The 576,716-nt window shown below is 38.6% G+C and overlaps 5 protein-coding genes, 2 long non-coding RNA genes and 3 pseudogenes across 38 annotated transcripts; 6 read left to right on the forward strand and 4 right to left on the reverse strand.

Moving 5' to 3' along the window:
• The first annotated feature begins 20,954 nt into the window (after positions 1–20,954).
• On the forward strand, positions 20,955–27,048 carry LOC140709856 (uncharacterized). The gene is made up of 2 exons (XR_012090636.1): positions 20,955–22,164; positions 22,286–27,048. It is a non-coding gene; the product is annotated as an uncharacterized lncRNA (long non-coding RNA).
• Positions 27,049–51,008: 23,960 nt separating this feature from the next.
• On the reverse strand, positions 51,009–88,292 carry GABPA (GA binding protein transcription factor subunit alpha). Of its 5 annotated transcripts, XM_073010133.1 has the most exons (11): positions 87,685–87,784; positions 81,954–82,078; positions 81,554–81,656; positions 77,864–78,008; positions 73,919–74,003; positions 70,897–71,142; positions 65,042–65,236; positions 60,870–60,923; positions 58,943–59,083; positions 58,506–58,698; positions 51,009–54,388 (listed from the first exon to the last, which is right to left on the reverse strand). In XM_073010133.1, the coding sequence occupies exons 3-11, from the start codon at positions 81,628–81,630 to the stop codon at positions 54,160–54,162; spliced, it is 1,365 nt and encodes a 454-aa protein (XP_072866234.1). In that variant the 5' UTR covers positions 81,631–81,656; positions 81,954–82,078; positions 87,685–87,784; the 3' UTR covers positions 51,009–54,159. The 5 variants fall into 5 exon arrangements, with proteins under 5 accessions (XP_072866234.1, XP_007964378.1, XP_007964367.1 ...); XM_007966187.3 differs by lacking the exons at positions 81,954–82,078; positions 87,685–87,784 and adding an exon at positions 88,192–88,292; XM_007966176.3 differs by lacking the exon at positions 81,954–82,078 and having other exon boundaries at positions 87,685–87,794.
• On the forward strand, positions 59,911–60,300 carry LOC140709858 (protein LLP homolog pseudogene; annotated as a pseudogene).
• On the forward strand, positions 87,667–98,971 carry ATP5PF (ATP synthase peripheral stalk subunit F6). 3 transcript variants are annotated; one of them, XM_007966160.3, is made up of 4 exons: positions 87,667–87,776; positions 93,689–93,865; positions 98,117–98,241; positions 98,794–98,971. In XM_007966160.3, exons 2-4 carry the CDS (start codon positions 93,702–93,704, stop codon positions 98,829–98,831), a joined length of 327 nt encoding a protein of 108 aa, XP_007964351.1. In that variant the 5' UTR covers positions 87,667–87,776; positions 93,689–93,701; the 3' UTR covers positions 98,832–98,971. The 3 variants fall into 3 exon arrangements, with proteins under 3 accessions (XP_007964351.1, XP_007964341.1, XP_007964332.1); XM_007966150.3 differs by lacking the exon at positions 87,667–87,776 and adding an exon at positions 88,150–88,273; XM_007966141.2 differs by lacking the exon at positions 87,667–87,776 and adding an exon at positions 88,305–88,409.
• A 6,161-nt stretch (positions 98,972–105,132) lies between these two features.
• JAM2 (junctional adhesion molecule 2) lies at positions 105,133–185,103 on the reverse strand. Of its 3 annotated transcripts, none has more exons than XM_073010146.1 (10): positions 184,476–185,103; positions 137,677–137,742; positions 131,389–131,496; positions 126,837–126,989; positions 123,319–123,521; positions 121,005–121,104; positions 117,177–117,284; positions 113,837–113,852; positions 110,909–110,951; positions 105,133–105,207 (listed from the first exon to the last, which is right to left on the reverse strand). In XM_073010146.1, exons 1-10 carry the CDS (start codon positions 184,540–184,542, stop codon positions 105,148–105,150), a joined length of 924 nt encoding a protein of 307 aa, XP_072866247.1. In that variant the 5' UTR covers positions 184,543–185,103; the 3' UTR covers positions 105,133–105,147. The 3 variants fall into 3 exon arrangements, with proteins under 3 accessions (XP_072866247.1, XP_007964407.1, XP_072866250.1); XM_007966216.3 differs by lacking the exon at positions 105,133–105,207 and adding an exon at positions 108,528–108,627; XM_073010149.1 differs by lacking the exon at positions 105,133–105,207 and adding an exon at positions 108,868–109,042.
• On the reverse strand, positions 143,062–144,196 carry LOC103217810 (thioredoxin domain-containing protein 9 pseudogene; annotated as a pseudogene).
• A 30,468-nt stretch (positions 185,104–215,571) lies between the features above and the next one.
• On the forward strand, positions 215,572–454,530 carry MRPL39 (mitochondrial ribosomal protein L39). 24 transcript variants are annotated; one of them, XM_007966234.3, is made up of 14 exons: positions 215,572–215,674; positions 216,674–216,880; positions 219,375–219,514; positions 221,864–221,963; positions 223,489–223,556; positions 226,255–226,367; positions 229,427–229,492; positions 230,423–230,576; positions 234,528–234,575; positions 252,678–252,837; positions 323,161–323,270; positions 366,725–366,820; positions 403,876–403,968; positions 452,806–454,530. In XM_007966234.3, the coding sequence occupies exons 2-13, from the start codon at positions 216,727–216,729 to the stop codon at positions 403,918–403,920; spliced, it is 1,254 nt and encodes a 417-aa protein (XP_007964425.3). In that variant the 5' UTR covers positions 215,572–215,674; positions 216,674–216,726; the 3' UTR covers positions 403,921–403,968; positions 452,806–454,530. The 24 variants fall into 24 exon arrangements, 23 of the variants coding, with proteins under 23 accessions (XP_007964425.3, XP_007964492.1, XP_072866272.1 ...); XM_073010171.1 differs by lacking the exon at positions 215,572–215,674 and adding an exon at positions 215,815–215,941; XM_037982822.2 differs by lacking the exon at positions 215,572–215,674 and adding an exon at positions 216,005–216,103.
• On the reverse strand, positions 247,270–261,115 carry LOC103217839 (uncharacterized). Its single transcript, XR_491289.3, has 3 exons — positions 260,372–261,115; positions 252,796–252,879; positions 247,270–248,543 (listed from the first exon to the last, which is right to left on the reverse strand). It is a non-coding gene; the product is annotated as an uncharacterized lncRNA (long non-coding RNA).
• On the forward strand, positions 351,706–351,798 carry LOC119618704 (small nucleolar RNA U13; annotated as a pseudogene).
• Positions 393,196–395,692, forward strand: LOC119618583 (putative uncharacterized protein encoded by LINC00158). Its single transcript, XM_037982829.2, has 2 exons — positions 393,196–393,543; positions 394,690–395,692. Exons 1-2 carry the CDS (start codon positions 393,406–393,408, stop codon positions 394,807–394,809), a joined length of 258 nt encoding a protein of 85 aa, XP_037838757.1. The 5' UTR covers positions 393,196–393,405; the 3' UTR covers positions 394,810–395,692.
• Positions 454,531–576,716: the final 122,186 nt, after the last annotated feature.

The following is a 576,716-nucleotide window of genomic DNA, read 5'->3' on the forward strand; positions in this document are numbered from 1 at the left end:
CACTTTTGTGAATGAACACAGAATCTGTGTCTATTTATTTCACAGATTCTAGGTTAACTTGTACAGAAAGGCCACTATACTATTCTTTGAAATGTACTATTTTAGGTTAATTTACAAACTATTTGAAAAGTTAGGCATTTTCTTTATCTTTTATTTAAAATATACTATAAAACTGTAGAAATATTTAGATTTGATATAGTATGTACATCAAAAATTGAGATAAAATTATCTTGGTCCTGCCATTGGATTTTAAAAACAGTTTCACTGATATAATTCATATATCAGACGGTTCAACCATTTAAAATGTGCAACTCAGTATTATTAGTATATTCACAGCATTTTCATCACCCTGAAAAGCAACCCCACATCTCCCAAGCATGACTGCAACCTTCCTCCATGTCTCTTCACCTACCCCTGTTATAGGCAACCACCATCTACTTTTGTCTCCACAGGTTGGCCTGTTCTGTGTATTTCATATATATAGAGTTATACAATCTGTAGTCCTTTGTGACTGGCTTTTTCACTTAGCATAATATTTTCAGAAGTCATGCACGTTTTGGCACACATTGGTAGTTTATTTCTTCTTATAGTTAAATGATATTCTATTGCATGACTATACTGGTTTTCCATTCATTCGTCAGTTGATGGATCTTTAGGTTAGTTTCCACTTTTTAGCGATTATGAAAAATGCTGCTGCGAACATTCACTTACAGGTTATTATGTGGACATGTGTTTTTATTTTCCTGCCATTGAACTTTATCCTCAGAGTTAATTGGGCAGATTTCAGCACTTGTCTTGCTCATGCTATCCTTTCTGCCTTTTCAGTTTCTGTTCATCTAGCCTCATTCATCAGACCTGGCAGACGATTTTTTGTTTCATGAAGCTTTCTATGACTGTTCTGACTCTCATTGACCTTATGTGTTAGCAATTGTTGTCTAGTCTGTGCAGAAAAACTTAGTCCTTAATTTTACATGGCTTTTTTATGGTAGATAATTTTGTCTCATTATAAATGTGCTTAATGGGGGAATAATATATAATATGTATGCCACCTATCCTTGCATAAATTGAAAACATTTTAGCTTAGAAGATTTTAGCATACAATGAAGTACTTTATACCATACCAATTATTTCTTCTTTGAGACTTTGACACAGTAAGGTTTATATTCTAAATGTATTTTTAGCAATTAAATATCAAATCTAAACCAATGAGTCTAATAGAGGAGAATCGTTGAAATCCATGTTTATGTTTTTCTCACTATGAAAGGGAATCTAAATTGGCCTTTTTTCACTCCGCAGCCAGAACTGTATTTCTGGACTGCTACCAGTTTGTCAGCTGACCAGTTCTGGCTGCAGCTTGTCTGAGGAACGATAGCACAGCCCCTCAATCTGAGTGCTCAGCAGACGGCTTGTGAAGGCAGCACCACAGCAACAGTTGCTCAGAGGGAACTGATTCAGGAACCTCGATTTAGCAATAGAGCCTAGGGTTTTCCAGCTCAGTGTCTTTAGCCTGTCTCTGCTGGTCATGTCAGTTACGTACTATTCATTCCAGGAGGCGCTATTTACATGGTAGTACATACATAGTCATTGCCTACTGAGTCATACAGATAGAAAAGTCAGTTATAAATTTTATGCCCCCCATTTGCTACAGCTCTCAGTGGTGAGAAGAATGATTGAGTGCAGCTATTGGAGACTACTTCCATTGGCATGCCGCCTGCCTAACATACACAATTTTGTTAAGATATACAGATAGAATTATTATACTAATAGCAAATATTTTATGTAGCTCACTATGTTCCACGTACTCTTCTAAGGGCTTCATGTTAGTCCCCACTTAAACACGTGGTTGAGGGAGGTGACTCATGCCAATAATCCTAGCATTTTAGAAGGCTGAGGCAGGAGGATCGCTTGAGCCCAGGAGTTTGAGACCAGCCAGAGCAATATAGTGAGACCCTGACTCAAAAAAAAAAAAAAAAATTTAAACACTTACTGAGGCATGGTGGTGCACGCCTGTAGTCCCAGCTACAATGGGAGGTTGTGGTAGGAGGGTCACTTGAACTTGGAATATTGGGACTGCAGTGAGTGGTGATCAAGCCTCTGCACTCCAGCCTGGGTAACAGAGCGAGACTCTGTCTCATAAGTAAAACGTTCTGTATAGATTCCCATAGAATTGAGTTAGACATCAGGCATAGAATTATTAGCCACTTGATGTCTGCCTTGAGTGTAAAACATGTAATAAGGGGCAGCTTTAAACCATCTCCATCAATAGCCTCTAACTTCTCAAGAAGGTTCTTATTTCATGAATTTCTAAGCGAGAGGCTACCTGGATTAAGACATTTGGTGGATACCATTTTGAGATGAGGAATCTCAATTGGGAAGCAGGAAGACCTCTACTTGACTGGAGCTGCCAATGATATAGTTGAGTGTCCCCCTGAAAGAAACTTTAGAACAAGACTTTCATCATGCCACATCTCTATGGAAAAGGAAATTCTTTAAAAGAAAACAAAGGCAAACAATTGATAATCTGATTCTCATGGGAAAGTTTTCGTTATAAAAGAAAACGAGGACTGGGTGCCATGGTTCATGTCTGTAATCCCAACACTTTGGGAGGCTAAGGTGGGTGGGTTACCTGAGGTCAAGAGTTCAAAAACAGCCTGGCCAACATGGTGAAACCCTGTCTCTACTGAAAATACAAAAATCAGCCAGGTGTGGTGGTGTGCACCTGTAGTCCCAGCTGCTTGGGAGGCTGAGGCAGGAGAATCACTTGGACTCAGGAGGTGGAAGTTGCAGAAAGCCAAGATGGCACCACTGCACTCCAGCCTGGATGACACAGTGTGACTTCATGTCAACAAAAAATGAAAAACAAAGAAAAACAGTGTATAGTGGTCCAAAAAAGAAGAAAGAAAGAAAAAAAGGACAAAGTATACTGGTCAGTATCGTAACAGTGAGATAGTCCATCTTTCAGATTAGAAAATAACAGTATACTCAAAGTAGCATCAATAAGAACCAATGTAAAATAGACAAGATTCACTATCTACAAAAGTCATCTGCACCAAGAAGCAACATATGAGTGTGTGGTTGAGAATATGGTCTATAATATGTGTACTAGAAGGAAGAAGTCTCAAGAGAAAGGTCAGAGCTGGAAATGTAGATTAGGGAATCTAGGTCAAAGTTTTGAGGTTTTTCAGAGTCCCAAGAGAATTTAAAAAGTGAAATAGCCTCCGGGTGTGGTGTCTCATGCCTTTAATCGCAGCACTTTGGGAGGCCAAGGCAGGCAGATAATGAGGTCGGGAGTTCAAGACCAGTCTAGCCAACATAGTGAAATCTCGTCTCTACTAAAAATACAAAAAATTAGCCAGGTATGGTAGCACATGCCTGTAATCCTAGCTACTAGGGAGGCTGAGGCAGGAGAATCACTTGAACCCAGGAGGTGGAGGCTGCAGTGAGCCGAGATCATGCCACTGCACTCCAGCCTGGGTGACAGTGGGAGAGTCCATCTCAAAACAAAAAACAAAAACTAAACAAAACAAAAACCAGAAAGGAGTAGAGCTGAACAACACAGGTTGCTGCATTTAGAAATGAATTGGGGTCAGAGGAGCACAGGGAGCATTTGGTCACCGCTCACAGTTGCTGCTGAGTAAAGCGGAGTAAAGTCCTTGACGACCCTTGGAGTTTTTTATTGGAATTATTAAAAATCAGATTTCAGTATTAAAAAATACAATAAGTGATGAAAAATAGATTTCTGGATGAAACCATGTGTCATAGAGTCCAATGGAAGGGGAGAAACAGGGTAATAGAAAAGCCACAAAAAGTAGACAAAGGTTGTGCTTTTGTTCATTATAGAAAAAATAAACTTTATTTAAAGAGAAGTGGTTAAGAGAAAAACTGAAATCTATGGGTGAATACTTAGAATGACAGTATTTAGCTCAGCCTGAAGACAGATGAGGATCAAAAATGTAACAGGAACTAGATAAGAGTTTTCTAAAAATCGTGTTAGTAAGACGTAATTTAAGAAAACTTGGAATATCTTAAATATTAATGACAATGTTTCTAGAGTATCTTTAAAAACTAAATGTAAATATATAACTACTTTTTTTTTTTTTTTTTTTTTTTTTTACTAACCCTTAGTATTTTATGTGTAAAAACCCTCATTTGTAACAAAGATTGTTGGCAGTTTAAATTTCGGAAAAGATAACGATGAAAGTATGAATCATTTTTAGCAGTATTAAGAAAAGTGACTATTTTTGAAATCTGCCCTTCCTGGCATCAGGTTTATAAAATGCACTTTATACACCTGCCTAAATAAGTATTACTCATCCACTTATGAGAAATATAGTTGAGATAAAAGAGGGTCTCTAGATTTTACAAAAATAATTTTAAACACTTTTTTTTAAGACTGAAGAAGAAAATGAAGAATTAAGAAAACTTTATGAGTTAATATCATCACTGAAATGTCATGCGAATCGAGTAAGAGAGAAAAATCATGAATTAGAACAAGAGGCAACTGGGTAAGTTTTTCATATTGTAGAACATGTTAACCATTTATTAATTGATTTAACTCTAATTTTACTTGACTAAAACCTAGATACAAATTCACGTTATGTCTGTATTTTCATAATTAAATGAATTCTATTTTGAAATCTATTTTACAAGTTCACAACACAACTTTATAGGCATCTGCGTCGTGGGGGCAGGAGTCAGCTGAGCTGCTGGGGCAAGGTGAAAGTTTTTTGGATGCCAAAATATTATACTTATTTTATTTTATTATTATTATTTTTTTTTTGATGGGGGACAGAGTCTGGCTCTGTCTCCCAGGTTGGAGTGCAAAGGCCCGATCTCGGCTCACTGTAACCTATGCCTCCAAGCAATTCTCCTGCCTCAGTCTCCTGAGTTGCTGGGATTACAGGTGTGTGCCACCATGCCTGGCTGATTTTTGTATTTTTAGTAGAGACAAGGTTTTTCCAAGTTGGACAGGCTGGTCTCGAACTCCTGACCTCGTGATCTGCCCACCGCAGCCTCCCAAAGTGACGTGAGCCACCGCGCCTGGCCACTTACTCTTTAATGATTTTGAAAACAATGACAAAGCCTTGGACATATAATGTCAAGTACACTCTTCATTATCTAGCTTGAATTTTGATTTCTGAAGATATTTTTGCTGTCTGTGGTCATTTTTTCTTCCCTTTGTAGTATCCTCTGCTGCATTCAAATTCTTTAAAGACCTATTTGTGTCATTCTTTAACATCAAAATTTATCTTGATATGTAGCTTATATTTTGTTTCTGCTTCTTTCTTTTTCTTTTAGATATAAAACATATCGTGGAAGTTTACTTAATTTACACGGTACCTCCGTTGTATATATGAAGTATACATGTTATAAAACTTCTATTTTACATAAATAAATTTCATATATATATAAAAATATATGTAAAACTTAAAGAAAAAGTAAAATGAGCATTCACGTTTTGATCACTTGTTTTTTTTTTTTTTAATGGAATATGTCTTTGAAGCCCTGAACACAGCTACTTCTCTATTTATTTACTGAGCACTTAAGTTTGTTTTTGAATCTAATCGACATTTTTCTGACATTGCCTTTCTCTACATGGTTTTGTATCTCTTTCATTTTGTTGACATTATGTCAGCAAAGATCTCTAGATCTCTTCTTCAAAGTCTTTAAATCATCCCACATCTCTCTGCCCCTTTCCCTTTTTCTAAAACTGCCTGTTTCCTTTTTCTCCTCAACACAGATACTAAAGATATTTTCTTCTCTTTTTCTACATTGAATGATCTCCTTGATGCTTTTTGTGTGTACTTTTTTTTCTTCTTATAGACTGCAGTCAATGGGTATCAAAATGTATTTTTGTGTCTTTTTCAAACATATGTGTTTTACTTTTTTATCTTGGTTACTCACCTCTGGGTTATGGCTTATATTTAGTAATAGGTTATTTTACTTAGCATACCAACATGGATAGTTTATTTACAAGAATGGATATGAATATGAATAGTTTATTTACAAGAAGTGTAGTTAGGCCAGGTGTGGTGGCTCACACTTGTAATCCCAGCACTTTGGGAGGCCAAGGTGGGTAGATCATTAGAGGTCAGGAGTTCAAGACCAGTCTGACCAGTGAAACCCCATCTCTGCTAAAAATACAAAATGAATCAGGTGTGGTAGTACACGGCTGTGATCCCAGTTACTTGGGAGGCTGAGACAGGTGAATCACTTGAATCTAGGAGGCAGAGGTTGCAGTGAGCCGAGATCACACCATTGCACGTCGCCCTGGGTGACAAGAGTGAAATTCCATCTCAAAACAAAACAAAACAAAATGTATGGTTATAATATCACTTTACCTGCCATGTATGCCATACATTGTTCTTCATATTATTTATCTAAGATTGTAATTTCATATAGAATGCTTTCAAACTATGTTCAGTTGAAACTGAAAGGATCATAGTTTATAGATTTGTTTCTCTGATATGCCATAACATAACATCTTTTCAAACAATTATTAAATAATTACTCTTAAAAATACTTGACTTTCTAACTATGTACATTTTTGCAGATATAAGAAACTCCTGGAAAGGACAATAAATATGTTACATGTATTTGGAAATGAAGACTTTGGTTTCCATGGAGACTTAAAAACAGACAAACTGAAAATGGATATTCTGATTAAGAAGCTAAACCATAAGGTAATTTTTTTTAAAAAAATTATTTTATCTTAAGGTCTAGATTACCTGAGCAAGGCATGCAGGTTTGTTACATACGTAAACGTGTACCGTGCCATGGTGGTTTGCTGCACCTATCAATCCATCACCTAGATATTAAGCCCCGCAGGCATTAGCTATTGATCTTGATGCTCTCCATCCTGACCCCAACAGGCCCCAGTGTTTGTTGTTTCCCTCCCCAAGTCCGTGTGTTCTCATTGTTCAGCTCCTACTTAAAAGTGAGAAGATGCAGTGTTTGGTTTTTTGTTCCTGCATTAGTTTGCAGACGATAACAGCTTCAAGTTCATCCATGTCCCTGCAAAGAGCATGACCTCATTCGTTTGTATGGCTCCATAGTATTCCATGGTGTATATATACCACATTTTCTTTATCCCGTCTATCACTGATGGACATCTGGGTTGATTCCATGTCTTTACTGTTGTGAATGGTGCTGCAGTGAACATACAAATGCATGTATCTTTATAATAGAGTAATTTATATTCCAACATATGGTAATTTTAAATCGGTTTTGGGATTAAAAATCACATAATTTGGGAAAATATTAATAATGGAAAAACCCAAATTCTGCCAAAATATGTTGAGGAAATAGAGAATAAATATATCTTTTCAGATTTTAAATGCATCAGGTTCTTAGTTAATCTTCCCCAGAACTGGGAAGACCTAGAAGGGTAGAGATTGGGCTACATTGATGAAGGCCATTTCAATCTCTTGGCCCTGCAGCAGCCATTTCAAAATATGTCAAAAAATATATTTAGGGGTTAAATATTTTGATTTCCTTCAGCTTCTTCTCTCTGTGATGCTGGACCAGAATCGGGTTAGAAAGTGAGCCACATTATAAGAGTTAATAAAACCCATCTGATGAGATTTTATAGTTTGAAGCGTGTGATTCCCAGCCCCTTTGGATAGAAATTGGGGCCAAAGAAAACAAGGTCTTATTCCTCAATATAAATCTCTCAGTGCTTTAAGCAGTAAAAGAAAGATTTTTCATTTAATTTTACTGACTTGATACTAATGAAAAGAATAGTTTTTAAAACAATCTTGGCCGGGCGCGGTGGCTCACGCCTGTAATCCCAGCACTTTGGGAGGCCGAGGCGGGCGGACCACAAGGTCAGGAGATCGAGACCATGGTGAAACACCGTCTCTACTAAAACATAGAAAAAAAATAGCCGGGCGCAGTGGTGGGCGCCTGTAGTCCCAGCTACTCGGGAGGCTGAGGCAGGAGAATGGCGTGAACCTGGGAGACGGAGCTTGCAGTGAGCCGAGATTGCGCCACTGCACTCCAGCCTGGGCGACAGAGCGAGACTCCGTCTCAAAAAAAAAACAAAAACAAAAACAAAAACAAAAACAATCTTTTTTTCTATAAAAAGGACATGCGGTTGATTCTCTTAGGCCTTGACCTCTGGCCAGTGATCTGAAACCAAGCAACATCTGTCTCCAGATCACTAGTACCAAAATCACTAGTACTAAATTAATTTGAGGTGGAGGATAACAGGTTTATTGAGAAATAATGAGCACACCATGCAATTCACTAATTATAATATACAATTCGTTGACTTTCATCTTTTGAGAGAGTTATGCAGTCCTCGTTACAATCAATTTTAGAAGATTTTCATCACCCTAAAAACAAACCCCACATTATTTAGCCATCTTCACTAGTTTCCCCTTCCTCCCTCAGCCCTAGGGAACCACCCACCTTCTTTGTATAGATTTGCCTATAAGCCTCTGAAATAAAAAGCAAGTCGTCTACAGTGACTGGCTTATTTCACTTAGCATAATTTTTCGTGCTGCATCTGTGCTGTAGCAGGTATTGATGCAGGGTTTTTGCTCCTTAGTTCAGCTAAATCTGGGTTCTTCCGTCATGACCAGGAAAAATTAAGCATGAAGACACATTGAAGGGTGAGGAGGACAGAATTTATTAAGTGAAAGGAAAGTGCTCAGCAAAGAGAGGGGTCCTGCAAACAGGTTTCCACCTCACAATTGAATACCAGGAGCACATGAGCTGCAGTGGTCAGGCTCCTCCCCTGTATAAGGCGGGAATTCCTGGTGACTCTTCCCCATCCCCCCTGTGCTTGTAGGCCTCCAGTCCTCTGCCGGCATGTCCAGGCAAGACAAGTCCAGGTTCCCTTATCTGCACATAACATCTGGTGTAAACACTTGTGGGACTGCTTGAAGATTCTCCGGGGACCCTTCCGTAACTGCCTAGGCATTCTGCTGTCTCCTCCTAATACAGTATCAGTACTTAATTTCTTCTTATTGCTGAGTAATACTCCACTGTATGGATACATCAAACATTTTATTTATCCATTCGCCAGGTGATGAACCTTTGGGTTCTTTCCCACCCAAACGTGATGGACGCTTTGGTTGTTTCCACTTTTTGACTCCTACTAATAATGCTGCTGTAAACATTTATGTATGAGTTTTTGTGCTTGCATATGTTTTTATTTTTCTGGAGTATATACTTATGACTGGAATTTCTGGGTCATATGGTGACTTCATGCTTAACCTTTTGAGGAGCTGCCAGTTTGTTTTCCAAAGTGGTTGCACCACTTTACATTCCCAGCAGCATTGGAAAAGGGTTTAAATTTCTTTGCATTTTTTTCCTAACACTTACTTCCTCTTTTTTATTGAACAAAGATTTCATCCTGTCGTGTGAAGTGATACCACATGTGGTTTTGATTTACATTTTCCTAATGACTAATTACATTAAGCATCTATTAATGTGCTTGTTATCCATCTTTATATCTTCTTTGCAGAAATATCTATTCAAAATCTTTGCCCATTTTTTAAATTGGGTTATCTTGTTATTTATAAATTGCAGACATTCTTTATATGTCCTATATATGTAAGTCCCTTATCAGATATATGCTTCTCAAATACTTTCTTCTACGCAGTGTCTTACCTTTTCACTTCTTGATATTGTCTTCTCAGGCACAGCAGTTTTCAATTTTGAAGTCCATTGAATCCATTTTTCCTTAGGAGTCATAGCTAAGAAAACACTGCGAAATGCAGTCACAAAGATTTATGCCAGGGTTTTCTTCTGAGGGTTTTATAGTTTTAGCTGTTACAGTTGACTGTTTTGAGTTAATTTTTAAATAAGATATTTGATCCAGCTTTATTTATTTTTTGCATATGGATGCCCAGTTTTCCCAGCACCATTTGTTGAAAAGACTATTCTTTTCCCATTCTGTTCTTTTGTTAACCTTGTATAAAATCAATTGACTGTAAATGTGCGGGTTTATTTTTAGATTATCAACTCTTAGCTTGTTTATTTCTATTCTTATGCCAAGGTAAAATCGAATTTAATGAGGAGTTTTTTTCCATCATATTGCATATTACCAGATGTCTTATGTCATAATAAAAATTAAATTTAGTGGAATATCTTTAACTTCACTTTTTGTGTCTCAAAGACATCTCTGGCCAGCTTATACCTTACTTACTCTAAGACATGATGGGAAGTCAGGCTTACAAGACACACTCGATTTCTTTTTTTCTCCCTTCCAACCTTTAGTCTCTTTTCCATTGCCTCACTCTATAGTTATATTTGCGGAAAGTTTTGATCACAGGATCGGCTGACATAGTCTAATATTTGGTGCATTATGTTTTGCTAATTCATTGTACTTCATAGAATCTTCCATAGATGTCTACCATCCAGGAAGGAGAAGTTTAAGTCTGAGCCGCCAGCTTTCCTCAGTGGAAATCAAGTGAAGTCATCATCTTTCAGTTCGCAGATCCTCCTTCCACCTAGTAGCTGGTTCTCTTGGGTAGCACTGTGGCTAATACTTTTCTTGGTGCCAATCTTGCATTCTCAGAAACCACAGTTCCCTGTATTGACCTCCTTTTGCTGAAACAGAGATGCACAGCTCTGCTTTCTAGCTCAGTAGATGATTCTTGGAATATAAAGTTTAATTCATTCCAAGAAAAAGTCTTAGGAGTGCAGCACTTCAAAATCAGGTAATGTTCAGGCAATTTATCAGAGACACATAGTAGATTAGTATTTTGACTTTCAGAAATTTCAGAGCCAGGTTTTGTGCTATAGAGACACATTGTGGCATAACAGAGAGATGGGATGGTCTTAACTTCTCCATACAGACAAGCTTGAAGTAAGGTGAAGGAGAAATTACATTTGATGTCTTAGCACTCAAAGCACGCTGTTTATTTTACTTCTTTGAAGACTAAAAATCATTCCATAATGTTCTCCTTATTTCCTCACTGAGAAAAGGAAAATGAAAATTGAACACTAGATCCATTAATAAATACTCAAAGCTTCTTCTTTTAGAATTTTAGTTCATTGAAATCAGGTAAATGTCTGATTTTGGTTATGTAACCAAGTATTTCTAGTTGTTGCTCAAATCATATGTCTCCTTGCTTCCCAGTCTGGTCTCCTAACTTGAGGGGAAATTGTAAGGAGACACCCTGGCCTTGTTATCAGAGCTCATAATTGAAGGGGGTTTTAGGAAAACTTCCTCCTCAGCAGCTTATGTCTCTCTCCTGGTTATCTGCTGCTTCTCAGGAATGTTTGCCATCAGTGAATAAATCTCAACATTTCTTAGATCCTACTTTAAAGGAGACTCTTTTCTGCTACACAAGTTATGTTTCCTGTTTTCTCTTTTAACCTTTATTTTTCTAACAATTACCCAGAGTTTTGTGACTTACAAGAAAAACATTTCGTTTGTTCATGAACCTGTGGTTTGGAAAAAACTTGGCCAGGAGAGCTTGTCTCTGCTCCCCTCAGCTTCTCTAGGAACAGCTGATCATTTGGGGAAACGGAATCATCTGAAGCTTTGCTCACCCACGTGTTTGATGGTTGATACTGGCTATTGGCTGGAACCTTGGTTGGGGCAGGCTGCATGAACACTGACACTGGCACTGCCAGGCTGTCTTTGTGGCCTGATCTCTCTCACAATCTGGGGGCTGCGTTCGAAGGGAAAGCAGTCTGAGATAGGGAAGCCACATGGCATCCTTTTTACTGCATTCTATTCATTAGAAGGAAGTCAATAAGGTTGGCCCATATTCTGTTTTTAAATGGGATGAATATAGCCTCGCTTTTGTTTTAATTGACATGTGTGTGTATATATATATATACACACATAATTATGGGCCATAGAGTGACATTTTGATACATGTACATAGTGTGTAATGATCAAGCTAACTAGCACATTTACTACTTCAGTCATTTTTCATTTCTTTGATTTATGAACATTCAAAATCTTCTGACTTTTAAAAAACATACTATAAATCATAGCCATATTCACCCCACAATACCACAAAACACCGGAACTCATTCCTCTTATCTAACTGTAATTCTCTATCCATTAACCAGCCTCCCCTCTCCTACTTCTGTGAGCTTTTTTGTTGTTGTTAAGAGACAGGACCTTGCTAGTGTAGTCTGGGCTCTGGGCAACTGTAGTCATCCAGATTGGAGACAGTGGTTTGATCATAGTTCACTCTAGCCTCAAACTCTTGGGCTCACATGATCCTCACACCTCAGCCTCCTGAGCAGCTGGGATTATGGGCATGCAGCACTGCACCTGTCTGATTTTTGACTTTGTAGAGATGTCTTCCTGTGTTGTCCAGGGTGCTCTGGAACTTTTGGCCTCAAGTGATTCTCCTGTCTTGGTCTTTTAAAGTGCTAAGAAATAACAGGCATCAGCCATGTTACCCAGCCCTCAGGTTTTCTTCAGCTCCCACACATGAGTGAGAATGTGCAGTATTTATCTGCACTTAGCATAACATCCCTCAGACTGATCCACATGTCCACAAATAACAGGGTTTAATTCCTTTATATGGTGAATAGTATTCCAATGTGTATGTGTACCACAGTATTTTGTCCATTCATTTGGTGATGGACATATAGGTTGATTTGATACATTAGCTGTTGTGAATAGTGCTACAATAAACATGTGAGGACAGGTATCCTTGTGATCTATTGTTTTCTTTTCTGTTTCCTGAATACCCAGTAGTGGGGTTGCTGGGTCCCTGGGCAGTCCCGTTATTAGATTTTTGAGAAAAACTCGTGTTGTTTTCTGTAGTGGCTGCACTAATTTACCTTCCCACCAACAGCATGTAAGAGTTTCCTGTTCTCTGGAGCCTCACCAGCACTGGTTATTTTTATATCTTTTAAATGATAGCAATGTATTCAAATTGAAGCAAGATTATATCACATTGTAGATTTGATTTATATTTCCCTGAGGATTAGTGATACTGAACATTTTAAAATCTATTTATTGGCTATTTGTATTTCTTTTTTCTAAAAACAAGTATAGTTAGATATTTTGTTCAATTTTGAACTCAGATTTTTTTTTTAACGGTCAAGTTGTTTGAGTTTCTTGCACATTTTACATATTAGTCCCTTATCAGATGAATAGTTGACAATATTTTCTCCCACTCTACAGGTTTTCTCTTCACTCAGTTGTTTGCTGGCCAGAAGCTCTTTAGCTCAATGTAGTACCATTGGCCTATCATTTGTTTTTTCCTATGCTTCTGATGTCTTACCCGTAAAAATCTTTGTGCAGACTAATGTCCTCAAGCATTTTCCCTATATTTACTTACAGTAGTTTGATAATTTGGGGCCTTACATTTCAGTCTTCAATTGATTATGAGTTTCTTTTTTATATGGTGTTACAGAGGAAGCTAGAATCATTCTTCCCCATATGGATATTTAGTTTTCCCAGTGCCATTCATTTGACGAGACTGTCCTTTCCCCAATGTATGTTCTTGGCACCTTAGTCTAAAATCAGTTGGATTTAAATATGTGGATTTATTTCTGGGTGCTGCATTCTATGGCCTTTACCCCAAGAATCATGACTTCTTAAAATGCAATTCAAATTGTCATGAAACATTTGCAGTCTAAGGAAAGGCTTATGGCATCAGAATCCTTATTTACAGGATTCATTATTTTGTGTCTTTTTGAAATATGGTCTTTGTCTGTCATCCAGGCAGAAGTGCAGTGGTGTGGTCATAATTCACTGCAGCCCTGAACTCTGGGTACAAGCCATCCTTTTGCCTCAGTCTCCCAAGTAGCTGGCTCTACATGCATGAGCCACCATACCCAGATAATTTTAAAAATATATATTTTATATATATATCTCTCTAAACACACACAAACACATACACACACGCACAGACACACACACATATATATATGTATAGAGACACGGGAGTATCACTATGTTGCTCTTGCTGATCTCAAATTCCTGGCCTCCAGTGATCTTTCTACCACAGCCTCCTAAAGTGCTGGGATTACCGGCATGAGGCACCATCCCTAGTATAGCGTATTAAATTATTTTCAAAGTCTTATTCCCAGAGCCATTTATTGACTTTGGCCTAAATCACCCACTATGATATGTCTGACACTGTTTTGACATATTATGGGGAGTGAGGATGAGGGAGGGGGTTAGACACTTTTCACTGAGAGATCACTTAGTGCCATTGAAGGAGGAACAGAAATGTATTATCAGGAAAATAAAAGTCAGATGAAGTGCAAAAGTTCTCTGGAAAGATGATGACAGTAAAGCATATATTTTTGTGACTCATGGTAGCTTTAACTTTGCTCTTAAAATTCAGAGTAATTTAAGGCTTTACATTTGAAGAATCTACTGTGTTACAGATAACATTTTATTGCAAGTAAATACTTTTCAAAATTTGCTATTGGTTTTGTATTAGATTATTCTTAGCCTATATCAAACTATATTATTTTATTCCTGCAGTTTGATGATCTTATGGCAGAGAAGGAAGCTGTATCATCAAAATGTGTCAATTTGGTGAAAGACAATCAAGTGCTTCAACAGGAGTTATTATCTATGAGAAAAGTACAACAGGAATGTGAAAAACTTGAGGAGGATAAAAAGATGTTAAAAGAACAAATATTAAATCTTAAGACCCATATGGAAAACAATATGGTAGAACTTGGCAAAGTACAAGAATATAAATCAGAGCTAGATAAAAAGGCAATGCAGGCAATAGAAAAATTAGAAGAAATCCATTTACAGGTTAGTTTTGTAAATCAGGTAAGTTTATCTGTAATATGCTTTCATTTATTTCACTGCAAACTGTATTAAGGATATGTATATAATGTGTGTCTTCTGCCTCTCTTGTAGCAATTTGCTTTGTAGAGTTCTAGAAAAAAATGGCATCTATTTTTTCTTTTAAATATTTAAATTTCCATTATTATTATAATAAGATCAATCTTTCAGAGTAATGATTCTCACTATGGAGTCATTTGATGATTAAGACCAGTTGGCATAAGAAAAAATTGTGATTCAGAAATTATGTGATACTTTTGAATTGGTCTTAAGCTACATTGTTCTTTGATCACTTTTTAAAATTATGAATGGATTCTATTACTTCTTGTATGACCAGATTACATTAACAGTAACATAATTATGATTTCAAATTTGTATAAATCAGACTTAATTCTGAATTCAGTTATTAGTTTTTTTGATATTGCTGATAAATATGTTAAGTTCCAGCCTCTTTTTTTTTAACATATTCAAAATTGCTCTTTGAATCACTGACTCAAAATGAAAGGCAAAAAACATATGGTAATTAGGTTATAATTGTTTTAAAAATCTATTCTTTTCATTCGTTTTAGACACAAGCACAACATGAAAAACAATTGGAGCAGTTAAGCAAGGATAACATGGCTTCACTAAATAAGAAGGAACTCACACTTCAAGATGTGGAACGTAAATTCTCCGAAATGAAAACTGCTTATGAAGAGGTTACAACCGAATTGGAAGAATATAAGGAAGCCTTTGCAGCAGCATTGAAAGCTAACAATTCCATGTCAAAAAAACTAACGAAGTAAGTCAAAACATACACTCGTAGGAAATGAATTAAGCTCATTAATTTGTTTTGAAAACATAATTTTTAGTGAGATGGCTTCAGGAGATTAGTATGAAGTGAATGCTAGTTTGATAATGTAATTATAGAAAATAATGTTAGTAAATAATCTTACCTTTAAAATATTAGTCAAGGATAATGTCTGTCCCATTTCTTTTTTTCTTTTTTTTTTTTTGGTTTTGTATGACTTTTTTCCTCTGAAAAATCTCATGTAGTTAATCTGATCTGTTAGTTTTTGTCACTAAGTATTTTTGAAGCTTTATAATTCATAAAACGATCTTGTTATAAAATTACTTGTCAGAGTTTCCCTAAATAGAAAGATTAATGAGTTTAATTTATTTTTCAGTAGATCACAACCTACACCCAAAGCGTCGAGTGGTACTGCTACTCTGGGCACAATCGTTTTTAATTGTGATTTTTAGTATTATCAATAGAGGGTGTCTCAAGAAAGACTATTTGTGTAACATTTTCAAGGTGTTACAGAAAGGCATCCTTGTGAAATAGGGAATAATTATCAAGGAATTTAAAGAAGTGTAATTCACAAAGTGGTTAAAAAATAACACCTTGTTCAGCCTGAAGATTGGTGTGGAAGGCAGAAAGAACAAGCCCCCCACTCCAGTGCCTTGGTCACAGTGCTGGGGGCTAATTGCCTTCAGCGCTGCTTTAGCTCTTTTTATCCCCAACCACACCATCTAGTTCTCCCCGAGGAGCTGTTGCTCTGAGTTCTTCCTCAGTGCCAAATGTTTAATTGTTCCCAGATAATGGGTGAAATGTGCAAGGGTGAAACCTAAAATTTCTTTACTAAACACAACTATTCCTAGGTTTTTTTTTTTTGTTCATTTTAGTTTTCTTAACCTACATCAAGGAGTACAACATGATGTTTTTATATAATTATTTCCTGTGAAGTGGTTCTTATACTCAAGCAAATCAACATATTCATTTTCCCACATAGTTACCCTTTAAATACAAGTATTTCTAATGGAATCTTTAGAATCTCACAAGTGGAGCCATTTTAGAAAGCAGCAAGTTTCACCTGGTGAACCGTGCATCACTGACAGCCATTTCTCTCCCCTGTCTACTTTGTTTGAACTGCTTGTTCAGTATAAATTACCTTAGAAACACAGGTTCTTCTTTAGAATGGTTTTAAAATTACAATTACTTACAACAGGTATGCTCTCACACATCTTTGGTGTGAAAACACCGTTTAGTGGGTACTTTGGATTACTCTCAGGGCAACGTTTTAAAAACTGCAAGTCATTAAGAATTATTTAAGGAAAAACGAAATACTAAGCATTTGTCTTTGCTGTCTTTACAGATCGAATAAGAAAATAGCAATGATCAGCACCAAGCTCGTTATGGAGAAAGAGCGGATGCAACATTTTCTCAGCACTCTTCCTACAAGGCGAGACCCAGAGTCACCTTGTGTTGGAAATCTTACTAGTGGAGGACTCAACAGAAAATATATTCCCCAAATGCCCATCAGAATTCCTACTTCAAACCCACAGACTTCAAATAACTGCAAGAACTACTTGACTGAGGTTAGTTATATGATCCTTTCTCTTTTGGCTTTCATTTCTCTAATATAATTCTTCTTTGTAATTTGGCGAAATACTGAGTTGTTCTGTTGACTTATGCATGTTAAGTGAAGATCATAATTAGCTATGTTAACACAAAAAGGAAATGGGAACTTCACATTTTTTAATTCCCTGGAGCTCTCATTTTCAAGAGATACTCATTTGCTAACTTTATTCAATACATGTGACTAAACTGACACATTTAAAATGTCTTTAAAAGCTGCATTTAAGTTAGGTTTTAGAAATTGCTTGTTATTGCCTGATAACTGATGATATACTTTGAGATGCTTTGGCTTACTCTCTAATTAATTCTAGTTTAGTTGTGGTGCATACTACCACCTTTTTTTTTTTTTTCTTTTTTTTAATACAGTGTCTCACTCTGTTGTCCAGGCTGGAGTGTCGTGGCACCATCTTGGCTCACTGCAACCTCCACCTCCCAGGTTCAAGCCATTTTCCTGCCTCAGCCTCCCAAGTAGCTGAGACTACAGGCGCCCACCATTACACCCAGCTAATGGTCGTATTTTTAGTAGAGAAAGGGTTTCACCCTATTGGCCAGGCTGTTCTCAAACTCCTGACCTTGTCATCTACCTGCCTCAGCCTCCCAAAATGCTGGGATTACAGGCATGAGCTACTGCACCCAGCCCATGTCACTTTTAAAGTTTGTTTGCAGCAGACACCACGGTGACTCATGTCTGTAATCCCAGCACTTTTGGAGGCTGAGGCAGGTGTATCACGAGGTCAGGAGTTCAAGACCAGCCTGGCCAAGATGATGAAATCCCATCTCTATTAAAGTACAAAAAAAAATTAGCCGGGTGAGGGGTGGGCACCTGTATTCCCAGCTACTAGGGAGTCTGAGGCAGAGACTTGCTTAAACCCAGGAGGCAGAGGTTGCAGTGAGTCGAGATCACACCACTGCACTCCAGCCTGGGTGACAGGGCAAGACTCCATTTTGAAAATGAAAACTTTTAGGTCCGGGCGCGGTGGCTCAAGCCTGTAATCCCAGCACTTTGGGAGGCTGAGACGGGTGGATCACGAGGTCAGGAGATCGAGAGCATCCTGGCTAACACGGTGAAACCCCGTCTCTACTAAAAATACAAAAAAAAAAAAAAAACTAGCCGGGCGAAGTGGTGGGCGCCTGTAGTCCCAGCTACTCGGGAGGCTGAGGCAGGACAATGGTGTAAACCCAGAAGGCGGAGCTTGCAGTGAGCCGACATCCGGCCACTGCACTCCAGCCTGGGCAACAGAGCGAGACTCTGTCTCAAAAAAAAAAAAAAAAAAAACAAAAAGAAAAGAAAAACTTTTAAAAAAAGTTTATTTGCACCATCTCAACTCTTCCCACCCATAATGACAACTGAATGATTGGCATCCAAACACTTTACCACATATGGATGTTTATTATTTAGTAGAATCCAATTTAATTGCATTTTATGAATTAAACAAAATCCTAAAATGTTAATTTCCTTTTCCATGTTTAAAGGCACGGTGGCTCAGACTTGTAGTCCCAAGGTCTACAAGTTTGGGAGGCTGAGACAGGTGGAACATCTGAGGTCAGGTGATTGAGACCAGCCTGGCCAACATGATGAAACCCGTCTCTACTAAAAATACAAAAATTAGCAAGGCATGTTGGCAGGCATGTGTAATCTCAGATACTCGGGAGACTGAGGCAGGAGAATCACTTGAACCCAGGAGACAGAGGTTGCAGTAAGCCAAGATCATACCACTGCACTATAGTCTGGGTGATGGAGACTATCTCAAAAAACAAAACAAAACAAAACAAAAAAAGTTTGTGCCTTTCTTACATAAAAGTACATCCTCTGACTATAAAAATCCTGGAAGAAACCCTAGGAAATGCTCTCCTGGATATCATGCTTGTCAATTAATTTATGGCTAACTCCTCAAAAGCAACTGAAAGAATAACAAAATTGACAAGTGGGATCTAATTAAGCTAAAGGGCTTCTGCACAGCATGAGAAACTATCACTGGATTAAACAGACAGCCTAAATAATGGAAGAAAATATTCACAAACTATGGATACAGCAAATGCTTATTATCCAGAATCCATGAGACCTAAGCAAATCAACAAATGAAAAATAAGTAACACTGTTGAAACTGGGCAAAGGACATGAACAGACACTTCTCAAAATAGCACATGTAAGTGGCCAACAAGCACATTAACAAATGCTTACCATTGATAATCATCAGAGAAATGCCAAACAAAACATCAGTGAGATACCATCTCACACCAGTCAGAATGACTTTTGTTAAAAAGTAAAAGCATACACACACACACACACACACACACATATATATATGTTGGGGAGGCTGTGGAGGAAAGGAAACACACACTGTTGGTGGCAATATAAATTAGTTCAGCTGCTATGGAGAGCAGTTTGGAAATTAAGTACTAAGAATGACCGTTGGATGAAGCAACCCCATTACTACACTAGGGGTATACCTAAAGGACAATAAATCATTGTAACATAAAGATGCATGAACATGTGTGTTCATTGCAGCACTATTCAAAATAGCAAAGACATGGAGTCAATCCAGGTGCATCCAAGGTAGATTGAAAATCCAAGCTAGATTGGAGAATTCCATCTACATATACAATGGATATACAATGGAATACTCTGCAGCCATGAAAAGAACAAAATCAGGTCCTTTGCAGCAACGTGGATATGGCTGGAATCTACTACCCTAATCAAACTAACACAGAAACAGAAACCAGATATCTCCTGCTTTCACTCATGTGGGAGCTACACATTGGGTGCACATTTATCATAAACATGGGAATAATAGACACTGAGAAATAAGAACGGGGAGAGACAGAGTGGCCCAGGGTTGAAAAACTACTTATTGGGTTGTATGCTCATATGACCTGTGTGATGGGTTCAATTGTACTCCAAATCTTGGCATGCCTCAATATACCTTTGGAAAAAACCTCCACAGGTACCACCTTAATTGAGAATACAAACTAGAAAAAAAAAAAGAAAAAGAAAAAGAAAAATTTATCATAAAAAAGTTTAGTATAAGTAGAGAATAGAAATTTCTTTTTAAGATAAAATTTATTGAAGTAAAAAAATGGATTAAACTTTTATAAAGGGGAGAGTTCTGCTAAAAATTTCAAAGTAATGCATTCATTGTAAAAGATGACTTTAATTTTTTTTTTTTTTCTTTTTTGAGACAGGGTCTCACTCTGTTGCCAGTCTGGAGTGCAGTGGTGCAATATTGGCTCACTGCAACCTCCAACCCCTGGCTTTAAGCAATTTTCCTGTCTTAGCCTCCCAAGTAGCTGGGACTACATGTGTGTGCCACCACACCCAGCTAATTTTTGTATTTTTAGTAGAGACCAGGTTTCCTTATGTTGGCCAGGATGGTCTCGATCACCTGACCTCGTGATCTTCCCGCCTTGGCCTCTCCAAGTGCTGGGATTCTAGGCATGAGCCACCACACCTGGCCATTGTTTAACCTTTGTACTAATAAACACCACCTTTCTAAAATTATGTCTATGCAATAGACCAGTATTAACTGTATTTTTGTCTGATTACTCTAAGCAGCATTACACAGATACATCCTCTGTTATCTAAATTAAAATAAGTAGAAAATTTACTTTATGTATGTGATTATTTTTCTTTTGAAGCAAACTTCAAGTTATGTCTAGTCACTAAAAATACTAAAGGCCACAATTTGTAAGTGATATATTATTTTCATGATAATGTTTCTTGTTTAACTTAAACATTATTATTATTTTCACTTATTTTAGATGGAGCCAGAACGTGTAGAACAAATAATTAGAGAAACAAAGAGAAGTATGTTGCCAAAATTTATTCCTTAAATTTAGGTTTATTTTAGAAATAAAATTTAATAAAAAATGGTATTCCTTCTCATTGCTGGGTTAGTAGATACCACGTTAAGTATTTTTCTCTTCTTACACACATCCAATGAAAGATGTGAAAACAAAAACTTCCACAGAGAAGACTGTCCTTGTGCACCATAAATTCATCACATCCCATAACTTAAAAAATTCCCAAGAAGTCTATGCATCTCTTTTCCACTGGCTCTACACTTTCTTAAGTTTTGCCATCCTCATGGAACTGTCAGCCAGCACCCTGAAACGATTCTCAGAAAACAAAGGCATCATCAAGTTCTCAGGGTTTTGGTAGGGATTGAAGGCCAACGGACCTCAGTCTCATTCAGAAATACTTAGCTGAGCAATAACCCTTCATAGGCAGTCACTTGACAGGTGACATTTTAAATCTCCTGTCATTTACTCTGTCATTGGCTTACGTCTGTTCTCAGGAAAAGTTCCAACTTTTTCACCATGAAATAAAAACACCCACGTCAATGTGATTCCTGTCAAGTTACTCAGCCTTGTCTCTCACCACTTACTGCGCTCTGCCCTTTGCTCTAGTGCGAAACTGGAGGGAGCGGAACTCTGCAGGGCTCTTCCTCACCTCAGGCTCTTTGCCTGCACCTCTTCCCTCTCTCTGATGAGCTTTTCCTTGTCCTTCAGGTATCAACCTATGGTATCTCCTCCACCAGAAAGCCCATGATTTTGGCATAAAAGTGTGATAGATGACCCTTCTGTGTGCTCCAGTAGTGCCCTGCTGTATACCTCTCATGTATCCATGACTCTATATGGACATTGTCTTGTCTGTTTTTTTAGGGTATAGCATATGACTGTTGGGAGGTGGACCATACCATCTTCATCTTGAAATTCTAGTGCTGGTTCTAGAATCTTAGCACATGTCTGTTGAGTAGATGAATAAAGAATAAAAAAGCTCTGATATTTAAACACAATTAGAGTTAATGCCATGTGTAAATTATTTAATAGTGATTTTGTATTGTAAATGTACATACATATTTCTCATTCTTATTAACTCTGATAAAGTTCTCAACTCTTTAGTTTTTAAAATCACACTGAGTTAACTGAAGTGTTTTAGGTAAAGAACATAATTATTTGTTTTTCTTTCCAGCTGTTGCTATGTTGGACACTTTCACCCGTCTACTTTCTTGTACAGAATCCACTGGTAAGCCACATCTAATCAAGAGAATATTTAACCATAAAATCTTAAGGACAAATTTTATGATTTAAAAGATTATAAAACTTTATTACTGGGCTATTTACACAACATTTTAATTGTTTTGTAGGAACCTAGTTTTTAGATTCCTTCCTGGGCAGGGGTCGTCGCGAGAGACCACTCGACACCCCCAGGACCACCAGGATAACTCCATCGGGGCCCTATCACCAGGCCCAGTCTGGCTCCATGATAACCAAGACGCAGGTCCAGAGACAAGCGCCCTGCATGGTGCCTGCCTGTGACTCCCCTTGGTGGGTAGTGACCAGCACACCGTGGAAGAAGCCAGGACAGCATGCGGCCAGCTGTTCTGCAGCCCCAGATGACTCCTGGGCCTTGAGAAGTCATTCTTAAAGGCGAGACTGGTCACTTTGAGGTCCCTGGAAGGAAGGGTGAATGTGTCATCCTAACAGCCCTGGCAGCCAGCAGCATGCCATACATCTTCTCACTCGACCTTTGTGACAGAGGCCACCTTCTGGGGCACAAGTCCCATGCGTAAAGGGTCCTATCTCAGTCGGGCCTCATCCTGAGCCCTGGGATGGGAGAGGCACCATGCACGGCCCTGCAGCAGCCAGGATTACCACCCAGGGGACACATCCTTCTGTGGCCCTGGCCAGACTTAGAATTTGGCCCAAGACAGGACAAGCTCAGTCAGAGCAGCTTGTCAGTACCCAGGGCCTATGTATGCCAGGCATGGCCAAGCTGGCTCAAAGAGCAACCAGCCACCTCTGCAAGGGTGTGCCAGGAGCAGGTGGACCAGCCACCAACCTCACCCACTCAAGAAAACAGGGATGGCCAGGTTCCCACACCCTGAGTGACCACCACCTGACAGCTGGTGAAGTGGAGGCCTGAGGAAAAGCAGATGGCACTGGGGGCCTGCTTCCAGGGCAGAGTAACTGATTGACCCTGACTGGCAGTGAGTTGGGGACTGGTCCACCTGCTCCTGGCACACCCTTGCAGAGGTGGCTGGTTGCTCTTTGAGCCAGCTTGGCCTTGCCTGGCATGCACAGGCCTCAGTGCAACAACTGTGCTGCAAATGGAGCCACATAGAGGATATGAGCAGCAGGCTCAGGAGCAGGCTGTGCACTGCCTTTGGGGCTCCAGCCCATGCATCAGGGCTCCTACAGCACTGTGGGCTTCTTGGGTGCCATGAGGCAGACCACAGGCCATCCTGAGGAGGACTCTGGTAAGAGCTTCCTTGTGTATGTGGATGATGTCCAGGATGTTGGCCTGGTGTCCCTGAGGCAGCACTAACAGGTCCATGACTGGGTCCAGGTCCTGCCTGGGCTGATTGGCGAAGATCTCCCTGGCAGCATTGAAGGCATCAGTGGTGAAGTGGCATCTATGTTCAAGTGCAGAAAGGGCCCAGTCTGGTGGATGAACCACATGGCCAGCTTCTGGGTGTGGGCACGGTGCCACATCCTTTGTCACTTCCTGATGTGCCCCACCAGCACTGAAGAGACAGCCTGGAGACAGGGCAAGAGGAAGGCTGAGAAGGATGAGATGGTGAGTCCCAGATTCTTCCTGTCCCTGAGCCCACCCCGAGTGACCCTCAACATTTAGGAATGGAAGAGCAAGACTGACAGCTTCAAGTACTTCACCAAGAAGATAGACAACAGGGCACTCAGCTCAACTTCACAGCCAGTGAGTTGACATGCAAGCAGATGATGGTAACAGGCTTTAAGAAAGAGCATCAGATGGCAGACAGCCAGTACTTCAGGCTCAGCCAGGCATTGGAGTTGGACCAGGCCATCCACTTCACCATAGAGGCCTTCCACACTATCAGTGAGCTCTTTGCCAGTCAACCCAGGCAGGACCTGGACCCAGTCATGGACCTGTTAGTGCTGTCTCAGGGACACCAGACCAACATCCTGGACATCATCCACATGCACAAGGACGCTCTTACCAAAGTCACGGAGAGCCGGCAATCTGTGACAGAAGTGAAGACAGAGGTGCAGAGGCTGTTGATGTCAGAATCACAGGAACAGAATTTCTTTGGCTACTTTGGCTGAAATTCACCACTTTCATCCAATTCGAGTGAGAGACATGGACTCACAGATGCTGCATTTCTTGCAGCGAAAGATACTGTTTTTTCAAAAAGTCACCCAGGAATTGATAGTGTTGAATGACTAGATATTCGATCGTGGACTGTTTCCATTTCAAGGATTCATTCTACAGAGAAGAATAACACTAGAGGGAAGAGCTAGTGCCCGCTATTGGTGGTAGCACAAGGATGGTTTTGTGATCAACTGAAATCCAGCTGAATACAGAATTGTGTAGGAAACAGTTAATATGATGATACAATAGAAACAGTAGCAAACATGAATTAAATCATGCTATGAATGCCTAAACTACCATTGTAACTTTTGGAAGAATGATAATACCACTTTACTGCTTTTTGAAGTATGAATATTTTAGTGTATGTGCTATAGGCCTCAAATCCTATAAAGATTTTCCAAGAAGCTGACTGGATAAAGCCTGCTGTGGATGTCTTTATACTCAAAGATTGATGATGTAATTTGCATGTTTGTTCCCACCAAATCTCCTGTTGAATTATATTTCCTATTGTGGAAGGTGGATCCTGGTATAAGGTGATTGAATTATGAAGGCAAATTTCTCATGAATGGTTCAGCACCATCCCCTTGTAGCATCCTCACAATCATGAGCGACTTCTCATGAGATCTAGTCACTGAAAACTCTACGTCGCCTCCCTACTCTCCGTGTTTTCCTCTTGCCATGTGAGACAACTTACTCACTCTTTCTTTGCCTTCCACAATGATTCATAGATGTCTGAGGCCTCCCAGAAGCAGAAGCCACTGTGCTTCCTGTCCACCCTGCAGAACCAGGAGTCAATTAAACCTCTTTTTCAAAACAAATCATATAGAAAATGGCAAATGAGGATTGCAGCATTGCTATAAAGATACCCAAGAACGTGGAAGCAGCTTTGGAACCATGTAATGGGCAGAGGTTGGAAGAGTTTGGAGGGCTCAAAAGAAGACAGATAGATGAGAAAACTTTTGGACCATCATAGAGACTGGTTAAATGGTTGTGACAGAAATCCTGACGGAAACATGGACAGTGAAGGCCAGGCTGAGGAGGTCTCAGAAATAAGAAGATTTCTGGAAAATGTCTTCCTTTTGGATATGGAAAGCTTATACAATGCCTGTGCCATCATTGTGCCTTAGAAGCAGTGAATTCCCTTTCTATTTCCGAGGCTCATAGGCAAAAGTGACTGTTGCCTTGACTCAGATGAGACTTTGGACTTTGTAACTTTGAGTTAATGCTGAAATGAATTAATGCTGAAATGAGTTATGCCTCATGCTGGAAAGCCATGATTGTATTTTGCAATGTGAGAAGGACATGAGATTCGTGGGGTCAGGGGCTATTCTGTCCATGTGTCCCTACCAAAACTCATGCAGAATTCTATTCCCTAATGTTAGAGGTGGGGCCTAGGTGGCAAAAGATTTAGTCATAAAAGTGTGGGGGTGGATCATTCATGAATGATGAAGCACCATCCCCTTGATGCTGTCCTGAGAGTGAGTGAGTGCTCATGTGATCTGGTTGTTTACCAGGCTGTGGAACCTCTGTCCTCATTCTGTGTTCCTCCTACTCCTGCCTTAGGAGACATCTCATCTTCCCTTGGCTTTATGATATAATTAGGAGGCTTCCTGATTCCTTCCAGAAACAGAAGACACTAAGCTTCCTTCACAGCCTGCAGAATCATAAGTCAATTAATCCTCTTTTATTTACAATAATACAGAAAAGTAAAACTGCCAAGAGGAGCTGTGAGATGTCTTCAAGGCCTTTTTCCCTTTGTCTTGGCTATTAGCACAGGGCTTTTTAATATGCAAATTTCTGAAGTCTTCTTCAATTTTTCCCCTTAAATTGGGTTTTGCGTTATTACTACATAGCCAACCTGCTATACAGATACCTGAAAAAGTAGAAGCAGGCTCAGTAGTGGCTAGCAAACAAAGATTGGAAGGGTTTGGAGGGATTGGAGCATGACAGAAAGATGAGGGACTGGGAGGGAGTGATTGAATTATGGATGGGCGGGGGGTGTGGAAGGAAATAGGGGTGGATAGGGTGGGAAGGAATAGGCTGGCTGTAGGGTGGTTTCGAGGGTGGTGGGTAGTAGGCAGGGGTAGTAGCCTGCTGCAGAGGCAGAGCCTCATGGAAAACCCCTACTAGGGCAGTGCACCTGTGGCTTTGCAGGTTTGATCCCCCATTGCCACTGTCAAGGACTCGACTAGTGTTCAGTGCCTGTCGCTTTTCCACACTGAGGGTACAAGCTGTTGGTGGGACTATGATTCTGGGGGTTGGAGGGTGGTAGCCACCTGCGTGGGGGCTCCAAGTCCATATTTTCCTTCAGCCCTGCCCTAGTAGAAGTTTACCAAGAACCATGCCTTTGCAGCAGGCTTCTGCCTGGAAACAGCAGGGGGTGGGGGTGGCAGGCATATCCTTCACCAATGGTTAAGCACCATCTTCTTGATGCTGTCCTCGTGTTAGTGTGTTCCCATCAGATCTGGTTATATAACAGGGTATGGCACCTCTTTCCTCTCTCAGTCTTGCTTCTACTCCTGCCATATGTAGCATCTCCTTGCCCCTAGGCCTTCTGGTATGATTGGGAAGTTTCCTGAGTCCCCCCAGAAGCAGAAGCCACTATGCTTCCTTTACAGCCTGCTGAACCATGAGCCAGTTAAACCTCTTTTCTTTATGATCATATGGAAAATTAGTGCTGTAAAGTGGAGCCATGAAATGCCTTCAAGACCCTTTCCTCTTTGTCTTGGCAACCAGCACTCAGCTTCTTTTCATGCAAATATTTGAAGCCTTTGTGAATATTCCCCCCGAAAATGGACTTTTCTTCTTTTATTACATTGCCAGGCTGTGACAAAAAGAGCTGACAATGTAGAAACAGGTTCAGAAGTAGGTAAAAGACAGAGGTCGGGGGAGTTGGGAAAGCTAAGAAGACAGCAAGATGAGGAAAAGTTTGGACAACTGTAGAGAATTGTTAAATACTTGTGATCAGAAGGCTGACAAAAGGATAAACACTGAAGTCCAGACTTAAAAGGTCTCAGAGGAAAATGAGGAATTTCCTGTTAACAGGAGTCAAGGTTACATTTGACTGGCCTTAGCAAAGAACGTGGCTGCGCGGTGACCCTGCCCTGGAGATCTGTGAACTATGAACTTGGGGGTGGGGGGGTGGTGATTCAGGATGTAGCTGGTGGAATGAACATCTAGGGAGCATAGCATAAGAGGTGTCCTGTCTGCATTGAACAGCCTGTGTTCTTATGTGTTACCTAAGAAATGACTTCAAGATGGAACTTCTATTTAAATGAGAAGTGGAGACCTAAAGTTTGGAAAATTTTCAGCCTGGCCAAGTGTTCAAAAAGAAAAGTTGATTTTGAGTGGGAAAATTCAAGAAGCCTCAGTGTATGTGCATAAAAAGGAGCCCAGTGCAAATAGCCAAGACAATGGGAAAAAGGCCTTGAAGGCATCTCAGAGACCTCTGCAGCAGCCCTTGCCGTCACAGGCCCTGGGGCCTAGGAGAGAAGAATGGTTTCCTGGAAAAGCTCCATGGTCTTGCTGCTGTGTACACCCTCAGGACACTGCTGGCTGCATCCCTGCAGCCCCAGCTCCAGCCATGGCTGAAAGATGCACAGGTACAGCTTGGGTCACTGCTTCAGAGGTGGCTTCAAGCCTTGATGGTTTCCATATAATGTGAAGCCAGCAGGTGCTTACAGCAAGAATAGAGGCTTGGGAGCCCCCATCTAGACTCTAGAAGATGTACAGAAAATCCTGGATGTCCAGGAAGAAGCTTTTCCATGAGGCAGAGCCTCATGGGAAACCTCTACTAGGGGAGCCAAGAAGGGACATATAAGGTTGAAGACCCCACACAGGGAAGCATCATTCTCCCAACCCCAGATTCATAGACCCACAAACAGCTTGCACCCTCAGTGTGGAAAAGCTACAGGCACTCAACACCAGCCCTATCCATGAGAGCAGCCACAGAGGCTGAACACTGCAAAGCCACAGGTGCAGATCTGCCCAAGGCCTTGGGAGCACAGCCCTCACACTCCTGTGCAATGGATGTGGGACAGGGATTCTAAATGGATGATTTAGGAGCTGTAGGATTGAGTGACTGGCCTGCTGGATTTTGGACATTTATTTATCCTATGAGTCCCATCTGTGTTTTATGCTTCTTTCAAGAAATTTTGTTTTCTATCGGCTGGGAATGCTTACCCATTGCCTGTGTAATCATTGTACCTTGGAAGTAGTTAACTTGCTTTATAATTCAGTGGCTCATGGGCAGAAGGTACTGCAGACTTGTCTCAGATAAGACTTTGGGCTTTGGACATTTGAGTAAATGCTGGAATGAGTTAAGATTTGGGGGACTATACGGAAGGCATCATTGTATTTTGCAATGTGAGAAAGACATGAGATTCGGGGAACCAGGTGCAGAAAAATATGATTCATCTCTTTGTCTCTCCCAAAACTCACGTGGAATTATAATGGAAAATATTAAAGGTGGGGACTGGTGGAAGGTGATATAATCGTGGTGGAGAGTGGAGTTTGGATGGGGAAGGGTGGGGAGAATTGGGGGGTATTGGGGTGGGGAGTGTTGAGGGGAAGGTGGTGGGGTTAAGGGTGAAAGGCAGGGGTGGGGTGGATCCTTCACAAATGGTTAAACACCATGTCCTTGATGCTGTCCTTCTGATAGTGAGTCCTCTTCACGATTTTGGGGCTGTGAGATTGAATGAACACTGGCCTGCTGGGTTTTGGGTGTCCATTGTGCCTGTGGTCCCATTTGTGTTATTTTTCTTGGAAATGTCTTCCCTTTGGATTGAGGAAACTTACCCAATACCTGTACCGTCATTGTACCTTGAAAGAAACGAATGCACTTTTAACTTCAGTGACTCATAGGCAGAAGAGATTGTAGCCTTGTCTCAGATGAGACTTTGAACTTTTTACATTTGAGTTAATGTGGGAATGAGTTAAGGCTTTTGGAAACTTTTGAAAAGGCATGATTGTGTTTTACTCTGTGAGAAGGACATGAGATTTGGGGGGCTCAAGTTCAGCATAATATGATTTGGCTGTGTGCCCCTAGAAATACTCATGTGGAATTGTAATCCCAAATGTTGGAAGTGGGGCCTGGTGGGAGATTATATAATCATGGATGGGAGGGGTGGGGTGGAAGGAAAAAGGGGTGGGTAAGGTGGGGAAAAGTAGCCTGGCTATAGGGTGGTGCAAGGGTGGTGGGTGGTAGGAAGGGGAAGTAGCCTGCTGCGGAGGCAGAGGCTGATGGGAAAGCTCTACCAGGGCAGTGCACCTGTGGTTTTTCAGCGTTAGCCCCCATGGCTGCTCTCATGGGCTGGGCTGGTATTGAGTGCCTGTAGCTTCTCCATATTGAGGGTGGGAATTGTTGGTAGGTCTATGGATCTGGGGTCTAGAGGATGGTGGCCTCCTGCATGGCAACTGAAAGCCCTTATTTTCCTTCTGCACTGCCATATTACAGGATTTCCGAGAGGCTCTGCCTCTGCAGCCAGTTTCTGTCTGGAAGCAGTAGGGGATGGAGGTGTGTTGCAGGGCAGATCCTTCACCATCTTATGGTGCCAAACAGCACCATCTTCTTGATGCAAATGTCCTGATAGTGCGTTCTCATGAGATCTGGTTTTATAACAGGGTGTGGCACCTGTATCCTCTCTCAGGCTTGCTCCTACTCCTGCTGTATGAAACATTTAACTGCTGCTTTCCTTCTGGTATGATTGGGAGGCTTCCTGAGTCCTCCCAGAAGCAGAAGCCACTATGCTTTCTTTACAGCCTGCAGAACCATGAGCCAATTGAACCCCTTTTCATTACGATCACACAGTAAACAAGTACTGCCAAGTGGATCTATGAAATATCTTCAATGACTTTTCCCCATCGTTTTGGCTATTAGCACTGGAATTCTTTTTAACGCAAACATCTGCAGCCTTCTTGAAGTTTCCCCTGAAATGGAACTTCTTTTCTTCTACATTGCCACGCTGCAACAAAGAAAGCTGAACATGTATAGCAGGTTAAGAAGTGGGTAACAGCCAGAGGTTGGAGAGTTTGGAGAGCTTGAAAGAAGAAAGGAAGATGAGGGAAAATTTGGACCATTGTGGATACTTGTTTATCTGCATAATACCACACCTATTGGTGGGTATATGACTCTGGTGTCTGGGGGATGGTGGTGTCCTGTGTGGAGGCCCCAAGACCATGTTTTCCTTCTGTATTGCACTAGTAGAGGTTTTCCAAGAGGCTCTGCCTCTGCCTCAGGCTTCTGCTTGCAAACAGTGGGGGGTGGATATGGGGTGGTGGGTGGATCCTTCACCAGTAGTTAAGTGCCATCTTCTTGAGGCTGATCTCCTGATAGTGGGTTCTCGTGAGATCTAGTGGTATAACAGGATATAACACCTCTTTCTTCTCTCTATCTTGCTTCTACTCCTGCCATATGAAACATTTCATTGCTCCTTGGTCTTCTGATATGATTGGGAGGCTTCCTGAGTCCTCCTAGTAGCAGAAACCATTATGCTTTCTTTACAGCCTGAAGAACTGTGAGTCAATTAAAATTCTTTTCCTTATGTACATACAGAAAATTAATGCTGAGAAGTGAAGCTATGAAATGGCCTCTAGACCTTTCCCCCAATCTCTTGGTTATTTGCACTGGGCCTCATTTAATGCAAATATTGGAGACCTTCTAGATGTTCCTCCCTGATAATGGACATTTCTTCTTTTACCACATTGCCAGCCTGTGACAAAGATAGCTGACAATGTAGAAGCAGGTTCCGAATTGGGTAATATCCAGAGCTTAGAGAGTTTGGAGCGCTTGGCAGAAGACAGGAAGATGAGGGAAAGTTTGGATCATTGCAGAGACTTGTTCAATAGTTGTGATTAAAAGACTGAGAGAAGCATACACAGTGAAGGCCAGGCTTAGAAGATCTCAGATGAAAAGGAAGAACTTACTGGGAACAGGAGCCAAGATTTTTTATGTTTTGCCTTAGCAAAGTAATTGGCCACACAGTGACCCTGCCTGGGAGATCTGTGAAACTTTGAACTTGAGGGTGATGTATCTGGTGGAATGATCTTCTAAGCAGCAAAGCTCAAGAGTTGTCCTGCCTACGTTGAACAGCCCATGCTCTTATGTGTGATCAAAGAAATGACCATAAGTTGGAAATTATATTTAAATGAGAAACAGAGCTTAAACTTTTGGAAAATTTGCCAACTGGACAAGTGGTTCAAAAGTAAAGCTGATTTTCAGGGGGAAAATCAAGAGGGCTTCACATATTTGCATAAAAAGGGACCCAGTGCTAATAATTCAAGACAATGGGGAAAAGGCCTTGAAGGCATTTCAAAGACCTTTGAAGCAGCCCTTGCTGTCACTGGCCCTGGGGCTTAGGTGAAAAGAATGGGTTCCTGGGCCAGCCCCATGGCCCCACTGCTGTGTACGGCCTCAGGACACTGCTGCCTGCATCCCTGCAGCTCCAGCTCCAGCCATGGCTGAAAGATGCACAGGTACAGCCTGGTTCACTGCTTCAGGGGTGCAAGCTCCAAGCCTTGGTGGCTTCCACATAGTGTTAAGCCAGAAGGTGCACAGAGCACAAGACTAGAGGCTTCAGAGTCTTCATCTACACTACAGAGGATGTATCAGAAAGCCTGGGTGTCCAGCGAGAAGCTTTTCCAAGAGGCAGAGCCTCATGGTAAACCTCTACTTGGGCAGAATGGAAAGAGAGTATAGGGTTGGAGTCAATGCAGAGGGAGGCACCATTTTCCAGACCCCAGTTGCATAGACCCACCAACTGCTTGCACCCTTAGTGTTGAAAATCTACAGGAATTCAACACCACCCCAGCCCATGAGGGCAGCTATAGGGAAAAGATTCTGCGGTGGCACCGCTGCAGAGCTGCCCAAGACCTTGGGATCCCAGCCATCACACCACCATGTGCTCTGGATGTGGACATAGATTCTGAAAAGATGATTTGGAACTGTAGGATGGAATGACTGGCCTTCTGGGTTTCTGACTTGCATCATGGGATCTGTAAATTCCATCTGTGTTTTGTCCTTCTTTCTGGCCAATTTCTTCTTTCTGACTTGGAATGCTTACCCAATCCCTGTACAATCATTGTACCTTGGAAGTAATTAACTTGCTTTGTATTTCAGAGGCTGAGGTGCAGAAGGGACTGCAGCCTTGTCTCAGAAGAGACTTTGGGCTTTGGACATTTGAGTAAATGCTGGAATGAGTTAAGACATTGGGGAACTGTAGAGAAGGCATCATTGTATTTTGCAGTATGAGAAGAACATAAGACTGGGGCCAAGGGAAGAATAATATGATTTGGCTCTGTGTCCCTACCAAAACTCATGTGGAATTGTAACGGGGAATGTTAAATGTGGGGCTCAGTAGAAGGTGATTTAATCATGATGGACACTGTGGGTGGCAGATCCTTCACAAATGGTTAAATTCTATCTCCTTAATGCAGTCTGTGTGATATTCATGATAAATGAATGCAGTCCTGCTGGGTTTTGGACTCGCATTGGGCCCGTGTCCCAGTTGTGTCATTTTTCTGGGAAAATCTTCCCTTTGGGTTGCGAAAGCTTACCCAGTTCCTGCACTGTCATTGTAACCTGAAAGAAGAGACTTCTCTTTCACATTCCGGGACTTATAGGCAGGAGGGCTTGCAGCCTTGTCTTGGATGAGACTTGAACTTATTACATTTAAGTTACTGCTGGATTGATTTAAGACTTTGGGAAACTTTTGAAAATGCATGTTTGTATTTTTCTCTGTGAGGTCATGAGATTTGGGGGTGTCAGGGTCAGAATTACATAGTTTGGCTGAGTTTCCCTAAAAAATTCATGAGGAAGTGTATTCCTGAATGTTGGAGTTGGGGCCTGGTGGGAGGTGATTTAATCATAAACAGGTTAGTAGGGGTGGAAGGAAAAACCAGTGGGTAGGGTGGGGAGGAGCAGGCTGGCAGTAGGGTGGTGAGAGGGTGGTGGGTAGCAGAAAGAGGGAGGAGCCTGCTGCAGAGGCAGGGTCACATGGGAAACCTCTACTAGGGCGGTGCACCTGCGGCTTTGCAGGCTTTAGCCCCATGGCTGCTTTCATGGGCTTTGCTGCTGTTGAGTGTCTGTAGCTCTTCCATACTGAGAGTGCAAGGTTTTGATGGGTCTGTGAATCTGTGGTCTGGAGGATAGTAACCTCCTGCGTGGAGCATCCAAGCACAAATATATATATATATTTGTATTATATACATATATATTTGTATTATATACATATATATATATATTTTTCTTTTCCACTGCCCTAGTAGAGGCTTTCCAAGAGACTCTGCCTCTGCCTCAGGCTTCTGCTTGGAATCAGTGAGGGGTGGGGGTGGTAGGGGCAGATCTTTCACCAATGGTTAAGCCACATCTTCTTGATGCTGACCTTATGATAAGGAGTTCTCGGGAAATCTGGTTGTATAACAGGGTGTGGCACCTTTTTCCTCTCTGTCTTGTTCCCACTTCTGCCATATACAACATCCCATTGCAGCTTGGTCTTCTGGTATGACTGGGAGGCTTCCTGAGTCCTCCTAGAAGTGGGAGCCTCTATGATTTATTTAAAGCTTGCAGAACCATGAGCCAGTTCAACCTCTTTTTCTTCCTGATTATACAGAAAATTATTCCTGGAAAGTGGAGCTATGAAATGCCTTCAAGTCCTTTTCCCTGTTGTCTTAGCAATCAGCACTCAGCATCTTTTCAGGCAAATATCTGAAGCCTGCATTACTTTTTCTCTTGAAATGGACTTTTCTTGTTTTACCACATTGCCAGGCTGCAACAAACATAGCTGAAAATGCAGAAGCAGGTTGAGAAGTGTGTAATGGCCAGAGGTTGGAGAATTTGGAGGTCTTCGAAGAAGACAGGAAGATGTGGAAAAGTTTGGACCAGTGTAGAGACTGCACGATGCCCGTAACCTGGAGACCTGTGAAACTTTGAACTTGAGGGTGATAATTTAGAGTGTATCTGGTGGAGTGAACTTTTAGGCAGCAAAGCTCAAGAGGTTTCCTGTCTGTGTCGACCAGCCTGTGGTCTTATATGTGACCCAAGAAATGACCTAAAAGTAAAACATATCTAAATGAGAATGAGGGCTTAAAAGTTTGGAAAATTTGCAGGCTGGCCAAGTGGTCAAAAAGAAAAGCTGATTATCAGTGGGAAAGTTCAAGAAGGCTTCAGAAGTTTGCGTAAAATGGAGTTCAGTGCTAGTAGCCAATACAGTGTTAAAAAGGCCTTGAAGGCATTTCAGAGACTTTTGCAGCAACCCTTGCTCTCAGGTCACAGGCCATGAGGCCTGGGAGAAAAGAATGGTTTCCTTCTCCAGCTCCATGGCCCTGCTGCTGTGTCCATCCTCAGGACACTGCTGCCTGCATCCCTGCAGCTCCAGCTCCAGCTCCAGCCATGACTGAAAGATGCACAGGTACAGATTGGGTCACTGCTTCAGAGGGTACAAGCTGCAAGCCTTGGTGGCTTCCACATTGTGTTAAGCCAGCAGGTGCACAGATCACAAGACTGGAGGCTGGAGATCCTTCATCTAGACTCCAGAGTATGTATGGAAAAACCTGGGTGTCCAGGTTGAAACTTTTCCAAGAGGAAGAGCCTCATGGGAATCCTTTACTAGGGCAATACAGAAGGAATATACAGGGTTGTTACCCCCACACAGGGAGGCACCATTCTACAAACACCAGATTCATAGACTCACTAACAGCATGCACCCTCAGTGTGGAAAAGCTACAGGTACTCAACACCAGCCCAGCCCATGAGGGCAACTGTGGGGGTTAGACCCTGCAAAGCCACAGGTGCAGACCCGCCCAAGTACTTGGGAGCCCAGGCCTCACACCCTTGTGCTCTGGATGTGGGATCTGGATTCACAAAAGATGATTTGGAGCTGTTGGGTTCTATGACTGGTCTGCTGAGTTTTTGACTTGCATGCGGTCTGTAAGTCCTATCTGTGTTTTGTGCTTCTTTCTGGCAAATTTCTTCCTTTTGGCTGGGAATGCTTACCCAATACCTGTACAATCATTGTACCTTGGAAGTAGTTAGCTTGCTTTGTATTTCCGAGGCTCAGGGCCAGAAGAGACAGCAGCCTTGTCTCAGAATAGACTTTGGGCTTTGGACATTTTGGTAAATTCTGGAATGAGTTAAGATATTGGGCAACTGTAGAGAAGTCATCATTGTATTTTGCAGTGTGGGAAGTACATGAGATATGGGGCTTAGGGTCAGAATAATATGATTTGTCTCTGCATCCCTGCCAAACTCATATGCAATTGTAATTGTGAATGTTAAAGTTGGAGCCTAATGGGAGGTGATTGAATCCTGGAGAAGAGTGTGGGTTGGAGGCAGGGGTGTGGGGGGAAGGAGGTAATTTATTTTGTGGGTGGGGGTGAAAGATGAGGGTGGGGGTTGGATCCTTCACAAATGGTTAAACATTATCTCCTTAATGCTATCCACATGATACTGAGTTCTGTTGATGATTTTGGAGCTGTGAGATACAGTGAATACTGTCCTGCTGGGTTTTGGATGTACATTGGGCCTATGGGCCCATTTGTGTTATTTTTCTGGGAAATTCCTTCCCTTTGGAATGAGAAAGCTTACCCAGTTCCCGTACCATCATTGTACCATGAAAGAAAAGAACTCCATTTTAAATTCAGGGACTCATTGACAGAAGGGACTGTAGCCTCGTCTCAGGTGAGACTGAGTTTTTTACATTTAGAATGACTTGAGACTTTTGGAAACTTTTGAAAAGTCATGATTGCATTTTGCTCTGTGATAAGGACTTGAGATTCTGGGATGTCAGTGTCAGAATGATATGGTTTGGCTGTGTGTCCCTATGAATCTCATGTGGAATTGTAATCCCTAATGTTGTAGCAGGTGACTTCATTATGGGTAGGAGGTTGGGGGTGGTGGAAAGTGAAAGGGATGGGTAGAATTGGGAGGAGTGGGTTGGCAGTATGGTAGTGGGAAGGTGGGGAGTAGTAGGAAGGGGGAATAGACTGCTGCAGAGGCAAAGCCTCATGGAAAACCTCTAGTAGGGCAGTGTACCTGTGGCTTTCCAGTGTTTAGCCCCGGCAGCTGCTCTCATGGGCTGGGCTGATGTTGAGTGCCTATAGCTTTTCCACACTGAGGATGTGAGCTGTTGGTGCGTCTGTGACTCTGGGGTCTGGAGGCTGGTGGCCATCTGCATGGGGGCTCCAAGCCCATATTTTCCTTCCACACTTCCCTAGTAGAGGTTTTCCAAGAGGCTATGTCTCTGCAGCAGGCTTCTGTCTGGAAACAGTGGGAGTTGGGGGTGGGGGTGAATCCTTCACCAATGGTTAAGCACCATCTTCTTGATGCTGTCCTTGTGATAGTGAGTTCTCATGAGATCTGCTTGCATAATGGGGCATGGCAGGTTTTTCTTCTCTCTATCTTGCTCCTACTGTAGGAACCTAGTTTTTAGATTCCTTCCTGGGCAGGGGTCGTCGCGAGAGACCACTCGACATGGAAGTCACAGCGGAGAGATTTATTGCTAGCGCGCTAGGGTCCTATGTCTGAAGTTGGCCACAGGACCCCGAATGCCTAGTACAGACAGTTTATAAAGGCAAAAACCACAAAAATTCACAAAGCTTGAGGCGCAAGATGATTGGAGCAGGTTATGGCCTGAGCAAGGTGTCTTACTCTGATTAGTTGGTTTGAACCCGCGCGGGGTATTTCTCAGACTCGTTTTTCTGTTTGAGTTCCGGGAATTTTGGGTGGGTGTTTTGGATAGCCACATGGACGTTGGGCGGGTGCTTTAGATGGCCACCTGGTCATTGGGCGTGTGCTTTAGAGCCTGGTGTGGCTTTTCTAAGCTTTCTAAGTTTCTAAGTCTCTAAGTCTCTAAGTTTCTAAGTCTCTAAGTTTCTAAGTCTCTAAGTTTCTAAGTCTCTAAGTTTCTAAGTTTCTATGGCCTATTTTCATTCCCTCCTCTTTTTGTGCCTTAGAGGCTCAATCTTGAGCCTCCTCTTCTGTCCTGAGGGCCTGGTATTGTTGGGTCAGGACCATAGCGTGTACAATGTTTAATTTATCTTTAATAAAGGCGAGCAAGCGGTTAAGTATACACGGCCCGAAAGTCAGGATGAGCATGAGTAGGATAAGGGGGCCTAAGATAGTGGAGACTAAGGTGCTGAACCAAGGGGACTGGTTGTACCAGCTTTCAAACCAATTTTGTTGAGACTCTCTTTCCTTTCTTCGTTTGTCTAATCTTTCTCTTAGTTTTGCCATAGAATCTTTAACCACTCCTGAATGGTCTGCGTAAAAGCAACATTGTTCTTTGAGGGCTGCACAGAGCCCGCCTTCCTTTAAGAAGACAATTTCTAGTCCTCGCCGGTTTTGCAATACAACTTCAGACAGAGAGGTTAGAGATTCTTCAAGTTTTGAAATAGAGTGTTCTATGGCTCTAAGGTCCTCAGCCATGGCTGCCCTAAGTTGTTGCAGATGGTAGCTACCACGTACTAAAGCTGCTGTTCCGGTACCAACCCCGGCTGCTACCCCCACTCCTAGCATTACAGCAAGGGTGAGTGAGACAGGTTCCCTTTTGGGTCTACTATAAGCTTTCTGTTCATACCGGAGGTCAAAGGAGTCTCCAGAGTGATAGTATACCCAGGGAACAACCTGTACTAACACGCAGTAGTCTGTGCTGCGGTTAAACGCTGCTGTGGATACACAGGGAGTGAGTCTAGTGTTGCAAGCCCACCAGTCTGTCCCGGAAGGGACCAAATAGTGATTGGAGCTAGGCACTGTCAGAGTCTTGTCACAGAGATGCTGATGGCTAGTGGACACTTTTCCTATACAGATTCCTGACCCGGAAACTTCAGCCAGGGTCAGCTTTTTATGCTGATCCCATGCACATCCAGTAGGATTAGTGGAGTTGGTGAAATTATTAGTGGAGGCAATGCCCTCATAATAAGGGGGGGCTGTCGCTAGGCACAGCCAACAAGAGAAGGTGGATTCTGGCCTGGTCTGGTTCAAGGCAAAGTAAGAGCCCTTTATGAGATTAAGGAGCCTGTCACCTAAGCCCGGAGAACTCAAGGGCAGGGTAGTGCCTTGAGGGGCCTTTGGCTGAGGGCCCTGAGGGGCCTCCGGCTGAGGAGGCCTTGCTTCTGGTAAAACTGGGTTTTGCCCTATTGAAACAGGAGCTGAGGCAGGGCTGACTGCTAGCCTAATTTGGATGGGGATCCCAAACAGTGGCTTTTGGTGTAAATATAGGCCCCATATTAACCCTGACATCCAGCGGCCATCAGATTTCGCCGCTTTTTTGAATTTGATGCGGACCAGATTACAATCGGCCGAATACCGGGTTCTGGTGCAGGGCTTAACAAAGGACATGGTTATGTACCATGGTGTTGTGGCCCATTACCATTCTCCATCATTAGTAGTTACACAAGTCCAGCTAGCGCAATACAGGGAAGTTATATCCCCGCAAGTTTGTTTCATTTCTCCTGTCCGGAATCCGGGGCAGGCATAGAACCCGTTCCGGGTTATGGACACCCTTCTAGCCTGTTTTCTCCATGCTCCCCCTTCCATGTTATCTACCCCTGCTACTTTATCTAGGTTGAGATAGAGGTCAGGGAACCAAGTCCCCACAGGGGCAATTTGTGAGGTCTCATATAGGACTTCATGGGTATTAAAATTAGTTACTCTCCAGGTTAGGTTAAAAGGTTGGTGGGGGTTTCTGGTGTCAGCGACGCAGGGAAGGAGGGCTAGTAGTAAGCAAAGGGTTAGGTACGAGTGAGTCTTATCTTGAGGGGGTCCTCAGAGCGACGGAGTCTCCATGTCCCAGGTGGTCCGGGCGTCTCTAGAGCAGCCTTGGCGTGGGATGCGTGGATCCAAGTGGCGATTCCGTCAACCTTTATGGCTGTGGGTGTGGTCAGGAAAACAATGTAGGGTCCTTTCCACCGAGGCTCCAGTCCTTGAGAACGGTGTCGTCTAACGTAGACAGAGTCCCCCACCTGGAAAGGGTGGCTGGTCTGCGAATGTCCTGGCTGGTACAGTTCTGCCAAGGGGGCCCAGATTTGGGCCTGTACTGCTTGTAGTCCTTTTAGCCGGGCCTGCAGGTCAGTCTTAGAGTTGGAGGGAGAAAAGGAGTCAAGCAGGGTCGACAAAGGGGGAGGTCCTCCATAGAGGATTTCATATGGAGTGAGCCCAAAGCGGTTAGGCGTATTTTGGGCTCTTAATAGAGCTAGAGATAGGAGGCGTCTCCAATCTTTTAAGCCAGTCTCTAAGGTCAATTTAGTAAGGGTCTCTTTTATTGTTCTATTCATTCTTTCTACCTGTCCTGAGCTCTGGGGTCTATAAGCACAATGCAATTTCCAATTAATCCCCAGTATCCTGGCTAGCCCTTGACTTACCTGGGAAACGAAGGCCGGCCCGTTGTCTGACCCAATTACCTTGGGAAGTCCAAATCTAGGAAAGATTTCTGCCAGAATCTTCTTGGCTACTATGTGTGCCGTTTCTTGCCGGGTGGGGTAGGCTTCTACCCATCCTGAAAAGGTATCTACAAACACTAGTAAGTACTTATACCCAGCATAGTGAGGTTTTACTTCAGTGAAGTCTACCTCCCAATAAGCCCCCGGGCGGCTGCCACGGGTTCGTATTCCTGCTGGCACTCGAGTAGCCCCAGCGTTCACCTGCTGACAGACCTTGCAGGCAGAAGTCACCTGTTCTATTAGAGTACTTGCCTTAGGAATTAGAAAGTCAGTTTTTCAATCAACATTTTTAACTTCCGGCTACCTAAGTGTGTCCAGGCGTGCATCTGCTGGATCATAGCCACGGCTTCTTTTTGTGGGAGGACTGTCTTCCCTTCTTTTTGCCAGTTCTTGGTGTCCTTGTTTTCTATAGCTCCTATGGCTCTTGCCTCTTCCTGGTCTTCTGGGGTATAGGTGTGTCCATCCTGGTCGGTTTTGTCGGGTTCTGAGGCTAAGGTTAGTACTTCTGCCATGGCTGCCTGCTTGGCCACGTGGTCCGCCTGTCTGTTTCCCACTGCAACTGGATCCCGTCCTTTCTGATGTCCGGGACAGTGGATTATGGCTACTTCTCGTGGGAGGAAGAGGGCTTTCAATAAGGCAATTATTTCAGCTTTGTTCTTGATTTCTTTCCCCTCTGATGTTAGGAGACCTCTTCTTTCATAAATACTTCCATGGGTATGAGCCATTGAAAAAGCATATCGGCTATCTGTATAAATATTAGCCTTTTTCCCCTTGGACAGCTCTAGGGCCTTTGTTAGTGCTATTAGCTCAGCCTTTTGTGCAGACGTGCCAGGGGGCAGTGACTGTGCCCAAATGATGGTGTGGCCATCTACCACTGCCGCTCCCGCCCTCCGGGTACCTGAGTCAAAATAGCTGCTGCCATCTGTATACCATGTGTGGTCCGCGTCTGGGAGTTCTGTGTCCTTGAGGTCCTCCTGCGTTCCGTGGGTTTCTGCCAACACCTGCCGACAGTCGTGAGGGTTCAGTTGGTCTTCTGGTAGCGGCAGCAGCGTTGCAGGGTTCAGGGTGACCGGAGGGCCAAACCGGATGCGGTCTGTGTCCAATAGGAGGGCCTGGTAGTGGGTCAAGCGTGCGTTGGTAATCCACCGGTCCGGGGGCTGTTGCACTACGGCCTCTAGAGCAAGTGGAGTAATAACAGTCAATGGTTGCCCAAGGGTTAACTTAGCAGAGTCTTTGACTAACATGGCGGTGGCTGCCATGATGCGGAGACACGGGGGCCAACCGGCTGCTACAGGATCTAGCTTTTTAGACAGATACGCTACCGGTCTCTTCCAGGGCCCCAATTTCTGGGTTAAGACTCCTTTTGCAATTCCTTGCCTCTCATCTAAGAAGAGGGTGAAAGGTTTTGAGGTATCTAGTAACCCAAGGGCTGGGGCAGAGACGAGTGCTTTCTTTAGAGTCTCAAAAGCCAATTGATGTTCCTCCTGCCAGGTAAAAGGGGTGCTTCCCTTGGTGAGGGTATAAAGGGGGGCGGCCAGTTCAGCGAAACCGGATATCCACAAGCGACAGAACCCAGCAGTTCCCAGGAATTCACGCACCTCTCTGGGATTCCGGGGCAGTGGAATGCGAGCCACAGTCTCTATGCGCCCAGGGGTGAGCCACCTTTTCCCCTCACTCAGTATGTACCCCAGGTAGGTTACCTTGGTCTGAAAAATTTGTGCCTTCTTGGCGGATGCCCGGTATCCTTTCTCACCCAGTTCCTGGAGTAGATGCCTAGTACCTTGCATGCAGGCTTCCTTTGTGGGGGCCACCAGGAGGAGGTCATCTACATACTGGAGCAAGGTCACTTCTGGATGCTGGGTCTGGAAGTCGGTTAGGTCCCGGTGGAGAGCCTCATCGAAGAGAGTGGGAGAGTTCTTGAACCCTTGGGGAAGTCGGGTCCAGGTCAATTGGCCTGAGATTCCTCTCTCAGGGTCTTTCCACTCAAAGGCAAAGAGTTCTTGGCTTTGGGGGGCCAGGGGTAAACAAAAGAAGGCATCTTTTAAGTCCAGTACTGTATACCAGCTGTAGTCTGGTTTTAAGGTACTGAGCAAGTTGTAAGGATTGGGGACCGTGGGATGGATATCCACAGTTCTTTTGTTAATTTCTCTCAAATCTTGGACGGGCCTGTAATCCTGGGTACCAGGCTTTTTTACTGGCAGAAGAGGAGTATTCCAGGGTGAGCGACAAGGTCACAAAACTCCAAGTTCTAGAAATTTGATAATGTGCTGCCGAATACCCATATGAGCCTCTCGGTTCATGGGATATTGTTTGATAGACACAGGCACCGCCGTGGGCTTTAGATCAATTATAATTGGGGCTTGACACTTGGCCCGCCCAAGTCCTCCCGTTTCCGCCCAAGCTTGGGGAAAATCTTGTAACCAAACATCAGGGAGGCTGGTGGTGACCGGGGTGTCAAAAAGCCGGTGTTCATCTTGCAGAGACACAGTCAAAATTTGGATGGGCTGGCCATCCCGGTTTAACACTTGGGCCCCTTCCTCGGAGAAGTGAATTTGAGCTCCGAGCTTGGTCAAAAGATCTCACCCTAGAAGGGGGTATGGGCATTCAGGCACCATCAAGAAGGAATGTGTTACCATCCCTTGTCCAAGATTAACTGTCCAGTGGTTGGTCCACTTGTGCAGCTTTCCCCCTGTTGCCCCTTGAACCCAAGAAGTACGAGAAGACAGGGGCCCATTTGCCTTTGTCAACACTGAATGCTGGGCCCCTGTGTCCACCAGGAAGGTGGTGGGGTGCCCCCCTACAGAGAGAGTTAGCCGGGGCTCGGGGGGGGCTCCAGAGCCTTGACACCCCTATTCGCTGTCCTCACCTAAGGTGAGGACAGGGGCAGGTTTCTTCTGGTCTCTAGGACGCTTGGGGCAGTCCTTGATCCAATGCCCTCGTTCTTTGCAGTAGGCGCACTGGTCCTTGTCTACTTTTGGCCACCTCCGCTTCTCCCCCTGTCTCCCTGGCCCTTTCTCTGTTACTACTGCCGCCAGGATTTTTGTCAAGTGCTTATCTCTCTTTCGGTCTCTTCGATCCTCCCGTTCCTCTTGTTCTTTCGCTAGCCTGGCCTCCCTTTCCTTGGGGGTTTCTCTCTTATTATATACTTTTTCTGCCTCTCTGACTAATCCCTGTAATCCATAGGTCTGGATCCCATCTAATCTTTGGAGTTTCTCTTTAATATCTGGTGCTGCTTGGTCTATGAACGACATGGCCATGGTAGCCTTATGTTCTAGAGCCTCTGGATCAAATGGGGTAAACATTCGGAACCCTTCCAGAAGTCTTTCCATAAAGGCTGCCAGGTTTTCGTCCTTTCCCTGAATTATGGTCCTTACCTTGGCCAAATTGGTGGGGTGTTTCCCTGCCCCCTTGAGACCCGCCAACAGAGCCTGGCGATAGATTCGGAGACTTTCCCTACCTGGTGCTGTCTCATAATCCCAGTCCGGGCGGGTGAGGGGAAATCCCTCGTCTATTTCATTGGGGAGCTGGGTTGGAAGGCCTTCTGGCCCCGGCACATTTTTCCGGGCCTCCAGGAGGACTCGTTGCCTTTCTTCGGTGGTCAGAAGGACCTGCAAAAGCTGTTGACAATCATCCCAGGTAGGCTGGTGGGTGAGGAGAATGGATTCTATCAATGAGGTTAAGGCCTGAGGGTCTTAGGAAAAGGGGGGGTTGTGAGTTTTCCAATTGTAGAGGTCGGAGGCAGAAAAGGGCCAATACTGGATCGCGCGGTTGACTGTGCGAAGGGGGAAAAGGGAGGACTGCCAGGTGGGAGTGCCATCCGGGTCTTCAGTCTGCCGCAAGCGGAGACGAGGTGTTGGTGGCGGTGTTCTAGGGGTTAATTCGGGTGGGGTTGGAGAGGGAGGCGAGGTCGAGGAAGGGACCGATGAGGGGGCTGGAGAAAGAGTAGGGGCCAAGGGAGTAGTGGGAAGGATTGGGGATAGGGTAAGGGACGAGGGTGAAGCGTAAGGTGGAGGCCTCAGGAGGGGGTTGTGAGGAGGAGGAGGAGGCGGAGGGTCGAAGAGGAGGTCTTGCTGAGTTCCATCAGGGAGGACTGGCTTAGGAGGATCCGGAGTCTGATTCTTTGGGGCTTCCACGGCAAGGAGGGTAGATTGGGACGGGGAGGGGGAATGGAAGAAGGGTTTCACCCAGGAAGGGGGGTTTCGGACCAAATCTTCCCAGGTGATTATGTAGGCTACTTGGTCCTGGTGTCCTTGTGGCCCAGGATTCATCACTTTTGCTTTAACCTGTAAGATAATGGAGAGGTCAAATGTTCCGTCTTGGGGCCACCCAACATGGTGGGTTGGCCATTCAGACGAACAGAAAGTTTGCCACCGTCCTTTACGGACTTCCACGGAGAGATCGCGGGCTCGCGCCCGGACGTCAGGGAAGTGGGTCAAAGTCAAGGCTAAAGGAGTTGTTAGTGTCTGTCCCATAGTTTCGTCCAGAAAGTCACGCACACACAAGGACGAAATGACAACAATATACACAGTGACCAAACAAACACAGAGGAGCCGCACGGCCAGAGAGTGGCGCCACAAGTTTACAAAAGATTCAGACGGCAGGGGCGACCTGCCTACCAATTTGAGGAGGCCAACAGAGTCGTCAGCTTTCCTCCTGACAACCGCCAGGGCGTCCCCCGGGGCGCAAGGGGGAAGGTACCGGACACGTCTGTCCCCCTTCCCCACTTGATTATTCAGACGGAGTACTCCTCAGAGCTAGCCGGCAAGACAAACAGAGCACAGAGCGAAACGAAAGTACCTGACAGAGTCCGTTCGTCCGGTCAGCAGTTGGTGGCCCGGGCCAATTGGGTCTCCGCCGGAGGGGTCGAGGGTCCTCGGACGACCCCAATTCCCGGCCAATGCACCAAATGTAGGAACCTAGTTTTTAGATTCCTTCCTGGGCAGGGGTCGTCACGAGAGACCACTCGACACGGAAGTCACAGCGGAGAGATTTATTGCTAGCGCGCTAGGGTCCTATGTCCGAAGTTGGCCACAGGACCCCGAATGCCTAGTACAGACAGTTTATAAAGGCAAAAACCACAGAAACTCACAAAGCTTGAGGCGCAAGATGATTGGAGCAGGTTATGGCCTGAGCAGGGTGTCTTACTCTGATTAGTTGGTTTGAACCCATGCAGGGTATTTCTCGGACTTGTTTTTCTGTTTGAGTTCCGGGAATTTTGGGTGGGTGTTTTGGATAGCCACATGGACGTTGGGCGGGTGCTTTAGAGCCTGGTGTGGCTTTTCTAAGCTTTCTAAGTTTCTAAGTCTCTAAGTCTCTAAGTTTCTAAGTCGATAAGTTTTTAAGTCTCTAAGTTTCTAAGTCTATAAGTTTCTAAGTCTCTAAGTTTCTAAGTCTATAAGTTTCTAAGTTTTTGTGGCCTATTTTCAATACCTTTATTCCAGGTATTCTTTATTTGTTTAATCAACTAGCTAATGCATTTTGGGCCAACAGAGCAGATTCTCACACTTACTTTTATTTAAAATATCCTCTATTTTTAGGCTGGGCGTGGTGGCTCACGCCTGTAATTCCAGCACTTTGGGAGGCCGAGGCGGCCAGATCACTTGAGGTCAGGAGTTCGAGACCAGCCTGGCCAACATGGTGAAACCTCGTCTCTACTAAAAATACAAAAATTAGCCAGATGTGGTGGCTCACACCTGTAGTCCCAGCTACTTGGGAGACTGAGGCAGGAAAATTGCTTGAACCCGGAAGGTATGGGTTGCAGTGAGCTGAGATCATGCCACTGCACTCCAGCCTGGGCAACACAGTGACTCTGTCTCAAAAACAAAAATCCTCTATTTTTAGGATCTGAAAGCTGGAGCAAGAATCCTAGCATGGAGTTCTTAATGCATAGCTTTTTCCTTTAACCATTAAGTCAAATGAACATTCTAGTTCAACTATTCAGTGATGTTTATCAGTGTATTAATATGCAACATGCCATCTCATTCACAAAGTAAAACCAACATTAGCGATAGGAAGCTTACTTTCTCTATTCCTACGATGAGTATTAGAGCAAACCTTTTTGCATAGTTTTCTAAGGAAGTGAATTAAAGAGTTGCTCATAGATTTGATAAATAACATTTTCTTCAATGTTCTATTTCATTCCTATCTAGTTACTGTGGTGTTACCTATAAAAATAGCATAAGTGTTAACTGGGTGTTACTAGTATCATGGAATGAAGATTCCCAAATCAACTACCTTGTTAGCGGACATGAGAAAACGCTTTTCTCAGATTACAGCCAGGCGTGGTGGCTCACACCTGTAATCCCAGCACTTTGGGAGGCCGAGGTGGGCAGATCACTTGAACTCAGGAGTTCGAGACCAGCCTGGTCAACATGGTGAAACCCCGTCTCTACTAAAAATACAAAAATTAGCTGGGCGTGGTGATGCAGGCCTGTAATCAATCCCAGCTACTGGGGAGGCTGAGGCAGGAGAATTGCTTAAACTCAGGAGGCAGAGGTTGCAGTGAGCCAAGATCAAGCCACTGCACTCCAGCCTGGGCAACAGAGTGAGACTGTCGGTCTCAAAAAAAAAAAAAAAAAAAAGTTTATGGAGAAATTTTCAAGTCCCATGAACATTGCCATAATCATTTAGTTAAAACGATGCTCATCAGTTGATGATGAAATGTTGTAAGTCAGTGTGGTCAGTCTGTGAAGTGTTTGTTGTCAGTCCACAGGGAGATAAGTGCAAGCATTAAAACAATTTTGGTAATTTGATAGAGAAATCTTATGCCTGTGGAACCTAAAATAATTTTTAAAAAATACTTATGTATTTTTGTCTTTTAAATTTCATTTCTCTAGTAATTCAGTTTTTAAACGTATTGTGTAATTTACATAACCCCTTGCACCTATTTTAAGTATACATTTAGATGAGTTTTGGCAAATCTGTTCATCCAGATAATCGTCAACAAAGCATAATATAGGCTATGCTCATCATCCTCCCAAATTTCTTTATGCCTAATCCAGGAAATCAACCACTATCCCTAGCCCTAGGCAACCAATGAACTGCTTTCTATCCTTACAATGAGATTTGCCTTTTCCAGAGTTGTTGATGAGGCAGTTGTTCACTCCCTTTATTGCTGAGTCATACTTCTATTCTATGGGTATTCATAATTTGTTTATTCAGTCACCTGTTGATGGATAGTTGTGTTGTTAACGGTTTGGGGACGTTATGAATAAAGCTCTTATAAACATTCGTGTACAAGTCTTTCAGTGAACGTGTTTTATTTCTCTTAAATAAATGTCTAGGATTGGGCCGGGCATGATGGCTCATACCTGTAATGTCAGCACTTTGGGAGGCCTAGGCGGGCAGATCACCTGAGGTCAGGAGTTCGAGACTAGCCCCAGCCAACATGGCAAAACCCTGTCTCTACTAAAAATACAAAAATTACCTGGACGTGGTTGCTGGTGCCTGTAATCCCAGGTACTTGGGAAGCTGAGGCAGGATAATCACTTGAACCTGGGAGGTGGAGGTTGCAGTGAGTCGAGATTGCACCACTGCACTCTAGCCTGGGTGACAAGAGTGAAACTCTGTCTCAAAAAAATAAATAAATAAATGCCTAGGATTAGAATTGCTGTGTCGTGACAGAAGTGTTTAAATTTTCCAAAGTAGTGTGCCATTTTACATTTCCACTAGCAATGTGCGTGACTTCATTTGGTCCTTGTCATTGAGAACAATTGGTATTGTGAGTCTTTTAACTTTGAGCAGTTGTAATGTGTATTTTAGTGGTACTGGATTGTGACTTCATGTTTCCTGATAACTAATAATGCCAAATAGCTTTTCATATGCTTACTGGCCATACATATATCTTTTTTTATGAAACGTCTATACGAATCCTTTGACCATAAATTATTTGTCTTAGTGAGTTAAAAGAGTTTCTCATATATTTTTGATATTAAATATCTTACTTTTGTAAGATAGTAACACTGCCATAATCAGTTAAAACTGATGCTCATCACTTAATGACAAAATATTGCAAATTAATATGGTCAAATACACTTATCTTACAAAGGTCAAATATACTTATCTTACCTTTGTAAGATAAGTGTATTGCAAATATTTTCTCCCAATCTGTACCTTGCCTTTTATTTAACTTAATAACCTTTTTTTTTTTTTTTTTTTTTTTTGAGCCAGGGTCTTGCTCTGTCACTCAGACTAGAGTGCACTGGTGTGATCATAGCTCATCATAACCTCAGGCTCCTAGACTCAATGTTCCTGCCTCAGGCTTCTGAGTAGCCAGAACTACAGGTGCGTGCTACCATACTTGGCTAATTAAAAAAATTATTTTTTTCATAGAGAGGGGGTCTCATGAGGTTGCCCAGGCTGGTCTCAAACTCCTGGGTTCAAGCAATCCTCCCCAGTCAGCCTCCCAAAGCACTGAAATTACAGACGTGTGTCACTACACCCAGCCTTGCCTTTTATTTTCATAGTGTCTTTCAAAGAACAGGTGTTTTAAAATTTTTTGATGAAGTCCAATTTACTGTCTTGTTTATCAGAGACAGCGCCCCACTCTGTCACCCCCAGACTGGAGTGCTGTAGTGGCAGAATCACACCTGTTACCTCAAGCTCGATCTGCACTTGAACTTCGAATTTGAACCTGGGCTCAAGCAATCCTCCCCCCTCAGCCTTCTGAATAGCTAGAACTACAGCTGTACACAACCATGCCCAGCGAATTTTATTTTCATTTTTATATTTTTGTAAAGATGGGGTCTTGCTATGTTGCCCAGGCTGGTCTCAAAACTCATGGCCTCAAGTAACCTTCCTGCCTCAGCCTTCCAAAGCACTGTATTTACAGGCAGGAGCCACCGCATCCAGCCTAGTTTTGCTTCTTTAATATCTTGAGAAATCTTTGTCTACTCCAAGGTTATGAAAATGTTTTATAAGTTTTAGATTTTATATTTAGGTCTAGAATCCATTGTGTTAATTTTTATGTGTGGTATGAGGCAAGGGTTAACATTAATTTTTCTCCATGAATATATGTAGTTGTTCTAACATTTGTTGAAATAACTACCCTTTCCCTATTGAATTACCTTGGCAACTTTGTCAAAAATCAATGAGGTGGGTCCATTTCTGGATCCTAGTCTGTTCATTGACCTATATGTTTATCCTTACCTAAATACCACTTCTTGATTGCTGTAGCTTTATATAGCAAAGTTTTATATAGCACAGTGCAAGTTCTCTAATTCTTTTTCCAAAATATTGTGGCTATTCTGTCATTTGTATTTACATATAAATTTTATAATTAGCTTGTCTACAAAAAGACGGGCAGAATTTTTATTGTAATTTAATTTATAGATCAATTTAGGAATAACTAACATTTACAAGATTTATATTACACAATTGGGTCTTAGGCCAGGCATGGTGGCTCACGCCTGTAATCCCAGCACTTCAGGAGGCCGAGCCAGGCAGATCACTTGAGGTCAGGAGTTCGAGACCAGCCTGGCCAACATAGCGAAGCCCCCATCTCTACTAAAAATACAAAAAGTTAGTCAGGTATCATGGCACGCGCCTGTAATCCCAGCTCTTCGGGAGGCTGAAGCATGATAATCGCTTGAACTCAGGAGGCGGAGGTTGCAGTGGGCTGAGATAGCACTACTGTACTCCAGCTTGGGTGACAGAGTGAGACTGTCTCAAAAAGAAAAAAGTAAGAAAACCCAAAATTGAGTCTTCCAATCCAGAATTATGGTGTTATATCTCCACCTACTTAGACATTCTTTCATTTCTTTGCAAGTTCTATAGTTTTCATTGATAGGTCTTGCACAAATTTTGCTCTATTTGTCCCTATTTCATGTCAGTATTATTGTAAATGGTGGTTTTTAAATGTTAATTTCCTTTTATTAGTTTCTAGCATGTAGAAATAAAATTGAACTTTGCATATTGACCTTGTACCTTACCTTGTTATTCTCACAACTTTTTTTATTCCTGGGGGCGTTTAACATGTCTGATGTCTTCTGCAGTTTTATTTTTTGCAGTACGTATGCTTTTTACTTTTCTTACCTTATTTCACAGGCTAGGACACAATTCTGAATAAAAATGATAAAAGCAGATTTGTGTTTCCCAAATCTTGTGGGAAGGGGGGCGGAGTGGTGAGGGGCAACAAACATGTGATGTTCGTTACAGGTTTTTCCATAGATACCTTTTTATCAGGTTAAGGAAGTTCTCTTCTAGTTTGCTGAGAGTTTTAATCATGAATGGATGTTAAATTGTATATTTTTTGGCATCTATTGAGTTGAACATGTTCCTCCCCCATTGTATTGTTAATATGGTAAATACTGATTTTTAAAATTCTTGTAATTGATTCTTTAAAAAAAACTCAACTGTGGTAAAATACACATAATATGAAATTTACCATCTTAACCATCTTTAATATGGTTTGGTATTGTTAAGCATATTCATAGCTGTGTAACCATCTCCAGTTCTTCCATCTTGCGAAACTGAAACTCTATGCCCATTAAACAGTAACTTCCCATTTCCCCCTCCCTGCTACTAATTCAGTTTTTATTTTACAAATGTTTGTCTGTGACAAATTGGAAATAAGAAAGTGGTCCTTTACTACAGAAAGTTTTAAAAGCAATGTTCTAAAGCTGTCAGTTTATTATTAGTAAAAAGCATTGTAAACACACATTTGGCTTGCAAATTAAACTCTAAAGCTGTACACACACACAACTGCAGTCCTGGGAGAACAAATACACCTCACTAGCGTCCTGGCTGATGGTTTTTCATCGCTTCAAACTAGATACAATTACACTGTATTTTTAAAGCAATTTATTTCTAACCATAAGTTTCTATTTAAGCATGTCAATCAAAGTTTCATCATTGCTTCACCATAAAGGCAGGCATGAATCACTCTTTCCCAACCCCTTCCATTCTTCTATATTCTGATTCTGGCTGAAGCAACCTGCTGATAGCCAACATGAACAGGTGATTTTTTCTTTGTTTTTTTTAAAAAAAAAAACTTTACAAAAGGTTTACAATTTAGCAATCATCAGCTTGCCTTCCGACAGCTACTCAGTCTTACCACTTCATCTGTTACTATTCTAAAACAATTTGGCTTTGTAGATGGAATTTCATTTTCTTAAAGAGATTAACCTACTAAATTTAGTTCAGTGAAATATGTTCTTCGCAAATTGACAGCTTTTAAGTTAAAAAGTGCATGGGAATCATATGTACAATGTATCATGAGTGGACGGTCAGATTATTATCCAACAAAATATCCTGGGGATTTAAGATTTTGTTTTCAGGAAAAAAAAACTTTAAGCAACACAGAAACATACTGTATAATAGTTTTATTTTTCTCATTTTACTATTTTTACATTTTATGCACAAATATTTTTTATCTGCGTAAAAATAGAAAATAACTGTTTTATGTAAAATTACAAAAAAAATTAAAACCACAAAGAAATACATAATTGTTATTATGACAGTATAAGTGTCGTTGTCGTTATTTAAAGAGTAAAAATGTATGCAAAAGTCCTCCTCCCATTTACAAAAGATTGAGAATTTTTTTTTTTCCTGGTAGCAAGTGAAATATTGAAGTATCAATATTTTTACACCCTTTAGATCTGAAGACATTAAGTTAGTCACAGGTTTGTTTTGCAATTATGAATTTTAAAACATTTTTGTGCTATTTCAAGGATACTAGTTCTTTCTTAAAGGCAGTAGCATAAAAGGAATATGGAAAACAGCAGACCTTGCAAAAATATTTGGTGGTACAATTCTTTTTGTATCATACTTGAGTATCACCATTAATCAGGGGAGAAAACACCTAAACAATTTTTCCTAATTAAATGACATAGACTGATACAAAAATAAATGTGATCAGTCAATTTATCTGAAGATCGACCATGCAAAACAATTCTGCCTAACTGGTTTTTCTGATGCCAACACAAATATTTAGACTTTAGGCTGGCGAGATATGTATGAAAGTTGGCTCAATAAAAACTTCACATGGAAAACAAGTTTTAAAACAAAAAGGAACATTTACTTAAATTCTTGTACTTCTAAGGTACAAATGATGACCAGTAATTTTATCTTTCTTCCTTTGAATATACTGTAAATTGTATGAAAAATTCATTTATAAAAAAGAATGAATAGCATGAATTTTATTTTCTTTCACAATATGTTATCTTTTAACAGAAGAGAAAAAACTACCTGGCTTTCTGATAACTGTAAGTAAAACAAATATTTTACATATAATTTAAGGCAAAGTAATGAGTTTCTTGAATCAACTGGAGAAATTAGTCATATTACTTTACCTATGTCACGCATAAATGATGGTAAGAAGAAAAAAAAAGCATCTGATCATGTATGAGAACTGTCTCTGTTCAAATTATGAGAAATAAGATGAAAATTGCTAAAAGGAGAAAATGAATAAAATATGATTTAAAAAAAACCATATGGGAATCGCATAGATGAGAAAAGAATTTTCATTCTAGGGATCTAAAACTAATGTTTCTAGCTTTAAAAACATATACACACATATGTAATTGAGACATGTCTGTCATCCTGGCTAACATTTTAATATATGTCTCCCCAAAAGCATTTTAAATATGAAAGCCAAGATTCTTAAGCTCTTGATGATATACCAGAATGGTATATTTTATTATTTTTTTAAAAACTACAAGCAACTTGTCAACTCCCTAGGCCGTAAGAGGATGGTGCAAAACCTTTCTAGCTATTTGCTATCTGACGCTACAGCTTCTGTATATTATTTCATATTGTTATTTTACTCAGACATTCTTAGTAATAATGGACATACAAATTTTACTCTGCTCAGATATCAGCTGCAGAAAGGACTTAATATAAATGAATTAAGAGAACATGTTGTAGTAAAATTATGCGTTAAGATTACCAGAGAAAGAGATCAAAGATCCCTCCTCTCTCTCCTCTCTTCCTTGTCCTTAAGATCCCTGCCTCTTATGATTCATTCTAAACCATTACCAGAATTGCTAACAATGCCATCTTGCCTGTATTAACATGCCTTTTTCTCCTAGTTAAAAGCATTAACTGAGCTCTTAAGAAGCTTTTTAAGGGGACAGATTTAAAGAAAACAATGAAGGAGAAGGTGCGTGCATAAATATTTGAGAATCAACCTTCTCAAATCTGTAAGAGCATTAATAGCTATCTGCCAGTCTCATATAATAATTTGTGCTTAATACCTTAAACAACAAAAACAGAAAAGAAAAATATTTCTAGCCATTTTTGTTTAGTGTTAGCTTATGTAAGGAATGTCATATATGCAGGAATTAATTTGAATCTTATGAGTAATTTTTCTTCTGTATATCTTTATGCCTTCATATATGTTTATAAAATGATCAACTGAATATATAGATATATGTATACACATATATAATATGGAAAAGGAAAAAAATAAGTGGAAAAGTATTATCTTAAAGAGAAGACTGCCTATAACAGAGGTCGAATTTTCTTTTTAAAACTATTTGCAAGTAATTTACTAATGCCTTGAAAGGTAAAGTACTGCTGACTAATTTAAAGTCTTCATTTTATCAGAAACACAGGAATATAAGCTGCTTTGCATAATAAACTGGCACTACAGGGTAACTTTAAAAAAAAGCCATAACAAACCAAACCAAACCTTTACTTTTGGGTTGAGGTATACCTTTTCAGTTTTTTAAATCTCTGACAGGAAAAACAGAGATCATTTTATAATTTTTGTAACAGCTGGTTTATTAGAATTAAATGCCTCTCTCAAAATAATTTAAATTCTTGGTCTGACATGAATAATCTATACAGAAAATCCTTACAATTGGCTTGAGTTAATAAGCCAGATTTAAACCTGGATCTCCTCCTTCAGCACTGCTCTTTTTGCCAGTCAACTTCTTACTGTCCTTTGCTTGCAAATATATAAATAACCTGATACTCTTAGTTTAGTAATTTATTAATATAAATTTATTTGATATGAACATTTTAAGCTCTGCTTGATTAGATGAAACAGGCACACATGCTTTAGCTGAGAAATTCCATTTTCTGGTTCTATGTAAAGCAACATCTAAAGCAGCAGAGAGGGGAAACAGTTATATTTTCAAAAATAGTTAAGCCAGACTGTTTCCTGGAGATACTTCATTTATTTTTCATTTTCAGATACTACTGGCTATTTTTGGTAGGGCTACACATTAATACTGACCAGTTTAGCTTTCCTGACTGTTAACGAACTATTCCACAATGAACCTGCCTTCACGCTGCAGACATTGTGGAGATCCTTTAACATACACATATTCTAAAATATATGCTCAAAGTAAAAAGATCCAAATTCACAAGAGTATGAAATATTTATAAAAAAATCATGCATCAGACTGTACAGTCTAGAAATAAAAGAAGATTCAAATTCGGTAATAAAGGTAAGAGCTATACTTGCTCTAAACATTTTAAGAAAGACTTTGGAGTCCCAGAATGTCCTGGAGCTCAATTATCCTTTTCCGTTTGCAGAGAAGCAGTGGCCAGAGCTACTGCTGTGACTGGCTGGGCAATTCCATGGAGCTGCATCTTTGCAAGTTTCTTCTGTTCACATTCTGTGACCAAACGGTTCAACTCTGCTGCACTGTATCCAATAAGAGTCTTCAAGTCACAGACAAACTTGTACACAAATCTCTTGCCTTGAACTTTACAAATCATGTCCCCATCATAATAATACCTTTAAAAAGAGAAAAAAAATTAGAGACTTCATAAAAAATAAATGAGACTTCTTAGAATAATTTACAGACTATTCCGTAAGCAGAAGCCTAGTAGAGTGCTGCATCCACCACAATAGCAGTTAATATTGAAGTTATATAGAATATTTAATGCTACTATCAAATGAAACACATCCAAACATCATTTACTACAATTTCAACGCTCAGTACTCCAAAACTCTATAAACTTTCAAAACGTATTTTCAACAATTAGGATAAAACATTGATTTAAAAGTAATTATTAAACAAAACAAAAAACCTTTAGAGCAGTAGAAGAGCCTAAGAACAAGAGCTTTGGAGTCAGAGCCGAGATTCAAAACCTAACATTTCTGAGACCACAGGAGTCATATTTTCTCAAAGCTTTTATTCCTCATTTATAAAGTGAGGTGAACAGTGCTTACAACCCTCATATCACTGTTGAGGATTAGAGGGATAATCTTTGTAAAGTGCTTAGTATACAATGACTGGCACACAGCCCTCTACAAAATATAAGCTATGTTAATAAAAATCGATAATATGAAAAGACTAATATATTCCACTTCTTTTCTGTCTTGTAAAGAATCCTATATGATGAAGTCATGTCTTCATCTTTATTTTTTCACTATGTAAATACTTTCCAAATTTCAGATAAATTATCCAAGCCCAATAGGGAGCTTTAAGTCTAAGGAAAAGGTCTAAACGAAATAGAGGATACAGAAAAACAAGAAAAGGGCATTGTAAAGAGAGAATATTTCTAAACGTACACAAGCAGAGTTCCAGGAGTCATTCTAGAAATCTGGTTTACTGCTGCATTCTATAGAGATGCAAACAGAGTTGGATTTATGTTTCCTTTGGAAAACAGACTTTATTTAAACAAACACTATGTACTGCTAATTCCAACAACAGGAAAAAGAGGCAAGTCAAGCTCTTTCCAGGACTGGCAGAATGCAAAGCTCTTATTTTAAAATTGCACTGCCCACTGACAAAGGGCTACTACAAAAGAAACAACTATTTGCAAAAGTACCACTGATATAAACTATCACATTTAGCAGGATAAAAGTCACTTGGCTTAATCAAGAGTCTATTAATGAAAGGACTGACCTATATACAGGAAACTCTCATCTTTCCCTAATTTCAGAATAGTTAAAGGAAAATAGTTATGTTTGATTTCCCAGTAAGAGATGTAACACATTGTGCAGTCTTGTAGTTTCCATTTATGTCAGTTACATTAGTATAGAATTTGGATCTCAGTTCACAAACCAACAATTCCTTGCCATCCAGTTAAAAATGCTGTAGGCGTTTCAATTGCTTTAAAAAATTTCTACATTAATATGTAAGACTATACGTGGGGAAAAAAGGAAAATGGAAAAGAGGTTTTATAATTCTAGGAGGAAAATATATTCTATGATTATGCCAGTTCTAGGAGTTGGCATTATATTTCTTGGTAAGAGGTGATAAAAAAAGAATATACACACACAAATTTGAATTTTACTGAATACTTCCTTTGATCTAGCACATGCATCACACAACTGTATACAGTAGCACTTATTCCACTTGTCCCCTCCCTAAAATGAAGAAAGTAGAAAGATACACAATACCTGTATTTCATGGATATGATTTCTTTTCTTCCCTTTTTTTGAACTTGTATTTTTTAAAAACTTTTTAATTGCAAATATATCACACAAAAGGACACAGAAGTGAACAGTTCAGTGATTTATTACAAAGTGAACATTCATTCCCCTGTTAAGTATCACTCAAGAAACAGAACACTGTCAGCATCCAGAATCCCCTTTATGTCCCCTCCCAATCATTCCCCAAATCCTGGCTCTAAGAGGTAAACACAAGCCTGGATCATGATAGTAATTTCACTGCTTTCTATTTTTATCTCCCAAACATGCAACCCTAAATACTGCAATTTAATTTTCCTGTTTTTTGAACTTTACTGAATAAATGTAATCATACAGAATTTGGTCTTTTGGGTCTGGATTCTGTCACTGAACATGATGTTTGTGAGGTTCACTAGTCTTCCTTTGTAGCAGGAGTTCAGTTTTCGAGAATGCAAGGTATTCTTGTATGAATATACCATAAATGATTTCTTCTCTACTGTTGATAGATATCTGGTTGTTTCTGGGGTTTGGATGTTACAAATAATCTGCTATGAACATGTGTATGGGCATACAAGTACACTTCTGTTTGATATATATCGAACATTTGCTTAGGGGAGCAACTGTTACAATCTGCATTCCTATCAAAAGGGTAGAAGCATTCCCATTGCTCCATATCCTCAACAGCACTTAGTTCTGGCAATCTTTTAAATTGCAGCCACTCTAGGGGGTGTGTTGTACCATTTAATTATGGTTTTCAATTGCATTACTCTGAATACTAATGAGGCTGTACACCTTTGCATATATTCATTGGCCATTTGGATAATCTCTAGCCTGAGGTGTCTATTCAAGTCTCTTGCCCATTAAAAAACTGATTCGTAAGAATTGGTTAGATATTCTACATATTTCTGTAAGACATGTGTGGCTCTCTTAATAAGGCTTTCAATGACCAAAAGTTCCTAATTTAAATATAGTCCAATTTATTGATCTTTCCCTTTATAATCAGTCCTTTTGATTCTGCTTAAATGTCTCCCTACCACCAGAAGTTATGAAAATATTTCTAGATCCTTTTCTGTTTCACTTTTTACAGGTAGCTACAAGCTAAATGGAATTGATTTTTGGTACGGCGTAAGGAAGAGGTCAACTTTTACTTGTCTCCCAAGACTGATAGTAAATTATTCCAGCACTGATGATTGAAAAGCAGATCGTTTCCTCATACGTTTTCTCCCCACTGCCATTTCTTTAAATCAAATGCTTACGTATTCCTGGTTCTATTTTGGCTCCCTATTCTACTGTATGGCCTATTTGTCTTGAGCAAACAGCCTAACTGTCTTATTACTATAACTTTAGAGTCAGTCTCAATATCCTGTGGGACAAGTCTTTTCACTTTGCTAATCTTCAGGTGTCCTGACTACTGACTACCATGGTACTTTATAGTCCCATGTAAATTTTACAATTATCTTTTCAAGTTCTATGAAAAAACTTAGTTTGATTTGAAAAATCAAAATTACCGCTGTAATTTTGAGGGGTCTTGTATGTATACAATCTGCATCAACTCTCAAAAATGGCAGCTTTAGTTCTGATTATACACAAAGAATCTTTAGACAGTCGGCAATGTGTTTGAGACTGAATGATAAATGATAAGCATATTGAAAACTAAACATTTTAGTTACTTATGAACTCTGAGAAACAACAGGTCATTCAGGAAAAGAGGAATAATAACGGTCAACTATGTAGTAATAGTTACATGGCCATAATACTCTAACAATGATACTCACTGAACCAAAATTTCTATATAATCATATTGGGATATTGAGATGAGGGGATGGAAAAGGGGAAGGGAGAGTGTGTGTGTGAGCTAAATAATAATCTTTCAGTGTGAAAATGGCCAAGTGAAACAAGAAGCAGTAAAAGCATGCTATTTAGAAAAACTCATAAATTGCAGAACTACTTTACTATATTCAATCCCCCCAAAAGTCAGACATAATTCTGTGAGATTCTTATATATCCTTCTTCTCAGATACTTAAATGTACCTGCTGAATTTCCATCACTGTAGTAGGCATAATTTCTGATAGTAATTTCTGTCGAAAAACCTTATACTACTTATGGAGTTTGTATCAATGTAAAGATTGGATATCCAGATTTAGGCAGATTGTATAGAAAATGGGTCAATATTTTGCATGTAATTGTAAAAACAGAGGACAGTTTCTGCTTACTCATTAAAAATTAACACTCAATTCACCTATGCAAAAAAAAATCTCAAAAATTAAACATTTTGACAGTATTATATGCTTTCAAATCAGATAAAAACAATCTTAGAGTAATTTTGTAAAAAAACCCGTACCTCAAAATTAAGATCTTTTTAAAAAGGTTTTTTAATTTGTAAAGAAAACATGAACAAATTTTTAATATCATTAGTAACAATGCTTACATCTAGAAGCAGCAGCTATTTTTCAGAAAGGCTTGGTAACAGAAAAAACAGTAATAAAGGCTTACCTTAATGCACGACTGAGTTTCTCATAGTTCATTGTAGGCTTATTTTTACGCTGTCCCCATTTTTGTGCAACCAGTTCAGGCTGATTTAGCTTAAATTCACCTTCATCACCAACCCAAGAAATACAGTCTCGAGCATCCTTATCAGTAAGAAGTTCTAGCAAAAACTGCCATAGTTGGATTTGGCCATTGTTTCCTAAATTGATAAGAGGAACAAAGCATTGGCTATAGTGTTATAGATTAGCCCAAGGCAAAGGCAACAAACTGGTTCTTTGGTTCAAATCTCAGCCATGGCAAAAACAATTTTTGTTTTTCTAGAAATGCTGTCTAAATACTACCAGAGCAATAGTCCAAATTCACATTTTTCATACAGTGAAATAAAACAAAATATACCTAATTAGATAGATATATTTTACAAATACAAGAAAATACAAAAATACCTGTTCTGTTCCCAGGTGAGCTTCTATCTTCTCCTGAAATCCTCGGTGCTCTTTGCACTTTGGCTGCCTTCGCACTACTATTTATAACTTTAATGGTAGTAGGTGTAGCAGATTGCACTGATGCTGGAATAATTTGCACAGCTGCAAAGACAAGGGGAAAAAAAAAATTAAAGACATTATCAGTTTAACTAATGCCCTATGAATTACCCCAAGAAAGTACTTCACTACAAAAAGCCTCAAGCCACAATTTCAAACAAAATAACAAAAAAGGTCAGATGGTACAGTATAATGCTTACATTACAGTTTGTGCATCTTAGTAAGAGCTAGTATTCGTGTTTGGAAATAACTTAGTGATGCATACACATTAGAGTATTTTAACATGTTTGTTTTTAAAACATTTGTTCATAAAAAGTTTGTCAAATATTCTAGAAAATGTGGATAAATGAGAATTCATACCACCACTTTGAGACTCTGGCAGTATCTGGAGTAAAGTTGAAAGGATTTTAGAAACCCTATGACATGAACATCTCACACATGTTCTTACAAATATTCACTCAATGATGTTCATAGCATTTAAAAAATACTATACAGCAGTGAAAATGAATGAAACAGCTACAAGTATCAACATGGGTAATTCTCAAATGATAAAGTTATAAAAGAATATGTACAATGTATTATTTTACAGAAAATGTTTAAACATGTGCAAAACAATGCTATACAGTGTTTATGGTTATATAGTTGGTAAAAATATAAAATATACAGACAGTAATAAACATAAAATTCAAGATAGTCAATTCTCTGGTAAGAGAGGAAAATGAAATCTACAACAGGTAAACTTGGTATATAAAATTTTATTTCTTATATGTACACAGGTGTTACACTTTCTTTGTGTATCTCAAATTCCTCATTAAAAATTTTACCTGGTTGGGATGATCTTGTGACGTGTGTGTTCGTATCTCAGGTAAAACATGGCTAAAAGCTTATGGTGTAAGGGGAAAAGAAAGATGTCTGCTGAAAAGGGGAAAAAAAAATGCCCCCAAAGAGATCAGCAGGCTTAAAAGGACTCTCAAACTAGACAGTAATGTTTTAATGAAAAATGTTTAAGAGATAGCAACTGTGGTGGTACCCAAACCCAAACATGCTAAGAGAAAATGCAATGTGAGGTAAAAGTTGGAAAATATGACATGAAAATGGAGGCTGATACTAAGAGAAACAAAAAGACTCTTCTAGACCAGCATGCACAGTACCCAATATGGATGAACCAAAGGTAAAGAATAAAGCTGAATGCAAAGTGAGAGAAAAGAAAGGGGAAAAGCCAAACAAAAGTAGTGAAGGCAGCGAAGGGTTTGGCCTGGTAGACTCTTAAAACCTTGGAAAATGCCACATGGGACTGATGATCAATTAGAATGTATACAAATGTATACTTTTGATTGCAACTCCCACCAAATGAAAACTATTTGTTTTCCTATTTTAACTTGCCTTTTTTCTTCATTTCAAACCCAGTGTAACTCCTCAAGTTTGTTTTGGACACTTGAATATTTTCTTTGCTGTATCCAAGCTATACTGATACTTTAATTGGATGCCACCCAATATCCAGTTATTATCAGGCATGAAAGTTCTGTCAGGTATGAATGTGATTAGAATTGTTCTTACAACTTGGTAATTAACAGTCAGTAAAGATGAAACAAATGATGTCCTAACAAATTTTAGTGAACTCAGATACAAAGCAAGCTGTTATGTTAATCCTATCATTTAAAAACACGACATGAGTGGATCTTTTGAAGTACTTGTGTTGAGCTCTCAATTCCACAGAACAAAAGCTATTTTGTGTGTGGGAAAAAATTTTTTTAAATAATTTTCCTTTTTACTATCTTGTAGTATCAAACATTTCTTCAATAAAAGGGCAAATATAGATACGAATACTCACGTTGATCAATTGTAACTATTTCATTCATCTGTTGTTCTTGACTTGCCAATACATCTGAAAAAAACACAATTTTTAAAAATTTAAAACCAAAAACCCCAATCCAATAAAACACAACTTAATAAACATTCTTTTAAAAAAGAACTCCACAATTAAAACCAAAACACTGAACTGAAACTTACTGGCATAAAAACCTTAAAAATATTTGATAGTCACTTTAAAAGGAAAAGATACCTTTAAGAGAAGTAACACAGGGAAAAGTTCCAATGTCTTTTAGTGTTCAGTAAAGTTCTGCAGAGAACTATGGTTTTCTAAATGTAAATATTTGTATCGAAATCTGTATAAAACCATGTTAAAATATGGAAATCTTCAAGATCATATCAAAGATAAAATATACACCAAAATGAAATTATTTAGACCTGGATCTCCACCAAAAAGGCCTCCTTCCCATTATCTGTTGTAACATCCACTTTTGACTAAAGCTGCTTAAGCTTTATAATGCTTCTACTTAAAGATAGCAAATTTTCAATACAATTGTAGCGGTCCTAAATGTCTCAATTAAACTAAATAATTTCACATCTAAAAATATAGCTCCCCAAATAAAAATATTACAAAAGGTCCTAAGATAAGCCTTTACAGAACCATTCGTTACTTATCTGTTGCTATTACCCACTTAAATGTTATTCTTTACCTCTCAAGGAACGGCACATCCCAGTCTCTTATTACTTCAGCCTACTTGGTGCCCATCATAAATTGCATGCCTCTCTCTTAAAATTGAAACTCTACCCTCCAGCAATCATTCTGGGTACTGAGGCCTGGGCTCCCAAGACGACTGGCTAAGGGTGCCTTGCCAGGATCCAGTTCCAGATGCACAGAGCTGGAAAAGGTTGGGGAAGTAAAAACAGGTCTGAATCCTATCAGATGGGAGCTTTGAGGGTCTGAAGACTGAGGACTTAAAACAATTACATGGGACTGGCTTCAGACAGATCTGGATTCAGTTCTCAGCTTTTACTGACTATATGACTTTGGTAAAATTACCAACCTCTTACAACATTAACTTCCTCATGTTTAAATTAGACACCTATACTTATCGCCTCGTGAGGTTATTGTGAGGATTAAAGAAACATGTTTTTAAGAAGCACAGTGCCAAAACAGTTACTTTTCAGTCAACTGACAACCTCACTGTTTTATCCAGACTCCTAGTTCTGAGCATTCTCCTCCAGAACTGTGGTCTCTCTTGAAAAAACAAAAAACAAAACAAAACAAAAAAACGTACCTTATATTTGTAGTAAATTTTCCTCAGAATTTTATAAAAGTTCCTCAAAGAGGAACCGTTTCATTTGAAGACTAAAGGAACTTAGCCTCAAAAGAGGCAAACGAAAGCGTCACCATCCCACAGCACCAGCGTAATCAACTTGTAAAATCACCTTCTACGTCCTAATTCTCAGATTGGAGTTTGCTTTGTTTCCTGGAAGCTCTCAAGATAGAAGGCAGACCACAGGGGGAAAAAAAAAGCTTTTGAAAGACTGGTCCAAGACCAATCTCTTCAGAGCACAAGCACCCTGAATATCATATTTCTCCCCTGAAACTCCCAAATCCTTGATAGGCACAAAAGGAAGCAGTCTTGAGAGGCAAAGCCCTGGGGGATACGGAGCCATTTTATGAAGAAACATTAGACACTACAGAAATAAAACAATTATTTTTTCTAAAGAAAACCCTTAGCAAACTGAGAACTTCCTTTGCCTTTGGTGACAGAAGACAGAGATTCACACCGAGAAGGACATCATGGAACTGGTAATACTGGAACATTTCCTAATTATCTCCCATGTATAGTAGGACTTGGATGAAGTTTCAGCAGAGGGAGGACTGCAGGCAGGTGGCCGCTCAGGTGAATAATCTAATACAAATATCTGAAGAAGGAGCTCTACCTCTTCAGTACTGCCACTTCTTGAGAGATCACTGAGGATGGATAATAGAGGCTGGGTTCTGTCCCAGAATCAGTGCCTTTCACAGAGAGGCTGCAGACTTCTCTCTACAGGAGGGACCAGATCACTGCATTGCGCTCAAAAAACCCTGTTCTGAGAAGTGAGACTTGTGAATTCTAGAAAGTCTGTTAGAAATACCCTTACACATCATCCTGCCCATCTCTCAACTCTGAACTGAGCACTACATTTCCAAGCCAGACAGGAATTCCCTGCCCAGGCTGAGTGAAGAACCATGGCTGGATCACCAAGAAATTCTGTGAGATACTTATCTAGGCTGTGGGACTCTGTCGCTTTAAAAGACAAAGCAACGGTTCCAGAGCAGTTTTTCTGAGGAAGACTCATTCAACTGCATGGAAATGGAAAGATATACAAGACACCTTTGACTTCTGTTCTAGGAAAAACCTGTGAATGAACTTTAAAGTTTGAGATGCAATAAGAGAAGCAGAAAGAGACAGCCACAACGAAGAGCTGACCTGGGAGAGACTGGAAAAAACGTGGATTTGGAAAAAATGAAACTATCATCTATGCACTATCCTTGTTGTGTTCTTGAGATATCTTACAAGGAAGTGTTTCAATAAACACGACTCGCATGTTTCACAATTCAGAATTTACCTTATTCATTTCAAAACCTCTACAGGGAAGAAAATCTGTGAAACCAAGGACAAAGCTTCAACCAAGCCATTCGACTTATTTATCTAGTAAGAACAGACACTGGAAATAAATGCTGCAAATACAATGAATGTACTAAGTCTTTTAGTATCATAGATACTTAAAAAAAAATCCAAGCGAATCCTTACAAGAATAAAATTATAAACAATGAGGAAATGCCTCTCTCCAGAGCTCACTTCTTATTCACCAGCAGAGAAAGCACTTTCAACTCCTGACCTCAAGGGATCCACCCGCCCCAGACTCCCAAAGTGCTGGAGTGACAGGAGTGAGCCACTGCACCCGGCCAGAGAAAGCACCTTGAGTGAAAACTGCAAGCATTGAATTAAGGTGGAAAATGCCTCCACCAGAGCTCTCCGTTATTGGGTATGTAATAGAACAAAATGCTATCAGTAACATTTTCATCCATAACTGATACAGAAGCAAAGTCAGAGTTTGTTGTATTCATGTGTTCTGAAAAATATGTGGGTCCGGCTAGCATTTCTGATATGCAAAACTGTCAAGGAATGGGTTGCTTGATTCAGTGTCTTAACAGTCACTGAAATATAAGATGGATTAATATTCAAGCAAAAATAATTTATATTTGTGCCTTGTTTTCTTGGACAGCCAAGTAGTTTCCAAATTTCTCTCTCTGTTTTTTTTCCAATTGAGACTCTTGCACTGTCACCCATGCTGGAGCGTAGTGGCGTGCTCTCAGCTCACTGCAACCTCCGCCTTTCAGGTTCAGGCTATCCTCTCGCCTCAACCTCCCAAGTAGGTGGGACTATAGGCACACAGCAACTTGCCCAGCTATTTTTTTGTAATTTTAGTGGAGACGGGGTTTCACCATGTTGGCCAGGCTGGTATCGAACTTCTAACCTCAAGTGATCTGCCTGTCTCATTCTTCCAAAGTGCTGGTCCAATTTATTTATATGGTCACTGAATCATATTAATGTCTGAAGCCTTGTAAGTTGTAAGTGGAAAAACTTATAACGGTATCTTCCAATTCAAAAAGGTGGTTGCATACACTTCCTTCCCTCTTAAGACCCTATTCAGTTAATTGTAAAGACTTGAACAAAGATTTAATCTCATCAATAATGAAGAGAATGGGAAGTAAGCCACCTGCAAACAAATGATCTCTTCAGTTTCTAGATGAGCAGTAAATGTAAGAGCTGATCAAACAGAAGGCAACAAATAGAATATATGAAGAGGGCTAAGTGTAGGGCACAGCACCTGATTTAAGAACTTGGATTCTAATGTTAGCCTGGGCTTGTATCCTGGCTCTGCCACTTCCAAGCTGTGACTTTGTGGGGCTCTCAAAGCCTCACTTTCCTATCTAAAAAATAAGCAAAGTAATGATTTGTGGTATTACTATAGGAATTAAATGAGATAACATATAGAGCTTTCAGCATAGCATTATACAGTAAATAAATGTTAATTATTACTTATTACTTATTATCAATAAACAATTAAGATGAAAACAAAGTTATAAGGAAATAAAATTCAGATAAATTACAATGTAAAGAAATAACTGTAATTTCATACATTTTCGGAGAAGCTCCAGATGACTCCAGAGAATTTCTCCCCGAGGAACCCGCTGAAAAAAATCTTCTTGGTTGAGACTACATAATTCTCTCCCCGAAATGTTGAGTGTGGTGAGGTCTATATCGGTCATGCTGAATTCCTTCATTACCCAAACCACCCAATGCAGGACTTGGTCTGTGGACCACTGTATGGGATCTAGAAAGAAAAATATTAACTTTAGCCTAGTTCCATTTTAGATACTGTGTAAATTCGCAGTTAACTTGTTAATACACACACATACACACAGATGTTTTCTTTCCCTAAGTATGTGAGGTAAACTTATTAGATGAGGCAAAAAACAAAAACAAAAATTTATGCTGTAATTTTCTCCTCAGCTCCTTTTCAATTTCGTAATCTAAATTTCTGATGGAGTCACTTGGTTCAACCTCAGTTGGAACTGTATCAAGAAACAAAATGCAAAACTGCTCTCCAGTGGGTCAAATGAAAGAATAAAATATGAGATTATTCTGTAGAGAATAAAGTAAATTATCCAAGTTTAAAAAAATTTGCAATTGCATTGAAAAAAAATCAAAAGGGGATTCTTTATTCTCCAAAATATGAACCATATCCTTTTTCCTCCCTTTTCCTTCCTGTAAAAAGCTGGCTGCTCCTGCATTTACCCTTATGATGCATTTCCAATAAACAAACAAACATGGTAATTGCCTGTTTTACTCAGCTGTCCCCTCACAACACACTAATAAACACAATAAATGTGTCCTGTAAACCATTATATCTTTAGAACCTAACAGTGCCTTGCTCATACACTTGTTTAATCTTAAAGAGTATATCCAAATAATTTCCTTTTCCCTCTGATTTTTTACTAATTCATAAATAAAAAAATATGGCCAATATCTATAACTATTACATTGCTGTTATCACCTGCACCTAACAGAACATTCTATCTGTGTAAGTTTAATACATATTAGCTAAATTAGTTTTGGTTCTGGTACTCCCGCTTCAAGAAGATGATTTATTCAAATAATATTGCTTATATACCCAATAAATAAATGCTATTCAATAAGAAAAGTAGGAAAAAAAATAACATTTAGGTACCAAGGGCAAATTATAGTGAAAATAAATCAAACATAAGAATTTTATAAAAGTTATTCAAAGAGGCAAAGTGCTATTGAAACTGAAACTATTCCACTTGAGACTAAAGGAACAGAGGTGCCCTAGCTTCAAAGAATACAGGATTAATAGCCATAGAATATATATTTTTAAATTTTTCCACAAAGAAGTTAAGGGAGGATTCTAGGAAGATGATGGCAAAGTTTTTTAATTTTTCTGAATGTACATGTAAACATAAAAAAAGTGACTGGAGGACAAAACCAAAAACCCACAAACATTTACATAAAACCAGGTGACAAGATATTTTCATGGACTTCAAGATACAAGAGAGTAAAGACAAAGCAGTAACAGTTAGAATACCTCCATGGCCTTAGCTTGTGTGCAGGAGAAAGCAAAGGGAAGCAAGAGAAATGTGACCCACTCTGATCTCAGGAAAGCCCGAGCACAGCCAAGAAGCATGCATTGAAAATACAACAGGACAAGCTGAAAGCAACGCTAAAAAGCAGTTTTGCCCAATCCAATAGCCGCAGTCTGTTAAGATTTAAAGTGCTGAAGCAATGTAGCACCTGGGTGTTTTTCAAACTGAGCCAAGAATCACTTCCAGGAGAATGGCCCACAATAAGGAGAAACTGGCAGAATGGAATTAGAAGTGAGCGGCAGAGGGACGCCAAGGAAAAGGAAAGAGAAGGAGAAGGCCCAGGTAAAAGTCGACAAGAACCGAAAAAGAAAGTTGCCTTATCTGTGAATACTATCCTAACGGAAAACAACAGAAGCAGAGTTAAATTAGAAAAGCTATCCTGAATCACACCTCTTTTAAAAGACAATGAAAGATAATTTTACATAAAAATTTAAGAATAAAAAAAAACTCAGGGAAAAATATAATTTGTCTGGTTTGTTTTCTCAAGTATCAGGACTTCTAGTTTAACATAACTAATTGGCCACCCATGTTCTGCCTCTTTTCTCTCAGACTCTAGTGAAACAACAGTAAAGGAATTTTTTAAGGATGTAAAATCTAGGAACATGAGTACAAAGCGACAGGCATGGATGAGAGATTTAATCTAATGTTTTGAAGACAATAAACAGAGTGGTAATCGATTTGGCAGAGGGGGGGAAACTATGACCTAAAATGTTTGCCAAGGAGGATACCAGTAAGAAGTGAGAGAATTCCTGCTCGCAGAACCTTGTTCACCGGTTCAAGTCATGGTGGTTCTGAGTAGCAACAGAGGCTTAAAGCTGAAAATGAGGAGACTGATTTAAAGTAGATGGTGTGGTTAGAACCTTCAGGGTCTTTCATTTGGGGTGCCAGTTAAATGGGTGTACCCCACACATGTGGTCACCGGGAAAACATTTATTAATATATATGGGGAGAGACATGAAATGAACAGACACCGAGAGAACAATTCTCAGTAATAAAACCCTATAAACTGAAGAGTGAGACCGTCTCTACGTCTTCTCTGCTCCACGTCCTTTTCCAGGTCCAGAACGCAGTATTCACATACACACCGATCCCAAATGCTCACCCCTATCTTCTGCTGACAGGTATCTGCATAAAGATCTAGAAATACTGATACATTTGAAAAGAATTCCTTTGCCTTTTTTTTTGAGACCGTCTTGCTTTGCCACGCAGGCTGGCGTACAGTGGTGCCGTCACAGCTCTCTATAGCCTCAGGCTCCAGCGCTCAAGCAATTCTCCCAACTGAGCCTCCCAGGATATTGGTGTATGCCACTATGCCCAGCTCTTTTTTTTTTTTTTTTTTTTTTTGTGGAGACAGTCTAGCTACATAGCCCAGGCTGGTCTCAAACTCTTGGCCTCAAGAAACCCTCCTACCTCAGCCTCTCAACGTGCTGGGATTACAGGCATGAGCCACCACACCTGGCCTGAAATTCTTTTAATGAAAGAGTCAATGCCTCATTTTATCAGCGTATAGTTATCAAATCCTTCAGAACTTCACATTAACTAGCTTTAAAGTTATTTATTCTTATTTTTTTTTGAGACGGAGTCTCACTGTGTTGCCCAGGCTAGAGTGCAGTGGTGCAATTTCAGCTCACTGCAACCTCCGCCTCCCAGGTTCAAGGGATTCTCATGCCTCAGCCTCCCAAGTAGCTGGGATTACAGGCATGCGCCACCACACCCAGCTAATTTTTATATTTTTAGTAGAAACAGGGTTTCACCATGTTGGCCAGGCTGGTCTCAAACTCCTGGCCTCAAGTGACCCATCTGCCTCAGCCTTCCAAAGTGCTGGGATTACAGGCATGAGCCACCGCAGCCGGCCTAAAGTGATTAATTCTTAAATGTGAAAAGATGGGCAAAAATAATTAGATATTTGAGAGAGGTTAAAAACAACACAAAAACCACAAGAAAAGCAGAATCCACAAGAAACAAATACTGCAGTAAAGCTTTTTAAAAGTTAAAACTATAATCAATATACTCAAAGAAGTAGGAGAAAACATGATATTGGCAATATAAGATCAGAACGCTATAGAAAGGAACAAACAAAAACGAAGAGCCGTTGTAAATTAAACATCAGATAGGTTGTATTATAAAGACAAGAAAATCTGGCAGAAAGTAGTATAGATAGGAAAGATGAAAAATAAACACGAAAAAAGATGGAACAGATCAACTCAAGAGATTCAACAGGAGTTCCAGAAAAAAGAACACAGAGGTATTTATCAAAAGAAAGCAGTAAGAACATCCAGAACTAAAGGCTACAATTATCAAGATCAGGGATGTCCAACAGAAATATAATGCAGACCATTATGTAATTTTAAATTTTCTAATAGTTACATTTAAAAAGTTGGTAAAATACATCTTAATAATGAATTTATTTTAACTTAATGTTCCAAATGTTATTTCAACTGGTAATCAATATAAAAAATTAAAAAATATTTTTACATTCTTTCTTTTAATGGATATTTCACATTTACAACACATCTTAGTTTTGACCAGGGACACTTCAAGTGCTCACACGTGACGAGTGGCTACAGTCCTGGGCAGTAGAGGGACAGACTGAAATTCTACACTAGCGTCTGGTTCCGTAGCTCTCTTTCAGTTCCATGGGTAAGCTCTATCATTTACTGCGTATCTTTTAAGGTTTGGTTTAAAGAAAGAAAAAAATGTCTTAGGGAAAACAGCAGTTCTATAACACAGCCTTTCTGTCATCAGCACTGCTCCCCAGGTACAACCTTGTCTCTAAAAACACAAAATAAAAAAAGGACAAAAAACCCGACAATACTGTTTCATTTACAAATACACTGAGGTCCCCACCAACTCTTGGATGATCAATCGTATTTATTTGTTACCCCAGCATTCTTCCTCATCCGCCCCCACTTCTAAGATGTCTATTTCTTATAATTCTGTTTTGTCTTGCCAACTCTAGTTACTTTCGTCTAAATTTAAGAATGATCCTCTGATCATCACATTTAAGAGATATCAGTGAGCATTCTTTGACTTTCTCGGCAGCATCTGAGAGTCTTGACCATCCAAACTCTCCCCTCAATTTCAGTGACACTATACATATAAGTTATTTCTTGTATCCCTTTTCTCCAACCCTAAATGTTTATAGGATCTAGGGTATATGCTTTAGTTGTGTGTTCTTTTCCATTCCTTGCTCTCCATCAGGGACTACCATAGACTTTTATAGCTTCATATACAAATTCAATGTGAATGAATCTCATATAACATCTTTGTCTCCAGCCCAAATCTTATATAACTGAAACCATTTTCTGGCTACCTCCAGCCGAATATAAACTTTCACCTCAAAATCAAGTGCTATCCACCTTCTCTTGAAAAAAGCATTTCCTATACCAGACTTCTCTACTTCCCCAACTGGGCTATTGGAGGCATGCTCTTTCTAGTGCACCATCTTAATTAAGCCTAGCATTTAACATGGTGCCTGGCATATGGTAGTGTTCACTAAACATGTAATGATGATGGAACCAATTTTTATCAAGATTATTACCGTTTCAGTCACCAAGATGAAGCTTGAGAAGTTAGATCAATACTTGTATCTTCCCTCTCTACTCTCATAAAATCTGTCAATCTGCTCAGTCCTATCACTGTTTTCATCTACTTTTTCCTTTCTACTCCCAAAGAAATCACCTATCATCTAGCCACAATTATAATAATATGCTCCTGTTTTCCCTTCACTCAGTCTCTACCTGTTCCAACTTATGCCATATACCACCACCATATTCATTTTTCAATTATTTTCATCAATCAAAACAGTTCTGTAATGCTAGAGTAACTCCTTAACCACTCAATTTTCTCACTACTCACGCATACCCCGAGGTCTAAGCTTTGCACATAACACTTCCTGTCTTTAAATGTCTTTCTCTGCCCAATAGTATCTTATTTATAATAAACTCTTTTCAACTTTCCCTCAGGGCAACTATGATCCCTTTAAGATTCCAATAGCATGCTTCTTCTATAAGAGTTACTAACAGTTTAAAAACATGTTACCTTTTACAGCAATTATCTCTTTTCATCTATCTTCTCTCTCTTCAACTACACTCTCAACACCCTAAGAGCAGAAATTTTTTAGACTTCTTTGTACTTCCGGCACGCGGGACTGAATTTGTCCACCATATGAGCTTAAATGTGCGTTACAATTAAAAAAGAGAGAGATAAGAAAATCAATATTCATTCTAATAACTCTACATGAAAAATAGATGATAACTTACCCTAGTGTCTTCTATGTCAACCTTAATTCCTACTGTTCTACCCAACATAGAATTATGTATTTCATTACCATAGGGTATCCCAAGGCGTTCTTGTTCTTTCCTATAGCCTTCCAGTGCAGCAGCCCATCTTGTCACTTGTTCTGAAGTTTCATCTGAAATGGTTGTGATGTGTTTTGTGCCATCAAGAGTTATCACTTGAGCTTCTTCAACAAGATGTGCTTCTGATTCAGCATGGTGGGCATCTGGATCAATAACCACCTCAACAGTGTCCGCAGGTTTAACAATTTCAAGGATGTTTAACTTTGGTTCAATTCCTTAACAGTGGATAAAAAAAATTATGAATCTAAATGAAAACACAGAAGTCACCAAAACATAATTTAGTTTATATGTTCCCAAATGGTAGAGAAAAACTGCATCGAATAAAGCAAATGTAGTAAAAGTCAACATTTGGGGAATCTGGGTGAAGAATATTCAAGAATTATTTTACTAGTCTTGCAACTTTTCTACAAGTTTAAAATAATTTTAGAAAATATAAGACACACACAAACCCTACCTATAAACATCATTAGAAAAAAAGTACCCATTCATACCACAATAAAATAAAAATAAAAATTACCAATATGAAACAAAATAAAAATTAGACTATGCAGAGTATAAACAAGCAGCTACCTATCCTTGGAATTTTAAAAAATCCTTCTAAACAAATTAAAATTATTATTTACTAACTCAGTTTTTCTTTTTAAAGGACAAAGTAGATGTGTTAAAAACGATGCCAAATTTGCTAAATTAAATTTGCCATCAAATTCTAATTTTCATTTTAAATTAGATGAAGAAAAACCCAAATCCTGAATATTTTAAGCTCCTAGTATAAAAGTGTTAAGAATTGTAATTCCTATGGAAAAGACAAAGATAAATAATTTATTAATACAAAGGCTCCTCAACTATCCAGAATCAAAACATTGAAACCTGTTTCAGAAATTATAATTAAGAAATTATGCCATAAAAGCAGTTATTTCAGTATGTGTGCAGTACTCTCTCTAAGACATACTATTATTTATTCAAAATGGAATTAGCCCTTTATGAAATAAACTTAGACTAAAATGACAGCTCTAAGACACTATCTTATATAACTGCTTCTGTTCCTTACTGAATCTATTATAATCTATATCAAAATTCAATCAAAGTACAGTTTAAAGAAAAAGTACAACTCAACTTTGATCTTCTGTGAAAACCGGTATTGCAAGAAACTACTACTATCATTCTCAGGTGGTATAAAGAGAATCACTTCTCAAATATACATGATAAAAATAATCAGAATCAAAAGTATTTTCTCTTAAAATCTATTTCTTAATCCTTCATCTAAATTTCACACGTTTATGGCTTTAAGTAAACTCTTCTTAAACACATTTGCATCAATAAGTCACTAGGCTTTTAAAGATAAAAACTACTAATTTATTTCCTGTTCCCAATAATCAGTCCTGAGGGAATTAAGGATCAGAAGTACATAACTACCATTTTCAGAGTCTGAAGAAAAACATGGTTTGTGAAACGTAATTGTGAACAATATATGTTCAGAGATGACATTATTCTAAATTTTAAAAAAAGCTAAAATTCAACCTACCAAAAATAGTTTCCCAATTTTCTTTTCTAACTTGGGTATTTATACAAGTTTACTAAAATACTGTAATGAATAAGGCTGACTGGATGATTCTATGTCTATTACAAATTCTTCTCTCTATGCTAAACTGTACAGACTGGATTTCTATGCAGCTAGGGTTCCAGGTGTGATTTAGGCTTTAGAATCACTGGTATAAGCTTTCTATTTGGAAATGAGCTAAGAGGGGGCAAGCAGGCAGATCAGGGGTCCCCAAAACCCAGGCCACAGACCACACAACAGGAGGTGACTGGCAGGCAAGTGGATGAAGCTTCATCTGTATTTACAGCTGCTCCCTATCGCTCACATTACCGCTTGAGTTCTACTTCTTGTCAGATCACTGGCAGCATTAGATTCTCACAGGAGCGCAAACCCTATTGTGAGCTGCACATGTGAAGTATCTAGGTTGCATGCTCCTTATGAGAATTTAATGCCTGATACTCTTGTCACTGTCTCCCATCACCTCCAGATGAAACTGTCTAGTTGCAGGGAAACAAGCTCAAGGCTCCCACTGATTCTACATTATGGTGAGTTGTATAATTGTATCATTATACACTATAATGTAGTAATAATAGATACAAAGCACACGATAAATGTAATGTGCTTGAATTCCCCTGCCCCAATCCATGGAAAAATTGTCTTCTGTGAAACTGGTCCCTGGTGCCAAAAAAGGTTGGGGACCATTGAGGCCTATGCCATCTATTTTTTTTATTGATTGACTGACTGACTGAGACAGAGTTTTGCTCTTGTTGCCCAGGAGGGAGTGTAGTGACACAATCTCTGCTCACTGCAACCTCCACTTCCTGGGTTCAAGTGATTTTCCTGTCTTAGCCTCCCAAGTAGCTGGGATTACAGGCATGTGCCACCATGCCCATCTTATTTTGTTTTTTTGGTAGAGATGGGGTTTCACCATGTTGGCCAGGCTGTTCTCAAACTCCTGACCTCAAATGATCCACCCACCTTGTCCTCCCAAAGTGGTAGGATTACAGGCGTGCACCCCCGCAGCCAGCACACATCCTGTTTTTTTGACTAGTGTAGATCACTGTAAAGGCAACATGGTTTAAGTGACAGCCACCATGGCAGCTTCCAGGTGTTGTATTTTCCAGATCATGGCAAGGCAGCAGCTTCCTTAGCAGTCCAGCTCTGCAGTGTGGCTGAGGTACTCTTAGGAAGTCAGCTGGAACCTGCTGACTTCCAACACTCTCTGTGATTCTGCTATTTACTACCATATAAGATATCCTTTTATGATTAAACTAGGTAGAATAGGTTACACTATCTGTTTCACCCTGTCAAATACAACTATGAAACCCAAAGCAGGAATATTTGGCTGTTATATCAAGTAATTTAGACAACCATCTAAAACACTTAAGACTTATAAATTATATCAGAAAAACATGAGCTAAAATTTTAAATAACTATCATGAAAAGTAACTTACCTTGGTAAGAAATTACCTGTACACTAAGCTGTACAGTTCCATCTGTTTTTACTCCTTGGTCAAATAAACTTCGTTCTGGATCCAGCTAACCATGGATGATAAAATGAGTAAGATTATTTTAGTGCAATCATTAGATTAAGTCCCTTGTCTTTGGTTTAGAATAAATGGATGTATCAAAAAGAACTTAATTGCTGAACACACTAATTAAATTATAAGAACACATTATCTAGCTTGTCATATTTAATTCTCTGCCAAAATTTAAAATATTTTCACTACTGAGGAAGTAATTCAGGACCGCATACCACCAAATTTGTCATGTCAGTTTTTTCTATCTCTGGAGTCTAGTTTGGGATTTAAAATAATTCCAAAAGTCAATTATTCATTCTGAAATGTATTTAAAGTACGCCATACCTGTCATGAATAAGAGTGTTTAATTAGTGGTGATAATTTATCTAAATATATTAACATATTCTTGCCATATCTGCCTTGTAACCAGTGCTACATATTGAAGGGTTTACTCTAAATCTCTCATCATAAAGTTAATAAAATTAAAGCACTTATGACCTTACTACCTAACCTAGCTATATCTTGAATCCTAATTCTATATCATTTCAGTATTAGTGTTTTTTCCTTCATATATCCTTATAATGAATGCATTTCACATGATGGTAAATTGATGTTAATTCTGACTTCCAGACACTTTCTGTAATCAGCTTATAGACAGGCTTCCGTTATAATCATCTTGCATAATTTATAACTGTGTCTGCAAGTCATATAGCTGCAGGTCCTACTCTCAATCCCAATAATTAACCTGATGGTGTCGTCATGGCACAAACACATGACAAATGACTACGAATCTAACTTGAACAGGGGATAAGACAAACTGTGTAGGGCTGGGCGTGGTGGCTCACACTTGTAATCCCAGCACTTTGGGAGTCCAAGGCAGGTGGATCACCTGAGGTCTGAAGTTCAAGACCAGCCTGGGCAACATGGTAAAACCCTGTCTATACACAAATACAAAAATTAGCCAGGAGTGGTGGCGCACGCCTGTAATCCCAGCTACTTGGGAGGCTGAAGCATGAGAATCGCTTGGACCCGGGAGGTGGAAGTTGCAGTGAGTGCCACTGCACTCTGCCTGGGTGATAGAGTGACACTCCATCTCAAAAAAAAAAAAAAAAAAAGACTGTGTAATCTTGTAGACAGATAGATTAAATATGACAGTTTCATCCATTAATATACATTTCATTAAAAATTGTCTTAAGGTCAAGTTTTTTCTCCTTGTCTGGTGGACGCTGGTATTATCCACTAGAAGCTATGGCAAATGTAACTCTAAAAGTATAAGTGCTCAGGTACTGAACATATTAGCAAGTTCACTAAAAGCCAGAACAAGGACAAAACTCAAGCCTGGTATTTGATCTTATGTTAACATTCTTCAAAAAAGTGCAACTTAGCCGTTGTTCCCTCAGCTTTCAAGTCAGCCCACATCTGAAAATATAAGAGCATTACCATAAGCAGCAAGACTTCTGATTCAAATGTATGTTTGCATTGACATGAAGAACAGAAGTGGTGGTCCTCATATCCTTTTTAAGGAGGAAAGGGGGACAAGGAGTAACACAAAATGCCCATAGATCCAAAGCTAGCCCTGAATTCTATGACAATATGAATTATAAATATTACCATTTATCCAACTAATATTTACTGAGAATCTGGAAGAGGTTGGGTAATCTGCAGGCCATACTTTCACTTTGGATAGGTCAAGTATTAAAAAGAAAGCAATAAATGTTACAGCTGAAAGACAACTAAGAGATTAAGTCCAGATTCCCCTTTATTTTACATATGAGCAAACCAGGCAAAGTCCAGTGACACTGAGTTATATTCATTATAAACCTTTAAAAAAGTTTTTTGTTTTTTTGCCTTAAACAAGAGAGTTCTGGAGCCACAGAGGTCTGGGTTCAAATTCCAGTATACCCCTTTGTAGCCACACACTGGGCACATTATTTAACCTCTTTAAATCTGTTTCTACATCTGCAGAATGTGACTACTAATATGCTGATTTCAAAGACTGATGTGAAGACTACATGAGAGAATTAGAGTGTTTTGGAAGTATTTTTTTCACTCAACGTACCTTGCCCACATAGCTCAAGTTCACCAGTTTTTAATAGCTACCTCAGATTCTATTCTATGGAACTAACATATCAAATCTCATTTTTGGAACATTTGAGGTGTTTTCAGTTTTTGCAAAGCCATGAACATCTTCATGCATATACCTTTACCCACCCAGGTGAGCATTTCTGTAGGAATAATTTGCTGAAGTGGAACCGTTAGCTATTTCACATTTAACATTAACAGATATTAAATGGGAGGTAGTCTTCCAAAACGACTAAGTTAATTCATCCTGTCATTAAGAGAAAAAACTTTAAATCCTAAAATTGTAACATTACTAGACCTTCCCACATTCCCTAGTTTTAGAGCACTCTATCATCCCTACCCACCATCAATTACTAGATTTATATTGAAATGAAAAGATTAAAGTATGGTTAAAAGGCAAATAAAATGCACAAATTTTGTTAAAACATTTCAACTTACTGTACAACAGTATTTTATTAAAAATAGTAGCAGCATATGATGATTTGAATTTTTAAAAAACTAACACAAAAGTTCTGTAATATAAGGAATACCTATATCACAAGGCAGGCAGGGTAAAGAGTAAAGAACGATCCAAAAGATGACACAATATACATTAATCTAAGTTAATAATAAATATATAAATAATATATATTTATTATTAATATATAATACTTGTATTATATATTTATATATAATATATACTACTTATATTATATATTTATATATAATATATAAAATTATATAATTAATATATAATATAAAATTTTATATGTAAAAAATATAAAAATATTTATATATATAAAAATTTATATACATATAATATATAAATAAATACATAAATAAAAATAGTATAAAACTCAGCCAGGTGCGCTGGCTCACACCTATAATCCCAGCACTTTGGGAGGCCAAGGCGGACTATTACTTTGAGGTCAGGAGTTCGAGACTAGCCTGGCCAACATGGCAAAACCCCCTGTCTACTAAAAATACAAAAATTAGCCAGGTGTGGAGGCATTGGCCTATAGTCCCAGCTACTCAGGAGGCGGAGGCAGGAGAATGGTATGAACCTGGGAGGTGGAGGTTGCAGTGACCTGAAATCGCACCAGTGCACTAAAGCCTGGGTGACAGAATGAGGCTCCATTTCAAAAAAAAGAAAAAAGAAAAAGTAAAAAACTGTAGTATGTATTTAATCATATGTTTAAGAAAGGTCATGGAAAACTGTATGGGCAATTCTATTTAAGCTGCTACTTTTATACATAAAAGTACTACCTATCTTGAAAACATACTGCAAAATATGACTCGGAATATGATTCAGACATAACATATTAGAATACTACCATAAGTAAATCCTTTTACAATAAATTCCAGGACCTATCAGTTACCATTTAAATTCTTATCCAAAACCTACTGTCAGAGAAAATAAAGGTAAAAGGGAAATGTGGAAATCATTTAGTTAAATGATACATTTGAGAAGTTAGAAGCTGGCAAGAAATACACTTCAGTTTCAAAAGTCAATGTGCTCCCTACTATTACTACTTATATCTAAGCTTTGATTCTTATTTATTTAAACTTCTCATTTTATATTTGTGAAAAGTAAAAAACAAATGTTTCATTTGTTTTAGTACTAAATTTTTAAAATATAATTTTAAATGGAGAAAATTTTGCTTGAAAACCTTATTTCTAAACACTTAAATTTTATAGTAATACCAATCAAATCATCTTACAGAGATAAAGTCTATAGCTATAAAGAAAAGGCTAACAAAAAAATATTCCTATGCAGACTAAAATGTTGCAATACAAATTTACAAAAATAAAAATTACCTGGATATCTTGCAGGCAAATTTCATGAGCATCCAAAGAACACTGTAGTCTTGGTTCTAGCAGTTTCTTTAAATTGCCTATTGGTTCATTGATGTCTATGGCCTGGCTTACACATTCAGCTGGCGCGTAGGTTTGTTCTACAATGCTAAATGTTAAAGATGTAAGTGCTAACAGTTACATTTTTTAGCCTGGATTTCAAAGTAACAATATGCTAAAAACATAATCCCAAACTAAAACACATTTCTGGTCTTTGAAAAGTCATTTCTACATAGATACTGTGGTAGGCTCATCCCCAACTAGTATTGCCAAAATGAACACTGAATTTCATAGAGAAATGCTAGCTTGAAATTTAAAGCATCCCTGTAAATATGCCTGATTATGTATGTACATACATATGTGTGTATGTGTACACATATAAATATTGCACATACATTATGTTTGCATTTGCATTATATTTTCAAGTTATTTTGAAGAATTTTAGACCCAGAAAGGAAGACACATTGTCTCCTCAAAATCTGTATGCCATCTCTACTAGTCAATTTCCCTTCCCCACATAAATAAAAATATAAGGATATAAAAATAGAATAAGTTAAATAAAAGACTTTCCCTTTAATTTAATATGAACACAACTGGTTGTAATCAGGACAGCTCCATGTTCAAAAAAGTTTATATTCTTCCTAAAAACTGTCTTAGTGCTCTTTCATATGATTTCACACTTTGAATTCAAAAGGGTTAAAATCTTTGGTAAGTAATCCTACATATCTCTTACAAATCCTTATATAGGGCCAAATAGAAGACAAACACTAAGTAATATTTGCTGAATTGGTGAATGTGGAATTCAATTAAGTATTCCAACATGTTTAATTTAAACATGATTTAAATCTCATTTGTGATTGTCAAAAACAGTATGCATTAAAAATCTGTTGAGTTTTCACATAAATTATAAGTAAACTGAGATATATACATGATAGTCAATGAATGTATATAACTTAAAATTTTTTCTAAAACATTTATTTATATTTTAATTTTAGAGACAGTCTCCCTATGTTCACACCAGGCCAGCCTCAAACTCCTGAGCTCAAGTGATCTTCCTGCCTCAGCCACCCAAGTCGCTGGGGCTACAAGGTGTGTGCCATTGCACCTGACTTAAAACATTTAAAATTTATAAAATAGACCCCTCATGATTAAAAACAAGCTTATTTAAAAATACTAGTATGCTATTGTTATTTTTTAAGGTTAAAAAAAAAAAATCTTAAGTAAGCCTTTTTACCAAAGTCTTCAGCTATAGCCACGGTAGGTTGCTGTTTTTTTTTTTTTTTTTTTTTTTTTTTGAGATGGAGTCTTGCTCTGTCGCCAGGCTGGGGTGCAGTGGCGCAATCTCAGCTCACTACAACCTCCACCTCCTGGATTCAAGCAATTCTCCTGCCTCAGCCTCCCGAGTAGCTGGGACTATAAGCGTGTGCCACCATGCTCAGCTAATTTTTGTATTTTTAGTAGAGATGGGGTTTCATCATGTTAGCCAGGATGGTCTCGATCTCTTGACCTTGTGATCCACCTGCCTTGGCGTCCCAAAGTGCTGGGATTACAAGTATGAGCCAGGCCAGCTTTTTCTTTTTTTGTAACAATTATTCTTAAAATTCAGATGTCACTTTAAAACAAATTTTTAAAGAACTATTTTATATTAGCTGAACATTAAACATTTTTTAAAAGTTTTTATTACTATCATTAAAACCTTGATATCATTAAAGACTTCATACAAACATCTAAAGTACCAATTTCTCTTAAAAAAAAAAAGTAGATGATCTCATAAAACTGGACCTAAATTCCTGTACAGCAAAAATCTACATTAGGTAAATGACAATCACTGCCTCCTTCACATAGGTCATACATATTAATTACCGATCTGTCGCCTAACCTAGACTACCCACAAAAGGTCGGATAGTACATACTTCAGACTTTGTGGACCATCTGTGTGCATGCATGTATAAACATAAATATATGCATGCTAGGCTCAAAGAGGGCACCTAACGATTCTTAAATGCATGCCGTTTCAAAGTTCCGTCCCACACTGTACCAGGGTTGGACCGTGTGACCAGAAGACTAAGATAAAGTGATATGTCACTTCTTAGGTTACTTAAAGACACTGGGGCTTTCCACCTTGCCATTCTATGTCTCTCAGACCATTTGCTTTAAGGGAAGCCAGCTGCCATCCCATGAGCAGCCCTAGAGAGAGTCATGTGATGAGGAACTGCGGCATCCTGCTAAGAGTCTCAAGCATGACTTTGGATGCAGACACCCTAGCCCTAGTCCAGTCTTTAGCAGACTGCAGCCCGGGCTGACAGCTTCATTGCAAACTCATGAAACACCCCCGAGGCAGATCCACCCAGGTAAGTTGCTCCCAGGTTCCTCCGAGAAACAATGTGCAATAAAAAATGTTGGGCTTTTTTTTTTTTTTTTTTTTGAGACAGCATCTTGTCCTGTCACTAAAGCTGGAATGTGGTGGCACAATCATGGCTCACTGCAGCCTTAAACTCCTGGGCTCAAGCAATCCTCCCACCTCAGCCTCCAGAGTAGCTGGGACTTAGGCACATGTCACCAGGCCAGGCTAATTTTTTTTTTGTATGTTTTATAGAGATAGGGTTTTGCCATGCTGCCCAGGCTGGTCTTGAACTCCTGGGCTCAAGTGATCTGTCCACCTCAGCCTCCCAAAGCGTTGGGATTATAGGCATGAGCCACTGCATCTGGCCGAATGTTGGGCATTCTTAGTTTCTGAATTTTGGGGTAATTTGTTACACAAATATCTATACACGAAATTCCACAGAAGCATGCATTCCCTCTTTCTTATGCTGGAAAAACTGGGATAAACAAGTTGAAAAGCTCTATTAAAAATTTAAGGTTTTAAATCTCAACTGTACTCTCAACACTCGGTATCCTCCTTAACCTTAATTATCTTGTCCAGTTGCACTGCAGAGATTTCTAAACCTGTTACTCCACGGAGATTCTCTATTACTTTTCAATTCCTTTTACTGTCAGTTTATTATCTCACCTCCTACTCCACAGAGTAAAATAGGGACCACTAACTACTACTTTCCTCAATCTTCTTGTTGACGCCCAAATGTCTGTTTCTACTCATGTTCTCTCCTTGGATTCTGAACTCACTACTACTGTCCTCCTTTAAAATAAGTATGATTCCATTATTATTCCAAGAATTAACGCTTTTCACTACACTTTATGCTTAGTACTGGTCACATAATTACTCATATACCTGTATGTCTCCTCAAATACAATGTGGCCTTTATAAGGGCAGATTAGTATCTTATTTATTCACATATTCTTGTCAATTAGTTGTTTACAACAGTTACTGATAAATATCTGTTAAATTAGTTCAGGTTGAATTAAACTATTTCTGAAATTAAAGCAACCAGTGCTGAGGAAAAGAGTAAAGAATTAAATGTCCCAAAGGAGAAAACTATTGAAATCAATTGCTTTTGATTTCGTCCACCCTTTTACCATCATTAGTTTAAAACTGTCTTTCCGTCTCAGCTACAAGCACACTAAGTCAGAGGAAATAAAACAATACATTATCCCCTAAAATGCTGAGAACAGTTTTTAAAAAAAGACTTGTTTCCTGGTTTTAATTAGGTATATTGGTATTTTGGAAAAAAAATGATAAAATTCAGAAACACCTACCTTTCTTCTGTGCACTCTGGTTTCTCTGTTCCATCAATCTCAATTTCTATCAGCTCCTCTGCTTCTCTTTTAGTCATGGCTGAAGTATTTCAAAAGATCGGTCCTGCAAGAGTGACTTTTTAAGATACTTTAAAATTATCTACATAAACAGAAACGACACACAAGAAGTAGAGACCCAATTCAAATAAAAGGCAAAGGGCAAGCAGAAGAGGGGGAAGTAGTCTTTACTTATAGAAGAAAATCAGCTGGGCGTGGTGGCTCATGTCTCTAACCCCAGCACTTTGGGAGGCCAAGGCAGGCAGATTGCTTGAGCCCAGGAGTTTGAAATCAGCCTGGGTAACTTGGCGAAATCCTGTCTCTACTAAAAATACAAAAATTAGCAGGGCGTGGTGGCACGCACCTGTAGTCCCAGCTGTTAATACTTGGGAGGCTGAGATGGGAGGATCACCTGAGCCCAGGAGGCTGCGGCTGCAGTGAGCCATGATCGCACCACTGCACTCCAGCATGGGCGATCAAAGTGAGACCCTGTTGGAAAAATAAAATAAAGAAAATCCACAAATAACATTTACAAATTAATTTTTTTAAAAACTGGTGTTTATTAACCTGACATGACAACTTCATCAATCTACTGTATTTACTGGGATATTTTTGGGACCAATTGCGATCAGTAAGTTACCTCAAAATTAAGTTAAGGGTCTGTTAACTATATTAAAGCAACTCAGTATCAATAAAAGATTCAAACCTGAAGCTTAACATGGAGATGAACTATTAAGTTTATTCAGCTAAAAGTTGTACCTTAGTAGCATAATTTACTGCAAAGTATCACACTGATACAATGACAAGCAAATTAATCAGCTAGGATTTGATACAAATGATGTCTCTTATAAATGCAATATTATAAAACAGCAAAACAAAGTAATAAAGTATAGATATGCATATTATTTCCCTGATTACACACAGTAGAAAATTTTTAATGATTTTTTTCAGATGTGGTTTTATTTTAAACAAACCACTACTTCAGTTTTTAATTATCCCATGTAAAATTTTTATCTATTGCTTAAAACCACTGATACAAAAACATTAGAATTTTAAAAATGGTAAGTAATGCACAAATAGCTATATATACATAGCTATTTCTTTGTGGACATTTCTGAGGTGTTACTACTGTTAAATACCAGGTTCTGTTATTAACTACCCCCTTGTAGGTCAATAAATTTGTCTTTGGACTCCATATGTAATTTCAGTCCACAGCACCTTCTGAGAGGTTAAAGTGTATGGCACATCTAAAAAGAGGCGTACCTTTATAATGAATGCTCTACTAAATTTGGTATTCCGACATTTACAAAACAGTTGTGTTCCCACTTACAAGATTTGACGAAATGAAGAATTTAAATATTCATTTGTATTAATAACTATTACTCACTGAGCATCAGGCACTGCATTCAAATGTTTTGCATAGAGCAACCTTATTTTGAGCCCTATCTCATACAAACACCATTCAGAAGTGACGCTAAACCACCTGTGACTCCATGTCACAGTTTTGGTGTATCAACCTAAGCAGGTATCATTCCAGATGCGGATGAACCATGGTTGTTCAAATATAGGTTCTGTATTGCGTATATCAGTACCACAGCCAACACCACCCCTTACCTGGAGTACTGCAACAATTTCCTAAAGGAGGTCCCTGTGTTCACTCTTGTCCCCCCACAGTCAATTCTTAGCCAATAAAACAGCCAGAGTGTGATCGTTTTTAAAATGCAGCTAGGGCCAGATATGGTGCCTCATACCTGTAATCCCAACACTTTGGGAGATCGAGGAGAGAGGATGTTTGAACCCATGAGTTCAAGACCAGCCTGGGCAACATAAAAAGAACCTGTCTCTTATATTTTAAAATTAGCCAGGCATGGTGGTGTGCACCTGCAGTCCTAGCTATTCGGGAGGCTGAATTGGGAAGATCGTTTGAGACCAAGAGTTGAGGCTGCAGTCAATGATGATCGCGCCACTGCACTCCCTCCTGGGCAACAGCGAGACCCTGGCTCTTAAAATAAATAAATACAAGTAGAAGGTCCATAAAAGTAGAAGAGGAAATTGGAAGAGAGGGTCAGAGTGATTCAATGTGAAGACTGGCTGGTTAGCTGCGACTGGCTTTGAAGATGGAGGAAAGGAGCTATGAGCCAAGGAATGCAGGTAGCTCCTGAAAGCTAGACGAGGAACAGATTCTCCTTGGAAGGCTTTAGAAAAACAGGACTGGCAATACCTCATTTTAGCCCAGAGATCTACTTCATATTTGACTCCAAAACTGTAAGATAATAAACTGGTGGTATTTTTAAGCCACTAAATTTACATACTTTGTCACACTCACATTAAGAAACTGTCTCCCTTTCCACTTTCGAAAGGGCTATAACTCTCCTCAGTTCTCAGTATCTCCAACTATGGGGTAGCTGGTTTTTTGACAAATAGCTAGCATCCAAATCTAGACTGCCTGATACAAAATGATCTAATTTTTCCCACATAATTAACGTTGCTCTCAGGCTTGCCCTTAAAGGACAAACAATAAAAGGGTAAGGTTCTCCACTGGGATGGATGCATGCACATGGGGCAGACTGCGCAGGCTCCGTTCACACGCCTATCTAACAGACTGCACAGGTTCCAGCAGGCTTCTTTTAGGGATGATGAAAAAATGAAGACCCTCTGGTTTTCTTTTTTCTTGCTGATGCTGGCCTAATAAGCCTTCCCTTTCTCCAATAAAGCCTATTCCTCAACTGGTGCTATGCGTAAAATTGTGGAATTCATCCTGAGTGCTAAAGAAAACAGGTGGAAACCCAGTAGGGATCCACCTTGAAGGACAACATAAGCTTCACAGGGCAGGAATATGTGTTCACAGATACATACAAACTACTCTGAAGAGTGGTACTGTGTGGTACACACAGGTGTAGATATTCAGCAGGCACTCCACCAATATGTGTTGAATAAATAAGAACTATTTCACACCATATAAAATGAACTACAGATACCTTAAAGGGTTAAACATAAAAGGCAAAACTATGAAACAGAAGAAAATGGTGGGGACATTTTTGTGGTCTCAGGACAGAAAAGGATTTCTTAAATAAAATTCCAAGAACATAACCATAACGAGAAAAATCTGATTACATAAAAATCAAGATTTACGTTCCACAGACAGGCTACAGAATGGGAAGATATTTCCAATACCCAAAAGTGACAATGGAATAGACAATGGCCTGGAATTTGATAACCAAAAAAAGGGACAAATTAGAAAAGTAGCCAAAGCCTAGGAAAAGGATTTTCACATAAAGGGACACCAAAATAACTCATGATACAAAAAAATGCCCAAATTCAAATCATTCAAAAGTTCAATTTAAAACAAGAAATTACCACTTTATACTGCGTGTGTGTGTGTTGGGGCACGGGGGAGGCGGCAAATGTCAGAAAGTTAAATAACGAGAGCAGTTAGCAGGAACATAAGATTCCCCTGTCTCTGTAGCTGTGGTACACACAGGTGTAGATATTCTGCAGAAAAGTATATCAAGCATACTTACACCTGCAACCCAGCAATTTCATCCCTAACTAAGCATTCCAGAAAAATTCTCCAATTGGTTAAGGATTAAGGATTGACTGATAATGTTCAGGGCAGCTTTGCTGGTGACAGCTGGTGCCAATACAAGTGTCTATGTTAAGAAAGTATTAATCAAAGAAAACACGGAGAAAGCATACACTATGGAATTTTAGTACTGATTAAAAGGAAATAACGTCCACACAAAATAAATAAATTATAAAAAACTGTTGTTTACAGAAAACAGTGAGAATCAGGTTTGCAGCAGAATAGCACTTTAAAAAATCACTTATTTTCAGGGCTTATAAAGAGGTCCACTCCCATCTCCACAACCAATTTTTTAATGATTAGAAAACATAATTTTCTGGAAACTTTGGCAAAATAGAAAAAAAAGCATATGATGTAGCCAGAGGCTGAGAAGCGGCCCTAATGACTTGTCAACAGGGACACCTGGGGCTCCCCTAATATAAACAATAAAATAGGAAGTTGCTACAAAGAAATTTATCCTATGATCTTTCAAAAAATTTATAGACCAATCCCTCGAAAGTGCCAGAGTAAAAAACAAACAAAAACTCATGCCCTTTTGGAGGAGAAAAAAAAAAATACATATATCTATATATATGTATATATATATAACTCAGTTTCTTAAATGATCTTTCAAAAAATATTACTCAGTCTCTTAAATGATCTTTCTTTCTCTCCAGGTTCTCTATCTATGCTTAGTCTAGAGAAGCAAAACAGAGATTTGAGAAATAGTCCAAATCTTACATATCAGTTTTTGAGTGAGTCTTATCTCTTTTTCTGAAACCAATTCCCCAGGCTTCTACGTCAACACTTAGGAAAACTGAGAGAAAATTACTAGCAATTTCTCCATCTAAGGGCTGCCCCTGCCAGAACTGCACAGAACAATTTCGTATACTTTCACTGACACTCTGGTTCTGCTGGATTAAATCCAACCTAGGGTTCGGAATGTTTCACAAGATGGGATACAAACTAAACTTGAATTTAACGAAAAATTCTGGGAACAGCTAGTGTCTTTTAAAATACAGATAGATGTAACATTCCCTTTTGAAACTACAGATAAATTTGAGAATTGTCCTTCATTGGAGTGCGTTATTAATTACAGAACCTAGGACATTTTTTCCCAATATATTATAAATATAAGTGGAGTGTAGGAGTACCTGCGAGATTTACTGCACATTTTCTTAAGTTATTAAATAAATGCTTTTCAGTGTCTGAGGAAATTAAAAGACATTTTTATTTCAAAAATAAAGGTAGCAGTTAAGAAAAAGCAAAGCATGCACATCTATGTAATATAAAGACAGAAAGCACATACAGTGAAAGATTAACAGTTGGGACCCCCAGGTGAAGGATATATGGGTGTTCACTGTATGATTTTTTTCCCCAATTTTTCCATAGGTTTGGAGTTTTATATATAAAGAGTTGAGGGAAGGCTAAAGTCAACAGTTTTAACTTACTACTCGGTCTGATGACTTACTTCAACCTAACATCTAGCTCATGATTTAATTACTTCATTACCATACATGCCTCATGACAGATGCTCTTGTATACACAATTCAGGTAAAACTGACTTAAGACCACCCAGCGTCACTGTCTGTCTAAAAATAAAGCAGGTTGCAAAGCCTGGAGGGAACCCTGAGAGACAGGCTGGTCCCTCAAGCAATTGCTGAAGAGTTGAGCGGTTTCTTCTGAAGTTCAAGATAACACTACCTGAGAACGTTATCACCGCCTTGTTCTACAATTCGCTCAAGTGAATCCTGCTAAATCTTTGCTCCTCTCACGAGTCAGCCCTACTGCTATTAGTGGAAACTACTTATGAAGCAAACTTTATGTCTAGATTTCTAATCATCTTGCAGTGCAATATTAGGCACTGACCTCTCGGTCGCTAACCTGATCAAACTGGGGTCCCTAAATCCAAACATGCACACACAGCGTGTCTTCCAGCACACAAAAAAACTTTAAAAGTAGACAACCCATTGTTATCTCCTTGGTTTAATTCCTCGCTTAAAAACAAACACAAAAAAAGCCAAACCCAGATGACTACCATATACGCTAATAAATGATTTTCGTGTAACTGTGTTGTTCTATAAAGACACTGGATTTGAAGTGACTGAATCGCTGAGTCCCGCGATGAGACAGGGTCTGCCTTTTGCTCTTAAAATCTGGGGGCATCAGGACCACATCCCAGCTGAGCAGGCTGAGACTGAGGCGGAGTGTGGACCGGCGAGGAGCGGACGCGGAAGGGAGGGAGCGGCGACAGGCGACCCGTCCGGCGCGGGCCCCGGCGGCGCCAGGTCCCCCCAGGCTCCAGGCCGCTCGCCCCCCGCCCCTCCCCTTCGCTCCCCGCACAGCCTCTCCCGCCCCTCCCCACCCGACTCCCTCAAGTCTCCACGAACGGAAATGGGAGTCACAGCGCCGGGGACCAGCGGAAACAAAACACAGAGGCGGCCGCGGGGGGGCCGCTGTGGGGGAAAAGGCCCCGGAACGACGCCGGCCCGCGCGGGCCCGCGTTCCCCTCCTCCCCGGCGGCCGCACTCACCCACTCCGGAATCGGCCCTGTTGCCCCCGCCCGCACTCCAGAGCCGGCTGAGAACGGCAGCGGCGCGGGCTCCACGTGCAGCGTCTCTCCGGGTAAGACCTGCAGCTCCCGCGACTAGAAGTGTGAGGCCCCAGGGCCCTTCCCGCGGAATCGGCGCTGAGAAGCCCCAACCCCCCTCCCGCCTCCCAGGCACCTCCGGGTCCAGGACTACAACTCCCAGCAGGGTGCGCAAAACGAACGCCCAAGGCAACGGAGGCTCACGAGGCACAAGGAAGCACAACGCCCCAATCCGCTTTGTTTTACAGTCTCACTTTCTCTGCACCATTATACACCTCGATAACCCTAACGAACAGGACGCTGACTGGGAGGGGAGCTTGAACTAGGGGAAAGACCAGTCAAAGGGCGCATGCGTACAGAGCAAGGTTTCAAGGAGGGGGAAAAAGAACGGGTCAAATTAGGGGAAGAAAAGATGGCGGAGGCTTTGCCAGGGGACCCGGAAGCACTTACCCTCCACTTCCTCCTCCTGTTTGGCTTCTGTCTCACCTAGACCCGTCCGGTCGCAGACTGTCTCCGAGACGCTTCCTGTCCGGTGAGCGTCGACCGACTGAAACGGCGGCCCATAATGCATTGCGATGGCGGGTGGGCGTGTGGGGGCGGAGCCAGGGCCGGAAGTAGAGCGGTGGCGGTGGCGGCGGAGGCTTTGGCAGCTCGGGACTGAGTGCAAGGTGACTGGGAGGGTAGCTAGATCAGCGTGGCCTCTTGGGACTCCAGTTCTGGGTTTCTTCACGAGGCCTGGGCTGCCTCTCACCTTTACTCTACTAGGAGGAGAGAGCAGCTCTGTGTCCTGGATACCTTCACGGCCTGGCCCGGGGTCACAGCTGACCTCTACGTTTCTACACCTGGGAGTTTGCCTAGACCCAGAAATAAGATCGATACCCTCTCTGAGGGCTAATGGGGCGGCGCGGGGGGCAGGGAGGCCTGGGGGTCTCGGGCCCGCATCCTGGCTGGGGCAACCCAAGGTCAGGCCTAGCCGCCCCGGGCGCACGGGACCGTCTAAGCTACTTAGGCAGAACGGGCACCATAAGAGGGAAAAGAATAGTTACAATCTTGAAAGTTTGCATCCAACCTAAAAACGATGATGGTGCTAACACTTCGTTAGGCGACTTTATGGATTGTTCTTAGGAATATGCACTGACGAGGCAGCGAACCTACCAACCTTTGGCCGGTCAGTCATCACTATAAATAGGAGAACCATGCCCCCGGGGGCCCACGACGAGGCCTCTGCTCAGACTAGTGTTTTCTTACTGTGGCCTTCCCCAGTCTTTCTGATCATGTCAGACGCTATCATATTCTCTTGTGGCACCCGATGGTACTGGAATGGAGAATTTATGGCAGGTGGTATTTCACAGCTATTTGTGTAATGACTATCTTCTGCGTGTCAGTGGACAATACGCATTCACTGATCAGTGAAAAAAATGAAAAGGATTAAAGGAGAAGGAACAAGTTTTGATATGAGATTATGTGTTCGTTCTTTGGATGAGTTCGTAGAACTTATAAGGGAGACGAGAACTGTTGAATACTGTGTATCGATTTGGGGTTCAGGATGAATACTAAAATTAGAAATGCGATTAGGGAATCATAGGCACTTAGATAATTGAAACAATGAAAGTGAAGTTTACCCATGTTGTAGCAGGAATAACATCTATGCAGTCAGACTTAGAGCAAATTAACTGTGTGACTGTGTGCAGCTTCACCTTTCTTAGATATAGTTTTATCATATGTAAAGCAGGGATAAGAACACTTTCTTCTAACTCTTTTAAGAGTATTGCTGTAAGGGTACAAGGAGAGGATATATATGGAAGTACTTTACACAGTATATAGGGCCGAGCAAATGTTGGGTGAACTGATTGCTGAATGTTAAGCATGTCCTTAGTTTGCTAGAAGGGAAAGTAGGCATTGAGTTGCACAATTTTTTTTTTTTTTTACATATTTGTGTTAAGTTAGATTTTGCTGTGTAACTTTGACCAGATAATTCTAATCCTCAGTTTCTGTATGTTTAAACATAGGAATGCTAATAAGTGGCACATGACCTTATGAAAGGTCATTTGTTGTTTGCTTATAGCCTTTTCTCAAGTGTTTTTCCCTAATGGGGTATAAAAGTGATATGTTATGAATTCTTTAATTTCTTCAAATACTTTGCTTTCATTCTGTCAGGTGAAGCATATTTTGATTGTATTGATTGTAGGATTTTTTTTTTTTTTTTTTTTTTTTTGAGACAGAGTTTCGCTGCTGTTGCCCAGGCTGGAGTGCAATGGCACGATCTTGGCTCACCGCAACCTCTGCCTCCTGGGTTCAAGCAATTCTCCTGCCTCAGCCTCCCCAGTAGCTGGGATTACAGGCATGTGCCACCACTCCCAGCTAATTTTGTATTTTTAGTAGAGAAAATTTAGTAATTTAGTAGAGAAAATTTAGTAATTTTGTATTTTTAGTAGAGTTTCTCCATGTTGGTCAGGCTGATCTCGAACTCCCTACCTCAGGTGATCCACCCACCTTGGCCTCCCAAAATGCTGGGATTACAGCAAAGTGCTGGGATTACAGGCGTGAGCCATCGTGCCCGGCCTGATTGTTGGATTTCCTTCCTTTTTCTTCCCTTCCCTTTCCTCCCTGTCCCTCTCCCTCCCCTCCCCCTTCCCCTCCCCCTCCCCCTTCCTCCCCTCCCCCTCCCCCTCCCCCTCCTCCTCCTCCTCCTCCTCCTTCTTCTTCTTCTTCTTCTTCTTCTTCTTCTTCTTCTTGACAGGGTTTCACTCTGTAACCTAGGCTGGAATGCAGTGGTACAATCACAGCACACTGCAGCCTCTACCTACCAAGCTCAAGTGATCCTCCTGCCTCAGTCTTCCAAGTACCTGGGACTACAGGCACCCACCACCACACCTGGCTGGTTTTTTTTTTTTTTTTTAGAGATGAGGTCACACTATGTTGCCTAGGCTAGTCTTGAATTTCTGGGCTCAAGTGATCCTCCTGCCTTGGCCTCCCAAAGTGCTGGGATTACAGGCATCAGCCACTGCACCTGGCTCATTGTAGGATTTCTTTTGATAATTTTTACATGCCATTCCAGAGTTTGTCAACCCTGGCATTACTGACATTTTGACCAGATAATTCTTGTGGGTGAGAGGGCTGTTACTGTCGTTATAGAGTGTTTGGCAGCATTCCTGGCTTTGTACTCATTATAGGCCAGTAGCACTCAGCTTGGTGAGAACAACCAAAAATGTCTAAAGACATTGCCAGATGTCTCCATGGAGGGAAAATCTCACCTCTTCCCCCACCCCCAACCACATTTTGAGAACTATTGTGCTACTCTACAGTTTTCTAGCTAGTGCTTCTCAAACTCTCAGTGGTAAAGGGCCATTCTCACACCTGCTCTTGTGGACACTTTTGAATACAGTGAAAATGAATTACAAAAGAAATGAAATTTAAAAAACAAAACAATGAAGTCACTTAAAATACAACGTCTAATTTTTTAGAGACAGGTTCTCTCCATGTTTCCCAGTCTGGTGTTGAACTCCTAAGTTCAAGCAATCCTCCCTCCTCAGCCTCCCAAAGTTCTGGGATTACAGGCATGAGCCACCACACCCAGTTCATAAGCTCTAATTTTTTTATTTTTAAATTCAGCAAACAAATTACCTCTTGAGTCCTTATAAGTTTCTAAATGCTTATTTGTAATTTCTTTGTTTGTTTTGAGACAGGCTCTTGCTCTGTAGGCCAGGCTGGAGTGCAGTGGTGTGATCCTGGCTCACTGCAACCTCTACCTCCCGGGTTCAAGTGATTCTCCTGCCTCAGCCTCACCACGAGTAGCTAGGATGATAGGTGTGCCCATGCCTGGCTAATTTTTTTTTTTTTTGGTAGAGACAGGGTTTCACCATGTTGGCAAGGCTGGTTTTGAACTCCTGGCCTCAAGTGATTCTCCCATCTCAGCCTCCCAAAGTGCTGGGATTACAGGCATGAGCCACCTCGCCTGACCTCTAAATACTTATATCTAATTTCTGTATTACTTTAGACCAATAACATAGTTTGTATACGTCCACTAGTCCTGTTATGACTTAGTAGAAGTCCAGTGTCAACGTGATGATGACTGGTATTGTCATTAGGAAATTTGGGGAGGGCATGGAAGCATGTTAGCATATCAGGTTTTCACTTGAAGATTCAGAAATTTTACCAGCTAGGGCAATATGGCAAGACCTCGTCTCTACAAAAAAATAAAAGTAAACATTAGCCTGGTGTGATGGCACACAAGTGTGCTCCCATCTGCTTGGGAGGCTAAGGTGGAAGGATTGCATGAGTCCAGGAGGTCGAGGCTGTAATGAGCTGTGTTCAGCCTGGGCAACAGAGTGAGACCCTGTCTCAAAGAAAAAAAAAGATTCAGAAATTTTACCAGGCTGTGGTGCATTGTGAGCGTTTTGTCACCATTCCAATATGGGGTTTGGCAAGCCCTGTCAATTTATAGAGTCGGCCTTGATCTGAGAAAAATGTATTCTTCTAATTATTTATGGTCTCTTACTCCTTTTTTTTTTTAACCTTTTGAAATGGAGTCTTGCTCTGTCATCCAGGCTGGAGTGTAGTGGTGTGATCTGGGCTCCCTGCAACCTCCACCTCCTGAGTTCAAGCGATTCTCCTGCCTGAGCCTCCCAGGTAGCTGGGATTATGGGCATGCGCTAGCACGCCCGACTTATTTTTGTGTTTTTAGTGGAGACGGGGGTTTCACCATGTTGGGCAGGCTGGTCTCAAACCTCTGACCTCAAGTGATCCGCCTGCCTTGGCCTCCCAAAGTGCTGGGATTACACACACAAGCCACCACGCTTGGCCCTCTTTATTCCTTTTCTTCTAGAATTCCTGTTTGCACCTATTGGTTGTAATTTGGAATATTTTTTGCATTTGATCTTTAAATTGCTAAAGTAAATCTCAACAGGGATTGTCCTCTACTGAAATGTTTTAGTTAGAAAAATAATATATTTTAGCTTAAGGAAGTCTTGGGATTCGAAAGTCTTTAAGTCCTTATTTTTTATTTTGTTTTTGTTTTTGTTTTTGTTTTGATAACAGAGTTTTGCTCTCGTTGCCCAGGCTGGAGTGTAATGGCATGATCTCGGCCCACTGTAACCTCTGCTTCCCGGGTTCGAGCGATTCTCCTGCCTCAGCCTCCCGAGTAGCTGGGATTACAGGCGTGCCCCACCACGCCCAGCTAATTTTTGTATTTTTAGTAGAGACGAGGTTTCTCTATGTTGGTCAGACTGGTCTCGAACTCCCGACCTCAGGTGATCTGCCCACCTCGGCCTCCCAAAGTGCTGGGATTATAGGCATGAGCCACAGCACCTGGCCATAAGTCCTTATTTATAAAGTTCAGGCTTCCATCTCCTTCACCAATTTATTTCACTGATAAAATTGGACTGCCAGACCCTCCCCTGTGTCATGCACAGCTCATTTGGTCTGGCTGCTGTTTTTCTTTGCTGGTTCTTCTGGACTTTGATTTACTTGTTACAGTATTCTTAAACGGCTGGACTCCTGTTGTAACGGACAGAGCAGTTTCTCCCTCTGTGGGCCTGAGAAGTCCACACTTTCAGGTTATCATGCCTGGGATAACCTTGTACATCGGTTTGGGGACCATTGTGCTTTTTCTGTTAGGAGTGGACAGTGTTGCAACAGTCTACCTCTACTGTTTTCTCTGATCCAAGACTAAGTTCAAGGGAGAAGAAATACCTCACCTCATATTTTGTGCTCTAACCCTGATGAAGCTTCAGGCCTGAGTTTCTAACTATTCCTATATTCCAGGGACTTTTGGTTAAGAGCTAAAAATCTTGCAATGGGGAATGAGGAGGAGAAGGGAACTGTGGTCAGGTATAGACTGAGATCTGATATGATGTAATTCGGTAGCAATTAGTAGAATTTGAATCTCATGATATATTTTGAGGTGATTTCTAATAAGTATATTAACATTTCTGATGCTTGTTTTCAGTAACAGAATCAGCATGATTCTTCAGAGGCTCTTCAGGTTCTCCTCTGTCATTCGGTCAGCAGTCTCAGTCCATTCGCGGAGGAACGTTGGTGTTACAGCAGTGGCATTTAATAAGGAACTTGATCCTGTACAGAAACTCTTTGTGGACAAGATTAGAGAATACAAATCTAAGCGACAGTAAGTGAATAAATAACTACAGTGTAAATATAAATATTCAAAGTATGTAAGCTCCAAGGTGGTAATAAAAAATGACGTGGTATTTGAAAGTGTCAGACCTTCACTGAGCTCATCTCTGACACAGAGGTTCATTAGGTGCTCTCAAAAGAGAAGGTAAGGATCTTGATTTTCTTAAGTCATAAACTGTATCTTCTTCGTACTAGTTATAAGGGAAAATCCTATTAAATCCATTGCCATTTAAAATATATCCTTACTGTAATGTCATATATTATAAACCACATGGATTCATAGAAATACAGAGGGTCTTGGAAATCATTTAGCAGCTAAGTTTGAAAGAAGTAACTCCCTTAGACATTGATTAGCCTAAGATCATAAAACTAATTGGGGAAAAATGTATTATCAAAGTATATTTTAGCCCTCAATTTAGTGGCCTTTCTGTGACCTCGTAATTTGGGAGAAATGGATAAGCACAGCTCTTTTTTTTAAAACGCTGTTTCCATAGTTATAGATCTCTAAGAATATACATTAAAGGACAAAAGACTCTGAAATGACATAATGTAAGTCCAAGAAAAACAATTGTAGAACCCTAGTTTTGGAAATGAATGACCACCTTAGCCGTCATCAGGTCCAAAGCCCAAATCTTAGGAAGAGTGATGTGCATCAATTCATAGTTCCATTTTCTTTCATATAGTTGTCTACTGTGTGTAAAGCACTTGGCTGTTAACTGTGATGGGCCACAGGGCATTTTTACAATATTCTTAAAGTCTGACAGGAGTAGAAAGCTAGTAAGCAAATAAATACAATATAAGGTAAAATGAGTTAGGTGCTAAGATAGGGAAATGTTGAGTGCTTGGGGAGTTCATAGGAAAGAATACTCCTTTCCAGCTAGAGGCATTTTAGAGGCTTTTTGGAAGGCATTGTTTGGATATTCATCCCTCTTGAGAATCTCATGGACAACTGTGGATCATCTTCCCAGTTTAAAGAAACAAACATGAGGAATTTACTTACATGATTTTGCTTATAGCGTGAAATGGTTCCCAAACCCACAGGAGGCCTTCAGTAGACACTAAACCCGGGGGTTTACGCTAGTTTCTAAAGATCAGTGTATGAAGGTTGGACAGATAAATGAGGGTAGGAGGAGAGTATCTTTTAGGAGGAAAGAATGGTGTGAACTAAGGTATGAAAACTAGAAAGCACAAAATACATTTGGTGAATGGTATAATTCTGTTTCCCTGAAGTATAGGGTATATGAAGAGTATAAGGATGGTATAGGGTTAGAAAGAGGGATTATGGAAGGCCTTGATTATAGACTGAGCAAGTAAGATATGTGGTAGGCATTCATGAGAAATTAAAGCTTTTTGAACATGACTGTGGGGATGGAAGATTACTCTGAATTAGGAGGATAACTTTAACCAGGGTATTGGAAGGTTTGAAATGGGAAGAGAGCAAAGATAGACATGTTAGCAAAATGTAACCTAAACATGAGTTGATGAGAACCTTGACTTTATAGCAGTGGTAATGTAAAAGTGACAGAGTCAAGACATTGAAACACTGATGACTGGTTTTGGTGAGCTGCTGGAGAGGAAGAGGAGAGGGAACAATAAAAGAAAACTGACTTTTGAGGCGAGGTAACTAACAAAGAAGGGTGTTACTGTTGCCAAAACTGAGGAGAAATAGTGAAGGGATTAAAAATGTAGTAAGTTACTATGTGCTTTGACAACCCTATAGATGTTACCCCAATTTTATATATGAGAAAACCAAGGCTGACAGTTAGAATTTGCCAAAAATCATACTATGAAGTGACCAGATGTACAGGACTCGTCAGGGAATTTTTGAGTGTCTTCTGTCCAAATGTGGTGTTATGTCACAGTATTGATGCTGTTCGCGTCATTTCAACTGTCCTTAAAAGCCTATCTAGTAAGAAGTGAATTCTTAGGTGTACCCAAAATCTAAGGAGTCTTGTTTGTGGGTCATTGATTCGTTTGTGCAAACACACATGGAGAGTTCTGAGGATAGACCCTGGGCTGGCATCCAGCACTGCCACTAATGAGCTCTATGACCTCGGGCAGGTTTACCTTCTGTAGGACAGTTTTCTCTTACTAAAATGGGGATGATGATAGTACTTACCCATTTCATAGGATGTTATAAAAATTAAATGATTCGGTACATTAGCGTGCCTAGTATTTGCTAGTGAAATGAACAAGTGTCTTCTGAGTAACTGCTTTGTCCCAGTCACCATGTGAGAGCCTAGGGATATAGTAATAAACAAGCTAAGCAGCAAGACTTACATTCAGTTGAGGAGGTAGATGATTTCTGGCCTCTTTTTATCACAAGAGTGCATATTAAAGTTAAAATAGCCATCATCCATCAGTAACCAGTATTAGAGTATCTAGTTGAAGGATCTATTTAGAACCACACTGTCCATTTTGGTTGCCATTATCCATGAGACTATTCAAATTCTAATTACAATTAAATGTATATATAAGTTCAGTTTCTCATTTTCTCATTCATGTTAGCTCTATTTCTAGCGCTCAATAGCCAGATATGGCTAGTGGCTACCATATTGGACAGCACAGACAGAGAATATTTCTAACATCACAAAACGTTCTATTGGACAGTGCTAATCTGAAAGAAAATTGGATCTCTAACAAGAAACATTGTTAACAAGTTCTTAAATTGGAGCCACCTATGTATTTTTTTGTGCACGTTCTTTAACTTAAATAAGATTCTATACTTTGAGCATAGGCATGTGTAAAAATATTATTACCCTTGAAGGAATTTTCACGTGTACATTTTTTTTACATTTAGAATATTGTTCATTGCTAGGTAGGCAGTGATATTTATGACAAAAACAGAAGAATTTCTTCAAATAATTAATTAGACCTAATTGGCCCTGCTGCTGGTCCATGATGCTATATTTATTTTCCCAAACCGCACACATCTAATTTTGTCATTTTATTGCTTAGCAAATAAAATAAAATACAAACTCCCAGGCCTAACATTCCAGGCCTCCCAAGATCTGGGGTTTGCTGATTTTTCCATCTAGACTCCTTAGCATTCCCCACATATAGCCAATCCTTTACCACCTCTATGTCTTTGCTTTTTCCATCTTAGAAGGTCTCAAAATAAACCCTGGCCCCAAATGCCTGATGTTTCTCAAATGCCACCTTTTTAAAATAAAATTTTCCCTGATTAGCTTAGCAAAAGTGATCTCTTCCTCAACTTGAATAGCGTTTTTGTTAAACTATGACTTTGAAGCTCACCACATCACTCCTTTACAGCATAAATATTTATAAACATGTAATTTTTTTCTTCTAAATTGCAAAATCTCTGAGGGTAGGAAATAATTTGCTTCTTTAATAGGACCCCTATTGTAGAAACTTAAAAGTTACTAAGTTCTTTAAAAGCCATTTAGTGATGGCTGACTTAAAGCAAATGATAATAGTAGATAATAATTGAGTACTCACTGTGTGCCAGGCACTGTGCTTAGAGGTATGTGTGCATTTACACCCTTGCTTGGTAGGAACTTCATATTTAGATGTGGAAACTAAAATATAGAGGCTCTGTGCCTTGCTCAGGTTTACACAGTTGCTGCACAGTTGAACTTACACTCAAATGGAGCCGGTCTTTGACTCCAGAGCCCGTAGACTTAACGATACACCGTATTGAAACTTAGACCCTGAGAAATTCTGACTTCGTGTCTGTGATACTAAGAAACCTTGAATGTTAGAGATTTGTTTGAGGTTACCTCATTTACGTGAAACCTCATCATAATAAAATAGTTTGAATTGAAATTGAAGTGGAAATACTTCTTTTCTTTCTGGAGTTTTTTCTTCGACTACATGGATGCTTTCAAAAGGTCTATTGGCCAGGTGTGGTGCCTCACGCCTGTAATCCCAGCACTTTGGGAGGCCGAGGTGGGCGAATCACAAGGTCAAGAGATCAAGACCATCCTGGTCAACATGGTGAAACCCCCTGTCTACTAAAAATACAAAAATTAGCTGGGTGTGGTGGCATGTGCCTGTAATCCCCGCTACTCAGGAGGCTGAGGCAGGAGAATCACTTGAACCAGGGAGTCGGAGTTTGCAGAGAGCCAAGATCATGCCACTGCACTCCAGCCTAGCGACCGAGCGAGACTCCGTCTTAAAAAAGAAAAAAAAAAAAAAGATCTATTGAAATATGGTGAAGAGTAATTTTGTTTTAGTAAACTAGTACATAAAATTAATTTTTGTTTGCTCATTTACTTAACAGGACATCTGGAGGACCTGTTGATACTGGTCCAGAGTATCAGCAAGAGCTGGAGAAGGAGCTTTTTAAGCTCAAGCAAATGTTTGGTAACGCAGACATGAATACATTTCCCACCTTCAAATTTGAAGGTACATCTTGTAAATCACAGACTCATTCTTGTGGGGGATAAGTGAAGAATATTTACCCTTACTTGGATTTTTAGAGAATCGAATGACAGTGTTAACATGTGAATTTATTAGGACCATGATGTGTGCCTGAGAAGCTGCCGGCTAAATGTTTGCCATTAGAATAAGAGCAGTATAGGAAATCACATAACATAGCGATTAAATGGTGGGGATCTGAAATTGAACTGCCTGATCCTGAATCCTGACAATCACTTTCAGCTGGGTAATCTTGAGTAATTAACTGGTGCATGTTTCCTCATCTGACAGTTGGGGAGAATTATAGTATCTTCCGCATACGTAGTTAAATGACATAATATATGCAAAGTCAATTAATGGAATGCGTGGCTCATAGAAAGTGTTGCATAAATGTTCAGCTATATTTCTATGTAAATGTTTACAAACAGTAGATGTTTACTAAAAAAATCAGAAGTTTGATGAGTTAAATCTTGAGCATTTTACATAATCCGTTTTCTTGCAGTATAGCTAAGATTTACCCTTTTTTTCCCTTCTTCTTAGATCCCAAATTTGAAGTCATCGAAAAACCCCAGGCCTGAAGAAATAAAGTAAAATTAATCTGGTAATTTGTCATGGGTTAGCTGTACAACTAGTTAGATGTTTCAGAATAAATATGCATTTCATAACTGTCAAATGTTCTTTTAATTCTGAGTCCAAATAAATTATTTGGTGATGTTGAGTGTGTTCTTGATGAGTTAAGTTCTGTGTGTTAGGGATGTTTTTAGATCCTTTCTTTTGGTTATAATTAAGCAGATGAAGACCTTGGATAAATTGGGCACACCTTGCCCGTAACCCTGCTTGTCATGGAGGGATGTTACCCTTCCTTTAGAACATGAAGAAATGGTTTATAAATTCTTTGTCATAACTTTCTCAGAAATCTGAGTGTAATTTTTTTATGTGTCCTGGAACATCTATTGTGTTTTAACTTTGATCTCCTCAAATGTTAAATAATTTTCTCCTAGTAACCCAGGTCCCTCATCTTTGCTTGCAGGTCACAGTGTACGTTACAATTCTGTTCAGATTGATGAGGGAAAGGTAGGGATGAATGGGGTTCTATAAAGGAACTTACTTTAAAAGAGTAAACTATATGGTGTTGTTTTGTCCTAATAAGAAGAGGTCCAACAGATACATTCTAGATAAGTGTCATATCAGACATGGTCAAAATTTTAGTGACTGTAACTGGCTCTCAAGGAAGTTATTTAAAAAAAAAAAATTAATGGTCAAAATCAGGCTTATAAAAAAGTAAATTTTAAAGGAAAAACAGCCATGTCTTATTAGTATTTGACAATATATCTGATATGTGTTAAATATAGGTCTTTAATAGATCTTTAAGATTTTCTGTAAAAGTGTGAAGCCAACAGTGTTTTTTTTTTTTTTTTCGGAGATGGAGTCTTGCTATGTTGCCCAGGTTCAAGCAGTTCTCCTGCCTCAGCCTCTCGGGTAGCTGGGATTACAGGTGTGTGCCACCATGCCTGGCTAATTTTTGTATTTTTAGTAAAGACAGGGTTTCACTATGTTGGCCAGGCTGGTCTCAAACTCTTGACCTTAGGTGATCCACCTGCCTCGGCCTCCCAAAGTACTGCGATTACAGGCTCGAGTCACTGTGCCTGGGCCAAAGGGAATAGATTTTTATTATGGCATACTGTAGCTGAAGGTAAAACCTGCTAGGGAATACCTTTTTGAAAGATCTACAGGTATTTCCTAATTATGTGGATATGATTAATATGCTATGTAGAGAAGGAATTGGGGAAGGTAGTACAGTAGGAAGAAACAGCCCACTTTTCTTCAAATGTGGCTAAGCAGTGACAGAGCAGTTGAACTACTTTTACTTAAATAATTGCAGGCGTTGGAACAGAGAATCGGGTATTTAATTATGGCACTATCTAAAGGTAATCACAGAAGTCTAGTTGACCCAGGGTCTTCCTCTAACCTACCCTGAAACAGCTCTCCTCCACCCACCTGTGGCTGCAAAGCCGTCTTGTGTCAGCTGGAACTGCCAGTCAGTAGAGAATAAACTGACCTTTTCTGCATATGCTTCCTCTCCCTGTCTCTACCTCCTTCTTCATTCAGAGTTTAGCTGAATTTTACCTTTTATCAGCTAACACATACTTATCTCATTAACACATTTTTTACTTGTCTCACAACTGTAGAATTGCTTGAATATCCCAGTCTCTTTGTTCATTATTGAAACAGGGTTCTGTTTGACTGTAGGAAGCATCCTATTCTCTTGCCCTATATTACAGGGCTGTGCATTTACATTTAAATTTTGGTCAGGCAAGCACTCCCTGTTTTCAAGCTGAACGTCTTGTGGTGCTGTGAGTCAGGGATCTTAACCAAGGCTTCATCTTCCTCAGAGTCCCTTCCTCTTTTTGGCTAGACTGCTCCAACCCTGCAAATGCTGGCCTTTGTGCAGCACTTCAGCCTGCCAGGTCACTCCTTGTCCTGCACTTAACCATTCAGAACCCCTTTATGTGATTATGACAAACGATCTCAGGCTTGTGGTTATATAAAATGGCTATTTTCCGCCTTGCCTGGTGTTATGAACTGAATTGTGTTTCCCCAAAATTCATACTTGATTGAATTGAAGCCCAACTTCCACTACCTCATAATGTGACTATTTGGAGATAGGGACTTTAAGTTAAAATGAGACCTTTAGGGTAGGTCTTAATCCTATCTGACTGGTGTCCTTATACGAAGCGGAAATTTGAGTTGAGGAGAGGTAAGGAGAACTAGAAAGGGACATGTGTCTGTTACTTAGATAGCACTACCTTTAATTGTAACCCAAGAAGGCTTGGCAATTTTTACTTATTTAACATTCAGTGTAGGCTTCGTTTGTTTGTTTTTGGCTGTTACTGTTTCTCTGATTGTTGCTGCTCCTGGGGTAGTAGCAGCCTTCCAAATGCTAGCTGTCTAGTAAGGTGCATATGTGAGTTCTTGTGGGGGGGCCCTGTGGCCGAGGAGGTCTTCCCAGTCATACAGATTCCATTCTCTTAAATGGCAGATTCACTCCTACTCCCTTCCAGACTCCCCTTAGCTCCCACTGGAATGGTAAGTACACACTGTTTCCGATGTTTGCTCTGGTGAGACACTGGCAAGAAGGCTCAAGGCCAGCTACTTCCAATGGTGCCTACTGGACCCACGGGACACTCATGTCCTCGACCTAAGAAATCTTGGGAAAACAGGTGTTTCACCATCCTCCCCTACTTTGCTCACCTTTTTTTTTTTTTTTTTTTTTTTTTTTTTTTAAAGAGATGGGCTTTTGTTCTGTTGCCCAGGCAGTGGCTTGATCATAGCTCACTGCAGCCTTGAATTCCTGGGCTTAAGCAATCCCCCCAATTCAGCCTCCAGAGTAGCTGGCGCTATAGGCACACACTACGACGCCTGGCCCTCCCCCTCTTCTTGATATTTTTTTCCAGCTCTCTTTCCATCAGCTCAAATAGCTCCTGTTTCCTTGGCAGGTGCCTTCAGTTTTTGCAAGTGATTCTCTTAAACATTCTCTTTACTTCCCTTGGGGGTGACTTGGGGAATAGTACTCCTTATGACTTTGGCAAACTCATTCTTTGTCTCTTTCTGTCCCCTCATTCCTTCCCATCCCAAATCCATCCATATACACCTCAGCTTATAAGGACTGTGTGATGAGGTGAAGGGTAAAGAGTAGTGGTGGACTGGAGTAATTATTTCAGGGTAGCTGTCTCTTCATGAACAGTGAAGGGGTATTTATACCCAATGTATTTTTCATTTTCTTTTTTTGAAACAAAGTGTCACTCTTTTGCCCAGGCTAAAGTTGCAGTGGTGTGATCATAGCTCACTGCAGCCTCAACCTCCTGGGCTCAAGTGATCCTCCTGTCTCAGCCTCCCGAGTAGCTGGGACTACAGGCGCATGTCACCACACCCAGCTAGTTCTTCAGTTTTTTGAGACAGTCTCACTGTGTTGTCCATGCTGTTCTCAAACTTCTAGATTCAAATGATCCTCCCACGTCAGCCTTCCAAAGTGCTGGGATTACAGGTGTGAGCCACTGCGTCCAGCCTTCATTTTCCCTCGAAAGTGGGATACTTGTTTTTAGTCTTGGAGCAACAGAGAAAGTCCCAATTAACATCCTGTTACATGAATATAGCATCTTTATAAAGAGATGCTTATTCATTCTCTTTGGTATATGTTATCCTAAAATTTAGAAATAAAATGTTTCTTAACCTACAGTAATTTCAATTTATCAGTAGTTAAATTCTATAGTAAATATTTGGAAAGAAAGTTTGAGAATGAAAAATTAAGAAGTTGGCTGGGCGCAGTGGCTCACGCCTGTAATCCCAACACTTTGGGAGACTGAGGTAGGCAGATCACTGAGGTCAGGAGTTCAAGACCAGCCTGGCCAACATGGCAAAACCCTGTCTCTACTAAAAATACAAAAATTAGCCAGGCATGATGGCCAGTGCGAGTAATCCTGGCTACTCAGGAGGCTGAGGCATGAGAATCGCGTGAACCCAGGAGGCTGCAGTGAACCAAGATTGCACCACTGCACTCCAACCTGGGTGACAGAGCGAGACTCTATCTCAAAAAAAAAGCATAAGCAACTTTAGGACTCCAACTATAGCTCTTGGTAAATCTCTATTTTTATACCATCTTTAAGAAACTTTATAAATAGCACACTTGAAGTTGAAAATAAAGGGATCATGAGATGGAGCTTTGAAACAGCCTACTTTCAGTTTCAGAGAAGTTAAACAGGTCCTTTGTTGACACACACTCTTCACTTGTTTTGAGAGCATTTTCTTGGTAGAAAGTAAAAAGACATTTTACACTCTAGTTTGTCTTATTACATTTTTTCAAACCTGGTCAAGTAAAAACTTGGCATATATTGAAAAGTAAACAAATATTGAAAGTATCACAAATGAAAGCTTTTAGTTTACCTTGGATTTCTTAACCAGTTGTTAACGCTAAAAGTGTTCCAAAAAGAGAAAACAAAAGATGGAAAATTAAATTTTAAAATTTTAAAGCTGGAAAAATATTTGAAGAGCTTCTTAAGAACTGTGTGGAAATTCATGTCTAATTGCTAAAAGACTGGTATGAGAAAAATAGTTTCCATCCAACCTTCATTCATGGAACAATTTTGTAACTTCACATATTAGATAACTATTGTAATTACATATTTCAGAATATAATCATTTATTAATATTCTAACAATTTATGGGGAAATTTTATAATTAAATGCTAAATTTGCTCTTTGACAAGTGTTCCTTTGATTTTTAAAAATTCATTTATCACTTATTAAATGCCAACCACGTGTTAGATGCTGTTAAATTATTTGGGTCTTATAAGGTTGTGTAAAACATGGTTCTTTTCTCAAAATGCTTCCAGATTGGTAGGGGTGTCAAACATGTTCATTCCTATCATGGGATAGAAACCAGTAAGTGAATTAAGGGTTACGGAAATTCAGAGAAGAAAGAAACCTTTTCCAGCAGGGGAAATGAGAGAAGGCTGTCCTAGAGGGGGTGGAATTTGACCTGTCTCTTAATGAGTAGATAGAATATACAAGTCTTGTGTTTACGAGAATTAGCATTCCAGGTGGATGGGGTATTATAAGTAAATGTATAGAGGAGGGGGAAAAACAGGTTAAGAGAAAATGACCATAGCTCAGTTTAATGGGTGCATAAGGCAACCAAAGAAGTTAGTAGAACATGTAGCTGAATACATAGGCTGTGGCAATATGATGGGATATGTCTGTGATGGGTGGGAAACCTTGAATTCCAGGCTGAGGAGTTTAGATTTTGTGATAGACCAGGTAAAGGAAGAGTGAAAGGGTTTTAGCCAGGGGAAGGAAGAAGGGAGTTGACATGGTTCAAGAGAAATGGGGCAAATTAATGGACGGGGTGGGGGGAAGAAGAGATTAGAGGGAAAAGGAGCCTTTGGAACTGGAGAGATTGATGTTGTGAGAGGGTACTTGAGGGTAGAAGTTCCCAGGAGACAAAAGTTGAGATAGTAGTGAAAGCCTGAGATAAAAGGGTGAAAGTAGTGACTGAAGAATGGAATAAGACAATGATGTAGTCAATGTAAATGGGAGGCTAAAGATGGAGAGATTTAGAGATAGGAGGGGGCAGTAGTGGTGATAGGATTTAAATGCATTCATCCTGGTTAGCCTCAATATTTTTCAAAATAATATTAGAGATTTGGGCATCTTCGGAGAATGACAGGAGAATGGAAAAGAATGAAATGGTCCACTGTGGTATTTAGACTGGTTTGGGGGGAAGGCATGACAAAAAGGCATTTTGTCTGGCAGTGAGACTGGACGGCCGTGGAGGGGCCAGAGATAACTGAAGATGAAGAGAAAGTGACAGAGAATAACACAAGAATTTAAAAGGACTGGGCTTGGCTGGGCATGGTGGCTCACGCCTGTAATCCCAGCACTTTGGGAGGCCGAGGTGGGCAGATCACGAGGTCAAGAGATCGAAACCATCCTGGCTAACATGGTGAAACACCGTCTCTACTAAAACCACAAAAATTAGCTAAGTGTGGTGGTGCACACCTATAGTCCCAGCTGCTCGGGAGACTGAGGCAGGAGAATTGCTTGAACCCTGGAGGTTGCAATGAGCCGAGATCACGCCACTGCACTCCATCCTGGTGACAGAGCGAGACTCCGTCTCAATCAATCAATCAATCAGTAAAAGGACCGGGCTCAGGCCTATAGTAATGCTGGCAGTTTTAGAGGCCGAAGAGGGAGGAGCGCTTGAGTCCAGGAGTTTGAGACCAGCCTGGCAACATGGCAAGACCTCACTTCTACAAAAATAAAATATAATAAATAAACAATTACCTGGGCATGACGCACACCTGTGGTTTCACCTATTTGGGAGGCTGAGCTGGGGGAATCACTTGAGCCTGGGAAGTCGAAGCTGTAGGAAGCCATGATTGCGGCACTGCACTCCAGCCTGGGTGACAGAGCAAAACCCCATCTCAACAATAACAACAAGGAATTTAAAAGGAAATCATGGGGTAGAGAATAACATGGTGTGTGAAACATCCTGGATCAGACTGATGTGCGTCCCCACAGACCCTGATTCCTCACTCCTCAGCTTCGTGAACTTGGCAAGTCAGTAACTGTTTCCTCATCTGCAAAATGATGACATTACCCACTTTATAGTATCGTTGAGATGAATGAGGTTTTATACATCCTCACCCCCATCCATCTCTACCTCTGACATATATGAAGTGTTCAATAAATAGTTTTTGCTTTTTATTTTCAGAGCATTTTTCTCAGCATTTGAGAAGTTGGCAGCCATCCAAACAGAGATGATGAGATTCTAATCTTAAACAGCTAACCAGCAGCTAGCCTTGTAGCTACAGAAGGTAAAAGGGTGTAGTTTCCTGGGTTTTATGAATAACAATAGGTGGATGACTCTTTCCCTGAACTGTTATATGGGGCTAAAAAGTTTAACAAGTTCAGCTATTTTTATTGGTGTAGACTGTAATCAAACAAAGCCACCTGTGGACGAAGGAAGTTCTTTGCAAAGTTGTATTGAAAAACAATTGGTCCAGATTTAGCTAGGTCAAACCTCCAACTAAAAATAAATTAAATCTAGTTACAACAGCAACAATAATGAAAACAAAACAAAGCTTGCTAATAAAGATTTTAAAGCCCTAATCTTTACACAACACAATTCACTGCAAGAAAGTAAAGTCAAAATGCTGTAAGAATTAGAATGGGATTTTACCAATTGTTAGTGTTCAAATTCCTCAAGTAAACACAAATGGAAATACAAGTCTGGACACCAGTGACCCACAGATACATATATGTACTTTTAATAATTAGGAAATTAGTGTTCAATACTGTGCCCTTTGTGTGGGAGAAATTCTTTATACAAGGATTGTTACCTAGCTATTACAATAGTTTAAGGTAATGTACAATATATATTTGACACAGAGAGTGTTAGATGTTCACACTGCATAAAATGAATCCTCTAGCCTTTGATGTCTTCAAAAGAAGTTTTACAACTATTAGTGAAGCTAAGGCACTACATATTTTCCCTCCACAATATGGATTTGTGTCATTTAAACTGAAGAAGTTGATCTCGTGTGATGACAGGTATGTCTGAAGAGGCGTCGTTCAGAGTCATCTATCCTCTTGGCATGCCAAGGCAAGAGGAAAGCATTCCTCAAACCAAAGAAATCTTCCAACCAAAACAGGTAATATTTAGCCTGATTTCTTACAAAAGCTTGTAAACAGGTGTTTTTTTCTGTCCTTCACCACCATGAGTTGGGAATCTATGCCTGTGGGCCAAATCTTGTCTGTGCCTGCTGTTTTTGTAAATAAAGTCTTATTGGAACACAGACATGACCGCTTGCTTATTTTGGCTGTGGCTGCCTTTGTGCTACAATGGCAGAGTCAAGTCGTTGTTAACAAGGACCTTATGACTTAAAATACCCACTTTCTGGCTTTTTACAAAAAATATTTGCTGATCCCTGATCATGTGGTGAAAATTTGATTTTGGGGGCAGAGCCATGTTACAGAAGCCCGACCTCCAGGAAGGGATCCGGTGGGAGACATAGAATGTCACAGCTAAGTCAAAGGGGGAGCATCTTCCAGTGGCCTGGTGTCCAGGCACATGCTAGGCACTCAGTGGGTGCTTAATCCGTTTGTTCAGTGAATCCTGAGGATTTGCTTTGCCAATTGGGTAGAAAGATAAGATTCTTTTGAAAGAAGATTAACCTGCCGGGTGCGGTGGCTCATGGTTGTAATCCCAGCACTTCGGGAGGCTGAGGCGGGTGGATCATTTGAGGTCAGAAGTTCGAGACCAGCCTGGCCAACATGGTGAAACCCGTCTCTACTAAAATTACAAAAATTAGCCAGGTGTGGTGGTACATGCCTGTAATCTCAGCTATTTGGGAGGCTGAGGCAGGAGAATTGCTTGAACCTGGCAGGCGGAGGGGAGGCGGATGTTGCAGTGAGCCAAGATTGTGCCACTGCACTCCTGCCTGGGCAACAGAGTGAGACTCTGTCTCAAAAAAAAAAAAGAAGATTAACCATGTTCATAGTTGTCAAAGGTAGCAAGTGACCTTTTCATCCAGATTTGCCCAGAAGAACAGGACATGCCTTAGCCATATTTTGTTTTTAATATCAATTCGGTAATTAAAAGAAGTTACAGATGATATGCTTTTTTAACATAGTCTAACTGCTCTGGTAAATGGATCATTGGAATTTTCACATTGTAATAATAGCTGGAGGCTTTTGTGGTTCATCAGTTGAGAAACCCACATTAGACCCACTTTTCATTTGAGCCATTTCTCCATATGCCCACTATGTATCAAGAGGGGTACCAGATGCAGTGAGTCAGTGAGCTTTCTCATCTCATCTTCCTTGTAGACAATTACTTCTTCCCTCCACATCCCTCCTTTTTCAAAAGCAGAATTGGCAACCCCTGACCAAGGAACTTGACCCGGAATGTCACTGCACAATTTTTAGAGACAGAAAGATGTGAAGTCACCACTCCTGCAGGGAAAGGTATCTGCAAACTTGTGTAGCCTCCAGTGGTGAGTTCTGATGCCAAGGTCACTGATCCTCTTCAAAGAAATCTTACAAGAAGGAAGCAGTGGCAAGCAGCAGTAGGGGTGAAATAAGCCACTTTGGTTTGTGTTTGACCGTCAAAATTACATTTAATGAAGAAATCAGTGACACACACGAGGCGAATCCTGTGGTGCACACCTGTGGGCTCCAGCCATTAGGTATTTCTTCTGATGTTGCTTTTAGTTCTCAGGAATGGAAGTAAACACTAAGTGCAAATCCTCAGGCCTAAGACCCATCCCGCTTCCTCCTTTCTGTGGATTTGTTAGTGATGAACGAGCATCGGAATAAGATGATATGAGGGGAGAAAAGAGGAGTCTGGCAGAAATGGGACCAGAGGTTCCTTTTGCATCTGTCAGAGTATTTGTTGGACGCCCTAAATCAGACTCTCGCTCAGAGTCTGATTTATATTTTCATGATCTGTGGATTAACTTCACAATCAGTATGTTACATTTTAGTAACGTTCTCTAGAAGTTAGGATGTGGTTAACAGTTCCCAAAGCCCAGAATATTACAAAGTATTTTGATTCTTTTAACTTAGTCCAGACACAAGAAGCCAGACTGTATTTTAGGTGTGGACAGAACTATTTGTTTAAAATAACAAGTTCAGGTGAGTTAGTAGTCATAAAAATTAAAATGAAATACCACTTTCATTTCCTTATGTACCGCTTTGCAAATGTCAGACAAAGCAGAGTTTTATAATAGTTTAATAATTTGTGTAACAACGGTGGTTTTGGTGTATCTGAAAAGTGGAGTCTTTAAATTATAAAGGATTTTGTGTGCTTGAAATCCTAGGAAAAGAAACAAAAAACAAGTTTAAATATATTAATTCATATTTAAAGAAACATAAATCTTATGAATATCAAGCTATATTTATTGTAAGAATTTTACAGGTAAAAACCAGTATTTATTTATTTATCTTATTTATTTTTTGAGACAGAGTCTTGCTCTGTTGCCCAGGCTGGAGTGCAGTGGCATGATCTCAGCTCACTGCAACCTCCGCCTCCCAGGTTCAAGTGATTCTCCTGCCTCAGCCTCCCAATCTGCTGGAACTACAGGCACACGCCACCATGCACAGCTTATTTTTGTATTTTAGTAGAGATGGGGTTTCACCATATTGGTCAGACTGGTCTAGAACTCCTGACCTCGTGATCCACCCGCCTCGGCCTTCCAAAGTGCTGGGATTACAGGCGTCAGCCACTGCACCTAGCCAAACCAGTATATATTTAATTAAACCCGTTTTATGAGGAATTAATTAACTAACTCCTAGCAGACAAGGTACTCTGAAGCTTTGCCCAGAGAGTAAAGAGGTAGGACTGGAAGGCAGAGGCAGATAAATCCTGTTAGGAGGATGCTCCCGGCATCTAGTGTTGGAGGACGGGCCTGTTGCTACGCATCTGCAATGTACAGGACAGTACCTTACACAAAGAATGATGTGGCCCAAAGTATCAGTAGTGTTGAGGTTGAGAAACCCTGTGGTGTAGGGCACAAGAGAACTGAAGGGAACTCTAGCTCTTAGCTGATGAGGGTGACAGAGGAAGGCAAAAAAAAAAAAAAAAATGGCTTTTGTTCATTCAGTTTAGCCACAATGTGCTTCATACTGTTTGGAGGGATGGGAGTATTCGATTCTACACTCCGAGAGTACTTTCTGTAACTTGTAGGAACAAAAATGGTAGGAACAAAGTTTCTTGTCCCCTAATTAAACATCAGTAGGTTTTCAGTGTAGTAAACCACAAAATAAGGTGAATTCTGTAATAGTTTCTGGAACAATTTTTAAAAATCAAATTTGTACAGAAAAGTGGGTGAATGTTAAACACTACTACCCATTAAAATCACTTATGCATTTAAAATACTGATGTCCAGGCTCCCCCCTCCCCCGACCCCCGCCCTGCCCCACCCTCCAGACTCTACTGAGAGGAAACCTGAGAGAATTCCTGCCATAGATGAGTAAAGTGTTTCTGAGAACCCATGCTTTGTTTCTCAAGAAGCGACTTAGGCCTCTAAAACCATAGGAACTCCCCCCACCACAACCCACTATATTTCTGAGAAAATCATCCAGAAGGCTGAATATCCATCCAAAGAGCTACAAAATCTGAGTAATAATGGTATTTGCTGCATCAATGTAGTGTTTACAAAGGGTCCAAATGTCTAAATTATGTTCCTTAAACCCTCTGAGTTAGGTAATTACTGCGTCTTTTCAAACGTTTCTGAAATGTTCCTTTCAATTATAACAGGATATTCTGTGCTCTGGTCTGAATGTTTGTGTTACCCAAAATTCATATGTTGAAACCTAATCCCTAATGCAATAATATTAAGAGGTGGGGCCTTTAGGAGGTGATCAGGTGATGAGGGCAGGACCTTCATGAATGGAATTGTGCCCTTATCAAAGAGGCCGGAGGGTGCTTGTTTTGCCCCTGCTACTGTGTGAGGACACAGCAGGAAGGCTCCATCTATGAGGAACAGGCTCTCACTAGACATTGAATCTACTGGCACCTTGACTGTGGACTTCCCGGCCTCCAAAACTGAAAATAAATTTGTTGTTTGTAAATTACCCAGTGTATGGTATTTTTGTTATAGCAGCCCAAATGACTAAGACATTGCCTAGCCCTAAAATGTTCCAAGTACTTCACATAACCAAAGGTGAGTCCTAGAACCACAGATCTGCTGGAACCACTCTGCTTGGTCAAGATACAGGGAAGAAAAGGGCCTGGGTCCCAGCTCCACCACTGTTATCCTGTAAGAACCTGTGTTTTAATTTACTCATCTGTGAAAGAGAGCCAATAATGCCAGACCTCGTGATACTAAGAAGGCAGACTAATTATAGAAAATACCGTGAAACAAATCGTGATATGATTAAAGATCACTTCTGCAATTGAAAATGTCAGGTATCTTTATCATGCCATCCTAGACAGGGTACAGAAGCTAACATCTACTTAGCTCCTTTTAAACACCAGTGATAGACACTGGTGCAAAGTGTATTAACAGTGAAAATTCACAAAGTCCATATAATTCATTTCCCTGCCCTATTCCCTAAACACATTCATTCTATAAATATGCTTTAAAAATACTCACATTTTCACTCATTGTCGTGGCTTTAGATGAAGAATTACTCTTCCTGTTTGTGGAATATAAAAGACAATATTTACTACATTATTACTTCCAATCTGGAACACATATGCTCTTTTAGTTAATTTTACTTCCATACATTTTCTCAGCAAGAACATGAACGTATATCTTAGGTAGAAAACAAGACAAGAATTCTTGCTGAATTCCTTATATTTACAGACAATATTCACAGAGAAACTCATGCAACAAAACATCAGTATGAAGCCTTGTGCACGTAAATGTAGCTTATGGCTAGTGTACTAAAGAAAGGTTTTTGTGGAATGCATAAAACCAGAGACTTACTAACTTTTAATTTAATATATTAACATTTAACATTTTGAAAGCTTGACTATTATAATCTCAAAATTTATTTTATTTTTCCATGGAAAAAGTTTTACATGGTGACTAGGGTTCCAGTCATCCATTTTGTCATTCAACATATTTTGAAGGCCCCAGATTTAATGAATGTGAGGGCATATGTCTAGGAATGAAGTTACTCCCCACCAGATTACTACTTGATTTGCTAGAGATATTGATGGAAGAATAACCTCCCTCACTGCAGCCATGTCACCCTTCCCACTTAACGTAAGATGATGTCTCCGCTCTGCTCAAAACCTTCCCATTACTTTCTGCGGCACTCAATAAAAGCAGAAGTCCTCACAATCACCTGGAAGTAGCAACACTTTCAGGCTACTGTGCCCTTCTGAACTCACTGGCTTTGTTACTGCTAGTTCTTGATAATTTGAACTTCAACCTAGACTTGTATTAGGATCTTACGAGACTGAGAGACCAGGATTGAGCCAGAAATCTGGGAACAGGAAGTCAACGGCAGCTGATTTTTCAAAGGAATTAGGAGATGACAAACTGTCTGAAGCCATGGCTTCAGTATCTCTTCTCCACTCCCAACTGCCATGGCCTCAGATAGTTTGTCATCCATCTTCTCTCTACGCCTATGGAGCCAAAGTTGGGTCTGCCACATCCATATATACAAGAAGGACAGTCATAAAACAAGCACAAACTACAGGGCTTTGGGGAGCTCATCCATATTTCATGTACCAATGACTCCTACAATTCCATTTCCAGTTATTTCCCCAAACTCTAGATTTTGAATATTCAGTTACTTACTGATTACCTCTACTTGGAATCAGATAAGCATATCAAATATTAAAATTCCAAACACTCCAACCTCTCCGCTTATCCCCATCACCACTCCCAAACTCTCTCTTAAAATCTTCCACACTTCCATAAATGGTAATTCCATCCTTCTCATAACCTTGAAGCCATCTTCGATTTCTCTGTTCCTCTCACAGCCCATATCCAACAGATCAGCAAGTTATTAAAACATTATATCCAAAACACTGTCACTTCTCAGCATCTCCAGCTTTACTGCTTTCGTACCAGCCGCCGTTTTCTCTTGCCTCACTTAGTGTGGTAGTTTGCTAACTGATCTCCCTGCTTCCACCTTTTGTCATCTCATAGTTTATTCTTAACAGAGATGCCAGTGTGAGTTTTGAAAAATTAAGATGATGCCACTCCTCTGCTTAATGCCCTCCAGTGACTTTCTATCTTACTCAGACCAAAGCCAGACTCCTCACAACCGCCTAAAAGGGACTCCATACAGTCTGCCCCCACCGCTACTTGTGTACACTCATCTCTGTTTCTCTCACTCTGTTCCAGCCACCCTGGTCCCGCTGACATCCCTCAGATACTCTAGGCTTGCCTGGCCTCAGGATCTTTTAGTTTGCTCTCTCCCCTCTGCCTGAACGCTCTTCTCATTCTTATTTGCACAACTTGCTTCCTCACCGGCTTCTGGCCTTTCCCAAAAATCCCTTATTAGTGAGATCCTTCCCGACCACCCTATTTGAAATTACAATCTCCACTCCTACTCTTTGTATTCTACATTCTCTTATTCGTTTTATTTTTCTCCATGATACCACCATCTGATACACTATATACTATTATCTGTTTATTTTCTGCCTTTCTCTACTAGAATGTAAGCTCCATAAGGCAGAGTTTTGTGGGGTTTTTGGCCTGGTTTGTTCACTGCTGTATCCCCAGTCCTTAGAACAGTGTTAGGCACAAAATTGGTATTCAATTAATATAAAAAATGACTGTTAACTAAAATTTTATGTGAAAAATTTCAATTTAGCAAAATACAGTGAATATGTTTTTTTAAATTAGTTTATAGATACGCTTATGAAATCAAATTAGTGACCGTTTTTCTTGTCTGGGTAATCATCATTCTCTCTGTACTGTCATTTACAAGTAGGTATGAAGTGTGAAGTGTGATGTTGATAGAGTCTGGATATTTGCCTCGCCCAAACCTTATGTTGAATTGTAATACCCAGCGTTGGAGGTGGGGCTTGTGGGAGCTGATGAGATCATGGCGGGGCGGATTTCTCATGAACGGTTTAGTACCACCCCCTTGACGCTGTCCTCAGAATAGTGACTGAGTTTTCTTGAGATCTGGTTGTTTAAAAGTATATGGCACCTCCCCAACCTTGCTCCTGCTTTTGCCATGTGACGTGCCTGCTCCTGCTTCACCTTCAGCCGTGAGTAAAAGCTTCCTGAGGCCTCCCCAAAAGCCAAGCAGTGTTGGTGCCAAGCTTGTACAACTTTCAGAACCGTGAGCCAATTAAACCTCTTTTTAAAATAAACTACCCCGTCTCGGGTATTTCTCTGCTTCTCTCACAACCCACATCCAACAGATCAGCAAGTTATCAAAGCTTGCTGAACAGCCTAATACAGATGTATTTCTTGATAAACTCGAGTAACTTCTTGGGAGAGTAAACCTACACAAATAACCCAACTTCCCTCTTTTGACTTTAAACAGATGATTAATAGAAAAGTAGTTGACATAGAGGAAAGACATGCATTGTAGAAAAGTATACTCACTGGAAGGAGGTTTCTTCTACAAAAGAAAAAATATATATCATTAATGCAAGGGCTATTATGGTATGATACAGATTCATATAAAAATGAGTTTGGGTATAATTTATTTTTATTAATTTTAATCTTGTTGACATTTATACCTTCTAAATTAAGAGTTGGCAACCTTTTTTGATAAAGAGCCATACAGCATCCATTTTAGGCTTTGGGGCCAAGAGGATACTACGTAGGTACTTAGATAACAAGAGAGCAAACAAATTTCCAAACATTTTTAAGGATAAAATAAAAAATATAATAATAATAAGAAGAAGAATAAAAGTCTTGAAAAGCAGGCCTACTAGTTAGAGAGATGGAATTCTTTGGGGGAAGATAACATTTCTCTTTAATTGGGGTTCAAAGTCAGTAGTCCCTATCATCAAATAGATTGTAAATGTTCATCTGTAAAGCCATTTTTGTTCATAGGCCACAGAAAAATAGGCGGGGAGGGCAGATTTGGTCCACAGGTATTAGTCTGCCAACTTCTGTCCTAAACATAAGTTCAAGAATATGATTCTCTTGGATAGATTTTTCTGCTAGATGAAAATGAGAGTAACATTCTTAGGTAACGAACCCCTAATATTCAAGTCAACTTTTAATTAATTCAGTACTTTAGGAAAATTTGTTTACTAACTCCTCGTTAAAAAACTCAGACCGGTATTCTTTTAGGGTATAAAGATGACAAGAATTTTGAGTCATCTTATTTGTCTGTACTTTCACTGATGACCAGCAGGGGGACACAGCTGGATTCAATTCATAAAGTTACATTGCAGTGGACTGCATTGAAGCACTAAACAAGTATTAATTGACAGAGCAGCTCTTTTTGTTTGTTTGTTTGGTCAGTGTCTTGCTCTGTTATCCAGCTTGGAGTGCAGTGGTGAGATTACAACTCACTGCAGCCTCGACCTTCTGGGCTAAGCGATCCTCCTACTTTAGCCTCTTGAGTAGCTGGGACTAAAGGCGTGTGCAACTATGCCTGGCTTATTTTTTATTTTTTGTAAAGAAAGGGTCTCCCTATGTTGTCCAGGCTGGTCTTGAAGTCCTGGACTCATGATCCTCCCGCCTCGGCCTTCCAAAGTGTTGGGAATGCAAGTGTGAGCCACCACACCCAGCCCAGTTATTCTTAATTATAGGGCATCTCTTGGAATCCATGTCCACAGAAACATTTTATGAGACATAATACCTAATTGTAGGTATTATTAGGAACACATTTTATATTTAAGTTTTATTTTGGCACAAAATATTTTTTTTAAGGCCAGGAGTGGTGGCTCACACCTGTAATCCTAGCATTTTGGGAGGCTGGGGTGGGAGGATTGCTTGATCTCAGGAGTTCGATACCAGCCTGAGCAACAGAGCAAGAACCTGTCTCCACAAAAAATACAAGAAAATTAGCCAGGCGTGGTGGTATGTGCCTGTAGTCCCAGCTACTTGAGAAGGCTGAGGTGGGAAGACCTCTTAAGCCTGGAAAGTCAAGGCTGCAGTGAGCCATGATCACACCACTGCACTCAGCATAGCATGGGTGACAGAGTGATACCCTGTCTCCAAAAAAAAAAAAAAAAAAAAAATTGTTTTAAAAATCTGAATTCCAAAATTAATGTTTGCTGTAAAACAGTGGGTCTAGAACTTGTGTATGCTATACATTTATAATTCAATTAAAAATTTTATTTTATACACTATTGCCAGTGGACCTGATAGAGTGCTGCAGCTTCTGAGCTCTCCAATAATATTAGAGAGTGAAGAAATGCATTAAGAGAATAAAACATTTTTAAATCTCACCCATTTACATCAAATCTATTGCATCACCAAATGGAGGTGTGAAGTTACAAAAGGTCTAAATTTGAAGGATTCAAAACTATGTACAGAAGTAATTCTCATAAATACAATAGGTTTCTAGTTTTGACTGAACAATTCTCTTTTTTTTTTTCTTTTGCAACGGAGTCTTGCTTTTTCGCCCAGGCTGGAGTGGAGTGGCACAATTTGGCTCACTACAACCTCCACCTCCCAGGTTCAAGTGATTCCTCTGCTTCAGCATCCCGAGTAGCTGGGACTACAGGTGTGTGCCACCAATCCTGGCTAATTTTTGTATTTTTAGTAGAGACAGGGTTTCACCATGTTGGCCAGGCTGGTCTTGAACTCCTGACCTCAAGTGATCTACCCGCCTCAGCCTCCCAAAGTGGTAGGATTACAGGTGTGAGCCACCACACCCAGCTGAACAATTCTCTTCTAAATACAGTTGTCCTAAATTTAACATTCAACACTTCACTCTTCTACACTGATGAAATATTTCACTTATTTATTTCAATGAAATTTCTTTATAAATTTGAAATCAACTTATATCTTGAGATATACAATTCCTAACTTAAAATCAAAAGATATTGGCCGGGCATGGTGGCTCACACCTGTACTCCCAGCACTTTGGGAGGCCGAGGCGGGTGGATCACGAGGTCAGGAGATCAACACCACCCTGGCTAACACGGTGAAACCCCATCTCTACTAAAAATACAAAAATTAGCCAGGCGTGGTGGCGGTGCCTGTAGTCCCAGCTACTCGGGAGGCTGAGGCAGGAGAATGGCGTGAACCCGGGAGACGGAGCTTGCAGTGAGCTGAGATTGCGCCACCGCACTCCAGCCTGGGCAACAGAGCGAGACTCTTTCAAAAAAAAAAAAAAATCTTAAAACCATACAAAGATACTATAAATATCTGTTCACATTGAATATCTCTGTCTCGCTGCACTGCACCACTCCAAGGATGCCTCTTGCATATTCTGTGGTACTCCCTGGAATTTGCAACTAGGCAGTTTTGCCTTTTCTCCCTAGGTTTGCCAAGGTGTTTCATAAGCCACCTGCATGTCATCCTGAACATTTTCTATAGCAGAAAATAAATGAACAATATTCTCCAGAGTTTGTTAGAACTTCCTAGGAGAGGGCCAGGCGCGACAGCTCACACCTGTAATCCCAGCACTTTGGAAGGCCAAGGCGGGCAGATCACTTGAGGCCAGGAGTTCGAGAGCAGCCTGGCCAACATAGCGAAACTCCATCTCTACTAAAAATACAAAAATGAGCTGGGTGTGTTGGTGCATGCTTATAATCCCAACTATTTGGGAGGCTGAGACATGAATCACCTGAACCTGGGAGGTGGAGGTTGCATTGAGTGGAGATTTTGCCACCACTGCACTCCAGCCTAGGCGACAGAGCAAGACTCTGTCTGGAAAAAAAAAAAAAAAAAAAACTTCCTAGGAGAAACAGTATCTCATAAATAAACTCCATAGCCTTAGAAAGTTATCTGCCAAAGAAGGGTGAAATTCACTTACTTGAAAAGTAGCCTTTCCTCTGAGCATAGCACACACCAAGGCCACAAACGGAGATCACTAAGGCCACAACTACTACGGCTGCTATGATGCCACTTATGTTGAGATCATCTGGAATGCAAAATAAACTATGCATAAATTTATGTGGATTACACGGACTGATGCAGTCATTAAATTAAAAAGGTTCAAAAAAAGGTCCCCTTTGCAGCTACATCATAAAGCATACTTTAACGATTTTGAAGCCTATTCAACTAACTCACTTCTAAGACATGGTTCAAAATTGATTAAACATATTAACAGAACTTAAGCTTTGAGAAAATACTAAATTTTAAAAACTTCTCAGATTAAAAAATAAAATGTGTGCTATTCTTTTGCATTCATTTGGAGATGTGTAATAATTCACAGGATTAAAAGACCCGAAACGATCTTTGAAGTTCAATGAGTTCAAGTATTCTACTGCCACTCCCTACCCCACATCTTACTTAAAATTCTTCTACATCATCATCTGTGTCAATTTCACAAATAATGAAAAAGTCAGCATCAAAGAAAGCACGTGGTGCTGGGCATGTTGGCTCATGCCTGTAATCCTAGCTACTCAGGAGGCTGAGGTGGGAGGACTGCTTGAGGCTAGGAATTTGAGACCAGCCTAGGCAACAGAGCAAGAATCCATCTCTAAAAAATAAAAAATAAAAAAAATTAGCCGGGTATGGTGGTGCATTCCTGGAGCCCCAGATACTCAGGAGGCTGAGGCTGGAGGGTCACTCGAGCCCAGGAGTTTGAGATTATAGTGAACTATGACTGCACTACTTCTCTCCAGTCTAGGTGACAGAGAGAGACTGTCTCAAAAAAAAGCACATGTCATTGTTATTCTGTCAAACTAAGTGTAAGAAATACCTTCCTTTTTGAATTATATGGGTGTGTATATATGTGTGCATACAGCCATATACATATATGCAACTAAACTGTCATCCCATTTATGAAAAATGAATTAAATTCTCTGAGGCTTTTCCTATGGCTGTTAAGGCATCCATCCTCTAATGTAATGCAACTGGATTTTTTGAACCCAAGTTTGGAAATAACTACTGTGATTCTTCCCAGACTGATTCTGTTGCCCAATAATACACTAGTTATAATGTATTATTATTAATAATATAATTAATAAAAATATTATTAATTACATTATTAACCTTCCAAGCTTAACATTTCTGCAAATTGAGAATTTTATTAAAAATACTCTCATTCAAGTCATTAATAACATGATGAACATGGATTTGTTTAGGAAAGAACTATGTAACAGTCTAGTAGACACCTCCCGTCATACAACACAATTTATTAACATTCTTTGAGCATGGGATTCAACTGCGTGTGGATCCACCAAAACATGGTTTGGACCATATTTCTCCATCTTGTCCATGAGGATTTTATGAGCCACACTCTTCTGCCATTTAGATACTTGCCATGTATTTATTAAAGGAGCAATTCTTCAAAGAGTTCCCATTTTAAAAAACAAGTTTTAATTAGCATATGATTAAATAACCTAGAGAAAATATTAGGTAGCATTTTCTCAAAAATAATTTAAATATTTTAAAGCAATGTACATTTTGGAAATGATCTTTTTAGAGATACTATTTAAGTGAATCTGCTTATTATAAAAACTTCTGGTCTCGAAATTCTTTCCTAATGCCAAGTATGTTATTAATTTTCTTAAATACCTCCAAAATATTAATTGATTTTTTTTTTAAAGAAAACTTGATAAATCTTTTGAAAGTTTAAGTAATTTGACCAGAGTAGAAAACATTAATCATTGCTTGGTATAAACTCAGTTTGCTTGGGTATTGAGAGGTCAGTAAGATTCGGCTTTTTATTTACTTGGATTAAAAAGAGCAGATAGAGAAAAAATCTACAGTAACCATAATCTTAGGCAAAGTCAAATCAATAAGTGAAATTCCTGAGAACTAAAGTGTGCCTTCTATTTACGTTGTAGTAGTCAATACATTTGACATCTATGAAGCATTCAAAGTAAGGGCTATTATCTGACCAGAAAAAACTGTCTTGTAGTTTGTCAATGAATTTAACATCTATGAAGGAAAGATTCACCCTAAAAGGAAATACTGACAAAAAATTGTCTTGTCCTGTAAGTGCTAAGTCGTGGTATGAATTTTATGTTATTTTTCTTCAATGAAATGGGAGATAGAGGAGTAATAGATTAGAAGTAAGTTAACTTCTTACATCCTGTTCACCATTTTCTGTGATGTTGAGCAAGTCATACAGCCATATTATGCCTCACTGTAGAGAAAATGTAACATTAAATATGAAAATATTTTGTGATTTTTTTGGGAAAAAAAGTCTCTATAAAAGGAAGGTACCATTCTTCTGACTGAAAGAAAAGGAACTAAACTGCTGAAAGGCTCAGTGTGAGTAGAGTCTGCTGGAGTTTTACAGTGAGTCAGTACAAAAAACAACCAAAAAACCCTGCACTTTGAAAAAATTTCTTTAGGAGAGTTAACATATTCTAATTTTGGTTACATGTGAAAATAGTTATAATTCACAAAGAAAACCAAAAAAATGAATTTATGAATGTGTACGTATTGCAAAAGATGTAAGTCCCAACCAAGGACACAAAACACCTCGGATCAATGGATGAGCATTAAACAAACTAATTTTAACTTCTAAGCTCCCTTGTACTTAGAAAGAGTACATATGTGAGGATCATGTCCAAATTAAAGTGGTCCTCGTGGAGAAACAAACATTTAAATTTTATTCATTACGTATTTATTGTGTGCTAAGAAAAAGTAAATAATACATCAAAACCATGACTTCCCGGATATGATTCCTTAAGAGAAGGCAAAGGTAGACGTTTAAATTAAACAGGACCATTTAAATGGAAGGAAAAATAAACAGAAATTGTGCTGGTAGTACAAGGTAATGGTAAAAACCATGAGGACAGGCCGGGCACGGTGGCTCACACTTGTAATCCCAGCACTTTGGGAGGCTGAGATGGGCGGATCACCTGTGGTCAGGAGTTTGAGACCAGCCTGACCAACATGGTGAAACCCTGTCTCTACTAAAAATACCAAAATTAGCTGGGTGTGGTGGGCACGCCTGTAATCCCAGCTACTTGGGAGGCTAAGGCAGGAGAATTGCTTGAACCTGGGAGGCAGAGCTTGCAGTGAGCCGAGATCGTGACACTGCACTCCAGCCTGGGCAACAGATAAAGACTCTGTCTCAAAAAAACAAAAACCAAAAACAACAACAACAACAGAAGAAAAACCCATGAGGACATATGTGAATAAATGAAACTAAGAAAACAATGCCTTAATTTTTAAACATGTTGTGATGAATTTTTTAAATGATAATTTCAAAGCAGCATTGAAAGGGATACTTTCTAATTACTTAAATAACTGCTATGTTGACTGTAAATGTCAACACCTGAATTAATTTGGTGGCTAATATCAATGATATGCATTCCTGAATTTTAAAAATATCAGAAATTCAAACTTCTGGACCTTCAACAATTTAGACTACAAGATACTTAGCTTTTAATCGAGAGAAAGATTACCTAGAAGAATGTATTTTAAAAACAATTATTTAAAAAACTAAAAACAGTGGTTAACTACAATACTAAGTATTTTTGGCTTATTTGGGAGATGGCTTAAAAACATCATCTTTGCTTCTTTGCAACACATCATATCAAGTTAATTTTAATCATTCTCTCCTGTTTATCCTTCAAGTCACTCAGACATGTCCTGCTCCTTGCTCCTTCTACCCCCAAATGCTGGAATTCACAGTCTAATTGAAAACCATTTGTTCCTCCAAATATTTCATGCTTACCTACTTGCATTCGTTTCCCAGGACACCTGCGATATCCAACAGAATTGCGGGCTTCACAGGAATATTCTCCAGTATCCAGTTTGGAAACAGTATTAAATTGCTATTTGTGGATGCAAAAATATGTATTTTTAAGCCATAGATCTATAAGTAGACTTTTTAAATAACCCTGTCCCACAAATTTTAGCTTTAAGTTTGTCTTTCCTTTTTAAAAATTTGAGACTTTCTATCTTTACTATGAATTTAAAAGTCTCCATGACTTCAAGGAGTTTAAGCTAGACTTTTGCTTAATTTGACAAAGAACAAAGATAAAATACATACAGGGAAGGTCTTTTTTTTTTTTTTTTTTTTTTTAACCATGAAAGCAGTACAGTTAGGAAGGCAGTGAGCATTTTTTAAAGTTCATAACACATGGGAGTATTAAGTAGTCTAGGTATTTCTAATTCCTAGGAAACATCATTTATAAATGAAGGGCAGGCCTCCCTGGTAAAAGGGTTAATGCACTTTCCTAAGTCACAAGCGAGTTCACTGCAGCAGCCAAGAAATACTCCCTTTAAAGAGCCAGTTACTACCAGGAAGTAGCTTAGGGCCTAGGAAAATCTTAATTGGTATGGGCTTATAGGATTGTCGATCCTATCAATTCTAGAATTTTTTAAAATTTAGAAAGAAAAGCCAGACCTTGCTCCTTCCCATCCCTGTCAAAGCAACCAAAACCTAAGACTGATATAATATACTTCATTATTTTTATCAGTAGTTTTGTCCCCTTGGAGGATATTTGGAAGGAATGAAGGCAGAAAAAAGGAAGAAGAGGAGAAAAGAAAGAAGATAGGGAGGGAGGGAGGGAGAAAAGAAAGAAGATAGGGAGGGAGGGAGGGAGAAATGAAGGAAGAGAGTGAGGGAGAGAGGGAGAAAGGAATGTAGAGAGGGAGGGAGAGAAGGAGAAAGGAAGGAAGGAAAGAAGAAAGGGCTGGAGGGAGGGAAAAAAGGGAGTGTAATCCTGGTCACCTTGAAGGGTCATTGTCTTAGATCCTCCTAAATGGTGGGAGAGGAAGTTTTCCTGTTTTTTTTTTTTCTTTTTTTTCACTCTATGGAATCATCTCTCACTCTCCTCAAAGCCAGAATGCTTTCAGAATATTCACCATGAACTCGGGGCCAAGATTACATATAAATAATATGTTAGACTAAAACCCAAAATGATCTTCCAGCATATGATAGCTGGTAATTAAAAGGAAGTCATTGGCTTCCATACACCAGAGCCTTTGTTGTTCATTTCTCACATAAGAACCCATCCTAGTTCAACCCAGGTGCATTCCTTTGACATCACAAGCTATTTCAAGGGTTGAAGTTAGCTGAGGAAAGTGAATCTATCCTTTCAGACCTGCCTTGGGGCTTTCACCAACTACCCTGAGAAAAAGCACATTTGAAAACTAAATATAGCAAAGTGTGACAGCAGGTTTTTCTGCCCAATTGCTCAGTGTAAAATCACTCAGACCTGCTGATTGTACCTGCTGACTGCTGAGAGGCCAGAGCGTGGCTGTGCTTAAGAAGTAGCTGCATCCAATAGGCTTCATTATTCAGCCACTTTAGCAATTTGCTTTCTTGTTTATCAGAAGATATAGTTTGTAAATGTTGTTGTGCACTTGTAGATGAAAGGAATGAAGCATTATATCCTCCTTTCAAAATTCATTAAAATTGACTGGGCATGGTGCCTCCCAATGTGCTGGGATTACAGGCATGAGCCACCGCGCCCGGCCACGCATTTTTTAAAGTTTATAGCACATGGTAGTATTCAGTAGTCTAGGTATTTCTAATTCCTAGGAAACACCATCTATATAAATGAAGGCCTCCACGGTAAAAGCGGTCATACACTTTCCTAAGTCACAAGTGAGTTCATTGCAGCAGCAAACAATAAACATTTCCTTTAAAGAGCCAGAGTTACTACCAGGAAGTAGCTTAGGGTGTAGGAAAATCTTAATTGGTATCATTTATAGGATTATCAATTCTAGAATCTTTTTAAATTCTGAAAAGATAAACACACAGCCTTTGCTCCTTTGCTGCAGGAACCTTTGCCCCTTTGCTGTTTTACTGGTCCTTGCACACTCAGCTCCCTCAGTCTCTGTTTTCTCTTCCCATCTCCTGTAGTAGCTCTTTCCATCACTACCTGGTACAAGTGCCGCCATCTTTCCTGCTGCTCCTGCTTCTCTCCACTTAGCAAGCAATGGTATCACTTCTCTATTCAACATCATCTTAAGTTCTAATAATTTTTTTTAATCCAAATGCAAGACAGTTATCAAGTCAATTCTTGAAATGACCTTACCAGAGTTCCAGTTTTTGTGTTCATTGTGTATGAGCTGTTGGTGCTTTGGGAGCCAAGTCTGGGATTTTCTAGCAAACGGATGCCATCCTTAAACCATGTGTATTCAGGGGCTGGATTCCCTTCTTTGTCTTGACATCGTAGCTCTACCACAGTTCCACTCAGAGCAGAAGAGGGTACTTCACATGATGGAACTGCTGGAGCCACTGAACAATGGAAGTCAGATGATACTGGTTATTTATAAGCTAATCAAGGTTGTTTGTTTTCTTTAAAGCTGTTGACTTTGTCTCTATAATCAAGGGTTTTAATAGCCAGGTAAAGATGTGTGCTTACTGGACCCTGTGATAGAGACTGGTTACTTGTCCAACAAACCCATCTTCTTTCTTCATGGACACACAGTAGACCACGTTTCCCAGCATTCTTGTTGCCAGATGGGGTCATATACATGAGTTCTGGCTAATGGAATGTGGGAAAAAAGTGATATATCCCAGTTCCAGGTCCGACTAATTAAAAACCTCCACATGTTTGTTCATATCCTCCACCCCCTCCCACTACCAAGTAGGTGTCAACAACAATAGTGACCTTGGAAAGTCATGTATTGAAGATGTCAGACCTATATTAGGTTGAGTCTCTAATGGTTTCATGAAATAAAATAATATAGCTCCTCCACCACTGTCCCAACTATTTAGGCTTTACTTCAGTGAGAAAGAAACTTATTATGTTAATCAACTCACTGAGAGTTAAAGGCCTATCTTTTATAATAATAAGCATTACTTTAGCTTGTACAACAGCTATTCTTTATTAGATAAACAATCTCTACTGTTTTCTTCAATTGGTTTATTACCAATTATATTTAAAAGAAGCCTAACAGAGAGAGAGAGAGAGAGAGTGCGTGTGCATGTGTGTGTGTGTAGATAGATTTTTTTTTTTTGAGACAGAATCTCATCCTATAACTCAGCCTAGAGTAAAGCGGCGTGATCACAGTTTACTGTAGCCTCAACCTCCCGAGCTCAAGCAATTGATCCTTCCACCTCAACCTCCCAAGTAGCTGGAATATAGGCTCGAGCCACCATGACCAGCTAATTTAGAATTTTTTTTTTTTTTATAGAAAGGGTCTCACTATGTTGCCCAGGCTGGTCTTGAACTCCTAGGCTCAAGCAATCCTCCTGCTTTGGCCTCCCACAGTGCTGGGATTATAGGCATGAGCCACCATGCCTGGCCAAACCTGAGTATTTTTTTCAGGCCCAGTACTCAACTATAAATCTCATTCTGTCTAGAACTGGCCAAGTTAGAAAATACCTGGTCCAGCTATTAGGGTTATTCTGATCTCAGGGATTGAAAAGTAAGCCAGACTTCATTAGGTGACCTATTTATTATTCAGGAAAACCCAGAACTGGCTGTATTCTAAGGTGGTCTCCCAAGATTACAGTATTTCTACTCCAAAACTCTAAGGTGGTCTCCCAAGATTGCAGTCCTTGGTAAAAATACACTTTTTTTTTTTCCAGTTATTCAATCAAACACTAATCTAGATACTGTAGTAGAAAGATTTTGGAAATGTAACTGAGGTCCCAAAACCATTGTCCCTAAGATAGGATGATTTCATGAATGGGTTTGACCTAATCACATGAACCTTTAAAAGCAGAGAGTTTTCTCTGGCTGGTTGCAGAAGGAAAAGTCAGACATGCAAGGCACAAGAAGAAGGCTAGGTGTGGTGGCTCATGCCTGTAATCACAGCATTTTGGGAGGCCAAGGCAAGAGGATCACTTGAGGCCCGGAGTTTGAGACCAGCCTGGGCAACATAGCAAGATTGTGTCTCTACAAAACACACACACATACACACACACACACACACAAAAGTGGTGTGTGCCTGTGGTCTCAACTGAGATGGGAGGCTGAGATGGGAGAATCACTTAAGCCAAGGAGGGTGAGGCTGTAGTAAGCCGTGATCTGGAAGACAGAGCAAAATCTTGTCTCAAAGCAACAACAAAAACGAAGTACAAGAATTTGACATGCTTTTCTTTCATTGAAGATGGAAGGGACCATGTAATAAGGAATGTGGTGGCCTCTAGGAGTTGAGCGTGGCCCACCAACTGATAGCCAGCATGGAACAGGGACTTTGGTCCTACAACCACAAGGAACAGAAATCTGCCAACACCAAGAATGAGTCTGGAAACAGATTTTTCCTCATAGCTTGTAGATGAGAACTCAGCCTTGTCAACACTTTGATTTCAGCCTTGGGATACTTTGGGCAGATACCCAGTCTTCTTCTTGGACTTTTGCTCTACAGACCTATTTAGTTGTTATACAACAATAGAAAATGAATAAACTGGCTGGATCTGCTGCAAGGTTTTCTGAATTAAATTTCTCCTGTGCTACTGCATCACTAGTATTTCAGAAAGAGCATGAACAACATGAAAAAGGAAGGGGAGCTGTTTTAGTCTCTTTGCTTAGTAGATTATACACCACCAATGAAAGAGAAGAGATCATGTTCCTCCACAAACTACCATCATGAACTGTTTTACTATCAGTGATTCTTTTTATTTATTTATTTATTTATTTATTTTTTTGAGAAAGTCTTGCTGTCTCCCAGGTTAGAGTGCAGTGGCACAATCATAGCTCATTGCAGCCTTGAACTCCTGGGCTCAAGTAATCCTCTGGCCTCAGCCTCCCAAGTAGCTGGGACTACAGGTGTATAACAACACCACAAATGGATTTTTCTTTTGTTTTCTTTTTATTTTTTTCTTTTAGAGAGAGAGAGATAGGGGACTCACTATGCTGCCCAGGCTGGTCTCAATCTCCTGACCTCAAGGGATCCTCCCACTTCAACCTCACAAAGTGGTGGGATTACAGGCATAAGCCCCTGTGCCTAGTCTATCCATGATTTTCACAGAAACCAAACATACTGGTTTTGGAGTTAACCCCATCTGGATTAAAATCTTAGTCCAGACACTTTCTAGCTGTATGGCCTTGTTAAATCATTTAAATTCCATTTACTCATCTATAAAAATCATATTAATGTTAATGAAGATGAAGTAAAATTACTTATGTGACAAGGGCTAACACATATCAGGTACATAATCGATGTCAATTTCCTTTATTTACCAAATGACTTCTAATCCTACCTTCGGTCTATTTTGTGTGTGTGTTATTGCTTCTCTACCATCTCATGTGATACTATTTTAAATGGTTGGAAAAATTGTGTTATATGCTGAAAACTACTGAAAAATAAACCCTCAGGAAAGATACTCCTATGTACATTGTAGGACTGCTAGGAATTGCCTCCATCTTTAACAAAGAGATACTTTGTGATAATGCGTTACTAAAATTTCAGCAGCCAATGAGGGGATGGGGAGAAATGGCCAAGAGCTTGCCGGGAAGGTGATGCTTATGGTCTCTGTAACTTCACTGGTTGAGGCTCCCAGTTGATGCTGGCATGTTCATGGACCAGTGCTTGGTTGCCCCCAGGGCTGGGTGGGGGAGAAGAAGTGAGAGATGTAGTCACGCATATACATGCACATCACCTAATACTTCCAGAGTGACTGTGTCCTCTTCCAGGTTTTGGCCTTGCTCAGATGGGGCACTAACTTCACAACGATATTTCCCCGCATCACTTCTTGTCACATTTTTGATCCGGATATTGAAATCTATCATCTCAGCTCGATTTTTAAAATCACCTTTTAGAAAAAAGAAGACACTGATGTTAGTAATAACCCAAGTAGTTTTCTGTGTAATACCTTCCTCTAGTCAGTTCATTTAGCAACCAAAGCGTTTATTTCCCTATTAATCAACTCAAGTTTAAAGCCTAAAAATTATATATGGATGCTGTTATTTAAATTTTTTCTTTTGGAAAGGACAGTTTTTAAAATGTTCAAAAGGCCAGGCATGGTGGCTCATGCCTGTAATCCCAGCACTTTGGGAGGCCAAGGCGGTTGGAGACAAGCCTGGCCAACATGGTGAAATCCCATCTTTACTAAAAATACAAAAAATTAGCTGGGCATGGTGGCATGCGCCTGTAATCCCTGCTACTTGGGAGGCTGAGGCAGGAGAATTGCTTGAACCCAGGAGGCGGAGGCTGCAGTGAGCTGAGATTGTGCCACTGCCCTCCAGCCTGGGCGACAGAGCAAGACTCAGTCTCAAAAAAAAAAAAAAGGTTCAAAAAAGCATATTTAGTTTTATATTCTCATATTTTATTTCATTTTGACATCTAACTTTAGTTTATTCTACCAGCTTAGTCAAAACAGAGATCAAACTTATTTGGCAGTATTGTAATGCCTATGTTCAACCTTATACTTCTCACCGAATCAAAATTTTGAAATCTTTATGTATAAGGTTAATAACTGTCAGTTAAGCAGTTCACCAAGCAATTAAATGTTTTTGTCCATACGCAGTCAGATTTAATTGCTGCTGTAAGATAGTCACAATTTCTCCAGTTTCAGTCTAACATATACCTTACAGTACACACCTATGCAGGTGTGTACAGATTTTCTAATTACTTGGATAGCCCTAAACAAGCCATTTTAGGTCTTTGCCTTCACTCACATAAAACAGGGATAATAATATCTTTTTTAAAAAATTTACTTTCTAGGTAAGCAGACAGAAGGCCATGTGAAAACATTTTGCTAAAAGTTGCTAAACAAACGTGAAGCAAAATTTGTAAGGTATTATCATATTAATTATTTTCTAATATTTAACTGACCTTTTTCTAATTTAACAAATATAAAAATCGCATGTTTTCAGAACTACAAAATTCAGTAGTTATACAAGGTGAATTAAAATAGTAAAGCTGGTCATAATAATGTTCATTCATGCATGTTTTTATTTGATTATATTAAGACATAATTATAAAATTAGGTAAAATTTAGTGAAAGCATTCCTATTTATTCTAGCTTAGGTGGTCTTGCCCATGTCAGTGGATTGTCTTGCACTGGCCACTCCATCAGGTACTCAGACAGTCATATGGCCCATAGATTTTGTCAACCAGATTTGGCAATACAACTCTGACCTGTCAGTCCATATGCCAGATCAAGCATATTGTCAGTGATTGTGTCTAACCTCTCAAATATGTGCTTTTCAAAAATGAGGTGACAGAGCAAGCCAAGGCTCCCTGCTAGGCAACAAACCCATCAATATCTACGTTATTTTCAACCACAACATCTAGCACAGAGTTATCAACGTTTCCTTTGTTTGTGAATGTTTCACTGTTGGTTTATAAAGTGGACTGTTATTTTATCTTCCGAGCTGCTCTGGGCCTTCACTGACATGTCTGATTTCTGGCTGACCCCAGTGCTCCCACCCCGTCTCCAAGTGCCCAGCTCCCTGGAAGGCTGTCACCTCCAGCGTGGGCCCTGTGAGGAACAGCTGCCAGCAGGCCTGGCCACGGAGGCCCTTCCATATATTATGTATATAAATTTTATTTTTTGAGACAGAGTCTTGCTCTGTTGCCCAGGCTGGAGTGCAGTGGCGTGATCTTGGCTCACTGCAAGCCATTTTCGTGTCTTGGCCTCCCAGGCATGTGGGATTACAGATGTGCACCACCACGCTGGCTAATTTTTGTATTTTTAGTAGAGATGGGGTTTCACCATGTTGGCCAGGCTGGTCTCGAACTCCTGGCCTCAAGTGATCCGCATGCCTCGGCCTCCCAAAGTGCTGGGATTACAGACATGAGCCACTGTGCCCAGTCCCATGTTATATTTTAAAGAATTCAGTTCAAATGCTTGCCTCATTCCCTTTCTAGTTCCCTTGTAAAAATATTCATGTCTTCAGAAAACCAGGGAGTCTGGTTTAATTGGCTGGAACAGTAACTTTACATATGGTGGCCCACGTAACACTGCGGCACAAGAAAAGGTGGTTAAAAACATTATTTTATTTTTTGATAGTAACATATTCAGAATTAAAATAGTGTTTTGCACCCGGTGTGGTGGCTTGTACTTGTAGTCCCAGCTGAGGTAGGAGCATCACTTGAGGACAGAAGTTTGAGGCCAGCCTTGGCAACATGGCCAGATCTCATCTCTTTAAAAAAATGTAAAAATTAGGCAGGTGCAGTGGCTCAAATAAATAGTTTTACATAACGTGCACATGCCAGAAATGGCAACTACAGAAAATTCAAGTGAAGACAGCTGTGCTATTAACACCTTACAGCTAGTAGTCTTATCTTGACATATAAGAACTCGAGGGGATATTTTAAATTTTCTACAAACTTCAAACATTTTCACTTAATTCTTTAACATTAAAGAAATACATAGTATTTTAAAATAATAACATGTTTATTACACTTGTAAAATTGTATTTCCAGCTTTAGAAATATTTATAATGGAAAGATTCAAGCATACACAACATTAGAAAGTAGAGTGAATTGTACCTCAATGTATCATTGACTAGCTATAATAGTCATCAATGCAGGGTTTATCTTGTTTCATCTGTATCATTAGCCACTGGTTTATTTTGAAGCAAATAGAAATTTGCTTCATCCATCATTATCAATGTCTTAAATTATAAGTTCATCACATATTCAATGGCAAGAGTAGGTAGTAGAAAGAAATGTATAACAAAAGAAAGAAAAGAAAAGAAAGTACTTGATAATGGTTGTTGTCATAACCCACTCTTTTTTTTTTGAGGCAGAGTCTGGCTCTGTCGCCCAGACTGGAGTGCAGTGGCTGGATCTCGGCTCACTGCAAGCTCCGCCTCCCAGGTTCACGCCATTCTCCTGCCTCAGCCTCCCGAGTAGCTGGGACTACAGGCGCCCGCCACCTCGCCCGGCTAGTTTTTTGTACTTTTTAGTAGAGACGGGGTTTCACTGTGTTAGCCAGGATGGTCTCGATCTGCTGACCTCGTGATCCGCCCGTCTCGGCCTCCCAAAGTGCTGGGATTACAGGCTTGAGCCACCGCGCCCAGCCTCCATAACCCACTCTTAAGTCTTAACTCCCTAAGCTTCTCAGTGGTGGCCTGCCTTTCAAGATGGACTTAAGGATATAGGGTGACAGCATTATGACTGAGAAGCAACCTTCCACTTCCAAAACACACAATTTTTAAATTCCTTTCTCTCAGGAGCCAGGCAAGTGGCTCATACCTGTGATTTCAGTATTTTTGGAGACTGAGGCAGGAGGATGGCTTGAGCCCAGGAGTTCAAGACCAGCCTGGGCAACATAGGGAGACCTCACCTCATCTCTACAAAAAAAAAAAAAAAAAAAAAAAAAAAAATTAAATTAGCTGAGCATACTGGTGTGCACCTGTAGTTCCAGCTTCTTGGGGACTGAGATGGGAGGATAACTTGAGCTCCAGAGGTGGAGACTGCAGTGAGCCATGATCATACCACTGTACTCTGGTCTGGGCAAGAGAACAAGAACTTGAAAAAAGAAAGGAAAGAAAGGAAAGAAAGGAAGGAAGGAAGAAAAAGAAGAAAGGAAAGAAAGGGAAGAAAATGAAGAAATAAATAAATAAATAAAAAGAGAGAAAGAAAGAAAGAGAGAAAGAAAAAAGAAAGAGAGAGAGAGAGAAGAAAGGAAGGGAAGAAAGAAAGAAAGACAGAAAAGAAATGAAAAAAGAAAAGAAGGAAGGAAGGAAAAGAAGAAGGGAAAGAAAGGAAAGGAAAGGAAGGGAAGAAAGAAAGGAAGAGAGAGAGAAAGAAAGAGAAAGAAAAGAAAGAAAGAAAGAAAGAAAGAAAGAAAGAAAGAAAGAAAGAAAGAAAGAAAGAAAGAAAGAAAGAAAAAGAAAGAAAGAAAGAAAGAAAGAAAGAAAGAAAGAAAGAAAGAAAGAAAGAAAGAAAGAAAGAAAGAAAGAAAGAAAGAAAGAAAGAGTGAGTTTAATCTACGGAGCTAATAAGAGCAATTGCATTTTGCATCCTTTATGCCTGAACTGAGAAAGAAGAATCCAGGGATTCAGTGGGCTTCACCTCCCTCTGTTCTCTGCTTTTGTGGCTATTGTGTTTTATGTCTCAGACATGGTTGCTTTCATTTCACACTTACAAAAACACATTTTCAGTAATCAGTCATGTCCTGATCTCATTTGTCAATTAAAGGATCCTGGTTGTACTTGGCATTCTCTTGCTCACACCTCTTCAAGCCTCCAGCTTCTTACCTTGAAGAGTCTGTTGATAGTAGACAAAGGAGACACTCCGACCCAGTTTCTTCCACTCTAGTCTGGAGGAAACAGTCTTCTTTGGGGTTTTACAGGCTAAAATAGCCTCTAGGAACAACAATAAAAATACTTGTTTTTCTAATTGTCTCCATGAATTTATATTTTACTTAATTGGGTAACAAAATTTTAAACATATTTAAATTACTCCTTTATAGTTTTATTCATTCATTCATTCATAAATTACTTCAACGGGTCCCATGTTGGTTCAATGCAGAGATGAATTGGAAGCCTTCTAGCTCTTCCACATAATAACTGTGTGACACTATGCTTATTTCCCTGGTTATCAAGTTTGAGTTTTCATCTGTAAAATGGGCTAGTATTTCACAAAGTTGTTATGAGTCTTCAAATTCAATAAGATATGCAAAGCACACAGACTTGGACATAGTAAGGACTTAACAAATGGCAGCTATGATTAATTATGTATCTTATTATTCTCAGTCTCAGTCTTGAAGGAGTCTACCATCTGGTTGAAGAGGAAACTAAGATAATGGCATTTCAGCTCAGTGTTGCTGAATACCAGCTATGCAAATGGTGATTCATGCTTAGTACCCAAGAAAGGCACTTAATCCAGCCCAGGACATGCTGGGAAACCAGAAAAGTTTCAGCAACATGCTATATTCTCACTCAGATCCTTTCTTTGTCGACCTGCTCTACAAATACATTAATACATATCCAATATGGTCTCCTAATAAATCATTGATTTTTACCCCCAAACAACTGCCTATATAACCTTGCCTCAGTCCAGATAATTATTAAAATTTAAATCTTGGCATCAACTGTGACTACCTCAATGTAGCTAAGTGCTTTTATTACAAGAAATTTACTGCAATTGTGTCATTAAATAATTCTTGGAGCCTCCAAAGGAACTCCCTTCTTTTCACTGTCCAAACGAGATGTCTGAGAGAGAAAAAAAAAAACCCAGTGCCAGTCTGGGAACCGCTTCAAGTTGCCAAATGGAAACCTCCAGTTATAAATATTTTTAAAAGTATTTTTTAACCAGGCTCTCTAGAATGTCAACTCCATACTTCTGAAATACTTTTTTCCCACAAGGCATATGGTTTGACCTAAAAAAGCACAGTATCTTTGACCAGAAATTATTTTAAAATCCTTTTCATACCTCTGATTTTAATGTTAAGCAAATGAATGTTAAAAAAGAATGCAGAATATTTAGTTTCTAATTTTTTTCATTCCACACATATTGCTGGACATACAAAAATGGAATAAAAGGTAATGGAAAATAGAAAGTAGGGCAGAGAAAAGAAAGGCAAGGAAGAAAAGAACCAAAAATTGTTTTCAAGGATATCTAAAGTTTTTAAAGCAGGTTTTATATTACAAAGAGACATCATTTTACAGACATGTTTACAATTATGCTACAAAGACAAATGTGTGCTAAGGAACCTGTCTGAGGAAATACAGTTCTGTTCTGTTGATTAAGGAGAATGGGTGGTGACCTTCCGGAGTCTTGAGTTGTAGATAAGTTTCCTTCCGGTATTTTGTGAGTTTCCAACAATTACACACACACCCACACTCATTTTTAGCCTATTCCTCATGTCTTCTGTGTCTTAAGTCTTATTTTACACTTAAATAATTGCATTGTGTTACATATTTAGATACTCACGCATGTGCGTGTGCTTGCGTGTGCACGCACACATACACACACCCCTCCTGGTGAGTTCTTCCTAATTTCTGTCCTTATTGCGCTGTGGAAAAACCTCTATGAAACTTATACTAGAAAATATAGAAATAATTTTCCTAAGTCCAGTGACTTCACTCCAGCCTGTCTCTCGCTGGCCATGTAAAATGTGGAGAAATGGTTTATCCAATTCATCCAAAATATGTTGAGTACTTACTATCTGCCATGCATTGTTCTTGAGCTGTATCAGTGAACAAAACAAAGATCCTTGCCCTTTGGAATCTTACAATCCAGCAGGGGAAGTCAGATAAACAAGAAACGTAATAAAGTGAATTACCTTGTATGTTAGTAGATGATGAGGGTTATGAAGACAAAAGAGAGCAGAGCAGAGTACAGGAGGTTTGGAAGTGCTAGGGACAGGGCTACAATTTTTGAAAAATGGTAGCCAGAGTTCACCTCGTTTAGAAGGTGACATTTGTCCAAAGGTTTAAAGGAGGGAGAGAATTCATTATATAGTTCTTTGAGAAAGAAGATCCCAAGCAAAGAAAGAGCCAGTGCCTAGGCCCTTGGGTACTAATGCTTGATTTTGAACTTCTAGCCTCCAGAACCATGAGAGAATAAATTTCTATTGTTTTAAGACACCTGGTTTGTAGTATTTTTTAATGGCAACCATAGGAAACAAATGCAGAGAATAAAAATACTGGAATCATGGGGTCAATATCTGAGGATAAGGAAGTAAATGAACTTACAACCTAACTCTCATGAACTCTCTTCTCTCTCTTCAGCCAAAATTCAATACTTATGCCAGCATAATTTTGTGTATCAGGCTTTAGGGTTACTGCGCCATAACATGGAGGTTATAGCAGAGGCTTTGGAGTTAGCCTCTACCGTATACTCCATATGTGATATTGGGAGAATTATTTTTATATCCACGTCTGTAAAATAATAAAAAGAACAGTACTCATCTTACAAAGTTGTCACTAAGATTAAATGAGACACTATATTTACATGCGTGATGCACATGGTACTACTTTGCATATGGTATGTACTCTGTAAATGATCATTATTGTTTTCACTCCCTGAGGAATTTCTCTGAGTTATAGTTGCAAGTTTGCCTTTACATAGAAATATATACTTTATACCATCACAAATTTACCTATACATCACTCCAATTTGAAATAAAATGTTATCTCTGTAGGAGATAGCAAAAAATATAGATATAAATCATATTTTCTCAACCTAAGGCATATTAAAAACAGGAAAATGTGCCAAGCTTTTCTACTAAGGTGATTATTTCACTGCCAAAATACCTATTTCATTTGGATCAAGAAAAGAGAATTCTTTGTTTATAAAAAGCATTAGCAGCGACATGTGGCAAAACAATCACATTTCGGAATTACACAGATAGAATCATTATGAATTTTAATTTTCCTGGATTCTGTACTGCTAATTATCCTTTGATTTCATTCTCAGGGCTCAAGTTAAAAATCATCAAAATCTTACATAACACAAAAAGGGAATTGATACTACCAAAATAGCTCTGACTTAGCAGAAATTACTTCTGTGAAGAAATGCTTGCTATTAAACTCTGATTTATAGCTTTCAGGTTTAGCCTCCCTTTGCAGAAGGCTGCACATGTAATTTACAAGCCTGGCAGAGCTGCCCTGATTTCAGTCTCCTTCTGCTCTTGGCACTATCATGCGAAGTGATACAGTGTAGCAGCACTGGAAAGAAGGAATTAATTCATAATTTCTTGACCTCAGAGAAACAAGACATAACAAATGAAAAAATTGGGTGAAACACACATACACATATATACAAATCATAAAATATTATAGACTTACAGCAAAATTAAGTTACTGCATTTAGTCCTAAGACTAAAATGTAGAAGACACAGAAATGTATTTATGCCTTATGAAGAGCCAAGCTGGAATGATGGGGACACATACACAATATAATTAAAATGAAATTCTTAATTAAAAAGAGGTGAGATGAAAGAAAATACTTATTTTGGAGTAAGATTAACATTTGATTGCAATACATTATGAAAGGATTTTCTATATTAAAAATAAAACATGCATTAAAAAGTAATGTAAATGGGCACAGGGTTTTGTTTTGGAGTGATGAAAATATTTTGGAACTAGGCAGAGGTGGTGGTTGCACAAAACTGAATCTATCAAATGCCACTGAATTGTTCACTTAAAGACTATGAATTTCAGGTTATGTAAAATTCACCTTGATACATTTTTAAAACATAATGTAAGGTTAAATAATATAATTTTGGTGTCCTAACTCAGATACGATGCGAGAGGATATACATTCACTGTTCCCAGTTGGACCTAGTATTAAGAACCTCCGTGAAAGTGAGAAGTAGAACTGAACTTCACTTCCTTTGTCCCTCGGGGACATCCTGGTCCATTTTCCCCTCCCTCACTCTGTGCTTACCCTTGTGGCCTTTCCAGCTTCTGTTCTGGCATCTCACCCAGCCCTGTTTATCCATCCTGGAGGTGCTCCATAGTCCCAAATTCCCTCAATCATTAATTTCCTCTTCCCACCTCTCTCCTTTAAAACTAACTCATACCGGAGTGTTCTATAGCTTAAGCATATAAAATGTTAGAACTTAAGAGAACCTAGTTAACCTAATAATTGTTGAAGTAATTTGTTAAGTTACTCACTTTTTTAATGATGAACTTTAAATTTATTTTTTATTTTATTTATTTATTTATTTATTTTTGAGATACAGTCTCGGTCTGTTGCCCAGACCTGGATTGCAGTAGTGTAATCTTGGCTCACTGCAACCTCTGCCTCCCAGGTTCAAGCGATCTCCTGCCTCAACCTCCCAAGTAGCTGGGATTATAGGTGCCCGCTACTAGGCCTGGCTAATTTTTTTAGTAGAGACGGGGTTTCACCATGGTGGCCAGGCTGGTCTCGAACTCCTGACCTCAGGTAATACACCTGCCTCAGCCTCCCAAAGTGCTGGGATTACAGGCGCGAGCCACCGTGCCTGGCCTTTTTTTTTTTTTTTTTTTTTTTTTTTGAGACAATCTCTCACTTTGTTGCCCAGGCTGGAGTGCACTGGCATGATCATGGCTCACTGCAGCCTCAAACTCCTGCACTCAAGTGATCCACCCACCTGCCTCAGACTGCTGAGTGCCTGGGACAACAGGCGTGTGCCACACGTCTGGCTAATTTGTTTGTTTTTTTATAGAAACAGTGACTTCATGTTTTCCAGGCTGATCTCAAACTCCTGACCTCAGGAGTTTGAGATTACAGGCATGAGCCACCACTCCCAGCCAGGACTGATTCTTACCACAGCATATTTTTACTTAACAAGCACATATAATTTGTATTATATGTTAGCACTGTTGAAAGCACTATGTGAATATTAACTCATTTACTTCCCCCAACTCCAGACCTTTACTTTCATCTTTGTCTCTTTCCTTCAAACCTATCTTTCTCCAGCTCCAGGAACCTAAGACATACCTGATGATGAGAGGTCAGACATTTAGGACCCGCTTCTTAATGGCCTAAACAAATATTAAATTTAAGAAATAGCAATTCTTCTGATTGCCCAATATTATTAATTATATAAAAGATAAAGGATCCTTTGGAAAAGTAGTAGGTGGTCAATATTTGAAATAAACTTATAGGGCAGGTATGGTGGTTCATGCTTGTAATCCTAGTACTCTGGGAGGCCCAGGTGGGCAGACTGCTTGAGCCCAGGCGTGCAAGACCAGCTTGGGCAACATGGTGAAACCCTGTTTCTACAAAACAATACAAAAAATTAACCAGACATGGCGGCCTGCACCTGTAATCCCAGCTACTTGGGTGGGTGAGGTGGGAGGATCACTTAACCCTGGAGGTGGAGGTTGCTGTGAGCCGAGATCATGCCACACTGCACTCCAGCGTGGGTGACAGACGGAGATCCTGTCTCAAACAAAATAAAGCAAAACACAACAACAATAACAAAAACTTATTAAAAAGCCCATATATAGGTTACTAGTTTCTTTTGACAAGTTTTTAAATGTGGCAAAATAAACATAAAATTCACCACCTTGACCATTTTTAACTGTATAGTTCACCAGTATTAAGTATATTGTTGCGCATATAACAATCTCCAGAACTATTTTATCTTGCAAAACAGAAACTTTATACTCTTAAATTAACTCCCCCTTATAAACACTTTATAGAAGCTAAAATAGATCAAATGGTGCCCCAAAGTAAGCTATATTAATATGATCTTAAATACACACAGAGGGGTTTGTGTTCATTTCTATTTCTCATATCTAGCTGGCTAGAAACTTTCCAAGCTCTCCATCTCCCAGTTTCACAAATCAGATTTGCTTTGTTGCAGATAATGTAAGTAATAGGAGACCTGCTTTGTACATCCAGTCTTTTATTGAATGTCCAAAACTTCCACTGAGGAGGTGGAGAAAATGTTCTTGAGGTGGAGTCAGCATGAAGCAGCATTTCAGGCAGAGGAATTAGTAGAAGGTAAGGCAGAGAATCCCAACAAATAGAAAATCACATCACATGAGTCACTGTCATGAGTTATTTCAACAATGCAGCCTGTGAAAATCAGTAAGATACTGTACCTTGGTACTCTACTGCTGTGACCACTTGCTGGTCTTTTGGGGCAGAAAACCCATAGGCCTTATGATCTGAAAGATTAAAACAGATAGGATAATTAAACATAAACAAAAATTCACTTTCAAATGTCTGAATGGAATGCAATATTCAAGAAAACTGTCCTAAAGTTTGGTGACAGTTTTGCCCAATTCATACCACATAGTTTTAAAGTATCAAAATAGGAAAAAGCAAACAAAACTATACATATTTATTTTCTAGATTGTAGTTTTGGCCTTTAAGCATTTCCCAAAGTAGAACCCTTGTATCTATTTGGACCCCACCACAGACAACACACTCTTGCCAGCCCAATCATTGAAAAATATCTTACATCCTTCATTCAGCTTAATATGCAGTCTAGTGTCACACAGTATTGCCTCACAAATAACAGCTAATTCTTCTTAGTGCTTATTTAAAAGTATAAATAGCTTTATGAATTTATCCCTGACAATACCTATGTCATATAGAAATGAGTCATTTTACATACTTTTGATGAAATTTGTATATGTATATAGTATAATAGATATAAGTTGTATATGAAATTATGATGAAAAATTCAATCAGAACATCTTTATTTTTTCCCTCCAAAACATTTCAATGATTTTTGAGAACTGGTCTATAGACTAAAGTAACTACTATGGTGGCTACCGCTACTGTGATCTAATAGTTACATGATGCTGCTGTTGCTTATTACCACTCCCTTAAACTAACACAGAAATTTTCATTTAAAAAGGTATCTTTGATACAGATAGGAGACAGAAAAGTGCTGGGTAGGAGAGGGCAGTTCCTTGGCAAAGGCCCTACCCTCAGGCCTGGAGACCCGCGACCCTAAAAGAGGACAGGCATTCCCGTTTTCATACCCCAAAAGTTGCCTTTTGTCCCACCATGCCCCCTATCCTGTACCTATATAAACCCCAAACCCCAGGTTCTAGAAGCAGATGAGCAGGCAAGGAGAGGAGGAGACAAGCAGACAAATGGCGGAACAACGGGGCAGAGAAAGATAGAAGAGGAGAGAAGCCTGAACACTGAGAGGAGTTCGACTGGGGGTGGTCGGAGAAGTGTTCAGCCTCTGGATGGCCAAACTCCAGGAAAAGATCATCTTCCCACTCCATCCCTTCTTCCAGCTCCGCATCCATCCTGCTGAAAGCTACCTCCACCACTCAGTAAAACCCTGCATTCATCCTTTAACCCCTTGTGTGACCCGATTTTTCTGGGATACTGGGCAAGAGCTCAGGATACAGAAAGCTGTCACACTGGCCCTCCGCCCATGCGAAAAGGCAGAGGGTCCGTTGAGCTGGTTAACACTCAGGCCATCTGTGGATGGCAAGGCTGAAAGGGCACAGGGTAACACACACCCACTTGGGCTCCTGCACCTGTTCATCTGCATGCTGCCCCCTCCCCTCAGGGATTCAAGCAGCGGCCATGAAAAGGTGAGCCACACCCCTGTCACACGTCCTGCGAGGGGGATCAGGGAACTCTCCCATTTCGCCTTCACATACTTGCTTTTATGCTGTAAAATTCAATATGCAAAGTAACCTGGTGTGGTAGGCATTATTAGTACTAAAGAAGAAAGTATCAGAAAGTGGCCGGGCGCGGTGGCTCAAGCCTGTAATCCCAGCACTTTGGGAGGCCGAGACGGGCGGATCACGAGGTCAGGAGATCGAGACCATCCTGGCTAACATGGTGAAACCCCGTCTCTACTAAAAACAGAAAAAATTAGCCGGGCGCAGTGGCGGGCGCCTGTAGTCCCAGCTACTCGGGAGGCTGAGGCAGGAGAATGGCGTGATCCCGGGAGGCGGAGCTTGCAGTGAGCCGAGATTGCGCCAAGGCACTCCAGCCTGGGTGACAGAGCGAGACTCCATCTCAAAAAAAAAAAAAAAAAAAAAAAAAAAAAAAAGAAAGTATCAATAAACCTTTCTAATTCCATCTTTGATCTAAATCACTTTCTTTATGGATGTCATTCTATACTCCAGTGTAATGACCAACGTTTAAAAATAATTTAAATATTTTCCTATAAGTATACATCTCTAAAATATAAATGCTACAAGCGCAAGACTGTTGCCTGTTATAGTCTCTGAAATTAACCCAAACACTCAGAACAGTGCCTGGCATAAAGCAAGACACAATAAATGTTTGTTGAATAAATGAGCTCATTCCTTATTGTATACTAATAAGAAAAGTCCAGTAAATGAGGTCGGATCAAACTGACACTGAGGAAGAGTTCCTGAAGGCAAGCAATTCTTTGGGGTAAGTGTTGTAAGTATACAATATTAGATTGGTATTAATTGTTTCAAAGTCAGAATAATGCAAAGCATTATTGTTGGTTGATCTGGTTTGACTGTGTCCCCACTCAAATCTTGTCTTGAACTGTAGTTCCCATAATCCCCATGTGTTGTGGGAGGAACCTGGTGGGTAGTAATTGAACCATGCTGTTCTCGTGATAGTGAGTGAGTTCTCATGAGACCTGATGGTTTTATAAGGGGCTTTTCCCCTGCCTTCACTCTGCACTTCTCCTTGCTGCCGCCATATGAAAAAAGATGTATTTGCTTCCCCTTCTGCCATGATTGTAAGTTTCCTGAGGCCTCCCCAGCCATGCTGAACTGTGAGTCAATTAAACCTCTTTCCTTTATAAATTACCTAGACTCAGGTATGTCTTTATTAGCAGAATGAGAACAGACTAATACAATGGTCATCTCAAGTAAACAATTTAGGCAAAACAATCCAACTGCTCTCCTTCATTATTCATCCAAAAAATTATACATGATATAAGGTAAGACTGAATTAAGCCTATCATGAAAAGCTAAAGAAGGTTATTTATTGACTATATATTTCCATAATTTATTTGAAATGCTATTTCTCCACTCATGCTACCATCTGTCCTCTGTCTTCCTGTGGTCTACTGACCCTGTTTTCATTAAGATGACAATGACCTATCTGTTGGCATATCTAACGCACACTTTTCAGTCTATATCTTACCTGACCTCTCTATGACATGTGACTCTGTTGACTCCCTTGTATTCTGTAACTTGACTCTCTCCTAGTCTTTGTCCTTCTGTTCTGATCCTGGTACTTCATTCTGTCTGCTTTGTGAGTTCTTCTTCCTCCTTGTTCTGTCCATCCATCCATCCATCCATCCATCCATCCATCCATCCATCCAGAAACTGCTTTTCTGACTAAACTAGCTCCTTTTTATAGAGTATTTTATACTCTGATTGAGCCAACTAGCATTTATTTGCTAAAAAGTTGTAACTCCACATCTCCAGCTCCAATCTGTCTTGAAATTAAATCTGTGAGCCCGGCTTTCTGCTGGACATCTGTATTTCCATTTCTCACAATTACCACAAACTCATGGGCAAAACTCATCAGCTTGCCCCCAAACTTTGTCCTATTTCTGCAAATCTCATCCCTGTGTAAAGCATCGCATTCCACATGGCCACTCACACCAGAAACTTAGGTACTGCCCATGATGCATCCATCTTCTCATCCCTTCATTCATCAGCTTCCATCTATAGACTAAGAATTGTGAGTCATCCATGAAAATGTTTTGAAGTATTTTTCCTTCCCTGTCTTTCCCATCTCCCACCTTTATGCCACAAAGTGTTCAGGGAAGGGATATGGACAGCCAAACTTGAGAGAGAAAAATAGGGTATTTCCTGCTTTTCCACGTCAAAAGTCCCAGCCATTAGAGTAATGGAAAACATTCAGAATTTAGGCAAACATTTAAGAGAAACCATCATGAGCAAATTACACCTGCTTTCTGGACTTGGAGTACAGAGAAGGAAGTAACTTAGAGGACAAAGACCTTGATGGACTCTTGAGAAAGGATAATAATAGCTAAAATTTATTAAGCACTTGGTGCTTCACAAGTATTAATTCATTTGACTCTTAAAATTCTCTGTGGCAGGGTACCATTTTTGCTCACGTTTTTGAGGGTGGGAAAACTGAGGCACAGAGAGAGTAAGAAACTTGGCCACGGTTATATAAGAAGTAAGTGGTGGAGTTTGGATTTGGACTCAGTCAGTACCTAAAGCCCACATAGTTAATTACTGTGGTATACTAGGCCCACACCGTGCCCCAAGATGAACACGAGCAAGGATTGCAGATTAACAAAGATGCCAGGAGGAAAGGTTCATTAGTCTAATGAAGACAGGAGAGTTTGAGAAATTGGTGGTTAGAATGAAGGCAAAAGACTGGCTCTGGAGCACAACAGAAAGGTGGAAGCTAAGAGGCTGAACTAGGAAAGTAGGACACCAGGGTAATCCCAGAGGGGAGGTCTAGGTAAGGGCTTCTTAATCTTGACACTATTGATGTCTGGCACCCAATCATTCTTTGTTGCAGGGGGCTGTCCTGTGCACTGTAGGATGTTTTGCAGTATCCCTGGCTTCTACCCTCTAGATGCCAGTATCACCACGCCCCAAGTGATGACAACTAAAAATGTACCTAAACATTAGCAAATGTCCCCTGAGACATGGGGGTAAAGAACTCACTCCTGGTTGAGAACCATTGCTCTAGACTTCCAGTTAGACCAGTCTGAACAACCAGGAACAGGAATAAACCAATAGACTATAAAGAATGCCAAAGAATCATGAATTCTAGGATTCTGAAAAGTTCCTATAAAATCAGAATTGTATAACTATGAAAGATAATTGATTATACTCCTGGAAAGGAGAAAGGAATCTTTCATATGACATGACATCTCTTCTTTGATTTATTCATCTCTATATACCAATATGTAAATTTGTCTTCCATTGTGCTAGATTTTATCACTCCTATGCTATTCTGGAGATTTTTTTTTTCTTCCTTAAAAGCCTGGACAGCAAATCTAATTGTGAAGTTAAAATTTGCAAAACTACTTTGAGAGGCCAAGGAAGGAGGATCACTTGAGGCCAGGAGTTTAAGACCAGCCTGTGCAATATAGTGATGTCCCCCATCTCTACAAAAAAGTTTTAAAAATTATCTGGGTATGGTAGCACTTACCTGTAGTCCCAGCTACTTGGCAGGCTGAGGCAGGAGGATCACTTGAGCGCAGAAATTTGTTTGTTTGTTTGTTTTCCAATTACAGGTGTTTTATTGAGCAGAGATAGTGAAGTTCCTTATGCTGTTATTTCAAAAGTGTTTCCTGATTTCTTTTTAACGAATGTCTTAAAATACAAGCAATCAGGACCCTTTAAATAAGGCAGTATGTTCACAAATCTGCCATCAGTTGATTCAACATCAACATGCAGTGTCCAGAATTAATAAGCGGTTCTTTAATGGTTATTTAAATATATTCCAGAAGAGTGTTTATAATTCATTTACAAGTGCAGTATTGCGCCAGCAAATGTTACTTGATCTCTTGTATAAATAATGCCAATTAAGAATTAGTCCTGGAATAGTTTTTGAATTTCTAGCTCTGTAGATCAAAACCACAATTGTAAATGGTATAAAGATGTAAGAATCATACTGTGATCAAGTCAATCTCAAAAATAGAGAATCCAGACCCTTCCCAGATAATTTAAGAACTGAGAAGTTTTCCTCAACGTAAACATGATGGCCTTTCAATGTGATACAACTATATCAAACTTGAGAATATGAGTATTTAGATGACCAATGTACAGACATTAATAGAATTTAAAAAACACATTTAAATCTGAAGTGGAAAAAAGGACAATTTACAAAGAATTACGGAGCTTTAATCATCATCAGAGTCTGAATCATATTTCTTTCCTCAGATAGTTTTCTTTTCCAGCTTTGTGAAGTTTGTTCCAAATTTCTTTTGGTTCTGAAATGGTGTCTCCATTAAATTTCCACTGTAAATAAGAATGTCAGAACAACCGAGCCTCCATTCTACACTTTCTGTGGTGAAGTCATCTGTATTTCCTAGGTCAGTAAACCCAACAACATAATCCTGTGTTTTCCCATCTTTTACCAGTGCTAGTGTGGGAATGACTTTGATACGCAGTCTCTCACAAAGGAAAGGTACTTTTTCCACATTCAGCTTCAAAAATTTGGTCTCGAGGTGTTTCTTGGACAATATGGCCAGATGTGTGTCTAGTATTTTACATTTGAATGCGGAGTCTCTGTAGAAATGGCAAATCACCTTTTTACTCTCCTTGACTTCTTGAAAAAAGTCTCTTTCACTAGGGATTTCTCTATATTCCCCATGTCCTTTAGAAAGCCATTCTTGTTTCTGCTGTTGAGCTTTCCTTAGTGCCTCAAGTCTCATTTCTTTAAGGCATTCCAATTCATCCTCATCCATCTGAACCAGTTTTTGAATTTCAGAATCCAAATGTTCTTCCAGTAGTTTGGTAGTCTGAAGCAGCTGATTCTTCAGGACTTTGGAAAACATGTCAACAGATGCATCAGCTTCCATTCTTCTGAACGGTGCAGAGCTCAGCCTGGGTGCTGAGCTCTCAGTGATGTCTGAGAAGTGAGAGAGCAGCAGTTTCAAAAGAGAGGTCCACTCAGGCTTTTGCCTTGCAGTAGCTGCTGGCGGCTGCCGAGCGCAGGAATTTGAAGCCGCAATGGGCTATGATCGCACCACTGCACTCCAGCCTGGGCAACACAGCGACTAACAAATTTTTTTTTTAATTTGCAAAAGTCTATGGGACACAAATTACTTGATTTCTAGTATAACAGGAAAACCAGTGATATGCAGGTTCGATATCTCTAAATGGCTAACATATTTAACAGGGAAACTGGCAAACATGGTGTCTATGTGAAGAGTAAAGGACTGAACTGATTTCTATTGACAGCTGTAAATGTGTCCATAGAAAATAGTGACCCATATGGCTCAATCCTTGAGAGGTGTCAGGTCCACCAAGGAGTAATTTCAAAAGGACTCTTCTGCTTGTATATTTCAAGAACCAAGAACCATGAAAGGGGTCCATGCCATCTTTTAAAATATCCTTTTCCATACACTTTGATCTCATAGCAGCTGTTCTTTCTTTTCTCTTCCCCCATATCCCTTTCTTCTCCTGCATTCCTTTCTTTCCTAGTTTCTCTTCTGCTTCTCACATGTTATTTTATAGACTCCAAAGATAGAGTCTGAATCTTCAGAGAGCAGAGGAAGGAATGAGACAGGAGACCAAGCCAGAATCCTCTTCAGTGAGCTGGAGAAAGGACAGGACCTTAAATGTTCTTGTTGCTTTACTCCTTCTTTTATTTATTTTTTATTTTTGAGACTAAGTCTCACTCTATTGCCCAGGCTGGAGTGCAGTGGTACAGTCTCGGCGCACTGCAACCTCCACCTCCTGGGTTCAAGTGATTCTCATGCCTCAGCCACCTGAGTAGCTGGGAGTACAGGCGCACATCACCACACCCAGCTAATTTTTGTATTTTTAGTAGAGGTGGGGTTTCACCATGTTAGCCAGTCTGGTCTCGAACTCCTGACCTCAAGTGATTCACCCGCCTTGGCCTCCCAAAGTGCTGGGATTACAGGCATGAGCCACCGCACCTGGCCTACTGCTACTTTTAATGACAAAATCTCTGAACATTTTTGCCAGTGATTCCAATGCCAAACCATTATTCTGTGAAACTTTCAAAGTATACTTTGAAGAAGTCTCTTTGTCCCTTTAGCAACGTGTGAATTAATGCCCTCAGAGAAACTCTACTTATGACTGACAATTCTTGGGATTTTTGAAGTATTTTAGTTCACTTTTTAGACAAAACAATGAAAACTCAAATTCCCTGGAAACCAGTTGAGGAAAACCTTGAGGCAAAATAGGAAAAGATAATCTTTATTCCCTCCGTATCATCATACCTTTGAACTTTTCAAACACCACACTGCCTACAGAGAATGTTTATTTTCTTCAGTAGGTTCTGGCCTTCCTTCATTTCAGGCAAACTTTAGTACAATCTGAGATTAGAAGATTTAGGAACTGGGTTTCAGGAATCATTGAGAAATAAAATCATTTTCTCTTTCTCAATTCCAGTTTTCTACTTGTTAAAATTTCCTTTAAGAAACATTTCTTAAATTGTCAAAAATTACTATAAAAGTTCTGTGAAAAATAACAGCTGTTAGCTTCAGGAATTTTGTTAATTCCCTTGTACATTTTTCATGTGTATAATAATATTTGAACAGAAAAATAATGCATCACAGATGTTAAAAAAGAGGATTATTGAATTGGCAAAAGTATGTAGGCAAAAAATTATAAAGGGCATTAGCTTTAATAAATTAATTATCAGTAGTATTTCTTAGTAGCTGAATATTTATTTCCATATATTTTTTTCTTTTTGTGTGTATAAATTTAAGGGGCAAAAGTACAGTTTTGTTACTTGGGTATATTGTGTAGTGGTGAAGTCTGGGCTTTTAGTGTAGCCGTCATCCAAATATACATTGTACCTATTTTTGTGATTTTTTTTTTTTGAGACGGAGTCTCGCTCTGTGGCCCAGGCTGGAGTGCAGTGGCGCTATCTCAGCTCACTGCAAGCTCCGCCTTCCGGGTTCATGCTATTCTCCTGTCTTAGCCTCCTGAGTAGCTGGGACTACAGGCGCCGCCACCACGCCTGGCTAATTTTTTGTATTTTTAGTAGAGACAGGGTTTCACCATGTTAGTCAGGATGGTCTCAATCTCCTGGCCTCATGATCTGCCTGCCTCGGCCCCCCAAAGTGCTGGTATTACAAGCATGAGCCACAGCGCCCGGCCTTTTGTGATTTCAAGTATCTTCTCCTTCTAGCTACCTTTCTTCATCTAATTCTATTTATTTCAGGGTTTACCAACAAATTAAGTAAAAATATTTAAAATGTGTGGTCACTTATGTGGAACTTATTTGAACAGAAAGCTCTGAATCTTTAAATTTAAAAAGTTTATTTATTATAAGATTTCTACCTTGTTTTAGCCTTTCTAGAGTTCCTTTTTTAAAAACTTGTACCTAATAACTCTCTTTATAAAAACAAAATGTTGGATTTTGTATCAACATATCACTAGCAGATGTTAGGTTTTGCCCCTGTTGGCTGCTTTCTTGAAGTGATTTTTATTTTTTCTTCACTTTTCCAGAATAAATTAAATAGGAAAATAAACAAAAGAAAATGGTCATGTAGGCCTGCTGGTTGAGGTCAACAATTGTCTTAAAGTTAGCCTCAGAACATCTTTAATAGTTATGAACATGTTCCAAAAGCACTGGCAGAAGTTCATAAAATAAGGTGAAGAGACGATTATTTTCATAACTGCTAACAACTCCAAGTCAAATAATTCCCAGTCAAATGAAACCTTTTGTGTTTCTTTTCCTCCCAACTTTAAGAACAAAAGTTTTTGTATTCTCTATTACTCATCAAAGATAGTCTGGTTTGACTAACAATATTTACTTTACATTGCTACAATTTTTAAATTACTAAAAAGGTGTTATTTAAATTAACACTTTTAATTGAAAACATGACAAGAAAAAACTGGAGAAGTGTTATACAAGTTTTTTTTTTGTTTTTTTTTTTTGACAGAGTCTCTCTCTGTCACCCAGGCTGGAGTACAGTGGTGTGATCTTGGCTCACTGCAACCTCTACCTCCTGGGTTCAAGTGAATCTCCTGCCTCAGCCTCCCAAGTAGCTGGGATTACAGGCACCCACCACCACACCTGGCTAATTTTTGTATTTTCGGTAGAGACGGGGTTTCACCATGTTGTCCAGGCTGGTCTGAAACTCCTGACCTCAAGTGAACTGCTCATCTCGGCCTCTCAAAGTGGTAGGATTACAGATGTGAGCCAGTGCACCCAGCCCAAAGATTTTGTTTGTTTGTTTGTTTGTTTTTGAGACAGAGTCTGGCTCTGTTGCCCAGGCTGGAGTGCAGTGGAGCGATCTCGCCTCACTACAAGCTCTGCCTCCTGGGTTCACGCCATTGTCCTGCCTCAGTCTCCCAAGTCACTGGGATTACAGGTGCCTGCCACCACGCCCGGCTAATTTTTTTGTATTTTTAGTAGAGACGGGGTTTCACTGTGTTAGCCAGATGGTCTCGATCTCCTGACCTCGTGATCCACCCGCCTCAGCCTCCCAAAGTGCTGGGATTACAGATGTGAGTCACCACACCCGGCCGCCTGCTTTAAAAGTATAGTACCACAGTATCATGTATAAAAGCAAGTTATACAAACTACAGGTATCAATTATATCATAAGTTTCATAAAAATAAAAATTTATGGCCATGTGGTTTTGATAGTTACTGAAAGACAATTATTATACTGATATGGTTTAGATCTGCGTCCCACCCAAATCTCATGTTCAGTTGTAATTCCTAATGCTGGAAGTAGGGCTGGTGGGGGGTGATGGGATCATGGGAGCAGTTTCTCATGAATGGCTTAACACAATCCCCTTGGTACTGTTGTCATGATAGTGAGTGAGTTCTCCTGAGATCTGGTTGTTTAAAAGTGTGTAGCCCGCCCGCCCTTCCTTCTTTCTTTCCTTCCTTCCTTCCTTCCTTCCTTCCTTCCTTCCTTCCTTCCTTCCTTCCTTCCTTCCCTCCTTCCTTTCTTTTCCTTTTTCCTCCTCCTCTTCCTTCTCTTTCTCCTTCCTTCCTTCCTTCCTTCCTTACTTCCTTCCTTCCTTCCCCTTTTCTCCCTCCCTCCCTCCCTCCCTCCCTCCCTCCCTTCCTTCCTTCTCAGACACAGTTTCCCTCTGTCACCAAGGCTGGAGTGCAATGGTGCCATCTTGGTTCACTGCAACCTTCCCGGGCTCAAGTGGTTTTTGTGCCTCAACCTCCCAAGTAGCTGGGACTACAGGAATGAGCCACCATGTCCTGCCATTTTTTGTACTAATAGTAGAGATGGGGTTTCGCCGTGTTGGCCAGAGTGGTCTCAAACTGCTGGTCTCAAGTGATCCGCCCACCTCAGCCTCTCAAAGTGCTAGGATTACAGGCATGAGCCACCGCACCTGGCCAACAAGTGTGTAGCACCTCCCCGCTTTCTCTTTTGCTCTTGCTCACACCATGTGAGACGCCTGTGCCTGCTTCACCTTCCTCCATAATTGGAAGCTTCCTGAGGCCTCCCCAGAAGCAGAAGCCACTATGCTTCCTGTACAGCCTGCAGAGCCGTGAGCCAATTCAACCTCTTTTCTTTATAAATTACACGGTTTCAGGTATTTATTTGTAGCAATGGGAGAACAGATCAGCACATATACTAATAAATATAAAAAGTTGCACAGGGTTGTCATTGACAAATAAAATAATTCCACCCAGTATTTATTAGGGATAAATATGTATATTAATAGAAAGTAACCCAATGAAGTAGCAACAAATTTAGAGCTAGACATTATGGTCATCTATCTCATTATTGTCCAACCATACTAGATTTAGAGAGTAGGCGAGAAAGAAAAAGAGAGAGAGGCAGACACATGTCTTTATAGTCTCTCGAACTAGATAATCTGGCTCTTCCTCTTAATGAGATATTGATATTCTATTTTCAGAGAAAGGGAAGCCACACCAAAATGCAAGGAGAAAGAAAAGACAGATTTGACTTTAGAGTTACTGGGGGCTGATGTCCCGGTCAGTTTATGATCATCTTAGCAATTTAAGGATAATTTTCACTATGAATAAATTCTCCCCTTAAGAACCTAACTTCTAAGTAAGATATGACTCCACTGCATTAAAATCCTCATTTGACAGATGTATTATTAGTCTGTTCTCACACTGCTAAGACTGGGTAATTTATTTATTTTTTATTTATTATTTTATTTTTTTGAGACAGAGTCTCACTCTGTCACCCAGGGTAGAGTGTAGTGGCACGATCTCAGCTCACTGCAACCTCCACCTCCCAGGTTCAAGTGATTCTCATGCCTCAGCCTCCCGAGTAGCTGGGATCACAGGCAAGTGTCATCATGCCTGGCTAATGTTTATATTTTTTAGTAGAGATATGGTTTCATGATGTTGGCCAGGCTGGTTTTGAACTCCCGACTTCAGGTGATCCACCTACCTGGGCCTCCCAAAATGCTGGGATTACAGGCGTGAGCCACCATGCCTGGCCAAGACTGGGTAATGGTAATTTATAAAGGAAAGAGATTTAATGGACTCACAGTTTCATGTGGCTGGGGAGGCCTCACAATTATGGTGGAAGGCAAAAGGCACGTCTTACATGGCAGCAGTAAAGAGAGAATGAGAGCCAAGCGAAAGGGGAAATCCCTTATAAAACCATCAGATCGCATGAAACTTATTTACTACCTTGAAAACATTATGGGGGAAACTGCCCTCATGATTCAATTACCTCCCACCAGGTCCCTCCCAGAACACGTGCGAATTATAGGAGCTACAATTCAAGATGAGATTTGGGTAGGGACAGAGCCAAACCACATCAACAGATATAACAATTAGGAGTAGTTAAATAAGTTGCTCGAGGTCACAATGCTTTAGAAAGCAGGGAAGCCAAGATGTCCATCCACTTAATCTGCTCCACAGTCCCCTTTCCTCTCTCCCTGCCCTCAATAGAACAAAGCATTATGAGAAACACAAGACCACCAGACACTCTGTAATGGCTTCATAGCCATTTTCAACCTTTAGGGTTGTAAAGATATTATTCAGAGAGTATATTACAAATTGCCATCTTAACAGAGACAGTGTTAATGAGTAAATGTTTGTGGTGAATGAACTAATTTGAAACCGTGTATATTTATGCACAAAAGTTTTATGTCCTCTGCCTTTTCTGGTTCTTCAACAACTTAAGCATAAGAGAGACTACTGAAGATTGAAAATTGAGGATAAAGTTATTTTCATATAAGTTACCTGCATTACTAAGTTCAGGAAAACTTCCAGGGCATTCCATTGCACAAACAACTAGATTAAAATTTTTCAGTGATATTAGAAAGAGATGAAGTAATTAAATTAACTTCTCAAAGTAAAATAAATTCTCAAAAATTAAAAAAAAATGTCCTGCACATGTTCAAGTGTGTAATGGTAGCCATTGGCAGAGGAAAACCATCAGTGGGTGACTTTCTCACCAGGTGCTTTTCATCAGACATGAAGAAGCCATTTTAGGATTCTGCAGTCTTTGATTTTCAGCCAAACACAATTCATTTACTTGTGACATTAGCTATAGATTTTAGGTAGATGACAACAGTCATTTCAAATCTAGTAGACTATCAAGACAAAATGAAGAAATACCCCTTCCAAAATGGATGCTAATAAGAACCACATACTCAGTGGAAGCCATGGTTATTGGCCATTCTGTGTTCTAATTGCTTCTCCTTAAGATTAAGTTACCAGAAAACAAAATGATGGCCCTAAAACTTCATTAGTGGAAAGTAGAAAAAGATGAAATATGTCAGACATCAAAACAGACACATGATGTAATGGCAAAGAGATGGAGAACAACAAGCCTGGGTGCTCTCCTTACTAATGAGACGTGGTCTGGGTTGTGTATAGGCGCATCTCTATAGCAGAGATGGTTCATCAGACTTTGAGAGCTCTATTAACTAGGATTATTCATTGCTCTTTAATCTGAAACTGTAGTTACCTAACTCCTATACCTAGATACGGCTTTTAAAGATTAAAAGTACAGAACCACTGCCAGCATTTGGCAGTTCTATTTCTCACTAGAAATATACTTACTAATTTAATTGTCAAATAAATCATTTTTAAGATTAGGTGTTGTAAATCATTTCTCCAGAGTTTGATCAGCTCTGGGCAAATGGTTAAAACTGAGTTTCTGAACCTGGATTTGAACTCTGGTTCTGAAATTCTGTGAGATTCTGTGCATCTCCGCACAAAACACCCTAACAGCTGATACACACACAGATTACTCAGTGGCTGTTTGGGTCAGGGGATAGAGAAATAATAATTCCACAGGTATTTGTTACTAAACCACCTGGATGTGGTGGCATGCACCTGTAATCCCAGCTACTTGGGAGGCTGATTTGGGAGTATTGCTTGAGCCCAGGAGTTTGAGACAAGCTTGGGCAACACAGCAAGACCCCACCTCAAAAAAAAAAAAAAAGAAAGAAAAAGAAAAATAGCTGCTTAAACAGCATGTGTGAGAGGATACATCACTTAACCATCTACTAAACTCTTTCGACCTCCCAGGCTACATAGATGTTTGGTATTGTTTCAAACTTTGTTTATATCTTCGTAGTTTTACTTCTCTGCCTTACTGAGTGAATTTCTAGAATCACTAACAGTTTAATGTGTTTTGCAGAGATTAGCATAAAAAAAGATCAAAAGGATTATCTAATATCACCAATCTGTTAAATGTATAATCTGCAAATGAGGTTATCTTTGCATTTCTCAAACAAAGATAATCCTTTTCTGCTGGGCGCAGTGGCTCATGCCTGTAATCCCAGCACTTTGAGAGGCCAAGGCCAGTGGATTGCTTGAGGTCAGGAGTTGGAGATCAGCTTGGCCAACATGGTGAAACCCCATCGCTACTAAAAAAAAATACAAAAAATAAGCCAGGTGTGGTGGTGCATGCCTGTAGTCCTAGCGACTCAGGAGGCTGAGGCAGGAGAATCACTTGAACCCGGGAGGCGGAGGTTGCAGAGAGCTGAGATTGTGCCACTGCCCTCCAGCCTGGGTGACAGAGCAAGGTTGTCTCAAAAAAAAAAAAAAAAGGTTGTATATAATAAATAAGCACATAAAGGGATACAGGTTGACCATGAGTTTAATAAGGCTTAAGTTTTTGGGACCAACCCTTACAAGGGTGCTTCACAAGGCCCAATTGAGGGTGGGTGTGGGGAGGGCTTAGCATTGCATGCACATTTTATAAAATTTGCAAGAATAAGGTTTTTTTTGGTATTATTTTTCTTACACAGGGAACTAATAACCCACTCCTACACATAATTTTGGACTTCTCCTTATTAATGAGTTTACTTAGCTTTCTCGATTTTACCACCCACAAAGCTGGGAGAAAGAAACGGTCTCCATGGACCATGATCTGAGATTCAGCCTTTAAATTACTAAACATTTTATATGTACAGTGATTTAGCATGCACACTCTCTATCAAACTTCATTTCTTAAAATATGAGAGTTGTGTGAATTTTATTTTTCAACTTTCCTGCTGGAAGATGACTCATAAAATCTTGGCCCTTACATTACATACAAGTGTTATTAATTAAATTCTATTACCACAAGTGCTTACAGAAGAAACTTGAAAACCAAGGGAAACTTCCCAGCCATTGTTGCTTCATGCTTCCTTTGATTAGTCCTCAGGAAGCCAAAAGAACAAGAACCATTTATTTTGAAGTGCAGAACACGGAAACAATGATTTGGCATCGCTTAACTATCATATTCACAATTGTCAGGCAAGATTCCTAAGAATTAGCTACCCTGATTTCTTGGGTCCTCTAAATCCAGGGACCATAATTTCCCTTTTCTTTTGGTAAAAACAGTTCTTTGACTTTTTTTTTTCCCAAACTAGTCCTACTCATCCAATTGTGAGCTAACACCAACACATACCTTTTTAGTGTCAGTGAACTAGACCAATAAAATAAATAATTTAGTGAATATTTGCGCACATTAAAATCAGTTGGACCTTTGGAGCTGCCTCCTAGAATGGTCAGGAAATGAGTTTTTGTGCTATTGGATAAAGGTCAATTTTTTTTTCTTTTTTTAATTTTGGCACAGGGTCTTGCTCTGCCACGCAGGCTGGAGTGCAGTGGCGTGATCATAGTTCACTGCAGCCTTCACCTCCCAGGGTTCCGGCAATCATTGCACCTCAGCAGTCCTGAGTAGCTGGGACTGTGGCACATACCACCATGCCTGGCTAATTTTTGTGTTTTTTGTAGAGACAGGGTCACTTTACGTTGCCCAGGCTGGTCTCAAACCTCTGGGCTCAACTGATCCACCTACCTCGGCCTCCCAAAATGCTGGGATTATAAGCATGAGCCGCCACGCTCAGCCAAGGTCAAATTTTTGAAACTCTTTCAAATTGAGTATTGAAAAGAGGAACAAAGGTATTTGTGTCCAGATATGGTATGCAAAAGTCGAATTGTCATAATATAACTCAAGTGAAATGGCTGTTTAATGTTTGTCATAGCATGAAGAGAACTAGATATATGGCAGAATCTACCAAAAGTTTTGAAATTATTTAGAGTCAGCCTTAGCACGTAATCTTAGCACTTAATAAGGTGGTATCGGAACTGACTTTACCCCCATTGGGATAAAGAACTAAATTGTATCCTACCACTATTATTTTCAACAGCTTGGCTTTTTGAATAAATATCATCTAAAATTAAATAAAAGACAACATTAGAATCTAGCAAGGTAAGAAAAGAGTAGTCTATAAGAGAAATGCAACTTCAGTCTTAGTCTTCATTATAGATGGAGACAGAATCATTCTGTCTTGAGGAAGTCATAACCCAGTATTTGAGACCCAGTGCTGTGAATTACTAGCCACGTCACCTTGGACAAGCTACAACCTCAGTTTCGTTTAGGTAAAATGAAGCTAGTAATGCCTTTCCTAGCTGGTTGTAAAGATTAAATAAAATCATGTACATAATTGCTTAGCCTACATCTTGGCACACAGTAGATTCTCTATAAATACTTGCTTCTCATCCCTCTCCCCTCACTTCACATTGCTTTTTTATCCAATGTGGTGATGCAGATAGATCATTTCACAAATGTTTCTGCAATAATCATATATGAGGATGTTCTGTGAAAAATGAATTGTTAGGGTTATACTTTTCCCCCATCTTTTTTTTTTTTTTTTGAGACAGGGTTTCACTCTGTTGCCCAGGCTGGAGTGCAGGTGCACAATCACGGGTCACTGCAGCCTTAACCTCCCTGGGCTCAGGTGATCCTCCCACTTCAGCCTTCTGAGTAGCTGGACCACAGCTGTTAGCCAACCCATCTGGCTAATTTTTCTATTTTTTGTAGAAATGGGGTTTCACTGTGTTGTCCAAGCTGTTCTCATACTTGTGGGCTCAAGCAATCTGCCTGCTTCAGCCTCCCAAAATGCTGGGATTATAGGTGTAAGCCACCACACCTGGCCTCCCCTACCTTTTTAAATGTAATGACTACTTCGTTACAGTGGAAAGCCCTGGGTTTAAATTCTTCCTCCTTTTTTGTCCTTACTATGATATGTTTTGGAGAGTTGAAACCTCTTTGGCTGTGTCTTGTCCTCTGTAAAACATAATTTATGATGATGCCTTCCATAACTACCTCAATTGACACAACCCATCACACCCTTCTTCTTAACATGCTTTCTACACTTAACATCCAGGACAACACATTCCTAGTTTTTCTTCTCATGGCTCCCATCCTTGGTCAACTCTACTCCTCTATCTATATTTCCTTCTTTAATGATGTGATCCAGATTCCTGGCATTAAACACTCTGACATGCTAAATACTCCCAAATATATATTCCCATTCTGGACATCTTTGCTGAACTTCAGATCCAAATGCCTATCACCTGAAAGTTTACGAGGCATTTCAAACTCTACATCCAAACATCATCCTTCTTTCTAAACCTGTTCCACCTTCTCCACGTCAGATGGTGGCAACCCAATTATTCCATTGCTCTGGTTGAAAAATATCTGGCATTTATTTTTAGTGATCCCACATATCACAGCCCATCTCCAATTCATCAGCAAGAACTATTGGCTTTACCTTCAAAATGTATTCAGAATCTGACCACTTCTCACTCCTCCCATAGCTACTACTGTGGTCTGAGCACTATTATCTCTTTCTTGGATTACTGCAGTAGCCTCCTGACTGTCCTGCTTCTGTCCTGCCTTTCTGGAATCTAATCTCAACACATCCACTAGAGTGACCCTTTAAAATGCTAAGTCAGATCATAGTACTCTTCTGCTCAAAACCTTGGACTAGTTCTTCATTTCTCCAGAGTAGAAGGAGAAGTCCTTTCATTGGCCTAGAAGTATGCAATGTGGCCCATTGCTTTCGAATCTCCTTTTCTCGACTCTCCCCTCCCTCTGCTCCAGGGACACTGGCTTCCAGTTCATCCTCAATCAGACCAGACTCTGGCTGTTTCCTTCATCTGAAAGACTCTTCCTTCAGATGCCTATTAACTCCCTCACTTCTTCAAGTCTTTGCTCAAAGGACACCTCCTTAATAAAATCTCCTCTGATCTATTAAATATTTCAGCCCACCTTCATCTCACCTTTCCCTTTCCACATTCCTGATTCCTTTGATCCTGCTTTTCTTTTTCTTTTTACATATTTTCAAATGATACATAATTGAAAATAGCATTATTATCTTCTAATGCATTACATATGTGTTTATGTACTGAAGATGGGGGCCTTTATTTTGGTTACTAAGTTTTGTTAATAATCAATCCCAAGGGCAAAGAACAATCCTTGCCATATGGTACTCTGTAAACATTTGCTGAATGAATGGAAGTGAAGTTAATTATGGAGAAGATGGAATGGAACACACTACTCCCCCTTAATTCATGAGAGATATGTTCCAAGACCCCCAGTGGATGTCTGAAACCACAGATAGTACCAAACCCTATATACACCATGTTTTTCCCTATACATACATATCTATGATAAAGTGTAATTTATAAGTTAGGCACAGTACAAAATTAACAGCGAGAACTAATAATAAAATAGAATTACAACAATATGCTGTAATAAAAATTATGTGGATGAGGTCTCTCTCAAAATATCTTATTGTACTGTATTCGCCCTTCTCATGATAATGTAAGAGATAAAATGCCGATGTGATGAGATAAAGAGAGGTGAGCAACAGGCATTGTGAGGTAGCATTAGGCTACTATTGACCTTCTGACAGTACATCAGAGGGAGAATCATCTGCTTCAAGTGATCCTGAATCATCCAACCACAACGATGTCACTGATTGGATGACAGGAACAGGCAATATCAGTGACTAACAGGTGGGTAGCTTCTATGGCATGAATACACTGGACAAAGGGATGATTCCCATCTGAGGCGAATTGTTAATTTCTGGAACTTTTCATTTAGTATTTTTGGACTGTGGTTGACTATGGGTAACTGAAACTGCAAAAAGCGAAACTGTGGATAAGGGGGGACTACGATAATGAGTATACCACTTTAATTTTTTTAATTAAGAGATGAACTGCCTGAGATTAAAGAACAAAAGATTTCGAAGTAGCGAGTTCTGACACAAAAGATATCACTGTGCAGAAATAATTTTCACATTATGCTGCAACAAAAAATTAAATGAATTTATTTGATGCTTAAAATGATACGGTCAATTCCTAAAATATCTTTCTAGGTAGTAACTTCAAATGTGATTTGAAAAGCCACAACTGCCAGGTGCAATGGTTCATGCCTGTAATCCCAGCATTTTGAGAGATGGAGGCAGGAGGATCACTTGAGGAGTTTGAGACCAGTCTGGGCAACACAGTGAGATCCTATCTTTACAAAAAAAATAAACCAGCTAGCTGAGCATGGTATGTGCTCCTGTTGTTCCAGCTCCTCAGGAGGATGAGGTGGGAGGATCACTCGAGCCCAAGAGGTCAAGGCTGCAGTGAGCTGTGAGCTCGCCACTGCATTCCAGCCTGGGAGACAGAGCAAGACCTTGTCTCAAAAAAATAAAAAAATAGCCTGGCCAACATGGCAAAACCCTGTCTTTACTAAAAATTCAAAAATTAGCCAGGTGTGGTGGCGGGTGCCTGTAATCCCAGTGACTCGGGAGGCTGAGGCAGAAGAATAGCTTGAACTCTGGAGGCAGAGGTTGCAGTGAACAGAGATCACGCCTTTGCACTCCAGCCTGGATGACTGAGCAAGACTCCTTCTCAAATAATAATAATAATAATAATAATAATAATAATAAATAGCCATAACAATGTAATTTTTAAAAATCTCTATTATTATAAAATCAAAATAAGATTAATAAAGCTTTCTAAATTTAATAACACAAGGTGAGCAATTTTCTTAAATTTTTTGCTTTTTAAAAATGTTGATCGAAGACAGGCCGATCACGAGGTCAGGAGATCGAGACCATCCTGGCTAACACGGTGAAACCCCGTCTCTACTAAAAATACAAAAAACTAGCCGGGCGAGGTGGCGGGCGCCTGTAGTCCCAGCTACTCCGGAGGCTGAGGCAGGAGAATGGCGTAAACCCGGGAGGTGGAGCTTGCAGTGAGCTGAGATCTGGCCACTGCATCCCAGTCTGGGCTACAGAGCAAGACTCCGTCTCAAAAAAAAAAAAAAATGTTGATCTACAATTGAAAATAGCATTGTGATAGTTAATTTTACCTGTCAACTTGGCTAGGCAGTGATGCTCAGATATGTGGTCAAACATTCTGGATGTTTCTGTGAGGGTGTTGTTGGATGAAATTAACATTTTATTATTATTATTTTTGAGATGGTGTCTCACTCTGTCACCCAGACTGGAGTGCAATGGCGCAGTCTCAGCAAACTGCAACCTCATCCTCCTGGGTTCAAGCGATTCTCCTGCCTCGGCCTCCCGAGTAGCTGGGAACACAGGTGTGCACCACCACGACTGGCTCATTTTTGTATTTTAGTAGAGATGGGGTTTTGCCATGTTTGCCAAGTTGGTCTCAAACTCCTGACCTCAAGTAATCCACCCGCCTTGGCCTCCCAAAGTGCTGGAATTACAGACGTGAGCCACTATGTGCGGTCTGAGATTAACATTTAAATCAGTAAAGCATGTTGCCCTCCGTAACGTTGGTGGGTCTCATTCAATCAATTGAAGGCCTAACTCGAACAAAAGACTGACTTCTCTCAAGCAGGAGGGAATTCTGCCAGCAGATAGCCTTTGGACTTGAACTGCAACCTTGGCAATTCCTGGGTCTGTAGCTTGCCTGCCTCCATAATCTTACACGAACCAATTCCTTAAAACAAGTCTCTTTATACACACATATGTACATACATGCATACACATGCGTGTACACACACACACACACATCTTGATGGGTCTACTTGTCTGGACAATCCTAATACAAGCATCATAATGAATTATAATAGTAAATTAATTTGAGTGCCTACTTAAAACTAGTGAGCTTTGTACCTTAGGAGTTCCCTTGGAGGTCTGGCATTATAGTCATTTAAAAAGTGTTCCATAGTCTATTTTGTTGAGAGTGTTGACGTAAAACCACCTTACATAATCAAGCACTTGCCTTTAAACTTTAACAAATACCTTCTTCAGAGGCATGTCAAGGACAAAGGACATGTTCATGTAGCCTTTCTTATCCCTTGTACAGCCTTCACTCAGAGAAGAGGTGCAGGCATGGTGGGAGTGCTGTCTCCTTTCCATTACAATTTTCTCCAACCCTCAAGACCTCTCTCAAGTCTCACCATCTCTAGGAAGTTTTCCTGTTAAAGCCCAAGGCAACGCTCTAGACGACCCATGGAACTTTTCTCTCCAATCTATGTTGATGAAATTAAGTAGCATTTTATGATTTGTCATATTTGGTGGCTATTGTGACACTATTCTCTTCTTTGACATTCCTTTCCTGCGTCTTCTCCCTCAGACTGGCCATTGACATAGAGCGTTTTACAAAGGGATAAGGATTCCATGGTGATAAGGAAATGCTGGTTTGAGAAACACGAGGTTAACAAGTTAAACAAAGTTCTCTGCCATATAAAAGGACTTATTGGAGCCTCTAACATGCTAAGGAGCATTGTGACTCTCTAGGGAGGAATATAATTTAGAGCATGAAACACTGGAGTAGAATAAGAAAAAAGTTCAAGAGGAAACCATGTAGGAGATTGAGAAGACGCAATTAGAGAAATGAGAGAAACTAGGACAGAATGATGTCATGGAAATCACAGATGGGCAGACTTTCAAAGAGGGAGTGTCAACAATGTTTGATGTTCTAGAAAGGTCAACTAAGGTTTTGACTAAAAAAGCAAGCTATGGGCTGGGCGCAGTGGCTCACACCTGTAATCCCAGCACTTTGGGAGGCCAAGGTGGGCGGATCACGAGGTCAAGAGTTTGAGAACAGCCTGGCCAACATAGTGAAACCCCATCTCTGCTAAAAATACAAAAAATAGCCGGGTATGATGGTGTGTACCTGTAGTCCCAGCTACTTGGGAGGCTGAGGCAGGAGAATCACTTGAACTCGGTAAGTGGAGGTTGTAGTGAGCCGAGATCACGCCACTGCACTCCCGCCTGGGAAACAGAGAAAGACTATCTCAAATAAATAAATAAATACATAAAATAAAAATAAATTAAAAAAAAACAAGCCATAGACTTAGGAACCAGTAAATTATTGCTGATACAATGATAGCAATTTCAATGGCATGGGAAACAGGCAATGTGCAGTGAGTTGAATGGTCAGTAAGAAAATTGAGATAATAAATATATATCACTGTTTCAAGAAGTTTCATTGGAGAATCATAGCGGGGTTCTTTCCTACAGTAAGTTGTAGAGGTTTGAGCATATTTATAGCCTGTGGTAAGAGAGCTAGTAATGAAGATAAGTTGAAGATACATGACAGAGAGAGGAGCTTAATTGCTGCACAAAGAACACAAGAGACTGGAAAAACAGGATCATGTGCACAGGTGTGAAATTAGCTTTGGGTAGGAGAAACCCCTTGTTTTCGTCTTCTTTCTGTTGCTTATAATGCAATACCTGAAATGGGGCAATTTATAAAGAAAAGGAATTTATTTCTTAGAGTTATGAAGGCTGAGAAGTCCAAGGTAGAAGAGTCACATCTGATGAGGGTCTTCTTGCTGGTGGGGACTCTCTGAAGAGTCCCTAGGTGGTACAGGGCATCACAGAGGGGGCTCAGTGTGCGAGAGTGCTAGCTCAGGTCTCTCTTCCTTTCCTTATAAAGCCATCAGTCCCGCTCCTATGATAACTCATTAATTCCTTAAACTGTTAATCCATGAATGGGTTAATCCATTCATGAAGGCAGAGTCCTCACGACTCAATCACTTCTTAAAGGCCCTACCTCTCAATACTGCTACATTAGGGATTATGTTTCAACATGAGTCTTGAAGGGAACAAATATTCAAACCATAGTACCCCCCTTCCTTTGATTCAGGAGGGAAATTGCCGAGGATGAATATAGATGTGGATAAGTTTGCAATTCATCCTCCTCACTCTTACATGAGTTAGCGCCTTAAAATACTATCTGATATTTAGCTTCCTTCAGAGGCCCCCTGTCACCTTTAGGATGAATTCCAAATTCCTTCAAATGGCCTTTTGGAACTGGCTCCCATCTTTCCAGTCTCCCCTTTGACTACTGCTCCCTACAAACCCTATGTTCAAGGCACCCACCGTGGAGTTCCCAGACACTCTGGCTCTCTGCATTCTCCAAGCCCTCTGCCTGGAATCCCCTCTCTCCAACACTCCCCTGCCAAATGATGAACTTCTATGTTATTCAACACCCCACCTAAATGTCAAGAAAAGTAAAGCTTTCACTGGCCCCTTCTGTCCTCCCATACATAATCATCCCTTCCTCTATCTGATGTAGTACTTTTCGTAAGACTTTAAAAAAATCATGATATTTTATGTGCCTGATCCTCCCATTGAATAGTGTTAGGAACATGATGTTAGGAACTATTTGATGCAAGGTTGTGTCTATATCATACTTAACCCACAATAGGAGGTAATCAAATATCTGTTGTAAACCAAAGTGGACATATTTTGTCTTCAAATCAAATATATAAACTTCTTGTACTGTATTTTAAGAATAGTATAAACTATATTTACATATAATATAAAATATACTTAAATATAATATTAACTATTGTTTAATGTATTATAATACCTAGGCTACAAGACCTGCAAATAATACCAGTTAAATTAAAAACTAAGTATAGCCAGGTGCAGTGGTTCACACCTCCTATCCCAGATACTCAAGAAGCTGAGACAGGAGGATCACTTGAGCCCAGGACATTGAGGCTACAGTGAGCTACGATCACGCCACTGCACTCTAGCCTGGGTGACAGAGTGGGACCCTGTCTCAAAAATATAAAATATAAAAATAAGGCCGGTCACAGTGGCTTACGCCTCTAATCCTAGCACTCTGGGAGGCTGAGGCTGGAGGACTGCTTGAGCCCAGGGCTTCAAGAGTGGCTTGGGCAACATAGCAAGTCCCTGTCTCTACAAAACAAAAACAAAAACTAGCCAGGCATGGTGGCAGGAGCCTATAGTCTCAGCTACTCAGGAGGCTGAGGTGGGAGGGATGGCTTGAGCCAAGGAGGTCAAAGCTGCAGTGAATTTTACTGTATCACTGCTCTCCAGCCGGGGTGACAGGAGTGAGACCTCTTCTCAAAATAAATAAATAAAACAAAGAAAGTATTAAGTTTTATCTATATTTTGACTTTTTTGATAATGTTACGGGTTTATAGCTTCTTTGCACAAAAATCCAAAAGTAATTTTGACACTGAATAATTCAAAAACTATCCTTACCTTAACTACATATGAAAGAAAAAAACTTAAATAGATTTTAATGAAACACACCCACATCTACACATATCCATGATTATTCTGCAGTATGTTCTGCAATTATTTTTTTAACATTTTTCTCCCATTTAATTTTTGTGCTCACGTTAGCTAAAAATGAATCTTGGAAAGAGAAAAACTGCTTCCCTAAAAATAGAGTATATAATTTTGTTTTCAACCACCACAAACCTAAGAATTTAGTGCAGTGATTAAATACATGTAATTTGCATTCATTTATTTTAATTCATTGGTTCTTAACACTATCAGACCCTCATTTTGTAATAAATTTTGATGCCTCCTTTATTATCCTGAAACAAAATTTATAGATAATATAACATTACATATACAAATATACAATTTATATACATAAAATTTATATATATGTAAAATTTGGGAAATAATGTAATGTCCCTTTAATGTTAAAGAGAAATAAAAAAGCAACATAATATATATATTTTAATTCATAAATGCTTATACATGAGTACACTAGAAGACACAATGAAGTCACATGTTAGCCTACACTTATTATTATTTTTTCTTTTTTTAGAGACAGTGTCTTGCTCTGTCACCCAGGTTGTGTGCAGTGACGTGATCATAGCTCATTGTAACACTGAGCCTCTGAGCCCAAGGGATCCTCCTGCTTCAGTCTCCTAAGTAACTAGGACTATAGGTGTGCACCACTATGCCTAGCTAATTTTCTTAAATGTTTACTTTCACGGAGATGGAATCTTGCCATGTTGCCCAATCCAGCTAGTCTCAAACTCTTGGCTTCAAGAGATCCTCTACCTCCACCTCCCAAAGTGCTGGGATTACGGCATTAGCCACCATGCCTGGTGTACATTTATAATGTTAAATGGGATTTAAGTAAGATCAGAAACCATTTCAAATAGTACAGGAATATAAGAATAGAGTTATTGGCCAGGTGCAGTGGCTCACGCCTGTAATCCCAGCACTATGGGAAGCTAAGGTGGGCAGATCACCTAAGGTCAGGAGTTTGAGACCAGGCTGGCCAACATAGTGAAACTCCCGTCTCTACTAAAAGTACATAAATTAGCCGGGCATGGTAGTATGCCCCTGTAATCCCAGCTACTCAGGAGGCTGAAGCAGGAGAATCACTTGAACCCGGGAGGTGGAGGTTGCAATGAGCCAAGATCGTGCCGTTGCACTCCAGCCTGGGCGCCACAGCGAGAATCCGTCTCCCAAAAAAAAAAAAAAAAAAAAAAAAAAATTAGGTTATTGTGAGCACTAGAATACAAATTTGTATATTTAGTTGTATGATAAGACTGTCCAAAAGAATATCTGTGTTTATAGGTAAAACAGTGTAAGTTACAGTATAAGCTCAGATAATTATGCAGTTTTCACTCACATGAACATGCAGCGGGACTCTGGAGGGGGCAGTAAACCCCTTCCTGTTGATAGTCCCTGATTTAATTCCTTGGGCACACTCTCTGTTAATACAAAGTTGAATGCTTTGTTTTATAAACTGAGGATTGTTTTGTCTTATATAGCTAATGTAATGTGACCATAACGGTAATTTTTAAAAAGTAAAATCTATCATCTACATTATTTTCTATTGACCATACTTGTTCTCACAATAAAACTATAAAAGAGGCTGGGTGCAGTGGCTCAGGCCTGTAATCCCAGCCTTTGGGAGGCCGAGGTGGGCGGATCACTTGAGGTCAGGAGTTTCGAGACCAGCCTGGTCAACATAGTGAAACCCCATCTCTACTAAAAAATACAAAAAGTTAGCTGAGTGTGGTGGCAGTGGCCTGTAGTCCCAGCTACTCAGAAGGCTGAGGCCGGAGAGTTGCTTGAACCCAGGAGGCAGAGGTTGCAGTGAGCCGAAATCGCACCACCGCACTCCAGCCTGGGCGACAGAGCGAGACTCCATCTCAGAAAAACAACAACAAACTATAAAAGAGGTATAGGAGAAGACACTAGATTTATGTTATATTTCAAAGAATCAATTTTCAGCTAAGGAAAATTCAACTAATTTTGATGCATTCAACTGGGATAATTGTTGTTTTAAGTCTTCTTATTTGTCAAGAATAGTATGCACAATATATTTAATTTTTTCAGTCATGTATTAATGCATTTTTAAATGATCTTAAAGCTCTTTGATCCAAATCTCTAATAAAAATCTTTGAAAAGGCAAACATATTATGATATCATAACCCAGTTTTTTCCACCTTCAAAGATAAAACACAGAAAAAGTCTCATATTAATTAAACTATAAGTGCCTGAACCCTAATTAGAAATCTCGGAGTCAACATTTTGAAAGAATCCCAAATGCTTTCCGATGGATCCTGTTCCTATGGAAACTAAAGTTGGGAAGTAGTGAAAGACAAAAGACATTGCAAAATGGCACCCAAGAAATCAGCTAAAAGAGTTATTTTTTATTTTAAAAGGAAGGAAAAACACAGCCTTGTGTTCTATCATCAGACACACATAGCAATTTTTAAAATAACACATAATTGAAATTTAGGAAATGCGTGACGTATAATAATGTTTATCTTTGTTTAAAGCAATACTAATGCTATTCTTTAATATGAACTTACAGCAAAAAAAAGGCTAGAAAATTATGAGGACGTTTTCTATTTCCCTTTTAAATGATCTTCTGTGATGCTGTTAGGATGATTAAATTGGATGATAAACTCCTTCCAATATGGAATGTGTTCATTTTTGGATATTTCTCCCATTTAGTTAAACAATATTTTCAGAACATGAAATACTTACTACAGGCTTATGGCTTACCTACCCTTCAGGTTAATATTGCTTTGAATTTGATATGAGTTGTGAATATAGAAGGCATTTATATGTGGTGAGAGACAAGGACACTGCAAATATACTATTGGTTGGTACTTTCCAGCATATTGTTTGTATCCTTGTCTTCCAGATAGCAAAGAATGTGGGATTTTGAGTCAGTAACTCTAACTTTAAGTCCTGCCTTGGTATAAGTCCTAAAAGTACTTTAAGCTCCCGTGTTTCTCATTTATGAAACTGTGATAAAAAATAGTCCTATGTGTCTCACAGTCATGTTAACATGAGAATTAAGTAATTCCTCTGAAAGTGTTTTGTCAATTGTCAAGTTCCATTCGAATGCTAATTTTTGTTTTTTCTTTACTTTTTAATCCCCCCAGGTTACCCAACACTTCACCCTGCTCTTTTCTCTTCATTCTCCCTGACCTCTAGATAACAACTGACATTGCAAAATCCCTGCCCAGCTGCCATGACACTGGTTCTGTTGGTTGTCCATTATTTCTCTGGGCACTTGTTTTGTCATTGTCTCTGCTCTTTTATATTCTTTAACTAAGCATGTTCTCCAGAGTTCAGTTTTTTGCCTCCTACTAATTTTCTCCATGTTTTTTCCCAGAGTGGTTTTACATTTCTGTTTCCATTTTACCACTTAAATATAGGGGATAGGCACAGATCATGATCATCCACTCTCCAATGGTCTTTAGAGACACATTTAGTTGGCTATCTTATTACTTCCTGAAATATATATTAAAAAAATCATTGCTTCTCCATTAAATACCATGATTTCTCTGGTTCTACAAGGTTACAATCTTGGAATACCTGTTTTGATTTCTTTGATGCTCCCTATATTTAATCAGTCACTGCATCTTATCAATTTCTATTTTCAGTGTCTTCCGGATTCAACTTTTCCTAAACAATTTTGACAGCCTCCAGTTTAATCCTGACCTCAATACCTAAGACCTGCCTTACAGTTACCCTTTCTTCCCAAGTCTAGTCTATACGTAAGGGTCAAAATGATTGTTTATCCCCAATACCTTCAAAACCTTCAACAACTTCCTGTTGCCTACTGCATCCAACAAAAAGTTTATCGCATGATATACAGTCAACTTCATGAATAGCCAGCATTTTTGGAGCTTATTTCCTTGCTTCCTTCTAAAACAGGCTCTGTTCTAACCAAGGAGAATTCTAAAGGAGGCAGTTTAGAATTTTAAAACGTGTTCTCAGCTACATATAACATAATTTTATTGTAACAGGCTAAAATATGGTACATTTCCCATTTAAAAACATAAAATGTTAAATTATAAACAACACAAACTATCATTAAATCAAACCCTTTCATTTAACAAATGAGGGGAAAAAAGACTCAAATACAATAAAGTAGCTTTCCTAAAACCATGTGATTACCAAGGGCAAAACTGACTCAATCTAGCCCATTGGAACTCTAGTTCCATTTTATTTATATCATACTTTTTGCTTCTTTGTGAACAAAATTTGACATTTGTGGTTAGATATAAGGAGGTCCTTTGAACATCTAGAAGAGACATTTCACATGGATATTTAACTTATGAATTCAGTAATGTACCACTGGCAAGTACATATTAGAAATATAATTCATAAAATTAATTAATTTAAAAAGTGAAAGTGATTCTGTCCACCATCCCTATCCATATGAACCTGCCACGAGTCACCTTGTAAGAGAGGATGTGACCAATACTCTTTTAGGTAAAAGATGAAAGTCAGGTTGGTTGCAGTGGCTTACGCCTATAATCCCAGCACTTTTGCCAGGAGGCAAAAGCATCACTTGAGTCCAGGAATTCAAGACCAACCTGAGCAAAATAGTGAGACCTCATCTCTCCAAAAAAATAAATAAATTAGCACAGCTATTATTGCACCACTGCATGCTAGCCTGGGTGACAGAGAGAGAGACCCCATCTCAAAAAAGAAAAAAAAAGATAGATGAAAGTCCATTGTTCTCTGAAAAGAAATATTTGTATTCAACATACATATCAGTGGGATAACTGCTCTATAAAAGAAGTGTTGCAATAGCCCACTTCCAAAATCTTTTGTTCTTTCATTTTCTAATTAGAAATAAATCTCCTTAAACCTTCTAGCCCACATCATGAAAAAGGCTGGTCATGATGGGTCTCATCATTACTCAGCAAATTTTGGTAACTTGTGGCTAAATATAAACAGTTGAACGTATATATAATTGTACAAGCAAGTAATATATGATTGTTCAAATAATTAGGACTCTGAATATATATCCCATGGAGGACTGTGATGCAATCTTGCTTCCACTCTAAAATTAAGAGGCAAAGGAGTGGGAGGTAAAGTAAAACTTCTTCCTCCATTAACATCTACATTCCCTTGTTCATGAATTCATAGTGCACTTGGAGAAAGTGCTATCCAGCACAGAAATAGCTTCTGACACAAATGGCTACAATGACAGTGTGCATATGCTGCTGACACAGGCTCCAGGCTATTCTAATGTGGCTGCTAAATGCCTCTCCTTTTTCCATTCTTTTCCCATAATTGGCATCTTCTCTAGAGAATCCTTATAGGTTTGGGGTCTTCAGGGCTAAAGGAACTATGAGAAATTAAATCCTACGAAGAACTCATAGGAAGCTTGACACTAAGTTATTAATGACAAGCACTTTAACATTAAATGAATACTTTAGAAACTATGGCCAATTTTGAAATGTGCTTGAGTTAATATGTTGAATGTAAGACATCTGCAGGTATTCTCTTTACTTGTTTAGAAGGAGCCTGGGGGTGGACAAGAAGGCTTTAATGGAACCAGTCTCCACTAAACAAATGCAAGACAAAACTTTTAAATTTTTAGGAATTTAATCGACTCCTTTTTTATATTCACTTTTTCTTGCCATCAGTCTATGAATGTGGCATGCATTCATGTGACGAGCATTTTTACATTTTAGGGAATAAAATATTAAAGTCCCTTTCAAAAGAAATGCACTGAAAGGTCCATGCTACATCGTTAAAAAAAATGTAGCTCCTATGCACTGGATTTACTAACAGACTTTGCTGTATAACCCAGGATCTTGGAGTTCTAGCTGATGACAGGGGTGAATTGGTTTTCTTTGCTTTTTTTAAAAAAGACATTTAAAAAAAACTACTAGTGGGAAATAGACTAAATAGCTTTTTAAAAGGGACTATTCAAACATAATTTGCATTTCTTACACTGACTACCCTGGTTAAGGCACAGCATTTAAGAGAGCTGGTGTTTCAGCCAGTCACAGTGGCTCACACTTGTAATCCCAGCAGTTTGGGAGGCCAAGGTGGACAGATTACCTGAGGTCAAGAGTTCGAGACCAGCCTGGCCAACATGGTGAAACCCCGTCTCTACTTTAAAAAAGCAAATGTAGCAGACGCCTATACCAGTTACTCAGGAGGCTGAGGCAGGAGAATCGCTTGAGCCCGGGAAGCAGAGATTGCAATGAGCTGAGATGTTGCCACTGCACTCCAGCCTGGGTGACAGAGTGAGACTCCATCTCAAGAAAAGAAAAAAAGAGCTGGTATTTCAAATATTTCAAGTAAATTCACTTTGTTCTATTCATTTTCTCTTTAAACCTGTAGAGTGAAAAGTGGAGCATATAAAAAAGACCAGAGGGCTTCAGGAAAAAAAAACAAACGAAAAAACAGAATTTCAGTATATTTATCATGTTATTATCTTTTTTCTATTTTATGGGTTTAGTTATTATGAAAATTTTCAAATATATACAAAAATAGAGACAACAAACAATAAATACCATATAGTCATCATCCAGATTAAAGTTATAAAGATTTTGTCATATTTACTACATTTACATTATTGAAGAATATTAAAGCAAATCATATATACCAAATAATTTTCTTTATTACTTTAGCAAGCACCACTAAAGATTAAAGACATATAGCTATAACACCATTTGAACAACTAACAAAAATAATTCCTTGGTATAATTTAATGTCTAGTCACATTTCCCTGATGTCTTATTTGAATCAGGATACATACTATATGTCAGCATTACATTTGCTTCTTAGGCCTTTTATGCATGTGTTTAATCTAGCGCTGACCTGCTCTTTCCTCTCTCCCCCTTTGTTTTTACCTTTCATGCCATTGACTTATTGCAGAAACCTGGTCAGTTATTCCGCAGAAAAACCCACTTTCTGAGTTTGTGCACATGCTACCTTGTGGTGTCATTTGATTTGTGCATCTATCCTTCTGTAATGAAAGTTCGCTTGTGGAGAGGCTTCATTCAAGTGGAGGTCATTTTCTTTTTTTTTGGAGGGAGATGGGCAAGAATATTACACAGGGAGTGCTATGTGCTTCCTTTTTATTTTTATTTTTTGAGAGAAAGTCTCACTCTGTTGCCCAGGCTAGAGTGCAGTGGCACAATCTTGGCTTACTGCAACCTCTGCCTCCCAGGTTCAAGTGATTCTCATGTCTCGGGTTCCCAAGTAGCTGGGATTACAGGCATAAGCCACCACACCCAGCAAATGTATTTTTAGTAGAGAGGGGGTTTCACCATGTTGGCCATGCTGGTCTCAACTCCTGACCTCAAGTAATCCACCCACCTCGGCCTCCAAAGTGTTGGGATTACAGGCGTGAGCCACAGCACCTGCCCTGGTTTTCCTGCTTTCAATGATGCTAAGATTAATCAGTGTTTCAGGTGATAACAGGCTGATCCTTCCATTGTAAAGCTCTCATCAACATTTTCCCTAATGATTTTACCCATTAATAATCATACCCTAAGTCAATTACATGTTGCAAAATGATGATTAGATTCTATTATTTTTTCATTATCTATTTTCTTTGACATTTATTAGCTTGAATTCTATAAAGAAGAACTTTTCCTTCTAAGTTAAGGCTTTGTGGTTACACACACATGCCTAAAAGAAAGCAGAATAAAGATAATTATTTATTTTGATTGTCAAATATCAGGGTAAGGAGTAACTGACCTAGTTAATTCTAATGGTGACCAAAGAGTGATGACTTTTTTTTTTTTTTTGAAATGGAGTCTTGCTCTGTCGCCCAGGCTGGAGTGCAGTGGCCGGATCTCAGCTCACTGCAAGCTCCGCCTCCCGGGTTCATGCCATTCTCCTGCCTCAGCCTCCTGAGTAGCTGGGACTACAGGCACTTGCCACCTCGCCCTGCTAGTTGTTTTGTATTTTTTAAGCAGAGACGGGGTTTCACCGTGTTAGCCAGGATGGTCTCGATCTCCTGACCTTGTGATCCGCCCGTCTCGGCCTCCCAAAGTGCTGAGATTACAGGCTTGAGCCACTGCGCCCGGTGAGAGTGATGACTTTTAAACATTTTTTTGATTTTCTTTTTAGTATCTTTATAATTAATGCATTTAACAACACATTCAACATATTTAAATCAATTGCATTCAGTATTACGTTTTCTCTTTTGATTCTCATCTTGCCTCCAGTTTGGCCAAAGAAAGTCTTTTTAGGTTGATTCCTTTGTCCTTTGGGCACAATCTCAGTCTTTGACAGCTACCTTGCCTTCTAAGTGATATGGTTAGACTTTGTGTCCCCACCCAAATCTCATCTTGAATTGTAATCCCCATAATCCCCACGTGTAAAGGGAGAGACCAGATAGAGGTAGCAATCATGGTGGCTCATGATGTACTCATGAGTACTCATGATAGTGAGTTCTCACAAGATCTGATAGTTTTATAAGGGCTCTTCCCCCTTCACTTGGCATTGCCCTTCTTGCCACTTTGTGAAGAAGGTGCCTTGCTTCCCCTTCACCTTCCACCATGATTGTAAGTTTCCTGAGGCCTCCCCATCCACACTGAACTGTGAGTCAATTAAACCTCTTTCCTTCGTAAATTACCCAGTCTCTGGCAGTTCCCTATAGCAGTGTGAAAACAGACGAATACATGAGGGCAAGAAAACATCCCAGGCTCATCTTAAATCGCCTAACCCTAAAACCGGAATCAGGTGTTCCTCCAAAGTTCCCTAGTCATTGTTAGTGTGGAATGGTATTTAGGGATTATAGTCTATATGCTAAGTATGCTCAGTTTTGAGGGGTTGTAGAATAGTTTATATTATTATCCCCAACTCCCAACTCCCTTCTTATTTATTATTGTATGATTTCTAGGGCCTCCTAGCAGGCAGAACACAATTCTCCATCCCAGTTCCACTTTTGGCCACGTGATGTGCTTTGACCAATGGGCATATCTCATGTTAAGTAGAAGCTTTCAGAGCTGTTAAGCTCTGTCCTTTGCTTTTCCCTAGGCCACAAGGACTATCTGTTCCAAATAGGGCCAATTCCTTCAGCTTGAGTCCTAGAATAGGAAGATTGTAGAGAAGAGACTCAGCAGCTGACCTGGAGCCACCAAAATGGAATACAAGCCAAATATATAATGGATATGGTGGCAAACTGCTGAGGTTTCTGAGGTTATCTATTACTTCTTCAAAGCTGATTGATACAGGCTGTGACGTCTTCTGGGTCTTTTTAGTGGACAGATAGGAAAAGTAGCTTTGAAAAGAGGAAAGCATCATGAGTTCAAACTCAATTCAAATAGAACATTTCCAAATCAGATAGAACATTATAGGACCTGTACTTAATTTTTAAAAACTTTATACACATATCTCTTTTTTCCTACACTAAAAATCTTAATTTCTATTTACATTAGTATAATTACTGATTTGTATTTCCTATAATATAATGTAGTGTCAAAATAACAAAATCATTATTTTAAAGTACTAAAGTTTAAAACATATTTGCAGCTATTTTTGTCCTTAACATATATTCTACTGTTTGGTGGAATATTATGTTTTTAGGTTCTGATTGAAATAATTATTTCCTCTGTGTGGTTATATCACTGATTTGATATATAGTAGGTTTATTTCTTTATTTCTTTTTTTGTTTCTTTTAGAGACAGCATCTTGCTCTTTCACCCACACTGCAGTGCAGTAGCGCAATCACAGCTCACTACAGCTTCAATCTCCCAGGACCAAGCAAACCTCCCATCTCAGCCTCCTGAGTGGCTGAGACTACAGGCATGCCACCATGCCCAACTAATTTTTATTTATTTTTCTTTTTTGTAGAGGCATGGCCTTCCTATGTGGCCTAGGTTGGTCTTGAACTCCTGGTCTTAAGCAATCTTCCTGCTTGGGCCTCCCAAAGTATGGGGATTACAGGCGTAAGCCACCATGCCTGGCTCAGTATGTTCATTTATTTCCATTTGTTTTCTGTTTTTAAGGATGGCTGTTTTAGTGAATTTTATCTTTTGAAATAAAACATTTAAAATTTCAAAATGAAATCTATGTAATAAGCTGTATATAGTAAGAGAAGTCTGTTCCATTCCTGTTCTACCTATTGTTAATAGCTTCATTAGTTAACAGTTTAACCTGCCAGTGTTTCTGTCATACACAAAATGTAGCATGCTGCATTAGATTGTTCTGCATCTAGCTTTTTTCACTTACTATATTTTGGAGATAACAGTATAGAGAGATCACCATTATTCCTTTATATTGCTGCAGTGCCTATCATTGTGTTATTTATTTAGCCAATCACCTATAAATGGGCATTTGTTTTCAATCAACTTTTTTATAATAGTTGTGAAATAAATAACACAATGCATAAAAAAGAAATAACATCATGCATAAAGCATGTCCTGTTTTTGCAACTACAGCTTTAAAATAGGTTCCCAGTAGTGGGGTTGATGGGTCAAAGGGCAGATATAGAATTTTTCTACATAGTACTGAATATGATGGGTCAAAGGGTAAATATACAATTTTTCTACATATTGCTACTCCCTATCAGTTGTATCATCTCACGGCTCCATCAGCAGTATGTGGAATGCCTATTTCCATACAACTTCAATAACAGTATGGGGATGAGTTTATGTGATTTTGCTAAGGGAAGAAGTGCTATCTTTGGGACAATCTAATTTGCACTTTAAGTTATGCTGAGAAAAGCTTCATATTTGAAGAACCATTTAAATTTTTCTTCTGGGAACTCTGGGTTTTTTTGTGTGCCATTTATAAAATTTTGATGTTTGCATTTTAACTTTTAGGGGCTCCTTTTATATCAGTGATAATACTCTGTCAGAGACGTAACTTACAAATATCCTTTCCCAATTAGTCATTTATCTTTGGATTTGTTTAGGGTGTTTTATTTTTCCCATGCAGATACTCATTTGATATATAGTCCAGTTTATAGAAGAACAGACCCATGCTTTATTTTATTTTATTTTTGGTGGGGTGAGGTATGGTTTTATTTATTTACCTACTTACATTTAGATCTCTGATCCATTTGAAATTAATCATCATGGAGAATATCAGGTTCTGATCCATTTTTCCCTCAAATGGCTTCCCATTTGAAACAATATTGATTAAGCATTCTCCATGGTTTCAAATGCTACCATTTTACACACACACATACACACACACACGCATGATTTCTAAATAAAGTTGGCATAATTTCTGGAGTTTATATACTCTTCCATTGGTTTGTCTGTCTATTCATGTACCAATCTCACATTATTTTACTTATAGAGCCTTTACAGAACACTGTCATATAGGGCTATAACCACCTCATTTCTGCCCTGTTAGTGTGTTATTGTTTAATGCTCCATTATCTCATTCATTTGATATTTATTCTATGTATTATATGTTTTATGATTAATATGTCGATACAGAAATACATATTATAATTTATTTAAAAATGTCAGGACATATGCTCTTTTAAAAAACGAAGTAGGATATGTAATATAAAAAAGTTTGAAGATCACTGATCTGATGCTTTTCAAACACATCTGTATCTTCAGATAGCTGTCCTGGGTGGCAGTAGCACAGTTGAACTGAGATTCTTATGTGGATCTGATTTTGGCATTTGCCTAATGCCGAATGAGACTCTTGGCCAAGATGATGACTCACCTGGATCTAGGGGTAATTTTTTAAGTGCTTGCTAATGAGCAGGTGTCAAGATCCCACAAAATCATTAAAAGTAGCAGCTAAAACTGCAGTTACTTTCGTACCAACCTGTATAAATACCTGACAAGAATGCCTAGGAAAATCATCTTTGACTTGGAAATGAAGATCACTTTATCAGGCTCTACAATGGTTGAAGTGTGTCCCTCAGAATCCACACATAGGAAATTGAGTTCCCAATGGAATGGTGTTGAGAGGTGGTAGGACCTTAAAGAGGTGTTTGGGTCATGAAGACTCTGCCACCCTCACAAAGATATTAGTCTCATTCTCATAGGACTGGGTTAATCTCACACAGGCGAGTGAGTTCTTGTTCTCATGGGACTAGATTAGTAACTGCAAGAGCAGGTTGTTAAAAAGTGAGGCCATCGGCCAGGTGCAATGGCTCATGCCTGTAATCCCAGCACTTTGGGAGGCCGAGGTGGGTGGATCACAAGGTCAGGAGATCGAGACCATCCTGGCTAACACGGTGAAACCCCGTCTCTACTAAAAATACACAAAAATTAGGTGGGCATGGTGGCGGGCACCTGTAGTCCCAGCTACTCAGGAGGCTGAGGCAGGAGAATGGTGTGAACCCGGGAGGTGGAGCTTGCAGTGAGCCGAGATCGCGCCACCGCACTCCAGCCTGGGTGACAGAGCGAGATTCCATCTCAAAAAAAAAAAAAAAAAAAAAAAAAAAAAAAAAAAGTGAGGCTATCACTTGTGTTTTTTCTCTTTTGCACATACTTGCTTGCTGCTCCTGTGGGTGCTTCCACAGGTGATGCCATTCACTATGCTCTGATGTAGCATGAGGCCCTTGCCAGAGGTGGCTGCCCAGTGTTGAACTTCCCAGGCTTCAGAACCGTGAGCCAAGTAAACCTCTTTTGTTTATAAATTACCCAGTCTCAGGTGTTCTGTTATAGCAACAGAAATAGACTAAAACAGTCTCTATTGTCTCATCTCTCTTAATAAACTTTTGCTCATTATGGGATATAGATTGCTATTATATCAATTGAGTAACAAAGAGATTGGGCCATGAGGGGAAAGTTTGGAGATACCCTGCTCCAGAGTAGAACTTTTACAACTAACATGCTGATATGGTTTGGGTGTGTCCCCACCCAAATCTCATCTTGAATTGTAGTTCCCATAATCCCCACATGTTGTGGGAGAGAGCTGGTGGGAGCCATGTGGAACTGTGAGTCAATTAAACCTCTTTCTTTTGTAAATGACCCAGTCTGGGGCAGTCCTTTATAGCAGCATGAGAACAGACTAATACATGTGCTTTGTTCTATTCTAGATTAAGCAACTTTTGAGGAGTGTATTGTTTGACTCATCTGAGTTTTTAATCAATGCTTACTAATTCAAGAGGAACTTGTGCTTTTAGGATATAAGGAGGCATCAGGAAATCTGGAAAATTTCCTAAAATCCTATAAAGCAGACCAGTCTCTATATTTCCTTGTATCTCTAGGGAGGCCACTGTTAAAAAGAGGAGGAGAGAGTTTTAGGAGCAGAAATATTATGCATTCATTTGGGACTATTAATTTTACATATGTCTTGAGGTTTTTATTACTAAAATGTTATATAATTTTATGAAGCTACAAAACAAATAAGCATTAAATTCCAGCTTATGTAATTCTATTTAATCAAGTATTAAAAGTGCCATGCAGTACTCTAGGTACTAAGGACCCAAAGATGTGTTATCTCTGCCCCCAACAAGCTCGCAATACAGAGAGATATACATGGAAAAATTATAAAAGTACAACTTAGTAAGTGCCATAAGAGAATCAAGAATATACCAAAAACACCAGAGTATAATATACAGTAGACATCAACTTTGAGGAATTGGTGAGTTTGAAAGAATTAGCAGAAAGCGCAAGGAATTTTGGAGTTAGACCTTCAGGGAGAAATTGCCTTTGGCCACATGAGGAACAATAGCAACAACAACACAGACGAATGAAGGTTGGGAAGAAGTACTGTATCGAGATAAAATGGCATAGATGTTCACTTGTTTACACCCACCCACCCACACACACACACGGCACAAAAGAACCTGACTTGTTGTGGATCCAAAAGCACTAACTATGTGGACCGTACAATAATCTCATGTCTCCAATATGCTTAGGTACAATTTTAATGTTTTATGACATAGATGGCTGCATGTTTTGGTTATTGGACAAATGGATACTTGAGTTTTTGTTTATTCCATTGTATCAGTTCTGCTTCTGATCAAAATCCATTCCTATTTGAAAATGCATCTAGTGAATTTTTTTTTTTTTTTTGTGACAGAATCTTGCCGTTGCCCAGGCTGGAGTGCAATGGCACAATCTTGGCTCATGGCAACCTCCACCTCCCACGTTCAAGTGATTCTCACACCTCAGCCTCCCTAGTAGTTGGAACTACAGGTGCACGCCACCACGCCCAGCTAATTTTTCTACTTTTAGTAGAGACAGGCTTTCACCATGTTGGCTAGGCTGGTTTCAAACTCCTGACCTCAGCCTCCCAAAGTGCTGGGATTACAGGCGTGAGCCACAGTGCCCAGCCCTCTAGTGCATTTTTAAAAAACATAAACACCATTCTGTCTTTTCAAATTTAGCACTTGCCCAGAAGTTTCACATGTTCCCTTTTTATTTGTGGTCATTATTGCTTCTTTGGTCTCCGTTAAAAATAGCACCCATTTGCACTTGTCTGCGAATCTTAGCTGGTGCTAGTGTCTCTGTCCTCTCTGGGTTTACACACGTTCTCCTTTGGACTTTTTAACTGGATCTTGGTTGGAATTTTTCCCTTTTCATATTTGGTTACTGGTTTGGAAGTTTATTTCCCTCTGTTTTACTAATCACTTTGTTTCATTATTTTTGGTGGTTCTAGTTAGAAAATAGCTCCCACTGCATTTTGACACAACAATTTTAAAGGCTTCTATAAGATGTTATCTTGAGTCCTGCTTGTAGACTGAACTTTAGGTTGTAGCTTAATTACTAACATAAATAACTTTTTGGAGCAAGGTGCACAACACTATATATAATATGATTTGATTTTCTGGAAGGTATACAGCAGTAAGCATAATAAATTGTGATATTTATTTCTAAAGAAATTATAAGAGTATGCTTATATATATTGGAACTATTTATTTTCTAATTTCTTGAAACCGTATGCAGGAAACTTAAGGATGGGCTATCTGAGAGGCATAGGAGTTAGGAAGCCTGGAAAGGAGACTTATTTCTTGTTTTATAAACTTGCTGCCCTGTTTGAATTTACCCTAAGCATATATTATTCTTAGTTAGACATATAAGAAAATGTGTTTAACAATTAATTCATTTTTATCTTTGGTTTTGTCCATAGTATGTATTTAGCAAGTTTCACAATGTGAAGAAAGCGAAGAGTAAAAACAGCGGGTGACTGCATTGACAAAATGAAAGCAACCAAATTGGATAAACCTAGCATAAAGAAGACAGACCAGGTTATGCATTTTTACTCCTTACAAATATAAAGACAAGCCCGTCCTAAATTATCCCAGTAGAAAATTTCGACAACTACAACAAAACAGAAAACCCAACAAAACAAATAAAAATTTGATGCTGATGACATGCGATAAAGAAAAGCAGAGCTCTCCAGTAAAAAACAAAATTCCTGTCTGTTAAGTTTACAAGGATTCTTCCTTAGGACTTTCTGAGCCAAGACAATGGACAGCTAAGAGGGCAGCTCTTGAAATACTTTCACAGGAATTGCTTCTCTGCTCATAAAATGTAGGAACAATTCAAACTGGAGAGCATTTCCTACCCATTCACTGGCCTAAAGATTCATAGAGTAGGGTTTTGTGTTCCTGTCAGCAGGCATTTATTTGAGCACAAAATCATCCATCCTCTCTCCCTCTCCTTCTCTCTCTCTCTCTCTCTTTCCCCCCACACCCCATGCATGCATACACTCATACCCTTTGGAACATAGAAGGCCACTCTTCTGAACATCAAATCCAGTAAAATGACCATTCTAAGGATGACAACTCAGGGAAACTCTGGAAACACTGGGAACAAATACTGAAAATAAACTTACGTGTGGGAAAGAGAATAACATTGAAACAAGGTCTATATAGTAACCAAAAGAGCTACTGTTTCATGTTTATAGGTTGGGAACTGAACATAAAGTTGAAAATGCAGCATACATGATTTTAAAAAATTTCCTTAAAAACCAAAGAGCCATTTTTTTAAAAAAATTCCTGATCAGATTTAATTAACTACATTTCAAATGCAGTCATGCACCACATAATGACATTTTGGTCAACAATGAACCATATCAGTGGTCCCACAGATTATAATGGAGCTGAAAAATTCTTATTATCTAGAGATGCTATAACGCCTGTACTGCTGTAACACAAGAACTTTATTGTTTTATAAATTTAGTGTAGCCTAAGTGTACAGTGTTGATAAAGTCTACAGTAGTATACAGTAACGTCCCAGGCCTTCACCTTCACTCACCACTCACTCACTGACTCGCTCAGAGCAACTTCCAGTCCTACAAGCTCCATTCATGGTATGTGCCTATACAGGTGTACCATTTATCTTTTATGCTGTTTTTACTGTACCTTTTCCATGTTTAGATATGTTTAGGTATTGCCTACAGTATCCAGTATAGTAACATGCTGTATAGGTTTGTAGCTTAGGAGCAACAGGCTACACCACATAGCCTTGGTGTGCAGCAGGCTCTACCACAGAGTGTAAGTACACTCTATGATGTTCACACAATAACAAAATCACCTAACGACACATTTCTCAGAACATATCACATCACTAGGTGACAGCTGTAAAAAGCAATTGTCAGTGGTTAAATGTGTGTGTGTAATTACGTGAGTATATTTACCGATAAACTATATAAAATAAGTACTTACATAAGCAATTGCCTGGACTACTCTAATAACTTCTGACTGGTTTCCCCAGTTTGACTCCCCCCACCCCAATCCTTCCATTCACCATACTCCATCCAATGCATTCTCTTTAAAATGCAAATCAAACTGATACTCAATGTCAAAAGGCTTCAATGGCTTCTCCAGTTTACTAAGCGTGCTATACATGTAATTCTTCCTAAATCTCTATGAGGTAAGCGCTCTTACTGGGATTATCACCAACACTGATGAGTAAACTGACATATATACAGGTGTTAACCTGTATAAGATCACACAGCTGGTAAGACCACAGAGCGCAGCATTGGAGTGCATGTTCTTTACCACCATACTATGCAATTTGAAAAACAACTCATAAAAAATATAGCTTTAGGCTGGGTGCGGTGGCTCACACCTGTAATCCCAGCACTTTGGGAGGCTGAGGCAGGAAGATCATCTGAGGTCAGGAGATCAAGACCAGCCTGGCCAACATGGCGAAACCCAGTCTCTACTAAAAATACAAAAGTTAGCTAGGCGTGGTGGTGGGCGCCTGTAATCCCAGCTACTCAGGATGCTGAGGCTGGAGAATTGCTTGAATCTGGCAAGTGGAGGTTGCGGTGAGCTGAAATTGCACCTCTGCACTCCAGCCTGGGTAACACAGCGAGATTCCATCTCAAATAAAACAAACAAACAAACTAAACTAAAAACCAACCAGCTTTATATCACTATGAGCTATACTTTAAAAGTTATGGTGACTTCACGGAATCTAGAATATTCTTGGCTACGACACTGAAAACACTGTTGCTGGGCATAACCTCATTTTGGCTGCTGTGAGAGACAGAATAATAGCCCCACAAAGATGTCCACATCCTACTCCCCAGAACTATAAGTATCTTACTTTACATGGTAAATAGGAATTGAAGTTGTAGATGGATGAAAGCTGCTAACCAGCTGACTTTGAAATGGGTAAATTATCCAGAGTTACTCAGGTGAGCCCAAGGTAATGACAAGGGTCCTGATGAGTGGAAGAAGGAAGCAAAAGACAGAGAACTAGAGAGATGGCAGCCTGGCATCACACGCTTAGAAGCTGGCAGGACAGGGCTGTGAGTGGGGAGCCTCCAGAAGCTGGAAAAAGCCATGGAAACAGATTCTGCTCTAGAACCTCCAGAAGGAATGCTCCACGCCGATACCTTGATTTTGTTTTATTTTATTTATGTATTTATGTACTTATTTATTTTTTGAGATGGAGTCTTGCACTGTTGCCCAGGCTGGAGTGCAGTGGCGTGATCTCGGCTCACTGCAAGCTCCGCCTTCTGGGTTCATACCATTCTCCTGTCTCAGCCCCCTGAGTAGATGGGACTACAGGTGCCCGCCACCATGCCCAGCTAATTTTTTGTACTTTTAGTAGAGATGGGGTTTCACCGTGTTAGCCAGGATGGTCTCGATCTCCTGACCTTCTGGTCTGCCTGCCTTGGCCTCCCAAAGTGCTGGGATTACAGGCGTGAGCCACTGCGCCCAGCCAATACCTTGATTTTAGCCCAGTGAGACTTGTTTCAGACTTCTGACCTCTAGAACTTTAAGACAATAAATTTGTATCGTTTTGCTTGTGGTCATATGTTTCACAGCAATAGAAAAGTAATATGGTTGGATTGCTTTTTCTGAGTTCTAGCCTTGTTAACACTAATACCGTCCAAGAAAATAGCCCCTGGTTTTAAGTTTTCTTTTGCTGCTTTTGCCAAGGGAAGCACCTGACCCATGTTCTGATTCCCCTTTTCCATCCTTACTATCATCTTCCTCAAAACATCAATCTAGCTAGAGGGGTATACTGGAGTATTGGCTCAGCAGTGTTATTACTATATTGCGTGGAATGAAAAAATATTATTTTAAGTAATGGCCTTTATAGCTTTCTGGTGGTCTGACTTCAATAAAGCTAGCAGCTCTTACCTCTGTATTCTAATACATCTTCTTTATGGAGAAGGCCCACAGGAGGAAACCAATGCAATGGAAACCATGGGTGGTGAACATCCATAAGCTCCCGTGGGCTCCTCTCATTAAACTGCGCATGTGGGAGGATATATGAGTGTTCTTGGTTGCAGCGAAGTCACTGTGCTCAGGCTGAAGTTTTTGTTTTTGACTTCATTCTTTTTAATATAATTTCTTTCATAGTCTTGAAATGGTTGTTAAATCCACCTACAAGCCCATTTTAACGTTTCTGTTCATCAGATAATTGAGACTATGCCAGCATGGAACCACTTCTCTCCAGCAAATTGATTATGACAGTTGCTTCTTAACAATAGATACAGAGGGCAGAATTTTCCTAGTACCAGTTCCCTGGAGTGCTGTTTTGGGTCAGTTCTGGCAAAAAGGCAGAACCTTGTGATTTTACAAAAGATTCAGACCTCTCTGTCCTACCACAATCTTTATCAGTTGATGAGAGATTAGACTCAGGCTAAGCGCCTGGATCAGGTCCCAGTCCAGATCTGAGGACCAGCTGCTACTGGCTAGGTAGATCATTCACAATCCGTTCCTTGGCTCTGAGAGACCCCAAAAGGTATGACAACACCCCACCAAACTCATTCCTATTATTTTTTGAGATATCAGCTTAAATGAAGCCTCAGAGAAATCTGACACCCTACCTACTTAACATGAAGTTAGAGCTTCATGATTTATATTGCAATCAGTTCAATCTATACACTTCTTTTACCTACCCTACCTCATCCCCATTCCATCTGCTATGGTTTATGTCCCCCCACATTCATATGTTGAAATCTAATCATCAATGTGATGGCATTAGGAGTTGAAGGCTTTGGACTGTGATCTGGTCATGAGAACAAGTGCCCTTACAAAGAGACGTCAGAGCTGCCTTGCCTCTTCCACCATGGGAGGTCACCCTGAGAAGGCTCCATCTATGAACCAGACAGTGGGCCCTTGCCTGACACTGAATTTGCTGGCATCTTGAATGTGAACTTCTCAGCCTCCAGAGTTGTGAGAAATAAATGTTGTTTATAAGCTACTCAGTTTATGGTATTTTGTTACAGCAGCCTGAATGGACTAAGACACCACAGAATCAACAGGCATATATTTATACCTACTATTAACCAGGAACTTCACTCAGCACTGGGCATATAGTGGTGAGCAAACATCAAGAAATTCTTTTCCTAATGGAGTGGGAAAGAAAAATGTAATTCAACTAAACACACACAAATGTCCATGTATCAACAGTGATACTGACATCATCATTTAAATAACAAGAACAGCAACAAAAAAGCAATCCTTCAGACTACTAAGAAAGATATAAAGAACGCTCATAAACAACAGGAAAAAAAGGAAGGAAGGGAGTAAGCATGATATTGTATATGAGAGGAGTGACCAAAAGAGTGGCACAGTTACATCTGGGAAGAATATTAAGAAGATGAATCTGTAACAACAGTATTAGAAATCCACTAAGTCTTTAATAAATAAAATAGTATTGAATTATAACCCAAAGTATAAAACAAATATGTATCAGCCCATACTGATAGAAAAACACACGATTAAATAAATAAATGAAGGGAAGAGAGAGACACATCTCCCATGCAGAAGAGCTCCAAATAATTTATGAAGATACTCCGCCTGCAAGGAGATGGAGCATAACTCTCCTTTCTGAAGAAGTGTGGGTTGCATGTAGTGACTTCCTTCCAAAAAATCTAGTATGGAAATGAAGATAAAAGGGTAGGTCATCTGTGGAGAAAACTGGTATGCACTACATTATGAGTAGGATTACAGGTGATCAAGGTTCGCATCAACAGCAGTAAGTCATGTGTACAGTATGTTCCCTGGAGATAATGTGATGAAAATGTCCCTTTACCTAGGTCCCTTACCACTTTCTGATCTTCCACCAAAAACCCTATAACCCCAGACTAGTTATGAGAAACATGTCAGAGAAACACCAATTGGCGGTCGTTGTACCAGATACTTGACCAGTACTTCTCAAACCCATTATAGCAAGAGAAAACAAGGGAAGCCTGAGAAACTGTTACAACCAAGAAGAACCTAAGGAATCATGACAACTAAATGTAATATGGTAGCCTGGATGGCATCCTGGAATAGAAAAGGCATGAGGTAAGAATGAAGGAAATTTGAATAAAGTGTGCCATACTAATGTAAGATATTAACAATACGGGAAACTGGGTGTGGAGTATATGAGAACTCTCTATACTAGTTTTGGAATTTTTATCTAAATCCAAACTGTTTTAAAATTGTTTTAAACATAAAAAAACCCCACACACAAATAAAACACTCTTGCAATGCCAGATCTTTTGGTGTCTCAGGAACAATATAGAAAAGTCCCTGCAACACTTCCAAATTTATCCCCTGTAGGAATCAAGTTTAGCAGAGCCAATGTGTTATATTTACCTAAAGCTTGAAGAGGTCACTCAGCCCCATTCATTTATGCTTTTGCTTGCCTCTTGGTTGTTTCTCCATTACAATTTCAAACTTGGGGTGTATTGTTTCTATGTTGGTGAGTCAATAGGAATAGCAGAGCAGAAACGATTTTCTGTTTTTAATTAGTGACAATTCTACACTAACAGGCACACTCTTTTCTATTTGAAATTTAGGATTTCAGCAGAATACATAACTTTCTCAGTTGTTCTGTTACAATTTGTCCAACCTACCTCTCTGTTGCCTTTTAGCATGAGTGCATTTTTTTCTTCTGTGTGTTCCCTATAATACCAACTGATATTTCAAAATTGCACAAGGGTTTCATTGTGAAACTTTGGCTTTCTGGTTTGACTTTATATAATATTGGTCAGCACACGTCCCTTCCCTGAGACAATGTGCACCTTCCTCCTCCACAAAGGGACTTGGCTCACATCGCTTGAGCTGTGCGATGATCATTTGGGCAGCAGCAAGGGCGTGAGAAAATATCATTGTATTGTGGTACTAGACACTCATCCCGCAGGTTAAGTATTATAAGTATTACTTTACCGGAACAAGAATAGCAATAGTAACTCATTTTACAAAAGAAAGACAGACAGACAGACAGACAGAAAGAAAGAAAAAAGAAAAAGAAAGAAAGAAAGAAAGAAAAGAAAAGGAAGGAAGGGAAAAAAGCAAAACAAAAAAGGTAGGAGAAAAAAAGCAAAAGTCAAACTGCATTGCTTAAGGTCTATTGTAATTTCCTCCATTTTCCTAAAAAGTTAACGCGAAGAAAAAAAAATAACGGCAACGTTCCCAGGATTTTAAATCTCATGAGCCCAGAATCCGTGACAATCCTGTTTAAAATCATCCGGCGAAATTGGCTTTGGGACGTCTCCCCAGCTACTGGATCATGTGGCTTTTGAATCTTTCTAACAATCGTCCCGTTGGATGTCCCCTGAGGACACAGCAGCTGGCTAGAGTCCCCAGACCAGACTTCTCTAACTGAATGTAGATGTGCAGGTGGAGAGGATAAAAGTAATTCTGGCTCAGCAGCCACGAATTCCCCCCATCTCCGCCCCACAAGTGCTTTGCATATCGCCGGCTCAGCCGGGACGCTACAGAGCCCAGACCACGCGGACGCTGCCCCCTCCCCGGGGACTCAAAGTGTGGCCGGCGCCCGCCTCCCAGTGATGCCATCTTTCTTGGGATCTTAGCATCTTACCAGTGGGTAGTGAGTTTTGCATTCGAATCACGTCCCTCTGTCTGAAAACTTACCCCAACTTTACAAACAGATGAGAACCTGCTAGTGGGAACCCTTAATTTTCTGTATTTAGAACCGACGAAATCAGACGCAATTTACAAGAAACCCACGACCTCGCGCTCCCTTGCTCCCAGCGTCCGCCCGCGGGCACCTTGGGTTTCCCGCTCGCTGGGGCGCAAGGTCAGACGCCCCGCGGCGACCTCGGCCCAGAGCCGCCCAGACACCTTCCGCGAGCGCCCCGTGGGGGGCTGGAGGGTGGGGGCAGGCTGGTCCAGGCAGGAAGGGTAGAGGAACCCGAGCAACTTACAGCCCAGGGCGACCACCAGGTAGCGCAGCAGCAGCAGGAGGAGGCGGTGGCGGTTCCTCCTCGCCATCTTCCCGGGGTGGCAGCCGGCTGCTCCGAGGAGGTCGAGGGTCCCGGCGGCAGGAGCGCAGGAGGCCGGGGGCCCTTGAACTTCTAGGGCGGGAGAGGAGCAGAGTCGGGAGGGGAGGAAGAGGAGGGACGGCTCTAGATGGGATGTCAATTTCCCCCTCCCCGGGGCGCCTTCTCAGCTGGCTGCCAAGAGGCGGATCCTCCAGCCCAGAGATGGGGGTCTGTTCTTTTTTGCGGGGGGTGAGGGTGGGGGCTAGAGGGCGTGAAAACCAGGCGAGGCGTCCGCCGGGTCCTCACAAGGGGGCAGCAGGAGGAGAGCAGCGCCCGGGAAAGCCCGGGCGGGTCGTCCCTCCGCCCCCACGCCTCTGGGATTGATCGGCTTTGTGTCTGGTCCGCGCGGGGCTGCCAGCTGTCCCCAGGGCGAGGAGCCGGGGGCGGGAGGCGTGGGCAGGCTGGGGGTGGGGGGATTGGGTGTCTCGGGGACGGGGATGTATGCGGGTGGGGAAACGCCTCCTGTTTTGCCCCAACTCCTTTCTTCCCTCCTTGGCTCAAAACTTCTTTTTGGCTTTTCAGCCTAGGGGTGGAGATATTTGGAAAATTTCTGCCCAACGGGCGAAGCTGAGGGGGTGGCGCTCTGAGGAGATGGGGTTCGCGGGCTCCGCCTCGGACTGGAGAAAAAAAAAAAAAGCAATCGAGCCTTGTGCTGGAAGTCAGGTCTCAGATTTTAGCACAGCCTTGTTCTCTTCTCAGTTTAGGCTTTTTGCTCCTTGGAGATTTGAGGTGCATTCGTTTCGTGTTCTTTGCTTTTTTTTTTTTCAGTGTCAGAGTTGGAAGTTCATCTAATGGTGTGAAATATTTATCATGTTTCTTTCAAGTTACATAACTGCTGCTTGTGGAGTTTTCCACGTGTTAAAACTCTACAGCTGCCCTTTGTCAGGTTTATTTTTGGTCTACTGTGCTTTTAAAAGGGAAACCCATTATGAATGCTCTGTTGCGTGCTTTAAAATTGTGCCGCGCTTATGTTGGACGCACGTACACTAGCAATTTTTATATTTGTTCCTAGGGACCAAAAATGTCTGGTGTATTCAAGAGTATTTGGTAAGTCTGGAAAAAGGCCATTCCCAGGAGAAGAAATTAGTATACATCAGTTTTTTTTGTTTTGTTTTTGTTTTTTTGTTTTTGTTTTTGTTTTTGTTTTAAGGTTGAATAATGGATGAAGTTCTATATAGAAAATAGTTGATTTAGTGGTGTATATATAAAGAATTCAGCTAGCTCAGTGGACAAAGGCGACCAGAGTTTAGCTGTGCGGAACTGTGAGGAATGAGGCATCCTTGCTGTTGCCATGGTGACAGTGATGAAAACTTACTACCCAGGGAGGGGGTGGGAGGAGAGGACTCAGGGGGCCCAGAAAGGAAAGTCAAAATGGCAAAATGTTAAAACTCGTACTCCAGTCAAGCGAGGAGAAGGGGCACAGATTTAACAACAGCTTATGCCAGTTTTTCTGGGCAGTAATGAGAAAGATTTGATGCTTAAAAAGAAAAGTTGTTGGCATCTTCTTTTTGCTAATTCTTGCTACAACTGTATGTCTCTTTTACTCCCCCCTAAAAATATACACAAAAATGTCATACTTAAAAAAGTTCTATGCAATCCTATGTGAGTAACTGACTAAGTTATTTATCTGCCGCCCAGCCAAGGCATTTGTCAAATGGCAACAATGTGCTGGATGCTGAAGGACATCCATGAACAAGACTGAGGCTTTCTTGCTAACAAGCTCACAGTCTTGAGGGGAGAGTCTTATCTGGAAAGATGCCTGATACCACATGATAAATGTTACAGGAGGACAGAAAATAATAACAGCTATTTTTATTGCATGCTTTCTCAGTGATGGAGTCTGAATAATGCAATATCTAATCCCCCAACAACTCCGTAAAAGAAGAAATGTTATTCCCACTCTGCAGATGAGAAAACTGGGCTGAGAGATAGTAAATGGCTTGTCCAAGATCCATAAGGGGATGTTCCTTTTGTTGGGAGTGGGGGCAGGGCTTTCTTTATTAAACCTTGAAAAATGGGTCAAATTCTGAAAGGAAGGACATAAAGGAAAGGCATTCCACATAGAGGAAACAGCAGGATCAAGAGCTGGGAGATAGAAAAATTATGACTTATTTAGAAAAAGCAAAGTTCTACAGTACTAAAGTGTATGTGGGATCGGGATAGTGAGGTAGGTGGTGGTGGTAGAAACTGAAGAGGAGGTTAGAGTATGAAGATCATTCACACTACTGTCTAGACCTCATCCTACAGCCAATGAGTTTTTTTTAAAGCAATGAGATAAGAAAAGACTCATATTTTAGAACTGTGGTGTCCAATATGGTAGCCTCTAGATCCAAGTGGCTATATACATTTTTTGTTTTGTTTTGTTTTTAATTTGAGACAGAGTCTCACTTTGTCACACAGGCTGGAGTGCAATGGCACAATCTCGGCTCACTGCAACCTCCACCTCCCAGGTTCAAGTGATTCTCCTGCCTCAGCCTCCAGAGTAGCTGGGACTACAGACATGTGCCACCATGCAGGCTAATTTTTGTATTTTTAGTAGAGATGGGGTTTCACCACATTGGCCAGGCTGGTTTCGAACTCCTGACCTCAGGTCATCTGTCCATCGCAGCCTCCCAAAGTGCTGGGATTATCGGTGTGAGCCACCATGCCTGGCTGCCTATATACATTTGAGTTCAATTATATTTAAAATGCAGTTCTCCACTGACACTGATCACATATGGAGTTCTCAATAGTCACATGACGGTAGGGGCTACCATATTGGACAATGCATTTCCATCACTGCAGAAAGTTCTACAAGAGAGTGCTGCCCTAGAATGATGATTCATATTGAAATGTGCAGGATGGATTAGAGATAAAAGAATCAGGGTGTTAGACAAGTCTAAACTATTACAATATCTTGAGAAAGAGATGAAGTTGCGAAGTAAATGATCACTGTGTGATAAATGAAAAACCAGGTGGATTCAGATGATATTTCACAAACATGGTCAGCAGGATTATATTATCAGCTAGATGTAGGGGTGAGAAAGGAGAGAAGATGTAGGTATCAGATTTCTAGCATGGGAGGCTCTATGTGGGCGTTATAAACGGTGTCATTAAAGGAATAAAACATAGAGGGCATACATAATTCCTGCAGGTTTGGGATGAGTTGAGGGAGGGAAATATAGCTGGGGTCACCAGTAAACTGTTAGAATGAGTGGTCTAGAGCTCAGGAAACCCTCAGGATTCACTAAAGAAATAAATGTAAATATTAGCAGCATCTTCTAGAACAGTGATCACTGATCTATCTTCTCCCCAGAATCCTTTGGAGCTCCTTCATTATGATTCTTTCCTTAAAATTATGTTAACAGTGATCACTGATCTATCTTCTCCCCAGAATCCTTTGGAGCTCCTTCATTATGATTCTTTCCTTAAAATTATGTTAAAATTCTGAGTTTCAGAAGTTTTAATCTCAGCGGCCTAGGAAGCTGTATTACTAAGTACTTGATTGATTCTGATGCAGCTAATCCACGGACTATTGTTTGAGGACCTCTCTGGAAGGCAGGAGCAGTGAAGGGGATCAATCAGACAAAAAAGTTAATGTTTATGGATAAATCTAAGGAAACAACTGCAATAAGAGGTAGGAAGAGAAAGAACCCAGAGAAATAGCACAAGAAAGAGCAGTCAAAAAGTACGAAAGGAACCGGGAGAGAATCAGGAGCTAAAGGTGGAGGCGTTTGTACAGTCAAATGCTAAAAAGAGGGTTGAGAATTATCTCTTGTATTTAGTGTTCATGAGGATATTGCCTACATGGATAATGGAGAAAGCAAGCCTCCAAAAAACATGTAGAAAAAATTTGGAGACTTGTGTTTTATACTTAGTAAAGCAACTAACGCATAAGATATATTCAAATTATTTTAATTTTTAAAAAATTATTATGGGTACATAATAGTTTTATATATTTGTGGGGTACAGGTGATGATTTGATACAAGCATACAGTGTATAATGATGCATGCAGGGTAATTGGAATATCCATCTCCTCAAGCATTTATCATTTCTTTGTGTTAGGAATATAACCGCCCAACGGGTTCACCTTGCCTGATGCCCAGATAGAGCTTATTTTTCAAGACAGGGTAATTGTAATGGAGAAAGAGTCATTCACGCAGAGCTGGCTGTGTGGAAGATGGAGTTTTATTATTACTTATATCAGTCTTTCCGTATTCAGGGATTAGAGTATTTAAGGATAATTTTTGGTGGTGGGGGAAAGACTAGTGAGTCGAGAGTGCTGATTGGTTGGGTTGGAGATGAAATCATAGGAAGTTGAAACTGTCCTCTTGTGCTGAGTCAGTTCCGGGGTGAGGGTCATAAGATCAGATGAGCCAGTTTCTCCATCTACGTGGGGCCAGCAGATCCATCAAGTGCAGGGTCTGCGAAATATCTCAAGCACTGATTTTAGGAATAGTTTATGGAGGGTGAGAATCTTATAGCCTCTGCCTGCATGACTCTTAAACCAGAATTTCTAATCTTGTGGCTAATTCGTTAGTCCTACAAAGGCAGTCTAGTCCCCAGGCAAGAAGGGGGTTTGTTTTGGGAAAAGGTTGTGACCATCTTTGTGTCAAACTATAAACAACTAAGTTCCTCCCAAAGTTAGTTCAGCCTACGCCCAGGAATAAACAAGGACAGCTTGGAGGTTAGAAGATGGAGTTGGTTGGGTCAGGTCTCTTTCACTGTCTCAGTTATAATTTTGCAATGGTGGTTTCAGGAACATTCCAAGAAAAAAACTATTCGTGACCCTTGTTAAAGATGGTAAGGCAGACTTCATTCAAAGGGGGAGGCCATGGAGATAGGTATGGGAACCATTGCAGCAGTGGGGGAGAAAAATGGGACTCAATTCCAGCAACAAGGACAAGTGGACTTGTAACTCAGCAGCAGGGTTTGCGGGGGTGGGTGTCAGTGGATGAAAAAGTACTAAGAAGAAACATCAAGGATGAGGGGTTTCTAGCTAAACTGACTTGATAGGGTTCTTGCTGAAGGCAGGCCCGGGTGACTAGATATCGAAGGTCAGATACCAAGGGTGGGGAATTTTCGATAAACTGACTTAGCAGGATTCTTGCTCAAACTGGATTCTACAAAGACAGAGAGGGAAGCCTAAGGTTGGGTTTAGTCAAGAAGAGGACTCAGAGGGCCCTGACTAAAGTTTTGGTCAAAGGAGAGTGTGTTTTTTTACATAAAAACATAATACTTTGGGAGGCCGAGGTGGGCGGATCACAAGGTCAGGAGATCGAGACCATTGTGGCTAACACGGTGAAACCCCATTCTCTACTAAAAATACAGAAAATTAGCCGGGTGGGGTGGCGGGCACCTGTAGTCCCAGCTACTCAGGAGGCTGAGGCATGAACCCGGGAGGCGGAGCTTGCAGTGAGAAGAGATAACGCCACTGCACTCCAGCCTGGGCAACAGAGAGACACTCCGTCTCAAAAATAATAATAACAATAAAACATTTCTAACTTAAAAAACATCAGCAACAGGATAGTGAAAGAAATGGCGGTAGTTAATACTGCTTCATTAACGAGTGTTTGGGAACTGGTTTCATTGTGGTTCTGCTTGTAGGAATCACTGCACCAGGGAGCATGGGGCAACTTGTTGGGAGGAATGGGGAGGAAATACCCTCAGAGTCCCTCTAAATTCTGTTCTCTTCTCCATGTTCATACTACCTGCCCCCACCTGTCACAATCACTTTCACTCTGACTCTATAAGCAGTTTTGTCAGGTAAATATAACTGAGGACTTGGTGTTTTGGGACAGCTTACCATTTGGAATTCTTTCCACCCATTCTCATTCTGAATTCAAAGTAACATTGAGGAGGTGTCAAGGCACATTTCCTAAAACAAGCAATGAAGGAAAGGGCTGGGTTTAAATGGAGTGACTTCTCACATCTCAGATTTGGTATTTCTGTGTTGGATGGTTTATTTTTCCCCACTGGTGCGGAGAAGGTGCTGGAAAGTGTGCCCACACTCTGAAATTTAGAGAAAAAAATATCTCCTATTTCCAGAACCACACGCATCCCCAAGTATCTCTCATATAAGTTAAACTCTAACGGATAGAATGTAAGGTCTTTAACAGGTTCCCGATTACCTAACTTATTTTATCCCTCACCATTATCTCCTTAGATCACTTTTTTGTTGTTGTTTCTTTTTGAGACAGGGTCCCACTCTGTCACCCAGGCTGGAGTGCAGTGGCACAATCTCAGCTCACTGCAACCTTCGCCTCCCAGGTTCTCCTGCCTCAGCCTCCTGAGTAGCTGAGATTACAGGTGCCTCCACAGCACCCAGATAATTTTTAGTAGAGACAGGGTTTCACCATGTTGGCCAGGCTGGTTTCGAACTCCTTACTTCTAGTGATCCACCTGCCTCGGCCTCCCAAAGTGCTGAGATTACAGGTGTGAGCAACCGTGCCTGGCCCAGATCACTTTTAGAAATAAGCCTGACTTCAACATTCTGTCCTGATGAGCCCACAAGCACACTCATGCTGTGCCCCTCCCACCCTCTTTTCTAGCCAAATAAACCTATTCAGGGAAGCCCACGGTGTCTCCAGCATGCAGCTGACCTTACTCTCCCAAAGTGACACCTTCCTTCAGGTACTTTATAACAATACAGTACTCAAAACGTACCTTCAAGAAAAATTAACAACTCATCAGCCTCACCTGGTTTTAATTACTATAAGCAGGAACATTCTCTTTCATGTTGTCTGCTTCTAAATTACTTTACATCACTAGGTTAGTTTTACCTGCCAATTAAAATCAGTAAAAGAAGCACTTATTAGTGCTTCCAGAGTCTCGCTCTGTTGCCCAGGCTGGAGTGCAGTGGCACGATCTCGGCTCACTGCAACCTCCACCTCGCAGGTTCAAGTGATTTTCCTGTCTCAGCCTCTGGAGTAGCTGGGATTACAGGCGTGCACTACCACACTTCACTCATTTTTGTATTTTTAGTAGAGATGGGTTTTTGCCATGTTGTCCAGGCTGGTCTTGAACTCCTGACCTCAGGTGATTCGCCCACCTAGGCCTCCCAAAGTGCTGGGATTACAGGTGCTTCTTTCTTTTATAAAGCATATTTATTATCAACTCAGTAGTTGGTGCTTTACTGAATGATAATTAGTAATTTTATAAGAAATTAGGTGATATGAAAATGATTTTTAATGGAATTTTCTTGGGGGAGAAAAATAACATTTAACAAACACTTGCCATGATCAAACACAGGATGGACAGACATCCATTAGTCTACAAGCATGAAATTATAACAATGAAAACCTTTGGGGAGAATGTAGAGGTACTTTCCCACTTCACTCCCCACCATTTCTGCCTTATTCATTTCACAGTTAAGGAAAATGAGGCCCAACATGGTGAAATGGCTTATTCAGGATCATTCTCCAAGATAAGAAAAGAGCCATGCCTGGAATAAACCCATTAGGTCTTTCCTGTGCAGTCTCCAAACCAGCATAGATCCCTCTACATGGGCAGGAAAAAGATTTGTCTTTGTGCATGTAACGTGACCTAAGATATACCTTATTTCCCCCGAGAGTCCTTGCTTAGGACAGCTATGCTTAATATATGTCCTTAATTAAAGAGCAAGTGGGGAGGGTAGGAACTCTCCATTCTGTTGCAGGGAGCTATGCAGTCTAATGCAACATCTTGTACCTTGGGTAATATAATCCAGATGAGAGGATGCTGAAAGGAATTGAGATAGATTCAGTAATTCTTTCATTTGATCCCTTCTCTCCAGAGCACTCTTAAAGACAATGATGATAGCCAGGCACGGTGGCTCACGCATGTAATCCCAGCACTTTGGGAGGCTGAGGCAGGCGGATCACTTGAGGTCAGGAGTTCGAGACCAGCTTGGCCAATATGGTGAAACCCCATCTCTACTAAACATACAAAAATTAGCTGAGTGTGGTGGCACATGCCTGTAATCCCAACTACTCAGGAGGCTGAGACAGGAGAAGCGCTTGAACCCAGAAAGCAGAGGTTTCAGTGAGCCAAGATTGCGCCACTGCACTCCAGTCTGGACAATAGAACAAGACCCAGTCTTTAAAAATAAATTAATTCATTAATTAAAAGATGATCATATTAATTGTTAACATTTATTAAGGCCTATTTGATTGGCATTGTGCAAAGCACTTTATAGGCAACATCAAACAGCTTTGTGAGGAGGTACTATTATTATTTCCACCTTACAGATGAGGAGACAAAGGCTTAGAAAAGTCCTTGACTCAGGACTAGGCAACTAGGAATAAGTGAGCCAGATTTAAACCAGATGTGTCTGACTTCAAGACCAATGCTCCTAACCACTGCTACGGTGTGAATGATTGTATCCCCCCAAAATTCATATGTTGAACCCTAACCCCTGAGGTAATGATATTAAGAGGTAGGACCTTTGGGAGATGATTAGGTCATGAAGATGAAGTCCTCACGTATAGGATTAATGCCCTTATAAAAGAAGCTTGGCCAGGCACTGTGGCTCACACCTGTAATGCCAGCACTGTGAGGCTGAAGCGGGTGGGTCACCTGAGGTCAGGAGTTTGTGACCAGCCCGGCCAACATGGCGAAACCCTGTCTGTACTAAAAATAGAAAAATTAGCTAGGCGTGGTGGTATGCGCCTGTAATCCCAGCTACTTGGGAGGCTGAGGCATGAGAATTGCTTGAACCCGGGAAGTGGAGGTTGCAGTGAGCCAAGATTGCTCCACCGAACTCCAGCATGGGTGACAGAGTGAAACTCTGTCTAAAAAAAAAAAAGAGGGACCTGATGGACCTAGTTTGCCCTTCAACTATGTCAGCACACAGCCATAAGCTTCATTTTTGAAGCACACAGCACACAGCTTCATTTTTGAAGCAAAGAGTGAGCCCTCAGCAGATATTGATGCAGTCAGTGCCTTGATCTTGGAATTCCTAGCTTCCAGATGTGTGAACAATAAGTTTTTGTTATACATTACCCAATCTAAGGTACGTTGTTAAAACAGCTTGAGTGGTAAAAATAAAAATAAAAATAAATCTTGAATAGACTGAGGCAACCATGAAAGTATCTAAAAAGATGGACTCCAATGCAATGTATTTCTCCCTTCTAGGAAGAAGAAAAAAATATCCTTAATATTATCACTTGATCTCTGTAATGACAATGTCATCTTCACGTGTTTGACACTTGATACTTGGAAAGTCTTTTCGTGTGCATTTTCTCTTTAGATCTCTGCAACACCTTAGAGGGAGTGGGGGGAAAGGTATGATTACGCGTGTTTCAACAACACTCTCTCTAACTGATGGATATCAGTAAGTACCTAATAAACTTCAGAAGCCAAACCATTAGGAGTGTCTCAGTTATGTATGATCAATATTCAGGGTGCTCCAAGTGACCAGCCTGGGGATATGGGAAGCATGCAATCGGGTGTCTGTGTGCCTGGGATCAAGTTCTGTCTCTGTGTGACTCTTAAAGAGGATTCAGTGACTTTGTAACTTGTCCATATTGATAGTTAGTGACCCCAAGCCTTGTATCCAAAGACTCTGCTCTTCTTCATTCACTTGCTTAAGTGAGTTCCCATGTTCTAAGGACTCCTTAGTTTACATCTCTTGACCTACACGTCTGTTTTCAGAAATCCCTACCTAGATATGCTACTCAAAATCAATGTCTGAAATTGAGCTGGCCTCAATGCCTCCCCACCCCACCTTATTTTTCTCCACGTTTCCCCCTCCCTCTTTCTTTTCTATTCTTTCCATCTTCCATTATCCAATGTGAAATAAGCACCTACAATAGGCCAGCCACTATGCTAGTGGATGGGGATACAACTGCAGGCAGTATCAGACAGTGTCTCATCTTGTGAAGATGTAGGTGGGAGAGAGAGACATAAATCAGGCAAAGCGATTTAATAGCACTGAGGGTGCTGTTTAAAAAGGACTTGCTATCAGGGAGGTCAGGGAAGACTTCCCAGGGGAATCTGAAGGTTGGAGTCTGAAGGAGGTAAGAGAAGGCAGGTAGAAAGAAGAGTCTGTGAAAAGGGGACATCACGGGCAAAGGCCTTGTCACAAGTACTAGAGAAAGAGTCAGAAGGTGTGGCTGTAGCATAAAGGTTGAGAGGAAGAGGATGGAGTCCACAGAGTGCCCCTACATAAAATCCTCAATGGTTTCCAGCAGTGTTTGGAATAAAAGCAGAACAAACAATGGGGCTTCATCTTTTTTTCTCATCGAGTTCCCACAGAGCCTTGGCATATGCTGCTTCTGCTATGCAGTTGATTTGATTCTTCATTCTTTTATTTCTTTAGTATTATCTAACATTTACTAAGCAGTTACTATGAATTAGGCACTATGCTAAGCTTTTTTCATAGTGTCTTTTAAGAACTTAATCCTCATAATCATATTGAATAAGGAAAACTATTATTTCCATTTTACAGGTGAGGTCATTGGGACAGAGAAGTTGAGCCACAGTCCCAGAGTTGTAACAGCTTGTGGGTAGTTGTTATTGACTGAATGTGTCCCCCCCAAAATTGAGGTGTTGAAATCCTAACCCCCAAAGTGATGGCAGTAGGATGTAGGGCCTTTGGAAGGTGATTAGGTCATGATGGGGGAGCACTTATGAATGGGATTAGTGCCCTTACGAGAAGAGACACAGAGCTTGCTTCCTCTCTCTGCTTATATGCCAGGCACAGTGGCTCATGCCTGTAACCCTCATACTTTCGGAGGCCGAGGCAGGCAGATTGCTTGAGCCCAGGAGCTGGAAACCAGCTTGGGCAACATGGTGAAATGCCCTCTCTACAAAAAACTAGTCAGGCATGGTGGTGCGTGCCTATAGTTACAGCTATTAGGGAGGCTGGGGTGGGAGGATGTCTTGAACCTGGAAGGTTGAGGCTGCAGTGAGCTGTGAGCGTGCCATTGCATTCCAGCCTGGTCAACAGAGCGAGACCCTGTCTCAAGGGAAAAAAAAAAAAAAATGGATACAATGAGAAGATGGCCATCTATCAACCAGAGGACAGACCCTCACAGACACCAAATTTGCCAGTGCATTAATTTTGGACTTTCCAGCTCCCACAACTGTGAGAAATAAATATTTGTTGTTTAAGCCACTCAATCTATGGTATTCTATCTATGGTATAATCCTGGACTTCCCAGCCCCCACACCTGTGAGAAATAAATGTTTGTTGTTTAAGTCACTCAACCTGTGGTATTCTGTAACAGCAGCCTGAACTAACCAAGACAGTGGTGGAGCGAGCTTTGGAAGCACACCTAGCTGACTCTAGATTCAATGTACCTAGCTGTTACGTGCACTGCTCTTCAATTCTATCCATCTCATCTATTCAAAGGCTATTCATCCCTCTGCCTCTGCTCAGCTGCCATTTCTTTAGGAAACTTCCCTGCCCTTCCCAGTTGGATCCAATCCCCACTCTTGCAAGCTCTCATTATCCCCTTCCTCTCAAATGTTATAGCTGGGGTTTTACACTTAATTGATCACAATCAATCATGAGCAGGACTCTTTGAAGGCAAAGTCTGTGTCATTTTTGGCTTATTGTTATTATATAGTCTCTTTGCCTAACAAAGTGCTTGTCTGTTAATAAATGCTCAGTAAATATTTGGCTACTGGATGAATATATAAATCCATATATCATTTGACAAGGGTATGATTATATAGCATACATAAGTTTTTAAAACTTAACAATATCCTTTTTAAGCCAATGGTACCTTTTAAGCTTCAGTATCTCAATATGCCAATCTCATTGCCAAGTGTTCTATTTTTATTATCAACTTTGATTCTTCACATGAAAGAAATGAAGGTCAGAGTGAGATAAATTTCCAGATCATTCAGTTGGCCAACAGCGGAACAAGGACATGATTCCAGGTCTATCTGTATCTGAAGGCTTTACTCTACAGCTCTGCCATGTTACCTACATTCTTACAATCATCTTTCCAAGTTAACCAATCTACAGCAACATCAGTCCTGATGGCACCATTGCCTTGACAGCAGGGATGTATATATATAATAACTTGTTGAACAAACCCATATTTTACTTACTTTCAGGTCATTTTGATTTTTTTTTTAACATTTTAAATCTGTGAGGCACATTCTTATACATTTATACCCTTGTCTAATTATTTCTTCAGGGTACTTAGTAAAAAAGTCAGGCCGTTTTTAAAGTGTTTAATTCATGGGGCCAAATTGGCAACAGTAATTCTTGATTTTTTAGTAGCTGATTCTATTACTTTGCCTATTTGCCGAGAGAATATTTCTCCCACTGTGCCAACAAGGAAAAACACAACTTCAAAATAATCCTTTGCATTTTTGTGAATTTGTCCTGGAGTACAGAAAGAAAAGAAAGATGAAATCCATTGTAGCCCCCCTTTTTTTTTGATCTAGGCCTTAGGACATTCTTTCAAAGTACAGAATTTATTAGGTACTCCAACTTAAGACAGACAAATAAGATTGCATGTAGCAACAACAGGCTGCTTATGATTTATTTGGTGTTTACTATGTATCCTGAACACATTTTTTTCCCTAATGAATAGCTGTCAACATTTATATATATTTTTGCTAATCAAATTCTTAATGATGATGGAATTATATACCTAAAATAACAGCATCAGTTGCAGTCTTTCCTCTTTAGAAATCTTTGAGAAGATGTCAGAGATCATGGATAAACTTAATCTCCCTTGCTGCAATGAAAATTGGATGTACAAGAAACAGAATGATGCATTTTCACTTCCAAAGATTTAGAAATTCCGCTGTGTTCTTGGATTTGCCCCCTTTAAGCCAGGTGGATGGTTTTAGTCTTTCTGGAACACTCTTTTAGGCCCTAATGAAAAGTAGCTTACTGGAATAGCTGCAGATTAATGTTTAGTTTCATAACTGATATTCTGTTAAGTGACAGTGACAACATTCTGTCTACCCTACTAGCCAAGATTTCTGTTTCTCTGGAGAAGTCAAGAAAGGAGTTATTTTCTCATACCACAGCCTTTAAAATGCTTCCTGGTTTCACAGAACGATAAGGCTGGCCTTGCACCTTACAGATGGGAGTGCTCCTGGGAATGGGACCAGTTTTGCCAGATATTTTCTTCCTTGAAGCTTAGCATTATAAAGAAGACCAGGTTGTTGATTCCCTGAAGCTAGGCGTCATCACGGAGACAGAAGTTCAAATGCTTGTCTGTTGGCTTGGAGCCAGGGCACACAATGGCGGGGACCAGCAGAGGCTTTGAAAGTGCCCCTTGGGGTGGATGACGTTTAACAAGCAGGATGTAGGGTGAGGGCCTGTGGCGGAAGTGACCATCCTTGTTATTCCTTCCTAGGATAGGGACTCAACATCCTGGAGCAGTAAAAACCAAAGGTAGAGAGATATACTGGCCATTCCAGAAGCAAAAAGCTTTTCCCTCAGACCCAGTCTCTGAGAAGCCACCTCTGGAACTTTGGTTCCTTGTATACATGAAATGGGACTGAGATATGTGATCTTAAGGGCATTTTCAAATAGAAAACTACACTGCTCTTATGTTTGAGTCTGCAAATTCAGAAACAAAGATTAAGCAATTTAATTTTTTTTTTTTTTTTGGGACAGAATGTCACTCTGTCTCCCAGGCTGGAGTGCAGTGTGCAGTGGCAGGATCTGAGCTCACTGCAACCTCCACCTCCCAGGTTCAAGCTATTCTCGTGCCTCAGCCTCTTGAGTAGCTGGGATTACAGGCATGCACCACCATGCCTGACAAATTTTTGCATTTTTAGTAGAGACAGGGTTTCATCATTTGGCCAGACTAGTCTCAAATTCCTGGTCTTAAGTGATCCGCCTGCCTTGGCCTCCCAAAATGCTGGGATTACAGGCGTGAGTCACTGCACTGTGCCCAGCCGAATTAAGCAATTTTTTTTTTTTTTTTTGAGACGGAGTCTCTCTGTCTCCCAGGCTGCAGTGGCGCGGTCTCGGCTCACTGCAAGCTCCACCTCCTGGATTCAAGTGATTCTTCCGCCTCAGCCTCCTGAGTAGCTGGGATTACAGGCATGTGCCACCACACCCGGCTGATTTTTGTATTTTTAGTAAAGACGGGGTTTCACTATGTTGGCCAGACTAGTCTCGAATTCCTCGCCTTGAGTGTTCCGCCCGCCTTGGCCTCCCAAAATGCTGGGATTACCGGTGTGAGTCACCGCGCCCAGCCAGATTAAGCAATTCTTCTAATAGCAAAACCATATATTAGTGCTGGAAAGACGTCAAAATGATAAGCAACCTGGACTCAACTACTACAGATATTTTTTCTCTACTGCCCCCAGCCACTGAACTGAAACACATTCTCTCTCTGTCTCTGTTTAAAGTATAATAATAATTATTATTATTTTGAGACAGAGTCTTGCTCTGTGGCCTAGGCTGGAGTGCAGTGGCATGATCTTGGCTCACTGCAGCCTCCACCTCCCAGGTTCAAGCGATTCTTGTGCCTCAGCCTCCTGAGTGACTGGGATTACAGGAGCGCACCACCATGTCTGGCTAATTTTTTTTTTGTATTTTTAGTAGAGATGGGGTTTCACCATGTTCCCCAGGCTGGTCTCAAACTCCTGACCTCAAGTGATCCACCCGCCTCGGCCTCCCAAAGTGTTGGGATTATAGGAGTGAGCCACCACATCGGGCCTAAAGTATACCTAATTTTATTTTAGTGGGTAAATAATGTTAGACTAGAAAGGGTTATAGAGAGATAGAAGAAAGAGATGTCTAGATTGGGGGATATAAATTGGGGTTCATAAGATCATCTACTTATTTTCTCTTCTCTCTTCTGATTCTCCTTTTATCACTTTTTCTATCCTCCCTTCCCTCTTTCTGCATTTAAAAGCACCAAAATATTAACTGAGATTCTTAGTTAAGAAAGAGCTACTGTTATTTAGTGAAATCTTTCCACAGCATTTTTTCAGTGAGGAAAGATTTGGCTTTTGGCCCAATTTGACCACAGTTTATCAATGGTTTAAGATGAAAGAGAATTTAGCTTTCTGCTGTCAAGGCTTTTCTGGAAACACCAAAGAATAAAGCCTCAGCTGGTATTTGGAACAATTCTAGCAGGTTCAAGCTCTTTTCTTGACCTTTGCTAGTAGGAGAAAAAGCAATAGGAAGAATAATGGAAGCTTTTTGCTACTGGAAATCCCTGCAGTTTAAAACTCAACAGTTTTAGTTAATTAAAATTCATCTTTTATGATAAAAAAGTTACTTTTTTAAAAAAAATACACACTGTAGAATTAGAGGTGAAATGTCATACTATCCATAATTTATATTAAAATATTTCAGAAAAATAAAGCAGCAGCAAAATGTGGCAAATTGCTAACCTACGTGCTGTAGTTTGTTCAGGTTGCTATAAGGAAATACCACAAACTGGGTGGCTTATAAACAATGGGAATGCATTTCTCACAGTTCTAGAGGTTGGGAAGTCAAGATGAAGGTGTTGCCAGCAGATGCTGTGTCTGGTGAGGGCCCATTTTCTGATTCATAGATAATGCCTCTCACTGAGTCCTTACACCATGGAAGGGGAGAGAGTTCCCTCTGGCTCTTTTACATGAGCTCTAATCCCATTCATGAGGGCCCTACCCTTATGACCTAATCACCTCCCTGAGGTCCATCTCCTGGTGCCAGCACATTGGAGATTAGGTTTCAACATCTGAATTTTGGGGGAACACAAACATTCAGACCATAGTACTAGATGTGGGTATCTAGAATTTGTTACACTATTTTTTTCTGGTTTTCTGTATGGTTGAAATGTTTCACACCTATTTTACACATATTTCAAAATTTCACATACATAAAAGAATTAATACGTTAACCTCATCTTCATAAATAAGGGGCCCAAGTATATTGAGTTAATTATATACCCTCTTTCCCTGCACTAACTTGCTGGCTCTTCAAAATAGTAAAATAGAGAAAATCTCTTGATTGTGTTCCTGGGTTCACTTATTCACTTAATCCAAGAGAAATGATCACTATTAAAATAAGTTTAACTTTAAAGAGGTCTTGGCTGAGAGTTGAAAGGTCAGTTTATTGGAGAGAAAAACAGAAATTTATATTCTTTCTTGTTTTTATCTTGCTCTGTCCAACTGAGTCTAAGGCCCCTGCTGTTTAGAATACAAGAGCACGAGGAAAGAAGCAGAGGAGCTAGCAGGGTGAAACTCCATGGGGACTTTCATTGGCTTGCTTAGGAGAAGTAAATAAAATTAACCTTTCTCACACACGTGAACAAAATACACTCAGGTCTAAGTTGGAAAAGTAATATTAATGACTTTTAAGAAAGAAACTTGGGGTATTAGTGAGGACTTGAGAGAAAGGGACGGGGGGACATAAACTTTGGTTTTAGGGCCTATGCCTATTTTTTTCTATTCACACTTAGTGACACTTAATGTTTTCTAATTGAGTAGGGGACTGAACTCTCAACCAGGGCTTCTCAGGCTCCAAGGTGCATTGGAATCAACAGAGAGTCTTTTCAAAATGCAGATCCGGATTCAGCAGGACGAGGTGAGGCTGGGATCCTGCATTTCTAGCAATCTCCCAGGTGATGGAGATTCATGGACCACATGGAACAGCAAGGCAATATTCAAATGTAATAAAATAGCTACCTCCTTTTCTGCTACTGAAAATAACAAGCTGCAAAGAAGAACCGCATTTGAGGAAGATTGTTCATCCTACATTTTCTTACTGCATAAAATCTGAATACCTATTTTGGGCTCTGCATTCTCAAGCGGGGGCAATATTTTCACAAGGGAAAGAAAATTATTCTGTTGAGGGTTGAAGAAAAAGCTTACTCTTTTAATCTATAAAACACAGATACACATACAGTACATAAACACATATATCATTGATCAGTTGCATTAAAATGTCATAGGGGGAGATTAGGAAAAGGTCTAAAAATGTTACTTGGGTGGGGGATATAATGAAAAAAGCTTGCGAATCACTGCTCTAAACTATTATAGAGTGTCATGAAACTAGAGCAAGTACAAATTAGCCAGCCAGCCTGTTTGTAAATTATATAATCAGTGATCAACATTTGGGGCATGTGTTATATATCACCACCTAGATTCTCAAATTCTCATTGACAGAATGATGGAAATTTTTTATTCATGTAAGAGCACACTATGTTGATTTTCATGCAACTTACTTGTACCTTCAGGGCCTTCTGGTGTCAAAATATTTTAGATTGCAGAGGAAAGGAATGAGAATAAAATCCACCATGGTTATCAGAGATGATTTCTACCAACAGGGAAATTCACCCAAATTGCATAAACAGCAATCAGATTGTAAGTAAGTGAAAAGTTGAAAACTGGAATTGCAAACACACTCCCCGCCGTTTTTTTTTTTTTTTTTTTTTTAAACGTTTATAATCTTCACTGCATTTCTTTATAAATGCATTTCTTTATATTCCCTTCTCAGGGCATTCAATCTACATTTCTAGAGGAAACTAGAATGCCCCCCTGTCCCCACCAAGGCTGTTGCCAGGTAAGACAATGCTGATACTCCTCAGGACCCATCCCCACCACCCCAAAAAGCTGCTGGTTTTGAGTAGGGCCTAGAATGAGAAAAGGCTCTGCAGCAGGTCCAGGCTCCGTGCAAGCTTCTCTGCCACATAGACCCTATGACCCCCAGATCCAATGGTACTTGAAGTGTCAGAGGTAGATAGAGATGCTCGCTGGAGCCTTTTCAGACCTTTAAAGGTGAATCAAAGTGAAGGCCCTTAGGATTTTAATGCAAAGCTCTGTCATCCTTTGCAGATAACTAATTTCCTTTTGAGGAACAGCTTTTGGCCTGCTACTGGACCTTAGTAGAGACTGAATACTTAACCATGGACCATTGTTACCCTGTGACCTGAGCGGCCCATTATAAGTGGAGTGTTATCAGACCCACAAAACAATAATATTGGGTGTGCAGAGCAGCACTCAGTTGTTAAATGAAAGTGGTATACACATGATCAGGCCTGTGCAGGACTTGAAGGTACAAGTAAGTTATGTGAAGAAGTGACCCAAATGTGCATGGTCCCCACTCCTGCTATATTGCCTTCTCTCTCCCAGCCTGCACCTGTGGTCTCATTGAAAGTTCCCCACAATCAGGTGACAAGGGAAGAGAAAACTCAGGCCTGGTTTACAAAGGATTCTGCATGATATGCAAGCACCACCTAAAAATGGGAGGGACCCAGCACTTTGGGAGGCCAAGATGAGAGGATCGCTTGAGCCCAGAAGTTGGAGACCAGACTGGGCAACATAGCAAGACCCCATCTCTACAAAAATAAAAAATTAGCCAGGCATGATGGCACACACCTGTAGTCCCAGCTACTTGGGAGGCTGAGGCGGGAGGATTGCTTGAACTCAGACAGTTGAGGATGCAGTGAGGTAGGATTGCTCCACTACACTCCAGCCTGTGTGACAAAGCAAGACACTGTCTCAAAAAAAAAATTAAAAAAAAAAAGCGCTACAGCACCACAGCCCTTCTCTGGGCCATTCCTGAAGGACAGTGGTGAAAAGAAATCATCCCAGTAATCCCAGTAGGCATAGCTTTGAGCAGTGCACTGGTTGTTCACTTTGCTTGAAAAGAGAAATGGCCAGACATGGGGTTATGTACTGGTTCATGGTCTGTGGCCAATGGTCTGGCTGGATGGTTAGGGACTTGGAAGTGATTAGAAAATTGGTGACTGGGTAATTTGAAAAAGAGGCATATGGAGAGGCCTCTCTGAATGGGTAAAAATTGTGATGATATGTGTGTCTCATGTGAACACTCACCAGAGGGTGACTTCAGAAGAGGATTTTAATAACCAAGGGGATAGAATGACCTATTCTGTGGATGCCAGGTTGGCCTCTTTTCCCTGTCACCCATGTTATCACCCAATAGGCTCATGAATAAAGTGGCCATGGTGGCAGGAATGGAGGTTATGCAGGGGCTCAGAAACATAGATTTCCAGTCACCAAGGCCAACCTGGCTATGACCACCACTGACTGCTTAATCTGCCTGCAGCAAAAATCACCACTGAGTCTACCATTCCCTGGGGTGATCAGCCAGCTACCTGGTGCAGATTGAATTACATTGCACTGCTTCTATCATGAAAAGAGGACCATTTTTTCATACCAGAATAGATACTTACTCTAGACACAGACTTGCCTTCAATGCTTGCAACACTTCTGCCAAAACTACTATCCACAGATTTACAGAATGCCTTATGCACCATCATGGTATTCCATACAGCATTGCTTCTGATTAAGGAACTCAATTCATAGCAAGAGACATGCGGCCATGGGCCCAGGTATACGGACCTTGCTGGTCTTACCACATTCCCTACTATCCTGAAGTAGCTGGCTAAATAGAACAGTGCCTTTTGAAGACTCAGTTACAGCATCAGTGACAACAGGTAATAATACCTTGCAGGGCTTGGGCAAGGCTTCCTAGAAGGCTGTATATCCTCTGAATTGGTGTCCAATATATTGTGCTGCTTTGCCCACAGTTAAGGTTCATGAGTTCAAGAATCAAGGGGTGGAAATAGAATTGGCACCTCTCACTATTATCCTTAGTGACCCACTAGCAAAATGTTTGCTTCCTGTTCCTGCAACCACGTGGCCTACTGGCCTGAAGGTCTTAGTTCTGGAGGGAGGAATGCTTCCACCGGGAGACACAACAATTCCACTGAATTGGAAGTTAAGATTGCCACTTGGCCACTTTGGGCTCCTCATACTCTGAATGAACAGGCAAAGAAGGGAACTACCATGCTGGGTGGGGTGACTGGTGCTGACTATGGAGAGGAAATTGGACTACTACTCCACAATGAAGGTAATAAAGAGTGTCTCTGGAATAAAGGAGATCCCTCAGAGTGTCTCTTAGTATTACCATACCTTGTGATTACAGCCAATGGAAAACTGCAACAACAGGCCAGGAGCAGTGACTCATGTCTGTAATCCCAGCATTTTAGGAGGCCAAGGTGGGAGGATCACTGGAGGCCAGGAGTTCAAGACCAGTCTGGGCAACATAGCTAGACCCCGTCCCTACAAAAAAAAAAAAAATTATTAAAAAAAGAAAACTATAATAACCCAACCTGTGCAGGACAAACTATGGCCTAGATCCTTTAGGAATGGAGATTTGAGTCACTCTACAAGGTAAAGAACCACCTGAGGTGATTGCCGAAGGCAAGAGACTATAGATAGGGTAGTGGAGGAACGTAGTTATAAATACCAACTACGGCTATGTGACTGTTACAGAAATGAGGACCATGATTATCATGAGTATTTCCTCCTTATTTTATTATAAATATTTTGTTGTATATATATACATACATATCCATATGTGCATATGTGTACATGTACATATCAAATATCATTGTTTGCTTTTCTCTCATTCCCTTATCATGTAATATAAGAATAATGACTTGACTTTCTAGTACTTAAGTATTGTTACTTCTACATCTTAGTATTTAAGTTTTGGAATATCAAGAAGAATGAGCACCACTCAAGGATGTCATCTCTTCTGTGGAAGGAGTTAGTGCATTTTCAGTTGTACACAGAACAGTTGAATCATGTTAGGTGGAATTACAACCTTGTTAATGTTTTTATTTGAAGATTAAGTATGGGTTAAGGAGAAATGTATGGATGCCAAGTTGACAAGGGGTAGACCTGTGATAGTTAATTTTATGTGTCAATTTGACTGGGTCATGGGTGCCCAGATATCTGATTAAACAGTATTTCTGGGTGTGTCTGTGAGGCTGTTTCTGGAAGAGATGAATATTTGAATCAGTTGACTGAGTAAAACAGATTGCTTTCCCCAGTGTGGGTGAGCACCATCTCATCCATTGAGGTCATGACTAGAACAAAATTAGAGGAAAGGACAAGTCACTCTGTCTGCCTGACTGCTTGAGCACAGACATCGGTTTTCTGCCTTCAGACTGGAACTTACACCATCAGTCCCCTGGTTGTCAGTCTTCAGATGTAGACTGGAACTATACCATCTCCTTTGCTAGGTCTCCAGCTTGTCAACTGCAGATTATAGGACTTCTCAGACTCCATAATTGCCTGAGCCATTTCCTTATAATAAATCTATTATAGATTTATTACATCTATATCATCGAAATCCATATGATCTTTTGGTTTGTTTCTCTGGTAAACCATGATACAGTTGTTTTTCTAAGAATGAGGTAATAAGAGTCCCTTTAGTTGATACACACTTGATTCAGAGAATTGTAAAATTAAAAAACACACAAAATTCCATTTAACTATGGTTATGTGCTAATCTGCTTCCCATGCCCAAATGGCTGTGCTGCCAATTCATGGCATAGCAAAGTAGTCTAGTGCCTGTTGCTGCATTAAGGAGTCTAGTGAAGGTGACTTCCGTCATTCCCATGTGAAGTAGAGTAAAAAGTCATCCAAAAACCTGGGCTAGAATCAGCCTCCAGGGTATGAAGAGGCTAGTTTCAGTAGCAATAACCTGTTTTATTGAATGACCTGACAGTGTGCTAAATGCCTTCTATGCATTAAGTGCTTTAGTCATCCCCAAATACTATGAAGCAGGTATTACTATTAATGCAATTTTTCATATGATTATTTGGAAGCATGAAGTGGAAATAAACTTGCCCAAAGTTACAAGGCCAAGAAGTGGAGAGCGGGGATTTGCATGTAGGCAGCTTGGCTCTGGAGCCTATGTTATGTTAGACACTCAGAGGCAGTTCCTGATGGTTGCATTCAGCTAGTTTTAGGTGGTCAGAACTCAGCTGTGTCTTCTCCCCAGGTATGTCAAGATTGATGGGAAGAGGCAAGCGTCATGATTAATGGACTAGGAATTAGGCATCCTCTCAGAAGGCCAGCCAGACAGGTCAGAAATTTTCTTAACAGCTTTATTGAGATATAATTCACATACCATACAATTCACCCATTTAAAGTATAAATAAATTCAATATTGTTTAATATATTTACAGGAATCTACAACCATCACTGCATCTAGTTTCAGAACATTTTAGTCCCTCCTAGAAGAAACCTAATACCCATTAGCAGTCACTCCCCATTTCCCAGCCTACTTCTCCAGTCCTAATCAATTACATATCTACTTTCTGTCTCTATAGCTTTCCCTATTCTATATATTTAATGGAAATGAAATCATACAATACATGTTTTTTTGTGGTGGACTTCTTTCATTTAACGTAATATTTTCTAGATTCATCCATGTTGTAGCATATATCAGTACTTCATTCTTTTTTTTTTTTGTGCGTAATATTCCATTGTATGGACATACCACATTTTGTTTCTCATCCATCAGTTGATGGACAGTTGGTTGGTTTCCACTTTTTGACTACTGTGAATAATACTGCTATGAATATGCATGCACCATTTTTAGTATGGACATACATTTTCATTTCTCTTGGTTTCTTTTTTTCTTTTTTAAGAGACAGCATCTCACCATGTTGCCCAGGCTGGTCTCAAACTTCTGGGCTCAAGTGATCCTCCTGCCTCAGCCTCCCAAAGTGTTGGAACCAAAGGTATGAGCCACTCTACCTAGACTCTCTTGGTATTTATGTATAAATTGAATTGCTAGGTTACATGATAACTCCATGTTCAACATTTTGAGGAAATGCCAGCCTGTTTTCTAAATCAGCCATACTACTTTGCATTCCCACAGGCAGGGTGTGAGGGCTCCAATATATCTACCTCCTCACTAATACTTGTGAATATCGGTCTCTTTAATTATAGCCACTCTAGTGGGTATAAAGTAGTATCTCATTTTACTTTTATGTACATTTCCCTGAGGTTAATGATGTGGGTCATCTTACTGCTTTTCATGCCTCTTCCTAGTTTGTTGAATGTTTATTAGGTTGAGCAATTTTCCTTCTATTTGTAATTTATTGAGCATTTTTTTAATCATGAAAGAGTGTTGGATGTTGTACAATACCTTTTCTGTATTTATTTAGATGATTATGTAGTTTCTGTTCTTTATTCTATTATATAGTATGTTACACATTGATTATACTGATATGTGAAAACATTTTTATGTGTTGCTGGGTTAAGTTTGCTGGTATTTTGTTGAGGAATTTTTGCTTCTATATTCCTAAGGGCTATTGGTCTGTGGTTTTACTTTGTTCTGTTCTCTTGTGATTTCTCTGGTTTTGGCGTCAGGGTAATTCTAGTTCTGGCATCATAAAGTGAGTTAGAAAGTGTTCCCCCTTCTTCTGCCTTTTGAAAGAGTTTGTAAAGAACTAGTATTAATTCTCCTTTGAATGTTTTGCAGATCTCATCAGTAAAGCCGTCTGGACCTGGTCTTTTACTGATGGAACATTTTGAAATGACTAATTTGAGCTCTTTATTTCGTGTAGGCCTATTCAGATTTTCTATTTCTTTCACTACATTTTTGGTAATTGTATCTTTCTAGGAATTTGCCCATTTCATCTAAGCTATCTAATTTGTTGGCATATAGTTGTTCATAGTTTTCCTTATAATCCTTTTTATTTCTGTAAGATTGGTCATAATATGGTCTGTTTCATTCCTGATTTTTAATAATTTATATTTTCTCTTTTCTTTGTCAGTAGCTAAAGGGTTGTCAATTTTGTTTAACTTCTCAAAAAATCGACTTTTTGTTTGGATTTTCTGTATTGTCTATCTAGTCTCTATTTCATTGGTTTTTGCTTGAATCTATATAATTTCCTTTCCTCCACTAACTTTGGGTTTAGTTTTCTCTTCTTATTCTATCTCCTTAAAGTGTAATGTTAAAGTCTTTTAAAAGGTAGGCATTTACAGCTATAAATGTAAGAAGAAACAGGGACTATTTTTGTCTGAAGAAGATTTAATAGTCTGATAGAAATCTCCTGGTAAGACTAAATTACATATAATGTTACCTGGATGCTTTGCTTATCCTCATTGTATGGCAGAGAAGCGTTCAAAATGTACGAGTGAAATCCATAAACTCCAGTAGAACATTTGTTTTAGAAGCGACAATTATTCAAAGAGTTCATGTAATTTTTAATTTTGAAGGATGAATTATTTGATGACGATTGTGAAACAGTCTCAAACCTGTCACATATAGCAATTCTGCAGTCTGAGAAATTGCTACTGGCATTTGCAAGCATGGCAGAAATTTAATAAACTGTCGCCAAACCATTTGCTTGTTTGAATGCCAAGGTTTCCTTCCCCGCATCACATGCAGTGTCCTGTTGCCAACAGTTATCAAAATACTCCCACAGTTGTCACAGAGAGAATTGTTCAGGGAGTTATTTTTTCTTTATTCTTCTTGTCCTTATATTTCATTGCCTTACCACTTCTATTTGGAGATTTATTTGAGCAATCCAAATGCCATCATTATGGAGCAGTTAGATGTTAAATAATGGATTACAAAATAATGTTTGAGATATAGCTATAGACATATAGATAGTACAAAAAGATTAAGAAGTAAGACTTTTATGCTTTACTCCCTAAATATTCTTAATGTTTGAATTTTGATAGGGAGACTATATTGTTTGTGTAATGTAGAGCAACAATAAAAAATGTAAAAACAATTAGGAGACAGGGAATCAAGAGGAAAGTACTAAGAAAGGTCCAGCTAGATCAACTCATTCTAATTAAAGATATGCAATTGTGTGGTGGAAAAGGTAATAACAGGATTTAGAGATAAAATCCAGCCCTTTGGATGAGAGATTGACAAGAAGTTGAAATTATGGGCTCTGGGTTTGCATTTTCTGTGATGACCCCAGTAGATAAGTACCAGGGTAGGTTTGACAAGGTCTTGAATACAAAACAGAAAAGGTGGAAGATTAGAGGGTGTGACTCTGGACTTCAGTCACAAATGCAAAGATGCATGAAGGTGTCACCTTTTACCACCAGGATAATATTCACAACTGTTATCTAAAAGAAACATCTTTCTGCTGTGTCTTGTGTGGTAATGGCTATGACGGACATTTCGGCAGTCTCTATCAAAATGTCATATGCATGTAACCTTGACCAAACAGTTCCATTGCTAGGAACCTCTCCTGAAGAAATACTTACACCAGTGCACAGATATTACATAGACAGATGCTCACTGCAGCAAAATATTATAAATATCCTAAGTGTACATCAGAGAGAGAAGAGAGAGAGAGAGTGTATGGTTAAGTAAATTATAATTCAACTTGATTTAGGTCATAGGGCTACAAAGGGGAGAGCTGGGATCAAACCTAGGCTTTTCTCCCTCACTATACCACATTTCAGGAGTTAAGTCAGTGGGTGTAGGTAGCTTTTGGGTGATCAGGACCCATCTGTGTCTTCTTCCCAGGATAGGTCAAGATTGGATGGTGGGGAGGGGAGGGAAGGCAGGTAAGTGTCAACGCTAAGGGATGAGGAATAAGGCAGGCCAGGTTGGGAATTTCAAACAATGAAGGAATAGAAAAAAAATTACGTATAATTAAGGGGAAGGGGTTCTGAAGGAAAGTATCTTGTTTGACCAAAAGAGCGTTACCTTAATCAACTCTAACTCTACTCCCAAGGAACCATGAGCAGCCCCCACCCCTAAAAGACTCTAAATGAGCTTGCTGTTAGTCTAATAGGCTTCATGCTCTGAAATAGGATGAGGGACTAGGGAGAAGTTTACTTTTGAAGAATGTATTTGTTCCTTTTCATCAAAGAAAATCCATATTAACATGTGTTTGAGGGATTAGTACATCTTTGACTTTCTAAGAATGGGACCTGAATTCTTGCAGTGTTCACAAAGCTATGAAATGAAGGATTTGGTGCGACTGCTGCAGGGTAGGATGATTGAGAGCGTTTTTTTTGTTTTGTTTTGTTTTTTTTGAGACGGAGTCTCGCTCTGTCTCCCAGGCTGGAGTGCAATGGCGCCATCTTGGCTCACTGCAAGCTCTGCCTCCCGGGTTCCCGCCATTCTCCTGCCTCAGCCTCCCTAGTAGCTGGACTACAGGCGCCGCCACCACGCCCGGCTAATTTTATTTTTTATTTTATTTATTTATTTATTTATTTTTTAATTTTTTTGTATTTTTAGTAGAGACGGGGTTTCACCATGTTAGCCAGGATGGTCTCGATCTACTGACCTCATGATCCGCCTGTCTCGGCCTCCCAAAGTGCTGAGATTACCGGCGTGAGCCACCGTGCCAGGCCAATTCAGAGCGTTTTAAGGACCACTTGCCAGTTTCAGGAGTCCTGGCATTTTCTGCATTCTCTGGCGTTTCCAATGACCCCAGATGCTATACTAGTATTTTGTATGGCCTTGAGCCAAATGTTAGCCTTTCTGTGATTCATCTTCTCTGTCTATCAAAAGAGGGGAGTGGAATTATGATCTGTACTATCTCTTCAAGTTGTGATATTTATAATTTTCAACACTTACCATATCATCAACATTTTAAATAAACATTATTTAGTACTTATTAATGAGGGTTGGAAACATAAAAATTACTTTCTTAACACAATTCACGTATATACATATATGTATATACATTATAGTTTTCCGTGAAAGAAACAAAAATATTTTGTACAAGAAACTCTGAGATGTGTATCCTTGGTTCTCCCCTTACTATTAGGAAATATCTGATAAAAAGAGACAGTTTGAGGAGAAATGATAGCTGAAGGAGTGGACTATGTATATATCTTTGTATTCATCTGCCTTTCATTTTTCCAGAACCCTCTTACCATCACCCCCTACCCCCATGTGCACGTGTGTGCAAGCGCGCGCGCGCACACACACACACACACACACACACACACCATTGCCCCCTCAGCTCACAAAGGAGTTGATAAGGAATGATGTTGAAATAAAGGTACCATTTAGCCTCAAGTCATCACACATCAAGAGAAAAAAAAAAAAAAAAAGCCGTGGGTTGCACCTGCCTATTCATCTCTTGTTATTTCACAGCAATTTGTCCTCAGGTGGAAGTAGAGGGTGTTCAGCCCTGATATAAGGTAATTGATACAAATGTGTTTTTATTATGTAGACATGTAAAATGCATGTCAAGTACTTCTGCAATTATTTGAATCCCAAAATACAGCTTAGTTTATATGCTTCCTAGACCTTCAATTACAGGCAGTGTAACTGACCCAGGGCCCCAGCTGCTGAGCTCTGAAATATCAACATGTTTGCTTTGAGGCAAACATGCTTCCTGCTTCCCAGCGGCTGCTCCCAGCCAGACTGAGCGCAGTGGAGACACTGAGGCATGCCCACTTTGGCTTTGGGGATTCACCTGATGATCTTGCTGAAACTTCATTAGACCCCACTGGCGGTCAAGAATGTGTTCACTCAATTTTCCTTCCTTCTCTTCTTACATGGGGTCAGCCTTTCCTGGCCACCTTCCCCCTTTTCCTTACAAGCATTTCTGCTAACAAATTCCTTGCATACTTAACTCTGTCTTGGTATCTGTTTTTCAGAGTACCTGGACTAACACAAACTGATTAAAAGTACAGCTCTGCGAGGCACAGAAACACATGTTTGGTATCTTGCATGTTGGGTCAGTGGGAGGAACATAAGGATATGTATTGAATGGGGTAGCTGATAGAGGCATCGAGAACTCTCAACAGTGGTATCCTCTGTGGGGTTTTGGTAAGAACTTGTGAATCAAAAAAGAACTGAGAGTGAAACTTTTCATTAGGAAGCTTTAAATTAAAAGACAAAATTTCCCAAGAAATAAATGTATAATGATTTGAAAATGTGAAACCAAATATTTAGATTTAAAAAGCATATGAATTTGAGAACAAAGAAAGTATAGGGTTTGGAGACAGCCAGATCTGAGACTGAGCCCCAGATCATCTTTGTGGTCTTGGGAAAATTACTGTGTCACTGGATTTTTTTTTCTTTTGGAACAGGGTCTCACTCTGTCATCCAGGCTGGAGGGGAGTGGTGCAATCACAGCTCACTACAGCCTCAACTTCCTGGGTTCAGGTGATTCTCCCACCTCAGCCTCCCGAGTACCACCACACCCAGCTGATTTTTTGTACTTTTTTGTAGAGATGGGGTTTTGCCATGTTATCCAGACTGGTCTCCATCTCCTGAGCTCAAGGGATCTGCTCACTTCGGTTGCTCTACAGTGCTGGGACTGTAAGAGTGAGCCATGAAACCTGGCCTTGTTATTGAATCTTGATTCCAGTGATTTGCATTCCTCCTTGAATGTGAAGTATATAACCTCATCTACTGGCTCCCCGCAGGAGGCATCCTACCTGATTGACATTGGTCTTGACCATGGGACTTGCTGGGACCAGGGGACTGTGTGGCTGAGACATAGGTGAGTCTGAACAGAAGCTCTTAAGAGCCAGTGCACAAGGTAGTTACTGCATTCTTTTCCCTCTGCCTCAAGAAGCACAAGACCAAGTAGGGGCTGCTTCTACAGCCTGAATTCTGGAATAAAGCTGCAGAGCCACGATTGACTGGTGGCTGCCATCACTGACAGACAACATAAGCAAAATAAACTTTCATGGTTGAAAACCACTGAAGTTATTCTCTAAAGTTTTAATGTTGAAACTTTTCAGAATAAAGTTGAAGGAGTAGTTCAACTAACACCCTCACTTAGATTCTCTAATTGTTAACATTTTGCCACATTTGCTAAATTTGTCTTGTTCCCTCCCTCAGTATGGAGCTCCCTATTTTTGCTGAAACATTTGAGAGTTAGTTATAGGCATAGTGATATTTGGTTCCTAGATATGTTAATATGTATATCGTAAGAATGAGGATTATTTCCTATATGACCATGACACTATGATCATATCCAAGAAATATAACATTGATGTATTATTTAGTATATAGTTTATGTTCAAGTTTCTCTGTCACAGTAACATTCTTCGTAAACTTTTTTCCTGATCCAAAATCCAAGCGAGGACCATGCACTGATAATAAATGTAGATCTATTTAGTCTCCTTTAATTTACAACAGTTTCTTGACTTTTTTGGGTTCATCTTTCATACATCACATTTTTGAAGAGTTTAGGTCAGTTGTTTTGTAGACTATATCACTTTTTGGATATACCTGATTTCCTCATAATTCTTTAGATTCAGGTTAAATATTTATGTGAGGAATACTACATAGATTATTTTGTTTATATCACAACCAAGAAGTACAAATAAAGTCAGATTGTCTCATTTTGGGTGACAATACGTTTGACCACTTGATGATGATATCCACCAGATTTCTCCTTTGAAAAGTTTCATTTATCCATTTGTATTTTGTCAGTAATTTGTGAGGTGATACTTAGAGACTATGTGAATATATTGATCCTCAACAAACTTTCTCTATTGGTTTTAGCATCTATTGATGATCCCTTCCTGTACCAATGGTTACATTGGTAGATGCAGAATGGTGATTTTCCCTATTCTATCATTCCTACAACTTTTATTATCTGGCATTTTTTTGGTACAGAAAACTCCCTTCACTCTTTCCACACTTATTTATTCTTGAGTATCATTATGGATTCATGAATTTTTAGTGTACATGTCATGAAATTTCAGCATTATTCTTTGTGTTATGCAAACTCTCCCAAATTTGGACAACGGGAGCCCCTTTGAGTTTGGTACCCCATCCTTTTTAACATGTTTCTGTTTGTCTGTATTTTATAGTTAGTTATAGGCTTTCTGGCACAGTAACAATCCAGGCTTATCTTAGATATTTACTGTCACAGACTTGATTCTTTTTATTTGGCAGAGACATTGACAGAGTGAGATTAAGATTTGGGGAGCTGGTTGATAAAGAAGGCAAGAGAGGGGATTCAGAGTAAGAAAATATTTGGGGGGAATTCTTGGCCTGAGATTTACCCTGGGCATGTCTCTCGAACTCTTAAAACCTGAACTTCTTTTCCCGGAAAATGAAGATTTTTATGCCAATTGCTCAGGTAGGTTGTGAAAATTAATAAACCCAGCCCTATGATTGGTACATAGTATTTTTTGGCCATTATCACTAGTGACAACCTTTCAACTAGGTTAATTTCTCATACAGGTGAACTCCAATTACCTGCCTCCAATGGGTTTATGATCAAACTTGCTTAAGTTTATGTTCAGAGGCTTTGCTTCAACGTGGCTCTAAGATGTTGTAAGGGCACTAGAGTGTTTCTAGGTAAGGTTAAATGGGTACAGGCTCTAAAAGGCTGACGAAACAGAGAGCTTTCATGGGAATCGTATGCAAATTTGAGGAAGTAAAAGATACACCCACTCCCCAACCCTATGTGTATATATGTACATTTCGTGGTTTGAATTAGGCTCTTAAATGAAATGTAGCCTGGTAAAATGTAGCCTGGATGTAAATCCAAGCTCCGTCACTTAATTTCCCGTTTGAAAAAGTGAAGATACTTAAACACTTTCCTGGCGCAGTGGTTGTGAGTGTAACATTTGGGCCAAGGACAGAGTCAGTCTATCCTGGCGCAGGGTCATATTTGTACCTTAGACGGCACTTCCACCTGGTGGTGGCGCATTCCAATTGCAAGGCAAAGGACAGAGTGGGGGAAAGGCTGAATTTGACACTCTTTAAGCCACAGTATTAACCTACTGTAAGTGAAAATATTTCCATCCTGTACCTACGGAGTGCTTACTTCAAATAACACTCACGTCCTGGTAGGACAGAGGAATTAGACAATGCGCTGAGGTTTGCCTGCAAGGGCATTCATTCATTCATTCATTCATTCATTTAAGAAACATCTGTTGAGCGCTGACTGTGAACTGTGCTCCGTTCCGGGCGCTTGGGATACATCAGTGGACTAGAGACAAAAATTCTGCCCCGGGATGCCTTCTCCTATACATCCTGTACTACATAAACTAAACTGCAAAATTTGTAAAGAGCTCTTACGAATTACAACGTCTTCTCCAAAGTCAAGGCGACGTGTCTCGAGGCCTCTATTACCATGGCTAAGAGGAGAACCGGAATGCAGACCCACTCCAGCCGAACTAAGAACCTACCCGGCACAATTGAAAGTTGAGACACGCGCTAGATGCAATAGAAGACGCCTTTCCCATTCCCCTCCCCCCCCGCCCCAGAAATGCATATATTCTTTTAGGGAAGCAAGCGCTTCACTGGGTGGCCGGAATAGAACCTGCAGAGGCCGGAAGGCGGAAGGCAACGACGCCTGTGGGAATGTGTTCCCTGCAGAGCCTACGTGGTGGGTGGCAGGCAGGCCGACCGCTCTGGGGGCCCTGCACCTCTGGGTCGGTGACAGCACCCAGGTATCGAGCACAGGTAACGCGCCCCGGCTCCGAATCTCGGGGTCTCAGCCACCGAATCCCTAGCGAGGCCTGACGCCCCCTGGTGGCGGCGCGCAGTCTGAGTGCTGGGTCCGGAACAGAACTGTCCTGCGGAACTCGGAGGGCGCGCTCCGTTTCCGGGGGAGGAGGGCGAAGAAGGACTTGCGCGCGACAGTTCTCACCGCTGCTATGGAGGCGCTGGCTATGGGTGTCCGGGTGCTGCGGCTCTGGCGGGTCGCATCCGGTGGGGGGATCAGCTGGAGTGAGTTTCAGAGGCCGTGGGGACAGGGAGGAGGCCTAGAAAGTGTTGTCTGTCCGGATTGGACCTGAGGCGGGGCCGGGGACGTCCAGCGGGGCAGAGGAAGGAGGAGGGTTTCTCAGTCCCGCCGCGGCGGTTGGCCTTGCACAGCCAGGGAGGACAAATGTATGGGAACCAGGGGCTGAAGGAGGGCAGGGGCAAGTGCAGGGGTCGGGGTCAGGCCGTGGAAGGAGCTTGGGCCGCCTCTGGGAAGCAACGCACGTTCGGTGCACATCTGTCCATGTCTTCCCTGGGAGTACTCGGACTTGCCTTGGCAGGTCCCCTGATTTGGCTTTTGGGAAATAAACTCAGCGTTTCTCATTCTGGATATTGATAGTTTTGGTATGGGACCTTTAGTTTCCTGAAATTTTATTCTTTTCCTTCAGACCCTTTCAAATTGACCACTTTCTTCACCTTCCCAATGACTCTAGTCCAGTTTTGACTCCGTTTCCTGGTTACTTTTTGTCCCTTATTGTAAAGCACTGATTGGAAACACGACAGAGGAAATTGGTGGGAAATAGCCATCTGATGTGAAAAAGCCAGATTTAAAAGTAGAGACACATATCTGGGCCAGCTCTGTTTCTTCCGCTGGTGTTTGTTAATATTACAAATCGGTTTAATTTTACCTCTGAGCGCAGTTTTGGCAGTATGTTAATCATTTTTTCAGTCTTCATATTTATTGTAACTTCTTCACAGGATTTATAGCAACATCTCCAGCTTCTCAGCTGTCGCCGACAGAATTGACAGAAATGCGGAATGACCTCTTTAATAAAGAGAAAGCCAGGCAGTTATCATTAACTCCCCGAACTGAGAAGATAGAAGTTAAGCATGTTGGGAAAACTGACCCCGGTACTGTCTTCGTGATGAATAAAAACATTTCAACTCCCTACAGTTGTGCCATGCGTAAGTAACAGAATCAGTTTACAGTTTTCACCCTTTTACTTGAGCTGTGTGGAAGAACTGGTGCAGGAGACAGGATGTTGTAATTACTTCTGATCATCTGCGGCCGTGGCAATCCCTTTATACCAAAATCCTTTCTTGAGATCTGCATGGTGACTGCTCCCACCACATCACAGCCGTAGCTAAAAGAAGGCGAGCAAATCCCAGCTACTTGGGAGGCTGAAGCAGGAGGAGAGCTTAAGGGCAGAAGTTCAAGACCAGCCTAGGCACCATAGCCACCCCATCTCTCAAAAAATAAAAATGAATTAGCCAGATGTGGTGGGCGCAGAAGTCCCTGGATTTCCCAGAGGTTCTTTATCTGGCACCTTATTGTCTATTCACTGTCCCTTTAGCTCTGGAGGGTACTATGAGTATTGCAAGATTGGCAGTGTAGTGCACAGATTGTCCTACCTGGGGCTTGTTTGAATCTGGCTTTGTTTAGGGTACTAGATTATTTTCTGGCAGAAGGTGGCCAGACCTGAGTGCATTGTTACTAGTGTGCTTTCTCCTTTAATTTAATTTTAGAGATGGGGGTCTGGCTCTGTTGCCCAGGCTGGAGTGTAGTAGTACTCTCATAGCTTACTGAAACTCCTAGCCTCAGCCTACCAAGTAGCTGGGACTACAGGCACCCACCACCACACCTGGCTAATTTATTTTTATTTTTTGAGAGATAGGGTGGCTATGGTGCCCAGGCTGGTCTTGAACTTCTGGCCTCACGTTATCCTCCTGCCTCAGCCTCCCAAGTAGCTGGGATTTGCTTGCTCCTTTTAGCTGGGCTGTGATGTGGTGGGAGCAGTCACCATGCAGGTCTCAAGAAAGGATTTTGGTGTAAAGGGGTTGCCATGGCCACAGATGATCAGCTTTTTTTGCTGCCTTTTTCTTTCTCCCCTCTTCATTGTATAGCCTAACTTACATCTATCATCTGTCTTCCATTGAGTTCTCTCTGTGTTGTATTTTTGTTTGCATTTATATGTACATGTAAATGTGTGAGTGGGAATGTGCATGGGGTGAATGTGATTGGCATAAAAGTATTTATATCTTAAAGGAGACAGCTGTGCCCCATGTGTGATTTGGTGTGGAAATGAAGGGAATAAGAACCTCTATATTTTATTTTTGATCAAAATGTTTTGATAGTACCTTTGATAGAACTGGTACTATTTAAATTAAAGAAGCGCCAAAATAGATACAGGCATGACTAGCTGCATTGCTTAAACTTTTGGAAAACTCAGTAATGATTCCATTTAGGTAATTAACAACTTTAGTTATCAGCTTAAACTGGCCTAAAGAGTGTACACTCCCTCTTAATCTTCCTTCACTCTGGCACTTGAATTAGTACTTATAAATATTTACTCATTTGGTTTTCAAGTATTTCTGGAACCTCTGCCATATGATAGGCATTAGGATTACAGAGGAGGATAAGACAAAACTCAGGCCCTTAAGGAGCTTTATACACATCACATGTAGTGATACAGCTTCTGCAGCATCCTCAGCATGACCCCTGCTCTGAGACTTTCTTGTCATTCATGCTTACAGTCATTCAGTAAACTGTTATTGAATACCTGCTAGTGCTAGTGAATACCAGGCCTGGTGCTAGGCTCTGGATATACTGATGAGTGAGCAAAAGCAGAGCTTATGTAGGGGTCGATAATTTAGACCCTGTAGTTTGAGTACTTTTGTGAGTAGCTATGTAATTACAGAACATCTAATCACAGTTGGCATTGCATTCTGGGATGATGAAACAGACCAGAGCTGATTGGTTTATCTGGGAATTCATATTAATTACGAAGAAATGGTAGCTGCGGTATTTAACTTGAAGCATCTATGTCATGGAAGTAAGAGATGGTTTGGGAGCAAGACCCAAAACCAATCTAGAACTGATTTTTATAGGTGTGTGTTAATGTATTTCCCTTTTCTTTTGAGTTGTGTGTGTATCTATCCAAATATATCCGTGATGCTGCTCTCTAAATATTCAAGTGTAACTCTTAGAAAATTGTTTAATTAATAATTGACAAATTAATTTCAAACTAGATGTAGCCTTAATGAATTTTGTAAATAGTTTGGGTAATTTTGTTAATAACCAATAAGACCTTGAGTATATTGGGTATTATTTTATTTATTTATTTTTGAGACGGAGTCTCGCTCTGTCACCCAGGCTGGAGTGCAGTGGCATGATCTTGGCTCACTGCAACCTCTGCCTCCTTGGTTCAAGCAATACTCCTGTCTCAGCCTCCCAAATAACTGGGATTACAAGCATGTGCCCCCATGCCTGGCTAATTTTTGTAGGGTATTTTTTTTTTTTTTTTTTTTATTGATTATAGATGTAATATACTTTTTTTCTCTAAAAAGGACAGTCTGCAGAATCTTGCCTTCCCATTGTTTTATTTCTAAATGTAGCACTTAAACATGTACCTTTTCACTCTGGATTTTGTTAGATAATCAGTCTGTTTTAAATTTCTAGATTTAAGTGAGTGGTACTGCAGGAAGTCCATTCTGGCTCTGGTGGATGGACAGCCTTGGGACATGTATAAGCCTTTAACAAAGTCCTGTGAAATTAAATTTCTTACTTTCAAAGATCGTGATCCAGGAGAAGTGAATAAGGTATTTCTATCTCTACATTCTTTTTCTATTTCCCCAGTATCTTCACCTTTTTATTAAGACCTGTTTTCTATGGGGTGTAACATAAAAATATGGCCAAGTTCAAATGTTGTATTGTACTCTTTAGTGAATGTTTTACCTGTTAGATTAGGCACTTTTATAGTTCAAAAAACATCAGTGGCATCCATTTCTGGGTGTTTTTGGTATGCTATGTCTTTTATATTAATATCTTTTTTCAACTTACATTAATTAATCACTATATTGTGGGTGATTCCGTTTCCACTGCTACTGCTTGAATTCAGCCTTTGACTGTTTTATCTAGATGATTTCAATAACTTTTTAACTCTTTCTGCTTACCCGTCTCCCCACTTTTTTTTTCGGTACTTAAAAGTTGTTCTTTTACAGGCCTATAACAGCTTTATTAAGTGACATGACTAAGGAGCGTGTCACTTACATCTAAAGAACTTGCCTACCTGATAACATTCACATGGCTTTCCAGGCCCTGTATAATCTGTTCCCAGCCTGCCTTTCCAGCTTGGCCTCCCCCTTGCTTCTTTCCTTTTCCTCCTTGTTCTGGCCACATTAGAGTACTTGGCCACTGTATTAGTCCGTTTTCACATGGCTACAAAGAACTCCCTGAGACTGGGTAATTTATAAAGAAAAATTTAATTGACTCAATTTTTCATGGCTGGAGAGGTTTCAGGAAACTTAACAATGATAGTAGAAGGGGAAGCAGGAACATCTTACATGGAGGCAAGAGAGAGAGAGTTGGGGGAGAGCTGCTAAACACCTTTAAACCATCAGATCTCATGAGAACTCACTCACTGTCATGAGAACAGCCTGGGGGAACCGCCCCATGATCCAGTCACCTTCCACCAGGTCTCTCCTTCGACCCATGGGGATCACAATTCGAGATGAGATTTGGGTGGGGACACAGAGCTAAACCGTATCAGTCACTAATGGTTTATGCTGTGTTATCCACCTTGCTTTTTTTGATGCTTTCTTCAAATGTGAGCATTTTCTTTTCTCTCTATTAAAATCCTATTTATTTTTTACAATTCAATTAAAAGGCCATCTGCTTTGTGGTACCTTCTAAGTTTCTCCTTGTCAAAATTAATCCTCTTTTCTCTAAGGTCTCACACAACTTGGCTAGTCTCTAGATATGATATTTGAATTTTGTCTTGTAGCATAAACTGTTGAATGTGAAGATAGGGACCACTTTTCTTATTGGACCTAGTTCTTGATATACATACAGTAGGTGTTTAATAAATACTTGTTGAAATAGTTGAACAAGAAAATGATAGAAATGACAGTAATAGCCAACAATGGGTATGTATGTATTATGTATCAGGCACTGTTCTAGGTGATTTACAGATATTAACTCGTTTAACCTTCATACAAACTCTACAGTGTTCATACTATTCTCCCCATTTTCCCGATTAATAAACTGAGACAAAGAGAAGTTCAGCAGCTTGACCAAGGTCACTGATTTATGAACTAGTGGAGCCCAGATTTGAACCTAGGCATTCTGGCTGGAGTTCAACAGACACTTAAAGACATTTAAGTAGGATAGATGAAGAAGTACATGTTGCCACTTGTCTTCAAGGCCTGGGTCTGTACTTATTTTTAGTGTAATATGGTTGCATAGAATTTATAATGGAGAAGTGATCCCACTTTTGTAGTCCTCAAATGTTAAACAGAGCTTCTGAAAAGTGCTCAGAGTAGTGTCAGCAAGAGGAGAACACAATGGACAGGTACACTGCAGGTTTCTCCTTGTGACTCTGATCAGGTCATTGCTCTGATACCATCTCAATCAAGCATGTCCATAAATCAAAATGTGCTGGTAAGATGAAAGCCCAGTTGCTGCTGCTCTGCTGTAAATATGAGTAATCTGAACGGCATGTTAGGGTGTTAGGTGTAGGATAAGAGTCATTAATCATTCATAAAAGTTGAGTTTTTTTCTCCGTATTTATAAATGATATAAACAGTTACATAATTAATATATTTATTTTACTTTAGCACAAGTTTGTTAACAAGTTAACTTTATCCTGGGTTAAAAATAAATACTTTCAGATAATAAAACCATCTGTCGGGGTTGACAACCATTATGGTGCTTGGTATCTTGCACAGAAACATTACTAAGAACCTGAAGTTGATGCTTCATTCTTTCTTGATTTTTGCTTGGTTGAGGTAATGTCATCGTCTGATGGTAACTGTTGCTACATTCTGTGAACAGAGATATATGAGAAATATTTTCGAAGTCAAAAGTTCCTTAAAATTTAATATTGTCGAAACTTTAGTGAATCTCAGTGTGTTTATATATATTTTGTATATGTATGTATTTTTTTCTAGGCTTATTGGCGTTCCTGTGCTATGATGATGGGCTGTGTGATAGAGAGGGCATTCAAAGATGAATATATGGTCAATTTGGTCAGAGCTCCAGAAGTTCCTGGTAATGTACACATATAAATATATGTCTTTTTGTGATCCTTAAATATTTTGGTACCTATTTTTGATGATGTATAGAGTTTAGTTCTAATTTTATCTAGTATAAATTACCATTATACATAGGTTTCATTTATCATGAGTAACAAAATCTATCTTATGATGAAACGTGAAGTAGTCTTTGCAGGTTAATAATTAACATCATAGAATTACTGGAAAGTGTTTGTCTTGAATATGAATTTCATGGAATTCCACTATCTCAGCATTTATTTATTTATTTATTTATTTGAGACAGAGTCTCACTCTCGCCCAGGCTGGAGTGCAGTGGCGCGATCTTGGCTTGCTGCAAGCTCTGCCTCCCGGGTTCACGCCATTCTCCTGCCTCAGCCTCCTGAGTAGCTGGGACTACAGGCGCCCGTCACCACGCCCAGCTAATTTTTTTGTATTTTTAGTAGAGACGGGGTTTCACTGTATTAGGTAGGATGGTCTCGATCTGACCTCGTGATCCTCCTGCCTCGGCCTCCCAAAGTGCTGGGATTATAGGCATGAGCCACTGCTCCTAGCCCTCAGCGTTTATTTTTTTACAACTTTAAGCATATATTTCCAAATTGCATGTGTAGAGGAGGAGGAAATATGAGTATAAGTAGACTGCTGGAAAGAGCTGTCCTTAGGTGGTAATATCTCACCAGACATGACTGTTACTCTGGAGAGAGACAGCACTTTGGTGGGATGAAAGGGTGTAAATTGTAATTTTGCTAAAACTAAGATTTTGGAATAGTAAGTATGGTAGGATCACATGTATAATTTTTTTTTTTTTTAAAGAAGTAGGTATACCTAAAATATTTGAAAGAAACTCAAGAAATGATTCTAAGAACAAAATACCAAAAAGAAGCTATTTAGGCGATATAAAAGAAATTTAGCATTTCATGTCCATTAAGTTATTTATCTACTTACTAAATACGTTGTTCTTTTGAAAAAAAATTTTTTTTTTTGAGACAGAGTCTAGCTGTGTCGCCAAGGCTGGAGTGCAGTGGCGTGATCTTGGCTCACTGCAACCTGCAACTCACAGATTTAAGTGATTCTCCTGCCTCAGACTCCCGAGTAGCTGGGATTACAGGCACCTGCCACCACGCCTGGCTAATTTTTGTATTTTTAGTAGAGACTGGTTTTTACTATGTTGGCCAGGCTGGTCTTGAATTCTTGACCTCAGGTGATCTACCCGCCTTGGCTACCTGGAATTTTTACATCTGATAACTGTATGAAATCTGTATGGTAATTAGCATTTTTGAGGAAAACTTCAATGTTTAAAAAATATTAGTGATTAGTGATTTGGGGTTAACAATCTTTTGGCTAAGGGAAATTTGATAGAGCTCTGGCAAGCAGCTGGAAGAATGGCAACCATTTTATAATTTGTAGAGTTGGGAGAGATTGCTAATCCTTCATTTTGTAGTCTAAATATTCAGTTGTTGCAAATTAGTAACTTTCTGTTAGGGCAGATTTGACTTTGCTTTTTATTTTGGTTGGATTTACAGTAATTTCTGGTGCCTTCTGTTATGACGTAGTTTTGGATAGCAAACTTGATGAGTGGATGCCAACAAAAGTAAGTGTATTCTTCTGGAGTATTAATTTTAGAGTGTCTGCCTTTCTTTGTTAGAATGATTCCTGTGTTAGTTTTGTTGAATAGTAGTGCACGTTGAGGACATTTTTTTTTTTTTTTTTTTTTTTTTTTTGAGACGGAGTCTCGCTGTGTCACCCAGGCTGGAGTGCAGTGGCGCGATCTCGGCTCACTGCAAGCTCCGCCTCCCGGGTTTACGCCATTCTCCTGCCTCAGCCTCCGAGTAGCTGGGACTACAGGTGCCCGCCACCACGCCCGGCTAGTTTTTTGTATTTTTAGTAGAGACGGGGTTTCACCATGTTAGCCAGGATGGTCTCGATCTCCTGACCTCGTGATCCACCCGCCTCGGCCTCCCAAAGTGCTGGGATTACAGGCTTGAGCCACCGCGCCCGGCCGAGGACATTTAAAAGAATCTATCTATGTATCTATCTGTGTATCTATGTATCTGTCTGTTTGTCTGTCTATAGGTGTTGTTGCTTTTTCAGCGTATTTAAGACAGAGATATATGAATGAGAGTATTTACATCAACATGGTCAGTTGTCTTGAAACTTTACGTCCTGCTTGACCTTTTCTTGATGTTCCTTCTAAGCGGTTTTAAGGTAGTGGTTTTCAAGAGGCCCAGAATATAAAATATAAAAACTTAACTATCTTGACCGATGTGGTAGTAGGGGGCCTGGCGCCATACCTGTTTGGATCACCGGAGCACAATTTGAAAACCACTCCCTTAAACCATTTTAACTTGTTGCGTACAGTGAGGTCCCTGTATATTCAAGGGGCACATTGAGAGCTGGGTGAATTAAAGAATCCAACTTTGACAAAGCTAACTCAAGCATCAACAAATGAAATATTAACAAACTAAACTCTTTGTGAATGGTCTGCCTTTGTAATGAGGATGGTCCTTGTTGGTCTGGGACTTGGGTAGCAACAGAGCCTAACAAGGACAGTCTAGATCAGGTGTTCTGTAGGTAAGGGGTGCTGATGGTTATCAAAGATCAAGCCTGGAGACGTAATTCTGATTGGGAAGAATAGGCAAATACCTAATTCTTAATTAAACAAAACTATATGTCCTATGTATTGGGAGTCTGGAGATCTGAAAAGGGGAAGCCGTGTACCACATCATTTTATCATTTCCACTGTGTACATTCTTTTTATATTTAGTATCTCTGAAAATATATGAGCCTTATAGTACATGGTATCTTGCAATTAGAATTTGTAGTGTGTGTGTGTGTGTGTGTGTGTGTGTGTGTGTGTTTTCCTGTAGTAATATATCTTAGATTTAGTGAAATACTGTAGTGGTTCTTAAAAGCAAGGATTTTGAAGTAAGGGCAGATCTAGCTTTAAATTTGGCCTTGGAAATTACTTTTTGTATAATCCTGCCCATATTACATAATATTGAGAGGGAGAGAAGAGGGAATCAAGAAAGAATGAGAAAAAGGGAGAGGGAAGAGAGAAAGAAGAGGATGAAAGGAGGGGAGGGAAGGGATTGGAACTGTTTCTTCATGACTTCTGGGCTCCTGTCAGTGTAGCTTCCTTTTCAAGTATGTCTCCAAATTTAAGGTTTTCTTTACTGGGGCGAGTTACGTAAAAACTGAGGTCAAGATTTAATTTTCATTATCTATGAAACATAACTGCTTTTTTCTTTCTTTCTCTCTTTTTTTTTAAGAGATGGGGGTCTCACGATGTTACCCAGGCTGGCCTTGAACTCCTGGGCCCAAGCAATCTTCTTGTCTCAGCCTTCCTGGTAGCTGGGACTGCAGGTGTATGCCACTGTGCCTGGCTTTTGCATTTTTCTTTTTTAAAAGATAAAACCTTACAAAAGAAATATGCAAGCTGATTGCAAACTGCATGGAGTTGGGTTGAGTAGACAGCTTAAAGAAAGTAGAGTAGAGTTACATTGAAGGAATAGTTGTATTAAACCATGAATGTCGATTTTTTTATATGGTAAATTACTCTTTATAGAGAAGAGTCATTTCATGCAAAAAAGTCTAATAGGATTTTTATGGAAATAATTTTATTATAAAAATTACTTGTGTAATAGTGCTTGGTCTTTTCTGTATTAGTAATGATTTGTAGTATGAAAGTTTAATTAGAATTTTTATTAAAAATCTTATAAACATTGTTAATGTGTATTATTCATCATTTTGATTGTGTAAAATTGACATTTTTATTAAGCAAAAACTTAATATTGGACATGTTATACTTTGTACAGGGTTGGTGATGATGTTACATTTCTAGTGAAACTTTTTAAATTATGAAAACAATAATTTTTTCCCCATACATTTAATAAACTTAGTTTTATTCATACTGTAAACACATTTTTATGTCTTGCTATTGATTTATTGGCATTTTTACTTGGTGCATCATAGTTTTAATAACATTTTAAGATTGTGTAATTTGAATGAAATTATAATATAATTTGGATAAAATTTCTTTATAGGTTTATCTTCAGTAATTAGTATTAATGAAGGCTGACACCTTAATTACTGGTAAATAAGAAGTTTTGTAGTTTATGGTCGAAAACTTCATTTGTTGCAAATTAATAACTTCCTGTTCTAACAAACTTGATTTTGTCTTTTATTTTAGTTGGATTTGCAGTACTAAGCATAGGGTTTTGTCTCAACTGGCTTATGGAGAAATGCTTTTCAGTAAATTGTTACTAAAGGTTATTACTTTCATTTTTAAGGAGAACTTACGTTCTTTCACAAAGGATGCTCATGCTTTAATTTATAAAGATCTTCCATTTGAAACTCTGGAAGTTGAAGCAAAAGTGGCATTGGAAATATTTCAACACAACAAGTAAGTGTTGGCTTTCTTTAAATCAAGGCTAACTCTTCCAGTATTATATGTAATAAAGAAAATTCAGATCTTAAGAATTTTTATATTTGATATACATATGACAGTGTATTATTTTCCACTCTGAGACCTCTGTTTCTGATCTCATTTATTTTGCTGAGGAAAATGTTCCCCACCTCCCTTGATAATTTTCTCACTTTGTTTTACTTCTCTGTTCTTGGACCAGCCTTTCTCATTATATTAACATAGTAGTATGTTTCCTTTTTTTCTTTCTAGTGTGAAGTGATAACGCACGTTAAGCAACTGTATAATTTTGTGTATTTGGCAGCGTTTCTCTCCTACCCCTCCACACTTAAAATGACACTGATAAGATTGAAAATGCAAGCAGTTTGGAAGAGGGCTAATAGCTGAAGTAAAATGTTTACACAGCCAGGTTTTAGTCTTCTGCATGTGAATTATTCATTTGATGGATTTTCTTTAACATTTTAATTCCTGCCTGGCTTCTCAATTCTTACTCAGAAAACTTTCACTTCACCTTCTACTACCAGTTATAAGAACATAAGCTAAATTTTAACGTTAACCTAATAGAATATTAGAACTTTAGAAAGAGAAATCTGTGCTGTAAAAAAAACCAAAAAAAAAAAACCAAAAAACAAAAAACCAGAGTCTGAAGTCAAAATATGCACCTACAAATTGTTAAAGGTTATAGATTAGAATTTCTTTAGGTATATAGAAGTTGAATTACAAATTCTTATAGGGATAGGTTATCATAAATATATTGGTTTAGTTATGAGTGTGTTTTTGACACATACTTTATAGCTTAGCATTTTTCAAAGCTATCTGTCTCATAATATTCTTCCATAAGATGTTAATTGACATATGAAACCATGTACTGTGTTAAGCTGAGTTTGAAGAACAGTGGCTTAAAAAATTTTACTTATTGCACTCAAGAGTCTCCGAAAGTGGACACTGAAAATTTCCCAAATATATTTGCCCATGAAACACTTTATCTTGAAACATTTTTAGCGTGTCCTGGAACCAGTGGACTTAGAAACCAGTTGTAATGTACTGTTTTAACTAGAGTACAGATAGTATTGTAGAACCAAACCACCATTTATAGCATTGATTCTACAAGAAAATTCTTTGGACTGTCTGAACACGTCAAGTCACTCTCTGTGCCAGAAGTCTAGGCACATGCTCCCAAAAGAAATATAATATGAGACATCTGTATAATTTGAAATTTTCTAGTAGTTACATTGAAAAAAAGTCAAAAGGTGAAGTTAATTTTAATGATTTTATTTAAATGATACATCTAAAATGTTACTTCAGTGTAATCAATATTAAAATATTGATGTTATTTTATATTCTTTTTCACTCTAAATCTTCAGAACTTGGTATGTGTTTTACACTTAAGGCTCATTTTAACTAGTACTAATCACATTTAAGTGCACCATGGTACTTTACTGGACAGTGTACTTTTGACTTCCATTCAGTATACATTGAGATTTCCCATTCCGCTACCTAACTGTCAGGGACTGGTAGGGGCTTCTGGGACTTTTGTAACTTAGTTGAGTGTGTGGTAGGAGGAAGGGGATAGTTCTGGAGGAAGCTGGATAGGACAGAAGAGTTGAATCATTGAAGGTGGGTCAGTGATTGAGCCTTTCTGCTGCAGGGGAAAGGGTGGGGCCTTTTTGTGGCTTTGACTCTCAGGGGACAGGAGCATCTCTTGGAGGTGGGTCAGGAGGGACAAGTATTCAAGGTAATTGGCACCCTTATTAGTGCCTGGGGGACTGTAGCAGTCAGGGGGTGTTTTTGCATAAACCAGTGTTCCCCAACTTTGCCGCATAATTGTGCATACACCTGTGGTGCACATACACGTATTACTTGTTTAGCACCCTGGGGTAAATGGACAACGCTCTCAATAGTAAATGGTAAAGTCATGGTTTGAACCTGGGCTGTGCAGTTTCATCTGTGCCTTTAGCTATACTGACAGGATTGGGTAGATTTGAGAGACACTGGGCAGTCAAATTGACAACTTGATAATGAATTGAATGAAGGGGATATGGTTGGAGAAATCAAGGAAATCTCCCAGGTTTTTCACATGGACACCTGGGTGGTTGGTGGTATTGTACTAAGACAGGAAATTCAGGAGGAAGAACAAGTTTGGGCGGGAAAGAGGTGATAATTTGTGCAGTTTGGAAATTTCAGGGTAAGGTGCTTGTGGAACATCCTAGAGGGATGTCCAGATGGGTCTTGGAAACTGGTCAGAAGAGGCAGGTAGATTAGAAGCAGAGCTATAGGAGATATAACTACCTAAATTGTAGCTCAGAGGCTGGCCTAAGGAGGATGCTTGAAGTGAAAAGAGGGTGTAGCATAGAATTCTCAAAGGGTAGAGAAAGATAAGAATGGCCAGAGATGTAAAATAACAAGCAGTAAGGAATGCCACTGATACCCATGGAAAGAGCACTTTGAGGTTGGGTGTGGTGGTTCATCGCTATAATCCCAGCACTTTGGGAAGCTGAGCCAGGAGGATTGCTTGATGTCAGGAGTTTGAGACCAGCCTGAGCAACTTAGTAAGACCCTATCTTTACCAAAAAAAAAAAAAAAGAAAAGTTAGCCCGGCATGGTGGCTCACACCTGTAGTCCCAGCTACTTGGGTGACTGAGGCAGGAGGGTCGCTTGAGCCCAGAAGTTTGAGGCTGCAGTGAGCTATAATTGTGCCACTGCATTCCAGGGTGGGTGATAGAGCAAGACCCTGTCTCAAAAAAAATCAAAATAAATAAAAATGGAAAGAAAGAACACTTTGAGAAGTGGAGGTGAGCATTAGTATTAAGAAAATGAGGAACAAAAAGTGTTCATTGGGTTGACACCAAGCAGGTACCTGTGACTTTGTTGAGAACAGTTTGGCAGAGTCATGGGGCTGTGGCTAGATTAAAGGGAGGTTCCAAGTGTAACCCACTCTCAAAAAGTATGGCTGAAGAGGAAGAGAAAGGGAGGTGTCTTTAAACACTTTTTTACTTATTTAGAGTTAAAAAAATGTTTTTTTCTTTGCTGCTTTTCAGGTACAAAATAGATTTCATAGAAGAGAAGGCATCTCAGAACCCTGAGAGAATAGTCAAGCTACACAGGTAAGTAAAAGTCTAAAAACTGGCTGCTATGTTAGAGTAAGGCTTAGCTTTATTGTTATCTAAATGAAGCATATGACCAAAAAAGATGAATTTGTACCTTATTTTGTTCTTTTCACCTTATTTTTTTTGCTTTGTTCATTGTTTTGATATGGTGGTAAATGGAAGCTTTAAATTACCTTCAGGAACACTTGTAGTTTCTATAATCCTCATTTTATTGTTTGCTATTTTTATTTAATTTTGAGTTGAAAACCACTGTTTAAGAATGTAATTTTTAGGAGTTAGTTTTGAAACTGGGCAAGATAGTCATTGTTATGAATTGAACATGGTAATTCATATGAATATTGACTAACTAGTAATTATTTATGATACATGTAAGTTAAGCCAGAATGTGCTTTCTGACACATGGATGAGAAAGGTCCACTGCTTATGATGACATTCTCCCATGGGGAGCAAGTCCCAAGACGATGCATTCTGCAGAGATGACTTCATGACCTGGATCTGTTTTCTCAACCTCCTGTTTTTATGAATTGGACTTAACTTTTTTCCTCTAGAAACTGCCCTTTGTTTCTGAACACAATCTGTCCCACACACTGAATTCTAAACTTTGTTATATGGGTTGTTTTAAGGTTGTAGATGATCGGTTTTAGGCAGTTGGATCAGCTTGATAGCATGATGTGTTGTGTGACTCTTAAAGACCTTAAAATTTATATCAATGCTAATTAAGAAAATGGTTCATTTGATTTAATTTTCAAAGTTTTAGCCTCTTTACTTGAGGTCATTATGTCAGGGGTCATCAGAAACTAAATTGAACCATATATAATGTTCTTGATTAGGGATGCTAGCAGCAAAGAGAATGAAAAGATTTCTTTTTCAAGCTATTACAAATTATTTGATGTTGCAGTTTTGTTTGTTTATTTTTAAATCAATCAGAATAGGTGACTTCATTGATGTGAGTGAGGGCCCTCTTATTCCAAGAACAAGTATTTGTTTCCAGTATGAAGTGTCAGCAGTTCACAATCTTCAACCCACCCAGCCAAGTCTCATACGAAGATTCCAGGGTGTGTCTTTACCCATTCACTTAAGAGTAAGTAAAGCTTAAAGTTCCAGGCCTTCCAATTTGGGTATAGATATAATTCCGGACTTGATTTTATACCAGTTTGAAGAATATAAACTTCTAATTTTTCATAAGTTGTGTGACACTAATATTTTGTAAACTCAGGTTTATGATTAAAACCAAAGTTGCCCAGGGTGTAAATATACAATTACAAAAAAAACATTAGTTGAAAAAATTAAATCAAATTGCTATAGCATTTAAAATTTTCAAATTAGCATAGGTGAGGGTACATTGACAGAGAGGGTATTAGAGTGCATATTGGTAAGACCTTTCTGGAATGCCTTTTAAGCTTAAATTTGGCATGCTCTTCCCTCTAATTTTAATGATCCATTCATGACCCGAAGCCTGACCTTTTCCACATTGCTCCCACCCCTTGCTAATTTTTTATTTAAATTTTTGATTTTGAGATAATTGCAGTTATAAGACATAGAGAGATCCCATGTATCTTTACTTGGTTTCCTCAATGGTAGCATCTTGCAGTACTAAAATACAGTATCACCACCAGGGTATGGACAGCGATACAATGAAGATACAGACCAATTCCTTCACCAAGGGGATCCCTCATGTTGGCCTTTGATAGACACACACATTTACAGCCACTTCCCTCTGTTGCCCCCGTTACCCTGCCTGCTTACCCCTGCCAACTACTTATCTGTTTTCCTTTTCTATAATTTTGTTACTTCAAGAATATTATATGAATGGGATCGAACAGTATGTAATTTTTTGGGATTGGCACTTTTCACTCAGTATAATTCTCTGGAGATTCATCCGAGTCATTGAGTATATCAGTAGTTCATTCATTCTTATTGCTAAGTAGTATTACTTGGTCTGCATATATCACGGTTTGTTTAACCATTCATCCATCAAAGGACATCTGAGTTCTTTTCAGTTTTTGGCTATTGCAAATAAAGCTGCTGTGACATTGTGTGCAGGTTTTTGTGAATATTTCTCTGGGCTAAATACAGGAGTGCAGTTGCTGGGTCATGTGATAAGTGTATGTTTAGTTTTTAAAGAAACAACCAAAGTGTTCCAGAGTGACTGTACCATTTTACATTCCCACTGGCAATGTATGAGTGATCCGTTTTTCCACATCCTCACTAGCATTTGATGCTGTCAGTACTTTTTTTTGTTTTAGTCATTCTGGTACATTTGTGGTGATATATCATTGTAGTTTTAATTTGAATTTCTCTATTGACCAATGGTATTGATCATTCTTTTCATGTACTTATTTGCCATCTATATATCTTCATTGGTGCAATGTCTGTTTATGTCTTTTGCTAGTGTTCTAATTAGATTGTTTTACTTTTTGACAGTTGAGTTTTGAGAGTTCTTTATATGTTGTAGATATTAGTTTTTTGTTAGATATGTAGTTTTCAGATTTCTCTCTTTGTACCTTGTGTTTGTATATGTGGCTTGTTTTCTCATTCTCTGAGCAGCCTTTTGCAGAGAAGACTTTTTAATTTTGATGAAACTAGTTTATCAAAATTTGATAAAATTTTTGTTTTTATGGATTATGTTTTTGGGGTTAATTCTAAGAACTCTTTGATTAGCCCTAGATCCCAAAGATTTTCTCCTTTTTTTTTTTCCTTCCTAAAAGTTTTAGAGTTTTACATTTATTTAAATCTGTGGTCCATTTTGAGTTACTTTTTCTGAGTGTGAGATTTAGGTTTAGGTTTAGGCTTTTTTTTTTTTTTTTTTTTTTTTTGGTGGGCTATAGATGTCAAATTGCTCCAGTATCATTCGTTGAAAAGGCCACTCTTCCTCCACTGAGTTACTTTTGCATCTTTGTGAAAAATTAGCTGAGCATATTTATGTAGGTCTATTTTGGGTCCTCTATTCTGTTCCATTGATCACGTATGTTTAGTTCTCTACCAGTACCACACAGTCTTGATTACTGTAGCTCTAAATAGGCTGTGAAATCAGGTAGAGTAATTCCTCCCTTGTTACTATTTTTTAATCAAAATGGTTTTAAGTCTTCTAGTTTATTTGAGTTTCCGTTTAATGTTAGGATAATATTTTCAATGTCAACAGAGTCTTCCTGAGATTCTGATAAGAAGTCCATTAGAGCTGTATAGCAGTTTGGGGAGAATTGACATCTTTAATATGTTGAGGTTTCCAGTCTATGAACTTACTATATCTTCTTACTTATTTATATCTTCTTTCATCACTCTCATTTTGTAAAATTTAGCACACCTGTCATGTATGTTTGACTTTGACTTTTCTCCACATACCTGCTTCTTTTCCTAGCCTTCCCAATTTCAGAAAATGGGATCATCCTTTAACTCAAGCTTGTCCAACTCACAGCCTGTGGGCTGCAGGTGGCCCGGGACGGTTTTGAATGAGACACAAATTTGTAAACTTTCTTAAAACATTATGAGATTTTTTTGTGATTTTTTTTTTTTTTTTTTTTTTTTTTTTAGCTCATTAGCTGTCATTAGTGTTAGTATATTTTATGTGTGGTCCAAGGCAATTCTTCTTCCACTGTGGCCCAGGGAAGCCAAAAGATTGGATACCCCTGGTTTCCTTAGTCGTTTAAGGTAATCCTTGATTCTCTTTTCCCCTCGTAGCCATGCCCCAGCCCGTCCATCCGCAAGTCCTTTCAACTTTTAACTCTGAGACATATTCTGAATCTATGTACCTTGTGGCATCTCATCTACTACTACTTCCCTTATCCAAGTTCCTCTTTGTTTTCACTCACCTTCCTTGCTTTCACTCTTGCCCTCTACAGTGCATTTTCCACTTAGTAGCCAAAGTGATCTTTTTAATACACAATCTGTTATGTACTTCCTCTGCCCCAAACTTTCCAATGGCTTTCCTTGAACAAATCCCAACTCTTTACCCTGTCTCACAAAGCCCTGCATTATCTGATTCCTGCTTGCTTCTCTGACTTTATCTAACACCACTCCTTTCCTCATTCACTGTATTCCAGCCACAGCTCAAGGTCTCTACACCAGCAGTTCATTCCGCCAGAGTCAGGCATGGTGTTCCCTTCAAACATACCAATCAGCTCTTTCCTTAGAAGGGTTTGTGTGTTGATATTTATTAATTTTACCTTTTATTACAGATTTTATGCAGTGTGAAATAGTCACTGGCCTGCCCATATGCCTTGGTATCACTTTCAGTTGACCTAATAAAATTGATGTGGTCATGATACACTTAGTACAGTTTTCCTTAATGCATTCTGATAATTCTCTGCTACAGGAGATTGTTAAGGACTAAGGAAATTGAGTTTAAATTTTACTATTGTCTCGGGAGGCCGAGGCAGGAGAATCGCTTGAACCCGGGAGGCGGAGGTTGCAGCGAGCGGAGATCACACCACTGCACTCCAGCCTGGGTGACAGAGTGAGACTCCATTTCAAAAAAAACACAAAAATTTACTATTGTCTTTGTTAGGTTTTACTTATTCTTTAGGGTATTTGTTAGGTTTTACTTATTCTGTAGGGTAACTTGATGAATTCTTTGGGTCTGCCATTTCAGTGTGAGGATGTCACAGTTGGTTTTTAATGACTGTCTTCTTATGATTTGAAGAATGACTTTTAGAATGTTGAAACTGGCTATTTAAGGATTGAACCACAATCTATGGGAAAGTAGGGCAGATTTTTGCTTCCTATTAGAAGAAATGCTTTCTGTGATGGAAATGATTAAGAGGGGCAAAAGTGAAAGAAGGGCACGTTCAATCCTTAAGGGTTTTTTTCTTAAATGCTCACTGCAACCTCTGCCTCCTGGGTTTAAGCAATTGAAGAAAGCAAAAAACAAAGCAGCTATCCTATGTAGTATCTTTCTTCGCTACTTTTCTAACCACTTATCTATATTAGTGCTGCCTAGCTTTTTATTTTGCTCTAAAAGCTATATAAAGAGTCTGTCCCTTTTACTTTGACTTTACTACTTTATTTAGTTCATCGCAAATCTTTTCTTTTCAAGGCACATTTTACGATATGGGATAAGCTATTGGAAAGATCTCGGAAAATGGTAAGTGTTTTTGACAGCTAATGAGTACTGTTCTATAAAGAAATTCATCAAAATTAACCAATAACAACCAAAGGGGTGGGGGGAAATGAAAGAAACAAAGAGAAAGGAAAAAAGTAAGTTGTCTCAATAGTCAAAGCAGTGTTGTGGTAAGGGTAAAGTTGTAACTTGGCAGTTCTCTTTTGATTTTGTTTGTTAATGTCATGAAAATGATATTGTAGAACTTGAAGAGAAATAACATTACTATATAATAGTAATAGTTCTTAATAGTTGTAATGGTATCAATTAGATCTTAGGATTTTTTTTGTAAACTTAAATGAATATTTAAAGGATTAAGATTTGTCAGGTATATTTTAAAGCTGTCTTTAGCCATTAACAGTAAATGTGCAAATGTCCTAATGTCCTGAAAAACCAGATTTGAATGTTTGTGTTTTTGTAGTTTATTCTTTGTCATTAGCATTTAGACTTCATGAGTAGGAATGATAGTATTTTTTTTTTGAGACAGAGTCTTGTTCTGTCTCCCAGACTAGAGTGCAGTGGCACGATCTCGGCTCACTGCAACCTCCAACCCCTGGGTTCAAGCGATTCTCATGCCTCAGCCTCCCAAGTAGCTGGGACTACAGGTGCCCACCACTACGTCCAGCTAATTTTTTTGTATTTTTAGTAGAGACAGGGTTTTACTGTGTTAGCCAGGATGGTCTCGGTCTCCTGACCTCCTGATCCACCCGCCTTGGCCTCCCAAAGTACTGGGATTACAGGCATGAGCCACCGTGCCCGGCCTGAGTGATTGTATTTCTTGACCACAACTATCCCTGTTTCCTATTTCATAGGTTAAGTGTGCCTCTTTTACTTAGGTTATCTGATAGCTGTCCTGTGTAATCTGGCCTCATTAGGCCTTCCTCCTTATCCTGATTTCCCACAATGCCACAAACACTCTGGTTAAGCTTGCAAGCACATTAAGCATCACACATTAAACTTATTTTCAAGTTTGCTTATTTCTTCATGATAGTTTTTCTTTCTGGACTCCATTTCCCATTCTCTCTCTGTCTATTTACCACACAGTCATTCTTCACTACCTCACCGAGTCATACCTCCTCCATAGAACAGTCTCAGAGTAATCTCTAACAAATAATTACTCATTCATATAATTTTGTGCTTGATTGTATACGTCCACATGCTGTTTTTTGATTGTTTTCTTTGCCTGTACAGTTATCTTCTACCAAGCCTTTCAGGATTTGTTTTATTTGTGTAAGCCCAAAGTTTGAACACAACATTAGCACATGAAAGGGTTACCCAAGAAATATTTATTGACAGTTTTCCATAATGATATATAAACCTAGTTTTATTAATGACTATACAGATAGGAATTATTGTTTAGGGACTTCACCATAATGTTCTTGGGTAAGGGGTATATAATTTTTTTTTCTCAGGAGAAGAAATCTTTGAATGGATAGAGTAATTTTCTCTTTTTAGTTGGTCACAGTGATCGTTTTAGATTAAGAAACTAAAGAAGAAATGTTCAGCATGTTTACTTGGAGTTAAGTAAAATTAAAAACAATTTAAAAAAGAAACTAAAGAAATGAATATTAAATAAATAGTTTCGGAAACTAAAGAAGCAATAGTAACTGAACACTTTAAAAGGAATGAAAAATGTAGAAAAACAGCAGAGACAGTGTCTTACCTAGAATATCTAATGATGTTAGTACATACTTTTTCAAACATTTATTCTGGTTTAGTTGCTTTTTTCTACTGTCCATTTTGCTTTTCTGAAGGGATTAGATTAAACGTGGTTCATTGATTCAACACAGACTTAAGATAGTTTATTGTGTGCCAGGTACTGTTATGGTCTGTTGGTACAAAAAACTGAATAAAATGTACTTGCTGCCTCAGGGAAGTAATGTTGATTGGATAATTAGACTTATAAAGAGACAGTTCAGGTGTACATGTGGGGCTCTGGCATAAAGAAGAGGACTCAGACCAAGCTGGGGAGTTGCTTAAGGAAGGCTTCCAGGAATTGGAGTCTCTTAAGCTGATTTTAAAGGGTGAATAAAAGTGGACCATGCAGATACTCTGTTGGAGAATGGGTTGGAGGTTATCTCAGAGGAAGTCACTTGCCTACATAGAGAACATGATGAATGTAAGATGAATTTGAATGTACAGGTCACATGTAGGGTAGGTAATCAGTCAGTCCGAAAACAGAATATGAGGGGCTTGTATGGATGTTTCACAACATGGATGTTGTGAAACTTGCATTCCTGACTTTCCTCCTCCACCTCACTGAGATAATAGAGAGTAACTGGAGAATTTTGAGTAGGGAAGTGACCTGTTGATCAGCTATTCTTGTTTAAAAGCTCATTGTAGGGGTATCATGGGATATAGCTATGACTTAAGCCAAGAGTTCTGTTAGGGGGATAGAAGAGAATGAGGCCCTAAAGTTCAGTCACGATAGGGAGAAGGACTGTGAGAGTAAACCTAGGCTGAATGAATAGGACTGTTGATGGAATATGCAGGTAGGAAGAAGAGAGAGAATTCTCGAATGCTGTCCTTAGGTAGCTGGGTGGAGCCCTTTACCAAGATAGATGATGCAGGCAGGACAGGTTTTGGGGGTGTTGAATTCAGATTTAGCCGTGTCTGTTTGATGAGTCTGAGTGACATAGAATAGAAATAGGGACATAGAGATATCTATTTAGACTAAATCTGTAATATGCTTTATTCTAAATGGAATTATACTCCAAAAGAAAATAAACTGATTTAAAATATCTTGTTACAGCACTTCAGATGTTTTTTCTTACACTAGTGATTTTGTTTTACGGCTGAAAAGTAAAATGGCAAACTTGAGAAGCCTAGGTATAATATGCCTTAGATTATATTTTTGAATGGAATTATTGTTCTTTACCTGATAATTTGTATTGGTTACTTGGCCTTTAAATCTTTCTTCTTACCTAACTTTCTGTAATAATTACTATTGAAGGAGAAAGATAACGGGTCATTATAAGAGGGCTATGAAATGATTTAAAATGGTGGGTGAAGGGGTAAAACTGAAAGTGTTTATTAGGAAAGTAAAGCTATTCATGTTTTCACAGGTAACTGAAGATCAGACTAAACCAACAGAGGAATGTACATCTACCTAATAACTTTCTAAAATTTAAATAAGTTTAATAAATTAAAATAAATGTTTTTAATATGTTTGTGTGTGCTTATACAGATTAACCCTTTCTCCCCAAGATTAATAGTGATCTTTACTTTTTCTTTTCTCTAAAGTATGAAACACTTCATGTTGCTCAAATGGAAACTGTACAAAAACAGGTTACTCCCTTCCTGCTCCGTGGATGCAACACTTTGGCATGTTTTCTCTTTTTTTTTTTCCTGCAGATCTAGGCAGATACATACAAATATAAATGTAATTTCTAAAAAACATAAATAGGATCATACTATACTTGCTTGCATTTTTTGCCAAACAGTGGCACAGTAAACATCCTTGTGCAAAAATGGCAAATGTTTGTAGTAAATAATGTTAACTGAGTATTTATCATGTGCTGGGCGTTGTGCTGAGCTCATCACCTGGAACCTTTTGTGTAATCCCCACAGTGACCTGTTGAGAAGATGTTTCTATTTTTTAAATGAGGAAACAGCATAGAGCTTGAAAGTGGTAAAGTGGGAATTTGAACGGAGACAGTTTCACTCACATGCTCTTATGTTCTACGTTGCCTCACGTATAAATAATTTTGTAGGAATAGCTTTCTGGCAGTGGAATTATTGACAGGCGCCACCAGATGCCGGCTTCCCAAAGGTTTTGCCAAATATTACTCCCAGTAACAGTGTCTAAGAGTGCCTGTTTACTCACACCTTGAGTAAGCCTTGGTAGTCAGTCTTACAAAAATATTTTGCCAAAAAGTTTCTGCTTCAGTGTCAGCAAGTTTTCTGTGTCTTGTGCACAGGCTTCCTCTGAAGGCTGTATTTTTTTTTTTTCTGGGTGAGGTCAGTCCATATCTTCCTGTTTCTTGATGAACTTTCTCATTTTGCTAGCATTTGTCTCTATGCTCCTTTCTAGGAAAAAATGTCTAAGAGGCGAGCCATTGCATGTCTAAAGTGGGTTCTGCACTTGTATTTGACGAACTATTCAGCTAGATACAGAATTCTAGATTGAAAAGTAGTTTTCTCTTCGAACTTTGAAAGCAGCTCAGTTATTTTCTGGCATCTGATTTTGCTAATAAAAGGTCTGATGCCGTCTGATTCTTGTTCCTTTTTATATAACCTGTTCTCTGCATCCCCTTCCCTCAACACACTCTGGACACTTAGGATCTTTTTATTCTTGGTGGTGTAAAGTTCGACAATCCTGTACCCGTATCTAGGTCTTTAGTCAGTTATTCTGCTTGGTATGTAGGCGGTCCTTTCAATTTTCGACATCTCTCTTTTATGTTTTTTTACTTTTTTTGTTCTTTCTTTTCTCTGGAGGTTCTTTGTTTCTCTAATACCGTTCAGCTGTATTTGCATCTTCTGTATCGGTCCTCTGTATTTTTTTCCCTTTCTCTATTATTTTACCTGCATTTATATTTTACTTGTAATACATTATGTCAAGCATATTTTAATTTCTGAAAGCTGTCTTGCTTCTCTTTCATAGAATCCTTTTCAGATTTTTGGATGTGATGTTTTTTCATGAAGCTTTCTGAAGATATCAATATAATTGGTATTCATTTGTTCATTCACTTTCTAGTCCCTGAATTATCTCTTTTCTCTGGTGACAGATTTTTTATCTTAGTCTTTCACTTACATGTTTCAGGCTTTTTTCAAATGTCTTATGTTTATTGGCTGTCAGTTTGTAGTTGAAAATGTGGATGTAGGGAGGTTGAGTGGCAGCTCTGTGGTTTGAGCAAGGTATGACTTCTTGTAGGCATCACTAAGGATGAGTAGGTAAATCTGGCTGGTAGGACGAGGGTTTGTAAAATGCTGGAATGAAGAGGTCTTGTCTTGGCTACTGATTTCTAAATTGACTCCCAGTTTTACAGAGACTGTTCTTTCACTGACTTTATAAAAGATCCCTTTGATATTTTACATGGGGCACTCCCTGGATTTAGGCCATTCTGTATTTGAAGATGGGGTAGTGTTCAATCCATTTGTATACAGGCCTTTAATTAATTCCTTTCTTTTTAGTTAGTTTAGATTTCATTAATCCCTCTACTGTCTTCTATCATCTACGAACTTCTGCCGTCTCTGATCTAAGGCCCAGTTGGGCTGCTTGGCTGCCTCTGATGGAACTTCCTCCACATGTTTTCTAGGTGATGACGTTCTCTAGTGTTTTATTAGTTACTTAGCTTTTTGTCTTTTAGAATTTGGTTGACATCTCTTGTTTATTGATTTTTTTTTCCATTCCCTTTGTTGTTTGTGAATTTATATACTTCAACATTTTTTTCTCTTAAAAATTGTGAAATATTTGAGCATACAGAAAAGTACACAGAATAATTTCACAAACTCTTGTTTGAGTGGGCGTTTTTCATGCTTTTTGGGCAGCTAGCACTGTGTGAACACCTGCTTTTTGGCAACTTCCCACTCCATGGATCTTACCTTACCCAGTAGAAGAATGAAATTTCATTTCCTACCCTTCCTTGCAGCTATGGCTGAGACAGGTAGCATGGGCTCACCAATTAGACATACCTGTGTGAAATCTGGAAGCAAGTACTTTGCAGACAAGAGTAGTTGTTGAGAGGAGCAGTGATGTGGTTTTCAATGCAGCAGTGGCAGAGGTCCCATGTAATGGTGCAAGGTGTGGAGGCTGTGCTTAGCAGTTTTTTCCCCAGAGCTGCTCCAGGGTATAAAAATCGGCGTTTTTTTGAGCCTCATAGTCCTGACCTCCAGGCCTGAGACTTGTGAGCCATTTTTTTTCTGTTTGTTTAAACTAGCAAGTGTAGATACTGTTGTTTGTAACCAAGAGTGCTGATATACAGCCACTATTTAATTGTAACCACTGTCAACCTTTTTCCTTATTTACTTCAGATCCTTTTGTGTTTAAATAAAGGAAAAACTGCACATTCATTGAAGATCTTGTTACGTCATTTCCTTACTCTCACAAAGAACCACTATCCTGTTTGTACCTGTCCTTACTCTTCATGATTTTATATTTTTTACTACAATCCATATTATTCTGTGTATTTTAAAACTAAACATAATTAGTTTCATAATATATATCCTTTTGCAATTTGCTTTTATTGCTCATCATTGTTTTTTATATATAGCATATTGATACATGTAAAGAGTTAGTACATTCATTTCAACTGCTATATAGTATTTCACTATATGATTAATCCTATCATTAATTCATTTTCCTATTGATGACCACTGAGGATGTTATTGGCTTTTGAGTATTACAGTATTGCAGAAAATATCCTTGTGCATGTTTCTTTGTGTACACATTTGATAATATCTCCAGGGCGTGTACCACAGTGGACCATGCATCTTCAGCTTTACTAAATATTAAGCGGCTGCCACAATAGTTATACCAGTTTACTCTCTATCAGCAGTATGAGCATTCCCATTTCTCCACTCCCTCATTAACACTTATTATATTCAGACATTCAGATATTTTGTTGGTCAAATATGCATGATCCTGTCTCATTTAATTTGCTTAATACTGAGCATATAGTACCAATAAGCATGTCTTCATTTGTTTTTATGAATTACCAGTTTACAACCTTTGCCCCTTTTTTACAATTGGATTTTTTTTTTTTTTTTTTTTTCTTGAGAACAAGTCTCACTCTGTTGCCCAAGCTATAGTGCAGTGGCACGATCTTGGCTCTCTGCAGCCTCTGCCTACTGGATTCAAGCGATTCCCCTGCCTTAGCCTCCTGAGTAGCCGAGTAGCTGGGATTACAGGCAAGTGCCACCACACCCAGCTACTTTTATATTTTTAGTAGAGATGGGGTTTCATCATGTTGCCAGGCTGGTCTCCAACTTCTGGCCCCTAGTGATCTGTACTCCTTGGCCTCCCAAAGTGCTAGGATTATAAGTATAAGCCATTGCACCTGACTGGTTCTTTATATTTTTAGAAAGTTAAACCCTTGTGGGCCAGGTGCAAAAAAAGAAAGAAAGTTAAACCCTTGTCACTACAAATATTTCTCTTGTCTGGCTTACCTTTTAATTTTGTTTCTATTGTCTTTAGTTTTAAGGTAGACAATTCATCTTTTCCTCTATGATTTATATTTATGAAATTTAAAAAAGCCTTCCCTAAGTTGATGTTATAAAGCAGCCTACTGCATTGTTTATTTTAAAGTCTTGATTTTCACATTTAATTGTATAATTTATTTGAAGTTTACTTTTTGCATATAGAGTGAGGAAAGGGACCTAATTTTGAATCACCCTCTCCTTCACAAGGATAGGCAGTTCTTCTGGACCATTTATTTCCTCTCTACTCTTTTTCTTTTTCTTTTTTTTTTTTTGAGATGGAGTTTTACTCTTGTTGCCCAGGCTGGAGTGCAATGGCGTGATCTCGGCTCACTGCAGCCTCTGCTTCCTGGGTTCAAGTGATTGTCCTGCCTTAGCCTCCCGAGTGGCTGGGATTACAGGTGTCTGCCCCCACGACCAGCTGATTTTTGTATTTTTAGTAGAGATGGGGTTTCACCATGTTGGCCAGGCTAGTCTCGAACTCCTGACCTCAGGTGATCCGCCCACCTCATCCTCCCAAAGTGCTGGGATTACAGGTGAGCCACTGTGCCCAGCCTATTTCCTCTCTACTCTTAATGATTGTGCCATGCTGGCGTATAAAAGGTTCCTTTCAGTGCCTGGTTCTGCTTCATTGGTCCATTTATCTGTCCATGTACCACTGTAACACCGTTTTAACGACTATAGCTTTATAACAAGTTTTGATTTCTCTTATGGTGAGTTCTCCTTTCCTATTCTTTTTCAAAATTTTCATGTTTATTGTAGGGTCAGCTTGTTAACTTTTTAGTTGTCTTAAAATCTGTTTTGTCTGATAATGACATTCCTATGTCGGGTTTCCTTTTAATGGTACATATTTTTCCATTCCTTTCAACTTTTTCATGTCATTATTTTTTAGATTTTCTCTTAAGAACGTATAGGAATCTTTTTTTTTTTTTTTCCTTTCTTAAACCCATTCTCCTAAAATGATTGTGGATTTGGCGGTTTCTCCTTATGGCTAAATCAGCATTTGCTTATTTTATTTTAAGATGATTTTGTTAGTACTTTGTGTTCTGGTTTGGGATTTTTAAACGTGGTGATAAATTGCTTCTTTTTATCATTTAAATAATGATCCTCTCTATCTCAGTAATAATGATTTTTTCCTTTAATCTAGTTTTCTTAATCTGTTTTTTTAAAAAAATCAGGTTCTATTGTTAATACTAGTTTTTTTTTTAGTATTTACCTGGTATATTCTTACTTTCAACATTTTTATGTTGTTAGGTTTTAAGTCTGTCTTGTAAATAGCATAAAACTATTATTTCCTTTTAAATCTAGTCTTTGAATTACTGTCTTTTGGTAGATAAATTTTAATTTGTATTCACTTTACTGTGATTATCATTTCTTTGTATTATTTTTTCTCCTTTCCTGTCATAAGTTGGATTGATCCAGTTTTCCTTATTTTCCCTTTCTTTTTACTTTCTGTTTTAGAAGTTAGTGTTTCATTAATAAGTGTACCATTATTTAATCTATTCCCTATTTATGGTTGATTTTTAATTTTTGTTACTGTACTAATACTTCAGTTAGTAGCCTTGTACATATATGATTCCACATGTGTGCTAGTAGCTCTGTAAAATACATTGTTATACCTGATTCCAGGTCAAAGAGTATATGTATTTTAACTTTTAATAAATATAGATAATCTTTTAAAGATAAATTTATCCAGTAAGCGGATTTTATATGTCATATGTGATTACATATATTGAAGGAAAGGAGAAATACTTTGTTTTAGGAGTGGCTACTACTGCAGTGTTATTTTTGAAGCATCTCAAAATTGGTTGTTATTATGTCAGGATTCCCTGTTGAGAAAAAAATTCTGGAGACAAAATTTCATACATATGTTTATAATAATGAAATTTTTTAAAGCAAACTTGGATACCAGCTTCCTGATCTGCAGGATTTAGGGAAAACCAAATTGATGCTTGAGCATCTGTAAGGAATCCATTCACGTCAACTTGAAAAACAGTTCCTCAAATTGGGACACAGATATGCCAGGTACAGACAGTCCACAATATTAGAACAAGTTGAATTTTCAACATCAGTGGGTACTTGGATACATTTTCTCATTCAATTTAAGCAGCTGAGCAAGGTCCTGAGCTGGGTGTAATACCAAAAAATTAAAAAGGATTCTCCTTTCCTACAGAAGCTCCATCTAGAAGAGAGGATAATGTATACTACTTATACAAACCAAACATGGGGCACAAATGTGAAGCACGTTTATGGAGGAGCTATAATCTGCTTTGGGAGCATGGAGGAGAAAGATCATTTCCGGCTAGAACCCTTTTTGGAGTTCTTTCACTATGTGCTTGGCCTGGGTTAAGAGAGCATATTGCTGAGCTGCTAGCATTTGAGAAAGGACAATTTTCCTAAGTGGAGACTGGGTATGATTGTTGAAGCCTTGCAGCACAGGTGAGAGGGTGAGATGGGATGGCATTGACGTTTGTGGCTGTCTCATTAGTCAACCCATTACTTGCAAAGCAAGAACTCGCACCCAATTCCTTCTCATTGACTTTCCCTCTCTATTGCACTAGGCAGCAGCTGATAGATTAGGGTTAGTTAGTATCAGGTCATTGGTTGGTTGCAGCTGGTGGTAGAACATAGGGCAGCTGGTTTTGGGGCGGTGGGTGGGGGGGAGCAGGGGAAGTCAGGTGTATTTCATTGAGGTGGTTAGGATGGTTTTGGTGATGAGGGATGATGAGACTTCATTGGAATTTCATTGCTGCTTATCTCCAGAGAGGTCAACCACAAGACATCTCTTATCACTTAGCCTATATGGCAGACTCTCATTACACAGTGAATAGTGTGTAAACAGATCCATATGTTGCAGGATTTCTGCTGAGTACCATTCCTAGTAGCAACATCAACAGTAGCATCGTGTATAAAACCACTGTTTCCTCAGAGCTGGTTTATGATCCACCTGAATCTGAACTGCCTGGTCAGCCCGGTAAAAATGTAGTGTCCTCAGCTCCATTACAGTATTACAATCAGTGGGAGTGGGAGCCTGGGAGCTTGGGAATATGCATCTTGACAAGCTTCCCAGGTGAGAATCCTTTGATCTTCAGTTATATATAGAACTTTTCCCTTAATTGTCCGCTGTGATGAACTTTTATTTACCAAAAATCATTTCTTTCAGCTTAGTGGCATAGTGAAAATGAAATGTTCACTGTATTTAAACTCATTTCTGTAGTTAGACTTGGACTTTTAGGATATACTAGGTTAAGTGCTAGTGAGCTGGGAAATCCCTGAGCATTACAGAGAAGGGCAGAAGAGTGACTGAATATAGAGAAGACACCATTGTGATGACATTTGAGGAACCCACCTAAAAAATTCCAGTACTTGTATGTCTTAGATGAATGAAGACTAATACTAGTACACTTAGATTTGTTAAAACACTATAGTAACAGGCTGGGTGCGGTGGCTCACGCCTGTAATCCCAGCACTTTGGGAGGCCGAGACAGGCAGATCACCTGAGGTCAGGCGTTCGAGACCAGCCTGGCCAACATGGTGAAACCCCGTCTCTACTTAAAATACAAAAAATTAGCTGGGCGTGGTGGTACGTATCTGTAATCCCAGCCACTTGGGAGGCTGAGGCAGGAGAATCGAACCTTGGAGGCAGAGGTTGCAGTGAGCTGAGATTGCGCCATTGCACTCCAGACTGGGGGACAAGAGCAAGAGTTTGTCTCAAAAAACAAAAACAAAAACAAACCAAAAAAACTACAGTAATAGACAAGGAAAGAAAAAAAAAAACCTATGTAAACATTATTTCACTTACCCTTATTGCTATGGGAGAATTTGAAACCCAAAGTGGAAAGTTAAACTCTTATGTGCAAGTTTTTCCTGCTAGTTTCACTGTTTTCCAGTTGTTATTAGAGAACCCCATGCTCAGCCAGCTTTTTGTACTTGTGTCCCATCTATGAACTCTACTATTTTTCTTTAAGCTCCCTTTTTTCTTCACATTTCCTCACTTGAGGTATTCGCTATCACCTATTTTCAGAAAATTTCTAGTATTCTATGTTCTGTATATATTCTTCAGTCCTCTGACTTGACTTTTTTTCTCATATTCCTCCATTTTTTTTCTCCTTAATTTTTTAGCTATTGGGTCCATCTAACTGATGACAGTGAATATGAAAGGCTTGGTCTTGAATTCCGTAAATTTCTGGGGAAGTGGGTCAGATCCTAGATAAATCTCTTAACATTTTGCAATTTTTAAAAACCATCCTTGGTTTGTAACTTTCACACACACATACACACACACACACACACTCAGTCACTCACACATACATATATATACCTTGTTACTTACCCGTTCCTCCAATCCAAACACAGACTCAATCTTACTCATGCTTCAAGAATTTTTGTAATGACTGGTCAGGAGGAATCCCTCTACGATGAGGAGATAGGCAGTCAGAAGCCTAGGAGGGCTGGGCATTAGAATAAGCCCAGGAACCCTGGTTCTTTGGCTTGTCACCACGGGATTATAGTTAGTTTGGAGTTAGAGTGTCCTTGGGGAGATCTGCTGTGGTAGATCATTTGATTTAAATGACTGAAATGTAAAAGTTTGAAAGTTTGTGTTTAACACTTAATGCATAATAGACATTGTGCTTTTCACATGCATGATTTCATTTAAGCCTACATCCTATGAAATATGAAATATATTCATCATTTTACTGATGAAGAAATTGAGGCTTAGCGGAAGATTAAGTAACGATCTTAGGCTTCATGGAGTGTACTCAAATGCTCTTCAAATAAGGCATTTCCCAGCACAGATTTTCTTCAAGTGCCTTTGTAATGTTCATAGCTTTTTATTGTAACAGCAGGAAGGCTATACTACAATAGTTTATTCCAGCCCTAATGTTCTATGACTTTGTGTCTTTAGGCAGCAAGTAGGATTTTGAAGAACTGGGACTCAAAGCAAGGAATCCTCTTGTAGATATACACTGGCAGATAAAATGAAGAAACACTTTTTCACTCTGTCACCCAGGCTGGAAGGCAGTGGCACGATCTTCGTTCACTGCGAACTTCACCTCCTGGGTTCAAGTGATTCTCCTGCCTCAGCCTCCTGAGTATCTAGGATTACAGGCACTCACCACCATGCCTAGCTAATTTTTGTGTTTTTAGCAGAGACGAGGTTTCACTATGTTGACCAGGGTAGACTAGAACTCCTGACCTCAAGTGATCCACCCGCCTTAGCTTCCCAAAGTGTTGGAATTATAGGCGTGAGCCACTATGCCTGGCCTGAAGAAACTCTCTTGAGTATGTTCTACCTACATGGAAGCTCCATGGAGCCATAAGCTCATTCCGCGGGTTAGGAGAAGGAATTTGTATTGGCAGCACATACAACTTGAACGGAAAGTGGGGCAAAGCCAAATGGGTACTCTTACGTGAGAATACTGTGTCCTAGGAGTCAGGAAATTTCCCTTTAGTATCCTCATAATTTTCTTCCATTGTCTTTTTTTGGCAGATATCTTCTTATAATTTGTACTTTGCAAAAGAAAATGGGCCATAAAAATTATTTTAAATCAACTAAAGACTCATGAGATTTATTTGGTTACAGTGAATAAACTTGACAAAATGTTGAGAAGAGTTGTTAAAACAAGTATACATTAAATATACTAACAATTACATTTGGTTACATGTTTGTAAGTTATAGTTATTTAGAAACACTGCATAGAAACCCAAACCTTAAAAAGTCTGCAAATTAAATCATTAGCTTTTCTCTTCTCTAACAAAGTAGGGTGACTAGTTCTTAGATTAACCCAACTATAACATGGATGGAGCACTTGATTATCTTACAGAATATTCTCTATCTCACCTAAACCTCACAACAACCTTGTAAAGCATTATCCCCATTTCATGGATGAAGAAACAGGCTTAGAAGTGGAAAGGTAGATTCTCTGCTTGCACAACCATATTATGTGGCTTAGCTATTGAACTTGAACCTAGATTTGGGACTTCATTTCAAATATGAGTTTTTTAATTAAATCTTTGTATCTTGTATGGAAACAATATCTCACTAGCTCTCAGATGTTATTTGCCCTGCTACTTGTTAAAAATATCTCATTTAAAAAATTCAGCTTCATAGCCTTTCAATTTCCCTTTAAGAGTCAAATGAAAGTATTAATTCTAAACTGAAGTTGCCTAAACAGAAAATCGTTACATGGGGGAAAGTACCAGTTTCTAAATATTTTAAAAAATGTTGCCAGACAATCCATGATTTAACTGGAGGTTAGTAGTCCTTCTAATTTTTAACTACAAAAATATTATAGAAATTTTTGTTTAGCCCACATTTCTAACAGTTGAATCAAAGGTATTTATGAACATTATATTGAACAAGTGAAAACCTACAATTAAGAATGACAGGAATACATTTTCTGTTAATGATAAAAACAAACGTGGGCTTGATATTTAAATGAAAATGTTTGCATTTAGGATACTACTGATACATCTTTTAAATAACCTTACTTTTAAAACTTAGTTTAAGGTTGAACATCCCAGTGACCAGATTATGATTAACAGATTGAAAAATGATAAAGCCTGAAGTCTAAGTTTATCCAGCAGGGTGACTCATGCTTCTTTGTCATCCTCCCACGGCAGCAATTTGTTCCATGTGAATGCTAGTAACAGGCATCATACCCTGTTAATGCTAACATGTAGGAGTCAGTTGGAGGTAAAAACCCCTATCACGATTAGCATTAACAGCATACAGCCTACAGCAAGCCTTCAGCACTCAGAGGATGAGGCATAAAGAATTTAAACCACAGATTTCCCCTTCCTGGTTTGTGCCACCTGCAAGAGAGAAAGAAATGTTTGTGTATGCACATGCGGTTATAAAGCTGGAGTGACAGAATATAGTAAATCTGAAAGGAAAATAGTCCATTTTCTCTTGAAGGAGCTAATTAAATCCTTGGAATTTGTTGAAAGTGGTAGAGAAATTGGCAACTAAAAGACGACATTGTTACCTTTAGGCATATTTGAAAACTTTTTGAAAATTATGTTTTCAATTCTATAGTTTTGAATCAGGTACACATATGTATCATCATCTTTAAATCAAAAACAAAAACCACTCTTCAGAGTTTCCAGATGCCAAAATGCAAAGAGGGAAGCTTGCATTCTGACACAGTATAGTTTTTTTTTGTTTTTTTTTCTGATTTGTACTTCATCTGGGAGCTAGACAATTAAAGGCCCAAATATTCAAAATGGTCCTTTATGATTTATGAAAATTAAAACCCAATTAACCTGTTTTATAAAGGTAGGGTTCAGGCTGAATTTTTCATTCTGTAATAAATAGTTGAAGTTTTACCTTTATTCTTTCAGGAAATACGATACAAGCAATGGAGGTTTGCCTACAAATGAATCTATCTGAAAATGTCCCCGTCTGCTATTTAGAGATTCCTTTGGGGAAAGCAATACCCAGTGGCTTTGGTTTTGACTACATAAAGGAAGTATGACTTAAAGAGTCCTCTGTGTTTCAAACTACTTGTGTTAGGCAGAGGGTTGATTAAAAAAAAGAACAAGATGAATTTGCTACTTCCTTTTAGAGTCTGATTTTACTCTCTCAGATAAAGTGACATTTCTCCCACAGGTTTCTGATTTCAGTGTTACTATAGCAGAACCTAGAAGTTAGAGTATCATTCAAGTATGTGGTCTCCTGCAGTACAAGAGGGGAATCACCTTTTCTTTTATTTAATAATGAAACCAGCTAGATATAAAAATGTGACTAAGTTCAAAAGAAACGTATGAAGTAAAAAATTCCCCAGTGAATATATTTTGACGGGGCAGAATATCGTGGTTTGGAAATTTCCAAACCAAGGAAATATATCATTCTTACTGATAGTATTTTTTTAAACTTTACTGTTTTCTGAGATGAATTAGTTGATGATGAAAAAATTTGGATTAAATGATGTCATTTCAGGAATTCAATTCATTTTATAGAATTTCTGTCAATAAAGATTGTAAAGATAAGGACTTTTTTCCCCCCTTACAGGGTCCTGGACACAGTAAATGCTTAATAAATACGTATTAATAATCTAGCGTTAGTGCCTCCCCAGTCAAGATAACTCACCCTTTTCTTAAAAAGATGTGTTTAATTTGTATTGATGGTAAATTGCTTGCATACTATTCTACCAATCAATTTTATTCCTGTTCTTTAAAGGTAACATATGAGCACAGGTATTAAAATAAATATATTTAGTATACTGATTGGCTTTTCCCTCTTTTTAAATAAACATCTGAATTGCCTGATTAGAGCACTCAGAAAAGTGACAGTGTTTTTGATAATGTGTTATATATATTAAAAATTCTAATAGCTTTTTTATTGGTTCAAACTCTAAATGTATATCGAAATAAAACATGTCACACAGGTCCCCATTTGTTCTCAAACACAACCTTGTCATACAGACGTGATGAATTCCTAACACTGCAGAGAAATGAGAAGTTTGTCTAAATATACTGTAGAACCTTAGGTCATATTTAAAACCCAGTGATAGATGAAAAACATTAATGAACAGAATAAAGGAGAACATACCCCAGAATATATATATATTTTTTTCAATTTAAAAATAGTAGACTTTTAAGGACATTAAAATGACCAGAAGGTCATTCATCCATCAGTGTGGAGTCTACATCCACTTCCAGTGTTTTTGACTGGGCGAAGCAACCAACAACAGAATTGCTATGTGCCTGAGTGGGAATTAGTGGTCATAGACAACAAAGGCCAGTCTGTTAGCCAAGGCATTAGGCAGAGGGTGCTTTCATGAGGTAATAAGAAATGAAGTACTTCTTTCTGGAATCAGTGTGGCCACCAGCTCGTAAAGTGGCAGGGGAAGAATTATACACAATTATAAGCCTGACAATCAACAGTGACAGTGCTAACCAAGAATGTGAAAAGCATAATGTTTAATGTGTAGCAATACAAGAAGGATTTATATGAATTATACATTAGAAATTAGATTGGGGTCTTTGACTAGGTAGTTCTGCAGATATACTTCCAGTCCTCCCCTCACGCCACAATACTTATGCCTACCACATGAAATATCCATTGTCAGTATAAGCTTTACTATGTAGCATAGGTTCCAAGTTAAATGTTCTTAACAGAATTACTACACACTGAGTATCAAAATCATTCCTGCTCACAGTGGGTAAAAAATCTACAAGAGGAAGCGCTATGTAGACCACATTAATGATAACATCAAGTATCTTTCATTATATGATGGGCAATTCTTCCTCTTGTATTAAGAATGAAGCTGAAGGTGGCACTTTGGGAAATTTTTCCTTAGATTATGCTTTCCCGAAGGACAATTTTTTGGGGGGCAGGGTGGAGTGTGAGCATAAGATTTAAGAATATCTGGCCAGGTGTGGTGGCTTACGCCTGTAATCCCAGCATTTTGGAAGGCTGAGGTGGGTGGATCACAAGATCAGGAGTTCGAGACCAGCCTGACCAACATGGGAAAACCCCGTACTAAAAATACAAAAAAATTAGCTAGGCATGGTGGTGCGCGCCTGTAATCCCAGCTACTCCGAAGGCTGAGGCAGCAGAATCGCTTGAACCTGGGAGGCAGAAGGTTGCAGTGAGCCGAGACTGTGCCACTGCACTCCAGCCTGGGCAATAGAGCGAGACTCCGTCTCCAAAGAAAAAAAAAGATTTCAGAATATCCTTTTATTCTTACCTTGTTGATTTGCCAGGAAAGACGTTATCAAAACTATATATTCAGAGCATAATATGTCCTAAGTTTGTCATTAAAGTTCTGGTTTTCCTTCAAAATTTTTTTATTGTGGTGAACTATGTAATGTAATGTAAACATAATGTAAGTTTAACATCCTAACCACCTTTTTTTTTTTTTTTTTTTTTTTTTTTTTTAAAGACAGAGTCTTGCTTTGTCACCCAGGCTGGAGTGCGGTGGCGCGATCTCCGCTCACTGCAGGCTCCCCCTCCCGGGTTCACGCCATTCTCCTGCCTCAGCCGAGTAGCTGGGACTACAGGCGCCCACCACCACGCCCAGCTAATTTTTTGTATTTTTAGTAGAGACGGGGTTTCACTGTGTTAGCCAGGATGGTCTCCATCTCCTGACCTCGTGATCCGCCCGCCTCGGCCTCCCAAAGTGCTGGGATTACAGGCGTGAGCCACCGCGCCCGGCCATCTTAACCACTTTTAAGTGTACAGGTCAGCTATATTAAACAGTCATAATGTTGTACAACCATCATTAGCGTACATCTCCATAACTCTTTATCTTGTAAGGGTCTCGTTTTATGTCTAAATCATAGGTTATATTCTTCTACATTTATGTATATTTCTATATTGCTGCTTATTCTCAGCACCAACCATTTAATATTTGCAACCAAAGGAACTGCACACCATAAAGTTTTCTTTAAAAAAAGTTACAGTGGTCGAATTTCAGAACCAAAGCGATTGTGGGATAGCTCTAATTTTATTTACCCTGAAATATACAAATAATTTAAAACTACTAATTTGTTGTTACAAATCAAATGTACATCTATATTTACTGAAAGTCATCTTATATTGATGTAGCATTACAAATTCTACATCCAAAGCCATTTTAGTAGGTGAAATGTAATTATGTTGTTGAAAATTGAAGTGATTTAGTTTAGGTAACTTCCTCTAACTATTTTCCCACTAACATTTATGTGTACCAATCAAAAACATAATCATTAAGATAGAATAATGTTGATTCCTATTTGGATCCATTTGCTAAAAGCAATTAGCATATATTTGCATATGTGGAAGCAGTATCTGGCTTTTCTATCAGAATTTATTCTGATTCTCTATATTCTGCAGCTGCGGTTTGGGTTTATGTCATGGAAATAAGCAGTGATTAATGCAAGTATATAAAAATCAGGATTCTGTGAAACTTTGGATTTGTCATAATTTTTGGAATAACAATGATTTCTTGGTTACCTTTTGAGGCAGGGTCAAAAGTTGAAAGTGGCTGCCCACATGATGCACCAACAACCTGCCTCTATGAAAACTCTGCATCTGTCAAGAGTGTTTCCCTTCCCTGTTACTTAAGACAGAATTCCTTACCATTAGAGCCATCTCCATTGGGTGGGAGAGCCAAGGTGACAGGTACGGTCTCTGGTAGGTTGTTCTTGAAATGCAGACAGTTATCTGGGGAAAGAGGGTTGGGTTGAAGTTGACAACATCGCCTTAGATGTGTTTATTAGGTTAGTTAGTCATCTTTGAAAGCAGAGATCAAGGGCTGAGGAGAGAGGACCTGGGATAGGTAGATTTTAATGGGAATAAAGAGTAATTTAGAGGAAAGATGAGGATGTACCCCAAATAGTTTGATAGTTCAGTAGTTTTTTATTTATAATTTAAGCTCACACTTTTCACGTCCAGCATAAAGCAGCAACAAATTAAGTATTTAGACTATCATCTGAGTTTTAGTTTTCTGAGTTTCAACCTCTCTACATGCTATAAAATGTCATATAAAGTGTTTAATTTCTCAGAGATTCTTCATGAAGACTTGCAGTGTTCTCTGACAAAAAGAAAATCCAAATGACTGCCTTTCTAAAGTGTATTTATTTGTGTAAAGTTTATCACATATTTTCTGTAGAATATGATTCTGTGTTACATCTCAGTAACTGACGTTAAAGATGAGTCAACTTCTCTGCTACCAGGGAATGAGATAAAGAGTATTATGTTTCCTCTTAACTTCACATGAGTTCCATCATTAACAAGGGATTGACGGTGGCCAACTGGGGTCACGTCTTCTGAAGCACACAAACTCATCTTTAAAGGTAAAAATGGATTGTGCTGTAGGAATAACATACATCCTGAAATCTTGGTGAATGATAAGATTACCACTTTTCAGATCATTAACTTTAGATATAAGAAAAATTCCCTGAATAAGCCATTGCTGGGGGAAAAATTATAAACTTTTCATGTCATGATATTTTATTTACTTCCATAAAAACAGCATCACTTCTTAATATTTCTAATTGAGAGTTCTTTATTGAAAAATAGCAACTATTTCTCAATTAAGAGCTCCTTATTGAAAATAGCAGTTTGCACACAAAATAGCATAACATTCTTTTCTGTATTTTGAGAATTAAGAAAATAAATGTTTTTAAAGATATATGCCAATAGTGATATTTAACACATAAAGGTGTGATGGATTTTTGAAGCGTCTTAGAAGAAAGTCAGTGTGGATATTGCAGGGTCGCTGTGGAAATGTGTATCAGTGACTGTTTAGTTGTAAATGCACAAAAGAGAAAGAATGTCAGCCTTAGAGGATTATCCTGCTTTGCCCAATTTTAGAACCAGGAAGCTTTTACTGAAATGACTTTGTGGAACTTATTTACAAGCTAAGTTACCTTCCCAATAGTTTTATTATGGACAGTAGTTAGTGCTTTCACTTTTCTGATGAAGATGTGTTAAAAAAAAAAAAAAAAAAAAAAAAGGTTAGGAATTTCCTCTTCCCCACCAGACTGATTATGTGGAATAAGCAGAAACAGGATGACAGCCAGCTGGAGTCTGACTGCGGGGACTCACTTCCTCAACACCCTGACCTCACACTGGCTCAGCGGCAGGTCTGAACTGTGCTGAAATGTTATAGAACAAATGTAAATAAAGCTGTGGGTAGGGAGGGGAGAGCTAGTGGGAGAGATGCGTTCTGTTGCTTTAAGTGATGGCCATTCTTTCTTATTTCTTGTTTCCACAAAACGTTTTCCATTTGTCTAACAAACTTCTTAATATCATATTTCCATAAGATAATTTTAATACTTTTTAAAATTTATAATTCGATTTTGATGTCTTTTCTCCCCACTCCCAGGGAACAGAAAATAGGGTGGCTGTTATCTGCTCTGGAGTGTTTTGTCACCCTTCCATGAGGCCTCCTTTGTGCATTTGAGTTCACTGTTTATGCTTAACACTGAATTTCAACAAAATGCCTCATTTGGAACTTATTATGTGTTACCTGTTTGTTGTTTATATCCATATGTCTGTATCATCAGACAAAATTGATTTTCTATTTCTGTAAGCTACAGTTTATCTTTTTCTGATTCCATACACCATAATGGCCCCAAACAAGGAAGAATTTGTGTGCTAAAACTATTTAAGGCAAATGGAGTAAATTCTGTAAACAAAAGGTTTGGTTTTGCCTTTTTAAAAATTCACTCTTACATGGATGGGATACCCTGTGTTATAAGGCAAAGACCATTTACATGTTACATTCCCATGGCATTTGACCCAATGCTATAACAAACCAAATGAGGGTCATGATCACTGCTCCACAAGATGTCACCATACACACTCTTAGGCACTAGATATACCTACGTCAAGTGTTCAAGTATGGACCTGTCCTCTTCGCCTTCCTTATCTTGTACTCTCAGATAGCACACTCCTGGAGGCTGGTTTCTCCTCATCTCCTGATGGGACCCTGCTTCTCTATCTTCCCCAAGGTGGCTAGTCCTCTCTCCATCCTCTGTCAGAGCACTTATCACACTGGATGGTAATTATTTCATGTGTCTCTTCTTAGTGCTGAGGTGTATGTGATGGCAGAGACTGAGTCTTCCCTCAGTGCTGGATATACAGCTGACAGATACTCACTAAATACTTTTGAATGAATGTTTGAGAGTTTCCAAAGGCATTTCTATCTGCATAGTGGGCTTTTATTTGGCACTGGAGCATTTCAGGACTTAACTGATATGCAGGTTCTTGGAGAATTTAGTAGAAGCTTACAAATGTGGGGATATATTAATAAGGTTTGTTGGCATTCCAGATTGGCAGTGGACCCTTTTTAGAAGATTCCAGGCTTGGATCTCAGTCTGTCAAGTATAAAGTAAAGCTGGAGAATACTGGTAGAAATCATCGTCTGGACTTGTGGTTAAAAATTAAGTTTCATCCCGGATTTTAAAAACCACTCTTGGATGCTATAATCATGTGTTTTAATTGCATAGAACCATGTCCTTGTTCTTAGGAGATCCATGCTGAAACATCTAGAAGTTAGATGCCAGGTTTGCATATAGATATATATAGAGAGATGGGTAGGGACACAGAAAGATAAGTCAATGTGGCAAATATTAACAATTAGAAAATCTAATTGAAAAGTAGGAGTGTTCATTGTTCTGTTGTTTTCAGCCTGCCTGGGTTCCATTCCATACCCCACCAGTGTTACTAGCTGTGTGGTATTTGGCAAGTTAATAAACCTCTTTCAGTCTTAGTTGTTTCCCTGAAAATGGAGATAAAGGTATAACCTACTCAGAAAGTCTTGTGAAGATGAAGTGACAATGCAAAACATTTAGTTGGGTGCCAGCCTCATAATCAGGGTTCAATGAATGATAGCCGTGATACTAATGACATCAGTCATCAGTGCTTAGTGAGTACTTTATAAGTACCCTACATCTATCACATGTTACACTTGCTATTTTAAAAGTTCAAGCCCAGATACATTTACCACGGTATAATTGAACCGTTATATAAATTAGAGGTTATCTACAAGCAGGTAAAAGCCAAGTTAAAATAATTCTTTGGTTTATCCTAACCTTTAAGTTGTAAAGTAACTGCTAAAAGATATACCAAAATGTTTTCTTGGAAATAATTTTCAGAAGTATTTTAGTAGTTTTCGTTTGGTTAAGGAGAAGGATATGCATTCTGAAACAAAAATTCTAAAAACCAGACAACTTTTTACCGTGTCAGTGTGGTCTCTGAAAATTTGTGACACAGTAAAATGTCTTTAAAATGTCTTTACTTTCTCAGACTGCATTTGTATCTCACCTTCCAAATTGATTTCTTATAATACACAAGATCATCCACTGAAACAAAATAATAGCAAACACACAGGGCTCCCTCTGCCAAGCACCTAGGTGTTTGATGTCTACTGACTCAGCTATTCCTCCTCACAACCTTAGGAATGAGTGTTCACACCCTCCCCATTGAAACATGGGGGCCTTGAGGCACAGGCAGGTGAAGTAACTTGCACAAGGTTAATCAGTGGCAAGGAGCATGCAGCTGGGTTGCCCACCTGGGCAATCTGACACCTGTTTCCCATGCTTGGAACCGTTATTTGTGTGAGCATACAAAGGACCAGAGCATTTTGTTAAGACAGCCAGGAACTTATAATTTGTGTAGAACACTCTCGATTATGGAGAACTGGCATAAATGTCATTGTAGGGCATTGTTTCACCTTATCCAAACATCAGCCTCACAATTTCATTAAATCACCTATTTGATATTCTTCACTAATCTTTCCTTCTGCCAGTGCCTTAACTCTGTCTACTCACACAAGGTAGCAATATCTGTGCTAATCTGGCCTAACAATTAGCACAGATATTAGTGATCTGTGCTAATTGATTAATATCTCTGCTAATTGTTTCTCAGAATTAGCACAGATATTCACAATCTGTTTTAAACTTCAGCAACTTAAGCTATGTTAAGCCACACTTTCTGGTGAGTGTGTCACTGTGTGTAAGGGTGGTGATTTTAGGAATCACATGTTCTTCCACATTGCTGAGAGCCGTGGACTTTGAGTGAGGATGCTGAACTGCTCAGACATATGATGTGCTTATTTGAGGACAGATGTGCTTTTGCGCTGGTTTTGCTTAAGGCTCTGAATATTATAAGCCCAAAGACATTGATTGATGGACAGAACTTAAGTGTTTCAGGGCAGCTGAGAATTACACAGCAGTGATCATATTAAAAGCATTGCATTTCCTTAAGAGTCTGAGATAAGAAAAAGTTTTTCATATATATATATATGAAACTCATATATGAAAGTTGTAGCTACTGAGAGGTGGGATAAAAAGAGGCTTTTAAAATTGTAATATTTTTCCTTGAAAAGTAGTGTTTCACAATTGTGTTATTCTATCTAATTTAAGGAAACATGTAACAGTTTTGAGTCCAGTAAGGTCAGTGAAAGACAAAAATACATTCTATAGTGAATTATGGTGGTACTTACTTTGACTTTCTTTGGACATAGAGGACCTAAATTTACTAGGACCAGCTGTGTCCCAGGAGGTATGTGAAAGTGAACTTGGTAGTTACACTGGAATCACAGAATTTCATCAGTGTACAGAATTTTAGAAATGATTCAGTCCCGGCCACCCATCAGCCACCCATCTTAGAGATGAGAAAAATGAGGCACAGAAATCTGAAGAGTTGATACTAGAAACAAACCACGGTTCTTAGACTGGTGTTCCTTCCCCAATATTAGGCTTCTGCAGAGTGGCAGCCTCATATCAAAACAATAAGGCTATTAAAATCAATAGCTTCAGCTAAGCAGTAGCCAATGACTAACAAAAATGGAGACACCAACTAGTTAAGGATAGAGATGCTCAGTCCAAGTGAAGGCCAAGAGTCAACATCCCACTTTCCTCTATTCAAGCTATTTATGCCTACTACGTTTAGAATACTGATTATGAAAGTGGACCCCCAAAGAGGGTCATGACTGAGGTTCAAGGAAGCCTCTAGCCTGCTGACGCCGAATGCAAAATGGTGTGTGAGGATGCACATTAAAAAAAAATTTCCGGGAAGAGGTTATAAAATTTCCGTTAGATTCTCAAGGAGGTAGGAATAAAGGATTTTAATAACTGTTACTCCAAAATGAAAGAATTCCTTTAAATTGAATGGCAGATCTTAGTCATGACATGAAAAGCTGATAAATAAAAAAACTTTTCAAAAGTTAAAACCTAGGGCTTTTTGGGGTAGATTTTTTGATTTATAGAAGACTGTTAAGATGAGGTATTGAAAGATGAAGGTTACAAATTTTCCATGTTGGCACATGGAAAGTAAAGAATGGCAAAATTTGTAGCACATTCTAATTAGTTCAAGTATTTATGTTACCAAAATTGAAATGCTATCAAATTGCATAGTAACATCCTGATAGCCTTTCCTCTAACTTTTTGGGTTTGTAAGGGTAGGGTGGTGCCTATCCTGCTCACTTTTGTCTCTCTAGCATAGCGTCCAGCACAGGCAGACTGTGATGACTTTTTTTTTGGTAAAGACCAGTGAATTACACTTTTTACACATGATTAGGTTAAAACAAGAGTAGATATTTGTGCAAACACCACTCTTACCCCGTGAAGTGGTTGTAGGTCTCAGACGGTGCTAATTTTTCTCTTTCTTAATGTGTGTGGTTAGGAAGCTGGGTCCTGTGGCCAGAGTGAGCTGACCCGCTATGTGAGGAAACTTGCTTGTCACAGCCTAATAAGGAGTAGTCCTTGCGGCAGAAGTAATTAGTAAATGTGCTTTGGTCATTTGACAGAAATCAGGGAGGCAGCAAGGAGTCATGGAAATGAGCCCAAACTGAGAGTCAAAAACCTGTGGTCTGCCGACACCCCCATCCCACATCCGTACCTGAAAGCAGGCTGTGCACTAGGGACCTAGTGACCTTACTAGAAAAAACTCAAATTATCTGAGCCACAAGTCCTCATGGGCAAAATGTGGATACCACCACCTAACCCTGCCAATTTCCTATCATTGTGACTATCAAATTAAACCACAGGCAGGAAGTTGCCTTGAAAACTTTTTATAGCGTATATTACTGTTCACATAGATAAGCAATTAACTTTACATATACCCGTTTTTAAAAGATCAGTCCTGTGATTAAAAGTTTGGCTGCCCTAAATCACTTCGATTATACATTATGTTAAAGCCATATAAAAGAGGCACTACTTCAGAGAGATGAATGGAGATTACAAGCAGTAATTTTGGCTTTGGAATATACACATAATGTCCACTTGACCTCATCTGTTTGACACAAAATGTAAACTAAATTATGAGCATCATTAGATACCTTGGCCTTTTCAAATCACACAGGGTCCTGGATCTGCTGTGTGATGCTGGAGAAGTAACTTCACTTCTCTGGGCCCCAGCTCCTTAATTTTTAACATACTTTGGATTCTTATATCTTTGTCAGCTGTCAACTTCAGTATTTTCAGGTAAACTTCTATCCATAGTCATCTCAATATACCTGCTTTAGATGATACAAACTTCAAAAGATCCAGCTCTCCCTCGTAAAACGTGGAGGACAGACACCAAGGGGGTTTTGTGAGAGTAAAGGCAACTGCTCAGCAAAAACGCACCCTGGCACAACAGGAGCGAATAATACAGACGCTGATTGAGCGTTTGCTCCATCTTCACTTCTGTTAAATGAAGACATTGATATCTAAAATGCTATGAGTCTAACTTTGTAAAATTAAAATAGATTTGCAGTTATTTTTCAAAATAGAAAAGATACAAGTTTTGAAGGCAGTCTCTTTTTCCACACTGCCCCTGTAGTGTGTTTTACACACTTCTCTGGCTGCTTCAACAGGGGAAGTTGGTCCAGGGCCATTATACAGGTACCTCCCCAACCATCCAAGGAAACTTTGCAAAGAAGCTCAAGTGTTAGGTTTCCAACACCCCTCCTTCCCCTTGCCTCTGCCCGCGGGAATCCATTCAGCGCAATCTCCGGTCCCGGGCGAGGCGACACCTCTGAGTCCCCAGGGGGCACCCGCAGACGCGCGCGGGACCGAGCCGGGCTCTACGGCCACGTGCGCGCTGCCCCCGCCTTGCCCCGCCAGTCCACCCGGCGGTGACCCTCGCACCGAGGTCCCCCGGCGTCCCTGCCACGTTGAAGAGAGGAAAGGCGGGCGGGAGCGCGAGACTGAAGTCGGCGTACCTGCAGTGCCAGGAGCGTCTCCTTGGTTCCCCGCGCTTGCTCTGCGGGCGGCTTGGGGCTCCGCGATCCGCTCCCTTCCCAAGGCTGCAGGCGGCGCTGGGCCCGGGCTCGGCTGCGCACAGGAAGCCCGCGCCTGCGAACGTGCGACCCTTTTATAACTCACTTGTGACTCATAACCGACCAGGCGCCTTTTCTGCAAACCCCCCCGCTTCTCCCCCCTCCTGCCTGTTCTTGGAACCTACGGCTTGAAAAACTTTTTTCTTTTTAAAGGAAAAGTCGAAAAAGCCCAGCGCCCGGGGAGTTGGTGTTTTCCCCTTTCCCTTTCTCGTGGGTCATTGCGTGTGTGTATTTTTTTCTCTCGACACACGCCGTGTACTTTCCTGCACCCGCGCCGCAAGGCTCAGCCTCCAACCTTTGTTCTTAAAGAAAAGGAAACGCCTTCAAGTGACGGCCCAGACGTCGCCCGAAATTTCAGTCGGCTGGAGGGGGAAGTGGCGACTTCTTGCAACTGGATGGCAGGAGTGTCTCTACTCTCTCCATGCAGGGAGCCCGAGAGGAGCAAGTGGGAGGTTTTTCCTCCTCGACCATATCAGCTGGAGCCAAGCAGGTCCCTAAGAGAGGAAGAAATGGTCTTCAGGCGATCCTGTATTTCATCCCTACATCATCACCCTTCAAGAGCCCGCGTTTGGTTTGGAATATGTAACTGGGCTTTGAGAACGTTTGTACTGTGTCTGGTACCCGCATTTATACTCGGGATGTCAAGATACACGACCTGAAACTTTAAAAATTTTAACCTTCCCAACATTCTCCCCTTGCCCTCCACTGCCATCTCCAGGACATATTCCTGGAGCACATGGGCCTTCAGTCGGTTTAATTTTTCCTCTTTCTTTTCTCCCGGACCCTGCCACAAGGGGAACATTTTCCTGGAGCAGCCATTTGATTTTGGGGGATGGAAAGGAACAAATGGATCTAAAGCCTGGCAATTTTATCCTGCAAGCCTAGTCGAGTAACTCATTCATGAGTATCAGTTCAATAAACGTTTAGACTTTGAAGAAGAAGGAAATATGAGGAAGAAAAGGAGGACAGGAATAGATCTAGCCTCATCATCATGTGACTGCGGCCTTTTTGTAAGAAAGAGGGGCCACTGCTGGACTGCATTGCAAGTATCTAGTACTTGGACCTCCCTGTCAAGGGCACACGACATTTTAGAATAGTTTGTATTAAACTGATGTCAGTTTCTAGGACCCCTGAATACATGTCAGAGCTGGAAATCCTGTAGTGCTTAATTTACAGATGGCTCAGGTTGGTTAAGGAACTTGGGAGCATTTTAAAACCCTCTATTCTTAAGATACATACTTTTTCTCTTCCTTATGATTCAGACAAGAATAATCATGATGATAACAACTAACACTTATAAAGCATTTGCCGTGTGCCAAATCCTGCCCAAACACTCCTTATATGCATTAACTCTTTCATTCCTCACTATGATCATATGAGGGAGGAGCATTATAATTTCTGTTTCCAGATGAGGAAACTGAGCACACAGAGATTAAACATGTTACCTTAGGTCCTAGTAAGTAGTCAAGCTGAGATTCAAACTCATTTCCAACCCTGGAGGGCTGGCTCCATAGTCCAGTCTCCCTGCTTTCCAGATCCATGTGACATCGAGGAGCTGGGGAAGTTGTGCAGTGGGGCATGTGACAAGGATGCATGGTCAGAAAGCCCTGCAAGGCCTTTCTGAATTTCCCATTTCTCATTCTAGGTTGAACTGTATGAAATCACCCATAGGCAATTCTAGGATGACCTTTCATCCCTAGAATGACAAGTTTGTATAATTCACTTTAATAGAAGCAGGAAGTTGCTCAATCCTCCCTTCTCCCAGTGATGAAAGTAATTTCAGGTCATGTGCAAACCTCCCCATTTTAGGTCCCAGTTTGAGACATCCAGAATAGTGGATGGAGAAATGGGTTTTAGGAGTCAAATACACCTGCATTTTACACTAATTCTAGCTGTGGAATCTGAAGGTTAACCTTTCTGTGTCTCAGCTTCCTATAAATGACAATGATGATGTCTCCCATTAGGGATTACTGTAGACTGAATCATGTTCTCCTCAACTTCATATGTTGAAGCCCTAACCCCCAATGTTATCCCCATTGGAGATAGGGCCTGTGAGGAGGTGATAAAGGTTAAATGATGTCAAAAGGATGGCTCTCTAATCCCATAGAGCTAGTGCCCTTATGAGAAGAGGAAGAGACACCAGAATTCCCTTTCTGTCAGAGATCAGTCAAAGCAGAGGTCATGTGAGCACACAATGGGATGGTGGTTTCCTGTAAGCCAGGAAGAGAGTCCTCACCAGAAACTAAACCCCGCAGGACCTTGATCTGGAACTTTCTAGCCTCCAGAATGTGAGAAAATAAATTGTTGTTGTATCAGCCACCCAGTCTATGGTATTTTCTTATGGCAGCCCTAGAAGACTAAGAGGGATATGATGATTAAATAAGGTGATGGATAAAAAATACCTGCTCCAGGCTGGGCGCAGTAGCTCACGCCTGTAATCCCAGCACTTTGGGAGGCCAAGGCATGTGGATCACGAGGTCAGGAGATCGAGACCATCCTGACTAACACAGTGAAACCCTGTCTCTACTAAAAATACATAAAAAAAAAAAATTAGCCAGATGTGGTGGCAGGTGCCTGTAGTCCCAGCTACTCAGGAGGCTGAGGCAGGAGAATGGTGTGAACCTGGGAGGTGGAGCTTGCAGTGAGCCAAGATCGTACCACTGCATTCCAGCCTGGGCAACAGAGAGAGACTCTGTTTCAAAAAAAATAAATAAATAAAAAAGGACCTGCTCCAAATGGATAGCTTGAGGAAGTAAGGGCTGGCCACCTGCCCACCTGCCGGGACAAGTATTATCCTGTGGATGTTGTGGGCTGAATTGTGTCCCCCTTGCCCCACCTCCCAAATTCATATATTGATGTCCTAACACCCAGTACTTCAGATGAGATCGGGCGTGTGTGGGGTGGTATGGCCGTAGACCACCCAGTACTTCAGAATATAACCTTATTTGGAAACAGGGCCTTTGTGGATGTAATTAGTCAAGGTGAGGTCATATTAAAATAGGGTTGGCTCCTAATCCAATATGACTGGTGTTCTTAGAAAAAGAACATGATGTGTAGAGAAAGAAACACATATAGAAGGAAGAGAGGGTGAAGAAACAGTGGGAAAAGATGGCCATCTACAAGCCAAGGACAGGGGCTTGGAACAGATCCTTCCCTCACAGCTCTGAGAACGAATCAGTCCTGTTGACATCTTAATCTTGGACTTCAGCTCACAGAACTGAAAGGCAATAACTTTCTGTTGTTTAAACTACCCAGTTTGCAGTACTCTGTCACAGCAGCCCTCACAAAGTAATATGGATGTGTCTCCAGGGCTGATGGGGCTGTGTTCTCATCCCTCATCTTACCCTCCAGAGACTGAGCAGCTCACATCAATGACCTTCCAGATAAGAGTGGCACTTGTTGATATTAATATCAATAATGATGAATAGATTGTGACAACTGGCACAGCTACAGATCAATGATGAAGCCTTGCTAAAAACATCATAGTTTCCTGAAATTCTACAGAAACCAACAATAACCACACGGAATGATTAGGAACCAGCCTCTAATCTCTCTCCTTAAAAAAAAATAAGTGGTAGAAAAAAATAAAAATAGTTTCTGGAGGTTTAGTACTCAACGATCTTGAAGCTCAGCCCTTCGGAAGAATGTAAGACAGAGATGGTGAGTGAAGAAATAGACCCACATTTCAGGCTTGACCAGCTTATTTATTGTGGCGCAAGGTTTCAGTTCACTGTTTACCCTGTTGTACAATAACATGGAGATAATTAATTATTTTGTAAACTTGTGGTTGCTCTCCATCCCTCAGGATGAAACGAGCTGAATTGGCTTCCTTTGGACCCCATCAGTGGCGCAACCATAATTAGTGCCTGAGGCTAAAAAAAAGTAGCCTTCATAAGATGTTCAGACTTCATAAAGAGTGTTTGTTTTTATTTTTCACAGACAAAACATCAGAGAGTTTTTTCTGACATAATTTAATTTTTATTCCTTTCACTGTTTATAACATTTGGAAGCCCAATTCTGGTCTATGTTGTTTTCACCCACGTTTCCTCTGTAAATGGGTTGCTGCTTTGGAGTGTTATGTGATACTCTTTTTTTTTTTTTTGAGACGGGGTCTTGCTCTCACCCAGGCTGGAGTGCAGTGGCCCCATCTCCGCTCACTGCAAGCTCCGCCGCCTCGTGGGTTCACGCCATTCTCCTGCCTCAGCCTCCCGAGAAGCTGGACTACAGGCGCCCGCCACCACACCCGGCTAATTTTTTTGTATTTTTAGTAGAGATGGGGTTTCACTGTGTTCGCCAGGATGGTCTCGATCTCCTGACCTCGTGATCTGCCTGCCTTGGCCTCCCAAAGTGCTGGGATTACAGTTGTAAGCCACCGCGCCTGGCCTATGTGATACTCTTAAATGCTGGGATGCCTTTCCCTTCAGAGGGTAAAGGAGTGGCTTTTCTTTTTCTCTCTCTCCATCAAATAGATGAAATTTACAAATTACAGAGAATTAACCTCTCAACTTTATCTTTCCCATTCACCCCTCCATAAGGAACAGTGGAATAAAGTCAAACCTCTGCAAAGGAGACCAGTGTTTTCTATAGTGAGTTACAGGCTCTTTTTAGCTGTGGTCTAATTGTTTAATCATTTGTGCCCATCAAATACCTCTTAAGAATTCTTTTGTCTGTACATACACTGCCTTCCATAGATAACTTTTTTCATAAAATTTAAAGTTTTTGATAATGCAGAGGTTTTACTCTTGGCTCATTTCTTCATGTGAACATTTTGGGAAGCCAGGTTTTCACAGTCTTTTGGAAATTTTCGTATAATGGAGGAAAAGTTAGATTCTGGGGAAAGGACCAAGATTCTCAAAATATTTTGGTTCATGAACAACCTTGGAAGGTAACTATTCTGCTTCCATATAGATGTCATCATCATCACATCACATATAGAGAAAATTCCTCCACCTGCCCCCCCATAGCGCTCACTTCCCTCAGTATCTGACCTCAACCATATTCTTATCTCAACTGGCCTGGCTCAGTGTTTCAAGCTTCAGTTTGTGAATTGATGAGTCACCTGTAGTAAATTACTCTACACTGTCTTATTTTCCCCGTCCTTCCTCTCTGAAATAACTGGGGAGACTTCTCTGAGCACCAACAGTGTCTGTTTTTATTTTTTTCAACTTTTATATTCAGGGAGTATGTGTGCAGGTTTGTTATGAGGGTATATTGTGTGATGCTGAGGTTTGGGGTACAATTAAACCCATCACCCGGGTAGTGAGCATAGTACCTAGTAAGCAATTTTTCATCCCTTGCTGCGCTCCCTCCCTCCCCTATCTTATAGTCTCCAGTGTCCATTATTCCCATTTTTATGTCCATGTGTACCCCCAGCTTTTTTTTTTGAGACAAAGTCTTGCTCTGTCGCCTGGACTGGAGTGCTCACTGTAACCTCTGCTTCCCAGGCTCAAGCAATTCTCATGCCTCAGCCTCCTGAGTAGCTGGGACTACAGGTGTACACCACCATGCCAGGCTAATTTTTGTATTTTTAAGTAGAGATGGGGTTTATCCATGTTGGCCAGGCTGGTCTTGAACTCCTGCCCTCAAGTGACCCACCCACCTCGGCCTCTCTAAGTGCTACGATTACAGGCATAAGCCACCATGCCCGGCGCTGTGTACTTAATGTTTATCTCCCACTTATAAGTGAGAACATGTAGTCTTTGATTTTCTGTTTCTGCATTAATTTGCGTAAGATAATGGCCTCCTGCTGCATCCATGTTGTGCAAAGGATATGATTTTGTTTTTTTTTAATAGCTGCATAGTATTCCATGCTGTGTATATATCGTATTTTCTTTATCCAATCCACCGTTGATGGACATCTAGATTGATTTCATGTCTTTGTTATTGTGAATAGTGCTGGAGTGAACATACAAGTGCATGTACCTTTTCGGTAGGACAATTTATTTCCCTTTGGGTATATACTCAGAATGGGATTGCTGGGTTGAATGGTAGTTCTATTTTTAGTTCTTTAAGAGATATCCAAACTGCTTTCTATAGTGGCTGAAGTAATTTAAATCCCCATAAACAGCGTATAGTTAATCCTTTGTTTTCTGCAACATCACCAACATCTTTTATTTTTGGGCTTTATAATAATAGCCATTCTGACTGGTGTGACATGGTATCTCATTGTGGTTTTGAGTTGCATTCTCTGATGATTAGTTGTGATGAACATTTTTTCATATGTTTGTTGTCTGCTTGTATGACTTCTTTTGAGAAGTGTCTGTTCATGTCGTTTACCCACTTTTTAATGGGGTTGTTTTTGCTCATTGATTTAAGTTCCGTATAGATTATGGATATTATACCTTTGTCAGAAGCATAGTGTGCAGATATTTTCTCCCTTTCTGTCTGTCATCTGTTTACTCTGTGGATAGTTTCTTTTGCTGTGCAGAAGCTCTTTAATTTAGTTATGTCCTATTTGTCAATTTTTACTTTTGTTGCAACTGCTTTTGAGGACTTAGCCTTAAATTCTTTGCCAATTTGATATCTAGGTTTACTTCTAAAATTTTTATGGTTTGAGGCAGCAATATCTATTCTTGTGTTCTTTTTCTGCCTGAAGACCAACATGTATAAATCAGGCACCTGAAACCAAGCTGAGAACTCAGTGATACTCTCATATTGCTCATTGAATGAGTCCTAGGACTGTCACAAAATACTATGACTTAAATAACAGAAATTTATTGCTCACAATTCTGGAGGCAGGAAGTCTAAGATCAAGGTGCTAACTGATTCAGTTCTAGGTGAGCACTTTCTTCCTGCAGACAACCACCTTCTTGCTATGTTCTCATATGACCTTTCCTTGGTGGGTGCATGTGGAGAGATATACCCACCTCTCTCCCTATCTTTATAATACCACTACTCCTGTTTAGATTAGGGCCTTAGCCTTATAACCTCATGAATTACCTCCTAAAAAAAGCCCCATCTCCAAATTTTTATTGGTGATTAGGGCTTTATTGGTGATTGCTTAAGATAATGACCTCCAGCTGCATCCATGTTGTGCAAAGGATATGATTTTGTTTTTTTTTAATAACTGCATAGTATTCCATGGTGTGTATATATCATATTTTCTTTATCCAATCCACCGTTGATGGTGGGAACACTAACGTTGTAGGGGAACACGATGTAGATCATAGCATATTGCCCATGGCCCCCCAAATTTACTTCCTTCTCACGTGCAAAATATATATATTTTAACTTGATAGCCCACAAAAGTCCAACATAAACTGAAGTCCAAAGTCTCATCTAAATGTCATCCAAATCAGATATGGATAAGACTCCAGCTGTGATTCATCCTGAGGCAAAATTCCTCTCCAGCTGTGAACCTGGGCAAGTCAGATAAGTTATGTGCTTCCAAAATACAATGGTAATACAGGAATAGGGTAAACATTTCCATTTCAAAAAAGAGAAATAGAAAAGAAGGAAGAGGTCATACGTCCCAAGCAAGTCTAAAAACTTAGTGAGGCAAATTCCATTAGTTCTAAAGGCTCAAGAACAATTCTCTTTGGTTTGATGCTCTGTCCTTCAGACCCAATGGGATGATGGCATCACCCCCATGGCTCTAGTTGGAGGTCTCACCTCCAAGACTTCAAGTGGAGATGATCTGACCTTTAGAAACCAAGGTGGTGGCCCTGATGACCTCTGGATTGCCTGCAGGGTCATTTTCCCCTCTTCTTTAAGAATAGGATATGTGTGCAGCCAAATAGCTCTGTTGTCTGGTCAAATCCGAGAAGTTCAATAGCTTTCCTTCATTTTGTTCAGTCTCTGTTCCCTTCCGTTGAGAATGAAAATATTTTTACTCATATGATCTCATTAGCTCTTTATGAGGTGATAATCCGGCTACACTTTGATGTTCTCTTCAGAGCATGCTTTCTCATTTTTTGCAATATGGGTAGACTGAGAATTTTCCTAATATTCAAGTCCTGTTTTTTTTTTTTTTTCCTCAACAATCCCTTCTTCAATTAACCTCTCTCCTTTCACATATTCCTAAAAACAGCCAGGAGGAACAAACCGACTTCTTCAACACTCTGCTTAGAAATACTCTCAGTTAACTATCCAGTTTCATTGCTTTCAAGTTCTATCTTCCACAAAACACTAGAATATGATCACAATTCAGCCAAGTTCCTTGCCACTATGTAACAAGCATAACTTTTTCTTTAGTTTCCAATAGAATGTTCCTCATTTTCATTTGAGACCTCACCAGAATAGCTATTAACATCTATATTTCTGCCAACATTCTCTTTATGTGTATTTACCTTTTCACTGAGAAGATTGAAGCTTTCTTTCCAACTCTCTATTTCCATATGAAACCTCACCAGAAATTGCTTTTAATGTCTGTATTTCTAGCATGGACCTCAACACTCTTCTAGCCCCTATGCATTACTCAATTCCAAAGCTGCTTCAACATTTTTGGGTACTTGTTATAGCAGCATTCCATTTCTTGGCATCAAAACCTGTATTAGCCTGTTAGGGTTTCCATAACAAAATATGATAGACTAGTGGTTAAAAGACAGAAATTTACTTCTCACAGTTCTGGAGGCTGGGAATTCTAAGACCAAAGTGCCAGCTGGTTAGATGCCTAGGACATGCTTTCTTCCTGGCTTGCAGATGGCCACCTTCTCACGATGGGCTCACGTGGAATTTCCTCGGTGTGTGCATGTAGAGAGAGAGATCTCTCTCTTCCTCCTCCTACGAGGGCACCAGTCCTATTGGATTAGAACACCGTCCTTCTGACCTCATTTTAACCTTAATTCTAAAAGCCCTATCTCCAAATACAATCGTATCGGGGGTTAAGGCTTCAACATGTGAATTATGTGAGGGGAGGCACAATTTAGTCCATAGCACTTAACTGATTACAAAAATGGTATTTGGCTTTCTTTTTGTATTCTTCTTTTTCATTGTCTTCAGTTCTTTAAAAGTATTTATAGGGGAAACATACAGAGGTGGGGACCATCTTTGGAGCCCTCAGAATGGTATCCTCTGTACCTCTGGGCAATCACAGCCCTCATGGGTCCTTGGTCAGAAGCATCTCACCAGTCTCTGTTGGGGCCCCATCTGTGATTTCTACAGGGGTGTATGCTTTTTTTAAATAAATAAAATAATTTCAATTTTCTTTTTGCCAAGCTTTATTTTTAAATTAGTCAACTATCCCAATGGCCTTTTAAATCCTTTTTGCATCTCCAGGTCTGTTTTAAGAACAGCATTCTAATGTTCATTCTGTTGAATATAGTTTTAAACTTATCCCAGTGCTAGGTTTAGGGTGTGGGACAAAGCGAATCCAAGGGAATAGCATGAATAGGGGCAGTAAACTGTGGAAATGAGCTAACCTTGAGCTTCAAGATTATCATTCGTGTAAACAGATACATTATAAAACTAATACAAACATACTCAAGAGGTCACTTGACATTATTCTATTTTACGGAAAACATATGCATCTAAATAAGTTCCAGGCTCAGTTATCTCTGAAATAACAAAATACTTTCAGGTGGATAAACACAAAAGAAATATTTCAGTTTCCCACTTCTTCTTCAAGCCTCAAAGGAATGTGTAGTTAAAATTCTTTTTTTTGTAGAAGTGACCGGTATCTTTGATATCATCAGACAACAAAACTTTAGTCATGCTGATTTCTATCCTGTATTTTGAACACAGCTCTTTGTTGGAGTTCTGTATGTTTATTCTTCTAAAAAAACCTTCCCTGATTTATCCAGCCTTCATAGTCTAAACTTTTTGTCCAAAATCTTATGGCACTGATGATCAGATTTCTCTATTATTATTTTAGAGACAGGGTCTCTCTCTGTCACCCAGGATGAGTTCAGTGGCACAATCATAGCTCACTGAAACATCACATTCCTAGCCTTAAGTGATCCTCCCACCTCAGCCTCCCACATAGCTAGGACTACAAGCATGTGCCACCATGCCCAACCAATTTTTAAAAAATTTTTATTCTTTGTAGAGACAGGGTTTTGTTATGCTGCCCAGGCTGGTCTTGAACTCCTGGCCTCAAGTGAGCTTTCCACCTCAGCCAGCTAAAGTACTGGAATTACAGGCATAAGCCACTGCATCTGGCCCAGATTTCTCTATTATTCACTGTTGCATTTCATACTGTATCATTTGATTTTCTTATTCAGCTGCATTATCAGTGTTTGTTTTTATCTTGCTAACATAAATGTAACATGTTCAAGAACTGAATTCATGTTTTATTTACTAAATTACTATTCCTCATAATACTTAGCATAGTATTTAGTGTTAGGTGCAAGATAGTTAATCAGTAAGTTCTGAATTAGATTAACTTTGCTAGGAAACAGAAGACCAACAGAAGAATAGCAAGTGTATATATTCAAAGATGACCTAAACAGGGGTGCAATTTTGACTCAACAAATTAAGGGTCTATGAATGCTAATAAATACAGTGTTTGTTATATTTGGTATATGTTTATATAGTTTGGATATATGTCCCTGCCCAAATCTCATATTGAAATATAATCCCCTTGGAGGTAGGGCCTGGTGGGAGGTGATTGGATCATGGAGTTGAGTTCTCATGAATGGTTTAGGACCATCCCCCTTGGTTCTGTCCTCATGATAGTGAGTAAATTCTTATGAAATCTGGTCATTTAAAAGTATATGGCACCTCCTGCCTCACTCTCTTGCTCCTGCTTTCACCATGTGACGTGCCTGCTCTGCCTTTCCCTTCCATTATGATTGGAGGTTCCTGAGGCCTCCCCAGAAGCAGATGCACCATGCTTTCTGGACAGCCTGCAGAACCATGAGCCAATTAAACCTCTTTTCTTTGTAAATTACCCAGTCTCAGGTATTTCCTTAATAGCAGTGTGAGAATGGACTAATACAATGTTGATAAATAAAATTATATTGACTCATGAATGCCCCTACTTGAAGAATAATAGAAATTGATTTTCAGGGTGGCAGTTGGTAGAACTCTTGATTTATATGGTCAAATTTATTTCTCCATGATCTTGATCATCTCAGTAATTGGTGCCACCTTCTGCTTTATTGTTCGAGCACCTGTTATTTCTTACGTTCTGTCACTCCATCATATCCAGTTCATTAAGAATTCGATAGACTCTACCTCTAAACCATAGCCTGACTCCACCTACATGTGTCCGTCTCTACTGCTACTACCCTAGTCCAAACCACCATCCTCTTTTGCTTAGACAATTGTCATGCTTTGTTCCCTTTTCCTCCCATAATGCGTACATAGCCAGGGTGGTCTCTTAAAAACATAACTCTGCTGCCACATTCTTACCTGAAATTCTGCCATACTTGCCATAGCACTCAGGATAAATGTAAACTCCAACCTGGTCTGCAGGTTTACAGCATCTGGATCCGACTTACCCTTCAGACTTCATTTGTGCATTTTTCATTTTTACTGTATTTCAACCACAGTAGCTTTAGTTGTATTCCTGAAAATTAATGAGCCTGGCTCTGTCTTAAGAATTTACATGGTAATAACCACTGTGTTCATTCTGATTTTATATTCTCTAGGCAGTAAGAGGGCAGTTTCTGAGAAAATCAGCAAACAGAACTGTGGGGGGAATACTTTTGCTAACTCTAATTTTCTAGGGCAGTACAATTCTCTCTTGCCGGTGAAATTGAACTGCCCATAGTGGTGAAACCAGATGAGAAGCGTACCTTACGTGACTTCTCTCAAAAAGTAACGTGAGCTCTTTAGTGTCTCTTTACAAATAATTTCACCTCTTGTTGAGGACCTGGTGATCCAAAGGAGACCAAAGAATAAGTAATGAGAGAGATCTTAGGAATATAGCTTGATATAAATCAGAATCTTGTTCTACCACAGAAACCTTCTTCCTCAAAGCACAGCAAGCAAATATCCATGATGCCGGATCATCAGGCCCTAGGGCTCGGGTCGCTGCTGTTGCCAGTATGGGTCCTCCACTCTAGGAATTAGCATGTATTACACAGTGGGAATGTAACTGGAACCCCACAGAGTCCTTTGATGTTCAGAGATGTAAATTATCTTTCTGTTGGGACAACCTCATTTACATGAAGTGATCATTTCCTCGAAGTTTGGTGCCTGAGTGTTCAGTTTCCTGAGTACCATCTCTTGGGTAGTGGCAAGATAATAGATGTATTACTAGCCTTCTCTCAATGCCAATTTAAGGGATTTGGGTACAAACCCCCGATGTTTCTTCTCACTTCCTAATTTAAATGCAGGTTCCCAAGGTGATAATGGGAGAGCCTCCTAAGTGTGTGATATAGTTTGGATATTTGTCCCCGCCCAAATCTCATATTGAATTGTAATCCCTATTGTTGGAGGTGGGGCCTAGTTGGAGATGTTTGGATCGTGGGGGTGGGTCCCTCATGAATGGCGTGGGCCATCCCCTTGGTGATAAGTGAGCTCTTGCTCTGAGTTCACGTGAGATCTGGTCATGTAAAAGTGTGTGACACCTCCCCCGACAGCTGTCTCTCTCTTGCGCTCTACCATGGGATGTGCCTGCTCCCCATTTGCCTTCTGCCATGATGGAAGCTTCCTGAGGCCTCCCCAGAAGCACATGCTGGTGCTATGCTTTCTGTACAGCCTGCAGAACCGTAAGTCAATTAAACCTCTTTTCTTTTTTTCTAAATTACTCAGTCCCAGGTATTTCTTTATAGCAATACAAAAATGGTGAATACAGTGTGTGCTCACATGGAGGGTTACAAATTATTCTGGTAGGGAAGGTCTTTGGTATTTCCCATACCATACACCAACACCACACTGCTAGAATGTCTTTAGAAGGCAATGTCACGCACACAGAAGTTCTAATTGAGGTACATCCTCAGCAGGGTGGCTAACTGGATAGACACTGCCTCACACAAGTTTCTTATCCCTGGAATGCCATACTAGGCTGTGGTGATGCCACATTGTGATGGCAGTTTTATAGCAGGAGGCTTATTTATATCTATCTATCTATCCATCTATCTGTCTGTTGGTCTGTCTGCCTGTCTGTGTATCTATCTGGATATATAAAAGGCCATATCTGGATAGGCCATCTATAGTAGGATGCTTATTTTATATCTATCTATCTATCTATCTGGATATATAAAAGGCCATATCTGGATAGGTCATCTATCTGGATATATATTAAAGGCCATTTGTACACAAATGTTCAGGTAAATAACATTAAGCTTGGAAAAATATATTTCAGATCCCAATTAAAAGATAAAGATGGTCTAGACAGGCTCCCACTTAATTTTCTCTGAAAAAGAGGCCTAGGTGTGAAGACCTGGCCTTGGCACTTTGTCACTTGGATGCTTTGTCCTATCCCTGAGGTGTCTTTAGCAAGCTTCAAGGACCAAAACATGAGGTTTACAGTTGAAAACAAATCCGGAGGTCCTGTAGCCGTGCTCAGGAGCCAGGAGTTTTTTTTATTGGAGAAAAGGAATGGTCAGAGCCTTGGTCTGGTGAGAGTGGGAAGCAGGGTCATTAGGACAAGCCCAGGCTGTCAAGTCCTACCCTGCTCCTAGTCCCTTGCTCTAATGTATAGTTGCTTTTAATTTTGTAATTTATTTTATTTTATTTGGAGACAGGATCTTGCTCTGTCACCCAGGCTTGAGTGCAGTGGTACAAACACAGCTCACTGTAGCCTCAACCTCCTGGGCTCAAGCAATTGTCCTGCCTCAGCCTTCCTAGTAGCTGAGACTCCAAGCGTGTGCCACTATGTCTGGCTAATGTTTTGATTTTTTGTAGAGATGGGGCCTTCACTTTGTTTCCCAGGCTGATTTCAAACTATAGGCTTAAGTGATTCTCCCATCTTGGCCTCCCAAAGTGCTGGGATTATAGGTGTGAGCCATAGCACCTGGCCAACATATTTTAAAACTAAAGTTTATTGCCTGAAAAGTTCTAATATAACATTGTTCTGTATAGACACATAGACACACACAGAAAAACTGCTTTATTGATAATAAACAAAATAGCTTAACTATAATAGAACTATATAGAATTATAATAGAAAACAACTAAAAATGATCTTAGCCTGAGCTCCACAAAAGATGAAGAATAAAGAATTATTCTTTATCTTTTATATATCCTACTCAGATAGCAGTTTCATTTTGCCTCACCTTATGAATCTTTGATTCTTCAGCACCTGTTAACTTAGTGCATTTATGCGCCTCTTATGATCCTGACTTGTTTTAAGTTAAATAACAAGACCTATATCAGGAAGTACTGAAATTTCTAATGATTATAATTTATTGTCTTCATTGTTCATTTAAAAATATTGCATTGCCACTGTGATGGTTAATTTGATGTGTCACTTTGACTGTGCCACAGGGGCCCAGATATTTTATGAAACATTATTTCTAGGTGTGCTTGTGAGGATGTTCCTGGGTAAAATTCGCATTTGAATTGGTCGATTGAGTAAAGCAATTTGCCCTTCTCCATGTAGGTGGGCATCAGCCAGTCCTTTCAAAGCCCAAATAGAACAAAAAGTGGAGGAAGGAAGAATTTGTTCTCTGCCTGACAGTTTGAGCTGGGACATACATCTACTGCCCCCAGATTAAGACTTACACCCTTAACTCTCTTGGTTCTCTGTAGTCTGAATTCTGACAGTCTTAAATCCTGAAGGCCATTGTTCTTTCTTCTTGTATCTCTAACCATTAAATGAACCACTCTTACTACATGTACATGCCGCTTTACCATCATACTTGAACATCGAATCCACAAATTATTCTAATTGAGAAATGACATGAAAGAATTAAAGGCGTTCTATCCCCATTGGGTCAATTTGTGGAAAATAGAAGATTCAACCTCATATGGAGAAAAGATGCATAAGAGTTAGTCTGTAAGCCACTTCGGCCTCCTGTGAAGAATAAAATGTGTGCAAATACAAACATATTCTTGTAGGGAGTTAAATATCTTGAGACCATGTAAGTGCCCAAGGATGAACAAGGAAATCCAGGATAGACTGCATATTATTAAATTTAAAGAATCTGTTATACAACATGCAAACATGGTTCTAGAAACAGCTACCTGTGTAACTAATTCTGGGTTATAGGAAGCCCGGGTACCATGAGGGTAGTAAGATAATTTTTTGTTTCATCCCAATGGGAGCAGCTAGATGTAACCCATTTTTGCTGCAGCCGATTGCAAAATCAGCCTTATTGCTTCTGTCTCTCTGGGTTCTGTGAATATGGGTTCTGGATGCAGTGTGGGTTTTTTTTTTGTTGTTGTTTATTTGTTTGTTTGTTTTCTGTTGTTGCTGCTGTTGTTCTCTTTGCCATCACAGCATTACTGTCTTTTGTAACAAAACTTTTAATTTATTTTTTCAGAGTGTTAAGCACCTTCTTACCCTCACCAAAGTTATCTAATAGAGCAGGGTCTAAGCATTGTGTTTGACCGTGATTGATTGCTTGAAGCACTAACCTGTAGTTGGTTTCCATGGAGCAAATAATAGCACCACACTTGCTGGATTAACGTGTATCAGAGAAAATTGATGTGCTCAAGGACAGCAGCAGGAATTAAGTCTTGCTGTTACCATTCACCTTCTGAGGCAGGTCACAGCAACCTGATAGGGTGAGGTGTTAGATTTTGGGATAGTGACTTCACCTCTGGACTCTGAGGCTTTTAAGGATCATGATTAGGGAAGTATTTGCTATTCTCCTGAAGTGATCAGGGCCAGGCTCCCAGCTTTATGGTTGCAGCCATATGACATGACAAACTAGTGACAGAATCCCCCACATTAGCCTTCATAGTTGGGGAAGAACACACCTCTTTCCTGGCATGTTCTGGGTGGGTAGTTTGGTAGACAGAGCAGTGGACTCTTCAAAGATGTCTAACTCCTACTTCCTGGAACCTGCGAATAGGTTATGTTACATGGCAAGTGGGAATGAAGGTGCTAGATAGAATTATGTTTGCTAATCAGCTGACCTTAACATTAAGAGATTATCTTGGATTATTTGGGTGAGCCCAGTGTGATCACAAGGGTCATTAAATGTGGTAGAGGAAAGCAAGAGTTTATGTCAGAGTAATGTGATGTGAGAAAGACTTGCCTGGTTATTGCTTTAAGGATGGAAGGGGGCCACAAGCCAAGGAAGTGGGCAGCCTCTAGAAGGTGGAAAAGGCAAGAGACAGATTCTCCACTAGAGCCTCCAGAAGGAGCACAGCTCTGTTGACCCATTTTAGAATTCTTACTTTCAGACTGTAAGAAATAAATTTGTCTTGTTCTAAGCCATAAAGTTTGTGGTAATTTGTTTTACAGTAGCAATAGGATACTGAGGTCCGAGTCTTGAACAGTATTGATTGTTTCAAGTGACTGGGTTATAATCTGTTTTCATAGATCTTTGCAGAGGCCAACTTCTTCCTCCTGCAGGTAGCCATTCTTGGACAAGTTGATATAGTTTAGATGCTGTGCCCTCCAAATCTCATGTGGAATGTAACCCCCAATGTTACAAGTGTATGCCTCATGGGGGTAGATCCCTCATGAATTGCTTAGTACCATCCCCGTGGTGATGAGTGAGTTCTTACTCTGGTAGTTTATGTGAGATCTGGTTGTTTGAAACAGCATTGCACCTCCCCACCTCCACCTCTCGCTCACTGTCTTGCCATGTGACATTGTCTGCCCTCCCTATACTTTCTGCCATGATTATAAGCTTCCTGAGGCCCTCACCAGGAGCAGATGCTGGAGCCATGCTTGTACAGCCTGCAGAACCTTGAGTCAATTAAACATTTTTAATAAAAATAAACTACTCAGCTTCAAGTATTTCTTTATAGCAATGCAAAAATTTTCTGATACAGAAAATTGGTACCAAAGAGTGGGGCATTGCTATAAAGATACCTCAAGATATGGAAGCAGCTTTGGAACTGGATAACAGGCAGAAGATTGAAGAAGACAGATTCAGGCAGATTCACAAGATAGAAAGATAAGGGAATGTTTGGAACTTCTTGGAGACTGGTTAAATTGTTGTGACCAAAATGCTGATGGATATATGGACAGTGAAGTCTAGGCAGACAAGGTCTCAGATGGAACTGAGGATGTTATTGGGAACTGGAGGAAAAGTTACCCATGTTATGCCCTGGCAAAGAGCTCGGTCACATTTTGTCCATGTCCTAGGGATCTGTGGAAGGTTGAACTTAAAAGTGATGACTTAGGGTATCTGGTTGAAGAAATTTCTAAGCAGCAAAGCATTCAGGAATAAAGTAGTGCCAGGCATGGTGGCTCATGCCTGTAATCCCAGCATTTGGGAGGCTAAGGTAGGCAGATCCCTGGAGGTCAGGAGTTTGAGATCAGTCTGGCCAACATGGAAAAATCCCCATCTCTAATAAAAATACAAAAATTAGCTGGGTGTGGTGGTGCACACCTTTAGTCCCAGCTACTTGGGGGGCTGAGGCAGGTGAATCACTTGAACCTAGGAGGCAGAGGTTGTAGTGAGCTGAGATCGCGCCACTGCACTCCAGCCTGGGTGACAAAGAAAGACTCCATCTTAAAAAACAAAACAAAACCAAAACAAACAAACAAACAAACAAATAATGGAGTGACTGCTTCTAACAGCAATCAGATAAGGAAACAAATAAATGACTTAAAGTTAGAATTTATATTTAAAAGGGAAGCAGAGCATAAACATTTGGAAAGTTTGCGGCCTAGCCACGTGACAGAGGAGGAAAAAAGTATTTTCAGGAGAGGGATCCTGTAGAGCAACCACTTGCTAGAGAGGCTTGCATGACTAAACCCAAGTGCTAATATCCCAAACAATTGGAAAAAGGCTTTGAAGGCATTTCAGAAGTCTTCAGGACAGCCCCTCCCATTGCAGACCCAGAGTTTTAGGAGGAAAGAATGGTTTCAGGGGCCAGGCCCAGGGTATAGGTGCCCTGCTCAGCCTCAGGATGCTGTTCTCTGCTTTCAGGCAACTCTGGCTCCAGCCTCAGCTCAAAGGTCCACAGGTGCAACTCAGAATGCTGCTTGGGAGAGTGCAAGCCATAAGCCTTGATGGCTTCAATGTGGTGTTAAATCTACAGGTTCATAGAATGCAGGAGTGAAAGAGGCTTGGCAACTTTCACCTAGATTTCAGAGGATGTATGGGAAAGGCTACGTGCCCAGGTAGAAGCCTGCTACAGGGGTGAAGCCCCCACAGGGAACTTCTACTAGGTCAGTGTCAAGGGAAATGTGAGGTTGGAGCCTGAACATGGAGTCCCCACTGGGGCACTGCCTGGTGGATCTGTGGGAACAGGGCTGCCACCCTCCAGACCTGAGATTGGTAGAGCCACCAGCAGCTTGTATCTTGAGCCTGGAAAAGCTGCAGAGACTCAGCTCCAACCCATGAGAGCAGCCATGCATGTTAGACCTTGCAAAGCCACAGGGTTGGAGCTGCCCAAGACCTTGGGAGTTCACCCATTGCACCAAATGTGCCCTGGCTGTGGAATATGAAGTCAAAGGAGATTATTTTGGAGCTTTAAGATTTGATGACTACCTTGCTGGGTTTAGGACTTGTGTGGGGTCTATTGTCCTTTTCTTTTGGCCTATTTCTTCAATTTGGAATGAGAATATTTACTCAATGCCTATACCATCATTGTATCTTGGAAATAAATAACTTGCATTTGACTTCACAGGCTCACAGGTGGAAGGAACTCTCTAGAACATCTCTAGATGAGAATTTGGACTTGGGATTTTTGATTGAGTTGATGCTGGAATAAGTTAAGACTTTGGAGGAACTATTGAGAAAGGATGATTATGTTTTGCAATGTGAGAAGGACGTGAGATTTGGGGGCTCAGGGGTACAACGATCGTTTGGATGTTTGTCCTCTCCAAATCTCATGCTGAAATGTAATCCCCAGTGTTGGAGGTGGGGCCTAATGAGAGGTGTTTGGATCGTGGGGGCGGATCCCTCATGAATGGTTTAGTACCATCCCCTTGGTGATGAGTGAGTTCTTGCTCTGGCAGTTCATAAGAGATCTGGTTGTTTAAAAAAGGGTGGCACCTCCCCCACACCCACTCTCTCTCTTGCTAGGTGACATTGCCTGCTCTCCCTTCATTTTTTGCTATGATTGGGAGCTTCCTGAGGCCCTCACCAGAAGCAGATGCTGGAGCAATGCTTGTATATAGTCTGCAGAACCATGAGCCAATTAAACCTCTTTTTAAACATAAATTATGTCACCTCAGGTATTTCTTTATAGTGATGCAAAAATGGACTGATGCAATTAATCCTTATTAACTCACCTCTCATGAATATTTCTAACTCAGATTTAGAACCACATGATACTAGCTTTTTCTTTTTAAAATCATTTTCTTTTTTATTTAGAAATATTTAATTGACAAAGATTATATATATTCAAGGTGTACCACGTGATGATTTAATTTTATGTATACATTGTGCAATGATTATCACAATAACATTAACACATCCATCACCACCCATGCTATACATTAGATCCCCAGAACTTGTTCATTTTATAACTGAATGTTTGTACCCTTTGATCAACATCTCCTCATTTTCCCTACCCCCACCAGACCCTGGCAGTTATTGTTCTACTCTTAATCTCTATGAGTTTAACTCTTTTAGGTTCTACCTATAAATGAGATCATATAGTATTTGATACTAAACTAGCATTTCTTCTCTCTGATGCCAAATATCCTGGCCCTCAACAGGATCGATATAACTACTTGTTTGCTTCATCCAAACCACACACACATGCACACACACACACCAGAATGTATAGCACCAATATTATTGCTGTACTATTATTACTGAAAACAGCTTAATACTTTGTAATTGTTTTTAGTTATCTGTGCAGTCCAATTACTTTGTCTTCAAGTCACTTGAAGTTATTTCTTCCTGTTTGCTGCTAATTTGATGCAAAATTAAGTTTACTTGTTTAATTTACTTTCAATTTTTACGTATTGCTTTTTTTATTTGAGTTATTTCTGTTTTTTTTATTTTCATAATTCATTTATCTGGTTTCAAAGTTAAATTTATTAAATAAGGTATTTTTACCTTCTTTCCCTGTCTTCTCCTCTCTGTTTCTTCTTTCTTTTCCTTAAAATATTTTTACACTGTATCCCTCAATTAAAAAATATGTGCATATATGTGTATATGTGTGCATATAAATATGTATATATCTGTGTCTCTATATATTTACTTCTTTCTGTTACATAAATGGCAGTGTGCTGTCTACACTTTTCTCCATCTTTGTTTCTTACTTTACAATATATCTTGGATATCATCCCCTAGCAGAAGATATAGTCATAATTTCTCAATAAAGTTGCATACTCTCCCATCATAGACCCCAAATTGATGAACATCTGTGTGGTTTTAAAATTTTTTATAATTACAAGTAGTGCTATAATGAGTACTTTTGTTTATTAGGTTGGCGCAAAAGTAATTGTGATTTTTGCCATTACTTTCAATGTGCCAACCTTTTGTGCCAACCTAATACGTCTTTTGTATTTTTACCAATTGTATTGGTCAGGGTTCCTCCCTAGAAGAAGCAGCAGCAGCAGGCTATTTATTGTAAGAAATGGGCTTGTGTGATTGTTAGGGATGGCTAGACAGGTCTGAAACATGTAGGGCAGGCTATGGGAAAGGGTAGGCTAGAACTCCCGGGCACAAGCCGAAGCTGTAGTCTACAGGTAGAATTTTTTCTTCTTCAGGGAAACCTCAGTTCTGCTCTTAGGGCCTTTGAACTGAATAAATCATATTCACTCAGATTATCTAGGATTATCTTTCTTACTAAAAGTAAGCTGATGATAGACATCACACTACAAAATACCTTCAAAGCAACACCAAGATTGGCATTTGACTGAATAACTGGGAACTATAGCCTAGCCAATTTGATACCTAAAACTGACTATCACAGTGATGCATCTTTTGGATAGATATTTAGATATGGAATTGCTGGGTTAAAGGATAAATGCACATATAACTTTTCATGGGATTACTAAATTCCTTTCCAGAGGATTGTATCAGTTTGCATTCCAACTATCAGTGTATGAGAATGGCTGTTTCCCGACAGCCTCAAAAAGAAAATATATTTAGAAATTTTTTCAATTGGATGAGTAAGATGTTACCTCAATGTGGTCTTATTTTGCATATCTTTAATTATGTGTAAAGCTGGATTTTGTTGCAGGTTGGATTATTTTCAATCTATCACTACTTCTTTCTGCCATATGACTGTGCAGTGCCCTAGAGTGGGTATAGCATATTTTCCTGCCCCAGTGTCTTCCTTTGCACAATGGAATGTTAGTGGATGAAGGCATTTAAAGTACAAGTCATATGCTTGCATGATTGGACTTGGCCTCTTTTGCTTCTGTGGTCTGCCACGAGAAGAGTATGCAATGAGTAGTCTCTGATCCAAGGCGAGCATGGAGCTACATGAACTGGAGCTGAACCTAGCCTTTAGTGTGTAGCCTGGGGCTTAGAGCCCAAAACCCAGAGTCAGGGAACTCTGAAGTATTGAACTGAATTTGGTCATGGGGTGGCCAAACATAGTACAGTTTATTTGTAGCCAACCTGCAGACCTACAGGTATGAAACATATGGTTATTATTTTAAAGGACTGGGGCTATTTGTTACACAGAACTATTGCAGCCACGACTGATTAGTATAAGCCTGCTTTTATTTAAGTCTGCTTTTGAGTCTCTGAGGAGTTTATTACTTTATAAGATTTATAGTATTGTATACAATATTTAAAGGATTCTCTTACATATTTGTTTTCATAGCCTTAACATTTTTAAAAATGTTTGTTCATTCATTCTTTCATTTAAAAAATATTTATAGAGTACTCATGTGTGCCAGACAGTTTTCTTGGTGCTAGGAATACATTGGCGAACAAAGCAAAATCTCTGCACTGATAGAGCTTAAATTTTAGTGAGGTTTTCATTCATTGGACTTGTTTGATGTTTGGGTGTTTCATTGGTCTTTTCTAAATAAATAGTTCTTGGATTTATTTACTAAGATTCATTCTCTCTTCCATATTTCATTACTTCCCTTGTTTAGCTCTATGCTTTGCTTACTTCTATTTTATTTTAGTTTATTTTATTGTCTTTTTTCTAATTTCTTGAGTTTATAATTTCTTTCTCTATTTCTTATAAATAAACTTAAAGCTGAAATACTTCTTTGAGTACTATTTTGTCTCAATTTCATTAGTTTCTCTGTGTGTTGTCCTGGTTTTATTAGTTTCTAATTAGCTCATAATTAAAGCTTACATTTCTTCTTATTTACGCACTTAAAAATAACTTTTAATACTTCTAGGTGGCTGACTTTTGTGCATGGTTTGTTTTACAATAGTCTGTTCTTACATTTTTAGGTATAATTTTTTTCTCAAATCTCTCTGGGGTAAAGAACTTCCAGTTATGGAGCTGTGAAGAGTTTGGGCACTGGAAATCAACTAAAGGCAAATAACAAATTGAGAAACACTTATTCTTAAAAAACCGCTAGAACTTCAAAGAGAACATTAGGGGTGTGGTTTTTTACAAATTTTATTATTATTATTATTCTTTGAGTGGTACTGTGCCTACTCCCTCTTCCCCAAGTTAGTTGGCAAGAATAAGAGTTTTAACAGCATTAGAATGATGTTGAAAACCAACAGCTTGCTGCCAGAGGGAGTGAATTTAATTTGGTCATAAGGTGAAAGTAACACAGGATTTTCTGGCTGGTGACACCTCTGCCCAGGCCTTTCTTGGGCCTGGAGTTGCCTCAGGAGACACCCCATCTACTCAGCCCACTGGGCCACACCTGGATTGCACTCTGGTGCAGATCCCATGGCTGCCATGACTGTGCCCTCAGCCCCTAGTGGGAGGGTGTGTGTGAGTGAGTGAGTGAGTGTGGGATCCGGCTGGCCATTCCAAGCACCAGCACAGGAGCAGACTCCATGTGGGGCTTGCGGCTGGACCAGGCATGTCACAAGTGACTCCCACTGTGGACTCTGGTGTCCAGATGGGGGGAATGCAGTGGCACCCAGGCAGGGGTGCTCATGACCCCAAAGCCCCAGAGGGGGTGTTACAGCATGCTAACTAGCTGTTTTAGTCCTGCTGTCCGTAGCCTGATGGATGGCTGCAGCATGTTAACAGCTCTGTCAGTCTGTCACCCGGCTCTGGCCCAGGGTTCCAGGGCTGGCTTGGCCCCACCACTGCTTCCCATCGTGCCCCACCACTGCTTGTGGAGGGCAGAGGGCCACAGCATTACTGCCTTCTTTGTACCTGTGTTTGAGGGGTCTCAAGTTCTTTTCCTGCATCCAATAAGAATGAGGTTATGCTGACAATCAAAGGGTGAAGAGGGCAGAGAATAATTTTGTTGAGTGATGAAACAGCCCTCAGTGGAGAGGGGATGTGAGGGTGGTCCCCCAGCCAAAGTAGGGTGGTCTTTCTCTGTATGGCTGGGTCTAGGGCTTTTATGGACTCAGAATTGGGAGTGCATGCTGAGTGGTTTGTGAGTTTGCAAAAAAAGTTAAAGATATCACTCAAAGGTGGGCAAGACAGTGTAAAAAAACAATTAGGGAAGAGTAGTTATATGCAAACAGGTGAAGGGTAGGGATCAATCAGAGGAAAGCATGCCGAACAGGAAGACAAGTTCTCAGTCCAGTCCATGGATTTATCCAGGACTTGTAGCTAGAATTTAAACTGTCTTTGGTTTGAAGGCTGGGTTTCACTGGGGACCTGCCCCTGTCTGCATAGGGATTTGTCTGCCTCCTGCCTCCATCAAAAATGTTTTGCTTTGTTTAGAAGGGGTAGACATGGTTTGTACCAAATGGGGAAAAGCTGTATCTTTGTAAGCCTGACAGTGATGGTGGCGGGTGGTGAATGGTGGACCAGTTAGAAAATTTAATGGGGAGATCCTGGAAATGAGAAATCCATAGAAAAGCTGAGATAATCTCTTCATACCGTCTCAGCTGACTAGAAATCTATACGTACTTGGAAGAGGCCTGAGAGAGCCTGGTGAAATGTGAAAGCCAAGAGAGACTTGAGAATATTGAATACATTTTGCAACAACATAAAAATCAATGGACAGAGGTGAGAGCCTTATAGACATGAGGTATTTGAGTTCAACCTGTGCCCACAGCATTGGCTTACCACTAAGTTATGTACATAAGGGAAGAAACTTTTAGGAAAATAGCCTAAAAGCAAAAATAATTAAAAAACAGCAGAGATATTAGTGATTTCACAGTTTAAGTTTAGGTAATTTATTATTAAAAAGTTATTAAAAATACAACCCTAAGAAAAATAAAACGGAATCCAGAGTTGCTACAATATAATATTTAAAAATGTTTACCTTTTAAAACAAAATTTTCAAGATATGCAGAGAAACAGGAAAATATGTTCTATACTCAGTTAATTAAAAAGCAAGCAGTCAACAATAGAAACTGCTCTGAGTGAACCCAGATGATTTGGGTTACAGATGAAGACTTCCAAGCAAGTTATATACACAAATCTATATATACAAATCTTCCAAGTTTTATATATATGTCCAAAGACTTAAAAGGAAATTATGTTCAAATAATGAAAGGAAAATATGATGATGATGAATTAACATATAGGAAATATAGAAAGGGAACCAGAAAGTATAAAAAAAGTAAATTCCAGAGTTGAAAAATAGAATAACTGAAATAAAAATTTACTTGACAGCTTCAACAGCCAATTTAAGATGGCAGAGGAAAAATTAAGAGAACTTGAAGAAAGATCAGCAGAAATAATTCAATCTGAAAAATGTGGAGAAAAAAACATTAAGGAAAAAGGAAACCTTAGGGCAATGTAAAATATACTGATAATGGGAGTTCCAGAAGGAAAGGGGAGAGAAAGAACAGAAAAAAATTTGAAAAAATAATGACCCTAAAATGTCCCAAATTTGATGAAAAGCATTTTCTAAGAATCTAAGAATCTCAATAAATCCTAAGTAGTATAAACGTAAAGAGCATCACAGATAGCTGGGCATGGTGACTCACACCTGTAATCCCAGCACTTTGGGAGGCTGAGGCAGGCAGATCACGTGAGGCCAGGAGTTTGAGACCAGCCTGGCCAACATGTTGAAACCCCATTTCTACTAAAAATATAAAAAATTAGCTGGGCATGGTGGTGCCTGCCTGTAATCCCAACTACTCAGGAGACTGTGGTAGCACAATTGCTTGAACCGGGGAGGCGGAGGTTGCAGTGAGCGGAGATTGTGCAACTGTACTCCAGCTTGGGTGATAGAGTGAGACTCCATCTCAAAAAAACCAAAAAACAAAAAACAAAAAACCCACCACAGATAAACGTATCATAACCATAAAAAAGAAAGAAATCTTGAAAGCAGTGAAAGAAAAGCATCTCATCACATACAGAGGATTAGCCATATATATTAGACAGCTGATTTCTCATCAGAAGCAATGGAGGCTGAAATACAGGGAAATGTGGTGGGTGAGGCAGGGAGCTTACCTACCCACTAAATTCTACAGCCAACCAAACTACTCCTCAAAAGTGAAGGTGAAATAGAGACATTCCCAGATAAACAAAAGCTGAGCAAATTCATTGCTAACTGCCTTTCACTACAAGAAATGTTAAAGGAAGGCCTTCAGAAAGAAAGAAAATGACATCAGGTGGTAACTCAGATTCACAGGAAAGATGAAGACCATGGGAAATGTTAACTATATAGGTACATATAAAAGACTGTGTATGTATTTTTTCCTCTTTTCTCAATTTACTTAAAAACAGTCATTTAAAACACATTAAACTTTTTCCAGGTCATTTCAATCATATTTATAAGTAACATGTTTATGTCACTGTCATGTTTTCAGATTTAGGCCTTTTAGCTCACTTGCACCCCACACTTCCTCTTTTCCCTCTGCTCAGTATGGTTCTATCATCTCTTTTGATTTCTGTATTGGTTACCATTGTATCTCTTTATGACTTTTGACCTTGGAGTCATACCCACTTTGTAAGATGAATATATTACAAATACAAAAAGAACTTTCCTTTAGGTCTCCTCCCCTCTTCACCTCTTGATATCTTTTATCTGCATGGGTTTACTTTTACACTATAATTATTGATCACATTTACTTTCTGTTTTTCAACTATATTAAATCTTTCATGTTTGCTTATAGGATGAGTTGAAACTCAATAGTAAGTATTTACATTATTAATGTACATTATTAGGGATAATAGAGTTCTGTCTTTGAACAGTGTTGCCTTTACCATAGCCGTGTTTCTTCCCTGCCCCGAGCTCTTCATCACAATGTCTATTCTGTCAAGTTTTATGTTTAATGGAAACCTCTCCTCTATCTTTCCAATCTGCTATGGACCAGTTGCCCCTGTTTCGTTGCCACCCCGTCACTTTTCCCACTTTTTAAGGTTAGAGCCATTGTTTGGTGGATTACATGTCCTTTCCTTTCCAGTTTTATGCCTTCACTTTGTGCATTCTATTCTCTAATAACTTTCTAAGAGTACATGATAGATTAATTTTTCAGTTCTTAAAAACTTGTAAATATATCTTACCCTCATGGTTTCAGGATGATTTGAAAGGTTGGGAATAATTTTCCTTCAGGGCAAGGACCACGAGACTTCTATAGAGAGCCAGATAGTAAATGTTACAGGCTTTGCCTGTCATATGATCTCTGCCACAACTACTCAACTGTGTAGCCTTTGTAGCATAAAAGAAGCTACAAACAATAGGTAAATGAATGAATGTGGCTGTATTCTAGTAAATCTTCATTTTCCAAAGAGATCACAGGCTGGATTTGGTCCATGGGTTATAATTTGCCAATTCCTGCTTTAGAACTTTGAAGACATGATTTATTGTAGTCTAGTGTCTAGTGTTGCCAATGAAAAGTCTGATGCTAGACTGATCCTTGTTCCATTGCATGTGACCTTGTATTTTGTTTTCTAACTGGGAATATTTAGAATTTTCTTTTTAACTTTTTTATTCTAAAATCATGCAACACAGGTGTGGGTCTTTACTCATCAATCTATTTGGCTCATAGAGGGATATTTTAGTCTGAAAATTTGAGTCCTTCTGCTCAGGGAAAGCCTCCTCTTTTATTTTGTAATTATTTCCATTTAATTTGTAATTATTTCCACTCCGTTGTCTCTAACCCTTTTCTCCTGGAACCTTGATTGGTCTGACAATGGCTACTGGAATTAATTCTGTTTGTATCTAATCTTCTCTCTCATTTTTGGGGGACAGATATCTTTGTCTTTTAATTTTTGAGATGTTTCCCGAATTTTATCTTTTGAAACTTTTATTGATAGATGGTTTTTGGCAGTTACATATTTAAAGACCTCATTCGTGCTTTCTAAATACCCTCTTCCTTTTTTTTTGGCTTAGTAGATTTACCGTGAGGCAAGTGGCCCATACTCTAGTACCAAAAGTTGCTGGAAATTGTAGAACTTCTAAGTAGGAAGGTAAATAATAGCTTAAAATCAAGAAGCATTTCTATGAAAGCTTTTCTGGCTAAATAAATCTCAGAAAAAAGGGACTGGAATCCCTAAGATTCCAGTAAATTAAATTGTGACTTTTTAATGTATTATTTTTGCACCTAATTTTATGTTTTTCAAAGGGCCCCAGTACTGACTAAGCCTTGAAGCATACAAAATGTAAATTGTCATTTTATTTTCTCTGACAGGACTATTTAGCATTTTTCTAAGTTCTTGTTTTGTTTTTTTGAGTTTTATCTGTTTCCTTGAGGTTTTTTGTTTCAGATTAGCATATCATTTCCCCCCCACAAATATCTGGTGATCCTTGGTATTCCCTTCATATTTAAAGGTGAGAAAATAGAAAAGCTGGCTATCAGGTCTGTGAACATGGGTGGTGTATTAGTCAAAGTTCCTCAAAAAACCAGAACCAATAGGATTATATATATGTGTGTATATATATAGAATTATATATATATTCGTATATATGATTATATATGATCATATAGATAGGATTCTATATACATATATAATCCTATATAGGATTATATATGTTTTATATAGAATTATATATAATCCTATATAGAATTATATATGTATATAGAATCCTATCTATATGATCATATATAATCATATATATGAATATAATTCTATATATGTATATAGAATTCTATATACATATATAATCCTATGTGTGTGTGTGTGTGTATATATATTCATTCACTCATTCATTCATTCATATATTAGAAGAATTGGCTCAGGTGATTATAAAGCCAAAGAAATCCCACCGTCTGCTGTCTGCAAGCAGGAGAGGCAGAAATGTCAGTACTGTAATTCAGTTTGGGTCTGAAGGCCTGAGAAACTGGGGGGCTGCTGGTAAAAGTCCCAGAGTCTGAAAACCTGAGACCCTGGAGCTCCAATGTCTGAGGGCAGGAGAAAATGAATGTCTCAGCTCTAGAAGAGAAAGAGCAAATTTGCCTTTTCCCTGGCATTTTTGTTCCATCTGCACTCTTAATGGATTGGATAATGCCTACTCACATTGGTGAGGGTGGATCTTCTTTACAGCAGTCTATCAATTCAAACACTAATCTCTTCTGGAAACATCCCCAAAGGAACACCCAGAAATAGTATTTTGCTGGTTATCTGGTCATCCCTTAGCCCAGTCACCTCGATGCACAAAAGGACCATCAAGGTGGGACTTGTTAACAGACATGCTTTGATTTAGAGGATCTGGAGAGGGAGTCTGTAAGGTGCTGCTTCAGTTCTCAAAAACTGACAGTTCACTCAATTGTTTTTCATTCACCACTGATGAGAATCACTCAATTTTTTTTTTAAGAGAAGAACTCCCTCTTTCTTTCTTCTTTAGGAAGAAAATCTGGCTGTTGGAAGAAGTTTGACTGTTTCTTCTTTAATGTCTTGTTTTTTGGCCCTGTATTTCACTTCTGCCATCTGTCATACCGAGTCTAATATTTCTAAATTTTACCAGCAGGCAAGAGGCTCTTTCCATTGGAACAGCCCCTCTGTGTGTATTTTAGTCTGCTCCTTTCTCTGTTTTGCATCACCAGTATCTATTTCTCCTTGTGCTTTGTGTCTTCCAGAAATTCACTGAAATCCCGTATTTACTGATAGCTACCTCCTATTCTCTCAGTTATGGGTTTACTGGGCTATAACAAAGCCTCAAAAAATAGAAGAAAGAAAAGTGTACTCAACTGCATCTTAAACTCAGAGCCCTGTGGTGCTTTAACTTCCTCACTAGCCAATTCATAGTCTAATAGATGGCTCCAATTTTGATGCCTATGCTTTTAGGGGTTGTCCGGGATTTCTTCTGGAAAAACTCACTTTTTTTGCTTATACATTTGTTATGTTGAGGACATTCAGTTCTCAAGTTCAGCATCCATCTTACCCCCTTTATATCTTCAAAAAACTCTTCAATGTTTCTGTCCAAGCCTTCCTGGTTTTCCTGTGTTGCCACATTCGTGTTTTTATATTCTGTCATTTCAAAGGGAGTTTTGGTGGGGAGAAAAGGAAGTGCATATGCTTAGTCAGTCAATAATCTTCAACCAGAAGCCAGAATTTTCAAATTCTTTTTTTTTTTGAGACTGAGTTTTGCTCTTGTTGCCCAGGTTGGAGTGCAGTGGCACAATGTCGACTCACTGCAACCTCCGCCGCCCGGGTTCAAGTGATTCTCCTGCCTCAGCCTCCTGAGTAGCTGGGATGACAGGCATGTGCCACATCACCCAGCTAATTTTTGTATTTTTAGTAAAGACAGGGTTTCTCCATGTTGGTCAGGCTGGTCTCGAACTCCCGACCTCAGGTGATCCACCCACCTCGGCCTCCCAAAGTGCTGGGATTACAGGTGTGAGCCACCACGCCCAGCCTCAAATTCTTTAATGATATAATTCAATGGCTTTTTCTCTGTTAATAAAAACATCATAGCCTGTAAATCAGAAAACTTTCAGAAGAAAGAAGCCCACAAATAAAATTATGCACACACATTTGTAGAAGCTTTGAATTAACTTATGTTTTGATATATTTGACCCTGAAGGCATAATCTAAAACTTATCAATTACATCCCAGTTTTGACATTTTCTTTTCAGAAGACGTCTATTCAGCACTTTGGGAGGTCGAGATGGGTGGATCAAGAGGTCAGGAGTTCAAGCCAGCCTGACCAACATAGTGAAACCCTGTCTCCACCAAAAATAAAAAAATTAGCCGGGTGTAGTGGTGGGCGCCTATAGTCTCAGCTACTAGGGAGGCTGAGGCAAGAGAATGGTGTGAACCCGGGAGGCGGAGGTTGCAGTGAGCCAAGTTGCACCACTGCACTCCACTCCAGCCTGGCAGCCTGGGCAACAGAACGAGACTCCATCTCAAAAAAAAAAAAAAAAAAGAAAAAAGAAAAAAAAGAAGACATTCTTATCTGTCCTTTTATCTTTTTCACTGGATGTTTAACTCCTTGATATCTACATGATTCAGAACTTTACCCTGTTTCTTTGACATTTTATTGTACTTTGAATTTGTTTTCATGCAAGACTCTTCTGCCAAAGACTGTTGATATCTTAGGTGAACCAGGATCCATTGGAAATAAGAAATAGTATGTTTACTCTGTTATTTAAATTGGAAGGAAAATATAGTGTTTTGTTGAGTACACCTCCATGAACTAATCCAACAAGAGATTTTCTGAGTACATCCCACGTATTCAGAAAACATAGTTTTAGGCAGTATGGATACACTAGTGACCAAGACAGACAAAAGTTTCCTGTCCTTTTCAGGACATATGAATGGGCAAAGACTTCATGACTAAAACATCAAAAGCAATGGCAACAAAAGCCAAAATTGACTAGTGGATCTAATTAAACAAAAGAGCTTCTGCACAGCAAAAGAAACTATCATCAGAGTTGTGGGCAAAAGATTACCTAAGTGCTGAGGCAGGAGACTGAAGGCACAAACTGTTTTAGAATAATAAAAAAAAATAGTTAGAATAAGAATAGTCATAATACAAATTAAATATAGAGATGATCATAGACAATTATCAATCATTATAAACATTATTAATCATTAGCTTTTAATATTACTCTTTGTTGCTTTACGAATATAACCTAGGAATAACTGACGGGTATAGGGTCAGGTGCTGAAGGGACATTGTGAGAAGTGACCTAAAAGGCAAGAGGTGAGCCTTCTGTCACGCCCGCATAAGGGCCGCTTGAGGGCTCCTTGGTCAAGTGGTAATGCCAATGTCTGAAAAAACACCCATTACTTAGCAGACCGTGAAAGGAAGTCTCCTTTCCTTGGAGGAGTCAGGGAACACTCTGCTCCACCAGCTTCTTGTGAAAGGCTGGATATTATCCAGGCCTGCCCGTAGTCATCTGGAGGCCTAAACCCCTCCCTGTGGTGCTGTGCTTCAGTGGTCACGCTCCGTGTCCACTTTTATGCTCCTTCTGTAGTCTTGGTTCCTCTTTGAAGTTCGTAGTAGATAGCGTAGAAGAAATAGTGAAAGTCGTCAAATCTTTGATCTTTCTTATAAGTGCAGAGAAGAAAATGCTGATGTATGCTGCCTTCTCTCTCTCTGCTTCGGCTACCTAAGAGGGAAGGGCCCCCTGTCCTGTGATCACGTGACTTGCTTCACCTTGTCAATCACTGAGAAGACTCACCCTCCTTACCCTGCTCCCTTGTCTTGTATGCAATAAATATCAGTGCGCCCAGCCGTTCAGGGCCACTACTGGTCTCTGCATCTTGATGGTAGTGGTCCCCAGGGCCCAGCTGTTTTCTCTTTATCTCTTTGTCTTGTGTCTTTATTTATTACAATCTCTCATCTCTGCATATGGAGAGAACACTGCTAAGCCCCGTAGGGCTGGACCCTACAAGGGTGAACAGGCAACCTACAGAATGAGAGAGAATTTTTACAATCTATCCATCTGACAAAGGGCTAATATCCAGAATCTACAAGGAGCTTAAACAAATTTACAAGAAAAAAACAAATGAACTCATCAAAAAGTGGGCAAAGGATATGGACAGACACTTCTCAAAAGAAGACATTTATGTGGCCAACAAACATATGAAAAAAAGCTCATCATCACTGGTCATTAGAGAAATGCAAATCAAAACCACAATGAGATACCATCTCACGCCAGTTAGAATGACAATCATTAAAAAGTCAGGAAACAATAGATGCTGGAAAGGATGTGGAGAAATAGGAACGCTTTTACGCTTTTGGTGGGAGTGTAAATTAGTTCAACCATTGTGGAAGACAATGTGGTAATTCCTCAAGGATCTAGAACCAGAAGTTCCATTTGACCCAGCAATCCCATTACTGGGTATATACCCAAAGATTATAAATCATTCTACTATAAAGACACATGCACATTGTATGTTTATTGCAGCACTATTCACAATAGCAAAGACTTGGAACCAACCCAACTACCCATCAATGATAGGCTGGATAAAGAAAATGTGGCACATATACACTGTGGAATACTATGCAGCCATAAAAAAGGATGAGTTCATGTCCTTTGCAGGGACATGGATGAAGCTGGAAACCATCAATGTCAGCAAACTAACACAGGAACAGAAAACCAAACACAGCGTGTTCTCACTCATAAGTGGGAGTTGAACAATGAGAACACATGGACACAGGGAGGGGAACATCACACACCAGGGCCTGTTGGGGGGTGGGGGGTTAGGAGATGGATAGCATTAGGAGAAATACCCAATCGAGATAATGGGTTGATAGGTGCAGCAAACCACCATGGCACATGTATACCTATGTAACAAACCTGCACGTTCTGCATGTGTATCCCAGAACTTAAAGTATAATTAAAACAAAAAAAAGTTCCCTGTCTTCATGAAGTTTACATTCTAGTGGGATACAGACAATAAATAAGATAAATAGATAAAAGATACATGTGTTAGGATTCTCCAGAGAAACAAAACCAATAGGATGTTCATATATAAGATTTATTATAAGAAATTGGCTCATGTAGTTATGGAGGCTAAGAACTCCTAAGATCTGCAGGGTGAGTGGGCATATTAAAGACCCAAGAGAGCTCATGGTTTAGTTCCAGTGTGAGTCCAAAGGCCTGAGAACCAGAACAGCCAAAGATGTAGTTCCAGTCTAAAGGTTGACAGGCTTTAGACCCAGGAAGAGCCTATGTTTCATTTTGAGTCCAAAAACACAGTAACAAGCTGAGGTCCCAGTTTGAAGGTCACTGGGCAGGAAGAATTCTCTGTTACTCAGGAGAGGGTCAGCCTTTTGTGCTCATCAGCCCTTCCACTGATTGGATGATGCCCACTTGCATTAGGGAGGGGAAATCTGCTTTACTCAGTCTACTGATTTAAATGTCAGTTTCACTCCCAAACCCCCTCACAAACACACCAGCAAAATGTTTGGTTAAATGTCTGGGCACCTTGTAGCTCAGTCAAGTTGACATAAAATTAACCATTTCAATGTGGTAAATTAGATGGAGTGTCACGTTAAGGGAACACCAAGGAGGTTGGTGGGGCAGAAGTGGAGTGAACATGGGGAGAGAAGGAGGTGATGATGCCAGAGAGGTAACTGGGGGCCACATATGCTCAAACTTGGTAAACCATTTAGCTGTTAATTGAAGTGGGTGCTAATAGGAGGTTTTGAACAGAGAAGCAACTTGATCTTAATCATGAAGAGATGTTTTTTCAGCATCAATTGAAATGGTCATATGGGTTTTGTCCTTTATTCTGTTGATATGATGTATCACATTGATTGATTTGCATATGTTGAACCATCCTTTTATTCCAGAGGTAAATCCCACTTGGTCATGATGAATGACCTTTTTAATGTATTGTTAAATTTGGTTTGCTAATATTTTGTTGAGGAGTTTTGCATCTATGTTCATCTGCGATATTAGCCTGTAGTTTTCTTTTTCTGATGTGATTTTGTCTGGCTTTGGTGTCAGTGTAATACTGGTCTCATATTAGGTTGGTGCAAAGGCAATTGCGGTTTTTGCCTTTGTGGTTTTTGCCATTACTTTCAATGGCAAAAACCACAATTGCATTTGCACCAGCCTAATAGAATGAGTTTGGAAATATTCTCTCCTCCTCTATTTTTTGGAATAGTTTGAGTTGGATTGGTATTAGTTTTTCTTTAAATATTTGGTAGAATTCAACAGGGAAGCCACTGGGCCCAGGGCTTTTCTTTGTTGGGAGGCTTTTTATTATGGCTCAGTCTTGTTTCTCATTTTTGGTCTATTCAGGTATTGGATTTCTTCATGGCTCAATTTTGATTGGTTGTATGTGTCTAGAAATTTATCCGTTTATTCTAGGTTTTCCAATTTATTGACATACAGTTTCTCATAGTAGCCTCTGATGATCTGTTGAATTTCTGTGACATCAGTTGTAATGTCTCTTTTTTCATCTCTGATTTTATTTATTTGGGTTTTTTTCTCTTCTTTTTTTAGTCTTGCTAAAAGTTTTTCAATTTTATTTATCTTTTCAAGAAAACCAAGTTTTCATTTTGTTGATCTTTTGTATTGTTTTCTTCTTTTCAATTTCATTGTCTTCTCTGGTCTTTATTATATTTTTCTTCTACTAATTTTGGGTTTGGTGTATTCCTGATTTTTTAAGTTCTTAAAGACACATTTTTGGGTTTTTTATTTCAAGTTTTTATGCCTTTTTGATGTAGGCACTTATAGCTATAAACTTTCCTCTTATGACTGCTTTTACTGGATCCTGTAGGTTTTGGTGTGTTGTGTTTCCATTATCATTTATTTCAAGAAATTTTTAATTTTCTTTTTAATTTCTTCATTAGCTCACTGCCATTCAGGAGCATATTGTTTAATTTTCATGTGTTTGTGTAGTTTCCAAAATTCCTTTTGTTATTGATTTCTAGATGTATTCCATTGTGGTCAGATATAATATTTGATGTAATTTCTTTTTTTAAAAAAATATATTTAAAGACTTGTTTTGTGTCCTAACATAGTCCATAGTTGAGAATAATCCATGCCCTGAGGAGAAGAATGTGCATTGTACAGCTGTTGAATGAAATGTTCTGTAAATATCAATTAAGTCCATTTGATCTATAGTGCAGATTAAGTCTGATATTTCTTTCTTCATTTTCTGTCTGGATGATCCGTCCAATACTGAAAGTGAGATGTTGAAGTATCTAGCTATTATTGTATTGGGGTCTGTCTCTCTCGAGGTCTAATAATATTTGCTTTATACATTTGGGTGCTCCAGTATTGGGCGCATATATGCTTAGAATTGTTACATCCTCTTGATGATTGACCCCTTTATCATATTATAAGGACCTTGTCTCTTTTTATAGCTTTTGTCCTTAAGTCTATTGTTTATGTTTTAAGTATAGCTACTCTTGCACTGTTTCGGTTTTCATTTGCATGGAATATTTTTTTCCATATCTTTATTTTCAGTCTATGTCTGTCTTTATAGCTGAAGTATGTTTCTTGAAGGCAACAGATTGTTGGATCTTATTTTTTCATCCATTCAGCCACTCTGTGTCTTTTGCTTAGAGAGTTTAGTCCATTTAGGCTCAATGTTATTATTGTTAAGTAAGGACTTGCTTCTACCATTTTGTTATTTGTTTTCTGGTTGTTTGGATGTCTTCCCCTGCTTCTTTGCTTCCTTAAAATGAAGGTGATTTTTTTCTGGAGTTTTTTTTTAATTTATTGCTTTATATTTTTTGCCTACCTGTTGTATGTTTTTTGATTCTGAGGTTACCATGAGACTTACAAATAAAATTTTATTACCTATTTGACAACTGAACACTGATTCCATAAACAAACTAAAAAGTAAGCAAAGAGAAAACTAGTAACTGCACACTTTAAATTTGTCTTCCACTTCTTAACCTTTTGTTGTTTTTTTATATATCTACGTATTACCATCTATGTTTTGAAAAGTTAATAGTTATTATTTTTTATTGGTTTACCTTTTAGTTTTTCTACTCAAGATATGAGTGGTTTGCACATCACAATTACAGTGTTATTCTGTTTTGTATTTTTTCTGTGTACTTACTATTACCCATGAGATTTGTACCTTCAGATGATTTCTTATTGCTCATTAATGTTCTTTTCCTTCAGCTTGAATAACTCTCTTTAGCATTTCTTGTAGGACAGGTCTGGTGTTGATAAATTCCCTCAACTTTTGTTCGTCTTGGAAAGTCTTCATTTCTCCTTCATGTTTGAAGGCTATTTCCTCCAGATTTACTACTCTAGGATAAAAGCGTTTTTCCTTCAGCGCTTTAGATATGTCATACATCTCTTTCCTGGGCTGTACAGCTTCCCCTGAATAGTTTGCTCCCATATGTATTGGAGCTCCATTGTGTGTTATTTATTTCTTTTCTCCTGCTGTTTTTAGAATTCTTTATCCTTAACCTTTAGTGGTTTGATTATTAAATGTCTTTAGGTGGTCTTATTTGGGTTAAATCTACTTGGTGTTCTATACTTTCTTATACTTGAATACTGATATTTTCCTCTAGGTTTGTGAAGTTCTCTGTTATCATTTTGAATAAACTTTCTACCCCTATTTCTCCTCCTCTCCTTCCCCTTTAAGGCCAATAACTCTTAGATTTTCCCTTTTGAGGCTATTTTCTAGATCTTTTTGGCATGCTTTCTTCTTTTACATTCATTTTTCTTTTGTCTCCTCTGTGTATTTTCAAATAGCCTGTCTTCAAGCTCACTAATTCTTTCTCCTGCTTGATCAGTTCTGGTAAGGAACTCAAATTTATTTGATAGGATTATAAATTCCTTCTCTGTGTTATCTTGAATTTTGTTGAGTTTCCTCAAAACAGCTATTTTAAATTCTCTGTCTAAAAGATCATATATCTCTGTTTCTTCATAATTGTTCCCTGGTGCCTTATTTAGTTAATTTGGTGAGGTTATATTTTCCTGGGTAGTCTTGATGTTTGTGGATGTTCATCAGTGTCTGGGCATTGAAGAGTTAGGTATTTATTGTAGTCTTCACAGTCTGAGCTTGTTTGTACCCATCTTTCTTAGGAAGACTTTCCAGGTATTCTAAGGGACTTAGATGTTGTAATCTAAGTTTTGGTCATGACAGTTGTGTCTGCCTTAGGAAATGCCTCAAGCCTAGTAACACTGTGGCTCTTGCAGACTTGTGGTGGTGGTCTTGGATAAGATCTGAAAGAATTCTCTGGATTTTCAGGCAGAGATTCTTGTTCTCTTCCTTTACTTTCTCCCAAATAAATGGGAGATTTATGCTCTATGCTGAGCTGCCTGGAGCTGGGGGAGGGATTATGCAGGCACTCCTGTGGCCACCACCACTGGGACTGTGCTGGGTCTGACCTGAAGTCAGCATGGTACTGGGTCTTGTCCAGTGCCTGTGGTGACCACTGTCTCGTGTGTCCATGTGAAGAGACCTCCAAACAGGCTTTGTGTGAACAACATGGCTGTTTATTTCACCTGGGTGCAGGCTGGCTGAGTCCGAAAAAGGAGTCAGCTACGGGTGGTGGGATTATTATTAGTTCTTAAAGGTTTTGGGATAGGCGGTGGAGTTAGGAGCAATGTTTTGGGGGTGGGGGTGGATCTCACAAAGTACATTCTCAAGGGTAGGGAGAATTACAAAGAACCTTCTTAAGGGTGGGGGAGATTATGAAGAACCTTCTTAAGGGTGGGGGAGATTGCAAAGTACATTGATCAGGTAGGGTGGGGCAGAAACAAATCACAATGATGGAATGTCATCAGTTAAGGCTATTTTCACTTCTTTTGTGGATCTTCAGTTGCTTCAGGCCATCTGGATGTATACATGCAGGTCACTGGGGATATGATGCCTTAGCTTGGGCTCAGAGGCCTGACAGCCACTGCCTGGCTACTGCCTATATTTGCTCAAAGTCCTAGGGGTCTACAGTCAGCAGGCAGCAAAGCAAGCCAGGCTTGTGTTCTTCCTTTCAGGGCGGTGAGTTTCCTAAGTGCCAGTGGGTCCAGAGATGCTTCCAGGAGACAGAGCCTGGAAAACCTTAAGAGTCTCCCCAGTGCTCTATTCTACGGTGACTGAGCTAGTCCCCAAGCCACAGGATGAAGTCCTTCTCACTATTCCCTTCCCTTTCCACTAGCATAGGAGTTTTCCTTATGTCCACCACCACCGAAGGTTCAGGGGGAGTACTGCCTGGCTACTGCCAGTGTTCACTCAAGGCTGAAGTGCCCTTCAGTCAGCTTGAGGTGAGTGCTGCCAGGCCTGAGACTCTCCCTTCATGGCAGTGGGTTTCTCTCTGGCCCGGGGGAGATTCGGAAATGCTGTCCAAGAGCCAAGGCCTGGAATTAGGAACCCGAAGGGCCCACTTGGTGTTTTACTCCACTGTGGTGGAACTGGTACCTAAGCTGCAACACAAAGTCCCTTTTATTCTTCTCTCTCCCTTTCTCAAGAAGGAGGCTTTCCCCATATCTCCCACAACTTGGAATATGCTGGATCATACCTGAATCCAGCATGTCTCTGAGTCTCACCCAAAGCCTGTGGTGAGTGCTATCTGGGTACCTCTGCTGACTGTTCAGGGCCCAAAGGTCTTTTAGTCAGCTGTTGATAATTCTTGCCAGGACCAGATCCTTCCCTTCAAAACAGCAGGTTCCCTTCTGCCCCAGAGTGTGCCTAGAAATGTCCAGAAGCTAGGTCTTGGAATGGAGGCCTCATGACCCTGCCCAGTGCCCCATCCTCCTGTGGTGGAACTGGTATCCAAGTTGCAAGACAAAGCTCTTTTTACTCTTCCCTCTCCTCTCATTAAGCAGAAAGAAGTCTCTCCTGGAGCTGCAAGCTGCACTGCCGGGGGTTGGGGAGGGGTGATGCAAGCTTTCCCTTGGCCACCCCAGCTGGTGTCTCACAAGGCTGCATACCACCAACATCCACTGACTTTGAATCCAGCACAACACCAGGACTTGCCCAGGAATTGCAGTCCCTGTTGCCTTACTGCCTTTGAAGTTTATTTAGGACTTCAGAGTACTTTAACCCACAATAGTGAGGCTTGCTGGAACTCAGGTTCTAACCACCGGGTTGGGCAATTCCCCTCTGGCTAGGGCTGGTCTAAATTCTCCCTCTATGGGTGCTGGCTGAGTTCGGCCCAGTATTACTTTCTGCTGTGACAGGCAGCACTGAGTTCCAAAGCAAAATTCCACAGTCACTGTGCTCCCCTTCCCCCAACACACAGATTCTTTTTCCACCACATAACTGCTGCTTGGGGATGGGGCAGAAGTGGTGTGGGCAATTCAAGACTGTCTTTTCTATCCTCTTCAGCACCTCTTTCACTGATACAAAGTTAAAACCAAGTACTGTGATCACTCATCTGATTTTTGGTTCTTATGAAGGTGCTTCTTTTGTGTGGATAATTGTTCTATTTGGTGTTCCTGCAGGGAGGATGATTGTTGAAGGCTTCTGTTTGGTCATCTTGCTCTGTCTTTATAGCCAATTCATATTGATAAGGGGTAAAATTCATATTTTGCCATCCTTTAAAAACCTCTCTATACCAGTTTATGTATGTGTGTATTTAGTGAGTTATTGCTGCGATGTTTTGAAACATATTCCAGACTATTCTTTTACTAATAAACACTTAATAATATCAATATCACTATTAATTTTTATATACAGAATATGTTCACATAATATTAAAACATGATCACATGTTGGAATACAGACTCTACGTGTTATATAAAAAACACAAGATTTACAGGATAACACACTGAACAGTGTAGGAAAGATAGAAATTAACAATGTAAGTTTGATTTAAAAACCAGTCACTTGGAAATTAAAAAATCAATTATACTAAGTATCTTTAACATGTACACAAAGAGCAAAATTGCAATTATGGAATATTTTGAATAGTATGACAACCAGAATAGTAAGATTGTAACTCAAGAGTATAATTTAGAATTTTAAATATGTTATTTATTAAATAAAAAATAAATATGAAACAGGCTGAATGTTAATATAAGTAGTTAAAAAAAGGCAATATAAGTAAATTAAGAATACCAGTTGGATAGAGCAAATAAAGACTAATGCAGAAATTATAGGTTTAAAAACAAATTCTAGTGTATACATCCAAAATACAGCTTATTGAAAAAAAACTGCCGGACAAACCTCAAATAACAACAAAAAGAACAGCAATGAAGAGAGATACAAATTATAAGTGAGAATGGTCATAACCACTAATACATGAAAATTCATAATTTTGGAGATAATAATTCTTCCCCAAGTCACAATATAATGCATCTCAATTAAAGTCGTAAAATTTTGTTGGGGAGCAGATTTGACAAAAATGATTCTGAAGTCATTTATAAAACTACTGTTTTATAAAGATAAAAACAAGTAAAATAAACATTTGATTAAACATGCTGATATGTAAAAAAGTATTTTAAAAAGGAAGGAAATGATAAACACAAAATTGAAGACAGTGGTTCCTTCTAGGGGTGTGTGTGTGTGTGTGTGTGTGTGAGGAGAGACAGGAGAATAAAAATGAGGAGGATATGTAAATTTGTGTTTGTATTTTCAGTCTTGGGTTGGCGGTATATTAATGGGTATTTGTTCAATATTATTATTTTTAAATTATTATTTTAAAATAAATACTATAAAGTGTATATTTAAGGTGTACACCATATTTTGATATACATATATGTAGTAAAATGATTACTATAGTCAAACAAATTTACATATCCATCACCTTCCATGGTTATTTTTTAAATAGTTTTAGTTTTATTTATTCATTAACTCTAAATAAATAAGGTAAAATAGTTCTGTTCCAATAATTATTGACTGAGGATTATGATTAATTCAATTGATTATGATTAATTCAATTACAACTAATTCAGTTAATAAAGAGTAATGTGTGTGTTTGTGTGTGTGGAATGAAGGGTGTTTAGAAATAGGACTTACATTTCTTGGTGTTAAAATATATTGCAAAGTAATAGTAATAAAAACAATGCATTTCTGATCTAGTAATATGCAGTCAGCCTAAAAAAAACAGAGCAGGAGGTATAGAAATAGATGTGTGTATGTGTGGTTGTGTTTGTTAATTATGATAAATGATATACTGAAGAGAATTTAGCACAGTCAATCTGGCCCATCTGGTTCTCAATAAATATTTTTATTATCTTCACTGTTACTAAATTGTTATTTTAAATTATAAGATAGAATAAATGATTTAAAAATTATCTTGAGACAGTTTCTAAGTATTTTCAAAAAGATTGAGTTCCATCCTTAATTTCCAATTTTTTACCAGTTTCTCTCTAGATATCATTTGCAATATTCCTGAGTCAGAAGAGAGGAAAGATGATACTGCCACCCCGTGTATGTATTTCCTTTTAGATGTGGGATGCAGCAGGCAGCACGCTCCCTCCCCAGACTTCTTCCCCAGAGCTGTCTATGCCCTAATCCCTGCAACCTGTGAATATGTTATGTTAGATGGCAAAGGGGACTTTGCAGATGTAATTAAAGTTACTGACCATACAATAGGGAGATTATTCTGGATTATCCAAGTAGGCCCAATCTAATTACATAAAGCCTTCAAAGCAGAGAGCCTTCTCCAACTGGAGGCAGAAGAGATGCAGCAGCAGCAGTGAGAGAAATTCAAAGCACAAGGACTCAATGGGAAATTTCTGATTTGATGGTGGAGGGAGCAGCATGATGAGGAATTTGGGCAGCCTTGAGAGGCTGAGGGAGGCTCCTGACTGACAGCTAGCCAGGAAATATGATTGTTAGCCTTGCAGTCATGAAAACTGAATTCTTCCAACAACTTGAATGAGTTATCCCTCAGAGCCTTCAGATAAGAGTCCAGTTTGCCAGTAGTTTGATTTCAGTCTGTGAAACCTGGACCAGAGGAACCAGCTGAATTCACCAGACTTCTGACCCACAGAACTGTGAGATAATACATTGATGTTGTTTTAAGGAGCTAGATTTGTAGTAATTTGTTATGGCAACAATAAAAAACTGACACATGGAGGTATTGATATCGTCATGATTTTGATGACTAACTAGTCTGTGATCTGGATATGAGGTGTCACCATGCTACACTGCCTGATTCTGCTTCAGATTCTTCTTCTTTGCCATCTTTATTGGGTAAATAAGTATATGAAATAAGTACAGTCTATGCCCTTTTTGAGTAACACTAGTTAATTAATTTTGTTATTTTCAAACGTATGTGCTTTAATTCACATGGCATTAAGAGAATCGGTAGTATAGTTTCACTTAGCCAGATGAATCCAGAAATCTCTTGCTCATTGAATCTTCAGAAATGAGAGTGACAGCATTCCATGGATCTAGAATCAAAACATATTAGTACAAATAAAGATCATTAAAAATAAATATGTGTGTGTGTGATGATTATGTTTATGTGTCAACTTGACTAGACCACAGGGTGCCCAGATATTTGGTTAAACATTATTTCTGTGTGTGTCTATGAGGGTGTCTCTGGAAGAGATTAGCATTTGAATAGGTAGACTGAGTAAAGAAGATTGCTTTCTCCGATATGGGTGGACTCATTCAATCGGTTGAGGGTCTGTATAAAACAAAAAGTGGAGGAAGGGAAGATTCATCCCTTTCCTGCCTGCCTGTTTGTGTTGGGACATCTGTCTTCTCACGCTTGAACTGGGACGTACATCTTTGGTGCTCCTGGTTCCCAGGCTTTTGGACTTGAACTGTAACTTACACTATTGTCTCTCTGGTTTTCAGACTTTTGAGCTTTGATGAGAACTTACACCATTGGTGCTCCCTGTTCTCAGGCCTTCAGACTCAGACTGGAACAACACCATTGGTTTTCCTGAGTGTTTGTCTGATAGATGGCAAATTGTGGGACTTCTCAGCTTCCATAGTCATGTAAACCAATTCGTGGTATTTTATCTGTCTCCATCCATCCATCCATCCGTCCATCCATCCATCCATCCATCCATCCATCCATCCATCCATCCTATTGGTTCTGTTTCTTTGGAGAACCTTGACTGATATAGTGTGTGTGTATATTTATTTATATGCACATGCATATATGACATAATGTATAGTTTATCTATGTTTTAAGCTAAAAACATAGTCAGAAAATATTTTTAATCTTTTTGCTGGGAAAAAAAGTATAAGAGCCAGTATAACTTAATTTTTAAGGAGAATATACATGGTAGCCCAAAACACTCATTTGTGACAAAAATGAAAATTGGAATACAATAATGAATTTTTTGAAAAGACTTAGATTTTATTGTTTTGGCCTTTCAATTTTTTCATGCCACAAAAATTTGTCAGAACACTTATCTTGTGTCAGACAAAGCACTAGAATTGAGAAGTTAATGTTGAGTACGGTAGACATTATTCCTGCCTTTTGGGTGCATTTGTGACAGCTCAGCAGAGCAGGTTTGGTTCAATTAAACCAGCAAGAGTAGGTTTGTATTGATATGAACACAAAATGGTCTTGATGCTTCTCTGTACTGTTGGGCTATGACAGCATTCCCACTTTAGGGTTTACTGGCAAGTCCCAGTTGTGAAACAAATGTCCTAAGGTGGAGTATACAAGCATCAATAGGAATATGCAATAGGGGATTGATATGATTTTGATCTGTGTCACCAGCCAAATCTCATGTCGACTTATAACCTCCAGTGTTGGAGGTGGGCCTGGTGGGAGGTGATTGGATCATGGGGGTGGTTTCTGATGGTTTAACACTATCCCCCGGGTGCTGTTTTCATGATAGTGGGTGAGTTCTCATGAAAGTGGATTGTTTAAAAGTGTGTAACACCTCCTCCCTCTCTCTGTTTCTCCTGCTCTGGCCATATGAAGATGCCTGCTCTGGCTTTGCCTTCTGCCATGAGTAAAAGCTCCTTGAGGCCTCCTCAGCCATGCTTCCCGTACAGCCTATGGAATCAGGAGCCTATTAGATTTCTTTTCTTTATAAATTATCTGGTCTCAGGTATTTCTTTATAGCAGGGTGAAAACAGACTGATAAAGGGACTGAACTCAATCAGTAGTCAAATGAAGGTTTCTTTGAGGAAAGCTGTAAAGTAAATGATACTTAGGAGCTAACCAGGAGACAAGGGAGGCAGTAGTAGGCTTGAAGACCTAGGAGACGTGAAGAGCATGGTGCAGTCGGGTGACTGACGTTTTGTATGGTGGGAGTAGCAGAGTGGAATGAGATTGCATTAATTGCTTGTTGAAAGGTCAGCAGCTTTAAGGTATAACCATTTTCTCAGTCTTGACTAACTGCCATAACTTGGGGGATTGGGAAATAAGCCTGATTTTTATTCATTATTTTAAAATTAATATTTAAATATTACAATTTTTTCTTATTAATTATTGCTCATACTTCACTAGATGTGGTTTATCAACATTCAATAGAATGGAATAGTTCAGGGCAGATGGCTGCTAAGATGAGTCTCTAGATCACTTGTCATCATTATGTTGTGTGGCTGATAAAGACTTTATCTTTAACACATCTCAAAATGTAGTTGCTGACTTCCCTGTATTTCTTTATTCACTCTTTTTTCATTATTTCCATGTTTATCAAATGCCCTGTTTGTTCCTATTTGTTCTCAGTTCCTGAGCCCAGATCTATGCTTTCTACTGCTGCCAAGTCAAATTGCCACACACTTAGTAGCTTAAAATAACAAGAATTTATTGTTATTTTGCACTTCTGTAGGTCAGAAGGTCGATACAGGTCTCATTGAGCTAAAGTCAGGGTGTTGACAGGCTGCATATTTTTCTTGAGGTTCTGGGAGATAAACCATTTCCTTGACTTTTCCCGCTTCTAGAGGCTGCCCACATGCTTTTTGGCTCATGATCCCCTTCCTCATCTTCAAGGCCAGCAACATAGACTCTCCCTGGCACTGGTCCCTTTTCACTTCTCTTTCTTCGGCTCCCCTCCTGTGTTTCCCTCTTCCACTTTTAAGAACCCTTGTGATGACACTGGGTCCACCCAGATAATCCAGGAAATCTCCCTATAAAAAGGCCAGCTTAATTCCACCTGCAACTCTAATTCCCTTTGTTACACAGCATAACATATTGACAGGTTCTCAGGACGTCTTTTGCAGGGCCATTATTCTGCCCATCACATGATCTCTATGAATCTCCTTCTTGTTTTTTTTTTTTTAATTGGGTGACATCAAACTCTGATTTCTTTTTTTTTTTTCTCTCTAGGCAGTTGTCTGTCAAGAGGACTTGATCTCTTGCCTGTGACCTGCCCCACATGTTTCTTCTGCACATCCTGACCCCCAGGCCTGCACAGGGGACTTCTGCACAGGCCTGACTGCCAGGGCCTGTTATTTTCTGAGTCTGTCTTCTCCATGGTCTGTTGTCAACTGCAGTTTTGAATTCTAGGCTGTCTTATTCTTTGTCTCTAGGCAAGTCAATATGTTAGCTTCTTCCTAATGTTGAGAATTATGTGGTGAAAATGTAGAGAGTTAATCATAGTGAGTGACTGTATGAAGCCCTTCTATGGTTTCCAGCAGTCAGAAAGGATAGATGTTGTTCTTCTGCTTGGTGTTATGCAGTAATAGCCACTGCTTTGACAATTTCAATGCTAGCTCACTCAGTGCTTTGTTTTTCAATGAACTGTACCACAGTCAGAAGAATTTAGAGATGGATAATGAGGAAAGAGTCATAGAGTAGGGAGTGTGAGAAGCTGTGCTCATTATCACTTTAAATTTTTATGAAGTGTGCAAAATAACTAAAATCAAGGAGGCCATTCCTGTTTGCAAGTTCTCTCTCTCTCTCTCTCTCTCTCTATATATATATATATATATATATATATGTATATAATTTTTTTTTTTTTGAGACAGGCTCTCACTTTGTCACCCAGGCTGGAGTGCAGTGGCATGATCATGCCTCACTGCAACCTTGACCTCCCAGGCTTAGGTGATTCTCCCACCTCATCCTCCCGAGTAGCTGGGACTACAGATGTGCATCACCACACCTGGCTAATTTTTAAATTATTTGTAGAGGCAAGGTCTCCCTGTGTTGCCCAGGCTGGTCTTGAACTCCTGGGCTCAAGCAATCCACCCACCTTGGTCTCCCAAAGCGCTGGGATTATAGGTGTGAGCCACTGCACCAGCCTAGGGGAATTTTTAAAAAAATTTTTTTTAAGAGAAAATGTCTGTCAGATAAGCCATTGATCATGTGAAAACAGTGAAGAAACTTTCAGCTTACACTTGCATACATAAAATATTAGGTAAAACATTTCACAAAAGTTACAAAAAACTATTGAATTCATAGCTAAGGAGTTTCAGTGGCATGGGAATATTTTATTGTGCATTTTAAGTACTTTATTTAGTATCATTAGCAATCATAAATTTATAATAAATGGAAAAAATGGCCCATTTATTGATGATACAACCTTTCTGAAGTGCTAAAATGAACCATTTGATTCTATTCTGTTTTAATGACATAATACCCATTCTTTTTACTCTTTAATTCAATAGTCAAAGCAATGCTCATTCCCATTAGTTACATTTTTAAACTTTAATTTGTTGTAGACAAAAATTAAACATCTAGAAATATGTAAATTCTCTTACTGCAACAAATCGGCTTCAAGGTTCTCTAAAATATGACTATCTACCTCTAAGACTCCAAGGCCAGATTTCATGGCCAGGAAGTAGAAAGGTATAAAATCTTTAATGGACTTTCAGTTCGTTTTGCCAGTGAAACAGTATTCAGGAAAGAGTTAAACTTTGAAAATGAAAATAAGTGTTGAAACATGATCTCTTTGAAACCCACCCACTTGGCCGTGTTCCTTCAATAAACAGATTCTGTTTGGTGGTGGTGAGGTGGCATTTGATAGTAGTGAAAATTTGAAATCTTGAGATTTAGGGAATAGAGAATAGTTGGAACAATCTGTGTTATTTTTGTTTTTTCTGCTAAGAATCAAAACTGTAACTACAGATTTATGATCAGCTCTTTTAGGCATTCAGGTGAATTTGATTTTCTTGTTCAGTTTCGTGGATAGAACTGCACTGTGATAATACAACAAAGTTTAAGAATATTTGAATCAATAAGTTACTTCAGCAATTCAGCTCCTGAAATTCCAGATCAGCCATTTGTAAAGTAATTCGCTTATAACATTGACAGCAAATTTAATTAGTAAATATTTATTTAACAGATCTAATGTGCTTCTTTACAAGTGCATTATATTAGAAAGAGAAAGACTTTTATTTAGAGTCTTTTCTACCCCATTAAAAACATGCTGTAAAGATGAGTCCAGGTGATACATTCAGTGGCTGCAAATGCTTAGATTAGTTACTGAATGTATTACTTGCACTCATCTCACGGATTGTAGAATTATCAGAAATCTGGGAGCAGAGAAAAAATAAGACACGATGTGAAATATAAAGAAATGTGAATGGAAAAGGCAATCCATTATTTCATAAAATATTAACAGGATCTCTAAAGAGTTGATATTTAAGAAGGAACATGAGCAGTAGAGACAGGGGATTTTTAATTTTTTTTTTTTTTTTTGCTATGTTGCAGTAACCAGAAGAATCTAAATCACTTTCCTGTAATGTCTGAAGATTCAGTGTCATATATTTGACTTTAAAGAAAGCACATGTTGCAAAAAAGAAACCAACATATATTATTTGCTAAGGAATGGAAGGGTTGGTTGGGGCTTTAAGATATGCTTCAGAGAACATTGTGGGTGGGGAGTTTTTAAATGAAGTATCCAACTTGCAAGGCATTCAGAAAATTTTTATCATGACAGTCCCTTGATTTTAGTAACACATGGGATTTTACACTTTCTCGGAGCAATTCAAGTTTCCTTCTCAGAATCTTTTAACTGTTCAACCTAAATTGTATCGTGTCATAAACTGACAATTTTATGGGCTTAAATATAAAATACTTCCTAAAATACAGTAGAAATATTATTTTAGGAATGAAAATTTTTAGTAAGATTTGAAAATTATTATTTAATGTTATACTTTAGCAAAAGACTTTCTAGGTAGGTAAAACAGATTCCAGTGTGGAATGCATAACTTTTTCCTCTGTATTTGATAGTGTGTATTAAAGCCTTTCTATAGTAGAAAGTAGATAATCAGAGATTGAATTTTGAAATTAATTAATCAAAATACCTTCTTTTTATGTAATTAAAAATTCAAGTATAGTAAATTGTATTTACTTTTGTAGGTATTTAGAAAAAAACATAGGACACAAAAATAATTGTTTAAAAATGAATTTTAAAAATCTATACAAAAGTAAAAATTATAGAATTTAAGGGATCTATTCTGGGAAACCTATCATAGCTGGCCATATTAAAGGGTAAGATTATGTACTGATTCTCTTCTAAGTAAAATTTTAAAACATACTTAGTATAAACCAGAGTTTTGTTAGATTAAAAACCCAGGTTAGTTTAAGAACCTTATAGTGTAACTGAGGTAATTGGACATTTTGGATAATTTTGTTTCCACAGACCTTTATCTTCCTAAAATTTCACTGAAATGAAAATGCTCTTTTCACTTTTTCAATTTTTTTCAAATGTAAATATATTCTTAAATATTAACTTTAGAAAAGACTATCTGAATTTGATTCATAAATGGAGTTTTGAAAGAACATGATCTTACAACCATTGGGCATGAGTCAACACGAATTTTTGATAGATAAATTCCGTTAAATGAATTGACTTTTTAAAAGCTGAAATAATCATTATCATAAATGCACCCCTCTTCCCACTTTGAGAAAATTGAAAAAAAAACCCTGTCTAGACAGAGTTGCTTTATAGTTACGGTTTGATTTTATAATTCCTGGAATATAGTACAAACACCTACTATTTGCTGGGCAGCTATTTTATGTCAGACACTTTTTCAGAAACTTTTCATGGTTTCTCATTTATTTCTCCGTCAAAGTAATGGGGGCAATTATATTTCAGATAGCGAAAATGAGATCTCAGAGAGGGTAAGTGACTTGTCCCAGATTGTATTGTGAGTGGCAGAGGCAGAATTGGGATATAAATTTGTCTTTTTGAGGCCTCTGTTCTTTGCCTCAACCCCCAGCTGCTTCGCCCACAGCCAAAACAGCACTGGCTCTAGGATGACGAACTGTTCCAGTTTTCCCAGGAAAGAGAGGTTTCTGGAATGTGGGACTTTCAATGTTAAGCCTGAGAAAGTCTCCAGCAAACCCAGAAGAGTTGGTCGTTTTATCTGGAGGCATTTATCTCATGGCTACTGCATAGTCAGCAAGACCATGCAGCTCTTTCAGAAGCTTCTTATTCCTGTGACATTATCTGCACAGCAAGACAATTGCTCAGATCCGCTGGGTCAAACTCAGAGAGCTGCCTCCTGGAATAGCTGAATAGCTGTGCTGGTCAGCGCATCACGTGGGAAGAATTGAGCCTGTTATTTATCAATCAATCCCAGTCTTCCATGCAACTTCAGAACTCTCAGATACAATGTTTGAAACATTTTATCACAGCCCAGAACTCCTATTAATTAAAGAGAATATTAATCAAAGGCATTATTTGCATCCTTTGTCTCTAATGCAAACAGAATTGGGGTGTTCTCTGATCACAATGCTTTTCTTATTAATACAGTGTGTCACTTAGCATTTCTTTACTTTTCCTTAATCTAATCTATTACCTTGCTAATATTCCCACATCTCTTTCATCTGAAAGGTTTTCTTCAGTGGAATTTTTAAGTTTCTTGATAGTTGAGCAAAATCCTTAGGTCAGCATATTATATAATATCACAGATTCTGAGGACATACTGCTAATTTCTAGCTGTTGACCCTGAGCAGAGTTACTTAACTTCTCTTTACCCGGCTTCCTCATCATAAAATAGGGACAATAGTAGTTCTTACCATACAGGGTTATTTGTGGGGATTAGGTGAGTCAGTTTATGTAAAGCATTTATAATAATACCTGGCACAAATAAAGTGCTATATAAGTGCTAGCCACATTAACAATGTATGCTTTTACTGGTCTTGGATGATACCATGTTGTTCTTTGCACGGGGGTGGGGGGGCACTCAATGTTGCAATTGGTGACTTGGCCATTGGATGATACCATGTTGTTCTTTGCATGGGGGGGCACTCAATGTTGCAATTGATGACTTGGCCATAGTTGGGAGTATTTGGCATCTGGCATGTGTGCTGAAGGTTTTACGGCTACCTTTTCAAAGAGTTAGAAACTTGTTAGTGCTGTGTTTTCAATGTTCTAATCAATCTTATGGTGGAACTAAGAGTATGGTCAGTAGTCCTACAGTAGGACTATAGTTCCTACTGGAATTCAGAAAGGTAGTAGTCTTGAATTTGAGACTAAGAATGGTCTTACCTTTATATAATCTGAGAGAAAGCTCTCCGGTAATACTTTTTCTCCTGTAAATTAAAAATGATTTATCAATGTTGAAACTAGTTCTAAAGAGAAAATACTTCCCCATCATTTAAAATATACTGTGGAGGCTTAACATTTATGAGCACAATTTTAATGTAGTGGACTAGGAACTCTAAAACAGTATGAGATTGCAAAGCAATGAGTCTTGACAGTGGCCTGAAAAGATTTGCCTATTAATACATGAAAGCGCTTTCATTAAAATGTATATTTCAAGTGAGGAAAACGAAATTGTTGTAATTTTGTTATCCCGAGACTGACATGCACTTTAGGATACATGCATTTTTAAACTGCCATATGAGGTTTAAATATGTTCAGCAGCTGTCTGCCACATCTACTATATTGTTCAGTGATTCACAATATTTATTGACATAGTGAATCATTCTACCATTGGTTAATCAAGAGAAGCTGCAGTTGATTTAAGGAGGAGCGGCATGGTATATATACAGAAAGCAGCTAGTTTTTAGTAACAATTGAAGTGTGTAGGCATAAAAACAATAAACTGAGGTACAGATTTGAAGGAATATGTATGGATTCCAATAGCATGGCTTCTTTCCTGTTTATAAAGTGAAGTTATCTGGCTTACAACATTAACAATTGTTTATTAAATTTAATAAGTATTAAGCATTATGTTAAATTGATTCATAACTCAAAGGTTGTGATTAGGCATATGAAGTATGACTGAAAATGTAAAATACTGACAGAAATGATCCAAAAGTATTTATTTAGGTTGAATGCTTATTTGATATGTTCTGGTATTCAGTAGAACAACCATTCTAAGAAACACTAAGGCAATATGATATAAAGATTTATAATGGGAAGATCAACATATATTTACTTACAAAATAGAGCATCACCTTTTCTAAAGGGCTTCTGGTCCTCTAACTAATTTCCAAATATCTTTTAGGTCATATTAAAAGTAATGCAATGATCTTTGAAAACAGAGGAAGTCTTTTTGCAGTGCTGACCTCGGAATATTTCAGGTCAGTGTCACTGAACTGTCCAGCTTAGTATCTAAGTATTGAGGCTGCTCCTAGGAGGGAAATACTGAAGGAAGGCTGAGATGTCTGGGAAGTGTATCACAAGTTGGAGATGATTCAACAGCAAAAGTCTATCTTTCTCCCCTGATTCTCTTACATTTCTCTCTGAATACTGATTTTGTTGTTGTTGTTGTTGTTCTTGGATAGTCTTTTACTCCTTGAGTAATAGGAAGCAACTGCCTAGAGAGCTGATTATAGGGTCACTGAATTGCCACTGGAATTTTGGTGCCAGTTAACTCAGACGTCTGCAGACCACACCCGAAGTAGTTAGTAGTATGTAATAATTGGTAATGTATGAATTTGTATATCTTCCCAGGAACTGGGGGAGAGCTTCCTCTATTCAACAAAGCCTTGTCTGGAACATAGTTATGATGCTTAGGGGGGCGAGGCAGCCATTTGTGACCATATGATGTTAGAAATTTTGAGATAAAAAATTATACAAATGTACATATATTATGTATTTTTAAAATTTCTGTTTAGAATTTTGGTGATGTGTAAGTGCAAATTATACAAGGTAACTACAGGTGGTGTCAGCAGCTCTAAGACCAGCCACTTGATAGTTGTCTGGAGCTGGCAGTTGTCAGCAGCTGAAATTCTGAAACCAGATAAAATGGCATGCAAAATATTAATGTCTGTGTGTTCCTAGACTTTCGTTTCCTTCTATCTGCTAAGAAGATTCTGGTTTCTCTGGTCCATCATGTTCTCTCTGCATCCTTTGAAGGGGGATGCTGTCATAGAAGAATTTGCGTTTTGGCTTTTGCGATGCAGAATCAGAAGTCAAGGATGATGGCAGAAAGGAAAATAATCTTGCAATTGGGTCAGGGAAAAGGTTTTTTTCTCCCTTTTTAGAAAATGTGTTGAAAGACATATGAGAGCAGTGTTGGCATAGTAGGAAAATGGATATGAGGTTCAAGAAAAGCAAATGTGACAGGCGTTGAGGGTGAGCTATTTGAGACCCCGACTAGCTCCTTCTTTCCTTGCCTTTCTCTATCTTTTTTTTTTTTAATTTTTTTTATATATATATATTTTTTAATTTATTTATTATTATTAAACTTTAAGTTGTAGGGTACATGTGCACAACGTGCAGGTTTGCTACATATGTATACTTGTGCCATGTTGGTGTGCTGCACCCATCAACTCGTCATTTACATCAGGTATAACTCCCAATGCAATCCCTCCCCCCTCCCCCCTCCCCATGATAGGCCCCGGTGTGTGATGTTCCCCTTCCCGAGTCCAAGTGATCTCATTGTTCAGTTCCCGCCTATGAGTGAGAACATGCGGTGTTTGGTTTTCTGTTCTTGTGATAGTTTGCTAAGAATGATGGTTTCCAGCTGCATCCATGTCCCTACAAAGGACGCAAACTCATCCTTTTTTATGGCTGCATAGTATTCCATGGTGTATATGTGCCACATTTTCTTAATCCAATCTGTCACTGATGGACATTTGGGTTGATTCCAAGTCTTTGCTATTGTGAATAGTGCCGCAATAAACATACGTGTGCATGTGTCTTTATAGCAGCATAATTTATAATCCTTTGGGTATATACCCAGTAATGGGATGGCTGGGTCATATGGTACATCTAGTTCTAGATCCTTGAGGAATCGCCATACTGTTTTCCATAATGGTTGAACTAGTTTACAATCCCACCAACAGTGTAAAAGTGTTCCTATTTCTCCACATCCTCTCCAGCACCTGTTGTTTCCTGACTTTTGAATGATCGCCATTCTAATCTCACCACTCCTATTCAACATAGTGTTGGAAGTTCTGGCTAGGGCAATCAGGCAAGAGAAAGAAATCAAGGGGATTCAGTTAGGAAAAGAAGAAGTCAAATTGTCCCTGTTTGCAGATGACATGATTGTATATTTAGAAAACCCCATTGTCTCAGCCCAAAATCTCCTTAAGCTGATAAGCAACTTCAGCAAAGTCTCAGGATACAAAATTAATGTGCAGAAATCACAAGCCTTTCTCTATCTTAAGACTGGAAAACAAAACACTCAATATCTCCAGCTCCCTTGCAGGTAGGAGTGGCCATGGGCATGATTTTGGACAGTAAAGTATGGGCTAAAGTATATTGGGGGGAAGGCAGCAGTGGTTAAAATTACATTTTGTTGTTGTTGCTGTTTTTAGAGACAGGGTCTCACTCTGTTGCCCAGGCTGGAGTGCAGTGATGCTGTCATAAGTCACTGCAGCCTCAATCTCCTGGACTCAAATGATCTTCCTGCCTTAGCCTCCTGAGTACCTGGGACTGCAGGCGCATGCCACTACACTCAGCTGATTTTTTAATTTTTATTTTTAGTAGAGAAGTGTCTCACTGTGTTGCCCAGGCTGGTCTTGAACTCCTGAGCTCAAGTGATCCTCCCACCTCAGCCACCCAAGGTGGTGGCATAAAATTGCATTTCTGAGTAACACCTTGTAGGAGAAAGCTCTCAGTCTCTTTACATTTTATTCTTCCGGAACATGGAGTATCCTGGAAGTATGATAACGAAAGTCACTTGCCAAGGATGTCAAAATAGGGAGATAGAAGGAGCAACACTATGGACTTCTGTGCTGAACCTGCTTGCCTACTTTTGAACATTGTGAAGACAAAAGAAAAACCTTATGTATCACGTAGTGTTCTGGCAGACACAGGTGAAGGACCAAAACACTTTAAAAAATAATTCAATGAAGAGACTATTTACAGAGATGGTAACAAGAATAAGGGAACTATATTTCAGGGTACTCCAGAGAAATGGAACCAACAGAAGATTTTAAAAAAGAGGTTTATTATAAGGAACTGCTCACACAATTATGGAAGCTGGCAAGTCCAAAGTTTGCAGAGCCTGTGTCCCAGTTCCAGTCCAAAGGCTGGATGGCTACTGTAGAGCCACAAAAGGCTGATACTTCAGCTTGAAGCTGTCAGGAAGGAGAATTCTCTGTTCCTTGGGAAGGGTCAGTCTTTTGTTCTATGCAGGGCTTCAAATGATTGGATGAGAGCCACCCACATTATGGAGGATAATCTACACAGTTTACTGATTTAAATATTAATTTCATCCAGAAATACCTTCACAAAAATCCTGGAATAAACTTTGACCAAATACCTGGGCATCCCATGGCCCAGCCAAATTGATACATAAAATTAACCATTATAGGAACTAACAAGAGATGCTACAACACCCAGGGACTAGAAATGCTGGTAAGTGAGAAGGATTAAGGAGGGAAACAGTGTTCATTGGAGCCAGCAAGAACTTGAGTCAGAGAAGACGAGCTGCCTCATGTAACTTGTGGCTATAAAAGAAAGTAATTGCCAGAATTTTAGCTGTGCCAATAAGAGCAGGAGGCATGGGAGTGGTGGGGAAGACACTATGGGAGATCAATATGTGATCATTTCTCTTCCTACCTCTATTAGCTCGTTCTCACATTGCTATAAAGATACTACCTGAGACTGGGTAATTTATAAAGGAAAAAGGTTTAATTGAGTTACAGTTCCACATGGCTGAGGAGGCCTCAGGAAACTTACAATTATGGCTGAAGACAAAGGGAAAGCAAGGACCTTCTTCACATGGTGGCAGGAGAGAGAAGAGAGAGCGAAGGAGGAACTTGCCAAACACTATAGCCATCGATATGTTATGAGAATTCACTCACTATTATGAGAACAGCATGAAGGAAACCACTCCCATAATCCCATCATTTCTCACCAGGTCACTTCCTGAATATCTGAGGATTACAATTCATGATGAGATTTGGGTAGGGACACAAAGCCTAACCATTTCACCACCTAAGCCAGAGGGCAGAAGATCTTGAGTAAAGCTGCCATGAAGGTCAACCTCGGGACACAGAGCAGGGCAGAGATTTAGTAAAAGTCAGTGGGCGATCAGGATTAATCATAATACTTTAATAATTTAAGCCACTCTGTACATAGTCTCTTTGTAATTTTAAAAAAGCCACCAAAGTATAATTAAGCCACTCAATCAAATGCAATCCTAACTGATACAGCAGGTGACAAACGAGTTATTTCAGTTGTTGGACTTAACTCCTTGATTGAAACTCTACTATGAATGATGGCTTTATATGTGTTGCCCAATTAAGTCACGCTGTAATGCAGTTTACCAGGAACATGTGGTTTACTTTATTTACATAGCAAATGGTTTCATATATTTTATAAATAAATTTTCTCACTTGAATAAAACACACTATATATATGTTTTATATAATTTTTGAGAATGGAAATTTAATATCTCCATATTCCTGCTAAGGGAATGTTGAACAAATATTTAAATAAAATTGATTTGAAGAGGAACCAAATTAGTAGCCTTATTTTGGTACCATGTCTAAGGTTCTAGTTAAAGCCTACATTATTCATTGAGGTGTTTCTACCATTCAAAGAAATAGTTCAGTTTGTGGTTGGAGTACATATGATCCAGCTATTGATGGTGCTTTCCTGAAGGTGAATGAGGAAATGATTAGTTCATTTTTGGATAAATCAGTACATGAGGCAGTGCCTGGATCTTCTAAACTCCAGATGATTCCTGTGGACCATGAAGTTTGGGTCAGGATCTAGAAACTCTGGAGTTGGGGATGCAGCCATTCTGCTCATGGAGAAGAGAGACTATGTTTTCTATAATACCACCAAGTAGTTCATCTGATGGGTGGACAAATACATTGATTCAGCTGTAAACCCACAATTTCTGCTTGAAAGAAGATGTGTGATATGGTTTGGCTGTGTCCCCTACCAAATCTCACCTTGAACTGTAATAATTCCCATGTGTCAAGGGCGGGGCCAGGTGGAGATCATTGAATCATGAGGCTGTTTCCCATATACTGTTCTCATGGTAGTGAACAAGTCTCATGAAATCTGATGGTTTTATAAATGGGAGTTCCCCTGCACAAGCTGTGTTGTCTGCTGCCGTGTAAGATGTGGCTTTGCTTACTCATTAGCCTTCCACCATGATTTTGAGGCCTCCCCAGTGATGAGGAACTCTGTGAGTCAATTAAACCTCTTTTCTTTATAAGTTACCCAGTCTTACCCAGTCTCTGGTTTTTTTTTTTTTTTTTTTTTTTTTTTGATGCAGTCTTGCTCTTTCACCTAGGCTTGGCTAATATTTTAATATTTTTAGGCTGATCTTGAACTCCTGACCTCTGTTGGTCCACCCACCTTGTCCTCCCAAAGTCCTGGGATTACAGGTGTAAGCCACCATGCCCAGTCTCTGGTATGTCTTTATTAACAGCATGAGAACAGACTAATACAGTAAATTGGTACCAGGAGTGGGGTGCTACAGTAAAGATAAGGGAAAATGTGAAAGGGCCTTGGGAAGTGGGTAACAGACAGAGGTTGGAAGAGTTTGGAGTGCTCAGAAAAAGAAAAATGTAGGAAAGTTGGGAACTCCTAGAGACTTAGAGGGCTCAGAACAGGAAGATGTGGAAAAGTTTGGAATCTCCTACAGACTTGTTGAATGGCTTTGAGCAAAATGCTGATGATGCTATGAAAGATAAAGTCCAAGCTAAGATGGTTTCAGATGGAGATGAGGAACTTGTTGGAAACTGGACTGTAGTTATGCTTTAGCAAAGGGGCTGGTGACAATTTGTCCCTACCCTAGAGATCCGTGGAACTTTGAACTTGAGAGAGACGTTTCAGGGAAATCATCTCTAGATAAATTTCTTCCATCTGGCAGATAGTCTGACAATGCAATAGAAAAGAAATTTTCTTGCATTTCCTATACAATGACAATGCAATAGAAAAGAAATTGCATTTCCCTATTTTCTGGGGAGAAATTCAAGCCCACTGCATAAATTTGCATAAGTAACAAGGAGCCAAATGTTAATCATCTAGACAATGGGAGAAAATATCTCCAGTGCATGTCAGAGACCTTTGTGGCAGCCCTTCCCATCATAGGCCTGGAGGCCTAGGAGGAAAAAATCGTTTTGTGGGCTGGGCTTAGGGCCCCCCAGCTGTATGCAGCCTAGGGCCCTGGTTCCCTGCATCCCAGCTGCTCCAGTCATGGCTAAAAGGGGCAAAGGCATAGCTCAGACCATGGCTTCACAGAGTGCAAGGCCTAAGCTTTGGCAACTTCCATGTGGTGTTGAGCCTACAGGCATACAGAAGTCAAGAATTGATGTTTGGGAACCTTCACCTAGATTTCAGAGGATGTATGGAAATACCTGGATGTCCAGGCAGAAGTTTGCTGCAGGGGTGGGGCCATCATGAAGAACCTCTGCTAGGGCAGTGTGGAAGGGAAATGTGGGGTGAGAACCCGTATACAGAATCCCCACTAGGGCACTGCCTAATGGAGCTGTGAGAAGAAGGTGATGTGGTTTGGCTGTGTCCCCACCCAGATCTCATAAGTAATTCCCACATGTTGTGGGAGAAATCTGGTGGGAGGTAATTGAATCATTGGGGCAGGTCTTTCCCATGTTGTTCTCATGGTAGTGAATGAGGCTCATAAGAGCTGATGGTTTTAAAAATGGGAATTTCCCTTCACAAGTCCTCTTCTCTTGTCTACCACCATGTGAGATGTGCCTTTCACCTTCCACAATGATTGTGAGGCCTCCCCAGCCACATGGAACTGTAAGTCCATTAAACCTCTTTCTTTTGTAAATTGCCCAGTCTCGCATATGTCTTTATCAGCAGTGTGAAAATGGACTAATACAGTAAATTGGTACCAACAGAGTAGGGTGCTGCTGAAAAGATACCCAAAAATGTGAAAGCGACTTTGGAACTGGGTAACAGGCAAAGGTTGGAGGGCTCAGGAGAAGACAGGAAAATGTGGGAGAGTTTGGAACTTCTTAGAATCTTGTTGAATGGCTTTGCCCCAAATGCTGATAGTGACATGGAAATAAAGTCCAGGCTGAGGTGCTTTCAGATTGAGTTGAGGAAATTGTTGGGAACTGGAGCAAAGGTGACTCTTGTTATGTTTTAGCAAAGAGACTGGAGGCATTTTGCCCCTGCCCTAGAGATTTGTGGAACTTTGAATTTGAGAGAGATGATTTAGGGTATCTGGTGGAAGAAATTTCTAGCAGCAAAGCATTCAGGAGGTGACTTAAGAGCTGTTAAAGGCATTCAGTTTTAAAAGGGAAACAAAAAGTTTGGAAAATTTGCAGCCTGACAATGTGATAGAAAAGAAAATCTCATTTTCTGAGGAGAAATTTAAGCCAGTTGCAGAAATTTGCATAAGTAATGAGGAGCTGAATGTTAATCACCAAGACAATGGGGAAAATGTCTCCAAGGCATGTTAGACAACTTTGTGGCAGAACCTCCTATCACAGACCTGGAAGAGTAATAGGAAAAAATGCTTTCATGTGCCAGGCCCAGGGTCCCTCTGCTGTATGCAGTGTAGGAACTTGGTCCCCTGTGTCCCAGCCACTCCAGCCATGACTAAAAGGGGCCAAGGTACAGCTCAAGATGCTGCTTCAGAGGGTGGAAGCCCCAAGCTTTGGCAGCTTTCACATGGTGTTGAGCCTGCAGGTGCACAGAAGTCAAGAAGTGAGGTTTTGGAACTTCTGCCTAGATTTCAGAGGATGTATGGAAATGCCTGGATGCCCAGGCAGAAGTTTGCTGCAGGGGCAGGGCCCTCATGGAGAAACTCTGCTAGGACAGTGCAAAAGGGAAACGTGGGGTTGGAGCTCCCACATAGAGTCTATACTGGGGCACTGCATAGTGGAGCTGTGAGAAGAGGGTCACCATCCTCCAGACCCCAGAATGGTAGATCCGCTGACAGCTTTCACAATGCACCTGGAAAAACTGAAGGCACTCAATGCCAGGTTGTGAAAGATGCCAGGAAGGGGGCATACCCTGAAAAGTCATGGGGGCAGAACTGCTCAAGGCTGTGGGAGTCCACCTCTTAAGACATGGAGTCAAAGGAGATCATATTGGAGCTCTAATATTTGACTTCTTCACTGGATTTTGGATGTGCATGGGGCCTGTAGCCACTTTGTTTTGGTCAATTTCCCCTATTTGGAATGGGTGTATTTACCCAACACCTGTACCCCCATTATATCTAGGAAGTAACTAACTTGCTTTTGATTTTACAGGCTCATAGACAGAAGGGACTTGCCTTGTCTCAGATGAGACATTGGACTGTGGTCTTTTGAGTTAATGCTGAAATGAGTTAAGACTTTAGGGACTATTGGGAAGGCATGATTGGTTTTGAAATGTGAGGTCATGAGATATGGGATGGGCCAGGGGTGGAAGGATGTGGTTTGGCTGTGTCCCTACCCAAATCTCCATGCTGTTCTCATGATAGTGAGTTCTCACAAGATCTGATGGTTTTATAAAGGGCTTCCCCAGCTTCACTCTGCACTTCTCCTTTCTGTTACCATGTAAAGGACATGTTTGCTTCCCTTTCTGCCATGATATAAGTTTCCTGAGAACTCTCCAGCCATGAGGAACTGTGAATCAATTAAACCCTTTTCCTTTATAAATTACCCAGTCTTGGGTATGTCTTTATTAGCAGCATGAAAATGGACTAATACAGTGTGGTTAAGTGCTTATCTGGCTCTGCTATGACTAAAGTTAAATATCTTTAAACTATGTAGGTGGGATAGTCTAGGATGCAAATATACCGAAGATCTGAATTGCATATAGAAAGTAACAACCCCACTCATCCAAACTTGGCAGCATTGCACATTGTTGTTAAAGAGAACTGACTCCCTGTAGCTGTGGGTATTTCCAAGCCAAAGTGATTGGTTAGAGAGGAAGGAATCCCACAGTGTACGATGGTCATCTCAACTAGAATGGGATGGCTCTCTGAGTGCTTTTAAACCTCTCTCAAACATGTTAACATGTGGTTCTTTGAGAGACTGACATGCTGAGGAGCCCAGGTTTTGTTAACAGATCTTTATAGTAGGTCTAGATGCTGAATCTGGGTGTTCTGTTAAGGATAGTATACCATTTGGAGATCCTTAGTTTCCACATGGTTTACAGTTAAAGGGTTGGTGGGTAGTGGTTTTGGAGAGAAATATAGAGCTAGCCATGGAATTTTGACAATTTTTAGTTATTTCAAATTTTATGCATCATTGGAGATTTTTCCCCAAGGTATATTTTCTTTTTAACTTTGCTGTATTTTTTTAAAAAAATTCTTTTGAATGTTAGCATGAAAATCTAGATTTTATTGCATGAGAATGAAAAGCATGATTTCTGTGCAAATTATCTCAGAACTTCTAGTTGGCATTACATGTATATTGTATAAGAAACCTATGTGTCTTTATCCACTTCATCTCAACGCTAAGCTGATGTGCAGAAATAATTGAAAAGAAAATTAATTTTCTTATAATCTCTTGAGAACACACAATAAAGAGAATATATCCATAATGCCCAGCGAAATGTCTTAAAATCCCCTTTCCCCATCTTTTCATTATCTATTGCTGTGTAGCTGGGCCTTTGCCAAACATTAAGTCTGCCAGCATCTTGATCTTGGACTTTCCAGTTTTTAGAACTGTGAGAAATAAATTTCTGTTGTGTATAAACTACTCAGTCTAAAGTACTTTGTTACTGCAGCAGGAATGGACTGACACTCTCCCTCTTGGTAGATGTAGTAGCAATCTTTATGGCCATCTTTAATCCACTACAGCGTGTCTTTCTCAATAGTTCATACACGTGACAGCTGCTCCCAAATCTCCCTCCTCTCACTCCCAACTCTGCCCAGACCCCATCACCAAATTCTGGCTCTGAAGTTGTTTTTCTCATATTCCCCTGCTTCCTTTCCAATTCATCATTTCATGTCTCTACTCTTTCTAGTGTAAATCCACTCAGCTAACCTTTTTAGTATTTCTTTCTTACTTGTTACCTTGAGCTTCATAATAAACTGGGAGTTTATTAGGATTTTAAATAGCATAATGTTTCTCCATGGGAGTGAGCAGGAGTGGAAAGTGGACATGATTATTCATTTTATTCCTGTCAATCTGTGTTCGTGTGGTGCACAGCACAATGGGAATTTATTTTATTCAATTGCATTTGGTATCAGTGGAGTCTTAGAATGAGACACAAGGGTTGGGATAGCAGAGAATGTGCCTGATTCAGAATTGAGTACTGGAGATTGCCTGAGGCACATCACGTATAAGGATTGATGGAAATGGTGCTTATTGGGCATCATGGTATTTTTTTAAATCCTGTTACTTTTATATTTTTATTTTATTTTTTAAAAATTGAAGTTCAAGGGTACATGTGCAGGATGTGCAGGTTTGTTACATAAGTTAATGTGTGCCATGGTGGTTTCCATCACCTAGGTATTAAGCCCAGCACCCATTAGCTATCCTCCTTGATGCCCTCCCTTGTCCCACCCCCTACCTTCTGACAGGCCCCAGTGTGTTCCCTTCCATGTGTCCATTTATTCTCATTATTTAGCTACCACTTATAAGTGAGAACATGCAGTATTTGGTTTTCTATTCCTGCATTAATTTGCTAAGGATAATGGCCTCCAGCTCTATCCATGTTCCTGCAAAGGACATGATGTCATTCCTTTTTATGGCTGCATAGTATTCCATGGCATATACGTACCACATTATCTTAATCCCATTCCTTTTTTCTCCACAACCTCACCAGCATCTGTTGTTTTTTGACTTTTAATGATAGCCATTCTGATTGGTGTGAGATGGTATCTCATTGTGGTTTTGATTTGCATTTCTCTAATGATCAGTGATATTGAGCTTTTTTTCGTATGTTTGTTGGCTGCATGTATATGCTCTTTTGAGAAGTGTCCATTATGCTATTTTGAAGAGCAATGTTGTTGGCCCTAGGCTTAAAGAGTTTTATTGCGAACTTGAGACTTCTTAGAAATAGATCCTCTGCAGAAGTTGGTTTCTGAAGAAAAAATAACGTTAAACAAATATACATTTCAGCAGTTCTGGCCCAATGTTGTCTTCAGAACAAGAGTACATGTTGAGGCCCACAAATCATATATCTAAATATTTTAAAATTGTAACTCAAACTAGTAATCTATTAAATAGAATCTGTTCTGTTCTCTTATCTTGACAAATATACCTTTATATTGACCTGGGAGGCTACGTGCAAATTTATGACTCACAGGCTTCTTAGAGTTCTCTGATAAAATGTGGCAGCTTGGAGAAAACTGAGCCCGGACCCTGCCTTCTCCCCTTTCTCCCCACCACTAGTCTCCTCTTGTACTGAGAGAGGTCTCCCTCTATGTGTATGGACACTCCAGGTCATACTCCAGAGCTGTGTCCATAGTCCTTAAATACAGCAGCTCCTTAGCCACTCCTCTGGCCCTGGATGGACAGATGGCCAGTGTCATCCACTTTTAGGAGGCACACCTGGTGAAACATTCCATTCCAGCCTTGGAAGCGGGTTCAACGATGCCTGGGCAGGAAAATCCAGGGTCCAGATTCCCATAGCAGGATCTACAAGAGGAGGCACAGCTTCCACATGAGCAAGTTTGACTCCATAGGCTTCTTGCTTTCTGGTGAGGAGTGTGGCAGGAAGGGTGCTAGAGTGAGCACAGGGCACAGAACAAGGGGACCTCTTGTCCAGGTCATGGGCAGTACTGCCTTGAGCCATGGGTGTGCAGGAATTCAATTCGATTTTTTCTTTTCTGCACAGGTTCAGCAGCCAGAGTCCTATCCTGTACTTCTCTTCACGTTGCAGACATCCACAAAAGAGTGAGACTGTTTTGGGCTGGATGGAAGAGCAAATGTGTGGGAGGCGCCGAGGTTTGTGTATAAATGTGGTGAGTGGGGCCAAGGAGGACTTGTGGACTTCTGCTGGGAGGAATTAGGAGACTGAGCAAGACAGACTGCCTGGTCAGTGTGGAGGCATTAACTGTGCTATGTGAGATTGATAACATTTGGCTCTTGTCTAATGAGCCCACCTGGCCACACTGGGAATTGAATCTAGTCTAATCTAGTGATTAGTGGGTACCCATGTGTAGGTTATCCATAAGAATTCTCAAATATTGAAGAAGCTTAAAAAGTGTGTTAAACAATCCTTTCTGCCCAGAGATCAAAGGAAGGAGAAAGATCTATATTGGATGTCCTGATCTATCCTTCAGTCTCAATGGATTCAGCTCCCTTGGAAATGCTTTTCTGTGCATGAGCAATCACTTGTATGTGAGACTTTCTGAGTCATTGATTAGTACGGGTTTGCATCATCAGATACAGCTTGAAACCAATCTTTAGAATGTTTCCCAGTCATCTTTTTGTGATTTTATGACGGCAAGAATTTACATTCCTTCCCCGCCCCATGACTGGTATGTGTGTTCTAGGAAAAGTTGGCATTGGTTCTATCTGGATGTATTGATGTTGTCATTTTGGGGGACTATCCAGTGCCAGAAAATGCCTGGAACACCCTGATCCAGTGGGAGGGTGTTAAACCCTAATGGGTCTATGCCATTGTCAGTGTTCAGCAGGCCAGATGCCTTTGGAGGAAGAAGGTCAGGGATTTGGACCCTTGGGGTTAACCACCACTCAATAATTTCCTACAGTCAGAGACTCACTTCTGTCTACTGATTACACTCCCACTGTCACTTCGCACTAAAGTACAAGTGCAGATTAAGTGACTCATTCAGATGGTTGCAACAGCGTACTACTACAGGGGTAGCTCGTCTTCTGAACTGAGCTTGGGATATTACTTTACTTATTTATTTTTTTTTTTTTGGAACAGGGTCTCACTCTATCACCTAGGCTGCAGTGCAGTGGTAAAATCACAATTCACTGCAGCCTTGACCTCTTGGGCTCAAGCAGGCCTCCTACCTCAGCCTCCTAAGTAGCTGGGACTACAGGTGCGAGCCACCAGCCTGGCTACTTTTTAATTTTTTGTAGAGACAGGATCTCACTATGTTTCTCAAGCTGGTCTTGAACTTCTGGCCTCAAGCAATTCTCTTGCCTTGGCCTCCCCAAATTCTGGAATTACAGGCATCAGCCACCAGAAACGGCCCACTTTATTTACTTCTGTGATGCCTATACATTGTGTTATCAATGAAACTTGACATTCTATAACTGAGTCTGGTCTCTGTTTTTAATTAATTTCTTTTTTTGTAATTCCAGGGCTACCACTAAGATTCAGATTCTGCATTTTGGGGCATCAGAACTAATTTTTTTTTTTTGAATTTGAGGAAATATGCTATATGCTGGCATAGGGATGGCAATGCAGCCTATGCATATGTGTTCATGGGAGTGTGCACACTTGTGTACATATTTGCATGTGTACCATGTGGTTGCCCCTGGAATCAATAAGGGAAATTCAAGGTGGGGGTTGGGGAAGGAACTATCTCAATGGCTTACAGAGTATTGGGAAATATAGAGTTTTTCAAAATAGAGGAGGATGGCTTGCACATAGCAGCTTCCTGGCCATTCCCAGGGGAAATTAAAATCCAACGGAAGAATCATAACATATTCCTTCTTTTAGTTCTCCATTTTTTCCCTTTATTTGGACATGAAAGAGTAGAAAAGAGAATTATTTTCTATTTTGCAATTTACAGCTCCTAAATATTCAGAGTAGAGTGGGCAGTCATATAATTGTTGTGACTGAGAATGACAATATTTTTCTGATTGAAAACATCTCTCAGTTGGCAAATATAGTGCTGGAATTTTATACTACTGTGTCACTTCACTAGGCTTAAAGCAGAATTCAGAAGGCTCTGTTAAAATCAGAAATGTTATCTGAAAATATTCACTCATTATTACCTATTAGAAAGGATTACACTTTTCTTTTTCACATTGAGTGAAATGAAACATAGCACAAGTAAATTTTGTGAAGATTCAAAGGAGAGGATCTATGATGGGGAGAAGCCTGGATGGAGTACTTTTCAGGGAGGGCTTTGAATTACCAGGGGCTAAGTTGTGTGCATTCGAGTCCTGGAGAGAAAGAGGTGGATGCACTTTGAAGAAAATTGAGGAAAAATTGAACAGAATTTTGAATTTATAATTTTGTCCAGAGTAAACCTTGGGTATTTAACTTATTATATTTTATTGCTAGCTATTAATGCTTTCTATATGCTAAGCATTCAAAGTCCTTTACAAATATTAACTGCTTAAAACCTTCAATTACAAGGTGGGTACTATTAAAATCATCCTTATCATGCCAGTGAGAAAACAGGAAGGAAGAAGTGATTTTCCCAGGTGCTATAGGTAGCCATGATTTGAATCTAGGCATTCTGCCTCTAAGTCAGCAGTCAAAACTACACTGACGTCTGTGATGCATGTGAAAATACACAGGTGTTGGCCGGGCACGGTGGCTCATGCCTGTAATCCCAGCACTTTGGGAGGCCGAGGCAGGCAGATCACAAGGTCAGGAGATCGAAACCATCCTGGCTAACACAGTGAAACCTCGTCTCTACTAAAAATACAAAAAAATTAGCCGGGCTTGGTGGCGGGCACCTGTAATCCCAGCTACTTGGGAGGTTGAGGCAGGAGAATGGCGTGAACCCTGGAGGCAGAGCTTGCAGTGAGCTGAGATCGCGCCACTGCATTCCAGCCTGGGCGACAGAGTGAGACTCCATTTCAAAACAACAAGAACAACAGAAATACACAGGTGTCACAAATGTCAGGATTCAGAGAGGAGCATAATTGCATTTATTCCTTTATCTTGATCTTTTTTTTTCCAGAAAACCTTATGCTGATGACCAAGATGTGTATTTTGGTTGTTTTAAATTTGTCTGCATGCATTCTTACCATTATCTAATCACCATCTTCACTTGCTAGGATGACATTCTTCTCTAGCGCAAAATTCATTCATTCATTCCTGTGGGGAACATGATGTGCTGCTCTCTTGTATTTAGTTTCTAATATATGAACATGAAAGAGCTTATGGACTATTTTGCAATGCTTCTGTTTACAAATGATGCATATTTCTAGGCAAGATAAGACAGAAACTATAATTTAGTAAAGATTTATTGAGCATCTACTATGTTTTAGGCATTATAGTAAGCACTTTGTAAGTATTTTCGTGTTTAATCCTTGCCACTAACCTATGAAGTAGCTACTATTATCGCCTTCATTTTATAAAAAGTAAACTGAGAAATAACAAAGTGAAAACAAAAGAACAAAACCCAGAAAAAAACAAAAACAAAAACAAAATACCTAGAAATGAACTGAGCCAGCATTTAAACCAATAGTCTGCTTCAGAGAACAGCATCAGATTGTCTGTACTAGAATTTTGGGTTCCATTACTTTAGATTAAATGAGTTAGCACGTACAAATTACATGGATAAATATCACCTGGTAAAAAGCAAGTACTTAATAAAGGTTAACTATTAGTTTGTTACCTAAGTATATTGTATGACGCTGAGATTTGGGGTACAAATCATCTCATCACTGAGGTACTGAGAATAGTACTCAACAGATTTTCAGCCTTTTCTTCCCTCCCTCCCACATCATGTAATTCCTGGTGTCTATTGTTGCCATCTTTATGTCCATGAGTGCCCAAAGTTCGGCTCCCACTTACAAGTGAAAACATGTGGTATTTGGTTTTCTGTTCCTGTGTTAGTTTGCTTAGAATAATGGCCTCTAGATGCATTTGTGTTGCTGCAAAGGACACGATTTTTCTTTTTCATGGGTGCATAGTATTCCATGGTGTATGTGTACCACATTTTCTTCATCCAAGCCACCATTGGTGGGCACCTAGGTTGATTCCGTGTCTTTGTTATTGTGAATTGTGCTGTGATGAACGTATGAGTACATGTGTCTTTTTGGTAGAATGATGTTTTCCATTAGATATATACCCAGTAATAGGATTGTCGGCTTGAGTGGTGGTTCTGTTTTAAGTTATTTGAAAAATCTCCAAACAACTTTCCACAGTGGCTGAACTAACTTACATTCCCACAAACAGTATATAAGCATTCCCTTTTTTCCACAACTTCGCCAACATCTGTTGTTTTTTGACTTTTCTTTTTTGAGATAGAGTTTCACTCTTGTTGCCCAGTCTGGAGTGCAATGACACGATCTCGGCTCACGGCAACCTCTTCCTCCTGGGTTCAAGCAATTCTGCCTCAGCCTCCCAAGTAGCTGGTATTACAGGCATGCACCACCATGCCCGGCTAATTTTGTAGTTTTAGTAGAGACGGGGGTTTCTCCATGTTGGTCAGGCTGGTCTTGAACGCCCGACCTCAGGTTATCTGCCCGCCTCAGCCTCCCAAAGTGCTGGGATTATAGGCGTGAGCCACTGCACCCGGCCCTTGACTTTTTAATAATAGCCATTCTGTCTGGTGTGAGATGCTATCTCATTGTGGTTTTCATTTGCATTTCTCTGATGATTAGTGATGATGGGAACTTTTGTCTTATTTAGTTTATTAAGCTTTTAAAATTAAAGCCTAAAATGTATACAGAAAATGTACATTTCCTAAAGTGCAGAATTCACTGAGTTTTCGCAAACTGATTACTCTCATGTAATCAGCATTCAGATGAAGAATAGAACATGTCCAGTACCCAGAGACCACTTTTGTTCCTTCTGGGCACTATCCCCAAACCTCAGGAGTAACCACCATCCTGACTCCCAACAGCATTGATTTGCCTTCACTTTTTTGGAGGGGGTGTGGGCGGGGCACAGAGTTTCACTCTTTTTGCCCAGGCTGGAGTGCAATGGCACAATCTTGGCTCACTGCAATCTCCGCCTACTGGGTTCAAGTGATTCTCCTGCCTCAGCCTCCTGAGTAGCTGGGATTACAGGCATTTTTGTATTTTTAGTAGACTAATTTTGTATTTTTAGTAGAAATGGGGTTTCTCCATGTTGGTCAGGCTTGTCTTGAGCTCCTGACCTCAGGTGATCTGCCCGCCTTGGCCTCCCAAAGTGCTGGGATTACAGGTGTGAGCCACCGCGCCCAGCCTCTTGTTTTATCTTTTATAGAAATGGAAGCAGGGAGTTTTATTCTTTTGTGTCAGGCCTCTTTCACTCCAATTATGTCTATGAGATTCATCCTTATTGTTGCATGTACTTAAGCTTGTTCATTCTTATTATATTATATTGTATGAATATACCACAATCTATTTATCCTATTGCATCGTTGACAGGCATTTGAGTAGTTTCCAGTTTGGAGCACTTACGAGTAGTGCTATGTTAAATGTTCTAGTACATGTCTTTGGTAAACATGTATTAGCTATTTTTACTGACCATTATGTACATTAGAGAAAATTTGGCATGATGATTTAGTCAGAAGGAAATAAAAAACAAGAAGATCCTGTTATTAGTGTATTAAATATTAATGTCGATTGAGAAAATATTGCAAAACAAAAGAAAACATGATTTTGAAATTTGTGGCACACCAAGATGTCCATAAGTCAATAAAAATGTCTTACATATTAAAAAATGAGAGAGCAAGTTTCAAATATCTCATCATGAAGAATGATAGGTGGTGAAATGATGGCTATGGTAATTAGCTTGATTTAATTATTCCACATGCTATACACATATTGAAACATCACATTATACCCCATAAATGTATATAACTATGATTTGTCAATTAAAGACAGTTATTATTAGATTAAAAAACCAATCAGAACTCAGTAGAGCTATCCATCAGTTTCCTGGTTCATCTAATGTATGTGAATCTGTACCTTCAAAAAATAAGATACACTTTCTAGCTCACAAATAAAAAGAAGGACCAATGGATATTGCACTGGAGGAGGAGTATGCTACAGTTTCCAGGAGGTCAAGAATTGTGATGGCAGCTCTGAAGGTGAGGGTTGTGGATGGCCCGTAGCAGACTCAAGGTGGCCATTCATGAGATGTGCTGATTTTTCATGGTCATTTCTAAATTGGGATAGAGAGTCTGCTAAAACCCATCAACCCACTTCGTCATATAACAAAAAGTTGAGCAAAACTTGAATAATATTGAAAAAAACAATTGGTTAGGAGTATGTGACTAGGGTTCCAAATAATTATAGTTGGACAAAGTCAGCATGTATCTCATATGAAAACAAGTAACAGTAACAGGAAGTAAAGTGCAGTGTGCCTCTGGTGACTTTGAAGTCTGGGGTGGGAAACTAAATGTAGGGTGTTAATAGATTCTTCTAATTGAAGGTTGTACTTGGAAGAGAAAGAGGAGCTGGAGAGAGAATAGTTGAAGCTTCAGTATTTCAAAAATATGGGATTTGATTTAAGAGTCATCAGTTTCTGACAAGAGACAAATTTGAAGTGATGAATATTGAGGAAAATATTGTAGCTCAGACTTGTGGATTAAATTAACTTTACATTCATTTTAAGAGGGTGGCAAACACTCAACGATAATCATCAAGCTAAACAGTGTGCTGTCCATGAATGACTCGCAAAAGTAAGTAGCGTAGAGGAGGTGCTTCATTTTCCACAGAGGAATAACAGAGAAATGGAGATAATTTTGTCAAAATCAGAGCCCTGAAGATGAGCATTTCATCTCTGAAAAGACAGAAAAGGTAATGGCAGTAAATGTCAGGGAAATTCAGGGTTGGAAGATGTCTGTTCAACCTGTGTATTTTATAGATGAGTAAAATAGAAATACTGGTGAAGGATGAGTCAGGTTCTTGAGTCAGGCTCTCTGGGTTTAAATCCTGGCGCTCAGACTGACTCTCTTTGCCCTGTTTTTCTTTTGTAAAATGAGGTAATAATTGTATCTATACCAGAATTGTTTTGAAGGCTAAGTGAAATAATGTAGATAGTGCTGAACAAGTGCCTGATATGGAACACATGTTAGTTATTGATTTTGAGTGACTGCCCTAAAGTTTTACAGCTAGTTAACAATAGAGTTGCAACTAGATCTCAAGTTTACCAGGCCCTCAAACTTCCAATTTAGTGTCTTCCAAACATACCACATTGTGTCTTACAGGGATTTCAGAAACCCCTTTTCTTTGCTCTGAATTCAGAACCAGTTTTGGTGTAGACATGAGAATCAGGGAGACGGGACCAAAAAATATTTTTTTTCACTCATAAAAGCTGGATTAAAGGTTATGACTTTATTAAAGGACAGCTAGATAAACTTTCCTTTGGTATAGATTGGGGCAAGGATTCCCCAACTGGGAATCCCAATTCACCTGCCCGCTCCCTTGCCACAGTCTATACCAAAGGAAAGTTTATCTGCAGCTGAGACTGCTGTCTTGCTTTAGTGGGTAAAGGGAGGAAGGGGTATGAGAGAGGAGAGGAAAGGGCAGAAAGATCCCAAATCTCTCTTGTGTAGAAGTTGTGAGCTATATTAGCTCTACTCAGTAGATAAATATGCACTAATGACTGTCATCCACCAACTAGGTGATGTAGTCTACCATATCAGATCCCAAGTCCCTCTTGTGTAGAAGATGTGAAATATTAGCTTTACTCAGTCGATAAATAGGCACTAGTGGCTATCACCCACCAGCTAGGTGATGTAATTTACTTTCCAAAGTAGATTACCTAGTAGACCTCTTTGGGGGATGACCAAAATTGGGCAGAAAAAGGAGAGAAAGGATCCTCTGTGCAGAGGGAATAGTGTATGAATAGGCTATACTTGAATATCAAAACCATGAAGTGAGTGCAGACTCCCGGAGGAGGAATGCCAGCAAATCAGGACTAGGGAATCAGCTTTCCTCCTCCAGCTTGTCTCAATGCTGACACAGCAATTCCAGATTTTAAAATTAAAACAAAGAACTTGCTGATGATATAGAAATAAGGAGAACACAATTTATTAACTCGTTTAACAAATGTGGAACAATTTTTTTTTTCCATTTTCAACCCAATTAACTGAAGAACAAGTTTGTTTTTAAGTATCAGCTAGATTGCCTCGCTATTTTTAAGGCCCTCTAGTGATTTGCAATTGCAGTAGAATACAATCCAAGCTCCTTACTAGGACATTCAAGACTTTACCTGTCAGTTCCAGCTCTTTGTTCCTTACTTGCTAAGATCCATCCACATAGCCTCTTTCTATTCCTTGGTCATGCCAAGCTTGCTCCAACTGCTATAGGGCCTATGGACTCAAGGTCCAGATCTTAATGCTGGTTTTTCATGTTATTCAGTTGCAGCTCAAATATTGCCATGTAGAGAGGCTTTGTCTCACCACCCTATCTCTAGTGCCCCTCCCATCACACTAATACATGACCTGTCTTATATGCTGTATTGATTACAATTTACATGTGAAACAGTCTTGCTCATTTATTTGTTTATTTGCTCTTTGTCAGGCCTTATTCTACTACAATTAAAAGCTTCGAAAGAGCAGAGATCTTGCTCTGTCATTCGCTGATGATCTTTGCAGGCCTAAAGAGTGCTGGTATATAGTGGACTGTTGAAAAATATTGTTAAAAGAATGATTAAATAAGTAAACAAATGGATGAATGAATAGAGCTTATAAGACTCTGGGGACTTCAAGGCCAATAGAGATTCTTTCAAGAACTCACAGTCTAGTTAATTAACTTTAGTGAAACGTATTAAGTGCTATAGTAAAGGCACATATAAAGTGTGTTGCAAGAACAGAGATGGAGAACTGGACGGAAGGCTCCAGTGTAATCACTTTTTCTATGAGAAAGTAATTCTATGAGAAAAATAGAAAGTCTCCTTGGGATATGATGGAGAGTTGGCTAGAAAAAGAAGAGGAGGAAGGACATTCTAGGTAGAGGTAGCAGTATAATGAATAGCTTATTTTTGGACATCAAAACAATGAAGAGAGAGCAGACTCCAGGTACTCAGAAATGTCATTCTGGTCTTTCAGGAAGCAAATTTAAAAAATAACAGAAAAAAGCATAGTATGATTCCATGTCAGGGATCCTAGCTCATAGATGACATGGTTCACGAGGAATTAGAAGAATCCTCCTTAACAATAACTACGAATTACCAACAAGAAAGGAGGAGGATCTAAGAGGCTGTTGGGTATATTTAGATTTTAGGTAGAAAAATAAACAGAATATACATAGAGGAGACCATGCTTTTAGAGAAGCAGAATAAGGGAGATGAACCTTAAGAATTATGTGAGACCAGAAGAAATGGTGGCTTAGAAAAATTCTAATAGCTAAAAATGACTTTCAGACCCTCAGTTGGAAAAAGCAATATAATCCCTCATGGAAGAGGCAACCCCTTTACTTACAGAAGTTAGCATAATACAGTGGTTGAGAGAAAGAAGGCAAACCTTATTCTCTATCATTTTATTTCTAGCTTTTCCAGTCAGTGAAATAATTTCAGATTGGAAAGGTTACAGTCAGCAGCAAGTGCAGGGAATGAAGATCTAGGTAGATGAATTTCATTTTATATGAATTTATGTTTCCAGACTAAAAATACATTAAAATTAATAAACAGTTGAATGATTTGCTAGTGGAGAGACTTGTTCATGTGTTTGAAGTATGAAAAATGAGAGAAGGGAGTATCAGAAGTAAGGGCAAGTATAGAAGAAAAAGGTTGTTGTCCATTTAGGTATGACCTGTAGGCTATTGTAAGCTAATTTTGGTTTAAGCACACATAGAAATTACCTATACTCTCCAATAAATACCCTTTTGAATTATAATAACTGCGTCTAAATCCAGATATTTCTGGCTTAGCTTAGTTGTGAAGATTTGGGTTTAGTTATTTTTCAGTATCTATCTATCTATCTATCTATCTATCTATCTATCTATCTATCTATCTATCTATCTATCTTTTTTCCCTAAAACTTTTCTGGATCTCAGACATTGCTCCCAAAGGTGCCCTTTGGCTGACCAGTGCAATGGAGAAAATTTCTCAGAACCATAATACTTTGGTTTGGGACACCGATCCCTTAATTAATATTTAGGAATTATTGTGAAATAATATTGTGTTTTAAGATAATTGTTAACTCTATGAGAAAACTATTATTCAGCTCACAAAGACATGCTCTTCCACTCTTAATTATTTAGCAGGAAATGTATGTTCTGAGTGTATCTGGCACATATGTGTATCATGACACATAACTGGATTTTTTGAGGTCTTTAAAGGGTAAAAGGGAGAAATGATTAAAGCATCCCTGGGGAAATGTGGCAAACTCTTTGAGTCACAAAATTACCCCCAAATAGAGCATGTTCAAAGGGACTTTTTGTCTGCATAGTGATTAAATTATTTTTTTTTTTCATTCGAACTACATACACTTTTGCAACTTAGGATTTAGCAACTCATCTAAACCACTGAACGTTAGGAAGTATTCCTGCCCAGTTTCTTAGAACTTTCACTGTTCCCTTTTCTTCTGAAGGCTGTTGTTATGAACATATGTGTCAAAAATGATTTATGTGCTTCAAGATAAGTCTTGATCCATGTTGTTAGTCAAAATCTTACTGGGCTGATTCAGGACTGTAGCGAAAACAAATTTATGAATCGACATAGTCAAACTGTGAAACACAGACATTAAAGTTTTAGATTGTTGCAGTTAGATTGTCTCTCTGAGTTCCACACCTTTTTGTTAAAATGGTTTTAACTTTTAATTGTACATTGCATTAAGTCAATACATTTAAAGGTGTTTATTCTTGGTATTTACTAAATTTAAAATTACAAACAGATGGGGTTGTTTGTTTTTTTCTTGTAAATTTGTTTGAGTTCTTTGTAGGTTCTGGATATTAGCCCTTTGTCAGATGAGTAGATTGCAAAAATTTTCTCCCATTCTGTAGGTTGCCTGTTGACTCTGATGGTAGTTTCTTTTGCTGTGCAGAAGCTCTTTAGTTTAATTAGATCCCATTTGTCAATTTTGGCTTTTGCTGCCGTTGCTTTTGGTGTTTTAGACATGAAGTCTTTGCCCATGCCTATGTCCTGAATGGTACTACCTAGGTTTTCCTCTAGGGTTTTTATGGTATTAGGTCTAACATTTAAGTCTCTAATCCATCTTGAATTAATTTTCGTATAAGGAGTAAGGAAAGGATCCAGTTTCAGCTTTCTACTTATGGCTAGCCAATTTACCCCATCAAAAAGTGGGCAAAGGATATGAACAGACATTTCTCAAAAGAAGACATTCATACAGCCAACAGACACATGAAAAAATGCTCATCATCACTGGCCATCAGAGAAATGCAAATCAAAACCACAATGAGATACCATCTCACACCAGTTAGAATGGCAATCATTAAAAAGTCAGGAAACAACAGGTGCTGGAGAGGATGTAGAGAAATAGGAACACTTTTACACTGTTGGTGGGATTGTAAACTAGTTCAACCATTATGGAAAACAGTATGGCGATTCCTCAAGGATCTAGAACTAGAAGTACCATATGACCCAGCCATCCCATTACTGGGTATATACCCAAAGGATTATAAATCATGCTGCTATAAAGACACGTGCACACGTATGTTTATTGCGGCACTATTCACAATAGCAAAGACTTGGAATCAACCCAAATGTCCATCAGTGACAGACTGGTTTAAGAAAATGTGGCACATATACACCATGGAATACTATGCAGCCATAAAAAGGGATGAGTTCATGTCCTTTGTAGGGACATGGATGCAGCTGGAAACCATCATTCTTAGCAAACTATCACAAGAACAGAAAACCAAACACCGCATGTTCTCACTCATAGGTGGGAACTGAACAATGAGATCACTTGGACTTGGGAAGGGGAACATCACACACCGGGGCCTATCATGGGGAGCGGGGAGGGGGGAAGGATTGCATTGGGAGTTATACCTGATGTAAATGACAAGTTGATGGGTGCTGAGGAGTTGATGGGTGCAGCACACTAACATGGCACAAGTATACATATGTAACAAACCTGCACGTTATGCACATGTACCCTAGAACTTAAAGTATAATAATAAATAAATAAATAAATAAATAAATAAATAAATAAAAAGAAAAAAAATAAAAGTCAATTTCCTTACTATATATGATAAAAAAAATAAAATAAAATAAAATAAAATAAAGTAAAATAAAATTACCAACAGAGGCTGGGCGCGGTGTCTCACGCCGGTAATCTCAGCACTTTGGGAGGCTGAGGCGGGCAGATCATGAGGTCAGGAGATCCAGACCATCCTGGCTAACATGGTGAAACCCCGTCTCTACTAAAAATACAAAAAACTAGCTGGGTGTGGTGGCGGGCGCCTGTAGTCCCAGCTACTCGGGAGGCTGAGGCAGGAGAATAGTGTGAAAAAAAAAATTACAAACAGAACAGGTTTTTTTTTTTTTTTTTTTTTTTTCTTTTTCTTTTTGCTGTAATGAGAGTAGATAGTAAGAACAATTTTAGCAGTACTAATTATATTTTAGATGATTGATGTAATTTTTTGTCTCAAAGAAGAATTTTAAAATTTAGCAGGCTTTTAAGCTGCGAATTCTAAGATGCACATTCCCCAGACATAATAGCAGACATTCAAGAGATATTGAAAATTGAGTTTTTCTGTTAAGTCCAAGAGCCTCCAGATAAGAGTCTACACATCTTGGAAGAATTTGTGAACATTCTTTACCTTTTTCCTTCCAATGCTCCAGTGAGAAGAGAAAACTTTACAATATATTAAAGCAATGTTAGAAATAAATATGAAGAATTTCCTTAGAAATGTTCAAGGAGATAAAGATTATCTGAGGGAAAATATGAAATGTAAAGAGAAGGAAACTGTATTGAAGTTGGTTAAAATCAATGTAAGATTTATGGTATGAAAAAGATACTTACGCACCTCTAAAGTGGTTCTCTAAAACCGGTCTTTTGCTGTAGGGTAGATCGGGGTTGTTACTCAAAAGGAACAGATTGCTTTCAATATAGAATGAGGGCAAAATAATTACGTACATTCACTTCCTTCCTCCCTCCTCTCTCCTTTCCTCTCTCCTTTCTTCCCTACTGTCTCTCTCTCCTTTGAACACTTACTATGTGCTCCCACTGCGGTTAAGTTATATTGGTCATACTATGATAGGAAGAGAGACTCCCAGCTCTTATAAAGCTTGGAGGCTAGTGGGAAACTGTCATATACAGACATTAAAACGAAGGCATTGAGGGGATGTCCCTGAATTCTGTACCGTTGTAGATTCTCCATGTGCATGTGGTTGATATGTTCTCCTACTTGTCTCACTTCCTTCTCCTTCTCCTTCTCTTTCTCCTTCTACTTCTCCTTCTCCTTCTCCTCCTCCTCCTCCTCCTCCTCCTCCTCCTCCTCGTCCTCGTCCTCCTCCTCCTCCTCATCCTCCTCATCCTTCTTCTTCTTCTTTTTTGGCTATTTAATCAAAAAAAATTTTTTTTTAAATAAAGCTATTCTAGTTATTTGTAATTTTTTGTCTTTTTGGTAATAGCCATCCTAGAACTCATTATGGTTTTGGTTTGCATTTCCCTGATGTTTAGAGCATTTTTTTCATGTATTTTTTTTTTTAATCATTTGATGCATGTCTTCTTCTGAGTACTGTCTGCTCAGATCATTTGCCCATTAAAAATTTTTTTTTGTCATGGTTAAGATGTTTGAGTTTCCCGTTTGTGTATCCTGAATATGAATTCCTTGCCAGTGAATGGTTTGCGAATATTTTCTCCCATTCGTTGGTTTGTCTTTTCACTCTGTTGTTTGTTTCCTTTGCTCTGCAGAAGCTTTTTAGTTTGATATAATCCCATTTGTTTTTGCTTTTGTTGCATGTGCTTTGGAGGTCTTATTCATGAAATATTTTCCCTGTGTTTTCTTCTAACAGTTTTATAGTTTTAGATAGTACATTTATGTCTTTGATCCATTTTGAGTTGATTTTTGTATAGGGTGAGATACTGGAGTCTAGTTAAATTCTTCTGTATATGGATATCCATTTTCCCCAGAGCCATGTATTGAAGAGACTGCCCTTTCACCAGTGAGTGTTTTTGGCACCTTTGTAAAAAATCAGTTGGCTATAGACACATGGATGAATTTCTGGGTTCTCTATCCTGTTCTGTCGGTCTAGGTGTCTGTTTTTATTCCAATGTCTTTCTATTTTGGTTACTACAGCTTTGTAGTATATTTTGAAGTCAGTTAGTGTGATGCCTCCAGCTTTGCTCTTTTTGCTCAGGATTGCTTTGGCTATTAGGAATCTTTTGTGGTTCCATACAGATTTTAAGACTTTTTTCCTATTTCTGTGAAGACTGTCATTAATATTTTAATAAGGATTGCATTGTATATGTAGCTTGCTCAGTGTGGTCATCTTAATACTATTAATTCTTCTGATCTATGAGCATGAGGTGTCTTTCTATTTGTATGCTATTCACTTACTTTCATCAGTGTTTTGTTTTCCTTGTAGAGTTCTTTCACATCCTTGGTTAAATTTATTCTTAGGTATTTTTTTTTGTGTTGCTCTTGTAAATGAGATTGCCTTCTTGGTTGCTTTTTCAGCTAATTTGTTGTTTGTGCATAGAAATGATACTGATTTTTGCATATGAATTTTGCATCTTGCAACTTTACTGAATTTATTAGTTCTAAGAGTTTTTAGGTAGAGTTTTTAGGTTTTTCTATATATAAGATCATGTCATCTGAAAACAGACTATTTGATTTCCCCCTTTTCAATTTAGTACACTTTAGTTCATTCTCTTGTTTAATTGTTCTGGCAAGGACTTCTAGTACTATGTTAGATAGGAATGGTGAGACTGGGCATCCTTGTCTTATTCTAGTTCTTAGTAAAAACGTTTTCAGCCCTTTCCCATGTTAGCTGTAGGTTTGTAATATATTGCCTTTATTGTGTTGAAGTACTCTCCTTCCATCCCTAATTTATTAAGAGTTTTTATAATGAAGGGATGTTGAATTTTATCAAATGCTTTTTCTGCATCTATTGAGATGATAATATGGTTTTTATTCTTCATTCTGTTAATGTGGTATATCATGTTTATTGATGTATCATGTTTATTGATTTGCATTTGTTCAACCATCCTTGCGTTCCTGGGATAAATCCCAGTTGACAATGACTTCTTCTTTTTCTTCTTCTTTTGGCTATTATCTTCTTGGTGTATTGTTGGATTTGGTTTGCTAGTATTTTGTTGAGGTTTTTTTGTGTCTGTGTTGATCAGGAATATTGGCCTGTAGTTTTCTTTTTATGTTGTGTCCTTGTCTGGTTTTGGTATCAGGGTTACGTGGCTTCATCAAATGAGTTACGAAGAGTTTCTTCCACTTCAAATTTTTTGAAATAATTTGAGAAGAATTGATATTAATTCTTTAAAATTTTGGTAGAATTTAGCAGAAAAGTCATTCTGTGCTGGAAGACTTTTTATTATGGATTCAATCTCATTGCTTGTTGTTGGTCTGTTCAGGTTTTCCATTTATTCTTTCTTTAATATTGGTATGTTGTATGTGTTGAGGAACTTGTTCATTTTGTCTTGATTTTTAAATTTATAGGTGTATAGTTGTTCGTAAAAGCTTTAATAATCCATTGTATTTCTGTGGTATCTGTTGTGACATCTTTTCTGTTTCTGATTTTTTTTTAAAATTTAGATCTTCTTTCTTTTTTCTTAGGTCTAGCTAGTGGTTTGTCACTTTTGTTTATCTTTTCACAAAGCCAATTTTTTGTTTTGTTGATCTTTTGTATTTTTTATCTCAATTTTATTTCTGCTGATCTTTATTTTTTTTTCCTTCTACTAATTGTGGGTTCAGTTTATTCTTGCTTTTATAGTTCTTCGAGATGCAACATTAAGTTGTTTATTTGAAATCTTCTAGTTTTTTCAGTGTAGACATTTATCACTATTACTGCCTCTTTTTTCTCTTTTTCTTTTTCTTTCTTTTTTTTTTTTTGAGACAGAGTCTCTGTCACCCAGGCTGGAGTGCAGTGGCATGATCGTGGCTAATTGCTAACTCTGCCTCCTGGGTTCAAGCAATTCTCATGCCTCAGACTCCCAAGTAGCTGAGATTACAGGCACATGCCACCATATCCGGCTAATTTTCATATATTTAGTAGAAATGAGGTTTCACCATATTGGCCAGGCCACCATGTAAGATGTGACTTTGCTCCTCATTCGCTTTCTGCCATGATTGTGAAGCCTCCCCAGACGTGTGGAACTGTGAGTCAACTAAACCTCTCCTTTATAAATTACCCAGTGTCTGGTATTTTTTTTTTTTTTTTTTGAACAGAGTCTTGCTTTGTGATCTAGGCTGGGGTAATATTTGTGTTTTTTTTTTTTTTTGGTAGACATGGGGTTTCACCATGTTGACCAGGCTGGTTTTGAACTCCCAACCTCATGTGATCCACCGGCTTTGGCCTCCCAAAGTGCTGGGGTTACAGGCATGAGCCACCATGCCCAGCCTAAGCTTGCCTCTTAATAATACTTTTGCTATCTCCCATAGGTGTTGGTATGTTTGGGTTCTATTTGCATTTGTTTCAAGGAATTTTATAATTTCATCCTTAATTTCCTTATTCACCTATTGTTCATGCAGAAGCCTGTTGTTTAATTGCCATGTATTTGTATAGTTTTGAATGAGCCTCATTATTGATTTCTAGTTTTATTCTGTTGTGGTTAGATAAGATAGTTGATATGATTTCAATAAAAAAAAAATTGAGACTTGTTTCATGTCCTAATATGTGGTCAATCCTGGAGAATGTTCCTTGCACTGATAAGAAGAATATGTGTTCTGCAGCTGTTGGGTAAAATGATATGTAAATGACTATTAGGTCCATTTGCTCTATGGTGCATTTTAAATGCAATATTTCTTTTTTTGATTATCTGTCTAGATGATCTGTCCAATGCTGACAGTGGAGTATTGAAGTCCTCAACTATTAATATTATTGTATTGGGGTCTATCTGTCTGTTTCAATCTAATAATATTTGCTTTATATGTCTGAGTGCTCCAGTGTTGGGTGCATGTATATTTACAATTTGTTGTATTTTCTTGCTGAATTGGTCCTTTTATTAGTATATATTGCTGCTTTTTGCCTGTTTTTCACAATTTTTGACTTAAATTGTTTTGTCTGATATATGCGTAGCTATTCCTGCTCTCCTTTGGTTTTTATTTGTGTGGAATATCTTTTTCCATCCCTTCACTCTCAATCTATGTGTGTCTTTACAGCTGAGATGAATTTCTTATAGGCAGCATGTAATTGGGTGTTTTTTAAAAGAAATCTGTTCAGCTCATCTATATTTTTTAAATGAGAAATTTAATTCATTTACATTCAAGGTTATTATAGGTAAGAACTTATTCGTGTCATTTTACTGTTTCTTTTTCTAGTTGTTTAGTATATTCTTTGTTTCTTCCTCTATTATTGTTTATTTTTGTGGTTGGGTGGTATTCTGATAGTGATAAGTTTTGATTCCTTTCTCTTTCTCTTTTGTGTATTGGCCTTCCTGGTGAGGTTTATAGTTTGCATGTTTCATGATGATGGTTATTGTCTTTTTACTTCCAGATGTAAGACTCCTTTGAGCATTTCTTGTAAAGCCAGTCTAGTGGTAAAAAATTCTCTTAGTTTTTACTCATCTGGGAAAGATTTGATTTCTCTTTCAGTTTTGAAAGATAACTTTGCTGGGTATCTAATTTTTAGCTATCTGTTTTTTCTTTCAGTACTTGGACGATAGCATCCCATTCTCTCCCAGCCTGTAATTTCTGCTGAGAAATCTATTGTTAGCCTAATGCATATTCTCTTATATATGACTTGATGCTTTTTTTCTTGCTGTTTTTAGAATTCTTTCTTTGTGTTTGTCTTTTGACAGTTTGACTCTAATGTGCCTTGGAGGGGCCCTGTTTAACGTGAATCTATTTGGGTTTCTTCGAGCTTCCTTGATCTAGATGTCCTTCTCTCTCCCACAACTTGGGAAGACTTCAGCTGTTACACTAATTTAGTAAATAAATTTTTACACATTCTCCATACTCTTCTCCTTCTGTAACACCCATAATGTGAATATTTGTTTACTTACTGATGTCTCATAAATCCTGTACATTTTCTTTTTTCCGTTTTAACTTTTTTTTTCTTTTTTTTGTCTGCCTGTGTTATTTCAAAAGACTGTCCCCAAGTTCAGAAATTCTTTCCTTTGTTTAGTCTGTTGTTGAAACTCTTGATTGTATTTAGGCATTTTATTTATTGAATTCTTCAGCTCTAGGATTTCTATTTTTTTAAAATATCTATCCCATTGTTGAATTTCTCATTCAAAGTATGAATTGTTTTCCTGATTTTGTTGAATTGTCTATATTCTTTTATATTTCAATGCGTTTCCTTAAGATTACTATCTTGAATTCCTTTTCTGACATTTTGTTTATTTTCTTATGATTGGGGTCTGTTACTGAAAAATTATTGTGTTCATTTGGAGGTGTCTTTTTTTTCTTTTCAATGTTTGATATGTTTCTATGTTGATTTCTGTACATCCGGTGGAATAGTCAGTCACCTCTTCCAATTTTACAGGGTTTTCATAGGGAAAAATGTATTTGTATACGTGAGTCTTGGGGTGTCAGTTCAGTGGGGGTGAATTGACTTTAGTTTAAGGTGGATACAGTAGTGTAGTCTCCATTAAGGTTTTTCAGCTGTAATCTAGGCTAGTGATATTTTTAAGTGTCCCAGTAGCCTAGACTAAGAGAATTTATGGTAGTGGTGGTGCAGCTTTGCTGGGGGTGGGTTTACTGAACTGTTTCTCAGGCCAGTGAAGCATTAATGCACACAGTGGTTGGCCAACTTGGGATTGGCTCACTTGGGTTGGGGTCATGGGATTGTCACTTTGGCCAGGAAGGGCATGGTTGTGTAGTGGCTTGGCTGGCCTGGGAGCATGCCTGCCTGGGGTGGCCTATGGATTGGGGCCCGGATGCTTTACATAGCTGTTTGACTATCCTGGGTGGCCCCTGGGCATGTTTCTCAGGCCTGGGACACAGGTGCATGTCAGCTTGGCTAACCTGGGAGTGTGTCTGCTAGAGGCAGACTGTAGGGCTACAGGCCTGGGAGGTATGTACAAGCCTGCTAGGTTAGCCTGGGGGCATGCCAGTCAAGAACAAGGATGCCCACTCTTATCACTTCTATTCAACGTAGTACTGGAAGTCCTAGTCAGAGCAATTAGGAAAGGACAGTGGGGAAATACACTGGGGAAAGGACAGTGTCTTCAAGAAATGGTAAAGAGAAAACTGGATGTCTACATGCAGAAGAATAAAATTGAATTCTTATCTCACCCCATATTCTCAAAGTGGATTAAAGACTTAAACATATGACTTAAAATTGTAAAACTTCTAGAAGAAAACATAAAGAAAAGCTCTATGACATTGGTCTGGGCAATCATTTCTTGGCTATGACTCCAAAAGCACAGGCAGTGAAAGTAAAAATAGACAAATGGGATTGTGCTAAACTAAAAAATTTCTTTCTGAACAGCAAAGGAAACAACGGAGTGAAGAGACAACCTACAGATTGTAAGAAAGTATTTGCATATCATACATCTGATAGGCTAATATCCACAATATATAAGAAACTTAACAGCACAGAAACAAAAAACCTAATTTAAAATGGGTAAAAGACCTGCCTGAATAGGCATTTCTTAAAAGAAGACACACAAATGGCCAAAAAATATATGAAAAAAAAAAAAAAGCTCAACATTTCTAATCAGGGAAATGTAACTTAAAACCACAGTGAGATATCACCTTACACCTATTGGAATGGCTAGTATCAGAAAGGGCAAAGATAACAAATGCTGGTGAAGATATGGAGAAAAAAGAATCCTTGTACGCTGTTAGCAAGAATGTGGATTAGTACAGCCATTATGAGAAACAGTATGGAGGCTCCTCATAAAGCTAAAAACAGAATTACTATATGATTCAACAATTCCACTGCTGGATGTTTATCCTAAAGAATTAAAAACAATATGTCAAGGAAATATTTGCATTCCCATGTTAATTGCAGCATTATTCACAATAGCTAAGATATGAAAACAACCTAAGTGCCCATCAGTGGATAAATGGATAAACAAAATGTGGTATATATACACAAAGGATTATTATTCAGTCTTAAAAATGAAGGAAACTGTCACTTGTGATGATGTGGTTGAACCAGGAGGACATTATGCTAATTGAATAAGCCAGGCACAGGAAGAAAAATACTGCATGATCTCGATTATAAGTGAAATCTAAAAAAGTTGAACTGAGAAATAGAGAGTAGAATAGTGGTTACAAAGCCTGGAAGGCTGGATGAATGGGGAATGGGGAATGGGGAGATGTTAATCAAAGGGTGCAAAGTTTTAGTCAGACAGGATTAATAAGTTCTAGTGATCTATTGCATGGTCTGGGGACCACATTTAATAATAATGCATTGTATATTTCAAAATTGCCTAAAAAGTCAATGTTACATGTTCTCACTACAAAGAAATAATAAATATATGAGGTGATGGCTATGCTAATTAGCCTGATTTAATCATTCCACAATGTATATATTTATAACATCCCATTTTACCCTATTAATATATGTAATTATCTGTCAATTACAAATATAATTAAAAATTTTTTAGCATTTTTTTGTTTTTTTTAGAACATGAAGTTAAATGTTGTCAGCAATGTTACATAATTTTTATTTAACTTTATAAGGTTTTTGTTTAACTTTATGAGGTTTTTGTTTAACTTTTCTTAGGTTTATTTCTATTCCTAAGCATTTTATTTATGGTGCTATTATGAATTTTAAAAAATTATATTTTCTAATTGTTGTTAATACAGGAGAAACATAATTGATTTTCGTATATTTTTCTTGTAGCTAGATGTTTTACTAAGTTTACTTAATAATTCTAATGGTTTGTAATAGTTTGAAAATTTTCTGTGTATACAGCCACGTCATTTGCAAATAATGACCATTTTACTTCTTTCATTCTATCTTTATACACTTTCCCGCCATTGCTTTATTGCATGTATTCGAATTTCAGTACTAAATAGAGGTGGTAATAAGTAGACATCTTTGTCATGTTTCCCTACCATATTGTATCTCACTAGGAAAGCTTTCAATATTTCACCGTTAATATAATAGTAATGTAGGTAATGTGTAGATGTGGTTTTATCAGATTATCATATGAAGGGACTTTCATTTACCTGATTAGGAATTTTTCATTCCTTTTTTTTTTTTTTTTTTTTTGCTGTCAGTTTTTATCATGACCAAGTGTCACGTTTTGCCAAATGCCTTTTCTGCGTCCTTTGATATATTCATGTTCCCTCCCACCTTATTCTGTCAATATGTTAATTTATATTGATCAGTGTTCAAATGTTAAAACAATCTTGTGTTGCTGAGATAAATTCCACTCTCTTGTTATATTATCCTTTTTATGTATTATTTGACTCTACTTGCTATTTTTTTCTTTTTAGGATTTCTGTATCTATCATGAGGTATATTGATCTTTACTTTTCTTGCATGTATCATTATTATGTTAGTTTCATAAAATGAGTTGAGAAGTATCCCTTCTTTTCCTAATCTCTGAAAGAGTGTGTGGGTTTGATATCATTTCTTTCTTTAATGTTGGTAAGAGTTCTCTTGGGTCTGGAGTTTTCTTTGTGGGATAGATTTTTGTCATTGTTATTGTTGTTGAGACAGGGTCTCACTCTTGCCCAGGCTGGAGTGCAGTGGCATGATCATGGCTCACTGCAGTCTTGACCTCCCATGCTCAAGCATTCCTCCAAACTCAGCCTGCTGAGTAGCTGAGACTACAGGCACATGCCACTACACCAGGCTAATTTTTAAAATTGTGTAGAGGTAGGGTTTCCCTATCTGCCCAGGCTGGTCTCAAACTCCTGGGCTCAAGTGATCCTCCTGGCTCCGCCTCCCAAAGTTCCAAGATTATAGGCATGAGCCACTGTGACCAGCTAGATTTTGGGAAAGGTTTTAAATGATGGATTAAGTCTACTCAAGGTCATCATGATCAGTTTTTTTAAACACCCCTCTTTTATGGTCACACAGCATATATTTTCGTTTTCACAAATTAAAAAAAAAAACATTTAGTGCACTGGTTTACTCCATTTTCACATTGCTATAAAGAAATGCCCAAGGCTGGGTTTGGTGTCTTATGCCTGTAATCCCAGAACTTTGGGAGGCCGAGGCTGGCAGATCATTTGAGGTCAGGATTTCGAGATCAGCCTGGCTAACATGGCAAAAACCCGTCTCTACTAAAAATACAAAAATTGGCCAGGTGTGGTGATGCCTGCCTATAATCCCAGCTGTTCTGGAGGCTGAGGAATGAGAATCATTTGAACCCAGGAGGTGGAGATTGCAGTGAGCCGAGATCATGCCAGTGCACTCCAGCCTTGGTAACAGAGTGAGACTCCGTCTCAAAAAACAAAACAAAACAAAACAACAACAACAAAAAAACCTGTGACTGGATAATTTATAAAGAGAAGATAAGATGTTTAATTTTCCCTTGATCCCACAGTCTGTACAGTTCAGGAAGCATGATGCTGGCATCTGCTCAGCTTCTAGGGAGGTCTTGGGAAATGTATAATCATGACAGAAGGTGAAGGGAGACCTGGTACTTCACATGGCTAGAGTAGGAGGAAGAGAGAGAGATGAGAGGTGCCACAAACTTTTACACAACCAGATTTCATGAGAACTCACTATCATGATACCAGCACCAACTGGGCGTGGTGTTAAACCATGAGAAACCATCCCCATGATCCGATCACCTCCCACCGGGCCACACCTCCAGCATTGGGGATTACATTTCAACATGAGATTTGCGTGGGGACACTGATCTAAATCATATCATGCAGTATTTGAAACCTCACATGTATATTTGAACATAACTTCCATTGTGCGTCTGAATGACCTGAAAAGACCAAAACTAAGACTGCTGAGGAAGAGGAACATTTTCTCAGAATGTCTGAGCAGATTAGTTAATTAAGTCAACATTTAATGTACTTCTATGATGTGTCAGTGATTGTACTAGCCGGTGGTACTACTTCTCAAAACAGAGTGAAGTCCGTAGATACTTATGCAAAATAAATTTTGGAACAATGTCACACATACACAGGAGACACCTGTTAACCCAGCAGGGGTGAAATGACTTCACTGAAGAGTTAGTATTTGGATTGAACCTTGAAGGATTAGTAAGATTTTACCAGTCAGAGAAGGGAGGAAGGACTAGACAGATGGTACATTATATTATATGCAAAGGCATGGTTGTGGGAAAAGGTAGGATGTGTGAAAAAAAGGAATGAGCTTGGTGTTAAAGGAGATTCTAGTACTTGGTATGGGGGGCAGCCATAGTACTAAAGGCGTCCCAGTACTAAAGAAATATTGGGATTTTCAGGAAGGACATTTCTTTGCAGTGTAATAAGTTGAATTCTATCCAGGAGGCAGTGTACAGCCACCAATGGATTTTAACCAATGAACAGACATTATTAAATCTCTGTTTTATAAAGTTACTCTGGCCATTGTGGAAGATATATTTGAGTGGGGAGAGACTAGCAGAAGATCAAAACATATAGTGTACAACCAAACAATGAAAATTACTTTATATGAATATCAAGGGATAGTTTGTTTCGCTGAAATTATATGAGAACTAAATATTCAGTACTCACTTTTTTTTACACTTGAATACATAAACATTTTTGTATGTTTATCTAACTTGTATTTAGTTGATACAGATTTAAAATGGGCTTGGAAAGACCTCACTGTTGGGATTATATTGGTCAGAGCTGTCAGGGAAAATGGTCATGATGATCATCATGAGATAAGGGGTCGATTATAGGATCTATACTAATTGTGGGTGCATTAGTCCATTTTTACAGTGCTGTAAAGATACTACCTGAGAATGGGTAATTTACAAAGGAGGCTTAATTGACTCACAATTCCACATGGCTGGGGAGGTCTCAGGAAACTTACAATTATGGCAGAAGGTGAAGGGGAAGCAAGGGCCTTCTTCACAAGGCAGCAGAAGAGAGACAAAGAGCAAAGGGGGAAGAACCCCTTATAAAACCATCAGATTTTGTGAGAGCTCACTCACTCTCGAGAGAACAGCATGGGGGGGGGGCACTGCCCCCATAATCCAATCACCTCATACCAGGTCTCTCCCTCAACACATGGGGATTACAGTTTGAGATCAGATTTGGTTAGGGACACAGAGCCAAACCATATCATTCTACCCTGGCCTCTCCCAAATCTCATGTCCTTTTCACATTTCAAAACACAATCATACCTTCCCAACAGTCTCCCAAAGTCTTATTTAGTATTAACCCAAAAGTCCAAGTTCAAAGTCTCATCTGAGACAAGGCAAGTCACTTCCACATATAAGTCTTTAAAATCAAAAGCAAGTTAGTTACTTCCTAGGTACAATAGGGTTGCAGGCTTTGGGTAAATGTTTCCATTCCAAATGGGAGACATTGGCCAAAACAAAGGGGCCATAGGCTCCATGTAAGTACAAAACCCAGCAGGAGAGTCATTATATCTTAAAGGTCCAGAATGATCTCCTTTGACTATATGTCTCACATCTAGGTCACACTGATGCAACAAGTGGGCTCCCACAGCATTTGGAAGCTCCGTCCCTGCAGCTCTGCAGGGTATAGCCACCATGGCTGCTTTCGCAGGATGACATTGAGTGCCTGTGGCTTTTCCAGGTACATGGTGCCAGCTGTCAGTAGATCTACCATTGTGGGGTCTGCAGGATGGTGGCCCTTTTTTCACAGCTCCACTAGGAAGTGCCCAAGTGGGGACTCTGTGTGTGGGGTCCAACCCCACATTTCCCCTCTGCATTGCCAGAGAAGAGATTCTCTATGAGGGCTTTGCTCCTGCAACAGACTTCTTCCTGGACATCTAGGGATTTTCATACATCCTCTGAAATCTAGGCAGAGGTTCCCAAAGCTCGATTCTTGTCTTCTATGTACCCACAGGTCCAGCACCACTTGAAAGCTGCCAAGGCTTGGGGTTTGCATCCTCTGAAGCAACAGCTGAAGCTGTACTTTGGCCCCTTTCAGCCATGGCTGGAGCTGGAGCAGCTGCGATGCAGGGCACCATGTCTGGAGGCTGCAAAGAGCAGTGGGGTCCTGGGCTGGCCCAAGAAGCCACTGTGCTCTCCTAGGTCCCTGGGCCTGTGATGGGAGGGGCTGTCTTGAAGGTCTCTGACATGCCTTGGAGACGTTTTCCCCATTGTCTTGGCTGTTAATATTCAGCTCATTGGCTTGAATTCCTCCTCAGAAGATGGGGTGTTTTTTTCACCACATGAACAGGCTGCAAATTTTCTAAACCTTTATGCTCTGCTCCCCTTTTAGACATAAATTTCAATTTCAAACCATGTCTTTGTGTACATATATAACTGAATGCTTTCAGAGTAAGCCAGAATTGGCCTCTTGAATGCTTTGCTGCTTGAAATTTCTCCTGCCAGATGCTTTAAGTCATCTCTCTCAAGTTCAAATTTTCACAGATCTCTAGGGCAGGGGCAAAATGCTGCCAGTCTCTTCACTAAAGCATAGCAAGAGGGATCTTTGCTCCAATTCCCAGTGAATTCCTCATCTCCATTTAAGACCACCTCAACCTGGATTTCATTGTCCATATCACTATCAGCATTTTGGTGAAAACCATTCAACAAACCACTAGGGAATTCCAAACTTTCCCACATTTTTCTGTTTTCTTCTGAGCCCTCCAAACTATTCCAACCTCTGCCCATTATTAGTTCCAAAGTCACTTCCCCATGTTCAAGTGTCTTTATAGCAGTGCCCCAATTCTGGTACCAATTCTGTGTATTAGTTCATTTTTACACTACTATAAAGGTACTACCTGAGACTGGGTAATTTATAAACAGAAGAGGTTTAACTGGCGTATAGTTCTTCATGGCTGGGGAGGCTTCAGGAAACTTACAATCATGGCAGAAGGTGAAGGGGAAGCAAGCACCTTATTCACAAGGTGACAGGAGATAGAGAGGGTGAGGAGGGAAATGCCAAACACTTTTAAAGCATCAGCTCTCATGAGAACTCTCTCACTATCACATGAACAGCATGGGGGGAAACTTCCCCCATGATCCAATCACCTCCCACCAGGTTCTTCTCTCAACACATGTGGATTATAATTCGAGATGAGATATGGGTGGGGTCCCAGAGCCAAACTGTATCAGGCACTTTGATTTTACACTTCTTTCCTTTTGTCTGGAACTCAGACAAGATGTGGAGCTTTCTTCTTGTGACCTGAGGTGACAAACATATATTGGGATCACTGATCATAAAGATGGCATGAACTTGAGTTTCTGATGGCATTATGGGGCTTCTCTTTCAGCTCTGCACTAACTACTGACTTTTCATACATAAGAAAAACCAAACCCCAAATGTGTGACTAGCAACTGAATTTGGTTCCTAACTGATGAGAGTTGGGAGGGCAGGGAAGTGTTGGTGGGAGGCTTTCTAAAGCAACAGCACAATTGTTAGTGCCTCTCAATTATTAACTAATAGTACCTCTCAATTATTAGTGTGCATACAAATTACAGGGGGACCTTGTTAAAATACAAATTCTGATTCAATAAGTGTGGAATGATGTTTGAGACACTGCATTTCTAATAATTCTCATGTGATACTGTTGCTGCTTGTTTCTGAACCCACTCTGAGTAGTAGCAAGGATCTAGAACACCACTATCCTGCCAGTTGAACCAACGAATGTTATCAATTTCCTGATTGTAAATGTACCCTATTTTCTTGTACCTCAGCTACTTGAAGCTTACCTGCTTTTTTTACTGTGTCATTCTATCATATTTAATCATAATAGCACAAAGTAAAAAGAGTTGAAAGACTAGATCTATCTACTAAAATAAGGACATTTCCAACACCAACCACAAATCCATAAGGGCCAGTTTCAAAGCATAATGATAGGCAGCTCACATTCTGAGGTTAATGAAAAGGAAGCTTAAGTGCCTCTCTGTAATGTGGTTCTCTGCATAGCCTCATTGTGCAAATCCTCTTGAGACAGTAATAGAGTTCTTGGAGCTAGGGTTTTCACTGCACATCTGCCTTGGGAGTATTCAACTTTCCTAAGCTCGATTATATTTAGGACATGCTCTGAATGAGCAGCTAAAGTAGTTTCCACTTTTATGATTGCTGGCTAGTTGTTTGAATACTCCTGTTGCTCTTCTGGAAGTAATGAGCATTTTGAGAGAAAGTAGAGACCAATATTTGCCAGAAACATTAGACAATTAGGAAGAAAAATATGTTCAAGGAAATCCAGGTTCTTCCCAATGCACATTCAGATCTTCTGATATTTCCTTCCTCTGTCTAATGTGAATATTGCATTCCAGCTGGTCTTACCTGCTTGCCATTGCTGAACACAAATGATCCATTCCCACCTCTGTACCTTAGCTCATACTGTTTTCTTGACATACCCTCACCCACTAACTTCTCCTGCCAGTAATCCTTGCTATCCAGTGTGGGCCCTTATTATATCAGGCTCTGGGTTATATGCAGAACTCAATTTAATTCTCAAGCAGTCTTACAAAATAGGTATTATGGACTGTATCCTCAATTTATATGTTGAAGCACTAACCCCGAATGGGATGCTATTAGGAGGTGGAGACTTTGGGAGGCGATTAGGTTTAGATGAGATCATGAAGGTGGTGTCCCAACTTTTTTTTACTCCCTATGCTTAAGGAGCAATTAGGGACTTAGCAACAAGTAAATCCACTACATATTTCAAATGCTGCAATCCTTTGGATCACTAGAACCTCCTTTGATTTTTCGTGAAAAACGTCATCCTATGCCAGTCAATACAAGCCCTGAAAGTTGAAATTGAGGAAAATCTGATAAAATGTACATTTCAGATTTGTCTCAGTTAGATACTTATCTCCAAAAGCTAAGTTTTCACTTCCTTTCTCCCTTGAAGTCAAATTGTTCCATAGTCTTTGATATGTTCAGAGCCCATAGAATTATGTTTGGTTCTCTAGCCAATGTTTGGACATAAAACTTTCAGATAAAGTTTCTGTAGTGGTAAAGGAAGAGGTGGAAGCTCTGAAACTGTGCAGCATTTTCAAATGAATGAGTCTGACTCATGAAATTTAGTGCACAATTTGAACAAAATTATGATATAATGGTGGGAGGGAATATTAGATATATTTTTGGTAAGTAATAAAACTAATGATACTTTTTTAAATATAAGAGATGCAAACATCTGAGGAAAGGGAGAATATTCTTTGTCTTAATTTTTTGCTCCCAATAAAAAGCTATTTTGTCATTTTTCCTAAAATATAAACAATCATTTTTGTTCTAATTGGATAAACAACTTTCTGGAAATTTATATAAAAGCACAGAAATATAAACTTCACTTCTTAAAAATAAAATTTTTGTTTATTATTACTAAGCTTATAATCATAATGGAAATGTCAAAGGATGCAGACTGACAGAAAAAAACTACATTTTGGTGCATATGCTTTCAGATGCTTCACTGTAATACTATTTTGTTGTTGATGTGTTTTACTTTTACATGTTGATCCTTTTGTAGTTCATAAGTGTGATGGTTGAGTCTTCCCATTCATGTGTGAGATGTGCCTCACTCAAACGTTGGCACATTACCCATCTGATGTGAAAAAAAAAAAACCTTTTACATGTTAATCAGTACCTATCGACAACATACTTTTAATTGACTTTACAGCATTTCATTATGTGGGTGTACCTTATCACTTTTGCTGAACATTTAGGTTGTTAGCAATTTTGCTGGTGTATACTCTGCTATGATGACAATTTTTATAGCCTAGTTTTTACATTTTAATATTTATTTTTATGTAAGCTACATCTAACATTATTTCCTTAGTATGTTAACGTAGAGTTACTGGGTTGAATTATTTAACCCAGTTAAATAATTTAATTGAGTTACTTGGTATAATTATTTCCTTAAAAAATAGGTGTAGACCATGGAATACTATGCAGCCATAAAAAAGGATGAGTTCATGTCCTTTGCAGTGACATAGATAAAGCTGGAAACCATCATTCTTAGCAAACTAACACAGGAACAGAAAACCAAACACCACATGTTCTCATTCATAAGTGGGAGTTGAGCAATGAGAACACATGGACACAGGGAGCGGAACATCACACGCTGGGGCCTGACTGGGGGTGGGGTGCTAGGGGACAGATAGCACTAGAAGAAATACCTAATGTAGATGACAAGTTGATGGGTGTGGCAAACCACCATGGCACGTGTATACCTATGTAACAAACATGCACGCGCTGCACATGTATCCCAGAACTTAAAGTATATAAAACAGGTAATATCTCCATTAAACTGTGTGTGAGCTCCTTGGGGGCAGGATTACTATCTTATTGATCTCTGTATTTTTAATCTGAATAAAAAATACTTGATGTAAGATGGACATTCAATAACAATTTATTGAATAAATGAGTCAAATAAAATACATTACTAAAAAAAATAGGTGTGAAATTTTAGATCAGAAGTCAAGTACATTATCCTGGCTTCTGAAGTGTATCACCAATTACTCTCCCTAAACTTTGGACCAATTTATATGCCCACGAGAGGCTCATGAATGCTTTCATTTTTCTGAGGGTTTACCTACTCTAGATATTATTTTTGCTTATCTAAACCAAGATTTTAAAAATCAGGTTCTTTAAACAGAGGTTATAATGACAGATAAAGTAAATAACAACAAATTATAATGACAAGAAGTTTCTCATCTGAGCTACCTTAGCGTATCTATACCTTCACTCAAATCCAACTCTCACTATATGTGGTTAAATCCAGCCAGGATCTGATTATATTTATGATTTTGTCAGATTGGAGCATTTAGAAAAATGTTTGGTTAGCTTGTTCTTTTGAAATATGGTGAATACCATGAAGCAATGAATTTTGCTACCACAACTTCTTTTTATATATTTCCCATAGTGACAGGTAAAATATTAGAATATAAAAATTTCTCATTGCCCTGCCTTCTGAGTTAGGAATAAATGTTTTTAAACATTGTTCAGCAAATTGGGTCTTTTGATGTAAAGTATGATGTATTTATGACCTATTGCTACCTTATAATTACCACAAACTTGGCTACTTAAACCAAATCAAATTTATTATCTCACAGTTCTGTAGCTCAGAAGTCTGGTGAGCTCAGCTGTTTTCTCTGGCCTAGTTGTATAGGCTGAAATCAAGTTGTTGGCAAGCTGGACTAGTATTTTGAGGCTCTAAGGGAGAATCTTCTTCCAAGTTCCTTCAAGTTGGCTGTCAGAATCCAGGTATTTGGGCTTCAGAGGTGAGGTCTCTGCTTCCTTGTAGGCTGTGAACCAAGAGCCTCTCTCAGGGATGTAAGGTCGCCTGAATTCCTCCATCTCCAGATAAGCTAGTGTGCTTTGAGTCATTCTCACACTTGGAATCTCCTTTGCTTCTCCTTCTACTGCACCTCTTCTGCCTGCACCTGAAGAAAGTTCTCTGCTTTTAAGGGATTACGTGATTAGAATGTGCCCCCCTTGGTAATAAAAGGTACAATTCCTATTTTAAGTCCTATAACCTTAATTACATATTCCAAGACCCTTTGGGCATGAATATCTTTGGGGGGCATTCTGCCATTCTCACTATATAAAATCTCCGTTATGTGATCTGTCTCCCACATTCCTCAATTGTAGATCAGGAATATGAGGTTTTTGTCTTTTGAAGCTGAGGGAAAAACTTCACAAACATCTATTATAAGAATTATTTATTATTTGTTTTAAATGAACGTATCCAAATGTACCGAAAATAGAGTGAACAGCATCAAGTGTTCTACATATTCATCCCCTGTATGAGTCAGTTCTCACACTGCTATGAAGAAATACTCAAGACTAGGTAATTTAACTCACAATTCTGCATGGCTGGGGAGGCCTCAGGAAATTTACAATCATGGAGAAAAAAGAAGTGGGCATGTCCTTCACAGGGCAGCAGGATGGAGTGAGTTCAAGAAGGGAAAATTCCAGGCACTTATAAAACCATCAGATCTCATGAGATTCACTCACTATCACAAGAACAGCATGGGGGAAACCGCCCCCATGATCCAGTTACCTCCACCTGGTCCCACCCTTGGCACATGGGTGTTATCGGGATTATGGGGATTGCAATTCAAGATGAGATACAGCCAAACCATATCACCCAACTTCCAACAATGATCAACAATTCTGCCAATCTTAATGTATCTATTTGTTCACACCCTGCTTTTTTGTTTTGGTGTATTTTCAGATAGAAGAAAATATTTTTTATCCGTGAAGACTGATTAGACTTTTTATTTTATTGAAGTTTCATATAACACAAATAAAAGAACAAAAGGATAATAATTTAACAAAGCAAAAAGAATACTAGTGCTTTCCTTTTATTTAATGGATGGAAAATAACCTTTGGGACATTAAAATCTTGCCCCACTTACACAATTCAACATTATGATTCCTAACATTTTGCATTAATGATCTCACAACATAGAATTTCTTAATTTCATTCTTGTGCTGATCTCAAGAGACAGTTGAATGTAAGGGAATGGACTCCTTGACTCAGTCCTGGCACATACTGATCTAATTTCTGTCTATTTTTTACCTGTTCTGGATATTTCATGTGAATAGAATCATACAATACGTTGTTTAACTTAGCAAAATATTTTCAAGGTTCATCCATGTTGTAGCAGGCATTAGTACTTCACTTCTTTCTGTCACCAAGTATCCATTGTGTGAATATACCACATTTTATTGATCCATTCATCAGTTGATGGACATTTGAAATTTTTCCACTTTTTTGCTATTATGAATAATGCTGGCATAAACATGTACAAATTTTTGAATATACATATGGTTTTGTTTCTCCTGACATATTCCTGGGAGTAGAATTATTGGGTCGTATAGTAACTTATATAATTAACCCTTTGAAGAACTGCCCAACTATTTTTTTAACTGGCTGCACCCTTTTAAAATTCCTCCTGGAACATATCAGGGTAATCTGTACATTTTTTAAGGTTACATTGTGTATCTATGCCATGGCTTTGTATATAATGGACAACTACTGAATATTGTTGAATGAACCAATGAATAATAGCAATGAAAAGTTAAATTCTAATATATAATCTTCTTAAAAGTTAATATCCAATATACAGAAAGTACTTAATACACTGAGTTCTGCACATGACAAGTGTGTTTTTCTGTAGTAAATCTGAAATATCAGTAATAGCTGCCTGTATTAGTTTGTTCTTGTGCTGCTATGAAGAAATACCTGGGATTGGGTAATTTATAAAGGAAAGAGGTTTGGTTGACTCACAGTTCAGCATGGCTGGGGAGACCTCAGGAAACTTACTATCATGGCAGAAGGGGAAGCAAACACATCCTTCTTCACATGGTGGCAGGAGACAGACCTGCAGAGTGAATGGGGGAAAATCTCCTTATAAAACCATCAGATCTCATGAGAACTCACTCACTATCATGAGAACAGCATGGGGGAACTGCCTCCATGATGTAATCACCTCCCATGAGGTTCCTCTCACAACACATAGGGATTACAAGTTGGATTACAATTCAAGATGATATTTCGGGTGTGGACACAGCTAAACCATATTACTGCCTGTCTTTGTTTGAGCTGCTGTAACAAAATACCCTATACTGGGTAGCTTAGAAAGAACATGTAGGCAAACCCAAACAAAAACTATCTGTGTAAAATAATAAAAATACTGTCTAATTAGTGAAGTTTCCTGTGTGACCAGTTATTTTGTTTGGCATTTTCATCTTTCTCCTCAGGCAGCTGGTGTACTTTATGTGCCTGGTGATCATTGGCTGGCCACTCATATTTAAGAGAAGAGGACTGGCTTGCAGCTCCCTCTTCCTGGTGCAGTGGTGATGTGATGGCAAGCTCTCTCTGTGTGTGGTAGAGTTGAGTGGGAAGTGGCATTCCTCACTTCAGGATGAAAAGGAGTAGGCTGCTAGACTGTGGGTCTCAAAATTCCAGATGAGGAGAGATTTACTGTGGGCATCAATATTCACCTTCAGAACATTAGCTTACCTAGATATTCAGTTTGTAAAGAAAAGGCTTTTTTTTTTTTTTAATTTTTTTACACAGAAGACAAAAGCACATGACTCTGAATGGGGTGGAAGAAGCTGATGAAGTTTGCCAGGTGGGTTAGTATTCTTTCTAGAACACCTGTTCTGTAATTAGTGTATCTTTTTCTTGCTTCTTATGAAACTAAAACTGAATTTCTGTAAGGATAATGGTCATTTAATTGTCTTCTAAACTGGCATATTTTGAGATAAATGGGGGCTTCTATTAATTATTCTAGGAAAAAAAGACTGCCCTAGAAAATCATGATGCAAGATGTTTCAACTATATGATTGGCTTTTAACTTTGCAGATACTTAGCAGTTTACTGCAGTAACTTTTCCTGCTTGTTTTATCAACCCACTTCCATTTATGTTTGATCTTTCAGAAATATGTTGACATCTCTTATTTGTTGGTAAAGTACGCACACACACCTCCATTTCCCTGCCATGTTATCTTTTTTTTTTTATGACTTTGTTCTATTTTATACGGCTTTGTTGTATTTTATACTTGTATCCTTCTTTTTTTTTTTTTTAATCAGTAGGGTTTTGCGAGGTATTGGAGACAAATATGTGTGCAAAATCGCATCTAGAATTGATATAATTTTAAAGAAAATTAGTTCAACTTTGGTATTTGTGGATTTAATTGATGCCACCAGTGAGGCTGTATTAATTATGGTTTATGTTAATATCAGGGTCTGAAAAAAATGAATAGTTATTAAGTATACAGTGTTGATAGTTAGAATTAGAACCAGAATATATGCCCTCTAGGTGGAGAAAAAGACTTTAAGCCAGGATTAAAGCACTTGCATAGCATTCGTATAATAAAGAATTTTGCTAATATAACCAAATTGGGCATGAGGTCGAGGTCAGTACCAAATAATGAACAGCCTGAGTTGAAAAACATTTTAAAAGAGATGCAAATTTTAAGCTTTTACATGTGCACTCCATTGCTCTCTGAGCAATGGACATTTCAGGCAGAGGGTATATGAAGTGCAATACTCTGAGCAAGGAGCTTGCCTGCTCTGTTCAAAAAACAGTGACGAGTGATGAGCCCAGTTTAGTTAAGGAGAGATGAATAAGGGAGGAGGGAGGAGGAGCTGTAGTCAGAGAAATAATGGGGCCAGCTCCTGTAGGTCCTGGTATACCATGGTAAGGACTCTTAGTTTTTATTGTGAGTGAGATGGGAAGCCATTGAAAATTGTGAATAGATTATGTTTTCATGGAATCTCTGTGTCTGTTCTTTGGAGAATGTGCTGAAACTGGACAAACTTATTATAAAACAGTAGGTCGGGTAGAAGGTAGTTGTAATAATACAGGCAAAAGTTATTGTGTCTTGAACCAAATTGATGTTTTGTGACAAACAGCCAAATTCTGGATCTATTTTGAAGATAGAGAAAGTAGGGTACATTGACAAATTTTGTGTAGATAAGGAAAGACATATAGAACAGTGCCGAGATTTACATGTCCTAGTTAGATATGAGCTGTATGAGGACGGGAGTCATATATGCTTGTTCAGTATTTTATCCTTTTCTAGTATCTAGTTCACAGACAGCAATAAGAAGTACTGAATGAATGAATAAAACATTCATGTAGGACACTGTATCAGAATTTGTATATAAAGCAGAGATCCCTCTTTTCTAGGCTACCAAATTCTTGATCTTTCTCAAAGTTCTTCTTCTCAGGCACAGGGATGGAACATATATGGATTCTTCCTTTTCGGATCCAGGTGCTTCTTCCAAATGTCCTCCTGTCAGTCTCACTCTGGTGGCTGTCACCCTATAGGGCAGTGGTTGGTTATTCTTTACCTTTCTAGATTATGCAGGGAAAGGTGTTGTGTAGACCAGCTTTCCTCCAAGATTCAGACTACTCAAACTACATGTTCATTCTCAGAGAGAAAGAGGGGTCATATCCCATTTTCTCAAGATCCAACGCATTCTCTCATTTGTTTTTTGAAAGAGTCTTTGTATTTTGAAAGAGTGACTTCTGACCTCTCAAGGAAACTTTCACAACATGAGTCTTCAGAGCCCTCGAGCCCTCGATTTGGCACTACCTGTAGCACAGAGCACCCCAATCAAGGGCCTAATGAGTCATTTTAATCCTGTTACTCTGGTAATTTTCTATTATGGGTATAACACAGTTATTTCCTTAGTGGTGCCTAGAAACAGTGTATGTTGACCTAGTTACAAATCTTCTTTACATAGTACAATACTACACAGGGTGGGAAAATCTATTTGAACATATTTTAGAGTAAAATGATATAATAAAGAATAAAACTCAAAATTCTTTCAATGTTTTGGCCATAGGGAAAGGTGACGAATCCAATTAATAAGGCTTATGATTATCAATAAAAAAGTATATAAAGGATAACAGAATAAAGTTTTGAGTGTTAGTTTTCAAAAGTGCATTTATCCCTGTGACAATTTTTAAAGTTGTTGGAGAGATGGTACTGACAAATATGTCAGAATGCCCTAGAAATTAAGGGTATCACTTTAGCAACTGAGAGAGGTAATTCTGAAATTTGAACAGAAAAAAAAAAAAGAGAAAAGAAGAGAAAAAGTTGTTACCTTCAGAAGAACCAAGCCATTGCAAATATGCCCCTGTTAAGTTGATTGGATTGCTGTGAAAATGTCAAGCATCTCTGTGCTAATTGCTTAGAACATCCTTCTATTTACTACTTAAAGAATGAGTAAAGTGTGAAAAAGTGCCTTCGATCTAGATTTCTGAATCTACACTGGTATGTTCATTTTAGGCATCATAATGGTAAATATGTAGAGCATGTTTCAAATTTTTCAGTTAATTCTTCTATAAAGGCAACCTTTATTCAAGGAATCTCTAGTGAGGATGAGGTTATCATAGACTTTTCTTGCTAATTTTGGGTTGCAAATTTCTAGCCAACTTTCTATAAAAATGTAATATGAGACAAATATGAGAAATAAATGACATTTCTTCTTCTTTGTGGGATCCTGTGCTTCATAAGAAACATTGGATGAGTTTCCATACTCCAGTTTAGAAAAACATATTGGGGCTATAGCTTAAAAACAACACTGTGTGATATTTTAGCAATCTTTGGTGAACTCCAAGAAAATGGGACTGAAATGTTTCTCAAACTTTATCATAGCTAATCAAACTTAGAATCAAAGAATATGTAGGATGAGTAAAAGTTTCCACATAGAACAAAATCTTTTTCTTTTTTTTTGTTAAATGTGACTTATGGCACATTTTAATATTTTTTTCTTACTTCCGTACTTTGTTACATTCTATTCTCAAGCCTTTGGGTTAGTCCTTATTCTTAAATTCATACATGCCATGTATTGTGCTGTAATTCATTCTTGGATGCTGACTCTATTACAGAATGATTTGAAAAAAGTGATTGTTCATTTTTTTCATTCATTGTCATTAAACCAATCAAAAATGGTAGACTCGTCATGGGGTTTCTGATTGTTTTAGTCTGATTGGGCAGTCATACCAAAATACCAGAGACCGGTTGACTTGAACAAGGGAAATTTACTTTCTCACAGTTTGGAGGATGGGAGGTCCAAGATCGAGGTGCCAGCCAGTTGGGCTCCTGGTGAGAGCCTACTTCCTTGCTTGCAGATGGCTGCCTTCTCTTTGTGTGCTCACATCACCTCTCTTCAGGTGCACATGCCTGGAGAGAAGGAGAGAGGTCTTTCTCTCTCTTCCTCTTCATAGAAGTCACTGTACTATCAGATTAGGGCCCCACCATTACGATCTTATTTAACCTTAATTACCTCCTAAAGACCCTGTCTCCAGATACAGTCACTTAAGGCATTAGGGCTTCAACATATGAATTCAACATATGAATTGGAACACAATACAGTCCATTGCACTGATCTGTCAACAGATCTGTGTCAGTATTTCCAGTGGTTTATTATGCTGATGATGTTTCAGTTTCTGCAATCAACATTTACAGAACTGTACTGACACTTTGCTAGACTCGGGGCATATACTCTGTACCTGATACTATGCTAGATTTGAGGCATTATAAAAATGTATAAAAGAGTCTCCTGATTTTAAGCTTATAGTCTGATATATATATATATCTGTGTGTGTGTGTGTGTATATATATATGTCTGATATATATATATCCACAAACATCATTAATAGTTCTGAAATAAGTAGTATCAAATAGACTAAAAGTAAGATTGCAGTTAATACACTTTAAAAACCCACTCTGATATCAGTACCACTATTAGACCTTTCCAAGGCTGTCCTGTGGTTAATTTCTTAAATTAGGTGATGAAAGTTCAGGAGATACCCTGAATATATAAGCATTGAGGCTAGCTCTGTCCTGCCAGTTTCCTTGGTATTAGGTTTGAAAACTGTTTCTATGTGTGTTTGCCCTTTTATTAATCTTAGTCAGTGGACCCACCTTTTCCTTTTTACACTGGTGTGTCAATGGCCTTTCCTTGTAATAACAGTTGACATAATCCTGTTGAACTGAAAGAAAACACTACTAAGGAAAACACTGAATCTTTCCAACTTTCTCAGACCTCTGTATGGAAGAATGTAAGTTTTGAGCCAGGGTCAAGCAGAGAAAGAGATACCAGTGTACAACCAAACAGTTCAGGCTCTCGGGCACTCTTTGCTTTGTTTGGGATTGACATCATTACCCTTACTGTATTCTCATACTGAATTGGAATTACAATATTTTTTTTAACCTGTCTGACTGGCAAATGTTCAAACCAGCAATAACAACCAATGCTGGCAAATAGTCAAGGATATGAGTATTCCCTCACTTTTATGAGAGAAGCATGAATTCCTCAATTTGTTTTGTAAAATAAGTCTAGCAGCAACTATTTGAATTAAAACATCTATATATTACACAGGAATTCAAATTATTGAATTATTACAAAAGTCACACTTGATAAATAACATATATAGACATAATACTATTTGTATCATTGTAGTGACAATAAATCATAAGCTGTCTGAATGTCCATCAATGGGTAACTGATTAAATCCTGGCACTTGTGCATGTTCGTGCACGCACACATGCAATGGAAAATGATGCAGCTCTTAAAGAGAATCATATTTAGTGTATTGGGACATATAAATGTCCCAAATCGGAGGGATGTTCACGATACACAGTGAGATTTACAAAAGCAAAATCAGAGTGAAATGAATAATACCAATACATTTAAAAAATCAAAATCTAAAAACATGGGGCCAGGCGCAGTGGCTCATGCCTGTAATCCCAGCACTTTGGGAGACCGAAGCGAGCAGATCACTTGAGGTCAGGAGTTTGAGAACACCCTGGCTAACATGGTGAAAACCCATCTCTATGAAAATTAACTGGGTGTGGTGGTGCATGCCTGTAGTCCCGGCTACTCGGGAGGCAGAGGTTGCGGTGAGCAGAGATCGTGCCACTGCACTCCAGCCTGGGAGACAGAGAGAGACTCCATCTCAAAACAAAAAACAAATAAACAGAAAAACACCTAAAAACAGCTTTTGTACTTGACCAAAGAGAAAATGGGATCAAGTACATACCCAGTTCTTCACATATGTAAACTAAGGGAGGTATAGGAGGATTTTTGACTTTTCACTCATTTGTATATTCACTTATATCAGAAATGGAAAGGCACAGAGAAGGAAAGAAGAGGAACACCATCCTGTTAATGGCTGCTGGGTGAGAGAAGGGCTGGACACCAATATGACAGTAGATTCATTCCACTCCCCTAAATGGAAATGAGTGACTGTCTCTGATTTTTTGAGCACAGGGATTTGGAGGAGGATGGTGACTGAGGAGGAAGAAAACATGGCTGGAAGACCCAAGTCTTCAGTTGGGTCTTATTGACAGGGCCTCCCCTGTACAGTTGTCTTTTATATTGGCAGGGCACCTCTCTCTCTAATTATGTTCAGGGGAAGTTCTGCCCATACTTGTGCCAAGTTCCCAAGGTGGGGAGGATGAGGGCCTTAAAGGGATATAGATGAAAGAGGGTGTATCTACTCCACGTATAAGCAGAAACTTTCAGGTGAGCCAAGAAATTCACCAGATGTCCAGGCTTCCCTTTCTTCCTCCACCCACAGAACCAAGCACCAATTTGTGTGTGGGGGTGTCACTGTCCAAAGATTTGCTAGGAGAAGAATATGGTAAGATAATATCTGAGGTTATTAATCTATGCTTTTTATTCTCTCTATACATATTTTTCTCTGCTTGTTCCTCCTCATTCAGGAAGGTAACTGGCCCTGGGAAGCGTAACATAGGTCATGTTTCTGGCTGTTAATTTTCACTTACTTAAATCTGAAGAAGTCAGGTAACATTTCCAGAGCAGGGAACATTAAGGAGGATTTGTGGGCCTAAATGACATGTCTTGGCCAGAGACAGGATGGAAGGTGAATTTTCCAAGGTAGAAACAGATCCCCGTGGGAATAGGGGAGTGTAGGGAGGAGGAGAGAGGAATGTCAGTGGGAACGAGTAGCTAGGGTCAGTGCCCTGCTTCCAACTACATGAAGAAAGGCATGGAAACATCCTAAAGAGAAAGTGGATGCTCAGTGTTGAGGCAGATGAAACTAAGAGGAGCCATTCTCCCAATGGCGGACATTTTGGAATTACAAAAAACAAAAAAAAACAAAAAGAAGTGCTGCTGGGAGCATTCTTGTGTCCCTGTGCAAAGTGTGTCTGGATTTTATGCTTTAGAAGTTGACTTGCTGAGTCCTGAATTTCCAACTTTACTAGATAGTACAAAAATATTTTCCAAATCATACCAGTGTACTCTTTCAATCTCTTATATTTTTCTTCTCAAATGTATGCTATACTGCCTATAGTGAAATGTCAATGTTCATTAATTATCAGTCATTAAGAATTTGTAAGTTTCCTGTCTCCCCTACTTCCTTGCCATTACTTGTCATTGTCAGACTTTTGAAAATTTTCCAGTCTGATGGACATGAAAGAGTATCTTGTCTTAATTTGCGTGTTTCTATTACCAGCAAGTGACAGCTTTTTTCCACATATCTTTGTTGGCCATATAGAGCTCCTCTTCTGTGAACTGAAGGTTTATATTTATCTATCTACTGGACTTTTTGTAGTTTCCTCATTTATAGGATTTTTAAAATATTCTAGATTGGAACTATTTTTCAAATGTCTTGTAAATATCTTCTGTCACTTGCTTGCCTTTTAACTTGGTTTATAGTGTTGAATGTATAGAAATTTAAAATGCTAATGTCATTAAATTTATTCTTTTTTATTTTGTACTTAATGGTTTGCTGTGTTATTTCTTTATTTCAATAGACTCAATTTTTTAAGAGCAGTTTTAGGTTCACAGTAAAATAGAGTAGAAGATACATAGGTTTCCCTTATACCTACCTCTACCTCTGCGTAGGCATAATTTCCTTCATTTTCAATATCCAGCACCAGAATGGTACATTTGTTACAATTGATAAACCTTTTGATAATATTTTGATAAATCTTTTCTAACTTTAATGTTATGAGAGAGCCACCTACATTTTCTCCTAAAATTTTTAAGAGTTGCTTTTAGTCTTTAATCCATGTGAACTTCCTGTTGGTATATAGAATGAGGAGAAACTTGATTTTCTGATACATTTTAAAATCTATTTCTAAATTACATGAGACCAGACCATCCTACTGGCAGATTCACCTGTGTCCCCACTGAAAGATTCAGGATAATAAGGCAGTTCCTAACAGGCGTTACGACAGGACATTGTGGGTTTATCACTGGACTCATGGATGGGTCTCAGAAACCAAAGAACAGGCCAGGGTATTACCAAGGTTAGTGAGTGGCATGACTTTTCCATGTCAGGGATGTTGACTGATTAGGCAACAGGGACATTCAGATTGAAAAGAGGTATAGCTGGCCTGTCCTTACAATTGGATATTAGGATTTGTCAAAACAACTGACAAAGCAGCCACCACAGCAGAGCAAACATGGCAGAACTAACACAGCCAAAGTGTTTTCCAAGCCAATGTACACGACCTAGAGGAGAATATTTCCTGGGAAAGGTTTCATCCCTCTAATATCATTAATTTATGCTATGTATATTGTAACATTTTTAAGTTCTTAAAATATTTTAATATAGTGGGATGTAGTAAAGAGAAGGGAAAAATCATTTTTAATTGTTTGGTTGGAAAAATGAGATTTTTGTGTATTCCCCCCCAAAAAAAATACAATACAAATAATAAATTTTAATAATTTTTTTTGAGACATAGTCTCACCCTGTCACCCAGGCTAAAGTGCAGTGGTGTGATCTCAGAGCTGGGATTACAGACATGTGCCAACGTACCTGGGTAATTTTTGTATTTTTAGTAGAGATGGGGTTTCACGATGTTGGTCAGGCTGGTCTCGAATTCCTGGCCTCAAGTGATTTGCCTGCCTTGACCACCCGAAGTATTGGGATTATAGCATGAGCTACCATGTCCGGCCCAATTTTGATACCTTGAGTAGGGATCACAGTTTTTCTTATAAAAATTCTTCCTCGTAAGTAAAACAACTACATGGGATTTCATGGCTATTTTGGTATTTATATAACTCTTTAAGGAAAATAAAACTTTAGTTATATATAAAACCTTGAGTTATATAAATAAATAAATTTATTGAGTTATTTATACAGTTATAATGGCATTATGTGCTCTAGAGTAAAATCGCAATGTCCATTGTCTCACTGATCGTAATTAAAAACTATAACCCAGAATCCAGTTTGTAATTTCCAAGATGACTGTCACTGTAAGTATTTGAAACATACTTGATCTTTGTAAAAAAAAAATTTAATGAAAATAATTAGCTGGGAATATCCCACATGTATTCTAAATCCCCCAGTTGGTTTAGGTAATTTTTCTTATTCTTCCACAACACATGGTATTCTTTCTATGAATGACATCAGTTTGGAAATACCCCATGGTTTTCTGAGTTATAAATGGGTATCTCAGTATGAACTCCTGATTATATTATGATTCATACTTTCACTTCTGTTTTTTTATACTATCATTTTGAAAAAGTGAAAATGAAACTATGTCTCACTGGCCAAGAGTTCACAAGGGAGAGAGAAAAGCAAAGTTTAATGGAATGATTTTCAAAATACCGAAGGATTGTGGTCTGAGAATATTGTAAAAACTGTTTCTTAAGGAAAAGCAATGTAGTTGGGATCAAAATTAAAAAAATGCTCTTTGAGAGTTTCTCTGGAACTTTAGAGTATCTACTGTCAGAGTTTTGTTTCACATAAGAGCATTGATTATGATTTCTTCTGGCATTTATTTCTTTATTTATTATTTATGACTCTTAAAACTTGTTTTTCTTGGTGGAACTAGGTTATGAACCCTAGCATTTTAATTCCAGAATTTGTTCTCTTAAGTATTACACTATAGTAGCAATTTGATGGTAACCCTAAAGAAAGAAAGAAAGAAAGAAAGAAGAAAAGAAAGGAAGGAAGGTGTGGAAAGTCCCAGAATGACTCCAGGTCTGAGAGCATTTATTCAAACTGCAAATTTTCTTAGGGCAGGGGTCATGCTAGCTCTGGCTGTGTTCCCTGCACCTCAATTCCTGGCACATAGCAACGCCTGACAAATATTTGTTGAATAAATGAGTACAGTAGCTTAAAAGCAAATTTTTGTACTTCATGGTTTTCTGTAGAAAGCCACAAGAAAAAAATTTCATCTGAGGTCTCAGCATTCTAGTAACTGTGAAGTTTTAAGACTTGTATGAGTTCCCCTTATGAGAGCCTGAAAGTATTAGTATCATGAGGCATGAGGTTTAAGGCTAGATGCCTAAATGGCATCTCATTCTTTATTAAGCTGGACTTGTAGCATGGGAATTTTGTCAGGGATTATAAGACCTTTATAAAGATTAATGTGATTTTAAAAATTGTTAGCTTAGGCCGGGTAAGGTGGCTCACGCTGTAATCCCAGCACTTTGGGAGACTGAGGTGGGCAGATTCCTTGAGCCCAGGAGTTCGAGACAAGTTTGGGTAACATGGTGAAACCCTATCTTTGCAAAAAATACAAAAATTAGCCGGGTGTGATGGTGCATGCCTGTAGTCTCAGGTACTTGCAAGGCTGAGAGGTAAGAGGATTGCTTGGGCCTGGGAGGTGGAGGCTGCAGTGAGCTGTGATTGCACCACTGCACTATGGTCTGGGTGGCATATAGCAAGGCCTTGTCTCAAAAAAAAAAAAAAAAAAAAGTTAAAAAAAAAAACTTATTAAGAGTAAATTTACATCCCTGGGCTGCTTGTCACCAAATGGTCATTCTTAACAAATAATTATGTCTTGTGGGTCAAGTGGGTCAATATGTGTTTTTAAATTTTATTTTATATATTTGTATTTTGAGGGTGTCACTACTGTTACTCAGGTTGGAGTGCAGTGACACCATCAGAGCTCACTGCAGCCTCCACCTCCCTGGGCTCAGAGGATTCTCCCCACTCAGCCTCCCGAGTAACATAGGTGTGTGCGGCCATGCCGAGCTGATTTTTCTTTTCTTTCTTTCTTTCTTTTTTGTTTTGTAGAGATGGAGTCTGGCTGTGTTGCTCAAGCTTGGTCTCGAACTCCTGAGCTCCAGCATTCCACCCCGCCTCATCCTCCAAAGTGCAGGGATTACAGGGGTGAGCCACCCTGCCTGGCAATATGTGTTTTTTAAATGAATAAATTAATTCTTCACCTTCAAATCTCCTCTTCCCAGACCCATTTTTTTTCTCTACCAACCTTGCTTTGATGATTATATTTCAAATATACCAACTCCTTTAGGTTAAGGCATTGAAGAATGGGTTGTCTAAGAGAGGATATCACCTGTTTTTAACTTTCATTAACATTTTAAGATGCAATAGTCCAACAGACCAGTGAAGCAGTTACTCCATGCATTTCTAAGAACAGAAGAGGTATATGAGTATATAAGTGTTGAAGAATAAAAAGAATGTCTGCATATCTGCAGTAGCCAATGTGACATGTGAAGAATGTTTAGTGGAGAATAGAAAAGTTATTTCTTCCAAGAATTGTTAAGAGGGCTTCACAACATCACATAAAATGTTAGAATATTCTAATGTCAGTTATACCAGTAACCTGGTCTGAAGATGATATTGAGAATATGCTGAGAATAATAATAATATTAATAAAAATGCTTATTATTTTAAGTAATGACATTTTGAGATCTCTTGTTAATCAGCAATTGATTACCAGAACAAGATTGTTGTAAGAATTAAATGGATATTAATGAAAAGAAAGCCAAACAGTGAGATTTTCTTTGAAAGCTTATGGAAATTGAGTGCAGCAAGATGGGTCATCTTCATGAGATAAAAGAGTTGATGAGTCAGTAAGACTTGACTTGTAACTTGTCAAATATTTTTGAAATAAATAATGTGTTATACAGATAGGGAGTTGGTTCACCTGGCATATGAAAAAATAAAACAAAGAATCTATGAGGTACATTATGGTAGAAAAATCTAGCAAAATCGGGTTCCAAGTTTTTTCCTTTCTGATGACAGATGTTGAAATTGTAGCATCCGTCATTCTTTGCTTGGTGTCACTAAGCATCTTGTTTAAATCAACCTTCCACTTACTCTGATTTCAAGTCAAGTAATCAACAATGGGTTGGTGCAAAAGTAATTACAGTTTTTGCCATTACTTTGAAAGGCAAAAGACGCAATTACTTACAATTACTTTTGCCCTAACCTAATATTTCAATTCTAATTTGACTTCCAATATAATTTTACAAGAAAGGGATGCTTTAGCTAGAGATCCCCCCTTGGCAGTTGTATTTCTTGTTGTAATTAATAAGATGGCTTTTTGTTTGTTTGTACAGAAGTCTCTTAAATAGGGTTTCTATGAATTGTAATTCCCAAGTTTGACAGAATTTGACACCCTGACGAGATCGAGTTTTTGAATTGACAAGACTGAGCAAGAGAGTTAGGGGCTACAATGGCTTCCCAAGGTTGTTGCCACTTGGATGACTTCTGTTCTCTAGCTTCTGGCGGGGACACAGTGTGATGAGTACCTGGTAATAAGCATGGCATGGGGTGGTGGTGTGCTGCAGATGTTAGTTATTTTTTTCCTTTCATTCCAAAGTGTTTCTCCAATAGCTTGTATGAGGATGAGGGAAAGAAAATAATGCACTTGAGAAGAAGCAAAGTAGGGAGAAAAAGGAGATCTATTTGTTGCAAGCAAATTTTACTGACATAGTAAGCTCTGAAAGAAATCTGTCATGAGTATTGATCAGGTGTAATGATTAATTTTAGGTGTCAACTTAACTGGGTCATGGAGTGCTCAGGCATTTGATTAGATATTATTCTGGGTGTATCAATGAGGGTGTTTTTGGATGCATGAAATTAATATTTAAACTGATAGACTGAATAAAGCAAATTGTCCTCCATGTTGTGGATGGGCCCACATGGTTTGATCTGTTGAAGACCTGAAGCGGACAAAGGCTCATCTTCCCATGAATTAAAGGAAGCTCTTTCTGCCTGCCTTCGAGAGGGGACATTTTTTTTCGTGCTTTTGGTCCCTCACTGAAACATTGGCTTGTCCTGAGTCTCAAGCCTGCCAGCCTGAGCACTGGAACCATTAGCTCTCCTGGGTTTCCAGCTTGCTGACTTCAGATCTTGGGATTTGTCAGCTTTATACTCACGTGAGCCATTTCCATATAATATATCATATTTCCATACCTCCTATTGGTTCCGTTTCTCTAGAGAACCCAGACTAATACATCAGATGCCTTTGTAATATGTCATATTACCAGGAAATTTTACTTTTGCAAATGAATCACATCTTTAATGTACTCACTGGCAAGGCAAATTCTTTTCATCTAGATTTTTGTGACCCAGGGTGAATGTGTTTCCTATTTTTTTCCTTTCATAAGGATACGTCTCACTAACACTTTTCCAATTCATCTTCAGTAACTGAATTAAAGAATTTGGTGTACTCTTATGACACAGATGCCTGTGGTTCATCTCATCTGGTTTGTTTTGTTTGTGATGCTGCCACATTTCCTTTCCCTTAACAGGCTCTTCCCTCCAGTCCCCAGACTAAACCTTGGACCATCTCTCCACTGGCCCACAGCTACAAAGTCAACAGCTCCACAACTTGCAAGTCTTGCCAAAGTGTTTTAAAGGATAATTTATTAAAGGAAAACCTAAATTAGCAATTGGATATATTCCACTATAATAGCTTAAGACCACACATTAATTCTACAACGACTTACTGAGCACCAGTAGGCCAGGCTGGGTAAACGAAGGTAAAATAAGCAGACTTTTTCCTTGAAGAGGGGAGGTAGGAAAACAGATATGAAGACTAAGAGGAAAAGAAAAGTACCTGATATTCATTGACCATCTAGACTTTACCAGGCACTCTGTGAGGGGCTTTCCAATGAATCTTTATAACAGCTCTCTAAGGGAGGTACTATTATCTCTCATTTATGTATGAGGAACCAAGACTCAGGGAAGTTCTCCAGTTAGGAGCATAGAAATTATAGCTAGCACTCACTGAGCCTCAGTGACAGAGTGGAGTTAAAAACCTGGTCTGTCTTCTTTTTCGCTCTTCTTTCCACTTCACCTTGACGCTCTGCTCTAGACCTTCACTGCCCAATGTGATGGCCACTAGCCACATGTGATTATCCAGTACGTGAGATGTGGCCAGTTCAAACTGATAAGTGCTGTAAGCACAAAATACTAACAAGATTTCAAAAACATACTATGCATAAAACATAAAATATCTCATTAATAATTTTTATATTGATTACATGTAGGAATAATAACACTTAAGATATACTGGTGTATCAGGGCTCTCCAGAGAAGTGGAGCTAATAGGAGATTATAATTAAATGTTATATATTTAATTTATATATGTAATAGGCTATATACACATACACACATGTATATACATCTGTGTATGCACACATGTACACATATGTGTATATATACATATAGGTATATATACCATATATGTATGTATATGTAAATGCACGTGTTATGTATCTGTAAACACACATATATGTGCTATATACTTATGTATATGTAAACACATGTATATATACATAACATATGTGCGTGTATATGTAGGTGTATATACATGTGTATATGCATAATATCCTGTTACGTATATACTACACACACACACATACACACACACAGAAAGAGAGAGAATGAGAGAGAGAGAGGAGAAAGGAATTTATTTTAAGGAATTGGCTCATGTAATTATGGAGGCTGGCAACTCTGATACTTGTAGACTGTGTCAGCAGCCTGGCAGTTAAGGTAAGAGTTGATGTTGCCGTTTTGAGTCAGAAATCCACAGGGCAGACTAGGCAGGCTGGTAACTCAGGCAATGTTATGAACTGAATTGTGTCTTCCCCCACATTCATATGTAGAAGTTCTAACTCCCAGTGACATTGTATTTGGAGACAGAGCCTTTAAAGAGGCAATTAAGATTAAATGGGACTGCAAGTGTGGGGGGCTAATACAATAGAACACCAGGGATATTCTTGAACAGAGAAAAGGCCTTGTCTGCAAGCCAAAGAAACAAAAAAAACCACAAAAAACAAAAAACAAAAGGCCATGGAAGAAACCAAACCTGCCAATACCTTGCTCTTGAACTTCCAGTTTCCAAAACTGTGAGAAAATACATTTCTGTTGTTTAAACTACTCAGTCTGTGTTGTTTTGTTATGGAAGCCTGATATGGTTTGGCTCTGTGTCTTCACTCGAATCTCATCTTGAATTGTAATCCCCATCTTGAATTGTAATCCCCACATGTTGAGGGAGGGACCTGGTGGGAGGTGATTGGATCATGGGGGCAGTTTTCCCCATGCCATTCTCGTGGTAGTGAGTGAGTTCTCACTAGATCTGATGGTTTAAAAGTGTTTGGCAGTTCCCCCCACCTCTCTCTCCTGTTGCCTTGTGAAGAAGGTGCTTGCTTCCCTTTTGCCTTCCACCATAATTGTAAGTTTCCTGTGGCCTCCCTAACCATGCAGAACTGTGAGTCAATTAAGCCTCTTTCCTTCATAAATTTCCTAGTTTCAGGTAGTTTTTTATAGCAGTGTGAAAATGGACTAATAATGGAAATTGGTACTGGGAGTTGAGGCATTGCTATAAAGATACTTGAAAATGTAGAAGAGACTTTCGAATTGGGTAATGGGCAGAGGTTGGAAGAGTTTGGAAGGCTCAGAAGAAGACAGGAAGATGTGGGAAAGGTTGACACTTCCTAGAGACTTGTTGAATGATTTTTAACAAACATTATAGTGATATGAACAATAAAATTCAGGCTGAGGAGGTCTCAGATGGAGAAGAAGAAATTGTTAGAAGCTGGACTAAAGATCACTCTTGCTATGCTTTAGTAAAGAGACTGGCAGCATTTTTTCCCTGCCCTAGAGTTCTGTAGGACTTTGAACTTGAGAGAGATAGTTTAGGGTATCTGGCAGAAGAAATGTCTAAGCAGTAAAACATTGAAGATGCTTATTCTGGCTTTTTCTGAATGTATACAGTCATATGTGTTAATGTAGAGATGATCTGAAATCAGAATTTATGCTTAAAAGGGAAGCAGATCATAAAAGCTTGGAAAATTTGCAGCCTATCCATGTGGTAGAGGAGTAAAACCCACTTTCTGGGGAGAAATTCAATCCAGCTGCAGAATTTTCCATAAGTAGCAAGGGGCTGAGAGTTAATAGCCAGGGCAATGGGGAAAATGTCTCCGGGGCATGTCAGAGATCTTCGCAGCATCTTCTCCCATTACAGGACCAGAGGCAGAGGAGGGAAAAATGATTTCATGGGCCAGGCCCAGGGCCCTGCTGCTCTGTGTAGTCTTGGGACATGGTAACCTGCATTCCAGCCTCTCCAACTCCAGCCATGCCTAAAAGGGGCCAAGGTACAGCTCAGGCTGTGGCTTCAGAGTGCAAGCCCCAAGCCTTGGCAGCTTCCATGTGGTATTGGGTCCGTAGGTACACAGAAGACAAAGGCTGAGCTTTGGGAAATCTGCCTAGATTTCAGAGAATGTGTGGAAACACCTGGAGGTCCAGACAGAAGTTTGCTGCACATGCAGAGCCCTCATGGAGAACCTCCACTAGGACAATGTAGAGGGGAAATGTGGGGTTGGAGCCCCCATACAGAGTTCCCACTGGGGCACTGCCTAATAGAGCTATAACAAGAGGGCCACCATCCTCTAGACCCCAGAAAGGTAGATCCACTGACAGCTTGCACCGTGCTCCTAGAAAAGCCACAGGCACTTAATACCAGCCCGTGAAAGCAGCTGGGGCGGGGGGGGGGGGGGGGGCGTGTATCCTGCATAGCCACAGGGCTGGAGCTACCCAAGGTTCTGGGAGCCCACTTCTTGCATCAGCATGCCCTGGATGTGAGACATGGACTCAAAGAGATTATTTTGAAGCTTCAAGATTTAATGAATGCCCTGCTGGGTTTTGGACATGCATGGGGCCTATGGCCCCTTTGTTTTGGCATTTGGAACAGGAATGACTGTACCCCCATTGTATCTTGGAAGTAACTAACTTGCTTTTGACTTTACAGGCTCCTACATGGAAGGGACTTGCCTTGTCTCAGATGAGACTTTGGACTTGGACTTTTGGGTTAATGCTGGAATGAGTTAAGACTTTGGGAAACTGTTGGGAAGGCATGATTGGTTTTGAATTTGAAAAGGACATGAGATTTTGGAGGGGCCAGTAGTGGAATAATATGGTTTTCCTCTGTGTCCCCACCCAAATCTCATCTTAAATTGTAATTTTTCTGTGTTGAGGGAGAGACCTGTGGGAGGTGATTGAATCATGGAGGCAGTTTCCCCATGCTGTTTTCACGATAGTGAATGAGTTCTCACTAGATCTGATGGTTTAAAAGTGTTTGACAGTCCCCCACACCTGCTCTTCTGCTACCTTGTGAAGAAGGTGCTTGCTTCCCCTTCACCTTCTGCTATGATTGTAAGTTTCCTGAGGCTTCCCCAGCCATGTGAACTGTGAGTCAGTTAAACCTATTTCCTTTATAAATAACCCCATCTTAGGCAGTTGTTTATAGCAGTGTGAAAATGGACTAATACAGATCCCTAGCAAAGATAATATGGGTAAATTTTTTATGCTACAGTCTTTTTTTTTTTAAATAGGATCTCACTCTTGCCCAGGCTGAGTGCAGTGGCACAATCATGACTCACTACAGCCTCAACCTACCAGGCTCAAGTGATCCTCCCACCTCAGCCTCCTGAATAGCAACAACAGGCACGTGACACCATGCCTGGCTAATTTAAAACTTTTTTTTTTTTTAGAGATGGGAGTGTCTCACTGTGTTACCCAGCCTGGTCTTGAACTTCTGGGCTTAAGTGATCCTCCTACCTTATCCTCTCAAAGTGTTTGGATTACAGGCATGAGCCACCACACCAACCTCTATGTTACGGTCTTAGTTCTTAAGGCCTTCAACTGATTAGATGTGGCCCACCCATGATATGGAGTGTCATTTACTATACTGATTTAATTGTTAATCACATCGAAACAATATTTTATTGCACATATATATATATTGCAATATTCTAGACTTTTGTTCAACCAAGCAACTGGGCACAATAGGGTAGTCAGGTTGGCACATAAAACCAACCATCACAATTGGGTTCAATAAAGTATAGCTTTAAAATTATTTTCACCTGTTCCATTTAATTTTTGAAAATGTGGCTACTAGAACATTCAAAATTATGTATGTGGCTCACATTTATAACTCACATTTTATTTCTATTGGACAGTGATGCTCTAGACATTTATGAAAACAAATGTGTTCCAAGGGAGTATGAAGGAATTACGGTAAAATATGCTTGAGGCAATTGGTGAAGGCTTTGCAGAGATGGTGAGATGATGAAAGCACAAATCCTTGCATCAGAATGCCTAGATTTGAATCTCTGCTCTGCCACTTCACTGTGATGCAGGATAAGAAACTTAACCTCTCTGTGCCTTGTTTTCCTCATCTGTAAAATGGGGTAGTAATTAAATCTTCTGCATGGGATTGTGGTAAGGGTTAAATGATTTCATGCATTTAAGCATTTAGAATAGTATCTGAGACAGTAAATCTCTATAAATATTAAAGAAGGTCATGACTGACCAAAAACTGGACAGTTCAAGGGCTGGACAGTTCCCCAAGGGATTATTAAAAAGGAGTGAATTTCACAGGGAGGGAACATCTAACTCTCTTCTTTGGGCTTCCCTTTCTGTCTTACCACAGGAAGATCAGCAGTAGAGTCTCAATATGTTCTGTGGCTGAGAGTTCAATCAGTTGCATTGAGTTTTTGCCTCAGTTGGTGAATAACCAACATGTGTCTGGCAAAGTGCTTGGCATCCCTTTTAGTCCTCATTTTACCTGATCTCAGCAGCGCCCATCCCTGCAGGGCACAGACTCCTTTTTTAATATATTGCTTTTATTTCCTAAAATCTGTGTAAATGGAGCCAGAGAGGAGAGAGAGAAGAAGGGGTGAAAACACCGACAATGAGAAAATGGAAGACTAAAAGATATTTGCAAGACATTTGTTGGTCACACAGCAATTCGATTTTTTAAACAAACTTGGCATTGAGAGTTATACAGTTCATTTACTCAAAGAAGACTTCGGATTTTGCATCCCACTCCTTTGGGGACTAGTTGAGACATTAACATCCAAATATTACAAAATAAAATGAACTGAAGCATGAAATTAATAATTTAGCATACAGATTTACACAATTTTACTATTTAATAATAGTAGTTGATTTTTAAAACCTACTGCTGACCAAAGATAATGCAGATTATGTATTGTAGGCCACCTACTTACTTCTCAAAAAATCCTGAGAGGTACTTTAATGCTTATCCTTATTTTTACAGTAGGACCTGCAGCTTAACAAAATTAAGTAAATGTTCAAGTTTATACAAAGAGTACATAGCTAAGTCAGGAATTTCAATTGAATACATTGAGCCCCCATATTATAACACTTCAGCTTACAAAACATAGTCTCTGCAACTATCAACTTCAAAATGCATGTATTAATTCATCAAATGTTTACTCAGCACCTTCTTGTAAAGGCACCATCCTGGGCAGCATGTCCATTTGATAGTGTTTCCTTCTAAAACTGACATTTTTGAAAGTTAATCGCTTTAGAACTAAAATGCAATTTGAATTATCACTGAATCCTCAGATGAGTTTTAGTTGCTGTTATTTTAATTCAAGGTGAATTAATCCAAATGAAAAATGTCCCAGGCATTCTACAAAATTTTTGCGCTTAATATTCAATTTTTTTTTTAAATCAGAAAGGATAATGTAACCTTAGTAGGTTGTATGTGTAACAACAGTTTATTCACTTCTCCTGTGTTATCAGTTTTGTTTACATATAGCCACTCATAATACCTTCTTATGATCCTTTGTATTCCTTTAGTGTTGGTCAAAATGTCTTCTTTTTCATCTCTGATTTTATTTATTTGAGTCTTTTCAATTTTAGTTATTCTAGATAAATGTTAGTTAATTTTGTTTATCTTTTCAAAAAATAACTGTTTTGTTGATCTTATAAATTATTTAAAAATCTTTATTTCATTTATTTCTGTTCTGAGCTTTATTACTTCACTCTTTCTACTAATTTTGGTTTTAATTTGTTCGTAGTTTTATAAAAGTGAGTTACCTTTAGTTGAAATTTCCAGTGAAAACTTAGAAATTGATCAATACCAAATTGATTTTTGTTTTTATTTCTGCCAGTAGATTGAAGTCTATCAAAGATTAAAAAATATTTATCCAAAGTTCAAAGGCTTAGCCTATGTTTGGTGATTATCTTACACTTTGTGCTCATAAACTATTTGGATTCTAAGCTTTCAATTGCATTTACACAAAGCACGTCAATGGATCGCTTCATTGTCTGGGTGTTTGTCCTTCTTGTTTGATTCTTCTTTTTCTATGGAATGGAAGCTATGCCAAAGGGAAGCTCCTACCTGGTCCCATTCCTCTCCTAATAGTTGAAAATATTCTATCCTTAAGAAGTATGAACACCAGTAAATCTATAAGCATGGTAAGTGTGACTATTTTCTTTTCTAAAATTTTGTGCTTTTCTACTATTTAAACTTATCATTTAGATTCAAGGGTACATGTGCAGGTTTGTTTTATAGGGAAACTCTCATGTCTTGGGGGTTTGTTGTACAGATAATTTCATCACCTAGGTACTAGGCCTAGTACCCAATAGTTATTTTTTTCCTCCTCCTCTCCTTTTTCCCACCCTCCACCCTGAAGTAGGCCCTAGTGTCTGTTGTTCACTTCTTTGAGTTCGTTAGTTCTCATCATTTAGCTCCCACTTATTATTTTTTTAAATTATACTTTAAGTTCTACGGTACATATGCACAATGTGCAGGTTTGTTACGTATGTATACATGTGCCATGTTGGTTTGCTGCACCCATTAATTCGTCATTTACATTTGGTATTTCTCCTAATGCTATCCCTCCCCACTCCCCCAACCCCATGGCAGGCCCCAGTGTGTGATGTTCCCCCACTATGTCCAGGTGTTCTCATTGCTCAATTCCCACCTATGAGTGAGAACATGCAGTGTTTGGTCCTTGTGATAGTTTGCTCAGAATGATGGTTTCCAGCTTCCTCCATGTCCCTACAAAGGACATGAACTCATCCTTTTTTATGGCTGCGTAGTATTCCATGGTATATATGTGCCACATTTTCTATCTATCTATTTATTTATTTATTTATTTGAGACAGAGTCTCGCTCTGTCGCCCAGGCTGGAGTGCAGTGTCGTGACCTTGGCTCACTGCAAGCTCTGCCTCGGGGGTTCATGCCATTCTCCTGCCTCTGAGGGCTCCTGAGTAGCTGGGACTACAGGCGCCCACCACCACGCATGGCTAATTTTTTTATTTTTGTTTTTAGTAGAGATGGAGTTTGAACATGTTAGCCAGGATGGTCTTGATCTCCTGACCTCGTGATCCACCCGCCTTGGCCTCCCAAAGTGCTGGGATTACTGGCGTGAGCCACCACGCCTGACCTATGTGCTACATTTTCTTAATCCATTCTATCATTGGTGGACATTTGGGTTGGTTCCAAGTCTTTGCTGTTGTGAATAGTGCCACAATGAACGTATGTGTGCATATGTCTTTATAGTAGCATGATTTATACTCCTTTGGGTATGTACCCAGTAATGGGATCGCTGGGTCAAGTAGTATTTCTAGTTCTAGATCGTTGAGGAATCGCCACACTGTCTTCCACAATGGTCGAACTAGTTTACAGTCCCACCAACAGTGTAAAAGCGTTCCTATTTCTCCACATCCTCTCCAGCACCTGTTGTTTCCTGACTTTTTAATGATCGCCATTCTAACTGGTGTGAGATAGTATCTCATTGTGGTTTTGATTTTCATTTCTCTGATGACCAGTGATGATGAGCATTTTTTCATGTGTGTGTTGGCTGCATAAATGTCTTCTTTTGAGAAGTGTCTGTTCATATCCTTTGCCTACTTTTTGATGGGATTGTTTGATTTTTTTTCTTGTCAATTTGTTTAAGTTCTTTGTAGATTCTGGATATTAGCCCTTTGTCAGATGGATAGATTGCAAAAATTTTCTCCCATTCTGTAGGTTGCCTGTTCACTCTGATGGTGGTTTCTTTTGCTGTGCAGAAGCTTTTTAGTTTAATTAGATCCCATTTGTCAATTTTGGCTTTTGTTGCCATTGCTTTGGTGTTTTAGTCATGAAGTCCTTGCCCATGCTTATGTCCTGAATGGTATTGCCTAGGTTTTCTTCTAGGGTTTTTATGGTTTTAGGTCTAACATTTAAGTCTTTAATCCATCTTGAATTAATTTTTGTGTAACATGTAAGGAAGGGATCTAGTTTCAGCTTTCTACATATGGCTAGCCAGTTTTCCCAGCACCATTTATTACATAGGGAATCCTTTCCCCATTACTTGTTTTTGTCAGGTTTGTCAAAGATCAGATGGTTGTAGATGTGTGGTGTTATTTCTGAGGCCTCTGTTCTGTTCCATTGGTCTATATCTCTGTTTTGGTACTAGTACCATGCTGTTTTGGTTCCTGTAGCCTTGTAATATCATTTGAAGTCAGGTAGCGTGATGCCTCCAGCTTTATTCTTTTTGTTTAGGATTGTCTTGGCAATGTGGGCTCTTTTGTGATTCTGCATGAACTTTAAAGTTGTTTTTTCCAATTCTGTGAAGAAAGTCATTGGTAGCTTGATGGGGATGGCATTGAATCTATAAATTACCTTGGGCAGTATGGCCATTTTCATGATATTGATCCTTCCCATCCATGAGCTTGGAATGTTCTTCCATTTGTTTGTGTCCTCTTTTATTTTGTTGAGCAGTGGTTTGTAGTTCTTCTTGAAGAGGTCCTTCACATCCCTTGTAAGTTGTATTACTAGGTATTTTATTCTCTTTGTAGCAATTGTGAATGAGATTTCGCTCATGATTTGGCTCTCTGTTTATCTGTTATTGATGTTTAGGAAGGCTTGTGATTTTCGCACATTGCTTTTGTATCCTGAAACTTTGCTAAAGTTGTTTATCATTAGCTCCCACTTATAAGTGAGAACATGTGGCATTTGGTTTTCTGTTCTTGCGTTAGTTTGTCTAGGATAATAGCCTCCAGCTCCATCTGTGTTCTGCAAGAGACATTATCTCATTCTCTTTTATGGCTGCATAGTAGTCCATGGTGTGTGTGTACATTTTCTTTATCTAATCTGTCATTGTTGGGCATTTAGGTTGATTCCATATCTTTGCTATTGTGAATGGTGCTGCAGTGAATATTCACATGCATGTGTCTTTATGGTAGAATGATTTATATTCCTCTGGGTATATACCCAGTAATGGAATTGCTGGGTCAACAATGGTTCTGCTTTTAGCTCTTTGAGAAACCACCATACTGCTTTCCACAATGTTTGAGCTAATTTACATTACCACCAAAGTGCTCCTTTTTCTTCACATCCTTGCCAGCATCTGTAATTTTTTGACTTTTTTATAATAACCATTCTGACTGGTGTGAGACAATACCCATTGTGGTTTTAATTTGCATTTCTCTAATGATCAGTGATACTGAGCTTTTTAAAATATGCTTTTTGGCTGTATGTATGTCTTTTTTAGAAAAGTATCTGTTTATGTGTTTTGTCCACTTTTCAATGGGATTGTTTTCTTTTTTCTGTAAATTTGTTTAAGTTCCTTATGGATGGTGGATATTAGACCTTTGTCAGATGCATAGTTTGCAAATATTTTCTCCCTTTCTGTAGGTTGTCTGTTTACTCTGTTGGTAGTTTTTTTTTGGGGGGGGGGGTTGGTTTTTTTTGTTTGTTTTGTTTTTGTTTTTTGCTGTACAGAAGCTCTTAAGTTTAATTAGATCCCATTTGTTAATTTTTGCTTTTGTTATGATTGCTTTTGCTGTCTTTGTCATCAAATCTTTGCCCATTCCTGTGTCCAGGTTGGTATTGCTAAGTTGTCTAGGGATTTTATAGTTTTTGGTTCTACATGTAAGTCTTTAATTTATCTTGAGTTGATTTTTAAATGTGATGTAAAAAAGGGGTCCAGTTTCAATTTTCTGCATATGGCTAGCCAGTTATCCCAGCACCATTTATTTAATAGGGAATGCTTTCCCCATTGCTTGTTTTTGTCAGCTTTGTCAAAGATCAGATGGTCATAGGTGTGTGGACTTGTTTCTGGGCTCACTATTCTGTTCCATTGGTCTATGTGTCTGTTTTGGCACCTGTACCATACTGTTTTGCTTATTGTAGCCCCATAGTATAGTTTGGAGTTGGGTAACATGATGCCTCCAGTTTTGTTCTTTTTGCTTAGGATTGCCTTGTCCATTTGGGCTCTCTTTTGGTTCCATATAAATTTTAAAATATATATATATATATTTTTTAGTTCTGTGAAGAATGTCACTGGTAGTTTGATAGGAATGGCATTGAATCTGTAAATTTCTTTGGGCAGTATGGTCATTTTAATGATAATGATTTTCCCTGTCCATGACCATGGGATGTTTTTGTATTTTTTGTGTGTGTCATCACTGATTTCTTTGAGCAGGACTTTGGAATTCCCATTGTAGAGATCTTTCACCTCCATGGTTTGCTGTATTCCTAGATATTTTATTCTTTTTGTGGTAACTGTGAATGGGATTGAATTCCTGATTTGGCTCTCAGCTAGGCTGTTGTTGGTGTATAGAAACGCTAGTGATTTTTGCACATCGATTTTGTATCCTGCAACATTGCTGAAGTTGTTTATCATCTGAAGGAGCTTTTGGGCCGAGACTATGGGGTTTTCTAGATATAGAAACATGTCATCTGCAAAAGGGGATACTTTTAATTCTTCTCTTCCTATTTAAATACACTTTATTTCTTTCTCTTGCCTGGTTGTTCTGGCCAGAGCTTCCAATGCTGTGTTGAACAGGATTGGTGAGGGAGGGCATTCTTGTGTTGTGCCAGTTTTCCAGGGGAATGCTTTCAGCTTTTTCCTAGTCGGTATGCTGTTGTTTGTGGATTTGTTATAGGTGACTCTTATTATTTTGAGGTCTGTTCCTTCAATATTTAGTCAATCAAGAGTTTTTAACATGAAGAGATGTTGAATTTTATCAAAAACCTTTCCTGCATCTATTGAGATAATCATGTTTTTTCCTTTAGTTCTGTTTATGTGATGAATTAGATTTATTGGTTTGTGTACATTGAACCAACTTTGCATCCCAAGGATAAAGCTTACTTGATTATGGTAGATTAGCTTTTTGATGTGCCGCTGCATTTTGTTTACAAGTATTTTGTTGAGGATTTTTGCATCAATGTTCATCAAGGATATTGGCCTGAAGTTTTCCTTTTTCATTGTGTCTCTGCCAGGTTTTGGTATCAGGGTGATGCTAGCCTCATAGAATGAGTTGGGGAGGAGTCCCCTTTCTTCAATTGTTGGTAATAGTTTCAGTAGGAATGGTACCAGCTCTCTTTGTACATCTGGTAGAATTCTACTGTGAATCCATCTTGTCCTTTTTTTTTTTTTTAATTCTTGGTAGGCTATTTATTACTCATTCAGTTTCAGAGGTCATTGTTGGTCTGTGCAGGGAATCAATTTCTTTCTGGCTTAGCCTTGGGAGGGTGTATGTTTCCAGGGATTTATCCATATCTTCTAGGTTTTCTAGAGAGGGGTGTGTGTGTGTGTGTGTGTGTGTGTGTATGTATGTAGAGGTGTTTGGAGTAGTTTCTGATGGTTATCTTTATTTCTGTAGGGCCAGTGGTAATATCACTTTCCTCATTTCTAATTGTGTTTACTTGGATCTATTCTCTTTTTTTCTTTATTAGTCTAGCTAGTGCCCTATCTATGTTAGTAATTTTTTCAAAACACCAATTCCTGGATTCATTGATCTTTTAAGATTTTTTTGGTCTTGATTTCCTTCAGTTTAGCTCTGATTTTTGTTATTTCTTGTCTTCTGCTAGCTTTGGGATTGATTTGCTCTTGCTTCTCTAATTCTTTCAGCTGTGATGTTAGCTTGTTAATTTGAAATCTTTCTAACTTTTTTATGTGTGTATTTAGTGCTATAAATTTCCCTCTTAACACTGCCTTAGCTGTATCCCAGGTATTCCAGTATGTTGTAGCTTTGTTCTCATTAGTTACAAATAACTTCTTGATATCTGACTTAATTTCATTATTTACCCAAAAGTCATTCAGGAGCATGTTGTTTAATTTCCATGTAATCACATGGGTTTTGAGCAATTTTTTTTTTTAAGTCTTGACTTCTATTTTTACTACACTGTGGTCCAAGAGTGTGTTTGGTATAATTTTTTTTTTTTTTTTTGCATTTGCTGAGGATTGTTTTATGTCCAATTATGTGGTCAATTTTAGAGTATGTGCCATGTGGTGATGAGAAGAATGTATATTCTGTTGTGTTGGGGTGGAAAGTTCTGTAGAGGTCTAGCAGATCCATTTGGTCCAACATTGAGTTCAGGTCATGAATATCTTTGTTAATTTTCTGCCTCAATGATTTGTCTAATACTTTCAGTGGACTCTTGAACTCTCTATTACTGTATGGGAGTCTAAGTCTCTTTGTATGCCTCTAAGAACTTGCTTTATTAATCTGGATGCCCCTGTGTTGAGTGCACATGTATTTAGGATAGTTAAATTGTTGAATTGAACTCTTTACATTATGTAATGCCTTTCGTTTTTTTTCTTTTCTTTCTTTCTTTCTTTTTTTTTTTTAATCCTTGTTGATTTAAAGTCTGTTTTGTCTGGTTGAGATTAGGATTTCAACCCCTGATTTTTTCTGATTTCCACTTGTTTGGTAGATTTGCCTCCATTTTTTTATTTTGAGCCTATGGGTGTCATTATATGTGAGACTGGTCTCTTGCAGCATACCATTGAGTTTTGCCTTTTTATCCAGCTTACCATTCTGTGCTGTTTAAATGGAGCCATGTAGCTTGTTTACATTCAAGGTTAGCATTGATATGTGTGGTTTTGATCTTGTCATTGTGTTGTTAGCTGGTTACTATGCTGGTTTGTTTGTATTGTTGCTTTATTGTGTTACTGCTCTGTGTGTTTAAGTGTTTTTGTATTGGCCAGTAGCAGTCTTGTCTTTCTATATTTAGTGCTTTCAAGATCTCTTGTAAGGTAGGTCTGGTGGTAATAAATTCCCTCAACATTTGCTTACCTGAAAAGGATCTTACTTCCTCTTTGCTTAGGAAGCTTAGTTTGGCTTGATGTGAAGTTCTTGGCTGAGGATTTTTTTCCTTAAAAACGTTTAATATAGGCTCCCAATCTCTTCTTGCTTGTAGGGTTACAGCTGAGAGGTCTGCTGTTATCCTGATGGTGTTCCCTTTTTGCAGGTGACCTGCCCTTTCTCTCTAGCTGTCTTTATCATTCTGTCTTTCATTTCGACTTGGGAAAATCTGGTAATTCTGTGTCTTGGGGATGATCTTGTGTAGAATCTTGCAGGGGTTCTCTGTACTTACTGAGTTTGACTGTTGGCCTCTCTAGCAAGGTGAGGAAGTTTTCATAGATGATATCCTAAAATATGCTTTTTAAGTTATTTGCTTTCCCCTCATCCCTTTTAGGGATGCCACTGACTCATATATTTGGCCTCTTTATATGATTCTATATTTCTTGGAGGTTTTGTGTATTTCTTCTCATTCCTTTTTCTTTATTTTTGTCTGACTGTCTTATTTCAGAGAGCCAGGCTTCAAGTTCTAAGATTCTTTCCTCAGCGTGGTCTGTTCTGCTGTTAATATTTGTAATTGTGTTGTGAAATTCTTGTAGTATGTTTCTCAGCTCTGTCAGCTCTGTTAGGTTCTTATATATACTGGCTATATCATCTTTCAGCTTCTGTATCATTTTATTGTGATTTTTAGTTTCCTTGGATTGGGTTTTGCCACTCTTCTGAATCTCAATGATCTTCATTTCTATTTATATTCTGAATTCTATCATTTCAGCCAGCTCAACATGGTTAAGAACCCTTGTTGGAGAACTGGTGCAATCATCTGGAGGACATATGACACAATGACCATTTGAGTTACCAGTATTCTTGCATTGGTTATTTCTCATCTCTGCATGTAGGTGTTCCTTTAACTGTAGTGTAGATTGTTATAGTCAATAGACTTCTTTTCTGCATGTTTTCATGGAGCTAAGCCTTTGTGCAGGGTGTTTATTTGTAGCTGACTTTTTGTCTTTGGTTTCACCGAGGAGTATGTTAATGAGGTATTTTTGGTGTTGAAGCCTTGAGGTGTGATTGACCAGGTGGTACTTAGGTGTATTGGTCAGTTGATGGGCTCTTGCTGAGTCATGTGGCTTCCTTATATTTCCTCACAGTTGCAGCAATGCCCTTCTCAATACTCTGAAAGTGTAGGCTTCTCTCCCACTTGAGTGCTGGCTATAGAGCCCAGCTTGGCACTCCTGTACTGCCCACCATAGCTCTGGGGCAATCTGAGTTTATGTTCCTTCTACAACATGGAGACAGCAGAGGAAGAAATCTTAGTAGTGATTGCAGCCACAGTCTCCTTTTTAAAATGATGAATTTTTATCATGAATGTTTTTTAGTTTCCTCTTACCTCCCCAGATGCTCTATCTCTGACTCCTTTGCACATTGAGTCCTTTTCTGGGTCAATCTCAATCTTTGTCTCTCTTCTCTTCACAATGCTCTCCCCACTAGGAAATCTCTTTACACTTTCATGTAAAGCCTGAGTTAATACAGAGACTGCATAGAATTCACAATTTGTCTTTGTAGTACCGGCTTTCCTACTGAGCTCCAGACATGAATAATTAGGTGCCTGCTTGATTCCTCCACTGGTATGTCTCAGAAACATCCCATTTTCAACTTGTCCCAAAAAGTATCACAATCTCCAAGGCCTCCTATCACATATGTCTTGTTCTTTTTCAGTGTTCCAAACTTGTATCTAGTTCCAAAGTCAGAAACCTTTGAGTTACCTCTTATCCCTTCCCTTAATTCTCCAGATTCAACCCAACGCATCAATACATCATTTTTTTTCTTACAGTTGATCTAATAAATTCAACAGGATAATAGGATAATAACTTGACTGGGCATAATTAAAAAGAGAATTAGGGAATTTGAAGAAAATACAAGAATGTTTGTAGTGTACATAGAGAAATAGAGATTTTTTTTTTTTTTAAAGAAGGAAGAGTAAAAGATGTTAAAAGATGAGTAATATATTGAGGATTTTTTTTTTTTTTTTTTTTGAGACAGAGTCTTGCTCTGTTGCCCAGGTTGGAGTACAGTGGCATGTACAGTGGCATGATCTCAGCTCACTGCAACCTCCACCTCCTGGGTTCAAGCGATTCTCATGCCTCAGCCTCCTGAGTAGCTGTGACTATAGGTGCATGCCACCAAGCCCAGCTAACGTTTCTGTTTTTTGTTTTTGTTTTTTGTTTTTTGTTTTTTGTTTTTTGTTTTTAGTACAGATGGAGTTTCACCATGTTGGCCAGGATGGTCTCAATCTCCTGACCTCATGATCCACCCTCTTCAGCCTCCCAAAGTGCTGGGATTACAGGTGTGAGCCACCATACCAGGCCTTTTTTTTATACTTTAAGTTCTGGGATACATGTGCAGAAAGTGCAGGTTTATTACATAGGTATACATGTGCCATGGTGGTTTGCTGCACCTATCAACCTGTCATCTACATTAGGTATTTCTCCTAATGCTATCCCTCACCTAGGCCCCCACCCCTGACAGGCCCCAGTGTGTGATGTTCCCCTCCCTGTGTCCATGTGTTCTTGTTGTTCAACCCCCACTTATGAGTGAGAACATGCGGTGTTTGGTTTTCTGTTCTTGTGTTAGTTTGCTGAGAATGATGGTTTCCAGCTTAATCCATGTCCCTGCAAAGAATATGAACTGATCCTTTTTTATGGCTGCATAGTATTCCATGGTGTATATGTGCCACATTTTCTTCATCCAGTCTATCATTGATGGGCATTTTGGTTGGTTCCAAGTCTTTGCTATTATGAACAGTGCTGCAATAAACATACATGTGCATGTGTCTTTATAGAAGAATGATTTATAATCCTTTGGGTATATACCCAGTAATGGGATTGCTGGGTCAAATGGTATTTCTGGTTCTAGATCCCCAACGAATCACCACACTGTCTTCCACAATGGTTGAACTAATTTATACTCCCACCAACAGTGTGAAAGCATTCCTATTTCTCCACATCCTTTCCAGCATCTGTTGTTTCCTGACTTTTTAATTATCACCATTCTAACTGGCATGAGATAGTATCTCATTGTGGTTTTGATTTGCATTTCTCTAATGACCAGTGATGGTGAGCTTTTTTTCATATATTTGTTGGCCACATAAATGTCTTCTTTTGAGAAGTGTCTGTTCATATTCTTTGCCCAATTTTTGATGGGGTTGTTTGTTTTTTTCTTGCAAATTTGCTTAAGTTCCTTGTAGATTCTGGGTATTAGTCCTTTGTCAGATGGATAGATTGAAAAATTCTCTCCCATTCTGCAGGTTGTCTGTTCACTCTGATGATAGTTTCTTTTGCTGTGCAGAAGCTGTTTAGTTTAATTAGATCCCATTTATCAATTTTGGCTTTTGTTGCCTTTGCTTTTGGTATTTTAGTCTTGAAGTCTTTGCCTGTGCCTATGTCCTGAATGGTATTGCCTAGGTTTTCTTCTAGGGTTTTTATGGTTTTAGGGCTTATGTTTAAATCCTTAATCCATCTTGAGTTAATTTTTGTATACGTTTTAAGTAAGGGGTTCAGTTTTACTTTTCTGCATATGTCTAGCCAGTTTTCCCAACAGCATTTATTAAATAGGGAATCATTTCGCCATTGCTTGTTTTGTCAGATTTGTCAAAGATCAGATGGTTGTAGATGTGTGGCATTATTTCTGAGGCCTTTGTTCTGTTTTGTTGGTCTAAATATCTGTTTTGGTACAGTACCATGTTGTTTTGGTTACTGTAACCTTGTAGTATAGTTTGAAGTCAGGTAGCATGATGCCTCCAGCTTTGTTCATTTTGCTTAGGATTGTCTTGGCTATACCAGCTCTTTCTTGGTTCCATATGATATTTAAAGGTTTTTTCTAATTCTGTGAGCAAAGTCAATGGTAGTTTGATGGGGATGGCATTGAATCTATAAATTACTTTGGGCAATATGGCCATTTTTACAATATGGATTCTTCCTATCCATGAATATGGACTGTTTTTCCATTTGTTTGTGTCCTCTCTTATTTTCTTGAGCAGTGGTTTGTAGTTCTCCTTGAATAGGTCCTTCACATCTCTTTTAAGTTGTATTACTAGGTATTTTATTCTCTTTGTAGCAATTGTGAATGGGAGTTCACTCATGACTTGGCTGCCTGTTTGTCTATTATTGGTGTATAGGAATGCTTGTGATTTTTGGACGTTAATTTTGTATTCTGAGACTTTGCTGAAGTTGCTTATTAGCTTAAGGAGATTTAGGACTGAAATGATGGGGTTTTCTAAATATACAATCATGTCATCTGCAAACAGAGACAATCTGACTTCCTCTTTTCCTATTTGAATGCCCTTTATTTCTTTCTCTTGCCTGATTGCCCTAGCCAGAACTTCCAGTAGTATGTTGAATAAGAGTGGTGAGAGGACATCCTTGTCTTATGCTGGTTTTCAAAGGGAATGCCTTCAGCTTTTGTCCATTCAGTATGATATTGTCTGTGGGTTTGTCATAAATAACTCTTATTATTTTGAGGTATGTTTTGTCAATACCTAGTTTACTGAGAGTTTTATCATGAAGGGGTGTTGAATTTTATCGAAGGCCTTTTCTGCATCTATTGAGATAATCATGTGGCTTTTGTCATTGGTTCTGTTTATATAATGGATTACATTTATTGATTTGCATATGTTGAACTAGCCTTGCATCCCAGGGATAAAGCCGACTTGATCATGGTGAATAAGCTTTTTGATGTGCTGCTGGATTCGGTTTGCAGTATTTTATTGAGGATTACATCGATGTTCATCAGGAATACTGGCCTGAAATTTTCCTTTTTTGTTGTGTCTCTGCCAGGTTTTGGTATCAGGACGATGCTGGCCTCATAAAATAAGTTAGGGAGGAGTTGCTCTTTTTCTATTGTTTGGAATAGTTTTAGAAGGAATGGTACCAGCTCCTCTTTGTACCTCTGGCAGAATTTGGCTATGAATCCATCTGGTCCTGGGCCTTTTTTGGTTGGTAGGCTATTAATCACTGCCTAAATTTCAGAACTTGTTATTGGTCTATTCGGGGATTTGACTTCTTCCTGGTTTAGTCTTGGGAGGGTGTATGTGTCCAGGAATTTATACATTTCTTCTAGATTTTCTAGTTTATTTGCATAGGGGTGTTTATAGTATTCTCTGATGTTAGTTTGTATTTCTGTGGGATCAATGGTGATCTTCCCTTTATTATTTTTTATTATGTCCATTTGATTGTTCCTCTTTTTGTCTTTATTAGTCTGGCTAGAGGTCTATCTATTTTCTTAATCTTCAAAAAACTAACTCCTGGATTTGTTGATTTTTTGAAGGGTTTTTCATATCACTATCTCCTTCAGTTCTGCTCTGATCTTAGTTATTTATTGTCTTCTCCTAGATTTTAAATTGGTTTGCTCTTGCTTCTCTAGTTCTTTTAATTGTGAGGTTAGGGTGTCGATTTTAGATCTTTCCCACTTTCTTCTGTGGGCATTTAGTGCTATAAATTTCCATCTAAACTCTGCTTTAGCTGTGTCCCAGAGATTCTGGTACATTCTGTCTTTGTTCTCATTGGTTTCAAAGAACTTATTTATTTCTGCCTTAATTTTGTTATTTACCCCGTAGTCATTCAGGAGCAGGTTGTTCAGTTTCCATGTCATTGTGCAGTTTTGAGTGAGTTTCTTTATCCTGAGTTCTAATTTGATTGCACTGTGGTCTGAGAGAGTGTTTGTTATGATTTCTGTTCCTTTGCATTTGCTGAGGAGTGTTTTACTTCCAATTATGTGGTCAATTTTAGAATAAGTGCTATGTGGTGCTGAGAAGAATGTATATTCTGTTGCTTTGGGGTGGAGAGTTCTATAGACGTCTATTAGGTCCACTTGGTTCAGAGCTGAGTTCAAGTCCTGGATATCCTTGCTATTTTCTGTCTCGTTGATCTGTCTGATGTTGACAGTGGGGTGTTAAAGTCTTCCAGTATTATTGTGTGGGAGTCTAGGTCTCTTTATAGATCTCTAAGAACTTGCTTTATGAATCTGGGTACTCCTGTATTCGGTGTCTATATATTTAGGATAGTTAGCTCTTCTTATTGCATTGATCCTTTTACCATTATGTAATGCCCTTTTTTTGGTCTTTTTTGATCTTTGTTGGTTTAAAGTCTGTTTCATTAGAGACTAGGATAGTAACCCCTGCCTTTTTTTTTTTGCTTTCCATTTGCTTGGTAAATATTCCTCCCTCTCTTTATTTTGAGCCTATGTGTGTCTTTGCGTGTGAGATGGGTCTCCTGAATACAGCACACTGATGGGCTTGACTCTGTATCAGATTTGCAAAACTGTGTCTTTTAATTGGAGCATTCTGCCCGTTTACATTTAAGGTTAATATTGTCATGTGTGAATTTGATCCTGTCATTATGATGCTAGCTCGTTATTTTGCCCATTAGTTGATGCAGTTTCTTTATAGTGTCGATGGTTTTTACAATTTGGTAGGTTTTTACAGTGGCCGGTACTGGTTTTTCCTTTCCATATTTAGTGCTTTTTTCAAGAGCTATTGTAAGGCAGGCCTGGTGGTGATAAAATCTCTGAGCATTTGCTTGTGTGTAAATACTTTTATTTCTCCTTCGCTTATGAAGCTTAGTTTGGCTGGATATGCTATTCTGGGTTAAAAATTCTTTTCTTTAAGAATGTTGACTATTGGTCCCTACTCTCTTCTGGCTTGTAGGGTTTCTGCCAAGAGATTCACTGTTAGTCTGATGGGCTTCCCTTTGTGTGTAACCCGATCTTTCTCTCTGGCTGCCCTTAACATTTTTTCCTTTATTTCAACCTTGGTGAATCTGACGATTTTGTGTCTTGGGGTGCTCTTTCGATGCATATCTTTGTGGTGTTCTCTTTATTTCCTGAATTTGAATGTTGGCCTGTCTTGCTAGGTTGGGGAAGTTCTCCTGGATCCTGAAGAGTGCTTTCCAACTTGGTTCCATTCTCCCTGTCACTTTCAGGTACACCAATCAAACACAGGTTTGGTCTTTTCACATAGTCCCATATTTCTTGGAGGCTTTGTTCGTTGCTTTTCATTCTTTTTTCTCTAATCTTGTCTTCACACTTTATTTCATTAAGTTGATCTTCAATCTTTGATATCCTTTCTTCTGCTTGATTGATTCAGGTGTTGATACTTGTGTATGCTTCACGAAGTTCTCGTGCTGTGTTTTTCAGCTCCATCAGGTCATTTGTGTTCGTCTCTAAACGGGTTATTCTAGTGAGCTATTCCTCTAACCTTTTTTCAAGGTTCTTAGCTTCCTTGCATTGGGTTAGAGCATGCTCCTTTAGCTCAGTGCTGTTTGTTATTACCTACCTTCTGAGCCTACTTCTGTCAATTCATCAAACTCATTCTCCGTCCAGTTTTTTCCCCTTGCTGGCGAAGAGTTGTGATCCTTTGGAGGAAAAGAGGTGTCCTGGTTTTTGGAATTTTCAGCCTTTTTGTGCTGGTTTTTCCTCATTTTCATGGATTCATCTATCTTTGTTCTTTGATGTTGGTGACCTTCAGCTGGGGTTTTTGTGTGGACATCTTTTTTGGTGATGTTGATGCTATTCCTTTCTGTTTGTTAGTTTTCCTTCTAACAGTCAGGCCCCTCTGCTGCAGGTCTGCTGGAGTTTACCATTCCAGACCCTGTTTGCCTGGGTATCTCTAGCAGAGGCTGCAAAACAGCCTAGATTGCTGCCTGTTCCTTCCTTTGGAAGCTTCTTCCCAGAGGGTCACCTGCTGGATGCCAGCCAGAGCTCTCCTGTACGAGATGTCTGTCGACCCTTGCTGGGAGGTGTCTCCCAGTCAGGAGGCACGGGAATCAGGGACCCACTTGAGGAGGCAGTCTGTCCCTTAGCAGAGCTTGAGTGCTGTGCTGGGAGATCCGCTGCTCTCTTTGGAACTGGCAGGCAGAAACGTTTAAGTCTGCTGAGGCTGTACCCATAGCTGCCCCTTCCCCCAGGTGCTCTGTCCCAAGGAGATGGAAGTTTTATCTATTAGCCTCTGACTGGGGCTGCTGCCTTTCTTTCAGATGGCCTGCTCAGAGAGGAGAAATCTAGAGAGTAAGACATCAGTTTTCCAGTACATAATTCAAGGCTGCCATGTCCCTCACCTGGATCAATAGATTAGCTTCCTGCATCCTTTTGACCCTTTTCTAATTTCTTATCTGTACTGTAGCAAGGCTGGCATTTTGAATTTCAAGCCTCATCATATCATTATTCTTTAAAAATATTCAATGGTTTGTCATTTTATTGAGTAAAGTTCAAAAATTATTGTTCCAGAGAATCTAAGGTAAAGTTTTAATTTCTGGACCCTAATTTCTACACACCCATTTCACATCTGGCTTCTCTTCATTTAGCTATACAGGTGTTTTGTCATCTCCTTGGTCCAATCATATGCTTTCTGGCCATACAATCTGTTCTCTTTACTTGCCCCTCTCCCTCCCACCCCTCATTCTCAAGACACTATTCTCTTTCAGAGAATTTACCATAATTGGGATTTACTCATATAATCCTTTGATTATTGTCTGTGTCCACCTGCCAGATCAGAAATGCGAAGAAGTCTTAAAGGGCTTGTGTTTCTCTTTTCCTTCACTATTGCATCTCTGTTGTAGTAAAGTGCTGGCACATAACAGAAGCTCAACAAATGAAGGCATTGTCTCAACTAATGCTTCATATCAACACTACCTCGGAAGTATTTTAATTCCTCAATTTCCATGTGCAGCCGGAGAGGTTGATTTGATTCATCAACATGCCCAGGACTGTACAGCTAGTAGAAGGAAGAACTTGGAACTGAAAGCAGGTCATGCTGTTTTTACTCCACACTACATTTTAGACCTCCCTGTTTCTTAAGCTTGGGGGTGGATAACAGGAACCATGTGACTCTCCTACTCCACCCCCTCCTTTTTTTGTTATTAAATTGTACTGGAAAGTTGGGCTTTCAGTGATTGCATTTGTTTCTGAACATGCTTTTTTTTTGTTTTTGTTTTTTAGAAAAATGAACTGACTAGTTTTTTAGAATGAAATGTGATTAAGAGAAAATAATCTCTGATGGACCCATAACCAGGAACTCTGGATATTTTTGATTAAGTGGAAGAAAAATATAGACTTTGGCAATTGAGAAAATCTTCATTAATAAATAAAAGGATTGTTCCAGATATGCTACAAAATAAATACATTGAGAAGATGTGAAAAGCAAAATGGTTTAATGCACAGACAAAATTTTAGTGTCTCTATTGGTAATAATCAGAATAACTTGTTTGATTATGCCATTTTAATTTAGCTGGACCACAGAAAATGTTGGTATTTGGCCATTTGGGGCCATGAAACAACATTTTCTTTATTTCCCATCAGCCCATTGAAAAGAGGCTGACTTTGGTTGAATTTGCTGACAAGTGTGTTGGTTCTTCTTTCTTCCCCATTTCTATATGTTTATCTATCTTCCATGGGGAAGCTATGGACTAGTTGGAGGTAATCTGCTACTTGATCAAAAAGGATAAAGAAGTTCATGAAACTTCAATGACCTGTGTACTTATAACTCTCTTTTAGAGAAAATGGCCTGAAGCAGCAGCTTCTTGCAAACTTTTATATGACATTTACTCACATTGAGTGAAAACAGTGGGTTCAATGGATTGGACCAGAAATCAGGAGGTAAAGTGTACTAGTGAGAAACAGATGAGAAATAATGCAAATTCAGAGAGATGATCTCAGTTTCTGATTTTTCAGTTCCCAATATATTTATAAGAGGTCTGGGTGTATTTTATTTTTCACTTGTGAATATCTATGAAGTTGTCCTTTATAGTCTTCCAGTAAAAATATTTTTATTTGCCCTTATTTGGGAAAACTGTTTTCGTCACTGAATAAACCCTGACCAGCACAATAATTAAATGGGCGTAATGTCATGTATATAATATAAACTCTAAAGATAACAAAATACATCTACTTAAAAAGAAAAATGTTCTTTCTCTTGTGAAACTCAGGTTTCAGAATGGAAGTATATTTTATATTGGCCAATTGGACTGGCTGTGAAAGACCAGTAACCAAGCAAAAGTAGATGTTGCTTTAATGAGGTATAAACTATGTCTTGTTAAATAGGTCTTATCTTAGACAAGTAGTATAAATGTATACCCAAACATCATTCATTTGCAATACAGAGGCATTTAGAAGTGATTCACATGGATTTTTCCTTTTATTTTTGGAAAAGATTAAGCTTCTGCTGTGTATGGACCTGTGGCTACATTGTGAAATTTAGTTATGAAGCTATAAAATCAATTAGTCTAGACCTCAAATCTTATTTCCTATGAAAAGCCTCAGACTTGTAGCTGTATGAACAAATGTTTTTGGCTTTTTTTTTTTTTTTTTTTTTTTTTTTTTTTTTTTTTTGCGCTAGAACGGAGAGAACACACTGGAGATCACAAATGCATTTATTCTTTTTCACCAACTGTTTCATTGGCCTTAAAAAATACTGGGCTAAACTTAAGTGGTAAAGATCTGAAATAAAAAGATTAATCTTTATGTCTGAACAGCAAGAGGATTTTCATAGGTCTGTAATATCTTGCATTTCCTTATCTATGGATAAGGATATCTGGAATTGATCTACATTTTCTTTAGTAATGTTTTCTCTGTTTATTAAGAACAGATATCTTCATCTCCTTCATGCATTATCCTTTCTAACAGATGTCAGTAGGATCCAGAGCCATTTTGGAACTTTACCAAGGATTAAGGATGAGCACAGATCACATCAAGAGTCTGTAAGAAGATGGTATTTCTGATTTAGACCCATAAGGACAGTATCTCATAATTGTGAGCAAAGATTGCATTTGAAGGATTATGTTTCTTTTTCCTGACAAGTAAGATATTGCATACTATGGAATGTAAATTTTTATGGTGATTGGAGAGGAACTGAGCTCCTTTCTAGCTCAGTTCCTTTCTAGCTCAGTCCCTTTCCAATCACCATAAAAATGGAAGCACCAACCTTCAACAAAATATGCTGAGCTTGAGATTTTGCATAGTCTCTCATTTATTCCTTCTAGAATGAGTAAAGTGCATTAGGATTCGGAAGACTCCATTTGTTCTATTTGCTCCCCATTGCATATGACTTCATTAGGGCACTGGTAACACGTGTATATATACCTTCTAAATACCTGTGATGGCTAGTTGACTACATGTTGGGCAAAATGGGATAAGACAATATCATTTTAACATGCTTCAAGTACTATGTCAAGGCCTTACTATGTACTATTTCATTTTAATCCTAAAAAAAAAACCACTCAAAAGAAGGTGTGATTGGGTATATTTTTTAGATAGAGGCTAGAGTTCAGAGACATGAATCTGCCTGGCCCCCTCTGCACATACACAATTATTAGGTTAAGTAGATGTTTCAGGAGTCAAATCCGAGTTCATTTTGTTCCAAATCTGCTTCTCTTAATTAATATACTCTACTACTTCCAGATACAATTATTTACCTTTAAGAGACTGAAATTCTAATGATACCGGTAAACCTGTTAGTAATCAACCAAGCAGGTTACGATGAAAGATAGTATAGACTCTAAGAGGCTATAGAGAAGGCAACTAAGCTGGGTTGACAGGATGAGACATGGCATTCTGGAGAAGGTAACTGTGGTGAGGGAGTAACAGGCAACCCACCACGGTAATGGAAAGAAGCCATATTTCGGGCACCAGGCAGGGAGTGTGCACATGCTGCAAACAACACATCATTTTTGTAAAGTTGGGACCCAGAATGAAAATAGGGGAGTGATTGAGGATGAGAGTAAAGCGTAGGAGCCTTATCTGACATCATTTGCAGCACCCTTAACAGATTGGATTTTTCTCTAAATCAATGGGAAGATGTTGATGATTTTATGAATAAGAGTAATATGATTAAATCTGAATTTTAGAAATATCAATTTGGAGACTGTGTGCAGATCATATTTGGAAGTGACCAAGACTGGAGGCAGGCACACCAGAGTTTTCTGTTAAAAACTGGTCCATGCAAGAAAAGACGACTCCTGAAATAAGACAGTGATCATTAGGATGAAGAAGAAGAGAAGATTTGAGGAATACTTGGAAACAGAATTTTCTGAATTTACTGGTTGAATTGAATGTGAAGAGGAGACGAATAAAGAAGAAAACATTCTTAAAGATGATTACTCATTTTCTGTCTTGCCTGAGTGTTTGATCAAACGAGTGGCTATACAGGAGGAACAGTTTATTGTGAAAATGATGGGGTACCTCTACAGGACACCCAGAGAGGGAGGTTTAGAATTGTACATATGGATCTGGAGTTCTGCAGAGAGGTCCAAGCTAAAGATATGCTTCTGGAACTCATCAGCATAGAGGTGGTAGTTCAAGTCAGTAGAGAGGAAGAGACCTTTTAGGGACATTGTGAAGAAAGAGAAAGGAGAGGATGAGTAGAGAAGCTCCAACATTTAGAGGGTGGGTGGGGGAAAAGGAGCCTGTGAAAAGTATAGAATAGAATAAACCATGTAGATAGAAAGGAATCCAGGAATGATTACAGTCAATAAAACAAAGGGAGGTGAGAACGACCAGAAGGGATGAGGAGCAGCTTCACATTCGACAGAGAAGTGAAAAAGTCTGAAAATAATCTGGATTTAGCAACAGAATGACGATTGACTTAACATTTCTCTTCAGTTTAATAACTTTTGTTCCTCAAGCTCCTGATGGTGATAGGGCTTAGTGTGGTTAGGGTTGGCTCAGGAGAGAGGTGTAAATTCAGGGTTTGTACACCACTGCAATATTCACAAAAGAGGTGGTATGGTAGAATAGATTTTTTTTCACCTTGAAATAAAATTACAAAAATAAACCCTATTTAATGTCTTTCTCTGTTTGTGTACCCCACCCAAGGAAATCAAGGGATTTCTCGATTAGAAGGAATTGCCATAGGAGTAAGAATTTACTCCTTTCCACTTTCAGAGCCTCCTCTGAGCATAAACTGTACAGCAAACATTGGATGAATAATGTGTATTTTCAGTATCAGATGCTGTGGGTGTTCAAATTATGTGTTTGTATATCAGCTTTAAGAACATAACTTCTACCACTCAAACCAAGTTAGAATTGTGTTCTTGTGACACTGAGCAGTGAATCAGAAAGAGAAATTTTCAGTGCATGAGCTTGAGTCAGATAGGTCTGTGTTTGGACATCACCTCACACTTTCTAGGGGATCATGGGAAATTAATTTATTTTAGTTCCAATTTCTTTGTAAGTGAAGTGGGAATGATGATATCTGCCTTGTAAGGTTTTCATAAGTATTTAAGGAGATAATGTACATTCAGCCTTTAAACAGTTCTTTGCAAATAATCACTGCTCAATAAATGTTAACCAGTATTATTTTTATTCTAATTTTTAAAGTCAACCTTTCTTCTCTGCTTTGGGACACATCCTTGATTGCTGCTTTTCAGACATTGCTCCCACACCTTGCCACACTCCACTCTTCTTAGGGTCCTCAGTCTTTCCTTTTTAAATTCTTTCTTGTTACCAGTCATGCCCAGGGATCACTTGCCTTAAACAAATCAACGTTTTTCTTTGGATATTGACGCCTATTTAATAAACTTAGAGTTTATTTTTTCTTTTCATGATCAACTCTTACAATGAGTAGTCTACACTTGCTCTCAGTTTTTTCATTTCGTTTTATTTGTAAACTTTGAAATTAAATCTTAGCCTACTGGAACATAGACTCCTGAAATGGCTCATTGGTGACATATTGCTAGTGAAAATAAATGGCCTTTTAAAATCTTCCACCTCTTGGATCATTCAGCTGCATGTGATTTTCTTGAGAACCTCGTCTTTGAAAAACTTCCTACTCTTCTGTTATGTGTCACCACAACATCCTCAATCTTTTCTTCACGAGTCCCACTTTTCCCTCCCACACCGCAGTCATTGGAGTTTCTCAAGGATTAGTCCTTAGCTTTCTCTTCTCCTTTTCACACCAATACCTTCACAGATATTTATAGACTTAGAGTTTTTACCATGCTCTTGATGATGAAAAGCGTCACATCTACATCTGTGTTCTGAACTTTTAACTTGTACTCAACCTCTGTATCTCCAAATATGGGACCCCTAGAATTCCTGTCATTGTCTCATTGTCTTCAGTAGATAAGCTTGACTTTCACCCTTTTTTTGAGCTTGACGATTTTTCAGTCAACAAAGACTTCTACCCTTCAAAAAAATTATTTTTAGGTGGTACCATTTCAGATTAGGATCTGCCTTAAACTCTGTGAAAACCCTATCATCCCTAGCTTCTATGTGCTTTGAGGTCAGCACCCACATTTATATTTCTTGTGTGAAACTCAAGTACTTCACAATTAACTACTGTGTCCACTTTGAAAAAATGTCAGTGTTGTAAGTGAAAAACAAAAGATAGGTAAACATCAGATTAGAAATACTATTATACCCTACAGTGGTCTAATACTTATTTGGGAATTTGTATTGTCAGGCTAAAGTTTGTTTAATAATATTAATAGACATAATTAGAAGTGAGATTTAAGTGATTAAATATTGAGGATCATATAAAACAGACATACTAAACAAATGTTTTTTTCTTTTTTTTGGTTAATTACTTGCCATTTGAACTTAATATAATTTAATATGTTTCTCCATAACTCTGGTTAAGAAATGAATAGGAAATTTTCAATGGAAGTATTAAATGGGATATTTAGCAAACACTTTATGAGCCACAATTTGAAGAATGTTGTTATTTCTCAATTTAATTACTTTCATTAAAATCCAGTAAATTTGATTTGTGCAGTTAACTAGAAAAAAGTGCTTGGGTAGTAAATTCTGTGTTGAAGAAATATTTTGCTTTGTGTGGTATTGAGCAAAGCTTTCTTAAACTTTCATGTTTTTCATTTGAAAATATTCAGGCTAAATCTCAAACAAATGGTAGATTCGGTAAAGTCAAACAAAACACTTTTTGGAACAGATCCACACAAAAAGGAAGCAATTTTTCATAGATTTGAACAAAATGACTAAATTTCCCTTATTCCTACTTAGTGTACAGCTCAATCACAGTACATAGACTTGTTTTGTGTATTTTCTGGTTAAGAAATGACTTAAATTCTATTATGGATAGGGATACTTAGTAGGCCTCTTCTGGTGGTCAAATAATAATTTTGATACTATTTGGGGCTATATGTTAGTATACTGAAAGTCCAGTTTGAATTATTTTCAACAGCTGAGTCACCGCAGTGATTTTGCAAATGACTTTTATTTTTTTGCTTTGATTTCTCTATCACAATTCAAAGAAAGATTTTGATTAGACACTATACTAAATTATTTAATAATGAGAAAAATTTGAAGTCATTAACAAGAGAAAAGTTGAAAGCTAATAAAGTTTAGCAAAAATTTTGCCGAGAGAGATGAGGGCCAGATGTGACTGAGTTACAGCTGAGACAAGTCAACAGCATCAATGTTTTATCCCAGTCTATCCAAAAGAAATGTGTCTCCAAGATGCCATATTTCTGCCTCCAGGTATCTGTTTTATTTGATGTTTTGCTACTGTGCTTTCATTTCTTCACTCCTTTATTCTATCAAAAATATGTGTATTACAATTTGCAATTGTAAATATTTGGAACCAGCCCGAATGATATACCATGGAATACTACTCAGCAATGAAAAGGAATGAAATAATGGCATTTGCAGCAGCCTGGATGGAACTGGAGACTATTATTCTAACTAAAGTAACTCAGGAATGGAAGACCAAACATCATTGTTTTCACTCATATGTGGGAGCTAAACTATGAGGATGCAAAGGCATGAGAATGATACATTGGACTTTGGGGACTGAGGGGAGAAGGTAGGAGATGGCAAGGGATAAATGACTACATGTTGGGCACGATGTACCCTGCTTCGGTGATGGGTGCACCAAAATCTTAGAAATCACCACTAAAGAACTTATTCAAGTAACCAAACACCCTATGTTCCCCAAAAACCTATTTAAATAAAAGAAGACAAAAAAACCCCAAAATGAATTAATCATAAAAAACCCCAAAAACAAAAAACAAAAATATGTGTATTAAATACCAAATATGTGATCAGGTACCAATGATTGGCATTGCCTCTAAAACATGTGAAGTTACAGCCTTGACTCTTGCTAAGTTCTTCTCATTCATCTTTACCCACACCTTATTCCCAGACGGGAGTCACTTGCAAGAATCACAAGATGTTGAATGTGGGTTTTATACTTTGGGGATTGTGGGATTCGTGGAAGTTACAGTTGGGAAAATATGTATTTGGCTTTTGAACCCATTGTATTTCCTCTGTTGTCTCTATACTGGAAACACCAAGGAATTCAGTAAAAAGGGGTAAAACTTGGAAAGGCTGAAGCCCATTTTAAATAGATCAAGTCCTCCTAGAGTAGGGGAAGATGGCCACTGTGAATTACAAGACTAGGCTAATGATGCTGTGATATACATTTAAGTAGTAGTTGAGAAGTAGAAGGTGGGAGACCTAAAAGAAAGTTAGCATAACTCTGTGTTATTATTATTTTTCCTACTGTAATGAATCACCTAAGCTTCCTCTTTCAATTCATGGGGTAATCTCTAAATAACTACAGAAGTGGGCTTGTAGACAGGTTCATTCTTTTCAAGATATTTTTATTCCAGCTGTGCATTTTTTGATATTCTATCTCTCTACTCTCTCTCATTGTCCTTTACATTTACACTCTGCATATTTTAAAAGAGTGGTTCCTTTTCCTTGTAAATAATTAGATATCATAGAAGTTTCTACATAAGCACAAAATAAATAACGCAATGGTGTCCCTTTTATAGTTAGAGTTATAAGATTGTAGAGAAAAATGATTGGAAATAGGTTGATTCTATGAAGCTAGGAATAGAAAGAATAGAAGGGAAGAGGATTTGCATGGCACTTTTGTTTGATAGCTAAAATCCAAGTTATTTTCATAAGGGCTTGTCAGTCCTAAAGAATATTCTCTATCTAGAGAGGAAAGTCACTATTGCAGAAGAGATAACCTCATAGGGTGCATCCCCAGGGATTCTAGCTTCTTCAGGTTTCTCTGATCCAGTATAAGTTACACAACTTACAATCAGTGGGGAATTTCCTTATTTGAAGTCTTGTCACTTCGGTGGCTTTCTAAATAGAAATGAGAAAACCCAGAAGGGTTTTGAAAAAATTTTTTAGTTCTTCCTGGCAATTGCGTGTATATTTTTTTCTGTATGTTATTTGGATGTGAGGAGCTGTCATTATCTTAGGAACGAATATGAAACAGTCTCTGGGAAATGGAATTTGATTTTGATTCAACAACAGGAAAATTCTACTATTTTTCTCCAGTAGCTCCACAATAAAAGGTATGTTCAATATCATTGAGAAGAAAGTCTACAAATGTTGCTTTTTCTTACAAATATCCTTTGGGATAAGTATAGTGAAGGCAAAATGTGAGTAATTAAGGGTATAAAATTGACATGTGGTTTGGTTTTCTTGATATTAGAAAAATGTATACTGTGGATAGTCATCTAGAAGTTTACTTCAAATTTCCACTGCCTTTCTTACGTAGAAACAGATATAATATTCCTTTTCTAAAAAGTGAAAAAGGGAAGTGACAAAGAACAAATGTTTCACGGTTCATTGATTATAGGACCGAAAATAAGAAGACTATGTGTGTGGTATGTGTGTATGTAAAAGTGAACAAGAGAAAGAGACAGAGAAAGAGGTGTTTGAGGCAGAATGGAGATTTTTTGGTAAATAAAAAAGGGCTCATCTATACTTAAAACATAAAAGCTTAAAATAGTGCAAAGTAGAAAAGAATGGCTATAAGGGAATACTAAGAAGAGAGAAATTGGTGAGATAGGATAAATAGGATATTTTCCATAACAATTTTAAAATGTCATAACTATATTTTTATTTCCTAAGCTCAAAGCTCTGTGATTATATATAACTGACATGACTAGGTTCTGATCACAACTTTGAACTACAGCAATTTATTATTTAGATTTGATTTTTGTGTTTTTCTTTATCTAGCTACCAAGTTGCTCACATTGTTGATAAAAAGGATTTAGTAAAAGTAATGTAATTATTTATAATAATATTAGATCAATGAATCAGACTAGAATAATTCTCTAAAATGGTTTAAAGTCATTTAAATTAAATCTATTCAAACGTCTTTATTCCAATGGTACTTTTCTCAATATTGCATCTCTTTTCCCTTTTTCTTTATCATTTTAATTTAAATAATAAAAAATAGAGTGGTTAAAGGAACTGTGTCAAAATACTGGTAAATTTGAAACTGTTCTACTTATATCAGAAGTTTTATTAATACATTTGTGTTCCAATAGAAAAATCAATTTCCCTGGATAAATCTTTCTTTGGTTTATAAATTGTTAACTATTAGACCTCATTTCTGATGCTCATAAATATGTAACATATTAGCAAACTCAGACATCTCTTTTCTTCCTTCCTTGTTCAGTTAGCTGTAGAAGACAAAAAGAATGCTTTCATGCTCGCTGATTGCTGTCCTTCATTTTAGTATATATATAGACCTAGCATATGTTTTGAAGCTTCAGAATGTTTTCCAATGTAATATAAATAGCAAATTTAATTTTGAACCTATTGATATTTGGAATAAACATGTAGCACAATGTTTGACCCATAGTAGATAATCAATTAGTTTTGTGGAAAGGATGAAATCTTCAAGTTGACTATTCTAGAAAAATCAGCTAGCTGGAATTTGCTCCATGAAAATAGACTGCTTTCCTGAACTTATATAGTATTTTGCAATTTCCTGCTGTAATTATAACTATAGATGTGTCTGAACCAATCTATCACCAATTCAACAAAAATGCTTTAAAAATAGTCCTAGAATTATTCCTTTGGATAAGTAACTGATATACTAGTTTATATTTAAATGAAAAAATAATTCAGACGTATGAATTGAATGCTACCAAAGTGTACAAAATTATAAGTGAAAATAAAATACCTAACCTTAAAGCACATGGCTGTTGCTAAATTGGGAATGTAGACAAACTACTGTTGCTGTCGACAGTACTTGCCAAGGTCAGGTTCAATTAACGCCGAATGCCATGAACAGCGCATCAAAACCACCCACCTTCACAAAAAACACTTGTGGGCACCAGGAACCATGGGCACATATTCAAGAAGAGGCTAGTTAACTTAGAGAGAAGCAAAGGGACTCTCATATTTCCTCTTATTTCCATATTGTTTGTGATGAATAAAACCTTAATATTCATACATATCCAAATAATTCTAATAAACTGCTCAAAACGTACTTTTTAGATTATGAGAACACATGTAAAATGATTTTTTTTTCTGGAACATCAATTCCCTATGGTTTCAGGGAAGATAAATACTAAGTGTCTTAGAGATACAGTATGAAACCTCCTAGGTTTCGTGTTTGCCCCCAGTCGATGAATCTGTCTTTTCTAATAAGAAATGCTCCTAATATTCTTGTAGGTTATAGAATTTAAAGAGATTATAAAAATCACTCCTTCCTTCATTCTTTAAATCATTTACCAAATATGGAGAGTCTCTTAAGTTTATAGTGGGAGTAGAGAAATAAGAAAGACAGAAATAGCCTGTCTTCATGGGATGAAACATGAAAAAATTATTACACCTAAAAACTATGAAGAAAGAGCTATCATCAGTTCCAAAAGTTGAAAGGGACATTTCAGTTAGACAGGAGGAATAAGTTCAAGAGACCTATTGTATATCATGACTATAGTTAATAACAATATACTGTATACTTGAAAATTACTGAGTATGAGGTAATACATGTGTTAATTTGTTTGATTTAGCCATTCCACCATGTATACATAAAATTAAACCATCTTGTACACCATAAATATATAAAATTTTTATTTGTCAATTCAAAAGCAATTGGAAGAAACAAATGAGAAAAACAGAAGCACACAGCATGGTGGTTTGCTTTTTACTATGGTCTTTTTCATGTTCTTCTATGCACCTGTAATGCCCCCTTCAGGCATTCATGTTCCACTTTCTAGGCTGGGCTCAGGGAGCCATCTCTGCCTTTTTCTAGTGCCTTGTGCCTGTGTATGTACCTCTCTCATTGTCCTCACTATGCTATTAAAATCGATCTCTTTATAAGTCTGTTTCTATCAGTGAATTACACACTTCTTGAGGATGGTGACAGATATTATCTTTCAACCCTAGTCATAGTGATGCAATTGAAAAGTGGATGAGTTGATTTGCTGAAGGTTGAATTCTTGGCAGGAGGCATAATGAAGAAGAAAACTTGACTTCTCTGGAGACAGGAAGTCTGAATTCAACTCTGTGGCTACCACTTACAAGTTCATAGGAACTGAAAACAAGGACACCAAGTGAACTTGTGTAGCCACTTTCAACGCTGAGCTGTGGCAGATGCTTTTGGTACTTTGCATCTCTTCCTCTTGGCCCCTCTCTGATTTCAGCCACTGTGACAGTGGACAATCCCTCAGAGTTCAGAGACTCATCTCTTGCTGGTAGCTATCTTCTGTTTTCCTGGGATTTGGCTCAGGAAAGAGGACACTGGAAGAGGCAGGGATTTTTGTCCTGGGGCAATCATTAACCAAGGACAATGGGAAGCTGTTGGAGAAATTTTTCAGCCTCTTGTCTTTGGCTAGAAGTGGGAGAGGTGGAAGGGGACAACTCTGCAGGGCATTTGGTTTGCTCTTCAGAAGGCCCGACAGAAACAAACCCACATTTTAACACAGCCTTATGTTCCCTTTCCTTCTTCTCACTCTTCTAGTCATTTATTTCAGCTTCCTGGTATCTTTTTCCAAATAAACCACCTGCCCCCCAAATCCAAGTCCTTCTTTTAGCCTCTGCTATCGGGAAGACTCAAACCAAGACACCAGCCTAAGCTGCAGGGTTCTTAAGTGGTAACCTAATAAGGCCAGTACTTTTCTGTTTTGTTTCCACATAACACACAATATGATCTTCCTCCCAGCCTGTGCATGCATTTTCTCATTGATGGTTAGTTCCAGCCAAGGACAACTTGACTTTTTTTTTCTTTTTAATTGTCATTGTCTTAGAATATCTTCTCTCTATTTACTAGGCAAGATTTATGTAATTTTTGTATTTGTCTCATTTGTTGACAGGGATCCCTGAACAGAACACATGCACAAACTCATGCCATACCCTAAGGGACAAGGTGCCCCACATCTACTTGGAAATCTTCGGGATGCTCAATGGTAAATACTATAAGTTGCAAGATTTCAAAAATATTCAGGAAGAAGAAATTTGTGAGCCAGGTAGCTCCAAGTCATTCAGCCTTCTGAGGTTATGCTGTCCTTTCAAATACAAATTCAATAAATGAGCCCTTCCTCCACAAATTCAATAAGTGATGCAGTTGACTAACACCCTTTCTCGTATTCCCCTGAGGAAATGAGTGAAAAGAAGTGAGTACAAGATGCTCTTGGCTTATATATTCTCCCATTTGACAAACTTCCTAGTAGCCATTTCCTATTTCACTTTCTTTAGCTCTAGAGCTGTTATCCTCCTGGTACCTGTCTCCTGCCTATACCAATTCATTCCAAGCCAGAAAGGAGTACCTTTCCTTCAAAACCTTCTGTATAATCAACCCAGGGCTGTTACAGAAAACTTACTTTACCTGAAGTCTTGGTCATACAGCACAAGTAAGGAAACAACCTCAAATAGAATAAGTGAATCACCTTTCCTAAGTTCATCAGCCATTTCTGCAATAGGAGACTCACATTTTTTATGCTTTTTTTTTTTTTTTTTGTCTCCTGGCCTGCTACTATTTTTGTGGGTATGCTCTCTCATGCCACAGTCTTTTTTTCCCTTTTCTTCAAGTCCTTAAATTCACCTCCCACCCATTTCAGACAAAACCTTTTTACAACACACATTATTACTGCATGTGGAACTTACTGATCATTTGTTAAATGGAACAATTTAGCTATTTAACTTCCTTTGTGTCAACCTTCTCATTCCAGACTCTGCCCTAGACATTGCCTTTTGTAACAAAGTCCCAATAAAATGTTCTCTCAAACAAACTGCCGGTTTGGCAATGCACATTTAACAATCCAAGAATGGCAGAAACTTTGAAAATCACAGCTCTTCTTTAACTGTTTAAAGATAAAATTCTTAGGTGGTCTTGAGGTCGAAGCATTACTCATGACTGCTCTGTCAGGGGCTTTGTTAAAGGAAGCAGGACGGCGGCCGGGTTCTTTACCCCTTCTCGGGATATAAAATCTGCAGGTCAGAGTGGCCCCACCTGCCTCCTTCTCCTCCATAGTCAAACACAGCCTAGACTGCCTGATTTGGGGTGCAGTCCTACTGACAGCTCCCCTTTATGTCTCTGGTGAATTTCTCAGGTTTGCATCATGGTCAGGGACCAGAATAAAAGAAGGTGAACTGGGAAATTTTTAGGGTCAGAAAAGCAGTTTTAAACTCATACACACTTTATCAAAATCTTTTTTTTTTTTTTTGAGACAGAGTCTCACTCTGTCACCCAGGCTAGAGTGCAGTGGCACGATCTTGGCTCATTGCAACCTCCGCCTCCTGGGTTCAAGTGATTCTCCTGCCTCAGCCCCCTGAGTAGCTGGAATACAGGCATGTGCTACCACACCTGGCTAATTTTTGTATTTTTAGTAGAGACAGAGTTTCACCATGTTGGCCAGGCTGATCTCGAACTCCTGACCTCAACTGATCCACCCACCTCGGCCTCCCAAAGTGCTGGGATGACAGGTGTGAGCCATTGCACCCGGCCAAAATCTATTTTCTTGAGTTGGGCTTACGGTGTGGCACTGACTGCTGTTGGACTGCTGCATCATGAAGACTTTTCTAAAATTCAGCAAGCCGGGCTCTGGCTTCTGAGGATGTGTGGGGTGGGAAATGCAGGGAGCTAGTATTGCTGAGCTCTTCAGATTCTTTCTCTGAATACTTTTTCTAGACCCAATCTCTTTCTCCCTCTTTTCTGGGACTAATCAGTGACACAGATATTAGATATTTTGTGATTGTCCCATAGGTCCCTGAGGCAGTTTTTTTCCCCAGTCGATTTGCTCTGTGTTGTTCAAATTGGAAAAGTTCTAGTCTACAAATTCACTGAGTCTTTTTTCCTCTCCATTCTGCTGTTGAGACGATCCTTTAATTTTTTTTTAAGGTATAGTATTTTTCAATTCTAAAATTTCTCATTTGGGTCTTCTTTATGTCTTCTATCTCTTCACTGAGACTTTCTGCTTTTCTTTTGTCTCAAACACATTCATAAGTGTGTGTTGAAGCTTTTTTATAATTGCTGTTTTAAAATTATTGTCAGGTATTTCTGGCCTTTGTGTCATTTTGGTGTTGGTGTTTGTTGATTATCTTTTCTCATTTATATTGAGATTTTCCCAGTTCCTAGTATGATAAGTGATTTTTGATAGAAACCTAGACATTTAGGGTATGATGAGACTCTGGATCTTATTTATGTGGTATAACAGGCTTCTGGTAATGCTTTGGTGGGTGAAAGGGGCACTGTCTCCTTATTTTCAGGTGGGGCTACAAGTATTAAAGTCCCGGTTCCCAAGTCAGCCTCTGTTGACTCCTGAAGATTCTTATTCTTATTACTGCTGAATGGTCAGGAGACTTCAGGCCTTCCCCTGACTCTCTGTGACATCACCCTGGCATGGAGAGGCAGGAGTGGCTCCACTGTCACCATGAGACAAGGATGTCCTTTTTTACCACTGAGCTTGTTCTAAGTTTCCTGTAGACCACCTCTGCTGATAAGCTAGTGGGGACTGGAGGAGTGAGGCTGGAAGTCCAGCCTCCCTGTCAACACCTCAGGGATGCAGGTGAGGTCTTCTCATTGCCTGGAATCATAAAAATCTCTGCTTCTGGCCGGACGCGGTGGCTCAAGCCTGTAATCCCAGCACTTTGGGAGACGGAGACGGGTAGATCACGAGGTCAGGAGATCGAGACCATCCTGGCTAACATGGTGAAACCCTGTCTCTACTAAAAAGTACAAAAAAACTAGCCGGGCGAGGTGGCGGGCCCCCCTGTAGTCCCAGCTGCTAGGGGGGCTGAGGCAGGAGAACGGGGTGAACCCAGGAGGCGGAGCTCTCAGTGGCCGACATCCGGCCACTGCACTCCAGCCTGGGCGACAGAGCGAGACTCTGTCTCAAAAAAAAAAAAAAAAAATCTCTGCTTCCCTCTGGGCCGCCTTTGATATCACTCTGGTGGGAGGCTTGGGGTGCCTCATGAGAGTTAGCAAAGGTGGAAGACTAGGTACCCAACTTGGCCTTTGTTTGGGAGCATACAGTTGTTTTCTATGGTGCCTGGCTAGAGTAGAATGCTTATTTTCTAAAAATTTTCTTTCTGGGATGCTCTTTTTTGGATAATAAGAGCAAGCTTTCTTTGGGCTTTTTTTTTTTTTTTTGCCTATACCTATTGGTGTTTCTGGATTGCTGACTTGGGGATAGATGAGGCATAGAAAACCCAAAGAAACTGAAGCCCAGAAAACTCACTACTATATCTTTCCTTGGGTCCTGAGGTCTCTAGGCAGCCTCTTCTTGCCACATTTCAAAGTCTTCTTATGTCTGTTTTTTATACAATGTCCTAGTGTCTTTTTTTTTTTTTTTTCTTTAACCTATAGCTGGGAGAAGAGCAGGAAGAACAGGGAAAAATATGTCTACTTCATTTTCCCAGCAGTGATAATGTCTGATGTATTTTAAATAGAGAACTTTAAGATAGAGTGGGATTAGAGCCTTTGAAGTGTGCCACTCATCTAACCAAACTTCAGAGCTGTAGAGGCTCACAGGGCTCTGACCAGACTCTCACTGTCTGGTTACTTGATCTAGGCTACCCCTGAACCACAAAGTATCTGGCTGTAGAAGGGGTGGTGCCTTCTTCTGCCCTGATTTCTACCATATTCCAACCCACACTTCCAGTCTCTCTACCCTTTATTATTAGATATGTGTCTTTTCACTTTCTGTATGTATTTCCCAATGTCTTGTCTATCTCTGTACTACATTGAAAAATTGAATAAAAATACTCTGTAGTCTAAAGAATGAGTACCAAAAGGGAGAAAATAATTATAATTATGCTATTATTTGGCATGTTCATATCAAATTTAAATTTATCATTTAGTAATTTCTCCTTTTAAGTGGGCTTTCTAAACTTTTCTAAAAACAGAAAAATAACTTTTCTTGAAAGAAACGTTTTGATTCTCTTCATAAAAAAATGTGCGTGTGTGTGTTCTATTGCTGAATAGTAGAGAAAGACAAAATAATGTTGGAAGTAATACATGCAGAAAAAAAATCTGAGTTCAAATACTGTCTCTGTGCTGTTAGAAAACTGTACAATTATTTTTAATTCCAAATGCCACAGTATTCACAATAATTACTGTTTCTTCCCCTGGTACTGAGAATTAAGAAAGGCCAGACAGAAAGAAAGTAAAATAGAATGGTTACTAATGCAGAAAGTGTCTTTAACCCCAGAATCCTAATATCAGTTAAACTAATATTATGGCTTTATGATTTTGTTTTAAAATTAATTTTCCCTTTCTAAAGTGTTTGACAAGCTAGTTTTTGCTACCAGCCATGTCTCAATGGATATGAACTGACTGGAAACTTTGGACATCCATAGAAATGTTTATTGAATTTTTGAATAATAAGGTTATTCACTAAACAATAAGCAAGCACATGTTCATATTTGTTGAGCAATTATTCCTAGTTGAAGTACAAATTTGGGTTAGAGAATTCAGAAGAAAGTGCAAAGTATGCTAAGTTGCTTGCATGGATTATACATCCATAGATAATAAAAAAACACATAAACCAATCAACCAACCAAACGAAACTTAACTGAAAACACAATGAACATGAGACAAGTTTATTCTCTATTAGAACAAAAAACCATGACAACACTGTGTGTGTGTTAAACACATTTCTAAGGAGTTCATGTTCAACTTTTCTCTGTGCAACCTTTCTCTTTATGCTGGGGATAGCTTAAGGGAAGGAAGGATGAATATGAGTTTCTACTATTCCTTCACTTATGAAGGATATCTAACCTTGTGGAAAGACCACAGGGTTCATACTCTATGACTGCCTGTTCAGTGAGACAATACCTTCTCAAGATTATGCTTGTCTCCACCAGAGCAGAGGTGGGTGGGAGAACTGCTCTCATTTTAATGGATGCAACTTTTTTGTTAGCTTCTGATTGTTAAAATCATTCCTTATATTGAGCTGAATTTTTCCTCTATGTTCTAGTTTTGTCTTATGCAGCAAATCTCTTCCAATATCTCTTCTGTATAATGGGCTTTATTTACTATTTTACACATGTACATGTTTTAAATTCAGTTATTTGAGAATTAGTTGCTTTAGCTTTACGTACTCCATGACACTTCACTCCTACATACTTAAATGAGTATCTCAGAAGAACAAGAAGATTCTTCTCATATCCACAATACAATGATCACACTCAAGACATTTAAAATTGATATAATACCATTCTCTAATATATAGGCTTTAAAAAAAAAGTTCTTCAATTGTCTCTATGCAGTCTTTAAAATGTCTTTTAATTTTATTTTTAATTAACAATATAAATAATTGGTATATATTATATATTTATGGGGTCTTGATGTGATGTTTTGATACTTGTTTACATTATGGAATAATTAAATCAAACTAATTAACGAATTCATCGCCTCACATACTTATTTTTTTTTTTTTGGTGAGAACTTTAAAATCTACTCTCTTATTGTTTTTTATAATCACCATACTGTGCAATAGATCACTAAAGCTTATTCCTCCTATCTAACAGAATTTTTTTACCCTTTAATAAACACATATGATAGACTTTAAATGCCTTTTTCTTCTGTAAGATTTCTTCAGTAGAGTATTCATTATTGACAGCACTTGTAGACATTTACCATCATACTAATCTCCTTCTTTCATTGTTCCCTGTTATAGATAGAATGTTTGTGTCTAACATTTGTATTTTAAAATCTAACCCACAATGTGGTGGTGATATAGTTTGGATATTTGTCCCCACCCAAATATCATACTGAAATAGAATTCCCAATTACATGGGGCCGGGTGGGGCCTGGTGGAAGTGTTTGGGTCATGGGGTGGATCCCTCAGGAATGTCTTGGGCCATCCCCTTGGTGATAAGTGAGCCCTCACACTGAATTCACATGAGATCTGGTGGTTTACAAGTGTGCAGCACCTTCCCCCACTCCCCACTGTTACTCTTGCTCCTGCTCTGGCCATATGAGAGGCCCGCTCCCACTTTGCTTCCTGCCATGAGTAAAAACTCCCTGAAGCTTCACCAGAAGCCCAGCAGATGCCAGGGCCATGCTTCCTGTACAGCGTGTAGAACTCCAAGCCAATTAACCCTCTGTTCCTTATAAAGTATCCAGTCTCAGGCATTTCTTTATAGCAATGCAAGAATGGCCTAACACAGATGATATTTGAAGGTGGAGTCTTTGGGAGGTAATTTGGCCATGAGGATGGAGCCCTTACGAATGGGATTAGTGTCCTTATAAGACGAGGACAGAGAGCTACTTGCTATCTTTCCACCACGTGAGGATACAATGAGGAGTTGGAAGTCTGCAACCCAGAAGAGGATCTTTGTTAGAACCCCACTATGATTGGACCCTGATCTCAGACTTCCAGCCTCAAGAATGTTTGTTGTTTAAGTACTAGTCTATGGTATTTTGTTACAGCAGCCCAAACTGACCAAGACATTCCCTATATTACAAATACACCTTCTAAACTGTGATAGAAATATTTTAAGAAAATTTCAATTCAGTACAATTAAATTCAACAATTCAGGGAACAATTATCAAGCATTTATAATTTGCCTCTATTAGACAAATAGAGTGCCTAATATAAAGGCTGTATCAGTGAACATGAAAGATGATCTCCATCTGTCTTCCTGAAGATCACAGTCAGCCAAGACAGACATTCAATAAGTGATAACAACTGTGATGAGCATTGCAAAAGAGGTTGTAAAGTTGTCTAAAGCAAGGGGAATTTAATCCTGGAGAATCATGGAAGCCCTCTATGATGAGGAGATATGAAGTGAAGACTTGAAACATGAGTTGAAATTAGAGGGATTTCTAGTAGAAATTTTCTGGGATAACAGAGGTCCAGGCAATGGAAATGGTACATAGGGAAGACATGGGCCTGAGAGGTGTCTGAGAGCCAAGGGAGAGACAGTGTTTAAGAAGAGGATTCCAAGTTCCTCTATCAATGCAGCAGGTCCTGCGTGGCCACAGTTAGGTAATGGGGAATTCACTGTTCAAAAAGGAGTAACACCTCCACTCTCTTTTTTCTGGGTCATGCTATTTTAGCTTTTACACTGTTTCTTTTTATTTCCTTGCACCATGGTGCTGACAACTATCTTGGTTATGTGAACATATTACCTTAATAATAAAACTTTAAATGTTTCACTTATGGAAAAAGTGCTCAAAGCAGATAATCTCTCTTCTTCCTCCTTAGTTATATTTTTATGTCACAATAATCAATTAGATAAAGACTAATCAATGTCCAGTGGGTTTAACAGCAATAAGCTCACTGGTAACATCACAAAGAGCCCTTAGTGGCTTAGTAAGAGAAAACCAGATTGTAGCAGGATGGGGAGTGAATAGGAGGCAAGCTAGAGACTATAGGGAACGCAATCACTCTTAATAAATCTTAATTGTCGGGGCAAGAAGAGAGATAGTGTAAGCATCTAGAAGAGGAATAAAACATATGTTTTTTTATTATTATACTTTAAGTTCTGGGGTACATGGGCAGAAGGTGCAGTTTTGTTACATAGGTATATACGTGCCATGGTGGTTTGCGGCACCCATCAAACCCATCACCTACATTAAGTATTTCTCCTAATGCTCTCCCTCCTGTAGCCCCCCACCCCCTGACAGGCCCCTGTGTGTGACGTTCCCCTCCCTGTGTCCGTGTGTTTTCATTGTTCAATTTCCACTTGAGACCATGGCAAGCTGAAATATTTCTGGAAGGGCAATACTATTTTGCAAAAAGTTAAAAATAGAGCAAAAGAGTTTTTCCTAAATGATGCCTCATCTGTGAATTTTGATTATTTCCAATTTGGCTTGAAAGGCAAATTTAATATACAAGTAATGACCAAGACAAGAGCCTAGTTGTATGATTTTTTAAAAAGTAAGGAAAATTAATATTATGTATTATGTATTAGTATGTATTATGGAGACACTTGGGTAGAATGGACAATACAAAGGTTACCATCTAAAAGTCAACTTGGGCTGGAAGTTTAGAAATAGAAAAGATTTTGCAGCTTGCCTGCCTTACCCAAGTAAGGGAGTTACTTAGCCTTTCCAAGCCCATGCTTTCTGTCTGTAAAAAGGGGATTATGATGCTGAGTTTGAATGTTTTTATGTTTGTGAAGAAGGGATAGTCCTAGTAAAGTTCCTGGTAAGGTTGATGTACAGTAAATGATAGTTCATATAAAAGACTTAATAGAACACAGGCCTTGAAGAACAGAGAGGCTTTTATGCTGTCATGCTTTGCACAGAATAGTTGTTCTGAGAAGCAGGAATAAAAGAGAAGTGAATGCACACTGTGAACAAAACATATGAAGCTACAGAACATATGTGAGGGAAGATGATGGCAAGTTGGGTCCACATGTCATGTAGGAAAGTTTAACTGTGTTCATATTAGGAAAATCTGGGAATCAGATATGTGGAAGCTAACTCGTATCCTGTAATTCATGATATAAATGTTAATTATATTTTCTGTCATAAGAGGTACAAATCTCAGTCCAAACTAAATCAGGTATGTAAGAAACATTATTTTTCTATGTATCAATGGAATTTTTCTTTGAATCCTCCATTTCTCCAGGATATCAGACACCAAAACTCTTTCTCTTTTCCCTGGGCTGTGTTTAAGTTCAAGGGAGACTTATGTAATTGCAAGGCATTGCATGACTTATCTTGTCCTTGAGCCTATCTGTCCACACAGATATTTGCTGACCAATCCATGGTGCCACTTGGTCCTTGCTCACCAATCCATGCAGTAAACTGTCGAGGCAATTCTCATTCTTGTCTACCTTGGACTTCAGGTCTAATGGGTCACTCTGCTACTTTCATGCTAGGCTTGAAAACTGGGGTATCATTCCATTTCTTCCATGCTATTCTCTGGCAGAGGATTTATTCTGGGACTTATCTATGACTCTATTTGCCTTGATATGGAATGTGGGGCTTTATCACTTCTCTGGGTTTATTATCTAAGAAGAGGGGCAAATATCCAAATTTATTCTCTGGCTTTAATACTAAATTGGTGTCTTGCCCCTTCACTGAAATTCTAATTTGGAGAGTAGAGTCAATGTTCTGTCTCTAAACCACCTTAATTTGTTTTTCTTCTGCTATTCCCTATGTTTTTAGTCCTCTGGGAAAATCCCTTCCTGTTCACATCTTGATAGTTTGCTCTCAAATTCATTTTTGCCCCTTAAAATAATCCCCTTTTAGCTTTAAGATTTTGGAAACATATAAATCAGAGGCTTAGAGGAAGTTTCTCTTTTGCACCCTACCTGTCACACCTGCATCCTCAGGAAAGAACTCAGAATGGACTATTTGCCTGAATTGGCTGAAGAGATAGGAAAGGGAAAGTGGGAACTTTAGGGAAAAATAATTTATAATTCAACATTTGGTGACAATGACAATATATTGCATTACCGTACAACTTGCTATACAATTGTAAATTTTTAAAGACCCTGTGTCGGTCATTTCACTTTGACCATTTTCCTCCTGCAATGCACCTCAGGACATTTTTATTCATTTGAATTCTTCATTTTCATGTCTTGGAAAAAATTTCTGTACAAATTCCTTTAGCTCAACTAATGAAAATTTAGATTAGTTGGCAGAAATGTTAGTGTCTGGCAATCACAATTCTGAGATGGTAGTGGAAACATTTTAATATGGTAGTATGGGTCTTGCAGTTCATCTTACAAAGGAGATTGTTTCAACCCAGACTTTTTTCCCCTGGAATATTCCTGGAAAATCAATATTGATTCTTATCCAAGATTTCTTGGTCTCTTCCAATGACATAAAATCACTTTGGAAGGTTTGTGCAAAGTTGTATAGCATATACTATGTTAATATTTTATTCATTGTAAATATTTTATCCAAAAGTTACCAATTCTACTGTCTTGTGTTGTCACATTGAATTTTTTTTGCATTTTCTTTTGCATGCCAATTTTTTTACTAGTACTATTTCTTAATATGTCATGTTTACCTGTAACATGTATGTTAACTATTTTCATATACTGTCAACAGAAACATGCACATTTTGTACATCGTGCTTTTTTTTTTTTTTTTTTTTTTTTGGGACATATGCAGTGTGACCGAGTTGTTTTCCATCATTTTCTTGTGCTGAATTAGGAATGTTGGTCATATCAAACATTAAAAATGACCATTTTTAAATTAAAATTAACTTTTAAGTGTTTATAAGAGTATAAGCATTTAAAATAACTTCATACTATGAAGTGATCTGAAATTTGTAATATTTTTGTCATGACCTGTACTGCTCCTAATTATTGTAATAAAAATAGTTATGGTAAAAGAATTTTATTCAGTATAAAAATCAATTAACAGTTTGGTAGATTTCCACTTTCAGTTAGTGCCTTCATAGAAATACATTCCTGATCTAGCTGTGTAAAATGAACATGAATGAGTTCCATTTGGAAGAAGATTTTCTATTTATAAGGGCTTTTATTCTCCAGGGAGTTTCTCTACTAGATATCCTCTCCACACTAGCCTTAAGATAATTTAGCATCCCACAGAGACACCTGTGGGATATGTTCTAACACAAGCATTTTCAATGACACAACACAATATGACATGAGTATTTGGTATTTCTTTTCTAAATGTCCAAATATTTAGACAAATATGTCCTAGGCTTTGGACATAAATCTTCAGTACTGGATAGAGGAGTTTATAATTAAGAGTAGTGCTACCCTTTGGGAGGAGTTATGCATATATTCTGAGTGGGTATGATGTTATTCTTGAATAACTGATATCTTGGGGCCATCTGGCATTTTGTGGCTAGTCACTGCATCAATACCATATGGTGAAGTGTCAGGGGCAGGGAACTGTCGTTTATTTCATTTGCTTTGATGATAAAGACTCAGAAGTCAGTAACTGCTTGACAGTCTTGAAAGTGTCCTCAAGTTGGAGAGCAATGAAATAATGAAAGAGTTAGACAATAAAATAATGAAAAGGTTGAGCAAAGAATGAATGTGTGTGTGTGTGTGTGCACGCGCGCGTGCGTGCATACAACACAGAGAGTTGCCTCAAGGATATGTGAAGACCTGATTTTGTCTCTGGAGCAAATAAATTATAGTTGGTGTTACAATTAGGGGTAAGAGTGAAATAATTCAAGCAGACAAATATTTTGAAAGGTAATAATTTCATTTTTCTGTTTCCACCTGATGTGGAAAAGTGAGGGTGGCCTTATGAACTCTGTCTCTGAGTGTGTCCAGTATTAGTCTTGCAGTTAGGACTATTCACCTAGGACCTCACAACAGGAATCCCAGATGTCAGGGCTTTCATCAGAAGCACTGAAGCATTCCAGGGGATGCAGAATTTCCAAACCGCTTAGCCTAGAGTGCTTCTGAGTAGGTATCAGTTTGAATGTTTGTAGTAACATCTGTAATGATCAAAATCATTGCTATATTTGGACCAGAACTTTAAATACAGGTCTTACCATGTTATTTTATTTATTTTAAATTTCCTTTTCTTTTTAGGCTTATATTATTTTAAATTGATAACAATTGTATATATTTATGGGATACAATGTGATATTACGTGCATACATAGTGGGATGATCACGTCAGGATAATTAGCATATCGATCACAAGCATTTATCATTTCCTTGTAATGAGAATCCTCTTTTCTAGCTTTGTGAACTCTACAATACCTTAATATTAATATTAAGTTATTAATATGAACTATAGTTACTGTACTGTACAATAGAACACCAGAACTGATTCCTGCTATATAACTGAAACATTGTACCCATTAATTCTCCATCCACACCATCCCTCCATCGCCCGTCTGTAAAACCACCATTCTACTCTCTGCTTCTATGAGTTCAACTATCTGAGATTCCACATGAGTGAGATCATATGGTATTTGCTTCCCTGTGACTGGCTTATTTCATGTAACATAATGTCCTTTAGGTTCATCCATGTTGTCACAAATAACATAATTTTATTTTTTTAAAAAAGGCATATACATATAAAGTGGGTTTGCTAGATGATATGGTAATTTTATTTTTAGTTTTTTTGAGGAACCTCCATATTGTTTTCCAAAACAGCTGTGCTAACTTACAATACCACCAAGTGTATAAGGATGTTTCACATCCTCCTCAACATTTTGTGGGTACATAGTAGGCTTATGTATTTATGAGGTCCACAAGATGTTTTGATACAGGCATTCAATGTGAAATAAGCACATCATGGAGAATCGGGGTATCCATCCCCTCAAGTGTTTATCCTTTGAGTTACAAACAATCCAATTACATTATTTAAATTAAAATATATAATTAAGTTATCATTGACTATAGTCTCCCTACTGTCCTGTCAAATAGTAGGTCTTATTCATTCTTTCTAAATTTTTTGTACCCATTAACCACTCCCACCTACCCCCCCCAACCCCTCACTACCATTCCTAGCCTCTGGTAAACCATCCTTCTACTCTCTATGTCCATGAGTTCAATTGATTTCATTATTAGATCCCACAAATAAGTGAGAACATGTGATGTTTGTCTTTCTGGACCTGGCTAATTTCACTTAACATAATGATCTCCAGTTCCATCCACATTGTTGCAAATGACTGGATCTCATTCTTTTTTATGGCGGAATAGTACTCCATTGTGTATATGTACCACATTTGCTTTATTCATCTGTTGATGGACACTCAGGTTGCTTCCAAATTTTGGTATTGTAAACAGTGCTGCAATAAACATAGAAGTGCAGATATCTCTTTGGTATACTGATTTTCTTTCTTTTAGGTATATACCCAGCAGTGGGATTGTTGGAGTATATAGTAGCTCAATTTTTAGTTTTTTGTGAAACCTCCAAACAGTTCTCCATAGTGACTGAACTAATTTACATTTCCACTAACAGAGTGCAAGGATTCCCTTTTCTCCACATCTTAGCCAGCATTTGTTATTGCCTGTCTTTTGGATATAAGCCATTTGAATTGGGGTGAGATAATCTCTCATTGTAGTTTTTATTTGCATTTCTCTGGTGATCGGTGATGTTGAGCACCTTTTCATGTGCATGTTTGCCATTTGTATGTCTTCTTTTGAGAAATATCTATTTAAATATTTTGCCTATTTTAAAAATCAGATTATTAGATTTCTTTTCTGCAGAGTTGTTTGAGCTCCTTATATATTCTAGTGATTAATCCCTTGTCAGAGGAATAGCTTCGAAATATTTTCTTCCATTCTTTGGGTTGTCTATTCACTCTGTTGATTGTATCCTTGCTTTACAGCAGCTTTTTAACTTGATGAGATCCCAGTTGTCCATGTTTGCTTTGGTTGCTGGTATTATGGGGTATTGCTCATGAAATGTTTGCCCCGGCCAGTGTCCTGGAGAGATTCTCAATGTTTCCTTTTATTAGTTTCATAGTTTGAGGTCTTACATTTAAGACTTTAATGCATTTTAATTTGATTCCAAAGTGCCGATCCCAAACTGGAGTGCCTGCAAACCTCCCACCAAGGGCCAAAGTGCTCTCAGTCCATAAGCAAACTTGAAAAGGAGTCTAGACCTTAAGGACTGCGACTCATAGGCAAGTCCTAGGGCTAAACTATGCCCAGAGATGGTGGATCATGGGGGGCATGTGACATACTGAGACACCAGCTGGGGAAACCAAAGGAGTGCTGGCATTACTCCTCCTCTAGCCCAGAGGTGGCACAACTCAGCTCCAAAAGACACCCCTTCCTTCTGCTTGAGGAGAGGAGAGGGAAGAGTGAAGAGGACTTTGTCTTTCATCTTGGATACCAGCTCAGTTACAGCAGGATAGGGCACTAGTCAGAGTCAAGAAGCCCCTGTTCCAGGCCCTAGCTCCCAGAAGACATTTCTAGACACACCTTGGGCCAGAAGGGAAGCTGCTGCCTTGAAAGGAAGGACCCAGTCCTGGCAGCATGTATCTCCTGCTAACTGGAGAGCCCTTGGGCTCTGAATAATCAGCAGTGATACCCAGATTCTAAATCAAGGGACTTGGTGAACGTCTGAGACTTGCTGGCTTCAGGTACTTATACCACCACAGCAGGGTAGAGCACCAAGCAGGTTTTTGGGGTCCCCGATTCCAGGACTGGACTCTTAAATGGCATTTCTGGACCTGCCTTGAGCCAGAGGGGAGTCTACTGCCCTGAAGTGTGACTCTCAGGCCATGCAGCATTTGCTGCAAGCTGATTTAAGAGACCTTGGACCTTAAGGGAACATCAGTGGTAGTCTGGCAGTACTCCTTGTGGTCAGCAGTGATGGTGATGGTTGCTCCTCTGCCTTTTGAAAGGGGAGGGAAAAGTGGGAAGGACCGCATCTTGTGGTTTGAGTGTCCACTCAGTCACAACAATAGAATATCAGGTAGACTTCTCCCTGTAGACTTCTGTGTTTTTTGACTCTAGTCTTTGACTCCTAGACTGCACTTCTGGACCCATCCAGGGCCTGGGGGACCTTGCTGCCCTGAAGGGAAGAGTGTTATGACATGTTTAAAGTGCTTAAGGAAAATAACGTTTACCCTATGTTAGTATATCTGGTAAAAATATCCTTCAAACATGAAAGAGAAATAAAGACTTTCCCAGACAAACAAAAACTGAGGGGTTTCATTAATACCAGACTCATCCAACAAGAAATGCTAAAAAGAGTACTTCAGTGAGAACAAAAGGACATTAATGAGCAACAAGTAATCACCTTAAGGTACAAAACTTACTGGTAATAGTAAGTACTCAGAAAAACCCAGGCTATTATAACACTGTAACTATGGTGTATAAACTACTCTTATCCTAAGTAGAAAGACTGAACAATGAAGTTTAAAGTAGTTTTTTTCCTATTCTGTGAAGAAAGTCAATGGTAGCTTGATGGGGATAGCATTGAATCTATAAATTACTTTGGGCAGTATGGCCATTTTCACGATATTGTTTCTTCCTATCCATGAGCATGAAATATTTTTCCATTTGTTTGTGTCCTCTCTTATTTCCTTGAGCAGTGGTTTGTAGTTCTCCTTAAAGACATACTTCACATTCCTTCTAAGTTGTATTCCTAGGTGTTTTATTCTATTTGTAGCAGTTGTGAATGGGAGTTCACTCATGATTTGGCTCTCTGTCTGTTATTGGTGTATAGAAATGCTTGTGATTTTTGCACATTGATTTTTTATCCTGAGACTTTGCTGAAGTTGCTTATCAGCTTAAGGAGATTTTGGGCTGAGACGATGGGGTTTTCTAAATATACAATCATGTCATCTGCAAACAGAGACAATTTGACTCCCTCTTTTCCTATTTGAATACCCTTTATTTCGTTCTCTTGCCTGATTGCCCTGGCCAGAACTTCCAATACTATGTGGAATAGGAGTAGTGAGAGAGGGCAACCTTGTCTTGTGCAGGTTTTCAAAGGGAATGCTTCCAGTTTTTGCCCATTCAGTATGATATTGGCTATGGGTTTGTCATAAATGGTTCTTATTATTTTGAGATACGTTCCATGAATACTTCGTTTATTGAGAGTTTTTAGCATGAAGGGGTGTTGAATTTTATTGAAGGCCTTTTCTGCATCTATTGAGATAATCATGTGGTTTTTGTCATTAGTTCTGTTTATGTGATGAATTACGTTTATTGATTTGCATATGTTGAACCAACCTAAAAAGGATGAGTTCATGTTTTCAAGGACATGGATGAAGCTGGAAACCATCATTCTCAGCAAAACTAACACAAGAACAGAAAACCAAACACCACATGTTCTGACTCATAAGTGGGAGTTGTACAATGAGAACACATGGAAACAGGGAGGGGAGCATCACACACCGGGGCCTGTCGGTGGGAGGTTGGGTAGGGGAAGGATAATATTAGGAGAAATACCTAATGTAGATGATGGGTTGATGGGTGCAGCAAACTGCTGTGGCAAGTGTATACCTATGTAACAAACACGCACATCCTGCATGTGTACCCCAGAACTTAAAGTATAATTTAAAAAGAGACTAAACAATGAACCAATCAAAAATAAAAACTACAAAATCTTTTCAAGAAATAGTCAGCACCATAAGATATAAATGGAAACAACAAAAAGTTAAGCAGTGGGACAAAGTTAAGTTGAGCTTTTATTAGTTTTCTTTTTGCTTGTTTGTTTATTTATGCAAACAGTGTGAACTTGTTAGCAGGTTAAAATAACGGGTTTAAGATAGTATTTACAAGCCTCATGAAAACCTCAACCAGAAAAACATACAATGGCTTCACAAAACATAAAAAGCAAGAAACTAAATCATATCCTCAGAGAAAATTATCTTCACTAGAGGAAGACAGGAATGAGAGAGAGAAGGAAGAGAAGACCACAAGACAACCAGAAAATAACAAAATGGCAGGAGTAAGTCTTTACTTATCAATAATACATTGAATGTAAATAGACTAAATTTTCCAATCAAATGATATAGATTGGCTGAATGGATGAAAATACAAGACCCAGTGATTTGTTGCCTACAATAAACATAATTCACCTATAAAAATATGCATAGGCTGAAAATAATAACATTATCAATTATAACATTGAATGTAAATGGACTAAATTATTCAAAAAAGATATAGACTGGCTGAATGACTGAAAATACAAGACCCATTGAACTGTTGCCTACAAGAAACACAATTCACCTATAAAATACACATAGGCTGAAAATAAAGGCACAGTAAAAGATATTCCATGCCAATGGAAACCAAAAAAGAGCAGGAGGCACTCCACTTCTATCAGACAAAATAGATTTTGAGACAAAAACTGTATGAAGATACAAAGAAGTATATAACAATAAAGAGGTCAATTCAGCAAGAGGATATAACAATTTAAAATATATGTACCCAAGACAAGAGCACCCAGATATATAAAGCAAATATTAAAGCTAAGGAGAGAGATAGACCCTGATACAATAATAGCTGGAGACTTCAATATCCCACTTTCAGCACTGAACAGATCTTCTAGCCAGAAAAGCAACAGATACTTCAGACTTTAACCGCACTACAGACCAAATGGATCTAATAGATATTTACAGAACATTTTATCCAACAGCTGCAGAATATACATTCTTTTCTATAGCATATGTATTATTCTCAAGTATAGAATATATCTTAGGTCACAAAACAAATCTTAAAACATTTAAAAATTGAAATAATATCTGGCATCTTCTCTGACCATGATGGAATACAACTAGAAATTAGTAACAAGAGGAATTTAGGAAACTACACAAATACATAAAAATAAAACAATATGCTCCTGAATGACTAGTGGGTCAATGAAGAACTTATGAAGGAAATTCAAAAATTACTTGAAACAAATGATAACAAGAATACAACATACCAAAACCTATGGGATATAGCAAAGGCAGTAGCAAGAGGGAAGTTTATAGCTATAAGTGGCTACATTAAAAAGAATAAAAACTTCAAATAAACAATATAAAAATGAAAACCAAACCCAAAATTAGAAGAAAATAAATAATAAAGATTAAAGGAGGAATAAATGAAATTAAAGTAAAAATACAAAAGATCAATAAAACAAAAAGTTAATTTTTTGAAAAGTTAAACAAAACTGATAAAACTTCAGCCAAACTAAGAAAAAAAAAGACTAAAATAAATAAAATTTGAAATGAAAAAGTAGACATTACAACTGATACTGCAGAAAATTAATGGATTCTATGAGCAATGATATGCCAATAAGTTGACAAATCTGAAAAAGAAAAAAACCTTTGTAGAAAATCTCCAGGACATTTGTTAGAGCAAAGATTTCTTGAGCAGTACCCCACAAGCACAGGCAAGCAAAGCAAACATGGACAAATGGGATCATATCAAGTTAAAAAGCTTCTGTAAAGCAAAGGATACAATTAACAAAGTGAAGAGACAACCAAAGAATGGGAGAAAATATTTGCAAGCTATTCCTCTGACAAGGGATTAATCACTAGAATATATAAGGAGGTCAAACAGCTCTGCAGAAAAAAACTAATAATCTAATTTTTAAAATAGGCAAAACATTTGAATAGACATTTCTCAAAAGAAAACGTACATATGGCAAACATGCACATGAAAAGGTTCTCAATATCATTGACCACCAGAGAAATGCAAATAAAAACTACAATGAGAGATGATCTACAGCATCATCGACAGATGAATAGATAAAATGTGGTACATATAGCCAATGGAGTACTATTCAGCCATAAAGAGAGTGAGATCTTGTCTTTTGCAACAACGTGGACGGAACTGGAGATTGTTATGTTAAGTGAAATAAGCCAGGCACAGAAAGACGAGTAAGCATTTTTTGATTTCTTAGAAATCTCTATTTCTAAATCGCTATTTCTAATACTTTGTAACCAACATAGATATTAATAGAATTTATAACAGAAAGAGTATGCTTTTCTACCAATTTAAACTTTATTTTTAAGCAATCAGTACCATTTTTTTCAGGTTTCTAGTATGAAGGAAAGAATAGGTGTTTCAGATTTGTGTGTGTTTTCCATTGCTTAGTTCAGCCTCTTAGATTTTAAGAGATGAGTGTTTGTTACAGGAGAGAAGAGTAAAAAGACAGTAGCAAGTCTCTGCTCTCTGCAAAGTAGAGAGGGTGTGAATTGCCTAATAAAGTGCATGCTTTGCCTTTGTGGAAACACAGTGGCTATTCTTAATTGAGGCCAACAATCTGAAAGATAGTCTCCATTGCTCAGTTTTTAGCTGGATATTTTGTCCACACCAGCATAGCCAGCCTGCAATTTCCAGAAATGCAGGAAAGAGGCTGGTCACTTGAGCACTTGCTTCTGAAACATATTCTGTCATGAATGATTGAAGAATCACACAATTTAGAGAACCCACTTTAATAATCAATCATTCATTTATCGTGCATTTGACTGTTTGTTTATTCATACACTCATATATGCATTCAAGAAATAAATTAAATTCTTAAAGGTAAGGCACTAGATCACCTGGGCTGGGCAATTAACCTGGGCAAATGCTTAAGATACCCATGATGATTGTGAGAGTCCTAATTTGTATTTCTCAGTACTCTCCAGAGAATAAGATGTGTATGTATGCATGTGTGTGTGTAAGTATATAGATAAACACATATAGATATATATAAAGATATAAAGAGGCTTATTATAAGGAATTGGCTCATGTAAAGAGCTGGAGTCAGCAAGCTTGAGACATAGGAAAAGCTGATGTTTTAGTTCAAGTCTTAAGGCAAAACAAGACCAATATTCTAACTCAAGGCAGTCAGGCAGAAGGAGGTCCCTCCTATGAGAGGGAGGGTTGGTCTTTTTGTATTTTTGTTCTATTCAGGCCTTTAACTGATTGCATGAGGTCAGTCCACATTAGTAGGGCAATCTGCTTTACTCAGTCTATCAATTTAAATGTTAAGTTATCCAAAAATACCCTCATAGACATACCCAGAATAACGTTTGATCAAATATCTGAGCAAATCACAGCTCAGTCAAGTTGACACATAAAATTAACCAACTCAAAACTTTCCTGTTGAAATAATAAAACATTGAAGCCAATGAAAAATCATATTATAAGTCAAGAGGTGTTTTTGAAACTTCTATTTTTTGGAGCTTGAGAATTTCTCTTTGAAGAAGTGTGTTGTTACCTCACAGCTCTGAAATTTATTTCAGGTTTTCCTCAAAATTTCAAGCACTCATAAAAGTTTTTGAGCACTATCTTGCTGTAGAATCACATTGAAGTCTGTCTTCTTATTATGGGTACCCAGTAGGTGTACATATTAGTGGGGCATATGTAATGATTTGATATAGGCCTACAATGTGTAATAATCAAATCAGGGCAATTGGGGTAGTCATCACCTTAAGCATTTATCATTTCTTTGTGTTAGAAACATCTCAATTTCATTCTCTTTGCTATTTTGAAATACATAATAAGTTATTGTTGACTATATTCACCCAGTTGTGCTATCAAATACTAATTCTTATTCATTCTATGTAACTGTATTTTTGCACCCATTAACTAACCTCACTTTACCCTCCCTCCCAGCTACCCTTCTCAGCCTCTAGTAACCATCATTATAGCCTATATTCCTATGAGATTAATCATTTTAATTTTCAGTCCTACATATGAGGGAGAACATAAAAGATTTGTCTTTTCATGCGTGGCTTATTTCACTTGACAAAATGTCCTTCAGTTCCATTAATGTAGTTACAAATGACACAATCTCGTTTGTTTTTGTGGGTGAATAATATTCCACTGTGTATATATACACCATATTTCCTTTTTTCGTTCATCCATTGATGGCACTTAGGTTGATTCCAAATCTTGCCTGTTGTGAATAGTGCTACAGTAAACTTGGGAATGCAGATATATCCTCAATATATTGATTTCCTTTCTTTTGGCTGCATACCAAGCAATGATATTGCCGCATCATATGGTAGCTCCTTTTTTAGTTTTGGAAGGAACCTCCAGATTATTCTTTACCGTGGCTGTACTAATTTACACTTCCACCAACGGTGTGTGAGGTTTTCCTATTTCCACATCCTTACCAGCATTTATTATTGCCTATATAAAAGCTATTTTAACTGGGGTGAGATGAAATCTGATTTCAGGTTTGACTTGCATTTGTCTGATGATTAGTGATATTTGACCTTTTTTTCAATATCTGTTGTTCATTTGTATGTCTTCTTTTGAGAAATGTCCATTTAGATTCTTCACCCATTTTGAAATCAGATTATTTGACTTTTTTTCTATCAAGTTGTTTAAGCTCTTTATATATTCTGGTTTTAATCAATTGTCAGATGGGTAGTTTGCAAATATTTCCTCCCATTATACAGGTCGTCTCTTCATTTTGTTGGTGTATCCTTTGCTGTGCAGAAGCTTTTTAACTTGTTTTACCTATTATCATTTATTATTTATTTATTTTTGTTTTGGTTTTCTGTGCTTTTGAGGCCTTACTCAAGAAATCTTTGCCAGACCAATGTGCTGGAGAATTTCCATGAAGTTTTCTAGTAGATTCAAAGTTTCAGGTCTTGGATTTAAGTCTTTAATCCATTTTGATTTGATTTTTATATATGGTGAGAAATAGAGGTCTAGTTTCATGCTTCTGCATGTGGCTGTCCAGTTTGCTCAGCACCATTTATTAAAGAGACTATGCTTTCCCCAATGCGTGTTCTTGGTACTTTCGTCAAAATTGAGTTCACTGTTAATGGATGGATTTATTTTTAGGGTCCTTATTTGGCTCCCTTGACCTATGGATCTGTTTTTATGGAAGTACAATGCTGTTTTGGTTACCGTAGCTCTCTAGTATAATTTGAAGTTAGATATATGATTTCTCCAGTTTTTTTCTTTTTGCTCAGGATAGCTTTGCCTATTCAGGCTCTATTATGGCTCCATATAAATTTTAGAATTATTTTTTTCTTGCCGTGAGGAATATAATTGGTATTTTGGTAGTGACTGCATTTAAACTATAGATAGCTTTGGGTAGTATGGGCATTTTAACAATATCAAATCTTCCAATCCATGAGCATGAGCATCTTTCCATTTTCTGTGTGTCCTCTTCAATTTCTTCATTTATTATTATTTTTAAAAGTCACCAAGAAGTATAGACAACTTCCTTAATCAATATTTTATAGTTTTCATTGTGGAGATCTCTTGCTTCTTTGGTAAATTCCTAGGTATTTTATTTTATTTGTAACTATTGTAAATGAGATTATTTTCTTTATCCCTTATTCAGATTGTTCATTGTTGATAAATAAAAATGCTACTGATTTTTGGCTGGGAGTGGTGGCTCACACCTCTAATCCCAGCACTTTGGGAGGCCAGTGGACAGGTCACCTGAGGTCAGGAGTTTAAGAGCAGCCTGACCAACATGGTGAAACCGTGTCTTTACTCAAAATACAAAATTAGCCAGGTGTGGTGGCATATGCTTGTAATCCCAGCTACTTGGGAGGCTGAGGCAGGAGAATCACTTGAACCTGGGAGGCGGAGGTTGTAGTCAGCCAAGATTGCACCATTGCCCTCCAGCCTGGGCAACAAGAGTGAGACTCTGTCTCAAAAAAATATAAAAAAAGAAATGCTACTGATTTTTGTATGTTGAACTTTGTATCTCGAAACTTTACTGAACTTGCTTATCAGGTCTAACAGTTTTCCTGTGGAGTCTTTAGGGTTTTTGGTTTTTCTATATATAAGATCACATAATTTGCAAACATGAATCATTTGACTTATTTCTTTCCAGTTTTGGTGCCCTTTATTTTTTTCTCTGGTCTGATTGCTCTAGCTGAGACTTCCAGTACTATGTTGAATAACAGTGGTGGGCATCCTTGTTGTCTTCCAGACCTTAGAGGAAAGGCTTTCAGTTTTTCACCATTCAGTACGATACAGCTATGGGTCTGTCTTATATAACTTTTATTATGTTGAGATATGTTCCTTCTATCCCAAGTTTTTTTTTTTTCTAATCATGAAAGGATATCGAATTTTATCAAATGGGTTTTCAGCATCAATTGAAATGATCATATAGTTTTTGTCCTTTGTTCTGCTGATATGATGAATCATATCAGTTGATTTGTATATGTCGAACCATCCTTGAATCCTTGGGATGAACTCCACTTGGTCATGATGAATGATCTTTTAAATGTATTGTTGAAAATGTTTGCTAGTATTTTGTTGAGAATTTTTGCAACAATATTCATCAGAGATACTGTCTTGCAGTTTTCTTTTTTTGATGTGCCTTTCTCTGGTTTTGGTATCAGGGTAATACCGGCCTCATAGTATTAGAAGTATTCACTCCTCCTTGACTTTTTTGGAATAGATTGAGTAGGATTGGTATTAATTTTTCAAATGTGTGGTATAATTCAGCAGTGAATCCATCAGGTGCTGGGCTTTTCTTTGATTGGAGACTTTTTATTACAGCTTTGATCTCATTACTTGTTATTTGTCTATTCAGAGTTTGGATTTCTTCATGGTTCAATCTTTGTAGGTTGTATGTATCTAGGAATATATCCATTTTTTTCTAGGTTTTCAAATTTATGGCATATATTTTCTCATAGTAGTCTCTAATGATTCTTTGAATTTCTACGGTTTTAGTTGTAATGTCTTCTTTTTCGTCTCAATTTTATTTATTTGACTTTTCTCCCTTTTTATTCCCTTAGTCTGGCTAAAGGTTTGTATTAGTCCATTTTCACACTACTGATAAAAACATATGTAAGACTGGGAGGAAAAAGAGGTTTGATGGACTCACAGTTCCACATGGCTAGGGAGACCTCACAATCATGGCAGAAGGCAAGGAGGAGCAGGTCAAGTATTTCATGGATGGTGGCAGGCAAAGAGAGACTGAGAATGAAGCAAAAGTGGAAACTCCTTATACAACTGTCAGCTGTTGTGAGACTTATTCACTATTACGAGAACAGGATAGGGGAAACCGGCTCATGATTCAATTTTCTCCCACCAGGACCCTCTCACAACATGTGGGAATTATGGGAACACAATTTAAGATGAGATTTGGGTGGGGACACAAAGCCAAACCATATCATTCCACCCTTGTCCCCTGCCAAATTTCATGTCCTCACATTTCAAAATCAATCATGCCTTCCCAACAGTCCACCAAATCCCCCAAACTCTTAACTCATTTCAACATTAACTCTAAAGTCCACAGTCCAAAGTCTCATCTGAGACAAGGCAAGCCCCTTCAGCCTATAAACCTGTAAAATCAAAAGCAAGTTAGTCACTTCCTAGGTACAATGGGGGTACAGGCATTGGGTAAATATACCTGTTCCAAATGGGGGAAACTGGCCAAAACAAAGGGGCTATAGGCCCCATGCAAGTCTGAAATCCAGCAGGGCAGTCAAATCTTACAACTCCAAAATGATCTCCTTTGACTCAATGTCTCACATCTGGGTCACGCTGATGTAAAAGGTGAGTTATTGTGGTCTTCGGCAGCTCTGTTCCTGTGGCTTTGCGGGTACAGCCTCCCTCCTGACTGCTTTTATGGGCTGGTGTTGAGTGTCTGTGACTTTTCCAGGCACACGGTGTAAGCTGTCACTGGATCTCCCATTCTGGAGTCTGGAGGACAGTGGCCCTCTTCTCACAACTTTACTAGGCAATGCCCCAGTAGGGACACTGTGTGGGAAATCCAACCCCACATTTTCCTTCTGCGCTGCCCTAGCAGAGGTTCTCCATGAGGAGCCCTGCTTCTGCAGAAAACTTCTGCCTGACATCCAGGCATTTCCATACATCTTCTGAATCTGGGCGGAGGTTCCCAAACCCCAATTCTTGACTTCTGTGCACTGGCAGGCTCGACACCACATGGAAGCTGCCAAGGCTTGCAGCTTGCACGCTCTGAAGCCACAGCCTGACCTCTACATTGGCCCCTTTAAGCCACAGCTGGAGCAGCTGGGAACCAGGGCAGCAAGTCCCTAGGCTGCACACAGCAGGGGGACCTTGGGTCCAGTCCACATAACCACTTTTTCCTCCTAGGCCTCCAGGTCTGTGATGGGAGGGGCTGCTGTGAAGACTTCTGCCATGCCCTGGAGACATTTTCCACACTATCTTGGGGACTAACATTCAGCTGCTTGTTACTTATGCAAATTTCTGCAGCTGGCTTGAATTTCTTCTCAGAAAATGGGATTTTCTTTTCTATTGCATTGTCAAGCTGCAAATTTTCTCAACTTTTATGCTCTGCTTCCCTTATGAAACTGAATAACTTTAACAGCACCCAAGACACATTTTGAATGCTTTGCTGCTTAGAAATTTCTTCTGCCGGATACCCTAACTCATTTATCTCAAGTTCAACGTTCCACAAATCTCTAGGGCAGGGGCAAAATGATGTCAGTCTCTTTGCTAAAACATAACAAGAGTTACCTTTGCTCAAGTTCCCAAAAAGTTTCTCATCTCCATCTGAGACCACCTCAACACGGACATTATTGTCCACATCACTATTAGCATTTTGGGCAAAGACATTCAGCAAATCTCTAGAAAGTTCCAAAAATTCCCACATTTTCCTATCTTCTTCTGAGCCCTCCAAACCGTTCCAACCCTTGACTGTTTCCCAGTCCCGAAGTTACTGCCACAATTTTGGGTATGTTTTCAGGAGTGCCCCACTCTACTGGTACCAATATCTGTATTAGTCAGGGTTCTCTAGAGGAACAGAACTAACAGTTCTCTAGAGGAACAGAACTAACAGAACTAACAGTTCTCTAGAAGAACAGAACTAACAGAACTAACAGCTCTCAAGAGGAACAGAACTAAGGTGAGTTTATCAAGATTGTGTGAGTACACAATCACAAGGTCCCACAATGGACCATCTGCATGCTGAGGAGCAAGGAAGCCAGTCTGAGTCCCAAAGCTGAAGAACTTGGAGTCTGATGTTTGAGGGTAAGAAGCATCCAGCACAGGAGAAAGATGTAGGCTGGGAGGCTAAGCCAGTTTAGTCTTTTCATGTTCTTCTAACTGCTTTTTATTCTGGCCATGCTGGCAGCTGATTAGATGGTGCCCGCTCAGATTAAGGGGGGGGATCTGCCTTACCCAGTCCACTGACTCAAATGTTAGTCTCCTTTGGCAACACCCTCACAGACACACCCAGGATCAATACTTTGCATCCTTCAATCCAATCAAGTTGACACTCAGTATTAACCATCACAAGGTTTGTTGATTCTGTTTATGTTTTCCAAAAACCAACTTTTTGTTTCATTAATCTCTTGTATTTTTTAAAATTTCAATTTCAGTTGTATTTGCCCTGATCTTTCTTATTTCTTTTCTTCTACTAATATTGGATTCAGTTTGCTCTTGTTTTTCCAGTTCTTTAAGATGCATCATTAGGTGCACGTTTTTTTCTACTTTCTTGATGTAGGTGCTTCTTGCTATAAACTTTCCTCTTATAACTACTTTTGCTGTATTCCATAGGTTTTGATATGTGGTGCTTTCATTTAAGAGATTTTTAAGAATTACTTTGTAAATTTTTTCATTAACTCACTGTTCATTCAGGACCATATTATTTAACTTCCATGGGTTTTATGGAAATACTTGCACATGTTCATCGATATTTGGGAACTGAAAACTTATTCTAATCATCACATTCTGGGCTTGTTTGGACTCGTCCTTGTTGAGAAGGCTTTTCATGTATTCAAAGAGAATTGAGTGTTGCAATCTAAGTCTTTGGTCACTACATCCATATCCACACTAGGGTTGCCCCAAGCCCAGTACCTTAGTAATTCTTACAGACTCCTAGAGGTGCTGCCTTGGTGGGCTTGGATAAGATCTGGAAAAATTCCCTGGATTACCAGGCAAAGTCTGTCATTATCAATCTTCACTTTCCCCAAACAGAAGGAGTCTATCCCTCTGTGCTGGGCTGACTGGAGCTGGGGGAGAGGTGATGTGAGTAGTCCCTTGGACGTCGTAGCAGGGACTACGCTGGGTCACACCTGAAGCCAGCACAGTACTGGGTCTCACCCAAAGCTTGTGGCAACTACTGCCTGGCTACAGCTGATGTTTATTTAAGGCTCAAGGGATGATTGATCAGCAATGGTGAATCCTGCCAGTACTGGGTCCTTGCCTTCAGAGTAGTAGGTTCCCGTCTGGCCCAAGTAGGTTTAGAAATGCTGTCCAGGAGCCGGGCCCTAGAATCAGGGGCTTTAAGAATCTGCTTTTGGTTTATTTTACTGTGACTGAGCTGGTACCCAAGTTGCAAGACAAAGTCCTCTGTATTGTTCTCTCTCCTTTCTGCAAGTGGAAGAAGTTTTTCCTGGAGCTGAAAGCTGCGCTGCCTGGAGTTGGGGGAGGGGTTGACACAAGCAATCCCTTAGCCACCACAGCAGGTGTTTCACTGGGTTGTAGGTAAATCAAGCCTAGTGGCTTCAAGCTCAGCACAGCACCAGGAAAGTCCTTGTGAAGCCCTTTTGGCCTAATTGCCTTTTACATTTATCCTGGGCCCCAGGCCCCTGTAGTCAGCTGGTAGTAGAGCTAGCTGGATCTCAAGCTCCTACCACTGGGGCACAGCGTTCCTCTCTGGCTGGGGTTGGTGTTTCCTTCAGAATTCAGCTAAGTGAGCACTAGCTTGTGTTGTGTTCCGTTGTGACCAGGCAGCACTGAGTTCCACTGCAAAGTTCCACCATCACTCTGTCCTCCCTCCTCCAGGCACACAGATTCTCTCTCCACTTGCTGCTGCTGGAGGGTAAGGGAGGAGTGGTGTATGCAGGGCAGGCCTGCCTTGCCTAACCCCATCGGTGCCTCTTCCTTGATATGAAGTCAAAATCAGATACCTTGACCGCTCACCTGATTTTGGCTTTTATGAAAGTGCTTTTTTGCATGAGTAATTTTTCAATTTGGTGCTCCTGTTTGGGAATAATTGCTGGAGGGTTCTATTCAGCTATCTTGCGACTTATAGTTTGTCTGTTTAATTGATATTAAATGTTCTGATATAAATCCAGCCCAAGGAAAGTACAAATTTATTTCAGTTTTCTCAAATTTACCAGCATTTTTGAGGACTATAATATATGAGAACTTTTTTTTTTTTACTTTACATATGTCCTCAATAGATATATCAAACTTGTCTATGTGCAGAATTACCGATGGAATCATCACTTCTGTTCAACTACTATAAAACAATTCCTACACCAAGAAAGTTGCCCTGGATTTTTATATATTTTTAAGCAGGTCCTTAAAAAGGGGGTCACTTCCCCTTTTGTAGGAGAAAAGAGCAATAAATATATTTAATGTTATACACAGAAATAGGAACATAAAGTGTAACTTCATGCATCCTGATTCTCATTGCAAATAATTTTCATTCTTCTATGGTCACATCACAGATAATCAGTTGTAATTAGAGGTTACAGATAAAAGCTAATCCTTGGCCCAGCCTGCTTATTCTCTCCCACTGTCTGTATCTTACCCTCAGGCCCGCTGTATCTGCTGTTCTTCTGTTAAACTCAAGGTCCCCATGTAGACTTTTACTTTAAGCCTGCAGTGTGTGGCTCTAGAACTTGAAGCCATTCATTTTTAGAATACAGTGATACCTCAAGCCTAGATGAAATAACTGCTTCAATTAAATAGCGCCTTAAATAATAATTTGTGTTAACCCATATGCTATTTAGTTTTTTAGTTGAAAATAAATTTGTATTTATGGTATAAAACATGATGTTTTGAAATATGTATGCATTGTAGAATGGCTAAATCAAGCTAATTAGCATACTGATACTAAACTTTTTTGTGGTAAGAAAATTTAAAATCCACTCTCTGCTATTTTCAAGTATTCAGTACATTGTTTTTAACTAGTCATCGTGCTGTATGGTAGATCTCTTAAGTTATTCCCTCTGTGTAACTGAAATATTGTATCCTTTGCCCAATTCTCCCCTCTGCCCAATTCTCCCCTCTGCCGTCAAGCGTGGGTAACCATCATTCTAATCTCTGCTTCCATACGTTTGACTCTTTCAGTTCTGCATTTCAGTGAGATCATGCAGTGTTTGTCTTTCTGTGCCTGGCCGTATGCCCTTTCATCTAGGTCGTGAGTGGCTCTCAGCAAATCAACAGTGACACATTTAAACTAGGGAAATAGATTGCCAAAAATTACATTTGCTTTACGTTTAAGCGGGCAATGAACCATTCCTAAATAAATAAATTTAAAAAAATCTTTTACACCAAGAATGGCTATAAATGTACCTAGAATATTCAGCTCTAATATACATGGTGTTACTCAGAGTGCTGTAATACCCATTTGCTGCCTCGTACATTCTTCTTGTCTTTTGACCTGTTAATGATAAACATTTTATGGCACTCACCTGTATTGAGCACTGTTCCCCACCTCTCCTCTACCTTGATGCCTGGGGATAAACCCAGTGTGGTATCTACCTTTCCAAATCCCACCAGAAGATACATGTTTTATTCTGGTCAAACATATATTCTAGAACAAGTCTTCAAATCTCATTGAAGGCCACTCTTTACCCCTTATGCCTTAGTCCAGTGAATACCTTCCTTAATGATTTTTAAAAATTTCAGTGATTAGAAACCTTTTATCCTTGTTCAAGGGAAAGACTTTAGGACTTAACCATTAGCCTTCCCTCATCAATATCTCATTTCCCATGAGGCAGGCATCTAAAAGCTTATAGCTAGTTGGATTTGAATTTGAAGGTTAAATTACAAACAGATCATTCTCCCTGAAATTAGTTAAGACTCTGTTTGTATAGAATAAAAAAATTAATTCCATAAAATCAGATATTAGATTGGAATCCTTTTTAGAACATTTTATACTTATAAGATGATTATATATCTTAAATTCAGAAATAAAAGAAACATTCATTTTTTAAAAAATGGAATACATTATAAGACTCTTAAAAGATTACATTGAAAAATCAATCAGGAATTCCAAATATAGGTAAAAACAAAGATGGGCTTCGAATATCTTTCACTGGAGATTTTAAAGTAAAATAATTTTCTGAAAGAGATATATATTATAGAATCCATTCATTCATTCCAAGTTTCTAAAGTTTTAAAAATAATTCATTTAATCTCTATCTCTTCTGTGTTATAATGTAGAATGTATTCATATTCAGATTATCTCTTTAAGTGGTAAGTGACCTACTTGATTTAAAGGAGAAGAATATAACCGAGGCATTGCATTGACTGAAAAGATATGGCATTTTAAATGGCATCAAGATTGTACTTTCTACAACATTTATGATTTTCCTTTTGATTTTACAGCAGCAATACTGTAAAAGGTTTAATTTATTTCTCAGATTAGCTCTTTGGAACTGAGAGATGAGATGAGGCCTGGAAAACTTCCCCCAGTACAGTCAAGTTCCTGTTGACTAATTCTGTGACCACCAGTGACAGGCTATGAGTCTGTGAGGCAGAGTTGCGGCAGCGCAGGCTTTGCTTGGAGTTGGATGGTTCACACCCTGCTTGGCGTGGTTTTTAAGACACATCCTCTCAGTGGATGAGGAGAGAATCCAGCAGGCCTCTAGTCACACTGCTACAAATACTTTTGATGGTGGGAGATGGTGGTGTGAGTGGAGGGTCTGTGGGTGTGATGAACACCTGAATGACTCATGGGGAGAGGGCTGTTAACAGGACAGATGCCACTTGCTGTAATTTTCATATGATGTGCTTGGAAAGCCCCCTGCATGGAGGAAAGATAGATTGAGGTCCCTTTCAAAAGTGCTCCAGATGAAAAGGCATTTCCATTTTCAGAAACCCTGAGAATCCCTGAAAGAGCCTCTAACTAGTCATTGTACTGGAGGCCGCTCCTCTACTCCAAATACTGCTGTTCACTGTCCCTCTCAGCAAACTGTCCTGCTCCTATTGCAACCTGAGTTTAGGAAGGCTTAACGCTATGTCAACTGTTTAATTCTTTCTCTCCTCGGAGAAGTACCTGTCTCAGCTACCCAAGGTTAATGTCTCCACCAGGTTCGTTATTTTATATTTTAAATATATTTTAAAATCAAAAGTGTTTGAAGGACTTGCTTTTTTCCCCATAATACAGGTAATAACTCCTCTCGCTAAGAAATTTGGAAAAGTAGGCCAGGCGTGGTGGCTCATGCCTGTAACCCCAGCACTTTGGGAGGCTGAGGAGGGCAGATCACTTGAGGTGAGGAGTTTGAGACTAGCCTGGCCAACATGGTGAAACCCTGTCTCGACTAAAAATACAAAAATTAGCTGGATGTGGTGGGAGGTGCCTGTAATCCCAGCTACTCTGGAGACTGAGGCAGGGGAATCGCTTGAACCTGGGAGGTGGAGGCTGCAGTGAGTCAAAATTGCACCATTGCACTCTAGCCTGGGAGACAGAGCAAGACTCTGTTTAAAAAAAAAAAAAAAAAGAAAGAAAGAAAAGAAAAAGAAATTTGGAAAAGTAAAAAGAAAATAAAATTATTTATAATTTCAGTTAATCAAAATAAACCATTGTTAATTTTTAATTTTTTTTAGATCCAAACTTTCTCATTTCACACTCTTTGCCCCATAAACACTTGTCTCACCCCTTTTGGTGTTGGGTTTTATTGTGTAATTATAACTTCCTTAAGAGTTATACATGTTCACTCTTGATAACAGGTAAATAAAGAATAGTACATAGAAGCAGAAAAATATCTACAACCAATTTTAACATTTTGGTGTATTTCCCTAATAATGGTTAAAGGAAAAAAAATTCAATGACACTTTAAAGTACTACCATACTTTAAATAACAGAAAGTTTATCCAGGACCATTATAATATAGGGACCATTGCAGTTGGATTTTGCAGTGGGGAGAAATATTGGACTTAATTCTAAATACAGTACTGACAAGAGGGAATTTATAGCCACGGTGGAAGGTAGGGGTCATGCATAAAAAATTACTAAGAAATAACACCAGGAGTAAGCAGGATTCTGGCCAAACTGAACTAATTAGATTCTTGCTGAAGATAGACCAGGATGATCAGATATCATCTGGGGGGTGGTGGAGGGTTAAGAACCTGATCAGATGTCAAGGATGGAGGGTTCTTGCTAAAGTTAGCAGGGTTCTTGCTAAAACCGTGTTTTACAAGAAAGTGCACAGACAGGCCTAGGAGAACATTCAAAAGCTGAAACAAATCTTTGTCACAATCATAATTCATAAAAAGTTTCCTTTTTATTCAAAAACTTTTAATACATATAACTTATGGAAGCTGAATGAGATAGAACATTTTGAGGATCCATCCAAACTATTTTTCTTTTTAAAATTGACACACAATAACTGTACATGTTTGGGGGTACATATTGATATTTTGATACATATAATGTATAGTGCTTAGATCAGGGTAATTAGCATATCTGTCATCAGGCATTTATCATTGCTTCGTATTAGGAACATTCAATATCCTTTCAGTTATTTGAAACTATAATGTTTATTATTATTAAATATAATCATCCTATAGTAGTCTAGAACATTAGAACTTATTCCTCCTATCTAGCTTTTTAATTTTGTATCCTTTAGCTTTTTAAAAACAGTGTCCCCTACTTTGGGAGGCCAAGGCAGGTGGATCACCTGAGGTCAGGAGTTCGAAACCAGCCTGGCCAACAAATACAGAAAAAAAAAAAAAAAAAAGAAATAGCCAGGCATGGTGGTGTAAGCCTGTAATCACTGCTACTTGGCAGGCTGAGGCAGGGGAACTGCTTGAACCCAGGAGGTGGAGGTTGCGGTGAGCCAAGATTGCGCCATTGCACTCTTGCCTGGGTAACAGAGCAAGACTCCGCCTAAAAAAAAAAAAAAGAAAAAAAAAAAAGGCCCCAAAGTGTTTCCAGTATATTATTTTTGGAGGAAACAAAGTACATGGCTCATCTTGGAGGCACCTGTATCCCAGAGTGGCTTCTGCATCATCCTTCTTCTCCTCCCTTCCCTTCATAGGCTGTGACCTCAAACCCTACCTCCGTGTTTCTTCCAGAGAACCCTACCTGTGACACTCTAATGAACACCTGGAAAACCTTTGTTTCATGTTGATTTTTTCCTCCAAATTCCTGCAAATATAGATTTCCCCAAAATATACAAAGATTTACAGAAACAAATGGTAATTTGTGTTTCTTTTTAGTTATTTATATACTTCTGTTTTATTTTTGTTTTCATTACACTCGCTGCCTTATCTGTAGTTCACTAGCAATATTCCAAAACACAAAAAACAATATTTTTTCACATGTGAGGAGTATTGAGGAACTACTAAGGGCAAGGCACGCACCAGCTGCATTTTCTGCTGTTGTTAAGAAATAAGACTGAGTGAGTGAGCTGTATTTATGTTATTTATTAGCAAGCACTGAAAATTCCAGATTCCCTCTGGAGTCCAGAGTTTGACCTCAGAATCTGGAGAACCTCATCATTGCACACCCAGAATAAGATGAGGGCAACAAAGATCCCATCTTCCAGCTGTTTGGGAAGAACCACAGGTGCAAAGACTTTCAAATTATAATCCTTCATCTTAAAAGCTTTTCTTTAATTTTATAAATAACTCGTATTTTCACTATATTTATTAATAAAAATTTGCAGAAAAAGTAGTGTTAGCAGCTCTTCACTAACCATGATTAATGCAAGCAAAATAATTTAATATTTTAATTACACATGGAAAAGTAATGATTAATTGATGTAATTTTCTACATGATTAATAAAGCATTGCATTTACTATATTAATGTGATTTGAGATGTTTTTTCCCTCCTTTTTCTCTCTACCTCTTTTTTTCCTTCCTTCTCTCCTTTCTCCCTTTCTTCTTTCTTACTTTTCTTCTCTGTTTTTTTACCTCATTTTCTCTTTATCCTTCTCTACTTCCTTTCTCTTCTTGCTTCCTATTTCCCTTCTGTCCTCCTACCTTCTCTCCCTCCCATCTTCTTTTCTGCCTTTTTCCTCTCCTTCCCTTCCTTTTCCCCTCAGTTTCTTCCTTTCTTCTTTTGTTTTTTAGAATTTTAAAAAGGATCTTTAAGTCATAATATTAATGTGTGCTATAAGAGAGATTTGTTACATTATTGAGAAGAGCTTGGACATTCTAAATTACCATTTCATCTATCATATTTAGCCCAGATTCAAATAAGTATATTTCTTTTGAATAAACTTATTTTAAAATAAATGCATTCCAGGCTGTGCACAGTGGCTCACACCTGTAATCCCAGCCCTTTGGGAGGCCGAGGCAGGTGGATCATTTGAGGTCAGGAGTTCTAGACCAGCCTGGCCAACATGGTGAAACCCCACCTCTACTAACAATACAAAAACTAGCCGGGAGTGGTGGTGTGCGCCTGTAGTCCCAGTTACTTGGGAGGCTGAAGCAGAATAGCTTGAATTTGGGAGGTGGAGGTTGCAGTGAGCCAAGATCATGCCATTGCACTCCAGCCTGGGCCACAGACCAAACTCCATCTCGTAAAATAAATAAATAAAATAAAAATAATAAATAAATAAATGCATCCTTTCCAAATTATAGAATATAATTTTTAAACGAAATGCCTTTCCTAATTCACAAGGAATTTTGCGTAGAAACCAACAGCCTCTCATTCATTTCCCAAGGATGTATATAAACTCTGTGAATCCTTATTGATTGAACAGGAGGTGCTGGGAAATGGTTTGTTGACGATGTCAAAGACAATCAGAACTGGACAGAAGTTAGAGCATGAGAAAGCAGATTATATTCAGGATATTGCAACAGGGGGAAAGAGACCTCAATACAGAACTGGGCTCAGTTCTGAATATACTGCAAACGAGGGGGATTTATAGACAAACAGAAGTGTGAAAGTCAATGGGTGGAAACTTAGTAAGAGGAAACTTAAGGGCTGTATTAGGGTTCTGTAGATGGAAAGAACTAATAAGATAGATGTTAATATGAAAGGAAGTTTATTAGGAGTATTGACTGAGACGATCACAAGGAGAAGTCCCGCAATAGGCTGTCTGCAAGCTTAGAAGCAAGGAAACCAGTTCAAGTCCCAAAACCTCAAAAGTAGGGAAGCCGGAAGTGCAGCCTTCAGTCTGTAGTCAAAAGCCTGAGAGCCCCTGGCAAACCACTGGTGTAAGTGCAAGAGTCCAAAAGCTGAAGAACTTGGAGTTCAATGTTCAAGGGCAGGAAACAACCAGCATGGGAGAAAGATGAAGGCTGGGAAGACTCAGCAAGTCCTGTCCTAACTTCTACCTGCTTTATCCTAGCTGCACTGGCAGCTGATTAGATGGTGCCCACCAGACTGAGGGTGGGTCTGCCTCTCCCAGTCCACTGACTCAAATGATAATCTCCTTTGGTAACATCCTCACAGATACACCCAGGAACAATACTTTGCATACTTCAGTCCAATCAAGTTGACACTCAACATTAACCATCACAAGGGGTAGGGAAGAATTCTGGGTAAACTGACTTGATACAATTCTTGCTGAAGGCAGGCCCGGATGATTAGACATCACTTAGGGGATGGTGAAGATGAGGACTGTAATCAGTTATCAAGGGTGAGGATTCTCACTAAACTGACTTGATAGGATTTTTGCTACAACTGGGTCATGCAGGCATGACAAGGATGGACACCAAGGTCGATGTCTAAAGGGTTTAGGGGAGCCTGACTAGAATTAGATCAAGGAGATAGTCTTTCTGAATTTTGGCAGCTTTGGATATTCTCTCTCTGAGGAGATAGAGTTATGAAGAGAGGTATAAAGAGAGATATGAAGACTGAAGCATTATTTTTTTCCAGCAATGAGCTTCTTTTTCCCAAGCAGGCATTTTGATGAATGACACAGACAACTCAACACCCTCAGTATTCTCTCAAGTTTGACACTGGTTATGCTGTTGAGTAGAGATAAGGACCTTAATGATGTGACAGCCATGTGTACTGTGATGAGTGAGCAGTCTGTGGGAGAAACAAAACCTCATGCTTTTAGTGATAGTGCTAGTGTAAAACGGGAGATTTTTCAGTGAACAGCTGAAGGGTTTGATCTCGGAGACGTTGCCTTTGCTTGAGAGACACGTAGTAGATGTTCTCACTGTCCCGTTGCTTTGTGAAACATCAGCGTTTTCCAGGTGGCTTAAATCTCTGTAGAAGTGAGAAGATGGCAGGACGTCCAAACGGGAATTTGCTTCAGGGCCAAAACATGTCTAGAGGGCACTTTAGTCTCATTTGTAGGAATCTGGGGGCATTTTTCAGTTTCAGTGTCTGGTATAAGGAGTGTGACTGTTGTCTGCCTATTCAGCTTTGCATGGAGGGGCAGGGGCTCTGATGAAGGCTGTCATGGGTGCGTTTATAAATCTGAAACAGGACTCCTAGGCCTGAGAAGTTCAGACAACTTAGAAACTTTAAATTATTCATGGCCAGTTTCTTTGCTTTCATTAACATGCATTGGTATGCCTACACTGGAGACTGTGTTTCAGGGTGCAGTGACTCTCACCTAATGCTATTGATTTTACATAGTTTTGGAATTGTCCTTTGGGAAATATGAGGCAAATGAATAGGAAAAAAATAAAAAGCACTGATAGCCCTCTTCTGGAGTGTTAGTTTTGGGTAGAAAAATAGAAAGGATATAATCCAAAGGTATTTTTGAGAGCAGATCCCAGGGAGGTCTTGAGTTCAATGCTAGGGAGTTTTGATTTCATGGATTTTTTCCATGTGGAACACTAATAAGAATATAAAGGGGTAGCTGGCAAGATGACTGAATAAGAACAGCTCTGGTCTGCAGCTCCCAGCGGGATCAATGCAGAAGGTGAGTGGTTTCTGCATTTTCAACTGAGGCACCTGGCTCATCTCATTGGGACTGGTTAAACAGTGGGTACAGCCCACGGAGGGTGAGCCAAAGCAGGGTGGGGTGTCGCCTCACTGGGAAGGGCAAAACGTCAGGGAACTCCCTCCCCAAGCTAAGGGAAGCTGTGAGGGACTGTGCCATGAGGAACAGTGCGTTCCGGCCCAAATACTACACTTTTCCCATAGTCTTCACAACCTGCAGACCAGGAGATTCCCTTGGGTGCCTACAACACCAGAGCCCTGGGTTTCAAGCACAAAATTGGGTGGCTATTTGGGCAGACACCTAGCTAACTGCAGGATTTTTTTTTTCACACCCCAGTGGTGCCTGGAACACCAGTGAGAGAACTGTTCATGCCCCTGGAAAAGGGGCTGAAACCCAGGAGCCATGTGGTCTAACTCAGTGGATCCCAACCCCACAGAGTCCAGCAAGCTAAGATCCACTGGCTTGAAATTCTCACTTCCAGCACAGCAGTCTGAAGTTGACATGGGATGCTCAAGCTTGGTGGAGGGAAGGGCATCCATCATTACTGAGGCTTGGAAAGGCAGTTTTCCCCTCACGGTATAAACAAAGCTGCTGGGAAGTTTGAACTAGGCAGAGCTCACTGCAGTTTTGCAAAGCTGTTGTAGCCAGACTGCCTCTCTAGATTCCTCTTCTCTGGGCAGGGCATCTCTGAAAGAAAGGCAGCAGCACCAGTCATGGGCTTATGGATAAAACTCCCGTCTCCCTGGGACAGAGCACCTGGGGGAATGGGGGGCTGTGGGTGCAGCTTCAGCAGACTTAAACGTTCCTGCCTGCCAACTCTGAAGAGAGCAGTGGAACTCCCAGCACAGTGCTCGAGAGCTGCTAATGGATAGACCGCCTCCTCAAGTTCGTCCCTGACCCCCATGCCTCCTGACTGGGAGACACCTCCCAGCAGTGGTGGACAGACATCTCATAGAGGAGACCTCTGGCTGGCATCTGGCAGGTGTTCCTCTAGGACAAAGCTTCCAGAGGAAGGAACAGGCAGCAATCTTGGCTGTTCTGCAGTCTCTTCTGGTGATACCCAGGCAAACAGGGTCTGGAGTGGACCTCCAGCAAACTCCAGCAGACCTGCAGCAGAGGGGCCTGACTGTGAGAAGGAAAACTAACAAACAGAAAGGAATAGCATCAACATTAACAAAAAGCATGCCCACTCAGAGACCCCATCCGAGGGTCACCAATATCAAAGACCAAAGCTAGATAAATCCATGAAGATGAGGAAAAACCAGCACAAAAGCCTGAAAATTCAGAAAAACAGAACACCTCTTCTCCTTAGCAAAGGATAACAACTCCTTGCCAGCAAGGGAACAAAACTGGATGGAGAATGAGTTTGATGAATTGACAGAAGTAAGCTTCAGAAGGTGTGTAATAACAAACTCTTCTGAACTAAACTCCTCATGTTCTAACCCAATGCAAGGAAGCTAAGAACTTTAAAAAAGGTTAGAGGAATTGCTAACTAGAATAACCAGTTTAGAGAACAACATAAATGACCCAATGAAGCTGAAAAACACAGCACAAGAACTTCGTGAAGCATACACAAGTATCAATAGCTGAATCCATCAGGATGAAGAAAGGATATCAAGGATTGAAGGTCAACTTAATGAAATAAAGTGAGAAGATTAAAGAAAAAAGAATGAAAAGGAAAGAACAAAGCCTCCAAGAAATATGAGAATATGTGAAAAAACCAAACCTGTGTTTGATTTGTGTACCTGAAAGTGACGGGGAGGATGGATTCAGTTGGAAAACACTCTTCAGGATATTATCCAGGAGAACTTCCCCAACCTAGCCACACAGGCTGGCGTCCAAATTCAGGAAATACGTAGAACACCACAAAAATACTCCTCTAGAAGAGCAACCCCAAAACACATAATCATCAGATTTACTAGTGTTGAAATAAGGAAAAAATATTAAGGGCAGCCAGAGAGAAATGTTGGGTTACCCACAAAGGTTACCCATCAAACTAACAGCAGATCTCTCTGCAGAAACCCTACAAGCCAGAAGAGAGTGGGGGCCAATATTCAACATTCTTAAATAAAAGAATTTTCAACTCAGAATTTCGTATCCAGTCAAACTAAGCTTCATAAGCAAAGGAGAAATAAAATCCTTTATGGACAAGCAAATGCTGAGAGATTTTGTCACCACCAGGCCTGCCTTACAAGCGCTCCTGAGGGAAGCACTAAATATGGAAAGGAAAAACCAGTAGCAGCCACTGCAAAAACATACCAAACTGTTAAGACCATTGACACCATGAAGAAAGGGCGTCAATGAATGAGCAAAATAACCAGCTAGCATCATAATGGAAGGATCAAATTCACACATAACAATATTAACCTTAAACATAAATGGGCTAAATGCCCCAATTAAAAGACACAGACTGGCAAATTTGATACAGAGTCAAGACCCATTGGTGTGCTGTATTCAGGAGACCCATCTCCTGTGTAAAGAAACACATAGGCTCAAAATAAAGGGATGGAGGAATATTTACCAGGCAAATTGAAAGCAAAAAAAAAAAAAGAAAAAAGAAAGAAAAAAAAAAAAGCAGGGGTTGCAATCCTAGTCTCTGATAAGACAGGCTTTAAACCATCAAAGGTCAAAAAAGACAAAGAAGGGCATTACATAATGTTAAAGGGATCAATGCAACAAGAAGAGCTGACTATACTAAATATATATGCACCGAATACAGGAGCACCCAGGTTCATAAAGCAAGTTCTTAGAGACCTATAAAGAGACATAAGACTCCCACACAATAACAGTGTAAGATTTTAACACCCCGCTGTCAATATTAGACAGGTCAGCATGACAGAAAATTAGCAAGGATATTCAGAATTTGATTGCAACTCTGGACCAAGCAGACCTAATAGACATTTACAGAACTCTCCACCCCAAATCAACAGAATATACATTCTTCTCAACACCACATCACACTTATTCTAAAATTGACCACATAATTGGAAGTAAAACACTCCTCAGCAAATGCAAAAGAAAAGAAATCATAACCAACAGTCTCTCAGACCACAGTACAATCAAATTAGAACTCAGGACTAAGAAATTCACTCGAAACCACACAACTACATGGAAACTGAATAACCTGCTTCTGAATGACTACTGGGTAAATAACGAAATTAAGGCAGAAACAAATAAGTTCTTTGAAACCAATAGGAACAAAGACACAATGTACCAGAATCTCTGGGACACAGCTAAAGCAGTGTTTAGAGGGAAATTTATAGCACTGAATGCCCACAGGAGAAGGCAGAAAAGATCTAAAATTGACACCTCAACATCACAATTAAAAGAACTAGAGAAGCAAGAGCAAACCAGTTCAAAAGCTAGCAGAAGGCAAGACATAACAAAGTTCAGAGTAGAACTGAAGGAGATAGGGATACAAAAACCCTTCAAAAAATCCATGAATCTAGGAACTGGATTTTTGAAAAGATCAACAAAATACATAGACCACTAGCCAGACTAATAAAGAAGAAAAGAGAGAAGAATCAAATAGACACAATAAAAAATGGTAAACGGGATACAACCACTGGTCCCAGAGAAATACAAACTACCATCAGAGAATACTATAAACACCTCTCTGCAAATAAACTAGAAAATCTAGAAGAAACGGATAAATTTCTGGACACATACACCCTCCCAAGACTAAACCAGAAAGAAGTCGAATCCCTAAATAGACCAATAACAAGTTCTGAAATTGAGGCAGTAATTAATAGCCTACCAACTTAAAAAAGCCCAGGACCAGAGGGATTCACAGCCAAATTCTACCAGAGGTACAAAGAAGAGCTGGTACCATTGCTTATGAAACTATTCCAAAAAATAGAAAAAGAAGGACTCCTGCCTAACTCATTTTATAAGGCCAGCATCGTCCTGATCCAAAACCTGGCAGAGACACAACAAAGAAAATTTCAGGCCAATATTCCTGATGAACTTCAATGTGAAAATCCTCAATAAAATACTGGCAAACAGAATCCAGCAGCACATCAAAAACTTATCCCCCACGATCAAGTCGGCTTCATCCCTGGGATGCAAGCCTGGTTCAACATATGCAAATCAATCAAGGTAATCCATCACATAAACAGAACCAATGACAAAAACCACATGATTTTCTCAACAGATGTAGAAAAGGCCTTTGATAAACTACAACACCCCTTCATGCCAAAAGCTCTCAATAAACTAGTTGTTGATGGAATGTATCTCAAAATAACAGGAGCTGTTTATGACAAACCCACAGACAATATCATAACGGGCAAAAACTGGAATGCTTCATTCTGTTTGAAAACTGGCACAAGACAAGGATGCCCAATCTCCCCACTCCTATTAAACATAGTATTGGAAGTTCTGTCCAGGGCAAATAGGCAAGAGAAAGAAATAAAGCATATTCAAATAGGAAGAGAGGAAGTCAACTTGTCTCTGTTTGCAGATGACATGATGGTATATTTAGAAAACCCAATCATTCCAGCCCAAAATCTCTTTAAGCTGATAAGCAACTTCAGTGAATTATCAGGATACAAAATCAATGTAAAAATCACAAGCATTCCAATACACAAGTAACAGACAAACAGAGAGCCAAAAACTCCCATTCACAACTGCCACAAAGAGAATAAAATACCTAGGAATACAACTTACAAGGGAGGTGAAGGACCTCTTCAAGGAGAACTGCAAACCACTGCTAAAGGAAATAAGAGAGGACACAAACAAATGGAAAGACACTCCATGCACTTGGATAGGAAGAATCAATATCATGAAAATGGCCACACTGCCCAAAGTAATTTATAGATTCAATGCTATCTCCATCAACTACCATTGACTTTCTTCACAGAATTAGAAAAAACGACTTTAAATTTCATATGAAACCAAAAAAGACCTGGTATAGCCAAGACAAACCTAAGCAAAAAGAGCAAAGCTGAAGGCATCATGTTATCTGACTTCAAACTATACTACAAGGCTACACTAGCCAAAATAGCATGGCACTGGTACCAAAACAGATACATTGACCAATGGAACAGAACAGAGGCCTCAGAAATAACGCCACACATCTATGACCATCTGATCTTTGACAAACCTGACAAAAACAAGCAATGGTGAAATAATTCCCTATTTAATAAATGCTGTTGGGAAAACTGGCTAGCCATATTCAGAAAACTGAAACTGGACCCCTTCTGTACACCTTATATAAAAATTAACTCAGGATGGACTAAAGACTTAAACATAAGACCTAAAACCATAAAACCCATAGAAGAAAACTTAGGCAATACCATTCAGGACATAGTCATGGGCAAATACTTCATGACTAAAACACCAAAAGCAATGGCAACAAAAGCCAAAATTGACAAATGGGATATAATTAAATTAAAGAGCTTCTGCACAGCAAAAGAAACTATCATTAGAGTGAACAGACAACCTACAGAGTGGGAGAAAATTTTTATAATCCATCTGAAAAAGGGCTGATATCCACAATCTACAAGAAACTTAAGCAACATTACCAGAAAAAATCAACCCCATCAGAAAATGTGCAAAGGATATGAACAGACACCTCAAAAGAAGACATTTATGTGGCCAACAAACATATGAAAAAAAGCTCATCATTACTGGTGATTAGAGAAATGCAAATCAAATCCACAATGTGATACCATCTTATGCCAGTTAGAATGGCGATCATTAAGAAGTCAGGAAGCAACAAATGCTGGAGAGGATGTGGAGAAATGGGAATGCTTTCACCATATTGGTGGGAGTGTGAAGTAGTTCAACCATTGTGGAAAACAGTATGGTGATTCCTCAAGGATCTAGAACTAGAAATACCATTTGTCCCAGAAATCCCATTACTAGGTATATACCCAAAGGATTATAAATCATTCTACTATAAAGACACATGCACAGGTATGTTTATTGCAGAACTATTTACAATAGGAAAGTCTTGGAACCAACCCAAATGCCCATCAATGATAGACTGGATAACGAAAATGCATCACATGTATACCATGGAATACTATGCAATGAAGAAGGATGAGTTCATGTCCTTTGCAGGGACATGGATGAAGCTGGAAACCATCATTCTTAGCAAACTAACACAGGAATAGAAAACCAAATACTGCATCTTCTCATAAGTGGGAGATGAACAATAAGAACACATGGACACAGGGAGGGGAACATCACAAACCAGGACCTGTTGGGGGCTGGGGGACTAGAGGAGGGGATAGCATTAGGAGAAGTACCTAATGTAGATGATGGGTTGATGGGTGCAGCAAACCACCATGGCACGTGCATACCTATGTAACAAACCTGCACATTCTGCACATGTATCCCAGAAACTAAATTATATATTTAAAAAGGATAAAAAGAAGAGGAGCGCTATCATATGTTTGAAAGAGGATGTTTAATTTATCAGAGGTTGCAGAATGCAATGGGGAGTAAAATCCAGTGAAAGAGTGGAGAATTGAGACTATATCATTTGTCAAGGTTGTAGTTCAAAGTCCAACTTCCAGAAATCTGTTACTAGATCTGGAAAAGGTAGAGACTTGGAGGAATCGTCAGACTTTGGAGGGAAACAGTCTCTACTCAGACACAGAGAATGCTCCCCTACAATGCCCCCACAATTCTGGTAGCCTGAGGATGCCAGAAAATATCTTGCAGAGATGAGAACCAATATGTTTGACAAGGATGCAAGCACAGCAGAGGAAGGTCAGGTTTGCCCCACGTATCTGAACAGGGAAATACTGAGGGTTCCTTAAAACAACAAAACAAAACAAAACAACACAACTCAGCCATTCTCTTCTTAGAGCACTGAGATTTACAAACCAAGGACCCCAGTGGTGTGTCAGACATGACCTCTTCAATGGCTGAGACATCCCTTGCTACAGTCTGGCTGCAGCACTAGTCAGAGTTCATCTTCCCACTGACCTGGTTTTGATTCTGCTTTCTAATCTTTTCAGCCTAGTTGAATCTATCTTGGGTATTCATGTGTGATCAAGCTATAGCTACTCTTTTGGTAATAGCAGACTGGCCCCATTGATCCCTGGCAGAGTCTCTTGCTCTTGTAGCTAAAGCACTCCAAGAAATATGCACAAAATCTTAAGTCAGTGGTAGTGGGAAGGGAGAAGTAGGTTTGCATTAGAGAGATCTGGAAGGCTGAATGAGCAGGATTTGGTAATAAATTGGGTGTGGCCATTACAGAAGAGAGAAGAGGCAGAGCTGAGCCTGGGTCATGGTGTTTAAACTCTTGTTTAAAGCTAAAGATTTTTTTTTTTTTTTTTTTGCCAGAAAAATCCAGGTAGGCACATTTTGCTTACAATATCAGGAGGCTCACAGCTTTAGCCAAATGTTAGGAACCCCTCTGTAGAGGAAAATCCTAGGGGTTGGATAGGACGACCTGAAAGATTCCTTCTGCTTCCTCAATATTTGAATAGTTATAGAACCCAAGTATTGGTCTATTTGGGGGCCTATTGGTAGCTACAAGGAAGTCAGGAAGGGGAGCTGGTACTTTTATGAGGCACTAGGGAATGCAGGAGGGAAATGTATTTTGTTTTAGACCTGGAGGTTGAAGTGCTGGGAGGGCATTCTTGGGCAGATGTTGAGTGGGTTAGCAAAGACACACTTGGAGAAAGTGTTTAGAGCATTAGATCTGCACTGTTGAATATGGTAGCCATTGGGCACATGTGGCCATTGAAGACTGTGGCTAACAAAATGTGGCTAATCCTAACTGGGATATACTATAAGTGTAATGTACATCCATTTCTAAGACAGTTATAAAATATAAAATATGTCAATTTAAGAATATTAGCTACATGTTAAAATCATAATATTTTGAATATATTCAGTTAAATAAATATATGATTAAAATAAGTCCATCAGCTCCTCCTTACTTTTTAAATGTGGCTACTGGAAATTTTAAAACTACATGTGTAGTTTCTGTTTGCAGCTCACATATTTGTGTTGGGTAGCACTGCTCAAGGTGGTGTTTGGAGGTAGTTATCAGGGACAACTTGGGAACATTTGAGCTCTCTGGGAAGAGGATATACAGAGAGAAAAGCAGAAGGTTGAAGGCATACTTGTGGAGCATTTCTACATTCACAGATCTAGAAGGAAAAGGAGGAGACTGGAAAGGAGCTAGGGAATAAGGCCAGAGAAGGGGAAGTAGGTGACATCACAGGAATGAGGGGAAGAAGGGGCTTTAGGAAAGAAAAGGATAGCGATAAGGATTATGCAAAGTAATTTGACCTTTGTTCTATTGCTATTGGAGAGCACATGGGGGTTTTCTTCCCCAGAAAGTAAAATGATCAAATTTAAATTTTAAGAAGATGATTTTGGTAAGAAAATAATGAACCAATTGGATTGACAGAGAAGCTGAAGGTCAGATGGATAGCTAGAAAGTCAGGGAATAAGAACAATCAAAAAGCCTTTAGGCATCTAGAAAGCTGAGCAGAAAAGAATTGTTTTGACTTTGAGAAAGAACTTTTTATTTTATTTTCTTGCCTTGAGAAATGAGGTGTTTTTGAACAGTAAGATTTTGGTAATTTAAAGCTTGTGTCTCTGTTTATAGAATCCAGAAAATGGGTTGCAGTAAAAATCAGTGTCACAGATGATTAAAGATGCTTTCCGTGGGAAAAATAGAAGGCGGTAAAGAAACTAAAGACACAAAAATTATAGGATTTCTAAGAAACAAAGGTTGTCTTTTTGTATAATTGTCTCATTTAGAGAAAACAGAAAACAACATTATTCCCCACCCTTAAGAACATGAAAGTAGAAAAGAATGTTTTCTAAAAAGAGTTTTCCTTGAGACTCTGCCACCATAACTTGTGACCATTTAAGGTATTTCTAAGTGTTTACAAATTGAACATACTATGTCCTAGAATGTCCTTTGAGCAGAAATTTTGGTACTTAAAATTATTTATTTGGAGTTTTGTTTAAGGCAGAGAACAGATCGAAATATATGAAAGTATAAAACTCAGAGAATTAAGTGAAGATGAGCTGAATATTCTGAAGGTTGTATTAGTCCATTTTCATACTGCTATGAAGAAATACCTGAGACTGGGTAATTTTCTTAAAAAAAGAGGTTTAATGGACTCACAGTTCCACATGGCTGGTAACGCCTCACAATCATAGTGGAAAGTGAAGGAGGAGTAAAGGCACATCTTATATGGTGGCAGGCAAGAGAGCGTGTGCAGGGGAACTGCCCTTTATAAAACCATCGGATCTTGTGAGATGTATTCACTATCAGGAGAACAGCATGGGAAAAACCCACACCCATAATTAAATTACCTCCCACTGGGTTCCTCCCTTGACACGTGAGGATTATGGGAGCTACAAGATAAGATTTGGATGGGGACATGGCCAATCCATATCAAAGGTATTTGGATCCTGTTTAAATATATGTTATAGTCTTTGCTAGCTTAAAGGGAAAAGAGAAAAAAAACAATGGCAAAAGGAAGCCAACAGAAGGGGCCATATGAAGGGACTGAACAAAAAGGACATGGTCAATTAAAGACATTTGGAAAATCGACCTAGATGGAGTAGTATAGGATTTGGATACTTTGTTGGATACTGAATACACAGGATTAGGATGAAATCAGTGCTGTTGTAGAATAACTGTAATATGCAGCAGCTAACATTTATTGAGCATTTATTATATACTCATTTATTTATTACAACAATCTCACGCAGTAGGTATTATCTCAATGCTACAGATGGTGCAGTGAGATTAGGTAACTTGTCCAAGGTCACCCAGGTAGCCAGTGAGCCCACTGTATCATGCTGTCTCCTTAAGTGTTGTTAGGGAGTCACACGATGAACCAGGAGGTGTTGGCTGGGTTATGTGTGGTAACACATGACTCCAAACATTTTAGTAATCTATAATAACACAGTTTTTTTGTTTGTTGGTTTGGTTTGGTTTTGGTTTTGGTTTTCCTTTTTTTTTTTTTTTTTTTTCTTTTTAAATTTCATTGCAGGACACTTGCTCTGATTCATTTCTGGACTTAAGTGGAAGAAGCAGCCCTTATCTAGGATATTGTTAGTCTTTGGCAGAGGGAATACAAAGCAATGGAAGGATGATGTGATGGTTCTGAAAGCTTCTCTTGGATGTAGAATATAAAGTTTGCTCACCTTTTGTTATCCAAAGTAAGCCATGCGGCAAGCCTGACAGTGGGGTGAAGAGTGAAATGTTCCCACTAGGGAGGGTCTTTAGAGGACCCCTAGAGAGAGTTTCGGTTCTTTGTCTTTTGTTTTTGTTTATTTTTATCATGTGAATCTTCAGCTTTACGAGGAAGAGAAGCAATGAATGGTTGGTCTGACTTCTTTTCACGCTGAGGAGTTAATAGGATGACCCGAAAAGTTAATCCCCACACTGTCAGTGTTGTTTGGGGAGGGGCAGGTGGCAGAGAGTTACGCACGCAGGAGACAATGCAAGGGAGAACACTGCCTCTCATAGGGGTCAGTAAGGCAGTGAGACAGCCAAGCGGAAAGGGGTCCGCAGAGAAACTTCAGGCGCCCTGCACACTGGGAGGAGCGCGCACTCGGGGTGGAGCCACAGACGTTTGCACCGTTTGCAGGGCGGATGACCCTGACCCCTCCTCTTCCTGGTTAGAACCTGGGCTTCAATCTATGAGGACGGAAGCCTGTATAGAAGGACTCTCTCTCTGCTGAGAGTCCCTGTTTTCCATTTTTTCCTTTTTGCCCATAAATTCCATTTTTATCACCCTTTAAAGTGTCTGTGAGCCTAATATTTCATGGCTGTGTGACAAGGACCTGGCTCTTAGGTGAACTAAGGAGAAAATCCTACAACAGTAGTACTAGGCCATAGCCTAAATCCAAACACAGCAAAATCCACACAACCAAAATCTTTGCTAAGCAAGGTACCTGGAAAAAAAAAAAACCTGTCTCAGCAGTAAGTCAGGCCACATCAGACAGAAGCTAAAGGCTAGCCCGAGTGAGAGCTGGTAAGGAAGGAGAGATGAAGCAAGGTGTTACCAAACAAGATCTAGTGAGGGCTGAGGGTCAGTTCAGCTATAAAGGGCGGGGGGAAGCCAGTTTTTGAGGAGGTCACTTCAAGCCTTGAGTTCCTTTGTCTAAGCCCCTGTTCTCCTGGCTGTTTCCCATTAATGTTGGGGAAATGTGCTATGAACTGATGGGCAAAGATGTGTGTAAAAGAGAGACAGTTATAGGCAGTCCTATTTATTCAAATGTGACAGGATGATGGACCTAGTCATCCACAAAACCAATTATAAGCTAAACCCATGCAGGTAGTTAGGTAGAACACACCCATTTAAAAACGAACAGCACTTTAATTCTTGAATTAATGTTAAATTCAGCCTGAATTTATTGGATAAATGTCTCATTTCGTGTTAGTAAATCTAACTAAAGACTTTAACTAAATCTAACTAATGACTCTAACTAAAGCTATTTCCACAGAGATGTAAATTGTTCTTGATGAATACAATAAAAGCAAGTAATAATCACTTTTTGGAACTTAGAACAAATTCACTTCGGTGAAGGTCAAGCACTTGAGAATAAGATAATTATTTTTCCTTTCAAATACTAAAGAGTTGCCAAAACTCTGGTGATAAATTGGAACATTTGGGAAATGAAGGCAACAAGAAGATTTAATTTATTGCCCATGTGTAAGAATTCTAATTTTTGCACATTCCTTATAATCTTTTCCTAAATACATGTAAAAACTGTGTAATTACATTGTTTAAAATTTCACTGTAATATAACATGTTCCATAAACAATTTTTCAGGTTTTCATAGTCATAATGGTTGCAGCATAGTTCACTGCATAGAGTTAACATAATTTAATTTATAATTTTTATTATTAAACATGTAGTTTCTTTCAGTTTATTATTATTAATAATACCGCAGTAAATGGCCACATGGAAACTATGTGTGTGGTTTTTTTTTTGTTTTGGATTTTTTTCATTGCAATACATGTCCTAAATTGGGATTACTGGGTCAAAAGTTATGAAATTTTAATGACTATGCAAACTATTTTTAAAATAACTCCCAATTTAACAAAAACATGTGAGTACGTAATTCACTGAATTCTCCCTTGCTTTAGAAATTATATTGAAAGGTTATATAAATTGACTAATTAATATTGTAGAAAAAAATGATACTTTGTGTTAATTTGTGTGTCTGAATACTTGTGAGGCTAAAGACTATACCACAGGTTTCTTTAACCAACAGAAGGAGTTATAATTCTTTCATTCGGTAATTGGACAAATATTTTTTGAGCGCCTACAACGTGCCAGGCAGTTTTGTTTGTTTGTTTGTTTCAGAGCACAGAGCAGTGAAGTAAACAGATTCCCTTGCCATCATGGATTTTATATTCATGTAAAAAAAGACAATAAACATAATAAGTATTAAAATTATGTAGTGTGTTAGAATGTTATAACTGCTGTTAAAAAGTAAGATAAAAATAATGCGGAGTTTGTTAGCAGAAGTTGCATTTCTAAATACGGTGGTCACTGAGACACAAATATTTGAACAAATACTTGAAAGAGGTGGAGTAGGTCCCATATGGGTGTCAGAGGAAAGAGTGTTGCAGCCAGGGACCTTGGGTTGTAGAAGACTCTAAGCGGACCATGTGTGAGGTGTTGCAGGAGAATGAGGGAGGACAGTTTGGTTAGAGTGAAGTGAAATCTTTGATGTGATGAAGTGATGATCTTTGATGAAATCTAAGGATGCTTATTTGTTTCACAGGAGAAAAACAAGGAGAGAAAAATCTAAACCCAGCACAAGAGAAAGTTTCCAAAAAGAGGTCGTCGCCAATACCAAAATTAGCTGTGATATTCAGGAATTAAAAAATGGAAACACGATAAGCACATTCAATAAAGACCAAGGCCAGCTTCCATTGGCCAGAGCTCAGCCACGCGGCCACACCTGGCTGAAGAGACTGACTGAAGAATTCCCTGAATATTTTAATGTACCTCTGGTTATAACACAGAATAACCACAAGGTGGCAGAAGAACTCCATTCTTGTAAATGTCTTAGTTTCTTTATTTCATCTTCCCTATTCCGTCTAATGTTCCTTGAATTTTACTATTTTGTTGGTTTGAAAATATGTGTGACCTACGTCCTTTAAAGGATTCAGTTGCTAAAGTTTTAAATAGGCTGGAATATAAAACATTTATGGAAAAGAAAAATACCTACAGTATGATGTTAGTGAACTATTAATAATTAATCCAATTAAATAAAATATATTTGCTTTGGATTAATACATATCTTGTTTTGATGTTTGTTAAATAAAACTAAGCATTAGGAGGTCAAATAGCCACAATGAACATTTTCGTATTATTTAATAAGCCAGTTTCAAGGCATACATGCTAAATTTGTTCTTAAGGAAAAGTTGAATTTTTGCTTTCATGAAATTACAAACTCTAAGGCAATTTTATGCCTGTAAATCCAGTGTGTTCTGAAGTTTAAAGTGTCAAAGGCTACTGGATTTAAACAGATCTTGTATGACTCTCTGTTTCATCTCTTCAGAGGTTGATAGTAAGCAAGTTTGGCAGCAACTCACAGCTTCTGCTGTAACATGATGCTAATAATGACGACTTTATAAGATTGTTGCAAAGAGTCAGTGATGCCACAAGCAATGTCCTTTATATATGCAGAATTTAAAAAATAAAGTAAATAGAAATATTCCTTCCTCTATTCCCAATTTTTCTAACGTTATTTGCAACTGGTGTTTTAATGCAAGACCAAACGCTAAAATATACACGTAGCTAGCAGAATCAAAACCTAGATCAGATGTTCAAAAGCATCATGCTGCTAAAAGATTTCAGGGTCTAAATTGTGCTCACTGTTCTGAAACATCTTTCCACTTCCTGTTAAAAAAAAAAAAAAACCATGATATTCGTTGAAGCTCATTTTTTGGGCTTCATGTGTTGTAATTACACATTTGTTATATAGGGTATATGATGACTTAGGCTCTATGGTGTTATTCAGTACACTGTAGAAAAAGTAGAATAAAGAATGTTGTTTGTCAGTAGGTAGCTCTGTCCTCTTTATCCTTGAATGTAATTTACTAAAGAGCTGACAAAATTACAGCACAGGCAGCAATTCACCATATTACCCTGCAGACAGCCAAGAGACTGACATTGAGATGATGCTTTTTAACTTGGGTCTGTGTAAGGAACCTGACGGGGTTATATGAAATCTTCATTTCTGTACTATGAAAAAATGATGTTGCTTTTAAGAAGGACGCACAAAAGTGTGTACTCTGGGCAAGGCTATTGATAAAGATGCGACAGGGATGTATGGAAACCCAATATGTAACATTGAAATGACTTTTGATTCATTTGTATTTGGTCTTAGACAAGAAACATAGATTAAGAAAAGGTCTAAAAAATGGAGCACTAGGAAAAATGATAGGAAATTTTGTGTTCTTGACTAACAGCTATCTAATATGAAATACACATTTGTAATATTTTGACATATATGATTTAATACAACTACATTTTGTAATAAATATCTTTAATTCTAAGGATTGAAAATCTTAAAAGGATCTCAATTTTATAGTTATAGCGGTTTTGTTTCAACAGGCTGATGGACTTGGAAATTGCAGGTTTCTTAAACACATTCGATGAACTTAAAAAGCAGGGGGAGATACTTTCAGATGGCCTTGAATGGGAAGGGGGGGACCCTGGATTTCTCTGGACACCTCTTTCTTCCTTTCTTCTCTGTAGGTGGGGACCTCTTCTTCTCAACTAGTCAGCAATTATAAGAATGAAAATTATCTTAGCAGCTATTCAGAGTAGGTCCAAAAGATAATCAAATAAAGAAGATTTCAATATTCTCAAGGCAGAAGAGACAATGTCTTTGTATCTGCAGTTGGAAAGCCCGGAGTAATCTCTTTCCCATCCTCCACTGTGGAAATTCCTTCTGTTCTCAAGGTCTCGAGCATATGATAACTCCATGATGGATTTTCTGACTCCTGGAGTTAACACGTTCCTTCCCTTGCCTGCGCTCACATAGCCATGAGTTTATCAGGAGTTGCATCCTCAAACAGAGCTGCTAGACCACATGTGCTCTGTACAGCCTCTGGTATCGGCGTATGACTACTGAGCTGGCATCTTTCTCAATTCTTAAGAAAAATCAAAACCAGTTTGGTTTTCTTGTTAAATACTGGTAAAATAGACATCATGTAAAATCTACTATTCTAACAATTTTTAAGTGTGCAATTCAGTGGCATTAAGTACACTCACATTGTTATGTAATTATCACCACTCAACAGTTTTTTGTGTGGATTTTTCAGGGTTTTCTAAATATATAATTCTATCATCTGTGAACAGAGGTAAATTTAATTCTTCATTTCCAATTTTATTTCCTCTTCTAATATTATGTTGAATAGAAGTCAGATAAAAAGTGTCTGATTATACTTATATGAAGCACCTAGAAGTCAAATTCATAGAGCTAGAAAGTAGAATAGTCTACGAAGGGCTTTGGAGAGGGGGTAGTGAGAGTTATGGTTTAATGGGTACAGTTTCAGTTTGTGTTGATGACAACATTTTGGTGTGGTATATGAGTTTTTGTCTTAGGTTCTGATTTCAGAGAAAAATGGCCAATATATGCTGCTCTTGTTTTGCTCATGGCTAGAAAACTGGGGTCTGGGAACCAAGGGGTGAAAGTGAGATTGGCTTTTTTCACTGTCACTTCAGCGATACACTTGGGGACAGTCTTCATCTTCACAGCCTTAGGATCTTCCGGAATGAAATACTTGGTTCTCATGTGTAGAACACACATATGGAGGACACAGTAAGAGTTCCAGTGAATGAAGCTACTGAACTCCTGGTCACTCTTGAACCCCCAAATCAGAGGATCAGCAGGCAAAAAGGGGCTGTTCTATATGGGTGGGATAATTGAGTCTGATTGCTGTGCGAGGAGGCAGGAGTAGCTCTGGAATTTGGAAATTCACTGGGTTCTCTTTGGATGCTTCCACGTTCGTTGACAACTATAAATGAGAAATTGAGCAACCTTGGCCCAAGCAAGACGAGACAAATAAAAACTAAGATTTCTCAAGGATGAAGGTCTAGGTTATCCAACCAGAAAAGCCTCGGGCTGCCAAAATACTGGTCAAGGCAGAATGAAAATAGATGATGAAGAAGATTAATGGTAGATGTTAGTTATGACCTCAGGTTGATGACAGCAGCAGGGACTGGTCCATCAATCCTTTATACTATGCCCTTGTAGACACCGGGGTTGGTTGGAGATTGAAGAGGCCTTTGTAACACTTGGGATGTAAAAGAAGCCATGCCAGACTGCTGCTTTTTGTCTTACATTGAAGGGAAATAGCCATGCTTGAGCATTCAACTTGATTTTTTTTAAAAAATAGCAAAGTTATCATGAAATCTTTTGCTTGTAATGAAATGCAGCCATTGTCAGCTATGAGAGTTGCTGGAGTGGGGCGTGTTTGAGTGTGTATGTGTCTGTTTCCCTTGCTCTATTTCAGATCTAACCCTTGAATTGCTAACTGGGGGAGGGAATGGCCTCTTTTTAGATTGTCCTTGTTTTGACTTATCTGCCAAGGCAAAAGAATGTCAGAGGGTTTGCCACACAGTCCTGCAGGGAACCCTGCTCTCTGCCAGGATTTTTGTATCAAATAGTTTGTTTGGCCAAATTTAGAGAATAGTTTAAAGGGGGAAAAAGCTTGCATGTGATATGTGTAATTATTATGTTAGAATACTTTTTAAATAATATGCTGTGATTGGCATCTTTCTTCCTGAAGGTTGGGGATTGTGCTGAGAGAGTGCAGCTGTGTCTCTGCTCTCTGCAGTCTTGGGCAGGCATCACTGTTTGTCTCCTGATACAGAGGGCTGAATGCACTATTTCACATTGATGCCACATTTTAAAATCTAAATATGATTAACATGTTTTAGGGTGTTTAACAAATAATTCACTTTTTTGCAGATATTAAATGCTAAGATATAAAAAAAGAGAGAAGGCATGCAAGAAACTGTGTAATACTAGAGGAAGGCTGTATCGGACACAATACCATCTTTTATTCCATATACTTCTGTGACAACTAGGTCTGGGCAGCATTTGACTAGCTCTCTACAGATACCATCTGATGGAGTTTTCACCTGGTACCTTGTTGTGGGAAGTCAGGGACCCCGAACGGAGGGACTGCCTGAAGCCATGGCAGAAAAACATAAATTGTGAAGATTTCATGGACATTTATTAGTTCCCGAAATTAATACTTTTATAATTTCTTACACCTGTCTTTACTGCAATCTCTGAACATAAATTGTGAAGATTTCATGGACATTTATCACTTCCCCAATCAATACTCTTGTGATTTCCTATGCCTGTCTTTACTTTCATCTCTTAGTCCCATCATCTTCATAAGCCGAGGATGAATGTTGCCTCAGGACCCTGTGATGATTGTGTTAACTGCACAAATTGTTTAAAGAATATGAAATCTGGGCACCTTGAAAAAAGAGCAGGGTAAGAGCGATGTTCAGGGAACAAGAGAGATAACCATTAGGTCTGGCTGCCTGAGAGCCAGGTGGAACAGAGCCATATTTCTCTTCTTTCAAAAGCAAATAGGAGAAATATCACTGAATTCTTTTTCTCGCAAGGATCAGCCCTGAGAAAGAGAATGCGTTCCTAGAGGGAGGTCTCTAAAATGGCCACTCTGGGAATGTCTGTCTTTTACAGTTGCAGATAAAGGATGAAATAAGCCCTGGTCTCCTGTAGTGCTCCCAGGCTTATTAGGATGAAGAAATTCCCACCTAATAAATTTTGGTCTGACCGGTTGTCTGCTCTTAAACCCTGTCTCCTGGTAAGACGTTATCAATGACAATGCATGCCCGAAACTTTATTAGTGATTTTAATTTGACCCTGGTCCTGTGATCTCGCCCTGCTTCCATTTGCCTTGTAATATTTTATTACCTTGTAAAGCATGTGATCTTTGTGACCCACACCCTATTCATACACCCCTCCCCTTTTGAAAATCACTAATAAAAACTTGCTGGTTTTGCAGCGTGGGGGGCATCATGGAACCTGCCGACATGTGATGTCTCCCCTGAACACCCAGCTTTAAAATCTCTCTCTTTTGTACTCTTCCCTTTTATTTTTCAGACCAGCTGACACTTAGGGAAAAAGAAAAGGACTCATGTTGAATTATCAGGGGCTGGTTCCCCCGATAGTACCTTACTATGGACCTCTGACTTTTGTTAAAGGCTTTTCTGGAGCATTAGCATTGGCTGTTATTGGAAGCTTGCTGACCTCTCATGAGTGTGCAGCCTGAGCACTGGGGGAGATAACGTCCTGTGAAGGATAAAAACCGATTGATAAATGGCTTCTTCTTTCTTTCCCCAGGCAGATAGTTTTGAGATATATTCCCTAAGAGTCCTTCAAAGAGTCCAGGAGATCAAACACCAATCACCAATTTGAAAAATCATTCTCATATTGAATTTGTCTTGTACCTTGTTCTATTTTCTTTCTTTCATTCCTGCTCTCTAGGGTAATCACTTCCCAAATAAAGTGCTCCACCTAAGACTTTGTCTCAGGATCTTTCTTTAGGGATCACAGGTTAGGACACAGCAGAGCCATCATATAAGCTAATTTTGATGGAGAAAAAAAAAAAAACCTTTGGAGGAGACTTCTGGTTCCAAAATGGCAACATAGAAGCAAACCGGCCTTACTTTTCTCCACAGAACACCAAAAACAAATATGCAGTATGAAGATTATCACCAGCAATATCTCAGAACTCAAATATGAGGCTGAGATGTTCCTGGGGCCACAGAGAAGTGAAAAACTCTAAGAAAACTGTAAGAGAATTGGACTTTCATATTCTTGACATCCATCCTCCCGTCTGCCCAACACCAAGCACATGGAAAATTTTTCCCAACTCACAGTTTCTATACTGGAAAAAGTGAGATCAAGGTGATGACAAACTTCTCCATAATCCTGGGTTCTTTGGCAGGGTAACTATCCCTGCTTCAACCCATAGGAAGCATTGGGAGTACCTGAAGGGAGAAATATCCTCAAAGACAATCAGAGACAAAGAGGGGAGGTTGGACTACTATTCTTAGCCCAGGAAGCTCTGCTCTGTAACTTGGTCAAGGAGATGGCAGATCAGAGTGGCTGTTCAGCAGCATCAAACTGTAAAATGTTCGTTCCACAGGCCACTGGGCATGAGCCTTTAGGCACAGGCACCCTTCTAATACTACTAAGTGTCTCCTTTGTGACCTCTCTCATTTGGGATGGGCAGCACACTGATTGTTTCCTAGAATCAAGGGAGACTTGGGTGAAAGACACCATCTAGTACTGAAAAGAAGCAGTGACCAAGCGGAGGACAAGGAAAATCAATAGAGAAATTACAAAGCATCTCTAAGCAAACATATCCAATAAAAACTCAAACAATGTAGACAAAAAGACTAGAATAAATAATAAATCCTTCAATGCAAAGACATGGACATACATCCACAAGAAACAATAGCAAATAGGGAACCATAATCTCTCCAAAAGAACAAAGCCAGGATCCAGCAACTGACTCTAACTAGATGATGATATGTGATCACTCTGACCAAGAATTCAAAATAGCACTTGTAAGGAAACTCAGTAATCTCCAGGATAACACAGAAAAACAATTTAGAAATTTACCAGAGAGATTTATTAAAGAGATTGAACTAATAAAAACAGACAGAAATCTTGGAACTGAGAAATACATTTGCTGAATCAAAAATTCATTAGAAGCAGCAGAATGACTTAGGCAGAGGAAGGAATCAGTGAGTTCAAATACACAGAGGAGAAAAAAGAAACAGGATATAAAGAAATAATCACCAACAAGAAATAGAAAATTAACTTAATTAAAAGACTAAACCTAAGAATTATTGGTGTTCAAGAGGGAGGTGAGCAAGAGCAAGGAGTAGAAAGCTTATTTAAATACACGATAACAGAAAACCTTCCAAAACTAAATAAAGAGGTAAATATCTAAGTACAGGAAGCTTAGAGAACACCAAGTAGGTGTCAGAACTAAATAAGACTACCAAAAGTCGTATTATGATCAAACTTTCAAATGTCAAGGACAGAGAGAATCCTGAAAGCAGCAGAGAAAAGAAGCAAATAACATAAAAAGGAGCTCCAATTTGCCTAATAAAGCTCTCAATGAAAATCATACTGGCTGTGAGGGAGTGGAACAGTATTTTTAAAAGTAATTTTAGGTTTTGGGGTACATCTGAAGGTTTGTTACATAGGTAAACTCATGTCACAAGGGTTTGTTGTGCAGATTATTTCATCATCCAGGTACAAAGCCCAGTGCCCAATAGTTTTCTTTTCTGCTCCTCTCCCTTCTCCCACCCTCCATCCTTTGTGTTCATGAGTTCTCATCATTTAGCTCCCACTTATAAGTGAGAACATGTGGTATTTGATTTCCTGTTTCTGCATTAGTTTGCCTAGGATAATGGCCTCCAGCTCTGTCAGTGTTTCCACAAAAGACATAAACTCATTCTTTTTTATGACTGCATAGTATTCCGTGGTGTATATGTACCACATTTTCTTTTTTTTTTTTTTTTTTTTTTTTTTTGAGACGGAGTCTCGCTCTGCCGCCCAGGCTGGAGTGCAGTGGCCGGATTTCAGCTCACTGCAAGCTCCGCCTCCCGAGTTCCCGCCATTCTCCTGCCTCAGCCTCCCAAGTAGCTGGGACTACAGGCGCCCGCCACCTCGCCCGGCTAGTTTTTTGTATTTTTTAGTAGAGACGGGGTTTCACCGGGTTAGCCAGGATGGTCTCGATCTCCTGACCTCTTGATCTGCCCATCTCGGCCTCCTAAAGTGCTGGGATTACAGGCTTGAGCCACCGCGCCCGGCCTATGTACCACATTTTCTTTATCCAAACTGTTGTGGTTGGGCATTTAGGTTGATTCCACATCTTTGCTATTGTGAATAGTGCTGCAATGAACATTCACATGCATGTGTGTTTATGGTAGAATGATGTATATACCTCTGGGTATAAACCCAGTAATGGAATTGATGGGTCCAATGGTGGTTCTGCTTTTAGCTCCTTGAGGAATCACCATACTGCTTTCCACAACAGCTGAACTAATTTATACTCCCACTAGTAGTGTAGAAGTGTTCCTTTTTGTCCACATCCTTGACAGCATCTATACTTTTTTGACTTTTTATTAATAGCCATTCTGACTGGTGTGAGATGATATCTCATTGTGGTTTGGATTTACATTTCTTTAATGATCAGGGATATTGAGATTTTTTTCATATGCTTGTTGGCTGCATATATGTCCTCTATTGAAAAGTGTCTGTTCCTGTCCTTTGCCTACTTTTTAGTAGCGTTGTTTTTCTCTTGTAAATGTGTTTAAGTTTCTTATAGATGCTAGATACTAGACCTTTATCAAATGTATAGTTTGCAAAAATTTTCTCCCATTCTGTAGGTTGTAAGTTTACTCTGTTGGTAGTTTCTTTTGCTGTGCAGAAGCTCTTAAGTTTAATTAGGTCCCATTTGTCAATTTTTGCTTTTGTTGCAACTGCTTTTTGCACCTTTGTCATAAAATCTTCGCTCATTCCTACGTCCAAAATGGTATTTCCTAGGTTGTCTTCCAGGGTTCATATAGTTTTGGGTTTTAACTTAAGTCTTTAATTTATCATTAGTTGATTTTTGTATATGGTATAAGGAAGGGATCTGGTTTCAATCTTCTGTATATGGCTAGCCAGTTACCCCAGAATTATTTATTGAATAAGGTGTCTTTTCCTCATTGCCTTGTTTTTGTCAGCTTTGTCAAAGATCAGATGGTCATAAGTGTGTATCCCTATTTCTGGGCTCTCTATTATGTTTCATTCATCCATGTGTCTGTTTTTGTACCAGTACCATGCTGTTTTGGTTACTGTAGCCCTGTGGTATAGTTTGAATTTGGTAATGTGATGCCTCCAGCTTTGCTCTTCTTGCTTAGGATTGCCTTGGCTATTCAGGCTATTTGTTTGGTTCCATATGAATTTTAAAATAAATTTTTCTAGTTCTGTGTTAATAGAACAACATTTTCAAAGAGCTGAAAGAAAAACATCCTTTCACCCAAGAATACTGTATCTACAAAACTATCCTTCAAATATAAAGGAGAGATAAAGTCTTTCCCAAACAAACAAAAGCTGAGAGAATGTGTCACCAGCATACCCATCTTACAAGAAATGCTAAAAAGTGTTCTTCAATCTGAAAGAAAAACACACTAATGTGCAAAGGAAAACTTTTCAAAAGGTATAAAATCCACTGGTTAAACTAGTCCACAGACAAACCCAGGATAATCAAATATTGTAATTGTGGTGTGCAATTCACTCACAACTTTAGTATGAAGCCCAAAAGACAAATCTGTCAAAAGCAATAATAGCTATGGCAACCTGTTAAAAGGTAGGTAACATAAACATAGGTAAATCGAGGTAATGCAACTAAAAATATGGGAGGATGGGGTTTAAAAAATGTACTTTTTTTTTCATTTTTCTTTGTTTCTATCTTTATGATTTAAGTTGTCATCTTTTAAAAATAACTTGTTATATTTATAAGATTTTATTTGTAAGCCTCATGGTAACCATAATGCAGAAACCTATAGCAGATTCACTGAAAAAAAAAAAAAGGCAACAGAATAAAGCATACTACCAGAGGAAAAGGAAATCACTTAACCGCAAAGGAAGACAATAAGAAACATGGAAAGAGAGAGAGAGAAATCTCAAAACAAACAGAAAAAAAAAGCAAGAAATGGCAATAGTAATTCTTTGTTTACAAAAAATAACACCGAATGTAAAAGGACTCAATTCCCAAATTAAAAGGCATAGAGTGACTGAATAATAAGGAAACAAGGCCCACGTATATGTTGCCTACAAGAAACTCACCACACCTATGAGGACACACATAGATTGAAAGTAAAGGGATAGACAAAGATATTTCATGTAACTAGAAACCAAAAAAGTAAGTAGCTATACTTATATTGGATAAAATAGACCATAATTAAAGACTGTAAAAAGAGACAAAGAAAGTCACTATATAATGATAAAGGTGTCAATTAAGCAAAAGGATATAACAATTATAAATATCTGTGTATCCAATATTGGAGTTCCCAAGTATGTAAAGCAAAGGTTAATAAATCTAAAGGGAGTGATAGATTACAATACAATAATAGTAGAAAATTTGAACACCCCACTCTCAGTAATGAACAGAATTATCTAGATAGAAAATCAACAAGAACATATGGAGTTAAACTACACACTAGACCAAAAGGGCCTGACATTGATAAAACATTTCACCCATCTGCTGCAGAATACACAGTGTTTTCATCAGCACATGAAACATTCACCAGAATACACCATATCTTAGGTCACAAAACAAGTTCCAATATATTTAAAAAGGCAGAAATCTTATCAAGTATCTTAACTATCCACAATTGAATTAGTCAAAAAATCAAAAGCGAGAAGAACCTCGAAAACATACAGACGTATGGAAATTAAACAACATACTTGTGAATGACCAAGTCAATAAATTAAGAAGAAAATTTTAAAAATTTCTTGAAACAAACAAAAATGGAAATACAACATACTCAAGCCTACAGGATATGACAAAAGCAGTACTAAAAGGAGAGCTTATAGCAACAAACACCAATATCAAAAAAGTAGAAAGACTTCAAATAAACAAGCCAATAATACATGCCAAGGAACTAAAAGAGTAAGAATAAACCAAACCTCAAATTAGTAGAAGGAAAGAACTAATAAAGATTAGAACATAAATAAATAAAATTGAGAAAAAAAATAAAGAAGATCAGTGAAATGAAAAGTTGATTCTTTGGAAAGATAAACAAAATTGACGTACCTTTAGCTAGACTAAGAAAAAAAAGAGAGAACACCCGAAGAACTCAAATCAGAAATGATAAAGGAGACATTATAAATGAGGTTATATAAACACAAAGAATCATTGGAGGAATATTATTAACTACTATACACCAATAAATTGTAAAACCTAGAGGAAATAAATAAATTCCTGTACACATAATTCTTACCAAGATTGAACCATGAAGAAATAGAAAACTTAAACAAACCAATAATGAGTAACAAGATTGAAGCTATAATAAAAAGTCTCCCATCAAGGAAAAGTCCAGGACCTGAGGGCTTCACTCCTAAAATTTACAAAATATTTAAAGAAGGACTAATACCAATTCTACTCAAATTCTTCAAAAAAATTGAAGAGGAAGAAATACTTCCAAACTCATTCTATGAGGCCAGCATTCCCCTCATACCAAAACCAGACAAAGAAAAACAAAAAAAGGAAACTGCAGGCCAGTGGCACTGATGAACATAGATTCCAACATTATCAACAAAATACTAGCAGACTGAATTCAACAGCATATTAGAAAGATTATTCACCATGGTCAGGTGGAATTCATTTCAGGGTGCAAGGATGGTTTAACATACGGAAATCAATAAATGTGATACATCATACTCACAGAATCAAGAACGAAACCATATGATCATCTCAATTGATGCTGAAAATGCATTCAGTAAAATTAGAAATTCCTTTATGATAAAAACTCTCAACAAACTGGATATAGAAGGAATATACTTCAAAATAATAAAGGCCATATATGACATCTATGGTTACCAAAGGTCAGGAAGGAAGGGTAAGGGAAATGGGGAGATTCAGAGAGGTTTTTTTTTTTTTTTAATGAATACAAATATACAGTCTGATTAAAACATAAGATCTAGCATTTGATAGGTCAGTAGGCTGACTACAGATTACAATATTCTACTGTAGGTTTCAAAATAACTAGAAGAGAATGAATGTTTCTAGCATAAAGAAAAGACAAATACTTAACATGATAGATATCCCAATTACACTATTTGATTTTTACAAATTATATGAATGTATTGAATTATCACATGTACCCCCAAAATAAAAAATAAAAAAAGAATGAAAATTAATAAAATTATTGAAGAAGTGATGACAGAGGTAATACCTACTCAATAAAACGATGAATGTGGAAACATTGAAATTGAAAGGCCATTCTCAGGATGCATGTGAATTTGCCTTCAATATCTCTTAGTGAACTCGCATGATATATTCATTTTCCTTCATTTTGAGGTTTTACAATTAGCTGTTGGCCCAGTGATTGATTGATTGAATAGAATCAAGTATGGTAATTATACTGAAGATTGGAAGGTTTGTATATATTTTAAAGGTACTAACTGAAGTCTCAGGAAAGAGTGGAAACAACTTTGCCACTTAGAACTTCTCCCTGACAGGTGTCAGATTAAAGAAATAGCAAACTCAAGGATTAGTGGTGAGAAAAGGAGAAGAAAGTCACAATTTATTACTCGCTCTCAATACAGGCTCATTAGCTAAGTCAAAGAAAGGACTTCTTTTCTTCTGAATCTAATACTACAGTAGTAGCTCCTAATCTGAAGTTTTGTTTTTTTTTTTTTCCTGCGGTTTCAGTTACCTATGGTTAATAGATGCCCAAAAATATTAAATGGAAAATTCCAGAAATAAACAATTCCTAAATTGTGTGCCACTCTGAGTAGTGTGATGAAATCTTATGCCATCTTGTTGCACCTTGCCCAGGACCGGCATCACCCCTTTTTCCTGGTGATCCGCGCTGTACATGCTCCCCTTCTGTGAGTCCCCTGGTAGCTTCTAGGTTACTAGATCAACTGCTGGGGTATTGCAGTGCTTGTGTTCAAGTCACCCTTATTTCACTCCCTAATGGTCCTAAAGCCAAGAGCACTGAGGCTGGCATATTGTTATAATTGATTATTAGTTATTGTTGTTAAACTCTTATTGTGCCTAATTTATGAAATAAACGTTTTTGTAGATATATACGTACAGGAAAAAGCATCGCGTATATAGGGTTTGTGCTGTCTGCGGTTTCAAGCATGGGGGTTTGGAACGTATCCCTTGAACGTATGTGGGAGCTACTGTGTTTGATTGCATGCCCAGAAGGAAAGAAAGGAAAGAGATTGACAGAAAGAGAATGAATTCTGGAAAGTCAGACTTTGCCTGGGTCTGCTTACTACATAAGTATGGAAAGTAGGAGGAAAAAGCAGAGAGCTCTTGTGGATACACATTTAGTATAATGTGCCTACAATCATCTCCATTTCTGACAACTGGCAACTTCTCTCTTGTGGAGGAGTTAAGAAGTGGTGGGTGAGGAGCAGAAGTGGGTGGGGAGACAGGCTGGAATTGACAGGTCCCAAAATGCATCCTCCACTCTAGGCATAGGTAGTAGTGTGAGGAGAGGAGGGGGAGGGCAATGGGGAGGGGAAGGAGAAAGACGAGGGGAAGGAGGAGTGGGAGGAGAAGGAGTGGGAGGAGGAGGAGTGGGAGGAGGAGGAGTGGGAGGAGGAGGGGAGAGGAGGGGAGGGGAGGGGGAGCGGGAGGAGTAGGAGGAGGAGGAGGAGGTGAGGAAGGAGGAAGAGGAATTTCCTTTGCTACAATTGTCAGCATTCGTTGCATTTCCCAGGTGTTTGAGGTTTCATCTTGATCCCACAATGCTTGAGCTCATTATACCTGGTGCGTTCAGCAGGTTCTTGAGCCTGGAAAATGTATTTAAGGTGCTTAATCAAACATTCAATAAAGGATTCTCAGCTGAGGACGAAGAAGTCTGTAGTTCACTTATATAAGGACCTTTCTAGACCACAAAAAAAGAAGGTAAACAGGATCATTTGAGATTTACACAATAATGCAGGACATGTCATCCTTTGGGTGAACATGTTTCTATTTTGGCACTTAAGTGTCGTTTGCATGCACTAAACGATAATAATGAATCTATTCCAGCCTTTTTATGTCGGAGGGTTGTGTGTGGGCATTTTAACTGTAGAATTCTTTGAACTAGAGATTATTCAAAGTTTACTTAGGCAAATGCTATTATGTGCTAAGTAAAATTTCAATTGTGTGCAACAATGCCTCTGTAAAAAGCAATTTCTGCGACCTAATGAACTTCAGAGCCTTCAGGTACTAAGGAATTCAACCAAGTAAGGCTAGAGCTGTAATGTATGGATCGTTAAGCCAATGATCCCCCCAATACTGACTGCTTTGGCAGTGTCAGTTGACTGTGACAAAAGAAGGAAGGTAACAGTGAGCATCTGAAAAAGTGAATCTCCTGTGATTACCGACTAGCATTTAAGAAGAAATAAATTAAGAAGGTAAGACCCACAGAATGCCTTAGAGCATAATGTGATGGGCGGCGGTGGGGGGGGTGGGGGGTTGTTTAACTCAGATTATGTAGGTTGACTTTGAAAAACTGTGTTTGTCTTGGATATGCCTCCCTTTCCCTTCTTCCTAAGGACTCTGCTAACGCTACAGTCACATCTGAATATGGAGGAATACAATCATTTTGGAAGAAATCTAGGATTTGGTGTTAGATAAAAGTGATTTCCAATTTCTGCTATGCAGTTTGCCAACTGCGTGACTTTGAGCAATTTACACAACCCTGTTGTGATTCCATTTTCTCATCTCTAAAATAAGGACTATTATGATACCTATGTCATAGCATAGACTATCAAATGATGTGTGTGAAATTGTTTATAGATACACAAGTGCCATCCACCTCTACTTCACACAGCCTCTTCTTTTCCACAGCATGCGCTGGATGGTCACCGATTGGAAAATTTACCTTTTCCTATGTCTGTCCGTTTCTTCTGCATTATTCATCCTTGTCCCTTTTGGAGGGAATGGTGCCATCCAACTGTGCATGGTTCTATACCTCAATAGCAGCTCCACAGAAACTAAACTTAATGTATGCTGCAACACGTGTCTGAAAATAAATGGGCTGTGACACAGGAAATGCTAGTTCTGCCTCTCTCCCAGTGAAGTCGAGATGAGACAGCTGTGCCTATAAATGAAGCCATTTGAAGAGTTAACATGGAAGACGGCTCCACGTAATTGCGAACTTCTGTGGAGCTACTCACAGACCATGCTCTAGAAATTAATAAAAGTAGTGAATAAGATGGGAAGGATGCACAAAATGAAAGCCAAATGAATGAATTAGTTTTCCTGTATGGTTCAACAGCACTAAATCCAAAGGCTGCCAGGCTCTGCTGGTCTATGGTTTAAATGGGATTTTTAAATGATTTACATCAAGGCTATGTAAGAAATCAAAGCAGAGCAGGATAAAAATAAGGAATGTCACTTGTGATTCTAGTGGGTAAAAATACACTGAGGCGAGGAAGTAATTGGTAATTAAAATAATTAAAGAATTCATCATGTTTGTCACTAAATTGAAAGCTAATGTCATGTTTGCCAGTATTTTCATCATTCATTTAATTTCAAAAAAGTTTCTCATCCACCCAACTGTGCTTTTGTTCATTCATCCATCTAGACAAAAAAATTTCAGAGATTTCTCTATATACCAGGTACAATCATCAGAGCTTTTATATGCTTTTCATTTAATTCTTACAATGATCATTCTCCGCAGGTAATATTATTCCAAGATTTTAGTCATCGAGTTACTTTATCACAATCCAAGATTGAGAAACTGAGTTGCTTTATCACATATCAATACAATAAATTTAGCCAGAAATGAAATTGTGATTTGAATTCAGTTTTTTTTCCTTTAGTATCTGATACGATACCTTTTCCACTACAAAAGGACTGCCTGTTACACACTTAATTGGTATGTTAAAGTAAATGGAAATTTTTAAATTAAAATATAAATGTAAGATCTTGTTAGTAATTTCTTAATAGCCTCTGAAAATTGGTGACAACATATGGGGCGCTTACACTTACCTGTAGTGTAGCCAGAATGAGAGGGGGGGTAAGGGCAAAATTCTTTCTTTGTACTTATGCCATGAAACCATATTTTATTGGATTTCATATATTATGGTTCATCCTGCCAGGTAGAATATAATATCTTTATCCTATTTATTTCATTACCTCCTAGACTATGTTTTCTCATCAGAAACCTATATGGTAAGTTTTAAAAATGCAGATTTCTGGGTCCCATCCCTGCCTTTCTGAATCTGAACTTCTGGGATTGGGCCAGAGAATCTTCATTTCTTTCTGAGACATGTTGTCACTCTCATCCAGGCTACAGTGCAGTAGTGGGATTACGGCTCATTGTAATGCTTTACTCCTAGGCTCAAGTGATCCTCCTGCCTCAGTCTCCTAAGTAGTTAGAACTATAGGCAAGCACCACCATATCCAGCTAATTTATTTTAATTTTTTTTGTACGGACCAGGTCTCACTACTCTGCCCAGGCTGGTCTCTAACTCCCAGCCTCAAGTGATCCACCTGCCTCGGCCTCCCAAAGTGCTGAGAGTACGGATGTGAACCACTGCACCTGGTCTGAAATCTACATTTTTAACCAGCAGACCAGTTCATTCTGACATGCTCGAGTTTGAGAACCACTGACCAGGCGATTCTGTATACAAAGCCCACCCACAGTATTTGGTGCCAGCATGACTGACTCTTTCAGAAGCGAATCCATCTGACAAGTCCTGACCCCCATGTCTGGGCCCAGCACTGTGCCAGGAGGCCCTTCCAGCTACACCACATCACATCAAAACCCGTCTGTCTAGTTCATATTCCATGGTGACTGTTGGTTCACCCACAGTCCTACTCAGAGTTCTGAGTCAGCCACAGAAACACTGGGAGCTCTGGGCCACCTCTTATCAGAACATGAGTCAGAGCTGTAATCTCTGCTTCCCATTCCTGTGCTATGCTGCTGATGTGGTACTGGATTCCTTCCTAGTCAATCAACACAGACCTTCATTTCTATAGAGTTCTCTCACCCCCAAGTAAATAGACTAATTTCTTTCTGGTTGATTTAGGTATTAAAATTAAAGATGTAAAAATATTTATTTACTTAGGTAATGATGAATGAGTGCCTTGCAGGAGTAATGATTAATCACGCTCCACCTGGAAACCAGTGCCAAAACGACTCTGCTAATAGAATCCATCAACTGCTGAAATAAGTGATTGCACTGAAGCTTGCTTTATTGTAAGTTCCTTAATTTTACATTCTAGTTGCATGCTGTCATTTCCTAATAAAAATTGTTTGGATTCCTTCCTGAAACATTTGGGTTGAGTCTTGAGGAGGTATTTTGCATTAGCTAAACACTGAATCATAAAACCATATTCATTATTCTGGCAAGGCAACACAGATTTTATTCTATGAAATTTAAACAATTATTTAAAATTAGAACAATGAGTAATAATTGGTAAAAATATGAGAACTATAATATTGTATTAAAAGAGCACTCAGTCACTAAAATATTTCTTTGCTGCCTACTATACATGGGTAGGTCAACATTTGGTGTAAGCAATGGCATAACTGGAGTTAGGTGGAACTTTCAGGAATTCTTTACTACCAGTAATTGTCTAACCCAGAAAGTATCTTTACTGCCAACTCCCATCAGGGGAGCTTTGGCAGTCAAAAAAGTACTTCACAACTCTCTGTGTTACTGTTGTCAACTTGTTCAAACTGCATTTTGTTCTTCATGGGAGCAGCAGGGTAAGAAAACCATGTCCTGGAAAATCACAGTGGTGAGAGTTGGCTCTAGATACACCTATGAAGGATGGAGAGGCAGTTGTATATGCATCTACTACCATTTTCTTTCCTAAATTTTGGTGGAAGTAGAATAAACACGGTCTTTGAGTCAAAGCTGAGTTTAAATCCTGGTCCTAACTTTCATAAGGAAACTGAGACTTAAACTTTGTTTTCTCTAATTTGTACATGGAGTTTCCTGGCTGCCCTTGCCTCGGTTTTTCAACTGGTTAATCACAGGTAAAATGGGTTTCTAATGCTTCAAGAGTCAATTTAGATGTTATCTTAGAAGCCTACTCTCAATCCTCCAGCTAGACAGGTGATCATTTTCTCTATACTTCTTATCACTTATTATATTCTACTTCAATTGCCTACATACCTTGGAAAGGAGACTTCATTTTTTATAAAGGATTACAGACTGCAGGGCAGCCATCCTGCCAGGCTGGGAAGTGTAGCCTCCAGCAGAGACTGTTAACAGGCGCTTCAGAGGAGGAGGGGTTGGGGCAGGAGCTTTATGCTAAACAGGTTGGCTAAACATAGATATTAAACAGTTATAGGAGAAGCTGTGAATATTTACAAAGAGGGTCCTCATGCATGCATATCGAATAACATGCATGTTACATGTGTCCCATTTCACGTTGGGATGGAGACTTAATATTTAAATACATTACAATTGGGTCAAAAAAGGGAAGCAAAAACATGAGGCACTGTAGCGTGCAGCCTCTGTAAACTGGCCAGAACCATCCTGTAGTCAGTGGCCTCCTATCAGAAGAAAGTTACTGAAATCAGCTTCTGGTTCAATCAAAGCTGTAGTTATGGCTTGTGGAACACGGAGTTAGTCTGCATCTGGTAGTGGACGAGCTATAATTGTTTTATATTGCTTATCTTGAGGCCAATGCCTCTTTAGCTACTAAAGAAAAAGAAAAATCTTGTGGCAGTTAGAACAGAATTTATTCTTTAAGTATAGAAGTGTGTGACTTAACCCTTGTCTGGTATGGCCTTATTTGGTATCTCATTGCCTCAAAGAGTCTGTTCCGTCAGTCTTATGATCTGTTTCAGTATTAGTGTTGGTCAGTTTTTGTGTCTAAACCACAAAAAGGAGGGTATCATGAAGCGTGTTTGAACTCCCATCCCATCATGGCTAGGAATTCAGGTTTTAATATTTCCCTGGGGTCCCATTGGCTAAGAGAGGGGTTCATTCCATCACTGGGGGCTTAGAATTTTATTGTTCGTTCTCACTTTTCAGGCAGATAACTTTATGGTGCAGTATATGTCACATAAGAAGGTATGAATAAATATTTGGAAAATTTGATCCATAAAATATGGGTAGTAGTAACCGTTTCAAAAAGTGGCCATAAGAACTAGGAGATGATCGCATCTGTAAAGTTCTTGCCACATAGTAGGCACTCAATACGTTCTTGACTGAATCTTTCTCCCACTCCTAGCAATGGCCCCAGCCCAGTGGCCTGTCCTTTCCCCCCAACTCCACCAACAGTTTTGTGAGCCAACCCTGTATGGTCTCTTCTCTGCTTTACATCATTGTCATAAATCTCAACTGACACCTCAGTGTCTCTGCCACCCCAGGGCGGGCCCCAGAACAAATGTTTGTTCATTAGAGGGGTCTTGCCTTGACTGGAAGTGCTGAGGTCCTTTGTAGCGCTGCCAAAACAAAATGCAAACCAAACAGAATTGCCTTCATGATACTGAGACACAGGTGAAAGATTGAGCTGGGAGCCTCTATGCACCTTTCAAAAGCCACCTGAACTACCTGTTACCAAGGTTCTAAAAATGGATGTGCATATGCTGTCTCTGCTATTCCTTCCACCCTCAGCCATGCCTCTTGGGACAACTGAGTGTTGGGGTCTAATTGACTCACAGTCTGAATCTTTCTTATTCAAGGAAGAGAGGCGTGTGGTGAAGCAGGCTTGTGCTTACAGAAACCCTTGTCCCTTCATAGAGGGCAACCAAATATCATCGGCATAACAAAGAGGAGTAGTATATTTTGATATACACAGTATTTTTATAACAATGATGGATATGATATATTGCTGTCAATTTTTACAATCGGCCAGAGATTATATAAAAAAGAATCTTTTTCTTTTGTATCACAAAAGAAACTTGGATCTTCCCTGGGGATGGCAGGAAGCGCAGACTCACCAGCTTCCATTTGACTGAATTACACATTTGTTTTTGATGTGTAGGAGGTTAGTGGCAGGGATTCTATCCATCCTGTACAATTTCAATGAGTCCTTTCATGAGAAAGAAAAGAATAGTAGAAATAACTATAAGAAAATACTTCTTCTACTTCATGTTCCATCAGATTAGTCATGGTGTTCTCATAAAAAAATATAGACCAAGAGCAGCCTTTATTGGTCTGTATAGTTTATGAAATGCTTTATTTCTTTGGGTTCATAAATAATCACAGATGGTCCCTGGAAATAAAAGTATAAGATGAAATGTAAGAAGAAATTTGTTAAATGATAATTTTCATTTCTTGATGAACATAAACTATACCTGAATTTTGTTTTCCGCAAGAAGTTTATTACATGTTTTAAATTACTAAAGTATATTACAGATAAATCTGAAGTGCCCTTAAGCTGCACTTAAGGGCAACTTAATTTATTTTTTCTCCTTTTTTAAAGAAAGCTTTTATCATAAATTTAATGTTTTATTTTCTATTTTTATTATTTAACACAAACATAGTATTCATGAGCAGTATAAAATATGATGTTGGTATGATTTAAAATTTTATATAAATTATAGCATATCTTCACATATTCTGAACTATGCTTTCTCCACATATTATATTTTTGTATTATATCCATCGTGATATGCAATTTTTATTTTTTACTTGTCCTAAAGAAATCTATTATATTCTATGTCACTTTTTAAAATCCATTTCCTTGCTGGTCAGACATTTTTAAAAAGTATGCCACTTAATTGCATTTATTGAGTTAGTATTTATTTACAAAAAATTTTCTGTATGAATTCTTTGTATAATATGGTGAGTTTAGTAAATAACTGTACATTGTATACTTGAAAATTACTAAGAGTAGATTTTACATATTCTCATCACAAAAAATAAGTACGTGATGTAATGAATATGTTAATTAGCTTGATTTAGCTATCCCACAACATATACCTAAGAAAACATCATGTTGTACATAATACAGACATAATTTTTATTTGTTGATAAAGAAAAATGAATTTTGTGAACTAGCACTAGATATAGGGTATCTGAATAAAATGGATTGATTAATTTGATTAGTAAAGAACGTCTACTTATAGAAATTATGACCTGTTTTTAGAGTTTTTAAAAACAGTAAGACATGGAACCTGAAATGTTTACCAAATGTATTTCTATTTTATGATGTTTCAAATGATTTTTAAAGATACTGTCAAATTTTATGTGTACACTTTGTGTTTGAATAGGATGGTTCTGGGGTTTGGCAGATACCAATTCTGCTATGGACAAGTATTAGTTATGGACTAACGCATTCGTTTTCCTATGGTTCTAACTTATTAGAGCAATAGACACCAGAATGATATGGTGAAAAAGCATACTGGTAACTTAAAAAGAACCCTCACATTGCAAGGTATTTTGCAAACATATTGGGGAATGTGGCTTGATCCTGGGACTGAAAAGAAGCCTTCTACTACTCTCCCACTGCTCCTCACACCCCATACCCCAAAGTGTACATCCTCGAGGTCCATTTAGAGTACTAGAGATGTTGTATTTCTTTTCTAGCTCTAGTTCTGAATTTTAACTCATGGAAGGTATTAGTCATTGGGTCTGAGGAGCTACGGCTTATAAAAATGGATCCACAGAACATATCCTGTAGCTAGTCAAAAACTGTGTTAGTAAACTCCAGGATGTAACTAGTTCTATAATTATTTTAAGTTGAGATATAACAAGTGTAGTATTTTGTAGAGTGGGCTAGATATTTTATTCAACGATCTATTTTATCACTTTGTCTTTCTTTAAATCACAGATACACATAAAACATATGTATAAACTTGATGAATAAACTGAATCAGAATGTTGAGTATCTTAATGCAAGATACAATATATATATAGTAATATATCCTCAAATCTGTAATTTTATAAACTTTGTTGCAATTATGAGTAGAGAGCCATTTTGAGTAATTATTTTAGTGTTGTAGAGATATTCCCATTAGGAACTTATATAAGATAAAATGTTAATATTCTTTTGGAACATAATGTATTTGCAAAGTGTGGAAGCACTTTCCATTATTCTTATACACAGGAGACCTAGGTAATAGCATTATGTAGATAATTTTACCTCAACAGAAATAATATAACCATAGACATTGATGATAAGAAAAGCTCAAGAGGTACTTTAGGCCATTAGCCTGAAAAATTGCTGCATGTTTTAAACTTCTTGTGTCTGATCTAATTTGTCTGACTTTAATGGTTCCACTTTTAACAATTTCCAAAGAAAAGTTTTTGAATTTTTAATTGAGATATTTCTCATTTTACCTAAGGTAATAATCAGAAACCATATGATAGAAATTAGAAGCAATAGAATCTGTTAGGTGGCTGGCTTCAAGCTATTTGCTTTCTCTTCTAAACTTTAGGTTTAGTCTCATATTATCAAGTCACAAGGATGTAACACCAACCAGCTGACCAGGTGGTCCTCTATGCAGGCAACTATACTTCCCTCATCAATGTTAAAGAGATGGAGACACCTGTATATGTGCCCCGCACTCTAAGAGCCACGTCTGATTTCAATTAAAAGCAGATTTGGTTTCTATACAAATGTTTAACCAATGTTTCCATGGAAAGTCCCTAATGCTTGTTTCCTTTTTTAAAAAAGCTTTTAATTTTGAAATAACTATAGATTCATAGGGAGTTGCAGATAGTATGGGTGGGTCCCATGCCCCCTTCCTCCAGGTTCCTCAATGACTACACCTTATGTAACAATAGCACATGTCAAAACCGGGAATTTGACACTGGTACAATATTGTGATTTTATCACATACGAATGAGATGTCCTTTTATCAGCATTATGGACTTGTGTAAAAACCATCACAAGCAAGATACAGGACTATCCCATCATCACAATAATCTCCTTTATGCTACCTCTTTATAGTGTTCATCCTCCTACTCCCCACAATCTCTAACCCCTGAGAACCACTAATTTGTTTTCCATGCCTATAACTTTTGTCATTTCTAGAATGTGTTATAAATGGAATCACTCACCATACATCGTGGTTTAATGGAAAGTCCCTAGTTCCCGCTCCTCCCATTTTTAAAGTTATGTCCCATGTCTTCTCCATTTCACCCAGGTACAGCTATTTTTAGCTCTGGCATTTTATAATATTAGCCAAAGAATCAAGGTCAAAAAAGTAAAATGACCTAGTCACTTTGCTAATCGATATAAAAATTTGTTTTCTTGTGGACAAAAAAACCATTAACCTATTATAAATACATATATTATTGCTGTATTTCATTTCTGTGGAGAGTTGGGCTATGTCTTCTTTCCAAGAGCATACCTCGCTCATGACTGCATCTTCAGTACCTAACACAGTGTTTAACATCTATCAGGTATTGAATAAATTTAGGGCAGAGGAGAAATGAATAAAGACCTTTTTATTTCTATTCAGGGCAAAGTTGAGGGCTTATGAGATTCTGCATCTGTGCAAGAGGATGTCTTGTGTTAACTGGTCATTGAGAGGCAAAGCAGATGATGGAAATGCTATTAATGACTATCACCTGTTTACTTGGTGGTCCCTTCCTCTTCATTCTGTAGGTGCATGCACGTGTCTCCCAGCCCAGCGGGAGACACAGACTTTCCCATTTGTGGCTGAGAAGTCCCTATTTGGTGGATCATGGGCTCCTTCCATTGGTTTTGATGAGAACTCAGAAACTCTTTTATTTTTTCCCAGCAAAATGAATTTTATTCACCTTATTATGACAAAAATCCACTTCCATCAGCCTTAAATTAGCACACAAAAGCCTCCTAACATAATCTGAGTGCCCTAGGTACTAGATTGGCTTCAGGGAAGAAAGGAACCTGACTGCTCTATAAATAAAACACAGAACAGCAGACTCAGTTTGGAGGAAATGAGAAAGAGGACTGTGGATTCCATCTCTAGATCGAGTCTTCAAAAGTCATTCCCCCATAAGCAAACGATTGGCCAGCAGACTACCTAAGAGAACATACTTGTTGCCTCGTTTTCATTTTATCTTCGTAACAATGTTTTATGAACTGTTCAAGTTGTCTCTGACCTAGATCCCTTCTGCTGCAGCTGGAGGGAGCAGAGAACAGAATTATTTGGAAGCCTTCATGGGCTGCAGCAGTGATGAAGGGCATTCTCATGCTACGGTGACCTAAGCTATCACAGTCCCAGGCACAATGATCACAGGTACAACAAGTCCAGTCTTAGCTATAGGTATCTTTTTCCAGGAAGTCTGCGGACAACACCCCCTTCCAGTTCGGTCATCTCCTCTTCTGAGGCTCTCAAGCTTCCTCTAATGTCCTCTGATTACCCAACACAGGTATCCACCTCCATTTAACCCTCCTGCTTTACCTATCCATTTTTCTTTCTTTTTATTATTATTTGTTTTTATTATACTTTAAGTTCTGGGATACATGTGCCGTATGTGCAGGTTTGCTACATAGGTATACATGTGCCATGGTGGTTTGCTGCACCCATCAACCCGTGATCTGGGTTTTAAGCCCCACAGGCATTAGCTATTTGTCCTAATGCTCTCCCTCTCCTTGACTCCCCCACCCCCCCCAGCAGGCCTTGGTGTGTGATGCTCCCCTCCCTGTGTCCATGTGTTCTCATTGGAGAACTCAGACACTCTTCTGGGACATCTATGAGGGGTGCTGTCCACCTCTATGGGGCATGAGGTATCTCCTTTAGCCAGTGAGCTCAGGAGGTCTTGGTGCTCAACTTTTCTCATTGGTCATTTAGGTTAGTTCATCTGGGTTGCCAAATATGAGCTATTGCCTTAGCGTAATAAGCTTTATGGGAGTACTTTTAAGATTATATAATAAAAGTATACTATGTGTGGTAGAAATAAGAGACTCTTAGACAAGGTGTTTTGTTTTCTGCTCTCTGATAATCTTTCACTAGATCCTCTGGATGTCTTCCCAGGTCCAAATCACAGTCAGTTTCTGGGAAGGCAGCCAGCAAAAGCAGACCAAAGGCCATCAAAACAGGGAAATATTTATTAAGAAAATGACTAATTATAAAATTAGTCTTAAGTCCCTCTCCTCAGCACTAACGACTATCCCCACCCATTGTATCGACATATTTGTCAGCCTCAAAATATGGGAGGATGGGGCTATGTGGTAGGAATGTGGTTAGATTGTGGGATTTTTACTGACTTTTTAGGTTATGGAGCATCACTAAAAGCTTTGCATTGGCGAAGCACTACCTTTAGGGAAGGTTAATTCATTGACGAGCAACATGGAGGAGAGGAAGAGTACAGGTGGGCGGCATGTGGGTCACCAGAGCTCAAGCTAGCCAGTGAATGGAAATGTGTATGAGTCGCCACACAAGTGAAATCTATTTGTCAAATGCCTTTAAAAATCTTATTGTGTTCACACACTAAATATTCACAATGACTATGTGAGTTAGGATAGGTTTTAAAGTTGAGAAAACAAAGGATGAGAGAGCAGGTATCCTGGTCTTGGCTACACTAGTGAGAAAGTAGAGGAGGGCTAAATAGAGTACAGGTGGTCGCTAATCATTTTTGATTTATTTTATTTCTGTTATTAAAGCCTGACCAGTGAGCTGACCAGTGAAGAGTCACCATGTTGGCCAAGGAAGAGTGAAACAAGATGCCTTGGGTAGGAGCTGAATCATATAGAAATAGGATATTCCTGAAAGGTAGAAAAAAGGCCTTTTGTTCAGGGATATCTTTGACCCAAAATGTGTAAAGAACATTTAAGATAGTCAGGTAAAATAGATAGTATTTCTGAAGTTATCATTAGGAATTTTGCCCTGTTTTATAGTGAGCCAGGTAAAAATGCATGATCCTTAATACTGTACGAATTGGCAAATGGCTCCATGGGTGCATGGGTAAGGTATGTTTTGAAAGCAAAGCTGGCATCTACACAGACTTGTCAATTAAAAATCTACCCAGAGTATACCAAACATAAAAACCTCATTTCAATTTATGCCCTATTTCTGTTAATAACAGTAGCTACTAAGACCCTCTTATAAAAGGCTACAATGTTAATTTAGCAAAATGATTCCAATTGACCCACATGAGACATTTTTCTGTCTGTTATGTGAAAGCTGGCAACATAATAGATGTCTTAATTTAATAAGCATATTATACTAATTGAAATAAAGACCTAGGGGTGCAGACGAGCAGAGTAACATTTGCTAGTTACCACCAAAGTATTAAATTCCTGATACAGATGATCACTTTTACTATTATAGAATTAAAGGCAAGATATTAATTTGAAAGAAAAAATAACTATGAGAGATGAATGACAAGTAAATGGAAAAGATTTAAAAATAATTTTATAATTATTCAAAAACAAAACTTGAAAAATCAAATGCCACTGAAAGAAAAATAAAAAGTTAAATAAATTTAAATAAGTATATTAATTTTAGAATAATATAGACTTGGAAGCCTGAAACTCAACACATATCATAAACAGTGTTAAAATAAAAATCTATATCTTAGAATTATCCATTTGGTAGAAATGAGAAACTCTGGATATCATCTGGTTCTATCCTGTCTTGACAAATATGCATTTAGAAAGTATTTCTAAGTACCTACTGTGTGCCACGAACTCTGCTAATAGCTGATAATGCAATAATATGAAAGTAGTAATTTCCCCTCCCTTCATGGACCTTATAGTTTAGCAAACCTTAATAAAATTATCATATAATCGTAAATAGAAAGTAATAAAACATAAATACAAAATTTCAAGTATTAAAAGCCAAGCAGATAGTGATAGGAACTGAATTGCAAAAAACTAATTTTATAATTGGTCATTTTCATTATAAATATTTCTCTGATTTAGGTCAGAGAAGTACTTCCAGAAGGAGCAATATTTAGACAGAGATCAGAAGGCTGAGAAGGATCAACTAATTAACATAAGAGGAGAATATAGAGAACATTCCGGGTGAAGAGCACCAGATCTGTGGCAAGAAGGAGCTTGGCAGGCTTAGGGACCTGAAAGAAAGCCACTCTACTGGAACCTAAGGAATAAGGAAGTACAATTTGCATGTGAATTTAAATGATGGGAGGGACCAGAAAACATGGAACCTCATAGAAGACACTGTCTGGGAGGACGTCCAGCAAAGCAGCAATGGGTACCCTCCAAAGGAGTTTAAACATGGGTGTGACACTGTCAGAATTTGACAAAATTATGCTGTTTGATGGGAAAAGAAGCAAGAATGGATGTCATCAGAGGAGTTAGAAGCCTACTGTGAAGGTCTGGGAAAGGTGATGGTCACTGAACCAGGGCAGTATTGAAGGAAATACAAAGAAGTAGACAGATCTGAAAACCAGTTGAATTTGTTAACTGGATTTTATGGAGTGTGTGAGAGGGAAATACAAATTTGCTATTTGGGGGATTGTGCAAAACTTGATGCACAACAATAAGGCCCACAGAAAAAGAATCAGGAAGAGAATTAGGTTTCAGGGGAGCTGGGAGATTGGAGGGAGGGTGGGAATAATGAATTCAGTCTTAAATGTGTTGAATTTAAAGTACTTTCACCAACCTCACCACATTGTGTAACCTAACAAGGTGACATTCATGTAGAATTGAAAACAAACATTACCCCCTAGAATGGTCATTGCAGTGCTGCTATTTCAAGCATTCAACTGGAATAGTGAGTACCTTTATGGGTATGGCTTTTCAAGGAAAAATCAGGGATGAAAATACATTATTTCATTGAATCTAACATGCCACCAATTAAAAAATACACCATGATTTTTCTATACCACTAAGAAAGAGAAAAACAGCCACTACTATGGCATGTCATCAACTGCAAGTCTCAGTCTCATTTCAAAGATGGTAAAATGTGGAAAAGTAAGCATCTTATAATTGATGAAGAATAGTATAAATTTGGGAGACATAAACCTATTGGGTGATTTTAATTGTATGCACAGATGAAAGTGCCTAGAGAGAGAATGTGGAAGGAGGATAAAAGCTATTCTCATGAGCATCTTGAAGAAATACAGCATTAATGATGAGGATAAAGGAGGATGATTCAAGAAAGTCAAAGAGGAAAGGTCACAAGCCCTGGAAGAGAAAAACATAAGTTGAAAGTGATAAATAATTGTGTTAAAGTGCTACCCCCAAATACCATCAAATTTATCACAATGGAAACATTGGTGAGCTTGGAGCTATTTGGTTGAGTGGTGGAAATGGAAGTCATATTGGTGTGGGTGGGGAGTGAGAGGTAGGTGAGAAAATGAAATCAGTGGGTGAAGGCAAATTTTTTAAGAGGTTTGCATTTGAAGAGTTAACAAAGCAGTTGGGGAATGAGAGCTTGAGTTTAACTTTCTTTTCAGGATGAGAGAATTGTGAGCCTGTTTAGAGTCAGTGGGAGAGGTTAAATATACAAAAGGAGGAAGATATCGATAATAGCACAAATTAATGGGAAGATGAGAAAAGACAGGATCCAAAGCACAGGTGGATGGAATGGTCTTTTGATACTTTCCTATGTTTAACATAGGCATGAGAAGAGAAAGCAAATAAGATCAACTGGAGCTAGACTTTTGCTAAATGGGTGCAAAGACAAAGGGAGGAAAGGTTTCATGGCTCAGAAAATAAAGTATTAAGTTTATGGCTCATGGAATCCATAGAAGTGATTAACGGGGAAGTCTGATGTGTTGATGAACTAGACTTTTACCTTATCAGCTGGTATCTTTGTTTTCTTGTAGCTTCAGCTGGCCTCAAACAAATGGAACAATCTCACTTGCTTTTAAACATACACACATCTCTTCCATATTAAAGTGTTCTCATAAAGATGTTCGAAGTTAGTCTAGAAATGATATAGTTTTGTGATAAAAATCAGGAACCTTGATTTAGGGATTTTTGAAGGCAGAGCAGTTATGGGTTGATAGAGTATGGCCATAGTTGCAGGTGACTTAAGTGGAAGATAGAGAAAGTCTTTAGGAGAAGGAGAATGTCTTTAGAGATAAGTATATTAAGGGGTTTGGGTAAAAATAAAATTCCCTGATGGGCCAATGCCACTAAGGATGAGGACCTAAACTGTGTGAATGGACTGCCTGACAGCATAAAATCAGTGGTGAGCATCAACCATGACAGGGACAGTGGGCATAGCTGCATAGTAGGAGCTACAAAGGGACAAGTTTTATTTATTTACTTTTAAAGAAAATCTTTTCAGTTTCGGAGTTCACCTAATTAGAAGATACGGTGTGTGTGAAATAAATGCCATAAGAAGGAAAAGAAAGACAGGGGTGAAAAGACATCAAGAAGCATATAGAGGAATCTACACCTAACAAATTCTATTCAGAAAGAGACATGATCTCTTCCCTTCCCACTTCATTTAACAACTGAGCATCTCTTGTAGCCAAAGGATGAAACCAGTTTTCACAAAGATTTCTCTTGTTAGTTGAAAACAGAGAGTAGATTAAGAATGCTTGATCATAGCTGTACACCATGGAACCCTTTTGAAATGTGTAGGCTTCATTAAATACTCAAGCCCTAGTTGAGGGGCCCAGCCCATTAGGTGAACTTTGAAGATCCCTTTGCCCTCCTCTGCTGTCTTCTCTTGAACTTTCAAGAGAGTAGTGTCTTTCTTAAACCTCTACCCCCTGGTCCTTCTCAGTCATCCAGCTGAATTTTGGGGAAGAAGAAACAAGCAGAAGACGTGAACTTTGGCTCTTATTTCATCCTCACACCAAAAGCTTCGTAACCTCATATAACAGATTCATTGTGAACCCTTGACGACTGTGTTTGACCCTTGATACAGATTTGATATTTTGTACTGGTTAAGGATAGGGTGATGGTAGAGATCTAAACGATTGTGGAGAAACTTGAACTCCCCCGGGGAGGCAGAGGGTCACCAGCAAAAACTTTGGCATTTGCCAGCCAATCCCATGTATGGATTTTATTTTGAGAAACTAAGATTTTCAAAAGCCATTACTATTTATTTCTTAAAATAAGGCACAAAGTCATTTGACTTAGAGTTCCTTTGGATGAATTATGTAGTGGATGAATGATATTTAGTTAATTCTAGCTTCAGCAGCAGAGCTCTGGGGACACACATAGCCCCCTTTTTCTCCCCTCTCGGCGGTATAATCTCCCTCACATGTTATAAGAGGACACATTGAGATTGATAAGCCACATTTAATGTGCAACTTCCACCTCTCTCCTTCAGATAACATTTGTAGTTTATTTTGGTTTTATGATGATAATTTAATGTTTATCTGTTGCAGCAAGAATTCAAGTGTGATTACCATTTTATAATGTAAGTAGGCTCTTTCATGTACTATTGTTTTATGTTTATCCCATTTCAAACAATTTTATTTTTGTTCTTTCTTTTGGTAGAAATCCATTTTATTTCATCTGTGGGATAAAAATCCCGTGATAGCATCCTAATAGCCCAAATTAGCATCTTTTGCATTGGAATTTTAGCCTAAAACTCCGATTATAAACAAATAAAACAAAACACTCTGTCAATTATTGAGCATTTCTATGTTTCAGAGGTGCTATGAAATATCGCCATACATTATAATTTTTAATCTTTACAACAGCTGTGTGAAGTAGGTGTTATTCATAATTTGCATCTCATAAAAGTAAGTCTATGAGTGGCTACATTGCTCAAAACATCTTGGCTGATAAATGTCAGAAACAGGATAACACCCCAAGACATATCCAACACTCAATTTCATTTTTTAACCACTCCTCTGAACTTCTGGGGGAAGTGGGTTACCATTTTAACTCTTTATTTGCTAGATTTTCATTCAAATATTATTTATTCACTGAGTTTATCTAATTTCATTACATTCACAGCCTATTTAAATTTTTTTTTTAACAATTTCAACTTTTATTTTAGGGGGTACATGTACAGGCTTGTTACTTGGGTATATTACGTGATGCTGAGGTTTGGGGGATGGATCCCATCACCCAGATAGTGAACATCATACCCAATAGGCAGTTTTTCAACCCGCTCTCTACCCTTTCCTCTCCAGTAGTCTGCAGAGTCTATTGTTCTTATCTTTATGTCCATGTGTACTCAATGTTTAGCTCTTATATGTGAGAACATGTAGTATTTGGCTTTCAGTTTCTGCATGAATTCACTTAGGATTATGACCTGCAGCTGCATCCATGTGTCTGCAAAGGCCATGATTTCATTCTTTTTAATGACTGCATAGTATTTCATGGTGTGTATGTACCACATTTTCGTTATCAAATCCACCATTGCTGGACACCTAGGTTGATCCCATGTCTTCATTTTGAATACAGCAGCAATGAACATGCAAATGTATGTGTCTTTTTGGTAGAACAATTTATTTTACTTTGGATATATACCCAGTCATGGGATTGCTGGGTCAGATGGTAGCTCTGTTTTAAGTTCTTTGAGAAATCTCCAAACTGCTTTCCACAGTGGCTGAACTAAGTTACATTCCCACCAACAGGTATAAGCATTCTCTTTTCTCTGCAGCCTTACCAGCATCTGTTGTTTTTGAACTTTTAGTAACAGCCATTCTGACTGGTGTGAGATGGTATCTCAGTGCGAATCTCAAAGAATTGCATTTCTTTGACTACTGAGATTGAGCATTTTTAATATATCTATTAGCCATGTGTATGTCTTTTTTTGAGACGTGTATGTTGATGTTCTTTGCTTTTCCCATTTTTTAAAATGGGATTATTTGTTTGTTTGCTTGTCGATTTAAGTTCCTTATATACCCTTGATATCAGAACTTTGTTGAATGTGTAGTTTACAAATATTTTCTCCCATTCTGTAGGTTGTCTGTTTATTGATAATTTCTTTTGCTGTGCAGAAGCTCTTTAGTTTCATTAGGTCCCTCTTGTTAATTTTTGCTTTTGTTGCTGTTGTTTTTGTGGACTTAGCGAAACATTTTTGTGCCAAGGATGATATTGAAAAGAGTATTTTCTAAGTTTTCTTCCAGGATTTATAATTTGAGGTTTTACATTTAAATCTTTAATCCATCTTGAGTTAATTTTTGGATATGGTGTAAAGGAGAGGTCCAGTTTCAATCTTCTGCATATCGGTAGCTAGTTATCCCAACACTGTTTATTGAATAAGGAGTCATTTCCCCATTGCTTGTTTTTGTTGACTTTGTCAAAGATCAGATGGTTGTGGATATGCAGCTTTATTTCTGGATTCTCTATTCTGTTCTGTTGGTCTGTGTGTATTTTTTGTACCATGCTGTGTTGGTTACTGTAGCCTTATAGTATAATTTGAAGTCAAGTAATATGATGCCTTTAACTTTATTATTTTTGCTAAAGATTGCTTTGGTTATTTGGGTTCTTTTTTGATTCCATATGAATTTTTGAATAGTTTTTCTAATTCTGTGAAAATGACTTTGGGAGTTTGATAGGAATATTGTTGTATCTGTAAGTTGCTTTGGACAATATAGGCATTTTAACAATATTGACTTTTCCAATCCACTAGCATGGGATGTTTTTCCATTTATTTGTGTTATCTCTGATTCTTTTCAGCAGTTTTTTGTAGTTCTCCTTATAGGGATCTTTTACCACCTTAGTTACCTGTATTCCTTGATGTTTCTTTTTTTGTGTGGCTGTTGTAAATGGGATTGTGTTTTTGATATGACTCTCAGTTTGAACATTATTGGTGTATAGAAATGCTACTAATTTTAGTGCATTGATTTTTTTTATCCTGAAACTTTACTGAAGTCATCTATCAGTTCTAGGAGCCTTTTGGCAGAGTCTTTGGGATTTTCTAGGTATAGAATTATATCGTCAGTGAAGAAAGATAGTTTGACTTCTTCTTTTCCTATTCGGATGCCTTTTATTTCTTTCTCTTGCCTGATTGCTCTGGCTAGGACATCTTATTTTTGTTCTTTTGATGTCATGTCTTTTTTGTTGTTGTTGTTGCTGCCTTTTTTAAAAAAGTATACTTTAAGTTCTAGGGTACATGTGCACACTGTTCAGTTTTGTTATACATGTATACATGTGCCATGTTGGTGTGCTGCACCCATTAATTCATCATTTACATTAGGTATATCTCCTAATGCTATCCCTCCCCACCCCACCCCATGACAGGCCCTGGTGTGTGATGTTCCCCATCCTGTGTCCAAGTGTTCTCATTGTTTAATTCCCACCTATGGGTGAGAACATGCGGTGTTTGGTTTTCTGTCCTTGCGATAGTTTGCTGAGAATGATAGTTTCCAGCTTCATCCATGTCCCTACAAAGGACATGAACTCATCCTTTTTTTGTGGCTGCATAGTATTCCATGGTGTATATGTGCCACATTTTCTTAATCCAATCTATCATTTGTAGACATTTGGGTTGGTTCCAAGTCTTTGCTATTGTGAATAGTGCTGCAATGAACATACATGTGCATGTGTCTTTATAGCAGCATGATTTATAATCCTTTGGGTATATACCCAGTAATGGGATGGCTGGGTCAAATGGTTTTTCTAGTTCTAGATCCTTGATGAATCGCCACACTGGATGGCATGTCTTTTTGATGTGTATGTGCATGCGTGTGTGAAGGATGTAGAGGAGGGGTCAGAATGTGTAGTCAATGTGCTCCTATACCCATGCTTTTTGTACTTCTGGTTGAACAGATCTGCAGTGGTGTGATTACTGTAGAAAATTCATCTTGATGATTTTTACCCATGGACCAAATATCTCTAGTTTTGCTTTATCCGTCAAAAATAAAGCTTTATCATGGTCTTTTCAGGGAGATATTTCTGAGATTTGGTCCTTCACTTCCAACCCGCTAGTTTTCTGACACTAATGTGATGACTTACTCTTTCTGAATCTCATCTTTCTTCTTCATAAAATGGTAAAGATTCTACCTTCATCCTACATTTTTTGAGAGCATTACGTGAGATATGTATCTGGGACATGCGCACAGTGTCCAACACATATTAGTTGCTCAATGGATGTTTGTTCTTTTCCCTATACTGAAATAATACAATTAAAAAGCTTCAACAAATTGCTTGTCACTTTTATGATACACTAGAAAGAGGAAATACCGATAGCTTTTTGTAAAAATTATAATAGGAGGAGGAATTGCTTTGTGTTCATACTTGTTCTTAAAACCTCCTGATTTATGTCAACAGGAATTTTTTTAAGTATCCTTCATTATGATTTCATACTGGTGGATCTTCAGTGCTGCTAACATTTATTCAGGGAATAAAGCTAAGTATTTCTTTAGTAACATCAAAAAGGAAACATTTTGGGAGGCAGTTTTATTTTTAAAGGTATATTTTTTTTTTTTTGCAAGAAAAAGGGCATATATACGTACATCTGTGTTTATACACTCCGTAACATTTAAACAGACCTCAGGGATAATAATGTTTCTAAAAGTTCTTTTGAAAATGGCATGCATATTTGGTTATTTTAGGGAGTTTTCTTTTTTTCTTTCTTTTTTTTTTTTTTTTGGAGGAAGAAGGGGGTTTCCTCTTTCATAATAAAAGTTAAAATAACCTGTTTAGAATTTTATTAAAATGTCATATGATATTGTCTTTAAGAAATTTGGGATTTCACAGTCATTATGACATGACGGATTGAATGATTAAATTCTAGCTATTTGTAAATAGCATAATCTTAAATTATGGATTTTTCAGGGATAAAGAAAAGATCAGACTTTTTCATTGTATTTCAACACTTCAATAAGCGCACATTTTTATTCAGCTTCTTCCCCTTCTCTAAGCTTACATATTCCTTCAAGATAAAATTGCCCTGTTAGTTGTTATCAGGTTTTATCCCCTAGTATTCTTACATAAACATTAGGTATTCCTTGATAAGGTTGGCTATTTTTCAAGAAACCCACTGAATTCAGAGTGAGTAGTCATGAACTTTGAGGATGAATATAAAAGCAGGCTTACCATGAATTTCTGTTTTGTTTTTACTATTCCATGCAACACATGGAAATTAATCACTGTTTTCTCTTTTCCATCACAATACCATATTTACATTTATACTAAAATATTCTAGAGTGCTTCTGAGACAGTTAAGATATTTTTAGCTAGCTAGAGTTCAAAGACAGCAATGACAAAGCCTCTACATGTAATAGCATGTAGAAGATTGATAGAAATGGTTCACACTAGATATTGTTGACCATATTATTTCATATAATCTTTTCAACACCACTGCCAGGATCAGGATTATTATCACTGCGTCGATAAAAATGAGAAAGTCAGTACTATGTGATCAAGAAAGCTGTCACATCACTGTGTTCTCCACTGCTGTTGAGCTCACCTACAACCTTAAGAAACTAAACAGCACATAAAAAGCTTGCACCTGATCAGAACATTGTATAAAACACGTTCAAAGGTCTATAGAGCGGTGCCATGGAGCTACATTCCAAGAAAATATCAGTTAGGGTAAAATTATTTTTTTTTAATTTTTTTCCTGTTGTTGGCTCTCATTTCCTCCTCCAGGTTATGTTAATAGATCTTGAACTGTGGTTTTGTTCACTATAGGCTTGCACCATGTATTTGTCATCTATAATTAAACTTGTAAAGCAATTTTATTTTAAGTTCCTGCAACCTAACAGGAGGCCAGTGGGTCAACATGGGCAGCACCGGAGAGCTTGTTAGAAAGGCAGAATTTCAAGCCCCATCCTAGGCATTTTTTGTTGTTGTTGTTTGTTTTGTTTTAGACTGAGTTGCCCAGGCTGGAGTGCAGTGGCGCGATCTCGGCTTACTGCAACCTCCGCCTCCCGGGTTCAAGTGATTCTTCTGCTTCAGCCTCTGGAGTAGCTGGGACTATAGGCATCCACCACCACGCCTGGCTAATTTTTGTATTTTTAGTAGAGACAGGGTTTCACCATATTGGCCAGGTTGGTCTCAAACTCCTGACCTTGTGATCGGCCTGCCTCATCCTCCCAAAGTGCTGGGATTACAGACATGAGCCACTGTGCCCAGCCAGAAAGTGCATTTTAAGGAGATCCCTGGGTACTCGGAATGCATTATTCTCTGCCAGTATTTTAAAGTAAGGATGGACACACCCAGGGTGGTGCAAAGTAGTCCATTTTGGTACACTTCAAATTTTATTTAACAAAGGAATTGCATTTATGGATATTTACAATACTGACTGACTCTGGCGCCCTCCTGTGGTTCTCTGTGAGGTAACCAGGATACTCAAGATGTCCTGAGAGGTCCTCAGCCATCTGTGATGGCCCCCCAGCTGTGGCTTCCACTTGTTCATTTACTTTCTGTGTAATGTAATAAAGTGAAATTTCTTTGGGCCTCTTTAAGTAGAAATATCCAGTTTTACCTTAATAAAACCTCTGCAGATGGACAAACTTTAAAAGATTCTCCCAAACGTTAGAACAGAGGTCACGCTAAATGCAGGTGGAAATGATCAAGGACATTTTTAGGACTGTTAATTCCAGTCCAGGTAGAAGCTCTTGGTAAGCCAATGATATCATTAAACAAAATCCAGACCACACAATGATCTAATCAGATCTTATACTAAGTCAATACAATTAGGAATCATTATGATTATTGAAATATGGATTTACATTCATTGCCATTAGCAATGAATGAACCATCCCCTAAGTGCATATTTGCATATTTTACATATCATAGCTTTGTGAAGTATCCTTCTCAATTTTGACAGATATTAAAATCAGTGTAAAAATAAACTGAACTTAGAACTGCATCTGTGAATAACCGGAACTCAAAGTATTAGAGCAACCAAAATCAATCACATAGTTCTCACTAAGATGGTATTGAATCAATATGAATTATTTTCTCTTATAATAAAATTATTAAGTATATACAACAATTTTTAGTTGAAAACAGAAGTTTTCTATGCCTTTAATAAATGAAATTAATTTAAAATATGTTTTTTTGCTATCAAAAATTACAAGGTTTGTTTCACCATCTATATATTAATTCAATAATGAAAGCATGTAAATATAAATTATATATGTATTTCTATATACCCCCATACACATATACAAACATATATGCTTAGAAACTTTGCAGATAGAGGTGGAATATATGTAAAAAAGAAATTCCTCCTCTTTAAACTCTGGAATAAAATCAAATATATTTTTTTCTCCTCAAAGAACCTACAAAATAGTGAATCAAGGCAAGTAACAAAATACTTGTTTTTCAGTAGTAACCCTGGGAAATAGCATAAATGGAGGCATTCATTATGAGACAAATTACTCTTGAAAAGATTTTGTTAAATTTAAAAAAATAATTTAAATACTGAGTTAATAGATCATATAATTTTACTTGTTTTTAGAATTTTAAAAATTGAGCTCAAAGAATTAGCGTTCTTTTTTTCTGTTTTTATTTATTTATTTTTTATACTTTACATTCCAGGATACATGTGCAGAACATGCAGGTTTGTTACATAGGTATACATGTGCCATGGTGGTTTGCTGCATGCATCAACCTGTCATCTACATTAGGTATTTCTTCTAATGCTATCCCTCCCCTAGACCCCCACCTCCTGACAGGCCCCAGTATGTGATGTTCCCTTCCCTGTGTCAATGTGTTCTTATTGTTCAACTCCCACTTAGAAATGAGAATATGTGGTATTTGGTTTTCTGTTCTTGTGTTAGTTTGCTGAGTATGATGGTTTTCAGCTTTATACATGTCCCTGCAAAAAACATGAACTCATCCTTTTTTATGGCTGCATAGTATTCCATGGTGTATATGTGCCACATTTGCTTTATCCAATCTACCATTGATGGGCATTTGGGTTGGTTCCAAGACTTTGCCATTGTGAATAAACACATGTTTATTGTGCTGCAATAAACATGTGTGCATATGTCTTTATAGGAGAATGATTTATAATCCTTTGGATATATACCCAGCAATGGGATTGCTGGGTGAAATGGTATTTCTGGTTCTAGATTCTTCAGGAATCGCCACACTGTCTTCCACAATGGTCGAACTAGTTTACAGTCCCACCAACAGTGTAAAAGCATTCCTAGTTCTCCACATCCTCTCCAGCATCTGTTGTTTCCTGACTTCTTAATGATCGCCATTCTAACTGGTGCAAGATGGTATCTCATTGTGGTTTTCATTTGTGTTTTTCTAATGACCAGTGATGATGAGTTTTCTCATGTGTTTTTTGGCCACATAAATGCCTTCTTTTGAGAAGTGTCTGTTCATATCCTTTGCCCACTCTTGGATGGAGTTGTTTGTTTGTTTTTCTTGTATATTTGTTTAAGTTCCTTGTAGATTCTGGATATTAGCCCTTTGTCAGGTGGATAGATTGCAAAAATTCTCTCCTATTCTGTAGGTTGCCTGTTCACTCTGATGATAGTTTCTTATGCTTTGCAGAAGCTCTTTAGTTTAATTAGATCCCATATGTCAATTTGGGCTTTTGTTGCCATTGCTTTTGGTGTTTTAGTCATGAAGTCTTTGTCCATGCCTATGTCTTGAATGGTATTGCCTTGGTTTTCTTCTAGGTTTTTTATTGTTTTAGGTCTTATGGTTAAGTCTTTAATCCATCTTGAGTTAATTTTTGTATAAGGTGTATGGAAGGGGTCCAGTTTCAGTTTTCTGCATATGGCTAGCCAGTTTTCGCAACACCATTTATTAAATAGGGAATCCTTTCCCCATTGCTTCTTTTTGTCAGATTTGTCAAAGATCAGATGGTTGTAGATTTGCAGTGTTATTTCTAGTCCTCTGTTCTGTTCCATTGGTTTATATATCTGTTTTGGTACCAGTACCATGCTGTTTTGGTTACTGTAGCCTTGCAGTATAGTTTGTAGTCGGGTAGCATGATGCCTCCAGCTTTGGTCTTTTTGCTTAGAATTGTCTTGGCTATATGGGCTCTTTTTTGGCTCTACATGAAATTTAAAGTAGTTTTTTTCTAATTCTGTGAAGAAAGTCAATGGTAGCTTGATAGGGTTAGCATTGAATCTATATGCTACTTTGGGGTAAAAAATGTTAAGGGCAGCCAGAGAGAAAGGTCAGGTTATCCACAAAGGGAAACCCATCAGACTAACAGTGGATCTCTCTGCAGAAACCCTACAAACCAGAAGAGAGTGGGGGCCAATATTCAACATTCTTAAAGAAAAGAATTTCAACCCAGTATTTCATATGCAGCCAAACTAAGCTTCAGAAGCAAAGGAGAAATAAAATCCTTTACAGACAAGAAATGCTGAGAGATTTTGTTACCATGAGGCCTGCCTTACAAGAGCATTTGAACAAAGCACTTACTATGGAAAGGAAAAACAGGTACCAGCCACTGCAAAAACATACTAAATTGTAAAGACCATTGACACTATGAAGAAACTGCATCAATTAATGGGCAAAATAACCAGTTAGCATCATAATGATAGGATCAAATTGACACATAACAACATTAACCTTAAATGTAAATGGGTTAAATGCCCCAATTAAAAGACACAGATTGGCAAATCGGATAAAGAGTCAAGACCCACTGGTGTACTCTATTCAGGAGACCCATCTCACATGCAAAGACACATATAGGCTCAAAATAAAGGGATGGAGGACCTCTTCAAGGAGAACTACAAGAATTAGTATTCTAAAAATGTCTTATATATATAGCCCTACAACATGTCAAAGTGTTTTCTGTATTTTATCTCATTTTAAGTCTGATTATCGCAGAAATCCTATGGGTAGTTAGAAATCTGCTCAGTGTTTAAAGAAGAAAAATTGAAATATGAGAAGGTTACTTACTAAGTCTCATATGTTTAATAAAAGGACTTACATTCAGGTCTTCAGAAAACCATTTTCTCCTTTCTATTTGCCATTCAGTTTCCGAATTGTTTAAATTATATTGATGTCATATTTGGGCGATGGGGCCTCAAGGTCACAAAATTAGTATCCTGAAATTTGTTGTTACTTGTGTTTTCAAAGTCATGTTTTTGTGATAAGACATCAAAATGATCGATTGTAATTATTTTTACACTTGTGTGATTTTATATTGTAATTAGTCTAACTTCCTTTTAATGTATTAAAATATTTCCCCAACAATTACATTTGTTAGAATGGCTATGTCAACATAGATTTTTGCCTCTGTATTTTCCTACTGGACTGCTGACGTCCTCAGCCCTCCAGGATATAAATTCCAAGTTTCAGAAACTTCTGCCTCCATAAATCATAGAATTGTTAGGCTGGGAAAATCTTGGAGAGAATATCTGATTCTAATTCCTCCCTTTCCTCCACAGTCTATGGAGCAAAGCAAATTCTTCAAAATGATGAATATTGTACATACTCTTCTTATTTCTGAAATGTGCTGGGCACCAACAGCCCTTCTCTTCTTTCTGGCCACTCAGTAGGGCTGTATTTTCCAGCCTCCCTTGCAGTCAGTGTGTGATTTGACTGAGTTCTTCATGGAATGAGAGTAGAAGGACTGTGCCTCCAGGCGGAGGCCATTATCTCAGTAGGTGTGCCTCCTCCATGTCTTTTTCCTTCTACCACTTAACTTGTGACATGGCGGAACAGCTGACATGATGTGGGCAGTGAAAATTCCCTAGATGATGGCAGGATCCGAGATGGAAGAATTCCGACGCTCAGGATCCCTGCAGAGAAGAGCTGCCTGCCAGCCAGGAACACCTGCCTAGACTATTACGGAGCAAGAAATAGAGACACCACAAGGGTTTATTTGTTATAGCCATTGAGCCTATATTAACAGTGTGTTTTAGTACATTATATTTAATGCAGTATGCTTAAGGCCATGTGTTTTAATCTGAATTATTTTAAGTAAGTTATTTCAAATTTCACAATCTATGATTGTGTGTCACTGTTGACCTTGCTTTGTGATTTTTTTTTTTTAGTTTCTGGGCTGTGACTTCCGGTTCATACAGTGGTGGGCAAACCCATATTTAAATCTTATTTCCCATCACATTTGATAGGAAAGCCTCTGTCTCTCAACTTTTGTCTGCCTGCTTATGGTTTTCTGCTAGGTTTGCTTAATGTACTGATTTGCACAGGAGGATAAGCTAGAGAACATATTTTAAATCTGAAAGTTTATATTCTGCTGAACATAGCAAACATTGTGAAAAAGCACTAAAATGTGCAAAATCTGTCAATTCTCCACACCCCTGCATTGTAAAGGCTCTTGTTAAAAACTCAAAAATGGCAGAATGCAGATTGTGTTCAGGAAAAGTTGTCTTCCTGTGTACTACACATAATACGTTGGATGCTTCTGCCTGAAGAAATTATATGCTGAACATTAGCCATTTTAGAAAATAGTCATACACTTGACCACATTTGTAACTATTTTATACTCTGCTTTGCAAGTCCCTGGTTATTATGGAGCCTTGAGAGCAATTGTAATAGTTCAGAAACTATCCAAGAGTGATTTACTTTGTGACACCTACTGGACTGCTGACTTCCTCAGCTCTCCAGGATATAATTCACAGCCCATTTCCAAGGTTCAGAAACTTCTCCCCTCATGAATCATAGACTTGTTAGGCTGGGAAAATCCTGGAGAGACTATCTGATTTTAATTCCTGCATTTACATAGACCACAGACAATGGAGCAAAGCAAATTCTTTTAAAATCCCTTGATGAATCATTTCCACACTTAAAACTATCCTTACACAAATTCCTTGAGGATGGAGATAACAGATTAACAGAAAAATAGTGAGTGACAGTTAAAAAGTTAGCCCTAAATCAAATGTTCCAAACACAAGGAAGTAGTGGATAGAAGTCACTTACCTGGAATAGGAACACATATAATATTAAAAAGCCTTACATTTGACCCTTAAAGTGGTCTGTGTACTAGAATAATTTGAAGCCTAAAGAGATTCTGTAGCTTACTTTGAAAGAACAAAGTAGGGATTCCTGGAGTTGTAATTGAGGTTTTCATTATTCTGCACCACTGCCATTTCTTCCTTGCCATGGGTGCCCCCTATAGCCTTTTCCACATGAGACGATTTTATCCTTTATCTCTTCTTCTTAATTGAAAAAACCAGAGCATGGCAGTGGCAATTCCTATTAGGGGTACATCTCTAGTTTGGAATTTTAGCGATTTTGCAAAAGCAATGATCTTGAGCAATTATGTATTAAGTGGAGGAAGGTTGTCAATTGCAGGAAAGATAAGGAGAGAAATGCAGAATCTAGCAAAGTAGCTTTTTTTTTTTTTTTTTTTTTTTTTTTAAATTTAATGGGTGTATTAGTCCATTTTCACACTCACAGTTCCATGTGGCTGGGGAGGCCTCACGCTCGTGGTGGAAGGCTAGAGGTACATCTTATATGGCAGCAGGCAAAAGGAAAAAATGAGAGAACTTTTGTAGGGAAACTCCCCCTTATAAAAAGTACAGATCTTGTGAGGCTTATTCACTATCACGAGAACAGCATGGCAAAGAACCGCCCCCATGATTCAATTACCTCCCATAAGGTCCCTCCCAGGACACATGGGAATTGTGGGAGCTACAACTCAAGATAAGATTTGGGTAAGGACACAGCCAAACCATATCAACGGGCAAACATGGATTTGCCAAAATGTATATGGTGGAATCTAATCCCCAAAGTGTTGCTATTATGAAGTGAGGCTTTGGGAGGTGATTAGGTCATAGTGGAGACCTCATGGATAGAATTAGTGTTCCTATAAAAGAGGCATGAAGGAACCCTATTGCCTCTTCTGCCATGTGACTACACAGTAACAAGGTGCCATCTATGAGGCAGAGAACAAGTGCTCACCAGACACCAAATCTTGCCTTGATCTTGAACTGCCTACCATTCAGAACTGAGAGCAACACATTTCTGTTGTTTACAAGTTGCTCAGTCTGAGGCATTGTTACAGCAGCCTATATGCACTAGGATGTCATCTAGTAAGTGTGCTTTAGAGAAAGTGATTTGAAAAATCATTTCTCAAATTATACTTCTGATGTTGAAAAATGTGCTTCTGCATACATTGAAAATCGAAAGAGGCATCATGTTTAGCATTCAAGCAAACACATGTCTTCATTTTGATGAGTAAAATTTTTGAAAAATGAGAAAGCTATGAAATCCTTTATATGGCTTCCCCCTTCAATGTGTAAATTAATTACATTAAGCTTTCCACTTTTATTCTTGCTTTTTAAAGACTGACTTCAGTTGTGTTCATCCCCACTTAATTCTGAGATAGTCTTACTACAATAAATTGAATTATTTTCTGTATTTTGTCATCTATGGAGAGAATGTTCTGATGTGCATATTTCTAGGGGACGTGGGAACTTGCAGTTTTGGTGGCAATCCCAGATTATATAACCAGGAAATTATTCAATATTGAAAATGTGAAGCCTAAGCAAATTTTAAATCATTGCTTAGGACATGCCATCTACAAATGTGCTTTCCCCACTGGGGCACCAGACTGAAGAAAGCAATGTTGCTTGGATCAACATATCAAGAGCTTCTTAACTCCTAAAAAGTGTTCTTTGAAATTCAGACTTTTAAAGGGCAACAAAGGAGTTTAGATCAGGTAATATGTCCTCAGGAACAATCAAAAGAAACTCATTTCAAAGTGGCCTAAAGGTTGAGAAAGTTTATTGGCTCATGTAACTGAAAGTCCAGAACTTTAGCAATCCAGTGGCTCTGGCCTCCTTTTCTTGCTCTTTTCTTGGCTGCCACTACTGAGGAGGATTTTGCAGTTTTGGTAAATTGCTTTATGGTATTCACAGGAAAGTAGTGAGCATCCCCCCCCACCCACTATTCTAAGCAAGAGTTCTTCAACTTACTCTGAATTAGACCATTTAGGAATACTAACTGTGGCTGGGAGAATGAAGGGAACTGTTTAGATTAAATGAAAAAGAGTCTATTCTTGGAGCTGGAGGTGGTCAGCTTCTGAACCACAAGTGCTCGGCGGGAATAAGGGAATGAATGCTTATTCCTTTGGGATATGGGGTGACTTCCATGCGTGTCCGTGTGAAGAGACCACCAAACAGGCTTTGTGTGAGCAACATGGCTGTTTATTTCACCTGGGTGCAGGCGGGCTGAGTCTGAAAAAGGAAAGGGAGATAGTAGTGGGGCCATTTGATAGGATTTGTGTAGGTAAAGGAAAATTACAGTCAAAGGCGGGTTGTTCTCTGGTGGGCAGGGGTGGGGGTCACAAGGTGCTCAGTGGGGGAGCTTTTAAGCCAGGATGAGACAGAAAAAGGAATTTCACAAGGTGATGTCATCAGTTAAGGCAGGAACAGGCCATTTTCACTTCTTTTGTGGTGGAATGTCATCACTTAAGGCAGAAACTGACCATCTGGATGTGTACGTGCAGGTCACAGGGGATATGATGGCTTAGTTTTGGCTCAGAGGCCTGACAGTGACTATGGGAGATTTGCTGAGACCAAATCAATACCATGGAATGAAATATATTCAGTGTATTAGAATGTATACTTAATAAAGAGTAAGGTAAGGGCTTATGAATAACTACAGGAGTAACTGTAGTGTGGTTGTGGGATGAACCCACCAGTCTTTCCTGCCTAAAGTATTTATTTCTGAAGAGTTTACTTCTGGATTTCTAGAAATACATTCTATACTTCCCGTATTCTGATATATTGCTTAATATTGTTTGCTACTTTTATAATGATTTAGATATGATAACTATTTTAATATTATTACAGTAAAACAAAATAAAATGTTCTAGAGCCCATATTTAAAAATAGTCACAGATTGAAATATCTATTTGATATGAGAGATTATATATTCTTTCTTTACTTCCTCCCCCTCTTCCTGGCCTCCACTTTCATTCTTTTCTTTCTTTCCCTTCTATCTTTTCTCACTCTTTCTTTTCTGTTGAATGTCATATATCTAGAGATTTTACATGTTGCTGCTGTTGTATGACTAAATTAACAATTCTTTAGGAAATAATTCTGATAACCACAGATTATACTTCTTTCCAAAAAGACATGTATTTTGATCGCATAAAAATTTGTTCTAGTATCTCATTTACAAAAATAATGCGTGTGAAGGACATTTTCTAAGTTCTTGCATACAATAATGTCTTTATTGCTTCTAAACACGAATAATAGCTTCCCCAGAAATAGATTTCAGTCAGTAGTCATCTGTACTTTATAGATGTTGAGCAGTTTGCTTTTTATATATTTAAAAAGGAGAATTTTAGTATTTATATGGTTTTCTTTTTCTTTTGTATGTTACCTGGTTTTCTGCCTGGTTGATTTTGGGTGTTTTTTTTTTTTTTTTTAAATTCTTGTAGTTATCAAGACCTGTTTTGTCTTTTATTTCTCATCATTTTTGCCTAGTATTTAGATGGTCTTTTTCTGATTTAAATTCTTAGCTCTTTTTAGCTCAGTGAACTTGTCTTCAATTTTGTTGTCTTTGCTACTTCTCTTCCATCTTCTGCAGAGCTTTTCTTTATCAAATCATTGCTTTTGGAATTCTTATTATGAACATAGGAGAACTTCTGTATTAATCATCCTTCTTCCTATGATCTTTTCACTTACCATATTAATCCGTTTACTGTTCTAATTTCTGCAAATATTTCTTGGGGTATGCTAGGGCATATTTCTATTTGCTGCAGCAACCAATCAGCTGCTCGCTGCTGCCATTAGTTAGTATTTGGAAACATAATTTCAATCTGGATGCAATTTTGCATTATCCCAGACTGTTCTGTTTACTGCTCTTTCAAATTTCATAAATTCAGAATAACCTTATGACTTTTTCACCATAAAAACGAGAAGTTTTAAAAGTTTTCTTCTGTTTAATTCAGTAAGGCTATTTCACAGGTAGAAATTGGCTCTGATAACTCAGATAGGTCTACATGCTCAGGAACATTTTTATTTCCTCTGCATCCTTGCTACTCAAGTTTCAGTTTATGGACCAACAACATTGGTGTCAGCTGGGAGCTTGTTAGAAATGCAGAATGTTGGGCCTGGCTTCAGACCTGAACCAGAATCTGCATTATAACAAGATCCTCAGGTAAACACATCATGTCTGAAATTTTAATGTGAATACAAATGTCCTGAGAATTTGTTCTGCAATTTTCAGATTCTAACACACACCCAGATTAGGCTGATGTTAATTGGATCCTGTACCACAGTTTTGAGTAGCAAGACTACAGAGCAGCCCTGTATTCTAAAGTACACTTACAATATTTGTAATAGATCTCAGGTATCCTTCAATTTAATAATGTGATTCTTGTTTACACCAGTGTAAATATTTGTTGGCATTGTAAAATATAGTCATTCAGCAGATATTAATCAATTGAAAACATAACGAGAATAAAGGAGGCGGTGATCAAAGGCAAGGCTGGTGGGCACCAAAGTTGGAGAGAAAATGCGTCCGAGAGGGCAGTGGGCGGAGTCTGAAGGGGCCCTGATCCGGCAGGCAGTTAGACCTAGGCGCAAATGGAAGCTGCCTCTTTCATTTCCGGTGTCCATACCTAGAATGAAGAGTTGATTTTCTTACTGCTTTTTAAAAATACTCCATCACGGCCGGGCGCGGTGGCTCACGCCTGTAATCCCAGCACTTTGGGAGGCTGAGGCAGGCGGATCACAAAGGTCAGGAGATCGAGATCATGGTGAAACCCTGTCTCTACTAAAAATAGAAAAAATTAGCCGGGCGCAGTGGCGGGCGCCTGTAGTCCCAGCTACTCGGGAGGCTGAGGCAGGAGAATGGCGTGAACCCGGGAGGCGGAGCTTGCAGTGAGCCGAGATTGCGCCACTGCACTCCAGCCTGGGCGACAGAGCGAGACTCCGTCTCAAAACAAAACAAAACAAAACAAAACAAAACAAAACAAAAAAAAAAAAAAAAAATACTCCATCACTGAGTTAGAGCGGACGATTTTAAATTGCCATTTAAAAGCATTGCCAATGTCACATTTCTTCTTTATCTTCTTCTTTTGATTAGTCACTCCTTAATTTGCAGTCTCAGGGGTAGCACTGTCTCCATAAGCTTATTTAGCTTTATCAAAGGGAATAGTGGAAGATATGAATACTAGACCTTAAGCACATTAAAGCACAGTTGTTAAATCCATAAGAAGATGAGATCTGTGAGTATTAACGATACCCGGGAGCTGAATGGGAGCTTACTTTAGAAGTGTCATTGCTTTTGTACTTTGAGGATTTGTTGTGAGATTGTTTTTTTCACTTTCCATTTAGAAAGTGGGTCATTAAGAATTGTCATTTGCTAAAAAGTTAACCCCAAGTGCTATAAGTGCCTTGAAAGAAAATAAAGTAGATTTTTAAAAGTTAAAGAATGGGAGTACTTTAGGAAGTATTTATAGAAGAATGAAAAGGATTTACATTTGGTACATTCTAGAAGAGATGATATAAGTTTACCTGCTGCAAACAATGCAGTATGCTCCTGCTTTTGCTCAGAAAAACACCCTTGTCAAATTTCCTTTGTGTAAATGAAGACTCTCCCTGCAGCACTGGAATTGATTTAACCTTCCAGGTAAGATGAATTTTACAACAGGTCAAATCTGATATTAATATTACGGCCTTCTCTATTCTTCTTGTCTATAATAGTCTTCTTTATACTTGATATAAATACCAGGTTAAATAAAACTGTGGCAAGTGTGATGCTTCATTTAAAAAAATCTTTTTTACAGAATCCCAATATAACTGTAAAAAGGTTGTTTTGTTTAGCTTGAGAATATTAACTTAGTACCTGATAGTTAGAGGTTATTAATGCTCTTCTGTGAAACAATCATATATTTGTAATAAATTGTCATATTCTTTTGTTTAGAATTACTTCTAGCACTTACTAGATAGACATTCCATAAGTATCTGTTGAAGAAATCAATGCATAAAAAATGAGCAAATTGTAAGACTGAGCATGGAAGTTAGCCAGTTACTAGCCTAAAGAGGAAATTTTTATAAATAGGGAAATTCAGGGTATATTCAAACAGATTCTGGTAAAAATGGGAAGAATGTATTTTTTATTCTCATAACTTTAAACCACATACATTACAGTAGAATGAAAACAATATGATTTATTGGTAGGTTTGTGCTTAACAATTCTTGAGCCTTGGGGTGGATAATGTAAGTTAAATCTTTTCTCTTCCCCCAACACTTTAAAACCAGCTGCACCCTTTCCCTTGGAAGATCTCTTCTGATGGTTGACATTGCACATATGCTTCCAATGGCCTTGCTCACTGGCTTCACTGAATTCACTGTCAAATAAAAATTTCCATTTTTATTTTACAAATAGAAATATTCTTCCTTTAAGGTAAGTGGGAAGAATGACAACGCTTCAATTTGTAAAAAAATTTTTATGTAGTTCCATTTTACTATGTAATTTTCAACTTTATGGTTTGCACTCTATGAATTTCAGAAGTAAGTAATCTAATTTGGTGAGCTTAATTGAAGTTTTCCTATGTAGAGTAAGTTCAGAGAAACACTGTTACACTTCCATTGTATTTGGTTGATGATTTTGCTATAATGGCCAGGAAAATAATTAAAATTTAATGACCAAAACTCATGTGGAGTGAAAAGTGAGAGTTGAGGTAAGTCTCTTGATATTGATTGTTTCTACTGAGCAAAATCAACAAATTCCTGCTTAAACCTCTACAGCCGTTCACCCAGGTTAACATATAATTTATAATCTTGGAGGCAGAAATTGCTAGAAGCTTGGAGAAAAATATATACATATAATCTAGGTTTATACAAAACGTAAACTTTGATTAAATATCTTCCTATTTATATCTTACAATGAAGAAACCAGAAATTACATCTAAGCAGTCTTGGGAGAAATATGATATATTTATCAGATGAATAGCATATACTCAAGTGTGATGTTCTGTCTTACAAATTTTAATATATCTTTATTTTAGGAGAAAAAATAATAACTTAATGCTTTATTGCAAGCAACACTTTGGGTGGAGTAGATTCAAGCATTCTAGTTTTTCCGTTTGTGAATACCTTATAGTTTTTCACTTAATTGATACCTTTTTTTGTGTGTTTATATAGTTTATCAAGGGATATTTACGAGACCAAAACTAATTTTATGTCTTTGCATTTCCTTTACCATTTCACATTTTTTAAATATGGAATTACACATTTTCTTACTTAACCAGAGTGTTAGTTAATCTCACTCATATATTCATGATATGCCTGTCTGGACGGGGAGAGAGGACAAAGATGACTAACGAGGTTCCTAGGTCCGCATATGAGGAGGGGCCGAGGAAGTTCGCGCTGTGCGCCTGCCGGGAGTGGCTTTTCTGTCTAAGGCTTGGGAGTGGGAGGGCAATAGGCGGGACATGGGCGTGTTGGGGGTGTTCGGTAGGTGCGGCCAGGTAAGTTTCGGTTTCCTCGATCGGACGCCATGTTGCGCCTGTGCAGATGGTCTGTATTTTTCTCAGGGGTGGGCTGCATTTTCCCGCGCGCGGGTAAGTTGGTGATGAAGAACCCGGAAATGCGCCATCTTAGTCGTCTTTGTCCTCTCCCCCGCTCCAGACAGTCCAACCTTTTATTGATTATAGTGATTGGGGGCGTCATTGTCTGTCTGGCTGCTTCCTGCTGTTAAGGGGCATAGTTAGGGTCTGTGGTTGGTATCTGGACGTAGGGAAGTAGGAGCATCTGGTTGAAGGTGACGCGGGTGATTTCTTGGACCTTGGCTCGGAGAAATTTTATAAAAACGGGAGCAAAACATAAGGCAAGGCAGAGGATTAGTATGGGAATTAGGAATGGAAGCATCTGCTGTACTACAGGCAGCAGCCATACTGGTGGTCCGGGGGTTAAAGGGGATCTAATGCCCACCTATTTTGTGCTGCTACCTGGGCTACTGAGGTGATTTGACGTTGTAAAGAGGCTAGGCTTTCAGCTGAAGCCTCTATAGCTGCCTGGACCTGAGTGGAGAGGGTCTGTGTGGATTGAATCGAGTGGGTGAGGGCCCCTGTTCCAAGTCCTGAGGCTACTAGGGACGATGCTAGGAAAACCCCGATAACTAAGGGAAGAAAAACGGCCCACTTTTGGATGTTATTGCTGGGGCTGAGCTGGGAAGCTAGTTCGGACAATTCTCCTTCGCTATATAGGGTTAAACTAGGCACTAAAGATACCGGAATGCAAAGGGATTGGGTGATGGGGGTATGGTTAAGAGTTTTAGATAGAGTTTGGTTAAGCTAAAAGTAGCCTCCAACGGGGGCCGTCTGGGTCTTGCTGGGAACTTGAGTGCAATTACACCATGAAGAGTTTGGAGTAGAGTAGCAAAAAGGAATCTCTGTCTCACTCTGTCTCACTTCATCTGTCTCTCCCTATCTCTGTCTCTCTCCACCTCTGTCTCTCTCCATCTCTGTCTTTCTCCATCTGTATCTCTTCATCTCTATCTCTGTCTGTATCTCTCTGTCTCCATCTCCATCTCCGTCTCCGTCTCCTTACCTCCTGCTCACCAAGGCTGCTCCTCTCACCAACTCCCTTACCTCCTGGCTTCTCCCTATCTCTGACTTAACAGGGACTGAGTGCAGCAGGGGCCCTTGGGGAGATGTGGGCTTTCTACTGCCTTCTGGTTACAGCCTCTCCTTTTCCATTGACTATTCTGTTTCCTTTTTCACGGGAAGGTCGAGGTAAAGGCTCCGACACTTTCTCGGGGACACGCTGACTGCAGATTCATCATAACTTCCAATAGCTTCTCCTTCCCCATATCTGTCCTTCGTCCTGGCCTAATGAGTCCACATTTTATTTAGGGAGAGGGCAGAGTGACAACCCTGGGCGGGGGTGGGGGGGCACAATCTGCAGTGCCTTGCATGACTGAGTGTATCTGGTTGTCTGTAGACCAGGTTTCAGTTATAGAGAATCTCCATACAAAGTTAGGATTAGTAGGAGTAACTAGGGGAATTAGAGTGAACCATATAATGATAACAAAGGTGTAGAGGGTAAGTTCAACGTTGCTGAAATCACAAAGGGCACTTTGCCAAGCTAGGTCTTCTATGGGAGTAAAAAGTCGGGAAACTTACTGGTTGGGGGATGGGTCGGGAAGGAGGGTGTCTAGAGGGTCTATGAGGGGAAATTCAGTTAAGTTGAGATGGAGAATAGTGAGAAAGCGGGAGAATTTGAGGAGGGTGTTGTTCTTTGAGTAGAACCTGGTCACCTGGAGAAAGGGAAGGGGAATAGATGTTTTGAGTTAGGTTAAGATGTCTCATCCCAAGAGGGGGGTGGGACAAGAGGGCATGATGAGGAAAGAGTGGGCAAAGCATGCATAGTCCAGGCAGTAATTTAACACTGGGGTCTGGTGAGGGTTAGACAGTTTACCGTCTACCCCAACTACTGAGATAGTGGATGGCTGACTGGGACCTCCATAGGTTGACAAAACAGAATAGGTAGCCTCTGTATTGATGAGAAAAGAAATTGGCTTACCCACTATCTGTAGAGTTAACCTAGGCTCGGCGAGGGTGACCGAGGTCTCCGAGTGTGGACACTGTCAGTCGTTGTCCAGGTGTAGGAGCTGGAAGGAGCCTTCCAGCCTTTGAGGAGAGGCACTACGTTGAGGCGCAATGCCTGCCCTGCTGGCGGGGCAATCAGACTTCCAGTGTTTCTCCTGTTGGCAGGTTGGGCACGGCATGGTAGGCGGGCGAGGATTTGGACCCTTTTTGGCTAATGCCCAGTTGTGCCACACTTAAAGCATGGACCAGACGGAGTGGCCGGCTTGGCCTGGGGATACTGGTTTGCCCAGTGTCCTGGGTCTCCGCATTTATAGCAGGAGCCCTTAAGAGACTTATCTTTGGTTTTTCCTGCCGGCAAAGGGGGCAACACGGGTTGGAGGGCAGCCACTAAAGCTTGCGCCTGAAGCGCAGCCTTTCTTTTCTCCTTGTCTAGCTCTGCGGCCTCAGGTGCTTCCTCTCTGGAGTTAAAACTTTGAAGGCCAATTTTACTAAGTCCTGTATGGGAGTCTGAGGCCCATCTTCAACCTTTTTTAGCTTTTTTTTTTTTAATATCTGAGGCTGACTAAATAAAATGGGAGGCTAGGACAGCTGCCCCGGCTGGGGAAGTGGGGTCTAGCCGGGTAAATTGGGCCAGTGCCTCTGTAAGGCGATTTAGGAAGGAAGCCGGGTTCTCATCTGGGTGTTAGATAATTTCCTTTAATTTATCAAAATTGACCACTTTGTTAGAGGCTGCCTGCATACCAGCTAAGAGACATTGAATCATAATGTCCTTCCTACAGCGGCCAGGCTGCTGCGGTTGGTAATCTCAATCTGGTTCTATGGATGGGACAACCATCTCTCCTAACAGGACTGTGGCGTCGGTTAAATGCCATTGATCTGCATGTTGCCTGGCGGCTGCGAGAATGCACTCTCTTTCCTCTGGGTTAAGAGTGGAAGTAAGAATGACATGTAAATCATGCCAGGTAAGGTCATATGCTTGGCCTAGGTATCGAAACTCTTTGGAATATTAGGTGGGGTTGGCTGAGAAGTTGCCAAGTCGTTCTTCAATTTTGGAAAGGTCAGCCAGGGAAAAGGGGACGTGGACTCTAACCACGCGTTCGGCTCCGGCAACTTCTTGGAGGGGGGGTGGCCAACAAACTAGCAGGGGAGGTTGGAACAGACTGACCAGTAGGGTAGGTTAAGACAGGCTGACTGGTAGAGGGGGTTGGGGCAGGCTGACTGGTAGAGGGCTGACTAATGGGGGCCGCTACCGCGGTCTTGGAGCAAGTGTGGACGGAAATGGGAGAGGTAAGAGAAGTGGCTGAGGGAGGAGTGTCCGGCGGGGCAGTGGGAGGTCCATAGGGAGGGGGGTTGGAAGGTCGGAAGGGAGGTGCCCCGCCGTCAGCCCCATCTAAAATGGAGGTGGAGTCCTCCTCTGATGTTGAGGTGGAGGCTGAGGGCCGGGTTTTGGCTAACAAGACCTGGGCCATCGAATACTGGGCACACAGGTCTGGGCGAGAACGCAAGTCCTAAAAGGAAAAAAAAATCTTCTTTTGTATATAGTTAATTTTGGACTACTTGCCTAGGTGCCGGCAGAAACTGCCAAGATCAAGTAGAATATTGTGGTCTAGAGTGCCTTCAGGTGGCCACTGAGATTGATTGTTTAATTTATATTGGGGCCATGCCACAGTGGAGAGGAATATCAGTCACTTTCATTTAAGATCTTGCTCTAATTGTAAAGTTTTGAGGTTAGTTAGAAGACACCCTAAAGGGGTGTCTCTAGGTATTTTGGATTGGGGATTTCCTATTGCCTTTCTCTCACCTATACGCGGAAACCGAACTCTACCTGGCTACAAAGGGTCCTTTGGAGCCACTAGAGAACAGGAGGCTCCTGGAGCCGGAATGGAGATTACCTCCAGGTGGAAGTCTCCATCCTGGACGGGTCTCACACGGACTGGAATGGAGTTCCTTTGGGCAGATGTCTCTACCTTTGGGAACTCTCCTGTGGGTCACCTGGTGACCAAAAAACCTTGGGCCTGCGCAGGACTTCTGGCCAAGGAGTATGAGAGGGAGGCAAGAGGTACTCACCCCTAGGAGACATGGAGGTGTGGAAAGCGATATCTAAGTCCTGGTCCATCCATGGCATGGAAGGAGGAGGCTCCTCAGACCTTGGGGGGGCCCTGAGGAGGGGTCTCCTCCCGGGTTTGGCACCACCTGTCTTAACCAACTGTCTTAATTTAATTTAATTTAATAATTGTCTTAATTTAATTTAATGTAACTTAATTTAGGAGAGCTAAATAATTAAACATGACACCAAAGTACATAAGAAAGTAGCAGTCTTTTATTGCAAATATGCACACACTCTCTGGCGAGGTTCTCTGGTCCTCAGGTGTGGGGGGCCAGGGAAGTCACGCCAGCGCTCTCGGGTGAGGTTCTCCAGTCCGTGAATGCGGGGCCGAGGAAGTCACGCTGGCTCCTGCCGGCAGCGGACTTTTATGCATTGGTACTGGAAGGGGGAGGGCAGTGGGCGGGGTAAGGGCGTCTCCATAGGCGTGGCTGGGTAAGTTTGATCTCTTTGGATTGACCTCCCGCGTCACCTGCTCAGTTGATCTGCATTTTCCTGTGCAGGGGTAAGTTGGTGATGAAGAACCTGGAAGCAACAGGGGCGGTGCCTTCTTGTTTACCTTCCTCCATCTTGTCCCTTCTCCCTCACCCAAACAATGCCATTCTGCATTTTCATGGGGAAAGGATAAGGCAGTGCCAAGCATTCCATTTGATCCATATTCACTTTTTGCTGAAAGCTGTAAATCCACATGTTGACCACTGCCTAGGGGAGCAAAAGAGAGGGTTCTGATACCACAATGCAATATTCAGATGCATTGATGATGGGAATTTTTCTAGATGGGAAAATCATAAGGAGTATGAACATATACAAAGTATATACTGTGTACATTGTGAGTCATTTTACATATATTGTGTCCTTTGGAATTAAACTCCAAAATCTTACCCCATTCTACACATCAATTAGGTTACTAGTAAGAAAGAGATGGCACATTCATTCTGGATCAGTTGAGGAAACTTTAGTACAGGGACTAAACTCTGTAGGCAGAAGTTAGGAAAAACAATTGGTGGGTACAAAATCCTGCGGCTAGCAAAGGTGGTAGGCCATTTCCACCCTAAGGCTGTGGCTTTCATAGAAGAGTAGAGCTAAACATTAGTGACTTAAACAAAACATTAGAGTAAACATCTTTACTTTCTTTTAGGCTTCTGAGCTCCTGCTTGTAACCTATTGCTATAGTTTGGACATGTGTCCCCACCCAAATCTCATGTCGAATTGTAATTCCCAGTATTGGAGGTGGGACTTGGTTGGATCACGGGGGAGGATTTCTCCTTAATGGTTTAGCACCATCTCCTTGATGCTTTTCTCGTGATAGTGATTGAGTTCTCACGAGAACTAATTGTTTATAAGTGTGTTGCTCCGGCTGGGCGCAGTGGCTTATGCCTGTTATCCTAGCACTTTGGGAGGCCACAGCAGGCAGATCACTTGAGGCCAGGAGTTCAAGATCAGACTGGCCAACATAGTGAATACTTGTCTCTACTAAAAATACAAAAATTAGCTGGGAGTGGTGGCGGGCACCTATAATCCCAGCTACTCAGGAGGCTGAGGCAGGAGAATCACTTGAACTCAGGAGTCAGAGGTTGCAGTAAGCTGAGATCCCACCACTATACTCCAGCCTGGGTGACAGAGAGAGACTCCATCTCAATTAAAAAAACAAAAAAAAACAAAAAACTGTGTGGTGCCTCTCCTTGCTCGTTCCTGCTTTCACCATGTGATGTGTCTGCTCTCCCTGTTTGCCTTCTGCCATGACTGGAAGCTTCCTGAAGCCTCCTCAGAAGGAGATGCCGCTATACTTACTGTATAGCCTGAAGAACTGTGAGCCAATTAAACCTCTTTTCTTTATAAATTACCCAGTCTCAGGTATTTCTTTATAGTAATGCAAGAATAGCTTAGTATACCTATACTGGCTGAACCCAAGTGAAAAGGATCCTTTCACTGGAGTGGAAGTCAACCTCCTGGTCACAAAGTAGGAAGGAGAAGCATGGAGAGAAGGAAATGGAGGACATCCACATAGTCCGTAAGCTTTTCAAGCACAGTCTGCCTCCAGCCCCGTCTCCACTGCCCAGGCTGGGGGCTTGGGCCATCTCACCCACTATTTGTTCCATCACTTATTTTGTTCTCGCCTTTTGTATTTTTTAAAAGTCAAGTTCCTACAACCCCTGGGGTCTTTGTCCCTTATGATCCACCTGCCTAAAATGCTCTCTTCTAGGGTCTAGGCTTGGCTGGCTTCCACAAACCATTTGTCAGGTATCAAGTGGCACTTCCTTTTAGAAGTCATCTCTGACCATGCCATCTACAATGCCTTCTTCACTCAGTCACTTTTTCACACATCATTCCTTTTATTTTACTCACAGCACATCTCTTATCATGAAAATTACCTTGTTTCCATCTTTGTTAATTAGAATCTAAGTTTACAGGTCAAGGATTTGTGTTCTTTTTGATCACAGAATTTCCAGTGCTGAGAGCAGCTTTCGGCATATTGAAGCTATTCACTAATTTTAAAATTATCTATGGATAATTAAGTCTGTATGTGGGGACAAGAGTGATTCAGTTGAAGATGAGAATCCACTATGTGACTCCTAACTAACCCAAAGTTCAGGAATGCCTCCAAAATGTCTAGTTAATATATTACTCTTTGTGTAGAAATACCTATTCACTGCAAGTTTTGGCTTTTCTCCAAAACAACCTTTGATGTTGCATACATCGTAGGCTGTGATGCCCATAGCAGTTACTTACACATTCCTTCCAGAGAACATATACTCTTTTCTTGAGATATAAGCCCTGGGTGTGGGATCTTTCAGTACAGAGATCTACCTGTCTTGCGGCCACCCAAGACCACTTCTGTCTGTAAGTTCCCCTAATAAATCAGCATTTACTAACAAACTAGATTCGTTTGCTTCGTTCTTTGGTTTCTCAGCTCCTTATGAATTTGGGGGTCACTTTGCTTATATGACCCTTACACGTAACATCATATAATAATGTTTCTGATTCTACAGATGAACACCTGTGGGACAGATGTGTCTAAGACTATACAGCTAAGAAGTGATTGGACTAAAATATAAGCATAAACATCCTGAACTGTAAGGTAAGAGACCCGAACCACGAAGTTATATTGCCTCTTAAAAAGGAAGCAGCAAAGACATTGTCTTTGTTCATGGCCTGTCAGAATCAACGAAGCTTTAAAGGATGACAGATTTGTAAACTAGGAGACTAGTTTAGCAATATAGAAGAATCCAAGTCAATGATAGCAGCAGAGTAGGGAGGAGAATGTAGGATCCTTAACTCCAGGTTATGTAACTCTATGTCATGGTAGTTTCAGAATATGCCTTTGGATTGTAAACATTTTCCAGTCTGCCATATTTTATATAGAAAGCAACTTCTGCTCTGCATTGCTTTTCATGATAGTTAGGCAAAAACAGAAACAGCTTGTTTGCCAAAATGTTAGCTGTTTTGACTTTTAAAAAATGTAAATTCAGTCCTTGTTGAAAAGAAAAAGTACAATTTATATCCTCTCTCAATTTTATATTTCAATTAAGCTCCTTTCCCTCCTTCTTCTCTTGCTTTTTGAATCAGATCCAGTTGGAATTTGGAGGGTAATGTTACCTCTAATTGAAAATGAACATTTTTTTGTATTTACATAACAATTTCCACTATTCTTCCCTGGCTTTTGTTACACAAAATGAAAACAAAAGCTGATGAAGATGTTGGTATGAGAGGTGGAAGTGGGAGGTAGCAGGAATGGGAAAAGAAGAGGCTGAAAGCAAAATATGTTTTAAGCATTTACCATGGTATTGTTTCCACAATTTCTTTTTCTTTTGGGAGCAGCCCTTCTGCTGGATGCCCTTTCTTTCTATGCAGCATGCATTTTCCATTCACATCAGCTGCTCCTTGTTGTATAAAAAAACTATGTGCAGAGTGGGAGATAGACACTACCTTAATTATTGGAATTTCTCATCTTGACATTTCCTCCTACAATTTATAAATTTGTTTTTGGTTGGCAGTGGGAGATAAAGCATTTGTCCCTATAATTATTCCATTTTATTTATTTTTACCTCCTAAACTTTCAAGCCTATCCTACTTACTGGGGTTGTATTTTTGTGTGAACTCTTATATTTCCAAGTTAGGCTACAGGTCAATATATGTTTTCGTACTCAATGGTTGATGTAAAGATACAAAGTTGTCCAAAATCCTGTCCTAAAAGTTTATTCTGTTGAGGGTTCTAAACATCTGCCTGGAGAACCATACTTTTCACCCAGTGATTGACGATTTCTGTAATGACCATGATCCTAGTTCAAGATTTCAGCATTTCTTTACTTATTTCTTAGTGTCATTAAATGTTGAATAGTTGAGATAATATACTTATTGTTTTCAAACGTCACAGTGATGTAGAAAATAATATTTGGCCAAAATATGGGACAGCTTGAAATAAACCTGTTAAGTTTTCAGATGCAAATAAATAAAACTTCATCTCTGAAAGGAATATGCAGAGAAGATCCTTTTTATGCCACTGAAGCATCACTTATTATCATAACTATATATATATATATATATATATATATATATATTTTTTTTTTTTTTTTTTTTTTTTTTTTGGGACGGTGTCTCACTCTGTTGCCCAGGCTAGAGTGCAGTGGCAACATCTGAGCTCATTGCAAGCTCCGTCTCCCGGGTTCACGCCATTCTCCTACATCAGCCTCCCGAGTAGCTGGGACTACAGGCGCCCACCACCATGCTTGGCTAATTTTTTTTTTTTTGTATTTTTAGTAGAGATGGGGTTTCACTGTGTTAGCCAGGATGGTCTCAATCTCCTGACCTTGTGATCTGCCTGCCTCAGCCTCCCAAAGTGCTGGGATTACAGGCGTGAGCCACCGTGCCCGGCCATCATAACCATAATTTTTTAAAGGTTGCAATGACTTTAGATTTTTCTAGTCGTATAGTAAATATAGCTCTTTGTAGTCCTGTTTTAGTGAAGTGAAATCTGACATGAAGCAAATTATTGTCAATCGTGACTTGAGGCATAGGCTAATGCTAGCTACCTTGGATTGAGATGACCATATGTTTTTGTAAAACTCCAAGTTGGAATGAAAATTAAATAAGGAAATAATGAATTTAGAAGTTGAAGAAAATCTGCACTGCTTATATGTCATCTCAAGAAGTGAGAATCAAAGGAGATGTGGGAAAATGAGTTACCATGAAGAGCTTTACAAATTTAAGGCATTGTTGTTGCCATGCTGACGGGGTCATTCACTGCTGGATTGTGTGACTAGAGTCAGTCTATTGAGTTTGCAGAGATAGCAATTGAGATTTGTGACAGTTTGTTATTGGCGTAACTGGTTGGATGCATTTTTGAGGTTATATTTGCCACATACCCTTTGTTTCTTCTGCACTTGAAATAGTCCATGTGGTTAATAGGATAGAACATTCTGTGCCTCCCTCACGATTCAGTGCGGCCCAAAGATGGAACTTCAGTTGGCTACTAGCTCACGACTTTCCTGGCAGGTATTGTTCGCAAGCCTGAACTGAGTGCTATTCTCAAAAGTGAAAGTACACAGTTCAAATCAAGAATCATCTCTACTTCCTAGTGGGTTTTAAAGTTCATCTGCTAAAGGTGTTTGAGGGTATGTAGGGGCTGCTGGCCCATTTGAAGTGTTGAAATGTCCGTAGTTCAGCACTGGCATATGACATGTAGTCAATATTGTCTTAATTGAACTTATTTGATTTGTGAATACATATTCACTTTTTTATTATTATTATACTTTAAGTTCTAGGGTACATGTGCACAATGTGCAGGTTTCTTACATATGTATACTTGTAACATGTTGGTGTGCTGCACCCATCAACTTGTCAGCACCCATCAACTCATCATTTACATCAGGTATAACTCCCAATGCAATCCCTCCTCCCTCCCCACTCCCCATAATAGGCCCCGGTGTGTGATGTTCCCCTTCTCGAGTCCAAGTGATCTCATTGTTCAGTTCCCACCTATGAGTGAGAACATGTGGTGTTTGGTTTTCTGTTCTTGCGATAGTTTGCTGAGAATGATGGTTTCCAGCTGCATCCATGTCCCTACAAAGGACACAAACTCATCCTTTTTTATGACTGTGTAGCATTCCATGGTGTATATGTGCCACATTTTCTTAATCCAGTCTGTCACTGATGGATATTTGGGTTGATTCCAAGTCTTTGCTATTGTGAGTCATGCTGCTATAAAGACACATGCACACGTATATTCATTTTTAAAATCAGGTAGTAGTGAGTGTCAGGCCTCTGAGCCCAAGCCAAGCCATCGCATCCCCTGTGACTTGCACGTATACGTCCAGATGGCCTGAAGTAACTGAAGAATCACAAAAGAAGTGAAAATGCCCTGCCCCACCTTAACTGATGACATTCCACCACAAAAGAAGTGAAAATGGCCGGTCCTTGCCTTAAGTGATGATATCATTTTGTGCCTGGCTCATCCTGGCTCAAAAAGCTCCCCCACTGAGCACCTTGTGACCCCCACTCCTGCCCGCCAGAGAACAAACCCCCTTTGACTGTAATTTTCCTTTACCTACCCAAATCCTGTAAAACAGCCCCACCCTTATCTCCCTTGGCTGACTCTCTTTTCCGACTCAGCCCGCCTGCACCCAGGGGATTAAAAAGCTTCATTGCTTACACAAAGCCTGTTTGGTGGTCTCTTCACACGGACATGCATGACAGTAGTTTATGAATAAAGACAATGAATCCGACGCGAAAATTAAAGAAAGTATAACATAGAAGACATTATCGTGGCAGCAGTAGGAGCAGACAAAGTTAGCAGAAGTTGTATCAGCCTACTTTTTGATTGTTGGAGTCTGAGACTAAGGAAGAGTTGGTAGTGTTGAGTAGATAGGTCATACTTTCTTTTTTGAAGCCCCTCAGAATGACAGCTACTTGCAAGGCTGAGGCAAATGGATCATGTGAGCCCAGAAGTTTGCGGCATTTATTATACTTTGTGGAAAAAAATACTCTCCCCTTTCTGATGCAACCTGCTTGTCTTCAGTTCTTCAAACAACAGAATTCCAGGAGGGACACTGTGATCTTTTGCCCTGTCCCTCTGACCTTGTTTGTTTATTTGTTTGTTTTTGTTTTCACTCTCTTCAATTTCTTTAAAATTTTATTTATTTATTTTTGTACTGTTACTCTTTTTTTCTACTCAGGATTTTCATTTGGCAAGAAGGTCTTGTCAACCCATGCCTACTCTTTCATGATTCTTATTCCTCTGAATGTAGTTCACAAGAGGCAGTGCTGTACTTTAGATTTTAATCCCTCTAGCTCATTCTTTGGATGGCCTTAAACAAGACAAAGTGGCTGTGTGCCGAAGAACTGAGTGGATCAACTATCCCAAGAGTTGGGTGGTATGTTTTGACCTCAGAGTGGAAATCTAAGAACTGTAACTGAAATTTTAAAATTGGAATATTTTTAGCCATGTAACCTATGACCTTTCTTACAGTTTTTCTTTCTTTTTTCTTTGTTTCTGTCCCCATTATTGTTGTATTTCTTTTTTTCAGTCATCTCCTTGACACATTGACTTTTTCTTGAAGACTTTTAACCTCAGTTTCCTACCTAGTAATACTGATATTCGTATATGAGCCTTTGACTATCATTATCATAATATTGTAATTAATAATAATGATAATAATGACTAACATTTATTGAACATTTAGTATGTGGCAAACATTCATTTTAGAATTTTACTTACATTCTCATTTAATTCTCAAACAACACTTTAAATTAGGTACCCTCATTATCCTCATTTTGCAAGTTAAGAAACTGAGCACAGAGAGGTTAATGTTCTTGCTTCAAATATAGTTGGTAAGTGACAGAGAAGATTCCAAGATTTGTGTAAATTCAGAGCCTATATTCTTCACTGTGACATTGCATTGCCTGGCCTACTAATGGAGTATTTATAACCGTACCCTGATTGCTGTTCTAAGGTTACAGAGAAAGAGGTAAAAAGTATGAGCTACTTATTTCTCTTTTTATTTTATTATCTTTTTATATGCCGAATTGAAAAATATGTCTGATAGAGATGAGCTAACAAAATGGGAGATGAGAATCCCCACACGTGGCTTCAGCCTCACCAGGGTGGGATTGGGAGGAGACAAGGCAGGACCACAAGCCAGGGAAATACTTGGGCAGCCATGGCTGTGGGAGTGAATTGATTTTGCCTCTGGAACCCATGGTCTGGCAGTCTCTCCACGTCTTCAGAGCAGCACACAGCCCGATGTGTGATCTGCTGCCTGCTCAGAACTCTACTTCTTCAGAGACAAAATGGCACTGAAGTGATTCTGGCTTGAAGTCACATTTGTAACCCAGCTGAATAAAATGATGATTCAGATATAGGTTTAATCTGATAAATCCCAATGGGAAAAGTCACCCAGATTGAGTATATGATTCATTGAGATCTCTTAAAATTTCCAGACGCTGTTTCTCAACAATTATCGTATTATTATATAATGAGGAAGATAAACTTCTCCATGGCCAGGATATCATGATGTTATGGTTATAGGAAAGTTAAATGCATAATCACTTTGGCATGTGATTTATTCATATTTCTACAAGTTGTCTTTCAACTCTACATTAATTATAGTAAAATATATTTTTGGGAGGAAGATACAGCAGATGCGATTTTTTTTTAGTCTTTGATTTCTGTCTTGAGAGCCCACAGCTTTGATGCATTCTTGAAACAACTCTAATAAAGCAATGTGTTTTATTCCCTGTTTAATAAAATAAGCCAGCAGGATGTCTTACTTTCAGAAATGTTTGATAAAGTATCCCTCTCACTGAGCTGAGAGAAAAAGCAATGGATTTTGTTTTTTTCATTTTATGAGCTCTAGGATGCAAAGTTCCTAAGTATAATTCATTGTTCTTTATGTGACTTTCTCACAACATTCTGTTTTCTCTCTTCTAGTTCTTTTGAATAATTCTCACAGTTCTTGGTGAGCTGCTAATCAGTTTAGCCTGTGAAATCTAGGATGGAACAAACTACATTACTGGGGCAGGGATATGAGTCTTTTATTTTTAAGTAATACAGCATGGCTATTTGATATCTTTTCTCATTTAATGAGAACTAAGAGTTAATACAATTCTTAGTAAATGGTAACTTTTCTTTGCCTTCTTATATTAACATATTAATAATTAACATAAATTAATATTAATATAAACTATACACTGCCATAAAATATAAATCCCTTTCAGTTTATAAGTGTAGGTTTTACTCTTAGGATTTTTATTAACATATGTGAGCCACTATTAGAGATAGCTTAGTCTTGACTTGGCGAACACCCATTGCAATATTTGGGTAATACTTAGCAGGATGTTACAATAGCTTATCATGAGTAAATGACAGCAGAAGCATTTTATCTTCACTTACATAGTTTCTGTAATTACCTACAGCATTTGGAGCTATGTTCATGTTCATCTACATTTCACAATTTGCTTTCATTATTATAATTGATTGTGGAATAATTGCTATGGATTTAGATTGTAGTACAAATCAAATCGTAAACAGTTTTGAAATTGTTTAAAATGACAAATCTATGTGGCATTTTGCATAGACACCACACTCTGCCATTGAAGCTGAGCCTTCATCTTCAACACAACCATTTCCCTGAAAGCTAATACATGACATGTTTGATGTTGAAATATGAGGTTTTTTTTTTTTTTTTTTTTTTTTTGAGATGGAGTCTCACTCTGTTGCCCAGGCTGCAGTGCAGTGGCACGATAGCTCACTGCAACCTCTGCCTCCCAGGTTCAAGTGATTCTCCTGGTTCAGCCTCCTGAGTAGCTGGGATTACAGGCACCCGCCACTACGCCCAGCTAGCTAGCTTTTTGTATTTTTAATAGAGATGGAGTTTCACCGTGTTGGCCAGGCTGGTCTTAAGCTCCTAACCTCATGATTCACTGCCTCGGCCTCCCAAAATGCTGGGATTACAGGCGTGAGCCACTGTGCCTAGCTAGGAGTATTTTTAAAGTAATTTTAAGAAAAAAGTGTGTTACATTTTTACATATCATAGGAAGCTCTCTTATACTGTATTATTTTAATGCTACCTGATTTTCAGATCTCAGTTTCCTTCATTTTTGGCTTTTTGGTAGGAGTTCACCAGTTATGATGAGACAACGCTCTTTGTCCTTAGTAAGCATTGTTTCAGTATGAACACTCATGCTTTATGAAACAGACATGCAAATTAATCAAACATCATGATTAAGAAAATAAACAATAAAATGAGTTTGTTAAACAAGTTTATTTGAAACGAGAAACAAGTATTTGTATAGTTCATCTTTTTCATATGGCTTAAAGGTAATTTTAAGAGGCTTCTTGACACATAAAAATTGATCATATTTGTTTAAGCTTTTTTTTCCTCTGAAAGTTTAGCTTGAATATTTTTCTTTCATGAGTGCATTACAATAAGAAAATGCCAGAAAAGAAAAATGTTCACAAAATGTATCTTATTCAAGAAGACGTTTTGAATTAGTATCAAAGGAAATAATTGTACCTAAACTTTTGTATTCTAACTTTTGTACTTCAACTTTTGTACTCTAAATAATTGCACCTAGCTCTAACTCTAAATAATTATACCTAAACTCTTGTACTCTAACTTTTGTCAGTTTTGGAAAATATAATGAAAAATATCAAAGATTTTGGATAAGTTATTTTAAAACTGGGCAGTACTTGATTGAAAGTCCGCTCAAAGAAAAAATCCACTTCAAACTTCAGTTCTGTCAGGAAGCAGGTGGTCTTAACCTGTGTCACCTTCACACCTTCTTTCTGGCTATAGATAATTTCTTTTATTTAATGCCTAAAAAAACAAACAGCTTAAACGAAATTTAAATCAGACAGTATCAACAAGAACCTCTCTGACCTCTCTGGAGAGAACTCTGTTATGACCAAAATCAATATTCTTTGTCAACCTGGAGAAGGAAAGGAGAAACATTTGGGTGCAGTCGAGGGGAAAATGTACAAATTTCAAAAAGAAACAAATTGAAAACTCTACTCAAGCATATGTATTTTCAGGCAAAGACTCCTGAACCATATGGGGTTCAGCTTTGGTGTAAAGATTTGAACTTTTCAGATTTAATCTAAATAGCTTTGCAGGATAAACCTCCAGTGGTTTCAACGGTGTTAAAAGACTCCTTATGATCATCTCAAGTTTGATTTATTTGCGCTTTTCAAACCGAAATTCATTTATTTACTGAGATGCAAAGCAAATTTGGGTTCTATTTTTGATAATGACACAGTGACCACAATAACAGTTTGATTTTAATATCTTGTTTAACTCTGTGAGATACGTGCTATCATTACCTCTATTTTCAGAAGAGAAAGTGAAGAATCATGGGAGATTAAGGGATACACCCAAGCTATGTAACTAGGAAGAGCCAGGGATGGAATTTTACTTAAGTACACCTGACCTCAGAGCTCATGTTCCAAACTGCTCTCTGTAATATGTGGAATGACAGTTATGGTATCGTCTATGCTTCATTTGTTAGAATGGACAATTTGTAATTCTTGAAAATGCTTTGGATACTTTTGAAATACTCGAGTAGAAATATATAATCAATTGATATACTTAGAAATAAACAAGTACAAATTAATATGACCACCATTAAGACTTGATTCTCATATATCATCCTTTAGCTTAAAAATGTAAATTTAGCCACAAATATTCTGGTTAATGTGCTTGAGAGTGTTAGTCATATCTTCAGTATCTTTGCTGATTTCTAGTTGATCTGTCAATTGCTAACAGAGAAATTTAATAAATCTCCAACTCTGTGGATTTGTCTATGTCTCCCTTTAATTTGTTAAATGTCACTTTTATATGTTCCTGCTGTGATATTAAAAACATACACTTTTTATCATGTCTTTTTAATGAATTGATCCTTTTACTGCTATGAAATAGCTTCTTTATCACTAGTAATAACTTCTGGTTTGAAATCTCTGTTATATGGCATTACAAAATCTGCTTTGTTTTTCCTTCTATTTTTTTTCCTGCCTTTTTTATTACTTAGAAATGTCAGAAATCCATTTTGATTTTTCTGTTGACTTTCCAGCTGTATGTCTTCTGTCATTTTTTAAGTGGTTGAAATAGAGATTACAATATATATCCTTAACAATCTACTTACAGTTAATGTTACCTTACATAATGTGGAAACCTTGAAATCATATAGGTCCATATCAGACTCCCTCCCAGTTTTTATTTTGTAGTTGCTATATATATTGCATTTTAACATGTTATAAATCCTTTAAGAAAATATTATAACATTTGGTTTAAGCAATCATATGTATTACAAAGAAATGAAGAGAAATAAAGCAAAACAAACTATTTTCATTAACCCAGATACCATTTCCCATGTTCTATATTTCTTTCTCAGCATTTGAGTTTCCATATTGTTTCATTTCCTTTCATTCTGAACCTTCCTTTGTCGTTTCTTGTGTAAACAGATCTGCTGGCAATAATCTTTTATTTTCTATAAAATGTTTTTATTCTGCCATTATTCTTTTTTAAAAACGGCCTACTGAGGTATGATTGCCATATGAAAAGCTATAGATATTTAATATATAAAACTTGATGTGTTTGGCTATAAGGACACACCTGTAAAACCATCAAATATCGTCACTAACAATGCCATAAACTTATACATCACCTCCAAAAGTTTCCATCTGCTCACTTTGTTTTCTTTTTCCCCTTTTCTAATAAGGTTACATAAGATCTATCCTCTTACGACATTTTAAGAATATAATACAATACTGTTTGTTAATCATAGACCTTGCACTTTATGGTAGATCTCCAGAACTTATTTCTTTTGCATGAATGGAACTTTGTACCCTTGGATCAACATTGCCTCATTTCCTCCTTCCCCGAACCCCTGACAACCACAATTCTACTCTCTGCTTCTCTGTGTTAGACTATTTTAGATTCCATGTATAAATGAGATCATGCAGCATTTGTCTTTCTATGTCTGGTTTATTTCACTTAGCATAATGTCCTCCGGGCCCATCCATGTTGTTACAAATGGCAGGATTTCGTTCTTTTTTAAGTTCTGCCTTTATTTTTAATGTATATTTTCATTGGATGTAGAATTCTAGTTGACAGGCCTTTTCCTATGAACAGTTTGAAGACTTTGTTTCATTTGCTTTTGGCTTCCATAATTCCATAACATTGAATTACTCTCATTCTCTGTTAATGTGTTTTTCCTTTTCTACTTTTTCATTACTTTTCTCATTCCATTTTCAAAATTATTTCTACCCAACTGATTAATTATAATACGTCTCAGTATGGCTTTGTGTTTAATGTACTCGGGGCTTATTAAATATCTTGAATATGTAAATGTATTTTACTTTGAGAAATTTTTGGCCATTATTTCTTTACATATTTTTTCATATTCCTTCCCCTTTTTTCTTCTAGAATTCCTGTTAGACATATGTTTGAGCATTTGATATTATCCCATAGGTCACTAAGAAAGTGTCCATTATTTTTCATCCTGTTTTCTCTTTTTCACATTGTGTAATTTCTGTTGATCTGTCTGTCAGTTTAATTATTCTTTCTTCTGTTGCCCCCATTTGAATACTATGTGCCCGCAGTAAAATTTTTATTTCAGATACTGTATATTTTGTTTATGGAATTTCTTTTGACATTTTTTATTGTTTTTATTTTTCTGCTACTATTTCCTATCCTTCATTTATTGCAAACATATTTTATTTTACTTCATTGAGGCAATTATAGCAGTTACTTTAAAATTCTTGTCCACTAGTTCCAACATATGAGTCATTTTGAGATTGGAAACATTAGATTTTGTTTTGAGAATGTGTTCCATTTTCTTAGTTCTTCAAAGTTCTGAAAGATTATATACTGGACATTTTGAGTGTAAGAACAGAAACACTGGATTCTGTTATGTTTCTCAGATGAGTGTTCTTCCCATTGCTTCTGAAGATAGTACATTGATTGGATTTGAACTGCAAACACTTGAGTGGCAGCCCTGGTCTCAGATAAGATCTTCTGTCTGTAGCTGAGCTGCTTTGAGTCTGTTTTGCACATTTTGTGTCACGAGCTGCCAGAGACTGACATGGTAAACAGATATGAGGATTCTCTTTCTGCCTCTGTACCTTCTAAGATTCTTCCACTTCTCCCAGCAGCTGTGCTTTCTTTAGATGCAGTATTCTGCTTATCCACATCAGGACATACTGTTTTTTTTCGGTAGTTTCCTCTCTTGTCGTGTGTTCCACAGGGACTGCATCTGGCCCCAGGACAAAAGCTGCAAAAGCTTTAAGTTGCTTCGTATGTCTTCCTTTCTCTGAGTGTTACTTCTCACCAGAATCTACCTGCTCTCTCCTGATAGTTTTCTTCTGGAAGTCAGCTGACTAGAATTTCACTCAGCACTTAAAGAGAAAGACCAATCAGATGTATTAATGACAAAAATTCTGATGGATAAAATTCCTCGAGTGTCAGTTTTAGGAAGGAGACTCTTTTTTTTTTTTATTATTATTTATTTATTGAGATGGAGCCTCGCTCTGTCACCCAGGCTGGAGGGCAGTGGGGCCATCTTGGCTCACTGCAAGCTCCACCTCCCGGGTTCAAGCGATTCTCCTGCCTCAGCCTCCCGAGTAGCTGGGATTACAGGTGTTTGCCACCATGTCTGGCTAATTTTTGTAGTTTTAGTAGAGATGGAGTTTCACCATGTTGGCCAGGTTGATCTCAAACTCCTGAGCTCAAGTTGTCCACTCGCCTCGGCCTCCCAAAGTGCTGGGATTACAGGTGTTAGCCACTGTGTCGGCCAGGAAGGAGACTCTTGATAAGTCATTGAAACTTATTTTTTTTGTACTAAAGAAATATTTAGTACTGGCCAGGTCCAGTGGCTCATACACGTAATTCCAGCACTTTGAGAGGCTGATGTGGGCAGATCACCTGAGGTCAGGAGTTCAAGACCAACCTGGCCAACATGGTGAAACCCCGTCCCTACTAAAAATACAAAAATTAGCCAGGGTTGGTGGCAGGTACCTGTTATCCCAGCTACTTGGGAGGCCAAGGCAGGAGAATTGCTTGAACCTGGGAGGGGGAGCCTGCAGTAAGCTGAGATCGTGCTGCTGCACTCCAGCCTGGGTAACAGAGTAAGACTTTGTCTAAAAAAAAAAAAAAAATGAAAGATAGAAAAGAAATATTTAGTACTGTGTGAAAGTGTTGGAGTCTGCATTAAATGATAAACTAGCATAATTTTGTTTGAGTTAGGAACAGAACAACAGCCTATATTTACTACTATACTTATGCTAGTTTACTGTTTTGAAGCGATACAAATTGAGGTAGCATCTGCAAAATATATTCTCTAGCTCCGTCGCCCAGGCTGGAGGACAGTGGCGTGATTTTCACTTACTGCAACCTTCATCTCCTGGGTTCAAGTGATACTCCTGGGTCAGCCTCTTGAGTAGTGGGACCAGAGGCACCTGCCACCACATCCGGTTAATTTTTGTGTTGGCCAGGCTGGTCTCGAACTCCTGGCCTCAAGTATCTGCCAGTCTTGGCCACCCAAAGTGCTGGGATTACAGGCATGTGGTACCACACCTAGGTTGCACAGGGCACAGGTTTTTTTAAAATTTAGATTTGTCTATGTTATTGTGTGATGATTCAATTCTACCAGTGAACTACTGTGAAACTTTTTTTTAATAATGTGACATGACATAATGTGACGTTAATGTAGACTTTTACAATTGTAAATATGAAAACAAAGTGAAACATTAAAAGTGAGCAGTAGAAGTTTTTAAAAAGGATCCCCATTCCGGATCATCTAGAAGATGTTTGTATTATATGTATGTACGTATTATATTGTATGTTTTATGTATTCTAGATTTTTATTTAAAAGAAAACACAATTTCAAAATGTTGTGACCTCCAAGTCCCTTGAGAGTACAAATCTGTCGGTCCTACTGGTTTCATGTTTCAAGTTTGGAAATTTCAGATATATTGCTTTTGATTAATTAAACACCATTTGCATAGTATGGAAAGGGAAAAATGGCAGAAGAAAATATATTCGGAGACTCAAGAGTAAAAAAGATTCAAAAGGTTGAGGAGATAAATGAGGGAAAAGAGAAAGGGGGAAAAGATAGTCTCAAGGATTAGAAAAGGGAAAGAAACCAGAGAAAAAGAAACAACAAATGACAAAAAGTCTTTGCTGTAGGAGAAAAAAGAGGAAGACAAAAGAGTTAATAGAGAGTGCAGAGGCAATAAAGTGAAACGGATAGCTTGACAGATGTGGGTGGTGGAGGGGGAGGGGAAGGAACAATTCTTACAACACTTGCTCCTCGTTTCTGTTTTCACAAACATAAGAAATGGTGAGTGACTAAGAATTATTTTCCCCAGTAATTTTTTTATGGCCTTTTTGATTTTCTGCTTACCCTCTCTTCTCCTTTCTTCCCTTCGACCATCCAGGATAGCTTCTCTGACCTTGTTCTCCAGTTTCCATTGTTTCTCAGAGAAAGTCGGGGTGAAATGTGGGTGAGCCATAGAAACATGGCCCAGTCTCAAGGCTGTGGCGGATCCCAACTACATTGCCCTTTTTGTAAGTTTCTGTTTCTGCTCTGAAGAGCGTAGCAGGAAAGTGATTCAGTATTTACTGCTTAGCAAGCACTAAAATGTCATAACATGGTCTTCGGAAAGCATCTCTAGAAACCTGTGATTCAATTTGTACCTGTAAGTGCCTTTCTCCCAATGGTGAATCATTTTTCCAATAGAGAGAAGCTGATTAGTTGAGCAGAGAAGCATTGCAATAGTTTATGGAGAAGAGATGCCTGAGTTGATCAATGCTAATGGAAAGACTTTTATTTTTAAAATCTAAATACACAAGGGGAAGGAATATATGTCTTGGGCACTTGCCTAAGAGAATATAAATTGTTTTAGTTGTGCAACCAATGCTCTAAAAAACTTCTCACAATTCCTTGGCTGATAGAAAATTCCACATTGCTCTAGAGTAGACGGTTTCACATTTTTGTTCTCAGGACACCGTTACCATCTTAAAAATTAGGCCGGCACGGTAGCTCACATCTGTAATCCCAGCACTTTGGGAGGCCGAGGCAGGTGGATCACTTGAGGTCAGGAGTTCGAGACCAGCCTGGCCAGCATGGTGAAACCCCATCTCGATTTAAAAAAAAAAAATTAGCTGGGCTTGCTGGCGCTTGCCTGTAGTCTCAGCTATACCTTGGAGGCTAAGGCAGGAGAATGGCTTGAACCTGGGAGGCAGAGGTTGCAGTGAGCCAAGATTGAGCCACTGCACTCCAGAATGGGTGACAGAGCAAGACTCTGTCTCAAAAAAAAAAAAAAATTATTGTGTTCTGAAACAAGCTTTCTTGCTGTGACATGGGTTATATCTGTAGGTGCTTAACAAATGAGAAGTTAAAACTGATGAATTAAAATACTAATAATTTAAAATAACAATAAACCCATCACATGTTAATAAAAATGAAATATTTTTATTTAAAATGATTATTCAAAATTAATATAATTTTTGCAAGAAGTATGTCTTTGTTTCACATTTTTGTAAATCTCTTTAATGCTTGGCTAATTAGAAGGCAGTAGAATAATTATAATCACATCTGTTTTTGCAGTCAGTTCCTTGCAATACGTTTTGGTTGAAGTATATGAAAAATCTAGCCTTACACAGATGAGTTTTAGGAAAGGGAGAATTATTTTATTAGTCTTCTCAGATAATTGTTGATGTTTTCTTGATACACCATCAAAATATAATGTCTTTAGTTTCTTAAAGGTTAGTTGTAACAGAATCTGAAATCAAGTCAATAAACTTTGTATACTTCTGGCTTAAAATGTATTGGTCTCTATTGCCCTTTGAATGTGTCCTATGCCCCACATGATTTTGTAAGATTATGCATTGATTATTGGAAAATATTGGTTCCTGAGTTATGCAGACCTTCCGAATTTTGCTGTATCTTATTATACAATATAAAAGTCATATTTATTCATGTATAATCAATCTCATCAGAAAAGTAAGTAGTGTGAGATAGTCAAGCTCATTGCCATATGGATATAAGTTTTCCACAATTCTAATTTTTGCTTGAAAATGCAATTTCTTCATTGGTAACAAATACTGTAAGTTGTTTTCCTTAAACTGACAGTCTCACCTTGTTCATGTTCAAGAAAATGTCACCAAATCTCCAGTTATTAATAAATGTAGTTTGTCATCGTTCTTTTAAGCAAAAATGGTATTCGATTTAAAAGGCAGCTGGTTTAGCTTGCACCCTAAACAATTGCCACCTGCTTTTCTTGGTGACACCATCACACTTTAGTATAAGTAGGAATGCTTTCTGTGTACTTCTCATTTATTACAGAAAATTTCTCAAAGGACCTCAACTCAAAGTTGAGACAATATTTTCTACTACATCAACAATGTTCTTAAGTAAAACTGACTTTTAAAATTTCTATGAACTTAACTAATATATTTTCAATGACATATACAATAAGTGTTACTACACTTACTGCTACTTCCTGGGTTCATGCTAAGACAATAGCAGTTTTCCCCCCCATTGCTTTTGCACCAATAGTGCAAATGTCAACATAGTAAAAAGGGCAAATGACATGTTAGCATTATTGTGAAAATAGTTTTAACTTCATGGACCCTCTGAAAGGATCTCAGGGAACCCCAGGGCGCCATAGAACACAGTTTAAAAACTGCTATTCTAAACCATGTAAACAACTATCAATATAAAGTTTAAGTTTTGTTTTATTTGCTTATAAGGCAGAGAGAAACTAGATGTTTCATAGAATTCTGAGACTTCTGTGTACACAGGAAGAGGAAGAGGAGTAAGGGTATCTTTGATGATTAATTTCCCAACAATGACATCTATATCCAGGGAAATGGGATCATAAACACTTGGATAATAATGTCAGATATCAAATCATTATAATAGCACAGTCTTATTTGACTTACATGTTTGTAAAATTATTCACATTAATAAGAACTGGAATGTTAAATACTCTGAGAAACAAAATATTGGGTTAATGGCTGGGCGTGGTGGCTCACGCCTGTAATCCCAGCACTTTGGGAGGCTGAGGTGGGTGGATCACGAGGTCACAAGATCAAGACTATCCTGGCTAACACGGTGAAACCCCATCTCTACTAAAAATACAAAAAATTAGCCAGGCATGGTGGCGGGTGCCTGTAGTCCCGGCTACTCGGGAGGCTGAGGCAGGAGAATGGTGTGAACCTAGGAGACAGAGCTTGCAGTGAGCCGAGATTGAACCACTGCACTCCAGCCTGGGCGACAGAGCAAGACTCCATGTCAAAAAGAAAAAAAAAGAAAAAAGAAAATATAAATAATAGTGGGAGAAACACAGTTTGAATTTTTCCACATTCAAGCTGCTTTGTCAGCTTGGCTTCCACAGTGAAAATGACATGGAGAAGAATCCCCAGTTGACCTGTGATGAACGTGTCCCAGGTGTGATTTATGGCATGGAGTCCCAACCTGTAATGAATATCTGCATGAGGAAGAAGTAAATCTTTGTTATTTTAAGCCCCTCACCAAAAAGAAAATGCAAGTAAATGATTTAAAAAGTTATCAGCTATAAAAAGCATTTCCTCAAAAATGTAAATAATGTATCTGTCATTTCCTCATGCATCCTGAAATGTATGATGAGACTTTTCTGATAATCAGAGAATCATGGAACCCGAAGGTGGGAAGTAGCTATCAAGGTTATCTTGTCCAAACAATGCTAAGTTGCTTGAGTATGTCATCCCTTCCAAATGGTATTTCTTATTCATGTTCATTACCTTCTACTGTGATCACTTCACTACCAGTTAATTTTCACAGTGAATGCATTGCTAATACTGCCATCACTCTCTTGTTCTAATGCTCGTCTTATATAGGGAAATATCTTGAACTATGATTATCTTGGATGGGGGTGCTAAATCAGATTTTAAAAAGTCATTTATAAGAAGCTGTTTTTCTTGAACTTTCTTTGAGTGTCTTCATTGCCTCAACAAGTTTGGAGTTTGTAATCAGGCATTCCAAGTATATGGCTGGCCCAGAAAAACTGACTTTGATTTAAATTGCTTTAATAATAACAGTTCTTGCACAAAAGAGAGCATGTAATATTGTTCTTCCACTTAAGTCAGAGGAAATTTCACAGTCAGCATTGATGGTATTTTCTGAGACCAGCTTTAAATTCATGACATTTTGGCAAGTGGAACAATATGATATTCACTGTTCTAGAAATATATACTAAGATGGATGTCACCAAACCACCAATATTCCCTCAAGTCGAAACCCTTTTTGACACTTTGTGTGAGACTGTCATTGTTATTTTCATCTTTCAGTCAAAGCTTTCACCCTCACTGAAACAAGTTATGAGTTTTCAAAGTTTCTTTTCTTTCTTTTTTTTTTTAAAAAAAACCCCAAACCTCATAAAATATTTGCAGGTAATGTGCAGCCATAGCAGTCTGAATTCTGATAAATAAATTATATTTTTCTTTAAAAATGAATTATTCTCACAGGAAACAACATTGACAAAAGAAATGTCTCCCCATCTTGTGGGTCCAGGAAATCATAACATACCATTGGGCTAAAACCACCACAAGAAGAATTTATAAATATTATAGTGAATTAAATATAAGCTTCTATCAAACAGTCTGAAATAGGAACACCACTTTCTCCAAAATAATCATGCTCTGAATTGTTTATTATTAGAAAATGTGAATTAAAATTAGAATAATACATATAATGAAACCTATTCTGATATATTAAAGATGGCATTATATGCAACTTACTTGTTTCTAGGTTTATTTAACGACAATTATCTTTCTCTTCTGTCTTCTCTGATGTCTTTCTTATGTCCCCACATCCATCCATTATGAAGACATCAGGCTGGATGCAGTGGCTGGTGCCTGTAATCCCAGCACTTTGGGAGGCCGAGGCAGGTGGATCACCTGAGGTCAGGAGTTCGAGACCAGTCTGGCCAATGTGGTGAAACCCCGTCTCCTCTAAAAATACAAAAATTAGCCAGGCATGGTGTTGGGTGCCTGTAATCCAAGTTACTTAGGAGGCTGAGGCAGGAGAATCGCTTGAACCCAGGAGGCAAAGGTTGCAGTGGGTCGAGATCATACCATTGTACTCTAGCCTGGGAGAAAAGAGTGAAACTCCATCTCAAAATAAATAAATAAATAAATAAATAAAAATAAAAAAAAAATAAGACATCAAATGGCAAGTCTGAGATTCTGTAGGTCTTATTGGGATAAAGAATGAGTTAGTGAAGTAAATAACCATGCGTCTTGCTTCTTCTTACCTGGAAGCTTATCTGGTTCTAGATTATCTGTGATTTCCTATTCAAATTAGGATGGGTCATGGGAGTGAAGTTACCTACAGATGTGGCCTCAAGGAGCCTCTTAGCATTTTTATATTTCAAGAAATGTGTGGGAACTGGGTTCTGGATTTACCCTCCTTCCTCAGCACAGAGCCACCTCTTTATGAGACCATAGAATGAAGTCAGGTTTTCTAGAAGACTTTGGACTAGGGTTGCCAGGTAAAATTCAGGACCCCTAGTTAAATTTGTATTATGGATAAATAGGGAACACTTTTTTTCCTGTAGAAAGTATATCCTAAATATTTCATGGGACTTACTTATTCTCAGCATTATTTGCTGTTTATCTGCAATTCAAATTTCACTGTGTGTCCCCCTTCCTCACCTCACCCTTTGAATCTGGCTAGGCCATTCTGGGCTGAAGGTGTGTTCGTGCTGAACTGGATCTTGGTACTGGAATAGACTACCTGAGAAGGGTCATACAATCTAACAAGTGTAGACACTGCCTTAGTGTTATGTAGAGATATGGAAAAAACACTACATCGGTGATACCCGAGGCCAGCTGTGGCCCAGTGGCATTAAGCTTGAGATTAGCTGAAAATTAAATTTGAGTTTTATGCTGGAAACCACCTGAAACTTCACCCAACTTTAATTGTTTATAATTAAAAAACAGATTATATGGAATACCAAATACTTATTTGAAACGCAAGAATTACCTTATATTATACAACACCTTTGGCTAAAGAGTTTAAGACATTTGTGAATATGCTGGGTCTTGGTGGGAAGAACATGATGTGTAAAGTGAGAATAAGGTTTCGAAATTTAACAGGCAAGCGTCTTAGTATTCCTGAGTCTTGTATTTCATATCTATGAAGTGAGGATAGTTTAACTCTAACTTATAGAATGATCTTGAGAATTAAATTAAACAATATAGTTGGGAAATTTGTTTGGTGCCTTCTTCTTCCTTATCAATGGAAACTTTGATATTAGGTATCAAAATCTTGTTGATTCAAGTTAGCCACACAGGAATTTGGACTCTTAAGGGTCTACCCTCTTCTATCTTTTTCTTGCAACTCCTCAGACAGACTGATTCCAAGTTATCTTTTACATTAAACACTATTTAGTATTGTTAAAGTCTGACAGCTTTGTTGGGGTGGGCTGGTTGGTGTTATCATGGCCCAGGAATTGTGTAGAAGTTGATGGTTTGGAGAAATGACTTTTTGACACTCAAGAATGTCAATGAAGCCATTTAATGATGGGAAATAACTGACAGTCATTTTTATTTAATGTGAGAGGGTTATTCTACTTATAAAAATGCTTTGTGTATCACTGACTCCATAATTCACCATTTCTAAGATTAGGACATACTTATTATTTTATGTGAATTTTATCTTCTCGTGAATATGTGATGGAAGGAGACTGTGTGTAGTTGCTGTAGGGTAGTGGTTTGTGTTAATAGGATTTATTATTATTCATATATGGTAATGTTAACAGATCAGTAGACAACTGCCATTGAAAAGACAGTTTGTTATACCTGCAGATTCCCAGACCAGGGGCACAGTTTGCCATGAAGGACCACACAAGGAGGTACCAGGGTGGGCACAGGTGAAATAAGTATTATGGTTTCTGTGGGAAGGAATGGGTGAGGCAGAACAATCAGGTTTATGATTGTTTAGGTTGAATATTTTCAGTGGGGCTCTGGGGCATAGGACTTTGCCCTAGTTGTCTATACCTGGCCATGGAATGATTTGGTTTTCATTTAAATATTGTGCTCACTTTTCAAAGATGAGTTGTTTACCATCTCCAGGAATTGGCTAATCCTGGAGAGAAGGAGCAGTCCTTGTAGGGTCAGCAAGGCAAGCAGATATCAAAGCATCAGAAAATAAAAGAAATGGTTAATTGATGAAGAGAGTGTGGACACTGAAATCATAGCTAAGTATCTCAGTTTTGCTAGATTTTTGAAAATACTTTTTAAAAGAGATCTTATTTTTAGAGATAAATACTGAAATATTTATAAATGTCTGTGATTTGCTCTGAAATAATCTGGAGTGGAGTGAGGAGTGGGTATGGAAAATGCTTTTATATTCCCTTGTGTTCTAAAAATATTCTAAGATGATAATCTGCCATCAAGGGTTCACAACCTTCCGACAATTACATAAGTTTTATGAGTCTCATTTTCCCCACCCCTCGGATAAGAATAATAGTATTTCTCTCACAGATAACGTATGAGAGGAGACTAAAATGTGAAAAAATTGGTATTACTGATGGGCAGTCTTTGGCAATGTATTGTGTCTTGATGTCTGATGTGTCTGTGTCTAGTTATAAACTGTTGCAAGTCATAACAAGGAACTGGTTCAACAAGCATCCAACTCAGAAACAGTTCTCCAGTCTGGGTCATTGATAATGTCACCATGTATTTTCACTTTTATTTTCTTTCTATGTGGTGATGATTTATTTCTTTTTAATTAAAAGTTCAACCAGTTCAGTTATAATACAGGTAGTATTTTCAAACTCTTTGCACTCTTTTAAAGCTGATGGATATGCATTTTTGATGAATCACTTTTTTTTTTTCTGTAAGAAGCTACAGATACTAATGTGTGATAGAATTACCGAGATAGCGAGTCACATAGGAAAAACTCTATTCCCTGAAAAAGACGTATCATGATAGAAAAATACCCATGTGGGAAGAAAAACAGAAACCAATGTAAATGTAAAACATTTTTTGAGGATCAGCAGGGGGCACTAAGATTCCACAGGAAAAACATCCCTGTAACATTCATAAACTATTTTTCTTTTGCTTTAACTCCAAATTGATAATACCATAAACTCTATGCTTTTTTATCTTTATTATAGCTGATAGTGTATCTTTTCTTTTTAACCCTCAAAATGTAGGTGCACTTAACACATCTTTTTATCTACCAATTTAAAAAACTTCTGATTTCCTTATCTGCATTCTGGTTTGCTTCTCATTCAGCATTCAAATCCAATGCTATTTTCCTCCCTTTGACAAACATAGAGTAATTAGAATTTTTCTCAGACAAGTGATTACCTAATAAATGACCTTCTGCAGGCAGCTCTATTAAAATGGAGCAAAAACGATGTTTACTACAAGCGGTGTCCAAGAAGGAAGGTGCAGGGACAAGACAAGCTCTGCATAACCAAAAGCTTCATCAGCTTGGAGAATAATGAAGGCATTTACTGAACTAGCAGATCTGTACTAAAAATAATTATAGGCCAGACAGAACACTAAACCATAAACACAAATTATGATTGGCTATTGCAACAGTTCATTAATTCCATGGAAGTCCAAGGGTAAGGTAAGGTAAGGTAATAATGCTGATGTTCACACGGGACATCAGCAAGTAAGAAAAAAAATCAAAATATATAAACCAAGAGAGGGTGAAAAGAATACTGATCAATTTTCATATGTTTTTCCTGATTCTAGTACATTTAAAGGGTGAGGAAAGTATGAACTCTCAGTGGAATATCTTTGAAGATATTTTTGTGAAGATGTAATTTTTTATAAAACAAATTGCTGCAGGGATCTTGAATAGAACATTGGATATAGCCATGTATTTTTGCCTGTACTCTTATTTATATTTATAAACTACTTTTATAAAAATATAACTTAAAAATGTAAGCTTTGCTTTACGTTATACAGACCACAGCTTTAGGTAATTTGTAGATTACTGGTGAGCAACTTTAGATTACAAAACTTTAGACCTGTGAGGGCTTTGTCAGTAATCTCAGCCAATCCTGTATTTTTTTACAGAAGAAAACTGTAGGTATAGAAAGATCCCTCAGAAAGCTTTATAACCTGAGCTAGTCAACAGGTAGCTGAACAAAGTTATAGGTTTCCTGACTCTGGTCTGGTCTTTGCCTTCCTTCCTTCCTTCCTTCCTTCCTTCCTTCCTTCCTTCCTTCCTTCCTTCCTTCCTTCCTTCCTTTCTTCCTCTTACATATTTTATTTATTTTTAAAATGGACACATAAAAATACTTTTGTACAGAATGATGTTTTAAAATATGTATACACTGTGGAATGGCTAAATTGAACTAATAACACGTATTACCTCACATATGTTTTTTGTTGAGAACACTTAAAATCCACTCTCTTTGTGATTTTCAAGAACACAATACATTATTATTAACTATAGTCACCATGTTGTTCAACAGATCTTGAACTTATTCTACTTACCTAACTGACATTTGGTATACTTTGGCTAATATTATCCCCTAACCTTTGCTTCTATGAGTTCAACATTTTTAGATTCTACATAAGTGAGATCGTGCTGTATTTGTCTTTCTGTGCCTGGCTTATTTTACTTAACATAATATCCTTTAGGTTCATCCATGTTATTGAAAATGACAGGATTTCCTTTTTTAAAAAATGACTAAAGAGTATTTCATTGTGTATATATACCATATATTCTTTTTTAAAAATTTGAACTGTACCATCTGTTCTTTATCTATTTATTGGATGCTTATGTTGATTCTGTATTTGGGCTATTGTGAATAGCTACTGAAACCTGCGAGTGCAGATATCTCTTTGGCATACTGACTTCACTTCTTTTGGATATACATTGAGTAGTGGGGTTGCTGAATCATATGGTGGTTCTATTTTTAAGTTTTTGAGAAACTTTGTACTGTTTTCTGTAATAGCTCTATTTATTTACATTCTCACTAACCGTGTGCAATGATTTCTATTTCTGCACATCTTTGTCAACACTTGTCTTTCATCTTTTTGATAACAGCCATTCTAAGTGGTTTGATGCGATATTTCACTGTGATTTTGATTTGCATAGTGACGTTGAACACTTTTTCATCTATCTGTTGGCCATTTGCATGTCCTGTTTTGAAAAATGTCTATTCAGGTTCTTTGACCATTTTAAAATCAGATTATTTATTTCCTTGCTACTGAGTTGTTTGAGTTCCTTATATATGTTGGATGTAATTATCAGATGCACAGTTTGCAGTTATTTTCTCCCATTCCATAGGTTGTCTCTTCACTCTGTTGTTTATTTCCTTAGCTGTACAAGTTTTTAGTTTGATATTATCCCATTTTTCTATTTTCTGTTTGTCTATTTGTCTATTTTCACTTTTGTTGCCTGTGCTTTTGGGGTCATATTAAAAAAAATACCATCACTCAGACCAAAGTGATGGAGCTTTTCCTCTGTGTTTTCTTCTAGTAGTTTTATAGTTTCCAGTTTTAAGTCTTTAATCCATTTTGAGTAGATTTTTAAAAATATGTTCTGTTTATTTTTGCATAAGAATCTAATTTCATTCTTCTGCATGTAGATAACCAGTTGTCCCAGCACCAATTACTGAAGAGAAGCTATTCTTTACTTATCGTGTGTTCTTGGTAACTTTGTCAAAAATCAGTTGACTATAAATGTATGGACATATTTCCAGGCTCTCCATTCTGTTTTATTAACAGATGTTCCTGTTTTTATACCAGTACTCTATTGTTTTGATAAGTATGGCTTTGTAGTATATTTTGAAATCAGGTAGTGTGTTGCATTAAACTTTGTTCTTTTTGCTTAAGATTGCTTTGGCTATTCCGGGTCATTGGTGATTACATATGAATTTTAGGAGATTTTTTGTACTTCTGTGAAAAATGTCATTGGAATTTTGATAGCAATTGCATTAAATCTGTAGATTGTTTTGAGTAGTATGAACATCTACCAATATTAATTATTCCAATATGTAAATATGCAATATCTTTCCATTTATTTGCATCTTCTTTAATTTGTTTCATCAACAGTTTTTAGTTTGATAGTTTGATAGTTTATAATTTAATAGTTTCATAGTTTTCCTTGCAGAGGTCTTTCACCTCTTTAGTTAAATTTATTCCTGAGTATTTTATCTTTTATTTCTTGTTATCTATTATAAATGAGTTTGTTTTCTTGTTTTTGGATAGTTCATTGTTAATGTATAGAAATACTACTGATTTTTTATAAGTTGATTTTGTATCCTGTAACTTTATTGAATGCATATTTTAGTTCTCACAGTTATTTGGTGCAATCTTTAGGACTTTCCACGTATAAGATTATGGTCATTTGCAAACAGGGACAATTTAACTTCTCCCCTTCCAATTTGGATGCCCTTTATTTCTTTTACTTGTCTAATTGCTCTGGCTAGGAATTCCAGTACTATGTTGAAAAGAAATGGTAAGTGGGCATCCTTGCCTTGTTCCCGATCTTAAAGAAAAAATGTTTAGCTTTTCACCATTGAGTATGATGTTAGCTGTGAGTTTGCCAAATACAGCCTTTAATATTTTGCAGTACATTCCTTCTATATCTAATTTGTCACAAATTTTTACCATAAAGGGATGTCACATTTTGTCAAACACTTTTTTTGCATCTATTGAGTTATCATATAGTTTTTGCCCTTCAGTCTGTTAATATGGTATATCACATTTATAAATTTCCATATGTAGAACCATTCTTACATCCCTAGGATAAATTCCACTTGATCATGGTGGATAATCCTTTTAGTGTGCTGTTGAATTTGGCTTGTTGGTATTTTGTTGAGGACTTTTGCATCTATGTTCATCAGGGATATTGGTCTGTAATTTTCTTTTCTCATCATGCCCATGTCTGGCTTTGATATCAGGATAATGCTGGCCTAGTAAAAATGAGTTTGGAACTATTCCATCTTCAATTTTTTAGAAGGATTTGAAAAGAATTGATATTCTTTAAATGTTTGGTGGAATCCAGCAGTAAAGCCTTCAGGTCCTGAGACTTTCTTAGATGGAAGACTGTTTATTACTGATTAAAACTCCTCACTTGCTATTGTTCTGTTTAGGTTTTCTATTTCTTCATGATTATGTCTTGGTAGATTGTATCTGTCTAGTAATTTGTTCATTTCTTCTAGCTTGTACAATTTGTTGGTGTACGTTTGTTCATGAGGTGGTCTCTTATAATCCATTGTACTTTTGTGGTATTGGTTAAAAAATCTCCTCTTCATATCTGAGGTTATTTACAGGCATACCTCAAAGATATTGTAAGTTCAGTTCCAGACCACTGCTGTAAAGCAAATCTCTCCATAAAATGAGATGTGGTGGCTGTTGAAGACTGGGGTGACTGTGGCAATTTCCGAAAATAAGACAAGAATGAAGTTTGCTGCATCGATTAGCTCCTCTTTTCATGAGAGATTCCTCTGTATTACGCAATAATATTTGAAAGCATTTTACACACAGTAGAACTTCTTTAACAATTGGAATACATCCTCTCAAACCTTGGTGCTGCTTTATTAACTTAGTTCATGTAATATTCTAAATTCTTGTCATTTCAATAATGTCCAAAGTATCTTCACCAGGAATAGATTCCATCCCAAGAAAACACTCACTTTGCTTATCCATAAGAAACAACTTCTCTTCTGTTTATGTTTCACCAAAGAGATTGCAGCAATTCAGTCACACTTTGGGGCTCCACTTCAAATTTTGGTTCTCTTGCTATTACCACCAAATCTGCAGTTACTTCCTCCACTAAGTCTTGAACTCCTCAATGTTGTCTATGAGGGTTGGAATCAACTTCTTCCAAATTACTGCTAATGTTGATATTTTAACCTCCCATGAATCACAAAGTTTCTTAAAGACATATATGTCATTATGTGACATATATGTGAACAGTGAATCCTTTCAGGAGAGTTTTCGATTTACTTTGCCCATATCCATTAGAGAAATCACTATCTATGGCAGCTACAGCCTTACAAAATATATTTCTTAAATGCTAAGACTTAGAAGTCAAAATTATTCCTTGATTCATAGGCTGCAGAATGGATGTTGTGTTAGCAGGCATGAAAACAGTATCAATCATTTTGTGCATCTCCATCAGAGCTCTGAGGTGATCAGCTGCATTGTCAATGAACAGTAATATTTTGAAAGGAATCTTTTCTTTGGGGCAGTAGCTCTCAACAGTGGGCCTGAAATATTCTGTAAACCATGCTGTCAACAGATTGCTATCACTAAATGATTTGTTGCATTTCTACGGCACAAGTAGAATAGATTTATCATAATTTTTGAGGGCCCTAGAATTCGTAGAATGGTCGATAAGACTTGGTTTTAACTTAAAGTCACCAACTGCAGTATCCCTTATAAAGAGAGTTACTCTACCTTTGAAGTTTTAAAGCCAGGGTTCGACTTCTCCTCTCTAGCTAGGAAAGTCCTAGATCACAACTTATTTCCACAGAAGGCTTTTAAATCTGCATTAAAAAATCTGTTGTTTAATGTAGCAGTTCTCATTAATTGTCTTAGCTAGATCTTCTGGATAACTTGCTGCAGTTTCTCCATCAGCACATGCTGCTTCACATGCAGTTTTGTGTTATGGAGATATCTCTGCTAGTTTCAAACTTTTCTTTACAGCTTCCTCACCTCTCTCAGCCTTCATAGAATTGAAGAGAGTCAGATTCTTGCTCTGGATTAGGCTTTGGCTTAAGAAAATGTTGTGGCTGGTTTGATCTTTGATCTAGAACACTAAAATCTTCTCTATGTCAGCAACAAGACTGTTTCATTTTGTTGTCATATGTATGTTCACTGAAGTAGTTTTAATTTCCTTCAAGAACTTTTCCTTTGCACTCACAATTTGGCTAACTGGCCCAAGAGGCCTAACTTTCAGCTTGTCTTGGCTTTTGACATGACTTCATCACCAAACTTAATTATTTCTAGCTTTTTAAAGTAAAAGATGTGTGACTCTTCCTTTTACTTGAATACTTAGAGGCGATTGCACAATTATTAACTGACCTAATTACAATATTATTTTGTCTCAGGGAATAGAAAAGCCAGAGGAGAGAGAGAGAGAAATGGGAAAACAGCTGATTTGTGGAGCTGTCAGAATACATACAACATTTGTTAAGTCACCATCTTCTGTGGGTGTAATTTGTGGTGCCCCCAATAATTATATAGTAACATTAAGGATCACTGATCACAGATCACTATAACAAATGTAATAATAATGAAAAATTTGAAATATTGTGAGAATTACCAAAATGTGACACAGAGGCAGCAAGAGAACCCATGCTGTTTGAAAAATAGCACCAATAGACTTGGTGGATGCAGAATTGCCACAAGTCTTTGATTTGTAAAAAATGCAATATCTATGAATCATCTGTATTGGTATCTTCACTTAGCTAAAGCTTTGTCTACTTTACCTTTTTAAAAAACAACTTTTAGTTTCATTGATTTTAAAATTGTTTTTCTAGCCTCTATTTTATTTGTTTCTGCTGTGATCTTTATTATTTCCTTCCAACTTTGGGTTTAGTTTGTTCTCTTTTTTTTTTTTTCTAGTTCCTTCAGTTGTATAGTTAGGTTGTTTATTTGAAATCTGTCTTTTTTGATGTAGACATTAATTGCTATAAACTTTCCTCTTAGAACTGCTTTTTGCTGAAGTCCATACATTTTGATATGTTCTATGGCCATTTATATTTGTCTCAGAATATATTTCAATTTCCCTTTTAATTTCTTCTTTGATCCATTGGTTATTCAGGAGCATGTTTTTGAATTTTCATATATTTGTGAATTTTCTGAAACTTCTCTTATTGATTTTTAGTTTTATACCACTGTGACTGAAGAAGATATTTGATATAATTTCAAATTTCTTAAAATTTTAAAGACTGGATTTGTGGCCTTAAACTTGATCCAGCCTGGACAATGTTTTGTGTGCCCTTCAGAAGAATGTGTATTCTGTTGCTGGTGGATGGAATGTTCTGTATGTATCTGTTAGATCCATTTGGTCTAAAGTGTAGAATAAATGTGATGTTTGCCTTATTGATTTTCTAACTGGATAATCTTCCCATTTCTGAATCTGAGTAATTTAAGACTCCAGTTATTACAGTATTATAGTCTATCTCATCTTTCAGATCTATAAATATTTGTTTTATATATTAAGGTGCTCTCATATTGTGTGCATACATATATAATTATTATGTTTTGATAAACTGTACCCTTTATCATTATATCATGACCCTCTTTGTCTTGTTTTACAGTTTTTGACTTAAAGTCTACTTTAGCTGATATAAGTTTAACAACTCTTGCTCTCTTTTAGTTTCCATTTGCATGGAATATCTTTTTCCATTTGTTCACTTTCAGTCTGTGTATATCCTTAAATGTGAAGTGAATCTCTTGTAGGAAGCTTGTAGTTCAATCTTGTTTCTATTTTTAACCAGTTAAACAAGTCTATGTCTTTTGATTGGGTAATTTAATGCATTTACCTTCAAGGTAATAATTGATAGTTAAGAACTTCCTACTGTCATTTTGTTAATTGTATTTTTGTTGTCATATCAATCCAGCATTTCTTTTTCTCTTGCTGTCTTCCTTTGTGACTAGGTGATTTTCTCTAATGGTATACTTTAATTTCTTAGTTTTAATCTTTCGTTTGATAAGTTTTTCATTTGTGGTTATCATGAAACTTACATAAAACATAGTTATAACAGGCTATTTTAAGCTGATAATCTTAACATCTGAATGTTGATTGTATAAAATAGAAAATTTTACTCACTCTCCCTGCATTAAAATGTTTTGATTCACAATTTGCCTCTTTTTGCACTGTGTATGCCTTAACAAATTGTTGTAGTTAGTTTTATTTTTAATAGCTTTGTCTTTAGACCCTCACAATAAAGACATGTAATTTGTACCCTGCCATCACAGTATTTGAATATTCTTAATTTGACCAGGTACTTATTTTTAGTAGTGATTTTTATACTTTAATATATTTTCATGTTTCTAAGTGTCCTTTCCTTTCAGCCTGAAGAAATCTCTTTAGTGTTTCTTGTGAGACAGGTCTGGTGGTGATGAATTCTTTGTTTTTGTTTGTTTGGAAAAGTGTATGTCACTGCATTTCTCAAGAACAGCTTTGTCAGGTGCAGTACTGTTGGTTGGCGGTTTTCTTCCTTCAGCATTTTAGGTATCTATCTATCTATCTATCTATCTATCTATCTATCTATCTATCTAATCAATCACCAGCCTTACTGGAAATTCTTATATGTCATTTGCTTTTTTTCTCTTACTGTATTCAGGTTCCTCTCCTTGTCTTTGATATTTGACAGTTTGATTATAATATATGTTTGTATATTCCTGTTTGGAATTAATCTGATAGGAGACTTTTGACTTTTCTATAGTTGGGTATGTATATGTTTCCAATATTTGGAAATTTTATGCTATTATTTCTTTAAATAAGCTTTCTTCCATTATCTCTCCTTTGTCTTCTTCACAAACTTCTTTCTCTCAAATATTTCCTCTTTTGATGCTGTTTCGTGAGTCCAATAAGCTTTCTTCATTCCTTTTTGTTCTTTTATTTTCTTTTTTTGACTATGTATTTTAAATATACTGTCTTCTCAGTATAATAAAGTTTACAGTTTATTTCTCCTGCTTGACCAATTCTGCTATTGATGATCTGTATTGTAATTTTCATTTCACTCATTTTATTTTTCACCTCCAGAATTTCTGTTTGATTTTTAAAATAATTTTAATCTCTTTAGAAACTTCCTCACTTTGGTCATTTCTTTTATTGCTGAGTTTATTAAATTATTTCTCTGTATTTTCTTAAAGATCACTGAAATTCTTTAAAAAATATTTTAAGTTCTTTGTCATGCAGTTTTTATATCTCCATTTCTTTGGGAATCAGCTACTAGAAGATTATGATGTTATTTTGGCAGTGTTATTTTGTTGTTTTTTGTTGTGTTTTTTATGTTTCTTATTGCCTTATGTTGAAGTCTGTACATTTGAAGAAGTAGGGGCTTATTTCAATCTTTGCAGACTGGCTTTGTTTGGGGGAAGCCCTTCACAAGTCATCCTGTCTAGAGATTCTGGGCAGGTTGTAGACAGGCTTGAGTCTGCTAGTCCTTGGGCAGGCTGGACTGGTACCTGGGTTAGCAGATAGACAGGCCTGCCACCTGTGTTCATGGGGATGGATCTGGAGTTTGATTTCACTAGGTTGGACTTGTTGACTGGGTTCCTAGGAGTGGTGCTGGAGTCCGTATCCATGGGGGCTGGCCTGAAACCTGGGTCTACATTATTTGAACTGGTACTAGGGTAGTCCTTGAGCCTGAGTCTACAGGGGCCAGCCAGATACTGAGATGAGCATGGCACCTGGGTTCACTAGGACAGGTTTAGAGACTGAGTCCATGGGAACTGTCCCAGTGCTAGATGGCCAGGAATCTGAGTTCACAGGGGTAGATTTGGGTCCTGAATCCATGGGGGCTATTCTGAAGCCTAGGTCTGCAGAGGTGATTCTGGAGCCTCACTTCACGGGGGCCAACTTGGCACTGTGGTCTACTTGGATAAGCCTGGACCCTGGGTCCTCTGGAGCCATTGTGCATGGGGACTAGCCCCAAGCCTGGATCCACTGGGGTCAGCCAGGAGGATAGATGTGTGGGCTCTGGCCTAGAGGCTAGGTCCATGAGGGCTATCCTAGGTCCTGGGACTGACCATGCTGCCTTTCTGTTCGAAGTAAAGCTTATTTATTCACAGATATATCTATATTTTGATATATCTGTATGTATATGTATATGTATATATACCTAGATATAAGTATATATGTCTATCTATATTTATATATGGGTAATTGTTTTTTATAATTTGATAATGACATGATCCCTAATGACAACAGATCAGACTCCATGTGTATTTGGGAAATGTTCCTGGAGATTACAATGAAGGGTGTTTTTGATTAATTCACAAGAATGATACTTTAGTCCATTTGGATTAATTCACAAGAATGATACTCTAGTCCATTTGGACTGCTATAACAAAATACCATAAACTGGATAACTCCTGAACAACAGAAATTTATTTCTCACAGTTTTGTAGGCTGGTAAGTCCAAGATCAAGGTGCTTGCAGATTCAGGGTCTGGAAAGGCCCATCTCCTGATTCATACATGGCACCTTCTTCGTGTGTTCTCACATGGTAGAGGGGCAAATAAGCTTCACTGGGTCTCTTTCATAAGGGAACTAATTTAATTCATGAGGACTCTATTCTTATGATATAGGTCATGGTATCTCATGAATATCTCATAGTATCTCATGAATAGCTCATGATATTCACCTGCAAAGGCCCCACATCTTAATACAATCACCTTGGGAGTTAGGATTTCAACATACGAATTTTGGGGGCATAAAAACATTCGGATCATAGCAAATGGGTTTTTAGAGTCATTAGGAAGTGACCCAAAGGAATGAACATGCCACTTAATTGGCTTATTTGTTGGTAAATTATGGCTCTGCTGAAGAGAAATCATTGGAAAAATGGGTCAGATATCTAGCAAGGGAGAGCTGCTTTTCAGTAAGACTGGAATTGCTACGTAACAGAACACCTGAGAATGGAACAGTCAGAGATGAACACTTCAGCTCCACACTTAAAGCATATTGCATTCCCAACAGCAATTTTGAGTTGTGTGCCTTGTTTGCATTTGGCTGACTGTGCTGATTCAGTCTATCCCCATCCCTTTCTCTTCAATATAATTAAATCAATTTTATTATGCTGAGTCTGTGATGACTCAGTGTGGCTGTGTTAGCAGCCAGTGGAAATGGTTTTCACTACATTTCATGCTGGTTCTCTTTCTAATAACAAAAATGAAATTTTCAGGCTTCATTACAAGATTAAACTTGTGATAGAATTAAAGATTGTGGATACTTTTTAGTCAATTTTCCTCTTGGGGGCTGCCACCCTGAAAACTATAGTTCTAAACCACAATTTCTCCAGAAATGCATTTTTTCCTCTGCCCACAGATAAAAGGCATCACAGTGTATCACTGAACTTAGCAAAGAAGGTAAACAATGTACAAATAAATTCTTTGAAATAAATAAAATAATCTTATGAATAGAGTACATAACCACCTCAAAATACATATGAACTACATGACATTAACTGGGATTCTGGGGATGTGAATGTTTGAGATTTCTGTGAAATGGTAAAAGATGTCTTTCAACTTTGTAAAACAATGTTTTGTTTTTTTCCTTTTGAGTATTGAAGATGCAAGCAGACTTTCTTTTAAGTGGTGTAGGGATTGATTTTCTTCTCCCAGGTAACAAAACAATCTTCCAGAAAGACTAAAGCATTGTTTATTTATTTATTTTGACCACATATGTTGAGTTGTCAGTACATTTTTGTCATGGTTTATCAAAGTTTTCAGGAGTCTATGACTAACAGATATCCGAACAAATGCAAAAATACAAACTATCGGACAGGTTTGATTGAAGCAGTATTTTTGTTGGACATATTCTTCTTTATGGTATATTAAAGAATGTAGTTGAATCCAAGAAAATGCTTCAAGAGTTCATGCATAAAAACATGTTTGGAGAAGTGATATTACTTAATGGAACTTTTTAAATGTATTTAATAATTTTGAAGAAAAATGTTAACTTCAAAATTCTATTTTTAGTAAGGTGAGTTATTTTTCTTAAAAAGCATAAAGTATATGTCTAAGACTCCCTGTTAGATGGAAGAGATCTGGGCTAAGTCTTCCTGGGTTTGCCCTGTCCCCTTCATCTCTCATTTCTGTGAGAATGTAATGTAATGCATTAAATAAGTAAAACTATGATTAACATTTGGCATGTGTATTGACTTTCATGTAATAAAATGTGTTTTTTCTCATAATGAGTCTGTAAGGCAGGTGGGAAGTAAGGTTGGAGTGACCAAACAATTAGGTCAAAGTCACATGGTATTAAGTTTTGCAGAAGTGAAATTTGAATTTAGTTTTGTGTAATGTCAAAATCCATGCTGTATTTTCCTCTCTAAATTAAACTTCCATTTATGTTCAATTTCATGAGCCAATGAATCCTTGAAAAACTAGAAGGATTTTTCTCTAAAAAAGAAATTGCTTTTATTTTAAAATGTCTGTGTATGGTTATTCTAAAAACTTCCCATCATTTCCCAAACAATCAAAGTATGATTTTTTTCAAGTCCACGTTTTTTCAAGTCTACATTACAAATTATAGGTAAGACATCTTAAATTGCCAACATTTGACCACATTTTACCAAAAAAATGGCAATTTCATATAGTTCAATCTAATAGAAGTATAGACAAGCAAACGTAAAGGGAACATAATTCTCATTTCAAAGCTGGTAGCGTGGAGAAGCTTTATTTGGTCTTGTTGACACTGAAGACACACATAATAAACTGGGATTATGACAATCTCTCTCTTTTGTCTTGCTCCTTGACCTTGGATTCTAACCTGGCTTTCTCTGTTGGTTTTAAGTTGTAGGTAAGTTGGTCAACAAACTTCATTTGGCTTCATGGACATTGAAAAGAATAGTAGAGCAAATATTTTTGGAATAATGGTGGAGGGGTGTGATTGAGTGATTACAAAAGTTTCTAGTTCAGTTCTTATTTATCATGCACTTTGCACTGTGACATTGCAGCTTCTTTTGTCAAGAGGTGAAGTCTATTTTCCTTTTTGGATTTAGGCTAGTAACTTGCTTTGTTTAAAATAATGTGGCAGAATTGCACTGGTCCAATTCTGGGTCTAGGCCTCAGGCAGTCTTTCAAGCTTCTGTTCCCTCTGTTCCTCGCTGCTATGAGAGAGAGTCCACACCAGCCTTCTGGATGCCAAGACTCATGCGGCCCTGTCACTCCTGTTGCCTCAATCATTCACCAGACATGAGAGTGAAGATATATTAGAACAGCCAGGCTACAGTTGACCTGTACAAACATAAGCAGAACCCACCCAGCTGACCTATAGAATCTTAAACAACAGTGGCTACTATTTTAAGTCACTTATTGCTGAGATTGTTTGTTACACAGCAATAGTTAATTGATAACCAGCGTTACAGAGCAGAAGAGCTTAGCATTGCATAAGGTAGCAGAAAAGAGTGGAGCCAGCCTCTGGGAAGTTTAATGGGAAAGTAGAGAGAAGAGACAAAATTTATGACTGGAAACTAAGGAGCGGGTGAACTGGAGACAGAGCTCAACTAATTACTGTATGTGTGCATCATTAATTCTGAAGACTAAGATAGTCAAAAATAATTATGCATATTTAAAATGATAAATAAAAAGTAACATCTAGGATTCAGTAAAAATTGCCAAAGAGTATTAGTATTGGACAAAAATGCTTGGCTTTCTCCTTAATTAAAAAAAATCACTCCTTGCCTATTATGGGAATTTAAGTGGCCTGGCCTTAAGTTTCCTGCTATTTCCTGCCATCAGTTGTTTGAAATGGCTGAATAAAATAAGTCATTTTGTTTTGGCATATGAGCATTATGTTACTACTCTTTTTAGCTGAAATGAGCAGTGGAAAATAGCATTTCTGTGAAGTTGGTCTTTTAAAATATGCATGACTGTTCCAAACAGCAAGCTAATTTTCGAGTTCATCAGATGTGTATTTATATGGTGAATGTATCTGTCACATAAACATTTTGTCAATCACCGCCTTCCTTCTGTTCTGATACAGTATGCTGGAGCACCATCTAAAATGTGATGAATGTTGTACTTGCTCCAAGTGAGAATTAATTATGGCAATGACAAGAGTGCTACCAAAGCTGCCCGTACTCTAGGACAATGTTGCATTAGCAGAAGCAATCATTGAAGCTTCAAATTTAGAAAAATGAGCTAGCAATTAATTTAGCAAACCCTTCGTTTGGCTCATAAATTAGTTTATCCTTTGAATGAAAATTTGCCTAAATCAACTCCCAACATAAATACTGGTCTTGAACTTAAGGCCTGAAACTGATCATAATGGGAGAAATGATCGTGAGTCCAATGACAAAACCAGTTATTCTGCTCCTTCTCTGTATTTTTCTTTGAGACATATTTTTCTTAAAAAAATCGTAATGACATTGAGATAGGTTAAGAACATGGGGATAGTTCAAAAGGGATTTGAAGAGGATTTAGCCTTTAGATTTGATCCACACAATTTGAACAGAAATAATGATAAACTAAAGTATTTGATACGTTTGCAGCATGATATTTTAAAACACTTAATATGTCTAGATCTTTACATTTTCTTCTATCTTTTGCTCTTAAGGACTTATATGCTCCTGCAGGATGTTATTGTAGAAAGGATAACAGCTTGTGAATAATACAACTATGTACAGATGAAATAGAATAAGTAGGCCAAAGATGAAAAACATGCAAACCTAGCAATTTAAAAATGACTTTAAAATGACTATAGAATGTTAAAATTGCATCCCTAGAGGTCTCACTATAAAGCGGCTACTTGAGCATTGCACAAACACACTTGAGAATAGCTGTCATACATCAGACTCTTTTTATAGATAGCACTGAATTGTTTTATATAATAGTAATAATAGATAGCATGTAAAAGCCCTTATGTGTTAAGCATTTTGCCAACATTTGTTTCACAAAGTTCTCTATTTTTTAAAAAGTCTATGTAACAAATTATAGGTGAGCCATCTTAAATTGCCAGCATTTGACCATATTTTACCAAAAAATGGCAATTTCCTGTAGTTCAATCTAATAGAAATGTAGACAAGCAAACGTGAAAGTGAGCAGAATTCTCTACAACTCCCAAACAAAAAGCAATTAATGCTTTCATAATACCAGAGTCCTAAAGGATGCTAGGTCTACTAAGTTAAAAGGAAGAGAAGAAAGACTGAGCATGGTGACTCTTGCCTGTAATCCTAGCACTTTGGGAGGCCAAGATGAGAGGATTGCTTGATCCTAGGAGTTCGAGACCAGCATGGGCAACATAGTGAGACCCTGTCTCTACTGAAAAAAAAAAAAAAAAATTAGCTGGGTGTGGTAGTGCATGCCTATAGTCCCTGCTACTCAGGAGGCTGAGATGAGGGGATCCCTTGAGCCCAGGAGGTTGAGGCTGCAGTGAGCCAAGATCATGCCACTGCATGCCAGCCCAAGTGACAGAATGAGACCTTGTCTTAACAACAACAAAAAAAAAAAAAAAAAAAGGAAAGAAAAGCAAATCAAATTTTAAACGATAACAAGCCCGACTCAGTAAAAATGTGAAATGGAAAGAGTACATGTAGCTTTCTGATCCTGTGAAAGAGACTGGCTGCAGAATTAGCAGGCAAACAGATGTTCAGATATAGATGCAAGTGATAAAATACACTCCAGTATAAATCAATATACAAATCTACAAATAAGATACTGTGATGGGAAATATGGAGGCAGAAAAATCCAGCATAATGCCCTCTAAAAAGCATTTACAAATAACCTGCCAATCTGTCTCACCGCCCTATACACCAAGATCATTACCAAGGCTTATGTTGTTTCATTTAAGAGAAATATATATTTTATTATTACTTCATTGAATTATATGAAGCATCTGAGAGCTATTATTTTATCCATTTGGAAATAACACACCATATTTACATATTACTGTTTTTTTAAATAAAGAGTAAAATGAAGTATAAGGATGACAATAAGGTATCTCCCAAACTTGAAATTATGTCTACTCTGTGTGAAATTAAGAAAAGCAGCAGCTATTATGAAGACCTTAGAACATCTCCTACCTGGGCTTAGAGATCTGAAACCACCATTTTCTGGGAAGAAAATGGGATGTAACTGTTGCTTATTTTTCCTAAACAAAGTGAATCAAATGTTTTGTGTTCTTTCCTGTATTTTGTGTGGTAATACAGGCAGTATTACCACAACAAGGAAGGAGAACGTATACTGTCTACTGACTGTCGTTAATAAGAACTCTGTTTGGAGATTGCATCTGCTTGCTCTATTTTTATATAGAATTGAGTGAAATCTGCCCTTCCTGGTCCATAGAGCCCTAAGGTACATGAGTCATCAAGACCAAAACGTACGCTTTATTCAGAGGATTAAGACCAGCCGCAGATAAAATCCTCTGTTGCTTGCCCACCCCCATCCTCAAAGCCAGCTCTGCAGCTTAGGCCTGGCACCTTTTCTGACCAAATCTGCTGCCTTCAGATGACATCCTAGCATTGACCTGGCACTGCATTTGGCAAATTCTGTAGAAGTTGAGTTGCATGTTTGCCTTTTTGTGTCTCTAAAATTTTGTCTCATTCTGAAAATAGTAAATAGAAGTATGATATGGTCTGGATAGATAAAAGAGCTCAAGTTTGACAAATGTGCACTACATGAATGAACTTTCATATCCCTGTCAAACACTTAAGGAGTATGCAAAATTTTGTATGCATTTACTCTATTTGTTTTTCTTGGAAAATTATCCGTAATGTTATTATATCTTTAAGGATATCTGAGATATAAAATCAATTAAGAACTACTGATACAGTAAAAAAAAATTCAACTCTCCATAGAAAAATTCCCAAATCATTACTAATAAAAAGATATAGTGTTTCAAGGTACAGTAAGAATGTATTTAGTCAGAAAAGATCTATAAAAATTAAACCTCAACCAAACCAACAAATTAAAAATGCCCCACATTTAATACATTGCATTATTCTCTATTTGAAAGAAAATCGAGAACTGATCTTCAAAGTAAAATACAATAATGACTTTCCAGTATACCTCTCACATTTGAGTCAGAAAGAAGACTGACTCAAAAACCCAAGAATCTGCCTGTAAAAAGTTACATTTGATGGTCAATGCTTGAGGAAATCAACATAAAGATCACACAGCTCATTCTAATTTCTCTGTGTCCGTACTTACCAAGCAATCTTTTGATAACAATTTGTCTTTCAGGGTAGATATTTATGCACATAGGTGAACAATATACTACATAGTGGATATGAGAATTTGCTTTCCTCAGTAGTTGAAATTCTCAATGCAAATGATCAAGTTGGCATCTGGCTTACATATCCTTCCATGAATTTTGTTAGTATCAGTTTTATTTTGAAGGTGGTATTTTTTTCTGTTTCAGCCCACTCTTCTTGAAGCACAAATTCCTCAAAGACACAGTAAGGCCAGAATACCATATGGAACAAATAAAATGTTCAGGGTCTAATACTTAGTATTAAAAATGCTAACCTAAAAATTGTTCTACTTTGGAAAGAGTGATGCAGTCATGGAAAAATTATTCACCAAGAAAATCTTGTCAATAGCTTTTTTAAAGTTTAGAATATGCATACAATTCACAATTCTCAGTCAGCTCCTCATACTTTAAAGGGGTCTCAGAAATCGAAGGTGTTTTAATGCATTAACTTATGGATTAAAATCTGGAAACTGTTCTTCATGCACACTAAATTTTCTTGTAATTCAACAACAAATGTTTAAGGCGATTCGTCAGAGTTGTCTTAGGCTTTACAAAGCCCTGAAGATGTAGAAAATGCTGGCTCATTCAAGTGCCCCGATCTTCCAGGAAATGCTCTTTATCTGAAAAAAAATTTTCTGGGGAATGAGACGTTGATGAAGAATGTGGTTCTGCACAGGACATTGTGTGAAGTAACAAGGACAGATAAGATAAGCCTCAGAGTAGAGCAAACCTGATCTGGGAGGAGCAGGAAGTCAATCACTGTGACATCTGCGTGACAGCAGGGGACTCCAGATCACATCATATAGGTCTTAGCATTTGCATATTGTTCATGGTCAATATACCATTTTAAAGCTACTTTCTTAGATTTGAAAGGGAGATTAATAACATAATGAGGTTCAAGTAAGATTAAGAAATAGACCAAGGAGGCAGAGGTTGCAGGGAGCCAAGACTGTGCCATTGCACTCCAGCCTAGGGAACAGGGCAGGACCCTGTCTCAAAACAAAAAAACAAAAAGCAAAAGATTAAAAAATAGAGTAGTATTTCACGGTTACAAAAAAATAAAATTTATTATGGTACTTGTGTGCATGTTTTTACAACATGGTCTGATTCTTGATACATATCATCAGTCACTTACAGTAATATAAGAGGAGTAAGAGTGTCCAAGAGGAATGCCAACTTGATACCACTACAGTTAAAGTGAATCATAAAAGTGTTGACATTTTTTAAATAGGGAGATTTATGGCAAATTTGATTTGTTTGTTCAATATTTTAATACTTGTACGTTAGTTCCTTAATACCTGTCTCATAATACACCTGAGAATTGGCTACTTGGGGGTGATTATTTTGTCTGTGTGAACTCTGTCTAAGAAAAGAAAAAAACTGGTTATCTAAAACCTTGACTTGAGAATAGACTTATGTAAAATTTTTGGAGGTAAATGATCTATCAGTTCCAGTTGCAGGAGGCAACAAGGAGAACATTTTTTGCACTTTGTATATACTAATGTTGTGGTGCAGCTATACTGAAGTGGGAGAGTGAATGTTTTTTATGGTCATGACCTGGTACTTTCCTGATTGCCTGTTTCATTTTGAAATTGTGTTCTATTTCATACTTTAGAGTCAATGTTGCCGAAGGCATCGTGAGTGGTAAGGGAATGATTATTTCCTGTTTCATAAAATGAACATATCAGAAGTATTGGGGAAATGGACATGAAATTAGCATCTTCTAGAATAAAGTGAAAAACAAAATAAATGACTGATATATAATTAGAGAGTAGAGATGATTCACTAACCATTCATTTATTTACTCAGGTAGTACATAAATATGAACTTGATACCTGTACCTTTATTATTAATACGTACATCAGTCCAGGTCATTCACTCAACTACTTCACAAATACATATTGAGTTTTTACTGTGTGATGTGGTTGCATATTTTGTATTGTAAACTTCTAGAGAATATCCTCATACTGCAACACTTGTAACATCAGCACATGTGGTTTTGTGTTTTAAGGTGATAACAATGATGATGATTATAATAATAGAAAATAGTGAAAAAATCCTCTTAAAGTATAATGCTGAAGAATGACACAGCAAAGAGAGTGACAAATAAAGCTATATATTATTTTTCAGGAGAGGGAATGATTACCACGAGGTAAGATCATGCAGAAGTATAGAAATATTTTGTGTTATCTTTAGAAACTTACAAGTATAATCTTAAATGTTGCAAAATAATCCATTATATGTCTGTGCCACAATTTACTTAGTCATATCCTTATTGATCACAATATAACATATATCTTGGGGTATAAATATTTGCCAGTTTCAGCTTTAACTCAGCATACATTCTCAGAAGTGGAACTTTGGCTCAAAGGGCATGGTTAATTTTATGGTTCTTTAGATACAACATCTCACTGATTTCTAGATATTTGCACCTCTTGGTACTCAAACCAGCAGTGTATGGTGAAGATTGATATAGACTTGAGTGACTAAGAAGGAAAAAGAAAAGTCACACCTAGTATATACCTACTGCCCCAGACACAATGCTTTCACACATATTACATTATTTAAATATCACAGCTGCTCTGTGGAACATTTTGTGGTTGAAGTTAAGACTTGAAAAATAGCTTGAACGGTGCATACATTTGGAAAAGGTGAACAGAATGAGGAAGTACCTTCCAGATGGCAGAAACTCCTGGAACAAGAAGTTGTGAACAAATATAGTCCTGTGGTCTTTCAGGTGACCTCAAAATAGCATCCCTACTTCTTCTGTGTGTTCTGACCCAATTGAAAAGTAAGACCGCAGTAAGGCATGGAGGAAAAAAATGTCCCTTGCGTGCTCAAGGGTTTTCTAAAACTAAAATCCCCAAATGGGTCAGCAAAGATAAGTGTTCCCACTCCATCCCAGTCCACTCCACTCCCTCCTCACATAGGGGCAGGGTCCTTTGAAATTTAAGATATGGGATAAAAGAGGAAAAAGTACGTGTTCTGCAGGTAGCAGAAAGGAGCTGGACTGTTGTAGCTCACTGATTACTCCTAATCTCAGCATCAGTACGTTTTTCCTCGTTGTAAGTAAAAGGAATGAGCAAAAGGGTGAGGAAAGGCTAGGCTTCTTGTAGCTAGAAGAGTTCCCTTCATGTGGAAGGCAAAATCAGGAGTGGGGAATAAGTAGTTGCCATCCTACCACAGGGGAACTTCAGGAATTATGCAAAGACTGGTCAGGCTAATGTTCATGTCAGGAATGACTAGAGGGTTGAGTCGTGGACCATTTTAAGTGTCACAGGGAGGTATGAGCTTCTGCCTTTCGGTGCCTCTGGTGATTACTGAACAGAAGAGATACAACATAACTTTTCCATCTCTTTTGTATTATAATTATCTCTTTTAAATCCTCAACTTTTTGAATTCCATGCTAATGGAGTATTTTATTTTACTTTTTTTTTTTTAAGTTCTGGGGTACATATGCAAGATGTGCAGGTTTGTTGCACAGGTAAACGTGTGCCATGGTGGTTTGCTGCAACTATCAACTCATCACCTAGGTATTAAGCCCAGCATGCATTTTGCTCTTTTCTCTAATGATTTCCTCCTTGCTCCCCCGACAGGCCCCAGTGAGTGTTGTTCCCCTCCTTGTGTCCATGTGTTCTCATTGTTCAGGTCCCACTTATAAGTGAGAACATGTGGTGTTTGGCTTTCTGTTCCCGTGTTAGTTTGCTGAGGATAGTGACTTTTAGCTTCATCCGTGTCCCTGCAAAGGACATGATCTTGGTCCTTTTTATGGCTGCGTAGTATTCCATGGTGTATATGTACCGTATTTTCTTTATCCAGTCTATCACTGATGGGCATTTGGATTGATTCCATGTCTTTGCTATTGTGAGTAGTGCTGCAATGAACATATGCATGCATGTATCTTTGTAATGGAATGATTTATATTCCTTTAGGTATATATCCAGTAATGGGATTGCTGGGTCAAGTGGTATTTCCGGTTCTAAATCTTTGAGGAATCACTATATTGTCTTCCACAATGATTGAACTAATTTACATTCCCTCCAATAGTGTAAAAGCTTTCCTATTTCTCCTCAACCTTGCCAGCGTCTGTCATTTCTTGACAGGGCGAGACTCTATCTCAAAAACAAACAAACAAAAAATAATGGAGTGTTTTAGGTAACCATTCTTGTTTATGCAAGGTCTTAAGTAAACATTCTAGTTTATCTTGGACTGGGTCCCGCCTCCAGGGGGCATTCTCTCTTCCACTATGATTTGCTTCTGTGGGCCAAAATCAAGAAAACAATAACTGGCAATAAAATAATTTCACTATAGAAATTATTCTAAAGATATAGTTCAGAATTATGAATAGTTAGTGGCCACAGACAAGGAAAAATTACAAATGTAATCCTTAGTGTGAGGTAGCAGGGTGCTTCTTGCACCAAACCATGACTCGTTTGGTCATTACGGATCTTCCCCTCTGAAAAGAGATAATTCTAAAGAGAATTCAGTTTCCCTGTCGTGTACAGTTCACAGATCACAAGCTACAGATGATGCCTTCTGGGAAGAGCATCTGAGTAGGAAAACGATGTTGCCTCCAGAAATGAAACAGAAATGATGAATTTTCTTTGAGTTTTTGGTTAAAGTATAAAGCTGCCCCCAGCAGCAAATGGCTTCACATAGGTGCCCCTTTAAAGGGTCAGATATAGATTCTGTTCCAGTTTATGTCTGTAATAGCTATAAAATGTTAAGACATAGTCTTTATTGCCATGGACAATCACCTGTGCTTTATGGCTTTGTTACAACCTAAACATCACCCCCAAAGCTTGGACTCTTCACATTCTGTGAAGCAGGTCCACTGTGCACTGGTTAACAACTTGTTCAAGTCCAGTGAGACAAAAGTTCTTATATGCAACAAACTGCATGAAGCGGGTTTATGACTTACAGATAACAGAAACCAAGGACTCATTGAGAATCAGTTGCTCGAGGCTCAGGAAAGCCGCCTGGGATGGATGGAGTCTTGAGCGCATGTGCCCTGCTTGCATTGCACATGAGGAAGCCTGAAAATCTGCCTGTGCAGGATTATACACTTCAGGGTCATGTGACTTGCTGTGATAAAGCATCAAAGGACATCCTGTTCAAGGGTGGGGGACTGGAACAGAGCCTGGGCTGTTCTGGCCAGTTCCTTTCTACCTCAGGATGTTGCATTCCCAGCACATTCTATGGTTATTCTAGAGAACTGCAAGTGAGAAAATGGGGAGAACTGGGTCTGTCCAAGGCTACCTGAAGAACAGTCTTACAAGTTCCTGTAGATAATCAGGACAATGCATTCATTAGCCTTATGTTTTAACACATTATTGTTGAGTATGTTTGAGAATAGTATTTTCCCCAGTACATTAAAGAATATTGCTCTGAATTCTTGGGATTTATGAACGTGGGCCACGAAAGCCAAGGGGCTCCTGTGTGGAGTTAGTCTTCCTGCTTTTCAGTTGGGTGGATGCAGATGGCTCAGTGGAGCTCAGTCTTGAGGTTTTCTCAGTAAGGCCAGCTGGAAGAAGAAGTGGCTATGAGTTCTTATAGCTGCCTCACTGTGCTCACATGAAACTCCCTGTCTTCTCTCCAGGCAGATGCTCTTCAACAGAGGATATGTCTGTCTACATCTGGCATTTTCACAGTGTCATTTACATTCTCCTCACAGTAGTGATTTTCATCTGCTGTCTTCCCAGTATTTTCCAGAGCCACTCTTGGGATTCAGCCTATATTTCCAGAAATCCCTGGGATGACAACTGCTCTCTATCCCAGAATATAAAGTCATGTGTGGTTTGTAAATATAACATTCACAATTTGCTCCAAAATGCAGCATTTTCCTACTCCTCCTCATTTTCGTCCTCCTCCTCTTTCTTCTCCTTTTTCTTTTGGTGAAAGAAGCAACAAAAATAACCACATTTCTTTTTCATCTTGGCACATTGTTAAAGATTATTTTCCCAGCCTTGCTAAGGAAATGGCAGACTTTGGATGCACTGTTTTAATATGAGAAAGGGAGGATATTACTGACGATGTAAACCATATTTACATTGGGCTCTTAAAATATTTTTAAAGCATTTTGTCAACAAGGACGCTTAAAGTATTTTTTTCTATATTTGTGAAAAGACTGGTACATAGTTACAGAAACTATGACTGCCTGAGAAAGAAGTCCAACATATACTCTTATTCTGGTTTAGGACAGTTAAACTCCAAAATGTTTTTAGTTGTGTTTCACTTAATGACAGGGAGACAATGCCGGCACTTGATTTTATATCCATCACATGAGAGAATTTGAAGGCAATTAAGCACTGAATTTTCCCATTGTACTGCAATTACAGCAACACCTGTGTTACCTAGCTGTGCACTGAGTCCCGTGAAATGCAATGTTCCAGAGCTGTCAAAACGTCTTATTTCTTGCCTTTAATTCAGGGACCTAATTGTGGTTAATCTAGCTATTATGTTGTGCTATGCTTCATTTATAAGCATAAAGCAGAAAGGCTAATAATTTTGGATTTAACTCAAAGGGCTCTTGTAAACATCCACCTAGCTCTATGTGCTTTTCTTTAAATATGACTTATGGTATATTTGCTACAGAAAAATGAGGTCTTTTGTAATATAAAAATAATCCTTAAATCATGAGGATGCTTGAGCAGAACATGTTAATCTGGACTCAAATCCATGGTCTTTGATATATCTCAGCTCTGAGGTCTCAGTTATGTAGTTTGAGCTCTGTTCAAATACAAGCAGCATGGAATGTGACCTTTGTTCACTGGCTGCCATGATATAGTTGCAGTATCTGACATTGTTTTTTTGAATCCCAAATCAGATCATGTGACCTAGAAAGACTATTGTCAGTTAGATGAAATTATTTATATGGCCAATTTAGAAAGGTAGCTATTTTTAGATTATATATTCAATATATAGATATTAGTTCAGATATTTTAAAATTACCTATTTAATAAATTAGTTTTACTGAAATGAATAAAATGCTTAAGAATCAACACTGTCCTGGGAAACGCCCTAAGAAATAGGATGTTGTAATGTATTAGTCTGTTCTCATGCCGCTAATAAAGACATACCTAGACTCGGTAATTTATAAAGGAAAGAGGTTTAATTGACTCACAGTTCAGCATGGTTGGGGAGGCCTCAGGAAACTTACAATCATGGTGGAAGGGGAAGCAAACACACCCTTCTTCACATGCTGGCAGCAAGGAGACGTGCTGAGCAAAAGGGGGAAAAGCCTCTTATAAAACCATCAGATCTCATGAGAACTCTTTCACTATCAGGAGAGGGTAACCATCCCCATGATTCTATTACCTCCCACTGTGTCCCTCTTACGACACGTGGGGATCATGGGAACTATAATTCAAGATGAGATTTGGGTGGGGACACAGCCAAACTATATCATTTTATTTCCACATTTAATAGCTCTCATGAAGAGGGTTAAGAAGAAAATCATATCAATTGGTGAATGTAACAATAAAGCCAGATTCCATAACAATAAATATGTATGAATAAGAACAATTTATTCCTACAATGTAAGGGTGATGTAACAAAAAATTTCCAATATATTTAAATGTGAAGGTAAAGGAGAAAACTAATGTTATCCTATAAATAGGGACTGCAAGAGTATTTCAGGAAACTTAACAGAGTAGAAGCAAGGAGACTATTACTCACAATACTTTAATAAATTAAATAGGAATAAAACAAAACCCAGCAAGGCAAATTGTATGGGAGTTAGCTAAAGACAGAAATAGTAGTGATATTATCAATTTTCGTACTACAAATTTTATTCAACTTAGTTTTAAACATTTTCTCCTTCATTGAACACTCATTTATTGATTGACTACTATCTGCCATTTAGTGTTCTTGGTGATAAGAATATGGTGGTGACCAAGATGGGAAATTCGTGTTTTCAGGGAGCCTGTATTCTAATAAAGAGAGAGATAACAATAAAATAATAATGAGTGCCTTATGGAAGTGATAAGGGCCATGATGAAAAGTAACACAGAATGGTAGTGTGGGGAATGCACTTTAGAAAGTGTGACCAGAAAGGCCCCCTCTTCGATGTGACAGTTTTGTATATAGACCCAACGAAAGCGAGGGAGTGAGCCATGAATATAACTGGGGGGAGCATTTTCAAGACACAGAAATGGTGAGCACAGAGGCCCAGAATCCGGACTCAACTTTATTTGTCTAGAAATAGCAACAAAGCCAGTGTAGTCTTCATTGTGAGCAAGAGAAGTAGGGAATGAGCTTAATGAGGTACAGGGTTGGGGAAAGGGAAGCTCATGTGGATCATTACGGGCCATAAGAAGACTTTGGATTTTATTTTAATGGGAAGGGCAGTTGAGGGACATAATATTATTTTATTTGTATTTTTAAAAGATCACACTGGCTGCTGTAGAAAGGGAAGAGTTGAAGCAAGGAGATCCATTAGGAGATTATTGGGGAAAAGTAGAGATGGTTGTGGTAAGAGTGGTCGGACTTGGTGTGCATTGCATATCTGTCTATCTATCTAGTTACAAAACACAGACATGTATATGTGATTGGGAAGAGGGTCAAATCTGGAATTCTGTTTTGGATGGCTTATAGTTGGTTATCAATTAGGTATCCAAGCTTAAATGCAGAGCAGGCAATTGTACACATGATTCTACATCTCAGAGGTGAATTTGGGATTGAAGATATAAATGTAGGTAATTAAAGTCAAGGACTACATGAGACCATCTGGAAAATGAGAGTGCGTAGGGAAGAGAAGAGAGAGGGCTGTAGACTGAGCTCGGGGATATGCCAATATTTAGAGGACTGGGAGAAGACAAAGGGCTAACAACGAAGGCTGAGAGGAAAGGGCAGGCAAGTAGAAGGAAAGAGTGCTGAGAGTGGTGCATCCGACACAAAGCAGAGACAATGGGCCAAGAGGATGGAGCATACAACTATATATGATGCTGTGAGGGTCGAGAAAGGTGAGGATTAAGAGCTATTTAATGTAAACCAGGGAGGTTTGGTTATTCTTTTTTTTTTTTTTTTCAATTTTCACTACTAAACCTTTTTTTTTATGTTTTATTTTTTATTTTGTTATACTTTAAGTTCTAGGGTACATGTGGATAACGTGCAGGTTTGTTACATATGTATACTTGTGCCATGTTGGCGTGCTGCACCCATCAACTCATCAGCACCCATCAACTCGTCATTTACATCAGGTATAACTCCCAATGCAATCCCTCCCCCCTCCCCCCTCCCCGTGATAGGCCCCGGTGTGTGATGTTCCCCTTCCTGAGTCCAAGTGATCTCATTGTTCAGTTCCCACCTATGAGTGAGAACATGCGGTGTTTGGTTTTCTGTTCTTGCAATAGTTTGCTGAGAATGATGGTTTCCAGCTGCATCCATGTCCCTACAAAGGACACAAACTCATCCTCTTTTATGGCTGCATAGTGTTCCATGGTGTATATGTGCCACATTTTCTTAATCCAGTCTGTCACTGATGGACATTTGGGTTGATTCCAAGTCTTTGCTATTGTGAATAGTGCCGCAATAAACATACGTGTGCTTGTGTCTTTATAGCAGGATGATTTACAATCCTATGGGTATATTCCCAGTAATGGGATGGCTGGGTCATGTGGTACTTCTAGTTCTAGATCCTTGAGGAATCGCCATACTGTTTTCCGTAATGGTTGAACTAGTTTACAATCCCACCAACAGTGTAAAAGTGTTCCTATTTCTCCACATCCTCTCCAGCACCTGTTGTTTCCTGACTTTTTAATGATTGCCATTCTAACTGGTGTGAGATGGTATCTCATTGTGGTTTTGATTTGCATTTCTCTGATGGCCAGTGATGATGAGCATTTTTCATGTGTCTGTTGGCTGTATGAATGTCTTCTTTTGAGAACTGTCTGTTCATATCCTTTGCCCACTTTTTGATGGGGTTGTTTGTTTTTTTCTTGTAAATTTGTTTGAGTTCTTTGTAGGTTCTGGATATTAGCCCTTTGTCAGATGACTAGATTGCAAAAATTTTCTCCCATTCTGTAGGTTGCCTTTCACTCTGATGGTTATTCTTGATGAGAGTGGTTTCATGCAGCAGTAGGGATGAAAGCCTAATTAGAGTAGGTTTAAGAGAGAATGGTGGCTGGGCGCGGTGGCTCACACCTGTAATCCCAGCACTTTAGGAGGCTGAGTTGGGCACATCACGAGGTCAAGAGATCGAGACCATCCTGGCAACATGGTGAAATCCCGTCTCTATTAAAAATACAAAAAAAAAAAAAAAAATTAGCTGTTGGTGGCACACACCTGTACTCCCAGCTACTTGGGAGGCTGAAGCGGGAGAATAGCTTGAACCTAGAGGTGGAGGTTGCAGTGAGCCGACATCGTGCCATTGCACTCCAGCCTGGCGAAAGAGTGAGACTGTCTAGGGAATGGGAAGAAAAGTGGACACAGTAGTATTTTGAGTTAGCTGAAAGAGCTTTGGTGGATATTTTATAAATGTTCAGATTTTTATAAATATTTGATATTTGGTAGATATTTTATAAATATCTTATAAATACTTCTATTTGCTTGTTAAAATATGCCTCAAAGTCATTACTTAAAAATTAGGTGAGATATTGGAGAATAGAAATGTTTGTATGCAATAATCATCTGAAAGACTAGGGAGAGATGAACTGAAGAAATGAAATGGGATTGCCAGGCAGTATTGAAAACCCATGTAATATGTTTAAAGAAATTGCGTAGATTGTTTTCATCTATGTTTGGTTACAAATGGATCAGATAAGCTACCAAATTCATTAAGTGAAAATCAAAGCAACATTAAATATTAGAAAAAAGAAACAAAGTTATTTTTAAATACATGTATATATTCCTAGAAAATAAAAATATTAAATACATTAGAATTAGTGAGTGAGGTTACAATAATACTATCTATATGATAAATACATAAAAATATTGGTCGTTTATTTATACCAGTAATAAGCTTTAAAATATGGAAAGGAAATTAAATTACATTTAAAGAACCAACAAGAACTATGAAATCCCCCGAAAAATGTTAAAGTTTCTAACATAAAGAAAGCTCTAAAATTCTCAGAAAGGTCAAAAAACATGACCTGAATCAGACCAAGTTCTTAGATGGGAAGACTTGCATGATCAAGATAGCAGTATTTTAAAATCGAAATATACATTTAATGAAATTTAAATTAATATTCTAATTTGTCAAATTCCACTTAATAAATGGTTCCACAATTTTCAGTAAGCACTCCTGGATATCTTTGAATATAAGTAATAGAAACCATTTTTGACCATATATTCCCATTATCTATATCTATACATCTATACCTATACTTGTATCTGTATCATCTACCTATATTGATGTAGATATGTATGTATAGATAATATAAATATACATATTTATTTTTATGTAAATGTAGAAAAACATCTAGGGAGATAAAAAAATCATAGATTAATTATTCCTGAAAGATGGCAACGGAGGACTGAAATAAGCATTTTGTATCTGTATATTTCCAAATAGGTTAGAGTTCATTATTTTGTGATGTTATGTTTTTAACAAATTAAAATTGTTCTATGAGCAATGTTTCAAAAAGAAAACAAATTTCCTGAAAGATTAAATAAAAGGGGAGGAGCTGAGGGATTTCTTGTGCAGCAATATTCTCCTTAGGTTATCCTTGTCACAAAAATTATTTTCATATCTTTTGGCTATTTTGTACTTTACTTATGGGGGTAATTACCATTCCATTCCTTGTAGGAGAATGAGCAGAAAAACAAGATCTGAAAATGGAACTGGGGGGCAAGTTTTGACCTTTCATGTTTGTTTCCAGGATGAGCTGGTTGTACGCAACACAACATATCATTTTTTCTATATTTGGGTTTATCCAAAGGGGCCAAGTAGACAAATGCACTTTATGACTGCTGACGTGGGGCCCATGAGCAGTAAATGTTTGTAAATTTTCCATTCTCTTACTGTTTGTTAAATCTTGAATTTAGTTCTTATCATTTAGGGAAGGAGGCCTATTTATTTATTCAAATTTTAAAATGTAGAAAATGAGATATTTCAGAGATGCAAAATTGTGTATTATAAATGTCTATCTACCTACTCATATGATTACTTATTTTAATGGCAAGTGATGATGATGGAGTAGAGAAGTAACTTTTCATTCGGAAAGCAATGTATTTAAATAAAAAGCAAGTAATTTAAATATTTTAAAACCTTAGATAAATTATAGTAGAAATGTTAAGTAGCTTAACATAAATGGAGATGATGGGACAAAAATTACCTTTAAACACTGCTCTCACGTTGCCTATGCATACCTCTGATTGTGAGGGCACATTGTTCTGTAACTGTGCTTATGTGTCTGTCACTTCAACTATCTGAAGGGCAGAGACTGAGTCTTCTTTATTTTGTGAGTTGTTTTTTTTTAAACCTGGACCAGAGTGGGATTTTTAAGACGTAATTAATTAATGCTTAATATTTTATGGCTGTAAGTACAGTCATTGGAATAAAAATATTTAGTCTGTTCACTAACATAGATATTAGGGAAATTTTATGCTTAGAAGATTAATAGTAGCAATGTGTATATTGAATTTTAACATATTTTGACCCTTTTGGGTATGGTTTGCCAATGTTCTAGAAATGCTGGAGGATTATTAGAAAAGTTAGTCTACAAGTTTAATAAATTATTTTACAAAATCACTGTTATATCAGAAAGAGAAATAATTTCTCACCCTTATTATATTTTTTAAAGGTATTTCTATTCTTAGGTTTAGCTCCAAACCCACTTAAAAATGTCTCAGTTAAAACAAAGCCAACTGGGGCCCTGTGCTTATATGATGCACTGTTTCTATTGCTCTTTCATCAGGGAGAGCTAATGTCCTATTAGAAATATAAGTTAAATGAAGGCATCAATTTTCTCCAGTTTTTTTTTTTTTTTTTTTTTTGTGAAGCTATGGTGCAGTTATAACACTGAATCAGAAATTGTGTAATGCGGAGAAACTGATTCATATCGAGATTGAAGCTGTTATCAGCTTTATTTGCACCATTTATTGATTAACAAGTTGAACTCTCTAAATGAATAAATTGGAAAATTGAGTAAATTGAAATACTTTTTGAGAACATTATGTGTTTACCTTAAATTTCCTAATACCACGGAAAATTTTAGCTTCATGTTCTTTTCAAAGAAGCATTTTGAAAGTATCACCTAAACATTATGTTATGCTGATTGTGGGATTAAAGGCTCTTATGCTGTAATGAAAGAAACACCCAAATATCTTGTTAATTATAGGACGTGATTCAGTCAGAAATAAAGTTAAATCCAGGAAATAGAGAGATGATAGAAATGATTATACAAAATACTTATGTAACTAAATAAAGTATTAACAAAATGTTCTAAGTCCAGCTAAAAAGATGCTTACTATGTCAATGGACTTACTTTATGTTGGATCAGTCTTCCCCATTAAGCTTGTCGTTTTCCTTTTTTTTCTTAAAATGTATTCATTTATGCCTCTTTCCATTTGCTAGTATACAGTAAGAGACAAGATAAGTCTAGAGTCATTCTTAAAAACCATGTTTTGGGTTAAAACAAATAGTAGGTCTGTAAAGTGGCTATTTGAGTTTAAAAAAAAAAAAAAGGACTAACTCACTGTCATGTAAATCTTCGGGGGGTCCCCATGGTGCTCTGGATGAGCATCAAGCATCACAAGGAGCCCTGTCCCCCTTCTGCCCATCTCTATTTCCTCTCTCTACCAACCCCATTCCACTTGGGCTTCAGCTGATTAGTATTTTCCCATCACCCAAATACTTCTCACTCTCTTTTGCCGAAAGGATTTGTACGTATTTTTCCTGCGTGGAGTGCTTCTGTCCTATTTTTGCCTGGTCAATTCCTTTTTAACCCAGAAGACACTTTCTCTAGGAGTCTCCTCTCATTTGTAAAGTCCTAGTTAGATTCCCCGGGCACTGGACACTCCTAGATACACTGTGTTTCTACAGCTGCAGCACTCACTGCTTAAAGGAATACTGATTGTGTCTTTACTCCTCTGACTTTCTCTCATGACTTCATGTTCTTAGAGAGCAAGAACGATGCTGTTTGTTTTTCTGTTGATCCCCAGTGGCAAGCACACTCAATGTCTAGCATTTAGAAGGCTCTCAGTAAACATTTATTGAATGAATGAATGAATGAATGCATTTAACTCATTATAACAACTTTGAAATGGTTTCAATCATAGTTACAAGTGCATTAGTTTAGCTTCATAATGTACTTAACACTTGCTATAATTATGGGTAGTAATAAAGGGTTTAGAGACAGTTGTGTATCTCTTTTGTAGACTTTAGTTTTTGTTTAATGGCTCACTAATACTGTTTTTTGAAGTAGAAAGAAAGAAAAAAAACTCAGTCAAACACTACCATTTGCCTCACATTAGTAGTCAATATTAAGTTAGTAAAATGAGGCCATACCTCATCACAATTCACACACTTTTGTAGTTTGACATGTAGGGTCTGGTTACCTGGAAATATCTAACAGATCTCATTTCCAAAAGCTTTCCCTCACACAGGTAATCCCCTCGCTTGGCTCCCCAAGCACTTTGATAGGGCAAAGCTTTAATACAGTTAATTTTCAAACTTATAATGGATGAGATGAATTCTGTTTTTAAAACAAGGCTTTTATTACAATTTTTATTATACAAATTTCTTTTTATAATAAAGAGAAGGGACATTTTTATGGCAATTTTTAAAAGAGGGACAGGAACTGAGAGACCTACCATCCCTCTGCGGCACAATAGGAAATGGTGTTAAAGACCACTTGGGTACCCATAATCTAATTTTATATTTAAGAGAGTTCTTTTGACATGACCTTCTTCATATTAATTTCTTACTTCTAACATAAAAAATTAATTTCTCAAATACTTTGATTTTATGGAAAACAAACTTAGACTGAAAATTCCTAGTGCTTACTTGCCCTTATCTTTTGGGCAAAACAGGAACAAAAAGCCCCACTTAAAAAATTAACTAGTTTGAATAATTTCTTTGTCTTTACTGATGGAAACCTGTCCCCAGGAAGCAGCATTAGCTTAGACCCCAGGGCCTCTGTTCATTTAAATCTGGTCCACATTGCATAGCATTAGTGCCCTCAGCATATACTGAGATTATCTCACCTCTCTCAGCATTCCTGTCCATTTATATCTCCTCTACACTACATTCTTGGCTTATACTGGGACTATCTTTCCTCCTAAATGTACTTTGTCTTGATGGAACACACAACACATTGGCAGAAAATTTTGGTTGCATATGGGGAGGTCAGTTTGGATTTCTGCACCCCTTGCAAGTTTCCTTTAAAACTTGTCATCGTCATCTTGCATGATGATACATTATGGTGGAACATAATTAATGGGAATAAGTAGTATAAATTAAGTGAACTTTTCATAGGTATGATTTTTACAGTATTCAACAAAAATGTATTATAAAACTATAATAATTATGAGATTTTAATTTTGTTGACCTTAATTTTGTATTCTCCTATTAAATCATAGGCTCATTGTTCCTATTGAAAAGGATTATTTCTATTTTAATGATCAAGAAAGCAATGGATAGTGCTAGAAAACCAGTCATTGCAATTCTATTTCCAATGCACGGCAATGACTGGAATTTTCTCAGTTGAAATAAAACGTTACACTGGCATTTTAAACATGAAGTGTTCAAAATGGTTTGTACTGAATGTTTAGTAAATTAAGTCCTTGTTATTAGATAATTGCTATTTCAATACAATATATATATTTTTAAAGGACCCAGGATACTAATTTTCTACACGGATGTATTAAATAGAGGAGCATTTCTTGAGCTGTGTTTCAGGGAACACTAGTGTTCTGAGAACTACTAAAAGCTGTCTTGGGAAAAAAGTGTTCCTTGGCCAAATTAGATTGTTAAATGTTGCAAGCTAATTCACTGTTAACAATTTAAAATATGCAATAGCATTTTCGAGGCCCAAGAGCAAGTACATTAAATAAACCTATTTAATGGTGTTTAACCTATTATTTCCTAAACCGATTTTAGAAAATTTTAATATTCTTAATAGTCAAATATTATATAAAGTCAGAAAACCACACAAAACAAATGCACAGTTTAATGAACTGTAAGACATGCATCCTTGTAACCACCATCCAAGTCAAGAGATTAAACATCCCCAGCCGTTTCACAAACTTTCCGTGGGCCCTCCAGCACAGTGAAACCTCACCACTGCCACTCCGAACAAAAGTTACCACTATTTGGGCTTCCTGCTAATTTATTGCTTATATTTGTTTTCCACATAAGTGACACTGTAATTTAGTTTTGTATTTTTTTATATATCTAAGCATTTCAAACCTGTTTTATTTTCTCTCTCACAATTTCTCTCTCTCCATCTGTCCCCATATACATATACTTGTTGATTTCTTCTAACTATTGTAGTGTTACATGTACCTCTGTCCTCTGGTTTTTCTACTTATTGATGGATTGACCTAGAAGTTTAATGAGATTCAGGCTTAGTTATTTGGCAAGCTGGTTTCATAGATGGCAATATTTTCTTCCATCAGGAGAAACTTAATGATTGATTTTTTTCCTTTTTGTGACACTAGCAGTCCCTGATAGACTCAATGACTAGATCCATTAATTCATTAGGGTTACAAGATGATGACCAGATTCTTTAATTTCTCCTTGATTTGTTAGTTGGAATATTTCTGTAAAGAAAAAATTCACTTCATTAACTCTCTGGTTATCCAGCATTGTGTAGTTACAATAGGAAAGGCAAAGTGAACGCCAGATTCCTTTTTCCTCACTAGTTTTCAAAACAAAGGGTTGTTTTCTTATCAAGTGCTTTTCCACGAGTGATCTTTCAAACATATTTTGTGTGTTTTGACTCATTGAAGATAGGCTCACTGAAACCTCCACCTCCCGGGTTCAAGCGATTCTACTACATCCAATGTAACCTGGATTACAGGCTCTCGTGCCACAATGCCTGGAGAACAGGAGATAAAATTGGCTTAAGTTTTTGCACATTGACAGTGACCAAGACAGCTTTCACGTTCCTCTCCCCATGGCTTGACGAAACCTTAGACAGGTTTCTTCCTAGCTCTAGGTCTCACCATTCACTTTAGAAAACTTGTAATTAATTTTTTTTTTCTATTTCCCTTTGAGATGTAAATCTTCTAAAAAACCTTTTGCCAGTTTTCTTTTCCAGTGGGTAAAGCCAATTAGCAAACAGGGAAAGTCTAACATCCCCCTACCCCAGCTCTTTTTTAAATTTAACTTTTATTTTAGATTCAGGGGTACATGTGCAAGTTTGTTATACATGTAAATTGTGTCTTGGGGTTTGATGTACAGATTATTTTGTCACCTAGGTACTAAGCCTAGTACCCAATAGTTATTTTTTTCTTTCTGATCCTTTCCCTCCTCCCACCCTCCATCCTCAAGTAGGTCCCAGTATCTGTTGCTCCTCGTTTTGTGTCCATGTGTTCTCATCATGTAGCTCCCACTTATAAGTGAGGACATGTAGTATTTGGTTTTCTGTCTCTGCATTAGTTTGCTTAGGATAATGGCCTCTAGCTTCATCCATGTCCCTGCAAAAGACATGATCTCATTCTTTTTTATGGCTGCATCGTATTCCATGCTGAATATTACCGTATTTTCTTTTCCAGTCTACCATTGATGGGCATTTAGGTTGTTTCCATGTCCTTACTATACTGAGTAGTGCCATAGTGAACATATGGGTGCCTGTTGTCTTTATGATAGAACAGTTTGTATTTCTTTGGGTTATAAACCCAGTAATGAGATTCCTGGGTTGAATGGTAGTTCTGTTTTTAACTTATTGAGGAATCACCACACTGAACATTTCTACAATGGTTAAACTAATTTACACTCCCACCAACAGCATAAACACATTCCTGTTTCTCTACAATCTCGCCAGCATCTATTTCTTGACTTTTCATTAGGAGCCAATCTGACTAGTGTGAAATGGTGTCTCATTGTGATTTTTGATTTGCATTTCTCTAATGATTAGTGATGTTGAACATATTTTCATATGCCTATTGGCAGCATGTATGTCTTCTTTTGAAAAGGACCTGTTCATGTCCTTTCTGGCCCTTTGTTTTAGCAGAGCTGAATATTAGGAGTTGGTCTGTGTTCTTTCCCTTGTTGCTGGAAATGGTGTTGGAATAATGATTTCTGTTTGCTCATCTTGACAGGCGCAATTTTTCTTTAACAATAGTATTTTGTAATTATAATGAACGACACTAATGCAGTCTGCAGCATTGAAAATTTACATCTTGATACACCTAGTTGAACGTATTTCTGAAACTTGAATTTCAGAATCTGAATGTTTACTGTCAGTGATATTGTGAAATTCTGTTCACACATATAATAGATTTGGATATGGAAAACAGACTTAGATCAAATGGTATATTAGCCCGTAGGTTAAAGTAAGAAATATATTTGATATTAGGCTTGAAAAAAATGAAAAGCTCTCAATTCAAACTCATGGGTATAAAAACACAACGACAAGGAAACAACTTCATTACTACCTGCAGGAAAGTATTTGACCCGCATTCTGGAGACAGTAACCGTATATTGCTTTCACATAACACCATTCACCTGGGAATTCCATAGCCTTCTTAGGTAGCAAGCATTATTACTGCCATCTGGCAGGGGAGGAAAGAGAACACTTAAACCATCCAGGAACACGTAATTAATGGTGGTCTTGTTCCATTTTCCATCATTTCCAAACTGACTCAATGACAAAGTTCATTTTGAAAACTATGTTTCAATGTACTATTTAGGAGAAAATAATTAGAAACATTAAGAAAATAATTTTTTTGGTCAAACATGTGGAAAAAAACAGTACTAAGGACTTCAAATATATGTATGAAAAAAAATTGCCTACCCTAGTGTATTAGAAGTCATTTTTCTAGCTTATCATTCTCTCTCATTTTAAAACTGCTTTTCTTGATTGTTGTTTTCTTGTTTCTCCCTCATAGCACCTCTCTTTTAAGCTGATTACTTAATGGATGTTTATCCTTGTGTACACAACTTGAGAATGCTTGTATTGTTGAATGGTGCTTCTGTAGTCTTGCTTTTAATTGAGCTACAGATGTTACACTTGTGGAAGTAATAATAATCTTATTAGATTCCATGAATGTCTTTATAATGTAAAAACCTAAGAATTGAGGATAGAAAGCTTTTTATAGAAAATAAGATATTATTTGTAAAAACAAACAGATTTTCATGCATTTTACAACAACTATAAACAGTTTGCTGCAGCCAGTGTTGCTCAGAATTTAAATTAGAATTTTCTTTACAATTTTATTTGCTTTCAAATTCGAGGAAGATTCATTATTACTAATCCAGGTTTGTTTTGCTTCAGAATGTGAGTCCTTTACCTTTTAGGTCACCTTAGAATTACTTGAAAAAGAAATTTAAAAATTCTGAAAAAGTGCGGGTATGGGCTACACTACACACACACACACACACACACACACACACACACAAATGCAGTCTCTCTCTATATATTTACAAATAACTAAACATAGTTAATGTGTCCTATTCAATGTGTTTGGACATATGCAAATATCCCTGATACCATCACGGCAATAAAAAAAATACGTATGTTTATTTTATTCTGTGTATCCCTTTGGTTTGTGTGTGTGTGTGCGCACGCGCATGCATGTGTGTGTTAAGAACACTTAACATAAGATCTATCATCTTAACAAAATTTTTAGAGTATCTTTTTGTATTTAAGAACATTTGTTAGCCATATACTATATTTTGTTGTCTTCAACTTGTATGGTAGTTTTTTTCCTCTACTTTTATAGTAGAGGAAACTTTCATTAGATTTTTCCAAAGTAATTTTGTAGAATGCTTTCTGAAAAGAGATGCCTGGCATTTTATTAAAAACCATTGTATACCACTGCAAATCATTCTGGTTCCAACTTTTTTTTCCAGAAGCTGCTGCAGCAACTGGTTTTGAGCATGCTCTGAAAGGCTGAGAACAGGTATAACCAGGCAGCACCCCTTCCTCAAGCCAGTTCCACATGCCTCTCACCGTATCCTCTGGGCTCCCTTGATAATGCAGTGTAAGGTCTAAGAGAACACACTCTATGCTCACATACACAAACACTGGAAATGTGGGGAAGACAATACCTGTGAGGCTACCCTAGGCCTGAAGGGAATTGATAAGTGCTTGCCCCTTGCTTGCCACATTGTAGAGTTCTTAGTCTCATTTCATAAGCCATTTCAGAAGCTTCCAGATAAACCTAGCCCTAGTTACTCACAACAACACATTTGTAATACAAATCTTATTAGTTTTTTTTTTTTTTTGCTTATCTCTTTTTTCTACTCTTCTGGTTCCTCAAACCTGCTCCCTGAGATCATTTCCCAAATACACAATCTCTGCTTTTGGGAACGACACAAGCTAAGACGTCCACATAAATACTTTAGCAAGTAGTATATCTTCCTCAATTAATTCACAAAGTGCTTTAAATAAATCATGTTGGAGGCTCTGAGAAGCCCTACAGTAAATAGACCTCTTTAGCTTTGTGAAGCCCAGAATTTCTTGAAGTTAGTTGACCACAGACCCTTACTTTGCCATATGACACCTATTCATATCTTAGCACTTTGGGAAACATTGACCTAAAGATGAATAATGAAATTCTAGGTTTAAAGCAGAGTTACCATTAGACAAGCCCTGGATCTGCTAGTATTTCAGCTTATTATCAATCACACCAAAATATGGGAAAGGTTTACCCTGTTTCTCACCCTCTACTGTGAACAATCTGCTTACATAGCCTAGACATTCATCTTCAAGGCTGTAATTCAAAGGGCTGATTATTCTGATTTCAGCTGTTATTGCCTGCCTCTTATAACTCTATAAAGATGGTATTTTTTTAGATTAAATAAAAATTAATCAGTAAAACGAATGCTTAGGTGATTCTGCTGTGTAAGACATTGTGGATAATTATTTAAAAGAGTAAGACTATTTCTGCCCACAAGAAGCTTAAAAATTTCCACTGAATATATACCCAGCAGTGAAATTACTGGATCATAAAAATTGATCTACTTTTAACTTTTTGAAATCAGTATCTCAAATAGATATCTGCACTCCTGTATTCACTACAACATTATTTACAATACCCAAGACATGGAAACAATCTAAGTGTCCACTGATGAGTGAATGAATAGAGAAAATGTGATGCATTCACATAATAGAATATTGTTCCATCTCAAGAAAGACAGAAATCCTGAAATTTCTGACAACGTGGTTGAACCTGGAGGACGTCATGCTAAGTGAAATAAGCCAGGCACCAAAAGACAAATATTACATCATCTAACTTTTATTTAGAATCTAAAAATGTCAAACTCATAGAAGCAGAGGGTAGAATGTTGGTTGCCAGGAACTTGGGGGGTGATAGTGGGAGAAATGATGAGATGTTGACCAAAGGGAACAGTTTCAGATATGCAGGATAAATACGGAGATCCAATGTACAACATAATGACTGCAGTTAATAATACTGTATTATAGACTTGAAATTTGCTAAAAGAATAGATCTTAAGTGTTCTCATCACAGACACACACAACAGGTAACTACATGAGGTGGTGGTGGATACATTAACTAGCTTGATTATGGTCATTTCACAATGTATACATATATCAAAACAGCACATTGTACATGTGAAATATATACAGTTTGTATTTATCAGTCATACCTCAATAAAGCAAGAAACCCTAAAAATTAATTAATTAAAATAAATTTAAAAAGAGCTTAAAGTTGTAAAATAAAAAATAATGTAAGAGTCATAGTAACCACTTTTACTATTTATAAATATTCTTCTCCATTGAATATGAAACATTCATATGTTAATCTCATTCCTCTACCTCCAGGGACATGGAGAGATTGCACTTGCCTACTCCTTAATATTAGCTGTGCCTGGGTAACTTCCTTTGACCAATGACCATGGGAGGGAGTGACATATGACACTCATGGGGGAAAGCATTTGGTTTTTGAAGTTCAACTTCCCAATCAGCTATTTCTCATAAATTGTGGCAGCAACAGTTTATAAGGAGAAAACATCAGAAAGAAGCAGCCAGAGGTAGAGTCTACATGTGGAGGACAGATGCTCTGGAGATTCACCTAGAACCACTGCAGAATTTGTCTGGATGAGATGCTGCATTAAAATATTCTTTTGTACTGCAGCTTAGCTTAGCCCATGCTAACTAATGTAATAGAGAATAATAGAAAGAAGTAACTAGTTAGTACCTGTCAAGAACTGGGAAGGCCCTGAGATTTTACCTTACATTCCAGCTAACAATTTAGTCAACTACAGCTTAATGGATGTGGACATGAGAGAGGAGACTCCTGGGTTAGGCAAAGGACTCTTCATTCACAGGAATGGCAATGGCCAGAGTATCAGCAATTGCACCAGCTCCCTGAACCCCAGTTCCCATAGGGTAGCACAACGAACAGCAGATGAAATCTGCACATGAAGTGGGGTGTGTTATGGAAGAGGGATCTGGGTCTCCTTACCTAGGACAGCTGACAGGAGAGCTCCAGTCTGAGTCCTGAGAACCAGTAGAGCTGATGGTATAAATTTCCATCTAAGTTGGAAGGCAGAAGAAGACTGATGTCCCAGCTTGAAGACAGTCAGGTCGATAGAGCAAATCTTCTCCTTCTCTGGCTTTTTGTTCTATTTTGGTCTTCAAAAGATGGGTTGAGGCACAATCATGGTGGGGAGGGCAATGTGTTTTAAATATTTAATCTCCTGATTCATTCATATGTTGTATGCCAATCTCATCCCAAAATACCTTCACAGACACACCTAGAACAGAACGTAAGTAAATGTCTAGGAACCTTATGGCCCAAGTTGCCATATAAAATCAACCATTGTACTTTTTATGGACTCTTCCCAGAATCTTACTTCTGTGAACTCCCACAACAACTGGAGCATATCTCCTTTTAACTTTGTGCGCAGATAATGTATTCGTGGGTAGGTATGAATATGACTTACCTTATGTTCTTGATGGTAAATACAGTTGATCCTTCAGCAACGTGAATATGAACTGCATAGACCCACTTATATGTAGATTTTTTTTCAGTAAATACAGAGATTGTATTATTTTTAGATTAACAAAGATTTGAAAAAACTTGCAAACTGCATAGCATAGAAATATCATCAAATTAAGAAAAAGATATGTCATTAATGCATAAAATAGATGTAGGTACTAGTCTATTTTATCATTTACTACCATAAAATATACACAAGCCTATTATAAAAAGTTAAAATTTATCAAAACGTATGCACACAAATACTTAGAGAACATGCATCGTGTCTTTCATAATGGAGAAAATGTAAATAAAGATGCCATATTAAATCATAACTTCATAAAATTTTCTGTAGTATATTTTGTGCTAGTATAATAATTTGATAGCCACTTTTTGTCGCTATTGTAGTGAGCTCAGTGTTGCAAGTATCCAAGGCGAGGCTAATCATGTCCAAGTGAGCAGTTTGCCTCTCTAGTAAATTGCCTATTATAGAAAAAAGGGATTTCTGGAAGCTCTCAGCTATTTCCCATTGTGTTTAGTGCAGTATCATAAACGTTGAAAAACGTCATGGGACTCATACGAGGTGCTACCAGTGATACTAGAAGTGCTCCCCCAAACAGAGAAAAGTCATGACATTACAATAAAAAGTTGAATCACTTGATAGGTACTTTAGTTTGAGGTCTGCAGCTATGGTTGTCTACCATTTCAGGCAGATGATTGATCTTATAAAAAGGTGGTGTAAATTTACGGTATTGATAAACACAGTACAGCACTGTAAATGTATCTTTTCTTTCTTAACATTTTCTTAATAACATCTTCTTTTCTCTAGCTTACTTTATTGTGAGAATACAGTATATAATACATATACAAAACATATGTTAATTTGGTGGCAAGGCTTCCTTCCAGTCAACAGTAGGCTATTAGTTAAGTTTTTGAGAAGTCAAAATTTTACATGCATTTTCAACTGTGTTGGATGGTTGATTCTCCTAACCCCCATGTTGTTCAAGCATTAAATATACTTAATAATGATTTTTACCATCTCTAGGCTTAAATGTAATATAAAATTCCAGGCTCTCTCTGCCCCTCTGCTCAGAATGCTGTGAAAGTTTAGCTACAGTAAAAACAGACCCTTTCTGAACAGTAGCTTAGGTGTGGGTACACACATACACAGTTTCTAGACCCACTGTTTAGAGACTGGAGTTTTACTACAGGGAGGAGACATACTACTTTGTCTCTAGCCTATGGACAAACATTGGCTACTTTCTAATCCACACAGGGTTTTTTAATTAAATTTTTTGGTATCTTTAACTCTGTTTTAATCAGTGTGAAATAACAAGAAAGAAAATGGTTAAGGGAAAAAGAATATACGATTATTTACTGTGAAATTTAAAAAAAGTCAGCTGTCTTATTCTTACATGAGATGCTGTTTTAATGCAGGAGTACAATTAAAAGGACTTTTAGGTTAGCAAAGAATAAACGTTTTATGAAAAAGATGTCTAAAATTTTTTGTTAAATGTGGGCTACTGTGGTAAAACACACTGAATCTTTGAATCAGCTTGACCAAAGGGTAGTTTTATGTATGAGAAGTTTCTAAATTAGGTTCCTGGACTTTTGGGAGGCAACTCAAACTTGTTGGCATCGCCAATGTCCTATAAGCATATTTTTCATCTATTTAGGTTTTGGGTTTTGATAAATAAGCATTAGCAACTATGATCAGTTTTAAGGAACCACGTGGGAACTGACTAGTGTCAAACAGATTAAATAAAAGTTCCTTAGTACAACCACCATCTACATGAGCCTGACTGTTTTACCATCTTTGTAATGAAGATGGTTTTTAACTCTCTTTGACTCTATGGTATGTTTAACAACTTGCTTTTTGCAAGTATTTAAGCTCTCATAAGCATAATTAGACAATAGATAACGTAGTTTTACTCTGAGTTTCTCTCTTCTCAGTTCTCCAAAATTTGGGAAAGTCTTAAATGATTTTGTTTCTGTTTATATTGCATGTAATCTTTTATTAGAAAGTAAAGAATTTTGAGTTCACTTAATAAAATTAGATTCAGCACCAACAAAAATCTTTTACATAGAAGTAAAACTGAAAATAGCTCTGAAAATGAGGGAGACTGGTAATTCTAGGTTCTTTTCTGATGTATTTACATACAGAGAAACAATGAGGAATGTCACCAGTTTTCCAGCATTGTAAATACACACTCCTCTTCAAATATAAATGTGGGAATATAATGAAAATACTTTTTTTGATTGTCTTCTCTTTTGAAGGCTTACATTACTGATCGCATCCACTGAAATAAATGTTGAATTGCTGACATTTGAAGTAAAAAATATCCGATAAAATAAGACAACAAAGGATTCAATATTTATCTTACTGATTAAATTAACATGCAGTTTCCCCATTGATTTATAGATACTTTGTTATGTTTTTATAAGATTGTGGGGAAAAATAAAAAGTTGAGATTTCAAAGCACATTTACAAAATCATTTTCTATGCTGGTTTTATAAAATAAGAAGCTTTCATATATACTAGCATTTATATGTGAATACATAATTGCTGAAGGGATTTAAAAAAACATTTGTTTAAGGAAAACACTTTAAAGGTTTTTCTTGAAAGTTTGAATTTTGGTTTTTTAAGAACCTTAAGAGTTTTTAAGAACTCAGATATCTGGATAACTAGAATGTACATTTTCATGACTTGTTTTACTGGCCCTCAACTAGATTTGATTTTTAATGTTAGACATATTAACTGAAGAGCCTTTTGAGAACTAGAATTCAAATAGTTTTGTGTTAACAAAAATGAGGAAAAGCAAATATAGTGTTCATACTTCCATAATATTTACATTCCTCTTCGGTATGAACTAAAATGTCCTTTTTCTGTAAAATGTCCTCCTTTGAATATGAGGCAACATGTTTAAAGTTAGTGCAGCCACCTATCTTAAAGTAGAAGACTAAAGAATTCACTGCACAATATTTTATTCTTCACATGGGACCGTTCTAGTTCAATTCACTGTAACCCCAGGGGGCAGGCACAGTACAGTGTGAATTGTAAGCCTCCTACCCCTAAAGCCAGAAATACTCAGCTGCTGCACGGCAGGTGGCATAAAAATTATACTTTCAGATAACACAGCTGCCAGAGATGAATAAGAAGTTAGATCCTGAAGACTTATAATTATCGGATACCTTTATGTGCCCACTCATTATGATCCATTCACAGCAGGTGAGAGGCAGCAGAGCCGACTCTATTGCAGCTGCGTATTTTTTCAGGAGCATGCTCAAATCTGGTCCTTGACTCAGAAATTTATTCATGTGGTCTCTCGTATTAGTCCATTCAGTCAAATACTTGCTGACCTCCTTTAAAACTTTTTTGAAAAGATTCACACATGTGAAGGTTTCTATTTTTAGTTCTTTTGCTGTAACATTTTAAATGTTCGAATTGGAAAATGTAAAATATAATGTTGCCTGTATTTTTGTCTCTAGTTTGGATAAGAGCATTATCACATCTGAATATAAATCTTGTTTTCTTCTTCATCGAATTAATAATCAGTAATTATGCCTGTAGTCATGACTAGAGTAATTTACTGATCATTTTCTATTTTCTATGTGACAGGCACTGCTTACTCTTTCATATACATTATCTCATTTAAATGTCATAGCTACTCTATGCCTAAAGTTCCATATTTTACAAAAAAGAAAATTAAGGCACAGAAAGTTTAAGCATTTGGCCAAAGTTGTAAAGCCAGTATGGAGTGGAACTGAAATTTGAACTCGTTTTTTTTCCCCCAGCTTTATTGAAGTATGATTGACAAACAAAAATTTTGTGTATTTAAGTGTATACCCTTAAATTTTATAAAATATATTTTGATATACATACTAATTGTGAAATGATTATCACAAGCAAGCTAATTAATATATTCATCATCTCACAGTTACCATTTTATTTTTTGTGGTGAGATCACTTGAGATCTACCCTCTTAGTAAATTTCAAGTATATAATACACTCTTACCAACTGTAGTCACCATGCTTTACATTAAGTCTCTAGTACTTATCTATCTTATCTATCTTCATGCACTTTGATCAATACCTCCCCTTTTCTTCCTTCTCTCCTGTAACCTCCTTTCTACTCTCTATTACTATAAATTTGACTTGCGAATTGTTGCAAATAGTAGGATATACTTTTTTCTAAAGACTTAATAATATTTCATTATACATAAGACATGTATATATACAACATTTTCATTATTCATTTATATGTTGACAAATGTTTATGTTGTTTCCATATCTTGGCTATTGTGAATAATACTGCAAAGGAATATTGGAGTTCATACATGTCTTTGAGATAATGATTTTATTTTCTTTGGAGGTCAACCCAGAAGTGAGACTGCTGGATCATGTAGTATTTCTATTTTTAAATTTTGGATGAATGTTCATACTTAAAAAAATGGTTGTACTAACTTATATCCCCAACAACAGTGTACAAAGGCTACCTTTTTTCCATACCATTGCCAGTACTTGTTATCTTTTGACTTTTTGACAATAGCCTCCCTAACAGTGTGAAGTGATACCTTACTGTGGTTTTGATTTGTATTTCTCTGATGATTAGTGATGTTGATCACCTTTTCATACACTTGTGGGCCATTTTTAAAATGTCTTCTTTGTAAAAATGTCTATTCAGGTCCTTTACCTGTTTTTTTAACAGGGTTATTTACCTTTTTGTTATTGAGTCATGTCAGTTTCTCATATATTGAATTTTAAACCCTTGTCAGATACATGGTTTACAAATATTTTCTGCCAAGTTTATCTCAAAGCTCATGTTTTTAAACTCTCTTTTATTTATAATAGAGATCCTTAGTTAAAACTATATTTATAAAAAACCTAGAAGATAAAAGTAGGAAAGAATGGGAGAACATTTATTTATAAAGTGTGACTTCAGGTACATTGGTAAAAGGATCATTGATAATAGGAAGAAAGAAAGCAAACACTTATTGACACCTTTTGATGTATCGGTGAAGAAGCTTCAGCTCTAGAGGTACAGATTCGGTATTTTCCATACTGCAGTAACGTTATAGAGTTATTAGAGAACAATATTTGATTATATTTAGCAAAAATACAGATGTAAAAGCGTAAGTTAAAATATAGGAATATGAAATTACATTATTTTTGGTCAAAGAGTTTGTTTAAAAAGATGAAAAACACTGTAAATGTCCTTTATTTTGTATCTAATCCTTGTTAAAATTGCTGCTAGGCTTATCTAATTTTTCTATAGGAATTTAGAAGCAATTTCAACCTGCAATGTATACGTAATCTTTTTTTCATCATGATGGCATCAAAAAAAAAGAATATATTTTTTCACAAGCAGATAACACTATTGGAGTTTCTTGCAAGAAGTAAGAAAAAGTAGAAAGAACCACTTTCGACTTTTGGAAAGTAGATTGGAAAAAGCAACGCCATGATGTCATTCTGTGACAGAATGAATGACATCTAAGGTTCTGTTGGCAGGTGCAGTTATCTCAAATTGCCAGGCAAACAAACTGAGTTACTACCTGGACTTCAAACATATTACTCAAGCCCTAAAAACCACACAGTAATTATGAATGGTTATGTATTAGAGAAGGGAACCCTTACAATCTGTTGTAATGTGGGTAATCTTGCACGCGCACACACACACACACACCACTTCATAATATAGATGTGGGTTCACTTTTATGTTAAAAAAGTAGAAGAGGGAATTTACATTCAATGAAACAACTATGAATTTTGTTTAAAGAAAAAAATCACATTTTTGTGATACTTCCATGTTTTGGGTCTAAATACATGACATTGGTATGTATCATGGGTCAAAATATTACACCATGTAGGGATCAGTGTTTGCTCAAGGAAGGGAGCAAGTAATGGGAAGAGTGAATGATCATAGAGAAGCAAGAGAAAATTTGAGGGGATAAAGGATATACTTATGTTTGTGGTTTTCATGTGTGTTTGCATATGCCCAGTCTTCCCAAATTTTACATTTTAAGTATCTATAGTTTATTGTCAATTATGCCTCAATAAAACTTTTTAAAATTTCTTTTAAATTTAATTTTTATGCCAATAGGTTTTTGAGGAACAGGTGGTGTTAAGTTATATGAATAAGTCCTACAGTGGTGGTTTTTGAGATTTTAGTGCACCCATCACCCACGCAGTGTACACTATGCCCAAGTGTGTAGTCTTTTATCCCTCCCCTCATCCCACCCATTCCCCCAAGTCCCTAGAGTCCATGATATCATTCTAATCCCATTGCATCTTCATAGCTTATCTTCCACTTACAACTGAAAACATACGATGTTTGGTTTTCCATTCCTGAGTTCCTTCACTTAGAATAATGGTCTCCAATTCCAACCAGGTTGCTGCAAATGCCATTTTTAAAAATTCCTTTTTATGGCTGAGTAGAATTCCGTGGTGTGTACGTATACTACATTTTCTTTATCTACTCATTGATTGGTGAGCATTTGGGCTGGTTCCATATTTTTGCAATTGCAAATTATGCTGCTATAAACATGTGTGTGCAAGTATCTTTTTCATATAATGACTTCTTTTCGTATAATGACTTCTCAGGAGTGGGACTGCTGGATCAAATGGTAGATCCAATTTTAGTTCTTTAAGGAGTCTCCACACTGTTTTTTATAGTGGTTGTACTAGTTTACATTCCCGTC

Source organism: Chlorocebus sabaeus, chromosome 2, assembly GCF_047675955.1.
Source record: "Chlorocebus sabaeus isolate Y175 chromosome 2, mChlSab1.0.hap1, whole genome shotgun sequence".
NCBI lineage: Eukaryota > Metazoa > Chordata > Mammalia > Primates > Cercopithecidae > Chlorocebus > Chlorocebus sabaeus.

Excerpts from the sequence above, each read along its gene's own strand:
- GABPA (XM_007966187.3), bottom strand. The coding sequence starts at position 81,630 with ATGACTAAAAGAGAAGCAGAGGAGCTGATAGAAATTGAGATTGATGGA. Across the intron at positions 78,009-81,553 it reads CCAGAGTGCACAGAAGAAAG|CATTGTAGAACAAACCTACG; the intron begins GTAGGTGTTTCT and ends TTTAACATTTAG. Across the intron at positions 60,924-65,041 it reads TCTGGAGCTTCTCCGAAAAT|ATGTATTGGCAAGTCAAGAA; the intron begins GTATGAAATTAC and ends TGTTTTTTTCAG.
- JAM2 (XM_073010149.1), bottom strand. The coding sequence starts at position 184,542 with ATGGCGAGGAGGAACCGCCACCGCCTCCTCCTGCTGCTGCTGCGCTAC. Across the intron at positions 131,497-137,676 it reads CACAGCAGTAGAGTACCAAG|AGGCTATTTTAGCCTGTAAA; the intron begins GTACAGTATCTT and ends TGTTGTTCCTAG. Across the intron at positions 123,522-126,836 it reads AGTCACTCTGGAAGTATTAG|TGGCTCCAGCAGTTCCATCA; the intron begins GTGATGTGCATG and ends TCCATTGTTCAG.
- MRPL39 (XM_073010171.1), top strand. The coding sequence starts at position 215,869 with ATGGAGGCGCTGGCTATGGGTGTCCGGGTGCTGCGGCTCTGGCGGGTC. Across the intron at positions 323,271-366,724 it reads AATGTGTGGGAGGCGCCGAG|AGATGGAGTCTGGCTGTGTT; the intron begins GTTTGTGTATAA and ends TTTGTTTTGTAG. Across the intron at positions 366,821-403,875 it reads AAAGTGCAGGGATTACAGGG|GGATCCCTGAACAGAACACA; the intron begins GTGAGCCACCCT and ends ATTTGTTGACAG.
- LOC119618583 (XM_037982829.2), top strand. The coding sequence starts at position 393,406 with ATGTTTTCTCTGTTTATTAAGAACAGATATCTTCATCTCCTTCATGCA. Across the intron at positions 393,544-394,689 it reads ACAGATCACATCAAGAGTCT|AAATATCAATTTGGAGACTG; the intron begins GTAAGAAGATGG and ends TCTGAATTTTAG.
- ATP5PF (XM_007966160.3), top strand. The coding sequence starts at position 93,702 with ATGATTCTTCAGAGGCTCTTCAGGTTCTCCTCTGTCATTCGGTCAGCA. Across the intron at positions 93,866-98,116 it reads GAATACAAATCTAAGCGACA|GACATCTGGAGGACCTGTTG; the intron begins GTAAGTGAATAA and ends TTTACTTAACAG. Across the intron at positions 98,242-98,793 it reads TCCCACCTTCAAATTTGAAG|ATCCCAAATTTGAAGTCATC; the intron begins GTACATCTTGTA and ends CCTTCTTCTTAG.